The sequence below is a fragment of the Halichoerus grypus genome, chromosome 10, assembly GCF_964656455.1.
Source record: "Halichoerus grypus chromosome 10, mHalGry1.hap1.1, whole genome shotgun sequence".
In the NCBI taxonomy this organism is placed as follows: Eukaryota; Metazoa; Chordata; class Mammalia; order Carnivora; family Phocidae; genus Halichoerus; species Halichoerus grypus.
In genome coordinates this window covers 47513664-48006972 of record NC_135721.1, presented here as the reverse complement: position 1 = coordinate 48006972, position 493309 = coordinate 47513664, and the positions used below count along the sequence as shown (strand labels likewise).

Below are 493309 nucleotides of genomic sequence, written 5' to 3'. Positions count from 1 at the left end.
CTCTCACTGTGTCTCTCTCTGTCAAATAAATAATTAAAATCTTCAAAAAAAAAAAAAAGAAAGAAAGAAAGAAAGAAAGAAAGCACATATCTAGTTCACAGGAAAGCCTTAGTAAATTTCAAAGATTCTGTATCATACTTCTATAGCAAGAATGTATATATAATATATATATATATACATATATATGTATGTGTGTGTAAGATGTAAGATAGTCTTACACACACACACATATAACTTTAGACTAAAAGTAATTTCTACTCATAGGTTTAATAAGAAACCACAATGGAAATTATTAAATATTTAGGACTCAACAATTACAACTACTAAATATTGAAACTTATGGGATGCAACATATTTAGAGGAAACAGGGAAAGAAGGAGAGTAGGGAGGGAGGAAAGAAGGAAAATAAATGTGATAAGCATTCAACTAAAGAACATAGGAATAAAAACAAGAGAAAACCCAAAGTAGAAAAATGTAAATATAAAATATAAAACCAAAAAATAATGAAATAGAAATAAGAATAGATGGTAAATAAATCCAAAGGCAATTATTTGAAAGATTATTAAAATAGGCAAACTATGCAAAACTAATCAAGAAGAAAAAAGAATATTCACAAGTAAACAATATTGGGAATGAAAAAGAGACATAACTAAAAATATAGTGGAGAATTGAAAAATTAAAAGTGAATGCCATGAAAAACTTCATGCCAATACATTTTAGCTTTGATAATAATAATAATAATTACCATTTCTATGTACCAGGAACTATTTTAAATGCTCTGCATTGTATGACTTAATTGAGTCTTCTCAACAACCTTATGAGATAAGTAACATTATTATTCCCATTTTACAGATGAGGAAACTGAGGCACAAGAGCTTAACTGACTGCCCAAATGGAAGAACAGAGATTCAAACCCAGACAATCTGTTTCTGGAATTAAAGTTCTTAGCTATGAGGCTGATAAATGGATATTTTATTAGAAAAATAATAGAAGTGATCAAAATTGACTTTAAAAGAAATTAGAAAACCTTGACTAACTAATAACCATTAACTGAAATGTTTATGGGGAAGTCATTACAAACAGCCTTTCCCATGCGCCATGGATAATTACTGAAGCTGGATTATAGGTACAAAAGGATTATCATTTTTTCTTATTTTTGTTATGTCTGAATTTTTTTCTATAGTGAAAAAAAATAAACACCAGAAGAAGATAGTTTTTAAAAAATGTTTTATCCGGGGCGCCTGGGTGGCTCAGTCGTTAAGCGTCTGCCTTTGGCTCAGGTCATGATCCCAGGGTCCTGGGATCGAGCCCCACATCGAGCTCCCTGCTCAGCGGGAAGCCTGCTTCTCCCTCTCCCACTCCCCCTGCTGTGTTCCCTCTCTTGCTATGTCTCTCTCTGTCAAATAAATAAAATCTTTGAAAAAAAATGTTTTATCTGAACCTTCAAGGATTAGATAGTCTCTAACTGATACAAAATGGTTTTCAAAAGTAGGAAAAAGGAAATTGGAAGCAGTAGATACATCTAAAGACAAGGAATACAGGGTTGGACTAAAAGCAGAAGAGTTGGTTGAAAATCTTCATAAGGAGTCAGTTAAACCCTCAGATCTCTCTCCTAGGCTCCAGTCTCCTAGAATGCGCCCCCTTCTAGAATATGGAGGGGTTAAACCAGAAGACCTCTGGATAACTAAGGACAAGAAGGAGTCATTTCATTGAGGGGTGGGGAGAGGATTTAAGCAAAGGCAGTTAGCCATTCAGGCCTCTGCTTACTTGACCCCTACAACACTAATGAAGTTTACACACTCCAGGTGGGAGATTGGAGGACTTACAGATCCTGATATTTTGGGGAGCTCTAACAAATGGTTAGAGCTCCACCCTATTGCCCACCATGAGTCTATCATTCAATAAGTCCAGCCTGTCAAACAGTTGTTTGGCAGCTCAGTCCAAAATCATGGCCAGCCAAGAATCACCAGAATGACAGAGACCAAAACAAGCAGGAAAAGAGGAAGTCCAAGGAAACAGGAGCAATCTAGGCAGCCAAAAAACCATTTAAAAAGCATATAATTCACATCTTCAAGTAGACTAGATAAGACCTTGTATCTATGACAAAAAGAAAAGTAAAATGCTATAACCTGGAACTTTTAAAGAATAAGAAATAACTCTTGAAAATTAAAGACATGTTAGAAGAAAAATTTCAGTGAAAGAGTTGGAACATAAAGTTGAAAAAAATAGGTGAGTTAATAGAGCACAAATACAAATAATTTTTTAAATAGTAGGAAAAAGGCAGGGAAATCAGAGGACCAATCCAGGGGGTCTAACATCAAAGCAACAGAAGCTCTCAAAGAGAGATCAGAAAAAATAATGGAGGAGAAATTATCAAGGACAGGAGAGTATTTCCCAAAACTGATGGATTTGAATTTCCTGGTGGAAAGAACTTGCTGAGACCCAGGAAAATGAATTTAAAACAAAATCCACTCCAAGTGACATCATTATGATGTGTTAGAATATTACATATAAAAAAGACCTTAAAAACCTTCCAGAAGAAGAAAATAAGTCACCTACAAAGTATCAGATGTGAGAACTGGCATCAGACACAATGGAAGCTGTAAGACAATGGAGTTATGCCTCCAAAAGTGACAAAAAATTATTTCCAACCTAGATTTCCAGTCCTAACCAAAATATCAAATGTGAGGGTAGAAAAAGGGGCATTTTTTGGACAAGAAATGTCTTAAGATTTTACTGCTCATGCACTTTTTTTCAGGAAGTGGTTGAAGGAAGAACCCCAGCAAGATGGAAGAGCATCTAAGGAAGGAATAGAACATCTAGAAAATGGGATTCACCACAAAAGACTGACACAGGAGTCCCTGGGAAGAAGCTGTGTAGCGGTCCAGAGAACAGTGCGTGCATCTTAGATCAGGCTCTGCATGGGTTCCCAAAGAAAAACCTGAAACTGATCAATTATCTGGATGTGTTTCACTGTTTTGAGAGGATCCCAAGATTCTTTCAAGAATAAAGAGTCCATGGAAAGGAAAAGTGATCATTGAACACTGTGTAACTCAAATGTGAGCAGTATTTATATAGTCATAATAAATAAAAATGAATATTAATTTAACCAAAAACTGTGATATATGCAGGGTTGGTATTCCACCAGTGTGCAGTATTATGCGTACATTGCTGTTTGTGGCTGGTGTTCAGGTATCCATTCCAACTGGTCAGTGTCAATGCCATATGGGTTATTAAATATTTTTAATTTCTACATTGGGTGTAACTATTTGGAGAGATGAGGATTTGTCACTGCTAACTACCTGCCTGATGTCCATCCCCCTTTCTGCTCTGATTTTATTCAGGGCAGCAATGTGGCTGACTAAAAATAACCACTTCCCCCAAATGCCCTTCAGCAATCGCTGAAGAGATATGGGAGAAGGAACCTAGGAAAAGATACCCTTCCTGGATGAAGCCTCTGCAGAAGAAAGCTCCTCCATTTTTCCTTCTTCTTCCTCCCTGGATAAGGTTGCCAGATTTAGCAAATAAAAATAGAGTTTTCCCAGTTAAATCTGAGTTCTATAGACACAATTAATACTTCCCAGTGTAAGTACGTCCCATGTAATATTTGGGACATACTTATACCAAAAAGATTACTCATTGTTTATACGAAATTCAAATTTAACTGGGCAAACTGTATTTTATCTGGCAAACTATTTCACCTCTGCATCTGGAGCACAGACATGGTGCCTGGAAGTGCAGCGGCCATCCTGTCATCATGGAAATGGAGGCCACATGCTAACTGTAGATACAAGGGGAGGAAGGATCCTGGATCTTTAATGTCTTCACTGAGTCATTCTATAGCACTGGACAGCCCACACTTGGGTTTCTTGTTATGAAGAACAGTTAATCCACTTACTTGTTTAAATATTATAGTTAACTTTTCTGTTACTCAAAACCACACCTGGGTCATAGGACAAAAGACTCTGGGACTGTATTTACTGGGCAAATAAGACTGGGTTCTGGGGGCGCCTGGGAGGCTCAGTCAGTTAAGTGTCTGCCTTCAGCTCAGGTCATGATCCCAGGGTCCTGGGATTGAGCCCCGCATCAAGCTCTCTGCTCAGCAGGGAGTCTGCTTCTCCCCCTCCCTCTGCCCTCGCCCCTGCTTATGCTCTCTCTATCTTGCATGCACACGTGCACGCAAATAAATAAAATTTTAACCCCCCCCAAAAAAGAAAACCACATTAAAAAAAAAAGATTGGGTTCTGTTAGTAAGGAAAACAGGGGGAATGGGCACTGAGTTGTCATGTAACAGTGTCTGCTACACTTTTCAACACCCATTCCCTTCTTGTCTAGGCTGTTCTGTTCAGGTAGAGACACAGGGCCCTTCATTGCTATAGACACCTTCCCCAACTCCAGGCATGAATTGGATGTGTCTAAATTATTCATGGTAATCGTATGGCCTTTGACCAGTAACCGATCTTAGGAGTAGTCATGTACCCCTATCAAGCCAGTGAGATTTAAATGGAAGTCCATTAGGTAGACTTCCAGGAAAGCTTTTATTTCCCTAACAAAAAGTGACAGACCCCTCTGGAATGCACATTTGGCCAATCACTCTCTATTTGCCTGCACAGACCTTGGACATGAGACTCCTAGATGAAGCAGTCCCCTTGCAACAATAATGTGACAGGTATGAAGAGCAAAGGCTCAGGCTGAGGACAAAGCAAAAGGCTAGAACAAATCTTGGTTCCTGATAATGTCACTGAGCTCCAGACTGCTTATCTCTGGGCTTCCTGTTACACGAAAAGAAATCACTTTGTATATTTAAATTGCTAGCCAAGTTTTATGTTACTTTTAGCTAAAGACCTTCCCAGGGGTGCCTGGGTGGCTCAGTCAGTTAAGCATCCAACTCTTGATCTCAGCTCAGGTCTTGATCTTGGGGTTGTGAATTCAAGCCCTGTGTTAGGCTCCACACTGGGCATGGAGCCTACTTAAAGAATAATAATAATAAAAATTAAAAAATAAAGACCTTCCTAACTGATACATAATGGAATACTATGGGGAATTCAAATGAATGAACTAGATTTCTGTGCATTAACATGTATAAATCTCAAAAACATAGGAAGTAAAAAAAGCAAGTTATAAAGATATATAAACAAAATGACATTATTTATATAAAACTTTAAAAAACATTGTTTTAAATTTTATTGTTTATAGCTACATTTATAAGCAATAGCAGAAAATCACCCAGAGGAATGAGACACACTAACTTCAGGTTACTTCTAGGGAAAGGTAAGGTATAATGCTGATGTTTTAACTTTATCTTTGATGTTTTGGATAGATATAGATGGAAATGAAGCAAATATGATAAAATGTTAACATCTGTTAATTCTGGACAGTGATATACATTTACAAGTTTGAAATATTTAATATTAAAATTTTTTAAATGAGTTTTTTTAAAGAAATAAGAGAACTCCCCACCACTATGACGTAACAGTCTCAAATAAAATTGGCCAAGTGAGTATCCTGCACAAAGAATGACTGGTGGGGAAAATCCTCACACTTTGCTATGTCATTGTGAAACTTTCGAACACTAAATAAATGTGAAGAAAAAAAGAAATCCTAAAAATGTCTAGAGTGAAAGAAACAGGTACAGGTCACCTACAAATGAATAAAAATCAGACTATCTGATTTCTCATCAGCAACTTGAACAGAAGATGATGGAGCAATGCATCCAAAATTCTGAGGGAGAATGATTTCCAGCCTAGCATTCTCTACTCAGCCAAACCACCAGGCAAGAGAGAGGGTAGAAGACATCTTCAGACATGCAAGAAATCATTTTACTTCTCTCTTACAACTTCCTACAAAGTTATTTAAGTATGTTACCACAATGAACCAAGAAGGGGAAGACAATGGGATCCAGGAGAGGGCTGCAAGCTGAAGAATAATGAAGGGAGGTCCCTAGACAGGAGCTGCACCACAGCCCTGGTCCCTCCTCAGAAGAGCTAAAAATGAGGTTTCAGAAGGAGCCATCCAAGGAAAAGATGAAATGCCAGAGATCTGATACACTTCTTGAGAGTCTGGAACAATTTAAGACAGTGACAAAGACAGAAAATGCAAAGAAAGGCAATTAGAAATACCAGGAAAAAAATAAAATTGCAAGAAATAAAATGTGATTATGGTACACAGTTGTAAGAGTATAAACATTGATTTTTGAATTAACTAAAAACGATGATGTATCTACATTGGGAGAATGAAGAAGAGATGGGTGTGGTATAAGATAATTATTTGCCTGTAGGTGGCTAATATCCAACTCTGATAAATAGCAGGAGATACATATATATAAATAATATGTATATATTATTAGAGGGGTGTAGGTAGCCAACAGAAAAAGCTAAACAAATTCCAGGTGATCGTCTTTGGGAGATGCAACAGTGGAGTGTTTAGAAAGCTGGAATGGAGTTTTCTTGTTTTTTATTACAAGCTCTTACATGTGTTACTTGATTTTTAATTATGGTTATATAGTATTTTTACTTTACACATTTTAAGGCAAATAATTTAACATGACATGTATACTCCCACTTCATGCAGTAATTGTATCCCCTGAAAATTTATGGTTAAACCCGTTTGTTCAAAGTGAATCATTTTTACATATTCAGGAGAACTACAAAACTAAGAACCTTTAAGAAAGTGGTTCACAGGAGTTCTCAAACGTAAGCATGTGTCAGAGTCATCTGGAGGGCTGGCTAAAACCTAGATTTCTGGGCTCCACTCCAGAGTTACCGATTCTATGGATCTGGGACTGAAAGTTTGCATTTCCAACAAGTTTCCACTTGATGCTGAAGCTGCTGATCCAGGGACCACACATTGAGAACCGCTGTCTTAAGGAAATAACTCCTATTTATATTTTCTACTAAACTGAACTACCATACATGGAGTTTACTTCACATGAGCTTCACATACACAACAATATCACATCTTTGCTTGAATTTCAAACAGGGCAGTGTGAACCAGTAAGCTTAGTGAGGATGCACTGGTAGCCCCAATTGGTTGGTGATTTTTTTGAGAGCTGGTATCTTCCTCGACCCTCATAGCATGAGCAAAGAGAAGCTGAGGAACAGATCCTCTTTTCCCATATAGAACCACCCCCAAATCTTTCAGGTGGAGCTCAAGCCATCTCTCCCCAACCACAACCAGGAAAGGCCATGTGACTCAGCCTGGCCAACCAAACACTCCCATTCCCCCATCACAGAGACTGGTTCCGCCCTGACTCCATGCCCAAAGCTGGGCCAATCAGAATTCTTCCTAGGACATCTCTGATTGATCCATCCAAAAATTGCCTGCTCTGGCTCTGGCTCTGGCATTGTGAAGCGGATACGGGTGGGTGCTACTATGTTGCTTGCCATAGGGAGGGAAGCATCCAAGAAAAGTAGAGAAACAGAGTACTGGTAACACTGTAACTCCCTGAGTCAGTTAATTCTGAACTGACCTGACTACTACAAATGAAACAGAATTTTCCAGCATGTTTTAAAAACGTATTCTTTCATATTTGAAGTACTATGGATTTTCAGATTGGAAACCAAACACAAGTGAATGCAAAATGACAAAGAGATGTAAACAGATGAAAACATTATGGAACTATAGAAGCACGGAGATGTAATGTAGTTCCTATTCAGGTAGATGCATACCTCCCAGTTCTGCACTAGTTCAGACCATCCTTTCCCCACCTCCTCTGTCCTGGGTCCTACCTCCTCACAACTTAAGAGAAGCTCCCTTCCAGGAGGCTGCAGAAGTAGGAGAAGAACCCAGGCTGCCCCAGATCATCTTCAACGGAAACCATTCATTTGAAACAACTCAAGCAGAGTGCTGACCATATGCACAGTGTTTAGATCAACTATTCTAATCAGCAGCTGCATGGCTCATCACAAAAATTTGCAAAAGTGACCTACCTCTTGAAACAGAATTTCTATCTCCACCATTTTGTATAATGTGTATTAATTGAATGTCAGATATCTTGCCTTCATAATCTCATTTAATCCTGATTAAAATTCAGTGAGATGCATAATTTTCACCCCCATTTTACAGATAAGAAAATGAAGTTTCACAGAATTAAGAAATTTTTCCTGTGTCACAGGCAGAGCTAAGATTGAAATTGGATTCTCTCTGATTCTCCAACCCAAGGAAGGAAGGCAGGGAAAGTGAAAGGGCAGGGGAAAATGAAGGGAGGAGGGGGGTAGAAGACGAAAGAAAGAAGTGAAGACATAAGAGAAAGAGAGGTCTGGAAGAAGCCATCGACTTCTGAGTTCTAGGCCCTTCCTGAGGTCTAGCTGAATTCCCATCTCCAAGACCTTCCAATGGCCTTACAATAAACTCTTTTCTCTTCAGCTAGCTTCAGTTGGTTGGAGTTATTTGCATCCCCAGAATATTAACCGGTACCACCATCCACTACAATATGTTGCCAGAGGAATTTGTTAGCAACACAGCAGCCCCTGGCATGTAGCAAATGAAAGAACCGGTACAGCAGTTTTTCCTACACCAGCCCTTCCACTGCTCCACTCCCTCATCATTATTCTCCCATCCATCTTTAGACCCTGGGTAAGTATGGCTTTACAGTGAGGGGTCAGACCAAATGCTCTTCTGTCCTGAGTCACCAGGGACCCATTCCACTTTACTACCCCTGCCACCAGCCTGGAATCCCATTGTGGATCCCTGAGAGTGTGCAAACCCTACTGACAAAATCAGTGCCCTAAGCCTGTAAGACTAAGCACCAGAGTGCCACACCAGGGAACAGACACACAGGGTCCCTGCCCAAGCAGCCTTCATGTCCACTACAGCAAGGTGGTGGTGATACAGCCAACCTGATGGGCATACAGCGCATTTTGACTATCAAAACCCTCGTCATTGAATCATGGGCCATTTAACACTGCCCCCTCCCCGAGCCCCCTGGCCACAGAGGCACATCAGTTCAGTCCAACAAATCCACTTTGTTCCAGATATTTGCTCTAGACACTGGAAACAAACAGAACAAAATAGTTTATAAGGGAAGAAGGGCAAAATATGGTTAATAAATCCTTAAGATTAGACACCCATATGTCTGGGGGAAAAAAAACGAGAAAAAAGGTTATGCCACATGCATTGGTCAGTCTTTTAGGAGCTTTTCCTCCCATCCCATCTTTTAAGCCATTTGACATTATATCTAAGAACAGGGACCAGCCCAATATAGTATCCAGTGAACTCCTCTGACAGCTCAAAGTATTTCAAAAAAGGACCTCCTGGAGAGCTCATCTGGGATGATTTTGTGAGCTGAATTGACAAAAATGACATGGGGTCATGCTGGGCTTTAAAGACTAAGCTTAAAAACTAGAGAAAGGCCACCCTCCCAACCGAGAGCTTGTTCATTGCCTCTGGGCCCTGCGCACCTCACCCATGCATGCTCCAGAAGAGAAAGAGAAAACAAGCAAACAAAATATCCCCTAGCAAACCACCAGTAACAAAACCAGGTGCAGTATCCAAACCTAACAACAGAAATGTGTAATGAAAGGAGGCTAGCTATTACTTAGTTTCTATCCTGAGATGTTGTATCAACAGATGGAATCTATTTTCCCATAGTTTTCTGGGGAAGAAGCAAGTCTCAGGGTTCTTGCTTACTTCCCATAAAAATTTCAGCCAGTCTTGTAAATTTGGCAAAGGCAACAGAAATTTCCATTGCCTAGGAGAAAAAGATTCTCGGTTCGATCAGATGAGAACAAAAATGAACTAACTTGCCAGGGTGTCAGAGAGAGTGCATTTCATGTCATCTCGGTTAATCTGGCATGAGGTTTTATGCCCCAAACCAGTGAACTCAAGACACCAGGGTGACTAATAGCGTATAATTTTTTTAAAGAAAAGGCACATGCTCATTTGGAGGATTTATTCAGCTTTCATGGTATTCTCCTTCTCAGTGTGCGTGAAGCTCACTCTCAAATATTCTGTGTTCACACTGTCAAGTACATTTTTCCTTATCTGTATAGTTTTATCTACTACCTCTGAAACTCCAAGTCGCAAACTTACCTTCACGCTCTTAGCACTGGAAACCAGGATCCAAATCTCAGGAAGGCCAGAATCACTTGCTCTGGTGCTGTTAGGTGGCAAGAAGGACGCTCTGTGATTTCCAGGCTGAACAGTATTTGGGGCATTGGAGATTGACTTGTGGGGCTCAGTGGCGGCCAGCCATGTGACCAGGGTGGGGGAAGGGACACTCCTGCGGGGCAAGGGACTGACGCCTGCTCTGCTGACAGACCAGGGTAGAGCAGGGTCTGAGCAGAGCTGGCCATAATTACAGGCGGACAACTTTGCTCTAAATTTCTTCTTGGATTTTAACTTAGTGATCTTCTTATTGCAGTGTTGCATTTCAGCCTTGGTTTTTAAATGCTTATTTATCTCCCTACACGATTTCTATCTTAAGTCCTTTTTGGATTCTGTCTTGGAGGGATGTTAGAGCTGGAAGAGACCTTACGGATGATCCAGCACCATCCCCTACCCCAGGGTCACCCATTTTACAGATGGGTGGCAGCATTTCCAGGAGCCTGCAGAGGCCTGGGTTTGGTATTGTGTACTGGGGGACCCCAGCTGGCTGGCACCCCAAAGTACAGCTCACTTGAATATCTTCAACCCTTAGGTGGTTAGAGTTTTGAGGACTGCTGAGATGCCAGTAATGAATCTTATCACTTCTCAGGTGCCTAAATCTGCAGCTGTAAGATTAGGCCATGGCTTAGAAATTGTGGCAGTTTGTACTTGTGGTCACAGAGTTTATATGGGGGCTCCTGGGTGGCTCAGTCAGTTGAGTGTCTGACTCTTGATTTCAGCTCAGGGCGTGATCTCAGGGTCCTGGGACTGAGCCCCACGTGGGGCTCTGCATTTAGCGTGGAGTCTGCTCGTCCCTCTCCCTCCCCTGCCCTCCCCCACCTCGCTCATGCACACTCTCTCTAGAAAGTAAATAAATGAATCTTTTAAAAAAAGGAGTTTATATAAACATGTGTACCTATGTTTATGTATCTCTATCACAGTCTTCTTAAAACCCTCCAAGATGATCTTTTTGGAGGGATTAGAGGACATCAGGAGCTGGAGAGATATATGATCTCAAAGACCCTGAAGACTTCTCAAGACCAGAGCCATGTGAGTAGCCTTCTAGTTCACAGCCCCTTCTTCACCCAAATGGTCTGTGCCAGCTGCCTGCTAACCAAAAAGGGAGATAGTAGTAATGACGGTGGAAATGGTAGAGGGAGAAGTGGTAGGGGGAATGGTAGCGGTGGCAATATGGTAGCTGGGCACACATGGACGTCGGAGAGGCACCAGTGGAGGTGCTGGAGGTAAGGATGGAGGCGATGAGGGGCAGATGGGGCAGATGGAGGTGGTGGAGGCAGTCGTGGTGATGGGGGAAGGGACAAGAAGATCCCCTGAATGACAGAGTAGGAGATTCTTGTTACTGACTCAAGCTGATGTCCCTTGATGAAGCTGACCTGCTGGGATTACAGCATGAAATGGTAAAGCCATGGCGTTAGAAGTCTGAAGAACCTCATTCTGTCCCCAGAGCTGTGCAGTCTTAAGATAATCACTTCACCTCTCTGGACTCCAGTTTTCTTGAAGTAGAGTTTGCACTTAAATGGTATCTTGTTAGGGGAAACTCTTCCCTCTCCCTCTAAGCCCTTTACCCTTCCCTGTAAAGTGGTAGCTTCTGGGGCGCCTGGGTGGCTCAGTCGTTAAGCGTCTGCCTTCAGCTCAGGTCATGATCCCAGGGTCCTGGGATCGAGCCCCGCATCGGGCTCCTTTCTCAGCGGGAAGCCCACTTCTCCCTCTCCCATTCCTGCTTGTGTTCCCTCTCTCGCTGTGTCTCTCTCTGTCAAATAAATAAATAAAATCTTTAAAAAAAAAAAAAAGTGGTAGCTTCTGTCCTTTCTAAAGTCTCAAAAAGAGTACTTTTCACTTACCTTTCTACCTCCTCACTCACTTTCACCTAGAAGAGGATGAGTGACTCAAGCGATTGGCACATTTGGGAAAATAAAATGGGCATGTGCCATATCTCAGATCCGTCTGAGAACTGCCTGCTTCAGAGAAAGTCCCAGCTGGGCTCCTCTCTTCTTCTCTTCACATCAAACTTCCAGGGTAGGTTCTCACCCTGCAGGTAGGGAGTCCTCCAGTGTTGGGTAGACAAGCCTAGTTCTGGCAGAAAAAATTAGGAAGCCTGATTGTGGTTGTATATTCTAAGCCAAATTCTCCAATCAGCTTTACCTGTTACAAAGTTATTTTGACTTCTACCTATGGGATTTCTGTATCTTACTATTTCTCATTTGATTCCAAGCATAGAGGGAAAGATTGTAAACAAGTATCCTCCTCAATACCAATGCTGATGAATTAATGAAAGAGCCTGCACTGAGTTGATTGGACGAAACGGTCTCTAAATTTCCTTCAAGGTTTAACATCCTGTGATTCTATGAGTCTATGTCTCTGGAGTAGAACAAATATTTGTGAAGCTGGGAGGGAGGTTGAGACTCTTAGTGGACAACTTCCTAATCTCTGCCTCTCTTCTTTCCTGCTTTTCAACCCGATGAAGACCTCTAGTCTCCAGACATCTTCCTCTTCTCCCCCTCCACCAGCCCTGCATGGCTTCTTTACCCCCATTGTGGTCTGGACCCCATGATGAATTACTTCACTCTTCCTTCATTGATACCCACAACCTCTTGTTCCTGCCCTGCCAATCTTTTGGTCTAAATCAGCCCCACTGCTACCCGTCTCCTCCTGTACTGAGCTCTCTTTTGTCTCTGGAGAAAGCCTGTATTCAGGGGAAGAGAAAAGAACCAAGACAGAGAGTGGTAGAAGTGTGTGTGTGTGTGTGTGTGTGTGACTAAGAGACAGAATGGAGAGAGACAGACCTCATCCAATGGTACCTATGGCCAGCTCTACCCCTGTCCTTTCCCGTGGTTTAGTTTTGTGACTGAAAAATGTTGAAGGGAGAGCTGGCCATCCCATTTCTCTCCTCTCCCTCACCTCTGGCCCCGTTCACATTACTGCTAAGGAGACTGGTTTGTCCAGCGGGCATTAAGCACTGGGACAAATGCTTGACGGTTTTCAGTCCTTCCTCACCACCAGAGCAGTAATGGCTGAGACCCATGCATTGGCTTGGGAGCAAGGGAAGAGACTGGACCCAGTGGGTTCTTAGTCAGAAGTGTTCCCTCCCCCCCCCCCCAGGGCACATTTGGCAATGACTAGACACATTTCTGGTTGTTAACACTGGGATGAGAGTCCTACTGGCCTCTAGTGGGTAGAGGCCAGAGATGCTGCTAACATCCTACAATGCACAAGACGCCCCCACAACAAAGAATCAGCTGGCCCAGACTGTCAATAGTGCCAAGGTCGAGAATCCTGGATTAGACTGCTCAGACCCCTCTGGTTCTAGAAACCAAAATGCCTCTAACCTAGGCCAAAAGAGTACTCCACATGGGCCCACGTCAGTCACCAGGATGCTACAAGGAGGGAGGAAGGGCAAAGATTCTTAGTAATTTGCAGCTTTTGACCTCTGGGCCTCCATTTCCTTTGGAGACCTGGCACACAGGGGTGGTTACCAACAGGGACAGATACCTTTCCATCTTCAGTTCAATGCCACCTGAACCCCACCTGGGTTTAACAGATGGCAGGGCTTAGGCAGGTTTGACATTGGGTCCTGGCATAGGGGGTGAAGTCTCATAAAGGAAAAATGAGCTTCCTACCCCTGTGTTGGTGGGAATAAGGATTCATTTGGGGCCCCATCAGGCTTACATAGAACTTTTGCCCACAAGAGGTCTTCCACAAGCTGGGCAAGCCTCATGCCAATATATGCGATTTTTGGCTCTCAGATTGTTTGTGCCAAGCTTTGGCAGGTGGTACAAGACTGGCTGCCCCAGATTCTTGTCCACTTTAGCTGCTTTTGAACTGTATCCAGGGTTGAGGAGGGAACATATGTGGCATGTCAAGACTGTACGGGAAGGCAAGAAAAGCTGAGAGGGATATCTTAAAGGGAAGCTGAGAAGCCTGAGGAGGCCAGGCTCAGGTTATGCAGTAGATGGGTTCTCTCCCTCCTCCAACTCCATCTACCCCCAGTCACTGCTGTGGCCTGTGGCCAGCAAACAGCACAGGCCTTGGCTCACTCTGCACCAACCACACTGCACGTCCTGCTGTTCCTCCAACATCCCAAGCTCATTCCCACCTCAGGACCTTTGCACTTACTGCCTCCCCAACCTTCAGCTCTCTCATGTACTCTCATGTACTCAGCTTTCTGGTCAAATGCCATCTACCCAAGAAGGTCCTCCCTGACCAGCCTATCTAAAATGCCCCTCTCTAGTCTTTAACTCTGCCTTATTGGTCTATATGGCATTTCTATCCAAAACCACATTTTGCGTTTGTTTGTTCATTCATTACTTTCTCTTCCTCTGATATGGCAGGGACTTTGTCTTGTTCACTGAGGTATTCCTGACACCTATAATAGAGGCTTATAAATGGTTGGTTCGAATCCTGGCTCCACAAACTATGGGATGTTGAGCAAGTCACCTATCTATTTTTTTCTTCAATTTCCTCAACTGAAAAATGGATCAGCTAGTAATATTATAATTATTCTACACCCGGAAAGTTCACGCCCTGCCTATTCTGAGGAGGTGGTGAGTGGTATTCCTGGCAGTCTGCAGGAATGGAGCAGTTATTGTTACTTCTCTGGGAACCAAAAATCCCTCTGCAGGCCCGGAACTGGGACCTTTTTTCTCCTCTGCCTCTGCTCTCTGCTGCCCTCTGAAGGCCCTGGGTGGAGGCTGGCAAAAGAGAATGTTAAGGACTCCATGGATGACATATTTCCCAAAGAAAAATGAGCCATCCCTTTCTTTAAGCAAGCCACACTCCCAAGGTGGCAAGCTTGGCCCTTGCCAAAGCTGCCACTGGGGCCATCATTTGACAAACTCAATTAGGAATCACTGAGGCCACAGAGGAACTGCAGGTGCTTGGGAATCCATCCCTTAGACGGGCTCCAGGAGGGACCCAGAGCAAACCCACTTCTCCCTTCCCCCAGGCTGTACTTCCTGAGCCTGGTGACAGTGATCTGTCAGCCAACCTGAGCCACCCTGGAAAGCCATTCCTCACCCTGTGCCTCATTCCCTATTGGACTCTGTGTCACCATGTGGGTCAAGGGATCTTCATGGTGTCAGCCTAAAATGAGAGAGAAAGCCACTCGTCTGGGGGCTTCTGGATGGTGATTCATTAACAAGAATCTGGAAACACACACACACTGTCTGATGAAAAGATATAATGGGGGGAAATTTTCATTTTCAATAGTGACAAAAGTCCTAAAACATCTAGAAATAAACTTGCCTAGAAATGCATATTTTATATGAGAATGTATGAGAAAATTTTGCTACAGCAACCCTATGTGATCATTATCATTTATGAAGGAAAGGGCTGGGTAGTGGTTAAGAGCAGGAGGTCACATGACTTTGGGCAGGATACTTATAACCCTGAGACTTGGTTTCCTCATCTGTAAAATGGGAATAATAGTATGTATCTCATGAGTTTCTGCTCAGGATTAAACGAGATAATTTGGAATAGTGCCTGGTAAGTGCCAAGCACTTAATTAATATGAACTACTGCTATCCGCATTTATAGATAAGGAAATTAAAGCTCTGAGAGGATAAAATAACTTGCCTGAGTTCACACAGCTGGCAAATGGCTGAACTAGCCTGGATGATGGGGTTAGGGAGGCTTTCCTAAAAGATACAGAAAATTATAATATCATAATAGTTAAAACAGGAAGCACACCTCAAAGGCATTTATATATGCCTTGCAAAGTAATGTTCTGAATGATTAGCCAGTGCCTGCTATTGATGAATGAATGAATGAATGAATGAATGAATAGCCAGCCTATTTTCTTTACTTCGTTTCCTTCCCCCCATTAAACAGACCATTCCATGCTTTGCCTCAGGGAGGGCATGTGAAAGCAGAAAAAAGAGACAAAAGGAGCCTCTTCCCTCAGGACAATAGAAAAGACTCCTGACCAAACCTAGACTGAAGTATGGGAAAGATGGTTACGATGATCAAGGCTGTCCCATCCCCCTCACCCAAGGTGGCACAAAGACTTGGGGAGAGACTCGGTGCTCCACAGGGACCTCTAGGTGCCAACAAACAAGAACCGATGGACAGGACAGATGATGTCAAGGGTAGGAGCCTTTGTAGGTCCCTAAGAGTCCAGCACCCCACCCCACTCCGACCCCGGATTGGAAACTGGAATGGACAGGGCTTTAAAAAGACAGCATCGTTTTTAAATGGGGGCTCAAAATACAGATGGAGAGTGTTAGAAAATAAACTAATGCTTCTTATACACTTCAGGTTAGAGGCTGAAACTGAGATTCCAAAGGATAGATTTTTAAAGAAAATAGTGTTGGAGAAATGTGCTATTAAAAAATTTTCCATTTAGAGGAGAAGCTTGGGCAGTGGACAAAGGCAGCAATGTATTTATTTACTGGACTCAGCACATTCATCTCTACCCTGAAATTAAATGTGATTGTCCTTAAGACTGGGGTTGAACTTGCATCCCAGTTTGCCTTGGACAGTCACCATCTGCCCACTTGTCTTGGCTTCATTGTTAGTAGTGCCCCCATTCATTCTCAAAAGCCTTCCAGTTTGGGCAATAAGTTACGTTGTTACTCTGTTAAAATTTTAAAATTCAGCAATCCTGTGGGTGAGCAACTCTTAGCTAGACTCTATGAAACAGAAAGTAAGAATTTCCAGGCAGGGGCGGCTGGAGGCCAGCAGAGCAATGAAGTGAAGCCTCGGGAGGGCCTGAGAATCTCACTTGGATGGGAAAGGAAGGGGCAGGTGGTGTCTCATGAGAGGAGCCTTGGTTAAGGTTGAAGGTCAGGTGCTGTGTGAAGTTAAGAGGACACTGGTGGGGTTAGAATGGGATGTTTGAACTTAATCTTTCACGCATGAAACAGCTCAGGGTGTTTCAACAACAGCATGGCCAAGGTTATGCCCATGGAGCAGGCAAGAAATGGAACCCAGATTGCGTTTGGGGTTAGGGTCTGGGAAGCTAAAGAGAGACTTGGAAAGGGGGGATGTCTACTCTATACCCTTTTACTCCTACTAAATTTTGAATCTTGTGACTGTATTACCTATTCAGAAAAATACAGAAGCAATATGGAAATTTTAAGGAACCAGGCTACCTTGTCCATATTCTCTAGATAAACTGTGGAATCATTTTGTCAAGTTTTTAAGAATGCCATCAGTAAAACAAGTGGCCTTTAAACATTTGAAAAGATGTTCGACCTCATTAAAAAAAATGGGGCGGGGGGGGGCTGGCTGGCTCAGTCGGTTAAGCAGTTAAGCATCTGCCTTTGGCTCATGTCCTGATCTCAGGATCCTGGAATCTGAGAGTCATGCTCCCTGCTCAGTGGGAGTCTACTTGTCCCTCTGCCCCTCCCCCAACTCATGCTCTCTCTCTTTCTCTCTCTCTCTCTCAAATAAATAAATGAAATCTTAAAAAAAAAGAAGCAGCAGCAAATTAGAGCCACAGTGAAAATCAGCAAATATCAAAAGGCTTCACAACACCAACAGTGGAAGGAAATGGGTCCTCTTCCACACAATGGCCAGTGACCCTACAGTTGGGCACAGACTCTACAGGGCCACTCTGGCAATATTTATAAAACTTTAAAATGCACATACCTGGGCGCCTGGGTGGCTCAGTTGGTTAAGCGACTGCCTTCGGCTCAGGTCATGATCCTGGAGTCCTGGGATCGAGTCCCGCATCGGGCTCCCTGCTCGGCGGGGAGTCTGCTTCTCCCTCTGACCCTCCTCCCTCTCATGCTCTCTGTCTCTCATTCTCTCTCTCGCAAATAAATAAAAATCTTAAAAAAAAATAAAATAAAATGCACATACCTTTGGGTAGCAGCAACTCTTTGTCTAGAAATTTATCTTACGGATATACTCCCACCTATGTGTGGTTTGGGGCAGTTACCCAACCTCCCTGCATTTTTATGCCAGAAGATTATCATGGGAATTAAATGATATAATATATGGAAAGAATTTTATTTTATTTATTTTTTAAGATTTTATTTATTTATTTGACAGAGAGACATAGCGAGAGAGGGAACACAGCAGGGGGAGTGGGAGAGGAAGAAGCAGGCTTCCCGCGGAGCAGGGAGCCCAATGCAGGGCTCGATCCCAGGACCCCGGGATCATGACCTGAGCCAAAGGCAGATGCTCAACAACTGAGCCACCCAGGCGCCCCTACATGGAAGGAATTTTAAAGATGACACACAGTAAATGCTCAGTAAATTCTGGCTGTTATTATTACAGCACTGTTTGTGGCAGCAAAGCACTGGAAACAACCTGAATGTCCATCTATTGGGGACTGATAAAAAAAGTTTTGTCTGTACACCGGAAAACCATGAAGCTTTTAAATAGAGTGAATACTCTTTAAACAGTGCTGTGAAATGATCCTTAGAAATATTAAGTGGAGGGACAAAAGCAAAGTGTAGAAGAGTGTTTATGGTTTGCCACCATCGGGGCGGGGGGCAGGCGCGTCTATAGGAGCATAGTCTCTCCATGGAAGGAGCCACAAGAACCTGGTTTCACTGAAGGTTCCTGGGAGCGGAACTGGGAGGCAGGTGCTCAGGGGCCACTGGTCCCTTTTATATTGTCCACATAGGGATGTATTTGCTATTCAAAACAAATAAATTCTACTTTTGGATATATACCCCAAAGGGTTAAAAAGCAGGGGCTCAAACAGGTACTCATATTGTACACCAATGTGCGTTACTTACAAAAGTTGGAAACAACCCAAATATTCATCTATAGATGAATGGATAAACAAAATGTGGCATATCCATGCAATTCAATATTACTCAGACTTTAAAAGGGAGGAGGGGTGCCTGGCTGGCTCAGCTGGTAGAGTATGTGACTCTGGAGCTTGGGGTTGTAAGTTCAAGCCCCACATTGGGTGTAGAGATTACGTAAAAATAAAATCTTAAAAAAAATTTTTTTAATGAAAGGAAGGAAATTCTAACACATGCTACAACATGGCTGAAACGTGAGGACATTATGCTAAGTGAGATAAGCCAGACCCAAAAAAGACAAATACTGTATGATTCCACTTATATGAAGTACCTAGACTAGCCAAATTCATAGAGACAGAAGACAAAATAGTGGATCTGGGGCTGGGGGAAGGGGCAATGGGGAGTCACTGTTTAATGGATACAGAGTTTCAGTTGGGGAAGATGAAAAAGTTCTGGATACTAATGGTGGTGATGGTTGTACAGTAGTGTGAATGTATTTAATGCTATTAAATTTGTACTCTCAAAAATAGTTAAAATGGTAAATTTTGTTATATTTATTTTACCACAAAAAAGTAAATAATTTAAATTTAATTTTAAATAAGATAGTATATCATTGTAAACACTTTTTTTAAATAGTCATTTTTTTTACTTTGATTGGAGTTATGTTAGATGTAGAGATTGATTACAAGGAGCTATAATGTATGAGACACAACAAAGAATAAGCCCTAAAAAAGGACCCTTGGTCTCCAAACCCTGGCATTCTCCATGCCAGGTGAACCTACTGTGCTGACTGGCTTCTGGGGGATTCCTGATACAGAGCAGAGGTGAAACGCTGAAGCAGGACCAAGGAAGGAGGACAAGCAACTTCATCCAAGACAGGGAAGAAAAAGGAAGGAAAGAGATGATGGGCAGGGGCAGAAGCAGAGAAAATTCCCACCTGACCACACAGACTTTCTCCATGAGGAAAGAGGTGAGGGGTGGGAGTGTGTGCCTTTGGGGTGGATTTTGAGGGTAGTGGAAAGGTTGACCTTCAAGGGGTCAGCCCAGGGATGTGTAAAAGAATTGCCATGTCCCCACTGAGGACCCTGGTGAGGCTGGAGATCAGACGTGTAGAGAGAATTTTTCTACTCCTCCCACCTCTTCTCCCTCCCCAGGCAACAACCCTGAAGCGTTCACAGACCCCTGGGAGCTAAATAAGTAAAGAAGAGTAGAAAGCAGGACTTTCCATCCAGACTGCCAACCACCATAGGCCTCTCTTCTTCAGCAACACCAGGTTGGGATGGGAAGAGGCCCCAATTTTAAATTGAGATTGAGGTCTGGATTATCATTGGGATCAACATTATCATTTCTGAGATGAGCCTGAGACCAACGGTGACCAGAACAATCGTGTGACTTGTCTAAATTTCATCCAGAGGCAGAGCAAGATTCAGCCACACAGAATAAATTTAAAAGAGCAATCACAGGTAAAAAAATCAGGCTGCTTTCTGATTTTACCCCATGATTCACGCTTATTTAATGGAACACTTACACAATACTATCTTCAACCGTTACTTAACATGCATATATCTTGCACCTCCCACTAGATTGTAAGCTCTCTGAGGGCAGGGCCCATGTGCCATTTATCCCCATACTGCCACCAAAGCCCAGCAAAGTACCTTGCACGTACACAGTAAGCTATAGGGTTATATGATTCAGTGCATGGGGACAGTGTCGCTGATGACATTACTAGTGTACATGTGTACCATGGTAAAAACTGGCTAGGTAGCTAGAAGCAGCCAGGCAGTGCGCTGGAAACTCATCCCAGAAAATTCCTTAGCTAGATCACTGAGTTCATGAAATACACTTTAAAAGGTGGGGGGCCGGGGGGGCACCTGGGTGGCTCAGTTGGTTAAGCATCTGACTCTTGGTTTTGGCTCAGGTCATGATCTCAGGGGCCTGGGATCAAGCCCTGCGCTGGGCTCCCCGCTCAGCGGGGAGTCTGCTTCCCGTTTCCCTCTGCGCCTCCCCCTGCTCATGAACTCTCTCTCTCAAATAAATAAATAAATAAATAAATCTTTAAAAAAAGAAAAAAGAGCCTGTGTTCAAGGAATTCTGATATAAAATGATATTGCAGTTTGCCCAGGTTTAGGGTAAAAGGCATAGAAATGAAGTAGGTGTGGATGATCATGTTCTGTTTCTCTGTTAGAGCCGCTCTTGTTCTGAATTAAGGGGAAGCAGGCTAAGACGCAAGAAGAGGGTGCAATCAGACCCAGCTCATGCCCTAAGATAGCAGGAATGAACGCTGCAGTGCCCCATTAGGCTTCAAACCAAGCTGAATCCATTTTTGAGTGAGGAATCTTAAAGGGCTCCTGTCTTCAAGATTATATAAAATGATCCAAATTATGTACTTCTGAGAGAATAAATTAGCTGAAGCAGCACAGAGCCCAGCTCTTTAGATAGGGAAGTAGATCTCAAGTAGCTCAAGAAGCAAAATTTTCTACAGATGAAGGTTATGAAAAGGAAACCAAGGCCAGCTGGTTCTGCTTTGTGGACGGTAACGTCGGAGAACACACTCTGCTATCTATTTCATGTGACCGCATCACTTGTGCTAAAGTATCTCCTTTGTTGGCCTGGCCTCCGTCGATGGTCACAGAGCAGGGGGGTAAAAGAGAAGCTATTTGAGCATCTCCATCAGTAAGTCTAAGTGCTTGATTACTGCCTCTCTGAGAAGATGAACTGAACCGAAGGGAGAGTGGGCAGGCATTCAGTTGAGCAACAAGCCAGTTACTGAGCACCTTCAATGGATGGGGAAAGATGGCTCTCCTCAGACTGGGCAACCGAAAATAAGCTAGGGAGGGGAGGGGGAGAAACAGCATAGTTGGTGGGTTTTTAGGGTACTCCTGAGAACATTCCTCAGCTCATGAGCTCACAGCTTAGTCCCAAATTGCAGGAAAGTAAAAAAACCCTTTCTTGGGGACAGAAGTCCACAGAGCTAAGGGCTCCGGATTTCTAAGTTAGAATTTCATTATGGGCTGGGTGACCCTTTCTTGGATAGCCAACTGATCCCCAGAAGTCCTGATTTGCAAGAACTATGGTCTGTTACATCTAGGAAGAGAGATGAGGACTATTTCCCTGGCTTCTCATGCATCACCTCCCTCCCATTCCCTAGAGCCCATAAAGCTGGTCCTTGGTAAAGGTCACCTCCTTCAGGTGGGAAAGCTTAATTGAAGTGGGGATTTTTATATAAGTCTCATGTTTCCTGGACTCATAGGAGCCTCCAAGAAGATGCTGGAAATAACCCTTATCGAACTGAAAGAAGCTTGAAGTAAGCACAGGACCAACCCCCGTGACTTCCATGGCTGAAGAACCTGGATTTAAGAAGTTAGAACTCCATGCAGAGAATACAACTAGATCTAGATCTCAGCCCCTCAGTGCATGTCTGACATTGCACAGATGCACGTATGCATAGATACTCCCCTCTCCAAAGGTGGGGGCAGGGGAACGCAGAATAGCAACACCACCAACAGGACAACCTGATCATTATCTTACTTGTCCTTCACTATGTTGAAATAGTTAAAAATTAATTTAGACAACAGATTGTCCCTTACCTTTGCTCTCTAAATCTTGCACAGGCCTTTAGCAAAAAGCAACACAATTCTCACCTGACCCTCTGTGGGCTGGAGATTCCTGCCTACACTATTGGGTTCATTCATTCACATCCCCAAACCTGAACCTACAACCAAGCTGTTAACTCCATATATTTAAAATCTACTCTACTCACCCCGTGCAGTAGCCTGTCGCTCCAGCGCCCTTGAATCCAATCCTTTAGGGTGGGCCTTGCAGTTGGAACCCACCCACCTCTCCTTTTTTTCTACCTCTGCTATTAACATAGCCCCTCCTCTATTATCTCACCAACCAACTATTTTAGAACCAAAAAGTCTTTGTCTAGTCACAGACACTGTAAAAGTAACATTTGTTTTAAGTTTTTAAATCTAATGTCTGTGTTGTCCGCAATTCTTACTGGTTTATCTAATCAGCATGTCCTAGGGAGGTTTATTACTTGTGGGTTTAGCTTGCAGGAGCCAGCTGAGGCATTCCCCTGCCCCAGAGAATCAGCTCCTTTAAGAGACAATCCCTGGGAAAGATGTCTTCTTTGCTTTGCCTCTTCTCTTCAGAGGCCTGAAATTAAGGAGCACGTTCCACATCCCACAGCCCCTCCAGCTCTGCAAGCCCCAATTCCTGACTCTTCGGAGAAGGATATGGACAAGATAAATGAAGAAGGCATTTGAACAAATCAACCCCTACAAGAAAAACGTTGTGTACTTTGTGATTTTTTTTAAGTTTTGTGCTGATTTTTGCCCTCATTTTAACTGCTTTGTAAGTAGGAAAGATAACTATCAGTGGGAAGAGGGCAGGGGGAAGGCAGAGACAGTGAGTGGGAAGTGAGGGGAAAAGAAGTGCTAGTGGGGAAGGGACACACAGTGTTGGGTGTGGGCACACAGTGTAGAGGGTGCAGCCACACAATGTTGGGGGGCAGACACAGTGTTGGGTGTGGGCACACACAGTTGGGGTGTGGGCACACAGGGTTGGGGTATGAGCACACAGTGTTGGGTGTGAACACACAGGGTTGGGATGTGAGCACACAGTGTTGGGTGTGGGCACACAGTGTAGAGGGTGCAGCCACACAATGTTGGGGGGCAGACACAGTGTTGGGTGTGGGCAGACACAGTTGGGGTGTGGGCACACAGGGTTGGGGTATGAGCACACAGTGTTGGGTGTGAACACACAGGGTTGGGATGTGAGCACACAGTGTTGGGTGTGGGCACACAGTGTAGAGGGTGCAGCCACAAAATGTTGGGGGGCAGACACAGTGTTGGGTGTGGGCACACACAGTTGGGGTGTGGGCACACAGGGTTGGGGTATGAGCACACAGTGTTGGGTGTGAACACACAGGGTTGGGATGTGAGCACACAGTGTTGGGTGTGGGCACACAGTGTAGGGGATGCAGGCACACAATGTTGGGTGTGGGCACACAGGGTTGGGGCATCAGCACACAGGGTTGGGGTGTGAGCACACAGTGTTGGGTGTGAACACACAGGGTTGGGATGTGAGCACACAGGGTTGGGTATGGGCACACAGTGTAGAGGGTGCAGCCACACAATGTTGGGGGGCAGACACACAGTGTTGGGTGTGGGCACACAGGGTCGGGGTGTGGGCACACAGGGTTGGGACGTCAGCACACAGGGTTGGGGTGTGAGCACACAGTGTTGGGTGTGAACACACAGGGTTGGGATGTGAGCACACAGTGTTGGGTGTGGGCACACAGTGTAGGGGGTGCAGGCACACAATGTTGGGGGCAGACACACAGTGTTGGGCGTGGGCACACAGGGTTGGGATGTGAGCACACAGAATTGGGGTGTGAACACACAGGGTTCTGGTGTGAGCACACAGTGTTGGGTGTGGGCTCACAGGGTTGGGGTGTGGGTATACAAGGTTGGGGTGTGAGCACAGTCTTGGGGTGGGCACACGGTGTTGGTATGTGTGAGCACACAGTGTTGGGTGCGAGCACACAGAGTTGGGGTGTGGGTATACAAGGTTGGGGTGTGAGCACAGTGTTGGGTGTGGGCACAAATTGCTGGGGGATGGGCACACGGTTTGGGTTGTGGGTACACAGAGTAGGAGGGATGCTGAAATCTCTGCTAGTCTAGGCATCTCTGGACACCAAGCATTGGGCTCAGTGACACACACAGCTTCTCTTATTTAACTCTCAACAGTCCTGCCAGGCAAGGATTTTCATCCCCAGATGAAACCTTGCAGATATGGAAACTGAGACTCAGAGAGTGTAGTACTGGCCCATGGACTCATAGATGTAGGAGGAAGAACAGGGGTTGGGAGCTCCATTAAAAAATGAACTCCACCCCTTTTCTCACACAGGTCCTGTTGTAGATTTACTGAGTGTTTTCAGGCCCATATTTCAGGGTTTACCTTTTCTTTCAGATAGGAAACTTATCTTCTGTATAAAGTCCTGACTCTGTTCCTAGCTCACTGGGGTTTCCCCCAGTGGAAAAGCCACACATGCAGCAGACATGTGGAAAAGTGTGTTTTGGAGGCCATGGCTGAGCCATAACTTTAACCCTACATCCTACTTTCTTTCCATAACCCATGGAATCAAAGACTAGCAAGACTAGGATGACCGACTCACCTTGGTTTGCCTGACACTTCCCCAGTTTTAGCTCTGAAAGAACTGCAACCTAGGAAACCCCTTGTCTGGGGCAGATGGGGATAGCCTGGCCCAGAAGACACAGTCTCCAGCCTCAGGGAGTTTCCAGCAAATCGGGAATTAGATAAATACACAAGCAGAAGAGTGCAAGGCCCCATAAAACAGCACAAAGGGAGGGAGGGGTTCAGTAAAAGAGAAACCATATGTGTTTAGAGGACTTACTCATTTCACAAATGGTCATTGCTTACCTTCAAAGTCTTGGGCCATAGCTTAGGCCCTATGTGTTAAAGAAATACTTCATGGAGGGGCAGCTGGGTGTGGAATCAGTTGAGCGTCCAACTCTTGATTTCTGCTCCGGTCATGACTCAGTCTGCGGAAGCCCTGCACCCGCCGCTCACGGAGCTCCACATCAGGCTCTGCACTGCGCATGGAGCCTGCTTAAGATTCTCTCTCCCTCTCCCGCTGCACTGCCCCCTTGTGTTCGTACATGCGCACAAACGTGCGCATGCGCACTCTCTCAGAAAGAGAGAAATAGGGAGGGAGGGGAAGGAAGGAAGAAAAAGAAAGAAAGAAAGAAAAAGAAAGAAAGAGAGAGGGCGCCTGGGTGGCTCAGTTGGTTGAGCGACTGCCTTCGGCTCGGGTCATGGTCCCGGGGTACTGGGATCGAGTCCCGCATCGGGCTCCCGGCTCAGCGGGGAGCCTGCTTCTCCCTCTGATCCTCTCCTCTCTCATGCTGTTTCTCTCTCGCTCGCTCTCTAATAAATAAATAAATAAAATCTTTAAAAAAAAAAGAGAGAGAGAAAGAAAGAAAGAAGGAAGGAAGGAAGGAAGAAAGAAAGAAAAGAAATAGACTTCATGGAGAAAATGACCTTCAGTAGGACGTGAAGGGAAAGGGTATAGGGGTGGGATTTGGAACAGCAGGCAGGATGGAAGGAGTCATAAAAACAAAGACCTAAGTGGTGGAAGAATTCAGTGTACCCCAGAAACTGGGGGGCAGTTTCCCTGGTACAGGGCGGTTTTGGGGAGGAAAAGGACTGGGCCATTCTAGGGAGAGACATAATTATCAGCAAATGGGTCTGAGCTCCAAGGAATGTGGAATGGGACTTGGTACAAGAATGGAAAGATTGGCTTCAGAGTGGATCGCAGCACAGGTGGGAAGACCCGTTGGGCGGTCACTGCCAAGCATTCCAGGGAGACCCTTTGGTTTCAACCCACCCAGATTTTGTTTTAATCATTTGGATATTTAGTTCAGATATTTTAGCTTTTGGTTTTTGTTTTTGTTTTTCACTTCATGCGGGAATTAGAGGGTGAGGTTCACCCTGGGTTGATGAGGGGACAGGCTGCCCAAAGGGAACAGGTCTGCAGGCTGAGGATCCTTCCTGATAAAGGAAATAGGGAGGGGACTGCTCTGGCAGCAAAGTGCTTTCCTGCTTGTGTCCTGTGTCCACTGGGGGTTCACTGGAGTGCTTGCCTGTTCTCTGTCCAGCTCTAATAACACCTTTGCTGTCAACCAATGCACATTCTTATTTACTTTTTTTTTTTGGCTTAAAACAAAAAACATAATTCCAAGCATTCTTATTTACTTTGAGAGCCTTTCTGCCTTGCTGTAGAAGAACAGTCGCTGATTTGTTGTGTGTGAGCAAAGCAGGGTGGAGGCTGGGGCACACGGCCTGACGTGCCCCCACTGCCACCGACCGCCACAATGCCTGGTGTCTCGGGGCCTCAGGGCTTTCCCACTCTACCTAATTCTCAGGTGATCCCTCTTCTCTCCATGTGAGGAGGCAGGTTCCTCTGCAAGTGTGATGCAAGTTCAGTTTACGTCCAGAACTCTAGCAGCAAGGGACACTGAGAAATAAGATTTGGGGCTTTCCAATCTCTCCCATTAGGAGGGTGCAACGGAGCTTAAGAGAGCCTATCCAAGAATGTACCACAAGGTTTCTAAGTCTTGACCAATGGTAAAGCTACATTTGGTCTTCCAATCGATGATGATGTGTCTGTTCCATAAAATAGAACCCAAGCTGAGGGCGGGTGGTGGGGTGAGAGGCATCCCTTCCCCTCACTGTGCCCCAGCCTGAGCCATTCAGCCTCAGCTAGGAAGCTGGCTCTGCAGGAACGTGGCCGTCCCACCTGAACCACATGAGTGGAGTGAGGCTGGAGGACTTTCCTGCCAAAGGGACAAGAGCTCGATGTCAGATCCCAAAGAATCTACCATACAGCAGTCCCCCCTTCCCCACAGGTTCACCTTCTATGGTTTCAGTTACCTGCAGTCAACTATGGTCCAGAAGCAGGTGCTCCTCCTTCATTAGCAGGTCAGCAGGAGCCTAAGGCTACGTACGTCTCAGCACCTACATCATTCTCCTCACTTCGTCTCATCATGTGGGCATTTTCTCATCTCACAGCGTTACCAGAACAGTGAGTACCATACAATAAGCTATTTTGAGAGAGAGAGAGAGCACATTCACATAACTTTTATTACAGTATATCATTATAATTGTTCTATTTTATTATTACTTGTTGTTAATCTCTTATTGTGCCTAATTTATAAATTAACATATGTATGCATGTATAGGAAAAAACATAGTCTATATGGAGTTCGGTACATCTGTGGTTTCAGGCATCCATGGCGGTCTAGGAATGTATCTAGGTAAGGGGGAACTACCATACTTGTTTTCCAACGTTGCTTTGGAATTTTCCCCTTTTCTTTCCTTTCTTTCATTAAAAAATGTAGTTTCAGTTGAACTTAGGGAGGAAAGAGAAGTAAATGTAAGAGTTCAGTTCCTCTTGAAACTAGAGTTTTTGATTCTTATTAAGATTGAATTTTTTCAGCTGGTATTGAACCACTGGATTATTTGTGAATTGCTATTCGTATTTATGTTTATATTGGTGTGTTTCTCTTTTCTTATTTATGTGTAAGAATTTTCATATATTGTAAATATTTTTCTATGTTTGTCATTTGTTATTCAATTTTAATGGACTTTTTTTCCTTCCCAAAGGGCTTAGTGCATGTGTGTGTGTTTTAATGAAGTCAAATTTATCCATATTTTTCCGTTAAGGTTTCTAGTTTTGTTGCCAATCTCAGAAGCACTTTAACCATCCCCAAGTTTATGTACACCTATATTTTCATCTAGTTCTAGAAGTCATCTGACTTGAATTTAGTTTATGGTGTAAGATAAAGATTTAACTTTATTACCCCTCCCCACCCCGTGCTACATCACCATTTGTCAAATTATGTATCCTTTATCCAATAGTTTGAAATGCTACTTTTATCACATCCTAAATGTTTCTGTGTGCTGAGTCTGTGCTCAGCCAACCATCCTGACAGCATGTTACACACACGGTTACCTTTTGCTACCACTCGCTCTCCCCTCAAACCACTGTGCTTGGATTTTTTTTTTTTAAAGATTTTATTTATTTATTTGACAGAGAGAGACACAGCGAGAAAGGGAACACAAGCAGGGGGAGTGGGAGAGGGAAAAGCAGGCTTCCAGCAGAGCGGGGAGCCCGATGTGGGGCTCGATGTGGGGCTCGATCCCAGGACCCTGGGATCATGACCTGAGCCGAAGGCAGACGCTTAACGACTGAGCCACCCAGACGCCCCTGTGCTTGGATTTTTGCTCCCACTGTGTTACAAACATTTCTCTGGCAAAGCTCATCATCAGACGCCTAATAGCCAAAGTCTGTGCATGCTTTTTAGGGCTTTTCTTGATAGACCTCTCTGGTATATTTGACATTGTTGACAGTTCTTTCCTTCTTGAAGTCCCTTCTTTTGGGGGTGGTTTTGTTTGCCTGTTTGTTTTGTTTTGGTATATTTGGGGACATTTGGATCTTTAGGCACGTGCATCTTCATCTTTGCTGAATCCCACCACAGGGTTCTCCAGAAGGACTATAGTACTTCACACGCCCACAAGCAGTGTGCGATAGACTAACAGGATTATTTAAGGACTAGCGTTGGTAGAGCTGAGCACTCCGGGTCTCTGCCCCACACCATTTGCTCAGCATCCCCCTGTGCACCTTCTCCCCACAAATCTCTCGTGAACTTGAATCCTGCTGCTGGCCTAAGCCAAACCCATGATCATCCCCATTCTCCCCACAACACAAACCAATTGAGAGCGTTAAAGGCTCACTCTCCTAAACCTCGTTTTTGCATTTTGTTCCCTGCCCCCAAATCACCAGAGGCTTTCCAGGGCAGTCAAATAAAGTCTGAGCTCCTTGGATTGGCACCCAAGGCCTTCCCCTGCCCAGCTTCCTCATTCTTTCCAAGACTTATTTCCCCCCATTCTCTATGGGAGAACACTTGAATCCAGGCAAGGGGACCCATTCTGGTGCTGGGGGGTAAGCCAGTACGGCCACTCTGCAAAAACATGTGGCAATATTTAATAAGGATGAAAATACACATACCAAATGACCAAGCAATTCCACTTTTGCACATATGTACCAGGGCACGTGAACAAGGATATTTATACAGCCTGGTTTATAGGTCCTCAAACTTGGAAGCAACCTAAATGTCCATCAAGAGCAGAATGGATAAGTTCCAGTCTCTGTACCCTTCCTCACTCTGACCCCCACTAACCTAGCATCAATGGGGAGATTTCTTTTTCAGACAACATATTTTCATTTAAAACAGGAGCCCAACTACCTACTGTACAAAACAGGATTCTTTTCCCCCACTGAAAAATCAATTTCCTATATCATTGTGTAAATATGTAGGAAAACTCTAAGAAGTTGAGGTCAACTACTTGTTTTATCATTGTGTTCATCTAAGTACTCTTTTTTAATCCCCTTTTAAAAGTTTATATACAGTAAAATCCATTCTCTTTTAGTGTTCATTTTTTTTAACATTTTTTTTTAAGATTTTATTTATTTATTTGACAGAGAGAGAGATAGCAAGAGCAGGAACACATGCAGGGGGAGTGAGAGAAGGAGAAGCAGGCCTCCCGCTGAGCAGGGAGCCCTATGTGGGGCTCGATCCCAGGACCCTGGGATCATGATCCGAGCCGAAGGCAGACGCTTAATGACTGAGCTACCCAGGCGCCCCAGTGTTCATTTCTAAGAGTGTTAACAAATGCATACAGCCTATCCTTTGCTTTTTTTTTTTCTTTTCACAAAGGAGTATCAACATGGTCTCACGTAATTTATCTTACATTTTGTCCACGGAGATCTGAGACTTTGGAAAACAAAGTTTGATTTCACAATTTGGTAAGCAAGTTGTGTTTACTCCATGAGTTCACAAAAGTTCAGTTTCACCTATTGGTCCTTGCTCAATTGTTTGCATAGGTTCTGATTGTCTTCTAGAATGGCCAGTCATGGGCTGACGCTTTCCACCAAGATCAGAAGGGAAAACAGGCCTGGCTTTCAACTCTCTATGGACATTTGACAAGCCATTGCTGCAGGTGAAAGGTCCAGCCAAGGATCATTTAAACCAGGTGCCCTCGGCTGCCAAGTATATACGCGACCTAAAACTCCAGGAGAGGGTCAGCCATTTCTAAGCTACCTTGTCATCTAGAAAGTGCCAAGATTTGATAGCCTAAGCATTGAGGGAGAGAGAACACTTGTCCCCACACTTCTCCAAGAAAGGCAGGGAAACTTGGACCCTTAGTAGGCATATAGTTTTCAAAGTACATTAAATCAACTAAGTTAACTTTTTAACCATAAATCCAGCATTCCATTTGTTCTGACATGATGCAAAAATTTTTTAATTTTTCATTGATTAAAACCTAGAAATACTTTCATACCAAGAGGCCAACCACTACCTTACCCAATATTTTATCCCTCCCTACCCCAGTTGTTTTGATCTTTATTCTTCAGTGGATGACTTCAAAAATGGGATGCTAAGCTTCACCAAGATGGTGACCTTGATGGCCTGCCCCTCTGAGGTGGCCAGCCCCTCTCATGAGGTAGGAATTAACATATCTTACAAATCCAGGTGGTGCTGATGCTGGTGGTCAGGGGACCACACTTTGAGAATCACAGCTATAAATCTAAAAATGTATAGGAAATGTGGAAGGCAGAGGAACCTATTAACACCATGAGGATATATTTTAAATCCAGACTCTGAGAAATAGTTCCTTCAACAAATAAATTATAAGGAAAAAGAAAGCAAGAAAGAACCTAGAGATTACAAGAGACTTAGTAGGCATGGAGAGTAGGGCCAAGATAGCACAGTCAAAATACAAGCCTTGAACTCTGTATGAAGCTGGATGTCAACATCTACCAGATTCTGCCCAGTGCTTCCAACAGCAGCTACAGGCTGGACTTCAGGACAGCCTACTTAGACTGGTCACCTCCAAATAATTTCAAAAGGGAAGTTTGCCTATCAACTCGAGTATAAAATATCACGGGAGCTCTCTGTATGAGCACCAGTAGAAACAATATCCTATCATTGTTGAGGAGATAGTGACAGATTCCAGCTTCTACTGTGTAATCTGGTTCCAGGATGACACTGGGCATAGTGCTTTCACTGACATTTACTTCACAGATCAGGTGATGCCTTTGACTTTATATCCTTCTGCAAAATTACTTCAAGTGGGTAAAGCAAGTATCTAAGATGTCCAATGAATCTCAAGAACTGGACACTCATCCCAAGTTGGATCTGGGCTTCAAGGAAGGACAGATCATCAAGTTGAGTAATAGGAACCTTGCAACCAAGAGATGATGGGTTTCTTAGCCCAGGACTACAGGGGACTGGGGGTCTAAGTTTACTCCCAGACCCACTTGGAGGCAAAGTCACTATTCCCCCTCCATCCTCAGAGGATGCCATGAGCAATCACGTTGCCCCCACCATCCATTCCAAATCTAACCATGGAGGTAGTGACACAGGTAACATTTTAGGATGGGCTTCTCCTACTCCTCTCATGACACAAGCTCCAGTGTCTGAGCAATGACTTGGGGAGACTTTGGCCCTGCATCCAGCTCTGTTCCAAACCTGGCACCACAGCCATCCAACTAAGTCCAGGACTGAACAGCCTTGGCAGAACATCAAGAACAGACTTGAAGAATAAAAATGACCTTGAGAAGATGGGGAAGAAACTCCATCTTTGATGAGGAAAATGGACAAGGTGCAGAAAAGACTTTTTCTAAACAATTGCAATATATAATATATTTGTTCGGGGGATGATCAGAATACTTACACAGAGCCAGCGGATATTCTTGAAGACCTTGTCATAGAGTTCATCACTGAAATGATGCACAAGGCAATGTCAATTGAAAGACAAGATCAATTACAAGTTGAAGATTTCATCTACTTGATTTGAAAGGATCCAGGGAAGTTTGCTAAGGTTACTCGTGATTACTGTGAATGAAGAATTGAAACAGGCTGGAAAAGAATTTGATGAAGCCTACTATGGATCTTGACACTTTTTCTAATTTCTGAAGCTTCATTATCTTGTGGGGCAGCCATAGATAGTAACTGAATATTTTCTACAGTAAGGTCCATGTAACTGAAAGATGGAGAAACACAAAATTCTCATGTCTTCAATTTTAGAGTGATATTTGAGATTTTAATTGCCTTTGATATTATCATATTTGAATTACACTGGGTTTCAATGACCACACAAAAGTTAAATTATCTTGCAAACCACACAGCTCCTTCTGACTTTTGACTCCAAATGATGAAGTAGTACTTGTATTAGGTGTCTTTGTGCCATTGTAAGCTATACTATAGCTGTTTAATATGTGAAATCTAAATGTCACTTTGACCCTGTGATACCTGAAATATGTTTCATTATTTTCAAGTTTCTGGACAACAGTAATCTAACAGATTAAAGATAATGAACTGTTGAGTCACTATATTGTACACCTGAAACTAATATCACACTGTATGTTAACTGGAATTTAAATAAAAACTGAAAAATAAGGATAGTGAACTGGTCTGTGTTTCTTTTAAGTAGAAGATGGTATTGGAATATAGTCTTGTAAGAATGTTTATGTCTTAAAAGATAATTTGCTTTATTCTTTTCTTTAGATAGCGAGTGATATTTTGGAGAAACTAAATTTCACATGAATGCTTGTGTTGGAAAGCTTTTTTGACTTAAAACCTTTGGGGCTGATACATACTATGTGTCAAGTTGTAGAACTCATTCTCCTGGATCAGATTAAAGCTTCTAAAATACATGCTTTTAGTAGTAGTTGGAATGGAATTGCTTAAAGAGCTGATGGCAGAATAAGCATTTGGGGTAGTGTTTTATTAACATATTTGTTAGTTCTTGTTCATTATGGAAATATGTACTTGATTAAAATCAAATATGGCTATGGAAACCACTTCCTCACCTTCCTGTAGTTCAGGATATACATATTTTGTGTGTAATTAGCTATACTTTATTAAATTATTATTGCACTTAGTTTAAAATAAGATTTAAATTGCATTTAAAGAGATCAGTGAATGTTAACTGTTTGTGAAACGGAGCATTTTGTGTGCTGTTTATAAACATTATAAATCAGTAATTGGGAAAACTCTACTTTCTTAAGCTATTAATACCAGGAATAAAATATGAAAAATTAAAAAGAAATGACCCATGACCCTAGGGACACAAATCTTTAAGTTGGAAACCTCTTCTCTGTCCCAGAACTAAAACTACTGGACAGTCTTTTTCTTAACTTTCCCATGGCGTGCAAGCTGGTTTATGTCATTTCCTTTGATGTTACTTGCTGTGTATCTGCCATCTCCTACTCATTAACAAGGCGGGAATAGTGGAGCTTACCATACCTGTGGCTTACTGTGAAGGGCACAGCAGGCCAGGGAGAAATGACCTCTAACGTCTGTAAAATTCTTCTCCACCTTTTACATTTATTTCAGTCATCTTATGATCCTTGTGCACCTCTTTGTGAAGTCTTATTTAGCAATTTCAGGGGACAAGAAATCCTTGCACTTCCTTCTCCCCTGAGCTAATTCTCTGAAAATGGATAGACTAACCTGAGTGTCTATAAATCCAGAATTTGGGTAGGGATAGGGATGGAGAAAGTTGTCTTCCCTGGGTGCTGTTCTATACCCTTCTTCACCGCATCCAGTGCTGACTGCAGCTCCATCACCCTCTCATGCGTTCACACATCCCTTCCTATGGGAAAAGGTTGTGTCGATGGCATCTCTGCTATTCTTTTCTGTTGGTTGAGAAGCACATCTTTGGCCTGTAGGTATGGCTTGGATGAAGGAAGTTCAAGGGGCTGCTCTCAGTTATATTCTAGGGAAGTGTTTGTTTTCTTGTAGCTCTGTCCTGTTGCTGCATGTGAAGCAAAGCTTTCCTTGGTATTCGCCCCATTGTTTAATCATTGACAGGTTTAGAATTTCTAACCTGACCTGTGGAGCAGAGAGGTTGAAACCACTTAGCTCATGATGAATACCCATGTTGCTATCTGGCCCCTTTCTGTGAACATTTGTCAGTCTTAAAGTTCTTCAGTAGAAATGTGTTACATCATCATTTATAAAGTTGAAGGGTCATAGTTCCAGCTAACTGATGGCTTCCCAAAGTGAAGGCTCTAGTACCCAACACCTAGAGACCCTCAAAAGCAGGTTGCTCTCCCACCACTTTCCCTTCCCTCTAGCCCCCCTTTCCATGTACAATGCTGTGAGGAGAATGTTTCTTCACAGGTGAAGGGGCCCTATCAATTTGTTGAATTAATGGGCAAGTTGAGGCAGAAATAAGAGGATAGAATTTCTTAGCACTTATTTGGATGCCGTTATGGACTGAATGTATGTGTACCTCAAAATTCATGTTGAAATTTAATCCTTAATGTGATGGTATTTGGAGGTAGGGCCTGTGGGAGGTGATTAGGTCATGAGTGTGGAGCCTCATAAATGGGACTAGTCCACTCCTGAGAGGCCAGAGAGCTCGCTTACTCTTTCTGCCATGTGAGGATCCAAGATGTCAGCTGCCTGCAACTGGAAGAGCACCCTCTCCTGAACACAACCATGTTGGCACCCTGATCTCAGACTTCCAGCTTCCAGAACTGTGAGAAATAACTTTGTTGTTGATTAAGCCACTCGGTTTATGGTATTTTGCTATCACAGCCCAAGCAAAGACTGATGCTTGCAATCTGAATGAAGGAAATCCTTAAATTTAGTTTCAAAATATATTCTCTCTCTTGATTTCCCTCCTTTATCTCTTCCTAACTTTGGGTCCATTTTTTTTTTTTTTTTCATTGTACTCCCCCTCCATTGTACTCCCCCTCCAGCAGCTCTATGCTTGCAGAACCACGGCAGGGCATCTTTAAAGTTTTAAATAGAGAACACCAAAAGGAAAATCTCTACAACCATTTGTGACTAAGTACTGGGGACCTATGTTCTCAATCTTCCTCCTGTTGTGTTTTTTTGTACTCTCAAGATGATTTTATATATATGTGTGTGTGTATATACATATATGTAATATATATGTATATATTGCTGACACATTAAAAATAAAGTTTAAGGCATATGCATATAAAGCATATGTTGTATTGGTGCAATAATGGTAAATTAGAAAAAGGGACTCAAGAGACAACTATTTGTAGTGTATTGTCTTTCCCTTGAACCTTACCCAAATACACATGCTGTAAAACGAAACATTTATGAGACAATCAGGGAAATTTGAACACTGGATATTTGATGAATTAAATTTTTCAGGTGTGATAATGATATTACAGTTTTAAGAGCACTATCTTTTAGGGATACTAAAATACTTTGAAATGAAATGATAAGATGATGCCTGGGATCTGCTTCAAAATAATCTGGAGGGACAGGAGAGCGAAGGGGTATAGAGGAAACACGATCCGTCATGAAATGGTAAATATAGGCAAATGGAGATTCATTACACCCTACTCTCCTCATTTGAATGTTGAAATTTCCCATGATAAAAAGTAACAAAACAAAACACAGGGTGACAGACATATATTTACTCTGGCACCAGTTAATTGAGCAAGATGAGTCCAGGTCTCACTCCCAAACTCCCTAGGCTTCCGGAGAAGAACGGAGGTCAAACATGCCAGGCCGGCCCTTTGCGCGCCTCAGCAGTAGCGGCCATGTGTCCCTGGGAGCAGCAGTGCCCGTTTCAGCTGGCACATGTGGTAGAGATGAAAGCAGCCTGGGTGAATGACAGGTTTCTCAGTATACCTAGAGGAGAGGGCTACATGGAGCGTAACACCCATAGGGAGGCAGGAGGAGCCCTCACCCTCAGAGCCCATGTTCTCCAGGTGCCCCTGGGCCTCCTTGACAGGGGTCAAGGTATTCCATCCTACGAAGCTTTGTTCGCTTTCAGCCGCAAGGCTGGGTAGGGCACAATCGGCTCTGGGGCCTCATAAGTTTCCTAGGATGAGCCTGTAGAGGCTCAAGTCTCTGTATGGCCTCCACTTCTGCTCCCCACTGTGGGATAGCATAGAAAACAGGCACTAAGCAAGCAAATTCAAATTGGGGTGAGGGAGGGAGAATGCCACAAACCTTTGACTCTCCCTCAGGCTTGGCCTGCTAAGAGGAGGAGGAAATAGTGCCTGGATGGTAGAAAAGTAAGATGCTAACTGCCCACAAAAACAAGCCGAAAGCTGGGGCACCAAGGACTGCGTCTCCTTTGGGACCCAAAATATGATTATTTGTGTCATAAATGTATGTCTTGGGAACTGGCTGCTTGTATGTCATTTCATTTGTTTAATATCAGCCTCTCCCAAGTATCCTTTTTTGAGTACCTGCGTCAAGCATGCTATCTCACTTAATCTTCCCCTGAAGATTACCCGTGGAAGGAATACCATCTGAGGAAGGTGCAATTAGCCTCAGTACAGATACAGAAACTGAAGACGAGAGATTAAGCAACTTGCCCAAGTTCACATGGCTTATAAGTGGAAGAGCTGGGATATGAGCCTTATTCTTACTTCACAAAGCTGCTGCCATGTTGGGGAAAGTGCTGTTGACCCTGGGAATCTGTCCAAGAACCCCCAAAAGAGAGGGGTTCCTAGTTGACAAGATTGAGACTGCTCATACCCTGCCCCTGCCAATTGCCAGCCAGTCTGCTTGGTTCTCACGTCACAACTGGCAGTTGCGTGGATGGACTAAAGGAGGCCGTTCCCATGCTATGCCCCATCCATCGTACAGAGTGCCTCACTAGGCCTCTCTCCCCCCATCATCACACCCCAGTTTCCAGAAACCTCTTGGGCCCCATGAGCAGCTCCCATTGCCATCCACAGGCAATGATGCTTGCATCAGCTGTCTGCCATCCACTGGCCACCCAGCTTCCACGATTGAACATTGGCACAGTGCACACATGCTGCTCTCTCCCACTTCTTGCCACCATGACCCAGTTTCTGCTCCCTCTATCACACTGAGACTGCTCTGGTCAGCTCACCAGGCATCTGAGAATCAGGTGCTACTTTCTAGAACGCAGCCATATTACCTCTGAGCTGTATCAGAGGCTGTTGACTACCTCTCCTGAATCTCTCCTCCTTGGCCCTGACATTTCCTCTGGGGGCCTCTGCTCCAATCGATGTTCCCTTGGGCTCCACGGCAGGCTCTTTAACACTCAGGACTGCCCAGGGCTCTGCCCTCTCCCAACCTGGACACCCTCCTCAGGTGACTTGTGGCCTCACCTGATTTCCAAGCCTTCAGTTGCTTGCTCTGCCTTGACCAAGTCCTGTATGCCAATGCCCTTCTGTTCACCGTGCTACTTCAGGACTTGGGGGGACTGCAGGCATGGGATCTGGCTTTCCTGGTGGCCAAGTAATACAATCCCAGCAAGTGAGGGAGAGCAAACACCTCACAAGGCAAACTTGGAGCAACGAAAGACAGAAGACAGGAGGGAGAGCAGGCGAATCTGCTCTCCATTCCTCCATCAACCCCAATGTAATGCTGCGGCCAGGCATGGTGTTTGTGAAGTCTATCCAGAGACAGCACACATGGGCAGGTGACTAGCTGTGTCTTGGTGAAGCAGTGGGCAACTCATTAAAACAAACCTTGTTTCTTCTTTCCTGCCTAGTTTCCCTCCCTTTCCCTCACTCGCAGTGCTTTGGGACTGCAATTACTATGAAACACTAGCACTTCAGCTTTGCCTCTGGTTCGGTTTTCTAAGTAACCTGAACTAAGACCCTACACCTCATCCAAACCAACCACCACTGACACAACTCATCCCCCAAACTGTATCTCCAATCCAGACTTCTCTGCTGAGCTCCAGACCCAGCTAGCTCCAACTGCCAATGGCCATCTGCACTCAGATATTCTTCTAATCACCTCATATCCATTCCAAAATGAAACTCACAGTTCTTCCCAAACATGTGTTTCGGGGGATGCCGAGATAAAAGACATCCTCTAGAAACTCTCAGTCTGTCTACAGTGGGTGATCGAAGAAGGGTTAACTGATGACTATAATGACAAGAGATGCTTCCCGCTAAGAAGCAGTACTGCAGATGCGTGCACTGGGAAGAGAAGCAAGGCTGCCGTGCACCAGGCATGGTGCTGGAAGCTGGCACGTGTTATCTCTTTTAGCCTTCATGGCAACCCTGGGAGGAGGCATTCTTCCCATTCTGCCGCTGAGAAAGCAAACCAAAGGTTAAAAACCTTTTGTCAAGAAACAAAGCAACTAAATCCAAGCACCTCTGGAAAAAATGTTCATATTCTCTGCTCCCTCCAGTACGGGAGCACCCAACAGGCCACAGGAATTGGAGATTTCCTAAGGTGGCAATGTCAGAGCTGTCTTAATAAACGAACAGGATGTCAGCTGAGGTGGGGTGGGGCAGGCAGGTGGAGTGGACAGGTGGCTGGCATTCTGGGCAGCGGAAAGGAGCCTGAGAGAGCACAGGGTGGCAAAGCAACAGCAGGGATTCACTAAGGGAAGGCCACAAGGCACACGTGGACAAGTATCCCCACGAGAGGCTGGAGAGATGGGCAGGACCCAAAACACAGATAGCCTTGCGTGCAATTCTAGTGAATTTAAATTTTAAGTTCTAGATACTTAGAGAAACTACTTCAGGATTTTATTTAAATTATAAATTTTAGTTGGAAGAACCATTTCAGGATTTAAAGCAGGGAATAACGTGGCCCAGTTTGCATTCTGGAAAGGTCCCTCTGCTGTGAGTGGGAACTGGTTGACAGATGCATGGAGTTAGGGTGGCTGAACCTAAGTCCTGGCCCTAACTCCATAAAGAACTTAGGTGCCAAGCCCCTGGTCTAGCCCCTTTCCCCTTGTTCACAGTAACTTACCACACGTGAATGTGAGGGGCACACTGTTCCACTGGTCTCTACAGAGAGGGGCCCTCAAATCAGGCACAGCCAAAGCCTCCTCAGCATCCCTTCTCCTCCACTCCTGCTCTGAACCAAAAGGCCCAAGTCCCACTCCCAAGACCACACAGAAAGCACTGAAGCAGAGTTGCTTTAATCAAGGGGTGAAGTCCTCTATCAGGGGGACCTCACTGAACCTTTGGTGGTGGGGTCTCAGCCTACCCCCCACATGCCCTGAGGCCCCTCAGGAAGGAGGGAGCAGCTGAACAGCAAATCCTGGCAGAGGCCAAGGAATGGAAATAGGGGAACCCAAGTCAAGAGGCAGGGGCAGGGCACTGACAGGTGGAAGTGAAGCTGAACAGGGCAGGAACAGCTGTGCACACACAGTTCTACAATGGGGACTAGCTGAGGTGGCTGTGCATCAGGCAGAGTGACACCCGGACGGTGGAGGGTGGAGGTGGATGGGGCGGAAGGAGCACTTAGGAGATGAGGCGACCATGAAGCTGGTGCAGCTGCTCCTGGGTCAGCACCAGCCGGTGTCGTTGTCCAAGGCCAGCTGCACACGAGAAGGTCACTTTGCCCATGTAGACAGTGTCGTCTTGCTGCTCCTCCTTGGCCTGGGAGTTGGCAAGGGGAAGAGGTCCCCAGGTCAGAGGCTCATCTGAGCTATGTACCACTGATAGGGACCCTGAACACTGAGACAAAGGCAGCCCCCGCGAGACGGACTTTGGGGCTCCTAGACTATGGTGACCACATATTCCAAATCAGTCTGAAAAGGGAGTTTTGAGCCTCTCCTGGCGTCAAAAGTCATAAAAGATGTTTAACTGCTAAAATACTGGAATTTCAGGGCGCCTAGGTGGCTCAGTCTTTAAGCGTCTGCCTTCGGCTCAGGTCATGATCCCAGAGTCCTGGGATCAAGCCCCGCATCAGGCTCCCTGCTCGGCGGGAAGTCTGCTTCTCCTTCTCCCACTCCCCCTGCTTGTGTTCCCTCTCTGGCTGTCTTTCTCTCTGTCAAATAAATAAAACCTTTAAAAAAAAAAAAAATACTGGAATTTCTGGAAGCACTGCAAGCATTCCTGAGTTGCTTACAAGTAAGACTTGGCCAGTTAACTCAGGATGTGCAGTTGTTGAACCTGAGACCCCAAAGGCCTCTTCATATTCTGGGGGAGAGGGGAAGGACCCACCTGAGGCCTTGATACTGCCCATCCTCCTCCCCATGCTCCCTCTTACCCGAAGGAAGGCTGACGAAGGGAAGGTGGCAAAGTCAGTGGGGACTGTGGCTCCAGGGCGCTGAGATACGGTCTCCTTAAGGACCTCATCCTGGCAAGGAGTAGAACAAGGATTCATTTAGGGGACCCCCTCAGGCTAGCCCAGAATCTTCCTGGTTTCACAGGGACACTAATATCAGGAGGAGCAGGGACCTGGTCCTCTCTGTCACCATACTTTTGCTCTCACCTCCAACCCCATCCCCACCCAACATCCTTACTTTACAGATACTTATCCTTTAAAGCCCAACTCAAACTCTACAGCCTCTGGGAAGCCATCCCCAACCATTCTACCCCACAGTGATCTCAGCACTAAAGAAGCTGCACCCAAACCCCACACTCTAAAGATGATCCTAACTCAACCCATTTTGTTGATGAGAATCTGTCTTCTGTTTGCACCAAGACAGTGAGCTTCTGAGGCAGGAACCCTGCCTTGCCCTCCACTTCCTCCCCAGTGGGCTGTCTAGCACAGGGCTGGGCCCAGAGGAACTCTGGGACTGCCTATGGAAATGAATGTGCTAAGAGCTCCAGCAGGGAACGTTATGAAGCAAACTCTGTAGACTGAGGAAGAGCAGGGTCTGAGCTAACCTTGAGCTTCTCGATGGTGTCGCTTAAGGACTTGAGCTGAGCCACCTGCTCCAGGAGTTGGGCCGACGGGCTCTTGGCAGCTGTGGGGAAGGAAGGCTAGTGAGGCCCACTAAGTCCCAGGCAGGCAGCTGTACTGGATTAAGGGTCAGGAGTGCAGATACTAGACCCTCTCGTGGAGCAGGTCCATAAGAGAACGGGTGAATCAAGCAAACTGAACACCAAGGCCAGAAAGCAATGCAAGGAAGAGCCTCTACAATATGGCAGCTGCCTGGGTAGGGGTTATAGCCCTGGGGCAAAGGGAGGGGGGTACATTATTCATCTCACGGGTTGGTGGGTCCATACCAGGGCTGGAACGAGTGATATCTATTACGTGGGTATGTGTGCTCAGTTGATTCAACGTCTCCAACAGCTGGCTGGTCTTACGATACAGTGCACCAGCTGCTAGCTCACTGTCAGGGCCCTCGTGAGGTGAGGGGGAGAGCTTTGCCACATGCAGAGGGGGCAGGGCTGCTAAAGATGCCTTCATCTGGGCTCCCTGTTGGGGGAAGAAGAGGAATGGTGGTAAGAGGTGACAGAAGGCTCTGCCATCTATCATCAATGGGGCAGGTGGACTCCACCTGCACCCCAGTCCTTCCTGTGACCCCCCTCACCTTGAGGATGCTATTCTCATGCTGGAGCTGGGAGATGTGCAGCCTCATGGCAGAGATCTGCTGAAGCAGCAGTGGTGAGTCCTTCACCAGCCCGGGGCCTGGCACAGACCCTGGAGCCTGCCCAGGGGCACCTCCTGTATGTACCAAGACAAGTGTCATCAGCCCCAAGTGGAGAGAATGGAAGATGGGCCCCATCCCTGCTCATCCCCTTTCGTTATCCACTCCCACCTCCAGTCCTGGTTGCTCCCAAGGGGGGAGTCTTACCCTGCTCCCCCAGACCCACTTCCCACAGCCCTGGTAACCCCTCGCCAGGGCAGCTCTCTACCTCGCTGCTGTTCTTCTGTGCTCGGGATAGCCCATGGGGGAGCAGGAAGAGAGGAAAGAGGAGTTAGACAACTTGGGGGTTAAGGGGCCACACCAGAGGAATCCTGGACATGACCTATAGGAAAACCCTTTCCTAACCATCACTCCCCCTCCAACAAGACCCTGCCCCTGCCCTCTGCGTGAAAGAGGGGCAAAGTGTGAGGAAGAGCGGCAGCAGGAGTGTGCGCTGCAGGAAGCACTTGGGGCAGGAGGCGTTCCTGCTCTCTGCCTCACACTCCATCTCCAAGAAGGGCAGAGGGAATGTACTCGAGACCCCGAGACCCCAAGGTGTCTGCACCCTTAGTGTTCTGCAGCAGCAAAGCTGAAGTTGAAGGTGCAGCCGCATTCCCTGTTCCTCGGGTTCCCCATTGTTCTGGGGCAAAAGATGCGCTTTTTTGGTAGGAAGTTTTGTGAATCAGAACCAGTATCTGTTTAGAAAGCCTGTGCTACAACAACACAATGTGGTAACTCTGGAGACCCCTTGCCTAAGGAACAGGAGCCAACTGTACCACAGGAGTCCAAAGCCAACAAGTACTCAGTCACCTCCCAAGAACAAGAGGCACCAGTGAGGGGGGCTTTGATGGGAACAAGACCCTAGGTAAGGCCAACTGACAAGACAGGCATAGCTCTGGAGCTCTGGAGGGAGCTCTGGAGATCCTGAGGGCTTCAGGGCAAGGAGTCTATCTTCTGGAGGTAAGAAAGAAACTAAAAAACTACAGAGCAGACAAGAACTAACATGGCCAGGAAAACTGGGAAGACTGGGCCTCAGAACCAGAAAAACTCCAGGTAAGGAGCCCTGACCACACTAGAGACCAGGCAGAGGTCAGAACACAAGCCCCAAGTGGAAATGGGAGAACTCAGCAATGGAAGAGACAAGCACACCACAGGGTAAAGCCACGTAAACGCAGTAGGGAGAAATAAAAAGTGCAAGCAGAGGAGCAATCAAGAGCAGGCATGGCTGGATACAGCAACAGAGTTAGCCTAATCTGCTGTAGGCTGATCACCCTCTGGGATATAGGGCTGGCACAGAAAGGCCAGACCCAGAAGGGACATCTGCTAGAGTCTAACTGTCGTCGTAATTCTGAGCTCCACAGACAAGCTGGTAATGCCCCACCTTGATCAGGGGGTCTCTGCACATATCTTCAGGGGAAGTAAAAAGCCTGGTAAAAAGCTGTCATAGAGCAAAACTGGGTGAACACATTCCTGGCTGAACATCCAGTAAGAGGGGGGCAGAAGTCAAACTGAGGCCAAGGACAGGAGGGAAGCTATTCAATCTCCTCTGGGCCGACGTTGCCTGTCCCACTACACTCACCACCAGCAATGCCAGAGACCAGGGTAGCAATACCCGAGGGAGGGGGCCCCCGGAGCCCCTCGATCGTGCGCTTCGACTGGCTGTTCAGCCGCTGCTTTAGCTCTGCCTTCTCTGCCTCTAGCTGGTCAATGTCAGCTTGGAGTGCATCCATCGTTTCCTCAAACTCTCTGTGAAAGAGAATCTGGGCTTAGGCAGTGTCCCTTCCCCGGAGCCCCACCCCCACTTCTCAGTCCTGACAGGTCCTCGGAGTAGCCCTGCTAGTGAGGAGCCAGGAGCAGCACGTGCTCTGACTGGGGTGACACAATGGGGTTGGCAGTGGGGAAGGAAAATGGTACCTGCTCCCCTGGGGAGAGTCTCACTCTGAGAGGGCCCGGGTAGGGGGATGGGTTAGGAGGGAGAACGGCCGGCCGGAAGGAGGAGTGGAATAAGCAGGGACCCAGGGAAGGTGCCTGACTTCTCCTTCTTCCGCAGCAGTGCCTGAGTCTCCTCCAGCCGAGTCTGGACTTTCTCGATGCGCTCGTCTGCATCCTTGGCAGCACTGTCCAGCTTCTTCTCCAGCAGACTTAGCCGCACATTGGCCTCACTCAGCTCCTCCCCCTGGGCAAGGGCAGAGAGTGTCTAGTTCCCTTAATCCTCTCATGGGCCCGAGGGACCTGGGATAAACCACAAGCTAGAAAGCTGCGAAGGGCCCACAGGTGCTCCCCCCACTGATCACAGGTGCCACTTCTCCCCTCAACTCCCAACCAGTCCCAGTCCCAGGAGATCCCCAACACTCAGTGCTGTCCTGTATCTCAGCAACATTTCCTGGCCCCCCAGATCCTGAGCCTACCCTACACCCTCACCTTGATTTTCAGTGACTTCTTCAACTCCTTGATAACTGTCTCTCGATCTTCAAGCTTCAAGCCCAGGCCTTCAGCATCGGTGATCTCCGCACGGAGGGCTGCAGCCCTCAGCTCAACTGGGGGAGGCTAGGGGTCAGGTGGGAGCAGAAGGCAGGGATGGGTAGAGGAGGTCACCAACATGGTCCTTCCAGAGAGAGCTGGGTATAGGGAAAGCCTTGCCTTCCAAGCAGGGTGGTGCTCTCCAGATTCCCTTCTCCCGCCTCCCAGCCCTCCCATAACTAGCAGCAGCTCTGGCAGTCTGGCTCCTCTGGAATCCTCCAAAGAGCTCCCTACCCACCTTGCTGGGGGGCCGCTCTGCATCATACTCGCCCTCCTGCATGGCTGTGGCCAATTTGTTCATGGTACTGATGAGGATGTTGCTCGACTGGCGCAGACACTCATAGGGGCTGCTGGAGGGGGTCCCATAGATCTACAGGGTCAAGGGCAGCAGTGAAAATCCCATACTGGCCACAAGACTCCACCACCACCTCTGCCCAGCCGTCCAGGCCCACCTGCTCGCTTGCTTTGAAAGCCAGCTCCTCCAGGGCGGCCACGGGCAGCCCCTCATTCTCTGCCAGTGGGGCAATGAGCTGGGCTGCAGCAGCTGCCACCTCCTGCAGCACGGCCACCACCCACGTCAAGTGTTTCCTGCAGTCTAGGAGTGTGTCCGATACCTGTGCGACAGCCCAGAGTCAGGAGCCCACCCTGGGTCCCGCGCCACAGCTCCCAGCTACCTCAAGACCGTTCTTGTTCCCTGACCAGATGCAGATCTCAATGCTCTAGGCCCCTCCTGCTTCTCCTCAGCTTCCTTTCCTTCCCCACTTCGCTGCCCTAAACCTGTGGTCCAAATGCCAGTGCGGCTGGGATCCCAGGAGCATCTGTCCCTGGCATTCGCCTCCGGATCTTCTTGCAGAACTGGCGGATGTCACTGCACGATGTTTCCAGGTCCCGGAGCAGGAGGGCAATATCTGAAGCCTCCTGGCCACCCTATTCAGGGAACAGGAAATAGATGGGGAACCAAGAGAGCATTAGGGCTGGAGGTGAGGAGGTGGGGACTAATGAGGAAGAGGAGGTCAAAGAGATCTGGCTGTGCTCTCACCTGCAAGAAAGCACGCAGCCGTCCCACCTCCACGCTCATGCAGTCCAGCGCACTCTGGGTGAACTGTAAGGACAGACACGTGTGGTTGTCAGCCCCCAACAGGAGCCCTTCTGCCCCATCGCCATTTCTAAATAGTCCCCACCCTCCGCCAACAGAGATTTCGGTTCTCTGACTTCCCTGATCTATTCCAGTCTTATGGGACGGCCCTTGAGGGCCAGATCTCTTGACCTGATGTCCTCCACTGCTGATCTCTACAGGGGGCTCAAACACTGGCCCAGACGCCTCACCTTAATGTGGTCAGCCAGCTGCATGGTACTGTCCTCGGGCTGTTCGGCAAGATGAATACTATACAGATGCTGAGGAGAAATGACAGAGGGACAACCTTTAGATCTTGGAAGGATGGAGAATTCTCTCCAAACTACAATTTGAGCCCCGGTCATCATAGGACTCCAGAGGTGCAAGAGAATCTGAGTCCCCAAGGAGCTGCATCCTCAGGCAAGTTCCTTTAGGAGCAAGCCAAGCCTTAAGCAGCCAGCCTAGGACACACAACCTCGGCCACACTGGCAACAGCCCCAGCAAGAGAAACCTTCCCCCCCTGCTGTGCCAAGCTTGAGTTCTTGCCCCAGACCTGGTAATACTTGATGGCCTTGGTGAGAGGCTCTACGTTGACAGTCTCATCCAGCTGATCCTTGTGTAATAGCTCAATGAGGAAATCCAAGGAGCGCTCGTGGGCACTCATCTCAGGGTAGAGGCTGCCGACCTTCTTATACACGTCCACATTGCATTGAGAGAGGGCGCTAGAGACCAGAGAAGGGTCTTCTGAGGCCAAGGCCAGCCAGGCAACCTCAGTTCCATCCAATCTTGGCCCTGTGGTCCCAGAGCAGGGGCCAGCGGGTCACTTACTGCTCATAGCGGTGGAGTGTGGCCTGCAACAGACTCAGCGAGTACACCAGCCCAGCAGCAAAGCTGAGCTGCTCCCCTGAAGCTCCTCGGAGCCCAGGCCGCTCTGAACAGTTTTCGCTTAGTTCAAACTTCTCCTGGGCCTGCTTCCGGATCAGCTCTGCCTATGGGAAGAAGCACCAGGAACCTGGGGCTCAGAGTAGAGGATGGAGAACACAGACTCGGGAACACAGGACACAAAACTGAGCAACTAGGTTGGGGGGGGGGCACACATGGATCCATGTGGAGGAGGAAAGCAGAAACAGCTCTTAGATGGGTAGGAAGTCTCACCTAGGGAAAGGATAATGATGTGATTACTGGCGGTTGTGAAGACTTGGGATGTGAAGATGAAAGGGTAGTGAACCAGTGGGACCAAGCTCTTTCCTGCCTTAAAGCTACTGCTTCTGCTACCCTTTTACCTGAATTCTATCCTGATGGTTATCCCCCCACTAACTCATAGTCACCTTCTGGGTCTCAGTTCAAATGTTCTTCCTTCGGTGCCACCCTGCCATCTAAATCAGAGCCCCAATAGTGCTGTCTCAGAGAAGCCACCCGCCCTTCACAACCCAGCGCCTGTAATACACATCCATCTGCGACTTAGCTGACTGCATTCCTCCACTACAAGATCAACTCTGTGAGCAGGGACGCTGACTGCTCTCTTCACTCGGCATCCTCCAGACCTGCTACACAGCAAGTTCAACAGAGTCCTGCTGAACACGTGATTAGACTGACTGGCCATACCTTGCAAATGAGACGAGGCATGAGCAGCAGCACGAGGACGCAGTCATGGTCCCCACCCGGCCGAAGGAAGCTGTCGGGCATGAAGGCTGTCAGCAGGGACATGTGCCGGTTGGCCTGGGCCACCTCCATCTGCCTCAATTCCATCTCAATTGCCTGTGAAGTGGACAGGTAGATGGCCTCTCAGCCAGGCTGGAGAGAACCTCGGAACTATCATGCCTTGTTCCACCAGGTCCCCTGCTTCTGGGACAAGTTTCCGCCAGGAGTCTTCCAGACCACCACGCAAAGCATCCCCTCCTCCAGCCACGTGGAGTCCAGACACCACATCAGAGCAGCCCACAGCCACAGCCAGGGCGGATGCCCCAACACTCCCCAGTCCTGACCTTCGCATGAGCCTTAGTCTCAGCAAACTTGATTTTGAAGTCAAAGGTCTCCGGGGGTGGCTGCTGCTGTCTCTCCGCAGATGCTTCTTGCTGGTTTGTCAGTTCCCGGTTCACATCCTGGGAGAAGAGACAGCGATGAAGCATGGCTGGGTCACGAGGGAGCCCAGGGTGACTGTGGGTGGACAGCAGGGGGTACACAGGCACCTGCAGGTGAGCGGTCAGCTGGCGGTACTTCTTTATGGTTTGCTGGTAGTCTGCAACCGTCTCCTGGGCCGCCTCCACACGCTTCTGGGCCTCCCGGACCCGTGCGCCCGCCATGTCCAGCTGCTCCCGCAGCTCCAATTCTGTCTCGCGTGCATTCTCCTGCAGCTCATCGTTCATCTCATTCATCGCTTCCTGGGAGGCCACAAGGCAGTCGGGGCAAAGGAAAGGCAGAGTCAGGGTAGCAGGTCAGGGAGGGGCCGCTCACCACATAGCCTGCTCAAAGGTCAGGGGTCACATCAATCCCTCTTTTTTTTTTTTTTTTTTTAAAGATTTTATTTATTTATTTGAAAGAGAGAGAGAGAGCACATGAGAGGGGGGAGGGTCAGAGGGAGAAGCAGACTCCCTGCTGAGCAGGGAGCCCGATGCGGGACTCGATCCCGGGACTCCAGGATCATGACCTGAGCCGAAGGCAGTCGCTTAACCAACTGAGCCACCCAGGCGCCCTCACATCAATCCCTCTTTCAGCAAGTGCCTTCCAAATGCCCTCCATCAGGGTGGGAAGTCAGGGGTCTATTCTCTTACCAAGTCCCCCACGGTCTCTCTCAACTCTCGCACTTTCTCTTCTAGATTCAGGTTCCGGTCTGTTAGCATCTCCACCATCTCCTCAGCACCCAGAGCAGCATCCACCTGTGTTACGGGGAGGGAACAGGGAGAAGGGCTGCTGAAAGGTACCTAGAAAGAGGAGGCACAAGCCTCAGAGGAGAGGGGTCCCCTGGGCCAGGGCCTGCGCTCCCCAGACCTGCTCCTTGAGCTCATCTATGGTGCTCTCTGCCTGGCTCAGCTCCTCCTGCAGACGCTCCCGCTGCTGCCTCACAATCTCCAGCTCTTGGTTCTTCTTCTCCATGAGCTTCTGGAGTTTCACATGCTCCTGCTTCTCTGAGGAAGAAAGATCCCGCATCCTGTGGGGAAGAAGGGAGGGAGAAGGGAGAAAGTGTTGTGTCTGAGTCACTGGCGATGGGCACTCTAATACATCTAGAGACAGGAGAGTGAGCCTCGGAGCCAAGCAGGGAGGGGACCCTACCTCACCAGGGCGTCCTTCAGGCGGGCGTTCTGCTCCTCGAGCTGCTTGAGCTGATAACTGGACGCTGCCCCGTCTGAGCCTGGGGAAGACCATTAACACTTTCAGACACAGCTCCAAGCCCACCATCTGGCCCCCAGCAGCTCCTGGCCCCTTACCCTTCTCTTCAATCTCAGCTTTGAGGATCTCTAAGTCAGTGGTGAGCTCATCCACACGTTCCTTCAATGCCTCCACCTCCTGCTGCAGGGACTCGGCCCGCTCTTCAGCCATCTCCTTGTCCAGAGTGGCCATCTCAATGGCATCGGCAGTATCAGCCATCTCCTCCATGTAGCGTTCCTTCGCCTCCAGGGCCTCCTTGGCTTCCTGAGGAGGGGGGGATGTTGGTGGGAGTGCAAGCAGAGAGACGCCTCATGCCCGCTTTCTCACAGGGTATTCCAGGCTCCTCCGGCCTAGTGTCCAGTGCACTGGCTTGGGTCCCAAGCTCCCCAGCCACCTCCTTCCCCCCAAGTCCCACCTTCCGCGCCTCCTTGAGGCGTCGCTGCAGGTCTGCCTGCTGTTCCTGCATCTTGCTCTTCCATTCTTGCACCTGCTCCAGCTGGATCTTATGTTTCTCCAGCTCTTTTAGCTTTGCCTTGTCTTCTGCCCGTTTCAACCGCAGGGTCTCCAGTTTCTCCTCCAGGTCCCGCACCTGGGCCCTCAGCCCCTCCTCCTCCTACAAAGGAGAGACGCCTCGGTAGGTGCATAGCCTCCTCCTCCACCCCACCAAAGCTGAGCTGGAGCGAAAGGACAGGAATGTAAGCAAACATCATTCCAGCCCCAGGGTCAAAAGCAAAAGTGGCCTACAAACATCTGAGAAAGGATGGGTGCATAAGGGGAAAGTGTGGAAGGAGGGCAGAAAAGAAAGGGTAGCTGAGTCAATGGCAGAGTCAATGGACATATGCTATGTCCCCACCCTTCGGATCCAAATTCTGGGTCTCCCCCAGCCCTGGAAAATTTCTAAGATCCTGCCTGGGGTCACAAGCCCCCCAATGTCTTGGTTCTTCTTCACTCCAACCCAGTCCTTACCTTAGAGGGGGAAGGTAGTGGAGGTGCTGCTCCAGGAGAGGTGAGAGCCGGTGTGGGGATGATGGGTGCTGCCAGTGGAGTCTGAGCCGGGGTGCTGGGTTCACTGCTGCTCAGCTCACCTGCTGATGCTGAGCCAGAGGGGCCCAGGGAGCTACTGGCCCCAGCCACCCCCGTACTAGCTGGGCGGGTGGGCTATTCAGAGAGGACAGGGGCAAGCCAGAAAAAGAACAGGGGTGGTGAGAAAGACAGAATATGAGAATCCGCCAAGGGAAGGAGACAGAGAAGGAAAAGGGCAGTGAGAGAGTATCAAAGCACAGTGAGAACAGAGAAGCAGAGTGAAGGGGAGAGGAAAAATGACAGAGTCAGAGACAGTGACAAAGGACGGGGGAGGCAGGAGGCGGGCAGAGGAGAAAGGGAGGAAGTGATAGAAGACATGAGATTATAATGCTTCTCCCTTGGCACTGACCCCACATTCCTCCCAGCTCTGGCACTACCCCCTTAGAACAGAATCCCTTACTCCCCAGACCTCCCCTCTGTGACCCAGTTGTGATCATTCTAGCAATTTCTTAATACTCCCAGTCCTATCATTGTTCTGGGCCTGTACCCTCCTCCCCCAGGAAGAAAAAGTGCCTCAATATCATTCCCAAAGCAAAAGAACAAATTGGAGTTTGTTCTCTAACTTTCATGTTCCCAGAGAAGCCTGGGCTAAAAGTGGGGGTACCAAGCTCTGTATCCCACTCTTTGGGAGTTGAGCTGATTCTCCCTCCCTTGGTCTACCTTAGGGGACCCTGCAGGCAAAAGGGCCAAAGTGAAAGTTGTACTCCTAGGCTCCCCCTTGAAACATGGTCAGTACAGCCAACCTTCTGTCATCTCCCTCCCCCCAAGACAAAGGGGCTCTAACCAGGCAACATTTACCCCGCCCCGGTGGGACTGGGGCAGAGCTCCCTGAAGCCCCAGGCCCTGGAGCAGACAGGCCTGCCCAGTGCTCTCCCTTGCAGTACTGAGCCCTGAAGCTCTCCTGATGTGCTGACACTCAGAGATCACATGCTACCCACAGATAACCCCAGGTCCTTATCCCCTGACGCTGACAGTGCCAAGTTCTTCCTCACCTTTCTTCCAACCTCCACCCCCATTCATGCATCAAAAAACTAGTCAAAATGCCCTTCTTCAAGAAAGCCAGCCCTAACTGACCACAATCACTCTCGTTTCTCTTCTGCACTCAGGCTACTGGCTCAGACAACCTCCTAAGAGCCAGAGTCATTTTCCCAAGAGAGGCCTGTCACCACCCTCAGTCCCCTCACTCCTCCGAAAAAGAGGACCCAGGATGCACTGCGACCACCTTTAACTTGCTCAAACACAGGCCCACACACATGCACATGCCTGAAATGTGAGTCTACACTCAGCAGTGGTTTGTACAGAGGCCTTTTTTTTCTCACCTTGGGCCGCCGAGTTGTGGTCTGGACAGGCAACAGGAGCCAGAGGAGGAGGAGGAGTCAGGAAAGAAAGGATAATGGCAGAAAGACAGACAGCAGAAGGGACAGCAATGAGAGCAGAAGAAGTACCAGGAATGGCGTTACAGTTAGCTGCCTCCCCACTCCCATTCCCACCCCATCCCCTTTTCCCTCCAGTGAATCACCTTGTTTCTACTCCGGGACCTCAGAATCCTATTCCCCATTGGTCCTTTGCCCCACTTATGCCCAACCCTTGCAGACCTCACCCCTTCAAACACCCTGAAAATCCCAGAAATCCCCATCTCCTAGGCTGAGCCACAGGGGACCAAAGGCAGCAGCTGGTGGAGGTCCCTAGAGACAGTCCTTCTGGCACTCCAGCCCAGAGCCAGAGGCCCCGCCCACCCACCACTCCCAAGGACTTTCCCAGGTCAGCCCCTTCCTTCAAGTGCCAGACTCCACAGAAGACCCCCTAGAAATACCACGTGACCAGAGTGATGCTAGAAGCCCAGAAGTGAGTGATATGACCCCAGCAGGGGGGCTCAGGCCCCCTAGGCAAAACAGTGCTGCCCTCCTCCCTACCCCACCCCCTCCCCCAGGACCAGATCCTGCAGCAGTCCCCATCCCTAGGGCAGAGGGCTCAGGTGTCAGGACCATGAATACTGCATTAACCAGAAGCCTAGAGCTCAGCAAAGTAACCCCACCCAGCTGCAAGAAAGGACATGGGGGTGGGCAGCAGCATAGAGAAACTAGTGACCTAAACCAAAATAGATGATTAATCCCAAGTTCCAAATTGTGTTCCTGCTACCCAGTATCTTACAGCAAAACAGCAAAAACAGATTTGGCTTGGACCCTACCTCTAGGAGACACTCAGTCCAAGGAGACCAAACCCCACCCCTCCTACCCTGAGCTGAGCCTCCATAGCTGTGGGTCAAAAACTATTCTAGGGTCCCCATGCCACCCTGGAAAAGCCTTTTAATACAAACCCTGGTGGAGAAGGGATGCTGGGAGTACAACCAAGAGGGTTCCTAGCAAAGCCTAAGGGTGAGGCAGGCCTGCTAGAGGCATGAAGACACCGGGATCTGCTTCCCCACATCCTCTCACAGGAAACTCCCAAAGCCAGTTTGCAGCAAAAGCTGCCTGAAGCCCAAGGCTGTGAGGCCACTGGGTACAAGGCCCAGAACACACAATCAGAGCCCAAAGCAGGGAGCAAATGCCCAGGGTGTGGGGCATGGCAGTGACACACACCTCTCCCTGCCCCCCCACTTCATCCCCACCCTCCTCCCCCAACCAGGTAGACAGAGGAAGTCAATCAGCCCCCACCCCCACCCCAGCAGCCTGCTGCCACCATCGCCCTGGCAACCCAGCAGCAGGACCAGAGCAAGCAAGAGTACCTTTCGGGCTGTCGGTGCCTGTCTCATCATTGCAGAAAACCAAAGAAAGCCAGGAGAGGAAAGAAAAGGAGGGACAGAGGAGGATGGACAAACACACAGAGGAAGGACAGACGAAGGGAGGGAGGGAAAGAGACCGAACAGAGGGAAAGGCGGCGGAGACAGGAGATTAGTGCATCAAATCCCAACAATGCAGCCTCAGCTTCCCGGCAGGCCGGCCTCCCAGCCCGCAAACGGCTGTGGCTCAGACGCAGAAGCCGCCCGCAGGTGCGCAGTGGGACGGCCAGGCTCCGGCAGGCACCGGAGAGGCGCCCGGCCCAGTTCACCAGCTAAGGCTGATGGCAGCCTCAGTGGCCGCAGCACCAGCTCCACCTGACGTCATGCACCCACCCTCCTCTGATCCGTGGGGGTGGAGCCACGGCTCCTCGGTCTCCTAGCAACGGCCGGGCTCTGCTGGCTCCTCCTCCTCCACATGACTGGACAAAGTCCTGCGCAGAACCCGCCCTGCTTCTTCCTCCATAGAACAGGTTCTGACTCCTCCCTCCCCTTCCCTGCCCAACCCCCCCCCCCCCCCCAATCCCCAAGAGTCTGCTCCAAGAAACTGGGCTAGGGGCCATCCCAGAAATGGTACTCTCTGGGGCCGGGGCATGACTGGGCAGGGCCAGGAGCCTCACTGCTCCACCAGCCTCTCATACACTCCCCTCTGCCCACAGCCCCATCAACTCCACTGTCTGTTACACACACAGACAACGCCCTTAAGGTTGGTCTCTCATGAGGCACACGCACCCAGAATACCCCTCCTGTGACAGCACCCGCTCTGAGGGGCACAAAATGACACTAAGAAACCCCAGGGAACATTCAGCAGCAGCTCTAGTGACAGTATTTGGCTCTTCCCCCAAACCTCCCCTGGTTGCAGGCAGGTTAAAGCCTGTCTCTAAAGACCTTCCAGAAGGGACTGGGCACCTTGCAGAGACATCTGGGTTCCCTTCTGCCCTCCCCTTCAAAGTTCTTTTTTTTTTTTTTTTTTTTGGTTCTGGTGCTGGCTCCCTGTTTCCCCCGGGGGTGAGAGCAGGGCCCTGGGCTAAGTGGTCTGCTGTGAGAGAGCCACTGGAAAGGAAGACCTGGCTGTGGACGGGACTATTTGGCGCTCTGCACAGGAGCAAAGAAGGCCCTGTAACCCAGCACAGGCAGCTTAGGCTGGGCTTTGCCACATCTCCCCAGGTAGCGGCCCAAACCCCCGCTTTCGGACATAGCTCAGGCCCTGCCCAGGGTCAGGTCCCCCTGTGGCGAGAACTCCTCCATGGGTATCGAACTGCAGGTCCATGCTCTTCTCTACTCAGGGGCCTGAGGCAAGATTGGGAACCCCAACGAGAAGACAATAATCCAGGGAAGAAGCCAAGTTTCTATAACCTTGTAATGGGTTCAGCATCCTTTAGGCATTATTTTCCTTCTTACATCCCCACTCCCACCGGAGCCAGGACCTCAAAGCAAGTACCAGAATGCGGTCTCTTCCATGGCAAGAGTGGGGACCTTGGACAACCAGGAGTCGAAAAGATGTTTTCCTCTCCCCACCCACTGCCCCAATCCAGTAGCTCTCCATGCAGGTCCGAAGGGCCTGAGACAGCTGGCCACAAGGAAATCACAGAACCATACATACGGCACAGGACATACAGGTCAGACGGGCACATGCAGGTCAGAGATGGCTTGGGTACAAGCCCAAGGCAGGGGCTGGTGTGAGGAAGTGGTCACGGCTGTGACTTAAGAGTTTAAAAAGTGTCTGGGGGTGGCACAGTTGAGCCCCACACAATGATGGCTGATGGAAGGCTACAAGGGGTGGGAGGTGGGCCTCAGCACAGCACCAGAGGCAGGAAGAGGCAGGGAAAGACCGATGGAGCAGAGCAAGGGTGGGCATCCATGGCTAGCGCCCGCCCAGAAACACACACACAGACTCTCCAGCTTTCCAACTCAGGACTGTTTTTCCTGTGCTCTGCTCCCTGGCCTCCTGCCTCCTTGCCCAATCATCTCATCTGGTACTTTCTCCCCTCCCAACCTCCCAGGGTTTCCTCCCACTGCCCCCAAACTCAGACTGAAAACCCAGTGTAACCCAGTAAATGCCCTACTCCATGCTGCTGCTTTACATTTACAGTCGAATGTTTGGAGTCTCTGACTAGAAGTCCTAAGGCAGTGGGGAGGGGGGACAAGTAGGTGCAGGAGTCATCTCTAATGAGTGCCACCTGAGCCTGGACACTGAGCCTGACATCCTTGCATCCCTCAAAGGAACCCTGAAAGCCAAGGCCGCCATTTCCTCTGGCCATCCCAGTCCCAAGGTCACACAAACATGCATGCAGCAGCCCAAGGACATGCAGGACAGCTGGGGAGGAGGCTCATGGCCCTCCCCCACCCAGGTATAAATAGTAAACACACCACCTTCTTAGGCTTCAGTCCCCGCTGCATGAGGAGTAGGAAAGGGCAGAGTTAGAGAACAGACATCACAGTGCGCTAGCTGACCAGACATCCTGGGTAGAGGTGTTAAGACCAACTCAGGTACACACAGGTAAAGGGGAGAGTCAGGTCACTGCCAACTCCTGGGTAAGTGAGAAGAGGGGTCCCTCAAGGATCAGCTTCCAGGATGTCCACACCCTGACACAGAGAAGCTGGGGGGGGGGGGGTCTGAATCCCCACCTCACACACCCTGCGCAGCACAGTGGAGGAGAATTAGAACGACGGGCCCTCTGCATACAGCCTAAAACAGGCAGCAGTAGGCCTGGCTCCTTACCATTCACTTGTGAACAGGAGAGCTCCTTCTTCTTCTAGCTCTCACCTTACCCCTAACCTCTGATCTTTAAGATCCTGGCAGCCTTGGGTACCAAAAGGTAGGAAGCTGGCAACAACACTACTAGGGTCAGACCTGTCTTTCCTATCACCCCTAGCCTTGGCTCCATTTGACCCTAAACTTCTGGGCCCTAACAGTTCTTCCCGGCTACCACCTTTACTCTACCCATAAAGCAGCAACTCATACCCAGAAAGCTTCCTTCTCAGGGAGGTTGGAGACTGGAAGGCTTAACTCCGTTTACTCACCTACTATTTCTACCTGCCTAGGAATGGTCTCCCTCCTCTGTCTCCTTCCCCTCTTTCTCTCTCTTATTCTCCACTCCCACCCCCAACCACTCACCAGTTTGCTGGTCTTTGCAGTTGAGTCCGTTCCCTCTGTAGAAAGCAAGCAGAAACAAAGTGTGTGTTTGTATAGAAGGGTGGGGGCAGAGACCATCGTGGTGGGGTAGAAGAGATGTAACAAGGGAATATGGCGGTGATGGAAAAATCTCATGTACCACTGTGGCCCTGTATTCTGGGGAGAAGTCCTGGGGACTTTTGGATGTGGGAAGGCAACTTAACTGGGTGGCTGTTACCTCTTTTGAGGACCTTTGAGGCAGAAGAATCAGGTGTCTCTGGGGAAGTAGTATCTGCTCCATCTTCAAATACCTGGATCTGAGGCCAGAGAACAGACTCAATATAGCCAGATCAAGGATGGCTGTGATCTGGGCCCCTCCCTAGGCCCCAAGCAAGCCCAGGGTATAGGGCAGCTTCCATAAGGATGGACATAAGGATGGATCACCAATCTTCCCTCCCCCGCTACCTCCCACTCTCTCAACCAGAGACGTACACTCATGCCCAGGAAAAGGGAGCCCCACACAAAAGCTGCACAAGCAACAGAGCATGTGCACATGCATACACTCAGAAAAGGGTAGAGGTACCTGGGACTGACGCACAAAGATGCCATGCCCTTCATCACAAGTGAAGTACTTCCTGCCTTGGACAGTTCCATCATTCTTGCCCTTTGCTTCATCCAGGATCACGCCGACCCATTTGCCAGTGGCAAAGAGTGTGGCTCCAACATAGGCCACAGTGCCTCGGTGGCCTTTTCCAATCACCTCCACACGGGAGCCCACTCGCAGAGGCCGGGCGCTTGCCTCTGCGCTCATTCTGCTGCTGCTGGGTGTCTGAAAGAAAGACACGGGCAAACATACGCAGGTAAGGGCCTCAGGTCAACGGGGTCATCCTAATGCACCAGAAAGGCCCCAGTCAGGATCCTAGTCTAAAGAAGGACAAGCAGTCACTTCCCTGAACCCCATTTTCAGGGTGAAATGGACCCCAAATTCCCTTTTGAAAAATACCAGTGATGTTCTAAGACTTCTCCGAACTCCTCTGGAATCTGCCACAATTTTTAAGAGTTTACATTTAAATTTCATAACAAATCAGAATTCACTGACAGACCTGTGAATGTCACTACATGGCTTTTTTCTCAGGAGCCGAGGAGGGGAATGAAGCTCAAGCGAGTAACTCAATTGAGACCGGGCTCTCCGAAACCCAATGCCCTGACTCAGGTGCCCAAGCTGAGAAGACAGGTGACTCGTGGGTGACCCCACAGAATCCTATTCCACTCCCCAGTGCTGTCTGTCTTCCCTGTGGTCAAACAGCTCTCTTAGGCCTCTCCCTTTCAAAGGTACACAATTGTGCGTCCTTCCAGCCCTCAAGTCACCATCACTCCTTCTGGACCCGACTCGGCCCACCCCATCCACACACCCACCATGACATTTCTAGATGCCTCACCGCAGCCCATTCAACCATTTAGTTCCCTTCCTCCTGGCCTGAGCCCTGTCCTATTAACTCTACCCCAAGCTCTGGAGATCCTTCCCCCACACTATGTTGCTATAAAAAGAAAAACAAAGGCCAGGTAAATCAGGTGCCCTCAGATCTGACCTATACTGTCCCCTAGACTCTGCCCAGTGGTCCAAATGAATGGCTTATCACCCCATGGATGGACACGGCAAAGGAATAGACTAAACATTGTCCTTCGGAAGTTCTCAGCTTCTGACACACCCGTGATGACAGGACACAACATGAAATTAGGTTTCCAAAGAGGGCCATGGTTTAGAAGAAAATCACACCTAAGCCATTTTTAGCAATAGCAGCTCCATGAACTAAGGGCCTTGCAGCAAACAGATGAATGAGGCATGAGAAAGTGACTCCCTGGTTCTAAAGATTCCACAGGGCTCCCTCTGATGCTCCCACTTGGCTTCAGAAGGGAGCCCTGCCAGAGCCTGTCACTCCCCGAATCCCTTCCCTAAAGAGCTCATCGGGGAAGATAAGGATATAGCTCCCAGGGGCTTCAGGACCCCAAATCGCACCTGGGACAGCATGGTTGTTCTCATGGATCTGACAATAAAAAGAACTGACAGTGACATCAGGGCTATCCCCAAACTCAAGAGACTCCCTCAACCTCCCAACCCTAATAAGCCTCTCAGAACCAGGTGGACACAATAGTGGGTACAGATTCAGTCTCAACCAGAAGAGAAAGAAAGCAAGTGACAAACAACAGAGCAGCTCTAAAGAAAGGCGTCACTGTAAGGCCATTCCAACCCACCAACCCCATTAAGAGTCCCCAATATAGTCCAATCCCCTCAGGAACCTCTAGTCAGAGGTCCAATTAGAGTCAAAGGTCAGGCCTTGCCAGTCCCCACCGAGGGTTCAACTCTGGGAGGGGAGGCCTGTCCAGCCTAACACCATCAGTCCCTGCTGTGAGTGGCCCCAGCCTAGCTCCAGCCTGTCTCCCCAGCCCCCACAGCAGTGTCCACGGGCACCCAGGCCTTCTCCAGCAGCCCTCCCAGGGCCATCCCAGATAAGGACCACTTACCCGGCTGTACATATGCCTCTTGCTCTGGGCCATGTTGCTCACCCGGCCTCTACCCCCTCCCCCAGCGGGCCAAAGACAGAGAGAAAAGGCAGAAACCTAGGCAGGAGGGTCAGGGCTCCAGGCCCTCATGGACAGACACAGAAGCCGTCAGGCGCGGCCCTCCCCAGTCCATGGACCTCACTCGGTGGCCTACCGGGGTAGGGATGGGGGCAGAGATGGGGGCTGAGGAGCAAGTCCTCTCTGCTGCCTGATGATTGCTGAACCCAGAGACACCGAATCCTGCTTGCCAGCTGATGAGTCTCACTCTGCGCTAGTGCTGCTCTAGACTTGTCAGGAACCGTGTTAGCCTCTGGGTCCTAGTGCCCCCCTGCTTCACCTGGGCCAGACAAGCAAGGCAGGGACTCAGGGCCTCTGCCCACACCACAGACCCTCAGTAGTCACCTCTAGAGTAAAATGTTACTGTTTAGGGCTGGGAGCATGGCCCTGACTGGTCCTCATAGTCTGCACCCCTCAGCATCACTGCTGCCGACCCCAACACTCCCCCCTCCCACAATGTGCCTCAGCAGGACCACAAGCATCAAGTGACACTTCAAAAAAGATCAGCTACCTACGGGCCTCCACGCAGCCAAAATAAGGGTCTCTTACCCCCCTTTTTGGGGCTCTTCTTTCTCCCTCCTTTTTCTAAGCTCTAGACTCTGGACCCAAACCCATAGAATTAGTCTGGATTTCAATTTCACACCGGGCCAAAGCAGCCAGACCCGGCGCACTACACAGCAAAGGAAGGGCAGTAATGGAGATAACTTCATAGAGCAAAGCAACTCAAGTACCTACGTTCCCCCCACACTGGCAAAGGTTGTCAGACCCTTTCTCCCTTCCGGCTGTTATAAAGGGCCAGGCTCAAACCCCAAGACTATCAGGTTCAACTGGATGAATAAGAGCAGAGAGCTCCACATGCCCCTTGTAGCGCAGAGCCCAGTCCACCTCAACCACCTGCCCCTTACACGCTTGGCCTTGCTTCCTAGCCATCTCCTTAATAGAAAAAAATGAGATGGTTTCTTTTCTATATTTCACCAAATTTCTTTAATAACCACCTATTACTGGGGTGCCTGGGTGGCTCAGTCGTTAAGCGTCTGCCTTCGGCTCAGGTCATGATCCCGGGGTCCTGGGATCGAGTCCCACATCAGGCTCCCTGCTCGGCGGGAGGCCTGCTTCTCCCTCTCCCACTCCCCCTGCTTGCCTGCTTGTGTTCCCTCTCTCGCTGGGTCTCTCTCTCTCTGTCAAATAAATAAATAAAATCTTAAAAAAAAAAAAAAAAACCCTATTACTTTTATAATTACAAATATTTAATTTAATAAGATTAAGCATTCTAGTGAGAGGTCTCCAGAGGGCTATGTCATGATGCCACTGCATTCATTTAACCATCTAATGTGGGCTAGGAGCCAACACATCAGGCTCCCTGCCCCTGAGCACTCAACAAGGTTGGCCTGGGGTCTGACCCATATAGCTCCACTACGTGCGGGGGGATCTAGTGATACCTGTCTTGTCTGTGCTGCACTTCACTAGCCAAACAGAATCTTCCTCCACTCCACCCTCTAAGGCAGGCCAGATAGCCCAACAGGAGAATGACAGCCAACAGCCAGATATATGGCCCCAAAACACCTCTCCACATCTTCAATCCTGGCCAGACCCCCTAGGGAACCATTTCTCTCGTCCCCTGCAAAAATCTTCATGTTTGCCCCCTCCCTTCCCTATTTACATTTACCCAGGTAGGCAGGACCATGCAGCTCCTTGCAGCCTGGACTTCGCATGTTCAGAGCACTTTACAGTCTACAGAGCACCTTGAAAAACACAATTTTATAGTACCACGGTTAAGAGTACTGTTTCTAGACTCGGACTGCTTATGTTCAATTCCTGGCCTCACTGGTGAACTACATAAACTTTGTCCAGTTACTTAACATCTCTGTGCTTCGATTTCCTTATCTGTCATTTGGGAACAAAGGACATATCTCAGAGAGCTGTTGTGAGGATTAGCCAAGATAATCCATGTACAACATTGAGGACATTGCCTGGTATTTAGTAAGTACTCAACAAAAGTCAGCTAGTATCGATGCTGTTATCCTCATATTTGGACATCACAATAACCCCAGAGAGAAGCAGGCCGGGGACAGTGCTGACAAGGAAACTGAGGCTTAGAGAGCTGAGTAACTTCCCAGAAGTTACACAGAAGGTGAGGAGTGGAGCCAAAACTGGAACCAGAGCCTGACCCGGGACCCTCTGCATTTTCCACTAGCCTCAGTGTTGACCACACACCTCTCTAGGCTTCTTCCTAGGTCATGCTCCTCCCCTAGACCACACTGCCTCGAGATTCAGGAGAACTCGTATCTAAGAACAACCTCACAACTCACCAGCCACACAGGTTTATATGGTCACCTAAATTCCTGGAGGCTGTTTCTTCTCCTATAAAATGGGAATATCATCTGCCATCTCTATGTTAATGTTACTAGGCCCGAATAAGGTAATGCATTTGAAAGTGCTTTGCAAAAAATACAGAAGCTACAGAAGTGCAAAAAATTAGCTGACATGATAACAGATGATATATAAGTCTAAAAATAAAGTATCTAGACAACAAATGTTATAAGGAATTACAGACAAAAGAAAGGTGAACTAAAAAGGGGTTGAAAAAAGAAAAAGAAAAGGGGTACCTATATCTTGAATTATGGGCTGTTTTCTGGATATGTAAAAAGGCCAACAAATACTGTAAGTTATGAACACACTGAGTAGAGACAGTATAATTTTGCTTGACTAGGGAATATTAAAGACGACTAGGTTGGCTTTAGTAAAGAATTCTAGACAAGTTCTTCTATCGAACTATAAGCCTCTTAAAGCACAGCCCACAACTTCCCTCTTTGTGATCCCATCACCCTTAGTTCATGGAGTCAAATATTTATTGAGAAAATAAACACATCAGTATTGAGATGTACTAGAAGGTGGGTATGGATAGTCAGGGAGTTTAACATTCAGGTAGAGATAGATAAGTCCATCTACATGATTGCAACAACCAGGTCTCTTCCTGAGCAAGAGACTGGCATAACGAAAACTATTTTGGGAGGATCAAATGGGTGGCAGAGCAGGCTGGAGTGGAGGCAGGGGCAACTCAGTAAAGACAGGAAAACAGCAGGGAGACTGCTGCACACTGAGCAAGGGGTGAGGAGGGTCTGAACCAGGGAAGGGAGGGAAGGAGAGAGGGAAGGAGAGGGGAAGAAGGAGGGGAGGATAGGAGCTAATTCAGAGAATGTACAAAAATGCCCTGAGAAGGCCCTAGGACAGATCACACGTGGGAAAAGAGGCAGAGTGCCTGCACGGGCTCCAGAGACAGACAGACCTAGATACAGCTTTGGTTCTCCTTATTTCCTCACCTGTATGATTCTGGTCAAGATATTTAACCTTCTGAGCCCAGCTACCTCATCTGAAAAAAGGGGGAGATAATACCTACCTCACAGGGATGTTGTGAGGATTAAATAAGATTGAAGAAAGCATTTAACACAGTGCCTGGCACAGAATATATGCTCAACAAAATGTAGATACCATCTTCATCATTATTGAGAAGATACATCAATGATGATTTACACACAGTAGGAACTTAAATGTTGCATAAATAAGTGGATGGATGAAGGAATGCATGAACAAAAAAATGAATGAATGAACTCAGGAGCTTTCAAGCATGAGTAATGGAAGAATGATGATCAAAAACATTAAAAGAATTGGGAGGAAATGGGAAGGCAAACTGAACATGTTAGGAGAGAGAAGATAAGTCTGTTCTTAGGGCCTTCTCTGGAGCAAATTTGACTGTGTACACTAACACACATATGTCACTATCTCCTTCCAAAATGCACCTGTGATGCAGACAAAACAGACTGCATTATCTCTATCCTATAGGTGATGGAAGTGAGTCTCAGAAGTCAAATAACTCTCCTAAGTCTCATGGCCAGAAATGGCAGGGGGGCACATTTGACTAGCTGTACAAACACGTGATCCTTCCATAGCACCATTGGGCCCCATCCCATGTCACATGGGACAATTCTGTGTTACATGTTCCCTCAGCCAGAGATGAGACCAATACGCTGTGGATTTAATTCATTTTCCTCCCCACGTATATTAAATACTGTTGAAATATCTAGGAAAACGGGAAGAGAGGAGGGAAAAAATCTCAATCTCTGTCTGATAAATAGGTAACCAATGGTCTTGGAGATTATTTCAGAAAATGACAGGAAAGCGAGTAGATTGTTAAGAATTAAGGAACAAGTAAGAAGAAGAAGTCTCTTTGGCACTGAGCCTGCACTATTCCTACCTTGTTTTACTAGCACCCCAGCATCCTTTGAGCCCTTGACCTCCTCTTGTCTCATCTCACCTAAACTTGATCCTGAGCTAACCCAACTGTCTGATTTCACTCATCCCTCTCATAGAGGAGCTGGTTTGAGTCCCAGGCAGTCTCATAGCAGAGTCCACACACTTGAACTGAACTGTATCAGGTAGTGGGTATAGAGTAGTCTGGTTACAAAGATAAAAGAAACACAATAGTAACTAGCAAGATTCAGATTTTCTTCAGACTAGGACAAAATTGTACATCTCTGAAAGCACTGGTAAGGAAGGGATAAGTGTGGATGTAAGTCCCTCAGGAATCAGGAAAAAAAGAGCTATTTGCTCACTGAGTGGGGAACAGAGGCTGTGGGACTAGAAGCATGGAAGGCTGGATTTCAGATACACAGGAACCCAGAAAGAAGACACGTACACACCCCATTGCTCCAATGTCCTACTCCAGTATCTGCCTTATAAATCTCATACGGACAGGGCCTAAATCCTAAACGGACTTTCTTTACCTTTCCAGCTCCTTGCTATCCCCAAAAATGTCTGCAGCCCACTCTCAATCTGAATGCAACTCCACCTCCTCCCAAACTATCCCCTTGCCCCAAGAATACCCAGTGACTGCCAGGCCCACCTCCAAAGGCCCAGACCTCCAAGAGCCAGGAAGGAAGTCTACATAATATGACTCACTTATCCTCAATAAAGGAACTTTTGCAGGAAGGCAGCGGGTACGTGAGTAGCCCCCAGCCCCATACTCAAGAACTGCAACCTTCCCCATGCTAGCAGAAGTCCTACTTGACAGCCTGTTTGAAGTTCCTGCTGGTTCCTCCCCGTGAATCAACCAGCAATTCTCTGGCACTAGGACCCTGCAGACAGGGAACCCGGAGCCTGCGCTCTAAAGAGAGAGATGCACCATTTCACAACTTCAGCAAAAGCCAAGGCAGCCAACAAAGCCACAGCCACCTTGGCTGTGCTTGGGCTCTGCCTTTTGGGCAGCTCACCGGCCACTCCCCAAAAGCAGAGCATTCTGTCCTTTCTCTTTTTAAATCCACGTCATCGTTTGATCATAATGGAAATCAATCTCCTCAGGTCACCACGCAAAGGCGTATCCATAGCAACCACAAGAGGAAGGACACGGATATGATGCTCCAGTAGCTGCAGCAGCAAAAGGTAAGCCTGTTTCTCTTCCATCCATGCTATCCCACCATTCTCCCCCTTCATTCAATCACATTAAAGGGAAAAACATAAAAGGTGAGTGTTAATGATCTATGCTATTATGTAAGGTTATAAGTCTGCCTACTCCCATATCTGGCAGAAAAAAAATTCTCTTTTTCTGGTTGGATGGGGACAATTCCCTTTTAAGTATTCACTGTCTCAGGTGACACAGTCTCAGCCTGCAATACCGACAAAGCACTATCAGTCACTTGTCTTTCTCGTCAGGATGCTAGTCTCATTCAAGGACTTCAGAGTTCCCTACGTAGTTGTAAAAGGCCAGCAGCCACATTGACCCCACCACCCTGCCCACCCGTGCCACTAGCATGCCCACACTGGCCAGATAAGACCTGCTCCTTAGCAGCCCTAGACTCCAGCCCCTCAAGGTCCAGAAACTGGGAACTGGGATTCAATTTCTGCCTCCTCTGATGCCTCAGGGGGAGGAGTGCCATTTCTGCAGAGGTAAGAGACTCATCAAACACAAGCACTACTAAGCCTAAGTAATCCTCCATGCCTCCATTTCCTCTTGTGTAAAATAGAGACCGTAACAATACCTTTCTAACAGAGTTGTTGTGAGAAGGCCTGAAAAGCACTCAGAAGAGTCCTGGTATGAAGCACTCAATAAACATCAGCCATTATTATTATGAGAAAGAGGAAGGAGGGGCCTACAGTGTGAGGTTTAAGTTCCGAGGGTACTCAACACTGGTGGAGAGAATCTCAGGTCTGATCTCCGTCGCTTTTCTCTGGACAGTTATTTCAGGCTTCCCTTACTACTTTAAGTCCCTGTTCCTGTCTGAGCCCACACCACACCTCCCCCAGCAGATAAAGTTGCTAAGAAAGAGAACTGAACCTACTAGAGAAAAATTCCTTTGCAAATCTAGCCAGATCTGCCACCATCGCTGCCCCTTTCTTCCCACATGCTCTCCTTTCTTCTGTCATTCCTCTTTCAAAGAAAATGATGTCCCTTTCTTTTCAGGGCCAACCCCTCCACCCTCCTCTGAGGACCTGATTTAGCAATCATCTTTTCTCTTGTGCCTTCAACTGCACCCTCTCTACTCGTTCTTACACATTATTAGGTAAACCTATGCTCAAGACTTCTAGGAAAAACCGTCTCTAGTCTCTAGTCTCTGCTCAGCAAGATGCCACCATCTCCCTTCTTTCCCTGCTGGGCTACTCAAAGTGAGTACACCCTCCCTCTCCTCCTTTCCCATCCACTCCTCAATCTGGCTCAACCTTGCTCCTGTCCCTACCACTTCTCAGAAGCTGCTCACACTAAAAAAGTGAAAGAGCCCCAGTGACCACAATCTCCTAACTGTGCAGTCTCAAGGTGCATTTTCCAAGCTCATCCTACTTGACTTCCCTGCAGCAACTGAAGCTGCGGATCCTCTTCCTGGAACTTCTTCCTCTCCTAGCTCCCTGGGCAACATTCTCTCCTACCTTGCACACCAACCCTTCTTGCCTCCTCTGTCATCTTCAGCCTCCTATAAGCATAGCTGGGCTCATCCATTCCCACGGCATCAACCCCCACTCACACCTATGCCCCAGGCATAGACTCTCCTCTGAACCTTAGACCCACGCTTCCACCTGTCTGCTAAGTGCCACAGACGCCCCCCAAGTTCAACATAACTCAAAACACACTTGGTATCTTCCCCCTCAAAAAATGTTCCTCTTCTATATTTCCTCTTTACTACTGGCACCACCACCCACCCAAAACAGAAAACGGAGTCATCCTTAACAATTCCCTCTCTCGTTCTTAACAACCAGTTAATCATTGTATCAGGTTGACTGTCTCTACGATCTCACTCAGATTCATCTCCTTTCCACCCCCACTAACCTAATCCTTAGTTCAGTGTTATACATGCTTATGTTATATTACAAGAGTCTCCTGATGTCCCCGATCTAAATTCTCCCTTTAGTCTACTTCCACAGTTAGCTTCCCAAAATACAATCACATCACCTCTGCCCGCAAAACTGAATCTTCTTAGCACAGCACTTCAGGTCGAAACCTGGCCTCATTATGAATATCTAGTCTCATCAATCACCTCTCCTCTGATCCCAAAGTTCTTATATTCCAGCTACATGGACCTACTTACCTTCGCCCTTCTGCCTCTATAAATGTTGCAAAAATCGCAACGCCATTCTCTTTCCTCATCATCAAGGCTCAGCTCAATTATCACCTCTTTCCTGAAGATTCCCAATGTCTCCATGCAGAGCTAGTCATTCCCTCCTGTGCCCTCACACAGCACTTTGGACATATATTACAACATCACATTTTTATTAAAATATTGTCTCCCTTATCCCATCATGAACTCCTCCAGGGAAGAGAGCTTTTATTCATTTCAGTATCCTAAGCACGGAACACAGAAGACATTCAATGTTAAACACAAGCCTGTAGCAACACCAGCCCCTTGGGATGTAAGCCGGCTCTGACAAGTTTCCCAGAGTCGCTCCACCCTTAAAGACCCTGCCCGGTAGAGGAAATTAACAGTCCTGTACCCACGAACCCCAGCAGATGTAGCTCTTTCCTCTCCAGACAGGAGCCTAAGAAACTAAAAATGGAGGGACAGCCCCACGTCCTACAGAATTTGGTAATGACACGAGTTCTCAATCTCATATGTTTCCATGGTGAGAGGACCACAGAGAGATCTCTAGGCTCTAGGGCAAATGCAGATCTGGGAAAACAGCTTGAGTGAGGCTTTGGGGTGACAAAGGTCCAGTCTTTGCTTAAGTGAAGCCCTCAGGGGATATGTAGGAGTGTGGGGACACTCAATTTGTCCATCAGCCAAGAGCTACTGGTACTAGCCTGAACTTGAAAAGGAAATGAAGGGCGCCTGGGTGGCACGTCATTAAGTGTCTGCCTTCGGCTCAGGTCATGATCCCAGGGTCCTGGGATCGAGCCCCACATCGGGCTCCCTGCTCCCTGGAAAGCCTGCTTCTCCCTCTCCCTCTGCCTGCCGCTCCACCTACTTGTGCTCTCTCTCTCTGTTAAATCAATCAATCAATCATCTTAAAAAAGAAAGAAAGAAAATTGATAGAAAGCCAATTCCAGAGTCTCCAGGATGGCAAGGGCCCTAAGACAGATTTGAATCAGTCAATTGCTCAACACTTACCTCCTCAGGGGACACTGAGGATTCAGTTCTCATTTTGCTTGGTATGGGGCGGACCATCCAAGTCCCCACAGTACCACCAGTAGCTATACACAGTCCAAGCACCCTGGGAATCCTCTACTACAATCCCTCCCAACCCATAACTCCAGGCAGCCACTAGCAATGACAGAGATGGTAGAGAAAAACCTAGAGTGGAAATTGTCAACGGTATCACGATTCCCTCGCGTCTTCTGAATCCTCCCTAACAAGTTCTTCTCCTTTGTATCCTCACGTCAGTCAGGCCCAACTCACCAATTCTTAGTATTGCCTCCCGCATCCCTCTTTTCTCCTCCATTACCACTGTCATCTCTTTGGTTGGCCATTTAAAGCTTTGAGAATTGAGGCAAACTATTTTCCCTCTTTGGTGCCTCATCTACGAAACAGGGTAACAGCTGCTCTGCCTACCTCACAGAATTATTAAATGAGATCATACCTGTGGAAGGTTCTGTAATCTGTAAAATCTTATACATAAATATAAGGCATTCTTATTATCATCAACCTAAGTCCTCTATTACTGATACGTGAAGCGTATCTGGCTCCTTGCCTCTCTCTCCATTTCCAACCACATTATATCCCACAGTAAGACAATGACACTCTCTTAAATACTATTTCGCTCATATGCCCACCCGCCTCAAATCTTTCACTGACATACCATTTCTTACTTTAATCAAACAGTCCTGGCTCTCACATATGCACTGTCATCTCTGCACCACTGAGTCAGCTGCTTAGGATGCTTTCCCTAGTCTTGCAAGCCCCAACCATCCTTCAAAGGCCAGCCAAAGCCCCACTACACTCCACGCAGAAAGACTAAATTTAAGAGAGGCATTTGAAACAATGTCATGGAAGAATTAAGGATAACTCAGCGGAGGAAACTTGGCGGGAACAGTTATCCTCTAATACTTTAAGTCACCTTTTTGAAGGGGGACTGTACTTTTTTTTCTGTTCAACTGTAAAAGAGAACCTAGGACCGACAGGATGGAAGTTGCAGAGACGTATTTCAGCAAACTGAAAAACTTCCTTACTAAGCTATCTCAAGATGAAATGTAGTAAATTCCTCATTATTAGAAATGTTCAAGCCCAAACTGGCTATTTGGGAAGGATATTTTAGATGGACTTCAACTCTCACAAGGGTAACTGAACTTGAATCACAGCAGTTTAGATCTGAAAGGAACCTCAGTGCTCTTCTAGTCCAGCCTCCTATTTTACAGGTCTGGACAGGTGAAGTGGCTCACTCAAGGCAGCAAAGTTTGTATCCGAGAGCAGGAAGAATATGGCCTCTGAATCTCAACCCAGTGATTTACACCCTTGCTCTTCAAAGTGTGATCTGAAGAGCAGCAGCACGTGGAAACTTGTAAGAAATGTCGACCCAAGAGCGATCTGTTTTTTAACAAGACCGGCAGGTGTATGCGCCATTAAAGTCTGAAAAGCATTGACCTGCACTGTCCCTTCCAAACCTTGATTTTCTCATTCTGGAATTGCATTTCCCAAACTATCTCAGATGTTAAACAGAGTCAGCACTCAAGAAAAACAGCATTTCCCATTCAAATCTGGGAAAGTCTCCATACAATACTTGCCGTGTGAGATTCATGGTAACTATCTTTAGCATAGTGAAGGCTCTGAAATATTCTGTAGAAAAGTTTAACCATGAAGTTTCTAAACGTATTTGAGCACGAAATGCCTTAAGGAAAAAAAGAAAAAGTTATGGCACTCTCCTTTAACATCCCCGTAGCTCAGGCTCTGGCTGTACACCAGGTAAAGCGTCAGTCTCGACCTCATAGCTCTTGGACTCTCGGTACCTTAAGCGTACTGGATTAGCAAGTGGTCAGCATGGGCTTGCTGTTCTCATCACTGCAATACATGAGGGGCAGCTTCTAAATCACTGCCTCTTTAAAAACAGTGGGGTTCCTTATCTGTGTGATTTACCTGTGGTTCTGCCTTAAAGACAAGCGCAATGTGCAAGATGACTACTCAAGGGTCATCCTGCCAGTAAAAGCGGACCCCAGGAGTGGGAGACACAGACACAACAGACCCATATCCAAGCCCCCACGCTTGAGTCCTCTATGGGTTTTGGGTTTTTTGTTTTTCGTTTGACACAAACTTCTCAACCATGTGCCCATAGAAACCTGTGGCTCGCAATGGGTTCAGACGCTCCCAGGAAAGGAGGGAGACCCTCGCCGCTGTGGAGGAATTCGGAGGCGCAACCACTCCGACCCCGGGAGAACACGGCCAGGCTGAAGAGCGCAGGTGGGTCGGACAGGCCCCGACGCAGGCAGGCGCCCACCCCGCCGCGGCCCACCCTTACCGTCCCCGCTCCGCACACCGGGCTCCACGCCGCGCCCCAGCCCAGCACCGGCCCCCCCACCCCCCGGTCCACCGCCGGGAACCTAGCGAACACGCGGGGGGCGGCGGAGGAGACGGTTGGCAGGGTGGCCGCCTCCGTACCTGTCCTGTCAGGGGCTCCGCGCCCGGATCCGGCCCCACCACAGGCGACCGACGCCCCACTCCTTGCCGGTCGCGCCCCGCCCGCCCCGCCCGCGTGGGCTGCCCGACGCGCCGCCCGACCCCTTGAGGTCCGCCCCACACCCTCTCATCCCAGAGGCCCAGCGGCGCTCCGGCTCCAGGGAACACGCTACTCTTCCCAAAGACCAGCTCTGGTTAAAAACTGCGCGCTGAGCGCAGCCGAGGAGACCGCGGTCAGGCACAAAACTGGACACCTGGAGCGAAATGTGCGCGTGCGCAATGTGTCTGGGCAGCCAATTAGGACCACAGGAGAGAGGCGCCTCTAGGCCTGCGCCCTCTGCCGGCCGAGGGGAGACAGCGCTCAGGAACTGGAGGACTCCTTGCTCTGGGCAAATGTATCTCCAGGGGTCTCTAAGCATTTGAGCGCTAAACTGCTAATTAAAACATTAGTGATAACCATATCTCGTCAGGAAGCTTGAGGAAAAAATTAAATTTTGCGGCTACTCGGCGTTATCTGTATGGGGATACAGGCATTCTCATGCCCTTACGATGGGAATGCAAATAACGCAAATGCATGTAATGGCATTTTGGTCTTTTTAATTTAAAAAGAAAAAAAAAAGAAACATTAAAAGGACAAACTCCTTGACCCAATGTACCTACTTCTAATAGTGTAATCAAAGAAATGAAATAATAGGACAAGTGTTCAAAGATACTTGTACAAGGATGTTGGGAGAGCCAGGATTTGACAGATGAGGGGTTTGAATTCTAACTGCAATTTACAGGCTGTGTGAGATTTTGGGTGGGTTCCTTAATCCTTCCATGTCCCTGTCTCCTCATTTGTAAGATGGGAATGTTAATGATATTATCTATATTACTAGGTTGTTAGGAAAATTAAATGAATCCATTTAAAGAGCCTGAATAATAACCATTGTAATGTTATGTTTATCTCAGTTAATCTAAGATTGAAAACAACCTGAAAAGTCCATAAAATTGATGGTGAGGTGGAGGTGGGGGTGGAGGTATAAATGGTAGAAAGGATGAATTGGACAACGTCTCCACCATGGCCCCGTTTTTTCCCCCCATTTCATATTCTAAATATTTCTGGTATATTGAATGGATAATGCATTTGCATAAGTCAAAAATCAAAACAATATAAAAAGTATACACTGAAAAACCTCCCTTCAAACTTTGTTTCCATCTACTCCTTCCTTCTGCCCATTACAAGTAACCTTTGTTTTTAGTTTCTTGTTTATCCTCTCAGTGTTCTACGCAAATGCAAGCAAATATGAATATATAGCCTTACTCCTCCCATTTCTTATGCAAAAGGTAGCATGCTATATACACTTGCATCTTGGTTTCTTTACTTAATATATTTTGGATATCTTTCTAAATCAGTAAATAGACAGCTTCTTTATTAGGGTTTTTTGTTTGTTTGTTTGTTTTTAGAGAGAGAAAGCAAGCACAGGATGAGGGAGTGGGGCAGGTGGAGGAGGCAGAGGGAGAGAGAGAATCTCAAGCAGGCCCCATGCCCAGTGTGAATCCTGAAGTGGGGCTCAATCCCATGACCCTGAGATCATGACCTGAGCCGAAATCAGGAGTTGGATGCTTAACCAACTGAGTCATCCAGGTGCCCCTCTTATTTTTTTCACTGCATGGTACTCTATTGCCTGGATATACATAATTTATGAACCAGCCTCTTCTAGTGGGATACTTTGTTTCCAATCTTTTGCTGCTGCAAGCAAAGCTACAACGAATCACCTTGTACATATGGCACTTCATATGTGAGCAGGTATATACAGGTAGGACACATCTGGGTCAAATAATAAATGCATCTGTAATTTTAGTAGAAATGGCCTCCATCCCCTTCAATCGAAGAGAAACAGCATATAAAAATAAATGTGAAAAGTACTACATGCACATCTTATTGTGGTAACACATACATAAAACGTCCCATTTTAACTATTTTTAAGCATATAGTTCAGTGGAACTGAGTACACTTACATTATCCTGCAACTGTAGGGACCAAGGGCAGTCTGCCCCAAAATGTGCCATTTTGACATGCAGATTATTTCAAGCTAAAAACAACCAAGGACTGTGCTCGCCTCGGCAGCACATATACTAAAAACAACCAAGGACTAAGAGAGGAAGACATTTTGACCTCCCATCTAACTGCCTAAATTAACTTAGCTGGAGGACATGCTTCAGGAAGAGTTCTCACCATAAATAACTACATTATAATATGAACTAGGGGTGGTAGAAAGGGAGGAACCTAGCAAGGCCTGTTTGATAAAAATTCCTTCTATGTCCCTTGTTTCTGGATGGCCCAGCAACTATTTGTTCACCAAACATTTACTCTTTTCATCTGCTTCTGACTTGCTTTCCTTCCCTTTCTAGTCCCAGACTTCTACTGCCCTCTCCTTAGTTCAAGATGACATACATACTTCAGTTTGCCTGACTGCTTTGGAATCTCATGTCTGTGTGGACTTCCTGTTTGTATGTAATTAAATTTGATTTTCTCTTGTTAATCTGTCTCATGTCAATTCAATTCTTAGACCAGCTAGAAGAATTTTGAAGGGTACAGGAAAAGTTTTCCTCCCCAGCACAACCATCACCACTACCATCTTCCCTTTCTGAAATTCTGTACCCATTAAACATGAATTCCCTTTTCTCCCCTCCCCCAGGCCCTGGTAACAAGCATTCTACTATCTGTCTCTATGAATTTGACTACTCTAAGTATATAATGGAATCATACAGAATTTATATAAATGGAATCATACAAAATTTGTGCCTGGCTTACATTTTCAAGGTTCATTCATGTTGTAGCATGTGTCAGCATTTCTTTCCTTTTTAAGGCTGAATAATGTTCCCTTCTGTGTATATACCACATTCTGTTCATCCATTCTCCCATCAGTGGCCATTTGGGTTGTTTCTACCTTTTGGCTATTGTGAGTATGCACATATTTTAAAAACATATATATCCCACTCATCGCATCCCCCAAGATGCCTACCCAAAGCAGCTCATTGCCAGTGTTTTGTTTGTTTGTTTTGTTATTCAAGAGTCAGGCTCTGAAAACTTAAGCATTTTAGATGCAAATAGCAGCTTCCTATATACACTGTTCCAAACCTTGTTTTTATCTCCACTGGACACTAAATCTTGGAGGCTGTCTATATTAGTACATATTGATCTCTTGAAATTTTTTTTTAAGTGAACATTTTTGAGCTGGAGTCATCCCTCTGAGTGACTTAAACAATCTTTAACAGATGCGCTGAGTTTTCATGTGAAGTAGCCAGACCTCAGGGTGGAATGGGAGTAGGGATACAGGAAAGACCCAAATGCTTCTCAGCACCGTGAAAGGGGGTCCCCCTGAGTCTTAAGGATAGGATGTGATAATAGGAGAAATATTGTTTCTTTTACATTGGATTAGGCTGCATAGTCTTCAAGGAAGATTAATATTGTCTTTGTTCTATGTCTTTTTTTCATAGGTGCCAGCCTGAGGGTCCCTCTGATGGGGAATTCCAATTTGCATGACTGGAGTCTATCCTCCCAAACTGTGATGCTGAACAGAGAATATCTGTGCTCATCGGGTGGAATCCTGTGCATTCCAGAACATGGGAGGGCAGGCACCAAGAGGGGAAAACCTCCCCTTGAGGAAAAGAATACTGTTTCCTAGAAGGAGGAGGTGGTTTTCAGGCTGAGAGACTTGAAGAGGCGATTGGATAAAGGCACAGAGCAAGCCACATGCAGAAGAATGAAAGTGGACCATTTTCTTACACCATACACAAAAATAGACTCAAAATGGATTAAAGACCTAAATGTGAGACAGGAATCCATCAAAATCCTAGAGGAGAACACAGGCAGCAACCTCTTTGACCTTGGCTGCAGCAACTTCTTCCTAGACACATCGCCAAAGGCAAAGGAAACAAAGGCAAAAATGAACTATTGGGACTTCATCAAGATAAAAAGCTTTTGCACAGCAAAGGAAACAGTTGACAAAACCAAAAGACAACCGACAGAATGGGAGAAGATATTTATAAATGTCTTATCAGATAAAGGGCTAGCATCCAAAATCTATAAAGAACTTATCAAACTCAACACCCAAAGAACAAATAATCCAGTCAAGAAATGGGCAGAAGACATGAACAGACATTTCTGCAAAGAAGACATACAAATGGCCAACAGACACATGAAAAAATGCTCAACATCACTCTGCATCAGGGAAATACAAATCAAAACCACAGTGAGATACCACCTCACACCCATCAAAATGGCTAAAATTAACAAGTCGGGAAATGGCAGATGTTTACGAGAATGCACAGAAAGGGGAACCCTCCTACACTGTTGCTGGGAATGCAAACTGGTGCAGCCACTCTGGAAGACAGTATGGAGGTTCCTCAAAAAGTTGAAAATAGAGCTACCCTATGACCCAGTAATTGCACTACTAGGTATTTACCGCAAAGGTACAAACAGTGATTTGAAGGGGCGTCTGCACCCCAATGTTTATAGCAGCAATGTCCACAATAGCCAAAATATGGATAGAGCCCAGATATCCATTGACAGATGAATGGATAAAGAAGATGTGGTGTGTATATATACATATATATATATGTATGTATGTATATATACACACATACACACACACACACACATGCATATACACAATGGAATACTACTCAGCCATCAAAAAATGAAATCTTGTCCCTTACAACAATGTGGATGGAACTCGAGGGTATTATGCTAAGCGAAATAAGTCAGTCAGAGAAAGACAAATATATGATTTCATTCATATGTGAAATTTAAGAAACAAAATAGAGGATCATAGGGGAAGGGAGGGAAAAATAAGATGAAAACAGAGGGAGACAAACCATAAGAGACTGTTAACGATAGGAAACAAACTGAGGGTTGCTGGAGGGGAGGGGGGTGGGGGATGGGGAACCTGGATGATGGACATTAAGGAGGGCACTTGATGGAATGAGCACTAGGTGTTATATGCAATTGATAAATCACTAAATTCTACCCCTGAAACTAATAATACACTATATGTTAATTAAATTAATTTAAATAAATAAATAATTTATAGTTGAAGAAGTATATTCATATATGCAACTTTTTTCAAAAATATTTAGAAGTGTTTGAATACCGGATTGAATATATATTTTTAAACTTAAATTGAATTAAAATTTAAATTTAAAATTCAGTTCCTCAGCCACATTTCACATACTCAATAGCTACATGTGGGAAGTGCTTTCATAATGGACAGTCTAGAGATTGAACTTCAACCCTTCTTCCCCCTGCTTTTTTATACTTTTACAAGAGCTCTAGCCTTTCAAAAAAGAACCTAATGTTCAATTCATCATTGCTTGGCTTTGTTACCACACACTGGTAGAGTGTGAGGAGCCAAGGTGGCCCAGGGAGAGCCAGGCCTGCTGTTCCCCACTTCTTTCTGGGGTAGGGGTGGGGACAGCATGAGGATGGCCCCTCAGGGGACCTTGAGGACTATGTAATAAGAACCCACTATGTGGGATAAGCCAGAACAATCATAAAAAGTTTCTCTTTTTTAAATTTTTTTAAAGATTTTATTTATTTTTTGACAGAGAGAGAGACAGCGAGAGAGGGAACACAAACAGGGGGAGTGGGAGAGGGAGAAGCAGTCTTCCCGCGGAGCAGGGAGCCCTATGTGAGACTTGATGTGGGGCTCGATCCCAGGACCCCGAGATCATGACCTGAGCAAAAGGCAGACGCTTGATGACTGAGCCACATAGGTGCCCCATAAAAAGTTTCTCTTACAATGAGAACTTAAGACCACACAAGTTCTATTGTAGAAATCATGGGAAAAAATGTATCTACAAATACAGATGTTTTCTTAAATCAGAGTACCAAAGTCCACAAGATCTCATTAGATTCTCTAAAATCAGGAATGCAGAGCTGTCCAATATGTCTGGTTCTAATCAACATTGTATTTTAGGACATAACTAATAAAATAATAAAAAGATACAAAAAACATAAAGATTAGAAGGAGGAAATTAAACTGTAATTTCTCACAGACGATATGATGACCTACATAGAGAATGTCAAAAGAATCTGAAAATTATTGGGGTACCTGGCTGGCTCAGTCAATGGACCATGAGACTCTTGATCTCTGGGTTGTGAGTTCAAGCCCCATGTTGGGTGTGGAGATTACTTAGAAATAGTCTTCAAGGGGTGCCTGCCTGGCTCAGTCAGTAGAGCACGCAACTCTTAATCTCAGGGTTATGAGTTGAGCCCCACATTGGGTGGAGATTACTTAAAAATAAAATATTTTTTAAAATTAAAAATATTTTTTTAAAGACTTTATTTATTTGACAGAGACACAGCGAGAGAGGGAACACAAGCAGGGAGAGTGGGAGAGGGAGAAGCAGGCTTCCTGTGGGAGGGAGCAGGGAGCCTGATGTGGAGCTTGATCCCAGGACTCTGGGATCATGACCTGAGCTGAAGGCAAACGCTTAACAACTGAGCTGCCCAGGCGCCCCAAAATAAAGTCTTTTAAAAAATAATCTGGAAATTATTAGAACTGATTTAAAAATAGCAAAGTGGCTAGATAGAAAATCCACAGAAAAAATCAATTACATTTCCATAACCAACAATGAAAAATTAAATAATATAATTTTATTTATTTATTTATTTATTTTTTAAAGATTTTATTTATTTATTTGACAGAGAGAGACAGCGAGAGAGGGAACACAAGCAGGGGGAGTGGGAGAGGGAGAAGCAGGCTTCCTGCTGAGCAGGGAGCCCGATGTGGGGCTCGATCCCAGGACCCTGGGATCATGACCTGAGCCGAAGGCAGACGCCTAACGACTGAGCCACCCAGGTGCCCCTAATTAATATAATTTTTAAATGAAATTTGATGCAAATTGAATAAACTTAACAAAATATGTGCACAACCAAATTATAAAATCCTATTGAAGAATTTAAGTTAGCCTAAATAAATGAGAGATATAGCATATTCATGAACAGGAAAATTTAATGTCGTAAAGAAGTTTTTATCCCATATTTATGTATTTGAAATAATCCCAGTCAATAACCTACCAGGATATTCCAGGAGCTTATGCTAACAAATTAGTAAATCTGTAGAGAAGAGCCCAGGGCCAAAAATAGCCAAGAAATTCCTGAAGTAAAAGAACACAGTTCCGGGGGTGGAAGTGCTTATTTTAAAGTTATTGTAATTAAGGCAATATGGTACTGATGTAGGTATAGAAAAAAAATAGACCATTAGAACAGAAAAGAGTCTGGACCTAAAACAAACATAGATGCATATGAACATTTGATATTTGACATAATTTATATTATTGGTCAGTGGGAGAGAGACACACTATTCAACAAACGGTGCTGGAATAATTGGCTATACAAACTCGAAAGAAGGGAGGGAAGGAGAAAGGAAGGAATAAATGGGTGCTTTCATTTCTGGCAATAGAGGACTAAATATCATGGAAATTCTACCTGATACAGTGCAACTAAAAATGCTGGAATGCAACATTCACACACACACACACGCACACACGCACGCGCACACCTGCCAGTATTGCCTAAATGAATTGGTGGGAAAGTAAGGGAATTCCTCAGAAGCTAGAGATGATGCGAAATTATAAATCCCAAGGCACAGATGATCACTGGAGTCAGTGTTTGCTAAAACAATCCTTAGTGGCCTGGAACTGGGGTTTAAAGGGCCTTAAGTAGGGACAGAAGACTAAATCTGGGGTTGAGCAGAGAAGATTGGAATAAAAAACTACCACCCCCTACACACACACATAAAGCCAGGAGAGTCAAAGAGTAACACCCCAGACAGTGAACTTCAAAAAAAAAAGTGTCCCACAGAGGGAAACAGTAAGGATAAAAGCTTCTCATCCTTAGTTGTGGGTGTAATGGGAAAATCCTCTCTGGTAATTCAAAACAATAAGCTTGTACTCACATAAGTTTGGGACCAGGATGTATATCACATGAGTGGCCAAAAGAATTCCAAGATGATATAGAGAGAGCATATATATGTATGTATGTATATATATATATATGTATGAAATATTATGCAGCCATGAGAAAAAAGGATCTCTTGCTATTTGTGACAACATGACAAAGGACCTTGAGCATATTATGCTTAGGGAGATAAGTCAGACAGAGAAAGACAAATACTGCATGATATCATTTATATGTGCAACCTAAAAAAAGTCAAACCTATGAAAAAAACAGTAAAATGGTGGTTACTGGGACAGGAGGGATGGGAAGGATAAGATTAATGGTGTTTAAGGGTATAAACTTGTAAAGAGTAGCAAATAGGCCATAGAGGTCTGATGCACAGTATGATGTATATAGATAACAACATTGTACTGTAATGATGTGATGTGATAAATATTGCTTCCATAGCAGTCATATTACAATATATAAATGTATCAAAGTAACACGCTGTATGCCTTAAATTTACAAAATGTAACGTGTCAAATCTATCAAACAAATAAATAGAAATACAGAGACATATATATCCTCAGATTCAGGAAACCCAAAAGATTCCCACCAGAATAAACAAAAAGAAATACACATCTGGATTAACAGTAGTGAAGCTGCAGGAAAGTGATGACAAGGATAACATCATAAAAGGAGCAAGAGAGAAAAAAAGCACTGTTAGATTAACATCTGATTTCTCATAGCAACAATGAAAGCCAGAAGATGAAGGAATATTATCTTCAATGGGATAAAAGACAATACCTGCCCGCCTATAATTCCTTAGCCAGCAAGATGATCCCTCAAAAATGGTGAAATAAAGACATTTTCAAGCCAATAAAACTGAGAAGGTTTATTATCATTAGATCCTGTATAAGTTTTCTGTTGCTGCATAACCAATCACTACACTCAGTGGCTTGAAAGAACCCAGGTATTGTCTCACGGTTTCTATGTATCAGGAGTCTGGGTACAGATTAGCTGTGTCCTTTGCTCAGGGTGTCACCAGGCTGAAATCATGGTGTCACCCAGGGCTGCAGTCTCATCTGGGCTCTAGGTCCTCTCCCAGACTCACTGGGTATTGGCAGAATCCAGTTCCTTATGGCTGGAGAACTGAAGCCTGGACTCCTAGAGGCCAGGTGGTCCTCTCCACAATGTGGCAGTTTATTTCTTCATGGTAAACAGGAGGATCTTTCTGAATTCTGGGAGGACCTGAACACATTTAAAGGGCTCACCTGATTAGGTCAGGTCCACCCAAAATAATCTCCCCTTTGATGAATTCAAAGTCAGCTGATGACAGTTCAATTACATCAGCAAACCCCTTTTGTCAGTATATAAGGTAATCACAGGAGTGAAACTCCATCACATTCATGAGTTCTGCTCACACTCGAGGGGAGGAGATTGTACAGAATGTGCACACAGAGAGTAGGAATCTTGGGGACTGTCTTAGTAAAATTCTGTGTGCCTTGAATCCTCATGACAGGAACTCGAAAGGATGTACTTCAGGTAAAAGGAAAATAATCCCAGGTGGAAGATCTGAGACACAAGAAAGAAGAGCAGGCAAAGAAAATATTAAACATATGGTAAATCTACAGAAATATGAACTATTTAAAATAATAACAATGTATTTGATTTGTGCAATTAACAAAATAACAATATCACCAAAATATCAGGTTACAAAAGCATATAAATTCAAAGGGAATAATTAATGTTAAAGAATTCTAACATCTGGGGCACCTGGGTGGCTCAGTCAGCTGAGCGTCTGCCTTTGGCTCAGGTCCTGAGATCGAGCCCCGCATCGGCTCCCCACGGGAAGCCTGCTTCTCCCTCTCCCACTCCCCCTGCTTGTGTTCCCTCTCTCGCTATGTCTCTCTCTCTGTCGAATAAATAAATAAAATCTTAAAAAAAAAAGAATTCTAACGTCTATGTATTGTTCGAAAGAAGTAGAAAAATACTGACTAAAGAGACAACGTGTTAAGTCTGGAGCACCTGGGTGGCTCAGTCAGTTAAGCGGATGGACTCTTGGTTTCAGCTCAGGTCACGGTCTCAGGGTTGTGAGATGGAGCCTTGAGCCTCAAGCCTCTCCTGGGCTCTGCACTCAGCGAGGAGTTGAGGAGTCGGCTCGAGATTCTGCCTCTGCCCCTTCCTCCCTTGCTGCAAGCTCTCTAAAATAAATAAAATCTTTTAAAAAAAGACTGTTAAGTCAAATATGCAGGTTGAAATTTTTTGATTAACCACTAAAGAACAGAAATAGATTATATACTTTCAAAACAAGAGAGGGAGTTTAAAAATGGAAAAATTCTTCCAGTACTCTCTGAGGCTCCCAACCAGCCTTCTTTCCCTCCCTCTCTCTGACCTCAGGGTCAGACTCGGATCCCAGTCTGGTGGTCCTCTCAGCTTCTCCCAGCTTCCTTCCCACTTTCTCTCACAGCCATTTCCCCTAACGAGTTTCTTGTACATTCAATCCCAACTTGGCATCTGCTTCTCAGATGATGCTCCTGGACTCACACAAATCCCCAATTCATTTTATGAAATGAATAGATCCATGACAGTGAAACAAGTCAATGGCAATACGTGTAAAGAAAAGTACAGGCCAAGGGCGCCTGGCTGGTTCAGTCAGAAAAGCGTGTGACTCTTCATCTTGGGGTCATGAGTTAGAGCCCTGCATGGGGTATAGAGATGGCTTAAATAAAAACAAAACTTAAAAAAAAGTACAGGCCAGGGGCGCCTCGGTGGCTCAGCCGGTTAAGCAGCTGCCTTTGGCTCAGGTCATGATCCCAGGGTCCTGGGATCGAGCCCCGCATCGGGCTCCCTGCTCTGCTGGAAGCCTGCTTCTCCCTCTCCCACCCCCCCTGCTTGTGTTCCCTCTCTCACTGTGTCTCTCTCTGTCAAATGAATAAATAAAATCTTAAAAAAAAAAAAGTACAGGCCAGTCTCATTTATGAACATGGTACTAAGTGCTAAACAAAAACCTGAGTATGCTCAATTTAGCAATGTCTACACAACACAGTGACCGGAAATGCGGGGTTGTTTATTGGGTTTACTTCAGAAATGCAAGCTCGGTTTAATACTAGAAAATCTATAAATGTCTTCTAGAAAAAGAAATAAAAGAATAGTGGAAAGGGAAGAAGTAAAACTGTTATTTTTCTTAGTGTGATTTTCTATGTAGAAAAACCAAAGCACCTACAGATAATTCATTAAAATTAGACAATTTATTATAGTTGTTCAATAGACAATCAGCACACAAAGGTTAAGGCACCATTTACAATAGCATCAAAATGAAGTTACCTGAATTAAATATAATAAATCCGGTGTAAGATCTTTACAGATAAAATTATTTAAAATTTTGTAAAGATATTAAAAAGAGTTAAGTAGATAGGAGTATACCTTGTTCAAGGTTAGGAAAATTCAATATCATAAAAATGTCAATCCTCCCAAGTAGATGTAATGGAATCACAGAAGGGTTCATGTGTGTGTGTGTGTGTGTGTGTGTGTGTGTGTGTGTGTGTATGTGAAATTTGAAGAGCTGATCCCAAAATGTATACAAATGAACAAAGACCCCGGAGAAAAGCAATGGGCTCCCAGCACCAGAATTCACTGATCTTGTTGCTTGGCTTGTTGCTTGTGATCTTGGTTTGGTTTGATGGAAAGGTGGAATGATCATCTGCAAGCTCACGTACAGTACCAGTTGGGAGACAACACTCTGTAAAGTACGTGTGGTATATGCTTTAATCAAGAGGGCAGTGTGGTGCTGTCTCCCCCCAAACCAGGAAGCATACGTGTAGAAACCAAGAGGTACAGGTGGAAGTTTCCCTTCTTACCAGTACCCCTAATTCCCACTGGAAGGAGTTTTACTCCCTGTCACCACAGAGCGGGACTCTGTAGGTTTGGAGATCCTAGTTGCCAGGGGATGAATACTTCCATCAGAGAACTGGCAGGAAAGTAGAAGGTGAAACTATCCTCTGGCTAATCTGAGCTTTCATGCCCCTGAGCCAACAGGAAGAGGAAGTGATCGTTATACCAGACAAGATGATTGATGCTTGGAACCAATAAACAAAAAGCATGATCAGAGTAAGGGCTGGGAGTCAGTGAGGATGGCAAGTTAGGGCAGGGGTCACAGAGGATCAGTCCATCTTATCTAGGTTTGTTATCTGGACAGAGGCATTCCAGAGCCTTTGCGCCACTTGAGGATCCTGAGCAACTTTAGTAGGAAGAATTATCATACAAGAACTGCTAAAATATTTTCCAGAAACACCATCCAGCTCCTTTGCCAAGCTCAGGTAGAGGACTGGGATCGCACCTTGTTTGGCATCCTGTAGAGGGGAGGAGAGGGAGTCATGCCAAGCTGACTTTGCTTTGCTGGGGACACACAGAAGCACAGCCCTGCCCCACCCTGTTCAGGCTGAGCCAGCCCCCCCTACCCACCTTACAGAAGAAGCTGAAGAGCCAGAAGAAGAGGCGGTAGGGCCAAGAGAAATGCTTCATGATCCCCGTGTATACTACACCTGGGTCCACAGAGTTCACAGTCACACCTGAGAGGGTGGGACACGGGTAAAGTGCAAAGTGGAATGAGAGGGGGATATTGGGAAGAAAGGGGTAAGTGTGGTTCTCCAACGATGGGAGGATCCTACGAGGTCTGTTGGGCAGAAGGAACCAGAGACTTGGGGGTGGTGCCAGGCAAGTCAGTCGTCTGAAACTCAGACAAATGGTGGTATTTAAGCCAGTGAGGAGACGGAAGTATTTTAAAGTGCTGGGTGAACTTTAGGAGGAATGCAGTGGATGGTGCCGGTTTTGGAGAATCCTGAGAGGAGAGGGGTGTTGTGAGTGATAGGAGAGTTGGAAAGACTGAAAAGGAGATGTGAAGACAGGGTTGAGGGAACCACAGCTGCACAGATGATACATGGAGGAGATTAACAGCTGCCTTGGGGGACACAGGGAGCAGTTTATGGCCAGGACATGTTGGGATGAGATGTGAAGTATTGGGAGGGGGTGCTGGGGATGGAGGAGTAGGGGATGTCAGAGACAATTACCTGTCCTTTGAAGTCTCCGGGCAAGCTCCCCAGTGAAGGAGGTCAAGAGCAGTTTGCTGCAGTCGTAGTTCTGGTTAAAGGTCAAAGGCTTACCAGCCCCTGTCAGATGTTTCTCATCAACACACCCGTGTGCATGCCGAAAGGAAGACACATTCACTACCCGGGCTGACCCTGCCCGTTGTAGGGCCCCTGGGTGGAAAGAGGACCACGCTCCTTCAATCCAAGTTCTGGAGTGAATTCCCATGGCCACTCCCCAACCTGCCTCTCCAGGAAACTCCAAAAGAGCAGAGACCATCCAGGGCTTTCAGGATAGGGTCAGTGGGCCCCCCCAGCTTAATGTGAATGGAGACTTCATCTTCATTAGCTACTTTCCTAACATTTTTCCTCCTCTCTTATTGTAGTGTTTGGATTTTTGTCTTGCTTTTCTCCCACTTGTCAGCTGGAGCTACTTTAATTGATCCCTGTTTGTGTTTTACCTCACTGGTAGCTAAGAGAGAAAAGCAGAAGTTGCAGACACTGTGAAAGCTGTCTTTTGTGTATTCATCACACAGATGTTCATTAGGTGTCTGGATTATGGCATACCAAGACAGATGCTAAGGACATAAGGGTGCTAGGTTGAGGGGGGAAAGAAACGTATGTAGAGATGCTTGGGAAAGTGTTTTTTTTTTTTTTTTTTTTTTTTTAGACCCCAGCTATCGGGATGCCTGGGTGGCTCAGTCGGTTAAGCGTCTGCCTTCAGCTCAGGTCATGATCCCAGGGTCCTGGTGGGGAGCTTGCTTCTCCCTCTGCCTGCAGCTCCCCCTGCTTGTGCGCTCTCTCTCTTTCTCTCTCTGACAAATAAATAAAATCTTTTAAAACCCAACTATCTTCCAAAGTAACAAAAATGAAATTACAATCAATAGTACAAGTTAAATCTTTTTTAAAAAAATATGCTACTATCTATCTGAAGTCTGGATTATATAAAATATGAAAAATAGTAGTTGTCACATATGAGCTTACAGTGTTCAAAATGCCAAAAGTATTTTGAACCATACATTTAAATTACGAATCACAAATGAAAAATTGAGCAGGTGGTATTTAGCCAAAATTTGCTGGAGAGAAAATTATTCTTAAAGAGAACAGACCCCAGACTTGCAGGCATAGTGATATAAAGGCCATAGGGGCTCACAGCCTAGTTGGAGACTGATGCTCATGGAACAGTGTCGATGTGGGAACAGGGATGTGTACAAGGGCTGAGGGAGCCCTGTAAATGGGGGACTGCTGGGGGAGGCAAAGGGCAGGATCCACAGCACAGGCAATATCTGTGCTGAGTCTTGGCGAAGGAACTAAAGTTGGTCAGCTAAAAGAGTGGAAAAGGATATTCCACATAGAGGCGAGCACGTGTGCAAAAAGCAGAGCCAGAGGGGGAAAAAAGCAAGGTCCAAGAGCTACAGAGCATAGCTACAGACTGTCTGCTGGAGAGGAGAGTATGGATTCAGGAAGGGCAGAAGGTGAGGCTCTCAGTCTGCAGGGGATCTGGGCATGGAAAGAAGGGGCTTAGAGTTTCTCCGCTAAAGGATAGAGTACCTTCCAAGGATTTTAAGCAAGTGATATGGTGAAAAGTGATTTCTACAAGTGGCAGGAAGAATAGATTAGAGAAGGGGAGGAGATGGGGCGCCTGGGTGGCTCAGTTGGTTAAGCGTCTGCCTTCAGCTCAGGTCATGATCCCAGGGTCCTGGGATGGAGCCCCGCATGGGGCTCCCTGCTCAGGGGGGAACCTGCCTCTCCCTCTGTTTGCCACTCCCCCTGCTCCTGCTCTCTCTCTGATAATTAAATAAAATCTTTTTTAAAAGGAGAGAGAGAGAAGGGGAAGAGAGAAGACAGTTTAAGAAAATACAACTAGGCAAGGTGCAGACAGGGTGTGACAATTTGTCGAAAGGGGGAAAAAAGTTACTTCTTGCGAACTCATACATAGAGTTTTGCCTTGCTCTTTGTTCCTTTTCCAGTTGGGGCTAATTTAATCAGCCACTAAAGAGCCCATGAGATCCTGGCAACATGAATTGCCTCCCAAGAAAGGCATGGGTAGCTGATTTTCAAGGAGAGGAGGAGATTTTTTAAATGTAATCCCTTTTGTACACTTTCAATTTTGTGTTTTGGACACATATTACCTAACCCAAACAATTGGTTTTATTTTAAAGAGGCTATTACACAGTCCAGGAGAAAATGTTAGGAAGAAGGCACCTGCCCCTCACTCTGCCCCAGCCTCCCCAGGAAGAACCCAAACTTCCTTAATCAGAAAGTATTAAAAAATCAGAAAGCCAAAGGACTTGGGCCCAGGACAGAGATGAGTTCTGTCTAGATTCCTGGTGGATCTTGAGTTATTTGAGAGCAGGAAGTAGGTCTTCTTGGTGTCTATGTTCCTAGTGGTCTAGTGCTCCCCTAAGAAGCTTTTGTTGAGAGGACTGACTCAACTGGCCTAGCTAAAACTCAGAGCTGGGGGAAGGAGAGGTGGGATCTTAAATCCCCTTGCTGGTTATATTTGGGGCTGACTGATTTCATTACCAGCCTCTGACTCCTGACTTGTGTCAGGTGGGTTCCCTTGCTGTGTGTGGAGAAAAGGCATACTGGCTCATCACTCAGGGAAAGGAAGTGGCCATGGAGACAGTAAGCCATGAAAATGCCAGGGGAATGGAGAAGCAAGGGTGGCACAGAAGGGAGGCACCCATTCTTCCTTACCTTGGAGTAGATTTGTAAGCAAGAAGGGCCCAACATAGTTGGTGGCAAAGGTGAGATCAAGGCCCTCTGGGGTAAGTGTCTTGGGGAATCCTGGGAGGAGATGAGAACACAGGTAGTGGGTAATGGAAGGAGACAAGATTTGGGAGATAGATTGGCGTTCAATAGATACGGCACAGGAATATGTATGTGCAAGGATGGGGCCAAAAACTTAAGGGAGGCTTTTTAGGGTCATGTATGAATTCAAGTTTTTCAGCAGGATGCACAGATTAGGTTTGGTGGATGCCTGTTTTAGGGTCCCTGAACTGGAAAGGAGGCTCCTGAGATGTGTCCGGGGGAAACATACCGCAGATTCCAGCATTGTTGACCAGCAGATGTATCTCAGGAGCCTCCTGCAGAAGCCACTGGGCAAATCTCCGGGTGGAGGCCATAGAGCTCAAGTCCACCTGGCCAAGCAGGAGGCAGTTGCTCTTTGAGGCTACTTGGATCTCAGCCAGGGCTTGCTGTCCACGCTCCTGGTTACGGCAGGCAAGGATCACACGGGCCCCACGGCGGGCCAGCTCCTGGGATACAACCTTCCCGATGCCTATAGGAGGGCAGCTTCAAAGTAGGCTAGCCTGGGGAGTGATGAGAGGTGCTGGTCCACACCCCCACCCTCCCCAGTGGGGCTGCGGGGCACTGAGGCACCTAGTGAGGTAGCAGGATAAGAGAACTCACCACTGTTGGCACCAGTCACCACTGCTGTCTTCCCAGTTAGGTCTGTGGAGCACTGCTGGAGGTCCCAAAGATGAGACTCATGCCAGAGTCGCACACTTAGTCTAAGCAGAAGGACCAGCATGAGCAAGACAGAGCCAGGGCTCCAGACCAGGGTGCTGAGTAGAGACCACTGTGACATAGCAAAGACTTGCTGGTTGGCCACCGGAAGAGCTGGCTGCAGTACAGGTAAACTGGGGAGGAGCTAGTCAAAGCTGAGCGGGGGATTAGCAATCAAGCAGGTTTGGTGCCTAGGACACAAAATTTAAAGAGGCTACTCACTCTCAGATTTGGTCAAGCACCCTGCTTGGACTTGGGAGTGCATTCCACCTTAAATTGCAAGCCTTGGACACCTGATTGCCTCACTGCTATCTTTGGCCCAGAGTCAGTGCTTCTCTGAGCCAGTATAGGCTGATGGTTGTCTCCAAGTGAAACTAAGCTGAATTGATGAATTCCAGGGATTGGAAAAGCAAAATATCAAATTCCTCCTGTCTTTAATCAATGTGTACTTAAGCAGAGCCGTCAGCTTACTCCCCTACTGCAAGGAGGCTCTGAGTGATTCCAACTGAGGCAGACCCCTCTTGCAGCCCTTATGTCTACTCCTCTGTGGAGAGGGGGATGGTTCTCCAGAATGCCTCTGCTGGGGAGCAACAGTGACCCTAGTGCAAGGTCTCCCAAGGGTGGACATGGGGTTATTCCCTGGAACCAGTGTTCTATATTCTTCTAGGACTGTAGGGGACAACTGCTCCTGAGTGAGTACCCTTGGAAGAAACTGACAGAGACATCAGGTCAACCCTTAAGGCAACTCAGGTGTTTATTCTGGCAAGCAGAAAGAAGGAACCGACTGCCTGAGCTTCAGGGCCCAAAATAGGGCAGGTGCTTGGGGAGCAGTGATCACACTTTGGGGGTTGGGTTCTTCATTAGTTGTCTCACAGACACCTGAGGCTTTGGGGCACCTGTCTGGATGGGATGCTGCTCAATGGGAAGAGAGGTGCCACTTTCTTTGTCCTCCTGCTGGGATACTGCAGCCCTGAGCAGCACCTGGGTGGTTGGGTTCCACATGCTCACACCAGGAGCCAGCTTCATTGTGTCAGGCAGCAACACGGGCTTCCACATCACCTGGGATGTGGCCTCAAGGACTCGGGGTGCTGTATGTGGCCACCTGTGAGGATCCTGACGCTCCCAGGAGCTGGGATCCAGGCCCTGTGGATTTATGCGGCTGCGGCCAGCCCACATCTCGCCCAGCAACTCAGCCTCGCCCTCCCAGCCACTGGGCCACTTGGCACCAGGCCACATTTTGGGGCTGGGGCTCCGGGCCAGATCAGGGAAGGCCAGATGCGGGGTGGCAAGAAAGCCAAGCCCAGGTTTGGGAAAGGGCAACTTTGACCCAAAGCCTGGCGATGGCAGGCCTAAGCTTAAAGTGGGGGATTGGAGGCCAGGGCCCCGGCCCAAGGTAGGGAAAGGAGCGCTAGGCGGGAGAGAGAAGAAAACTGTCGGGGAGACGCGGACACTGGGTCCAGGCGCTAGCGGTCTGGCGGGAGCCTCGGGAGCCTCGGGAGCCTCGGTCTTCGGAACCCTCCGGCGCCCGCGGTAGGCTTCCAGGGGGCGTGCCTCTGAGTCCGGAACCAGAACCTCGGCCAGCGGGCGCACCCAGTGGCGTGGCAGGCGCGTGGGGTCCAGACGCACCCCGGCCTTGCGGCCCACCCTGTAGGGAAGCCGGGTCCGCAGCGCGTCCGCGAACCTGGGCTGCTGTGGCTCTGATGAGGCGGAGGGGCCGAGCGCCGTGGGGACGCCAGCGGAGAGGCCCGCCCCCGACACGCCCGAGTCCATGAGGGGCACGTCCTCCTTCTTGAGCTTCAGCCAGCCCCCAGCTATGTGCGGCTGGGACGTGCAATAATAGAGGGCCTCCAGCAAGAACTGGGAGCCGGGGGGCTGTGCCCTCTGGGTCAAGGCCTGGGTGCTGGCTACCTCCAGAGAAGGTTGGGGACTGCCATCGGGAGCCATCTCCACCGACGGTTGGCGGCTCGCGTTCAAGGACCCCACCGTGGCCTGGTGGTCTCTGGCCTGGACGTCCAAGTCCTCTAAAGGACCCCCGGACCCTGTCTCCTGAAACAGCTCTGGGGTAGGTGGGGGGCCCGGAGTGACTTGCAGCTCTGGAGAATGCTCCCAAGATTCCATCTGCTCCTGAGAGTGTCTCACCATCCACCGTCTTCCTAAGGAGATCTGGTCCACGCTCCCCTGGTCCTAGGAAATGCATTGGGGGTAGGGGTAGAGGGTGGGTAGTGAGACGCGGGAAAGAGGAGAGAGGAACTAAGGGTAGAGGAGTCCAGGGAGGCCCTGAGGAGAAGGAAGACTCGGTGGGGCTCAGGGTAGGGGGGTGGGGGTCGAAGGGAGTTTGGGGCTGGGCTTACCTCGCCTTGGAAGGTCTCCTCCGGCCCCATCGAGGCAGGCGCATGCAGCACGGGCACTGATCCCTGAGCCCAGGCATCCGTCGTGCATGCCAAGGGTTCCTCGTCCTCGCCCCACGTGGGGTCCTCGGCCACTGCAGATTCTCCCTCGTCCCTGGCCAGGAAGCGCCACTCGGTGATCTGCAGCATGGCCTCCCGGGCCTGGCTAATGGTGAACGGAATGCACTATGGAGGTGAGAAAGGGTCTCAGCCCAGGGGGTGCCGGAGGGACGGGTGGGTGGGTGGAGATGAGTCTGGAGAACGGGGATCCAGGCCCACCTGCTGAGTCAAGTAGACTTTGAAGGCAGAGTCCATGACTTGAGCCAGCAGATCAGCCAAGATGTCCCCCACAACATCCTCTCCCTCCTCTAGAGCCATGAGCGCCATCCAGTCAGCCTCCGTGAGCCGCCCAGGCACGATGTCCACCTGTGGCACCTGCACCGTAGGAGGCCGCGCCTTTTCTGCCTTGGATCGGGTCACCCCGCGGTCCCGGATCTGTCTCTCCTGCCTCTGGGAGGAAAAAACAGGGCAATCAGGCCAGGAAACAGAGAAGTGGAATGGAGAAGCAGCTACAGACTAGGAAGAAGCTTTCTCAAGCTGTCCAGTAGGAAGGAAAAGCCTTCTGAAAGGAACAATTACTAAGAGCCTACTACATGTCAAATTTATTTTAGATGTTTGACCTAGCTAATTTATTTTTTTAAGATTTATTTATCTGAGGGGGGAGGGGCAGAGGGAGAGAATCTTTCAAGCAGACTCCCTGCTGAGTGGGGAGCTGGACATGGGGCTCGATCTCTGGACCCTGAGATTATGACCTGAGCTCAAACCAAGAGTAGGAGGCCTAACTGACTGAGCCACCCAGGTGCCCCTGACCTAGCTAATTTAATTTTCATTAAAAAAAATTTTTTTTAAAGATTTTATTTATTTATTTGATAGAGAGAGCAAGAGAGCACAAGCAGGGGGAGCGGTAGAGGGAGAGGGAGAAGCAGGCTCTCTGCCAAGCAGGGAGCTCAATGCGGGGCTCATGACCTGAGCCAAAGGCGGACGCTTAACCATCTGAGCCACCCAGGTGCCCCGTTAATTTAATTTTCAAAACATCTCACTAAGCCCATTTTACAAAGAAACTGAAAGGACACAAGTTAACCATCGCTTGCTTGAGATTACAGAGTACACCCTGGCTATGTATAGCTCTACTCCACAGTCCCTGCTATTGGCACTAGTTCAAAAGGTTCAAAGTTCTTAAGAGTTCAGAAAAATTAAAGACGAGTCAATAAATGGCTAGTGCTCTTTAGAGTCTCCTCCTCTCCCCCAAATCAACTTAGGTCATTTTACACCTAAATAAATTCCAGATGGATTAAAGGATATACACACACAAATGAAACAAAAACATAAACAAAAAATAAAATGTAGGAAAAAAATAAGTTAAATTGTCATATCATCTCTGGGTGAGAAAAAACTGCCTCAGCATAAAAATTATGTAAGAAATAGCTAGAGAGGTGTATACATATAGGCAAAATTTTCCTATACTTATTTTTAAGACATTCCCAGTTACAAGCTGACAGTAGTTACCATTTACTGGCATTTAAGTGTATCAGTTACAAACGTTCACTCAAGTCCTACATTTTTAGACTACATACTATTTTTATCTTCATTTTACAGAATTTGTCCAGATCACACAGCAAGGAAGTAGTGAAGTCATAATTCATATGTAGGTATGCCTGACTCTAAAGCCTGACTTTATCCTGCTTTCCAAAATAAAAAAAATTGCAACAAATATAAAAAAGGATAAATATCCCCAAGTATATTAAAAACTCACATAAAAAATAAAATCATAAGACCCCCAAGGATAATAAGCAAAGGACATTAACATTTCACAAAAATGGAACCATAAATGACTAATAAACATTTGAAAAGACGTCCAACCTTCAAAAATATCAATTCCAGTTTTATGAACACATCCAAAGGCGTATCCTGAAATGAAAATAAAAATATATCCTCCAACATATTCCCCATTTATAATAGCAGAATATTAAAAACCTATGTCTAACAAAAAGAATATATGGCTAATTGTGTGCCCTCTATACTAACGAATATTATGCAATGATTAAAGATAATTTTAAGAAGAATTTGCAATAGGATAGGTAATGATAAATGAAAGAAACAGAATACAAAATTACATACCAAGTATCATCTCAGATGTATAAATCTGTATATGTTAAAGAAAAGGGAAACACTAAAATTGTAACAGTGGATATGTTTCTTTCTTGTGCTCTTCTCTATTTTATAAGTTCTCTACAGTGAGTCTGTGTCCTTTTATTTTATTTTATTTTATTTTAAAGATTTTATTTATTTGACAGAGAGAGTCACAGTGAGAGAGGGAACACAAGCAGGGGGAGTGGGAGAGGGAGAAGCAGGCTTCCAGCAGAGCAGGGAGCCCAATGCAAGGCTCGATCCCAGGACCCTGGGATCATGACCTGAGCCGAAGGCAGACGCTTAACGACTGAGCCACCCAGGCGCCCCAGTCTGTGTCCTTTTATAATCAAGAAAAATCCGCATAAAAAGAAAAAGGCTAGTTCCATAAATTCATTTTAGCATAGGAAACTTACAGGGAGATTCTTGGGAGCCTCCTCACTTTCCTACAAGTCTCCCTGAACTTGGTTCCTTCCAAAATTTACCTCTAAAGGTAATCTTCTCAAATCTTTACCTCCTCACCCCCACCCAACCTTATTGCCTCCTACCAGATGTCCCCTCAAATTCATTCTCCCCCATATCTGGTGTTTCCTAAACTTTACACTGAACTCAAAATCCCTTAAGCCTCATTTCCTTTCTCTGCTAATGAAAACAGCCCTGGTGGCAAGCCCAGGGAGCAGCCCACAGCCCAGTCCAGGCTTGGCCAGAGCAGGGCAGATAGGGCTGGGAGAGGAGAGCCAGTTCCTTAGACTTACCCTCCCAGCCTCTCCTGTGCCACCCCTGATAGTGACTGTATCTAGACGTGGCCTGGCCAGAGAGGCCAGAGATATTATTGCACGAAGTCTCCTCAAATCTGTTTTATTTAAAAATTTCTTGGCTTTTGGGGCACCTGGTGGCTCAGTAGGTTAAGCCTCCGCACTTGATTTCAGCTCAGGCCCCGGTATGGAGCTCCCAGTCAGCGGGGAGTCCGCTTGAGATTTTCTCCTTTCCTCTCTCTCTGCCCCTCCCCAACTACCCCTCTCGCGCGGGCTCTCTCTAAAATAAAAAGAAATCTTAAAAAAAAAATTCTTGGCTTTTAAACAATTTGACTTTCAAGTGCAGCCTCAAAGTTGTTTAATCCATTCCTTCCTCCCAAAATCCTTGAAAGGGAGTTTATTTAGCAACGCCTCTCCCCAGTGCCTGACCAATTCTGGTTTATCCATTTGAATGGGTGCCTCAGCGTAAGAGACTACATGCATAGCTGCTTCCAAAGTCAGTTCCTGTTCTTGCGCTCTGCACCATACATTTGACTTTTTCCCTCAGGTTCCGAGTGTGACAAAGCGTGTTAGTGTGCGTGGTGCAGGTGTAGATTTTCTGCCCAAGACCGACGTGGCTTCCTTGGTCACCATGAACGCCCGCATGGTGGGCGGGCGGCGGGCGGCAGGCGGCGTGGGGCCGACCCACGGTTCCCCACACCGACCTTAAAGGCCGGTCCCGGCTCTGGCCCACCCCTAGCGGAGCTGAAGCTCACCGAGCCTTCGTGAGCCATCGCCGCAGCTGTCGCTCCAACCCCGGGGCTTCGGCAGCTTCCCTGCCTTGCTGCAGCCTCCTCCGCCTAACCGTCGCCCTAGCAACGGCGCCTTGCACCCAGCGGCTGACCTAGCGTAGAGTGGCTCGCCCCGCCCACGGTTGCCCTGGCAACCGCGCCGCGCTCTGCGTGTCTGGGTTGCTCGGCCCCGCCCAATGGCCGTGCGTACGTGCGTCGTCTCTATGGTGGCGGCGGATTCGCAGGGACCGAAGGATTCCCGGAGTCAGGCAAGCGACCCTGGGGCTGCGGGTGTGACCTCTGGCCGGGGGCTTCGGGGAGCCAGCTGAGAGAAGAAGTGTCTGGGGGCGGGGCGCCTGGGTGGCTCAGTTGGTTGGGCGACTGCCTTCGGCTCAGGTCATGATCCTGGAGTCCCTGGATCGAGTCCCACATCGGCCTCCCTGCTCCGCAGGGAGTCTGCTTCTCCCTCTGACCCTCCCCCCTCTCATGTGCTGTCTCTCTCATTCTCTCTCTCTCAAATAAATAAATAAAATCTTAAAAAAAAAAAAAAAAGAAGTGTCTGGGGGCTACCCTGCTTCATCTGCCTTCGCTCGGGCGCTTGGGGCCATCGGGTCCTGTGCCATCACCGTTCCTCCTCTGGGATTCCCCCATCGCCCCTTTGACTCAGCCCTGGGGCTCCCCTTTCCCGTTCCCCAAGACGTCCCCACGCCAGACTCCCCTATTGCCGTCCTCGGGTTCCCCATCACATCCTGACCTACTCCAATGGTCTCCTTCAGTGCCTCATGACAGCATCCCCCATTCCTCCCGCAGGAATCACCACTGTCGTCTGTTTCCGGGGCGCCTGTGATTCGGGCCTTTCTCCGCTAGTATGTTCCGCCGGGAGCGCTCTATTCCCCTTCGATGTTCGGCTGCAGCCCTGTGCAACAACCTCAGTGTGCTGCAGGTACCCTCCCGCAACCTCACACATTTTGGGGTAGTCCATGGACCCAGCGCCCAGCTTCTCAGCGCTGCTCCTGAGGGTGTGCCCTTGGCCCAGCGCCAGCTCCACGCTAAGGAGGGAGCTGGAGTGAGCCCTCCACTTATCACCCAGGTGAGGCATAGACTTGAGAGTGGTGTTGCTGAACCCAGTCCTCATCCCAGTCCTTCCTCTCCAAGCCTCAAGGAATAGGCCTTCCCTAACCCTCTGATTTTTCACTTTTGAGTCCTCCTATCCTCCACTCTGACCACTTCTTCCTACTCTGGGCCACTTCCCTTTAGGTCCATTGGTGTGTCCTCCCCTTCCGAGTGTTGCTGGTACTCACCTCACATCGAGGAATACAGGTAAGGAGAGCTTCCTACCCTCCCCCACTATAATCTTCTCAACTCTTCCCCCAGGCCCCTAAACACTTCCCCACTTGCCTCTAAACACTTACAAACTTGTCACATGTTTAGCCCATTCTTCCTTATTTCTCATCTTCATTCCTTCCATCTTTTCTGATTCCCAAGTGCCATCTCCAATACCTGCCCTTTTACTAGCTGTATGACCTCAGGCAATTTAGTTAACTTCTCAGAGCCTCAGTGTCCTGAGATGGGAATAAAAGTAGTGCCTGCCTCCCAGAGTTGTTTTTGAGGATTAAATGGGCTAAGGCTAACATGAGTATGTGAAATACTCAGCATAGCTCAGCAAAGGTCAGCTGGATTGTGCCCCCATCCTTGCTCTTGTCTTCCAGATGTATGAGTCAGATGGCTCTGTCATGGTCTATTGGCACGCACTGGACTCTGGAGATGTGTCTCCAGGTACCTGCAGGACTGAGTGGGATGGGGGTAGGCAGTGTTTGGTGGGGCCGGAGAAGGTGCTATTTCTAATAGTTTTCCCTTTGCATACTCAGTACAGGCTGTGTTTGCCCGAGGAATTGCTTCCAGTGGCCACTTCATCTGTGTGGGTGAGGGGGCCAAAGGCAGGGCATTGGGGGGTGCTGGGGTATAGGGGTGTGGGCCTTGGCCAGGAGGATGCTGAAGGTTTGAGGGAATTTTTGAGGGTTAGAGGGAAGGGTGGGAGTGAAGGGGGCTCTTATAGAGACTCCAAAAAGCCACGGAGGGCTTCAGAAGGGCAGGATAAGACAGAATAACGGTAGTCAGTGGAGGAGTAGAGCTGTTGGAGCAGTGACTGGTGGTTTTGTTACAAAGGTTTCTGGGTTGGAGGGAGTGCTATGTGTGGTGGTTGGAGACTCGGGAGGATCAGGAAACCATCAGTGGGGCACTGGTTCCGCAGGAACGTGGTCGGGCCGGGTACTGGTGTTTGACATCCCAGCCAAGGGTCCCAACATTGTTCTGAGTGAAGAGCTGGCTGGGCACCAGACATCAGTCACAGACATTGCGACCGAGCCTGCCCAGGGACAGGTGAGTGGATTCCCCCTACCAATTCCAGTGAGCCTGGGAGCCTTCCCACTTTGGTAGGCAGCAGACCTGGGTTTAAGTCTTGACTCCACCGCTAAGCAGTTGGATCACTTTGGGGACATTGCTGCCCTTTCCCAGGTTTCAGCAATCTCAAGTCCAGTGATGAAGACTGATTTTCCATTTACATGGCATTTAATAGTTCACGAACACTTTTCAATACTGGTGTGAATTGAAGAGTTGGGACAGATGGTGTCTAAGATGCTTTCCAACTCTAACATGTGCAGCCTCCTTTTCTGGACTTGGGCAAGTCCTACCTATTCAGGCCCACCTCCAGTGCTACTCTCTTCGGGAAGCCATCCCCCTATTCCTGCTCCCACTGATCTCCCTTGGCTGAGCCCTGAATTGGTACTATCCTCAAAGACAACTCTTGTCTCCCTAATTGGATTACAAACCTCTTGAGAATGGGGTATGTATATTCTAATTCATATCCTCCACTGCACCTGACCCAGGGCTGGGCCCAGAGGCTATGTTGGTTGCCTGGGGTTGGAGGTTTCAAGAGGCCTGGACTCTAGTCATTACTGTGACTGGCTCATTGCAAGACCTCCAGATCATAACACTGTGGTCTCAGCTTCATCATCCATCCAGTAAGGACAATTATATACCCTGCCCCTCACACATGGTTTGTCAGGTCAGGGGGAGTGAGACTCTAAGGAATGCAAGGGAGGCACTTTATGCATCCTGAGGGAACCCCCGCATTCAGCTGGTGAGGGCTCCACATTTTGCCCTTTCCCTGGAGAGGCAAAGATGCAAATGCTGCCTCCCTTCCCACCTGCCCTGTATACAGGACCCAGCAGTGGAGGAAGGGAAGGACTGATCCCGCTTTTCTCCTCAGGACTGCATGGCTGACATGGTGACGGCAGATGACTCAGGCTTGCTGTGTGTCTGGCGGTCAGGGCCTGAATTCAAATTAATGACCCAAATTCCAGGATTTGGGTAGGTGAGGCAGAAGGGGGCTGATGCCTTCCTGAGGGGTCAGAGGAAAATAAAGTGGGTTATCACCCTTCCAGGGTCCCGTGCCCTTCCGTGCAGCTGTGGCATGGGACAGTAGCCGCAGGCTACGGGGATGGGCAAGTGCGTCTCTATGAGGCCAGTACGGGAACTCTGCACGTCCAGATCAGCGCCCACGCCCGGGCCATCTGTGCCCTGGACCTGGCTCCCGAGGTGGGCAAGGTCAGTCTCCTCCTCCATCCCTATATACCTGTGTTCCTGGTACTGGGGTGTGGAGAGGAACTCCACAGGCTTGTCTGCTACTCAGTGGAGCCCTCTCCCTGGGCACCTGGGTCAGGCACTCCAGCCTATACACGTCCCCTGTCAGCACGTGCCAATGCCCCCATCCTACCACCCTTTTTTTTTGTTTTTATAGCTTCTCTCTGCAGCCGAGGACACCTTTGTACACATCTGGAAGCTGAGCAGAAGCCCAAAGAGTGGCCACACTGAGGTGTGTGTTGTGGGAGGAGTGGAAAGGGGGGGCCCAAGCCTGAGGCGGCAGGCCCTGAGCAGCCCTCCTCTCCCCCAGGTGGAGCACTGTCATGCTGAGTGTGTACCTGACACCCAGGTGTGTGGTGCCCGATTCTGTGACCCCGCTGGCAGCTCCTTTGCTGTGACTGGCTATGACCTTGCTGAGATCCTGAGATTCAGCAGCGTGTGAGAGAAGAGCAGCCCGCCTTTCTCCCTGTGGGATTTATAAAGTACCCCTGCACCCAGCCCTTGTCTGATTACTCAGTATCACAGTCATACTTCACGACTACCGGTCAACTAAACTCCAGAGATGAAGGGATGAGGCAGGCCCAGACCAAGCAGAGAGGCAACCTGTCCTCAAGAACCAGGTGAGGGCTGCCGTTAAATAACTTTAATGGTTGATGTGAGAGTCACAAGGGAGGTGCACTCCCTCCCAAGGCTCTTCAGTGCCATCCTCAAAGCTGGTTAGTGCAGGGAGGTAGGGCAGGATTGGTTCCAGTTTTCTCCCAGGAAGGGTTTAGGGGGTCCCAGCCAGTCCCAGGAATGAGCCCCCCAGCACCTTGGCAACCACAACCGAAGAGGGGCTTCTGCTCCCCCCTCCCCCGCCTACCCCGGCCCAGCAGAGGAAGGGGAGGCCACACTGGCCAACCTGCTGCTGACAGCGCCGCATCCTGAGCCCAGCTGCACACAGGTCGTCTCTTCCTCTGGCCAGATCCTGTTGCCAGCACCTTTCTCTCTCATACTGGCGACTGGAGCCAAGTGCGGGGTGGGCCTTTGCTGAAGAGGCCTCTGGACCTTGGGGATCGCTGCTGCGGGAGAGGGGCAACCGAGCGGGAAGCCCCAGGGGAGTGGTCTGGGGGGACAGCGTCCAGGGAGAATGTTCGGGGTCGCCCCCAGGGCATGGGGTGGGTCCGAGCTGGGGCTGGGGCCACTGAGGCAGGTGAGCAGGGGTTAGGCAGGGCAGGCTGTTCTGTAAACATTGCTAGCCAGGGTGGGGGTGTCTCCAGCCTTGCGCCCTCCCGCTGGGCCAGGATGTCTGTCACTGCTGCGATGTCATCCAGCGGCTCAATAGCTGTGACACCAGGAAGGGGTTGAGGGGAGGGGGCCAGTCAGAGCTTAGGCCTCAGGCCTGCCCAGCCCTGATCATCACCTGTCACTGTAATAGGAGGAAAGCAAAGCCCGGATCTCAGCCGAGATTGTGTTATCCTGCAGGAGAAGCCCCTCACCTGGGCCCCCTGGAGCCACGGGCTCTGATAAAACTATGGGATACGGTGTGCAGGGGGGACGGAGATGAGGGGGTGGGCAGAAGTGGGTGAAAAAAATCAAGAAAGAGGAGGAAAATGAAAGCAGTGCCAGGCAAGTGAAGGGTCAGAGGAAGAGACAGGAATCCACATGCAGAGAGGGAAACAAGAGAAGAAGAAATTAGGAAAGAAATCCATGAAATGAATCTGGCTCTTTGGGGGTTTGTTTGGAACTTTGGTGGAGATGGCTATAAGGGCTGGAGAAGAGAAACAAGGACAAAAGGACCGAGAGGACCTTGGGTTCCCAGAACTCTGCCTCAGCCTATTGCTTTCTCTGTTTCCATTATCTGAGCTCCCTTGAAGCCCCCAACCCCACTTCCCATCAGGTTCCCATAGTGTACTTTCACTCACCCATCTCATGGTACAAGGACCCCTGCTTGGCCAGTACTTGGGGTGGTTTCCGGGGAGCAGGGGTTTCAATCTTCATGATTTCATCACAGCATTGCTTCCACTGGCCTGAAGGGAGAGCAAGGACTGGGGTGGGAGGAGGAACACCGAAGGGCCAGGCCATCCTCTCCCCTGCTACGTTCCCTTCCACACTTTCTGGAAATAGAGGCCTTTGATAAAAATAAACCCCATCCCTCCCAAAGGTTCAAACCAGCTCCCTCCTCTTACTCATGTCAAAGAAAAGCTGCCACAGAGCCTCCATCCAGCTGTGCAGGGCTCCTCGACTCTCTGTTTGAAGGGTGTGTGTCACCTCATCCTCCCCATAGCGGTTACTGATGCTCAGGGTGAAGGGCCGGCCTGCAGCCTGGTCCAGCTCCCCTGCCCGCACTCGAGTCTCCTGAAGGAGAAAAAAGGGGCCTGCTTCCACCTTCACCTTGGTCACAGAAGTCAGCAGTGATATCAGGCAGGCTTGCTCATCCCTGCCTTAGAAGGAGGAGCTGGTTAGGTCTCTCATTTGCCTCCTATCGAGCAAAGCCGGAAGGAATGGCAGGAAAGGACTGGGGATGAGATATAGCGTCCTCAGGAAAGAAGAACAGACAGAGACAGGGAAAGAGGGATTGAGTGAGGCACGGAAGGCACGGAGGGAGGCGAGCAGGAATGCTGAGGCCTAATGTCCCTCAGTACTTTCATAAAAGTCGGCAGGAAAGCCAGCAAAAGGGCTCAGAAATCAAGAGGGGTCATTGGACTTGGGTTGGGAGAGAAAGCCGGGAAAGGGTGAAGAAGATGCAGACTGGAATCTGAGGGAAAAGGCGGAAAGAGGATGAAAATCCTAAACTGACCGTGGGACCCTCTTTGTGGGACTTGGCAGAGGCTGAAGCTGGTGAGAAGAGCCTTTCCCAGTGATGCCAGTGAGAACATTCCCGGCCCTGAAGCTGGGTGTAGTGCTGTTAGGAGCAGCTGGCTAGACTTCCATCTCTCTGCACCCACCCTCCTGGGACCCGAAGGAGACGCTCCTGGGCCCTGGCACCTGGTAGCTTCACCGCCAAGGGACCCATCACCTTGTTGATGGCAATAGTAAACAACGGCTCTTCCCCAGTGTCTGCGTCTTCGGGTTGCCGGTAACAGAAGAGGCTTGTGCCTTTCAGGACTCCATGCACTCGCGCCCAGTCCTGCAGCTCCCCAGCTTGCTGCGTAAATGACTCAAGGTTTCCTGGGGGAATCACACCCCCAACACCCTTCTTCCCATTCCCCCAATGACAGTCTGCTCCTTTCTGCCCACCCTTGTGTCTGATCCTCCTGTCTTCTTGCCATAACCCTCCTTCCTCCACCCAGATCTTGATTTTTCAATAGTCCTTCGGTGCCTAGATGATCCAACTCTCCTTTGCCTTCTCCATGTTCCCTTCTACACCTCAGGGCCCCTCACCTGCACCCTGAGGGTACCATTTGCGGTAGGCTGAGTCATGCAGAGAGGCTGAGCCACCAGGCGGCAACACACGCTACCATAAAGGGGAAGCCAGGCAGGGTTCTCCTCTGGGGGACAGGAAGCGCAGGGTAAGGGTGGGGAATGAGAAGGGACCATCCAACAGCCCCTCTTACTGTCCAGCGTCTCTGCCCCTCCACAACACATACTCACCATGGCTGGCGAGGGTGAGGTCGTGTGTGCGGAACCCATCTTGCACTGCCACCAGGGTGAGCGTCGTGTGAGCCAAGAGGTGGTAACGAGGACCACTGCAGGACAGACAGACAAGTGGGCCTCAGCCCAGCGATGGGCGTCCTCGACGGCAGGAGCTCTGAGGGTGGAGCAGACCTGCCCCATTGTTCAGGTTGTCCCACAGAAAACTAGCTTGCCTCCCCCACAGGGGTGGGAACATTGACCGAGCTTCTGCTAAGTGCCCCGTCCTGTGCTTTATATGTTATCCCACTGTATTCCCACGACAGCCTTGGGAGATTGGTGGCATTGTTTCGTCAATAGATGAGACAGCTTGAGGCTTAGAGAAGTTAAGAAATTTGCCCATAATTTATAGTTGGTAGGTGGTGGAGCCGGAATTTGACCTCCTGTCTGTCCCCAAAGGTAGCAAAGTCACTGCCCTAGAGCGTCTTAAACTGCTTCTCAGAGACCCAGTGTTTCCACTCGGTGCTTCCAGGCGCCATTAGGCAACCCTGCAGGACCCAGGCTACTTTGCTCCAACCAGGGCACTTGTTCTGTCAACATAAGATGCATTTGCTGCTGCAAAAAACTGAAGACCCCTGAACTTAGCTCTCCCTGCATTCCTCCTGGTCCTCTTGGTCGACTTGGGCCCAGCTCCAGGGCACAGGCCAGGGTGCCCCCCAGCTGTGTGGCCCCTGCTCATTCATGTAGGTCTGCACGCTGTGGCAGCAGTGCAAAGGAGGTCTGCGTTCTCAACACAGCTCAGAGGCCACCCGTAGCCAGGACATACGCAGCTGAGGGCAGTGGGGGGGATATAGGGCCTTACCCCACAGCCGGGGTGGGGAGCAAAATGGGACTGCTCCCCGAACCCCCAGCACTCTCCAGCGATGCCCGGACACGCCTCCCTGAGGAGCGGCCTAGGGAGCTGCTGAGTTTGGTGGCAAGCCTCTTGGGGGCTCCAGCCAGGGCCCCCTCCTCTTCCATGCAGGCCCCATACAGCTCCAGTCGCAGTTCAAAGTCTGGCCCTGCCTCGGTGCTATAGGAGTGTGGGAGGAAGAGAGGAGGCTGGCCCTGGGGAAGTCCCGGGAGGCATGAGGGGATGGGTGGGGGTGGAAGATGGAGGTGGTGCAAGTATAGGACAGCTCCCCAGGTGAGGCCCATCTTCCTTCCTCCCCTGCAGCTCCATCCAAGGACTGGAGCAGAGTGGAGAAAGGAGGGAGCCACAGGGACGAGGCACTCACAAGAGCACGTTGTTCTGAAAGGAGATGTCTGTGAGGGTCCTGTCCACCAGGATCATCTCTGTGTCCTGAATGTGTTCCCCTAGCTGCAGCAGCAGGAACACAGCCCAGCGGTGCAGGTCTGGGGACAGAGGCCCAAACTGGTAAAGACGGTGCCCACAGGAGCCTTCAACCTCAGGTCACTCCCCTCAATTTGTCCCAGCATGTGTGGAACTCACCGCCTTTGTTCTTGAAATATTCTGTGTCCTTCCACATGAGTGGAATCCGGAGGTCTGAGGGGCAGAGGGGCAGGAAGAGATGTTGAGACAGGGCATGAGATCTTGTGGTTGGGCAAGGAATGCCAGCGGCTGGGGGGAAGGGGGGGGAGGGGGGGTCCTGTGCTTCTTACCAGAGATGCAGACGCGGCCTCGGCAAGGGGAGCGCTCAGCAGGCGGCCCACTGTCAGAAGGCCTGTGGGCAAATCACAGTATCCTGGCCTGGCCTCTAGACATTACTCCCCTCCCCCCGCCGCCCCATCCCGGTTCCCAAGGGCTCTAGGATGCCTGCAGCCCAGGGCCTAGCCCCCAGGTCCCCAGCCAGGATGAGAGGGCAGGGCTGAGGGACTGTTAGAACTGTCGCTTGAACCCAGGGCTTTGCTGGGCTTGGGGACACTAGAGGCACATTAGCTCACAGGCAGTACAAGCTCCAGGCTCCTCGGCCTCCAAGCACCCTCTCTGCCCATATCCCCCAGACCCCTGCCAGGCACAAGTGAGGCTTGAGGGAACAGGTGCCTGCAGAGAGACTCCTCAAGGGCTCTTCTCCACTAGACCCCAGACTTGGAGTTTGCAGACTTTCTTTTTAACAATAGGGGAGGCTGTTCTTCAACCTCTTATCACTTCTTTGATATAGGAGGGTACTGGGTCAGTCGGAAAATCAAGAACCCAAGTAAAGAACATCTGTGTTCCATTTGCCACAAACCTCTCTCTTCCCTCCTCCTCAGCTTTGATTTCTCCTCTACTGTCCCTGGGTAGGCTGAGCCTTCCCAGTACCCCAAATTCCTCAGCCCCCACTGCAGGGCCTCAGACACCTGGCCTTTCTCCCCTCCCCTCTCTTCAACAGGACTCATCAAGCATGTGTCTCTGCTAAGGTGACAGCCAGCTTAGCCATACAAATTCATAATGCCACTAATGTAATTAGCAACTTAGTAGGACCTTAAGCTAGATGTGGCACTGAGAGCAATGCATTTAGTTGTCAGTGATTTGGGGTGTACTTCACCCCACACTGTGTAGGCTATGTGGGGACTTGGGCAGGGCAGAGCCTGTTGATGGCTGCCTCTCAGGAGACAGCAAATTCACATTAGGAACTGCCCCCCTCTGCTTGCCCGTTAGCTTTGTGGGGAAGCCACAAAGGTTATCTGCCTTCCCCTGGGGGCTTCATGGGTGAGCTCTGGAGGGCTCCCGGCAACCTCTCCTTGTGGCAGCCTTCATGGCAGAACTGGGATGGGCATCATGCCAGTGAGTGGCTGCGACTTTGTCCCCACTCAGCCTTGTGGGGTCAAACAGGCTTACTTTGCCAGAAGCCAGTTTTCCAAATGATCAGTTTACCAAAAGTGGCCAATTCTCAGGATGATAAACTTGCCAGGTATTGTCTCCAACATTTTAGTTTTACCAGAGCATCACCTCAACCATTTCACTGCAACTTTGTCAGATCAGCAGCGTCTAATGTCAGTGTAGCTGGTGTTTCACATCCAAAGCTGACCTCTTTTAAAATACATGATCTAATTTATGTGAATGGGTAGGCGTTCCTTTAAACATTTTTTTATTATTTCCTTTCTTAAGCACTGCTCGTGATGGTGAACCTCAGGTACACTATTGTCAGTTTGTGGTAAATTGGCCATCTGGTGAATTGACTTCGAGAAAATCAGCTTTCTAGAAGCCAGCCAGCCCGCCTCATCAGACCACAGGCAGGGCTTAGCAAATTAGCACTTTCACGTTATAACCCCTCAGCCTGCCAGCCTTGCACCAGATACATTGGCTTTCCTGAATCCAGCCCTAGTTACTCACTAGTGCACCTTTGGGCAGCACACTGTGGTGATAAAACACCAAGGGGTCTCCCAGGCTTCTGACGGGGCTTCATGGGGAAGTCCTCTTCAGGGTGATCCACACGCCGAACATACACACCCTGCACCACTACCCGCCGTAAGGCCTGCCTCCCCCGTGCTCACCGCCGGCCTGTCTTCCCCAGCACCTGCGCCTCCTTACGCCGCTGCAGCTCGCCCATGTAGCTGAGGATGCGGCTGTTGCACACCAGCAGGCTCTTGGTGGCCTCCAGAGCTTGTTCTCTCTGCGAGCAGGCCGCCAGTAGCTTGCAGGCCCCCTCCCTCATGCGGATCTCATGGTCTAGCTTTCTCTGCAACTCTGTGTCCTAGACAGAGTGGGGAGAAGGATGAGAAGGAAATGTCAGCTGGGGACAGGCTGAAGCACCCTCCGGTCCCCAAGCGGGCTGTGGCCCAGGAGAAACTAAGAAACTTATGTTTCAGGCACCTCAACCCCAGCTGCCCAATAATAACCAGAGAAGCTTTATAAAAATACAGATGTCCTCATGCATTTGATGGTAGGAGTATAAATTCCTTCAGCGTCTTTTGAGCATAATTTGGAAAAATCTATTAAACTAGAAATTCACATATCCTCTAATCCAGCTATTCAATATCTAGGAGTTTATCCTACAAATTTGGTTACACATGTGAGCAAAGCCATATTCATTGCAACATTGTTTTAAAACACCAAGATTAAAAGTCCTTCATTCAGGCATTGGTTAAATAAGTTACAGCATTTCTCTGGAATATGGAATATTGCAGACATTAAAGACTGAGATAGACATATATATGCAGACATGAAATAATCTTCAAAACGTATGAAGTGAGGGGGTGCCTGGGGGCTCAGTCGTTTAAGCATCTGACTCTTGATTCTGGCTCAGGTCATGATCTCAGGGTTCTGAGACTGAGCCCTATGTCAGGCTCTGTGCTCAGCGAGGAGTCTACTTGGGATTCTCCCTCTGTCCTTCCCCCTGCTTGTGCTTGCACAGGCTCGCTCGCTCTCTCTCTCCCTCCCTCTCTCCAAAAAAAAATAAAAAATAAAAAGTAAAAATAATGGTATGCATGCTGTAATACTGTTTTACTCTCTTTTCTCACTTCATATATATATGAATAAAATAGAGGTTGTAGGACTGGGTGCCAAGGAATGGAAAACAGATCTATACTATTTTGTTTTTTAACATATACCTTTCTTTACTACTGTACTATTGGAAATTGTGCTACCTTTTTTTTTTTTTAGAGAGGGAGAGAGAGTGGGCGGAGAGGGAGAGAGAGAATCTCAAGCAGGCTCACACCCAGTGGGGAGCCCCATTTGGGGCTGGCTCTCATAACCCTGAGATCATGACCTGAGCCAGAATCAAGAGTTGGACACTTAAACGACTGAGCCACTCAGGCACCCCTTGTGTTACCTTTTTAAAAAATTAAATCTTCTCAGTTAAATGCATGTGCATACACACACACACACACACACACACACACACACACACACACATATTACCAGGCTCTACTTCAGACTTGCATAAGAATCTCTAAGAATTAAGTGGGTGCATTTTTTTGAAAATTCCCCAAGTGATTCTGAGGTGTAGCCAGGGCCAAGAACCACCAACTAAAGAAAATGGACCATCCTCGTTTACCCAAAGACTCAAGTGATGGGTGGGGGGGCATCTAGTTGGCAAGGGATCTGTGAAGAAGGAGCATACCCCCTATAGAGTTCACCCATACTTCACAGAACCCTGTACACACTCCAAATTAGGGGCTCTGCCACCTGCTGGCCCTCTCAGCTTGGGAAGTTGAGGACAGAGGCAAAGATTAGGGATGGGAAGGCAGGTGGGGCAGGAGATCAGGAGTGAGGGGCTAAATAGGCTGTGCATACGGGTGGGGGGGGGGTTGGTTTAGGTACTGAGAGAGGCACCAGGATTCTTGGGAACATTCACTCAGAAAGAGCTCTGGAGGTCTTGGCAGAGAGTGGAGGGCGAGAGTTCTGGTTTGACATAAAACAAACCTGGGTCTGAGTCAGTCCTGCCAGTCTTGAGAAGCTGGGAAGAGACTTATTTAAAATTTACTCAACCTCCCTAAGACTTGGTTTCTCCATCTATAAAATGAGATTGGAAATAGTCCGCACACACTAGGGTTGTGAGGATTCAGTAAGCCAGGAATGTAAAGCACTTAGCACAGCGCCCAGCACACGGTACACATGACTGGTGAGGATGCTTTTTCAAAATGACGCTACTTTGGCAGAAGTAGCATTCACCCCACAAATCCTGGAGCGTTCCGGTGCTGTCTGAGGGCCCACATTTAAAACCCAGCCGGGCAGTGAGGGATGCAGACGCTAATGGCTGCACCAGAAGCGCCGTACCATGGCATAAACACGCTCACAGGAGACAGACCCTGTCTGCTTCTGGCTGAGGCGATGGGGAAGGCTTCAGAAAGGAGGGGGAAGACTAACTGCATTACAGTGTGAGATTAGTTTGAGAGGAAGCCCAGGTGGAGGCACCAGGCTGGAAGAGGGGGGTGAATGTGATCACCCAAAACCTGTCTTCTCCCTCACACCAGCTCTCACACTGTGCACTTGCTTCTGTCCCTGGTGGCTCCAGCCTTCAAGTCTCCAAGACCTGAACACCCTAAATTCCTGCTTTCAAAAGCCTTGTGCAGCCTCCCTGCACACTCTTCCTTCACAATTTATTTCCTGGGCCACCACCAGGCTAGGCCTGACCTTCATCACCCCTCTCCCAGTTTCTCTTCCTGGCCCTTCAGAAGTAGGCCAACCAGGTCCCTATGCCCCCTCCACCAGGAAGCCCTCCCGGACTACACAGCTCCCGCCACCCCTCCCCCCCCCAAGCCCCTCTATGTCTGTGTGCAGCAGGGTGCCACCTCAGCTAAGCTTTCCTGCTTGCCAACCCCCATCCCATTCTGCATCCAGCTTCAGCCACAAACACCAGGGTCGGATGAGAGAAGCGGGGAGGGTGGGGACAGAGAAGCGTGCTCAAGCCCTCTCCTGGCTAGTCTCTTTGTCCGGGCCCCAGCACTCACGGATCCTTCCCTAGCCCTGTCCATTGCGCTTGAGGCACCAACGCTGGCGGCGCGCTGGGTCCTGGGAGTCGCAAGTGCCCCCGCCCGCCCTGCCCCTGGCGCTCAGGGCGCCGGTGACATCAGCTCCCAACTGCCGCGAGAGCAGTCTAGGGGCTCCAGGGCGCAGGCAGTCCCTCCCTGCGCCTGGCGGGGCTAGGCTCCGGGCTCGGGGCAGCAGAACCACGAGATCCAGTCGTGTGCAACATTGCCTCGCGGAGCTCCCACGGCGCCCTGGAAAGGGCTTTGGCCTTGGTGCCGCTAGAGCTGCAGGAGGCCGGAGGCCCCTCCTGCATTGCGGTTGCCCTCCAAGGTGACCCCTTGCCCAGGAGCGTGGGGGAGGGAGGAGAGTGTGTAAATTGGAAAAACTGGGGCCGTGGAAAAAGTCTCCTGGCTCAGCCTGGATGAGTCGAACACCCCTGCTACCACCCCCCCCACCCCACTCTGGCCCCCAATCCACTCTCCCACAGCTCCAGGGAGGAGAGGGCCCTAGAAATCCTGGCTCCCACCCTTTGGGCAGAGCATTTCAGGAATCCTGGCACTGCTTCTAGATCCCTGTGTTTTGTCCTCCTCTCGCCACCCCAGGGATAGCTTCTTGTCCCCCCTCCCCACCCACACACCCCTTTCTCCTGAAGTAGGCAGTGTTTTCACCAGACTCTCCTGGGAAAGAGCCCAGAGTTGGATGTCAGCAGGACTTGGGTCAAGGCCCAAGGGGCTGAAGGAGGATGAGTCATGGGCAGAAGCCCAGCACACATTAGGCCCTCCGTGGATGTCTTTTCCTGTCCCTCCCTCCCATTCTTTTCTGTCCCTGACTTACTGCTCTGCTTCTCATCATCTCTGTTCCCTTAAGAATCTCCACTGGGGCTAAATCCAAATCCTGGCTTGGGAATTTGACTAGCTGTGAGAACGTAGCCTCTGGAGACTGTTTGTAAACTGGGGAGTCTCCCACCTCTTCATAGTATTGTTTGAGAATTAAGTGAGAAAGTCTAATCGCTACCCTGGCCCAGCACATATTTAAAAACAACCTTTCTCTCACTCCCACCTTCCCTTTACTTGCAGTTTAAGTTGCTTCCTCCAGAAGGTCTTGGATTTACTCTGCCATGACTCCCTCTCTTGCCAATCTCTGAAGCATCAGTGGATCTCTCTCGAGTGGGGAGTGGGGGGAGGGGACTGCTGAGTGTGGTGGAGAGAGCACACAGCACCCTCAGCCTGTACCCTAGCTGAAGGAGAGGTGACCGAAGTGAAATCTAAGCCCCTCCTCTGTTCCAGAGCTTGGATAGACCTCCGATGAAGAAAAATTACATGGGGGGGGGGCACAGGAGAGCAGAGAGGATGCTGAATTTAAACATTTAAATACCTAGACCAGCTCTGTTCAATACTCTCTCCTGCAATGATGGAAACATTCCACAGCCATCTTGAAATGTGGCTAGAGCAACCAAGGAATTGTTTATTTCATTTTAATTAACTAAATTATACATTTAAGTAGCCACATGTAACTAGTAACCTGGACAGTGCAGAGGAATAGGTTTTATCCCATGTGCTAATACAGGACAACAGATAGTATCAGAGTCCCAACGGGTTCATCAAGCACCTTTCTGCATATTAGAAAAAGGTAACCCTCTCTAGAAAAACAAGTTAGATAAAGGTGTCCCCTCCCGATAGAGCCCAAAACCAGGCTGGGACTCCTGCCTCTGGCTGGCGCCCTTGTGAAGGAAACAACCTGCACAATTTGTGCCAAGGAAGTGCTGAGAAAGATTTCGAGTCCACGTCTGGGCTTGCTGGTCAAGAGCGCCGGGGTTGACTAGCAGTGTCTACTATGGTCCAGGGAGTGGGGGCCGGGGCTGAGAGGGGCAACACTTGCAATAAATTGCCATTCCTGATCTGGACTCTTTACAGTCCGCCTCTGACCTTCCTCAGCAGCCTTGCCTTGTCCAGGCGGTCACTTCCATAGCTTCCTTCACCTGCCCCCTCTCAGTAAATGGCCACATCACCCAGCTTGGCCATACCTGGGAATCATCCCAGAGCTCTCTCTTTGCCATGAGGCCAATCCATCCGTGTCCAGTACTCACGGCCAACCCATCAACAAGCCCCGTCAGATCTACCACCACCATTTGAAATCCATGCCCTTCTCTGTCTCCACCATGAGCACTTCCATCCACACCACCAGGTTCACTCCCCTAAGGCCATAACAACTTCCTATCTGGTGGTCTTCTGCGATCTCTCTTGTCAACTCTCCTCTCTCCCACCCGCCACACCTACCTAGCCTATTCACCACAGAAGCCATTATTTTAAAACATTAGGTGAGTTGTTCCCCTGCTTAAAACCTTTGGGTGGGCCAACATCGCACCTAGAGTAAAAGGCCTTGTGTAAGGCCTTAATCTGGGCTCTGCCCATGATCTCAGCCCCAACTCCTATGTTCCAGCCACACTGGAACTGGAACACAGCCTCGTTTAAGAGCCTCTGCCCTTGCTATGCCCTCTAGTTGGAAATCCCTTCCTCCAGTCTTCACATATCTTCATATCTTTCTGGTCTCAGCTCATGATCTCATCAGAGAGGCCTTCTCTGACCTCCACACTGAATGCTGCCTTCCCTACCTGATGTGTGTTACATCCCCGTTTTTATCATCATTTCACTACGGGAGATAATTTCTATGTTTGCGTGTTTATTGTGTTCCCCCAATTGAATGGGCCTTTCCTGTCTGGTTCACTGAGGTATCATCCCATGGTCTAGGAAGGAGCTCGACATAGGGGAGCTGTTCAATAAAAGTGTTTAAGAATAAATAAATGAATAAACAGCTCCCTGCCACCTCCAGGGCCATCAGATCCTTACATTCCGTCACAGAGTCCCCTTCCCCTTCTCTAGCAAGGCCATATCCTTCCTGCAAACCTCTCTTACACTGAAGTCCTCTCTTCTTCCCACACCTAAAAGGACCCCTCAGGCCCAAAACACATATCCACACCCACCCACAGAGCTTTCAGAAATAGGTGTAAAGACCCTTTTGCCAACATAATGCTCTGGTTGGCAGAATTGAGCATAGGTCCACACACAGCACTTAACGCAAGATACACGGGACCACCTGTCCCCTCTCCCCACTTGGAGCAGGCCCCCCTTCCCTCCTCAGCCCCGGCAGGGATGGGCAGGGCACAAACTGAGGCTGGGTTGCATGCAGAGGAGGTGTACTCTGGGGGTGGGGGCGTTACCTCCAGGCTGAGCGCCATCTGCCGAATGTAGAGCATATTCAGGTCCTCCAGGATGTGCAATCTGTCCTGCATCTCTGTGCCCCCAGTGCCCCTTCCCTTGTGGACCCCTCCAGAGGGGGGGTGCTGGGCAGGCACCGCGCTGCTCCACAATTCCTCCTCCCGCTGCTCCCCTGGTCTTGAAAGAGGTGGGCAGAGGGCAGAGGCTGCCCCCGTCCCTCTGCACTCCTGTTACACCCCTCTGGCTGCGGTGACAAACCTTCCTTGCCTACCACTCACTGTTCCCGGGCCCTGGTGGGAGCCAGGCATGGGAGGAAAGGAAAGCGAGGTGAGAAAGAGCAGGGTCCCAGGAAGGGAGGCCAGCTGCAGAGGGGGCTCTGAGCACAGAGTGTCCAGTCTTGCTTTGGTGGCAGCTGTTCTCCCAGCTGTGGAAGAAAAAGGCCCTTTCATTCCGACTCTGGCCCCTCCCCAGCCCCCGCCCACATCCTGGGCCCGGCGGACAGAGAAACTGTGTGAGGGTAGGGCCTGAGGGGCAGGCACAGCTGGAAGGGGGCAGGGCGGGGACGCCTCAGGCTGTTTTACAGAGTTGTGGGGTTTGGCAGGAGGTCGGAGCTTTCGGAGAGGGGTTCTCACTCGCAGAAGGATGGAGCTGAGGACCTGCGGGGAGAGTGAGCCCAGGGAGCGGGACAAAGGGGTAAATTCGGCCCAACCCCCAGGGCCACCTCTTCCAACTTGGGGCCCTTCTCCAGGCCGCCCCACCCTGGGCTCACAATTACCTCGCTTTTCCAGCAGAAGGGAGGTGTGGGAGGGAGAAAGGCAGGGGTGTGCCTGTCTGCTGCTGCCCCCGCTCCCCTCTGCGGGCCCCTTCCCTTCCAGACAGGAAACCAGCCCCGATTCCCAGCCAGCTGCAGCTTTGCAACCTCCCCCCCCCCCCAACCTCCAACCCGGGCCCACGGAGTCACACTCCTCTCCGCGGCCGGCGGGCCCTGCGACTCCGCCCCGGCTCCTCTGCTCCGGCCCCTCAGGCCCGACTTATCCCGGGGGCGGCCCCAGCCCACAGGCCCCTCCTCCTGGTCCCCGGGCTTCGCCTCTACCTCCCCCACGCTGGCCCCGCACGGGGTTGCTGGTAAGGGACCCGACTAAGCCCCTGTCCCCCAGGTCCTCTAGCTTCTGAGTCAGAAAAGGCCCGGGACACCAGGACGTGGCTGTGAAAAGGCCTTTGTTCTGGGCAGGCTGGGGGGAAAGGGCAGAAGCCAGGCCTGGAATCCCGGCCCGGAGGGAGAGGGGGGCGGGAGGAAGGCCCCCTCACTTAACCCTTTCCAGGCCCAGCAGGGTAAGAGAGCTGACCTCGGGACAGCCTCTTTGCTGTCGCTACTCGCCTTCTCAGTCCTAGCTCAGGCCCACACCTTTCAGCAACTCCCAGGTCTCCACCGGGAGTAACAGGTAGGGCTCGGACCGGGCAAGGGGTAGAGCGGTGGGCCGGAGGAGGAAACTGTCAGACTAGAGGCTGGACTTCAAGTTCTGGTGTGGTAAATAACCCAAATCGTTAAAAGGGACCCCCCCCCACACACACACACACTCAGCCCTTCAGGGGCACACAGGAGCAGTTGGGGAGGGCTTCCGCGAAGTGGTCAGACGGGGCCTAGAAGTCCAGTTGATGATGAAGGCTGTCCCAGACGGCTGAGACAGGTTGTGGCATGGGGCCGGCGGCCGGGGAAGAAGCGGGCGCCCCGGCCGAGTCCGAGCGGACTGGGGCCCGCCTACCTGCCCACCGCCCTGAGGGGGATGCCCGGGAGGGGTCGGGTCCAGGCATATTTTGGGAATCGAGCCTGCGGACCCTTACAGTGAAGCCAACCCGGAGTTTTTCCAGGCAGAGGCAAGTCATCCCAACTGGTCAGGGAGTGTCTGAGCTTTCTGAGAGGGGTCCGATGAACTTTCAGACGGTCCGCGCCTCACTTCTGAAGTCAACAACAACCGGTTTGTACCCGAACCGCGGCGTCTCCGCCCCCCGGCGTGCGCGCGGGCGGGGACGGGGGGCCGAGGCAGCCTGGGCTGCGGGAGCCAGGGAAGGGGAAGGAAGGCAGGGACGTGGGGCTCACCTCGGGCGGGTCGCTGAAGAGGCTGAGTCGGAAGCGGCCGCGTTTGAACTCCATCTCCAGGGCGGAGCCCCTGGCCACGGTGACCCGGCTCCGGTGGTTTCGCGAGAACATGCTGACGGCCCCGCGCCTTTACCTGCTCGGTGTGTTCCCTGAGCCGCCTGGCTGTGTCTGGTCTCGTCCGCTTCTGTCCCTCGACGCCCGCCCGCCAGTCAGGCCGGGAATCTCCCGCAGCCCAGTTCCCAAACTCCGCCCCCGGAGACGACACCTGGGCCGGGCAGGGCGCGGCACCCTCCTTCTCCACCCCCGCCAAAGGCTCGGCCGGCCCGGCCAGTCCCGGGGCGCCAAGCAGGCCTGGCCCGACAACCCGACAGCCAGGCACCCTACACTTCTCGAGCACTGCGGGGGAGCATCATCCGGTCGCGCCCCAGTCTCAGGCGCCTCACCTGGGCAAGGGGCGGGTCCAGGGAAGCCCCGCCCCACCAGCCGCCCCCACCTGGCAAGCTGCACTCCCTCCGCGCGGAAAATCCCTTGGCCACAGGGATAGCCGCGTGGCACACTGCGGTTCTGGCTGGGCCCTGGGACCGCGCCCAGTTGCGCCCCAAAGCAGCTTCCGAAGTGCTCATTTCAACTTCCTGCAGTCCCAAATGTCCCTTCTTCGTCCCCCTCCCGCTTTAAGTTCCCCACTCACGGCCACCTGCCCATCCACCCACTTCGTGGGGCAGTGCTTAAGCACGTCTTGGAATCCCGTTCTGTCACTAAGCGTGGAGCCTTGACCCAGTCATTGAACTTTCTGAGCTTCGGTTTTTCTCTTCGGTTCAATGGGGCATATAGTGATTATCTCCATCCCTCAGGTTGCTATGAGGATTACATACGAGAATGGGTGTAAAATGCCCAGCATAGTGCTGACATAAAACAAGTGCCCCATAAGTGGAGCTATGAAGATAAAGAAGCAGGTGCAGCACCTTGTGCCCTTGGATGGGGCACAGGTGATCTCAGCTCCCTGGACCCAGACCTTAAGTGTCTTAAGAGGGTGCGTTGATCATTGACCTCAATATTGACTATTTTTCAGCTGCTGCTGGATGGCCAAGACAAGATTACCACTCAGTTTGTGCAGAAAAGGGCGCTCTCCTCGCCCCCACAGAGCCTAGTGAAAGAGAAGGAAATGGCAGAATATTAGCTTGCTGACCACACTGGGGAGTCTTCTGGGGACTCCAGAACTTACTGGAGAGAACTTGAGAGACAGTGAAGCTCCTTCATAGCAGATGGGCTGGAGCCAGAGAAATACTTGCCTTTAGCTTTAGAGACATTAGAATTGTTCTGCTATGGCAAATTACTCAGTGTTCTAAGGAACCTGACTTAAAATTACTTTAGCAAAAGGAGAAATTTATTGTCTTAAGGAACTAAAATGTCCCGAGGTCAGGCTTTAGAGGTGGCTTGACCCAGGCATTCCAGGTCACAATGATCCTGTCTCTTCCCTTCATCTAGCTCTACGTGGTTCCATGTTGGCTTTACCCTCCACAGCACAGCATTGCCAAAAATTCTGGGTCTGTATCTTTTCAGGGGAAAAGACAGCACCTGTTTCCTGAACTTCCTACACATGTCTTGGAGTCACTATGAGCCATCTGGGATCTTTTATCCAACCTTTGTAGCCAGAGGGGTCGCCTATGGCTAGGGGGGGATTCTGTGTGCCAGTTAACCAGGCCTGGGTCACCTGCCCAGTCCTGAAGACCAGTTGGAACCTACTGAGCTGGGAGAGGAGAGAAGGGAGAGGTAGTTTCCCAAAAACTGTTCCAGTACTACCACCAGAAGGTGAGGGAATGGAGGCTGCACAGGAAGAACAGCAAACAGCCTTGACATACAAAATCACATGGAGAAGGGAGTTCTTCTGGTCCGTAGGAATGGTAGATCAAAAAATTTTATAAAATCTGTGGCCTCTGAGATAAACTTCAAAGGATGGGTGAGGAGGAGGAGGAAGGGGAAAGGCTTTGTTTCTTTTCTTTTCCTCCCTCCCTCCCTTCCTTCCTTCCTTCCTAGTAAACTCTACCCCCAAAATGGGGCTCAAACTCATGACCCCAAGATGAAGAGTCACATGCTCTAGTGACTGAGCCAGCCAGGCCCCTTGGAATTGTTAATTCTTCAAATATCTCTTGTCACTTCTCCTAACTGTAAGCTCCCCAGGGAGGAACAGTCTGTCTTGTCCACTGCTTCATGCCCAGTGTCTGGCACATAGGAAGTACTCAGTCAACCATCAGTGAAGTAAATGAACACAGGAAATGTCTCAAGGAAACATGCAGATTTCAGAGCACCTGACTGGGATGAGCCCTGCTGTTGGACTAAAAGGGTTCATTTCAAACACTTTTTTTTTTTTTAGCAACAGAATGTGTTTTTTTGTTTTTTGTTTTTTTCCAAATGAAATCTTACCTGGAATATGTGAAATAGAATCAGCTGCTGTGATGGAAGCAGGGCTGGAGCTTCAAGCATTGTCCTCTCCACAGGCCCTCAGCTGTGGCCCACAGGCTCTCGGGAAGGGTTTGGAAGCCCCTGACAAGAAGTGGAAGAATGGAAGGTGTTTGGAAAGGAAATAGAGCTCAAATCCTGCCTGAGAATTTGGACTCCACGTGACTGAAGATTTTGCAAAAGAAGCGGCACAGCTAGAGTTGTATTTTAGAGATTACAATCTGGCAGCCTTTTGCATAAATCAGTTGGAGGAGGTTGCGACTGGGGTCAGGGAAGCCAATGGACACTGTTGTTCATGACTGAGAGTGGAGAAACAAGGGTCAACAGTTCTGTGGATTTATTTATTTTTAAAATTAAATTCCTTTTTGAAGATACACATACAGTTAAAAAAAAAACACTCCTAATTGTACCATTCAAATATAATATAAAGTAAAAAAATAAGAATAAAGGCATGCCTTCCCCACCATCAAAGGAAAGCCCTGAGACATTTGGTGCCATGGTGTACTGAAGCCCCACACAGGCTCATAAGAGACAACTGCTGAATTTTCCAGAACTATGCATTCCAGGTGTTAAACACAGCTTTAATTAAAAATTGAATCTAAAAACTCACAATTAAATAAATTATACGTAAGCAAAGGTGATAAATACTCAAAACTCATCACTTCCTAATTATTTCACTGTGTTTTCCTATTATCTCTTGAGGTGATTTCCATCGATAGTATCTGTATAGTGGAAATGCTAGGTAACCGTGAGCTATTGCATCTCGTGCTACGTTCCTGGGTTCCATCATGTCACGTTTGAAATTGGGCGTGGTGGGAGCAGTTACACAACAGAAACAGGTGAACACTAAAAATCAGGGCTGTTTTTTTTTCTTTTCCCCTGGGGAGCTTTTGTTAAAAATTTACCAGCATACCACTGGTTTGCTACATGATCTTTCCCACTTTTTCCTTTGCTTATGTATGTATCTCTGTCGCTCCAGCTATGAAGTAGATATTTGGAAAAGGAGCTGTTGGTCACCCAGTGCTCAAATCATCTTCCTGTTTCTGCATGGTCCCCTACTGTGGACAATATTGGTAGGCTGAGGTTCTATCCTCTTTATGGCAACTGGAGGTCATTCCTCCTCTCTCCCACTTCTTCACAGCCCAGGGGTAAGCACTTGGCCTCAGCCAACCAATTGGAATGCTCCCAACTGGACTTTGAATCTTGAGCAAGTGACAAGACCCAGGGAGAGTTCATGATATAATTATCGCACCTGCAGTCCATGAAGGGCGGGTGGTTGTGCCAGCAGCGAAATCCTCATCCGCAGGTTACTGTGGTGTGACTGGTGTAGCCTCCGTGTAACCTCAGCCACGTGTTCCTACTTCCTGGCCTCTCTTGGTTCCCACCCCTTATCAAAGGAAAGTACAAGATGAGCCCAAAACATTTTGTAGTGCTAGGAAGTAAAAAAGTCCTCAAAGCATGATGGAGATATGTCAAAAGGACACAGAAATCATCTTAAAGAAATGCCCACATTTCTTTAAGCATCAAGATAAATAATGATAGTAATGGACTACAACCCATCGACTGAAATAGGAAACCATAATGATACAAAAAAATACATATGTAAAGGAATGTAAGAGGAGAAAGCTCCTCTTCACAGTAGCATGCCCACTAATATATGTAGATGGAATAATGGAAGTGATCCCCAGGGGAAAAGAAAAAAAAACAGCCCTGATTTTTAGTGTTCACCTGTTTCTGTTGTGTAACTGCTCCCACCACGCCCAATTTCAAACGTGACATGATGGAACCCAGGAACGTAGCACGAGATGCAATAGCTCACGGTTTCCTAGTATTTCCACTATACAGATACTATTGATGCAAATCACTAACAATTGCAGAAGTAGAAAGATTCCATTGTCAATTATTACAGTACTGTCGATTCGTACAGTGTTCATCAATGGATACTAAGCCCGGTGGGTGGAGGTTTGATGGGGAACAGGATATCAGAGTAGTTTCAGAGTATTTCCCCAGAAAATAGCTCATTAATTACAAAAGTGAAAATGGTGACTTTACAGTGGGGAAAACCGGCAGACACAACCTTGACCAGGTGATCAAGGTTAGCTTCATCAGCGGTGCCCCCTGATGTAGATACACTGAGAAGAACACAGCAGAGTCATTTTTGTGTAGTACTCCTGCCAACAATTATGAGTCAAGACATGAGCAAACACCAGATGGATCCAGGCTGGGGGACATCCGAAGGAATCAAAGGCCTGTACTTTTTTTTTTTTAAGATTTTTTTTTTAAGTAATCTCTACACCCAATGTGGGGCTCGAACTTCCAACCCCGAGATCGGGAGCTGCACGCTGTACAGATTGAGCCAGCCAGGTGTCCCCAAAGGCCTGTACTTCTTACAACTGTCAAGGTCATGAAAGATAGGGAAAGGGTAAGTAACTGTTCCACATTAAAGCAGATCAAAGAGACATGACAAGGGAATGTACTGCATGATTCTGGATTCGGATCCTGGGCTAGAAAGGAAAGGGAGACACTGGGCAGCTGGTGAAACCTGAATGGGGGTCTGTGGGTTGGATGGTCATGCTCTATCAATGTTAATTTCCTGACTGGGACTGTTGCACAAAGGTTATAGAACAGAGTACTTGTTTTGAGGAAATACACAGTGATATATTTAGGGGTGAAATGGCATCATGTCTGCAACTTTGTCTCAGATTGATCAGAAAAGGAATAATGATAATGAGGGGAAGGGGTAATAGTAAATGTTAACAATTGCAGAATCTGATTTTAGGAAGCAAAAGAGTTCTTTGTATTCTTCCTGCAACTTTTCTATATGTTCGCAATTATTTCTAAATAAATTATATTTTAAAAATAAGGCTAAGAACCCTTTCAGGAGAATAAAGTTCTTCCTTTTAGCCTACAAACATGCTCAAACCTCTTCCACTCTAAACAAAGCAAAAACAAAACAAAACAAAATAATGAAGCCAGAGGCTACTTGCTGTCGCCACTTCCTCCCTGCTGGGCATCAGGATGTTGTGGAAACACCACTGGGCCTGGTGTCAGGAAGCCTCTGTTGGAGGCTGGCTCTGCCACTCCCTAACTATGTGACTTTGGCCAAATCATTTAACCTCTCTGAGCCTCAGTTTCTTCATGAGGGAACAACAGTATCTCTCTTACGGAGCTGCCGTGGGGCTCAAGGGAGAGAAGGGATATGAAAGCAGGTTATAAGCTATAATGTGTTTGACAAACACTAGCTGCAGGTGATCCCTCACTTTAACTCCTGATGACGCAGCACTGTTGCCTGCTAGACGGCATCCTCCTCTCGGAGCTCAGCCTGCCCTCTGCAGGACAGTACACAAGTGATCATTAGCCTTTGTCTACCGATACTCTCCGCCCTTCGTGCTTTTCTTGCCTCTCTCTTGACTTCCTCTTCTCAACCCTGCTTGGCCGCTCTGCCTCCCTGTCCAGGACAGGTGCTCACTCACGTCTGTTCCTGGTCCTTTCCTCTTCATCTTTTTGTTCATTCTGGAATGTCTCATCTATTCCCATACCTTTGGGGGCACCTCTGTTATTATGCTGATGACGCCCCCACTCACACCTTTTGCACTCACTGGCTTCTGCGGTCAGTATTCCATTTCTGTCTGGGCATCCCCGCAGGCACTTCAAATTCACCCAGGGCAACACTAACTGACTTGCTTCTCCTCCTGTGTTCTCTTTCTTATTTAACAAACCACGCTCCCTCTAAATACTTGGGCTAGAAATGCACAAGTCATTTATTAGGGGTGCCTGGGTGGCTCAGTCTGTTAAGCGGCTGCCTTTGGCTCAGGTCATGATCCCAGGGTCCTGGGATCTAGCCCCGCATCAGGCTCCCTGAGAGCCTGCTTCTCCCTCTCCCTCTGCCTGCCACTCCCCCTGCTTGCCACTCCCCCTGCTTGTACTCTGTCAAATAAATTAAAATCTTTTTTAAAAAAAGTCATTTATTATTTTTGTTGTTGTCATTTGCTTATTGAACATCTACTATTTTCCAGATACTAGGTGCTTTGCATTCTTTTTTTTTTTTTTTAAGATTTTATTTATTTACTTGACAGAGAGAGACACAGAGAGAGAGGGAACACAAGCAGGGGGAGAGGGAGAAGAAGGCTTCCCGTGGAGCAGGGAGCCTAATGCGGGGCTCGATCCCAGGACCCAGGGATCATGACCTGAGCTGAAGGCAGACGCTTAACGACTGAGCCACCCAGGCACCCCTGTGCTTTGCATTCTTGATTTGCTTTCTCCCCTGAAAGAGCCCTCTAAAGTAGATCCTATTTCCTTCCATCCTACAAGGCTGAAATCTAGGGTTCAGAGAGCTTAAATAACTTTTGAGTTCAAGGTTATACAGCTAATAAATATGGGAAATGGGTTTTTACAATAGGCTTGTCTGACTCCAAAGTTCATTCTGTTAATCTTAATCATTATATAACATTGACTTCTTCCTGAATTCCCATATATAATTTCATTGATTCCTTTTAATTTTGTCACTGAAATGTCTCTTGAATCAGTTCTTTCTTTGTTCATTAATGCTACCTTTTTCAGACATTGATCTTGTACATATTTAAATGTATGTATATAGGTGGTACATTTTTCTAATTATAAATGTGATATATACTGGCTGTTAAGAAAATTCATTACAGATCTAGGTAGTGGAAGTTCCCCAACCCCAACAACTTTTTTTTAAGTAGGCTCCACGCCCATCGTGCGGTTTGAACTCAGGACCCCAAGATCAAGAGTCACAAGCTCCACTGACTGAGCCAGCCAGGGGCCCCTCTCCAACCCCAGCTTCTAAAGATAACCACATTAAGGTGTAGTATATATTCCTCAATTTTTTCGGTGTATATAGAAGCATATTACACATTTTAAATGGCATCACATCATATTGAAACTCACCTTTCTTATTTCATATATCAGCACATACAGATCTACCTCATTGTTGTTCTTTTTTTTTTCCCCAGAGAGAAAGAGCCCGCATTCACGAGAGCAGGGGGGCTGGACAGAGGGAGAGAGAGAATCCCAAGCAGGCTCCACTCCCAGCGCAGAGCCTAGGAGGAGCTTGATCACATGACTCAGAGATCATGACCTGAGCCGATATCAAGAGACAGACAGACCCTTAACCAACTGAGCCACCCAGGAGCAAGCCCCCCCCCCCCCCGCGCTTTTTAAATTTATTTATTTGAGAGAGAGAGAGAGAGCACGAGTGCAAGGGGCAGAGGGGGAGGGAGAGAGACTCTCCAGCAGACTCTGCCCTGAGCACTGGGGGGGGGGGGGGGTGAGGGGTCGGGGGGGGCGGGGGGGGGTGGTGGCGAACGCACACCAGGATCCAAGAGCACAACCTGAGCCAAAGCAAAAGGCCCACGCTTAACTGACTGTGCCACCCAGGCACCCCACCCCTTCTTTTTTAAATTAGGTAAAATCGACACATGCTTTATACAAAGTTCAAAAGGCACAAAGGTGTATATTATGAAAAGTCTCCCTTCACCCTTGTTCCCCAGTCACCCATCAGAAATGATGCCACTAGTTTCTTGGGTAGCATTCAGAGGCCTCATTCCTTTGACGAGCAGCATAGCTGCCCATTGTATGGATGTACCAAATCCATGCACCAAATTATTTTGGTGTTTCATTAGAGGGACACTTAGATTGTTTCCACCGCTATTACCCACAGGATCTAAATTCCATGTCAGTCTTATCAATTACTTATCACTCTTAACTTCTGTTAGCAGTATAGTGTTCCAGATTGTATAGATGCACCATATTCATTTATCCATTTCTCTACTGAAGAGGTTAGGCTTAAATACCGTTGCTCTGCTCCTAGGGCACTTACACTATTAAGCACTTCTACCATTTTGCCCCCAAGTGGGGTAGTTTCCTCCGTACTCCTCCACTGCACTGTGAGCTCCTCAAAAGCAGGGGAAAGTGTTCCTATTCCTCTTTGTACCCTCATAGCCTAAAACCCCGAATTTGGTCCAGAGTATACACTCACCACGTTTGAGTGCAATAATAATTGAATCGCCCGCGCTGAGTTCTGGAATCGAGTGCCGGGAGGTGGAGCGAGGGGAAAGCCGAGCCCCGTTTGAGCTGTCCCGGCCTCAGAGGGCCCGGAACCTTTGTTAGAAGCCTCATTGTTTCTCAGGGAGCGTTTTAGCCTCAGCGCGAGCCCCGCAGAAGCATGGTTGTTACGCGCCGGAAGTAGCCTGTTACTTTGCAGGAGTCGGTTTTTCCGCGGGGCGGAAAAGGCCCGTCAGCATGTGTCCCTACCATTTCCAGCCCCCTTTCCTTGCAGGACCCCATGAGTAAGCTGTGGCGGCGCGGGAGCACCTCTGGGGCTATGGAAGCCCCTGAACCCGGTAAGCGCGGGTCGATAAAGCAAGTTAGGCGTTCGCAGAAAAGGAGTCCCCTTTTTGCTCTTCCGAGCCTCCAGGGTACTTCGCTACAGGTGGGAAGGAGAAAGGCGGGGCTGTTGTTATGGTAACAGCGTGTACCGCGGGAAGAGTGGGGCCCCTCGGGGGTATTGGGTTCTTCCAGGCTCTCCCTGCCCCTCTCTTATCGTACACCGTTGACAGGCTCTCCTCACGCAGGGGAAGCGCTGGAATTGAGTCTGGCGGGTGCCCACGGCCATGGAGTGCACAAGAAAAAGCACAAGAAGCACAAGAAAAAACACAAGAAGAAACATCATCAGGAAGAGGAGGCTGGGCCAACGCAGCCGTCACCTGCTAAGCCCCAACTTAAACTCAAAATCAAACTGGGTGGGCAGGTCCTGGGCACCAAGAGGTGAGGCCAAGAAAGCCAAGGTTTTACTTAGGGGACTTTAGGAGCAGGCAGAGATAGTAGAAGCTGGCTGGGCTTTCCAGCAGACAGAGAATGGACACTGACTTCAGGGCCCAGGTGAAGGCAGAACCCAGGAGGGTGTAGGGGAGTGCTGGTTTTGCTACCAAGCAGGAGGAAAGAACTGCTCAGCTTACACAATGGTTGCTTCTCTGCAGTGTTCCTACTTTCACTGTGATCCCTGAGGGTCCTCGCTCACCCTCTCCCCTTATGGTTGTGGACAATGAAGAGGAACCTATGGAAGGAGTACCCCTTGAGCAGTACCGTGCCTGGCTGGGTGAGAAGAATCTGGAGGTGGGGACACTGGGTTTCTCATTATACCTGGTTAAAGGAAGAGGGTTGGTTCTGAGGAGGGTGAGAATTTTGAGTGTCTCAGTATTAACTTGGCCAAATTAGGGTTCCGCATCTGAACAATTCTACTTTTAGCTCCCCAACTTTGCTTTCCAGATGAAGACAGTAATCTGTCCCCCTCCCCACTTCGGGACCTGTCAGGGGGCTTAGGAGGTCAAGAAGAAGAGGAGGAACAGAGGTGGCTGGATGCCCTGGAGAAGGGGGAGCTTGATGACAATGGAGATCTCAAGAAGGAGATCAACGAGCGGCTGCTCACTGCTCGACAGGTAAGTTGGTTCATTCTTTGTTCACTGGCTAAATATATATTGAGAACTTCCTGTGTCCCAAGAATGTTGCTAGGCAGTGGGGATATCAGTGGCGAAAAAAGGGAGAAGGTTTCTGTTTTCATGGAGCTGGTATTTGTGTGTGTGTGTGTGTGTTGGGGGGAGAGGGATAAGTAAATAAATAATTTTGAAAAGTACAGTTTATAACAAAAATAGGATGATGAAGTAGAAAGTGGTGGAAAGAGACAACACTAGATAGGGAAGGCAGGGAAGACCTCTCTGATGAGATTACATTTCCAATACCAGAGGAGCCTTTCAGGCAGAGACCAGCAGGTGCAAAGACCCTGAGAGTGCAACATGCCTAGTAATGGCCAAGGAGAAAAATAAATGTGACTAAAGCATGAAAAGGTTGTATGCAGGAAAGTGATATATTTGATTTATATTTCAGTAGATTACTTTGGCTTCTTAGTGGAGGTAAGGAGTAGAAGCAAGACCTGCCAGGAAGCTATTGAAGTAGTCAGGTGAGAGATGGTGGTGGCTTGAACCAAGGTGGAATTTGTGGATATGGAGGAAATCGGATGAATTCTGGATATGTTTTGGAAATAGATACTTGTTGGGAGTCAGGGAGCGGCCAGAAAAGAGGAATTAAGGGTAACCCTGAGTTTTGGGCTTGAGCAGTTATCCAGTTGATGCTATACCCCTGAGATGAAAAGATTTTTTTTTCAGGAGAAACTTTATTCAGATCTTGTGTCATGTTAGAATACTTCCAAAATCAAACAGAATTATCAGTCAAATGTTTAACTAGACAGACAAGGCAAAGCTTCAGAAACAAAAAATCTGAAGCAGTTACTTCTAAAAAGCCATCCCCTTAAGTAGCATCACATACTTGTCATAAACCTGTCATTTTCTATTTTAATTTAAAAGAAACAAAAATAGGTTGTGGTTGTTTTTTTTTTTAATTTGTGTAATGTTTTAGCAAATTGTTTAGCAAAATAAATCCTTCTGTTCAGGAACCTAACACATTTAAAGGGAGAAGAAAGATCTCAGATCCATATATACAGCAACACCACTATAAATACACTGCATAGTCACCCTGAGATCTATTTTGTTTTCAATGCATATCAAAGTTTTCAAAAATGACAGCTTCTTGTGACTACATGCTCTCAATTTGCTCAAATGCTCTGTCTGGGTGAGATGCCACTTGTTTAAGAGCAGCTTCTGACTGGCCACATCTATGGATCCACTGTTAAATCTATATCACCTCCAGACCCCCTTTCTTCAATCGTAGTACCATCCGATGACATGAAGTAAAGATCCTTTCCCACTGTTTGGAATGAGATGAAAAGATTTAAAACAGAAAACAAAACAAAACAAACCTCTGGAGAGGTGGTAAACAGAGTTTTGGTACTCAGGGCAGGCAGGAAACATGAATGCTTTTCTTCTTTAGAGTCAAGGTTCTAAAGATGAAAGTCTGGAGATCTGGGAGGAGGCTGTACAAAGGCACCTGGAGAGGGTGCTCATTCCACCCCTTCTCTCAAGGCCAGTGCTCCTCAAGACCCTGCTTTCCAGACCCCCACATGCCCTTGCCCCCGTTTGGGCAGACCTCGCTCTCTGACACCACTCGGTCTGTCTCTCCCCAGCGAGCTCTGCTGCAGAAGGCGCGGAGTCAGCCTTCCCCGATGCTGCCGCTACCTGTGGCTGCGGGCTGCCCGGCCCCGGCCCTCACCGAGGAGATGCTGCTGAAGCGCGAGGAGAGGGCGCGAAAGAGACGGCTGCAGGCGGCCCGGCGGGCGGAGGAGCACAAGAACCAGACTATCGAGCGTCTCACCAAGACTGCGGCGCCCAGCGGGCGGGGAGGCCGAGGGGCGGCGCGGGGCGAGCGACGGGGAGGGCGGGCCGTGGCCCCGGCCCCCATGGTGCGCTACAGCAGCGGGGCACAGGGTTCCACCCTTTCCTTCCCACCTGGCGTCCCCGCCCCCGCGCCAGTGTCCCAGCGGCCATGCCCATCTGGCCCTCCTCCTCGATGCTCCGTCCCCGGCTGCCCACACCCGCGCCGCTACGCCTGCTCCCGCACGGGCCAGGCGCTCTGCAGCCTTCAGTGCTACCGCATCAACCTGCAGATGCGGCTTGGGGGGCCCGAGGGCCCCGGATCCCCCCTTTTGGCTACTTAAGGCTCTGACCTAACCTGGACTCTGCGCCCTCTCCCCTGCCCCGTTTTCATTATTTTCCCCACCTTATTAAATTTCATCCGGTGCCTCGACTTGTACAGAGTTGGGGAAATGGGATATGGGCAGGCCAATGCCCCGTACACACATTTTGCCCTCACGGGAGATTGCGTCGACACCTGGGAAACGGCCATTAGGCCGCAAGAAGACTTGGGCGGACTTTTGGGGACACCACCCCCCCGCCGCCGCCCCGCCTCTCCGCCTCTTCGCCTCTTCCGGTGGGATTACCTGGCTTGGCCGGGCCTTCGGCGTCATCCCTGAAAGTAGTGCTCAGGCCAATCAGCGGAGACTTTGCTTGTCTGGACGGCCGTTTATTGGCTGATAATGCAGAGCCCGTTCTGTTGTCCATATTGGCTATTGTCGCTGTCAGTCAGGGCCATGGGTCGAACCTTGCCCCACTCTTTGTCTGTGTGAGCTCTTGTTGTCTGGGAGAGTGGCGGAGGCGCTGCTGTAGATTGGTCCCTGGGAGAAACCTCTGGTCCGTTCCTATTGGCCCGTCCGCCGGTGGGCATCGCTGATTGGCAGGGCCGAGCAATCTGGGTCCTAGTTGGCAGAGCTCTCCCCGGATGGAAGCTCCGGCCGCGGAGTGATGGAGGCGGCAGCGAAGATGGGCCGGGCAGGGACCATGGCGGTGGCGGCAGAAGTGGCAGGGGCGGGGCGCCTGGCGATAGAGGAGGCTGTGGTCTACAGGGGGCTGTAGGTGGAGGCATGGCTCAGGCCAGCAGCGGGAACGGCAGCGAGGAGGCCTGGGGGGCACTTCGCGTGCCGCAACAGCAGGTATCCCAACTGCTCCAAAAGCCTATCACGACAGCCATTTATTTCTCTTTCCCCTCTCCTTGTCCCTTCCTTTTGGGGGGTTGGGGAGGAACTCACGTAGCCAAAGATACTGTGAAGTTCCTAAATATGTCCCTTCTACTCTTTGTCTAAACTTTGTAACGTAGATGCAGTTGACTTTGCCTGCAGCTTCTTAGACCCCCATCCCGTGGTTGCAGTGGAAGCTTGCAGTGGCTCTCCAGTGACCAAAGGCATAATGAGGCCCAGGGAAGCTCCCTCTGTCTTGCAACAGTTATTTGTGATGTTTTTCTGTGTGCCTATTGTCACAACAGAGTCCGGCAGCGTCTTCTCTTGAGGGAGCAATTTGGAGAAGAGCTGGAACCCAGACTCGCGCCCTGGATGCCATCCTTTATCATCCACAACAGTCCCATCTGGTTGGGAGCACTGCTCTGGGTCTCATATGGCCCTTCCTGAGACCCAGGGGTGGAAAGATCCAGCGTGGGGGTGGAGAGGCAGACCGTGCGGGGGATAATGAAAGCATCCTAGCATTGGAAATTACCTTAAACCCCTTACCCATTGTTTGAGACTTTGAGATAGCTCAGACTGCCCCCTGGCTTCTGCCCAAACACTCCCTTAACAGAAAACACCCTGGGGAGCCAGCCTGAGTGTGAGAGAAGTCTCTGTATGCAGAACTGAAATCCGCCTCTTTGTATGTCCACACCTTGCATCTTGTTCTCTAGACAGATTCTTGTTATTCCAAATCCTCTTCCGTGTCAACAGCCCTTCAGATATTTGATCACTCCTCTCACCGTCACTCTTCCCCTCCCCACAGATCTCTCTGAGCTCAACTCGGCTCACAGGGTGGGACTGTGTCCCTGCATGCAGGGGGGTGGGGGTGGACAGTGCCTGGGGCTGGGATCTCCTTTGGTTCTAAGTGCCTCCTTGCTCCCAGCTTCGAGAGCTCTGCCCAGGAGTGAACAACCAGCCCTACCTCTGTGAGAGTGGCCACTGCTGCGGGGAGACGGGCTGCTGCACCTACTACTATGAGCTCTGGTGTGAGTCTCCAAGGGGGCTGTTCTTGGGTCCTTCTGCCCACCCTCCCTTGGGCCTCCAAATTCCAACCTTCATGGACCTTTCTCTGCCTGGGAGGTATCTAAGATCCTCCCTCCTCACCCCTTGCAGGGTTCTGGCTGCTCTGGACTGTCCTCATCCTCTTTAGCTGCTGTTGCGCCTTCCGTCACCGGCGAGCTAAACTCCGGCTGCAGCAACAGCAGCGCCAGCGGGAGATCAACCTGTTGGCCTACCACGGGGCATGCCATGGGGCTGGCCCTGGCCCTACCGGTTCACTCCTTGACCTTCGTGAGTGGCTTGAGGCTCTGGGCCCACTGGCAGTGGCCCCTCCCAACCCAGAACCCTGAATCATCCCCACATTCCCTTTTCGGACATTTCAGAGCACCCTTTCCCTAATAGGAAAGGTACCACTGCCCCACCGCTGGTTGCCCCACCAACCATGCCATCTCTCCTGCAGGCCTCCTCAGCGCCTTCAAACCCCCAGCCTATGAGGATGTGGTTCACCGGCCCGGCACACCGCCGCCTCCTTACACCGCAGCCTCAGGCTGCCCCTTGACTGCTTCCAGTGACCGCACCGGCCGCTCCTCTGCTTCTAGCTGCCCTGCCCACTGCGAGGGAACAAATGTGGAAGGTGTTGCCTCCCACGGGAGTGCGCCCCCTCATCAGGAGGGTGAGCCTGGGGCAGGGCTCAGCCCTGCCCCCACACCCCCTTCTTGCCGCTATCGCCGCCTGACTGGTGATTCAGGTATTGAGCTCTGCCCTTGTCCTGACTCCAGCGAGGGCGAGCCAGTCAAGGAGGCTAGGGCTAGTGCCACCCCACCAGATCTGGAGGGCCCTTATGTGCTGCCCCTCGATCCTGTACCCCAGGTCTCTCCTGTGGGGCTAGCTTCCACTGAAGGGGACATCCCATAAACAGTTTTGGGAGGGTGGCTGGATTCCTTGCCCACCAGAAACAGTCCGGGGCCCATATCCTCGAGTTCTCCTTGGCCTCTCCCTGCCGCCTCGAATCTGCCTGAAAGGGGTGGAGTCCTGAGGAGAGCGGCAGTGTCTGGGGGACTGTGCTAGCTGTACCCCCAAAAAACATACACAGGAGCCTTTGATCTCATTAAAGAGATGTGAACCAGCTGCTTGTGAATTTGGGTGGACCAGTGCTCAACTTGCTGCATTGCATTTGACCTAACTGGATTTGGAGGGGATATGTAATGGCCACTTTTCCCACCCTCCTCTGAAGAATAGTAGGCAGCCCTCAGGTCTGGACTGAGCTAAGACCTCTTGGTGAGGCAGAGCTGGCAAAAGCAATAGAGCTTGGCATGGTTTTCCAATTTATTTAGAAAAATAGACTCTGAATTCACATTCACCCCAGGGCTATGTGGGATGACAGTAAGGAGACACCTGAGATGAGCTGAAGAGGGTTTGAAGCACTAGTATCTGAGGGCTGGGGGCAGAAGCTAGAGACCTTGTCCTTCTATTCCAGAGTGGGGGCCTGGCACCCCTCTCAGCCTCCCTCTTCAGTAGTCTTCAGCCATGGCCAGTAGGACAAGGCTGGTCCAGCCTTGGAAAGGGCGGCAGCCCATGCCCCGCCCATCCCGGTCACTATACTGCTCCCAAAGGAAACCCGTGGCCTGATACTGCCGCCACACATTGCCCACCACATTGGCACGGAGCTCACTGTGGAGCTTGGCAGCCCGGGCCTGGTGGGGACCCTCCAGATGACCATAGTGGTAGAGAGCCCCTAAGGCTAGGTAGTTGACATTGAGCCACACGGCACCCCGCCAGTAGGGAGGATCATGCTCTGAATTGCGCTGACCATAAAAGGGGCTGGAGGCTGCAAGGGAGCGCAAACCAAAGGGGCTCCAGAGATGGCGGCTGTCAGCTAGGACGTCCAGCAGGGGCCCAAGGCGGGAGGAGTTGGGGTCCAGCAGCCGCAGCAGCATGGGAAAAAGACTGACATAGCCCAAGGCATCCACATACTGTAAACGAGGGTGGGGCCGGCCCACCACCCGCACCAGCCCCTGAGGGGGCCGAGGCTTCAGCTGCACTGCTCTTGTGTGGTTTCCAAAGTCTGCAAAGACTCCTAGCTCTGGGGCCCAGTGCAGCTCATCCAGGCTCTCTTCTGCCTCCAGTGATGCAGCCAGTGGGCCCAGCTCCGCAGCTGCCTCCGCCTCTCCCAGCTGCTCTGCCAACCGTACCAGCACACGGGCACCCAGTGCCACCCAGCACCGCAGGTCCAGGTGCCGCTCGCTGGCTGAAGGATGCGAAGCCCGGGGATAGTCATCCAGCCCCGAAGGCAGTGTCTTAGGGTTCAGTAGGGTTGGCAAGGCAGGGTCCCGGCCCCGCCAGCGATAAGATAGTGGCACTGGCCCTGCCTGACTCTTATAGAGCCAGGAGAACCAGGCACGCAGGCGGGGGAAGGCCCTGCGGAGGAAGGCAAAGTCAGCAGGGTCACCACTCTCTAGCATGCGGGCTATAGGCAAAAGCAGGGTTGGGGGATTGGCATGCGCTGCCCTTTGCACCAGGAATTCTGGGGGCACCCGGGCTCGGGCCTCATCCCCCAGCACCTGCTCCCGTCCAATCCAGCCATCAGCATTGAGCAGCCCCAGCCAGTGACCTAGGACCTCCCGCGTAATGCGGGGATCCCACCGCTGGACCACCAGCTGGTGAAAGCCTTCATCCCAAAGGAAGCCTCGTGGGAAGAATGACCGGGAGGGCACTGCCGTGAAAAGAGGGACAGGTGGAAAGAGGGCTGGGTCCACCTTCTGCTCAGACCCCTCAACCCCCATGTCTGCCAACACCAGACCCTGTCCATAGAAGTAGCCAATCCCACCAAGGAGGCCACTGAGGGCAGCCTGACCCAAAGCCTGCTCCTCGGGGCTCAGGCCCTTCCCCTTCAGTTGAAAAGTCTTCTCAAAGTGCTCTCTAAAGGTGTCAGCATGGCTCTCCAGGGCTCGGGTCAGCAGGCTGCCGGCCAGCTGCTCCCAGGGTTGGCTTCCTCCTGCCCGGGCACTGCCCGATTCAAACACCAACTCCACGGAAAAGGGGACTTTCAGTGTCACCTGTTGTATCAAGAATTGCCCTTGTCCCTGTCCTTGCCCACTTGGGCCTTTGTCCTCCCACTTCAGAGATCCTGGCAAGCCGAGGTAGCGTTCAGGGGAAGCCCCTGGTGGCCGGTGCTGAAACCAGCTATTTAGGCGACTCTTCACCATCTCTGTCAGCAAGGGAAGTCCTGGGTTGGAGGACCAGAAGACATTGTAGCTTGAAGAGAAGAAGATATGGAGAAAATTACTCAGGAGAATATGGTAAGGATTATAAAGAGAAATAAGATGAGATCAGCAGTCAGAATGGAAGGGTCTTGGCAATGCAGGGGACATGGAGCCTGGTGAGAAGGGAAAAAAATGGTGGAAAGGGTAGAGTGGGGGAGATTGAAATCAGGCTAAGTCCGCATCCATACCACCCCTACCAGCACCCCCACCTTCTCTCTTCCCCTAGTTACCTGCTATACTTAGGGGCAGTGTCCCCTGGATTGGTTGGTGCCATAAGTGTAAAACGGAAGTCACCAAGTTCACTGGAGTGCCCACTGATGAATTTCAATTGCCCCTTGGCCCCAACCTCTGGCACTAGGACTTCCTTGCCATCTGTCACCACATAGAAGAACAGGGACACCAAAGGGAGGGTAGAGGTACCTGAAGTCTGGATGACCAAGGAGGACAGAAAAACAGCATTAGATTAGCAGTATCTCCTGAAAATTAAGCTTTCCTGAAAGGGGCACCATGCAGGAGCAACATGGTAAACATACATCTACAGTGTTGAGGGTCAGTGAGGATAAGCACCCAGTGAGATGAGGTATAAAGCTTTGCACAGGGTTCTCTGGGAAATAAGAGAATGCTTTTGTGTCATGTACTATACTAAGAACGCTACACATCATTTTCTTTCATTCGTACAATTCTATGAGTTAAGTGCTATTTGTATCTCCATTTTGCAAAAAGGAAACCATGGCTTATGGATAGTAAATAGAGATGGTCATACAGACAAATGTTTAAGGCAGGCAGCCAGACTCAGAGCCCCTGCTGTTAACTGCCACATCATACTGCATTTGCTGGCAGCAAAGAAAGGGTGAAGGGAGTCTGGGCTGGGGGAAGGGTGTCCTGAGGCCCTGACCTGAGGTTCTACAGTCACTCTCCAGCTCCAGTCCCCTCCGTGCTGACCCCCAGGCCTCTTGACGAACTCAGTGGTGAGCCTTAAGGCCCCATCCTGGATGTGTTGCCGCCCGAAGGAGAGACCGTCGTGGAACTCCCAGCCATAGGGACCCACGCCGTCCCCCTGCTCACACGTGTGCCTGAGCTTAGGGGTCCCTGGGGTGGCGCCTTGCTGCACCCACATCAGTCCTGGGGGTAGAATGGCCACGTAAGTCAAAGAGAGAGCAGGGGACCTGTCCCTCTGGGTCTCCGAGAATTTCAGGGTCATCCCTCCTCATAACTCTCCTGAACCACACCCCTCCCCACTCTTGATCTGGCGTGAAGCTGGGGCTCCCAGATTAAGAGTCCGCCTGCCTACCCGCCCGTCCCGAGGCCCAGTTACCGGTGAGGAGGGGCTTCGGGCTGCGGGTCTTCATGCCGAAGTAGACGTGAGGGCGGTAGGTGCCCCAGAAGAGGTCCGGGGCCACGGCGGGGCTGGAAGAGTCGGGAGGCAGTGCCGGGGGCGCGGAGTGCAGTGTGACCGCCCGCCGCGCACGGTGCCACGCCAGCAGCCAGCAACCTGACAGGCCCAGGGCCAGAGACAGGACCACGACGCCCAGAGCCGCTCTCCAGGCAGAACCACGGGCCTCGCCGCCCCGTCGTGCGGGGCCACCCCGAACCGCCCTTTCAGTTGTCCGCGGTCCGTCTGCCTGCGCTCCGCGGCGCCGCCGCTCGCCCCGAGCCATCCTAGAAGGGAGGTCGGCGTTGCGGGAGCTCGGAGAGGCGGCAATGGAGCCCGGGTCCTGCTTTGTCTCCCCGGCTTGCGCGCGGCGCACGGGCAGCCACAGACCTGTCAGCCGAACCTGCCGGCCCGCGCCTCCCGCTCCGCTTCCGCCTCCTGCCGGAAGCCCCGCCCCGCCACGTCCGACTGAGTCTCCGAGTCCCGAACCGCCGCCACCGGCGTGGCAAAGGGCTGGTTGTCTCCAGGGTTAACGTTTCTTTGGCATCTCACGGATTTCACAAGCTAGTAGAGAAAAGTAATCTCACATTGGCTTTTTTGTTTTTCAAATGACTATATAAAGAACCTGAAACGCCATTCCGAGTGTTTTACATGTAACCGCCCCAATCAGGTGGCTGAAAACTGGCCTAGAAAGTTAAAGTAACTTGGCCCTGGCCACAGAGCCAGGAAGTGGCTAGCTTGGAGCCCAAGTGTATCTGAAACAGACTGGATCACTTTGCCCACGCCCATGCCTTCTTTCCTAGTTAAGTGGAGTGTGCCGGAGTGGACCCAAGAGGAAGCCTGAGATCTGTTCCAACAGTGTCTTTAAGCGACCCTCTGAGTTTAGGATTCCTTATCTAGATGAACCCTAAAAGGACCGTAACGGTGGTGCATGCACTTTAAAGAATGCATTTTACCCCCTCTTTTCTACAACCCAGGAAGCACAGAAGCTTAGGGGAAGGATCAATTATATCCAGGTCAGAGAAGGCTATAGGAAGTGGCAGCTGCACCTCAAGTGGACCTAGGAGAGTTGACATTACAATTAATGGTGGTTCAGAAAAGCAACTTGGATTCAGTTACTTGTTTCTCACAAACAGCTTGGCATAAAAGGTATTTTCATAAAGTACAAGTCCCTATCACCCTTTAAAAAACCCTACTCAACACCATGATGCTACTCTAGCTATTATCACACCTCCCATCCAAACTCATTATATAAAGTTAATACTGTGGGCGCCTGGGTGGCTCAGATGGTTAAGCATCTGCCTTCGGCTCAGGTCATGATCCCAGAGTCCTGGGATCGAGTCCCGCATCGGGCTCCCTGCTCTGTGGGAAGTCTGCTTCAACCTCTGCCTCTCTCTCTCTCTCTCTCTCTCTCTCTGTCTCTCGTGAATAAATAAATAAAATCTTTAAAAAAAAAAAAAGTTAATACTGTATGTTGCATGTTCACTTTCTATTTTGCTATAACCTGATATCTGACCACCCCTCCCCCCCGACTAGATTTTCGCTTTTTCAACAATCACCTTCTGACAATCCCAATGGTCACTCCTGTCTTTATCTTTCTTGCTACCATTGCATCTAGTTCATATCTCTATTGTAGCACTCATTACATACCTGGGTTTCATTATTCATCTTTGTATGCCAGTACTAATCAAAGTTACAGGCACAAGGTAGATAGTAAATATTTGTAAATTCAACACGTTTATTGCACACCATGTATCAGGCACTATGTAAAGTGCAGGGGACACAGAGAAAACAGCCCCAACCTCAAGTTCACAGTGCCAGCATTCAATCTATGTTTACAGCAATGTCTGAACCATCCCCATATTTACAGATGAGGAGAGTGGTAAAATCTGGCCAGAGATAACAGCCAGTTAACCATCAAGCTGAGGAACTACAATCTAGGCGGGCAGTATCCTTTCGGCTATAGCATAAGGCCTTAGACAACATTTATGCTCACGGTAATGTTCTAGGCGCTTTACAGATACCAACTCATTTAATCCTCTCAACAGTCCTAGGAGATAGGTCCTATTATCCCCATTTTACTAGTGAGGAAACAGGCACTGAGACTAAGTAATTTTTCCACAGTCACAGAGCTACTTAGGGACCATGTTAGGATTTCAACCCCAGGAATTCCGGCTCTTTACTACACCATACTCCCTCCTGGTAGGTTGTTTTTTGGTAGTTTCTTTTTTAAAGGGGGAGGGGGGAAAAACCAGCTCTTGAAGATCGCACCCTTTTAAGCAGAGCAGCAGTGTACTAACGCTGTAGCAAAGTCATGGAAAATGTATTTGGCAAAGGACACAAGCAGCCAGTGTCCAGAGATCCTTGATTGCCTAGCTAAGCATTCTGAAGTTCTCTAAACCCGTAGCCATCAACCATTTTTCCTACAATCCGAGGTAAGAATAATTCTACACTGCAACCAAGTACATGCAGATACACACATATATACATACTTTCTATTTTATATATGTATATTTATGATTATGGCTGAAAAATTTCTTAAAAGAATACTTCCCATTCCTGTGCCATGCACTCTGATACTTTTTGTTCTATTTTACTTTGTTTTTTAAAGGTTGATTTATCCCCCTAAATTGATTTCATGATCCACAACCAGTATGAAAAACATGTTAGGCACAGTGTGAAACAAGTAGTAGCAAGACAAAAACAGTGATGTGCTTTGAAAAATAAAGTTAAGCAGCAGCAAAAATGATCAGAAAAAAAGGAGACTGGGTGGAGAATACAATGATACAGTTAAATGAATGGGAATGGAGAAAACATTTCAGAAGCTTTTAAGACAGCATATTCTGAACTTACTGACTGGATATGCAGGGAAAGGGAGAGGGCAGAACCAGAGATAATGCTATGGTTTCCAGCCCCAGTGGCTGAGCAGATGAGTGCCCTTAAAAGGAATGGGGAAGTCAGGGGAAGAGGCAAGTATATGTGTATGTAAGATTATAAATTCTATTTTGGACAAAGAGTGTTGTGGAATTTGGAGGAAATCAGTAGTATGTAACCTGACTTTAGCAGAGTAGTTGAGATTAGAGCCAAAGAGAAATGCAGGATTTAACCCTCTGCTATGACAGAGGATGAAATGCCCCAGAAATAGAGAAAAAAGTGAAGGATGAGAGCAGTACACTTTTATGATTAAAAGGAAAAAGACCCAAGAGGAAGAGAAGTTCCACAAGGTAGTGAATTAAAAGTGGCAGATGCTACTGAGATGGAAAGATGAGGACTGAGAAAAACAGCACTGGATTTGGCTGATGACTAAGAGGTACCTTGAGTGAGTGATGGGAGAAGCCAAATTCAAAAGGGTTAAGCACGGGCCGATGGTAAGAAAGTGAAATAAATTCAAGTTTGTCCAGACCCCTATCTGATCGTGTCTCGTTCCAGAAACGTTGGTTTATCAGTAATCACGGGACTCTCTCTCTCTTTTTTTTGGCGCTCCGTGTCCCTTCAGACGGTGATTCGAGTGATGAAGTCTCTCAAGCTCTTCTTAGGTAGGTATCCTAGCAATCCCAAGCTAAAATCTGATTGTTGGGCTTTTCTGCGCTGTCAGCGCCCGGTACCAGCGCCGGGCTTGTCCCCGCTTCCCGCTGTAGCCCTGGCCTGGATGTGGGAGGCAAAGGCTGTGAACATTTCTTGAGCAGTGAGGTGAGCGCCGCGCATAACCAGGCGATGCCCGTCTCCTGGGGAAGAAACAAACGAGTAAGGCACCGGGAGGGCGGCGGGGCCGGCACTGAGGGCGCGCGTGGGCTGCCTGACACCCTTCCCGCCCGCCTCCCCACCGGAGCCCACCGAACAGCACGTCCACGCAGGGCTCGGAGCCGTCGTGCCTCACGTCCGCAATCACCAAGCAGTTGAGGTTAGTGGAACGGACCTTCTCGCTGCTCACCGCCTGGAGGAAGGTCCTGCCGAGGGAAAACTGCTTGAGCGCCCGGCCGAGGGGGGTAGACCCCCGGCGGGAGGTAGACGCGGCCCCTTCCCGTCCCCACTCCTTCCGCCTCGTACCTCGTTGACTCCACATTCTTCTCGAAGGGGCAGAATTGAACCCGAACCTGCTTCACAGATCGGAGGCCGAGCCGAGCTAAGGACGCCGCCATGGTGACCTCCGCCCCGGAAGGCCTAGTGCGGCCGGAAGTGTCCTCTACCGCAATGCTCCCCTTCCTGCCCTCGGCTGCTGCGCGTGCAGCTCTCCGACCCTCCGACTCTGGCGCCAGCGTTCCGTGGTGCTTGCCCCCGACCCCGACCGCCGCCCCGGGCTCCCCAGCCCGAGAGGGGGAGGAAGGCCAGCAGGGAGGGAGGTAGTTTCCACACAGGGTATGGAGGGCCCCAAAGTAAGCAGTCAGTAAACACCTATCATTAATAGTCCTTTTGTACCACGGTGAAGCCGATAAATATTGCAAAAGCCGTTGCGCCTCCCTCCGATAACACGTCCGTCTTCTGCAGCCTTTACGCCTTCCGTACGCTGTACGCGGCTGTGCCAGATCTAGGTTAACACCATCTTAAGCGCTGGTCCCTTCGGTGAGGACACGACCATGGCAGGGATTATACAGCTACCAGGGGGTAAACCCTACTCTGGTAACTGAAGATTAAACATGTTGAACTCTGAGTAACCACAGTTTAAACGTGAAGGTCCTTTAGCCCAGTATTCTTAAGTGACTGAAGATAGTTACGAGACAGCGAGTATAGGGTAATACAACCCTCGGGACTGATCCAAGTGTAGAAATGCCTATTCCACCTCTGTGGTTCTTGAGGAACTAACTTAGTGTTTAGCCTGGCTCCTGGGACTTAAAAGTGGCATCCTAGTCTCTCTGCTTTCTATTGGTTTTTCTCTTTCCCTTTCCTCTGGGATCCAACCCTATGGCCCTTCTCGCAGCGCCTAGCCCTGAGAGGTCTTCACTGTTGGGGAACTAGGCCTGAGCCTCCCTTGGATGCTGACCTCCAGGTTCCAGGCTGTGGTTTGGCTCTTTACTCTGGATTGCAGGCACTGGATTGATCTTGGATTCCTCGCTTATAAGTCCAGGCTCTATGTCGCTTGTGGTTCTCAGATCACCTTTCTTCTAAGTTCCCAAATGTAGGCTTCTTTAATATGCAGTTCTAAATGTCTGGGCTTTTCCAGCCACAGATGGGGAGCTCTGACTTTCTGGCTCCTGGTCCCAGGCTCCTCAGGATTCAGGACTGATCCCCAGGCAGGAAAGAAAAGGCAAGTGCCAACGGGGGCGCTGGTGCTGCCTCAGGGCAAGCCAGGCCTGCTGATTTCCCACCAGGTAAGCCTCTGGGCTAGGTCCCCCTCCCCACAGTGTGCTTAGCAGCTGAGCTGTCTGGGCTGGGGGTGCTCCAGGCCGAAGAGGGGGCTCCAAGCTTTCCAGGCTGTTGAGGCTGCTGCTGGGTAGTTCCATGGACTGGACCTCATTGCAGGTACCTGGGAAGGCAGGAGGGGAAGACAGGCAGTGGGCAGGAGGAGGGGGTTTGACCACTATTGACAACCACACGAGGTCACTGATGAGGATGGGAGGTAGGGCACATAAAGTAGCAAGGGGCAGGGCAAAGAGAGCCTAGAGTTGGGGAAGAGTGACTCACAGCAACAGGGAGCCCTCCTCTGGACCTCAGGCTTGGGCAGGGGCTGCTGGAATAGACACAGCAGGGCCCCATCCAGCCTCTGGAAGATGTTGAGGGTGAGCAGAGTCTGGCGAAGTTCAGGGGACAGGCCCCACTGCTCCTCCTCCAGCAACTGCCGGACCACTCCAAAGTCTTGTCTGAGCTGCAGCGCCCCCTGCAGGCTGAATGAAGGCCAAGGTACAATGTGGCCACCGGCCTCTACTGCCTCTCGAACTGCTCTGCCCCACCTATCCCCTCCCCGTTTCCAGTTCCATTCAGCCCTCTGCCATTGCCTCCTTTTCTCCCCACCTGAACCGGATCCCATGCGCGAGGATGTGGTCAAGCCAGGCACCCAGGATGGCTGTCAGTGCCTGGCCAAGGGCAGGGGCCTGGGCTTGGGGTGGCAATCCCTGCAATCCTTGCAACACAGGCTCCAGTACAGTGCGAACCACCAACCCAGCATACTCACTAGGAATGCTGGGCAGTTCTAGAGTGAGAGAAGAGAAAGGACAGGATATGAGGCTATGGAGATCCACTGAGCCCCTAACAGTGTTTGGGGGAAGATGATAGGATTTGCAGAGGCATAGAAGGCGAGGACAAGGATGGAGACAGAGGAGTGGAGCTAGGATTTGGAAGGGTCAGGAGGCTGTTATCCCCTGGGAACTGTGGGAGGGGACGCTGGGAACAGGAGTTACCAGGAGAGAGACGATGCCGCCAGTACCGACCCCGTGGCATGTAGAGTTTGAAGCCCTGTGTGGCTTGTTTATGACATTCTTGAAAAAAGAGACTTAGTGACTCTTCAGGCAGGAGCTGTGGACATATGGAGAAAGTAAAAGGGGCTTATCTGTTAGGGACTTGCCAAGTTATGATGCTCTTCTAAATCTGAGGTGTTTAACCTGGCTTCCATAAAGCCCTAGAACAGAATTGTGTGCATAATTCTATGGGCTTGGGCGGTTTTGAGGAGAGATGCCCTAGCTTTTATTGGGTTTTCCTAAAGGCCTGGACCCCAAAAAGATTACAGACAATTGCCATAGGATTACCCTGCTCTCCTCAGCTTGGTTCAGCGTCCAGAAATCCTTCAGGGTAATTTTACTCTCTAGGAATATCAACAGGAAAAAAAGAGGGAGACACCCTCACCACTACGAATGTTCCAAAGCAAATGCTAGAGAGAGGGGTCTGCATGATCTACAGACAGGCAGAGGCTGAAGAAAGGGGGAATTGTATGATCTACATCCGTGAAAGGAAGGCAGGAACTATATGCAGACCAGGAGCAACAACTAACTTTCTGAGATTCAGGAACTTTGGAATGTCCTTACACTGAATATTTTTTACACCCTACCTCCATTTCCCCAGAGTAAACTATAAAGCAAGAAAAGGCCCATGTGCTGGTTTGGTTTCTGTGCTTTGACAGGTTATCTTTTTGGAATGGGAGAGCAAAAAAGAGGAGGGTTCTCTACAGCCCATCTTGGAGAGGAACCCCAAGAAATGGGTAATGTGGTGGCAGTTCTGTAAAGAGAAGGTGACTGAATGCCTGTTAGCCTGAGGAGAGGAAGGGGTCTGGGGGCTGGATGGGGGGAAGTGGAGCCCAAGCGGCTCCTGGTACATATCTATCCTGAAAACAGCCTATCCTAAATCCAAATTCTTCCTCTCTTCTCCTGAAAACCAAAACTCCCTCTTATTTATGCCAAGGAAATGACCCTTTTGTCAACTGACATTTGTTAGGAATCTCCCTGCACTCAATACTCTGAGGACACACAAGGTCACACTATGAAATAGTCTTTCTGTCTGGGATGTCACAGTCCAGCTGGGGAGAGAACTTACAACGTCTGATTCTTCTTTCCCATCCCAGGGCCATATGCAGTGGATGCCCAGAGCAGATACCCAACAGTGCAATCACCAGGCAGAGGAACAAGGCATGCAGAGTCCTTCCCACAATGGTTAGTTCACATGGTAAGCACACTGTCCCTATCCCTGTTCTCACAACTACCAAGAGCCAGACCCTTCTCTTATATCTCCTCACCTCCCAACCTGACCACTATAGCTGGATCAGACTCTATCACGGTCTCCCTTCCCCTCCTGCTCTTCCCATGGCTTTCCATCATTCATGAGACAAAGCCCAAATTCTGTGGGCTGGTGTTCAATGCCCTCCACAATTTTATGCCAACCTGCTTTCTCCTCCACAACCCCCCACCCAACCTTGGACAAAAGTGTGTGTGTGCATGCGTGTGTATGTGTGTGCGTGCGTGCGTGTGTGTGCATGCGTATGTGTGTGTGCATGCATGCGTGTGTGTGCATGTGTGCATGTGTGTGTGTGTGCGTGTGTGTGCGCGTGTGTGTGCATGCACACACACGGAGTTTCTGCTTTGGTCAGGTCATCTCCCCACTACTCCCTCAAGGAACTATGAACTTCCCACCTCCAGTAACCCCTGCCACTCATCTGAGGCTGCCTAGCCACCAGCTCAAGCCACAGACCCTGTATGGAGCCTCTCTAATGACATGCCTGCCGTGGCCTTCCTTCCTCAGAGTTTCCATGGCCATCACTGTCCAACATCCTCATGAGGAGCCTACTCTGGGGTATGTTGAGTTGAAGGAGGCAGTAATAAATTGAGGTGGAACAGGCAGATGCAGATGGTAGATTAGGGCTAAACTGTGTGTGTTGCCGGGTGGGGGGGGGAGGCGCAGCGCATAGCACCAAAGCACTGTGGGTAAGCAGGAGTGCAGAGAGCAAAGGAGCAGTGGGACAAAGCCCGAACTCTATAGCCTTGCCCCTGTTCAGGGCAGAGGAGAAACTTGGGCAGGAAGAGAAAACAAAAAAACAGAAACATCTTCCATAGTAGGAACAGATACTGTGCAAAATGGGGAAAAATTAAAATAGAAGTATAATAATTTTATTCATAAGTTTAGAATAAAATAAAATATTAGAAGACAGACAAGAGTGGATGAAGGTTATCACTGTGGAACAGGAAGCAGAGGTGGGGTGGGGGCAATTAAAGTGCTATGTTTTTCATTAGAAGCCTTCTAATATAATATCCTATTTCACATTTAAACTATGGACATGTATTACTTTAATGAAAATGTAAATGATATATGTAGAAAAGAGGACAAACATCGTCTCAAAGCTAGTAAGTAAAAGGAGGGGCCCCTGGGTGGTTCAGTGGTTAAGTGGCTGACTTTTGCTCAGGTCATGATCTTGGGTCCTTGGATCCAGGCCCCCCACCCCCACCTCTGTGCGCTCAGCAAGGAGTCTGCCTGTCCCTCTCCCTCTGCCCCTCCTTCTGCTCGTGCTCTCTCTCTCTCTAATAAATAAATAAAAGCTTTTTTTTAAAAAAAGCTAGTAGGTAAAAGGAAAGAGTCAATCATTTATCTTGCTTTTTCTCTATAAAATATACTTCAAAGTAACCAAGTAATTAATGAGGGCAAATTTTACTTTATAGGAGTGAGTCAACTAATAAATGAAGAAGATATGATAGAATTGGAATATCACCACTTTGCACCCCCTAATGAAATAATGGACCTAGGCAGTGATCATCAGTGGCTATTAACATCACAAAATGAGAGCCTGACATATAGGTGAAACAAAATTGACCATGAGTTGATAATTGTTAAAGCCTCAGTGGTAGGAATATGGGGGTCCATTATACTCTTCTCTCTAATTGTGTATATGTTTGAAGTTTTCCGTAACAAGCTAAGGAAAGAGAGAACAAAAAATGAACAGAGCAAGAAAAAATAAATTCAGCAGAGACTCCAAGGAGATTCCAAGTCACTGGAATGTTCCACAACTACCACCACCACCACCACCACCACCACCACCACCACCACCCCAACCCCCAAACTGGGCACAGAACTGACTCTTAAAGTGCCACTGTCAGGGCCCCTGCTCTTCTCACCTGGATCTGTGCAGTTAGCTTCTGGATCTCCAGGCCCAGCTGCTGCTCCACTTCCAGGGCCAAACTTTCCTCTGAGGCCAGTCTAGACAGAGCTGCTGCCTCGTGCAATAGAGGCTTTGGCAGAAACAGGAAGTGAGATTTGAGCCCAGCCCAGACTGCTCCCCTTCCCACTCGCTAGCTACTCACAGGTAAGTTCTTCTGGATCAGGACCAGGAAGGAACCTGGGGCCCACGCTGCCAGATGCTGCTGAGTTTTGCCCAAAAACCAGACCAAGGTGGTCTGCAGGGTACAGAGCCCCAGAGCAAGTGGTGCAGGACCTGGGGAGAGGAGGATGGAGTATCTGAGGGGTCACAAAACCCCTCTGGGAGGGGGCAGGCTTCAGAAGAGAGTAAAAGAATAAAGGGGACATATTCAATTGTTCTGTTCCTCCATCCCCAGCACCTTGTCTCACCTGGAGGCTGACAGAGGAGTAGCCCTGACCTGGGTTCTCGAAGGGCATCCAAGAGAGGAGGGAAGAGCTGTTGCAAAAGTTCAGTGGTATGAGAGGATGAGGGAAGGCTGCTCTGATCTTCACCAGCAGATCCCAAGGCCTGGCAGAAACCTGAGGATGAGGGATAGGGTTTGATGAGGAAGGGGCAATCTGGGGCTGTTTCACTCCCAATGCCCCTTCCTTCTCACCTTGGTCCCAGCTCCAGATAAGAGACTGATGAAATAGGTTGCGACACAAAGAAGCCAACTCCTTCTCACACTCCTGAGGCAGGGATGCTAGTGGGAGAAATGGCTCTGGAGCCTGAAAAGAAGGCCTCTCTTTTCCAGAACCACTGCCCACTCAATGATGGGGGAAGAGGGGAGGCTTCCACCAAGACTCAAGACTTGAGTGGAAAACAAGACTGGCCTTGAAAGCCCAGATGCTATAGCCTGTCGGGTGGGGAGGGGGGTTAGAGGGGTGGGAGTAAGCCGTGGGGGTGGTAGTGTTCATTCTAAAGGGCCTGCTTTTGCAGTCTGGCTGGCAGGGGAGTGACGTGGCTAGGGAGGAGAAAGAGATCCCAGTCTTCCCAAATGCCCACCCAGGCCCATCACTCACCCTGACCCAGTGCCTGACTCAGCTGTTGTGCCGCTGCCCTGCGGTCCCTCCAGGGTCCTAGACTTAGGTCCAGACTCTGAGCACAAGCTGCCCACAGCAGGGTCCAGTACCGGCTCCACAGGGCTCCAGCCCCTTCAAGCCCCAGTCCACTGCTAGCTGAATCCGCCACGCCCCCCAGCAGCCCCAGCAGCCCGGGCAGCAGCTCCCGCTCCTCTTGGCACCGACTGCAGAGCTGATCCCGCAAGCCCGATCCCTTGAGCGCCTCATCTAGCTGACCAGCCACCTGGCAACCCCGCTCCCTTGTCAGGAGGCGGAGCACACGGGCCGGCGGGAAAGGACGCGCTGCCCCGGGGACATGGCTCAAGGCTTTTCCCTGCAGCTGGTGGTAGGCGGGAAGCGCCAGCAGCACGTCGGCAAGTTGGGAGGACAAGCCGGGGCTGGCCGGCTCGCGACCCAGAGCCCGAAGCTGCATCTCGATGGCAGCATCCAGGCGCTGGGCGGCCAGTCCGACGGGGCGCGCCAGGAGGAGCCGTACGGGGGTCTCCCGTAGGCCGATTCGCAGGACAGCCCCTCGGGAAGGGTGCGGTAGCAGGTCGCGGCAGAGCGGAGGCAAGGGGCCGGGGCCGGGGACCTGCGCACTGGGACTCAGCACCCTCAGGAGGCGCACGGCCGCCTGTAGGTGGCGGGCGCAGTCCCGGGCATGGAGGAGCTGCTGTCGCTCGCGATGCAGCCGCAGCAACACCGCCCGGAGACGCTGCAGCGCGGGAGGGATCGGGCGGCCGGCTGCCGGCTCCCGCCACGAGTCCGCGGCGCCTTCCTCTTGGTGCTCTCCTGCGTCCGCCGGCGCCGCCCACCACGGCCGCCCTCCCCGAGTTCCGCGGGGCCGCGGGTCCAGGCGGGGGATGCTCCCGGCAACCGGCAGCCACGGCCAGCCACGAAAGTCCCCGCGAGGAGTCCCCGCCTGCCTTCTCTCCCACTGCTCCTCCACAGCGCCTCCGGGTTGCGCCGTCAACGGCGGCACGGCAGCGAGCGGAGGCAGAAGGCCACCGGAGCGAGACGCCTGGGCCATGGGCCGCCGTGTCCGGAACGAACCTAACGATTCCCACCTCCCCGCACTGCCCAACGCCCGCTGCCGCCGGGACTCCGCCCAGTCCCAAGAGCCGTCATCTCTAGCCCGGGAGCCGCTGGGACCGCCGTGGACTCTCTTGCGCTCCGTAATCGGAGGCTTCTGCCCCTAACAAAGATGGCGGCCTAGTCTGTCCTACTCCACCCCCCGGCGGCATCGAATGCCAGACCATCTTTCACTTTCGGGTCACTCTCGATGGGAGATGGAGCCGATTCCGAAGACAGTGGGGCGGATAAAGCTAGGTAAGGTGTGACAAGACGGGAAGGGGGTCCAGGAGGGGAGGGACAGCCCCACTTGGGTCTACCTGTTTTCAGTAGGGTCTTGTGCTTCACGCAGTGGGCGGAAGGCTCCGGCCCATCCATCCCGCGCCCCTTCACGCGCCACCGCCTTCCTTTACTATAGACTGTCCTCTGCGACCTGGCTGCCCGCTGGGGGTCGCTGCTGTCCCCAAACTCTGCCAGGAATTCGGTCCTGAGGACTACGGCACCGAGGTAAAAGGACTCCGAGCTCCCCCTTGCCCTGTTTATCTCGGTCACGCCTCTTTCCAGCCAGCTGTGCTGAGCCCCGCCGCAGCCGGGCGCCCACTGGGCTCCGAGCGCTCGGTGAAGGCGTGGCCTCGGGCTCGGGCTTGGAGGAGCGCTTGGCAGATGGAGGGTGGTGGAAGTGGGCAGGATTGGGCGGACGAAGGTCTCTGAGTTGAGAATTAGGGAGTGGGTGGGAGTTCCTTAGGGTAAGATCTTACGGACAGAGGGAAGAGTGCGAGCAAAGACACCAAGGCAAGGAAGAGTTTAGAGAACCTCACTGAAGTGAGACCTGAGTGGTGTAAGAAATGAAGTGGGGAAAAGGCAGCAAGTAGCATGAAATGCTTTGTCTGGCACAAGGGCTTGGATGTCCTCAAGTAGGTGATAGGGTTATTGAGGGAGGGACAGCATCAGATTTGGGAGCACTTGAGAAGCAGTGTTTCCAGCTGCTTCCTGGGTATCTCTAAAACCTCAAACTCAGCAAGTCCATCAGTTAATTCATCTACTTTGCAAGTTGGCTGCTTTTCCTCTAACAGTTTTGGCTGATAATGCAAACTGACATCTCGTTACTTAATGCAGAAATCTGAGAATCATTGTATATAATCCTCCCTTTCCTTTACCTCACACATTTAGTCAGTCACTAAAATCCACTTTGGAAATGTCTCTTGACTCAAGCCCATCATTTCCATTCCTGCTCCTGCTGCCACTGCCTTAGTTTAAGAATTCATTCTTTCTGTCATAGGGGCCTCCTAACTAAACATTCCACCCCTAGAATCATCTCCTTCCCCAGTGCTGTTTCCCTTGAGTGCTTCACTCCCCAGATCAGGCCCACTCACATCACTGACAAGACGAAGTCCAAACTCACTGGGTCACACAGGGTTCTTCAGACCCAGCTCCTGGCTGCATCTCTAATAGAATAGTCTCCTCACCAATCTCTGTGCCTTTGCTCATTCAACACACTGAGCACCACCAATGTACCAGGCACTGTGTTAGGTACTGGGAAGACAGCAGTAAACCAAACACAAAAACCTTTTAGTCAATGAATTAGAAGCATCTAGTGGAGGCGGCCAGTCAACAAATAAACAATATAGTATGCCAAATATGAAAAATGCAAGGAAAAGTAAAACAAGAAGGATGGGAAGTGCTGAATGAAGTTGAGTTTCTCTTTTTAAAGGGAGTAGTCAGGGCCTCCTGGGAAAGGTTTAAGCAGGGATCTGAAGGGGTGAGCCATTCACTGGGGAAAGAGCATTCCAGGGAGAGGAAGTAACAAGGACAAAAGCCCTGAGATAGGAGCACACTTGGTGTGTTGTAGGAACTTTAGAGGAGACCACTGATCACTGTAGCTAGAGGTGGGGCCAGAGGGTAGGAGATGATTCATGGAGGACTGGGGAGCAGATCGTGTTCGGCCATGTGGTGAATTAAGAGAGTAGCATAGACTGTGCTTTGGGGAGAAGTAGAAGGTCAAAGTAATGCCTTTTTTGTTTGTTTTTAGAAATGGCTAGACTGGGGGACGCCTGGGTGGCTCAGTCAGTTAAGTGTCTGCCTTTGGCTCAGATCATGATCCCAGGGTCCTGGGATTGAGCCCTGTATCGGGCTCCCTGCTGAGGCAGCCTGCTTCTCTCTCTCCCTCTGCCTTTCCCCCAGCTTGTGCTCTCTCTCTCTCTCCCTCAAATAAATAAAGTAAAATCTTAAAAAAAAAAAAAAAAAAGAAGAAGAAAGAAAGAAATGGCTAGACTGGGCCAGTTAGGAAGCTGAATTAAACCCACGAGGAAATTGAATTTGAGTGTAAGACTTGATGACTGCACACAGCAGTGTCCATGAAGATGCTGTTGAGTCAGGACTATCTCCTGAAGGATACCCTGCCTCTAAAACTGTTTAGAAAGTTGACTATACTTCCGTGATCTGAAGTCCTTCCTATGTGTCAGTTTAGCCCTCTGGAGTTTCATGTGGCTTCTAAGTTTCTCAGTCCTGGGCCACCAGCTAGTCAGGTGTGTGCTCTGTTTAGGCCTGAATAGGCCACACAGGGACAAGATGACTCCTGTCCTCCTCCAAAGCTGACACTAACTGAGGAAATGATTCTCCTAAGAACCACAGAATGTAACAGGCGAAGCCTTGAAGAGTCTTGTCTCATTTTGTGAATGATGAAGCCAAGGTTCAGGGAGGTTAAATGACTTGTCCAAAATCAAACAGCCAGGCAGTGGCAAAGCCAGAACTAAGGTGCAAGCAGCAAAGTGTTCTTTCCAGTTCCATGCTTCTCACCAATTGAGAGAGCAGTACAAAGCAGTGGATAATAAGGTTCTAAACTGTACAACACAGACTATGTGAGTACAGCTTGGTTGAATGAGGGCAGAGATCATTGGAGATGAAGAGGTTTGAGGGAAGATGGAATTTGAACTGGACCTTGAAGATGAGACAAGGTGTGGTGAGAAGCTCTGAGCCAGGAGGGCTTTGGGGGCAGCTGGAGGGAAGATCCCAACACCAGAAGGAACCTGATAGCTGAGGGACAGCAGCAGCCAAGCAGGAGCAAATTACAGGGGAAGATTAGGAGGGTCAGCCAGGGAGCTTTTTGGAAGGCTCCAAATCCTAGGCTGAGGAGCTAAACTCATTCCTGCCTATGGGCCTGGCAGTGGGGGATTACTGGAAGTTTCTGAGTAGGGAAGTAACTGCTGAGAGCTTGGTTTTGGGGAAAACAGATGACATGCAGGGGAGAGGCCAGCCAGGAACTACTGCGCTCATTTAGGCATGAGGTAGCTCCAGAGTAGGTTCTATAGGGTTGCCCATATTCAAGGATATGACAGGGGGCATAGCTGGAAGAGCAGGTAAGAAGTCTCTTTCTGAGCCTCAGTGTAGCCAACCTAGTGGCAGGTCAAGGGGAGATCTTATATGAGGAAGAAGGCTGGGCTGAGGGCCACACAGAACCCTTGGGAGCAAGAGAGTAGTGAAGGAGGTGATATACCAGGAAAACCAGAGAAGCGTGTCTTCAGGCGCTGAGTGGGGAGAGGTCAGCCAGTAAGGTTCTCCAGGCTGGGGGGCTGGTTTGCGGTCGCCACGGTGGAGGGGTCAACCCAGCCAGGCCCCTCGTTCTCTCCTAGAGCTGCCCCCAACACCAGCCTCCCCTCCCCTCCCCCTCCCAGGACATAGTGGATTTTCTCCGACGGCTTGTGGAGAGTGATCCCCGGGGCCTGCACCGGATCCACATGGACGGGAGCAGCGGGCGGCTACAGCTGTGGCACCATGGTGGGGCGTGCAGGGGCCGGGCCCAGGGATCGAGGCTGGTGCCCTGGGGGGGCTGGCCCTCAGATGCTCCTCTCTCTCATGTACCTTTTTCTTTCCCTTCTCCCTATCCCTCCTGACAGATTACCTCCTGGAACATTTCTGTGATGAGGGGAAAACGCCTGGACAGAGTGACATGGCCAAGGGGGTCGAGGGACTGGGTACCTACTGTGGTCTCCGGAAGTCCTTCCTATATCCTCCCCAAGGGTCAGAGCCCTGCCCTCCTAGGCCCCCCGCCTCTGCCTCTCCCTCTGCCTCTGCCCCTGGTGGTTCAGACAGCCTACTTCAGGTGGCCATGCCCCAGAAGCTCCTGTTGACCGAAGAGGTGAGACTGTCAGCAAGGGGCTTCACCTCTCCCAGTGCTCTTCCGGCTGCCAGATTCCCTCATCTGTCCCCTAATTAGGACCTTTCAGGGTCCTTCCATCCTGCTGGCCTCCCTTTGGCTTTCTTGGTCGCTCTCTCTCTTTTCCTGTCACCTGCCTTTCCTTCTCCAGGAAGCCAACCAGCTGGCTGAGGAGCTGGTGGCTGAAGAGGAGCGCATGAAACAGAAAGCAGAGAAGAAACGACTCAAGAAGAAGGTAGCTAGAGGGCAGGAGGAGTGGGAACCCAGAGGGATTTGGGAGAGGGAAAGAGGGACACGTTGTGAGGACAGGAAAGAACTCAAGGTGGCCCATAGTGGATCCTCTTGCGAGAGGGCCCAGGGGCTCAGAAGCCTGGAGGTGAGGGTCTCGTGGAAGCCATACGGCGTGGTGGTTCTGGAGTCACACTATACCGCCTGGGTTGGAGTCTGCCTCTTTCTTACTGGGAGACCTCTGCCTGGTGACTCTCCTGTCTGCTTTTTCAGCTGTAACACAAGGATAACAACAAAACCTACCTCATGGACCTGCAGAGATTAAATGAGATAGTGTATGCAAAGCTCTTAACCCAGTACACAACCTATAGTCTCTACTGTTCACATAAAGAATTGGCTTCAAGATACAAGTTGTGTGTGTGTGTGTGTCTGCGTGTTTACATATAGTGTTCAAAACACATCATCAGCATCATCGTCTCTATCATTTGCAGCGTCAAAAGGATCGCAAGCGACAGGAGCGCTTGGAGCAGGAGGGTGGGGAGCCCAAGGTGAGTGTCTGCAGGCAGGTCTGAAGAACACTAGGTGCCAGGAGGGTGGGAGCTGAGAAGGCAGGCAGCTCAAGGTGATCCCCATCTGCCTTCCCTCCAGGTCAAGGCCACCCCAAATGGGGATGGGAGCCCCCCATCCAGCCCCGGGAACTCTCCTCAGGGACAGTGTGGTGAGGAAGAGGTGACAGTCCCCTTCCTTCTCTTCTTGGTCTCGGCCCAGCCCCCCCACCCCCGCCTTCCCTTCCCCCTACTCCAGGACATACTTCATCCCCACCCTCTCCTAACTTTCCTCTCTGCTCACAGGACTCACTGGATCTATCTAGCACTTTCGTGTCTCTGGCTTTGCGCAAGGTTGGGGATTGGCCTCCCAGTGCCCGCAGAGAGAAGGGACTGAGCCAGGAGCCTCAAGGCAAAAGCCAGAGCCCCCAAGAGAAGATGGGCCAGGAGGAAGCGAGCTCTCCAATAGAAGAGAGCCCCAGGCAGAATCCTAAGGCAGAGGTGAGGTGACCAGTAGAAGGAGTTCTCTGGCTCTAGGATTAAGAGACCTGGGGTCCGGCTCCATCACTGACACCCTGACCCTGGGTAGTTCCTTCTGCAGGAAGGTAGGGCTGATACCCTCTTGCAGAACTGTCATAAGAATTACATAAGTTGGGTGATGCTGACTGCAATATTCATTGTTTGAATAAAGGAGAAGGATTTGGGGAAGCTGAGGCCTGAGTCCTGCTTGACTTTGCTCCCTATCCCTAGGCATCTCCGGGACTGCTGGAAGCTGCCTTACACCAGAGCCAGGAGCTGGCAAGTGAGATTCTCTCTCTCTCTCTCCTTCCTCACCCTACCCTCCCTGGGACAGCCCCATCTGAACCCTCCCACCTTCTTTCCTCCTCAGCGTTGGGTACCAGCTTTGCCCAAAATGGCTTCTACCACAAGGCTGTGGTTCTCTTCACCCAGGCCTTGAAGCTCAACCCCCGGGATCATCGGTGAGTGGGGGCTTGGCCACTGTGCTGGGAGGTCAGGGCAAGGCAAAGCATTGAGGATCCAGACTTTTGGCCACTTTGTCTTTATCAGGTTATTTGGAAACCGCTCTTTCTGCCATGAGCGGCTGGGTCAGCCCATGTGGGCCCTGGCCGATGCCCAGGTGGCCCTTACCCTGCGACCTGGCTGGCCCCGGGGCCTTTTCCGCCTGGGCAAGGCCCTGATGGGACTGCAGGTAAGGGGTCCGAGATTGGAAGCGTAGGTGGAATTTGAGTTGCATGAGGCAGGGATTGGGTCTATACTGGCATTTTCTGGTAAAGCTCCTAGTACCACAGTGTCACGGTGTCAGTGGTACTAGGAGCTGAGGCCAGTTTGAGGAAGGGGGCAGCTTTAATTTCCTTCACCCCTTTGATACCTAAACTTTCCTCTTTCTAATCCCTCTGGGACTAAAGCGTTTTGAGGAGGCAGCTGCTGTGTTCCAGGAGACTCTGAGAGGCGGCTCCCAGCCTGATGCAGCCCGGGAGCTCCACTCTTGCCTTCTGCACCTCGCTCTGGTAAGGGAACCAGGCCCACTGGCATGCTGGGAGGGGCCCGCAGGAGAACTGGCTGGGATTTCCACAGCGAGCGCTGCTCCCTTCTGCCTCGGGTGGGCAGTGGGAGCAGGAATGGGTGGGATGGGGGCTTGGGCTGTGCTGCTAAAAAGGAGTAACAGGTGCCCCTCTCTCTCCCTTCTCAGCAAGATCAGAGAGGAGGAATCAGGGAGCCACACCTGTCAACTGGGTTCCCGCAGCCATTTTCCCAATCTGGGCCGGGCCCCTCAAGCCTCCTGTCTGTCAGGCGCCCTCCAAGCACTGCTCCAAGAGCCGCTGGCCTTCTGTCTCCACCCCTGCATCATCCCCCTTGTCACCTGAGCCACTCCAACTCACCCCTCCCCCAGACACGGAGCAGAAGACCCCACCCTCTCCATCTCCTGGGCGCCTCAAATGGCCCTGGTATCCTGGGACCTCGGCCCCAGCATCTACCTCAGGCCAGATGATGGAGGACCTTTCCCTCACAGGACAAGGCCATGTGTGCATCCCCCATTTCCTTGCATATCTTGAGACCTTGTAGTCTAAAGCCATAATTAAAGAAACCCCTGGTGGCCATTCCTCTTGCCCCAGAGACCTGATGACAGAAAGGAGCCCCATGTCCACTTTGATTCTGAAGCAGATGGCTTCCTCTGGGGGCAGTAAAGAAAAATAAAATCCACCAAGGCTACGGAGGGAACTGTACAGAAGTTCAGGTTTTCAGACTAAAACAGACCCAGAAGGGAGCATATAGGGCTTGCTCTCTTTTTTGGCTCTGGGGGACTCATTCACCAGCAGAACTCTATGCTCAGGAACGGGTTCAGGTGATGAATGAGGCCTGAGTCCCACCCTTCATCTTGATAGATGCTCACATCTTCCTGAGCCCAGCTCTCACCTTGTTTCTTCTAGCCCCAGCCCCTCCTGCCTTGTTTCCTGTCATTTGGTGCACATTCTGACTTCTCCTTTGCCCAGTGGTCTCACCTCCTCCAACTGCTAGAAGAGTCACGGGGGTTGACATTTGGGAAGTCCCTTACCAGCATCTGCCTGGAGGTGGCAGGGTTCACGCATCTCCACATTCCCCCCCTGCTGGCTCTCCTGCTGATGGGACCTCAGCAGGCGCCTAGGGTGCTGCTCCCATGTCCGTGCTCCTTCCCCGCTCCAGCACTGGGTGTTGTAATGAGCATTTCCCCATGTCAGTTTACTCAGTATTTCCACCAAGGGTCACTGCCCCCAAAGAAGGCTGTCATTCCCTACTTGCCACGCAAGAATCATGATCTTGTGGTTTCTCCTCTAAGATCCTGGCAGCTGCGCCTGGCTGCTTCCTCCCTAGCCCTGCCTGGGACTCTCAGCTCACTGAAATGTGGATCTGCAGGGGACTCTTGGTCTCTCAGAATGCCTTGCCCATTCGTCAGGACAAATGATTCTTGCCGCCCTATGGTCTTGCTCAACACCATTCACACCTGTATAGCAGAGGTTGAAAAACCTCCTTTATATAGGGTTTTCCCAAATTCTTTTTGTTTACTGAGTAGGCTCCTTAAATACCGTATAGCAGAATGAAGTCTGCCATCATGAGTTGGGTCACCTTGGGCAGGTCTCTCAACATCTGTGCCTCAGGTCCCTCATCTGTAAAATGGGAGCAATCCCTACCTCACAGGGCTGTTGTGAGGACTGAAAGTCAGAGTGTGAGGAAATACCAAGTGCCTGGTACATAAAGTGTGCTAAATAAACTGGTTTTTATCTGCAACGGTCCTACATATTCATGATTCCCCCACAGTGGAAAGAAGTGACTATGAGTGAATTGTTGCTTATGTCACAAAATACAGAGCTCTGGGGCTGTGGTTCTCCAAGTGTAGTCCCTAGACCAACAGCAACCTAGGAATTTCCTGCAAATGCACATTCTCAGGCCCCACCCTAGACCTTCTAAATCAGAAAGTACAACAGTGGGGCCCTGCAATTTGCGTTTCATTTAAGCCCTCCGGGTGATCCTAATGCCCACCCACTTGTTCTAGGACCTGGCAGAGGATACACTATCTAGAGGCCATTTTGGTGGGAGAGGCTTGAGTTTTGTTCATCCAAGGTTTGATTATGGGAGGTAGAAGCACCGGACAGGAATTTGGGAGGCCTCAAGTGGAGGGAGATTATGGCTCAGAGCCAATTAACTTGACTAAATCGTACCTTCTTAACAAGAATTATTTGCTCTGGAAGTTCTTTGCTCATGCCTGGTTGGGGAGAGGTGGTTGTGTTTGTTTGAGGGGTGATTATATTATGATGATTCCATAAGAGTCCTGTTCATGTGGTCTTCTTGTTCTAGGCAGCAGGGAGGTACTTCTCTAGGGTTCCTCAAAGAATGGGCACCCGCCACCACTGTGGTATCTTTGCTTTGAAGCTGAGCCAGCTCCTTGCTTTTCAAGCCTCTCAAAGAAATGTCCCCTCCCCAGTATCCCTTGACTTATCCTGGACTTCTCTGAGTCCTGGACTATCTCTGAGAGCCACAGGACTCCTGACACCTTGTCCCCATTTTGCCCCACACTCACACTGCTAACTGGTTGGGTTCCAACCCAGCAGCCAGAGTTCTGAGTCCCTAGGGTTGGAAAGCACGGTGACCAACCTGGGACTGGGATTTCCTGGAGTGTGGGACTTTTCGTGCTGAAGGTGGGAAGGTGGGAAAGTCCTAGAATGAGTCAGTCACTCTAAAGGTCCCAGAGAGGCAGCCTTAGGAAGGGGATGAAAGGAATAAGGAGGGGCTCTGAGCCAGAATCAGGGTGTGTGTGTGTGTTGTCTATGTGTACTGAAAGGGCAACACAGGTACAAAGAATACTTTTTGTACACAATGGCTGACAAATTCTTAGCTCTACACCAGTAGTCATTATTTCTTCCCATGATGCCATTTTTCTTCCAGTTGCCCAGGTTTGTGAGGTTGTCACTGATGGAAGCAATCTTTGGTCACTGGGATAATCACACAGATTCCTCTTTCGTTACAGCCTCCCCCACCCCCCAAGTCTGGCCCTGAATTCCCTCGGCTCTTACCTTCTGCAGTGACCAGAGATAACACTCCTACCTCAGGCCCCCGCCAGTTCCCAGTCTACCCTACACTTGCAGCCAGATGAGCCTGCTCGAACACTGCTGTCATGCCTCTCCTCTCTAAAACCTCCATGGACCATGCTCTATCTACAGTACAATGCCTAAATTCCTACCTTTGGCCCTTTCTCCTCTGCTTTCTTCGTAAACCGTTTTCTTCTTTCAGTTAGGCCCAGTCACAGTTACAGGGACAGAACCTGTAGTGGCCGAAAGCATGAGCCCCTGAGTCAGACAAGAAGCAGGTTAGTGCCAGCCCCACCACTTACAAGCTTCAGGACATGACCAACACTTCTTGGGCTGTGATTCAGTCTCTTTACACTTAAAATGAAATTAAAATCTCATTATCTCCTGGGATTACTGTGAAGATTAATCCATGCAAATCACTTGAATTGTGCTCAATAAGGGGTAGCTATTGTCTAAGAGCACAAGGTTCCCTTCTGCCTTCCAGCCTTGTTCACTCTCCCTGGAAGAGCCTCTCCTGGGACCTCCACCTGCAACTGAGGCCCTAGCTGACTCCCCTTGAATCCTGGAAGGGTCACTCTCAAAGCATTCTTGAGAATGAGACTGTGGCATCTGGGCAGAAGCATGGAAAGGTCTGACGGGGGGAGGAAGTACTGACACGGAGAGAGGGCAACCAGGAAAGAGCCTAAGCATGGTCTTCTGAAGATCAGCAGGGATGGCCCTGCATAGTGGTAGGCCTCTTCCCTCCCCATCACACTGCCAGAGGGTGATTAATTACCCGCAGAATAAATTAGTCTCAGAAATGTCCACTGGTGGGGGTAGGCTGTTGACTCTACCCGCAAGGCCCCAAGCTGCTACTACAAGCTCTGCCTCAGCCGGCCTCCCCATCCTCCTGCCAAGGCCACCATCCTGGTGGGGACATTTCCTGCCCAAGTGCGGGGCAGAGGTCCCGGAAGTAGGGCTGTGCCGCTTCTCCCTTGGGGCTTCACTTAGCCGTCTCAGTATAGGGTTCTTTCAGGGGAGGTAGGAGAAGGGTCAGGACCCCATTGACAAGTAACCTCAGGGTGGGGAAAGGGTAGAATCAGGCAGGTCACTGTCACTCTGGGGCCACCTAGAGGTTAGGAGCAAGGTCTGGGGGTGGGGTGGGGTGGGGATCAAAGGCCTGGTGGAGTCCTGCAACCAAAGGCAGGGGTGGGTGGCCCACAGCTACCAGAGTCCCATCTCCTACCCCTCAGCTCGAAGTTTCCAGAGCACTGTCCGGGCTGACAAGCACTGGCTTTGAAGTCTGGCAGGATGCATAGGTCCAAATCCTGACCTAGTGGTTCTGCCTTTGTGAAATGGGCATAATTATATCACCTACCTTATGGAGTTGCTTTGAGGGTTAAAGGAGACACCGCGTTTAAAGCGCTCAGCCAAACGCAATCTGCACCATAATCAGATTTTGCTCTTACCGCTCCGGGATGGAGGCCTCATGCGACTCATGCGACTGAGTCTCAATTTTATTCTCAACAATTGGGAAAAGCGAGCGTCTGGACCGTGAGCCAGAGGAGGCCGGATCCACACCCTCCCTCCACCCCGGAACCCGGACAGGGCGCGGCGCACGGAGGTGAGGAGTCCGGGGCCCCAGAGCCCGGGGCTGGCGGCGGCTTTGCCTTCAGTCGTCCACCTGAATCTCCTCTTCTGACAGGTGGGGCCCGGCGTCAGGCGGGCCGGGGCCTGGGGCGCCATGCGGCAGCTCGAGGCGGCACTGGACTTCGGGGGCCAGCGCGCTCAGCGAGGCCACGTCGGCGCGCATCTCCTCCACGTCGCGCTTGAGCTTGGCGCGCCGGTTCTGGAACCACGTGACAACCTGTGCGTTGGCCAAACCGAGCCTCGCCGCCAGCCCGTCGCGCTCCGAAGGCGCCAGGTACTTCTGGAAGACGAAGCGTCGCTCCAGCTCCAGCACCTGCTGCGCCGTGAACGCCGTGCGGGACTTTCGGCGTCTGCGGCCGGCGGGGCCAGGGCCCAGCGCACCCGGGGCGGCGCGGCCTGCGGAGATAGGGCGGGGGTCAGTCTCTAGCCTGAGGGAAGGAGACACTGAGGCGGGGCGCGGGGCGGGGGTGGGGTGGGTGGGGGGGGGGTGGTGGAGCTCAAGCCGGGGTCGGGGAGGCGGAGGTGGGAGAAGGCAGACGGGAGCCAGAACCGTGGTCGCTTACCCAACCGGGGTTCAGGCCGAGATGGGAGTGGGGGGCATAAAGTGGAACGGGCCACTTGGGTATGGGAGGCAGCAGGCTTGAGGGCATCCTGCGGAGGTGAGGGAGTGGGAGGAGGGCGGGACGGGCCAGAGAAGACCTGGCGCAGAGGCAGGCCATCTGGGGCGGGACCTTTGAGGCCTTTCGGGAGCCCCAGGATAATCGGGCTTGTAGGTTGGGGCCGGCACCCGAGGTGGGGCCCGACCATGGTCAAAATAGGGGCAGCTAGCCCGGCATGATGAGTGTTACTAGGACCCGGATCATGCCCTTCTGAAGACTCACGGGTCATGATGGGCACTCTCGGTTTACATATGACACGGCGCCTCCTCCTCGAGCCCAAAAGGGAGGTATGGGGGATCAAAGCGTAAGGAGAGGCGAAGTCCGTAGTCCCCCGACCCTTGCCGCCCCGAGGACCTTCTGCTCCTGTGCCCTCCCCAGAAGAGAACGGCGTGGAGCGGAGCGAGGTCACCCGGAGAGGCCCGAGCCTCGCTTCCCAGCACTTTCTGCACCGCCCTTGCCCTAGCTCACTCGTTTACAGCCTCCGGCTCAGGCCTTTTGTCTCCTTCTCACCGGTCTCTCTTTGTCGCGATTGCCCCGCCTACAGCGCACCGACCCGCGGGTCACTCAGTTCTCGACAGACCGGCCCTTCCCCTCGGCGCTGGCGGCCTCCAGGAGCGGCCGCGGAGCCTGGGAACTAACGGAGGGGAGGTGAGGAGCGGGAGATGCAAGTCCCAGCACGTGGGCTGAGGGCAGGGGGCAGATTAGGGTGGGGGCCAGGGTGAACGAAGGTTCGAGACCCGGACCTGGAGGAGAGAAACGGGGAGAAGGCCGAGTCAAAGTGCGCGACCTCGCGGGCGCTATACCTTCAGAGGACTCCGGAGCGTGCCCGTCAAGTCCGCGGAAAGTTTTACTAGTCAGCTCCTCCAGCGCGCACAGAGGCGACGTGGGACCAGGGCTCGACTCTGGAAGCGGAGACGTAGAAGGTCCTCGGGGAACCATGCGCGGGCCTAGGATGTCTGCGATGCTGAAGAGTGTCCGGGGTGTCCGGGGCTCGGGTCCCGAGTTCATGGCCGGTCGGGCTGTGGTGGTCCCGCAGCCGGCTGCGATCCGCTCCGCAGTTGGCTGGGCCCCGGCGCACGGCTCCCGATCTGGGCCCCCCGCCTCGGACCCGCCCTCCGCGCTGGGCCCGAGCCCCGTGTGCCCCTCCTCCTGCGCCCCCAGCCCCCAACTCGGGGCCGCAGTGGGTCTGGAGCTGGTAGATGTCCCGGCAGCGGTATTTCTACAAGGTGGGGAGGCTCGGAGAGAAGCCCCGGAACAACCTGCCGTACCGTGCCGCCGAGCTGCTCCGCGCTGCGGGGCGCGGCCCGGTGCACATTCAGGCTGGACCCTTCCTGGACGGCCCCCAGATTCTGTGTGCCACTGACTCCCCGCCAAGCCGTGGCTCTGGCTCATAAACTAGTCGGCAATAAGATTGCTTCCCCGACCCCCGGCGGATGGGGATTTGCAAAATTCCGAGGAGGGAGATCAGAGCTGACTGTTCTAGGATCTCCAATCTCTCCTAGAAGAACCTCAGTCTCCTGACCTAGCCCCCTCGTCCCCGCCCCACCCCTACCGAACGCTCTTAAAGAGGTCCTGGCGGCTGGAAGTTATTAGTGCGGCGCGAGGGGGCTGGGGGAACTCGAGACTCGGCAGGACCTGGCCTGGCAGAGCGTCTGCAACCAAGATGCGACGTGGAAGCGAAGGCAGGTGAGTGGACTCCTCCGGCTCGCTGGACCCAAGCCGTTCCACCACGGCTCAGAGGCCCTGCGAAAGTCAAAACGCATGGAGAAGCGGAGGAGACCTGGGCCTCGGGAGAGAGGACACAGCAAATGCGGAGCGAGCGCTACTGCCTGGGCTGGGTCTTTGCCAGGGAAGACTGGCCTCCACAAGACCCAGCAGTCCATCTGTCTTCGCCTCCTTACTAAGCTCCTATAGTTCAGATAGGGATTCCCCAGCCTGGAGAGCCAGAAACCACCGTGTAGGAGCAGCAATGGTAAGGGCTACTGGTCACTCTCCATAGAGAAGTGACTTTAAGGCCAGACTTCATGGATCCAACCAGATCCTGGGACAAAAACCCCTGCCAACTCAGGGACAAACTCTGAGGTCTGGGATATTCATTCCTTTTTTTTAAAGATATTATTTGAGAGAGAGCGCGCGCACACAAGGAAAAAGCAGACTCCCTGCTGAGCAGGGAGCCGGACCTGGAGCTCAATCCCAGGACTCCGGGATCATGACCTGAGCCGAAGGCAGACGCTTAACCGCTTAACCAACTAGCCACCCAGCCGCCCCAGGGATATTCATTCTTATTTGTGTCTTTGTTTTCTCCCACACCTATTCTAGTCCTGAGCTCATACGTGGGTGAGCACTCTACAGCTCTCCTTTGTAGGAAGCAGGCAGCTCTGGGAGAACGCTGCTTCACCAGTGGAGGCCCAACAAGGCAAGGGTTTTGTTCACATAAACACCCCAAATAGCTAGGGGATTCACAGCCCAGAGGCAGAGAAGCCCCACCACTCCTGAGGAGCTCACCATTCCTAAGGAACTTACCTCCACAGGATTCTTCTAGTTTTTTCCAACAGTGCCAAGAAGAAGTCCCTCCTGGACCGTCCATTATGTCACCTCTGTAGACCTCTGCACCTCCCATCACTTGTGCAGTGATCCTCTGTGCCTATTCCCTGGGGCAAGTGGAGCCTGCAGTTGAGGTGCCCTAAACAGAGCCTGGGAGATCTAAGGCACCTGGGCCAAAGACTCTTTAACAAGGACAAGAAGGCACTTTGATAGTGGGGGTAAGGAAACCTCACATAGCCTGACGCGCTGGCCTGGCCCACCAAACAAAGATGGAGAAACACAGGGTCTTCTTGGTAAGACCCCTCCCCTCCCCCAGACACACCCAGACGCTTGCACAGTACCCTCATGGTAGCCTGAGGAATACACTCAGTCCAATGGGCCACTGCTGGGGCAGAGAGCAGAGCCAGGCCACAGCAGAAAGCTGAGATGCCTCAGGACCTTGCTAGTTGGTTATTAATGGTGGGAGGTGGAGGGGGGACAAGAGAGACCCTCCTGGCTGGAGGCCTCAGCCCTCTGAACCATCCCGCCGTTTCACTTAATCTGCATTTAAAGAGGGTTCCAGGAGGCTGCTGCAACAGCCTAGCTCTTGTCCCGGCCCTGTCACCAAACAGACACTCAGGCTTCCTCTACGTAGCTTTTAGGTCATCCCTTCCTCTGCTCTCAATTACTAGTGTTTGTGGGGAGCACCCTCTCTCCTGAAGGGCCTTTGCCTTCCTCCCCATCCATCTCTCCTGCCTATCTTCCCCCAGCAACCAGTCTCAAGTAATGGGGTTGCACAAAAGAGTTGGCGATCCCCATTTGGGGGACGAAAGGCAAGGAGAGCCTAGGAAAGGTAGGAGGCCACTGACACCAGAGCCCGTTAAAGTCAGCCCCGCGGCCAGGGACGGTCCAGACGATGGTGGGGCCACAGTAGGGGACTTCTCCCAGCAAAACCTCTGGAACCTGAGCTGGGAAGAAACCAGATCCGCTGATGGGGGTAGGAGGAAGGTGAATGATTAATGAGGGAGATTAAGAGATGAAACCTGGGTTCTGGGCTGGGGGTGGGGAGGGGGTTGTGGCGCTCAGCTGTCTTGTAGGCTTCCCCCACCCATACCTCCCACCCCAAGGTCCAACCCTTCCTGTCCTGGGCCTCTTTCACAGAGTGATTCATAGTTACGCACCTTCCCCCGCCCTCCGCCCCCCCTCCCCCCCCGGCAGTGGTGGACGGTTTTCCTCTCTCAGCATTCTCAAGCAACCCCTCATGGTCTCCCACCTCCTCGGATTCCCATCATTGTCCCTTCAGACATTTGGGGGTCCTCTGCTCCTCCCCACATTCCAACTTTCATTCCCTCAGGAAGGTGCCTCTATTCCTATTTAAGGATGCTTTCTCACACCTCTGTTCATCACCCACTTTCAGATTTCCCTTTCCTTGTGGCCCCCACCTTCTCCCTCATTCCCTGACACTGCACCTCTCAACCACCTTGCCCACCTCAGCTTCCCATCTGGCGGGCTCCCTGACCCAGGCCCCCCCCCCCCAGATTGATGCCCCTCTTCTAGGCACTGAGATCTGCTCAATAAACAACCTTTAGCCTCCAAATTTCCCTCCCCACGCATTCCTTTGAATTCTGTGAATGTAAAGGGGCAACTGGGGATCCTCTGAATAACCCCCTCAGGGAGGCGGATGGATATGGCTAGTCACAGAGAGGTGCTTGGCCGCCCCTCCCGACCCTTAGGGAAGTCCGTTAGCCAGGGAGAGGGAAGTAGGAGTTAAGGGAGGAAACTCCAGGCAGCGGGGCGTGGGGCGGGGCGGCCGTCCATCTCGCACACTTCCGAGGTTGTTTTCTCTTTCAGAAAACGTTGCTGCGGAATGAATAGACTCAGACACTTAACATTTTAGTTTCGTTTCTTCTAGGGCCTCGCTCAGTCCGTGATCCCGTGGCAGCCCTTTACGCAGGCTCACAAAAAGCTCGGTGGTTGTGTGCACCGGGGGAGCAGTGGGATACTCAGACCCCCATCCTTCTCACACACACACACACACACACACACACCCCTCCCCCCATCCTTCACACACACACACACACACACACACACCCCTCCCACCCCCCCACCCCCCGAGACCCACTGCTCCAGTACCAGTGAAGTCCCTTTTCCCTCCTTTTCTGCCCACCCCTGGCGCTGAGAGACTGGCCAGGCTGAGAGGAACCGGTTCTCCCCTGTGCCAAAGGCGGGGGCAAATCTCGGTGCCCCCTCCCCCCAGGTGAGTGTGGCCCACTGAAACGGCTAGATGAGAAAGGGCGACAGGGGCAAGGGCCAGCTTGACCCTGCGGGCGAGGACTGACGCCTCCACCCAGAAGCGCCGAGAGGTCAAGGGCTCCGCCCGGAGAGGCCCCGCTATGCGCCCAGACGGCTCCGCGGCCACCTCTTTGAACGCGACCAGCGCATTCTGGGTCACACAGCTCAAGAGAACCCTGGGCTTGATTCTCCCCATGGCGCAGATCGTAACCAGAGGGACCCTGGGGGACTGGGTCTTCCCGGCACAAGCCAGGCAGGGGGGCAACGGACCCATCGACAGAGGAAGAGCAGAGCTCAGCCCTCAGCCCGCAGCTGGCCTGCATCAGCCACCTTGGGAGACGCACCGCAGCTGCCTCTGCCAGGGCCGCTGACGGACAAAAAGAAGGTTCTGCAGAGCTGGGGGCGAGCGGAGGTGGCCCGCTGCACCCCAGGTCCCCGCCTGAGCTCCTTCCAATGCTCATTGGCCTCAAGCCATGTGCCATTAAAAGTCTCATCCCTGAGGCCTGGTCCCCAGTCAGCCTTATCTTCTGACTGGGCCTTCTTGATGCCAAGCTGCTGCCAAGCCCCAGACTGCTCCCCAATTTCTGCAGCTGCTTGGGGACCCAAAAAATCCTCAGGAGCATTTCTACTCTCTTTCCCCCTCAGCCCACACCTCTCCCTGGGTCATTCCTTAAAAATGCCCTTTCACCCGCAAACCCCTTGAGAACAGCCTCAGTGTGGCATGCTTGAGTGGGCCGTGGAGTCCCAGAAGACCTGGGGGGAGCCCAGTTAAGAGAGATATAATTCATCCCAAACCTCAAGATATATGCTGGTGTACAGGCAGGCACAAAGGGGTGGAAAAAGCCTGGGTTCCGGCAGAGAGAGGGTTTCCTGGAGGAAGTGATACTTGGGCCTTGAAAGAACAGCTGAGTATGGGGTGAGGGAGAGGCATTCCAGGCATGAGGCCTGAAACATGGGACGCTTTGGGAATCATGGAGATTCTGTCAGGCTGATTGTTCTGCCATGTCCCCACCCTGGTCCTCATTGTCCGCCCATCACACCTGACGGCTCTTCCTTGCTTTCTGCAGTCTCTCCACCCGTGCTTTTCTCATGGCCTACAAGCTTCATCTGTGTGGAGGGAAGGCCAGGTCTACTGTGCACTGGCCACTATGCTCAGGCCCCTCACACTGCACCCACCTCCACCCCCGGCCGCCCCAGTCTCAGGCTCTCTTAGCCAGTTCACACCATCTTCACTGTACTCCTCCCTAGGTCTTCTGCCACCCCGTCTCTATCCCTGGAAGCTTCAGGCCTTCAGCCCACCAGCGATGCACAATGACCCCTTTGAATTCACTGGAGTCAGACTTAGGCCCGTTGAAGACTTGGGCTTTAAGCATGAGTTCTGGCAACATTTCTGCTGCCTGCTCCGTCCCACTCGTCCCAGGTTCAGCCACAGCCCATTAGCTCCCTTCAGGACCTCGCTGCTTCCTCCTCCATCTGTCATTATCCCAGTCAGGCAAGTTTCTGACTATCCTACTGAGAGGCCACAGAACAGGGAGCCTGGCTGAGTGTACTTCTAGAGCCCAAGGCTCATGGCTGGGCTCATACAGAAAAGGAACGTTCACTGAATTAATCAAGGGAATTAATAGCCTTGCTGCTTCCCTCTTGTTACCTGAAGCTGCCTTTGCTCTCCTGGACACCAGTTCCCTCTCCTCACCCTGGCTTCACCTAATCCAGGGACCTGAAGGCCTACCGACCTGACCTATATGGACAACCATGTCTCCAACTCAACACCCTTGTGTTCCCTGTGTCCTAGCCCCCCATTTTTTTTTTTTTTTTTAAGATTCCTCCTATAAAGCAATTCTTTGGAACTCTCTTTAACATATCACTTTTCTTCAGTCCTGCAGTGGCCACTGTCTAACCCTAGCCCTACCCTCACCACTCCTGAATTAGGACACCTCCACTCAAGCCTGCAGCATATGCTACAACATTCAAGTACAGTGAGAACTCCCCTCCAGAAAGCCTTCCCTTCACCAAAAAAAAAAGAAAGAAAAAAGAAAAAGCTGGTATGGGTAACCTGGTTCCACTTAGCTCACCTTCTGAGTTTTATATGTGTAGGGTCCTCTACCCCTCTCCTTTGGCAATTCACTGAGGGACCACGGACATAGAGAGGCCCTCCTTCATGATGAAACTCAGAGGATTTCTGAGGGAAGCAGAACACAGAACAAAGCATGAGTATGTGGAAGGAAGAAAGAAAGAAAATAGATGCTTTTTTAAAGTTTTTATTTCAAAAAATAAAGCCGCAGTTAATTTCACATAAATATCTGGGGAGGGAAGGGGACAGGGATGTGGTGGGGGCTTGGCCCCTACCTCCTCTTCTCTTTCACACTGTATTGTAAAAGCAAAGGGGATGGCTAAGGAGAGAACAAGGAGAAGAAGCAGTCAGTGGGCGCGTTCTTACCCAAAATGCCCCCTCAGCCCATTGCTGCCCTGGGGACTGCCTTGGCTCTGGCTTACCTTGCCGAACCAGCGGGAGAGCCATATCTGCTTCATAGTCATGTGATCTGGGAGAACTTCATTGTCAAAAAGGAGCTGTACCTAGGAGGGAGATGGGGGCACAGCTTTAGGAACTGCTCTCTCATGTAGATCAAGAACTACCTTGGTCTACTACAGACTCTGTCCCTCCCTTTCAACCTCTCCCTTCCCCAAAAACCTACTGTGGGAATACTCACATGCTGGGGATTTAGCATTAAGCGGTGACACAGGACCCTCCGGAGGTGACGAACTTCAGCTCTAACAGAACATCGGACATATTTGTTCTGGGGATAGGGATGGAAAGCAAAAGGACAAGGTGTGTGAGGGAAGGGCCACAGGGAGGTGAGTCTCCTTAGAGAGGCCCTCCCCTCAGCCCCTCTCACCTGCAGGATGCTTTTATTCTTGTCTTTGCCAGAACTGGGGGAAACAGACACAAGTTAGGGAGTCTGATCTTTTCCTGTCCCCCACCCAGAGCTATGGCATACTCTCTTCAAGGGAACACACTCCCTCACTGCTTGCCCTCTCACCAAGCCCCTCCCTGGTTCTGAGTCACTCACACTGTTACTTCAGACAGTTCATGACCTGTTCCTTACCTCAGCCGTTCCAGGCATAGGCTCAGCTGCTCATCATAGCGATAGTAGTGGGCTTTCGAGTGGTCGAAGCTGCTGAAAGGGAGGCCGAGGTTGCTCAGGGCTGGCTCTAAGAAAGAGTAGTGAGGAGAGTGGCACAGATTCCATAGTCCTTTTCCCCCAGAGAGCAAAACTGGGCAAGAGTGATGTTCTGGGGGCTTTATCTTACCCTCCTGCTGCCAAGGGACATACCTTCCCCACTGGGTTGGGTGACCCGGTCCAAGCCTCGGGACTGGTAGAATTCTCGAATCCGTTTCTCTTCACCTAGAAGGGAGGGGAGTGTGGGAAATAAAGAATTACCCCTCCCTCATACTTTGTCCCCGTGACTGTCAACTTCTTTACCTATGTGATTCCCACGAAAGCCCTTGTCATCTCAAGTCACCACCCAGCATCAGCCCTCTAGAGGCCCCTCAAAATTGGGTTGGTCACTCACTGTCTTGTAAGCCAGGCACTAGCTTGTACACGATGTCCTGCATGACCCGGTCCAGTTTGAGGTTGAGCAGTGGCTGTGTCTCGTGGATCTTGATGTTGCACATGGGGCAGTACTTACTGGTTTGGAGGTACTTCACAATACAACTCTTGCAGACTGCAGGAAGAAAAAAGTAGACTCTCAGGCCCTCTGGGAATCGGGTTCATGGGCTGGGTGGGGTGCCTGGGTGGTTGGGGCAGGCAGCCAGCAGTCTGGCAACCAGCTTGGTGGGGACTAGGGCCTGGAAGAACCAGCCAGGGTCCAGGGCACTCACAAGTATGAAGACACTCTGTGATGGTGGTAGCATCCACGAAGTAGCCAGCGCACAGGCAGCAGACGATGTGCTCATTCAGGTCTTTGATCTTTACTCGGACCTCCTCCTGCGGACCCACTCTCCGTCACCGATCACCCCCTCCAACCCCAAATCATACGCCTTCCCAGCTGGGGTGATACCTTTCAACACATCCCACGGCCAAGTCTCGCACCTTGCGCGGTCCTCAGGGGATTAGCTCGCGGGAGCTGACACTCCCCCTCCGCCCAGCAGGGGGCTCCGCGCACAGCGGGGGCTCCCTTCACGTGGACTCGCCCGACCTTCCTTTCCCAGGGGAGACTACACGACGTGGGCGGCACAATGCGCAAGCGTCCTAGCTCGGAGTTTGGCAACCCGACCGCAATCGCGCAGGCGCATTGGGCACCCTGTCTCTGCGCAGGCGCACTGGGCGCCGGGCCAGCCACCGCCCGTCCTCTAGCCGGCCCCAGTTCGCACCGCTAGCCGACCACAGCAGTAACCCTGCCGCCCCTGCACCTCGTTCCGTAGTGGGTCCATCTTGTACACTGACTGGAGCTGGTTCCGAAGCCTCATCGCGATCGCAATCTGGCCCCCCTGAGGAGACGCCATCTTAAAGGCTGATCCCGGCCGGCCACTTCCGGTGCCGCCTGCGGGGCGGGACTTGTCGCCCAGCAACGAGGGCTTAGGTCTTTTCGGATTCGCTGACCCTCTGTAAGGCCCCGCCCATGTCCCTTTCTCCCCGTGTGCTCACCTGAGCCCCACTGGCCCCTCCCCCTCCTCAATCCGTAATTAGGGAGGGGGGGTGGTGAGGAGGGGGTCCTATCTCATTGACCTCTTGTAGTAATCATCACAATAGACCCTACCCTACCGCGGGACTAACTTTTGGAGCCTGCAAGACTGCCCCCTTCTACCCCTAAGGGCCCAGAGGTCTCCGCCCGCCGCTGCTCAGGGTCGTCGATCTCCTGTGACCACGACCCCGCTAAAGAAGCCCCTCCCGGGTCCTTTCCTCGTAATGTCGCTCTCGTCAGCTGACGCGTCCGCGTTACGGAGCTTCATCCGGATGGCAGGCCTTCTCCCGGCTCCACGGCGGGAGTTTCTCGGGGCTTTGCGGAGTCTCGGAGAGGGTGGCGGGGAGGGAGGGACCCCCAGGGACTTGGTGTAGTGATCTTATTCGCCCCCCCCTCCCATCCTCCCCTGCCGCCGGGGCTTGTGGAGGGCGGGGGGCAGACCCTGGTTAATGATGATGATTCAATCATCGGCGCCTGCGGAGGCCTGGGACAGACTAATGCAGAGCAGATGCCGAAGGAGGAGGGGAGGAGGATTGGGACACTACCGCACATAGACGCGCGGAAGCAGCCAGCGCCCGCAGTAGCATAGGCCCAGCCCCGTACTTGGGAAGGTCGCAGGAGCTCTAGACCTTGTACACCGCCATCCCTAGGTACTTCCAGGGGGATTAAAAACCAAGGATAAGTTTACTGTGAAGTATTAACATCAAGTGTAGTTGGAGACTCAAGGGAGAGATCCCAGTGGAGGCCACCAAAGGCTTTCTGGAAGAAGTGGGACTTTGTGTGGGCACAATTTAGAGAATGGGGATGGGGTGCGTGGACAAGAAGTGTGGTGGAAATAGAAAAGAAAGGCAGAGTGGAGGCGAATGACCAGAGAGATGGACAGGAAGAAGGCCAAGGTGTGGATTTGAGAGTAGTGATAGAAGCAGGGCCTCGGGGAGCTGGGACTTTAGCCTGAGGGCAGTAGGGAGCTAGCAGACTTTTTTTTTTTTAAGGGAGGGAGTTACCCTATGAAAGAAACATTTTTGCTCATTTATCTTTGAATAATTGGGGTGGATACGCAGCAAGAAGTTATGAGATTAGTGATTTTTAAATCAACCCCTTCTCACTACAGCCACTGCTTACCTCCCTGGTCCAAGATACCATCATCGGTTCTCTGGATGATTGATCGCAGTGGCTTCTGGCCTGTTTTCCTTGTTTCCACGTTTCCATATGAATAAAAAAGGATATAAGGAAAGTTTTTTGAGTTGATGGACGTGTTTATTATCTTGTGATGGCTTTGCGTGTGCACATACACTTTTATACACTTTAAATATGTACAGTTTATTGTGTGTTAGTTTTATCCTAAGAAACCTGTTAAAAACAAAATTTTTTAATCAGGCTTCTTTTCCTTCCAATAGCTTCCCTTTTCAGAATAAAAGCCTAAGCCCTTCTAATGCTTCAAGGCCTTGCATGGTCTCTCCAGCCATACTGGACCCCTTACTGTTTGTTCCACAGATAACACCAAGATGTACTTGCATTATCAAATGCTCAGATATCCAAATGACTCCTTTCTTCCTCCAGGTCTTTACTCTGTGAGGGCTTCTGTGATCACGTTAGATAAATCACAACCCCATCCTTTCACTTCTCCCCTTCCCTTTTTTTTTTCCTTCTTAGCATTTCTTATTATTTAATATATATTGTCTTGTGTTTTACCTGCCTCCCCCACTAGAATATAAACTTTGTATGGCAGGGATTTTTTTTCCCCTTCTGTTGTGTCTGCAGCTCTATCTCCAGTGCCTGGTGCATGGTAGGTATTCAATCAAAATTTTCTGGATGAACAAATGAATAAATGTAGGTGGTGGTGATGATGGCCTAGATTAGATTTTATCAGTGGGAATGGAAAGAAAGGGCTGTATCTGAGACATTTCAAAGGGAAGCATAGGAGGGAGTGAATGAGGAGCTTGGGAGGGGAGCACATTCTCCAGCCTGCTGGACTTCAAGGTGGCTGCAGCAAAGGCGGGTGGAGCTGGCCAGAAGTTTAGGACAGAGGGGCTGGAACACAGCAAGTGTCAGAGCCAAGGATAGAGATCCAGAATTTCCTGAGTGGATATAATAGATGGGACTATTAGAATGGGTGAAACCTTGAGTAGATATAGAAAGAGGGAAAGCTGAAGTCCGAGCTCTGAGAATGCTCAGTCTTCAGTGGAAAAAGCAAAGTTGGTGGCGAAAAAACATAAGTATTGACTATGAAAGCCTAAGATATAGAATAAGACAATATTACAGAAACCAAACGGGATATTTCAAGAAATAGTTGGTAATCGACAGAGCAAAATATGTCAGAGAAATCCTCAATAATAGACCCTGGAGCTCTTTGAAAAAGAGTGTGGTGAAGCCAAGTTGTAGTGGGTTAAAAGAATAAATGATGAGGGGCGCCTGGCTGGCTCAGTCGGTAGAGCCTGCTACTCTTAATCTCGGGGTTGTGAGTTTGAGCCCCGTGTTGGGTGTAGATACTACTTTAAAATTAAAATTAAAAGAATAAATGATGAGAAAGTGGAGGCAGTGGTTGTGCAGAGTACACGGGAAAGGAAAAATACAATCTCTCTTGAAGAGCCAGGCAAAGATTTTTGTCCAGGTAAAAGAGACCTAAGACAATTGGGGGTAGGAAGGACTAAGCTAATGAGAGAAATGATGATACAGGAGTGGGGACCATCTCGTGGGAAAGACACTGCACATAAAGCAGGAAGGAAGGGACGGCACCAGAGCACAGGCTGGGAACATGCTTCTTCCTGTGAAGCTGCCAGCTTGAAGGCCTGAAAACTTGAAGGGTTGGGGACCACATGCACATAGGCTATGGTGAGACAGATGCAAAGGAGTGTGTATAGGAGGTTGGGGTTCTGACCCCAGGGCCTCCATCTTAGATATAAACTAGCAGGAACCAGCTTTTCCAGGGAATCAGGGGATCAGAGAGGTGGAGACAAGCAGAAGAATCCCTAGGACTGTGGCTGACAGAATTGGATACCCGTTGTTCTTGAAGTAGGGCACTCATTTCTTTTTTGGTAACTCCCCAGAAGATGTGTGTACATTACTGGGTTTGTGACCATTCTCCTCCAAGGGTCAGTTGGGCAATCTCTGAGTGGCAGTGCCAACTGTGCTGACCTCAAAAGGCCGGATGAACAGTCAGCAGGTATACAGGTCTTCCTCCCTCACTGATTCATTCAAGAAGGATTTATTCAGCTTGATTGGAGACACACTAGTGCCCACCCTTTCGTCAGAGGCCCACCCACTAGAGTGGGAAAAAGGACCGACAGATTCCTAACCTGTAGGCCAGTCCCCTTCAGGGTCTTTATTTACTTTGCTGTCTCCCTAGGCTCTCTGTTCTCATTCAGGGGATCCAGCCCAAGTGGTCTCTGGAGGTTTTCCCTGAACAGCAGAAGTTTCATGCCCCCTAGTAGCCCCACCTCTCTACTGCTGAGAAAGGGTGCTTGGGCTTCTGTGAGGGGCTAGGGGAGGTGATAATGTCTGTCTGTCCCACCAACCCAAGATAACAACACAGCTGCCAAACTGGCAGAAGCCCCCGTGCTCCCCTTTCAGAAGGGGCTATTGGCAGGGTCAGAAAGGGCTGGAGAAATTGGATAGTGGAAGTGGACAAGAATTTGGGGGAGGATGTCACATATTATTGATGCCAACTGCCTCCCTCCTCCATGGTTCACCCCCTTCAGACTGAGGCTTCTGGGAACGCTGAGGGAGGAGGGCCTGGTGGCTTTAGTCGGGAGAGTCCATTCCCTCCGTTCTTTATCTTCCTGCCCAGATGCCCAAATATCGTTCCCAGTTCCCTGGAGAGAAAAGACCCCTCACCCTGCCTCTGGCGCAGGGCTGCAGCCCATCTGCTGGGGAGAAAGGAGGGGCAGTCTTTCCCAGGAGATCCTGGAGAACCAAGTGGAAGATCCGTGCTCCCAGGGAGACCCATCTAGGAGACTTGGAAGGCATTTCGGCTTACGCGGGTAACAGGCAGACTGTAGCTGAGCACCAGAGTGGGCTGGGGTCTAGGGGCTAGGGCTGACACAGCAGGGTGGGGTCCTTTGGCCACCACGTGTCCAAGGCAGAAGGAGCGGCTCATCCGTGCCCACCCGCCTCGGAATGGTAGCAACACCCCCCTCCCTGCGCCCAGTCTCACCGGCTCGGAGGCGCCAGGGCCCCCCCGGGGCCGGGGCGGGCCGGGGAAGGTAATGTAATTCCGACCCAGCTAACCCGATTATGGCGGCCTGCACCGGGCCGGGCGGCGGCGGGGGCGGGTCTAAGGCGCAGGGGCCCGCTGGGCCCGGGTCCCATCCCGGGAAGGACGCAGAGTTCACACACTCCCAGCTCCTGGGTCCCCGGCCAGAGGTCACAAGGTCACCGAGCCCTTCAGTCTTTCCCCACCTCCCATCCGTGACACACTCCAGGCACAGTTTCTGGGGTTGGGTGGGGTGAAGCGTCTGTGGGAAATGAGGCGGCTGACACCGCCGAAGGCTTCAGTGAAGACCCACGTGTCGCCTGTGGCGATTTTGTCCTCTCGCCCTTGAGGGGGAAGTGTGTGAGAATTGACTTCCTAGGCGCAGAGTGGAGGGGCAGAGTCCCGCGTTGGTGGTCCCCTGTGGGGGGCGGAACGCCAGCCCCAAGCTCTCATCCGCCTGACTTACCCCGGGTTGAGCCCGGGTTGAGCTTTACACCGACTTCAGAAAATCGAAATGCTAAGAAACACAGGGCATCAATTACTGGCGTTCCGGGAAGGAGGTAGGGGCCCTACGGCAGAAGCCGGGAAGTGCACCAGGATCGCTGGCCCAGGGTGGTTGGTTGCTCCCCGCCCTAGCCCACCAGACGCGCCCAGCCACCCCCTTCCCACACCTGTCCTCTTCCCGGGCCTCCAACTCGCCGGCGCGGTTCCCAACCGCTTCCCATCGCAGCCAGGAAGCCACAACGAGATTTGGTCTTCGAGGGCACTTAGGCGGGGGCCACAACGAATCTGGCAGTCGGCAGGCAGGACCCATCGCGAGGCGAAAAGTGGGGGCTGTGGGAGGAGGCACCTGCGAGGAAGCCGGTGAGGCCGAGGAAGCCCAAAGGCGGAGGCCGGCGAGGATGGAGTTGCTGTGCGCATCTCGCCTGACTCAGCGCGCAGCGGCCCATGCTCTGGCCCCTCCCGTGCTGAGCCTGGTTCCTAACACCCTTGCCACCCCCCCCCCCCATCCCCACCATCCCCGCCCGCCAGTCGTCCAGGCGTTTGGCGCAAACAGGCGTCTCTTTCCCTTTAACGGGTACGGCCCCGCCCCTGCCCTACCCCCAGCCCCCACTACCCACCCAATGCTGATCTGTCAGTCACTGCCCCATCCCCAGCCGGCCAACCCTCTCCACCCCGGACTCGGGCAGAGGCCCCGGCAGCCCAGCGTCCATCTGCGCCTCAGGGACAGCAAGGGCGCTCCTGGGGCCCCCGCCGGTCGCGCTCCCCCGGGATGCGAGTCCCTGCGCCGACGCCCGGCAGAGGCCGGCACGGGCGCGGCTACTCCCCGTGCACAGGGATGAAGCTGTCCCGGGGACCCCGGCGACCCGCAGCGGCCAGCCCCGCGGGCCCCTGAGGCCGCCGCCCCGAACGCTCCGCTACTGGGCTCCCAGAGTTGCCTGGGGCGCCCTCCCCAACCGCCAAACCTCCTGTGGTCCTCCTTGACCCGGACCCATGGAGCCGGCGGTCCTGGCCTCGCACAACCTCCCGCACCACGAGCCAATCAGCTTTGGCATCGATCAGATCCTGAGCTGCCCGGAACCCCCCGGGAGCGGCCTAGGCCCCGGTCGCTCAGGCCAGGGCCATGGGGAGAGTGCGGCGTTCTCGGGTGGATTTCACGGAACCTCAAGCTACGGTCCCGCGGGTTCGCTGGCCCCGCTACCTGGCAGCTCCGGCATGGGCCCAGGCGGCGTGATCCGCGTCCCCGCGCATCGTCCAATGCCAGTGCCGCCGCCCGCGGGAGGCGCGCCGGCAGTGCCTGGACCCTCTGGCTTGGGCGGAGCCGGGGGCCTAGCCGGACTCACCTTCCCTTGGATGGACAGCGGCCGCCGCTTTGCCAAGGACCGGCTCACGGGTGAGATTGTCCGACCCTCCAGCGTCCAGCCCCACATTGACCCCTTTTCCTCATCTTTGATCCTTCTGCTCCAACTCAAGTTCCCCGTACGCTCCCCGCCCGGATCATCCCAGGGGATCCTCCCCCAACATGTATCTCTTGGTCCTGATGCTGAGAGAGGCAATGGGGAGGGAGCTGCCGTCGATGTCCGCGCCCTCCTTTGCAGTCTACTGTCCACACTGCGGGTAGGGCAGGGTGAAGTTCCGGGGGCCTTCTCTTTCTCATCCCAGGGGGAGGGCCATTTCTTCCGAGGCCCTTTCTTGTCTGGAGGCCTTTGCTGGTGTGGGGCCGAGCTTGGGGCACCTGGAAGGGCCGCCCTGAAAACCCTGCCCTGTTCCTTCTTCCTGCCCGTAGCTGCACTCTCGCCCTTCTCCGGGACGCGCCGCATAGGCCACCCGTACCAAAACCGGACCCCCCCGAAGCGGAAGAAGCCGCGCACGTCCTTCTCCCGCTCGCAGGTGCTGGAGCTGGAGCGGCGCTTCCTGCGCCAGAAGTACTTGGCCTCGGCCGAGAGGGCAGCGCTGGCCAAGGCCCTGCGCATGACCGACGCCCAGGTCAAGACTTGGTTCCAGAACCGGCGCACCAAGTGGCGGTGAGGCTTGGGGCGAGCGAGGGCTCGCGGGAGGCGTCAAGTGGCGGTGCGGCGCGGGGCGGGTGAGGAACCGCGCGGGCCCGGCGGGTGACGACGAGGCGCGGGGTGGGCGAGGGCCGGCCTCGCTGACCCCGCGTCTCCGCTCGCCTAGGCGCCAGACGGCGGAGGAGCGCGAGGCGGAGCGGCACCGCGCGGGCCGGCTGCTCCTGCACCTGCAGCAGGATGCCCTACCACGGCCTCTGCGGCCGCCGCTGCCCCCGGACCCGCTCTGCCTGCACAACTCGTCGCTCTTCGCGCTGCAGAATCTGCAGCCTTGGGCCGAGGACAACAAGGTGGCTTCCGTGTCCGGGCTCGCCTCGGTGGTGTGAGCGACGCCTGCCTGACCGGCCGAGTGCTCTTTAACGGACTGAGGCGCCGTGCGGAGCGCCGGACTCAGGGCCACGGAGCGCGCGGCTGACCACCCCGTGGTGCCGTGGTGCCGTGGTAGCGGAGTTTGTGAGGAGGAGCTGGCTTTGAGGCTGTCGTCGAGGGCTCCTCGGCCACCGCGGCTCCTAGGCTAGCGTTTCGAGGTTGCGCCGCGCGTTTAGACTTGGCCTTTCCCGCCATTTCCCACTTAACTGCGGTCGCACGGCAGCTGGAACCTGAGGAGCCAAGAAGGCGGGACTTGCAGTATGGTAGCCAATGAGGTGAGGGGAGGGGGCGGGCTGGCCAATGGGAGCTGCTCTCCTGAGGACTTTGGATTCTTCGGAGGGTGGGTTGAAGCTGGGGTTCTGGACCCACAGAACAGGCTAAAGGTGGGACTGGGATGGGGCGGCGGCAGCTCGCACTACTTGGGTCTGTATCAAAGGTGCAAAGGAAGGAAGACACCAATGACAGCAGAATAATGGAAGAGGTGCTGCAGGGCAAGGGTCTGTGACAGGAACCAGAGGGTTATCCACACTAGGCATCTCATTCTTCAACCGTAAAATTAATCGCTAAGGATACTTTTCTGACTCTGAACCTCATGTTGTCAGGTGTGTTCAACCTGCTGACTCCGTCCTCCTCCTTGAGTGTCACAACGCACATGGGCGGCAGGGAAGACGGATACTTACACACCCAACGAAACAGAAAATCCAGGAACACTAATCTGGCTCTGGTCTCCCGTGGGACAGAGAGAGGAAAGGGGGAAGCAGTGGATAAAATTAATGGGCCCCGTGGAGTTAGGGTGAGCAGATTTTGGCAAATAACTAGGAATATCCAAGAAGAATCAAAGATAATTCCAGGGTTGCAGATATAGAGGATTGGGAGATCAATGGTGTTGTGGATAATGAAGGGGAAATTGAAAGATTAGAGCAAGATAACTACAGGCAAAACTGAATGCTAGACCTAAAGAGAATACATTCTGGAAAAGTGCTTTTGGGGGGGGGGTTGGGTGACATCCACATAGAGGTGGAGATAGATGGAATGATGAGAACAGATAGACTCTCCAAGGGAAGACACTCTGAGGAGACAAACAGAGTTCTAAGGATTAAATCTTTCTTTCCACCAATTTCTACAAACATATTTACAATGTGAAAGATGATGGAAGATATCAAAATTAATAATTTAAAGGAAGAAAAGGGAAAGGAGTACCCAGCTGGGAAAAAAGGAAAGTGTGATGTCCCTGAATTTTTTAGAAAAGCTTTAGCATGCTGGTAGGCCAGGGGCTGCTGGGAAGCTTGTTGGTGGAAAGTTGAGAATTTGGGGATGGTTTCAATAGCCTTGAGGGTTAAGAAGGAGCTGGATCTAAGTTGTATGTGGAAACAAGGGAAGATTTTGTCTGATTTCTTATAGCACTCTCATTCTTCTTCCCCTGTAGGTGAGAGCAAGATAAAGGGAAGTGAGCTTCAGGCAGGGTCAGAGACCAATTGTAGTCAAACTACACATTTTCTGGGTTAGTGACAGCTAGGTCATTCATACCGCAAAGCTTGACCACAGGTGGGAACCAGGCAAGAGGATATTGCTGGAGGAGTTGGATGATATTGTGTCATCTCTAATTCATGGATGTTGTATATGCTGCTGCAGAATCAAACTCAAATTTGGCACCATAGAGAAAGAACTTTTATAGATCAAAGTGAAGCACACAAAGACGGGTTTGACATAAATTGGGGGTTTGGGGGGCATCAGTCGTTCTCCAATAAATAGAAGAAGGCTAAAGAAAGGGTCCAACCTTATGTATACTGTGGCTTACCCAATTTCCTCTATTCTCAGTCTACCATTTCTTGAGACTCAGGTTCCAGGATTTACATTTGATCCTAAGCTTTGGCTGGCTACCTTGGTGCTAGCCTGAGAGAGGACCTAATGCCTTCAGATGAGCTCAGTTCCATTCCTTAGGCATGTCACTGCAGGACACAGGCATCTCCAAACTCTTGGGTAGAGGGAGATTCACTCTCTATTGAAGAATCTGCCATTTCCTCTCTCAGCTGATTCAAGAGGTCTCTGCTCTCACTGGGAGGCAAGTTACTCAAGAAGTATGGAGGGGCCAACTCTACCAGCCTGAAAGAGAGAGTCACAGTTAGATGATTTCTGTATCCTCCCTTATAATGCAGATTCTTAAACTTCTTCCCATTCCTTCCACAAGCCCTGTCCCCTCAAATCACATGTCACTACAGACCACTAAGATATCCTCTTCTCCTTAAGAAGATATCCTCTAACTCCCCAGCCATAATTTTGGCCCCAAGAAGAGGAATGGGCAGTGTAAGAGGGGTGTCAGGGAACTCACATCTGTGGCTGAATCTCAGAAACAATGGAAAGGCAGTTGTCTTTGGAAATGGAGAAATTGTGGTAAAGCACCCACGGCGGGGGTCTGGCTGGAGACCTGCGGCTTCGGTAGCAGCAGTATGGGGAAAGCTGGGCCACATGCTTATGTGTCAGGAGCAGGTAATTTCCAGTCCCGTCTGTGTCTCGGGCCACCTCATTTAAAAGCAAAGATAGTGAAGGAGTAAGTGAGGGAGAAAAGGAAGGCAGTAGGAAAAAGAAAAGGGGGGGGGGCTGAGAAAGAATTAGGAAGGGTGGTGAGAGTATTAAAAGTAGAGCATCATCTCTAGATGTTAGAGTCCCTACCATATGGCATTTCCCATAGCCCCCTGCACCCCAATACCTCAAAGGAAAAGTTTCTCCTGCTTCTAAAAAATCCTTTGAATGGTCACCTGGACTCCAGTTTCAGAGATGGCCTATCAATTTTTGGTCCCTCTGCTTTCTACTCCTTTTATGACCTTCACCCCAAATCTTTCCCCTAACCTTAAGGAAGTATCCTGACACCAGCGCTTTCTGAAGGTCTCTGCGATTCTGCTCAGAGCCAAAGGCTGGCTGGGACAAGGGAAGTTCAATTCGTTGCATGAGTTCTAGGAGTTCACCTCGAAGTTTCTGGGCTTGGCACAATGCTGCCCAGTTGAGCCCCCGAGCCTGGCACCAAGCCTTGTCTGCTCCACCTACAAGAAGAAAGGGCACAGCTATAGCTGCAGAGAGACCCCGAAGAGAACCCAGCCCTTGGCCAAAGGGCCTCCTCCTCCTGGGCACAAAGATCTACCAGCTGGTTGCACACCACTTCCCCTCTTTGGAAAATACAAGATGCAGAGTGGGCTACTCACTCTGTATAAAGGCTTCATACACCTGGATCAGAGAACTGTGATCACCATCCATATGTTCCAGGGCCCGACGCAAGGCAGATTCTTCTGCAGAGAGTGGAGGATGGGTGAACCCAGGAGCAGCTGGAGGAGAAGAGAGGAAGGTCATTCTGGGGAATGAGAAAGGATAGCAGTACAGAAGGAAGGGTGAAAAGGTAGGAAGTGTCACTTTGGGAAATTTATTCAAAAGACGTTGATAACTTTCTAGGTGCTTTGCACTTTATTAGACGTTGAAGATAAACGAAAGACAGTCTCTGCCCTCAAGTAGCTTAGAGTCTGGTGAGACAGATAAGCAAACTTGATCAGCACAACAGGTGTGTGGACCAATATTTGAAGCTTTTTTTTTTAAGATTTTATTTATTTATTTGTCAGAGAGAGAGAGAGAGAACACAGGGGGAGTGGCAGGCAGAGGGAGAAGCAGGCTCCCCACTGAGCAGGGAGCCCGATGCGGGGCTTGATCCCAGGACACTGGGATCATGACCTGAGTCGAAGGCAGACACTTAACTGACTGAGCCACCCAGGCATCCCAATATTTGAAGTTTTGTTAGGAATTAGCTCAGTAGAGAGGGGGCAGAGAGAATCTGAACTGTGGGCATGGCAAGGCACAGAAATTAGTAGCATGGCCTGTTTGGAGACCTGCATGCACCTAGAAAGGGTCAGGGGAGTGGCATGTGTGGCAGAGTGGCAGGAGACAAAGCTGGAGAGGTAGGTGTGGGCCAGGTCATGAGAGGCTGGATGTGCTGCGGCCAATGAGTTTACGTTCTGTCCAGAAGATAGAGAATAGCTGTTGAAGAAGAGTTTTGAGGGAAGAGAGTCCAAGTGTTTAAAGAAGTTTACTTGATAAGTTAGGAGGCTAAAGGAATCTACGCTGAGTGGTGGTGAGGATCTAACATTGGCACTGATAGTGAGTATGGAGACAAATAGATGAATTAAAAAAACAACAACAACAACATTTAGGAGATAAAACTGAAAGAACCTGGACAAAGATTAGTCTAGAATGATGGTAGTGGAGCTGCAGAGATGATGGCATGGTTTTGTGGTGGTGGTGAGGGAAGAGTTTAAGCAAGTGCTTGAGTTCGGATCTGGGCTGGGTACTGTGGCCAATTCTGATAGAAATGTCCGTCAGGCATCGGATATATAAATCTAAGATTCAGAAGAATGGTATTGTCAGGAGATAGAAGGTTTGGAAATTTTAAGTGTAAAGATGGCACTTCAGACTATGGGTGTGCGTGAACTTGCTCAGAGAGTTCAAGGAATGAGAAGGCAGAAGGGGCAAGGATGGAACTCTGAGGTCCAATTTACAGTGGATGAGCAGAGGACAAAGAGCCAGGGAAGAGATGAAGGGAAGGGCCGAACAGCCAGAGAAGTAGGATGAAAACCTGGAGGAGCAAGTCACAGAGGCTTAGGGAGGGGGCAGTTTCAAGGCAGGAGAGGTTGCATTTTCAAGTGTCAGAAGGTCGTAAGGAATAAGGACTCAGAAGTATTCAGTGGGTTCAGCCTTGGCGGAAGGGGAGGGGTGGTGGGGGGTGAGGTGGTGGTCACCGCGGAGCTGAGAGATTTGTCAGTATTATTGTGGGCCTGAGCCTGGGATGCAGTGGGCGGGAACACGCCAGGCTGACTGGGGCAGAGGTGATTCTGCATAGCTGCAGGGGAGTAGAGGGTGGATGGAGAGGGGTATGGAGCTTTAGTAATAACAGGAGAGATTTACACATGCTGGGGGCAAGGACCAGCACTGGGAAAAGGCTAAAAAGACAGGAGAGGGCTAAGTGGTTAGGGCTGGTTTTTGGGGCACTGTAAAGGGAGCAGAGGGGAAAGAGCTGGTCTTGGGAGCATCAGAACACCAGAAAGGGCTGGGAAGGACTGAAGTGGCTGCAAGAGCCAGAGCGAGAAGTGATTTATACCAGTGAGCATGGCGGCGAGGGTGAGCATCTCATCCACACAGTCAAACTCGCAGGAGGCCAGCAGGGCTTTGGCCAGCTCAGGGGGCAGGGGGAACTCTGATAGGATGACTCCCAGGTCTGACAGGTTCCCATCATCATCCAGGGCTGCCAGGTAGTCCAAGTCTTCCAGGGCCTGCATCAGTGCTTCTGGAGCTGGTGAGGAAAGAAGGCTGATAGGGCCGGGAGTCTCAGAGCCTGGAGGTCAGACAGCAGGACTTGGGCAGGGGGTTGCTCACCAGGCCGGTCCAGGAAATGACACTCCCCGGGCTCTGCAATCTGTCTCCTCTTTAGAAGTAACACAAGGGGGCTCAGATTCTCCTCACATATCCTGGGTGCAGGCAGCGGGGGCGCCTCTAGTTCTAGGAAGGACTTAGGATACAGGCAGAGGCAGGACCCTGAGGGGAGAAAGACCTGGGAAAGAAGGCCTCTGTAGATTTCTCAGGGTTTGCGTGTGGGGACTCTTTTCATGTTTGATCTCAGGAAGGGCAAAGGCTCTTACCTGGTGGGACCCCTCTTGCCCGCAGTCTTCTTGCTTCTGCCTGACACTTGCTGATTGGTCTCAACACTTGGGATTCTGCTCGGATCTGAGGATTGTACACCTGTCGCCGCCCCACCCCCCAACCAAGGCCAAGACAGTTCAGAGTGGGCCACTTCTATCTTTAGCCCCCACATCCCCTCATCTCTCTCACTCACACTTCGAAGCTCCAGTCCTGAATCAATGACATGTCGGATGGAAGGGAGGGAGAAGGAGAAGTCAGCCAGCCAGTGAGTGACCACGATCCTTCGGGCACCCAAGTCCATGTCCTCGTATGCAGCCTGAACAGCTGGGCCATGTCCTGGGTGAAGGGGCAGCACCCGTGGTGGAGGACCTCTGAGAGCCAAGGGCTCCACCTCCCTGGACAAGGATTCACAGCACAGCAAAATTTCCTGAAGAGAGGGGTGGGGCATTAAGGCAGTTCTCACTTTTTTGGTGACAAACCCCTTTGAAAAACTGATGAAAGCTATGGTTTTTCACTCTGAAAAAATGCACATACTCATAAAGTTGTTATAATTTCAGGAACTCACTGAGCCACAGTCTCTGTGTTAGATGGAGTCAAAAAAGGGGCGGTAGACCTCTTTACCCCGAAATCCTTGAGTTTGTCCTAAGGACTCCAACATAGTAAATGTTACAACTTCACTGTCCCTAACAAGCATTGCTCCAACTCCCCCAGGGAAGGAAGGCAGCGTACACAAGAACCTTCTGCAGCCAATTTTTACCTCCTCACTGGGCAGGTACACTAGCACATCTCCTGGAGCCTCCTTCGTACACAATTCAAGCACAGCTTGGCAGGCAGCTTCCACTCGATCGGTAGGGACAGTGTCCCTGTGTACAGGTGTGGGACACGCGCCAGGCCCTCTGGGTACATGCACAGTAGGAGGATGGCCCCAGAAGGCTTGGAGCTTAGGTTCAAGGGCAGGGTCAGTAACCACAACCACTCTCGAGTCCCCTGGACGGTTTCCCAGCCTGGCACTTCGCAGTAGCCCCTGGAGCAAATCCGAGGCCACTGACCGCTCCTGAGCCTCATCCAGCACCAGCACGCCCCAGGCTCCCGTGCCCCGGGTTGAGGCCACCTCCTGTAGAAGCAGCCTGTCCCAGCAAAACCTGTTGACATTGGCAGTGGGCAGAGGAGTCAGTGTGGACACTGAACAACTCCAGAAGTCCAGGGGAACGTCTTCCTGGGAGGCCTAGATTTTGATAGTAAGGTCAGAAAAAGACGCCGTGAACCTGTATTGAGACCCACAACCTCACTGATGACGCTTTTTTCACAAGCTGTACTCCAGCTGGGCAAATGAGGCTCGTGATGAGGATGAGATTGAATATCCAAGGTCCCTGCCTGGGGTTAAGGGCTTAATTCAGCATTGTGTCGGGCATGATCTAAAGGGTGACATGGACTGAGGGAGGGTTGGTGAGATGTCAGAGGACTGGGGTTGTTTCTACTGGGGGACGGAAATCAGATTTGGGTCAGGCCTGCAAGAGGCCTCACCTGAGCAGGGTGTCTGGCCCAGTGCAGTCCTCCTGGGGAATGCTGTATCCAACCTCATGACCCAGGGTTATGTCCATCTCATCGGCAACCCGCATGGCCAGGCTCAGAGCTGCCAGAGGGTGGGGCTGAGTGACAGTTACTTGGCCTTCCTGGAACCCCCTGGCCAGTGCAAACTCTGCACACCACTGAGGGATCTGGGGTAGGAATAGAAAAGGACAACCAGTCAGTGAGATGTAGGATTCAGTCAGAAGTGCAGGGGGGCTGTGGCCATTCTAATTTGGGGAGTCCCCTGGTCCTTCACCAGCCCCCCAGGGGCCAGTCTAACCCAGTCTCCCTTTGACCACTCCCCTCAAACCCCATGGAACCCAATCCCCACCTTGCCAGTGGAAGGACCAGTTCTCTACTCCCTCCCTTTGTCTACTCCCAGAATCTCCCCCCACCTGGGTGCTCTTGCCAGAGCCAGGCTCTCCAGACACCAGCACCACTCCACTGGGGCTACTCTCCAACTGCTCCAAGAAGATAAAGCGAGCAGCCCAGATGGGTAAGGCTCGGCGCTGCTCAAGCAGCTCGTAGTAGCGGGAAGAGAAGGGAAGCCCGTCAAAGGGGTTCACAGCCAACTCAGACTCCCCGGGGTTTGGGCCAGACTCTTCTGCCAGCCCAAGACGCTGAGAGGCCATGGGAGCTGACTGGCAGTACCTACAGAAGGCAGGGCAGTGATTAAGGCCTCATATTAAAATGACTTACACCAACTTCCCACCCTTGATCCCTAACTTGTACCCTCAGGCAGTAATGCGCTGGGGTCCATCCTTCCCAGCATTTCTTGCCTGCCAGGAAACAGTGGAGACTTGAGTCTGAAAGTGTGGGACTATCAAAGTGGACTATTAACCTGTTAGTCAGGTAGTAAAATTCCTGTGACTAACACAGGGGGCCTCCAGGGCAGCAGGAATTATGGTAACCTGTGGGAAGGTTCCGAGGCGAAAAGGATAAAGAGATAAAGAACAGGAGGAAGAAAGGGGTAGGAACCAGGGAGCAGGGCCACAAGGATCCTGGATTCAAACCTGCTTGCAGCTCTGAGACGTGTCACGATGGCAGCCAGTTCCAGACCCACCCAGCCAGTCACCACCAACCCGGACCCGAGTGAAGTACAAAGGTAAATTCCGGCTCCACCCTGGGGCTTGGCTTAAACAGGAATCCTTAAGCCTGGTTTTGGGGTGGGGCCATTTGCTCCACCTTATTTAATTAGTCAGAAGCCTATGGAAAACAGGTTCCAGACACCACACTGAGCATGTGTACTCTACAGACAGTGTACATTGTGCTTGTTAGTGAAAGGCATCTTGGGACTTGTAGTTTTGCAGCTGTCTCTTCACAAAGTGGGGCCAACACCCAAGCTAGGGTCCAGTTGCTGCTGGTCTTCAATTCAGTTACACTTCCATAGTATCACTCATTTCTTGACACGAAGGGGTGATTTCAACCACTTCTCACAAACCCACAAGGAGGCTCTCACCCCTGTTCCCCCCAACCAAGGGAAAAAGAACCTGCTCAGTGGGCTTTTGAGCCCCAGAGAGGCAACAGAGACCTTGAGTGAAAACCCTGAATTTAATATGATTTTGGGGGGAGCCCCATCCCTCCCTTTTTACCACCCACCCTTCCAGCCAGTTGTAAGTTGGGTGAGGGCTGCCCCCAGTCTCCGTCCTGCGGCTCTGGGTGCCATCCTGTGCTCAGTCAGCCTCCTGGGCCTGTCTCTCTGTGAATCTCCTGCGAGACATAGGAAGAAGACATTGTGTGGGCTTTGCCACATTAGCCCTATAATTAGCTCTCTTCTCCAACCTGCCCCTTCCTACCCACTGTCCTCTAAGCCCCTCACCTTCTCGCATATTCATAGAGTGCCTGCTTGCGTTCCTGTAGGCTCTCCTGCCGGGCCCAGGAGGACTTGGCAAATGTGAGGGCTGTGGGCTGAGGGGTCACCGGGCCAGAGCTGGGGAACTGAGGTGATCACAATGTCAGAGGGCTTGCGAAGTCATCATCATTAAACACGCATCGAATGCCTACTTTGCAAGAGAGGCACCGTGCTAGGGTCTCAGGATCAAAAAAGAGACATCAAGGATAGGGAGTATGTAGACTGCCCATCCCAGCCCTAGTCCTGGACCTAACCATTTCCTGGGTCTCACCTTGGGGGCGGAGGCTGTGGGAAGGGACTGGGTCCCTTCAGTGATATCTTCAGGCATGAACGCTACAGCTCCCTCAAGCAGATTAGTGATGGTCAAGTCTACACAGCCAGTTCTGGCTGGGGAGAAGGGAAGAGAGAAGAAGGGAGTCTGTTTCCTTGCTCGCTTTCTCCCCTCACCACCCACTTTTCCTCTCTGCGCCTGTCTCCTGTGCGAGGCTACCCTTTCCCATACCCAGGTCTCTCTGGATGACGCCCAGTGGCACATGGGGTAAAACCTCCTTGACTCTCTGAGCCAGAGCTGCCAGCCGCACACCAGGAGAAGGGCCAGGGGAGGGAGGGAAAGAAGACTGGGCTGCAAAAAAGAAATCCGAAACATGGTGAGTGGAGAACTGGGAGGAAGGAGAGGCTGACTAGCACAGGAATAGGAAGGGAATCACAAGAGGCCGAGAAAACCCAAACAACTTTGTGTACAGAGACCACATACCTGACTGAGGGCGCAACCTGGGGTGTCTCTGTCGTTTCATGTGCTCTGCTTTGTCTGCTGGAGTGAGTCGTGTCCCTGTCTGGCCCAATTCTTTGGCCACCAGCTAGGGAGAATTGGAAGGTTGAAACTGTCAAGGTCTCAAGACTTCCTCCTTCTACCCTTAAGGAAAAACCCCACCTCCACCCTGTCTGTGTACCCTACCACCTGTTGTACACGGATGGCAAACTCTTCATTCCCCTCCCCCAGCTGGCGATGAACAGGAGGGAGCCACCTGCAAAAAAAAAAAATCCAGGACCATGTTGTGTGCATCTAGGTAGAGGCTATCACCCTCTCCCCCTTTGATACTTCTTTTCATGTAACAGTTGTGATCAGGGTGGGGAGAACGCTTTGTATTGCCTCTGTGATAGAACCTTGTTACTAAACAATCTGCAAATGGACAGGGAAGAGGCAACCTCCCTGACCTTGAGGTGAGCTTCTCCCAGCCACCAAAAAGTGAAGACAGTTAATACCTTACTTGATACACTGTGAAAGGGACGAAAAGTGACCACAGCAGTTCTGAGACCCAGGAGGCATCGGACACCGTCTGGAGGGAGGGCATGAAGTGAGTTCTAAGCCTGGGCCAGGAGTGGGAAACTTACCCTCCAAGCCCCAGAGATTCCCTGTCCAACACACACTCACCACAGAGACTAGGGGTCTCTGGACTCGCAGGGTAAGAGGTTGTACCACGTCCTGAATAGAAAATGGCCAGGAACTGGAAGATGGAAGAGAAAGTAGGATGGGATTCTAGCCAGCCGGTCAGCACCTGACTCAGAACAGAAAACTGTCAAACTGTACAAGTAGATAAATGAGGAATAGAGATACAAGGGAAAAGAACTAAAAGCGAACAGAAAAGAAATCAACTAGGGCGTAAGAGGTAGGGCTGAAAACTGAAAACTCAAGGGCCCCCAAGCCTGACCACCTACCCAGCTGGAGACCGATACCTGTGCTCACCCACCTGAAGCGCAGGAGCCCCTCCCGGCCATTGGTGGCCTCTTCCTCAGGGAATAGCAGCAGAGGGGTGGGAGGAAGCCTCGTGGAAGCACAGAATCTCTTGAGTGACTCCACCAACTCCCCCCGCCCATCCATCTCCATGAAGCCCCGAGACCAGCACACAAAACTTGGGGGACTATTGAGTAGAGGCTGGGAATCGAGAAAAGAGAAAGCAAGAAAAGAACATTGGGAAGTGAGAAAAACTGACATATGGGATAAAGAAGCGGGATTAGGGGTGAGGCTCAGTATTTCGTGGTCCCCAAGGGAAACGCGGGCGGGCAAAGGGGAGCCGAGCTGGGCCCCAGGGAACCGCCCCGTGGAGCTCTCGGCTTCGCCCCCACTCACGGTGCTACAGCTGGTGAGCAAGTTGACTATGTTATGGTCGAAAGGTGTCACGTGGTTGGAAATGAGGACCCTGACGCGGTGATCCCGGAGTCCGGAGTCCTCCTGCCGGGCTACGAGCCCCAGCACCGCACACATGGTCCGCACCACGAACCTGGGGGCGCAGGCAATGGTGACTTCACGGCCTCGGGCCGGGCCCAGCCCAGACCCTCCCGGAACCCCCAGGTCGTTACCTGCGAAGGACACTGTCTGGTAGGGCGCAGCTGACCAGGAAGACGTGGATCCCAAGAAAGAGGCGCAAGACGAGGAGACAGAACCCGACTGGAGCGTAGAGCAGCAGCGCGAGGAGCAGGAAGCCGTCACCCGGGAGCCTGGGGGCGAAAGGCGGGGTGATCGGGCGCCGAAGCCCGCGTGGACGCGGGAGCCGGCCTCTTTACGCCAGGGCTCTTACCGGTGCGAGTCAAAGAGCCGCTCCGGCCCTAGCGCCGGGGAAGGATCCATTGCTGCTCCTTTAGGGCTGTCCGGCCGCCGCCGCCATCTTCGCGCCCCGCCGCAGGGGCTCCTGGGAAGGCGGAGTCTTCGGGCATCCGCCCAGGGTGCCGGCACCCGAGGTCTTGAGGCGCCCCGGAAGGGCTAGTGTCCCAGCATGCCTCGCGGGCCCTTGGGCCACCTCATAACTCGCGTCCCGCGGGGACCACAACTCCCGGCATTCGCGGGGCGGGGGCGGAGTCGGCCTCCTGGAATCCTGGGTCCCGGCGTGCACTTCTGGAGGACTTCAGGTACCGACGTGCCCCGCGTCCCTCGGTCCGCTAGCTCGCAGCCAGGGCGCCGCCTCTGTGTAGGGCGGGCGAGGAGGCAGCCGAGGCGGAGCTGATGGCTGCACTGAGGGCGGGGCGGGGTGCAGGCTGGAACCTCCGGGGATGGCGGGCTTTGGGGGGGGTTCGCTGGGGGAAGGGACCCCTGTTGACCCCTGACCTCCGGGCCTTGCTGACGTCAGGAACTCCTGACCCTCGGGCCCGAGTGACTTATGGGACCCCCAGTCTCCTGGCCCGGTTGTCTGTGGGGGTCCCTGAACCACGGACGTGTCTGACGTCGGGGACTTGGGATTCCCGAGCACGGCTGACTGCAGGGACCCCAGATCCCAGGACCCGGGAGGTCTCAGGGACCCCTGGAACCCGTCTGCGCGTATGGCTGGCGGTGGCGCTGGGCGCTGGGGGGGCAGTGCTGTTGTTATTGTGGGGCGGGGGTCGGGGTCCCCCAGCGGTCCTCGCCTCGGTCCTTGGCTCGCCGCCCACCTCTCCCCGGAGCCAGTACAACTTCATCGCAGACGTGGTGGAGAAGACAGCACCTGCTGTGGTTTATATCGAGATCTTGGGCCGGTAACGGTGGGGAAGAGCAGAAGGCACCCAAACCGCGGGCTAGAGGGCGGGCGAGCAGGGGTCTGAGCCTCCTTACATCCTTGCTTTCCCCCCATCCCAGGCACCCTTTCTCGGGCCGCGAAGTCCCTATCTCGAATGGCTCAGGATTCGTGGTGGCTGCCGACGGGCTCATCGTAACCAACGCTCATGTGGTGGCTGATCGGCGCCGGGTCCGTGTGAGGCTGCTTAGCGGTGACACGTATGAGGCCATGGTCACAGCTGTGGATCCCGTGGCAGACATTGCCACGCTGAGGATTCAGACCAAGGTGGGGGTCTGGGCAGGCTGGGTCTGGTTGGGGCTGTGAATTTGGTCACATCTCCAGGTGACAGGTCTCTTGTACCCATTCTCCCCTCAGGAACCTCTCCCCACACTACCCCTGGGACGCTCAGCCGATGTCCGGCAAGGGGAGTTTGTTGTTGCCATGGGAAGTCCCTTTGCACTGCAGAATACGATCACTTCTGGCATTGTCAGCTCTGCTCAGCGTCCAGCCAGAGACCTGGGCCTCCCCCAAACAAATGTGGAATACATCCAGACTGATGCAGCTATTGATGTGCGTTCTGACATAAGAGAAATGACAAACTAGGTTGGGGGTTGGGGGAGAGGCTGTGGGGTGCAGGCACCAACTGTGATAGATGGTGGATGAGCCTACATACAGAGGTTGGGCTGGGAAAGGAGAAAATTTGGAGAAAGTGCCTACATCCTGGTCATGCCCCCAGACATAGAGTCCCTGGATCTCTTCCATATTTTCTCCTTGTCCTGCAGTTTGGAAACTCTGGAGGTCCTCTGGTTAACCTGGTGAGTGGGACATCCTTCTTTCCAAGAATCCCTGCCCCAGGTCAGTGTGAGAAGGGGTGTGCTTCCCCTAATTCAATGATGTTTGGTTAAGTTTCTGAGCATTCTCCTGTTGGCTATCTCCCAGAATCCAGCAAGGTCTCCCCAACTCCCCAATACTCCCAGCTACTCTTGTTCAGGTAGTCCCATCTCCTACTATGTGTCTGGGCTAGGGAATAGTGGGCTCTATCCCTGCAGGATGGGGAGGTGATTGGAGTGAATACCATGAAGGTCACAGCTGGAATCTCTTTTGCCATCCCTTCTGATCGCCTTCGAGAGTTTCTGCATCGTGGGGAAAAGAAGAGTGAGCCTGGCTTGGCGGGGGGGTGGGGGGGATTCCTTTAAGTGGTGGGAGGGGCATTCACTGGGCTTTGCTGGGGGGCTGTCTATTGGGAGGAAAGGGTTGGGGAAGGAAGGAGGTAACTGGGTGAGGCTCATTTGTCCCTCTATCACAGATTCCTGGTTTGGAATCAGTGGGTCCCAGCGCCGCTACATTGGGGTGATGATGCTGACCCTGACTCCCAGGTATGAGCTTTGGGGGTAGTGACCTGTAGGACCACCAGTGTGTTCAGTTGTGGGCAACTGGCACTTCTGTTGAGCTTTGTTCTCAATTTTATCTTTATCTAAGATAAGTTGCCTCACACTTGGAGCTATCAGAAGAGCTGTTCTCTCTCATGATCTTGACTTTCTCACTCCAATCCATCTTGTACGCCTGCTACCAGATTGATTGCATCCTGTTACTGCTTTGATTTAAAAACTTAATTAACCTGGTATTTAGGGGCCATTTTCCATTTGTCTCCAATTTAACCTTCCAGATCTGGCTTCTTACATGAATATATTCTGTTCCAGCCAACCTGATTTCCTACTCCCATGGTTTTATTTATGTTGTTCTTGCTTTATATAGTTAAATGCCAGAACCATTCTTCTAGGCTCAGCTTTTAAGTTCTACTCTCTCCTTAAAGTTTCTCTTAGAATTCTAGAATGACATTAGTGTTATTGTCTTAACACTATGTATCACTTGGAATTAGTTACCTTTTATATACATGTCCCACTTCCTAACTTCCAGAAGGCAGAAAGCCAGTTGCCTTTGTATCCGGAGTATCTAGTGCATGCCCTTGTCCATGCAGTTGTCAGTGTGCTGATGCAAGATTTGAGGTGAACGTAAGATGGGGAGAGTGCCTTGGTGTGGTTAACAGAGTGATCTCTGTCCTTTCAGCATCCTTGCTGAACTACAGCTTCGAGAACCAAGCTTTCCTGATGTTCAGCATGGTGTGCTCATCCATAAAGTCATCCTGGACTCCCCTGCACACCGGTGAGGGAGAGACTGCTTTGTGAGGTGGGGATGGGTGAGGTGTGCATGTGCCCTTGAACTGGGCTGTCTATTCCCTCCTTTCTCTCTCTGTCTGTCTTTCACCATAGGGCTGGTCTACGGCCGGGTGATGTGATCTTGGCCATTGGGGAGCAGCTGGTACAAAACGCTGAAGATATTTATGAAGCTGTTCGAACCCAATCCCAGCTGGCAGTGCGCATCCGGCGGGGACCGGAAACATTGACCTTATATGTGACCCCTGAAGTCACAGAATGAGTGGGTCAGCAGAAGTATGAGGCTCCTGCTCTGATTTCCACCTTGCTTTCCTGGCCTAGGCTCTGAGGGTACCTGGACAGAGGATTAAATGAACCAGTGGGGGGCAGGTCCCTCCAACCACCAGCACCAATCCCTGGGCTCTGAGGAATCATAAAAATGCTTTTTATATAAAATAAAATTATACCTAGCATCATGTTATAGTCAAAAATAAGGGGGGGGGTACTGATTTTTTCCCCCACAAAAAGGCTAGAGGTAAAGCTGTATCCCCCCCTCAACTGAGGGGAGATACTGGAGCTGACCATTCTGACCTCCCTATTCAAGAAAACCAGCTGCTGCTGTCTGTTGTTCTGGGCAGTTAATCAGGTGCTGCTCTTTGTCGTGTGCTTGGCTCAGTGCTGGGCCTGGGAGCAAAAATTCCCCACGCTTGGCCACAGATCCGGCAGCTGGCCTAGGAAGGAGGGCGATAACCTCGGCTTGACAGTCCACCTCCATAGCGCACACTGGATGAGTGCGGCTGGCCTGCTGATATCTGGGGTTCCTTGGTAAGCTCCTGAGGTAATGGCAGCCTCAGACCCCCGCCCTTAGGGGCCAGTGGTGGTTTGCGGAGGAGGGTGGCAGCACCTTAGACGATCTGGTTGCTGGTCTGGCCTGGGTAGCGCTCAAACCTCCGGTTGGCCTCTTCACTGAAGGCATCGCCTACAAGGTGAATGGGCAGTTTAGGTGGGGAAACAGACCCATTGTGGGGAAGGGTGGGTAGAAGTGGAGAGGCTGGGAGATCCAGAGGTGGGTGGGAAGACACAGAACCAACTTAGGCAGACGAGAATGAAGGTCTTTCCCTCCCATCCCCCAGTCTCTCTGGGCTCCTCTTCCCACCAAATACCAATGTGGCAGTTGTGCACCCAGATGCGGTGCCCGTCGTATTTGCAGTTACATTTCATTGCATTGTTGGTGAAGTCGCTTTCTGCTACTTCAAAATTGGGGTTGATGACCACCTGTGAGTGGGAGAAAGGCAGCATAACCAGTTGCAGTCCTCAAATCCAAGGGTGTCTTTAACAAACATTCCTCCCACTTGCCAGCTGGATCTCAGGCCCCCGGCACCTGCAGAATGTAGTTTCCTGGCTTCACATCTGTGATGTCAATCCACTGGCAGTCGATGTCATGCCGGTAGAGATCCCAGCAACCCACAGTAATGCCCTGCTCTCCAAAGTTGGCACACTCATACCTCTTGGAGACATCTGAGAGGGATTGGCATATGTCAGTGTGAGGCAAGGCTGTGGGATGGAGGTACCGGCGTCTGTTCGAGGCCCAACTCACCTTCCTGACATTCAGTGTCTTCTAGACAGAAACTAGCTTTGTGGCCCTCAGCCACCTTGGTGCCATTGGGGGTCAGGATATCATAGTGGGTGAAGATGTCCATGCTGTGGTAGTGCCTGTGGGGACAAGGGGACCCCTGTTGCCTTCCCTGCCCCCAGCGGGTTTGCCCCATCTCCAGTGACCTTGCCCTTCGGCTCGCCCCCTCACCCGTGACACTCGTGCCACACCCAGGAATGGCGCCCAGCCTTGGGCCTGAAGTCCGCTCGTCCCAGGTTGTGGATCTGGGAGGAGAACCGGAGGAGACGCCTGTGGCCGTAGGGCCAGTTGGCCGAGCGGGCCGAGCGAGCCAGGCAGTTCTCTTCGGCGGCGCAGTAGAGCATGTGCAGGGGCCGGTCCTCGATGTAGGCCGTCTCCTGCACCAGGGCCGAGTGCAGCAGCAGATCTGATGCAGCTGCCCCCAGGAAGGAAACAGAGTGTGGGAGGTCAGTGCTGGGGGCGGGGGGCAGACGGGGGTGCCTCTCCTCCCCCTGTGGCGGGGAGAGGCTGGTTCTTCACAGGCAAGGAGTACCCCTCCAGCTTACAGCTCTCTTTTTCTCTCCAAGGGGGTGGCCCAGAGCCTCCCTTCCCTGGGTTCACTCACTCTCAGAACAGATGACTCCAGCAGTGAAGCGGGTTCCTGTTCTCTTGCAGGCAATGTGGGTGCTGTGATGAGCACATTGGTCCAGGGACAGCTCAGACCCTGTGCAGCGCACTCCACTCATCACCACCTCTGTGGTATTCCCTGAGTCCCAGTACCAGGTCTCCTGGGAACATATGTTGGTGTTTCTGTGAGCCCCACCATCCAGCCTCTTGGGCCAAGGGACTCATTTCCACAGTCCTCTACCCCAAACACAGGCTTTGGAGGCAAAGGCCTTGGTTTCCCTTCCCCCACTCACCTGCAGGCCATGGTTGGCATAGCCCAGTCCAAGTTGCCTACAGGCCACCATGGCCTCCAGTGTCCCCCAGTCATCCCCACAGATGAGGCCCCAGCGAAGGGACCCAGGTCCCCCTATTTGCACCTCCACTCGCCCCTCATGTCGGCTGCGGCCCCCACTGAGTCGGATCTGTAGTGACACAGAATGGAAGTTCTGGGTAAGCTTTTGCAGCAGGCGTGTGGCTGATGGGTGATTCAGAGGCACATAAGGGCTGGCAAGTGGGGGCACTGGGTGGGAGCTGCCGGATGGTGGGGGCCTGGGACAGTGGGCTGGGAAGCTGTCAGGCTGCACATCATGACCAGGGCTGGAGAGGATGCAAGATCCCTGAACTGAACTGGAAAGAAAACTGACCTTGGTCTCTACCCCAGTGTAGGGCAGGTTGCATCGGACTCCAGCATCCTGGCTATGGGAACAGTCCTCGGCTGTGATATTCTTGTGGGGGCACTTCCAGAGGGAGGGTTCCTGTCCAGAGCATCGAACTTCACTTAAGTGGATGGCACCCATGCCTAGGGTGAGAGGCCAAAGACCAGGAGGTTATAACTGGACCTTCACTGTCTGCCTCGGGGTCTCCTTCCCAAGGAATGTACCCCCCAGGAGAGTGTGTACCTTCTCCTTCCCTCTTCCTCCCATCTTCATCCCCCTCACCCTGCCCCATGCGGGCACCACTCAGAGCCTCTCGAGCACTCCCGAAGCCCAGCTCCCGACACACCACGCTGGCTGCCTGCAGGTCCCACTTGCGGTCACAGACTGTGCCCCACGTGCTGGCCTTCAGGACTTCCACCCGGCCCTCTCCAGGGTGGGCCCCACCCTTTAGACGCACTCGGGTCTATAGAGGAGAGAGATGTGCCCAAAAGCAGTGAATGGAAACATCAGCACAGAGGGCTAAGTAGACCTGGGAGATGAATGAGATTCTGGTGGGAGGGAGGGGGTGGTCTCAGGTCTGTGGCCCACCCCCTGGAGAGAGGTTCCTCTCTATCCTCAAAGGTCAGGGCTGTGCTTAGTCAGGGGGTGGCTAGGCTATGGGGTTCTCCACCTGGGGTGGGGAAGGTTATAGTCACTGTCTCACACACCTCCCCCTGAGGCTTTGACTGTTGTTGCTTCTTCTGGCCACTGGACGCTGCGTAGAGAGGGCCTGGCACACAGCTCACCACCGCAGGGGCCCCCCCAGGGCACCTGGTGGTGTCATTGGCACGATAGAACTCCAAGGAGCAGAGGGAGAGGTGGGCCTCGGTGCCCACGCACGCCACCCCATGCAGACCAAAGGAGTGTTGCTGCCGCTGGGCCAGCAGCCTGGGGGGACAGGAGTGGGGTGCAGTAGGGTAAAACAATGCTCCTACCTCTTTGCCCACAACCCTCCTCCCCTCCATGCCTCCACCATCCCCCAACCTTTCGGGACCATTTTATCCCTTCTTCTTCCCCTCTTCTCTGCTGCATTTCCCTCCATAGAGACAAAGGGAACGGGCAAGTTTCCAGGCTGAAAAAGCCCAGATTACCCAGACAGGAGGATTTGGGGGGGACCTGCAGCCGAGACCTCTCTGGGCAGGACAGCTAGTCTTGACTTGCCTGACAGAAACCTTGCTCCAAATGGTTTCAGGCTGCTGGCCCTAACGGAGGCTGGGGTTGAGACTGCTGTGCAGAGAGAGGGGGGCAAGCCAGGACTGCCCGGCTGAAAGAGATGGGCAGGAAGGAGTGGCTGACACAAACAGGAAGCCTGAAGAGCCAGCGGGGGGTGCACAGCCTGCTATTACGCGGAGGCTGAGATCTGAATCGGGGTCAGGATGTAAAGGAGTGAGTCAGTCTTGGGTCTACATGGCTTCTCTGAGGCCAGAGAGTCTTCCAGGCCAGAATGTGATGGGTAGTTATGAGAAGAATATACCAGAATGTGGACACAGGGAAGGACTGGGCTGGCATATGTGGGAATGAAGATGTAGAAATGTAAGACAGACACAAGTTAGAGACCACATGGCCAGAGGGGAGTGAATACGCACAACAGAATGGAATGGTAGAGATCTCTCCAGACCTGAGCTGAGCTTTAATAAGGTAGTCCATGTTTCTGCGATTTAAATGTAACAGAATGTTCCGTAGCCACCCAAGCACGAAAATGAGACTAAACTAGAGACGTTAAAACTTGGAAGCACTTAGGAGAGATGACTTGTGAGATCGAGGGGGCTTGTTTACTGACACTAACAGAGTGAGAGATGGCAGTGGGGCACGCGATGAGAGCAGTGTCCCGGGAGAAGGGCTCGTATTGGTGAAGTGAGCCTGCGAGGCTGGATTGGCAATGAGTTATTGTAGTAACGTGCCCATCGCTTGATGTCAGAGGAAGGAAGAGTTCTGACGACTTGAAGTCACTGGCTAGAGGACACAGAGAAGAGGAGAAGTTTATAAATACAACAGACAAAGGAAGCCTGGAGACTCTACAGAATACCTTTGGAGGCTCAGGATCAGTGGATTCTGAAGCTCAGACAGATCAGGTACTCTCCCAAAGTCCTGTGTGGCTGAAAATAAAAGTCAAAGAGGCCATCACAGGAAAAAGAGATTGCTCTTTTAAACTTTCTCCTCCCCTTTCTCCACAAGGAACACAGTAAAAACAGCAGTGTGCAGTTGAGTTTGGGGTTCAGGGAAGACCAGAGCATGGCCATGTTGGGCACAGATGACCCTTAGCTAGAAGGCACTACAAGAACACCCCCAAATTCCGAGCTCCTTTGAAGCCACCAGAAGGAGGAGCTGGGGAAGGAGGGCCACCAGGGGACCACTGGGTGATCCTAGAATGTGCAGAACAGAGGAGGGGACGGAAGAAAGGGATGGATTTTCTTCGTCTTCAGCCACTGCTGAAGAAGCTATTGGGGAGACTTCTCACATGCAAATGGCCTTTGGAAGCCTAGTGAGAGGTAATCGCTGGGGTGGAAGCTTTCCACTCCCTTGAATTCTGAGGGAACCCATGAGAAAATTGGGGAATGGGGAGCCTCATTGTGTCAACTGGGCCAGAGACACACGGACTATAATCTGAACCCATCCCTGGCAAAGGTTTCAGAGGGGACCCTGAGTCTCACCTCCAAGCTGGTAGCACGTATTATTTTTAAAAAATTGATCAAATAAAGGTAAGTGGGGAACATGGATCCCTTAGGCAAACTGAACTTCTTGAGGGAGAGGCAAGTGTGGCTTCTGAAGGACAAAAGTGCCAGAGGATCTGCTAGAATTCACTGGGGGAAGATAAATAAGCATGTGGAAGAAGGGACTTGCAAAAATCCTGTGACAAGCATAGTTCCCCAGAAACCAACATAAGGGCCAGCATCACTTTATGTTTCAGTGACTCATCTGGAAGGTGGTTTGTAACAGTTACTGCTGCTCTGCCATGTCTTGGTGGGGGCGTCCTGGACCCCTTCCTGGCCACAGCCCCATTGCCCTGACTCATCATCACTGCGCTCTCCCTCTCCTCACACCCAGCCTGAACTTCATTTACCTCTTGATTGATCCCCTGCCCACTCGGGGTTTGGGTTTGACTTTAAACTTGGTGATTGGTCTGAAAAAAGGAGAAAGAAGTTAGTGGAGGTAGTGGTTAGGTACGTGGCCCAGGAAGGACACTTTATGCAGAGTGTGGGAAGGAGTAAAGTGAAGGGGGCCAGATTTTCCACCCCTACTGACTGCTGCACACCACTGAACTCCATTTTAGGAACTCAGGTTGCTCTCTGGATTCCACAACAGTGATGAGAAATCTAGTCAGTCCAGGGGGTGAGGGGAGAGGGGACAAGAGGGAAAGGGAGCAGAGAGAAGGGGAATGTGGGTGAACTGGGGGGCAGGTGAAGAGTAGGGGGTAGGAAGCATGCAGGCGGCTGAGGCTGGAGTCTAAGCTATTTGGGGGAAGTATAAGGAGGAGGAGGCTTCTCCTCAGCCGTGCCTACATTATTTCCTCCCTGGGCACCCTAAGATCAAAGCTTGCCCATCCCCATGCCTGCCTCCCCATCCCCAGGAATGGCCATTTGCAGTTACATCCCTAATTCGTTAGCTTGGGTTCTGGGATGGACATGGATAGGCTGCCTTCCATCCATCCACCTCCTCGGGCCACAGGGGCGAGCAGGAGGTCCCGGGGCTCTTGCCCCATTACCTTCCAAGGGGCTTGGGGTGTCGGGCCGAGGCTTTGGCCGCTCGCTTCCTCAACTTTCTGTGAGGATAAGACAATAGAAGAGTCAAGATCAGTCTAGAACCAAGTGGGAAAGGCTGGTGCAGCTGGGGCCAAGGGCAAATTTCTTTTCCAACAGGGAAGTTGGAAAGTCAGCAGGATGTTATAACATGAGATACTCCCAAGACTCAACCCTTCACAGCTGTTTGGCTTCACATGCCCATGACCAGGGTGATGAGCAGCAGTGAGGCACCTGGACTCAGGCTGATAGCGCCCCTATACCAGCATCCACAGAAATTAGGCTGGGGCAGAGGGGTAATGGGACTAGGGTCAATATCAGGGTTGATCTAAACCCGAGGGGAGGGCTATGAGGAAGGGTATAAGTAGGAAGGTGTTAGGACTGTTAAGATTGTCAGAATGACCAGGCAAGGAGAGAGAACTGGCCTGGTTATAGGGAGGCTGACTGTCTTTTATTCTTGGATTCTCTCTGACTTCTGGCATTTCCAGGTTTGAGGCCTGTGGACCAGGACCAAGGCTGGATGTCCAAGGATGTTAACTTGGTTTGACTGGGGAACATGAGGCCAGGTGGGTTAGGATGCCACCATCCTTCCTGCCTAAATTAAATCCCATATGCTTTAGTCATTCACAAACCAAGTTCAGCTCCCAGACTTACTTCCAGAGAAATAAGTTCTAAAACTTTATTTCTTTTTAATTGGCCTAAATATTTGACCTATTTTCTTCTTCAAGAGGTTGCCTTAAGTCTAATGTCTGGAAACTGGGTCTGTTTCTCCTCTCCTTCTCCCTTTGATTTCAAAGACTTTAATTTTGCTCCCTCTCTGTCCTGTCCAACTACGTACAGATGAATGCAGGTTTTGCCTGTCTGTTCTTATAAATTTATGGGACTCCCTGTTATCATTGTACTTATCCCTTCTTTAAACATGTTCTTACTCTGCTGTTTTCTCTTGAGGAGTCCTATCTGGACATAATATACTGTGTGCAGATGTACTAGGATGTTAATATGTAGATTTGAAAGAGCACTGCAGTTGCTTGGTATTTCCTGCCCTGGCTTCTTCCTGAGGATGTATTTAGTTGGTCTTTTTATCAAAATATCCAATATGTCCAACATTCCTAGAAAAGAGTGTACAATAACTCTCAGGTCCCTTTCCTGAGACATTACTAAGAGTTAGAACCTCTCATCATACAAGTATAGTGTGAAACTTTTTCTCCAAATGTCTTTTTCTCAGATCTGTCTAAAATGAAATATATTTTGTGTTTTCTTTCAAGATTATCTTGATCCTCCAACAAGTACTCAGAAAATATCATATGGCATACCTAGTTATATATAAGGTACAATATAGATTATATTAAGAACCTGGTGCTTGTTTAGGACCAGTACTGATATCTGTCTTTATTTACACTCGTTCATTCACAAATGTGCTCGTTTCCTCCTATCATTTGTTTCTTCAACCATCAAAATGTACCTACATCTGTGCACCCTCTTCTCATTCTATCTCTCGTCTCTAAGGCCACTCCCCCCAATGTTTCTGAATTCCATCCCTTAGGATCTTTTCTTCTCCTCAGTTGAGAAGTCACATACAATCTCTCCTCAACTGAATCATTTTAAACATGTTCAGATCTCCCCTACACCTCCCCCACACAGCCTCCACCCCATATCTCCCCGCTTCTTCATAGAAAACACTGTCAAGAGTTGTCAACGCTCCACTTCTATATTCTCTCTCTTACCACTCATTCCTTAACCTGCTCTTTTCTGGTTTTCCCCATCACTCTGCGATAATAAATCTAGTAGACAGTTTCAATCTTCATCTTATTTACCTCTCAGTAGCATCTGACACTGCTGTTCTCATCTTCTCTCCTTCCTTGGCTGTCCCAACACTACTAGTCTGGTTTGATTCCTAATTCTGGTTGCTCTCTCTTGGCCTTCTTCACAGGCTCCTCCTCTAGATAGTCACTTAAATTTTTGGAGTCCTGTCTGAGGCATTCTATCATTCCATATCCTCTCTTTATACGTTCTCATTTACACCTAACCTTGTATATTCCATTGCCTTCTTGATGTTTCTACTTAGATGTCTCAGAGTTTTCTAAAATGTAATGTAGGTCCAAAAAATAAACCCACAATTCTTTCAGTAAAATCCACTCCAGAAACCTAAGAGTTAACCTTCTCTTCTTGACTCCCAAAGTCAGTCCATAACCAAGTCCTGTCAGTGTTACTTCCTAAACACGTCTCCAGTCCATCCACTCTTGTTCTTCTCCAAACCATTCTCAGAAATGCTGTCAGAGTGATTTTTTGGAGCCCCAAACCTCATCATGGCCTCTTACAGCCCTCCTTATGAAAACACTTCACTTGTTTCCCAGGGCTTTTATTATAAAGACCCAAATCCTTAACGTAGTAGCCTGTCAGGTCTTCCGTGATCTCTCATCACCTCTGTGTTCTCAGCACCTTGCACAGTGCTTTTCAAATAGCAGGAGTTCAATAAATAGCTTTCAGCCCCTGAGCTCTTAGAACCTCAATTTCTTTGCCTGCAAAAGGACAGTAAATGATTCAATTATCTTTACATTCTTTTCCTCTTCTAAAATTCTACAACTTTCACGTGTTCTAGGGCAGACTATAAAACCAAGTGGAAAAATGATAAATGCATCATGTTCTGATTTTATCATTCCCAAAATCTTACTGGTTTCCTCTAAAAGCTAGCCGATGTATCTTCTTTCTCTAAGGAAGGTGGAGTTCTTCGTAATGACCTTGCCTATCCTTTATGATGGTATTACCTGTGAGAATGCTCCCTTTGTCTGATGTGACCTGTGAAAGGAAATCTAGATCATATCCCCATCACAGAATCTCCCAGGACTACTGTAACCCCTTTCCTCACTACAGATGATCTCTCTTCTTAGTATGTGTCCTTCTCCAGCCTTCATATCCCAGATTCAGTAATGGATTGCAATATCTACACAGATACTCCTGATCTCTGCAAGTTACTTCAGACCATGCATACCTAGGGATAACTGCTGGGTTTCAAACTTGCCGAGGATGGCTCACTTGGAAAGCTAGTGCATATTACCTTGAAGCCCAGAGGTGCCTGATGGCACACACCATCCTTCTTTCCAGCAGCTTCAGGGTCATTTCCTGTATGTCTTCTCTTATTTTCTTTTACCAGTCATCCTACAGCTGTTCATCCCCCTCCCTCTTGGTTGTCACCCTCCGAATCAGCTTCAACTTTATGACAAACTCCTAACTAGCCTTACTGCATCTAGAACCTCCTCTCTCCAATTCACTACTATTGGGTACACTTTAACAACACTGGTCTTAATTTATCAGTGTCCCATACAAATACTTTTATTTTTAATTTTGTCATAAGATAAAGATGAAACTGTCTAATCTGGCATGAAAAGCGTTCCATTTTCTGGCTCTTAAGTAATTCAGATCTTCCTTCCATTATTTTTCAGCACAACCTTCTACTCTAGTCAACCATCTTTTGAAAAATATCCTAGTCACTGTCATCTCTGTCTGGGTCAGCAATGACTCCATTTTGCTAAATCCAGCTTTTGTTTCTCAGTCCTTGTTCTTTTAGACCCACCAGCAGCACTGAGTCAGGTGATCACTCTCTCCCTCTCCTCCTTGAAGCCCGTTACTTGGCTTACAGGCCACCACAGTCCCTTGGTTTTCTTTCTACCTCACTTCACTGTTTGCGTGTTCACTTTATCTTCCTGACCTCATAACATTTAAGCTCTCAGTTCAGTCCTTGGACCCCTCTTTTCCTGTTTACACTCACTCCCTTGGTGACATTGTCCAGTTTCAGGGCTTGTAATACTTTTATTCAACTGAACTCTAGAGTCATATACCCAATTGCCTACTCAGCCTCACCATTTCAATGTCTTAGAGAACCTCAAATTTAACAGGTCCAAAACCAAGTTTTAATATTCAGTGTCCCCCATCCCCTCCTCACACAGAATGTGCTCCACCCACTGTCTTCCTTATCAGAAAAGGCCAACTCCATACTTAGCTCAGGCTCAAAACCTTGAAATGAACCTTAATTCCTCTCCTTCTCTCATACCACATTAAATCCATCTGCAAATCCTGTTGGCTCTACCTTCAGCCATACACAGAATGTGATTTTTCACCACTCTCACTGGTCACCATCACCTCTCACTTTCTTTACTTGGCTTTCAGGAGACAATAACCTCCTAACTAATTTCTCTGCCTCCTTGACTCTACTGCATCCCTTACAGTCTATTTTTAAAACAGCCAAAATAATACTTTAAAAATGGAAGTCAGATGTCACACCTCTGTTCAAAACCTTATCTCACACAGAGAACAAACCAGTCTCTCAAATGTCCCTACGTGATCAGGCTCCCCATTCTTTCCCGATCTCCTCCTATATCACCTTTCTGTCATTTTCTCTCTTGTTGCCTCAGCTGCAGCCCCAGTGGCCTCCAGGAGCGTGACAAGAGTGCCTTCTCCCTCCCTCTACCCCTCCCCTGCCCCCTAGGATCTTTTATGATCCCTCTTCCTGTAAATGCTTGGCTAGATTTCTACACAGTTTGTGCCCTCACCTCCCTTAAATCTTTTCTCAAATGATGCCTTTTCAAAGAGGCCTTCTCTGACCGCTTTATCTAAAACTGCAATCCTACTTCGACTTCCTAACTCTTTCCCTGCCTTATTTTTATTGATTACACGCTTTGCCATCCTTGCATTTTAAAATTTTACTATTTTCCAGTTCTTCCCTAGTCCATGAGATCAGGGGTTTTTGTCTCTTTTGCCTACTGTTGAATCCCCAGTGTCTTCAACAGTCCCTGGCACACCGTAGACACTAATAAATAAATACTGGACGAATGGGTCTCTTCCCCTTTGTTCACGCTAGCCTCGTCACTGAAATCTCTGCTTTTTAAATTGTACGAATCTTTCAGAACCTGATGTTTGGGTTAGGGAAGGTAAAGAACAGCACAGAGAAAGAAATATAACCGAAGACAGATAGCAGTAAAGGAGCACAGCACACAGCTGTTTTAAAACAGTTTGAGTCTCTAGACCAGATAAAGTATATTCCTTGGGGCTGAAAGAACTTTCAGATGTGCCGAGAGCCAAGGCAAGGAAAATCAGAGCAAGTGTGGAGAAGACTAGAGGTTGGATAATGTATTGACTTTCAAAAAGAAGAAAAATGATTCCTTAATCTAAAGAATAATATTCTAGAATACATTATTAAATGGAAAGTTTGTGAACAGTGAGGAAAATATATGGAGATCCTTAGAGACCTAGAAGGATTTCAGTAAAAATTAGCTCAAACCACCATGATTTCATTTTTTGATAAGATTACTAAATTGGAAGACTGGAGAATGGCCATGAACATAATATATCTGGATTTTAAGGGAGATTAACAAAATCTCCCATGATTTCATTATAGATAAAATGGTGAAATGTTGGCTACGTCATCGTAGTGTTCAGTCTGTTTCCAATTAATGGAAAAAACATTTCACAACTAATGAGTAAAGACTTGATGAGTAAGGAAGAGTTAGACTTTGGTTTTGAACATTTCACTGTGATGAAGGCAGAAGGCATAGCTATCATGTATATCCTCCAGAGGAAGCTGGGAGGGATGACAAATGGAAAATAATGTCAAGATTCAGGATAATCTCATGGGTTCATGGTGGCTTTTTAATGGTTTTTAAATGATGTATCCAACTAATTTAATAGGGTAAACTCAACATAGATTTAGGTTCAAATAGGCTTTTCTATTAGTATCAAGGATAAGGGAAGATCTGAATTGGTCTTAGATGATTACCAGTTCAATATGAACAGTGGGGTGTTTCCTCAACAGAAAGTCAATACCAAGTCTGGGCATGCTCTACCCAAAGTTGAGCATTTCTACTGCACCCTGCCCTGATCGGACCATATCTGCCCAATGGAAGCTCACCTGGATGTCAAGAGGTCTTTCTGCAAAACTCAACTAAGGAAGAGCTGAAAACAAATTAGCACTTTATCCTGCGTAGTAGATTACAGAGAGACTGTAAAGATTTCTAAACTCCTCAAAAGGACTGCATAAGATTCTCCAGAGTAGCGAGGCGCCGTAAGGACAGAGCCGTTCACCGGTGTGATCCGTCACTCTGGAAGCCAGCGCGTACACCAGGGCTCCAGGGCAGGTGGAGAGGGCCGGGAGTCTCGGCCGAAGGATATTCTGGAAAACTTGCTAGGAGTCCCGGGGGCTCCCGAGGGCAGGGCCCGACCTCTCCCCGCACCCTCCGACCCTCGGGGATTGGCTCTCTGGCGGGGACACGCGCGCCCAGGCCCGCGCTGGACACACCCAGGCGCCGCCTCCGCAGGGCGCGGCCGCGCGCTCCCTGAGCTCGGACGGCGGGGGCCGCGCCGGCGCCGTAACCGTAACAGCCCCCGGGACTGCCGGCCGCTGGGCGTGGCCTCGCGAGGCTCGGCGCGCGCCCCGAGGCGCGGAGAGTCTGCCTGCCAACCGATGGCGTCATGGGCACCGACCCGCGACCGGCGCCACTCGCCCCGCCCCGGCTGCGGACCCGAGAGAGCAGGAGCTTTGCTTGCCCCAGTTCACACCCGCCCCAGAAGATGTCTCAACTCTCCAGTTTCGAAAGGGCCTCCATATTTCTCCACTGTTGCAGAGCCCCGGACCCTCCCGGGGGTCGAGACACCACCCCTTAGTGAGCACCCCTCAATCCCAGTCCGCTCCACTCAGCGCCCACATCCCTTCACCTGTAGAAGGCCGTGTTGACCCTCTTTTCGCTAGGGAAGCCCAGCATCCCGCAGACCACGTGGCTGTTCTGGGCGCTCCAGCCTTTGTCACACACTTGCGACCAGCCCTCGGGAAGCCTGACTTCGACCAGTCCCTCGGTCACTGGCAGGGGCCGCCTGCCCCGCCCCACGGCCGGTCGAAGTCGCACCTCCTCCACTTGCAGGTGCTGTTCTACCTGGGATGGGACCACAAGCAGAGGAAAGAGAATCAGTGGCGCCTTTTACATGTCCTCCCACCCTCACGGACCCCTGATCATGTGCTTGCTGTAAAGCCCGTGGCGAGTAGGGGCTGCCACAGGGCTGGGAGGCATGCCTGCTGTCTGTGATGAACTGACTCTCCTGGACCACGAGAGTGGAAGGAAGGGCATGTGCTCTGAGAGGCGATTGAGGGTGCTGAGGAAGCTGGGGAAGGAGCGCCCAAGGCGGCCCCAGCATGAGGGAGCAGTTCACAGAGGAAGTGGTATGGAAGCAGTAGGAGAGATTAGGAAGGGAGATGTTCCAGGAGAGCAGGAACACCTGAAAGGAGGGAGAGCAAGGGATGCCCTGGGGACCAGGGATGAAGCTGGAGAGGCTCATGCCAGGCTTCGTAACTTGAATGCCAATGCTAAAACAAACCTGGGCTTTAATATGTCTAGCTCTATCCTTTGTCCCCACCCCCTAAGCCTCCCATCAACCCAAATTAGCCTGTGGGGCATATGGGATCCCCTACCTTCTAGTATCCCCTCTAACCACATATAACCACCCTGGTCATCCTGGGTGGGGTGTGTGTGTGTGTGTGTGTGTGTGTGTGTGTGTATGAATGGCAGACCTCAATGACATTAGAATCTGAGAAGCCGGGGAGGCGCTGGTCCTTGCAGATGACTCCAGCATCCTCATCGTGGGTACAGTCACTGTTCCCCCAGCCCCGGGAGGCACATTCAGTCACACTCTGCTCAGTCCCACTGCAGCTCAGGTTGTCCAGCCAGATGCGGCCTGTGGAGAGAGAGATGGGGGGTAGAGAGGCTTGTGGAGGCAGGATGGAGGAGGGAGGGAGGTGATGGGGATTTTGGGGAGAGTGAGCATACAGGCCTTGCATCTGGCCATGATGATCCCGTTTTTCCGGTAAGATAATGGGTGTGCAAGAGACAGGACACCCTGGGAGTTAAAGGGAGCACAGGATTGATGGAGGGTCAGTGGTGATCTGGGGGAAACTCAAGAAGTTGGTATGGTGAATAAACAATCAAGAGTCAACACTGAATTTCTGATCAGTCCTGACCTATTCAGTGATAGCTACAATTTATCGAGTACCTGTTGTGTGTTAGGCACTCTGCTATGTATACATATACATGATTACTCTTAGATCTGCCACCATTTTACATAAAGAAATTGGGGTTCAGAGAAGTTAAGTAACTTGCCTAAGACTACACAGCCAACACACGGGGACTTAGGGGTTTAAGCCATTTGTGAGACTTGGAAATCTAAGATCTTTTCACCTCAGCCTCGCTTTCTCCCATGGGCCTGCCCTTTCTGTGCTGCTACATTGCTCCCTGGACCACACTGAAATGAATATCTGACTTCTCAAAGTTGGATGGACGCAATCCACATGGGATTCCACCCAATGTGACTCGTCTGTCCCAGCCAGTGGCAGGGACCCATCATGCACCTCCTGACAGGACTTACCCAGCTTCTGCTGGGATGCCTACTTCCTGCCCCACCAGGCCACTGGAACCATCACAGAAGTCCTCGTGACTCTTTATGACTTTGCCCCACCAGGTCTGATTCAGTCCTTTGCTGCCATCCAGAAAACTCCCTCAGCCAAATGACTGTCCTCATATTTGAAGACAACCTTCAGGTAAATGCTATCCAAAGCTTTTTCTTTTCATACCAAACACCCCTGGTTTCTTCAGCTATTCCCTCTTGAAACTTGGCTTCCAATCTTTCACATCTGGGCAGCTCTCCTCTGAAAGCATTTCCATTTTCTACTGTCTCTCTTAAATGTGGCACCTACAAGGGACACTTTATTCCAGAAGTGGTCCAGCCAGTGGGGAGTGGGGGATGCGCTGCAGACTGCACTGGCTTCTGTCCGGCAATCCTTCTGTGGGCTCATACAATGTAAGCACTTTCAGGTCTCAGAATTCCTCCTAAGCCCCTACTACCCACATTCATTCTTGTCCTAAGAGTTTATACTTGTGAGTTCCAAGAAAGCTTAGTCAGAAAGCTTAGTTCTAAGAAAACTTAGTTCCAGCTTGTTGGTTTCCGCTCTTGCCTATAATCCGATTTTGTCAGCTGCGGTATCTGTGATCCCTTCTGGTTGGGGACATCCAGACATCATTTATCTGCTCTCAGCTTTCCATCAAACCAGCTGTGCTTCACTCGGACAGGGCTCAGCTGTATCAGGGCTGTCCTTGCATGTGTCTTTGTGGAATCATGCGTTTGCCGAAGAAAGGCACTTAGAGATCGCCTAGTCATTTTGCACATAGGGCATCTGAAGTTCAGAGAAGGCGCTGACCAGCCTAAGGTCATGCAGGCCTGAGAACTGACTGTCAACCACGGCTCTACTTGACACTGGCTGTTTCTGGTGTCCTGGCTGCCTGCGCCTGGCCTGGTGTTCCCTCTCCCTGCCTTAAGGCAATACCTAGGCCACGCATGGAGCACTGCTCACCTGTTCCAGGGCCGTATTTGGCACTGTGGGTCCAGCCCGTGGCCTCTGTGAAGCCCAGCTCCCGGCAGAGGACGTGGGCAGCCTGAAGGGTGAAGTCGTCATCGCAGACGGTGCCCCACTCGCCAGCTCGCTGGATCTCCACGCGGCCCTCGAAGGGCTTCCTGGGGAAGCCGGCCAGCCGGAACCGCAGCCCCTGGCTGCCAGCCCTGTCCTCGGGGGCCGTGGCCGGGGATGGAGACCCCAGGCAGGAGCTGCACAGCAGGGACAGCAGCAGCCCCCATGGGCTCCATGGGCAGGTTCTGACATGTCGCATGGCAGGGAAGGCCTGGGGGCCCCAGAGAGAGAGTGTGTGAGAGAAAGCGAGACCAAGCCGGGCCTGGGTCGCAGAGAGAGGTCAGGAGAGGAACAGAACCCTGAAAAGGACAGAGACAAGAGACCGTGTGAGAGAAAGCCAGAGACCCAGGGACTAAGTGAGAAAGAAACACAAACTCAATAAGACCAGAAACAGAGCCCGAGAGGTGCAGACTAGGGAGGGGGGAGAGAGAGGGAGAGAGAGACAGAGACACAGAGATAGAGAGGCTCTTCCTCACCATCAGCTGTTCTGCCTCACAAGGACCTTTCCTAGCTCTGTCATCATCACCTCCATTATCCCCACCCACTGCTCTGAGACCCAAAGATCAAAAGACCATGATTAGAGACCAAGAGGCAGAGAATGGTTGAGAGAAAGAGATAGAGACTGAGCCAGAGGGAGACCCAGACAGGATGTGAGAGGAAGGGAAACTGTGGGAACGAAAGGGGAGCAAACAAAGAGACAGCAGAGAGAGACAATGTGGAAGACGGATAGAAGGGGACCGTGAGAGAGCCAGCGCACAGAGCAATGGAGAGACGCAGGCAACAGGTGGGGAGAGGGCCTGGCAGGAGCCAAGGAGGGGTGGCAGCAGGAGCCTAGATGATTCCATTCAGCCAGTCAGACAGAGGACAGACAGCTACTGATTGTGGAGAGAAGCAGGCCAGGGGGCTTAGGAGCCCCTCAGATCTTAGGTTCTCTGATTGGGAGCCAAGCCCAGAATCCTGTCTGGGCAGATTCCACAGCGGAGCCGGCAGAGACCAGGATGCACCGAGAACCCCCTGCACACCCTACCCAGCACACAGGCTCTCACATGCCCTGCAGGGTCAAGGGGCCCAGGAGGGCCAGGCCTCAAGCTGGGAGGGGGAATGGGGTGGGGTTGTCCAAACCTCCTGCCAACACTGCCATCGCTGTCACTGGGCAACCGGAGGCCAGGGCGCCAATCAGCTCCTCAGCCAAGGCCTTCCCTCTGTCTGGGACTGAGAACAGCCCCTCTCCAGCAACGGGCCCCCCAAACATGCTTTCCCCAACTCAGACAAACAACACAACAGGACAGCTTTGTTCTGGGGACATTTTGGCTTGGGGGCCCAGGGGTAGGGCCTCACAGAGGAGCCTCCAGGCTTAGGGCCCTGGCCGCTGCCCTATTTGGAACACCCTGCAGACCCCCCACCCGCCAAATATGTGCCTCCTCACTCCACTCTTCTTGTGTCTCTCTCTCTTTTTTTTAAACAATGATAAAACCCTCTGTTGGTTGGTTCCCCTCGACCCCATCCTGCATCACCCCTTTTCCGTGGTCCCACCACCATCCTCTCCATCCGAAACTCTCCTTCCTCCCGCGGCAGCGTGACTCCCCTACCTTTGGCTGAGCGGGGCTCTAGGGGCTGGGAGAAGAATCCAGGTCCTGGAGATCAGTCCTAGGACTTCCCAAAAAAAGTGCTCGGCCAGGGGAGACTGGACCCCCCCTCTCTCCCCCCCTCTCCGTTCGTCCCTCCCACGTCCCCTTGCGCCCTCCCACATTCCGCCTTCTCCTTCCATTCCTCCCTGGCCAGTTCCCTCCTCTTCTCCTTTTGGTCCTCCCCTCCCCCGTGGAGCTGGCCGCGGCCGCTCCACCTCCCCCCACCCCCCACCGCCGACCCTCCCCCGGCCTGCTCAATGAAGCTTTCTTTTCCCGCGGGTTGGAGGCCGGGCAGCTGCGGTCAGGGAGCTGGACACGCAAGAGGCCACGGGGCCGCGGACCAGCCCGGGCGGCGGCCCCTGAGGCGGCGAGAGGCCGCGGCTCAGCTCCCGGCTCCGGGAAGCCTTCCAGTCCCCAGCCCCCAGCCCCCAACCCTTCCCCCATGTCGCGGGCTCCGCGGAGTGTAAACAGCCAGACCCCTGCCGGGCTAGGGGCGGGTCCGGTCAGGGGAACTGAGGCGATGAAGGCCCGCAGAGCCCCTCCGGTGCCCCACGGTGCCCACTGGCATTTTTCGGGGTGACGTCACGGCCTTCACTCTGATGTCACGTTGAGCATATGACGTCCTACACAGCCCGTAAGCCCAGGCGCCAGACCCCTCTGGCCGAAACCTCGAGGTTTCTCCTGGTGGAGCCATTTGTGCGCGTCCCAGGGCTGTGGCAGGGGTCTGAAGGTGGTGAACCGTCCAACTATCTGGGGACCCCCTCCCTTTTTCTTTTGCGGCTCTCCTTGCTCCTCCTTCGCCGTCCGCGGAGGCCGGAGGAGGGGCGGGAACGCCTCCGGTGGCGCGGTCCCGCCCCTAGCCCGCAGGGCCAGGAAGCGCGGAAGGAAGCGCCGGGGGCCATGGACGGAGCTGTGATGGAAGGGCCGCTCTTTTTGCAAAGTCAGCGTTTCGGTACCAAGGTAGTCGGGGGCAGGGGTTGCGGAACCCCATCAGACTTAGGAGTGGGCTGTAGAGCCCAGAGGGAGGGAGGGGGCGGCAGCGGGTTGGAGCGCGGGCCGGGAGCTGAAGAACCCTATGACGTTCCCGCGAAGTTGATTGCACACTCCGAAGGTCCGCTGGCCTCGGGTACGCCCTCTCTGGTCCTGGGGAGACGGAGCTGCATTCTTCTCGGGGAACTTCGCCCCCGGCCGGGAAGCTGCAGACCCGAAATCGGCCTGCGCCGGCGCTCGCCCGCTCCCTCCCCAGCGTCTCGCTCTCTCTTCCTAGAGGTGGAGGAAGACCTGGGCGGTACTCTATCCTGCCAGTCCCCACGGCGTAGCGCGGCTCGAGTTCTTTGACCACAAGGGGTCGAGCTCCGGAGGGGGCCGAGGGGGCTCGCGCCGCTTGGACTGCAAGGTGATCCGTCTGGCGGAGTGTGTGAGCGTGGTCCCCGTGGCTGTGGAGAGCCCCCCAGAGCCTGGCGCCGCAGCTTTCCGCCTGGACACCGCGCAGCGCTCCCACCTGTTGGCGGCGGACGCGCCGTCCAGCGCCGCCTGGGTGCAAACACTGTGCCGAAATGCCTTTCCGGTGAGCCGTCCGGGGCTGCCCGCGAGGGGCTGGGGCGAAACGCACTGGGCCCAAGAGGCGACGCGAGGTGGGGGCGGTTACAGCAGCAGAGGGCCTGGGCCGGCTCAGACCCTGGCAACAGCGGTGAGGGAATTGCAGGGTCCTCGATACTCTCTCTCCTTACCCCAGAAAGGAAGCTGGGCTCTGGCGCCTGCGGAGAACCCACCCAAGCTTTCTGCCCTGGAGATGCTGGAGAACTCGCTGTATAGCCCCACCTGGGAAGGTAGACGCCTGAGCCTGGGCAGGGATGGGGTGGAAAGGAAGGGTGTCCTTAGGAAGGGAGTGATTAAAGGGTCAGGGACTCATGGGGAAGTAGGAAGCTCCTGAAGTTTCCAAGTGAGTGCTTGGACAACCTGTCCCCACCTCCCCAGCGCCCTCACCTAGCAGTCTGGGCGGTTGCCAATCTAATTGTGTATTCCTTCCAGGATCCCAGTTCTGGGTAACAGTGCAGAGGACCGAAGCCGCTGAGCGCTGTGGCCTGCATGGCTCCTATGTGCTGAGGGTGGAGGCTGAGAGGCTGACTCTCCTGACCGTAGGGGCCCAGAGTCAGATACTGGAGCCACTCCTTTTCTGGCCTTACACTCTGTTGCGCCGCTATGGCCGGGACAAGGTGCGGGGGGGCGGGGGGGGGCTGTCAGGGAGCCCCGACTTCCTGGGTCGGGGTAGCTGTGGGGTGGGTGGGGTGGGGCAGGACAGAAAGAGGGGAAGCTCTGTCCTCTGGATAACCCTTCCTTGCTCAGCCCGTGGCCGCACCTCCCTCCCCAGGTAGTCTTTTCTTTGTAGATCCTCTATACTAGGCCAGGCCCTGGGACTCATCTCCTTTCATGGCTCCTGGTAATGTGTTTTCCTCCACACCTTCTTTAGGTCATGTTCTCTTTTGAGGCTGGTCGCCGCTGCCCTTCAGGCCCTGGAACCTTCACCTTCCAGACGGCACAGGGGAATGACATCTTTCAGGCGGTTGAGACTGCTATTCACCGGCAGAAGGTCCAGGGAAAGGATGGTCAAGGGCAGGATAGTCTCAAAGCCGATTCCCAGGAAGGAGAAGTGGCAGAGGGGAAGTTGGCATCCCTGCCTGGCCCTCAGGAGCTCCTGGGCAGCCCTCCCACCCTGTATGCTGAACCCTTAGACTCCTTGCGCATTCCTCCAGGCCCTTCCCAGGATTCCCTATATTCAGACCCCCAGGACAGCACCCCTGCTCGGGCAGGGGAGGGAGTACAGTTCAAGAAACCTCTTTATTGCGGCTTGTACGAGCATGTGCAGCAGCAGTTGCTGAAGGCCAAGCTGACGGACCCCAAAGAGGACCCCATCTATGATGAACCTGAGGGCCTGGCCCCAGCTGCTCTCCGGGGCCTTTACGACCTGCCTCAGGAGCCCAAGGATGCCTGGTGGTGCCAGGCTCGGGTGAAGGAGGAGGGCTATGAGCTCCCCTACAACCCTGCCACTGATGATTATGCTGTGCCACCTCCTCGGAGCACAAAGCCCCTTCCAGCTCCCAAGCCCCGGGGCTTGGCCTTCCCTGAACCCAGAGCTGCAACTGGTGGTGGCAGCAAAGGCCACAGCTCAGACACTGCCCTGTACAGCCAGGTCCAGAAGAGCAGTGCCTCAGGGAGCTGGGACTGTGAGCTGTCTAGAGCAGGGGCTGACAGGACCGGGGTCAAGTCCGAGGGCTCCACATGAGAGGTAGGGCAAGGCTGGGGTTGCTGATAGGGCCACCACGGGGAGGTGGTACCGGGATCAAAGAAATCTATTAGAACCTGCAGGAACCAGAGGGCTGGAGAGTCCTGTGTAAGCCAGCCCAGGGGACCTGGGAGGGATCAGGGGAGTCAAGGGAAGGGTGATCAATCTCAAGAAGTCCTGGAAGTGGGACAGATGGCAGGGGTGAGGGATGGGACCTGGGAGAGACCAGCACCCCCAAGTCATCCTCCCCAAAGGAATGGACAGCTGTCAGACCAGGTCTATGAAAAGGGGTGCTTGGTTTGAGTTGGTGCAGTTTGAGGGGCCTGCATGGAGGCTCTAGGGTGATGCCGGACTGTGCCTGGATCCTCACCCCTGCATTGTTCTTTGCCAGAGACCTAGATTTTAAGAAAAGTTTATTCTCATTAAAGTCAGCTTGGGTTTAAGAGGTCTATGTGTGTGAATAGTCACAGAGGGGACACGGTGTGCTGGGTGGGTGTGGAGGGGGTCAGGAGAATGTATGGGGGGCCACAGAAGGAGGAAGGGGTCCCAGGGAGGTGAGTTGAGCATTGTGGTGGATGAGAGCCTAGGTGGTCCACTCAGGCCCACTTGGGCTTGAGCCTGTCTCTGGGACGCTGGGTGAGTTGTGTAACATCTGTAACCCTCAGTTTCCCTCAATGCCCCTTTGTAAAATGGGAAAACTCAACAACAGATTCTACTTCACAGGGTTGTTTGTGTGAAAGGAGTTAAGTTTCTCAAGTTCTTAGTGCAGTCTGAAGCACAGATTAAGCATTTTATAAATGGTAGTTATTCCATGGACGGAGAGGGCCAACAGAAAGGTGGACAGGCACGGGGAGAGGAGAATAGGAAGGCAATAGGTCTTTTTCACACCATCTTTTCCTCCTGTTCTCAGCTATATGACACCACCTGCCCCAACACACACAAATCCACACACGTGCATATGCGCGCACACACACTTTACCTATAGGTACTGAAGCACCAACCATTTTTCTGTTTGAAGGTCGAAGGGAACTGCCGTGTGGTGGGTGTAGTGGGAAGAGCATAGGCTTCGGAATGAGGCTTAAATTTCAATGTACTTATTTTTCATGAGCTCTGAAAACCTTGTCCTTGTCTCCTGAGGTCCAGTTTCCCAAAGGTGACCTGACCTCATCTACCTGCTTACAGGGAACTACAAGGAGAAATTCAGGGTTGGGAATGCTCTTAACAATAGTGGAGACTTACTGGGTATTTAATCTTCATCTGTGTTAATGGTATCAAATGATCCAAAAGAAAATGAACTCCTGCTTGGAGAAGGAAAAAGTTCAGGTGTGTCTCTTCTGGGCCTGAGTGGCAGGGGCCGGGGCGGTAGCAACACAGAAGACAGAGGAGGGGAAGGCTCTGTTTCCCAGTCACCTGGAGCTCACAGAGGCTCAAGTGGACAGAAAGCAAGTCTCACCACGGAAAGCCATTCATTGCATGAGCCTTAGTATGGATGTGGTTGAGCAGGGCAGCTGGGCTCTGGCGCTGGGGACTCAGGGTCCCCAGGGATACTCCTCCTCTTTCTCCTCCCCCACTTCCTCCTTGGAAGGCCAGAAGAAGGCTTCTGAGGAAGACTTGCTGGCTGCTGGCATCTGGGGGGCTCTGCCAGGGGTTGGAGTCATAGGCAGGGGGGCCACTGTGGCTCGAACTCGGTTTGTCTGTAACTGCCCAGCCTGCAAAGAAAGCAAGCTGACTTCTCTGAAGCCCAGACCACAGTTCCTGATCTCCTGTCCTGTTCCCTGTTTTCTCCTATCCTAACTCCTTCATGTGTTCCATCCCTTGAGTGACAGCCTCAAGGCCCAGGGCAGTGGAGTCCCCTGGGCTCGTCTCCACAGTGCCCATCTCCTGGCTGAGTGTCCCTCCTCTGTTAGCTTGCGTACCAGCTAACTAACTTGTGGAGGGCTCTTCTCCCATCTCTAGATTGACTGTAGTTTGGAAAGATCTTTCTTTTATAACTTCAGCTAAGGCAAAGCAGGAGTTTCTAAAGTTTTGTTACTGAGAAACTAGGAAAAGATTAATAGGGACAAAGGGAAATATTATAGAATATGAATTTCATAAAAATAACTCCACCCTCAATTCCTTTTCTCTCTTTAACTCTTATTGCTAAAGCCCTGACTCCAGTTGACTAACCTTGGTCAGCCTCCTTTTCCTCATCTGTACAATGAGCATTAACACTTACCTTGCAGGGACGCTGTGAGGATTAAATGAGAAAGACACATGTGAAAGCACTTGTCACAAAACCTGGCAAATGGCTGGTGTTCAGTAAATGCTAATTTCCTTCCCTTTGGACATTTATTTTTCCACCTTCCATTTAGCCTCTTCTTTAAACAGAAGTTGTGGTCTTGGTGCTGTCAGTTTGCTTAGTGGGACAATGGTCTGTTAAATGACTAATGAGTTATCATAAGTGCTACAGTTAAGATACCTAAACATTATCATATGTAAATGCCCAGTGCCCAGGCAGAAAAGCGTCCCTACCAGGCAGGGGTTGTAATTTCCTTTGTCTAGGGCAAAACGCTGGTCTTTTTCTTCTTCCGCTGTTGGCTTGGTTCTCTCCTCCACGGTGGGGGGGGGGGGGGATCCCAGGGCAGTGGGCTACTCCCTTGATTTCGGGGAGAGGGGAGTTGAGGATAGGGTAGGAGGGCTCTCTCTGGGTGCAATGGGGAGGAAGGGGAGCAGGGAGGGAGCTGTACCTTTCTCAGGGCCCGGCTCTCCCAGCTTGGGTGGAGCCGGTCCTGAGGCTTGATAAAGGTGCTGCTCAGGTGTGAGTACAGGTGGCTCCAAGCCTGCAAGGGGTTGTAGGTGGGCTCTAGTTCCAGGCTGTCCAGCACGCTCTGATGAAGAGACAAGAGGAGGCTTACCCAGGGAACTTGAGGTCACAGAACACAAGATGTCAGGCAGAGAACTTGGAGTGTGAGAGGCTGGAGGATGTGTGAAGATCCAGCGCTTCACTGAAGACTGAAATAGATGTGGGTCCCACTGGGTGTCCTGGCCCCCAGATCTGAGTGCTTGTGATGATGTACAGTTCTGGCAAGAGTATAACAAGTAGATGGCAACCTTGAGTGGTTAGGGACGCGGAATAGTCTGACCCCAAGAAGTGTGTCATGGAATTCTGAGAGGGGCTGGAGTGCTGTGAGGGTTACAAGGGATCCGGCGGGAGGGGGTGTCCGAGGCCTGGGGGTGCTCACAGTCTGCCGGTCGAGTACACTGAGTTCTCTGCCTGGCCTGTGAGGTGAGCATAGCCTGAGGACACACAAGCACAGCATTCCTGAGCAGTCAGGTTTTCCGGCCACAATATCCTGTGCCAGGAACCACTGGCCCCGAAGTGAGACATTGAGTGAGCCATGACCACTCGTGCCCACCTCTCTCTGCATGCCCATGGCCGCCAAGGCAAGAACACAATCCCAGGCTCTGTCCTCTCTACACATAAGCCAGTGATCCAGCAGTGATGTGGTTCCAGTTCTCCTTGCCCAGAGCCCCTGCTCCTGCCCTCAGCCAGGGGAGGCTGGCAGAGGAAATCCAGAATCCAGATCCAAGGAAGAGAGGAGGAGGAGGGGGAGGAGCGGGAGAAGGGGGAGAAAACGGCCAGCAGCGCAGTTCCCTCTGTTGTCTGGGAGTCTCATTTTGAAGCCCTTCCTATCCTGGATGCCTACACTGGCTACCTTTTCCTCAACAAACAAAAACAGATGCACACAAGCAGGTACCCACATCTGCACACACACAATGCAGAGAACGACCTGTGGGAACACACCATCACACAGACACACATCACATTACTGACCCTCCACCACCTTTTTGGCACAACCACTTCTCCCTCTGCTCCCCAGTCCTTTCCCCCACAGGCTCACTCCTCTCCCTCATCCCTTTCTCCAACTCCCAACTCTTCTCTCCCTCTGTCTGTCCCATGAGATCTGAGCTCCACGTGCCTCCATAATCTTAAGGCTGTCATCAGGTGGGTCCTCAGGCAGCAGGGGGAAGGGGCTGGGCAGCATCAGTTCCCGAGTGGCCACTGCCTTCACCAGCAGAGTGGGGGAGCGTGATGGCACAATCACATAGAAGGTGTTGGCAGGCTGTCTCAGGCTGTGTCCTCCGCTCAGGGGCTCCCCTTTGGCCAACAGCAGCCATTCTCTTTTCTGAAACAAGAACATATATAAATGCTGGTTCACCTTCAGTCTTTGGCATGTTTTAAAGATCAATCCCCATCAAGACTTCCCCAAGTTTCTCTGGAGGTGTCAGGGAGGCCCAAACCATTTTACTCTGGCCTGGGAGAGAGGGATTTCTGCTTAAGTTGCTAGTGCCCCAAGGTACTGCTCTTCCTCTCAGCTTGGAGTTGTACACAAAAGGGTTAACAATGCAGCGACAAGAGATGCCCTTTAACCTGAAGTAGGTGTTCACCCCGGAGATGGCTAACATATTCCTCAATGGTAAATGTAGAATTTTGAGAATTATAATTCTTAAAAAACAGAGTCTTGAAACAGAGACTTGTGAAAATTCAAGTCTTATTTTGAGGGTGAAAAAAATCTGGTTGTATTGCACAACTCAGATCAGAGTGGGCTGGCTAGGGGATATCCCTGGAATACCCAGAAAGGGTTTAAGAAGGTGGTCAAAGTCACCTGCCAAGAGAGAGGAGGAGGAGAGAGCAGGGAGAAAAAAGCTTAGGTATGAGTAGGTACGTGGGGGACAGGGCCCTTGAGATCAACTCAGCCCATCACAGGACAAAAAGAAGGGTCAGAATTCTGGGGGCAATGACACCGAGTGAAAGCTACTTCAGAACAGAGGGGTGACTCTGTCATGTGCCATGGCTAAGGAGAAGAGAGATGTGGACATATCCGGATTTTGTAGGTGTGCCCTTTTATTTTTTTAAAGATTTTATTTATTTATTTGACAGAGAGAGACAGCGAGAGAGGGAACACAAGCAGGGGGAGTGGGAAAGAGAGAAGCAGGCTTCCCGCCGAGCAGGGAGCCTGATGCGGGGCTCGATCCCAGGACCCTGGGACCATGACCTGAGCTGAAGGCAGTCGCTTAACCAACTGAGCCACCCAGGCGCCCCAGGTGTGCCCTTTTAAATCAGGCATGGGAATAAGGCAATTTGCTGTGGTAGTGTTTCAAGGAAAACCACTAAACTCCAAGAAATGTGGAGTCAGAACTGTTAAAATCATCTGTAAATTGTGCCCTCTTGCTGGAGGTGATCATCACTTACACCTGGCACAAACGTAACAGCCTCCCTGTTACAGAAGATGAAAGAAAGCATACTAGTTCTACCCCACTCTTAACTTATACAAAAAGTTGGAAGAAATAATATGAGAGGAAAGGCAGACAGAGGAAAAAAGATCTTAGGGGATAAAGGAACATCAGTGTCTTGTGGAAGACAAGTGGAAAGTGACACAGTGAAGCACACGAAAAGCCTTGCTGAAACATTATTGTTATACCTCAGGGGGAATGTGCTGGGGTGGAGGTGGTGTGGAAGGTTCTGGACACTTAAAAGCAGTGTCGTCACGTTGTGCAGCACAGAACTCTGAGGAGGTCTGGTAGGCTGGGCGGGTGGTAGCTACCTTCAGAAGTTTATGCTTTCTTAACATTTTGCTTATATTTGGTAATGTGCTGTCTTCTTGAAAAACAGACCCAAAATGCGATGGAAAGTCTACCTGATCCTTCTCAAATTCATTAAATTGTAAATAGATGATGTAGAAATCATGGTGTGTTTTTGTGTGTGGGGAGATTTGCCCCTGCTCTGAGGACATGGCCTCTTTAAGCCTGGAAGGGATGTTCTCTGGAAGGGGTAAGTAGCAAGTGGTGGGGCATTCCATTTTAACTGGCTCAAATAACTTCTGATGTAGATCAGGCTTGGATTATTACAATTATTTAATCTTCTATTTTTATGCTCGTTTATGCATTGTTTGTGAATTAGTTTATTTATTAAGAATGTATTGAGTGCCTGTTATGTCCCAAGCACTAGGCATGGGTATACAGAAATTCATTAGACATGTTCCTTGCCCCTTCAGAGCTTATAATATAGTAAAGGGAAGGTTTGTAAATTAATGTTAGTCCAGTATTTAGGATGACCAATTCTTCTGGTTTGCCCATTTTTAGTAATGAAAGTCTTACATCCCAGGAAACCCCTCAGTCATGGGCAAATGGGGGTGGTTGGTCACCCTTCTAATTAGGGTGAGAAAGAGAATAGAAAATCTTGTCACTGTGGCAAGTCCCTGGGGGGCTAAACTATGGCAATAGACATTTTCTGGACTTTTTTTTTAAAGCAATGTGACATTTCTTACACCTCGGTGTTAATGGAATAAGTTCATGACTGCTATGTTGTGGCATTACTAAGAAACTTTGAATGTTGCACACAGAAAAAGTATGATCCCTAGAATTTGTGCCTATGGATTTTGAGACAATAGCTAAGTTCCTATTAGAGAAATAGTATGCAGGATTGAATGAAGCCTCTCAAAAGTAACTCCTGATGTGTGGAATATCAGAGGACTGGCAAGAGATCGAGTTGAAAGGATTTTACAGAATGCTTTAGAACCTCTGGGCCGGTTTACAGAGAGGTTAGCAGAAGGCTCTGGAAGGAAGAGAGGCAAATGCACTTGTTAGAGTTTGATAAATATATTAACTTAATCTGTAATTCCCAGGAACATTTGGGGAAAGTGAGAGATAGGGAAGTTGAATTTTAAGGTCCTTATTTTGGACTCTGAATTTCTAACCCTTTCCTATCCGGATAGTGGTTAATGGCACTAGAGATCTGAAGTCCAGGATCCAAGCTTGATCCAGGTCATGGGTTGACTTGTAGGTACAGGCAGTTGTACCTGTGATGGAAATGTTTAGCTGCCAGGGCAGGTATGTGAGGCTGAGAAAAGACATGGGATGTCCCAGAAGATTAGCTTTTGGGGTCTTCAAATTGAACAATGCTTAATGATGGCAGATGACAAAATCTGTTTTTGCTAATTCTATTTTTTAAGATTTTATTTTTAAGAGGCACCTGGGTGGCTCAGTCGTTAAGTGTCTGCCTTCGGCTCGGGTCATGATCCCAGGGTCCTGGGATCGAGCCCCGCATCAGGCTCTCTGCTCAGCGGGAAGCCTGCTTCTCCCTCTGCCACTCCCCCTGCTTGTGCTCCCTCTCATGTGTCTCTCTATCAACTAAATAAAAAGAAATAAAATCTTTAAAAAAAAAGATTTTATTTTTAAGTAATCTCTACACCCAACACGGGGCTTGAACTCACAACCCCAAGATCAAGAGTCACATGCCAGGTGCCCCTTTGCTAATTCTAAAATAAGGAGAATGAGTTAGATGCTGAATTTACCAGAAAGCAGGTAAAAAATGTATCTGTATTTGTTGTGTTTGCTACAGAAGGTGCTAGGGAGCTTAGATTTTAGAAGGTGGGCACTGATTCTGTTTAGAACAGGTATGGACAGCGGCAGAGTTGAAGGGCATGCCATACTCCAAGCTCATTCTCCCCCACCTCTGCCCTAACTTCTAATTTCTAAGGCTGGGAAAGAAGGCGTGGTAACCACTGTTGGTTGACTGGCCACTACCCTCCCTGCCCCTCTCCTTTCTCTCTACACATTTTTCAGTTTTTCAGTGATTGGTCTGGGGTGACATGTGACCTAGATTTAAATAATGAGACATAAGCAGAAGTTGCTGTGTGAGATTTCTGGAAAAGCTTTATAATATGCTGGCAGGCTTTTTGCCTCTTGACCATACTCCTTTTCCTTAGGATAGGGCTTGGTCTTAAGGCACAATAGCCACATGAGGAACAGGCATAAGGATGAAGTACGTTTGCTATGGAGGCTGCAGTGGAAAAATGCAAAGATCCTGGGTCTTTGATGGTATCAGTCTCAGAATTGCCTGTCCCCACATTTCTTGTTATATCAGAAAAATAAACTCTTACTTACTTAAGTTAGAGTTGGATTGGTCTGTTAGTTGCAGCCAAAGGGGTCCTTTACAGATAGCAAAGGAAAGGAAGAGGATATAGCTAATGGGGAGACAGAAGTAGAAAGGACAAGTTTAATGATACCAGTATAGGCCTTGCCAGGATGGATGGGAATTTATTATAACGGGTAAGATCTTTAATCTCACCAAACTGGCACTTCCTTGGTCTGCCATCAATATGATGTCCTGGGACCAAATTCAGCAATTAGTTTTTGGGAAGTCAAAAGTTATACTTGGATTTGACTGCATGGGAGGTTGGTACCCCTAGCCCCCTACGTTGTTCAAGGATCAACTATATATATCACAACCACGTGGGATTTATCCCAGGAATGCAAGGTTGGTTTAATACCCCAAAATCAAACAATGTAATACACCATGTTTCTAGAATAAAGGACAAAAACTACATAATCATCTCAATGCATGCAGAAAAAGCATTTGATAAAATCCAAAACCCTTTCATGAACAAATGAGAAACAGAGTGGAACTTAACCTGACAAAGAGTTCTATAAAAATCCCACAGCTAACATCATAAGTAGTGATGAAAGACCAGATGCTTTGCCCCTGAAGTCAGGAACAAGACAAAGATGTCTGCTCTTGCCAATTCTATTCAACATTGTACTGGAGGTGTATTGAAGACCAGAGGGCCATTTTCCACATTTTCTGGACTATTAGGGCTCTAGGATTTTTTTTTTTTTTTTTTAAGATTTTATTTATCTATTTGACAGAGAGAGAGACAGCGAGAGCAGGAACACAAGCAAGGGGAGTGGGAGAGGGAGAAGCAGGCTTCCCGCCAAGCAGGGAGCCCGATGTGGGACTCGATCCCAGGACCCTGGGATCATGACCTGAGCCGAAGGCAGACGCTTAACGACTGAGCCACCCAGGCGCCCTAAGGGCTCTAGGATTTTGAGTATGAGTCAGGGAGAGGCACTCATAAAGATATTGGGTGTGTCAACATCCTAGTTCTTGGGGATTAATATTTTCTAAACTTGGGTTAGAAAAAAATACAATATGACATTTCTCACATCAGAATGCTAAGGTACACCCTCATACCCTTTACCACTGCTGTGAAGGTCAAGATAGATGTGAGCACCAGGTATATGGGTGGGTAAAGGGCAAAAAAATGAGTGGGGGCAGGCTGTGGTGGGGGCAGGAATAGCTTCCTAGTGAAGGTATTTAAGCAGAATCTGGAAAAAATGGGTAGATATTTGTCAGGGAGAGGCAAAAGAAAAGAAGCAGCATGAAAAAAAAGGTACGGAGGTGTGGAACAGTTTGGCATATTTGGGGTACATTTAGCAATTTATTAGTGTGACTGGAATAAAGGATGGAAGGGGCATGGTAAAAGAAGCAAGAGAAACAGACAAGGCTGGGTCACAAGAAGCCCATGGATCCCAAGTTAGCCTGCTGTCTGTTCTAGCATCTGTCTGTTTCCCCTGCAGCCCAACACACTAACTTCATTCTGATTTTTTTTTTAATGGCTCCTGACCTGCTATCACCCCACTCTCAGCTTGGATTCTTGTTCTTGACTCTTTGCCTAATGTAACCAAGGACTTTCCATTTCCCCACCCATTTACAGCCCAACCAGGTCATTGCCTATGTAGTTACTCTCCTGCTGGACACATCCTGGCTTGAATTCTGTCACTGCTGTGGCCAATTAGGGCAGACATGGCCTGTAAAGCTCTGGAATGTGTCTCAAGAGACTCTGACATTTTAAGTAGGAAATTGAAAGACCTAGGTGGTATTTTCATTTCTTTTTCTAGTTCATACAGACATGACTTTGTAAGAGAAATGAGGATGTGGAAAGTGAGTCATTAGCTACATAACTGAGACTACACAGTAGGATTTGGTAATTGAAATTATGTTTTCCTGGTGATGGATAAATTCATCTCATAAATACTTAGAAAAATTAATTTTATTTATTTATTTATATATTAATTCTCTACCACATTCCACAAAGCAGTTATGCCAGTTTAGAAAAATGCAACAATACAAAAAAGATAAAATACACAAGGGATTGGACAAAGGAAAAATAAGGGTAGGGCAATAAAAGAGCCAAGATTAGGTAAGCTCAGAGAAATGCAAACCACCCACTTTTGCTAAAAGGGAGCTCCACAGCTTTTCCTGATAAAAGTGTTTGAGAAGTTATCTTATGGATCCTTACTGAGGAGTGGATGTATTTCAGAGAACTCCTGCAATCAATATGATAATGAACTTCATATGGTTATAGAGTGGTTAAGAGTTTGGGTCCTGGAGTCAACCTTTCTGGATTCCATCCTGGCTCTACCATTTACTAGCTGTGTAATCTTGGAAAACTATTTAACCTCTCTAGGCCTCAATTTCTCCATTTGTAAAAAAAAAAAAGATAATTATTCCTACTTCAACAGATGGTTTATAAATATATAAATTAATATTTGTGAAGTCTTTAGAACTGCTTCAGGCAAACAACTGGCACCATGAAGTGTTAACTTTTTTAACAAAAATATATTGAATAATTATTAGATAATATTTACTAAATTTTGTGAAATTAAAAGCAATGTATAATTCTTAGATATAGATCTATAAAAGTTCCAGAGAATGAAGTAAAAACACATTGTTCTCTTGTGGTCTGGATTGATCTAAGAGTGAAATTTATGGGAATGGATGGATGGCACACATCTTTCAGGAAGGGCCAGGGAATGGGTTTATCAAGAGCCTTGCTTATCTGATGAAGTGATATTCTTCTGAGGAAAAGGAAGTAAAATACTCAAATAAAACAAAATAATCTATGAGGAGGATGGAAAGATATAACAGTCAATTCTCACCTAAGAAAATCAGGGGATGGAACAACATTTAAGGCTGTAGTCAACTAAGATTTAGAGCATGTGTAAAGTGTAATTAGAAAAGTTACATGACGTTTATAGTTGATGAGGACTGGTGGGCTGGTACTAAGGATTAGAATTTAATTATGGCAGTGTGGACTTTGTTCAGAAGAACTACTCTAAAAGAAGGGGGCAGAGAAAGAGACAGCATTGAATGAACTGAGCTATGCTTATAGTTGTAAGGAAACCCAGGAACCTGAAAATGAGAACTTGGTGGAGCCAGCCAACTGGCTGAGAGTAAACCAGAAAATGTATTACAGGCTGTCTAGCTGAATAAGGGATGTGAAGTGGGGGATGAATGAACATTTAATAAGCATCTCCTTCTACATCTGAGTGGGATGGAATGGCCAGAGGCACACTGGTTCTCTTGCCTAGAACAGCTAGAAAAGCTGGAATATACAGAAACCATTTGTCTGAAGGCAGTGAGGAGATGCTGAGACAATGAAAATGAGAGGTAGCTAAGTTTCTGGAGAGGGAAGAATCCAGAGAGATGAGGAAATTACTGCAACTGCTTTTACCCTGAGGGTGCATGTTGATTCTGAGTTGGAGGGAGAGCAGGTGGGAGCTGAGAATCTAAGATTTGCATATGCTGAGGCACTTGCAAGGGAACAGAGAAACCAGCAGATCTTTTGAAGGAGACCAGCCAGGGGTGGGGTGGGTACTCAAACCAATTTTTCACTCAGCACATTTACCAAATATGGGGGCTACATGGAGCAGGAGGCAAAAACGCCCAAGAGAAAGCCTTTAGAAACGGTGTATTTTAACAGACTTGGGATAGAGTGATTAGAGTTGGGGTTGTCCAAGGGAAGGGGATGCACATAATATACTAGGTTTCAGGGGAAAATCCTGGAAGGCCAAGAGCAAACCAGGGGTAGATGGAGCCTTAGTAGGACTGCAGTCCAGCCTGGACTCAATACAGCTTCTGAGTAGAATAGGATGATGTGTCATCACTCTATCTGCATAGTGCAGGGTCAGGATGGACCCTCTCTAGAGGAATACCAACTGGAGCCTCTGCGATTTATTTAGACACACTGAGCATCTTTCATTAGAATATTACCAGGTACACCAAAAGACAGGACCACATGTCTGAAAATCAGAAGAAAAAAAGAGAGCTAAAACAAAGCCACAGGTGATCCAGGTATTGGGATTGGCATACAAGAACTTTAAAATAGCTATGATTAGTATGTTCAAGAAAATAGGTGAAAAAGGAACATATGAGTGGCTCAGTCAGTTAAGTGTCTGCCTTGGACTCAGGTCATGATCCCAGGATCCTGGGATTGAGTCCCACATTGGGCTCCTTGCTCAGCAGGGAGCCTGCTTCTCCCTCTGCCTGCCGCTTCCCCTGCTTATACTCTCTCTCTCTGACAAATAAATAAATAAAATCTTTAAAAAAAAATAGGTGAAAGAATGGAGAATATCTCCAGAGAATTAGAATCTATTAAAAAAAAAGAAACAAATGTAAATCATAGAACAGCTAACCAACCACCACATGCAAATCATATGCCAGACATAAGCTAGGTGCTTTAAACATGCAATATTATTTAATCATCTTAAAAACTATATGAGATATATCCTGTTGTCTCTATTTAACATGTGACAGGGACAAGAGTTACTAATGTGTGTCTGTCATGCACCTTTTTTTTTTCTCCCCCACTCTACTTTTTTCATTCTCCCCCACTCTACTTTTTTCATTCTCCCCCACTCTACTTCTACTCACAAAAGGAGAAGCCTTGTGAATTCTATTCCTGGATGTTTTAAATAGGAAGAGAGAGACAGGACCTGAGGGGGAGGCAGACTATGTCAGAGGGGCTAAGCCAATCTATAGAATATGTATATAGCTGAGAGAGGGAAGAAGGTAGAGGAACAGGGACTGGTGATGTAGATAGAGTTTTATTTTTTTTAAAGTGTGTGTGTGTGTGTGTGTGTGTGTGTGTGTGTGTGTGTGTGAAAGGCTCTTGGAATAGCTCCTGGTTAGATATAATTGAGGAGTGAAGGAAGAATATTTGAGAAATGTCATTGTGGGTTATGAACTATTTCCTCTTTGGTGTTCTTTGAAAGTACAAATAAATTTTAAAATTACTTTTTGGCCTCTGGATAGTGCTTCTTTGTGTACCATTTATGCAGAGATTAGCCAAATGGGGCCACTAGGTTTGTTAAGGTTTCAAATAAATGAATATACTGTTGCATAGAGAGGTTAAATATGTTACCTGAATTCACACAGTTGGGAAATAATGAAGCTGTCAGGAACCTAGGGCCATCTGATTTCGAAGCCCATGCTTTTCATGGACAATACAAACTACATTTTACCACAATAGATTAGGAAGCTTCCTTGCCTTGACTCCCCAAAAAGAGAGGTAACAAAGGGAGAATTTCTACTCTGAACTTAACTTTGACTAAGGCTGAGAAATTAGTTGGTAAAATGGGAAAATGGTAGAAATGCCAGGAAGAGGCAATCCTATTATCTTGGAGTCTGGGTAGTCAGACTTATATCACAGACTTTAACCCAAATCATAAGATCATATATTTGAAAAGCTAATAGAAACATTCTTTTCCCTAAAAAGAAAATAGACCACACAAATGTCTAATGATAAATAAAGGAATCCAGAAAGACCTCATTGCAGAAGTACCATTTGAGCTGAGTTTTTCAGGATGGGGTAGGGTTTGAACATATGGTGAGAGAGGAGAAGGGACAATATGAACAAAGGTTCAAAGGTGTGGCAATTTAAAGTTTGTATATTAATTTGGCTGGACTCTATGGTGCATGAAAGGGGATGATGGGAGATGGACTAGAGTCTGAATACTGGCTAAGGAATATGAACTTTAAAGTATAATCAATAATAAGCCACAAAATATCTTTAAGCTGAAGAGTGGCAGGATCAGTGCTGTGTCTCAAGAAGATTAAACTGTGGCAGTATATAAAATGGACTGGGAAGGGAAACACTAAAGGCACTGAGACAAGAGATTATTGCAACATTACAGGGAAGAGGTAAACAGACTCTGAACTAGGATGGTGATGATAAGAATGGAGAGGAGAAAAACATGCAGCAGATGCCATGGGGAGAGAACAGGCAAGGCTTACGTCGCTGGGTATTGGCACCTCTGAAAAACATGTGGCAGTCAGGGGAGTGCTTCAGGAAGATTAACGGGGTCTAACAAACAGGGCAAATTAGAAGAGGGAGAAATTGGAGGTAGGGAAACTAGTTAGGAGTTTACTGAAGAAGCCTTGGTGAGAATAAACAGCGGGGACAGGAAGGAAGGGACAGTTACAACTCATGAGAAGAAAACTGATATGACTTAGTGATGAAGTGGGTGTAAAGGACAAGAAGGCTGGAGGTCACTGAGGTTTCAAGCCTGGGTGAGCAGACAATGGTGGTGCCGCTATTAACAGAAAGACAGAAGTTAGAATGAGAAGTTAGCTGGAGGGGAAACATCACAGTAAGAAACAGAAGACTAGAGTTACACAGAGAGCTGAGGACATCAGATTTTAAAAGAACATATGAAAAAGGTGTAAGAAAGACTAGAAAATCAAGGAGTTAGAGAAGTGCTGAAAACTTGTAAATATAGCATCAGAGAGGTTCAAACTCTAAATAAGGTCTTGTCACATAGTAGGTACTGGAGAAAGATTTGTTGTTGAATGCAACAGAAGAGGCTTGTGGGGAATTCTCCCCTGTATAACACACTGCCTTTTAGGATTTTTGCTACTCGGATATGTCATGTGAAAAGCAAAGAAGGAAGAGCCATTCAAACACTGTTTTGCTTCTGTCTTTTCCAGAAAAGGAGCGTGTTCCTTAATCTGCTGATGTGGAACAAACACAGAGTAGAGACAACAGTAACACAAGATGGGTGAGGAGCTATTACAAGTACCCCATCACCTTAAGTGAATTCAAGTCCAGCGAAGTACAGAAGCCTGGGGTGTTAAGTGAGGGGAGAATCAGCATCAGGGTTGTAGGTTATGTTTATCTGGCTACATCCCGGGTAGGGAATTTAGCAAGAAAGTTAAAAGCATGGGGCTTTGTAGTCAATGAACTAGGTTCAAATTCTGACTTGGCCACTTTGGTAGCTATGTGACTTTTGGTAAGTCACTTGATCTCTATAGACTTCAGTCTTCTACACGTGTAAAAATGGGGACAACAATCCCTATCTCACAGAATTATTGTGAGGATTAAGTGAGATAAAGCATGCAAAGCACTTGGTTAAGTGACTAGCCCCTAGTAAGTGCTCCAAATCATGGGTAATCTACTAGTGATGGGTCAGCCACATAATTGTGAATTTCCACGATAGAGAAGTGATAAATAAGAGTCTCTTTGGCCTTTATAATGGTACCTGGCATATAGTGCTCAATAAATATTTGTTAATGAATGAATGAGTGAGTGAATGAATGAATAAATAAATAAATAAATATTAGATGCTCAAATGTCAAATTCAGAGGCAGGAAGAGTCTGATTTATATATGTAAGCCAGGAGGGAATAGAATACTCTTTCCCATCCTTATTTTTAATGGCTACATAATATTTATTTATTTATTTATTTATTTATTTAAAGATTTTATTTATTTATTTGACAGAGAGAGAGACACAGCGAGAGAGGGAACACAAGCAGGGGGAGTGGGAGAGGGAGAAGCAGGCCTCCCGCGGAGCAGAAAGCCCGAGGTGGGGCTCGATCCCAGGACCTGGAATCATGACCTGAGCTGAAGGCAGACGCTTAATGACTGAGCTACCCAGGCGCCCCGGCTACATAATATTTAATTGTTTGGCTGAACTGTTGTTCCCATAACCTTTCCCTTATTTTGATTTAACCATTTCTCTATTTAGGACATTTAGGTGGTTTGAATTTTTTACCACTGTAAATAACACTGAGATAAGCATGTTGGTATATACATCTGTGCTCCCTTTGCTGATTGTTTTCCTGTCCTACATACACTCCCAGCAATCAAATTAAAGTTTTGAAGTAGTTACCACTTTCCAGAAAATTTACACTCCTTCTAGCAGTGTATTAAAATGCAAATGTCTGTTTAAAATATCATGTACTATAAGAATGTAGGGAAGCCACTTGAGGGAAATTCTTCCTGAGTGATGTAGCATCTCTCAGATCCTGAGGAATAGGGTGGAGTAAATAGTCAACTGAGCTCTTGGGCTCTGACGGTCAGGATGTATCTGTTGTCTCGGCTCTGCAAAGACAGGGGATGGGTGTTCTTCAGATAGGAAACAGGAACTCTGTGGGTGGGCCTAAAAGGGAGTGTGGGCTTTGAAACAGGAAAAAAGAAGCCTGCTTCTGATAGTGAAAGAGACACATTGCTGTGCTGGTCTGATCACCCATATGCTACTAGGTCAAACTGTTCCTCTATTTCCACTTGCAGTTAGACCTGTCCTCGATTATATTTGCAGTTTTATTTTGCTTTTCAAGTGTTTCATGCTCTTTTCTAAGTGTTCCTAAGCTCTTTTATTTTTTTCCATTTCAGGAAATGGGCACCCACTTAGATATTTGAATCAGAAACCAAGCAGTTATTTGATACCTTCCTCTTCCTCACTCCCTACATCCAATCCTTCACCAAGTTCTGACTCTCTCTCTAAAATATGTCTTTTTTAAAAAAATTAAAGATTTTATTCATTCATTTGAGAGATAGAGAGAGTGAGAGAGCATAGGAGCAGGGGAAGGAGCAGAGGGGGAGGAAAAGAGGGGGCGGAACAGAGGGGGCGGGAGAAGAAGGCAGAAAGAAACTCAAGCAGACTGCCCACTGAGCAGGGAGCCCGATGCCAGGCTCATCTCATGACCCTGAGATCACAACCTGAGCTGAAACCAAGAGTCTGATGCTTAACCAACTGAGCCACCCAAGTGCCCCTAAAATATTTCTTTAATTGGTTTACTTTTCTTGACTTCAACATTCCAGTCCAAGCCACCATCATCTCTTGCCCAGACTACAACAATCCTCTCCCACCTCATTTTCTTGTTCCCATTCTTGCTTCTGCCAGTTCATTTCCAATGTTTGGTGTAAGTAATCTTTTAAAAACTCAAATCATCTCTCATGATTTCTTTTTGTACTTCAAGTCCAAGGTCCTTAACTTGACCTACAAAGCTTTGCATGATTTAACCCCTGCTCACTTCTCCAGCCCACCTTTTGGCTCTCTGTTTCAGTCACAACGGCCTTTCCATTCTTGATTCTTCTCTCAGCTCTTTCCAGGCTTGGGGTCTTCGCACATGCCTTTCCCAGGCATTCTCTTCCCGCCACCCTTCACCTGGCTAATTCTCATTCCCATAAACTGGCAGGTCTCAATTTAAATGTCATTTCACAGAGAGGCTTTCTGGCACCAGGCTCTTCTTTTCCTTCATAAACTTCTCACAATTAAATATTTATATACATAATTACATTTTATAATTATGTAATTTATATATAATTCTAAATATATATAATATACATATTATATATACGTATATATATACATATATATAAAATTCTGTCTCTTTTATTACAGAGTAAGTTTCTTGAGGCCATGGATAATGTCTCTCATGTTACCATTGAATATCTACAGTTTAGCAAGATGTCTGGCACAGTCTAGGTGTTCTTCATTTAAATAAACCATAATGTCCAGCCCAGTGTTAGAGAAGTGTTAAAATATAGTTACTTACGGAAAATACCCTGTTTCCATTTAAATGTACAAAATTAGGGATTTTCAAGTTTACTGTCATATAACTGAGTTCAGGAAGTATTCTCTAAGCATGAAACCAACAAAGACAAGTCATATTTAATCCACATTTCAGAGTAGTTCCAGTTTTTTCCTGTCCTCTTGAGAACTGGGACAGGTTTGGGATCAAGGTAGGATTAAGCTAGCTACTCTTCTGTGGTTGGTGCCTTAACACTCTTCCACCTCCTCACCTGGGAACATGGACACCTACCAGCAGGCTGTGACACAAGGCATGGAAGTGCTGCTGATTTGTCTCCAGCTCATCCCAGTCCAGCTGCCAACAGCTTGTGGGTCTGAGAATGAAGGGCAGTCCATATGTCAATGACTCGCAGATCCCATTGGAATTTAGAGCCCTGGCAAGAGACAATGGCAGTGAAAGTCTCCTCGGTGATATGCAGAACCTTGACATCAGATCAGCTTAAATTCAGCTTATGTCTAAGACTCTATTGTGAAATCCTTTGGGTTAGGGCCTGTGAATTATTTACCCTAGCATGGCCAGCACCTAGCAAGGTATCTGGCACATAGCAGATGCTCAAAGCCTGTTAATCAATGAATGAAGCATCATCATGAAAAGCCATCTAGACTCTGATGGATGTTTCTTCTCCTGAGCTTATTCCATTCCAAGTGACTTTTCTGGGGATACTTCCAGAACACCCCTGCTATAGTAACCATGTAACATGATAGTATGCTAACCATCTGCATCCCAGTCCTGGCTCTCTTGTGGCAAGTGCTGAGAGAGGATGCATTTAAGAAGAGGATGAATTGGGGTACCTGGGTGGCTCAGTCAGTTAAGTGTCCAACTCTTGATTTTGGCTCAGGTCATGAGCTCAGGGTGGTGAGATTAAGCCCTGTGTTGGGCTCTGTACTGGGCATGGAGCCTGCTTAAGATTCATTCTCTCCCTCTGTCTCTCTCACCCCCCCGCCCACCCCGACTCACTCTTGATCTCTTAAAAAAAAAAAAAAAGAAAAAGAGAATAAATTTAAGAAAGTTCCCCAGCAGCATCTGCAGTCACAAACTCATGGACGAGCTTACTCAGATACTTGTGCACAGGCACTGTGATAGGACCTAGGAAGCAGTAAAAGTGGTCTTTGCCATCATTGCTAATTTTACCCAAGAACTGGTTCCCCTGGAAGCAGGAATTCTAGTACTTAGAGAAATGGCAAGGCAGGAGTAGATCCTATCTACCCCCTTGTTCCTTGAAGGTCAGACCTCTGTCCTGATGCCTAAACACAGCAGGGTATTCAATACACAGTTGCTGAATAGATAAACACTGCTGATCTTGTTTTTCTTTGTGTTCAGAGACTTTCTGGATTTCCAAACCTCATCCAGGTTTCAGAATGTCCTACTGAGGCATATCATCCACCATCTGCCCATTTGTCTCCACATGCTGAGCAGCCTGAGCTTGCTCTTTCACTCCCATAACTAGTTTCTGCTTTGGAACTGACTCCCACCTGCCTGACACTTGGAGATGCCCTCTACCTCAGGACTTCCTAGTTGGAACCAGGAAGAATAAGCATTTGCATGGATTGGGGAAGTTCCCTTATCCCATACTTGATCACCCGGAGCTTGTAACGAGAGGCTGACGACTGGGAGGCCATCTGGTAGAGTGTGCTGAAGTCTCCTTTGGGGTCATCCATTCTCAAGGAGCCATCAGCTGTGCCAGGGAGAAGGGACGGGCTGAGGAGTCGCTCTTGGAGATCACATTTCAGGCACACTACAATAAAAATGGCATTGGGGGAGGGATAGTCTGTCACAAGTTACCTCAGGCTATGTGATTAAGAGACAACATCTGCTACCCATTCCACATCCACCAGGCAAGTAAGGCTTGGGAGGAGGCAGGGGAGTGGAAAGGGGAAAGTATGATTGGTTTGGAAAGGCAGAGCAGGTCTGGACCTACAGTGTTGCTCAATACAATAGTTAACTTATTCTCTGCATCTGATATGGTTTTTACTTGTTTTACTTCTGGGCTGGCTGAGCAGTTGCCTCATAGTGAGAGATCTAGCTTGTGATCCAGTCCGAGAGGAACATGGGCCCTCTGTGGAGGAGGCAGCCAACACTATGATATGCAGAGGCCCTTTGCAATCACAGATGGGATCTCTGCTGCTTCCCTCTGGCTAAGCTTTGGCAAGACTATAGGTCAGATGAAGGAAGAGCAGGAAAGCAGAAGTCAGGGAGTCAGCTGACAGCTACTGTTTCTCTGTGGGCTCTTCTAGGGACATTCAGGGGAGGGGGAGGAATAAGTTCCTGAAATGGTTTATTTTTTAATTCCCCAAAGAAACCTGAAGGTAGAACCTTCTGGAGCATCACTGTGGCAACAGACAACCATTCTGAGGGGGCTTCACCTAGGTATGAATTATTCATCAAGGTATTATGCCCTTCTATATTAAGGTTTTGCTCTGGCAGGTACATTCACATGCCACAGTGTACAATATACTGTTGCACTAGGCTTGCAGTCTTGATAATACAAAGTTTTTCAATAAAATGTATACCAGGTTTGAATACTGTTAACAAACATGATATAAAAACGAAAGCAGAAATAATGTAGAAAAAGAGATAGGATGGCAGAATTAAAGGTCAGATCCATCTGGCCCTCCTGGGCCCAGCAGTCAGATGCAGACATTAATTCTGGGTAAGACAGTCTTGGCCTGCTGTGTCTCAGAGCCCAGGAAGTCAGTAGGAGGGCTTGGCCTAGGACTCCCCTCATTTCCTCTGTGCCTGACTTCTCCATTGTTAGATATCTGGGCTTTAGGACTGGAGAGCTGTGTTCATCTGGCTGAGATTCTCAACTCTGGTTGCAATAAGAATCACCTTTTTATTAAGGAACTTTTAAAAGACACTGATGTCTGGACCCTACCTCACACTAGGAAAGTGGGATCTCTGGAGATGGAATCTAGATACTGGTATTTTTAAAAAGTCCCTCATGTGATTCTTACTGCAGCCAGGGCTGAGAACTACTGGCACCATAATCTCGACAGTATTCCAAAGCTGAGAAAACTGTCTTACCAGGACTAGAGTCTAGAATCAGGTGTGCTTCTCACCACCCTGAACCCAGATGCAGAGGTGGCTGACTCCAAACCCACGAAACGAGAAAAGACACTCATCTGAAGCTGACTGTGCACTCTGTCAGAAGGAGGCCCCTGAGGGAAGCACCTAGAGAAGGGGTGGGGGGGAAGGGCCCTGGGCAGCTACAGAAGAAGGTGGAGTGGGTGGAGAACCTTGTAAGGAGTCAGAGTGAACATCTGAGGAGCAGTCCTCAAAAGATTCTAGAGTAGAAGAGCTCACCGTTCTGTATTGTTTTGTTTTATTTTTTATAGTGAGCCACATTTCCAGAAATCCAGTGTGGTAATGCAGCAGTTTTTTTTTTTTAAACAATGGATAACTATAGTATGGTCTTTATTGTAGTTGTATAAACTCTCAGGTTGGTCATACCCACCATGGAGGAGGGCTACTTTCCCCAGATCTCACTCCAATTGTGCCTGAACATCTGGATTCCAGTGTAGGCCTCCCTAGTAGAAGAGCTGACGAATCTGGGTCTAAGTTCCACCATGCACCCAGAAGACCTGCAAATTTCTGAAAAATGATTGCAGATGGAGATAAACATTCTGGCTCTGACCCTGGTACTGAAAGCCATGGAAAGAGGGAGGTGAAAGGTAGAGAAATTCTCAACTATACCATGGGAAAGTGCTGTACAACAGTAGAAAGTCTGGTTGCTGGAGTTCCTGGCCTTGGAGGGCCCCAGCCCTCCTTATGAGAGAAGTGCCCAGCACGAGGCAGCATCTTTGTTCACAACTGCCCAGCATGAAGCAGGCTGTGTAGTAGGTAAGGGTCCAGGTTCTGGAGGCAGACAGACCTGGGTTTGATGAATGTTTTCTGGGCTGAGTGTGGTCAAATGTACAAAATATAGATTTCTAATCTTAAAAGTTAAGAGTGGGCTCTGGAGTTGCAAAACTTCAAATTCTGCTATTAATTTTTCTGTGCTGTCCTGGGAAAATGTCTAATTTCTCTAAGTCTCAGTTTTCTCATCTGTAAAACAGGGAGATAATATCGGTATTTAATTGATTCTAAGACACATTTCCCCCCCCCCACATACTAACATCTCTATATGTGTCTTACAATTGCCATTGGCCAGACACACACTCCAAACACTTATTTACTACTTTAACTTCTCAGTAAGGATAAAATAATATTTCTAAGTGATAGAAAGCACTGTGTCATGTTTAATTGGCAGTGTTTTTCTTTCTTCGTGGTACATAAAGTAATGGTGTATCTCATAACTGATAGCATCTTAGATTCAATGACATATGGTAACAGTACCTGCTTCATGGTGGTGGGTGAAGATGAAATGAGATAATGCAGAAAAGGAGGTAGCATAGTGCTTGGGAAAAACAGATATGAAGTGGATTCCAGAAGAGGGGACAGGGAGGAATTGGCACCATCAGCCTTGGACAAAAGGAGTGGAAAGGAGGTCCAGGGAAGATTTACACACCAAGGAAAGACAGATTGAAATCAAGGTAAGTCATCAAAGGCATCCCAGGCCCTAGGTTGAAATGGGGGTGTGGGGAGGGGTGGCGGGTAAAGATCTGATGGCTATCCCCAGAAAGAAAGGACCACCATGTGTCTTCCCCTTTTGGAGTGGGAGTCTATACCCATATTTCTCATTGAACTCCCGCCTCTACTAGTTGGGCTACTAGTTGTCCTCTGTGGGACCTGCTTCTGTAGTTGTTTTAGTTTACCTCAGTTTGATGTCTTCCTATCCGGAAGACCTCTATTTAATCTTGGTTTAATCTTTGTTCTTTACCTTCTCACAGGCCCTGTTGATAATTGTTGAGGTACCAGCATGCCTCAAGTTATTATGTCAATAATATCTATTACAATTCAAAATGAAAAACTTGAGAAAAATATATGATTCATTGTGCTCTTGTTTAGTTTAGGTGCTGCCCTATTATTGAGGTATCTAAGTCTTTGCTCTTAAACTAACTGGCCCTTGCTGTCTAGGCTTAATTAGGTTCAGTTTTTCTAACTGTGGTTACTTTTTAGAAATTCTTTTCTTACTCCTTGTGCTTACACTGCACAGCCTCCTTCAGTCTCTAAACCTCAACTAATGTGTATTCTGACGACTCACAAATCTAGAATCTTAATCCAAGACTAGGATAATCATAGCCTATATAATAGGTCTTTTGGGGCTGTGTACTTGAATCATCTCTGGCTCTGGAAATGTTGCTGAAACATCGTGAAGGAAGAAGAAGATGGATATGCTCTTGGTCTGTTCCATTGTTATGTAGCCAGGCTTTGAAGAAAATCTCCATGCTGACAACATCATTGTCTATAGTCTGAAGGTCAATGTCAGTTCCCAGGATAGAACTCTCTGCAGAAGAAAGGGAATTAGTGGGTAAAGTGTTTAATTCTTTAATTGTAAACTTTGAAAAATGTAAAACTTTAAATGTGCCCATCTTTTGACCCACCAATTCTATCCCCTGGATATCTAACTTAGAGACATTCTTAGATAGTACACATGGACACATATGCAAAGATATTCAGTACAGCATTGTTGTAATAACAAATAATCAAAACCTCAAACAGGAAGCAATTCAAATACCCATCAATAGGGGAATGTTTAAATAAATTATGGCACACTCAACCTTTGGAGAATTACGCAGCTGTTAACAAAGTAAAGTTAAATGCACTGGCAAGGAAAGCTAAGAGATAGTGAGTAAATAAAGTTTTAGAACAGATGTATAGTATGAACCATTTATATAAAAATAAAATAAAAAAAATAAAAATGAAACCCTTGGCCTAAGTACATACATATGTATGTAAATGCATTTTACAAAGGTCTGGAAGGCTACCGTCAAACTGTTAATGGTGGGCAGGAGTGGAAACAGGGCAGAGTTCTAAAATATGTTTCCTTTTTATTATTCATACTTCTGCTTAAATTTTGTTGTATTTAAAAAACACTCTGGAATACAAAAACAGCCAAAAAATAATACAGCAATGCAAGTTAAATACTTAGTTAACAAGGGGGAGCTTCAGCTTCTTCAGCTATTTATTTATTTTAAAAGATTTTATTTATTTATTTATTTGAGAGAGATCAAGAGAGCACAAGCAGGGGGACTGGCAAAGGGAGAGGGAGAAGCAGGCTCCCCGCTAAGCAGGGAGTCCAACGACGACATGGGACTTGATCCCAGGACCCTGGGATCATGACCTGAGCCGAAGGCAGATGCTTAACCAACTGAGCCACCCAGGCACTGCTTCTTCAGCTCTTATTTCACAGTAAAAATGTATTTAATTATTACTTTTGCTATAAAAAGCGTGAAAGAAAAAAATGGTGCACTTCCAGGCTTCACCTCAGACATAGATTATACAAATTTGTCATTGGCATGCTGTAACTCACAAGGGTAATTAGCAGCCAGGAAGACAGAAATGGTCTAGTGGAGTGTGATTTGATTCCACATCTGAGTGAATGGAACTGGGTATGTGGGGCGATGAGGCTTTGCTGGTCTACTTCCTGTTTTAGGCAACACTCGCTCAGGCACTGGGGTCTGGGTCTGCAGGTAAAGGTTATCAGTAAAAGCCAAATGTAAGGTAGTAGAGGAAGCACAGAAAGAGGAAATGAGGCAAGAGCTGGAAAGAAACAGAAGAGGAACCTGATTTTTTTTTGCCTTACCATGAAGGACTCTCTGAAATACTTTTACAAAGAGCCTAAGAAAATTGATGAATTAACTTCTGTGTATGACTCATAGACCCCAGGGAGAAGGCTGGTTTATTTCTAGAACGACATTCCTGAGGACAACGCGGCAGAGGTACCAGACTTTCCAAACAGAACAAAGGGCTTCAGTCCAGCGTGTTGGTACCCACACAGGGAGGTGTGGTGAGACTCAGATGACTTCATGTCATACTTAATGACTTATTCTGTGCCTGAAAAGGGGCTCCAAATGCATTTCTCTTTGACCAGTATGATTAAAACTCTGCCATCTTCCATGAACAGTTCTGAGGATTCATTAACCAAGTATTTCATTCATTCTATCAAGCAGTAATTTTTTACTGTGTACTATACAGAATATGAAATATTGTACAGGGTACAAAGATTATATGATGCTCTTTTCTCTTACGGAGTTTGTAAAGCTACATTATTCTTGACCATTCCTCTTCAAACTGTCATCTGCCACATTATATTTTAGGTACTACAGTGATAAGTATGAAGTCACTGCCCAAGAAATGTTCCTCGTGAGTAAAGAGAAAGTATCTTTTTAATAACATGAATTTTATTTTGTCACAGGCAAAACGAGAAGTAAGTTAATTTTACTGAGCCTGAGGCCTGGACTTCAATTTGAGTAACAAGTACGGAAAGAACTGAACCCAAAACTTCAGTGAGGCAAAATCAGTATTAAAGCATGAGAAGGCAGATACAAAATGAAAGAAATGGAATTGAGCAAAGGATCTCCAAAAGTGGAGAAGATAATATGGTTTAGATTTCAAACAACAGATTTTGCAGAAGAGAAATGTTTCTTTTCTTTTCCCCGGGGAAAGGGTGGAAGATTAGAAACTCCTACCATGGCAGTATAAGGAGACCACAGCAAGTTCTCTTCCAATAGAAAAATAGGACTTTCCTTAGTTAAGCTACAGTATCAACAGAGTACTACAGAGTAGTGAGGCCAATGAAAAACAGTTACCTTAAGAAAAGAGAATGGCTTACAGACCAGAGCAAGATTTGGCTATAGCCTATGGATGAGACTGGCTTATCCAAAGAATGAATGTGTCCATTAGAAGGGGAGAGGGTTGGCCAGAAATGGAACACAGAGAAGGGGAGCAACAGAAGAATGCGCAGGCAGTGCCCATCCAAGTGTGGCTCAGAGGAGAGGGCATGCTGGCTCAATGACATGTCCTGATGGCAGGATGTGTTTGTCGAGTCTCTGCTATTCTTGATGTTATGGTGGTTATGGTTCTCTAAGATATTCTGACTTATACTTTGGTCTTGAGCTTGGTAAGGTGAGTCTACCTCTGAGACTACTGACAAAATCAACTTTCTGATCCTGCAAAGTTGAAGAACCAAGCCTAAAACATGGTGCCTTTATGAAGGAAAATACCAGCCTTCCCTGCAGATACCCCATCAATGTTCCTGAAATTTTTTCCAACTTCTTAACCTACAGGTTCTTGGGAGAGCCACAGAGCTTCTTCCTTTGCAAAAGTTCTCATGTAATCTCCATAGAGGCTCCGTGCTTCAGATTTGAGTCCACAGTTTTGCAGGCTCAGAAGGGAGTCAGCAGCTTCTGAGGGACAGTCACATTGGCCAAGCTAAAGACTAATGTGGAAACCAGAACAGACTAGAGGGAGAACTTTTTTTTTATCCATTTCTCTGTCACTGGTTCAGGCATTCTTTTCCTTAGGCCTGGATCGCAGTAAGCGTCTTAATTGTCCTATCAATTCCATTCCTTCCCCTCCAGTATTTCTTACGTACTACTACCAGTTAATTTTTCTAAAACATGGTTTCATCAGTTCCCTCCTTTGCTAAAGAGCACATACTGCCTTCCTTGGTCATTTTCTTTATTCCCCTCACTCACCCTGTACCACTTGGTTCTACTCATTATTCCTCAAATATCCCACTCTTCCCTTCTGTGATGGCTCATAAGATTCCTCCCCACCCCCTGCTGTCGAGATCCTATATGCGCATTCATTCCCCATTCCCTAGCTCAGTAGCTAGCTTAGAGCTGAAGCTTAGCAAATGCCTGTTGAGTTCAACATTTGCTCCCCCTCCTCAGCTCTCATTACTTTTTCCTGTAACTCTTCTGCTTCAACTAAATTAGTCTCCTTGCCACATGACTTCCTTCCTTCCTTAGCGCTTTTATTACTCTGTCAATCCATGGCTCGCTCCTCCCCCAAAACTCAACTCCAAACTGACTCTGTCCCGGAAGTTATGCTTAATTATATCCTCCCTTATTTGGGTTTAATCATCAACTCCTGGGTATCTGTGGGCTTCATCTGGGCGATACTAATTACTCTTGCTAATCTGTTTCTTCAGAAGGGTTTTCTTCTCTTTCTGTGAGTTTATGAAAAGTGGTGGGATGTGATGGGAAGAGCAGGGTTATATTACTTTGGACAAAGTGGATATAATACAACCTATTTCATAGTTATATGAGGCATAAGAAGTGAGATGATTATCTATGAATGGCATGCCTAGGTCCAACAAATGGCATTTTTTCCCTTTTCTCTCATCAACAAAATGATTTGCTCTTACAGGATAAGAATGTGCTTTCCTTTTTTTTAAACTTGCCTCCCCATCACTTCCCTTGGTGACTGTTTTCTCCCCACCACTGACATATGTAAGAACACCAAAGGCAGAGAATTGTGATCCTCACAAATACAATGAAATGTGCTAAACCGGGCACCTGGGTGGCTCAGTTGGTTAAGCGTCTGCCCTCTGCTCAGGTCATGATCCCAGGGTCCTGGGATCCAGTTCTGCATCGGGCTCCCTGCTCTGCAGGGAGTCTGCTTTGCCCTCTGCCCCTCCCCCCTTGTGCTCTCTCTCCCTCCCTCTCTCTCAAAAATAAATAAATAAAATCTTAAAAAAAAAAAAAAAAAGCAATGTGCTAAATCTGGGGAATGGGGAAGAGACTTGTCACTTCTCAGATGTTGAAGAGCAGCTCCCACTTTGACTGGCGAGCAGGGCACTGGGCACTGAATGAGCCGGTCCCCCTGACAGTATGAAACAGGAAGGTTACGGGAGTGAGTGGGGCTCTTAAGTGTTTGGGTGGTGAGGACAAGGAAGGACTGGTTCACTGCAGCCAGGCTGCAGTCAGCATTCACATTCAGTGTTTGGACTTGCCCTGCCCTCCTGTGGCCACAAGTAGTGACACCTTTTACTGAACTCTTGCGGAAGGGCCACAATAATAGGAAAAACTAACAGAGCCAAATGATTGAAAATAAGGTAATGCCTAAAGCAGTCCTTCTCAGAATTCAACCCTAAAACAAGGTTGCAAAATGGAAATGTATTTAAGATAGAATGTAACACTTTAATACACAGACATAGAATATCTAAAGTAAAGACCTAGGAAAATGGTGCTCCAGCTCAGTCCTGTAGATCCTCCCTTGTCCTACAAAGGCCCTGACCTATAGGCCAGACCTGTTCCTTTCCAAATGGCCCTCATATGGCCTGTCCTTGAGCAGGATGGGCTTTAGGGGTTCTGGGAACCTCCTGAAATTATATATAATTCCATCTGTACGTGTAGAGGTGTATTCTAATAGGGTGGAGGAAGGGGACAGGTCCTGTGCTTTTATCAGATTCTTGAGAGTGCTGTGACTCCAAAAAAAGGTCAAGAGCCACTGCAAAAACTATGGAATTGTGATATCTTAGCCTCCCTGGGCCAGTTTGCAATCAGTGCTGTCTAGTTTCTGAATATAGGAGTAGTACAGAATGTTAATAACTGGGATAAGTAATCAGAGTGGACAAAGTTTGCTCAGGAACAACTGTGCAGAGTCATTTAACCACTGTCTTTAAATCAACAATGGCATCAGGATAATCTCCAATAGCTCACAATGTTGGGCGCAGCCTGGCTTATCTTTCTGAGCTCATGTCCCTCATTTATGGAGATGATGCCTGGACCCTGGAAAAAAGGGGAAGCTCCTTGAAAGGAGGTAGTAGGGTAGTGATGATTATAGTGGTGTAGACTCTCTAGAGAGGTGAGTGCAGGACTGAGCAAGTGGTGATCATCTTCCTAGGGTTCCAATCTATAAGAGAGCAAAACATCACTAGAACTGTAATGAGACTAGAGAGACTTTATTTCCCAGAACTCTTCTCAGGGAGAGTAGAGATGTCATTCATTCATTCATCCTTTCATTCAATTCATTTGTCATTCAAATAATTATTTATTTAGTGCTTTCTATGATCCAGGCACTGATTGTGTCAACAATGAAAGAGATAAATTCTCTGCTTTTGTGGCTTACATTCTATTGGGAGAACAAACAATAAACAAACAATGGGAACAAAAAACAATTACAGATAATGATAGGTACTATGAAGAAAAATAAAGCAAGATAAGGGTATGGCGTGTGTGTGTGTGTGTGTGTGTGTGTGTGTGTGTGTGTGTGACATTTTTCTCTTCAGGAAAGTTTATGATCCAAGTTGTAAGAAAATACATTTTATTTATGGGCCTTAAGAGCTCTATTTTCATTTTACAAAAAAAAAAAAAAAAATGCAACCCACGTGCAAAAGAGGTTGGTCCCTACTGACTGAGACATACCAAAGTCTAAACATAGTTTAACTTGGAAAACACTAGACTTAGAAGGTATTTAAAGAGTCTTCTTTTTCTGCACAAACGTGTTTACATATTCTATAAACAAAGAAGCATTTATTGTAAATTGCAATGCAAATCTGAAAAGTTGACTGGGAGAAAGTGTTTTCATAGGCAGTACGGTGAGGGAGAACAGGGAAATGGGTTATTTAGGAGGTTTGAATGAAGAGGAAGTGGGGCTAGGAAGGCATTACATCTATTGGTATGGCCCCAAGAACTAGCCCAAGGAGCTTTGTTTGCCTCTATAATGTCCAAGGGAGCCAAGGTCAAGATTTACTCTGAGGTGAAAACAAAAGTAGGAGGAACCAAGAAAGAACAGAATACTTACTGGGGAGCTAGGAGGAAGAAGGAATAGTTTTAAAAAGACATGGAAACCCAAGAAAGTCCTAACATATGTCTAGACAGACTATGTGACAGCTTTGTGATTCTGCATATGTGTATGCATTTTTGTATTGTTGGAGGTGTATCTTCAAGGTATTGGATTTCTAGAAGTGGGAGTGGTAAGTAAATGGACATGTCCCCAAACCAAATAATCTAATTAAAAAGTGGGCAGAAGACATGAATAGACAGTTTTCCAAAGAAGACATATAGATGGTCAACAGACACATGGAAAATGTTCAACATCACTGATCATCAGGGAAATGCAAATCAAAACTACAATGAGAGATCACCTCACACCTATCAGAATGGCTAAAATCAACAATACAGGAAATAGCAGGTGTTGGTGAGGATGTGGGGAAAGGGGAGCCCTCTTGCACTGTTGGTGGGAATGTAAACTAGTGCGGCCACTCTGGAAAACAGTATGGAGGTTCCTCAAAAAGTTAAAAATAGAACTACTCTATGACCCAGCAATTGCACTACTAAGTATTCACCCAAGGAATACAAAAATACTAATTCAAAGGGATACATGCACTCCAATGTTTATAGCAGCATCATCTACAATTGCTAAACTGTGGAAACTGCCCAAGTGTCCACAGACTGATGAATGGATTAAGAAGATGTGATATATATATAATTGAATATTACTCAACCATAAAAAAGAAATCTTGCCTTTGCAATGAAATCTTGCCATTTACCATTGGATGGACCTAGACAGTAAGATTAAATAAAAAAATAAATGTTCAATAAATGAATCAACAACAAAAAAACAAAACAAAAAGTAAACACACATGTCATTTTGTTAGGTATTGCCAAATATCCCTCCAAAAGTGTTGTGCCACTGTGCATTCTATCAGCAAGGCAAATGTGTTCTCATACTTTTTAACTTTTGCAAACCTGATAGGTGGTAAGTAGTATGTTGGTGCAGTCTTAATTTTCATTTCTCTAATTATGAGTGAGGTTAAGCATATTTTCATATGTTTAAGGGCCATTTAAAAATATCTTTTGAATTATCTACTCATGTCTTTTATCCATTTTTTGTAGGGTTTTTGGTCTTTTTCCCCTAAGTTTTTAAGTGTTCTTTTTATATTAGAGATATTAGCCCTTCCTCTCTATGTCCCCACCCCCCACCCAAGATATAACTTGTAAATAATTTCTCCAATTTTTTCAGTTGTCTTTTGACTTTATTTAGGGTACCTTTTGCCATGCCATATTTTTGTTTTGCTATATTTTTATTTTTATGCAGTTAAATAAATTACTGCACATGGATTTTGAGTCATAGGTAGAGAAACTTTCCCTATTCTAAGATTATAAAGGTATTCACCAATGTTTTCTTTTACTACTCTTTAAATATTATTCTTTACAGTTAGGTCCCTGGTACACTTGGAATGCTTTCTAGATGGTAACCAGTTGCCTGGCACCACTTTTGGAACAAGTCCATCTTTGCCCTTGTAATTGGAGAGGCCACCTTTATCTTGTACTAAATTTATACCTGTACTCATGTCTATTTCTGTCCCCAGTTAGTCCTTGTGTTGTGCTAACCAGGGCTCCAGTGCTAGGGATACGATGGGGCCAATCTCAGATGGGCAAGTGGCCAGACTGTCCAAGGTTGGGTGGAAATAACACAGGGCATCTGCCAAGTGAAGCAGGGGTATGTGCATCTGTAATTGTTAGGGGATGAGAAGGAGAAAGGAGGAGGAGAGTAGAGTTGGGATTTAGTCAGAAGAACTTTTAAGTCATAGTCTTGTAAAGACAGAGAGAAATGATGGAGCACTTACTAAAGTGAATATAGAAAAGGAAGTAAAAAGAAAGAACCAAACTGATCAACAATGAAGAGGGCCTTCCAGTCTGGTTGAGTTCTAATTTCCTTATAAATAATAGCTATAAACTCTAGATAATATAGTTAAAAAAATAAACCAACTATCTGAGGACAACTGTCTGAGGACTGTGGAGACTGAACAAAGGTAGATTTCAGAGAGGAACTGAAACTTGGGAACAAGTGACCAGCAAAGAATGAGTTCCCCGAGGGTGGCCTCAGTTGTAACAGTGTGAACTTAGCATAGCAGCTTAAACTTCAATAGAAAGGCCTCCCTCTTTCACTGGCCTTACCAGGGGAAGGAGCCAGAGGCAAAGAGAACCTCCAGAAAGTGGGGAAGAAATCCAAGAAAGGAGGGAGCCTGAGAACCCTAAATTATGTGTTTAAAACTCAGTCCATGCACCTTGCTGACCCTTGCACCACACATGTATGGGACAAACTGAAAGCAGCTCATAGTTGAGGCTTAACGAATGCAACTGAGATCTGAGTCCCTGACTACTGCAGGCCATGACAGGTTGCAGTTTGCGTCTAACAAAGTTAGCTGTCTACCAAAACAAACACTTTTCAGGGTAATATACTAGGATCTGGAGTCCCTATAACAACATTCACAAAATACAACCCAAATGTTTTGGCATACAGAGTCAGAAAATGTGACCCAGTCTCAAAGGAAAATACAATCAACAAATGCAAACACCAAGATGATAAAGGTATCAGACTTATCAAAGATTTTAAAGCAGCATAATTATATAACTATACATATAAATTATAATTATGCTCAATGAGGAGTAGAAAATATGTTCATAATGAATGACCATATAGGAAATAACAGGGAAATAAAAAATATAAAAAAGAATAACATGGAAATTTTAGAACTGAAAAATACAGTATCTGAACAAGAAAATTCACTGCATGGGCTTGGGAATGAGAGCTGAGAGGCAGTAAACTTAAAGATAGGTCAATGAAGATAATTTAATCTAAAAAAGAGAAAGAAAAAATTCTGAACAAATAAAACCAACCACAGAGGCTTGGAAAACTGTAAAAACAATTTTAAAGGTTTAACATGTGGGTAATTGGATTCCCAGAAAAAGAGACAAAGGGGAATGAGATGGAAAAAATATTTGAGGAGACGATGGCAGGAAATTTCCCAAATTGAATCAAGGATATAAATTTATAGGTTGTGATATTGTGGCTTATAATAAGAAATATACATTTGGTCTTTGTCCTGTTTCTGGCAGAGCTCCTAAAACCTTTGGGATTTCCGAAGTGAGAGAGCAATAAAGATATCTTTAGTCATGTTAATGAGGCAACTTTTGGAAAGCACCTAAGGATGGGGTCAGTTGCCAGAGGAGATAGTCCTGTGATTAGAGGGTTGGAACTTTCAGTTCCACACTGTGACCTCTGGGGAGGAGAAAGGGACCCTGAGGTTGAATCACTTGTCAATGGCCAATGATTTTATCAACTGTGCCTATGTAATGAATTCCCCATGAAAACCCCTAAAAGGACGTGGTTCAAAGAGCTTGTGGGTTGATGACATGTAGAGATTTGGGGAGAGTGGTGTTCTGGGAGAGGGCCTGAAGGCTCTGATCCTCTGTCCTCACACTTTGCCCTATGCATTTCTTTTACTGGGCTGTTCCAGAATTATCTCCTCCTATAATAAAATGGTAAGCTAGTAAGTAGAATGTTTCTCTAAGTTCTGTGAGCTGCTCTGACAAATTAAATAAATCCAAGGAGGGGGTCATTGGAATTTCTGACCTATACCTGATCAGTCAGAAGCATAGGTGACAACCTGGACTTGTGATTGGTATCTGGTATGTGTGTGTGTGTGCATGTGTGCGTGTGTGAGATTTTTTTTTGTGGGACTGAGCCCTTAGTTTGTGGATCTGATGCTATCTCCGGATAGTGCCGGAATTGAGTTAAGTTGTAGGACACCCAGCTGGTGTAGAATTGCTTGTGGGAAAATGCCCCTACACATCGAAATTGGGTACAGTATGGTTATAGATTCAAGAAGCTCAGTGAACCCTAAATAAGAAATCTGTGCCTAGTCACATCATCATAAAGCTGCTGAAGAACAAACATAAAGAGAAAATTCTTGAAAGCTGCCAGATAAATAAATGATCCTTTACATACAGGGGAAAGTGATTCAAGGACTGTGATATTTAATTAGAAACCATTGAAGACCAGAAGATAGTGGAACAACATATTTAACATGCTGAAAGAAAAAAAATATTCTTTCAACACATAGTTCTATATATAAGAAAAATATTCTTCAAGAATGAAGGTGAAATATGCATTTTCAGATAAATAACAACTAAGAAAATTTGTCACCATCAGAACTAGCTGTAAGAAATACAAAAATTCAGGTGCCTGGGTGGCTCAGTCGGTTAAGCATCTGCCTTTGGCTCAGGTCATGATCCCAGGGTCCTGGGATCGAGTACCGCATAGGGCTTCCTGCTCGGCGAGGAGTCTGCTTTCCCCCCTCCTTCCCGCTTGTGCTCTCTCTCACTATCTCTGTCTTTCTCAAATTAAAAAAAAAAAAAAAAAAAATTAAAAAAATTAAAAAAAAAAAAGAAATACAAAAATTCTTTGAGCTGAAGGACATAATATCCAAAGGAAACTTGGATCTTCAGGAATGAATGAAGAGCATTGGAAAAGAAAAGAATATTTTTCTCTTAGTTTCTTTAAAATACATATTATTGTTTAAAGCAAAATTTATAATAATGTCTTGTGTAATTTATAATGTAGATGTAATCCACATGGCAACTACAAAATAAAAGACAGTGTGTGTCTGTTTGTGTGTGAAGGGGATAACTGGGCCTACATGGTTGCAAAGTTTCTATATTTCACATGATATGATACTATATTAATTCTAAGTAGGCTGCATAAAAGTTAAAAAATATCTTTTAATGCCTGTAAGGTTTCTACATTTTATGTAAAATATTATAATCTTATTTTATTTATTTATTTGGGAGAGAGAGAGAGAGCATGGGTGGGGGGGTAGTAGCAGAGGGAGGAGAAGCAGGCTCCCCACTCTGCAGGGAGCCAGACGTGGGGCTCCCTGGGATCATGACCTGAGCTGAAGGCAAACAACTGACTGAGCCACCCAGGTGCCCCTCTTATTTTATTTTTTTAAGTGACCTTTATACCCAATGTGGGGCTCAAACTCACAATCCCGGGATCAAGAGTCTCATGCTCCACCGACTGAGCCAGCTAGGCACCCTAAAGTATTGTAATCTTGCGGCTTCTACGTTTTATATGAAGTGGTACTATACTGACTCTGAGTAGACTGTGAAAAATTAAGGATCTATAACATAATCCCTAGAGAAGCCACTAAAAAGTAATGCAAGGAAATATAGCTAAATGACAAAATATAAATTAAAACAGAATTCTAAAAATATTCAATAATCTAAAAAAAGTGGGAAAGCAGGGAAAGGGTGAACAAACACCAGAGAAGACAAAAAATAAAATGGTATACCTAAATCCAACCATAACAATACTTATGGTAAATGTTAAGGGATTATATACTCCAAATAAAAGGCAGAGATTAGTAGAATGGGTAAAAAGCAAGACCCAATTACAGGCTGTCTATAAGAGATACACTTTAGTATAAAGACACAAATGGGTTGAAACAAATGGATGAAAAAAGGTGAACCATAAACACAGTAAGACCCAAGAAAAATAAAAACATATCATACAAAGATTTGTTTATGGATATTTGTAGCAGCTTTAGTCACAACAGACAAAAATTGGAAACAAGTGAAACACCCATTAACAGGTGAATGGTTAAACAAAATGTGGCATATTCATACAATATACTACTAGTCAGCAATAACAAGAAACTATGGTATAAACAATGACATGGATTAATCTCAAAGTCTAAAAGAAACAAGTCAGACATAAAAGAATATTGTATGATTGCATTTATACAAAATGCAAACTCATCTACAGACAAAAGGCACATCAGTGGCATACACTAGGGAATGAGGGAGGGAAGGAGTGTAAAGGGGCAAAAGGAATCTTAGGGATGATAGAAATGTTCTGTATTTTGATTGTGGTGATGACTTGTGGGCATATACAACTTTCAAAACTCATTGAATTTATACTTTGAATGGGTGCAATGTATAGTATGTAAATTATTCCTTCATAATCTTGGAGAGGAAATGTTTATTAAACCTCTATTTTCAAATAACTTTAGATTTTTTGTTGAGCTCTAAAAAAATTCTTTAATTCAATTTAAAAAAAGGGAAGAACTAACATTTTCTGAGACCATGGCTTCTGTTAATGAAATAAGCAGATGTCTCTCTGTGTTGAAAATCTTTAGGTAATAAATACAATGGTGGTTCTAATTTAGTCTTAACACCACAGGGAAATGACTTTACTGTGGTTATCAAAGACAAACTCAATGAACAGCTGCGTTTTCTGGTCTATTTTCCAAGACACTGGAAGGGGGAAACAATCAATATATGGAGTCTGACAATTGCACTGAAGCATGAAGCATAAGATAGGGTTTTTTTGTTTTTGTTTTTACTTTTTTTTTCTGGACTCCTTTAGGAAGCAATGAATCTTTACCTTCTATGTTTGGGTTGTTAACATTTGGTGTTTCCTGAGAACACATATGGATACAATAGCTTTCCAAAAGAGCTGACACTGATCCTTAGCAAAGTTTGGAGGAAATACTAAACAGATGGTTTGTGAGCACTTAGAAAGGGAACCTGATACCCTTGTGTACAAGGCTGAGAAGTGCAGGCTGGCTGACAGCATCGTTAGGTTGATATGTAACTGGCTGAAAGACTTACATACTCAACCAGTACGCTGCTGTCAATCTGGACAGATGCCCTCTGGATGCCAAAGTGCATTGATCATACCAGCCATTTTAATTTTGGCATATTTATTAGTTAGTCATTCTTTAGAAAGCTATTATAAAATTTTTATTATATACAAACGAACACATGCAACATATATGTAAGCTACAAGCATAATAGCAAAAGGAACATTCATGGATCCTTTATTCAACTTAAGATGTAGAATATCAACAATACTACTAAGATATCTGTATGCTTTGTCCTGATCTTCTCCAAGGGAAACCTTGCCACATTGAATTTTGTTTTTTTATCATTCCTTTCCTTTTAAAAGTAGTTAAACAAATGTTTTTAACGAACAAATGTTCATTATTTTAAACAAATGTTTTATTATTTTAATTTTGATTGAACTTTATAAAGAGGTATCATATTTTATATCTTTGGTTATCTGCTTTTTTCTCCATATTGAGAAGATTCATCCACGTTGTATGTAGCTGTGGTTCATTGATTTTCATAACTATATGATATTCCACTTTGTGAATATACCTTATAATATTTATTCATTCCTCATTCAATGGACATTTGAGTGATTTCTAATTTTTTGGCTTTTTGAATAATATCAATATTCACATTCCTGTATGTGTTTCTAGGTACACATTTGTAGAAGTTTTTCTGGAGATATTCTCCTAGGAATGGAATTGCTGGATTATAGGATATTGTGAATGTTACTTTACAACAAAATGACAAGTTGTGTACCAAATTTACACTCTTTCAGTGTATAAGAGTTTACACTGCTCTGCTGTCAATACTACAGTGAGACTTCTTAATTTTTTGCAAACTAGCGGGCATAAAATCGTATATCATTATTTCAATTTGTATTTCCCTGCTTACTAATGAGGGTGACAAATTTTCTTATATTAATTTGCCACTAACACTTCCTCTTCTGTGAAATGTCCATTCAGATCTTTTGCTCATTTCAAAATTGGATTTTTTTAAGAAGTTGTTTATTCTGGATACCAGGTCTTTATTGGTCATTTGAATTAGATACAGAGTTATGATTTGTCTTATCACTTTCTTATGGTGTCTTTTGAGACTGGGGGGTTGTTTCCTCCTTCCTTCCTTCCTTCCTTCCTTCCTTCCTTCCTTCCTTCCTTCCTTCCTTCCTTCTTCCTTCCTTCCTTCCTTCCTTCCTTCCTTCCTTCCTTCCTTCCCCTCCCTTCCCTCCCTTCCTTCCTCTCTTCCCTCCCTTCCTCCTTTCCTTCCTCTCTTCCCTCCCTTCCTCCCTCTCTTCCCTCCCTTCCTCCCTCTCTTCCCTCCCTTCCTCCCTTCCTTCCCCTCTTCCCTCCCTTCCTCCCTCTCTTCCCTCCCTTCCTCCCTTCCTCCTTCTCTTCCCTCCCTCTCTTCCTCTCTTCCCTCCCTTCCTCCCTTTCTGCCCCTCTTCCCTCCCTCCCTTCCTTCCTTCCTCTCTTCCCTCCCTTCCTTCCTCTCTTCCTCCCTCTCTTCCCTCCCTTCCTTCCTCTCTTCCCTCCCTTCCTCCCTCTCTTCCCTCCCTCCCTTCCTTCCTCTCTTCCCTCCCTTCCTTCCTCTTCCCTCCCTTCCTTCCTCTCTTCCCTCCCTTCCTTCCTCATCCCTCCCTTCCTTCCTCTCTTCCTCCCTCTCTTCCCTCCCTTCCTCTCTCTCTTCCCTCCCTTCCTCCCTCTCTTCCCTCCTTTCCTCCCTTCCTCCCTCTCTTCCCTCCCTTCCTCCCTCTCTTCCCTCCCTTCCTTCCTCTCTTCCCTCCCTTCCTCCCTTCCTTCCTCTCTTCCCTCCCTTCCTTCCTCTCTTCCCTCCCTTCCTTCCTCTCTTTCCTCCCTTCCTCCCTTCCTTCCTCTCTTCCCTCCCTCCCTTCCTTCCTCCCTCCCTCCCTTCCTTCCTTCCTTCCTCTTCCCTCCCTTCCTTCCTTCCTCTCTTCCCTCCTCCCTTCCTTCCTTCCTTCCTTCCTCTCTTCCCTCCCTTCCTTCCTTCCTCTCTTCCCTCCCTCCCTTCCTTCCTTCCTCTCTTCCCTCCCTCCCTCCCTTCCTTCCTTCCTTCCTTCCTCTCTTCCCTCCCTCCCTCCCTCCCCCCCTCCCTCCCTCCCTTCCTTCCTTCCTTCCTTCCTCCCTCCCTCCCTCCCTCCCTTCCTTCCTTCCTTCCTTCCTTCCTTCCTTCCTCTCTTCCCTCCCTCCCTCCCTTCCTTTTACTTCTGGAAGAGTTTGTATAAGATTGGACTGATCTGTTCCTTGAAAGCTTGATAGAACTCAACTGTAAAGCCATCTAAGATTGGTACATTATGGGAACCATTCAGATCTTTTATTTGTGAGTCAAATTTGGTGTCTTTTTAGGAATGTGTCCATTTTTGTCTAAATGTTTGAATTCATAGTTCAATCTGCAATTATGTTCCCTTTTCCCAACCCTAACATAGTTTCTTGTGTTTTTTCCCTTCTCTTTTTCCTTCATTAGTTTCCCAGAGGATTCTCTGCTTATCAGTTTTTTCAAAGAACGAGCATTTGAATTGTTGATTATTTTTATTGCCCCTTTCAACAAAGGCAGTAAAGAGAATGGTTAAGTATGGGAGATTTGGAGTCAGACTGCTTAGACTTGAACCCTTGTTCTATCTCTTAACTGAGAAACCTTGGGAAAGTTAATGTGGACAAGGAACTATGCCTTAGTTTCTTCACTTAGATACATGAGGATTAATAAGATAATATGTAGAAATTATTTATTTATTTATCTATCGCTATATATCTATTTATTTTAGAGAAGGAGGAGGGGCAGAGGGAGAGAGAGAGAGAGAGAGAGAGAGATTCTCAAGTAGGCTCCATGCCCAGCACATGAGCCCAATGTGGGGCTCGATCTCATAACTCTGAGATCATGACCTGAGCTGAAATCAAGAGTCAGATGCTTAACAGACTGAGCCACCCAGGCACCCCTGTGGAAACTATTTAGAACAGAAAATATTTGGACAGTAAGTGTTTAATAAATGTTGCTATTATTATGATCCATAAACAAAAGTTAGAGTAGGTTAAGAGACTGTGGCTTTTATTTCGTGTATCTTTTCCTTGAGGCTCAGAACTTACTTAAAAATGAGTAAAGCTAGCAGCATTATTCCATCAATGGCTCTTTTATGGGGTTAACTTTGGCTGCTGGAATTGGCAGGCTCTCTCCTAGACCCTAAATTTGATCAAAATCCAGCATTAAGGATCTGCTCTAATGACCAGGGTTGGCATATATGTAAAGAGGGCATATAAAGATAAGGAAGGCCACCAGCTTCCCCTCATAACTCTATTTCATAGACCAACACTTCTAGTCCTCTTTTAAGAGCAAAAGAGGAATAAAATGGATCAATAATGGAAAAGAAAGGCTATAAAAACGGTGGGAGAAGTTTTATAATATTATGTTACATGAAAACAAAATACCATATATGTGAATTATAACTATGTAACATAAACATGATTGTGAAAACCAAGAAACAGCGTGCAAAAATAAAATCAGTATATTGCGATAGTGGAATTATGAATGGTTTTAAATTTAAACATTTTTTATGGTCATATCTTCTTTTTCAGTAAAAAAGTTATTAGAGCTTGAAATTTTCTCAGTAAAAAGGCATATATAAAAAGGTTCTACTATTACTACTATTTTTAAAAAGATTTTATTTATTTGCCAGAAAGAGAAAGAGAGCACACAAGAAGGGGGAGCAGCAGGCAGAAGCAAGTTCCCCACTGAGTAAGGAGCCTGATGCAGGGCTCAATCTCAGGACCCTGGGATTATGACCTGAGCAGAAGGCAGATGCTTAACCAACTGAGCCACCCCAGCGTCCCATACTGTTACTACTATAAATATCACAGATAATGTTTATTTACTGCTCACATGTGCCAGACACTGTTCTAAGTGCTTTACATGCAAGATGTATTTAATCCTCATAAAAACCCTATGAGGCAGCTACTCTTATTAGCCCTATTTTGTAAACGAAAAAATTGTGGAATAAAAAGTTTAGGTAACTGTTCAAGGTCACGCAGTTCTTCAGTGAAATGTAAAAATCCAACTGGATGGTTGAATAAATAGTGATGAATTTATACAGTAAAATGCCTCACAGATGTTAAAAGGAATATATTAGTTCTGTGTGTGTCAATGTGAAAAAAAATATTGGATAATTAGCCAAATGGAAAAAATAAAAATGCAGACAGAACAGTGAGTACTGTAATAATGTTACATGTGTGTCCATATCCATGTACATGTAAGAAAAATTATTCAGCAGAATGTGCCCTATGCTACTAATGGTGGTTATCTCTGGAGAGCAGAATTTTGGGTCATTTGAACGGTCTGTATTATACTTATGCAATGTTTAAGTTTGTACAACTTGTAATAAAAAATGGTAAAATGACCAGACAAAAGCTACTACAAAGAGAGCTAGATTGGATCTTTCAGCTAAATTTTATTTTATTTATTTTATTTTTATTTTTTTTTAAAGATTTTATTTATTTATTTGACAGAGAGAGACAGCGAGAGAGGGAACACAAGCAGGGGGAGTGGGAGAGAGAGAAGCAGGCTTCCCGCGGAGCAGGGAGCCTGATGCGGGGCTCGATCCCAGGACCCTGGGATCATGACCTGAGCCGAAGGCAGACACTTAACGACTGAACCACCCAGGCGCCCCCAGCTAAATTTTAAAATAAAGAAAAAACGCACCAGTTAGACCAAGCAGGAACAGATGAAAAGAAGCACCATTTATGGGGTACCTGGGTGGCTCAGTCAGTTAAGTGTCTGCCTTCAGCTCAGGTCATGATCCCAGGATCATGGGATTGAGTCCCACATTGGGCTCCCTGCTCAGCACGGAGTCTGCTTCTCCCTCTGTCCCTCTCTGTCCCTCTCTCCGCTCCTGCTCTCTCTCTTGCTCTCTCTCTCAAATAAATAAATAAAATCTTTAAAAAAAAGAAGCACCTTTTATGTGGTTAGAGGGAAATATAGAATAGGCTATATGGTCTGAATATTTATAGAAAAATTTAACTGATATGAAAATGATTTAAAGTTAATCTTTTTGGGATGCCTGGGTGGCTCACTCGTTAAGCGTCTACCTTTGGCTCAGGTCATGATCCCAGGGTCCTGGGATCTAGTCCTACATCAGGCTCCCTGCTCAGTGCAGAGCCTGCTTCTCCCTCTCCCTCTGCCATTCCCTCTGCTTGTGCACTCATTCTCTCTCTCTGTCAAATTTTCTGAAAGAGCTCATCTTTGTCCCTGGCTGCCTGAAGAGCTGTTCCTCCACTGAACAGATCGCAAACAAGTGCCTTGGGGGCGCCTGGGTGGCTCAGTCGTTTAAGCGGCTGCCTTCAGCTCAGGTCATGATCCCAGGGTCCTGGGATTGAGCCCCACATCGGCTCCCTGCTCCGCGGGAAGCCAGCTTCTCCCTCTCCCACTCCCCCTGCTTGTGTTCCCTCTCTCGCTGTGTCTCTCTCTGTCAAATAAATAAATAAGATCTTTAAAAAATAAATAAATAAGTTAATGTTTTCATTTTAGATTTTGTTTAAAAACCTTCTAAAATGCACATGAAAAAGTGCTCAACATCACTCGGCATCAGGGAAATCCAAATCAAAACCTCAATGAGATACCACCTCACACCAGTCAGAATGGCTAAAATTAACAAGTCAGGAAACGACAGATGTTGGCGGGGATGCAGAGAAAGGGGACCCCTCCTACACTGTTGGTGGGAATGCAAGCTGGTGCAGCCACTCTGGAAAACAGTATGGAGGTTCCTCAAAAAGTTGAAAATAGAGCTACCATACGATCCAGCAATTGCACTACTGGGTATTTACCCCAAAGATACAAATGTAGGGATCCGAAGGGGTATGTGTACCCCGATGTTTATAGCAGCAATGTCCACAATAGCCAAACTGTGGGGAGAGCCAAGATGTCCATCGACAGATGAATGGATAAAGAAGTGGTGGTATATATATATATATATATATATATATATATATACAATGGAATATTATGCAGCCATCAAAAGGAATGAGATCTTGCCATTTGCAATGACGTGGATGGAACTGGAGGGTGTTATGCTGAGCGAAATAAGTCAATCAGAGAAAGACATGTATCATATGACCTCACTGATGTGAGGAATCCTTTTTTTTTTTTTAAAGATTTTATTTATTTATTTGAGAGAGAGAATGAGATAGAGAGAGAGAGCATGAGAGGGGAGAGGGTCAGAGAGAGAAGCAGACTCCCTGCTGAGCAGGGAGCCCGACGTGGGACTCGATCCCAGGACTCCAGGATCATGACCTGAGCTGAAGGCAGTCGCTTAACCAACTGAGCCACCCAGGCGCCCTGATGTGAGGAATTCTTAATATCAGGAAACAAACTGAGGGTTGCTGGAATGGGGGGTGGGGTGGGAGGGATGGGGTGGCTGGGTGATAGACATTGGGGAGGGTATGTGCTATGGTGAGCGCTGTGAATTGTGCAAGACTGTTGAATCACAGATTTGTACCTCTGAAACAATGCAATATATGTTAAGAAAAAAAAAAAAGAAGAAGATAGCAGGAGGGGAAGAATGAAGGCTGGGAAATCGGAAGGGGAGACGAACCACGAGAGACGATGGACTCTGAAAAACAAACTGAGGGTTCTAGAGGGGAAGGGGGTGGGAGGATGGGTTAGCCTGGTGATGGGTATTAAAGAGGGCACGTTCTGCATGGAGCACTGGGTGTTATGCACAAACAGCGAATCATGGAACACTACATCAAAAACTAATGATGTAATGTATGGTGATTAACATAACAATAAAAATAAAAAAAAATAATACCCCCCCCAAAAAACCTTCTAAAATGTGAGTCTACTTTTTTCATTTCTAAGTTCATTTTTATTTTGATGATTGTGGATCTTGCAGTCTCCAAGTCATCTTTATAATTAGTTCTCACTGTGCAGGACTGCACTAAAGGGGATAGAATTTTGACTGATTGAAGGACATACTCTCATAGTTACTTTTTAAACGAATCTGCATCAACATTTCCCTGTAACCAGTCTCTATAAAAGTGGAGTAGAGATACTTTTCCTTTAATCGATGATCATGGTTACCAGAGTTAAAAAAAAAATTATAAATAGACTCAAGAAGTGCTTGAATTAATTCATGATATTCATGGGTTACAAAGGGAAGCTATGAGTGTTTGACATATGAACCTAACCATTTGAATTGATGTCAGAGAAGGTGACCATCACCTCTCCCAAATCATTTGGTTTTCTCCAATCATTCACTTATTTTTCAAGAAACATTTATCGAGGGGCGCCTGGGTGACTCAGTTGTTAAGCGTCTGCCTTCGGCTCAGGTTATGATCCCAGAGTCCTGGGATCGAGCCCTGCATTGGGCTCCCTGCTTGGTGAGCCTGCTTCTCCCTCTCCCTCTGCCTGCTGCTTCCCCTGCTTGTGCTCTCTCTCTGTTAAGTAAATAAATAAAATCTTAAAAAAAAAGAAGCATTTATTGAGAATCTACTATGTGCCAGGCTGAACGATATATATGCTGGTGATACAAAGATGCATTAGACACAGTCTTATCCTTAGGTAACTTACAGTCCACTTGGGATCTGGCCATAAAAACAAATCTCAGAAATATTAAACCACCCATATGCAAAAATTTTCAGAAATATTAACAAGATTAGCTGATTTTACTGAACATTTATTATGTACTAATTAACACACATCATTTCATTTAATACACACAATTACTGCATAGGGCAGGAATTAGCAACTAAGGCTTAGACTAAGTACCTTGCTCAAAGTTGCACAGCTAGTAAGTGATAGAACTGGGGTTTAGACTCAGACAACCTGATTCTGGAGCACTCATCTTTTTGAGAATGAGAGAAGTTGCTTTTGCTAATCTCTTCCTAAGGTCACCAAGATGAGGCAAACATCAGTGGAATAAAATAATTATGAAGAAAGTATAGGCAAACTGGGAAGATTCAAGCTATGAACCATACATATACTTAACCCACAAAGAGGAATTACAAGCAATTTATGGGATGATGTATTATTTATAAGCAAATAGGAGGTTACTGGAAGATCATCAGCACTGACACAAGGTAGAAAGCTGTCTTCCTGAATGTAAAAGCTCTTCTATCCAAATATTCTAAATAAAGGCATCAGGTGGTCTCCAAGTACTCTGAGCTCTGTGCCACTAGAGATACAGAAAATTCTTACTGGATACAGTCACTGAAGGGAGAAAAGGACATAGTCCATGCCTGATATATCCATGGCCAAAGAGAAAGAAAAAGAGCTTCTCTCTCACAGATTCAGTTTGAGAACCTACTAGGGAGGACTCTGGTGGCCTGAGGAATTATGATGGCCTCATCTGGGTCATGGCCCACTCTGTGACCAGGAAGGTAAGGTGTTACTAGAGAATGGGGATTCAGGGGATGCTGGGCAGACCAAGAACTGTCTCCACAGGTATCACTTTCATCAATTCATTCAACAAATATCTCCTGTAATCTAGGATAGTCTACACACTGGAACACAGAAATAATAAAGACAAATTCCTAATCCCAAGGCACTTAGAATTTAATTCAGAAAGAAAAGATATCAAGTAGTTTACAGATTAGATGAGAAGACAAAATTATCACACAATCAAACAATGGTGAACAATTTTCCATGGCATATAATCAAGTGCTAAATTGTTTGGTACAGACCACAAGTAATATTGTTGTTCTAAGGAGAGGAAAATCAACATAGTAATCAGGAACATGAATTAGGCCTTAAGGGATGGGGAGTATTTGGCTGGAAGGGGATAAGGGAAGGAACTCAGAGGAAAGAAGAGGGAATTCAAAGGAAAAGACAGCTTTAAGTGAAGAGATGGAGAGAGAAAGAAAGACATTCAGTGAGGAGACTGGTTGAGAAAAGCAGAGTGTGCCAAGTGGGTGAGAGCTCATAAACGATACAGCTAAGGCTGGTTATCCTCCCTCCTGGACCAGAACAATGTCAGTGGCCTCATGATGCTGGAAGGATCCACGTCTCAGGATTTGAGGAGAAACACACCCTTAGTTTCTTTCTTTTTTTTAAAGATTTTATTTATTTATTTGACAGAGAGATAAGAGAGAGCACAAGTAGGCAGAGAGGCAGGCAGAGGGAGAGGGAGAAGCAGACTCTCCACTGAGCAGGGAGCCCGACGCGGAGCTCGATCCCAGGACCCCGGGATCATGACCTGAGCCGAAGGCAGCCGCTTAACCAACTGAGACACCCAGGCGCCCCCCACACCCTTAGTTTCTAACTCTCTCACCTAATTAGTGGGTTATTCAAGTGTGACCAGGAAGAGATCAATGGTATCAGAACAGGGGCTCCTCCCATGTGCACAGCCTTGGAGAGGGCCAATACATCCAGAAAGGACCGCTGAAGGGTGAACAATAACTTGAGTGTTGGATAAATTAAAACTGGTTAAAAATATCTTAAACTCCATAATTTGGGAATCTCTCCTTAACTTTGACCAAAATCTTTTCATAAATTTCCACTGCCTTAGAATGAAATCTAAATGTTTTAGAATGGCATATATGGCCTTTCTTGATCAAATCCTTGCCTACCTTTATAGACTTACTCCTGCTTCTGCCTGACCTGCTCTAGTCATAGGGAACCATGGGCACTTCCCTGAAAGTTGATTAATCTTGCTTTCTCATGCTCCCACGTCTCCTTTTTGAGTGTTCTTTTCTTCTTCCTCTACATGACTAATTCCTATATGTTCTTTAAGACTCAGTTCGAATATTTTCTGTTCTAGGAAATTTAGAATTATTCGTGATTTATGTAGGATTTATTGGCAGGGACCTGGGCACGAGTGGTTGCCGGGTTGGGGTAGGCGGGTTGGGGTAGGCAGGTTGGGGACACCAGAGCTGGGAAGCTAACAACTGAGAACCCCATTATGGGGAGGTGGGAAGGACACAGGAGACAGGGCGTGTGTGAGCTGAGACTCTAATCCCCTGGTACACGCTCCATTGTTCCATAAAACTTCACTTATGAAATATAAATTCAAAGTTAAAATTATTAAGAATTTCAAGAGAGCAACCAAAGAGCATTAAATCCCAAGCATAGGGTGTTTCTGAATGCCAGGCCCTGTGTGACTATACTGGTCATAAGTCCATGAAACCAGCCCTGTATATAAGTCTGTTTATTCAGCATTGGTTATAATAGCAAAGGGTAATAAACCAAATTGTTCATTAGTAAGTGATTAAACAAACTATGGTCCAACCACACAGTAAGAAAATCATGTAGCCTCCGTAAAAAATAAGACAGATCTATAGATACTAACACAGACAGCTGTCCAATGCACAAAGACGGTTATAGAATATTATGTATGTCATGATCCCATTAAAATAGTAAATATATATTTAATATATGTTAGGCCTATATATACACTTAGAAACACCTGTCTGAACTGTAGTAAAATCTGTTGGTTTCATTTCATTGAAGAACAAAAAGACCATTGAAAATAATCTTCTTGACTACTCATTAAAATTCTTTTTACCTTTTCCTTTAATTCTTACCATCACTGCTAGGCTCTTCAGCCGGGGACACTGAGTCCATATACTCTAGGACTCCCTTTGTGATCTCAACCACCTGAAGTCTCCTGACCCTGACTAGGTCTGTATCTTTCAATCCTTCCTCCAATTGTTTGACCACCTCTTTTCCAGGCTGGGAAGTCAGAACGGTAATCTGGAAATAAATCCAAGAATCAATGTGTCTACTTTCTCTAATGTACAGAGTGAAGAACATAGCAGGTTAGATCTGGAGGATAGACACAGCAGAAGTCTGTGGCAGTGGCTATTGTCTTTGAAGCAAAGAAGAAGATTTCATGGTAACTTACAAATCAAATTTCATTTGACAGATTCTGGTGGGAGAGATCTGGTGGGATAAATCATCACAGGACCCTTCCAAACAGGTGAGGCCTACCCCAGAAAGTGATCAGTGAGAAAACATCCCTGTGTTTTAGTTTTTTAAGACTGCTTGAAGCACTGATAGCATCTCTCATGCTCAAAATGCTTTGATTTTACAAGGCAACAAAGGAAATAGAATCCTTACATTCCACTAAGTGTGTACTAAATATCAGAGGGCCTCTGTGCTTTTTTCTCATGGTGGTACTTCCACATAGATTTTTCTCCTTGTTCAACCTGGATACAGGTGAGCTGTTTCTTTTGCTTTCTTAACTCTAAAATGTACTCACTCTTGATCAATATATCTAACCTGGAAGAATATTGAGGTGTTTGTGTATAATCTGAATATTTTATTTCAACTGAATGAATATGCTGTATGTTTTCATTAGTAGTTTTGTCTTGAATTTGAAAATCTGGAAGGCAAATATTAAATATATGCAATTCTTTTTTGCACTTGGACATTTTTTTGGTGCTTGAAAAATTTTTTTTTTTTAGAGAGAAAGAGTGAGGGAGCATGTGTGTGCACATGAAGGGGAGGTGCAAAGGGAGACAGAGAGAGAATCTTAAACAGGCTCCACCACCAGCATGGAGCCCGACACAGGGTTTGATCTCACAATCCTGAGATCATGACCTGAGCTGAAGTCAAGAGTCAGACACTTAACTGACTGAGCCACCCAAGTGCCCCAATGCTTGGATATTTTTGATTAATGAAGAAGGATGCAGATAAAAGCACAGTTATTTTTAAAAATGCACCTGTTTGATGCATGCAGTTGAATGTGTTTTAACTCAGTCACTCATGCACCCAGTGGAGTACCCAGACATGACTTACTTATATTTTTTAAGATTGTCTTGGTCTGCACTAGAATTTTAGCAATCTTTAAATCTGCACATTTGCTGAGTCCAAGAAAATTTACTCAATTTGATGCCAAGATTTGATTAAGAACAAATGTAAATTCCTGCCCAGGAAATATAAATACAGCACTAATCTAGGCAGTTTAACAATTACTTTACAAGTTCCAAAAATCCAGAGGCAGATGGCATATTCAGATTTTATTTTGATTTCAGTTTTTTATTATAATTCACTTCAGCCCATATTTTTAGCATTTCTCTCTATGCCAGATCTGTATTAAGAACTGCACAGGCTATAGGAAAAAGGGAACATATCTCTTGCCTGCAGGGAGATGAAAATCTAGCCTTGAAAATTACCATCAAAGTGTATGAAACAAAGAACAATATAAGGATGATAAATAATGAAGCATCTAGATGGCCTGAAATGGGCTTAGAGTCCTAAGACCAGTATCTCTTACCTCCAGGGAAGTGTAGCTCAGAGATGCACCTGTGGTCACGTGTCTGCTATACTGTTTGAACTGCTGGAGCCCATCCTGTACTGCCAGGTGCAGACAAGGGCCGGGTGGTCTGAAACAGCCTTCTCTCTGGAACATGCGGAGTTCTGAGATGCAGGCCTGCAGCCTAGCAAAGTTGCCTTTCACTTGCTGCAGAGAAAAATGAACCAAAGATCTTTAGTGACTTGGGTTCCAGATTAATGGACAGTCTAACTTCATTATCAATTACTCCCCGGGGATCCCTTCCCTTCCTGAAGATTTGTTTATTTGACCAACATCTACTCGATGCCTACTATGCTCTAGGTACTGCACTAAAATCTTCCCTATACCAGAAGAAAGAAAATTTGCAGCCAAAGGGCTTTGATTATGTGGAGTTACCAGAAACAGGAAAGGAAGTGTTTGAACTCATTCACTCACCCAAAGGGAAGTCCAGTTGTGACTGCTGAGTTTTACTTTGGGGTGGTCTGCAAACTGGAGGCCTAGTTCTTAAATATTATCTTCATTTCTTAGTCAGTCTAGGTACTGGGAGCCTCTCTACTTCCCAGAAATGAGGATTTTGATGTGGTTGATCATTTCAGAACTGATAAGGTCCTACCCACTCTGCTCCTCAGGATCACTTCAGTAAAGAAGAGATGCTTGGCTTAGTCTGCAGTCAGCTCAAGGATCCAACATGTAAACCTCTTGGTTCTATCTCACCTCCCTTTTTAATTATAAAGTTGCTATCAGGAAGTAATTAATCTAATCTGATTCTATATCAATGTTACCTCTCCTAAGGATGTATATATATTTTGAATAAATGTGGAATGAAAATATGTGACACTTTGAATTCTAAGCATCAATAGCAGATGGGGGTTGGGTGGGGAAGAATTATATTTGGGATGAGGAAACCACCCTGACAAAGAGCAGAACTGAGCAATATATGCAAAATACACATAAAATTCATGAGCATGAGCTGCAATACTGCCAGGGTACTTAAGTCAACACCTGCCCCACTCAATTCCACAGCTCCTTACTTTGCTAACATGCTCCTCTCCCTGAATTTCTGGGAAAAACACAAAAAATAGGATGTAATTCTTACACGAAGATAATTTGTAATTTAGATGGGAAGATAAGAAACCTACTAAAAAAAGAAATGAGAACAAATGAGACCATACATATAGGCTAGTGGCCTTCAAAAATTTCTTTTCATATATCCCCTAAAAGAATCTGAAGACTGACACACTTATTTATTTATTTATTTATTTATTTATTTATTTATTTATTTAAAGTTTTTATTCAAATTCCAGTTAGTTAATATACAGTGTAATACTAATTTCAGGAGTAGAATTTAGTGATTCATCATTTACATACAACACCAGGTGCTCATCACAAGTGCCCTCCTTAATCCCCATCACCCATTTAACCCTCCCCCCCATCTCCTCTCCAGCAATCCTCAGTTTGTTCTTTATAGTCAAGAGTCTGTTTTATGGTTTGCACCTCCCCCCCATTGCTCATCTGTTTTGTTTCTTAAATTCCACATATGAGTGAAATCATATGGTATTCCTCTTTCTCTGACTGACTTACTTTGCTTAGCATAATACTCTCTAACTCCATCCACATCCTTGCAAATGGCAAGATTTCATTCTTTTTTATGGGTAATATTCCATTGGGTATATATATATATATATATATATATATATATTTATTTATTACTGTATATCCATATATATATCTATCACATCTTCTTTATCCATTCATCAGTTGATGGACCTTTGGGCTCTTTCCATAATTTGGCTATTGTTGATAATGCTGCTATAAACACCAGGGTGCATGCATCCCTTTGAATCTGTATTTTTGTATCCTTTGGGTAAATACTTAGTAGTGCAATTGCTGGATCATAGGGTATTTCTATTTTTAACTTTTTGAGGAACCTCCATACTGTTCTCTAGAGTGGCTACACCAGTTTGCATTCCCACCAACAATGCAAGAGGGTTCATCTTCCTCCACATCTTCACCAAAACCTGTTGTTTCCTGTGTTAATTTTACCCATTCTGACTGCTGTGAGGAGATATCTCATTGTAGTTTTAATTTGTATTTATCTGATGATGAGTGATGTTCATGTGTCTGTTAGCTATCTGGTTGTCTTTGGAAAAATGTCTGTTCATGTCTTCAGCCTATTTCTTAACAGGATTCTTTGTTTTTTTGGGTGTTCAGTTATGAGTTCTTTATATATTTTGGATACTAATCCTTTCTCAGATATGTCATTTGCAAATATCTTCTCCCATTCCGAAGGTTGCCTTTTAGTTTTGTTGATTGTTTCCTTCACTGTGCAGAGGGTTTTTTTTTTTTTTTTTTTTTTTATCTTGATGAAGTCCCAATAGTTCATTTTTGCTTTTGTTTCCATTGCCTCAGGAAACATATCTAGTAAGAAGCTGCTATGGCCAATGTCAAAGAGGTTACTCCCTGTGTTCTCCTCCAGGATTTTGATGGTTTCTTGTCTCACATTTAGGTCTTTAATCCATTTTTTTTTTTTTAAAGTAGGCTCCATGCCCAGCTTGGGGCCCCACTCAGGGCCCAAACTCACAACCTCGAGAGCAAGACCCGAGCTGAGATCAAGAGTCGGATGCCCAATCCGGGCACCCCAGTCTTTAATCCATTTTGAATTTATTTTTGTGTATGGTATAAGAAAGTGGTCCAGTCCATTCTTTTGCATGTTGCTGTCCAGTTTCCCCAACACCATTTATTGAAGAGACTGTCTTTTTCCATTGAATATTCTTTCCTGATTTGTCGAGGATTAATTGCCCATATATTTGTGGGTTCATTTCTGGGTTTTCTATGCTGTTCCATTGATCTATGCAAGTACCATACTGTCTTAATCACTACAGCTTTGTAATATAACTTGAAGTTCAGAAAGGTGATGCCTCTGAGAAAGGACAGGTGGGGCTAGGTAGGGAGAAATAGGTAAGGGGGCTATGCGGTCAGGCTCACAGAAATTCCAAAAATGTGGAGGTATAAGGAAACCAGAGATAAGGGAACACTCCAGGCCACCCTGCCCTAGGTGTTCAAAGGGGAAGTCTTATTTATGACAGTCTCCTGTGGTCAACAGAAAATAACCAGACCCTAAAAAGAAGTAAGCCATTAAAGATGTTATCACTAGTCCTTAATCAATGGTGCCACCAGTAGAGAAGTCAAAAAGATTTAAGTTCCCTGGTTAGCTTTCTATAAAAGGCCAACCCTAAAAGCCCGCAGTGGCAACCCTGTCGGGATCCCTCTCACTCCTGAGAGCTTTTTCTGTATCCTTAATGAAATTCTATTGCTTTACTCACTTCTTTTGTCTGTGAGATTCATTCTTCGATTCTGTGAGACAAGAACCTAGCTCTCCCACTTTACCTCCAACTTTGTTTTTCTTTTTCAAGATTGCTTTGGCTATTCGGGGTTCTATACAAATTTTAAGATGGTTTATTCTAGCTCTGTGAAAAATGCTGGTGGTATTTTGATAAGGATTGCATTCAATGTGTAGATTGCTTTGGGTAATACAGACATTTTGACAATATTTGTTCTTCCAGGGTGCCTGGGTGGCTCAGTTGGTTAAGCATCTGCCTTCACCTCAGGTCATGATCCTGGAGTCCCAGGATTGAGCCCTGCATCAGGCTCCCTGCTCAGTGGGGAATCTGCTTCTGCCTCTGCCCCTCACCCCACTTGTGCTCTCTCTCAAATAAATAAATAAAACCTTTTAAAAAAGTATTTGTTCTTACAGTCCATGAGCATGGAATGTCTTTCCATTTCTTTGTGTCATTCTCAATTTCTTTCTTCAGTGTTTTAAAGTTTTCAGAGTACATACATTTTACCTCTTTGGTTAGGTTTATTCTTAGGTATCTTATGGGTTTGGTGCAACTGTAAATGGGATTGATTCCTTGACTTCTCTTTCTGCTGTTTCATTATTGGTATACAGAAATGCAACAGATTTCTGTATATTGATTTTGTATCCTGAGACTTTACTGAATTCGTGTTTATCAGTTCTAGCAGTTTTTTGGTGGGGTCTTTTGGATTTTCTGTATAGAGTATCATGTCATCTGCAAATAGTGAAAGCTTGACTTCTTCCTTGCCAATTGGGATGCCTTTTATTTCTTTTGTTGTCTGATTGCTGAGGCTAGGGCTTCCAGTACTACGTTAAATAACAGGGGTGAGAGTGGACATCCCTGTCTTGTTCTGACCATAAAGGAAAATATCTCAGTTTTTCCCCACTGAGGATATTAGCTGTAGGTTTTTCGTATATGGCCTTTATAATGTTGAGGTTTGTTCCCTCTAACCCTACTTTGTTGATTTTTTTTTTTAAATCATGAATGGATGTTGTATTTTGTCAAATGCTTTTTCTGCATCTATTGAAAGGATCATATGGTTCTTATCCTTTCTTTTATTAATATGGTGTATCACACTGGTTGATTTGCAAATGCTGAACCACCCCTGCAGTCCAAGAATAAATTCCACTTGATTGTGGTGAATGATTCTTTCAGTGTACGGGTGGATTCTATTTGCTAGTATTTTATTGAGAATTTCTGCATCCATGTTCATCAGGTATATTGACCTATAGTTCTCTTTCTTAGTGGAGTCTTTGTCTGGTCTTGGTATCAGGGTAACGCTGGCCTCAAAAAATGATTTTGGAAGTTTTCTTTCCATTTCTATTTTTTGGAATAGTTTGGAAAGAATAGGTATTAACTTTCCTTTAAATGTTTGGTAGAATTCCCCTGGGAAGCCATCTGGTCCTGGACTTTTGTTTGTTGGGAGATTTTTGATTACTGTTTCAATTTCTTTGCCGGTTATAGGTCTGTTCAAGTTTTCTATTTCTTCCTGTTTCAGTTTTGATAGTTTATATGTTTCTAGGAATTTGTCCATTTCTTCCAAGTTGTCCAATTTGTTGGAAAACAATTTTTCATAATATTCTCTTATAATTGTTTGTATTTCTGTGGTGTTGGTTATTTCTCATCTCTCATTTGTGATTTTATTTGGGTCCTTTCTCTTTTCTTTTTGGTAAGTCTGGCTAAGGGTTTCTCAATTTTATTAATTTTTGCAAAGAACTAGCTCCTGGATTCATTGATCTGTCCTATTGTTTTCCTAGCTTCTATATCATTTATTTCTGCTCTAATCTTTATTATTCTCCTTCTCTTTGCTCTCCTTTTCCTCTTTCCTGCTTGCTGAAACACAAGCATAAGAATAGCCAACTTGGCCTACAAAATAGTAGCTGTGTTGCAGATGGTAGTAAGATGGTGGAGCAATGAGCCAGGAGGAGCATGGTTCCTTATTGATTATGGAGTTGCCACACTAGCCCTAGATTGCCTACAATTATTTGAGAGAGAAATAAACTTATATCTTATTTAAGCCACTTTTATTTTGGGGTTTCTATGACTCACAGCTGAACCTAATCTTAACTGATTTGATGCTATTAAAAAAATTCCTCAACTTTCTTTTTGGTAGTGTTTTAGGAGGAACCAACAGTAAGAGTGTGTTTCCAACAGTCAACTTTGCAATAATCAAAAGACTATACTTTTCTGCATTTAAGTTTTCTAAAATGAAAACATATTTTTTAAAATCAGAAAACGCATTTCTATTTTGAAAACTGAAACAAAAAGCTTAACTTATCTCCTGTAATTAAAATAAAAAAAATAGGATGACCTCCTGATGTCTCTGCCAGGAGGTTACAATAACCTTTAGGAAAAGGAAGTGATCTTCTAACAAGGTTTGAAAATATTGCCTATTTGAGTATTGGAAAATTCTGCCAAATGCAATGTTTTGGAAATACTGGAAATTAAGCTGTTCTTTCTTACATTAATCAAATAATAGGGCCACTTACTGCTCGAGAACACTCCTGGTTGATAACCTCCTGTAGCAAGAGGCCATGCGCTCAATTCATCTAAAAAATTACATCATTCAGAAACAAGCTAAACAGAAAGTAGGCTAAAACATAACTATGTATTATATCCCTTGAAAATGGTATCTGATCTCTCAGGTACTCACTTTGATTCTGGAAGTGATTTTAAAATGCAGGCTTTGCAGAAACATTAATTGCCTAGAATGTGAAGAGCTCATATATCTTGGCCGGGAAACAATTTCTGTATATCAAAGGTTGATGACTGAGGAATGCTACAGAAAGTCTTATATTCTTAGCTTTTTTTCTAATGAATTGCCGAGGCAACATTCCATACAGCAACAGTGTAAATAGTTCAGACTTGAGTTCCAAATCTAAAAGGTGGGGTCAGGGACCTATAGGGAGCTGTTAGATAAAGAGGGAGAAAATGGGTGGTAGGAAGACGAGGCCTGGTGTCTCTCAGCTGGAGTTGTACCATTACCGGCAATCTGCAATCTGAGCAGTCAAATGTCCTAACTTCTCCTCCCTCTCCCCTGGATGGAAAGTTTGGGATTTCCGTTGTGGAAGATTCAAATGTGCTTTAGGAAGTTGCTGAGTTGAAATGTAGCCCAGTGAATCAGGTACTGAAGTTGCCTACAACATTGTTTGGAGTTATTATTCTATCACAAACTCAAGTTCTTTGTCTTAGATATCTGGGTGGGTTTCAAGGTGCAGAGTGGAGACCCTGATTCAGTTATATGGGCTTTGCACAGAGAGGTGGAAGTTGGGATGGGTGGGTAAGGACTGATGAACCCTCACTGCATTTCTTTCAGCTTTTTTTGTAGACTAGTGGTACAAATATGCCTAGAGGATGCTCTCTCCCTAGATCTAGTACCAGTGTGTTCTTCCTTACGGCAGTTTAGGATAACTCAGATTGATGTCTCACTGGGAATCAAATGAAAAAATTAGAACATAGTTTAGGTCATTGATTTTCAAAAATCTTTTTATCGGTAGAAACTTTTATAAAAAATTAAAAATTTATGTAGAATCTCCATATGTAAACTGCATTTTATTAGCACAAATGTATTTTCAATATTTTGTTTTTATTTATTTTCAATATATAATACATGCACATGATTCAAAATTTAAAGGCTGTAAAATTATATGCAGAAAAAAAAATCACCTTTCCACTCATTCTTCAGCTAACCAGTGGTTTCCTGGAGGCAATCTATATTGGTAGCTTGTTGGATATCTTCCCAGAGATTTTTTCTTTACATGAAAGAAAATATAAAAGATAAATTTGTTCTTCTTGCCAAAATAAGAGAGACTATGATAGTCTTTTATATCTTGATTTTATTGCATAGTGTACTTGGGCAATCATTTCATTCAATAGATAAAAAGTGTCTTAATTTTTTAAAAAGATTTTTTATTTATTTGAGAGAGAGAGAGAGAGCACACAAGCTGGGGGGAGGGGCAGAGGGAGAGAGAGAAGCAGGCTCCCCATTGAGCAGGAAGCCTGATGTGGGGCTCCATCCTATGACCCTGGGATCATGATCTGAGCCGAAGGCAGATGCTTAACTGATTGAGCCACCTAGGTGCCCCAAAAGTGTCTTAATTTTTACAGCTACAGAGTATTCCATTAATGGATGGGACATAATTTTATTTAACCAATTCCCTATTGATTGACATTAGATTGCTTTCAATCTTTTGATACTGGAAAGAGTGCTGAAATGATAATACGTAAGTCATTTTTCCACATATGAAAATACATCTGTAGGATAAGTTCCTAAAAGCAGACTTGCTAGGTCAAAGGGTATGTAAATTGTGATACTGTCACCAAATTGCCCACCATAGAAATTGTGTTAATTTATACACCCATAAATGGCATGTAAGTGTGCCGATTTCTTTAAAACCTCATGAACAGTATGTTATTTAAAAAAAAAAAAACTTTGGTAATCCTACAGGTGAAAAATAATAGCATCTCAATGTACTTTAAATTTTCTTCTTCATTACTTTTATAAGTGAGATTGAACATATTTTGATACATTGAAGGGTCATTTATATTTCTTTTTCTGAAAACTATGTATGTAATTTCTCATTTCCTATTGGAGTATTGGTCTTTACCTTCTTGATTATGTAACTTTTTTTTTTTTTTTTGCCAAGCACAGATTTTCTATTTTTATACAGTTGAATTTATTAATCTTTTACTTTTGGAATTTTGGGTTTTGTGTTATAGTTAGAAAAGCCTTTCTTACTCTGATATTTTCCCCCATGCTCTGTGAGCTAATTATCAACTTATTGCCTCTAGGATCCAATTCACCTTTCAATATATGTCTGCAATAATGGACAGAATCCCTTTCAACCTTTCTCCTTTACATGGACCACAATGTTAAGGATTTGAGTAGAGAGCACTGGAGGAACACTGCAGGAGGAAGATGCTTTCTTGCTGAAAGTAATGGGGTATGAGAACATCTGATAGTGCTCCACACTAGCAGACAGTGCCCCAAACTAGCAGGCCCTTGATTTTACAGACTGAATGTTTATGTTCCCTTAAAATTCACATAGTTAAGCCCTAACTCCTAATGTGGTAGCATTTAAGTGAGGCCATTGAGAGGTAATTAGGTTTAGATGAGGTCATGAGGATGCAGTCTATGGTGACCTTCTAAGAAGAGGAAGGACACCAGAGCTCTCTCTCTCTCTTCACATACATGCACTGAGGAAAGGCCATCTGAGCACACAGCAAGAAATCTACTGTCTGCAAGCCAGAAGAGGGCTCTCACAGGACCTGGCCAATGCTTGCACCCTGGTTTCGAACTTCTAGTCTCCCAAACTTTGAGAAAATAAATGTGTGTTGTTTAAGCCATCTAGTTTATAGAATTTTGTTGTTATGAGAGCCTGAGCTGACTAAGACACTGCAACCTCTTAGCCTTGGCTTGGTGATCACCTTTCAGCAGGCCTCTTACACAGACACCGCCTGCCTCAGGTCTCCTGCCTGCAGTAATGCCTCACTCCCTCTGTTCACCTCAGAGGTTTATCTCCCGTGGCCCTCCCAGTGATGCTGCAATTTCCACCTGGGCGCTGTCTGCTCCAGGCATCCTGTCCACATTGGTATCTCCACTCTACACACTTATGCCCCAGTCACTGATTAGAGCTCACCTACACCTGGAAGATTGCATCCTGCTTTCCCAGTAACCATGGACCAGCTCTGGCTTGGGATAACCAGTGAACTTCTTTGCATCCAGTCAGCTGCAACTATACTTTCTCCAACTGGTCCTGAACTCCAGCCTTGGGAAAGGAGTCCACTTTTCAAGTTTGTCCTTCCTGGAGATCACTACCTCAGCCCCTAAGGTACCATAAAAAGTTCTCGTATCTTACAGTTGCTTTATTATCATAGTTGAATATGTTAAACGATGTTAAAATTTTCCATATAAACTTCCCTTGTTTAAATCACTGTGTGGTTTCTCTTCTTCTGATTGAACTCAGACTGATACAGTCTCTTCTCCTACATAGTTTCAATTTTTACATTTAAAACTTTGATTGATCTGGACTTTATACTGATGTAATCAGTGAGTATGGATCTAACTTACTTTTTTCCTACATGGCTATCCAGTTGACCCAAGCATTTACTGGATAAATTTTTTCCAATAAATTTTATTATATTTTTAATTTTTAATTTTTTCTACATTTACTTATTTTTAGTAATCTCTACACCCAACATGGGGCTCAAACTCACAACCCTGACATCCAGAGTCCCATGGTCTTCTGACTGAGCCAGCCAGATGCCCCTTCAATTAACTTTAATTAATTAATTAAAATTATATATATTATAAATTAATTTATTAATTTATTTAAGAGAGGGAGAGAGAGGTGGGGAGGGGCAGCAGGAGAGCAGAGAAAGAATCTTAAGCAGGTTCCATCCCCAGCACAGAGCCTGATAGGGGGCTCAATCTCACAACTCTGAGATTATGACCTGAGCTGAAATCAAGAGTCAGATGCTTAACTGACTGAGAAACCCAGGCGCCCCCGCCACTCCAATTAATGTTAAATACCATCTTTATTATATACTAAATTTTCCCATATGTTTGGGTCTATTTCTGGACCTTAAATTATATTCCATTGCCCTATCTTTTCAATCTCCAGTATCACACTTGAATATGTTTAATATTTAATAGTTCCTAGCTATATTTTGGGGTTTTTTTTTGCTTCTAACTTGAACTTTGTCATTAGGATGTCCAGTTTTCCTGTTGGAAATTTTATCAGGAATTCCATTATATTTACAGATTAATTTAGAGATAATGGACATCTTTCTGGTCTGAATCTTCCCCAAAACTAATGACTTTTAATTTGTGCAAGTCTTCTTTTGTGTTTCTCAATAGTATTTTAATTCATATAAGTCTTGCACATATATTATTAATTTCAATCCTAAGTATCTGATAATTTTGGTTATTGTATGAGATCTTTTCTGCCACTTTAACTTCAAACTTGTTGTTTGGGATATATGAAGGGTATTAATATCTGTATTAGTCCTTGTACCAGACTATTGTCATGAGTTCTTTCATTGTTTGAAATAATTTTCTAGTTTATTCTTTTGGACATCATTAATTTGCAGATAACAATCATTTTATCTCCTTTTTTCCTATTTTTATATTCTAATTTATTTCCCTTGTGCAACTGCATCAGTGAAAACCTCCAGAATACTTGTAAATAATAGTGATGACAACACAGGAATATATTTAGTGTCTTTTCATTAAGTATGATTTGATTCTTAAGCTGTCATAAACATATATTGTGCTCAGGGATAGTTACCTATACCTATTTTATTAAAGTTTTTTAAAAACAAGACTGGATGTTGCATTTTATTAAATGCTTTTTTTCAGTATTTACAGAAATGAACATGATCATATTTTTTTCTTAGATATATTAATACAGTAAACTGTACTAATGGGTTCCCTAATATTGTACCATTTTTTTTTTATTCCTGGTATACGATCTTTTTAAATATAAGCTGGGGGTGTCTAGGTGGCTCAGTCAGTTAAACCTCCAACTCTTGATTTCGGCTCAGGTCATGATCTCAGGGTCGTGGGATGGATCCCTCTGTCAGGCTCTGTGCTCAGCCGGGAGTCTGTTTGAGATTCTCTCTCTCCCTTTAGATCTACCTGCCCGCCCCTGCTCTCTCTCTCTCTCTCAAATAAATAAATAAACCTTTAAAAAAAATATATATATATATAAGCTGGATTCTATTGCCTGTACATTATTTGGGATTTTGAATAGAAATTCGTGAGACTTGCTGTAGTTTTTCTTTTTGTGCAATATTTGTTGGATTTTAGTATCAATATTATGTCATCTTCATAAAAAGGATTTGGAAGGTTTTTTTTTCTTTCTGTGGTATGAAACAGTTAAAAAACATAGTAATGATCTGTTCTTCGAAAGTTTAGTATTATTCCCCTGTAAAATCATTTGGTTTCAGTACTTTATTTTGGGGGAAGGTAGCTCTTTGGCAACTTTATTTGTTTTATGGAAAATGGTGAGTTTAGATTTTTCTATCTCTTCTGAATTTAATTTTGGTAATTATATTTGCATGGAGAATTCTGTGGTTATTTCCCCCTTATCTTATTTTGTGTATAGGCATCTTCTCCTTCTGCCCTTCTCCTCAAACTAAGTTTACTAATGGTTTTATCTATCTCCCCCCCCCAAAAAAAACAAACTTGGTTTATTAATTTGTTCCACAATTTTCTATTTTCATATTCATTATTTTTTGTTTTTAATCTTTATTATTTCCTTCCTTCAGCTCTCCTTAGGTTTGTTTTGTTTGTCTTTTGTTCTTAAGTTGCATACTTCATTTATTTTCAGTTTTTCTTGTTTATTAATACAATTTAAAATAAATTAATATAGTTTAAAGATATTAATTTTCCTTTTAACACTGTATTTTTTATAGCCCATAGGTTCTGATATGTAGTATTTTATTATTATTATTTCCTACACATATTGCAATTTTAGTTTGGATTTCCTCTTCACTCCAAATTTATTTAACAGTTAAAAATTTCCATTAGGTAGATACTTTTTTTCCTCTGGTTTTGTCATTTATTTCTAGTTTTATTGCAGGGTGTTCAGAAAATGTTGACTGAACTATTTGTACTTTCGGAATTCACTAAAGTTTTAAGTTTGTGGCTTAATATATGACTGACTTTTGTGAATATTCCATGAGCACTTAAGGAGGGCGGATATTTCATACATACATATGATCATATTTCTCTTAAAAATGTTGATGCTATGTTATTTGGTACATAAGTACTCAAAACTGATATATTTTCTATAGCTTCCGCCCTCCAACAAACTTCTGTACTGAATATTGTCCATATGTATCCATATTCTCTACTCTTTTCTGCTTTGTGTCTAGCATTAAAGTGACATTCTAGTGTCATTTAGTGCTTTTTGCTCCAAATTCAACCTTGTCTGATATTAAGATCATGTTTTTTTGGGGGGGGAGCGGGGGGAGGTTCATTTGCCTATTCCTTTGTCTTTTCTTTTATTGTCAACCTTTCTGAATAACTTTGTTGCAGCTGTATCTTTTTAACACAGCAGAGTTTTTAATAGGTGAGTTTAGCACACTTATATTTATTGATATGACAGATATATTTGTTTTTATAGTAACATATACTCTATTTTCATAGCCTTTTTTTTTTAGATTTTATTTATTTACTTGACAGAGAGAGAGAGAGCTCACAAACAGGGGGAATGGCAGGCAGAGGGAGAGGGAGAAGCCGACTCCCCGACAAGCAGGGAGCCTGATACAGGGCTCAATCCCAGGGTCCCGCTATCATGACCTGAGCCAAAGGCAGAGGCTTAACTGACTGAGCCATCCAGGCGCCCCTCATAGCTTTTTTTTTTTTTTTTTTTTAAGATTTTATTTCTTTACTTGAGAGAGAGAGAGGAAGAGAGAGAGAGAGAGCATGCGCGCAGGCAGGAGCTGGGTGGGGGGGCAGAAAGAGAGAGGGAGAAGCAGACTCCCCACTAAGCAGGCAGCCCGACACCCCAGGTCCTCCATCCCAGGACTGTAGGATCATATCATGACCTGAGCTGAAGGTAGATCTATTTTCATAGCTTTTGAAAAATCACTATACTGTATAACTTCTTGTTCTATATAAGCTTTTACTGTCATAATTAGAAAGGTTTGTATTTGTTTTAGTTTTTATAACTACATGTTTATATAATTCCCTTAAGTTATTTCCTTAGTACCATCCATTAATGAACAATAACAAAAACCTTCACTATAAACAATGACAGAATTTGTATTTTTCCTTTCTTACTCTTCCCCTCCTTCTCCTGTAGTACTCAATTATAGTTTATTATATTATCTTTATTGGAGTTTGCTTTTATACTTTTTAATGTAATATATCCCTATTATTTGTCACTTTCAAATAATTTCATTTGAATGTCAGCTATTAAGGATGAGGAAGTAAATGTTATAGCCAAATCAGATCACTATTAGTCCTAAAATTCCACTGTATATCATATATGATTTAAATAATACCTTTGTTCTCATGAAAAGGTAAAAGAATTGGTAAGATATTCACTGTAAGGGAATTCTTCCGAAATTCTGCTTTGAGAAGAGATTAATCATTTTGGTCAGATTTATTTATATTAAGGGCACAATGGATATAAAAGGAATTCTAATATTTTAATTATGATTCCTCTGTCATTATTCCTTATGAAAAGCTCAAGGTTATACTCAGAAATTAAATATGAAGAGATATATTGAGGTATTCATCTTGGGCAAGATTTCCTACCCGCTATCATTCACCATTATATTGAGCTAACTTTGCAGACAGAAAATGTTACATACTTATACAGGTTAGAGACAGTGATTTAAGATAACATTTTTCCTTAAACAAAGATTGGGTTGTTCTATACATAAGGTAATGGCATTGTTCCAGCAATTTTCTTGAGCTTTTAAATAGGATGAACTTACTGTTCTTTTGGAAGGATTTTTGGCTTGCAATTTTTCCTGAGTTACAAGTCAGTGGTTTTTAGTCTAGAAATGTCTGCCTTTCCCAATAGAATGATTAAGGGATCAAGGGATTTATCTAGGGCTAAATGTACTGAGGAGTGCCTGAGGCATTTAACATAGCCACTTGAGAAAGGGAAAAAAAAAATCCTTTAACTTTTGGTACATGAGCTCATCTCAAAAAGCCTCCTATGCTGGATATCTTCCATTTGCCTTTCTAGATCACTCTCTACTTTTCTCTATCCTTATTGCCTGACAGAAGATAGAAAAAGCCAAATGTGATCATGGGACAGACATGCACAAGGAAAATGGCACAACAGAGGAATATACCTGCCACATGGCTGCAAACATCACTATCATTTTCATTGTGTCCTCAGTGTACTAGTAGGGTATATATAATCACAGATTATATACAGTGAGAACGATACATTTTGTTTACCCATTCACCAGTTAATAGACATTTTAACTATTTCCAGTTTGTGGCTATTATGAATAATGCTGCTGTGAACATTCATGTAAATATATTGGTGTGGACATGTTTTCATTTCATTTTTTTTTTTTTAAAGATTTTATTTATTTATGTATTAGAGAGTGAGAGAGAGAGAAACAGAATGAGAGGGGAGAAGGTCAGAGGGAGAAGCAGGCTCGCCGCTGAGCTGGGAGCCCGATGTGGGACTCAATCCCGGGACCCCAGGATCATGACCTGAGCCGAAGGCAGTCGCTTAACCAACTGAGCCACAGGCGCCCGACATGTTTTCATTTCTGTTGGTTAGATTTCTGGGGATGGAATTGTTGGGTTACATGGAAGGTGTATATTTAACTTTTTAAGAATTTGACAAACTATTTTCCAAAGCGGTTGTATCATTTTACCTTCCTGTTAGCAATGAATGAGTGTTACAGTTTCTTCCCATTGTCACCAACACTTGGTATTGCCTGTCAATATTGCCTGTCTTTTTCACTGTAGCCATTCTAGTGAGTGTGTAAAATCACCTTTGTTTTTCTTTAGATTTTATTTTGAAATAATTATAGATCCACAGAAAGTTGCAAAATTGTAGAGAGGTCCTGTGTACCCTTCACTCAGTGAAGGGTGGTTTCTTCCAGTGGTTACATCTTATATAACTATAGCTCAATTTTAAAACCAAGAAAATGACCTTGCTACAATGTTTGCATTGAGTTCTATACCATATTACCACACCTGTAGATTCACATCTTGCTAGAGGTTTGTCACTATTATTGATCATTTTGAAGAATCAGCTTTTTGTTCACCAAACTTCCTTTTATCTGTTTTTAATTTTATTCATTTATACTTTTTATTATTTCCTACCTTGAGCTTGCTCTGGGTTTATTTTGTTCCTCCTTTTCTAGTTTCCTGAGGTGGGAGCTTATATTACTGATTTTGAATTATATATTTCCATTTCTAATGTAAGCATTTAGTGCTATAAATGTCCCTCTCAGCACTCCTTTAGCTGGATTCCACAAATTTTGACATGAAGTATTTAAATGTTCATGCAATTCAATATATTTTAAAAAATTCCCTTGCCATTTCTTCTTTGATCCATGAGTTATCTAGAAATTTATTGTTTAGTTTCCAAGTGTTTGGAGATTTTACAGTTATGTTTCTGTTATTGATTTCTAGTTTGACTCTATTGTGGTCAGAGAGCAAATTGTGTATAACTTCAATTCTTTCAAATTTTTTGAAGTTTCTTTTATGGCCCAGGATATGGTCTATTTTGATAAGCGTTCCGTGGGTGCTTGAAAAGATTGTGTATTCTGTTCTTGTTGAGTGGAATATACTATAAATGTTATTAGATCCTATTGGCTAATATTTTTCCACATACTTGTAGATTTTCTTTCTAGTTTTTCTATCAATTGTCAAGAGGACATCTGAAGTCTCCAGCTATAATTGTGGATTTGTCTATTTCTTCTTCCAGTTCTATCAGTTTTTGCTTCACAAATTTTGCAGCTCTTTTGTTCAGTGTGTACACATGTAAGACTATGTCTTCTTCTTGGTTTGACTCTTTTATCATCTTTTAATATTCCTTTTTGTACCTGATATTCTTTGCTCTGAAGTCTACTTTATTTGATATATTAATATAGCCACTTCTGCTTTGTTTTGGTTAATGTATCAGGGTATATCTTTTTCCATCCTTATACTTTCCAACCTACTTCTGTTGTGTTTGAAGTTAGTTTCTTATAGATAGTATATATAGCTGGGTAATTTTTCCCCACTCTACCAACCTATTTCTTTTAATTGATAAACTTAGACCATTTTCATTTAATGTAATTATTGGTATGTCAGCCTGCCAGTTTATTTATTGTTTTCTGTTGTTCCCTCAGTTTTTTTGTTTCTCTGTTTTCTTTTACCTATCTGACTGTGGGTAACTTAAAATTTTTAAAGATTTTTTTTAGAATTCTGTTTTGATTTATCTATAGTGTTTGAGTGTCTTTGTATTGATCTTTAAGTGGTTGCTCTGTTATATTATATACATAATTTATGTAGAAGATCTCTTTTCTTTTCCCTGTTTATAATGCAATTATTTTTAATATTTCCCCTATATACATTAACAGCCACATCAGACAATGTTACAAGTTTTGCTTTAACTGTCAAATATATAATTTAGGAAACTCAACAGAAAGTCTATTATATTTATCTATATTTTACTCTTTCCATTGTTCTTTCTTCCTTCTGGATATTACAAGATTCTTTCTTTTATAATTTCCTTTCTGTTTCAAGAACTTCCTTTACCATTCTTTTAAGGTAGGTCTGCTGATGACAAATTCTCTTAGTTTTCTTTTATCTAAGAATATCTTTATTTCTGATTCATTCCTTAAGGATATTTTCACTGGATACAGAGTTCTGTGTTACGGGTTCTTTTCTTTTAGCATTTGAAAAATGTGAATATGTGACACTACCTCTGGCTTCCATGGTTTCTGATGAAAAAAGCTATTGTTACTTGATTGTTTTTCCTTTCTAGGTAAGATGGCAGTGCTCTGCTTTCAAGAGTTTGCCTTTAATTTTTAGAAGTTTGATTATGATGTGTCTTAGAACAGATTTATTTGCATTTATCCTGTTTGGGGCTCACCAGCCTCTTGAATCTTTAAGTTTATAACTTTTTACAAATTTGGGAAATTTTCAGTGATTATTTCTTTGTATATTTTTTTCAGCCCCGTCCTTCTTCCCCTTTCCTCTTGAACTCTGATGACACGAAGGTTAGATCTTCTGTTATAGTCTTACAAGTCCCTGTGGGTTTGTTCATTTTTCAAAGTCTATTTTCTCTCTGTTACTCAGATCAGGGAATTTCTATTTTATCTTCATGTTCACTGATTCCTTTCTCTGTTCTCTCCATTCTGCTGTTGAGGCCATCCATTGAAGATTTTTGTTTTTAAAATTTTGGTTACTGTATTTTTCAGTTCTAAAATATCTATTTGGGGGCACCTGGGTGGCTCAGTCAATTAAGCATCTGCCTTCGGTTCAGGTCATGATCCTGGAGACCTGGGATGGAGCCCCTTGTTGGGCTCCCTGCTCCTCTGCCCCTCCCCTTCCTCCTTCTTCTCTCTCTCTCTCTCTCCCTCGATCACTCTCTCTCTAATAAATAAATAAAATCTTAAATAAATAAAAATAAAATGTCTATTTGGCTCTTCTTTACACTTCTTTTTCTTTGGTGGGACTTTCTATTTTTCCATCTTCCAAGTATGTTCATAACTGCTTGTTGAAGGATTTTTACAGTGGTTGCTTCAAAGTCTTTTTCAGATAATTCCAATATCTGTGTCATCTCAGTGTTGGTGTCTGTTGTCTTCTCATTCAAGTTGAGATTTTCCTGGTTCTTTTCTTTTCTTTTTTTTTTTAAGATTTTATTTATTTATTTGACAGAGAGAGAGATTGAGAGAGTACAAGGAGGGGGAGGGACAGGCAGAGGGAGAGGGAGAAGCAGATGCCCCTCTGGTTCTTGATATAACAAGTGACTTTTTATTGTATTCTGGACATTTTGGGTATCATAGGACTCTGGATCTTATTTAAATCTTCTGCTTTAGCAGGCCTCCCCTGATATTGTGCTAATGGGGGAAGTGAGCCAGGCTGGGTGTGAATCTGGCTTCTGATTCTGAGCCCAGAAGAGAGGGTGCCTTGTTACTTCTGGGTGGGAGTGGAAGTTCAGGCTTTCTACATGGTTCCCACTCACACCCTGGGATGGGGAAACTTCATTACTGTCAGATGGGCATAGAAGTCCTGGCTTTCCACTAGGCCTTCACTGACATCACCCTGCCTTGGAGGTAAAAAGCTACCTCATGTAGGCTGCTTTTGGGCAACAGACTTGAGCAATGGAATGTAGAGCAAGGCAAAAAGGCCCACAGTGACCCCAATCCCTGGCTGAATACAGGCAGGTCTATCAGGAGACCCACCTCAAAATATCCATAGGCCCTAACTGACCAATGGGCTACTTACAACTAGGCACAGTTACCAAAAAAGGGAAAATTTCATATGTCCCCATACCTCCTCACCTTCCTGCTTTAAGTATAGTCCTAGCCACTGCCTCCTTGTAGACAGTCTCTCCTTTGCTGTCCTGCTCCCTGCTCCCTTGTGGATATATTCAATAAACTTCTATCTCTTTTTCTCTGCCTTGGGTGAATCCTTTCACTGCCCCATGCCCACTTCCACCCCATCAGTTTGCTCCATATTTGGGGGCCCCCATCTGATTGAGAGAGACACCACACCTTACTGCAGTTCCCACAGGGCCTCCACTCTGTCTCCTCAGACACCATCTCCATAGGGAGGGGCAGAGATACCCTGTTAATGTTGGGTAGTGGGTGGGAGTTCAGGCTCTGTTGTTGTTCCCATAGACCCTAGGGGGAGGAGGTCTTATTCCCACCAGGTAGGGATAAAAGTTGTGATTTTCCACTAGGCCTTCTCTGACTATCCCAGCAGCAAGGCTACCTCAGGAAAGGCATGCACTAGAACTTCTGAAGTCTTTCCCATCCCTGTGATTCTGAACTTTATATAAGTGAAGATTTGCATTTCTTTGAGGAGGAGGAGAGACAGTTGTCTATGTGTGAAAAGCTTCATAAAAGCACTGCCCCGGCCCAGCATTTGCTTTCTGAAATCCTAGGGGGTTTTTCACCTGAGTCCTATGGGGAACTGTAGAGAAAATATTTTCATGTGTCTTCACAGTTAGGCTTTCTGATCAAAAAAAGCTAGAACCCTGGTTAAAGGACAAGTGTTGGAAATTAAAGGGTGATTTACTTACTAGCCAGAGACCTCTGAAGACACTTAGACTTGTTTCCCTGTATTTGCATTTCGGAGAGGGATGAAAGGGGTCAGTTGCTTACATTCCAAAGGACTGTAAATGCCAAGGTTTCTCTCCATCTCAGGAATGGAGCGGGGCAAGATGTGACCTATTTAAACTCTCAGATTAATAATTTTGGAGTTCCTCTTCTGCAGTATAAGCTGTGGTGTCTCTCTCGATCAGATGGGGACTCCAAATGTGGGGCGATGATCAGGTGGAAGCCAATGTGAGGCAGCACAAAGGAGAGAGAAGTTTATTGAATACACCTGAAAGAAGCAGTGGGCAGGACAGCAAAGAAGAGACTGCCTGCAAGAAGGCAGTGAGTGGGGCTGTACTTAAAGCAGGAAGGTGAGCATGTATGGGGATGAATGGAATTTTCCCTTTTTTGGTAGCTGTGCCTGGTTATAAGTAGCCCATTGGTCAGTTAGGGTTTATGGATATTTTGAGGTGGGTTGTCTGATGGGCTGGTCTGTTTTCAGTCAGGTGGTGGATGTGTGCCCTTCTGCCTTCATCAACTTTCCATTGCTCAAGCCTGTTGCCTAAAAGCGGCCTCTACATAAACCCCTCATGTGCAGGGTCACATCTGGCTCTCCTTGTGTTGCCTGTGGGGTACTGAGTGTGAGAAATGGGCACAGTTATTGCTGTAAGTAATACTAACTGTGATCTCTGCTCCAGAACCCTCATATTTGTTTTCAGGGTAAAATGATCAAATATAGATATACTCACCACAAAGGGAAGGATGCACTCGTGCTGATTTTGTACCACATATAAGCTGAAGAGGGACATGCGGCTGGGGCCCATCAAGCTGCAGGCTAGAGAGAAAAAGTTCTGCAGAGCCTCACAGAGGTTGGAGCAGATGTCAGCCCACAATGGTAGAGCAGTTTGCACAATGAGAAGCCTTGGAGGTTGCTGGTAAATCTGCGTGGGAGTGGAGGGTCCTTTACCAGTGCTTCGCCCGTGATACATGGTAACCAGACCAGAGGTGGAACTGCAGACACTACCTGGATATTCTCTATACCTACAGGGAAGGAAAGAGAAATCACTGGCTTTCATAAAACTGAATTATGCTTGGTTGAAATGATGAACACAGGCCTAGAGGACTAAGTCCAGAAAGGAGTCAGACTGGGTACTAACTCAAGTTTCTCTAGGCTATCCCATCTTAACAGCTCCCAAGGGACCTAGATGTTTACCTGTAGTGCAAGGCTGAGAGTGCTTACAGATGCTGAGTGGAACTAAACAAAAAGACACAAAGACCAAATTTCAGTCTTCAAGTAAGCTATCTGCTCTCATGAACTTTATTTCTTTATCAGCATTTATTATATTGTATTTTATAATTTGTTTCTATGACTGCCTCCCCAATACACTGTGAGCTTCCCAAGGCTGGAGAACTTGTCTTGCCAACTTTATCTGTCAGTGTTTAACACAGTGTTTATTTGCTACATAGTAATTCTTAAAAATAAAAATATGACCAAGTTTTCTCCCACAAGACCCATTCAAGACCCTTTATGACTTGACCTTCAGCCTTATTGAAGGCTATTCTTCACCTCAAGCTTCTCACTGAAATAAAACCAAACATACCATTCACTTCAGTGTGTTTGTTCATACTGTTTTCTCTGTCTCCAACACCCTTGTTTTCTTTCTTTTGGGATACTTACACCTATCCCCAGGGCTCAGATTCAGAAAGGAGAACAAATGAGAACATAGACCCAATATTAGGAATGAGAAGGGGACATCTAAACATCCTTATAAATACTCAAACATGGAAAGGATTATGGAAAGATATAACCAACAACTTTATGCCAATAAATCTGATAAAGTAGAAAAGTCACTATAAGAATATATCTAACCAATACTAGATCAAAAAGAAATTAAAAAACCTAAATAGCCTATAACTACTGAAGCAATTTAATTGGTAGTCAAATATCTTCCCACAAAGTAAACTATAGGGCTGGATGATTCCACTGATGAGTTCCATCAAATTCTCAAAGACCAAGAATTTCAATGTTAAACAAAGTCTTTCCTAGAATAAGAGGGGAATTACTGCTCTATTAGTTTTACTAGGTTAACATAACCTTTGATACCAAAATCAGATAAGAATATTATAAGAGAAAATTATGGGGCAATCTCATCCGCAAACCTAGATGTAAAAATCCTGAACAAGATACAAACAAATTGGAAAACAGCAATATATATAAAACAAGTAACACATCATGACCAAGCTGGGTTTACTGCAAGAATAAAACGTTGATATAAAGTTAGACAGTCACTGTAACTCATCACATTTAAAGATTAAATGAGAAAAATATGATCATCTCATTAGATGCAGAAGCAGCTTTTGTTAAAACTTAACATTCATGCATGAGAAAGACCCTTAAACTAGGAATAGATGATAGAAATAACCTCATAAATATGTTTACAAAAATCTAGAGCAAATATCTTTTTTTTGGGGGGGAGGGACAGAGGAAGAGAGAGAATCTTAAGCAGGCTCCACACCTAGTACAGAGCCTGACACAGGGCTTGATCTCACAACCCTGAGCCTGCTGTGGGGGCTTGATCCCCGGACCCTGGGATCATGACCTGAGCTGAAGGCAGATGCTTAACTGACTAAGCCACCCAGGTGCCCCAAGGAAAGTATTTTTTAGATTAAAAAATTATCTCTGAGAACTGAAATAATTCTATATAATTGCCTGCTAGCTAAAGAATGCAGGGAAAATAAAAACTTATTTGATTTCCCCAGGTCCAGAGAAATATATTATTTATGATAATTTTCAGAAACACTTTGGAATTTAGGATCTTGAAAAGTGATCTATCGAGTGCATAGATAAATGTGTTCCTCAAAATCAATCTGTGAAGTTATTCCCCTTCAAACTTTCCTTTTTGGTCAGTGGAACTTAGCATTTGTTCATTCAGCAATTTTTTATTGAGCTCCAATTATGTGTTGGGTACAGCTGAACAAATAAGTGAATAAATATGCTAACCTATTAAAAGTAATCTTGAACTAGAAATCCAAAGCAATGACTAATGTATTCAGCAAGGAAGCACATATCATAATATCTTTTAACTGTACTTTTAAATTAAGTGCATGGGATCAATGTAATGCTGAATTTGAGACTAACACACAGATTCACATAGACAGGTACCCAGACAGAGGTCTTATTTAATGTAGAATGAGCTTCTACTCCCCCTCTCCATCTTCCCTCACATCGGAAACTCTTGTTATTTTAGCTCATGGGCAGTTCTAAGTTTGCATGGTTCCAATATTTACAAATCTCTTGCTACAGTTTAGTTAATTGACACCAGTCCCCATCAACATAGTTCAAATTTCAGTTACCATGGAATATTAACTGTAATTACATAAAATATAAATCACAGCTAGCTCTTCAGTCCACAAATCACTACAGAAGGAACAGATGCTCATCATGATTAGTGATCAGTTATGTCACTTTTTTCAAAGTTTGTCAGTGACTGGTTCCTTCAGATGCTTATTCAGTTTAAGCACAGGCAATAAACTGTGTAGTTGTTTTACCTCCTTGCCTGCTAGTGATAAACCCATGTGACATTTTACAAAAAAAAGAGGGAATCTGACAAAATTGGCCATTTCAAGATGAAAGTGTAGCAAAGAAATGACACGTGGTGAAAGTTGAACTGAACATAAATGGAGTTACAGAAGAAAAAGCTAACTGTAAGAATGCTGACAATGCCAGCATTTGATAGACTCTAGATAAGCAGCCAGAGGACTTTGTGAAGGTGAACTTAACATAAATGGGGAAAGTGGTTGTGACAAAAAGTATGAAGATGGCCCAGAGAAAGTGCCACCAGCAAAACAACTTCATATTAAAGGAACCCTTGGAGCTGTTTTACAAAATTGAAAGTACAAAGGATATAATGTTGGAAGCTGATCCAAACTTAGAAAGGAGTATGACAATTAGCTAAGGCACAGAAAAGATGCCTGCTTGATCATAAGTTATACCATGAGAAGAAGACAAGCACAAGTGCTGTTCAAACTATTCTTGGTAAGTTTTTTTTACAAAGAAATAGAACATTCTGATATCCAATGTTTTCAATTACAGTTTGCTGAATAGATACTAGTTTTACTATTTTTTATTTCCCACTTATAGCTGATAGTAAGACAGATTTTAATATTTTGACAATTTTGAAAGGTCCTGGAACAAATATAACTTTTCCCCATTGAGTAAGATCACTTTCAACGGTTTTAGCTTGCACAAGTCATTTTTAGATCCCATACTTGTATGCAATTCCAAGACTGTACTTCAAATGAGGTAAGAGGCAGCTCTCTTCCCTCTACTCTCTAACATGATCAATGCATGCATCTGATGCATCTGGGCATAGGACTAAGCAGGATCTGACTATTTTTGATCCTGTACTCTCCATTTTTGCCCAAACACTCACTGGTGTCTCTCTGCAAACTGGTCAAACCTGGAACTGGACCTTGAACCACCAAAAGCCATCAAGTTATTCCTTTACTACAAACCCTTCAGTGGCTTCCAATTACATTTGGAACAAAATCCTTATCCTGGCTCCGAAGTTCTGCACGTATCCTTCCCAAGTCTCCATCCTCATGCCATACCATCCCCTGCCCAGCCCCCTCCCACCCTACCCCACCCCTAAGGCACCTTTCAGGTCCACAAACTCGTGGGCCTCTCATTGTGGCTCCTGAAGCTGCTGGAAGTTCTTCTCTATCATTACCCTCCTTAACCCCTACTCATCCTTTAGGTCTCTGACTTTAGGTCTTTATAGGTTAGGGCCCCTTTACGTGCCCTCACAAAAGTGCCTATACTATGCCTTTATAGCCCTTATGACACTGTGTCTGATAAATGATTCAATGGTTCTCCCTCCCGCAGGGCCGCATTAAAAATTTCTTGGATCTTAAGCACTTTTCCCTTCGTGAGGCACTTCCTCATTAAAAAAAATAAATAAAAATTAACTAATAGATTTTCGTGGGCCCTAAAACTTTTTCTCTGATAAAAAAAATCAAAACATGTTCTTTGACCCTAAAGGGTCACTGTTTTCTTGACTTTACAAGAGGTTCAAACATTGTCGTGGCCCCCACAAAGCGTCGAGGGGTCTAGGCACGGCATCTACCGTGCCTGGCGGATTGGCAGGCCAGCCCTCAGGCCTGGGAGCGCCGCCCAGTTGAGGTGGCGTCGCGGTCCTCAGACACGTGCGCGGAGGGGCGGCTCGGGACCGCGGGGGGTTAGAACCAGTGGGCGTACTGCCCCGGCCTGGACCACCAAAACCTGCCTGAAGGCGGCCGGAGCTCGGCCCAAGCCCACCTGCGAGGCGCTCTCCGCCGCGCTCTCGGGGCGGTCCTCCCGCTGAGGCCCTCAGCCCTCCTTCTGCCCAGAGGCAGGGAAAAGTAAGGGTGTTCCCTCTTCCTTGGGAAGGCAAATCCCCCATTACCTGGCCCTCCGGGATATCGGAGTGTGCGCGCGCCGCGGAAGGCGCCCCCGTCAGGCGGACGGCGGCTGCGCGGCGCTGCTCACTGCGCGCGCAGCCTCAGGGGCCGCCTCAGGCTCTAGCTCAGCACCGCGGTCTCCAAGTCCTTGGGCGCCAGGGAAATGGCCCTACTTTAGCCCTGAGATAGAGTTTTGGATCTCTGTTGAGGATGTTATGCTAAACTTGACACTTCCTCGTTAGCTAACTCCCAACCCCAATTAAATATTCCAGTAACGCCCCCCCCCGACATTCCAGTGCCACCCCCATTGTGTCCTTAGCTTTAACCTTTCTCTTCCACATCGTTGATTCACTTATTCAGTCGGTCACTCTTTTATTCAATAAATACTTGTTGAGGGCACACTATGTGCCAGGCACTGTGCTAAGATTGGGGTTCGGTGGACACACACTGGTCCCTGCCCTCATGGAGTTTAGTCTACTTTCAAGAAGCTCTTTCAAGTCTTCAAACCTCTACATTCCAAGAGGGTCTGCCCCTCTCTACTCATGCTCATTTTCATTTGCTTGCTGTTGATTCCTACAGTCCCTTTGACAAAATCCAGTGGAGATAGGAGTGTCCTGGTGGCTTGCTGTATCAATCTCAAATGTCTATTTTCCCTTCTAGACTAAGCAATTTGAATTCAGGAGCCGTGTTTTGTGTGTCTTTGTGCAGGGACCGTACTAATTTTCTCTGTATCGTTACTATTTTAGTATATGTGCTGCCCAAGGGAGTACTAGAAACCGTATTTTAATCATCTTCTTATGTCTGGTACTTTAAAAATGCCTAGCATATAATAGGTCCTCAATAATATTGAATGAATAAACCAGAATGTGCACTTTAGAGAGATTACCCTGATGGCAATATGAAAAGGGAGAGCTTGGAGGCAGGTTTTGTTGCTGTCGTTTTAAATGAAACTATTGTATCGTCTAGGTGAGCAATAATAAAGTCCTGAACTATGACGATAATGGAAAGAAAAGGACAAGTTTAAGTTATTTATGAGGCAGTATTAACAGGACATGATGACTGCTTACATGTGGATGTGGTAGCCAGCCTCCAGGATGGACTCCTGCAATCCTTGTATTCCACTCTTGTGTAGTCCCTACCCACAGTGCATGAGGGTTGGCCTGTGGGACCGAAAGAATATGGCAGAAGTTACTATATTTTACTTCTGAGGCTAGATTATAAAAGACATTGTGACTTTCACCTTGCTTTTTTGGATCATTCGCTCTGAAGAAGTAACACTATATTCTGAGGACATTCCAACAACCCCATGGAGAGGTCCATATGGAAAGGAATTGACACTTACTGCCAACAGCCACTATCAACTTGCCAGGCATGGAACTAAGCCACCCTGGAAGTGGATCCTCCAGCCCTAGTCAAACATTCAGATGACTGCAGCCCCATCCAGTATCAGGACTATAAGCTCGCTTTTTTTTTTTTTTAAGATTTTATTTATTTGTCAGCGAGAGAGAGAGAGTGAGAGAGCACTCAGGCAGGGAGAGTGGCAGGCAGAGGGAGAAGCAGGCTCCCTGCTGAGCAAGGAGCCTGATGCGGGACTGGATCCCAGGACCCTGGGATCATGACCTGAGCTGAAGGCAGGTGCTTAACCAACTGAGCCACCCAGGCGTCCCAGGACTATAAGCTCTTGAGAGACTGGGAGCTCGACAACACAGCTAAGCTATTGCTGAATTCCTGACACAGGGAAACTGTGAGAGATAATAAATGTTTATTGTTTTAAACCACTAAATTTTGATGTTAATTTGTTACATTTGTTATGTAGCCTAGATAACCAAAGAGTGGGGGATGAAAGAGGAGAAAGCAAAGACTACCTGCAAGGTTATAAATTGGAGTACTAAGTGCTTGAAAGAGGAGCCTGGAGGGGTTGGGATGGGGGAGATAGCGCATTATTTTCAGGCTCTGTGTTTGTTATGTCTGTAGGATTTCCAAGTGGATATATCCATAGGTAGTCTTTGCCCCTCGCCCTCAAAGGCCTACTCATCCTTGAACACTCAGTTCAGATGTCACTTCTGTGAAACCTTCCTGATTTGCTCAAGCAAAACCTAAATCTTCTGAGCATTTATTTCACATTATTATATAGCAAACATAAATCATTTTGCATTGCAATTATCTGTTTGCAGTTATTTGTTAAATGCTTGCTAAAATAATACTTTTGAGAAATTTGGTGTGTGTACCCATTATACACATATTTTTCCTATTATTTCAGATAACGGGCATTTGAGCTTTTGGAGCCGACTGAGCAAACCCGACACGGGAAGACCTGGAGCCACACCTCCAGCCTGATTCCGAAGTAGAACTCCCACCTTTACCTAGGTCTAACTCCTCCTGTACCTGGGTTGGGCATCTCCGCTCCTTAGCTCCGCCCCCACCCAACTTCGATTGGCTGGAAGAGGAAATCGGCTCGACCATTAGTCCTTTCTTGAAGGGGCGGAGCCAGGTTGCGTTCTCGTCTGGCCGACGCAGGCCGAACCGGACCGAGGAGACCCGAGTGGGGCCGAGGCCCGCGGTCCCGCGGCTCTGAGCGCAGGTGGCAGGGCGCGCCCCACCCAGCGGCCAGGCGGAGCTAAAGATGCTGACTTCTGCCACGCTGCCCCTCCTGGGCTTCCAGCCGCCTCCGGCCTTGCCCTTCCCGCTGCTGCTGCTGGCGGTGCTGAGCGGCCCGGTATCCGGCCGCGTCCCCCGCTCGGTGCCCAGGACCTCGCTTCCTATCTCCGGTAAGGCGTGGGCGCCCTCGCCTTCAGCCCTTCGCACGGCGCCCAGGCCCCTCCTGCAGGTGCCCGCACCCACCTACCCTCCCTAGGGACCCGGGCAGGCGCTCTGGGGCCCCTCGGCGCAGCGCATCGCGTCCCGCGCCGCCCACGCCCCGTCAGGACCAGGGCGGGACCCCCACGCGGTGCTGCTCCACCGCATCGTTCTCCCGCCTCGCGCTTCGGCTCCCAAGACACGGCCAGGCGGCCCCCGCGGCCCCTTACTCGCACAACCGCGGGAGGGTTAAGCCCCTCACCGTGCAGACGCGGACACTGAGGCCCAGGGAGGGGATGGGGGTTTCCTGAGGTCGTCCATTTCGGAGTTCTCTCTCCCTTATTGTCTTCCCAAACATACACCTGTGTCCCTCACGCCAGCTTGACACCCGTTCTTCTTCCAAACTCATTGGCCTTTCATTCTCCTCCAGCCACCCATCCTTCTCCAGCTCAGCATTTCCATCTGCCCACTTCTCAAATTCATTCCCTTATCATCATTTATATCTCCCTGCAAGCTTTTTGCCCTTCTGGTAGCCCTCCTCTCCCTAACTCACTTCCCAGGCCTCTCCCAGCTCAGATACAACTCCCATTCTCTGATCCCTCTTAACTCCTCAGCATTGCCTGTTCTCTCTACACGTTCCCTACATTGAGTGTTGAGAAACCGTTGACTGAGTTGATTTAAAATTCTGTTTAAATGATTTCTAAAATCTTCAGAAGGAAAAAAAAAAAAAAAAGGGAGGAAGGAGATTTGGTCCTTTCAAAAGATGTGGAAGAAGCCAGGAGATGCCACAAGGTTAAAAATGGTCATTGGAGTGATTCACACTTCAGTGCTGTCTCCTGAGGTGGGCATGAGCATGGCCACTGACCTTGTTTTCTTCTCAGTGTACAATGAGTGTTAGCACCTTGTACAGAGAGAACCAGTGAAGCTGAGAGGACAACCTGTTGGCAAAACCTCACAAGTGGGTAATAGTAATATAGAGTCTAAATTTCAGACTAGTGACATATAGGGTTGCTACGAATCCAGAAGACAAAGTTGTGGTCAGAGACTGGGGTTTGTTTGTGTTGGGGCAATAGCCACAAAATAGAATTGAGGTTGCCTGCCTGGGTTGATAACCAGAAATTCAGAGAAGTCTAGATAGCAAGGTGAAACAGAGCGGGGGATGAAGGGAGGTTGGGTATTCCAGGGCTTATAATGAACATGAGAGAATAGGCAGGTACAGCATAGACATGAGTTTGTGGGAGGATGGGGTGGGTGGGGCCCCATACATCAGCACAACTGGGAATGAATGGCTTGGAGCCATTCTGCCTGTCTTGAGGGTGGCTGAGCAGATGAAGCAGGTAGACCAGAGCTGTGTTGGTGCAGGGATAGGGGCCCCAGAGTGAGCTAAGAACGTAAATTCATGCTAACTTATTTGTCATAATATTTATTTTTTTTAAAGATTTTATTTATTAGAGAGAGAGAGAGAAACAGCATGAAAGGGGAGAGGGTCAGAGGGAGAAGCAGGCTCCCCGATGAGCTGAGAGCCCGATGTGGGACTCGATCCCAGGACTCTGGGATCATGAACTGAGCCAAAGGCAGTCGCTTAACCAACTGAGCCACCCAGGCGCCCTGTCATAATCTTTAAATAGAGTTTTGAATGATGGTATGAAGTTTAGGTTTGGCCCATATGGAGCACATGCCTAAGAAAGAAAGAAAGGAGCCATTTTGAAACATGTAGTACATGTCAGTTGCTTCCACATATGTTATCTCATTTAATTCTGTCAACAAGCCTGGTTGTTGGTGTTTACAGATGAGGAAAGTGATGCTCAGGGCAAGTAACTTACTCAAGATCATAGAGCTGGTAAGTGAAAGAGCCACATTTTAACTCGGGCTGATCCGTTTCCAAAGCACATACTCTTGCCAACTCTTTGGGTGGAAATGGGGTGGGGTTGGGGAGGACAAGAGCGGTGGGAGAGACAGGGGATAGTCTCCTAAAGTGTTGGTGAAGAGAGTGAATTGTTCCCCTTCTAAGTAAGAAGTTACTAATAAGTAGTGATTAAAAAAAAAGAAATTTAGAGAGGAAACTACTTGTACCTTCTATACATAATTTTCAAATTATGTATCACATTGCTATGAATAAAAATTACAGACTTAATATTTATGCTGTTATTTTAATAAAATGTTCTATTTTTATAGAAGAAGCATACTTGACTGCATTGTGTGCTAAATATTCTGGCCTCATCAGTTCTCTCTCTTTGGCGAGGTTAGATGGTTGGCCTGTCAAAGCTCTGTTTTTCACCCTCATGGCTGCTAAATAAATAGTAGTTGGAAGAAAACAGAAATTGAGCCCTTGGGCTTTGCCCTTGTGGACCCAACCCTTATGAAGCAATGGCTGATATCACTCTCTCCTCTCACCCTCTCTTCCTGCCAGAGGCTGACTCCTATCTCACGCGGTTCACTGCCCTGCAGACATACAATTACTCTGTCCTCCTTGTGGATCCTGCTTCCCATACACTTTATGTTGGCGCCCGGGACACCATCTTCGCTTTATCCCTGCCCTTCTCAGGGGAGAGACCCCGCAGGGTGAGAGATGGAAGTGGGGAGGACTCCAGAGCATGTGATTAGATACATAGTTTTATGGGATTGGTGGTGGGGGGGGTGTTCATAATAACCAAATATGTAACAGGGTGGGGGTGGGAGGGGGAGTGTTGGTGAAAACAAACATAGAAAAAATATTCATTATCTTTGCTAAGGGTGATGGGGTGGTGGTCATGGTGACTGGGGAGGCTATGAGGGATGTTCATGATAGGGAGGAGGCCACAGTGACCAGGTTTCAGGTCACAGTGGGCAGAGGAATCATTAGAATAACATTTCTTTAGGGCAGTAGCTTTTAAACTTTTTTGACCACCCCTTAGTAAGAAATATTTGATACATTTTGACCTAGGACAGGAAGTGTGTATTGGAAGAACCCTTTCTTGAAACAGTATCTACTCTCCTATGTGTGATACATTCTGATATATCCTATTTCATTAAAAATAAAAGCAATTGATTTCATTACTCATTAATGGGTGGAGACATCCAGTTTGAAAAAGAATGCTCTGATTGGTGGTGGTGGTGGTTGGGGTGGGGGTGGGGGGCTCTGCAGCTCTCAAATTAATGAAGGTCGTGGAACTGTTTTAACTACCCTGACTTGGGAGGAATTTGGGGACGATCTGGGAGAAACAATTATTCCTCCTTTCTCAGATTGACTGGATGGTACCTGAGGCCCACAGACAGAACTGTAGGAAGAAAGGCAAGAAGGAGGTAGGTGTGAATCTTGTCCCTATCCTGAGTGTCAGTTGAGACTTAGTTCCAGCCCTGACTCTGTGTCTGTCCCCTGCAGTCTCCCATCCTAGTGGGCCCAGGCAGGGACTCTAACACCATGTCATTACCTATCATCTCTGATCCCAGAGCTGCGTCTAACTGTCCTGACACTACCCTACCTTTCCTTGTACCTGCTGCTTCTGATTCTCTCTAACCATCTCTGACCCCCAGGACGAATGTCACAATTTTGTCCAGATTCTCGCCATTGCCAATGCCTCTCACCTCCTCACTTGTGGCACCTTCGCTTTTGATCCGAAGTGCGGGGTTATTGTGAGTGATGGGTGGGAGGATGGGAAGGGTCTTCTGTGAGTGACCATGATGGGGGGCATGCTTAAGGCCACACTTGTGCATGATACACATTGGGGATGAGGGATGTCCTCACAGGGTGGAGCCTTTGTCTGCCACAGAAGGGGGGGTAGGAAAGGGAGGGGGAGGGAGGTTGTGTGTAGAAGGTGAGGTACACAGAGTGTAAAGAGAGAAGAGGGACGGTGAAGGGAGTTAGAGACGCTAGCTAGACCTGGGAGAGGATAAATCCAGGAAAGACTTTAGAGGCCAGTAATTCCTGTTTCCTTTGCTCTGTGTATGCTTTGTCTAGGCAGCCTAGGTCCATTTCTTAATCAGCACAATCCATGCCTGCTTCTTCCCACAGCATGTGACTGTCTCTCACCCCCTTCTCCCACCTCCACCGCCAACTTCATTCTGTGTGAGCTGTGACCCTCTGCTCTCACGGCTTCTGAGGTCACTGCCCACTAATATAGTACTTGGATCTTGCCTTCAAAGTGGGCACTCTGTCAGTCACCTTTTCTTCCAGGTCTTGTTCATTGCTGCTGGAGCCCTGGGCATCTCCACCCTCACACTCAGGCAGGCTTGGGACATGTATACTCCTGATCATCTCTAGGCCAGTCATGGCTTCTGGAGTTAATGGGACTGGTGGCATCTCAGGAAGGTCTTAATGTTTTTGAACTCTCAGCTTTTCCCATCAGTTATCCAATAGTCAGTCACTGGTCCTCTGCCAGCACACACTTGTGACAAGAATCTAGGATGAGTCAGAAGCCTCCCATGTTCTTTGTATTCAGTGGCTTCCTTTTCTGCTCCAAGGAGCAATAGGAGGAGTGCAATGACTCCCTTTCCTGGCCCTGATTCTTAACCACAGATTTTGACTTGACCCTTCTGCAAACTGGAGTACTGCTTGCCACCCGGATCTCATCAGTGTGTATGTCCAAAGCCCTCCTTGTTGAAGATGATGCTCATATCTCTGGCTTTGAATGCTATAATTGTATATGCTTTGTTGTCCTAGTCAGTCCCTCTGGGCTGTCCCTGAGATTAGTTGGTTTTTTGTTGAGTCTTTTTCATAATGTGGATGAAAGACTTTCCATCAGGGTGTGGATAGCTTCCTTTTCTTGGGAAGGTTTCAGGGTGGTATTGAAAATCTCTATAACCCATCAGGTGATGTTGAAGGTTTGGTTTCCTTACAGTTCTCACAAAGCTCGGAAAGTAGTGGTAGAACTACCATTGCCATATAGGTCTTTTTCCAGTCTGCACACACTTGGGGAACCCATGGGTATGAATACCGGTGCCATGGCTTATAGACAACATGATCACTTCAAGTTAGTCTCCTAGACCCTTCTATTCTTCCTTGGCTCTGTGAGGGGACCCTAATGGTTGTTATATTCTACAGACACAAAATGTTCTGTGCATCCTGTCAGGATTGGACTCCTATCAATTCCTGAGAAAAATCAGCAACCAGAGTGAAGCGAGGGGTCTGCCTTTTTACTCCCGTGACTTTTAGCTCCTTCTCTGAACTCTCCTATCTAGCAGGTGTACGAAATGAAGAACCATCCTTTGGTCAAGGCTTGTTTGTAGGAGAATATAGGGCACACCCCCCTGCCCCCAAAATCAGCTGTGTTAACTCTTCAGGCCATATACTAAGATTGCCCTCTAGACTTCTTCAGTGCTCTCAAGCCTTTGCTGTTTGATCCTGCTACCTAGCAACTCCTGTCTGTTTAAGCAAATTCTTGCCTTATCCTTAGTGCTGAACCTCTCATGTCCCAGACTGATGACTTGGAGACCATGTATAACTATTACGTGAGAGCTTTGACTAGCTGATGCAGACACAGCAACTCACTCAGAGTTGATTGCTCAGAGAAACAAAGGTTCCTACAAAAGGCAGTTCAAGCACTGGACCCACCAGCTCTGACAATGTGCAGTGCTGCCATTCAGTGATAGCTCATTGGACGTTGGAGGAAAATATTTTAGTTTGCTTTGTTGAGGGAGTCTTAGCAGTTAACAGAGAAAAATGCTAGACTTAACAATAACAATGACAAGACTTCCCATTCAGTTGAAGATGTACTCTGTCCCAGGTGTGGGTACTAGGGACTTTACATTCGAGATTGAGTTTAGTTCTTAGCTCCCCACTGTGATATTTAGGTATTATTTATATCCATTTTACAAGCAAGGGAATGGAAGTTCCAGAAAGTTAGGTACCATGTCCAATATTATGTAGTTGGCAGAGGCAGAGCAAAGATTTAAATCCAGCTGTGTCTGGTTCTGCCCCACAACCCTGATCTTCTAGTCCAGCCTGCAGCCCAGAAGACCTTATCTGGTTTCAGTGTCTTGTGAGATTTGTCCTGTTTCATGTGACAGGGACCATCTTTCTTTTTTTCCCCCCTAACCACCTGGGGAAGGTCCTTTGTCTATCTTGTACTCTTCTTGGCCAAAGCCAAAGGATGGATTCCAACCCTACAGCTCAGTGAGAGCCTTCCTGCCTAGCTCTCTGTCTTTCAGCTGGAGGGACTTGCCTTCACCACAACTGATGATACAATGAGGAATCTCAACGTTCAGACAGAGACTGTAGTGGAGTAGTCTTACCCCCTTCAGACCCTAATTAAATGTCATTTCGACAAAACAGTAATCATAACCTATCTAGTTAATAGGAGCCTCACTTGCTCAAAAATTATAAACCTACATAATACAGTGATGCCATTTGGGGAAACTGGATGAAGACTCGTTTTGCATACTGAGTTTTAAGGGGTTGATAGGCCATCTCTGTGAGGAAGTCCAGCAGCCAAGTCCAAACACAGACCAGAGATTGGAAGGCATCAGACTTTCAGAGAATTTGGGGAATAATTTGCATAGGAAGTCTAACTGGAAATGTAAGAATGAGTGTGGTCATTGAAGTATATATGACAAGGACTAAGGATAGATCCTTACACAGTTAGGGGCTAGAAAGGAAAATAGAAGCAACCAAAGGAGATAGAGAAGCAATAATTAGGTAGGGGGAGGATGGTAGACTTTCAAGAGAATCAAGACAGAATATTTGAAGGAGGGAGTGAATAAAAAATATCAGATGCCCCATAAAGATTAGGAGGTTGAACACTGAGAAAAGGAGTCCTTGATGAAACGTTGAGGGAGTAGTCTTAGGCACAGGGATGGGAAAGCATGATTTGTTTTCTGGGAATAACAAGCATCCAGGTCTGGTTGGAAGAAAGTGTTCATTTTGAGCAGTATTAGAAAGGAAATAATTTGGGCTAACAGGTTTGTATTCTAGGCAATAGTGAGCCATTTTGTCACTCCCTTGCTCAAAAATTTATCAAGGCAGTGACTGATATTGTAGGAATATTAATCTGCAGAGCAAATTGGGGGCGAGGTTAGGCAGTGTGGAGAGGAGGAGGTTACTGCTGTAGTTCAGGTGAGAGGTAGGAAGAGCCACCACAACATGTATTAACCTTTGTTCAAAGTTTCCAGACATCTTGGTCATCTCTCACTGAACTGTCATCCATCTCTTTTTTCAGGCTAGGCTGCTCCCACTTCCACATAGGTGAGATGCTTGTGCCCCTGTAGGGTCCCTCATTCCAGAAGACTCTCTTAACCCAGTGTTCCCTTTTTGGGGACCTCAGATCACATCTTAACAGGCCTTGTTCAAGGCTCTCTTGGTGAAACAAAACCTTATTTCCTGACTATAGTTAATAGATGAGTGGTCAGAATGGACCCATAGTATACTTATACTCAGGGGATATATATCTATGTGGCTACTGCAACCACCATCAGTGTAATTAGGCTCCAGCAACACCATATGCCCCCCCTAGGGAACTAGAGGTATTGTGTCTGGCTCTTCATACCATAACTTTGATTCCTAACCAGCCACAGTTAATTTCCCTGCCAGTCTCCGGTTGAAGTCATCCCCGGTTTCCATTTTTAGATGTTATTTTGACGGCTGTCTTAGTGCTGGATGCTCAGGTAAGGTAACTTCTGGCTGGCCCTGGTGGACTCCTACATCTCTCGCCTCCTGTCCAGGTCAGTCCTGCTGTGGTCCCTGAATGAAGAAGGCAGTTACTTGCCAAATCCTCAAATTCTGACCTGAGTTTCAGATCTTTGCTAACTTTGCAGATTCTCTACCCCCTTTCTATGTATCCTTGACTCTGGTCCTGTCCTTCGTCCTTGGAGTAAGAGTAGGGGGAGGACGGCCCCTCTTTCTAAGCCCGTGAGCTTCAGATGATCTTATATCAGCCTGCACTCTTTTTTACCCTTCCTCAGGACGCCTCCTCTCTTCCCTTCGTCCTCCTTGTCCTGTCATATAGTCCCCAGCCAGTTGCAAACCCTAGCATTTCAGAGGAAAGATCTGCCTCTCGGCCTCTTAGTGTCTTCTAGGGCCATCCGCAGGTTTCCTTCAGCAGGGCATGTGGGTGTTGATACTAGGGGAATGGAGGAAAGAGGAATAAACTGATGAAAAGGGGGATGGCAGAGATGGGAAATGCCGGAATAGGTGGGGGAATCAGGAACAGCAGACTGGGAGTTATGGGGATGGTAGCGGATGAATGGGAGATGAATGGAAATTGGGCGTTTCCTTCATCTGACCATCTTTGTAATTCTCACCAGGAGCCTCTTCATGACCCTAAACCAATTGCCCCCTTCTGGTCTGTAGGATGTGTCCAGTTTCCAGCAGGTTGAAAGACTTGAGAATGGCCGGGGGAAATGTCCTTTTGAGCCAGCTCAGCGGTCAGCAGCTGTAATGGCTGGTGAGTGGGGAGAGCCCAGAACCTGTGGCTCCTTGCTGTAATTGCCTCCTTCCCCACCCCTGCTGTTGGAATTTTTGTGTCCTTTCTTTCCTTTCCTTGCAATGCCTATTATTCCCATGTCTCTTTCTAGCCCTTCCTGTTCTTCCCACAGTGCCTGTGTCCTCCTGCTTTTCCCCAGATTCTTCCCCGGGGTTTTCTCTAGAGTATGCGTCCTCTGCACCTCTAGCGTGAGTGTTTACTCTGTTAACCTCATTTTCTTTTCTCATGATGTTCCCTCCCACCCCGCCCCCGTTTATAGGAGGAATCTACTACAGAGCATATTGTAACACATTTGGAAAAAGTATGGAGAAGAACATAAGAAATCTTGTAGAATAGTGCTGTCCAAAGGCACTTTGTGGGACAATAGAAATGTTCTATGTCTCTGCTGTCTAAAATGATAGCCACTACTTACACGTGGCTCTTGAGCCCTTGGACCACATGACTAGTTTGACTGGCGGAAGGAGTTTGAGTGTCTAGTGTCTACCATCTTTGCACAGTTCTAGAATATCAGAAAACCACTGCCAATATTGTGGGATATTTCTTTCTAGCTTTTTAAGTAAATGTGTTGTGGGCACTTGCATCTGCACTCATACATATAAATTTTGCTGGCCGGTCCTTTGTTGCTCAGAGGAATCAGTAATCAGTAATGACTGTTAAATAAATTCCTGCTCTTACTTCCTTTGACCAAGCTGTATATAGTTCAAGTATGCAATGGTTCAATCACAGTTGATGCCCAAATCTTTTTTGGAGAATGACTGCATAATCCTTCAGCAGCCACAAAGTGAATTATTTGTGTGGCACGGAGCCTGTCTTTTAGGTCCACCCTTCAAATTCAGAGAGTCCAGCCATTTTCTCACAATAGTATAAAACGAGCAGGTTAATAGAAATTTTATGAGGGTGTGTATATTGTAAAACTTTTAAATGTCATGCCACATGGATTTAATTTTGAATTTTGTCATGTAACTTTTTATCATAGGCATTTCTATACAATTTAAAAATTTTAAAAAAGATTGTATTAGAGAGAGAGAGCAGGAGCAGAGGGAGGGGTAGAGGGAGAGAGAGAGAGAGAAGCACACTCCCCTTGCTGAACAGGGAGCCCGATACGGGGCTCGATCCCAGGACCGCGGGATCATGACCTGAGCCGAAGGCAGATGCTTAACTGACTGAGCCACCCAGGCACCCCCAATTTAGAATTTTTTTGTGAAGAAAATTTTTAATAATATGATGCTACCCATCCTGTGAGCATACCATAATTTAATTAAGCAGTCTCAAGTTATTTATATAAGTTTATTTGATTTCCAGGTTTATTTAATTTACCTCAAAGTTTTTGCTAGTACCCGTAACACTGTAATGAACACTTTTGTGTGTACGTTTTTATCCTCGTTTTAGATTGTCTCAAGATTCCTGGAAATGGATTACTATATCAAAGGGTGTGAACATTTTATGGCTCATTATTTGTTGCTAATTGAGTTTTTAGAAAGAGTGGTACCAGTTTACACCCTAAATCAGCAGGAATGAAAGTGTTTTCCTTTTTTCTCACATAAATTTCACTAGAATAGTATTGTTATCATTTTGAAAAATCTTTGCTAGTTTGAGGCTAAAAAATAGCACCTTGTTTTAATTTGTATTTCTTTGAATATTAGGTAGTTAAACATTTTTCGTATTTTCGTACTTATTTTTGTTTCTTCTTCGGTAAATCCTCTGCTCATATTCTTGGGCCAGTTACCAGGTGGGATATGTGTTCCAATCTATATCTTTTCCTTTGTGGTTATGTATGTCTTTAAGCTAAATCCTTCTTCAGTTAGAGAGCAGATAAAAATTTTTCTTCTTATAAGTTTTTCCCCCAAACGTTTAACTCTTTGATCTGTTTGGAACTTACTTTGAATGAATGGCATGAGATGGAGATGTAAATTTGTTTTTCCCAATTAGCTAATCAGTAGACTCAGCAGCATTCATCGTACTGCTTTTTCTTTCTTTACTGACTTTTGCTGTTCATTGTTGTAAAATTAATTTTTACCCATTCTTTTGGACTACATTTTATGAAAAACAAAAATTGGGACACAAGATCTAACAGTGAAATTTTTTTTCTTACTCACGGCTTTATAGGAAAAGTCTTAAAAGCTAGCTATACAAATTAAATCACTCTTAGTCATACAGTTAATGACTTCCCTTTTCTGAAAAGTAATAAAATAACAGAGTTTTTGAAAATGAACATGGGCGCCTGGGTGGCTCAGTCGTTGAGTGTCTGCCTTCGGCTCAGATTATGATCCCAGGGTCCTGGGATCGAGCCCCACATCGGGCTCCCTGCTCAGCCGGGAGCCTGCGTCTCCCTCTCCCACTCCCCTTGCTTGTGTTCCCTCTCTCGCTGTCTCTCTCTCTGTCAAATAAGTAAATAAAATCTTAAAAAAAAAAAAAAATGAACATAAACTAGAAATCTAGTAAATACAAGATTTGTCATTTTTATCATTCATCTGCAATTGAAATTGATGAAACCTTGTTTATAGTCATACATGTTTGCATAAAACAGTTTAGTCTATAGTTTTCTTGGCTTTTTATCAAACATCTTTGGCAAAACTCTGAACCAGTCATTGGATCATTAAGAAAGATTTATCAGTTTTAGCAGCTGTTTCTTGATTCTACATAATTTTTTATCAACAAAATGACTTCTTGGGCGCCTGGGTGGCTCAGTTGGTTAAGCGACTGCCTTCGGCTCAGGTCATGATCCTGGAGTCCCGGGATCGAGTCCCACATCGGGCTCCCTGCTGAGCAGGGAGTCTGCTTCTCCCTCTGACCCTCCTCCCTCTCATGCTCTCCCTATCTCATTCTCTCTCTCGCAAATAAATAAAATCTTAAAAACAAAAAACAAAAAACGAAATGACTTCTTAATTACAGCAATCTAAGGTTAATTGATTACTTTGACTTTCTTTGTTTCAAGTAATAATATTTATACTCAACCTTCTGCATGTAATCTCTCTGTGTTCCAGTCAGCAAGTGAATTCACTTGCTGTGAATTCGTGTGGTTTAAGAACACAAATTTCATAAATAAGATCATTGTATGACAAAGAACATTTTCAAAAAGGAAAGACATTTTTCAAAAGGATTTCAAGTTTCTTTTTTTTCCAGATAATGAAATTCAAGTTGCATTTCATCTGATAATTGATGGAAATGATCAGAAGTCACTTTCTAACTATTTAGAATGGCTGGCTTCTCCATGTCTCTTTCTGTCTTCGATCCAAATCACAGTCAATACCAATATTATACATTTTCCTCTGAAGTTCGTACTTTATAGGGCTATAATTTAAATTTCTTTAAACTTGACGTATGTGCCAGTATTCAGTTGGAGCTTTCAATGTTGATCTATTATGCCCTGCTGCCCCTTTGTTTTGAAATAGCAGCATAGAAAATTGGGGCACCTGGGTGGCTCAGTAGTTAAGCGTCTGCCTTCGGCTTAGGTCATGATCCCAGGGTCCTGGGATTGAGCCCCACATCAGGCTTCCTGCTCCACGGGAAGCCTGCCTCTCCCTCTCCCACTCCCCCTGCTTGTGTTCCCTCCCTCTCTCGCTGTCTCTCTCTCTGTCAAATAAATAAATAAAATATTTAAAAAAAAAAAAAAGAAAGAAAATAGCAGTATAGAAAATAGTGACAACATTATGTAAGAACTAGAACTTAAATTCCCAGTTAGGATCTGTAAAAATGTCCTTGAGAATTATAGAGCTATTTTGAAATAAAAAGAAGAGCTTTTAGTAATGAAAATATTATTAGAATGTAATAGCAGGAGCATTTCTTATTTTAAATTATAAAAATTACAGTGTGCATTGTGGGTAATTGAGAAAATATAGAAACATATAATGAAGGAAGTGAAAAGCTAATTGTAATTCAGTCATCACCAGGTAGCCACTATTACTATTTTCGACTATTTTCGTCTACTGTGTTTGTGTGCATATTTGTAATACATTGGAATTATCGTACATATTTCACTTAATATTGTATGCTGAACATTTTCTCATAGAATTAATTATTCAAAACATGATTTTTAGTGATTGCATACTCTTCCATCACTTGAATTAGCACAGTCTATTCCCATATAATTATACATTCAAAATGTAAAATAAATTATTGCTTTTATAAATAATGCAGAAGAAATCCTTTCGCATAAATGTTTATGTAAATCCCTTACATGAATCTAATTAATCGCATATGAGTCAATCCAGAGAGTAGAATTGCTGGGCCAAAGGGTGTAAAGGTTTTTTTTTTTTTTTTTAAGATTTTGTTTATTTACTTGACAGAGACACAGCGAGAGAGGGAACACAAGCAGGGGGAATGGGAGAGGGAGAAACAGGCTTCCTGTGGAGCAAGGAGCCCGATGCAGGGCTCGATCCCAGGACCCTGGAATCATGACCTGAGCCGAAGGCAGACGCCTAATGACTGAGCCACCCAGGCGCCACCAGTGTAAAGGTTTTTATGGTACTTAGTGGATTTGGCCAAATTGCCCTCCAGTTAGTCCCGCCAGCATTGACAAAAGGACCTCTCTCATTGCACCCTTGTCAGTCCCAAGTAATATAGTTAATAAACATACAGTGATTCCTCCAGAGCCCAATTTTATATATTTTTGCTTGCATCTCCATTAGTGAGGTTGAAAAACTTTCCATGTGTTTATTGGTACTTGCATTTATTTAGGAAAAAGCCTCAGAAATCTTGTCTTCAAATATGACATTTATTTTTACTGCACTTAGATAAAATTAACAGAATTTTCTCAGTGTCTCTTTTTGCACTGTTCCAATTTGGAAAAATGCAGATATTTTGACATATTTATGTTCACATTAGCCTAAGAACACTGGCAATTCCTTCTGTCTCCTTTGGAGGGTCTTTGTCTCCCACTCATCCTTTCAAGGTTGGGGTTCCTTGGACCCCCTCTCAAGGTCCTGTTCTCTTCTCATTCTATGTGGTTGTGGTCTCAACCAGCCTCACAGATTTGTTTCTACTGCATTCTGATGCCTCCCAGACATTATCTGGGGCTACAGACCACATATCCAGCTGCCTTCCAGACATCTCCACATAGATATCCCACAGAAATCTCAATATCAGCATGTCGCAAACCAAGCTCATCATCCTCACTCACCTCCCCCAACCCTGCTCCACCACCAGTGTCCCCTCCTCTGGGTGCACAGTGCTGTTACTCTCCCAAGTAACCCAGTTGGAGACAGCAGTCAGTCATCTTTGGTTCTCCCTACCAACATCCTATAACAAATAGGGCTTTTATCGAGAAGAGCAGAAGGAGGGAGTATTTGTTCTTTCTCTTAGGGAATCTATCCTGTGTTTTATCTTCTCTGTTTGATCTCATTGCATCTTGCGATTACTGCATCTGACAAGAGGCACTGCAAATGTCCCAGATGTACTGGGTGCTGCTGGCATTTTGGGGTCAAACCTACCTCTTAAATTCAGGAATGTTTGCCCCAAGACTAGCATTCACACACTGAAACAAGACAGTTGGAAATCCTAAGTGATCAACAGAGGAAATGGTAGAATAAACACTGCATCTCCCGCTATCTAATTATGTCCTCATCATAGGCTGTTATATATAAAAAAAAAGTATCTAGCTGGCCTAATCTTTAAATAAGGAAATGGAGAATATTAGGCTAGGAGCTATCTATCCTGCAAAGCTCTGACTGTGTGAAGAAAAGGGAATGGAGGAAGGAAGGCCAGGGCATGTTTAAAATCCTTTTTTTTTTTTAAAGCTAATGAATGATTATTCCTATTGTAAATCTTCTTTAGAAGTGACCGTTTTGATACCAGAGTGAAAAATTGGAACCCCAGGGTAGAGTGAAATACTACCGTGGAGTATGCAAGGCTGTCAGCGTTGGGTTGCTGACACGTCTGGGAAGACTACATCACAAGCTTTACACTTGGGCGACGAGAGATCTATTGCCACACAGAATTGTGATTTTTCTTTGGTTGTGATTCTTCATCTTTTGTGGCTTTCAGTCTTTTTTTTTTTCCTCGATATTTCCAAAATGAAAAATACCTTAATTTGGGGGGGGTTATTAAAGCTTTTAAAAGATGGTAACTACAACAAACATTCAGTGAGTACAAAAAAGTAGAAAGGAGAAAATGAAAATCATTGTAATTCCATTAATCAGAAATGTGTCATTAACACTGTAGAGTTGTAGCTCCTTCCAATCTTTCCTATGTCTGCAGACATATACGTGTTTTTTTTTAAATAGGGTTATATTATACCTGGTGTGTTTTTTCTAACCAGTTTGCTCACTGAATTCAGCACTGTGGGCATCATTCTCTTTTGCACATCATCTTTTGCCAATAGCAAATGTGTGTTTTAATGTTTACTGAATTGATTCATTCAGTACTGACTTGCTGACGATTGCACACACAGGGGTATTTCATTATGTGAGCAATGCAACATAATATTTGAAATTGATGCTGTCCTGGAGAATCTAGGACATGTGGTGAACCTGTGTCCTCCTGTCCTCGTGACTGTGATGCTGCTGTTCCTTCTTGGGGTGCGTGCGTGTGTGTGCACGCGCGTGTGTGTATTGCAAGCCCCTTGGTACTCCTGGAATACCTGGAACCCTGCTACTTCCCCCCAAAGTGTCTGACCCCTCCTGCTGTCCCTTAGTGTCAGTGACCTTCTGCTCTTTCACTCCGAGTGAGTGTACTTTTCAGCAATTCTAGGCTCCGGAGTTGCTGTCTGCCCCCATTGATCCCTTAGAAACTTTTGGGACCTTTTACCTCCATCCACTGCTGGGTCCTTACAAAATATTTATTTGTTGCTCCCCCCTCCCGCCACCAAGTCATGCTCCCAAATATTCGTAACTGTCTCCTCCACAGATCTCTCTCCATTCTCAGGGTGTCCATTGACACAGCTTCTGCCGAGTTTTGGTTTTAGAGTGTTTTGTGTACAATACTCGTAGGGAGATTTTTCATTGTAACTCTGGCTTCTGTATCAACTTTTCCCCCTGCCTTGGAAGTACAGAGGGTTGGCTCATTTGCTGCTCCATGTGCTATCAGACCATGCCCTGCCCTTAACCTGGTTTTCTCCTTCCTGAAGTACTCTGGGAGGGAATGGGGTGACATTTTATAGCCCACCCTCCCCCTACCTTCTGGCAACAACTCAAGCCTGTGGTCCCTGAGGTTTCATAAGGAGCCTCAACTCACATGCATTGAATGGCAGCCATATGCCAGGCCCTACGTGGGTTCTGTGTTTGTATCGCATTTAACCCTCAGCACTGCTCCGAGTGGAGGGTGGTATTATCTCCATTCTATGTTTGAGGTACCTGAAGCTAATTTGCCCAGATCATACTACTTATAAGTATTTAGGGTCCAAAGCCAGGCCTTCCGAGCTCCAGAACACTTGGATTCTTTTCACAGTCTCCAGGGGTAGAATAGTCTCCCCTCCCCACCCCACAAGAGCATTTCTAACCCTCTGCTGCTGCCCTCAGAGGCTTTCTGACCCTTTTTTGCTTTGTATGAAGTATTTTTTAAAATAGTGGTTATTTTTCCAGTACCTGAGACAGGCAACTTTGCTCAAGCATCTGTGACCCCAGGATGATCGTGCTTCCCCCGAAGTGGCTCTACTCTACTGCTTCCTTCAAGGTGCCTGAGTCCCCGTGGCTCCTGCTGGGCCCCCCTGCACCGCCTCCCAGCACACCAGTCTCTCTTGCTTCTCTAGCCTCTCTGACTTGATTTTTCTAGTTGTCTTCAGTAGCCTCTTCCCTTAAATGGTGGTATTCCCAGGGACCTTTTTCTCACTTCCTCTTTCTCCCTGGCTATCACATTCATGGCGTGGCTTAAGCCTGACTCCCAAGTTGCCTGACTGGCCCTGTTGCCTGGGCCCTTCTGTCTGATTGCCTTCCATTGTCTCCAACCAGATGTCCTGAAGGGACTTCAACCTTAGCACATTCCACATCTGACGTCCCAGCTACCTCCTTTATGGGCCTTCTCCTATCATTTCCTGGCTTTGCTCACAGTATCACCCTCTGTTGTCACCCATCTTACAAGCTAGAGACCTTAAAGACATTATTTTATTCCATTCTTTCACATCTCATATTCAGTTAATTTTCAAATCTTGTTTTTGTTTCTGCCTCAGAAATATCCCCCAATCCAGTCCTTTTATTTTTCCTCCCTCCCTCCCTTCCTTTTCTTTTCTTTTCTTTTTCCCCCAGCCCTTTTATTCCCTCTGCTGCTACCTAAGTTCCGACCTCCACTCTTGCCTGGATTGTGTGAATGGCCTTATAACTAGCATTATCTTCTTAAAACCCCAAACTGATCATGTCACTGTCTTCCTCAAGAAGATCTGCAGATCTTACCTGTAGGATAAAGTCCACACTCCGTGGCACGGCAGAGCAGACTCTTCACAGTTGGGTGCCCACCTTTTCACCTCCAGCTCCGTCTCTGCTCACTAGCCCAGCAGTCCCCTGTGCCAGAGCTGCGGCCACAGGGAGTGCCCCATGTCCCCGAACATGGCTCCTCTCTTCCCCACCTGCTCGTCTTCCTCTCTGAAGCCCGCCCCCTGGCAAATTGCTCCTTCCTCTGACCTGGCTCAGCTGTCACCTCTTGGATGCTGTTCCCCCTGGTTGTATGTGGGTGGGTTCTCCTCTGTGCTCCCCCACACATCTGCTAGTCCATGTCTCCTGGTATCTGAGCACACGTTTGTCTTCCAGACTCGAATGGGGGCTCTTGGAGGCAGTGATGTGCTTAGCACGTGGCACAGTAGCTTGGACGTAGTAGGTGTGAAGGAATGCCACTCTGTTCTCTCCAGAGTTCCTGGGATACTCAGAATTCCTCCGGGGGGCTCATGACCTTCTACTACCCCTGAGTAATTTTCTCCGAGGCGTGTCTGAGCCCTTGTCTGTGTTACGGGGTGGCTGTGGTTGTCAGATTCCTCCCACAGAGCCGTACCTCCCCTTCCTGCTGGGTGTCTGGGACTTCTCTCTTCTCCAGTCCCCACCATCCCTAGAGCACCTCTGCCCCCGTGCTGTACCAGGAGGGAGTCTCTGCCTCCTCATTGCTTCCTCAAGCTGCCTATGCAGCATTCATTAATCCCCCAGGCTGGTGTTCCTCCAAGTGAGGTCCTGAATCACCCACATGAGGGTCACTCTGACTGCTTGTTTGAGACTTAGTTCTTGGGCCATCCCCTAACTCTACTGGGTGAGAGTTGCTGGGCCGTGGGCCCGGGAATCTGTGTTTTGATAAATTCCCCAATTGATGATGGTATACCCTAAAGCTGTGACTTGTTCCGGAGCAGTGTCCACCCCCCAGTCAGAAAGAGCACCAGTTCCCTCAGACATGGACCGGAGTGGGAGAGCAGAAGTAAGACCGGGGTATGCTGAGAAGTGAACCCCCTTCCTGGAGAGTCACAGTGTAATCAGAACAGTAGGGGATAGAGGTGGCCCTAAAACAACAATGACAAGAAACAAGCCAACAGACAAAAAAAGCCTAATTTTCACAAGGGCAGCCCTTACTCTTCCTTCCTGCACGTTAGCATGCCGGCAGTTCCCCCTGAACGTGGGTGGCCTGTTCTACCCTGGAGCCCTTTGTGTCTACGTGGATTGTAAGTGAGATGCTCCCTGTCAGGTGCTTGGCCGTGCCTGCCATGCAGTGGGCACTCAGCTCCTGTGGGTTCCTGCCCCCGCGTCATCCCCTGCTCTGCCTGCAACCCCCTTTGCTCCCCTCAGTCGTCTCTGACAGCCCGTCTCCTCCCTGTCGCCCTGCAGGGGGGGTCCTCTATGTCGCCACTGTGAGAAACTACTTGGGGACGGAGCCGATAATCTCCCGGGCTGTGGGTCGCGCCGAGGACTGGATTCGGACAGAGACCTTGCCGTCCTGGCTTAACGGTGGGGAGAGGGGGAAGGGTGCTCTGGGGGACAGAGCTGGCTGAGGCCGGGTGGCCCCAGGCTGCGTCTGTGGTATCTGAGGCCACTGGTCTCCCCAGCCCCAGCGTTTGCTGCAGCCGTGGCCTTGAGCCCAGCCGAGTGGGGGGATGAAGACGGAGATGATGAGATCTACTTCTTCTTTACGGAGACTTCCCGAGCATTTGACTCATATGAGCGCATTAAGGTCCCACGGGTGGCCCGTGTGTGTGCGGTGAGACCACTGTCCCTTCTGTCTGCCTGTCCTCTTCTGCTCTGCCTGTTCTGTCTTTGCCTCTCTGGGCCTCTGTCTTTGCATCTCTCCTCTGTCTCCTTTTTCCCTCTGCCTTGACTTCTTTTCTGGGAGCTTGGGGAGTGTGGGGAAAGGGCTCTGGCCTTTCACCCCCATAATTACCCTTATGACACATTGTCCCCAGGAGGTGGACTAGTGGAGAGGTCAAAGGCGGGAACTGTTGAGAGCTAGTCCTAGGTTCAAGTCCTGGCTCCACCAGTTCCTGCCTCTGTGACTCTGGGCAGGTTCTTTAGCATCTTTTAACCTCCTCTGTGAGATGAGGATATTAATGATCTCTAGCTGTAAGGGTTGTTTTGAGGACTTAATGAGGTGACTTATGGAAAGCATGTAGGGCGGTATTTCATAAGTGCGCAATGAACTCAGTCACCGTCATTATTACTGTGACCCCATCCAGCCCCAGATCTCCTTATCCCCTGCAGTATTCTGTATCTCCATCCTTGCATTTCTGTGCATCTGTCTTCCCGTCTGTCTGTGTCTGCCCTGAAGACAGGAGGAAACCTATATTGGTGTCCTCATGCCTCCCACAATGTTGTTGTTCTAAAGAGAACTTCCATTGTGCTTGTCACCCCAGGGGGACCTTGGGGGCCGGAAGACCCTCCAGCACAGATGGACGACATTTCTGAAGGCTGACCTGCTATGTCCAGGGCCTGAGCATGGCCGGGCCTCCAGTGTCCTGCAGGACGTGGCTATTCTCCGACCTGAGCATGGATCGGAGACCCCCATCTTTTACGGCATCTTTTCCTCCCAGTGGTGAGGGGGGTCTGGTGTGGGGGAGAGTTACAGGGTGGGAGATACATGGGGGACGGGTGCAGCATCAGGGCTGTCTGCTCCAGAGGGGGTGGGCTCTCCCTGGAGCAGGCTGCATGGCTCCCTTTGCATTTCTCATGGGTCCTCTCATTTGACGGGGATGAGTTGCTGTTCCCTAGTTCCCTCCAAATATCTGGCTCCAACCTGTGACTCTTACAGGGAGGGGGCGGCCATCTCTGCTGTCTGTGCCTTCCGACCACAGGACATTCGGACAGTGCTGAGTGGTCCCTTCAGAGAGCTGAAACATGACTGCAACAGGGGACTGCCTGTCATGGACAACGATGTACCCCAGCCCAGGCCTGGAGAGGTGAGGGGGGTGAATTTCCTCACTTCACGCCTGCATGGCCGCAGGAGAGAAAGGGCCCAACTAAGCATCACGGACACTTCCTGGCCCCTGGGAAACTGTCACCCATCCTGTGTTTCCTCTAGTGCATCACCAACAACATGAAGCTCCAGCAGTTTGGCTCATCACTCTCCCTGCCTGATCGTGTGCTCACCTTCATCCGGGACCACCCCCTTATGGACAGGCCAGTGTTTCCAACCGATGACCATCCCCTGCTCGTCACTACAGACACAGCCTATCTCAGAGTTGTGGCCCACAGGGTGACCAGCCTTTCAGGGAAAGAGTATGATGTGCTCTACCTGGGGACAGGTATGTTCAGTAGTCCAGCGAGTTGCCCATCCAGTGCACACATGCTCCTGTCACAGAGCGGGTCCCCTACGTACAGGTGTCAGAGTCCCCAGGCACAGGTACAGTTCTGTCATATGTCTTACCACTTGTCTGCTTCCTAGAGGATGGACACCTCCACCGAGCAGTGCGGCTTGGAGCCCAGCTCAGCGTCCTGGAGGATCTGGCCTTGTTCCCGGGGCCACAGCCAGTTGAGAGTATGAAATTGTATCAAGTGAGTTATAGATTTGGGGGAATCTGGTGGGGATACATCTGAGTCCAGAGCTAGTTTGTTACCCTGAGGCCTGGGAGATCCAGCGTATTCTTCTTCCCTCACTCTCTTTCTGTAGAGCTGGCTCCTGGTGGGCTCCCGTACCGAGGTGACACAAGTGAGCACAACCAACTGTGGCCGTCTCCAGAGCTGCTCAGAGTGCATTCTGGCCCAAGACCCTGTCTGTGCCTGGAGCTTCCGGCTGGATGCATGTGTGGCCCATGCTGGGGAGCATGGCGGGTGAGTGTCGCTGCGCCGGTCGGTCTCTTGCCTGCTGTCTCAGGGCACCGGCCCATCCACATGTTTGTGTCCGTTTCTCATCTGTTGGGGTACCTGGCTCCTCAGTCGGTAGAACGTGTGACTCTTGATCTCAGGGTCATGAGTTCAGGCCCCATGTTGGGTGTGGAGCCTACTTTATTTTATTTTATTTTATTTTATTTATTTTACTTTAATTTTATTTTAGAGAGCGTGAGTGGGGGGCGAGGGGTGGGGGAGGGGCAGAGGGAGGGGGAGAGAGAGAATCCCAAGCAGGCTCCACACTCAGTGCAGGGCTGATACGGGGGTGGATCTCACAGCCCTGAGACGATGACCTGAGCCGAAATCAAGTTGGACACTTAACCGATTGAGCCACCCAGGCGCCCCCATGTGGAGCTACTTTAAAAAAAAAATGTCTCTCATCTGTTAATGCTGCCCTACCTGTGTGTGTGTGTGTTCTGTCTGTGTCACTGTGTGTCCGTCTGTCAGTGCATACTGACTCGTGTGTCTGTCCATCTGGTGCTGCCTCATCAATGTCCTTGCCTCTCTGCTGGACCTGCTCTGACCGTGTGACTGACCTCCAGGTTGCCCACACTTCTCAGTTTTCATTTTACAAGAGCTCTCAGAAGTGTTTGCAGCGTTGACTGCTCCCTGCTAACTTGAGATACTGGAGCCTCTTGCCTTCTCTGACTCTGCATTCTCCTGGATTTCCTCCTTCCCCCACCAGTCTGTCTCCCTTACTGACTCCTTTTCCATCCCACTTCTGAATGTTGGTATTCCTCAGGGTTCGTTCAGTCCTTCTCTTTACACTTCCACACACTCTCCAAGTGATCTCACTCCCATTATCTTCAACACCAGCTGAGTGCCGCTGACCACCACTGATGTGTCTTTAGTTGAACTGTGGGATTCCCTATCTCACCGCCTACCTGATATTCCCTTCACAAGCAACTCAAGCTGAGCAAGTCTTAGCGTGCACCATTGTTTCCTCTTTCCTTCACATGCTCTTCCTGTGGTTTTCATCATTGCAAAAAAGGGACCTCCATCCAAGCCAGAATTGCCTGTGCTGTCTTGCAGTTAGTACTGACTCTAGCTCCATCTGTCCACAGCCACTTCCCCCCTTCTCTGCTGCTCTCACCCTAGTCCAAGCCATCATCGCTTCTTGACCAGATTACTCTGGCAACCTCTTAATTGGTTTCCTTTTGACCACTGGGGGATCCGACCATCTCTTTTCCCCTCAGCGGCTAGCTTAAAATTATATATCACATTGAAGCAAATCCCTGACATCATATTCATCTGAAATATTTCAGTATGTATCTCTACCAGGTAAGGACTCTCCCTCTCTCTTTTTTCTTTTTAAATTTTTAAAAAGATTTTATTTATTATTTGAGAGAGAGAACACGAGAGGAGGGAAGGACAGAAGGACAATCAGACTCCCCACTGAGTGTAGAGCCCTCCACGGGGCTCAATCCCAGGGCCCTGGGATCATGACCTGAGCTGAAGTCAGATGCTTAACCGACTGAGCCACCCAGGTGCCCCCCCCATAAGGACTTGGTTAAAAAACATTTTATTATAAGGAATTTCAAACATTCAAAAGTAGAATAATACAATGAATTCCTATCATCTCTTGCTCAGCTTCACAACTATCAACTCCTGACCAATCTTGCTTCACCAACATCCTCACTCACTCCCAGTTATTTTATAGCAGATCTCAAACATCTTATCACTTTATCCATAAATCTTGCAGTATATACCTTTAACACAGATGGAATTAAAAATAAGACAAAACCATATTATCATTATTATACCATAAACTTAATATCATGAGACATCCAATCAGTGTTCCAGTTATCTCAATTGGGTATACTTCAAGATAGTTGCTTAAGTTAGGATCCAAATAATGTCCATCGATTGAAATTGATTGGTGTTTCTTAAGTCTTTTAAGTTTTAGGTGAGATTCCCTTTAATGAAACATTTTTTTTTTTTTTTTTTTAAAGATTTTATTTATTTATTTGACAGAGAGAGAGACAGCGAGAGAGGGAACACAAGCAGGGGGAGTGGGAGAGGGAGAAGCAGGCTTCCCGCCAAGCAGGGAGCCCGATGCGGGGCTCGATCCCAGCACCCTGGGATCATGACCTGAGCTGAAGGCAGACGCTTAACGACTGAGCCACCCAGGCGCCCCTAATGAAACATTTTTAATCGATTGCTTGGAAAATATTTTTTTCAAACTGACTTTGAGATTTCCTATTTTGAAGCCCAGTTAATTTATAATATATTTGTACATATTACTGAACCATAAGGTTACCAATATTTTAGAAGTAAAAGTATTTGTTTTGGGAATCAGTTTTTCATTAAGAATGTTGATCTGGTAGTTTCTCTTGGGAGAACTTTTAAATGTCTAAGACAAGGCAAGTGCTTTATTGTTTTAATACCCATTAAAATAAGAATATCATTGTTTTTGGGTATCTTGTGTACTTGAGCCTTTTAAGATATATGTATGTGTGGGGTGTGGGGTATGTGTATATGCTAGTATATTTCTTGGTAATACAAGAAATTACCAAGTTGGTACTTCTTTTTTTTTTTAAAGATTTATTTATTTGAGAGTGAGAGTGAGAGAGCATGCGCACATGAGTGGGGTGAGGGGCAAAGGGAGAGGAAGAAGGAGAGAAGCAGACTCCCTGCTAAGTGCAGAGCCTGAGGCGAGGTGGGTGGGGCTCCATCCCAGGAGTCTGAGATCATGACCTGAGCCAATATCAAGAGTCAGATGCACAACCGACTGAGCCACCCAGGTGCCCCACCATGTTGGTACTTCTATGCACTCTATCCTCCACACCTCAATTCATATGAGCGAGAAAAACAGACTCTGGAGTTCCTGTGGCTATAGCTGCTCAAATGGCCTTCGCATGTTCCCCACTCTCAGCCAGACTAAGTGACCTTGGTTTTACCCAGGAGACTGTAATGTATTCATACCGGTCTTGGAGCTCATTTCAGGGGCCTTAATTCATGTGCAAGGAATTCACACTCTATAAATAGAGTCTATCTTTGGTTGAGACTTTTGTGTGTTCAGATCAGTGGAGATAGCTTGGGGGAGGTCTCCCTCTGGGGAGTGGTGACAGGGACTTTAGGGTGAACAGCCTGTCCTGCTGTCCCTGTGTCAGGCACAGTCCATGCATATCCTGGAAGAAGCAGGATTGTGTTGTTTGAAACCGATCCATTTGAGGCTAATAGACATCAATAGGTGTTGGAGAGAGAAAGTTCCTACATAGAGGTGAGCCGCTTTTATGAAACAAAAAGTCATCTCCCTCACAGAATTTTGATTCACTTTTATAGAAAAGAAGTTTTCTCTCTTAATAGAAAACAAGTTAACTGTAGTTTTTATGTCCCCCCCCCCCCCCGAGAAATCTTGTGGTTGTGGATACCCAGATACATTTCGTGGAACATTCATATGCGTTTTTTTTAAAGCATCCTCCAAACACCTTTCCAACAGACTTACTGCTAATTTAATTCTCTGTGGTCTGCTGGAAATATGTGTAGAATTTGACATGGCAAGTGTCATGAGGAGCAAAAGGGGTATTGGGGGAAATTTTATTGATGAAGAGAATGTTGACTGATAGTTTCAGGAGTATTTATGAAATGGGAGCTGTGATCCCATTACATTACTAAATGTTCTTTGGTGCCGAGCAAAGTAGAAGGGGATGTTGACACTGGATTTACCAAGTATTCTCTTCTCTACAGGCTGGTCCAAGACATAGAGTCAGCAGATGTCTCTTCTTTGTGTCCCAAAGAGCCTGGAGGTCTGTATGGTTTAGGGGAATGTGGGTGGAGTGGGTGAAAGGGGCTAGAACGCTGTCTGTTTGGGACCCACTTTAAAGATTGGAAGGTATGGCAGCCAGTGACCCGTGGTCTTACTGTCTTTGGGAATCTCCATTTTATCTCTGTCCCCATGGCTCCTTCTTGTGTCTGATATCATGCTACATGCATTACATCCCAGCTGGTAGCATTACCACCTTTCATGTCTTTGCTCTCTCTCTGCAGAACGCCCAGTAGTGTTTGAAGTTCCCGTGGCTACAGCGGCACATGTGGTCTTGCCGTGTTCCCCAAGTTCAGCATGGGCGTCCTGTGTGTGGCACCAGCCCAGTGGAGTGACTGCACTTACCCCTCGGCGGGATGGGCTAGAGGTGGTGGTAACCCCAGGCGCCATGGGTGCTTATGCCTGCGAATGTCAGGAGGGGGGGGCGGCCCGTGTGGTGGCTGCTTACAGCTTGGTGTGGGGCAGCCAGCGGGCCCCCCCAAGTCAGGCCCACACAGTGGGGGCTGGACTGGCCGGCTTTCTCCTGGGGGTTCTTGCAGCATCCCTGACTCTCCTTCTGATCGGTCGGCGTCAGCAGCAACGGCGACAGAGGGAACTTCTGGCTAGAGACAAGGTGGGCTTGGACCTAGGGGCCCCACCATCTGGGACCACGAGCTACAGCCAGGACCCTCCCTCACCTTCTCCTGAAGATGAACGGCTGCCCCTGGCCCTGGCCAAGAGGGGCAGTGGCTTTGGTGGCTTCCCTCCACCCTTCCTGCTTGATCCTTGCCCGAGCCCAGCCCACATTCGGCTTACTGGGGCTCCTCTAGCCACATGTGATGAAACGTCCATCTAGGGCAAGTGACCACTAGTGCACGGGTGACCGTTGGAGGGGGATGACCATCGAGATGCTGGGGGTACTGGGCCTGGAAGACGGTCATGGGCTCTGAGTTCTCTTTGGTCTTTGCGTCTGCCCTCTTGGGGCCTGGCTGGGCTCAGGGCCAAGTCTGTGCTTGATTTCCTGATTCCCACGAGAGACCAGAGCTGCTGTCTCCAGTGAATCAGGACTTTTCCCACCTCTGCCCTCTGAACCGCTGTGACCCCTTCAGCCTTGGCCTCCTCTCTCCGGGGATGGGGTACAGGACATAGCTCTGACTTTGCCTTCTGGTGGGCCCTGGCTGGAAGGAAGAGCACTAGAGGTGGTGGGGGCTAGTGTGCATTAAGTCCTTCTGTTCATTCTCTGAGTTTATCGGACTCTCTGTGGGGAGTGCATGATCCCCGTGTTGCAACATGAAATCTCTGCCCTGAGATGTCCCCCAACCCAGTTAGTTGCCCTTCTTCCATGAAAGAGTGTGTGTCAATATGCAGGTGTTTGTGGGAGGCCTGGCCACACGTGCATGCATGACTGGGCCAGTGCTCTGGTGTACCCCTGGGGGGTCAGACCTGGTGCTCGGGTGTACCCCTGGGGGGTCAGACGGGGGAAGATGGGAATGAGGCATTGCCTGCAGAACTTCAGACCCTGTAGCCAGTGAAGGAATGGTTTTCCTTTCTAAAAGGAAACAAACCACCACCCCGTCCCCATCACCTCCCACAACCCTTCTCTTGAGTAGAGGAAAAACCCCCAAAGTGACCTTTTGGGTGGGAGGGACAGCGGGACACATGACCCCATCATTTTCTTTGTTTTTGCCTCCCGGCTGCCACCACTGCCACACACAGCTGTTCTTTCTCTGGCTGGAGTATAGGCTGGACCCCCCTTCTTCGGCTCCCGTTAAAAAAACTTCACAACATTCTAAGTATTAAGGGACAACAAAAGGGGAACAGTCATAGGAAATACAAGCTGCATAAAAATAGGTTTGTATCAGTGACTTTACTCAGGTTGACACCCTTGCCCTAAGTCAGAAGTTCTCCACCTGGGGTCCGTGGACTCCCTGAAATCGTATGCAAAATGTTGTCTGTACATGTGTGTCTGTATTTTTATGGGGGGTGGGATGGGTGGGTATGGCTTTCATCAGCTTCTCAAGGCCTTAACAAAGCTAAAGGACCATGCCTCGAGGTCGCCACCCAGTGGTCAAGCTGAGGGAGTGCCACTCACGGCAGTTCTTCCTGCCCCACCATCCGTTCCCTGTGGTCAGCCCCTGGACTCACAGCCGCTGGATGCCCTCTTGTTTCTCCGGTTTCTGGAAGCTGGGCTCTGCGTGTATTTGAAGATACTATCAATTCCTACCAAACATAAAGACCTCTTCCTGCTTCACAGCTCCCAGATACTCTAGGCGTCTCCTGCTCAGTTCTGGTCTTGGCCTGTGTATGTGCCTCGTTCATCCCTGGTAAGGGACCCCCTTGAGCTCCAGTGAATGATCCACCCCTTCCCAGTTGAAGTTTTCAGCTCTACTTTCCTTGGCAGCAGCCTGTGAACTATTCAAAAGAGTCCCCTTGGGCTTGGAATTACCAGTGGCTTTGCCACTAATAGGTGTATGATTTTCAGCAAGTAATCTAATGTAGGAACACTGGTTTACTCATCTGTAAAGTGGGGATAGTAATACCTACCTCAGGGTTGCTGCAAGGATTGAATGGGAAAACATGTAAACAATAAAGCACTATCTATACCAGTAGATGTTGTTACTGTAAAAATTGACCTATGATGCCATAATCCTATAGCTGAACCATATGATAACCGTGACACATGCAATCACTGTAAGCCCCATTCTGTGGGAGGAGGATCATTGGCTCACACAGACATCCTGTTCTGGGTCCTCTCTGGCCAGATCTTAGCTGCTGGTGTCCAGGTTTTGGGAGGCTGGGCCTGTGATTTTTGTGATCCTCAGATGTGCCTAAGCTTAGTGACCTTCTTAGTCCTATATGAGAATGGAGGAAGTCTTGTGTTTATCCTCACTTTGTTCTCTTGAGGTTATGGGTTTATTCCATTTTGGGGGAGGAAGAGAGGTGAGGAGATGTCAGAGGGGCCTGGGGTTTGTGAGGAGGAAAGGGACCAGATCACAGTGGATTTGGGGCATTTGGTCCTTGGACAGTGGCTCTGGTTGGAGGAAAATGAGAAATGTAGGAAAAAATGAGGAAGAGGGAGATAGGCATGAAGGAAAAAGAGCCACCTCTTGGTTGGTGTGAAGTTCAAGCCCCCAAAGTGAGTGGGTAGCACAGGAATATAAAGCCAACTCCCTAAGAAATAGTGTGAATAACTGATTGCATGATCTTTTACCTGTGAAGGTGTGTGAGAATGGAGAAGATCTGTCTGTGGATAAGGGAGCTAAAGAAGGGTGCAGGGTTCCTGCAGGGAGAATTGTAAGGATTCTGGCAGCCAGAGACCTGCCTGGCTTCACACGTTAAAGCAGCCACGGGGAGGGGGAGGGTTGGGCCTTGTGTTTTTATTTATCCCCTGACTCCAAAGATGGCACACTTTCTGGCCCTCACTCTTCAATTCTCCTCTGTTTTTGGCTCTGGACCCTGGCCCATACAATGTGACTCTTGGCTTGCCCCTAACCGGTGGTCTGCTGCTACCCACATGGCCTTACTGAAAGAGCCAGAGAGGGATGCTGGCTGTTGACTCTTACAAGCCAAGTGAGCTCCAGCACTCCACTGGCCCTAACCCAGCAGGAGGCTGACTCACTTCCTTTCTCAGGCACCCTCCCTTTTCCCCCGGCAGTCCTGCAAGTTCACTGGTGGCTCAGTGATGGCAGGAAGGGGATCTTTCCATATCTGCTGGGTCCTGACCTTCCTGGCTACTATGTCCCTGTCGGGGTGGGGGGGGGCAGTCATGGCTACCACTGACCGTTCTTGGTCATCTGCACACAGGTTGTGTCTCAAGGGTCGGGATAAGACTGGCCTTGTTCGTTGTAGCAGAGGCAAGCCTGGCATTTTTAAAAAATCTTCACCAACCGGAGGAGAAACTAGCAATAAAAACAACAAGACCTAGTTCTGCAGTTGTTTTTATTTTATTTTATTTTTTAAGGTTTTATTTATTTATTTGACAGAGAGAGAAGAGCACAAGCAGAGGGAATGGCAGAGGGAGAGGGAGAAGCAGACTGCACTGAGCAGGGAGCCTGATGCGGGACTCGATCCCAGGACCCTGGGATCATGACCTGAGCCGAAGGCAGACGCTTAACCATCTGAGCCAGGCACGTGCCCTGCAGTTGTTTTTTAAATGCAGACCCTTGGTGGGGTCTAGGGACAGGCCTCTCTGTGACATGACAATTTGTGTGGCCGGTAGATAGCAGGTGTGGTTCCAGAGTGGCCCATCTGGATTGATGCAAACCACCAGGTCCTGGTTGAGGTAGGGAAAGGCAAGCCACAGAATGATCTAGCTCCCCGAGGAGGTTAGATGAGGCCAGGTATGTTTGGAAGGGCGCAGACAAGAGATCAGTTTCAGGGGGCTGCTCCAGGCTCTGTGGAGAAATTAGTGCAAGTCACGAACTCTCTGCCTCTTTCAAGGACTCCCAGCCATGGGACTAAGGTTTTCCCCAGACAGACGGGGCCTGGGGCTTGGGGCTCCAGGTGAATCCCGGACCTGCCCACTGGTGGGTGTGGTAATCCTCATTTATGTCAGGGTTGGCGCTCCTCTGGTGGACTCTTGGGCTTGGCCGGCTTAAGCTAAGGGTTTTCATTCCCTGCAGCTGGAGCCACGGTTGGAGCAGGAGAAATCAGCAACTGGTACTGGCCCCAAAGACCCACGTCCCACCCTCAAGTTCAAGCAAGGACTTTGAGTTGAGGAGGCTGGGAATAAAGTCCTCCTGGGACTGGGTTCACTCCAGGGACTCTCTGACAGTTGAGAATTGGGGAGGCTGATAGACCTCTCTGGTAGAGGCTTTGGCAGAGCACTCATGGGGAAAGTCCAGGCCTGGGGCCTTGGGAGGCATACTTCCTATCTGTCAGCTAAGGGGTTCTAATCAGCCTCAGGTGGATTCACTGGAACTCTCCCCTGCAAGCCCGAGAATGCCAAGACTTGGCACCCATTGCCAGCGCTCTCCTTTTAAGACACGTCATTGTGTATGATAAGTAGGCTCCCGTTCCTTCCCCTAGAAGAAGCCAGGAGTCAGGAATGGCCCTTCCCTGAGGTGAGGATGGGGATGGCTGTTTTATTCTTTTAGTGACATAGACCTGCCCCCTGCTTCCATGCAGCTTCTCCATAGCTCTGGGGGGATCGAATGCATGGAGGTTGGAGACAGTCATGACCTTGAGGTTATGGAGAAGTGTCCCCATGGTTAGTGTAGAAGGATGGAGCTGCCTACCTTTTGTCTCTGTCAGCTCAGACGATGAACTTCCCATCACGATCATAGGAACCAGGGACTCTTCTGCTCTTCACCGGGAGCCGCACTAAGTTCCCTGAATTCACGTTCAATTCTAGAGAAAAGGATGGCTACCCCCACGATGGCTGAAATAGAATATTTTCCCCCAGAAGTGACTGGGAGCTGAGAACCAGTTAATTTGATTTATAGAAATAAGTAATCTTTTTTGTACCTGTGGGTTTGTGGAGAAAAATTCATGCCTACTGTAACTAATAGAGTTTCTAAAATTGGCTGAGTGCAGAGTGCAGGCATTATGAACTGGCCTATAGAGTGAGAGAGCAGAAGGGACTGTGGGAGGGGTGGAGCTAAGTGAGCACTAGGGGCCTGAAGTGAAGAAGGAGGACCTTCCTCCAACCCTTTGCAGGAGCCATTCGCCCTAATGTAGCTTCTCCTCAAAGATATCCACCAAACCAATCTTTTATCAGACTCAAAACCCATCACATCTCAGATGTACTGGATTTAGGTAACTTTGGTTTTGTCATAATACTATAGCTCATCATAAGTTGTGATCACCTTGTACTTCCCAGGTAAACATCCTCGAAAAAAGGGCACACGAACCTATGGGGTCCTAGTTGAGAAACCAAGATGTCCACATGCTACTTCTACAAAGGTTTATGAAAAACTGCCATTAGACACTGTGCTAGAGAAGTTCGTATTCTTTCGGGCATTTACTGCTGTACTAGTCAGGACAGGCTTTGTTATGGTGCAGTAACAAACAACCGGATACTCTTGGTGGCTTCAAGCAGCATGTTTCTTTCTTACAGTACTTTAAGGAAGTTCTGATACCTGCTACAACATGGATAGACCTTGAGGACGTGATGAGAAGTGAAGGAAGCTAGTCACAGACAGACAAATTCTGTATGACTCCACTTCTAAAATGAGGTACTCAGAGTAGTTACAGTTATAGTGACAGAAACTAGAATGGTGGTAACCAGGCGCTGGGGGTGAGGAGGATGGGGGGGATTGTTTAACAGGGACAGAGTTTCACTTTTACAAGATGAAAAGAGTTCTGGAGATGGATGGTGCTCATGGTTGCACGATATGAATGTCCTTAATACACACTTAAAGGTGGTGAAGGTGATAAGTTGTATGTGTATTTTACCACAATAAAACAAATTGGAAAAAAAGTGAGGAAGACACAGTCCCTGCCCCCTTGAAGCTCCTAATTCAGTGGGGAGGCAGACAAGTGAGCAGATAACACACTTTGAAAAATACTGTTGTCAAAGTGTGTCCCAAATCTGGAGGAACCCAAAGACACCCCTTCTGTATACATCTCTTCTTAACTGGCTTGAGAAACAGACTTGAGACGTCAACAGAAGACTCTGTGCCCCTAACTGGACCCCAAAGCTATGGACACAGTCCAATGTAGCAGAGTCTAGTGAGATCCATATGCCTCATCTGGTCCTTGTGTGTCCAACCGTACACCGCAGAACTTTTAGAAACAAGATGTGTCTTGGTCTACAGAACTGGCCAAGATTAAAAAAAAAAAAAAAAAGATTGATGAAACTTCGTGACTTTGTGCTGACGAGGGTTTGGGGGCGGGGAATTGAGTAGTCTATCCTATCCTATTGTTGAAAGTGAAATTAGTTTATGCTCTGTGGAAGGCATTCTGGTGATGTCTTATTAAAAACTTTAAAATGTATACATCGTTTGACCCAGTAATTACACGTCTAGAAATTTATTTTAAGGAAATAACAGTATACGTGTGCAAAGATGTATTTCTAAAGGATTTCATTTTAGTATTATATGCCTAAACTATTAGAAAAAAATCTATTTAACAAGAGAAATTTGGTTACATAAGACTCAATATTGACTTGGAAGAAATGTTCACAACGTTGTTAGGTGAAGAAAAGAGACAACCCTGAGAGAGAGAAGAGCAGCCCCAACAGCTGGGAGCTGGCCTGGCATTACCGTGAGGCTAGAGAGTTCCGTGTCACAGCGCAGCGACAGCGGATAAGGCCACTCTGTGATGTGATGGAGCAGATAAAAACAAGACCACTCCATAATCGTGTCTGCACACAGATGAAACAGGAACCTTGTCCAAACCACAAAAATGACCAAGCATCCGCCTGTCCTGGTTCACAGTAGGGTCTGCTGCTCCTTTACCAATTCTTTGCCAGCTTCAGCCTCCTGGTGGTCATCCCTCCTGGGTGACATTTATTAAGGTAGCCAATCATAGAATTACCCTGCTTCCTGGCAACATCCAATCCAGAGCAGAGCCCAGCTTCCTTAAACCCTCCTGCAAATCACCTGGCTCAAACCCCAGTCCTATAAATTCTTTCTAACAGCCTCTTACTGAAACGCCCACAGTTCCCGTGGTTGTGTGTTCTCCCTTACCGCAGACTGAGAAGCTCAAGTGCAGGCGTGTTCCTGGTGGTCTTTGGTTTGAAGGACAACCAGCATAGCCCATTTGGTTTGTACTAGATGTGCATTTCCATTGTCATAAAAATGTGTGGAATAATACACACCAAGCTGTTAGCTATGGTTATCCCTGATGAGGGATGATTTTTTGTTTGTTTTTGTTTTTACAATATGCATGGATGGAGAGAAAGAGAGAGAGAGAACGGGAAGAACAAAAAGGGAGGGAAGACTGAAGAGAGGACAATGTTGACAATAGCAGTGGTTCTGAACTAAGTGTTGAATAAGGGTTGAGAATGGTGCTATTGGATGATCTTCATTTTCTTTCACTTTTCTACAGTGAATATGCATTACATTCGACTATGAAAGATAGCAGAAGTTACTTTTAAATGAAGGAAAATTGGGATTTTTTTCCAAGGGGCAATACTGTATGACCGTTCTTAATTTTTATTTTTGCGGTGGTATCTCGCGCCTGGTTTGTACACATAAGTTTGAAGCCTCCCGGTTTTCCAGGTCAGCTGCAGTACAGTTAGGATACAGTAGGTGTCGCTCTTTCCCAGAGAATGGCACATTGCTAATGTTGGCGGGAAGTCCTCCTACCGGTGCCCAATTCTAAATCAATTATCTGTCTGTGAGATACACCTAATCTCTAACCTTTGAATACTATGTACTTGTAATTTTCCTTCCTCTTGTAATTTTGATCCATGACTCAATCTAGATAAGAGGAATTACTAAAGTAAAACACACTCCTTGTTCCTTCCATGTAGCCAGCGTGTCTCCACAGTAATTTGAAATACGCAGGCAGCTGTTATATACTGCATTTTACAGATGAGGAAAGTGAAGTTAATCAGGAAATTAAGTCATTAACAGTTCATTGGTCCAGCCTTCTTTCCCCTCCATTGGCTAGTTCTAGAAATTAGCACATATGCAGCAGGACAACAGTATTTGTGCTTTAAATATATCAGTATATAAATGCATCAACAGTAAAAATACATTTGGATTCACTTTCTGAGAACTACCGTTCAAATGATGAGAATCAACCCATGCTGCTTGTGCAGTGTGGTTGTGCAAAGGGGAGCCCTCTCACCTTTGGGCAAAGTGGGCAGCCTTCAGCAGTCTGGGAGCTCTTTGCACACACTGAGGCAGCCTGGGGGAGCACGCTGAATGTGAGTCAGGCTTGCGCATGACTTGGGGTTAGCAAAACAAACATCCGCATTGTGCTGTGTGGTAGTGTCAGGGGTCTAGGGCTGTGTGCCGCTGCTTCTGAGGTCTCTCGCTTTCCCGACCCTAGCATGGGATCCTTCTCAGGTGGTCACTTCCTGATTCCTGCTGCGTCCCCCCTTTCTCATTTGCTTTTCTCAAATGTTATGGAGTTAGAAATCAGATAACAAAGCCAGGCAGAAATGAGTATAAAGTAAAGTTTATCAGGTTCAAAGCCAGTCTATATGAAAGCATTTGTATTTGTGCGTTTACTTCCTGGTTTGTACCTGAATTATGGAAAGGTGATACTGCCAGGGAGCTGGTTCTGGAGAGATGAGGAATGACTATACCAGTCTCTTTTCAAGTCCCAATATAATCAAGGCCAGCCTTGATCTCAGTCTACTGAGTCACCTTGGGACTTGGTCACTCACTCCAATACAGTGCCAATTGGAAGAGAATGCTCCAGGCTAGGGCAAGGATGTCCAGCCTTATGGAGCTGGCCTGACTGTCCTCTGATGGTGTGGTGGGTTCTGGGCCAGGAGGGAAGTTGGTGGGGTGTGAGATGAGTATGAGGCAGAAGAGGCTCCAGGGAGGGCCTGCTGGATTATGACTTAAGTTGAAACAGGGAGGTGGCAAATTTCGTTCTTTTCCCAGCAGGTATTGAGAATCAGTCAGGGCCTTCTAGAGCCTCCAGGGTACAGAGTGGAGAATCAGCATGAGAACTGGATGCACCACATATAACAGCAACCTACGCCAGGCAATTGTCCTCTATGAGGTGGGTGATGGCAGGTGCAGGGTACAGACACAAAATTGTGGCCAGTAGGAATGAGGTAGCAGAATGGACTCAACCAAGCTGTCTGAAGTGCAGGGCCAGGGCCCCTGGGAACGGGAACAGGTGAGAGACATTTAAGGTCTTCAAGAGACCTGGGATGAGGTTACTGGAACTGGCATACTCTGTGCATGACTTTCAGCCCAGTAGTGGGACAGAGAAGCCTGGCATATGGAGGCTTGAGGCTGCCAGAATGATTTCTAAATCACCCACAGGGGAGGCAAAAGCTTCTGCTGGATGACTATAAGGAAGAGCCCTCTTTGGGCAAGATGGACAGCCAGCAGAGGGCTGGGAGTCTTTGCAAACAGCTAGGATGGGGATAGAACTGGCTGTAGGTGTTAATGTCAGGGGCCATGGTCACCTGGGGAATCAGGCCATACTAGGCTTTTCTGGAACCTGCAGACCTGGGGCTCCCTTTCAGAGAGGAAGGGACCAGGCAGAGCAGATCAATCTGGGTTTTCTGGGAGATGAGGGTGAGTTGGGAATTGCCCGAAGTCACAAACACTAACTACTTTAGGAGAAACACAGCTTGTCCCAGTGACCTTGAAAGGAGTTTGCATGTACTCCCATGTACATGTGTTTGTGGGCAAAAAGATTTATTGGCTTTTTTTGGGTCATATAAAAATGCTTATTATAAAGCATTCAGAAAATACTGAAAAGTGTTTTATGTAAGAAATATAAGAATCACCTGGAACCCCGTAAGCCAGAGATATAATCTCTAAATATATTTTGGTGAATTTCCTTTCAGACTTTTCTCTATGTATATATTCAACATAGGCTTATGCATATTTATTTTTTAAATTAAATTATTGTCTAATTCTGTTTTGTAACCTGCTTCGTCTATTTGGTACTCTATCTTGGAACTTCCATAATAATAGATGTGGTTCTGTCATCTTTGGTAGCTACATAGGATTCTTTTGACTGATTTTCTTATTTTAACTAGTCTTCTGTTGCTGAACATCATATCAGCTGAAAATAGTGATAAATTTGTTTCTTCCTTCTTTTTCTTCTTTCAGCACGTTGGCTAGAACTTCCAGAACAAGCCCAGATCGAGTTCATCCTTGACTTGAACCTAATTTTAGTAGCAGGGCCTTTAGGATTTCACCGTTGTTTTTCATGCTTCCTGTTGGTTTCTAATATGTTTGTAGTATTAATGGAGTCTCCTTCTCTATCTTAAACACTAACAGGGTTTTATGTTTTTCTTTTAAGAGAATCAGGATGGTTGTTGAATTTGGCCAAACACCTCTCTAGCATCCATCCAGGTGATGGTATAGTTTTTCTCCTTCAGCCTGTTAATGTTCTGATGCTGAGTCTGCCCGTGTCTCTGATTTTGCAACGTAGGAAGGGGACGTTGATGCTTTTGGAAATCTGTGGAAGAGGTGGCATGCTTCATGACCTGTGCTCAACCTGCTCTTTTTACTGAACAATGCGTCCTAGAAATTGTTACCTCTAGTTCACGGGGCATTTCCTAGTTGTTTTTCATAGGTACAAGTGTTCTGTGGTGTGCTTGTGCCACAGTTTATTCAACCCGCTGCCTAGTCATCGCCACGTGGGGTATTTCCAGTCTTTTGTAGCAGCATGGAACCTCACAAATACGCAATTTCATAGATGTTTGGGTATACTTTAGAAGAGTTCTCAGAGGGCACCTGGGTGGCTCAGTTGGTTAAGCGACTGCCTTCGGCTCAGGTCATGATCCTGGAGTCCCGGGATCAAGTCCCACGTCGGGCTCCCTGCTCAGCTGGGGGTCTGCTTCTCCCTCTGACCCTCTTCCCTCTTGTGCTCTCTGTCTCTCATTCTCTCTCTCAAATAAATAAGTAAAATCTTTAAAAAAAAAAATAAAAGAGTTCTCAGAAATAGGACTGCTGTGTGTGTAAGAATGAATTGGGAAGGGTTCAGCATTTTCGAGATAGATAAGTAGGCAGATAAACTCTGACTCAGATAACCGGAGATTAGATAACTTGGCAATGATCTATTCCTGCTTTTGATAAAGCATCCGTAGCAAAACCAGTTGGGCCTTGGGCTCTTGCACGAACGTGTATGTCCATGGCGGGGCAAGTGGTGGTTGGATCATTTCACACTTCCTTCTTGATACTCACCCTTTCTCGTCACCATGCACATCCTTCAGCCTCAAGGGTTATGCACTTAGATTTTCCAGGACATAAAGGAAGCAGGGAAGATGATAATCGTGGCCACACACTGAGCCCCTTCCCAGGGCCAGGCACCAGGCTGAGTGCTGTGTCTTTTTTTTTTTTTTTTAAGATTTTATTTATTTATTTATTTGACAGAGAGAGAGACAGCGAGAGAGGGGACACAAGCAGGGGGAGTGGGAGAGGGAGAAGCAGGCTTCCTGCGGAGCAGGGAGCCCGATGCGGGGCTCGATCCCAGGACCCTGGGATCATGACCTGAGCCGAAGGCAGACGCTTAACGACTGAGCCACCCAGGCGCCCCTGAGTGCTGTGTCTTATTGCTGACCCTTATTTTGGCCATACCAGGAACTCTTTGTATTCTTTTTACAGATGAGGAACCCAGACCTCAGTTTGCTCGAGAACCCAGACCTCAGTTTGCTCGAGAACCCCTCGAGAACACAGAGAAATGAAAAGATTCATGTTTGGATGAAAATAGATACAGTAGATACAGAATTCGAAGTCAAGGTTGTCTGCTCCACAGCCCTGCCCTACTAGCCATGCCCCTGCCCCTCTTTGTTGGCATTCCCATCCTACCCCTAACAAGAACCTGGGAAAGACTGACTGGTCGGGATAGGTCCTGATGGTTAAAAACAGTACCCTTCAGCTTCTGGATGATTCTTTTAGACAACAGATCTGTGCTGCTCTTTTCATTCTGATATCAAATCAGGTTGGATTAACATCTGCCACATGGAAGGCATGAGGCTAGTTGCTGTAAGGAATACAGAAGGGTAAATCAGGACTCAAACCTGGACAAATTGAGGCCTGGTCTTGTAAAGCAATGTGTAAGCTGACTGGTTGACCTAAAAATAACTACTCCTGCCAGATAATTTGCCGGACTGACTTCCCAGAAGTAGGACTGTGTACATTAGAAAATAGTTATAAGATAAATACAGTCCATCAAGACTGGGTTCTGCTCCTTCCCAGGGCCCTCACACCACATGCTAAAGTAAACTCCAGGCCTAACAGCTTATTAAACATCTAAATCAAATCATGGAAAACCTAACAAAGAGTAGAGTCCTTGTTTCTATTATGGAGAATAACTTTATAAGAATTGAAGCTACAGAAAAAAATAATAAAGAAAAGGATTGATAGATAATAATGGAAAGTTTTAAAAAGAATTTAGATAAATGAGAAAACAATAAGATTATGTGTCAATGTGATAGATTATACAAAAATTTATAAAAGATGTTCTGGGTTTTATAATGAATAAGCATAACTTCTTAAATAAAAACTGCAGTCATGGTAACTTAAACTCAAGTTTAAAAAAGCTTATTCAAATAGGTAAGAAAACAATGCCTCCACCCCAAATACTGACCAAGAGACATGGACAGACACAACGAGGTAACCTGCCTGATTGTATTAGTAAACTCCATGACAGGAGACAGGATAAAGTCGGGAGAGGAAAAAAAGTAAGAAAGTAATGAAGATGTCCAATGTGTTCATATCCTTTAACCTAGTTATCCCCCTGCTCAGAATATAATGTAAGGACAAATTTTAAGGATAGGGAAGCTAAATGTACAAGGAGCTCCATGATAATAGGGAAATGGTAAACTAAACCATAGTGTGTTTTTGCAATGGAATATTATTCAATCATTAATATAACCATTATGAAGACTTTGAGACCACGGGCTCATAAGGAAATGTCAAATGAAAACTGTAGAAGTTTGCCTACACAACTGTTCCACTTCTGGAAAAGTAAGTTCTTACGATTAGGGCCTGGAAGTAAACACAGAGAAATGAAAAGATTCATGTTTGGATGAAAAAATGGATTTTTTTAATTCAGAAATTTTAAGTTTTTGGACAAAAATTTTTTTTCTAAAGATTTTATTTATTTGAGAGAGAGAGAGAGAAAGGAGAGCACATGGGGGTGGGTGGGAGGGAAGGGCAGAGGGGGAGGGGGAGGGGGAGAGAATCTTGAGCTGACTCTACGCTGAGTATGGAGCCCCACATGGGTCTCCATCTCAAGACCCTGAGATCATGACCCTGATATGACTGGAGCTGAAAACAAGAGTCGGCACTTAACTGACTGAGCCATCCAGGTACCCCTGGACAAAAGTGATGTTTAAAGAAAAAAAGAAGAAAACAGAGGTGCTGGATTCTCTGGGTGTCTTGGTGGGTTATACCAACACTGTCTACACCGGCATCAGGCACTAGGCCAGATATGATGGTTGAGCCCCTGTCTCTGTAGCTGTGCCCAGACCCAACCTTGATTGGTGCCTTACACTCAGAGAGCTCCTCTAGTCCCCTTTAGCCTTCTGCCCACCCCTCTCTGCCTCCTCTCATGCAGCGCATCTGCTTGGACAACCCTCAGTGCTCAGCAGGGCTTCAGTCCTGCATAGCATGGAAAAGCCCCAGGCACGGCCACTGCCTTCTCAGGCCCCTCTTGCCCTCTGTCTTGTGATGCAACAGAGCAACCCAGCTCATCTCAGCTTCCATATCCCATGCCCACGGGCTTCCATTACCCCTGTACCCACATTCCCACAACCCTTAACTGAAGTAACTCCAAATGAATGAACAAGAACTGGACTTTGTTACATCGAAGGTAATTACCCAAGAAACAGGAAGCTGTATTAAACTTTTATGATTTACCTTTTATATGACCAAATTGCTTTGTAAAAGGATGCATCCAGGTTAAAGTGTAAATTTAAAAGCCTTTGAATAAAGCCTAAGATAGAGGTAAAGGGGCATGGACGATTGACAGATATAATGCAAGAATGAGAAGTAACTGAATATGGATTGTAAGAGTCTGGGCGTTCTCTGGAAAGTGGTGCTGAACACGCTCAGTCAACTTGCAGTTGTCTGTATGAGCGAAAGGGCACAGAAGGTAGCTGTGATGTAAACCAGGGCATGATCCGGGAAAGGCTCTTATTTATAGAAGAGTGGGGCTGGGAGGCCTGACTGCAGACAGGGCCACCCCCTCTTGGCTTTCAGCTCAGGAAATTCAGGGCCACCAGAGGCCCAGCCAGGATCAAATATGATCTTCTGCTGCCCAGTCCGGTCCTCTTTCCCCTTCTGGAATGCATTCTAGAGGGTTTCTTTCTTCCTTTATTAATTTCTTTTTTGCAAAGTTAAAATAGTCACATGATTTAAAAATAAAAACAATACAAAAAGTTGTACATTGAAAAGCCTCCCTCCCACTTCTCTTATTAATTTCTTACATAATCCTTCTAGGGTCTCTTTGCGAAAATACAAGCAAATCTAAAAATATTAAAATGCATTCTTATTTCCTGCTCTTTCTAACACAATCTATAGAAGAAATCTTTCCACAGCAATGCATAGAAACTTTCCATGTTCTGTTCTAAGATATTGCATGTAAGGATGTACCCTGGTATATTTAACTAGTTCCTATTTATGGACCCCTGGATGATTTCTAGTCTTCTGCTTTTACAACCTGTACCTGCCATAACTAACCTTGAACTGACGTCATTTGTAGGAATGTAGGTGTATCTGTGGGATAAATTCCCGGCAGTGCATTTATGAGGTCAAAGGATAACTGCACGTGGAGTTTTGATAGATGTTGGCAAATTGCCTTTCATCAGGCTGTGTCATTTTTCAGTTCTAGCAGTAGAAGTATGCTGATTTCCCCATAGTTAGAATTACTCCTTGCTGGAAATCTGTCTTTGCAGATTATATTCTGTGTGGAATAATATTAAATTATGTTTCTTCTTTTGAGTAAATACCAGTTGGCATCAATCGAGGGGCATTAGTTCTGAGGTGTGCTGGGTAACCTGGGGAACCAGCCTCAACTTAAAAACTTGGCATACCCAGTGTGTGATACATATTCCAGTGTATCAGTGTCTCTCACCCCAAATTGGCTCTTCCCTGAACTTCTCGTTGAGAAGCTATTGCTCAGAATAACCTTGGATGTTGAGCAATCAGGTGGTCAATTCTAATTTTATCCTCAAAGGGATTCTGTGGGACATGAAAGGTAGTTATTATGATTTCCACTTGACAGACATAGAAACTGAGGCAGAGAGCAGTGAGATAGCACTCTTTTACTGCCCCTTCCTCTCCTGGGGTGGGACTCAGATGGAAGATTGAGGTCTTGCTGAGCTGGAGAGCATTTTGAGGGGGCAGAGCTTCGTTGCCTTCTGCTGAGGAGATGTAGGTCATGCAGAGGGAATGGAGAGGAGTATACTGAAGGTTGGCTCTAGAATCCAGGCTTAAAAGAGAAAAAAGAAAAAAGTTATCTTAGTTCAAGTCCTACTCTAAAACCTGGTCTTCTATGTCCTCAATGTTCTTTGGGGCCAGGGACTGAACCTCCTTCTCCTTCATATCTATCCAAACCTTGGATTTACAGCATCCAGAGCAAGAGTACAAATGCAAGATGCCAGCTTCCAGCCACCCCCTTCTCTTCCTTGGCCTCACTCTAACCTACATCTCTAGAGAGACAGAGGTTGTGGGAAGCCAGTAAGCAAGAAAGCACAAGTACAATCTATGTCATGGGATGGGATGGCCCAAGGATGGGCAGGGAGGGAGGTGTCCTAGAGCTGGGGTCTTGTCTTGTCATGGGAAGATACATGGAGTTGGCTGTAAGTGGGAACCATTCTTTTTCCTACAGTAATTCAAGTCTTCTGTCTTTTATGCTGAAGGCAGAGAGATCTGTAGACTCAGGCACAAAAGTGCTTCCCAGACTGCTGTTCAGGTCATTATGTTCCACCCAGATTCAGGGCTCAAAGATCCCTATGCAGTATGGTAATGCAAAATACACATCAACTGAGCAGTTGCATAAAAATAGAACTAAGTGCAAATACTTCCAAGAGAGTCAGGTTGCAGTGAGTCTCTTTGACTATCAGTCCTTCCCCACCTGAGAGTTTATTCAATTTCTTCTGTCCCTTCAGCTCTCCTAAATTGTCTCTGCTGTTATTTCCATTTCACGTGATTAGGGACTCCAGCCAGTAAACCAACCCCCAGTTGGCACCAGAACCAGTATTACCAGGTTTTACTGCATTTGGTCAAATCTTCATAAGCTCCATTTTGCTTTCTCACAGAATTCTGCAGTCAGAAGGAATTTAAAGCCTGGTGCTTGAATGCTCTAAGTAATCAAGGTCTCACAACCTTCTAAGGCAGCTGAGTCCACCTTTGAGCCACTCCGACTTCCAAAGGGTCTTTTTTAGGTTCAGCTGAGATCTTTCTTCTCCAATTTTCTAGTCATTGGTCTGCATTTGACCCCTTGGGGTCCATACAGAATATCTCCAGTTCCTTTCCCAGTTGACCACCGTGGCCCAGTTTACCACCACAATCCATCTGAGTTGTCCCTGTGGATCAGACGTCTCTAGTGTCTTCAGCTGCTCTCCATTATTCTCCTTAAGTGCTGTCTCCTAAACCCACATGCTGAGTTGTTAGTGTTTCAAGGGGCTCCAGCTGCATGGGCTGTTGGTGGATGGATAACCTGACATTCAGAAGAGAGGACTAAGCTGATAGATATAGATTTGAGAATCATTAGCTTGTGTAGGGGGTGAGCAAAACCTTAACAGTAGATAAGGTTGCCCAGGGAGGCTTCAAGGTGAAGAGAGGATGGAACCTGGGGGGAGATGAATTGTTCAAGGGTGGGTGGACGAAGAGGAAGGAACATTGAAAGGACATGGAGAAGGAGTTGTTGGAGAGGCTGGGGAATTACTGGGGAGAGTGTTATTATGGAAACCCAGGGAGGAGAGAGTTTAAAGTGGGGGTAGCAGTGATGTCTAAGGCAGCAGAGCCCCAGGCATTTGGCAGGTGGAGAGAAGTGAGAGTGGGAACTAGAGAACAGAGGGTTGAAAATGGGAGGGGGGAAATAGAGTCAGTGAGCTGGGAAGGGAAGTGGGGACCTAAGAAAGGGGGGAGTCTAGGAAGATATATTTGTCTCTAGATTAGGAGAGACCTGAGCTTGTTCCAGTGCTAATGGGAAGGGACCAGGAGAGAAAGAGTGGGGTAAAGAGCAGAGGGCAGGATGCCCAGTTTTCCCTTAACATAGTAGGTGTGGTCACTTACTGATGACCAATTGGAGCAACGGTAGAGTCTGAGAGTAAATACCAAGGTTTGGAATAGATTCCCCTGCTCCTAACAAAATGACATGTCTCCTGCTTGACTCTGAGTAGGGCCACAGCTCCTGCTGCCTCTCCACCCTGTCGATGAGGGTCATCCCTGTGGATCCCACTAGTGGCCTAAATGCGACCCCAGTTTATTACCTTTAACCTTGAGGGCAAATTGCTGATTAACATCTTAGTGTCCAAACTCTTCTATGGATGAGTCAGAACCTGAGGGACCAGGGACTCTTCCAGGTGCTATAAAAGTATAAAAGTATTTACTACTGTAGCAACTGCATGAGGTAGGTACTATCATTATTTCCACAAGGAGACTGAGGCACAGAGAGGATAAATAACTTGCTCCAGGTCATTCAGCTGGTAAGTGGGAGAGCAGAGCTAGGATTAGAATGCCAGGTATCTGGTTCCAGAGTCTAAGCTCTTACGTTTCTTCATTAAGAGAGGAAAAAAAGTAATATACAGAGCAAAAGAGAGAAGGAAGCTAAAGAGAGGGTGAGGGTCCTGATGGTGTCTGAGTCCTGGTTCTAGTCCTCAAGGTCCAAGCTTTCCTGGTTCCTGCTTTCTCTTGAGACTTACTTCTTCAGCTATGTCTTTGATGCTCTGAGGTACCCCAGTGTCATTTTAATAAAAGGTGAAACTGGAGAGATTCTCCTGGAGAGGCTGAGTTGTTTCTGGGAAACTGAAGTTTCATGTAGCCCTGATATCTGGGGATCTCTGAGGGGCAGGGTATGGTCTTGACGCCAAGGAGGATTGTGTAGGATTCCGACTGTCTTGCTTGAGGAAGGCGATGTGGCAGTTGAGGTTACTGAGCCAGACCCGGCATGGGATTGTCTAGCCGCATTAGTCTCCCTTGTCCTAGACTTGTCGTTCCTAGGTTTCCCCCATGCTCTGTCCCCTGGAGATCCTCAAGGGTTCACCCACAGCCTGTCTGAGCTGGGACACTCTGGGTGTCAGTTTTTCTGTTGCCTTCCTCCCTCCCTTCTCCAGCCTGGGACCCACTAGCTACAGTCTCATCAGTGACCCACCACTTGCTCTCCCTATGCACCTGTCAGGCCATTTCCCAACCCTGAAGTAGCCCTACTATTTGTCTTCTCTGTGGGAATTCAGCTAGAGAACATTCCACAGCCAGGCTGACTGGTTCTAGAACAAATTTATGATTTCCAACCTCAGCTGGGTTCTCAATGTTGCTACAAAATCTTTTTATGCCTCTATCAGTCAGTACTTTTCAGATACCCCATGCTGACAGCTCTGAGCTCCAGCTGTGCTTCCTGAGCCCCCTCCCCCTCACTCTCTGTAATTTCTGTCTGCACGGCTGGGGCAGGGATGGGAGGCATACTGACTGAGTAGTTAATGAAGGTGACATGTGCTGTGCCCAGAATATTGAAAGAAAGGAAATCAGAGGGCCCTCAAACCACAGTATGAAATTGGTGTCTGTGCTTCATATCAGAAATATACAAAATCAATGAAAAGAGAAAGTTGGATCCCAGGCCTGGATTATGGTTTTAACGTATCCAAAAAGAATGTGTCCATTTATAAGTGCCTTGGTCAGCCACGAAAGTCCAAGGAAAAGGGAGTCCCAGAGGCAATCTCTAGGATGAACCATTTCAGTCACTGAGCAGTTGCAACTGATCACACACACACACACTCACACACACACTTACACACTCATTGAATCCCACTGGGACCGCAGTGAAAAGGAAAATATGGCACATTTGAGCTTCATAATGCAGCCACTGTGGCAACACAGGGAACAATGAAACCTCTACACGGCTCTCATCAACCTTTCTAAAACATTTGACACAATCTTTAGGACTGGGGCTCTGCTGGCTAAGAAGCACATTTGGTCCTCCTGTGGCATTTGCTTTAGACAAGGTTCCATGATGTTGTTGACTCACAGATTTATATCTCTAGCCTTCTTGCTTGAACTTCAGACTTGTGTATCCTACTGTGTATACAACATCTACCCTTGAGTATTGAACAGCTATCTCAAATTCAAGAGGACCAAAACTTAATTCCTCCCTCTGCCTGAAACCTACTTTATCTGTAGTCATTTCCATCTTGGTTGATGTTCATGGTGCAGCTAAAATTGTCCATCAGCATCTAATGAAGAAACCTCGGTGATCAGGAACTGTTATTGTTGTTGTTGTTTTTTGGTTGCTTTTCCCACCATAGACTTACCCTATGTTAGCTCTCTGGGTAGTAGCTATGTCTTTCAACCCTTCCTGGGCAGCCCCAAGACCTGGTGTCTCATCCTGGGGAGGGCCAGGCTGGGCTGGCCAGGACCTGAAGATCTTAGGGGAGGAAGCTCAAGGATCATCCCAGAAGCCTGGATTCTGTTAAGGCAGAAAAGCAGAGCGATCATCAACCAGAATGGCCTGGGTTCAAGTCCTGGTTTCACGACTTACTAGCTATGAGAACCAAGCAAGTTATTTACCTTCTAGAAGATTCAGATCCTCATCAGTAAAATGATGGTTTTAACAGTGTCAATGAGAGAGAGGAGTGTTAATTAAATGAGAATATAAATAGATACTGGTGCATAGTGAAAGCTCAGTTAAGTCCTGGTAGTTATTCTCTATCTTAGGATTTCCTGAGCTAGGAGTAAAGAAATGAAATAGGTTTGAGAGCCTAAAGAAATTCTTCTGAAATTCATAAAGTGCAATACATAAAGTACTCATTGAAGAGTTGAGATGGAAAAAGATCATCTTCCCATAAATATTGGTGTATCATTTCATAGTTTTTCACATTATTCATCCCTTAATCAACACCCATTTATTGAATACTCACTATATGCCAGGCACTGTTCTAAATGCTGGGGGAAAAAAATCAGTGAACAAAGCAGGCAAAATCCCTGTTTTCTTGACTAAGCTTTGATGGGGGTCAGATATTAAACAAAATAAATAAGTTATATTTCAGGTTGGAAGGGTAAGGGTGATTCATTTGGAGTTTTAAATAGGGTGATCAGGGAAGGCACATAACCCTATGTTCTGACTTGGAGGAAGATATAAAAATATCTTAAAATACAGTCTCAGCCCTCTAGAAATGCACAATCTGGTCAAGGAGACAAGGCAGCATTCACATGTCAATCAGTGATGAAACAAACAAGGCATTATGTGAATGGCTGGTGGAGACAAGTAATGTTCTAGAAGGTCAGAGAAGCTGGAAAGCAGGGGAGGGATGCAGCCCAAGGACCCCTTGGCAGGACTAGTCTAAAAAAGTTTCATGAAGGGAGTGGAATTTAGCTGGAAAACAGTGACACAAGTTTTCTTCCTGCCCTTGTTCCTCTCCCGTTTGTTGCTGGGAAGCATCTTGTGTTGCAATGGGTAGAAAAGAAACACGAAACTTGGCATTTTCCAGGAAGATGCTGTAATGAGAAGACATTATAACAGGAACAGAAAACTGTCACAGTGGCTTCAGTGGAAGCCCACGTGGCCAGTCAGAAAGGGCTGGAGGGAGAACACAGCTTTCAGGGCAAGGCCAGGCTTTGAACTCAGTAGGAACCAAACTCCTGGACACTCAGTAACAACCTCCACATCGAGGTGATTCCAACTCTTTGTAGCATGAAAATGTGAGCAGGCCACAGGTGGCCCTTACTTACCTACCAGGAGCCGTCAGCAGGAGGGTCCTTCTGTGTCCTTCCTAAGTCTTTGAGCTTGTACCTGTTCCCGGTGGCTGTGGCCAAGTCCCACTATGGGTCTGTGTTAGAAAAGCCCCAAGGAGTATAGACACAAGCCTGGGGGTGGTAGCCAAGTGTAAAACGGGGCTTGAGAAGTGTGAGTTCTGGTACCCACAGAAGGAGAGAGGATGGGAAGAGACAAACCCAGGGACCATTCTGGAGGCAATCAAGGCCTGCTAATTGGGAGCATTGTTGGAGATGTCTGGTTACATTTCAAGGCAGGACAGTCTTTACTCTTCTGTCAGCTTGTGGTACATTTGTCCCTTAATAATCATTCTTCCTCATTCCCAGTTGGCTAAATACTAGTAATAACTAACACTTTTTAAGCACTTTCCACATGCCAGGTGCTGTGCTCTATTAGCATTTTCTCATTTGACCCCTATAATGACCTTATGAAGTTTGCACTATCATTATACCCATTTTTCAGATGAGGACACAGGCTCAGAGAGATGTAGTGACTTGTTCAAGGCCACAGAGCTAGTAATGGAGGGAGCCAGGAAGAGAACCCAAGCCCATGTTTCTTCAAAGCCTAAGTTTGTTTGCTTATTTGTTTTTTTTTTTTTTTAAGAAAAAGAAGAAGGTGGCTCCTTCTCCAAACCCAGCCCCACAATCCTGAGCTTCATTCCTGTCTTCCTTGAAATCCAACATGGAGATCTTGCTCCCTGATTACGGTGGCCAGAGGCGGTGTCTTGGCCTCTCCACAGCCGTCTCTATCTGTTTCAACCCACTCCTCTTCAGTTCCTTGTAACATTGCAGATGTCCTTGTTCCCTACCCTCTTTGTCCTTCAATGAGCTTCATCCAAATTATGATCATTTTCTCTTTGGGGCCACTCATTCTAGATGAGCAACGCTTGCAAATGTGTACATGGATGTGATTTTTTAATTGCATTTTTATTTTTTTAAGATTATTTATTTATTTATTTGACAGAGAGAGAGAGAATGAGTGTACAAGCAGGGGGATGAGTAGAGGAAGAGGGAGAAGCAGGCTCTCCACTGAGCAGGGAGCCCAATGTGGGATTCGATCCCAGGACCCTGGGATCATGACCTGAGCCAAAGGCAGACTTAACTGACTGAGCCACCCAGGCGCCCCCATGGATGTGATTTGTGGGTCAGGATGAAAGAAGTGCATTCATTCAGTTCAACAGTTACAAAACACAAGTGGTATTTTTGCAGAGGAAATTAAAATAACAATTAGATACCATCTTCTCTATGGCAAAAACGAGAAAAGAATGACTATATACCTTGAGTAGATGAGGAACATAAATTTATATAGTCTTTGTGGAGAGCAGTTCAACAATGTGTATCAAAAGTGTTCATACCCTAACATTTTCACATACTCTTCAATTTAGCAATTCTACTCATAGGAATTTAATTAAGAGTGACAGTGAAGATTTACAACTTGTATATCACAGCAATTGCTTAGAATCAGTGAAAAAATTGCAAATGACCTACATGCTCAAGAGTAGGGGATTGGCTGAGTAAGTGAAGACACATCCCTCTACAAGATCACTCTGTAACCATTATGCTAATGTTATGTAAATCTCTTTATGGACAGTGAAGAATGTTTGTCGTACTGGGTGGCTTGGTCATTTGAGCGTCTGGCTCTTGGTTTGGGTTTGGGTCATGATCTCAGGGTTGGGAGATGGAGCCCTAAGTCTGGCTCCACGCTCAGCGCAGAGTCTACGTGCGATTCTTTCCTAAATGGTCCCCCTTTCTAAAAAAGTTATTAGTCATTTTAAAATGAAATAATGAGTCAAAAAATTATCTTTACTGGCAGCTAAATAATTATCACTGAACATGTTATTGTTGTGTAGACGATGAAGGGTATAAGAATGACCCCTCCCTCTCCCTTCCCCTCTGCTCCCCCCCGCCTTGCATGCACGCATGCTCTCTCTCTCGAAATAAATAAATAAAATCTTTTAAAAATTAAAGCACTGTATACAGTGTGTTATAATGAATATTTATGTATTTTTAAAGCTTTGAAAGATGCATATCAATTTATACACTAGTATCTTTGGATTTGAAATTTACATAAGATTTTCTATCTTCTTTTTACTTCTCCATATTTTCTGATTGTCCTATGATGACTGTGAATTAGTCGTGTAATTATAAGCCATTACAATTTGCATAAAATTGCCAGCAACATATTTTAGGCTTTGGGGATTCAAAAATGAATAAGGGGAAGAGAACAAACATTTGTTGAAAGTTTCTAATGTGCCAGACACTGGACTGAGGTCTTTGCATAACTTAATTCACTTAACTTTCACCATAATTGCATGAGATATTATGGTGAATGGTCCCAGTTTGCAGATAAGGACACTGAGACTCACAGAAGATTAGAAATGGGCTCAAGGTTATACATCTATTGGGATTTCAAACCAGGTGTGACTCCAAAGCATTTATCATTATTCAAATAGATTTAAAGTTTTTCCATGACAGCACAGGAGCTTTCAGTCTGAGAGGAACTTAGCACCGACATACCCAAAGACTCCTGGCCCAGGCCATCCCCGACCAGTGGCATCGGAACTGCACGACAGAGGGGCCGTGGAGACACAGAGATGTGGCCTCTGGCCACTGTAGCCAGGGAGTGAAATCTGACATGGACTCGAGGTCAGATTTCAGGAATCAGCAAATGGGGCTCGGGCTTTTCCAGAAGGCCAAAGCACGTGCTGTGATGGCAAGGAGGGACAGGTGGGCACAGAGGAGGAGTCCTAGAGTCGCCGTGGAGAGGCTCCTGGCACCAGCAGTACTGGACTAGGGTTGTCTGGATGCGGGTTGCTGACTGATGTTTCCTGGTTGATCCCTTTGTACCTCATTTATTTTCTGGCAGGAGAGCTTTTGTCTCATTGATTTTTACTCCTGGGTTTGTCTATTTGTTTGAAATCTCCTCATTTCTTTTTGATAAGTCTTTGTGCCCCATTGAGCACTGCTGAGTGTTTCTGCTTCACGCTCATCGAAGAGCCACTTGAGGAGGAGGGTACCCTGTCTGTGGGACCAGGGAGAGGCTCCCAGAGGCAGGGTCCAGGCAGGGTCCCTGGTGTGCCACTCCATCTTCTCTGCTACCTGGAGGCCTCCAGGACACTGGAAGCATAGAGAGGAAGAAAAGGAGAGAAGCAGAGGGCAGAGGGAGAGGCTGGGGGAAAACCTGCACAACTGGGGATGGGGCTGGACGGTGGGGGCAGAGCCCCAGGCCAGGCCTAGCAGGGCAAGCCTGGCATCTCCCTCTCTCTCTCCTCTGGCATTTCACCAACTAGGGATTCACTCGGGTTATATTTAAAAATATGCCTGAAAAATAGATGCAGTTCATGATCCTGGATTGGATTTGGGATTGGAAAATAAAGTTTAAAAAAAAAATCTCTAGGAAGATTAAGGGATATAAGTCATTTATACATTAATTAGTTTTCTAAGCTTTCTTATTCTGTGGGGATAAGAGAAAAATAAAGGGAGATAGATTGTGAGTTAAGAGAATAAAAATAATTCTAAGAAGAAGAATTAAAAGGGGGACGAACTGCTTTTGCATTTCCCATACCGTTCACGTTTAAGAGATGTTGCCTGACTGGTCTCTGGAAATGTGAGATTTATGAGTTGCATAAAGAGCCTAACTTTTAGGTCCCTCCAGGATGTGGGATTCTGGGGGTCTCTGAACCTCTTTCTCATCTGTAGCACATTCCATCCCTCCCCTCCTTCCTGTTTGTCCTCCCTTCTGAACCCTGCCTCAGGAAACCCTCCTCTCTCTCTACCTTGCGCTCGCTCCTCCCTGGTGGGCTCTGCCTCCCCCTCCGAGGTGTTCCGTCAAGTGCTTTCTTCTGAGTGACATCCACAGTCCTCCTGCATTGGAAGAGATTCTGCGGGCCTTGAAAGTTCTGGGCTTCACTTCAGACCTGAGGAATCAGCACCCGGAATCTGCATTTTAACAAACTTCCTCGGTGCTTCCTCTGCATCTGGGAGATGAGAAGCTCTTCTTCAGTGACCTCGGAGGTTACTCAGAACCTCTTTCCTGAATCTCCACCTCCTCTCCCTCCTTCTCTAATTGTAGTTGCCTTCCTCAAGGGTCTCATTGGCATGGAGATATGGTCTCGCATATAAATGGTCCATGTGTGATGGGTGGTTTCTAGGGTCCGCCACAATACCTACTGATTATTTAGAACCAGACATGACAGGAAATGAGTTTGGAATTCTATATCACCTTTGAAACTTAAAAAAAAAAAATCTTGGGAACAAAAGCCATGAATGGTCTGGGATCGTCTGTACAGTTATTGCTGAAATTGCTGGAGTGTTTAGTATTTGGAAATCCGATTCCAGAAACAAATTGGCTGTGCCATCAGTCATAAAATGATGCAGTCCTGAAAGGCTTGATGGGTCAGGACAAACAGGGACAAGGGAAGAGAATGGGGAGGCTTCGGGACTGCATGAACCGAGTGGAAATGTTTGGCCTTTGGGGCCAGGAGCATGCAAGGAGCAGCTGCTCCTCGTGAAGTGGGCACCTGGGACTTGTTGAGGGAGAGACAAGGTCTCAGCCTGGCTGGCCGACATTGAAACCACTTGTTGGAGGCATGGGTGCAGAGCTGGGAAGACAAGTGCCCGTCTGTCACATGGAGGGCTTTGCTGATCTCTGACACTGGATATTCCCCCTTGCCCTGGTGCCAGGAATTAGGGGAGAGAGCACTCTGGGCCTGAGTCAGGGCCAGGGATGCCAGGCACAGGCGGGGAAGGAGCCAAAGAAGATGACTCTGATACAAAGTCCCGCTGCTTGAGGTGGAAAATAAATCAAAGAGAAGGAATCAAGGTGGTTAGGATAGAAAGCATGCACATGCTTACCCCATCCATCTCTCCCATCAGACATCTTTCTGAGCAAGGCCCGCAGTAGCTGCCCTGCCAGTCCTGGGAGGCAGGCTGGGCAGACGTTAGAGCCTTCTCAGTGTTCGACAGACCTGGGTTCAAGTCCCAGTTCTGCTACTTTGCTTACTAGTTGTATTACACTGGGAAGCCCAAGCTCTCTTTCAGCCTGCTTCTTTATCGGTAAAATGAGGATAACGAGAGTACCTAGCACACAGGGTTACTTGAATGAACTCACATGCGTAAGGTCTGCTCATGGTTGTCATTTGATAAATATTAGTTATTGTTGATGTTGTTATTATTGCGACTAGTCAGGAGAGGAAGATCATCAGATATTTGGCCCAAAATGATCAAACCTATCCCTAATCTCTTTCTCTATAGATTGGGATGAGTCTGTTATCAAGTATCTAAAGAGATGTCATCATTTCCTGACTCCTTTCAGTAAAAAGTGTTTCTTCTCTGCATTTTTCTTTTTTTTTTTTTAAGATTTTTATTTATTTATTTGACAGAGAGAGACACAGCGAGAGAGGGAACACAAGCAGGGGGAGTGGGAGAGGGAGAAGCAGGCCTCCCACGGAGCAGGGAGCCGATGCGGGGCTTGATCCCAGACCCCGGGATCATCACCCGAGCCGAAGGCAGATGCTCAATGACTGAGCCACCCAGGCGCTCTCTGCATTTCTTTTCTACAGATAGAGAACTGACAGGTGAGCACCATCTTAAACTTCACAGAGCTCACAGTCTGTCAGGGAAGAAAGAGGAGGTAATAAGTAATTTCATGACTGCCCAGGAGGAGTTCAAAAGGGGGAGGGCTTAACACATTGCGGTGAAGATGATGCTCCCCCAATGGCCCAAGCTGCTGCCCCCTTGACCCTCCCTTCCCAAAGCAACACCTAACAGACCAGTCCACTGATAAGTCACGGAGAAAAGGTTTATTACCAAGAAAAGGCTTTAAATGTATTTCTTTTAGTTTCCCTCAAATTTGAGGCTTGGTTTTAGGAAGTTGCTGTAACTTGAAAAATTTCACGCATAGCATAGATATCTGGCAAAGAGTTGTAAAATGTGTACTCATCCCATGTGTACTCGAATTATAAAGACACCTGTGATATACTAAAAAGAGCCCTGGTCTTGGGGAGAGGAAAGCTGGGTATATCCTGGTTCCATGTGCTGTATGACACTGGGCATACATAAACTACCCTGAGCCTTAGTTTCTTCATCTGCAAAATGGGATGAGGACCTCTAACTCCCAGGGCGATGGAATGATTACATACGATTGTACTCAAGACAACTGCAAAATGATGAACAAACAGATGGCATTGTTTATCTGTGAATCTAAGAACCAGAATTTTCCAGACAACAGAATGCTGAAACTAACAAAAACTAGTTCAAGTGTAAAAAACTAACATTTGAGTACTTACTGTGTCTAAGTGTAGTACACATATTTCATTTAATTCTCATAAATAACCAGTGCAATAGATCCTCTTAACTATCATTTCATGGATGAGAAACCCAAGGCACAGAGAAGTGAAGTAACTCAACCCATATCCCCTGAACTGGCAAGTGGCAAAACCTGAACACACCCCTGGGTCCTCTTTCTTAGCGTACTATACTGCGGGTGCGCACGTGCGTGATCTCCTTTAAAGCGCACAGCAGTCCTATGAGGGCTGTTTTATCATTTCTACTGAGCAGGTAAGGAAGCTAAGGCATTGAGAGAATAATGACTTTCTTAAGGTCACAAAGTTAAAAAAAGTTGGAGTCAGGATTCAAACCCAGCAGCCTGACCTCAGGGGCTGTAATCCTAGCCATCACGCTAATGGAATTGTTCTAAAATTATTATTTGCGTAATCAATCACTTTCAAAAATCATGGTATTGGGATGCTAGAAGGAAGAGTCACTATGGTGCAGAGCATAGGGCGATGGGGTAACCCACTGGGCTGTGAGTGACCCAGACGATGACCTCTGGGGATGTCACAGGGGTCACTCTGAGCAATAGAGGCAGAATGGAGCCAGCTGTGATGGAAATCACAGTGACGTTGCCGGGGGTGGGGGTGGGGGGGTGGCGCTGACCCATGTGGATCCAGTACATGCTTTGGTGGTGAATGAACATCTACGCTGAATTACCTTTGTGTAAATATGTATCATCAGTCCCCTCCCAAATCTGCAAAATGGAAAAAACAAGCCAAAGGGAAAACTCCGGAGGATATGTGGAGGCTGGATCAAGTCTCTGCTCTGTCCTGGACTCCTTCAGGCTCCGGCCACCCAATTACAGTTCGCTCAATTTCCCCTTTCACCTGCAGGTGGCAGCACGAGTGGAGTCCAAGAGAGAGTAACTTAGAGACAGAAGAAAACGGGCTTAGGTACAGAAACAAGATCCCATGAACTCCGACTTTGGATAAAACACATCATTCATTTCAACCCCTGCAGTCTGGCTGAACTTGAAACTCCCCATGCTCAGGCCTCGTGGGCTCAGGGGAGCTGCTGTGCAGGGTAGGCGGGGAGGGCAGGTGCAGCATCCTCTGCCCCACTGCGCCAGAGGCTTTTCGAGGTCCAGTGGGGCAGGGGCTCGAGCAATATCCTGCGAGGTTATCAATCCGTTGGCGGCCATACTGCAGCACTGGGCTGGTCCTTTGCCCTTCACAAGACCTTATATCACTGCATCCACTGCCACAGAGGATCCGCGCATGGTCAGCGGCCCTCCCACTTGCTGTCTCTCCGGGGGACTGCGCATGGCCGAGGGGTGGGCTGCTGTGGGCTCCACCGGTCTAGCTTCCCGCTTTGTGCAGGCCCCGGCCAGAGCAGAGGAATTGGTCCTGGCTCTGCTGGAGCCAGGGGACAGGAGGCTTTTCCCTTTAGACCAGACAGGGTGGTGGTGATTTTGTCCCACTTTCGTTGTGCAAGGACCTGTTCACCATCTCTTTCTATACCTTTTCTCCTCCACTCAAATAAATACTCATCACAGGCAAACCAAAGGATTAAACACTGACTGTGGCCTTCCACAGGAGTACTTACATTTGTAAGGAGAGAACTGGATACAACTATGTCACAAATCATGGTTTCCTTTCAGGTATGTGGACAGGCTGTTGGGGGAGGTCTTTGGGGGCAGTAGGTTCTTTCTACGATTCCTTAAATTACATCTCATAACTTACCCAAGGCCAAACATATGTGGCTGAAAGGGAAGTCTGACTTTTTGGCAAACCTCCTTCTCTTGGGTGAAGCATGGAGATGTGACCTTATTCATCTGAACAGCAATTTAGAATCTCAAGATAGAAAAAGCATAAAACTCAGAAACTTCTTTAATCAAAGCTGATTCTCTAGGAATTGCAATTGCTTTTATTCAGCTACAGGTTTGGGAGATACCCATTCCTCCCATGGACTTCTGATAGGTAAGTGTTAATCCCTGGTGTTTGTAATTATGATAATTACTACATGTGAACATCGTAGCTGGCATCCATTGTTGTCTCCTGGTACTCTAGCACAAAGAATCATTAACTTAGTAGGTGGCACACTCCTATTAGTTTATCGGTGCCCCCCCAAATGACAGCGGGTATAATTATTCTCCTGTAAAATTACTCCTCCCTCTACTTTCCCTACCTAAATTCGCCTACCTTTCAGTGAGCTCAACCTTCCAGTGAAGATTTCTGCCTCTTCCCCTCCCCTCCTCACCTAAATTCTCCAGACTCCGCTCAAGCTTGACCACCCAGGAAACTGTCTAGATTATACATTATGAAATTTGATTATAGTTGATTAAACACATTGTTAAATATTGCCCTGACTTGTTCTCAGTTTTCTTTCTGAAAGTATAATCTTCTGAACTAGGCTGTGAGTATCAAGAGGGCAAGGACCATATTCATTAATCCTAGCTTTAATAAGGTGTATTAATAAGATTAATAGGATGCTTAATAAATATTCATTTAATAGACAGGTATCAAGATGAAAGTTTATTGTTGAGAAACAGGAAAGTTCTTCCACTTCATCGCTTGATGAACGTTTCCTGAGTTTCAGCTCTGTGCTAAGACGCTGTGCTGGGCTGTGTTGAGGATATTAAATATGAGGAAGACAAAGTCCCACTCTAATTTGTAGGGAGATAATGCATTCACACAGCTCACCAGAAGACAGTGTAAATGCCTCAGAGTGTTGGAAGCAAAGAGCCCTAAAGTTCAGAGGGGCAACAAGAGAGCTTGTGTGGCTGGCGGTCGAGGAAACTTCAGAGAAATAGCATCTGAGTGGGGCCTTTGAGTATAGGGAAGATTTCAGAAGGTGAAGATGCAGGCATAGAGAATGGTATAAGCAAAAGTATGGGGATGGGAAATAAGTACTAAAACTTGAGAAACCAAGCAACTCAGTTTGATTGCAGTAATATAATAAAAGTAACAATATCTGACATCTATTAAGAGCCTACTGTATGCATGGTATTATGCTTTATGTACTTTATCTCATCCCATCCTTCGAATAACACATGAGGTATGTGCTGCTGATACTCCCATTTTTATGGATGGGGAAATAGAGGCTCAGGTAATTTACCCAAGGCCTTATTAGCACTACTAGGTTGGGATCTGACTCTGAAGTCATGCTATTCCACCTGATATGTGTGGAAGGAAGTGAGAAACAAGATTGAGAGGGTTGTTGGCAGATGATTTTAAATTGTGCCTTGAATGTTAGAACTCAATTTGGTAAGTAATGGAGGGCTGCTGATGATCATTGAACAGGTAAGCCACCCAATGAAAGTCAGCCTTTAGGAAGATTAGTATGGGGGTTGGAGGTAAGATGGATTGGAGGGAACAGAAACAGAGAAGGAAAGACCAAAGAAGGGGTAAAAGCAAGCAGAGGATAAAAACTCAAAGTCTGAGTGGAGCAGTGAGAATGGAACATTTGTTGTTGTGGAGACATCTTAGAAGTAGATTCTGTAGGGCTTGGTGACTTGGTGAAGTCGAGGGCAAAGGAAAGAGTGGACAGTGACTCCAAGGCATCAAGCTGAGCCCCGAGGAAGTGGCAGCAACATGGGCGGGCGCCAGGAGGCAGGCAGAGCCAGTTCAGCATGGCTCCCTTTGCTTGGTCAGTAGTGTTGGCGGAACTACAGTGGGCTATATTTTGGTGGTCACCTGTAACAGATGGGGGAGATGCTGGTCTGGAACACTGGAATGAGGTTAGGGCCGAGGGTATAGATTTGGGGATCCTTCACAGTGAAGCCAGGAGAGAGAGAGCCCACCCAGGCAGAGAGAAGAAAGAGAAGAGAGAGAGCCAAGGGAGGGGCCTAGACGGAAACCTGGGGAGGAACCAGAGAAAGACAAGTCACAGAGGGCAAAAGAGGGACTGGTCAGTGAGGAGGGAGACTGAGAGGACATCACAAAGGCCAATGCAGGGACTTTTCAAGGCAGAAGGATGGTCAGCAGCATCAAGTACTGTGGAAAGTCACAGAGGAAGAGAACTGAATTGCTTTGGCAATTAGGGGATCACTAGATCTAACGCTAGAGGATGACATACACATATTATGGCATGTGTATATGGTGGAATATTCTGCAGGCATTAAAAGCCAGGCTTTCTAAGAATAAGGATTTGGCAATGAACAGAATGTTAAAATATACTGGGGTGTTTTCCTGTGTTTTCTGCCAGGCACTCCTGCTTTTGTTGAGCTGAACAGAGTTACAGGCGTCACTGAGGACTGGAATGGGATTTGAAAGGCTCGGTTGCTCGATATTGGAAAGGGCTTGGAGCGATGTGCATGAAGGATCAGGGAAGATGAGGAAGAGGGCAAGAAGGGGTGAGAGGGACAGGTGGTGAAGAAGGCAGAAGAGCCCAGATAAGGCAGAGAGCTTATGACTGGGAGGGAGGACATGGCTTGAGTTGGTGAGATCTGGAGAAGACATAGAGGTCTGCTGATGTTTGCACTGATGTTTGCCATGTTTCAAAGAATGTGATTCCTTACGTGGTTTATTGGAAAAATTGAGGCAAAAATATAAATTTATTTTTAATGACTTCTTGGATATTGTGTTCCTCTTTTTTTTTTTTAAAGGCATTTTGGGGCACCTGTTTGACTCAGTTGGTTAAATGTCTGACTCTTGGTTTTGGCTCAGGTCGTGATCTCAGGGTTGTGGGATCGAGCCCTGTGTTGGGCTCTGTGCCCAGTGGGGAGTCTGCTGGAGATTCTCTCTCCTTTTCTGTCTCCCTCTACCCCTCCCCCTGCTTGAATTCTCTCTCTCTCTAAAATAAATAAATACATCTTAAAAAAAAAAGTTAAAAAAAGCATTTCATGGTGGAAAGTTTCCAAACATCCATACAAATAGAGAAAATAGTCTGATGCACCTAATTTACCCATCATTCAGCTTCTCCAATTACTGGTACATGGCCAGTCTGTTTCACACGTATCCCACATGCTCCTCCCTCTCCATATCATCTATAAATATTCCAGTAGCTAAGTCTAAAATAAATGTTCTTTGAACATAAACATAGTACCAATTTCACACTTAGAAACTACCAATAATTTCTTAGGTTAACAAATATAGAGTTCACAGTTTCTCAATTGTCTTATAATATTTTTAAAGTTTATTTAAATTGGGATCCAAAGCCCACACATTGTAATTATTTACTCTAGCTCATGAATCTTGTTTAAACTGCAGGTTCTCCCTTCATCTCTTCTAATATTCCTTGAAAAAAAAATTTTTTTTTTCTGATGAAATCCACTGTGTGGATTTTGCTGATGGTGTCCCATGGTGGTGTCCTTTAACATGTTCTTCTGTCCCTTTATGTCCTGTAGATGAATAGTTTTGTGGTTTTTATTTTCTTCTTTACATCTTTCCACATTTTACAAGTTTTCTACCCATCACTCCTTACTTTTGTATTCAGAACTTAAGAAGTTAAAAAAATGTTAAGATGGCTTTAGTAGAAATCTTTCTTAAAAGAATGGATTCAGAAATGAGGCATTGATGGGGCTCAGTTGCTTAAGCATCTGACTCTTGGTTTTGGCTTAGGTCGTGGCATCGAGCCCCAAGTCAGGCTCCGTGCTCAGTGTGGAGTCTTCTTGTCCCTCTCCCTCTGCTTCTCCCTCTGCTCATGCTCTCTCTCTCAAACACGTAAATAAAATCTTAAAAAAAAAAAAGGAAATTAGGCATTGATGAAACAATGGTGAAATTCTAATAAAGTCTGTAGAAACATTAATTTCTTGGTTTTGATAATTGTACTATGGTTCTATAGGATGTTAATATTTGGGGTGGCTGGGTAAAGGGCATATCAGACTCTTTTCACAATATTTGCAACTTTTTTATAAGTCTGAATTTACTTCAAAATAACAGGGTTAAAAATTTGAAAGAGGAATTTCAGTAGAGTGACAGAGATTGAAGCTAGTTTGTAGTGAATTAAGAAATAAAGGGAGACAGGAAAGAACATGTTGCAACATCTGGCTATTAAAAAATGTGAAGTTAGGAAGTAGCTCAAGGGAATAGCAAGATTACAATAGTTTTTAAATTTTTTTTTTTTTAAAGATTTTATTTATTTATTTGAGAGAGAGAGAATGAGAGAGAGCACATGGGGGGGGAGGGTCAGAGGGAGAAGCAGACTCCCTGCCGAGCAGGGAGCCTGATGCGGGACTCGATCCAGGGACTCCAGGATCATGACCTGAGCCGAAGGCAGTTGCTTAACCAACTGAGCCACCCAGGCACCCTAAATATTTTGTTTTTAAGACCAGAGGAGAGCGGTGCCTGGGTGGCTCAGTCAGTTGAGTGTCCAACTCTTGATTTCAGCTCAGCTCTTGACCTTGGGGTTGTGAGTTCAAGCCCTGAATTGGGCTCCACACTGGGCATGGAGCCTACTTAAAGAAAAAAAGAAAAGACTGGAGGAGACCTGAGATTTGGGGCAGGAAAGCCAGAGGAGTTTGAAGATAAAAAAGTAAAATCTTTGGTATGTATTTAAAATTTTCTGTAATGAGTTTTTTTTTTTAAGATTTTATTTATTTGACAGAGAGAGTGAGAGAGCACAAGCAGGGGGAACAGTAGAGGGAGAGGGAGAAGCAGGCTCCCTGCCAAGCAGGGAGCCCGATGCGGGGCTCGATCGCAGGACCCTGGGACCATGACTCGAGCAAAAGGCAGACGCTTAACCATCTAAGCCACCCAGGAGTCCCTGTAATAAGTTTTTTTTTAATAAATAAATTAATTGGTGTTATAATGAAGGATAGGAGCCAGAGCAGAAATGGGTTTGCATGGACAAGGAAATAAAAACCTCACCTCTTTCTCTGAAATAGGAGGAATCCAGGAGAGGATGGATGTAGCCAGAGAGAAATTCTCAGGTGGAGAGAAACAGTTGAGGCAGACTTTTTACTTAACAGGAAAATGAAAATGACATTCTCAGATGAAAGCGAGAGACACGGGGATGGAACTGAAGACTTGTTGATCCTAGAAAATATTTGCAAGGGCTGGAAAGAAACAACATTAAGCCAATTCCAGATGGATAACCATGGGAGCAAGGAGGGCCCAGATGAAGTTGGGGAGCGGAAATACTTAGCAGGCCCTGTGGTACAGTTGTGATACTTTCTCTAGTAAAACTTGGCAGCCCCGGAGTGAGCAGATGGCAGGTGACCTAGACTGAGGGTTGGTGTTGGGAGCATTGGCAGGTAAAAGGGCCAAGGGGGCCAAGCATGTTAGCAAAGGCAGCACTGAATGGCTGGAGGCCAAGAGCTCTGTGGTAGACTTGCTTGTCCCTGGTCCCACGGGGTTACATCAATCATCATGCCTTCGACCTTGATATGTAGAGTTCTTGGATATTCTTTGTTTAGCCAGGGGGGATAGTTGTTTTGGCAAAAGCCAAGTCATAAAATGACAGAGCCAGGGTTTACCTTGTTTGTAGGCTGCTCCACCTCTCGCAGCTCTGTTCTCTCTGGATGAGCCACTAGTGGGATGTTCATGGTTCCACAGAGATGAGTCTCCCTTCTTCTCTGTGGTTTCACTCACAGTCTGAGATTCTTGGCATTGATTACTTCCTCAAGTGAGGAGAATGGGCATTTCTGTCCAGCAATTTCCAGTTAATAGATTTGGTTCTTTGATTTCTCAGGTGGGTTCTGGGAACAAACTGAGCAATGACCCAGAAAAGCCACCCTCATTCCCTCCTCAGGTCGATGAGCAACCTATGGTGTTAGATGCACATGCTTTACCCTGCACCCACTGCTGCCGGCCCTCTCAGGAGGATGGCTTTGGCGAATCATTGCTCATGAGAAAGTGAAGAAATGGTAACTCAACACCAGGAATGCTTTTCTAAAAAGATGGTGTATTAATTTGTTAGGACTGCCATAATAAAGTACCACAAACTGGGTGGCTTTAATAACAGAAATTTATTGTCTCACAGTTCTGGATGCTAGAAGTCCAAGATTAAGGTGTCAGTAGGGTTGGTTTGTTTTGAGCACTGTGAGGGAAGGGTCTGTTCCAGGCCTCTCTCCTTGGATTGTAGGCGGCTGTCATTTTCTTTCTTACGTGTGTCCATGCCAGAGCCCAAATTTCCTCTTTTTATAAGGACACTAGTCATATTAGATTAGGACCTACCTTAACAATCTCATCCTAACTTAATTATATCTGCAATGACCCTATTTCCAGATAAGGTCGCATTTTGAGGCACTAGGGGTTAGGATTTCAACATATGAATTTGGGGGCGGGCCCAATTCAAACCATATTGGGTTGGCACAGTGGCCTGCTGGTCCCTTCTTTGTCTCTTCTTTGCCACTTCTGTCCTGTAGGCCCTCATGACCCTCTGCCTGGGGTAGTGAAATTGCTTCACATGCATCCTCGTCTCCTGTCCCTCAACCCTGGTCCTCCTTGCATGTTGCTGTCAAATTCATCTTTCTAAAATTTCCACTTTTATCATGATTCCTGATTATAAACCATCCATGGTTCATTACCTAAGGAAGTGGTCCCAAAGCTTTGCAGTTTGTTGGAATCATATGGCAAGTTTAAAGAAATACAGGTTCCTGGGCTCTAGTCTCTGACATTCTGATTTATAAGGTCTGACTTTTTTTTTAAGCTCCCCAGATGATTTTCATCATGAGATGCACCGACGTAGAGAACAGACTCAAACTCCCCACAATCTGACCCAATGTCATCATCCTCTAGGACCCTCTGTTCTACTTATTGGACCCCAATATATATCTTAAAGTTGGACCACTTGAGGAGGCCCTGCCTGCCCCTCCTTCTCCAGCCTGCTCTAGGTCTCAAGTTCCACCTTTTCTTTGGAGTCTCCCTACCACTCTGTTCCTCTGTTACCTCCCTGTTTTTGACCTCTGGTATCTTCCTGTCTGTCTTAGTCACTAGGCAGAGAGCTCCACCTTGTAAAGGTTCATAGATTACAGAACGCCAAGGCTGGGAGCACCCTAGAGACCAGATGTGTCTCAAAGGCCCTCAGGGTTCAGAGGAGGAAACTGAGGCCTCTACATGATTTGCTCAGGGTCACACAGTTCAGGGTGTGACTCCAAACAGAAGGACTGAATAAAACCCTTAGACTTCTTATCACTTCTCCTACCCCACACAGCCAGTCAATTGTCCTCTGGCAGGGGGAAAGCAAATGTGTTCTTGCAGAGGCTGAGCTGAAGAGGCTTTGGAGTTGAGGACTCAGAGCAGGGCACCTACTGAAAAGAGTGGAGATAGGTGAGAGACCACATACCGAGCGGACTTCCCTCCCCTAGTACACTGTCATCAGAAATACCTGAAACAAAAAACTGGGTCACTTCTATCTGGAGAAACCGACCAGTCTAGAAGAAAATACTGACAGAGAGGATTGATCAACAAAGTGGCTGGTTTCCAACAAGCCCCACCCATGCACACTGAGCTGTCTGTCAGCCTTTGGTCCTTCACTTTCACATGTGAATAAACAGTCACGATCACCAGAGACCCAAACAAACAAATGAAAAGCACAGGAAATAAGGAAGGTCCTATAGTCCAGAGAGGAGTACAAAAAAGGAAAACGGGTTTTATGTAAGGGACTGGGAGACGCAATAGCATAAGAGTTTTCAATAGCAAGTTGGAAATTAGAAGACAATGGAAGAATACCTTCAATATTCTATGGAAAGTAGTTTTTGACTTAGATTTCCTTCCCCAGACAAACCATCCCTCGAGTCTGAGAGTGGGCCAATTCAGACAGGCAAAATGCTTATATCTCCCGTGTATACTTTCTCAGGAAGATGGTGCAGGATATGAGCCCCTAAAACAATTAAACCAAGAAAGAGGAAGCCTGGGATTGAGGACATAAGGGATTTACACAAGAGACAAGACACCCAGGGTGATGGGGAACAACTAGGCAGCAGACTTCAAGAAGAAACAACCAGACAGAAGCATAGGGCTTCAGGAGGAGAGAAAATAAAAGAATTGATGGATCATCGCATACATTTGACTATGTGAAAATTGTGTTGAAAGGCTGTGACAGAATATGGAAGACTTAACCACAGGAAGGAAGAGACTGATGATGAAAACACAGGTAGGAGGACAGAGGGCAGCAAGGAAGGATGTAGCCAAGAAAAGAACTGAGCTGATAAGACTCTCAATGTACTTAGCTGTGTTGAGAGAAGGTTTATAGCTCTATGTGAGAATTTGGGGGATGAAATTGGGACATAGAAAGATAAGGCAATTATCTAATCCAGGAAAAACAGAAAGCTGTACCAGAAAGGAAGTGTTATCGTGGCACATTATATGACTCAGCTGTGAACAATATTATAGATCAGTGATAACATAAATAATATAGATTTAAACAAAAATTGAACTATAACTATATTGTAAAGATTAGGGCATGATAAATATATGTGTGTGGGTGTATGTGAGCCAGTTATTACACTGTTGTGTCTCAGCTTCAAACCCACCCTTCTGCACTCTGCTCTGCAAACTGCTTTTCTCCTTTGCTGGCTCTATCAGCAGGGAACTACAGTGGTAGTGCAGAGTTGGAGGAGGAAAGGCTTTACACCTTCCGGTCTACTTCCTTCTCTCTCAGTGTTCATTCATTCATTCAATTATTCAACAAAGGTTTGAGTGACTACTGTGTGCCAAGCACTGTTCTAGGTGTTTAGGACTTGTCTGACAATGTTGCTGCCTCCATAGAGCTTACCTTCTAGTGCAGAGAGATAATAAACAATGTATATAATAAATAAATTGCATAGTGTTGCAGGGAATAAAAAAAGAACAAAGCAGAGTTAAGAGTGGTTGGGAGTGCATGGGTGAGGATTACAATTTTATTTATCTATTTAAAACAAATTTTTAAAAAAGATTTTATTTATTTATATGAGAGACAGCTCGAGAAAGAGAAAGAGCACAAGCAGGGGGAGGGGCAGAGGGAGAGGGAGAAGCAGACTCCCCGCTGAGCAGGGAGCCCGATGTGGGGCTCGACCCCAGGACCCCAGGATCATGACCTGAGCTGAAGGCAGACCCTTAACTGACTGAGCCACCCAGGCGCCCTGAGTATTACAATTTTAAATAGGGTGGTCAGGGTAGACTTCTTTGGGAAGAAGACATTTGAGTAAAGACTTGGCCTTACAATGAGAGCAGGTCTGTCACGTTCAAGGAATGGTGCAGAGGCCATGTGGTGGGCTGCAGCAAGAGGGAGAAAGCAATGGGAAAGCTGAAATTATTTGTCCTTGGAAGAAGGGAATGGAGATGAGGTGGGTTTGGGCAGAAGACTGCTTTTCTTTGTTAGGAGTCGTATATGATCATTTCACATCTTAAACCATGAACATGTATAATCTTGATAAAAATAAAAATTAAATTTTAAAACGATGAATCACAAAATGTGTTATCCTGAATTGGATCCTGGAATAGAAAAAGGACATTCATGGAAAAGCTGGTGAAATCTGAATAAAGTTAATCATAATGTACTAATATGGTTTTCTTAGTTTGGACAAATGTACTATGTAAGGTAAGATGCTAACATTAGAAGAAACTGGGTGAGAGGTAATCTCTGGATTATCTTTGTAACTTTTCTGTAAATCTAAAATTATTCCAAAATAAAACGTTTGTTTTAAAAAAAAACCTTTAAACAAAAAACTGAGTCAGGTGGCAAGATGCTGCCGTTTTCCTCCCCCCAACTCCCAGCCCTGTTCTCTTTCTTGAGTTTGAACAGTTGGTTATTTACCTAGTAGTAGGAAGTGATTTACCTGTGGTCCTGGGCTGATCCCCAGATGGAAGGAAAAAAGCCAGCAGGGAAGATTTTGTGGACCACACCTATGGAGCATCCCGTTCATGGATCCTTAGTGGATGACATTCAGAAGCTGAGAAGCACAAACCAAGACAGAGGTGTTTACGCAGAAAAAACATGAATGTACAATTCCCCTAAGTTTTTAAGAAAGCAGAGTACCAAAAATGTCTTCACAGGACTTTACGTCTTGCTTAATCTCTGGCTCTAGTGAGCTGTAAAGTTAAAGGAATGGCTTCAAAGTAGAAATAATTCCAGACCTTTGATTCAATGGCTTTTTTCTTGCTTCAAAACTCCCTAAAATTTTTTGGTGAGAGTGACTACTTAGGTGTTAATGAGAAGACATTGCCTTATGTCTGTGCTTTCCATGTACACTTTTATGTTCTTCAGTGTATGGTTATTAGAAAGTTGTTTTAAAAATTTTCTAGACAATTATTTAATGTTAGCAAAAAAAAAAAAAAAAAGCTTAATTTTTGGTGCCAATGCTCAGAGACTATCAGCCTCCTCCTCAGCTCCCTGGGGAGTCTTTTTCTAGTATTGAGGAAATCCTTTTCTGTTCATGCTTATTCCACATAATCTGCTTTCATCCACAAGCCCTCTCCTCTCTCTGGTGCTTATGCTTTGGGAACTAAAGTGTGGAAAGTGTGGAGGAAGGAAAGTGTGTTGTATCCTATTTTTGTTTTCTGTCCTGCTGCATACCTCCCCTGAGATGGAGCAGGGCAATCCTTAAATTGGGATGAAAAGAAAAGGGAAAGAGAAAATGAGAGGGAGAAAAAAAGATGGACATTTCAACATATTCTCCAGCCACATTTAGTCCATCCTTCTGGCACTTGGGAATCTGCCTGCTATATTTTCTGGAATCGTGAGCAGCTAAGTGATGGTGAGCAATTAGCACTCAGAAGTTTGTTTTGATTTTATTTGTTTTCTTCACACCTCTTAAAAATTACTTAAGAAATAAGTATTCATTGCAGAAAAACTTTTTTAAAAAGACAAAATATTGAAATAAATTAAAAAAATCACTTGTAATCACAGGAGTCATCACCCTGTGCAGCATAACTACCAATCACTCAATGCAAGAAATCAATACACGTAGAGAAACAGAAACAAGAGATAAAGCACTGGAAACGTGTGAACCTCCAGCTCCAGAAGCTTCTGAGACTCAGTGCTTGTGGCTTGGTGGTTTCATGTTTTGCCCATGGATGCTCATCACCATCACACTGATCTTCTCTATTGTACAACAACCTTTTGGTTGTAAGCAACAGACCCCCAACTGGCATTTATTTATACAAAAATGAATAGAAACAGAATGTTGGGGCACCTGGGTGGCTCAATCAATTAAGTGTCTGCCTTTGGCTCAGGTCATGATCTCAGGGTCCTGGGATAGAGATCTGAGTTGGGCTCCCTGCTCAGCGGGGAGTCTGCTTCTCTCTCTCTTTCATAAATAAATAAAATCTCAAAAAAAAAGAAAGAAAGAAAGAAAGAAACAATGTCTGTTCAGGTAGCGTAAGTTTGAATACTGGCTCTCTCATGGTCTTTAGCATATTACCTAACCTTTTAAAGCCCGTGTTTCCTCTTCTGGAAAATGGTACCCATCTTCTCAAGAAGTTGTTACAGAGTTTGAATGACATAAGGCGTGTGCCTGATGCATGGTACCCACTCCATAAATGGCATCTGGTATCATCGGTAATTGAGTAGTATCTGGTGTCAGGAAGTTGTGTTGCTAGCATGTTGTTACTAACGGAAGTTGGAAGGCAGAAAACAAGGAGTGAGGCAGGAGCTTCCCTTCCCACATGTCCACTCCCTCTCGAATTCCACCGTGCCCCGCTACACGCATTGCTGGTGTGGACAGCCTTGCGGCTGACATCCTCCTCCACCGCGAGCTCTCCAGGGAACATCCATAGCGCCCTGAGTGCAAGTGACTATTTCTTGACTACTGGGCAACACCCTGTAGCCGGAGTCCAGGAGAACTCCAGACTTTCTCAGTCACGGAGGGAGGTTTTGCCGCAGATGGTCTGGGGAGCCGAGAGCTCTATGGTTTGGGACAGTGGATGCGGGGATGCGGAGAATCCTGTAAGACACCAGTGAGTTTAGGGCTGCTCTTTCTACGGAGGGTAAACTTACACATTGTGTTTGTGTCCTACGTCCATCTTTTTGTCCTTTTTAGTCAAATCAAGTTCATTGAGGGGGTGGTATTTAGGGTCTAGTTAATAAAATGTGTCATGAAAAACCAACCAGTCTGGTAAAAACCTCTTCAGAAATAATTATCTTAATCTCTACTTTACAGATCTTCCACTGTTCTTCCTAAATAGCCGAAGTTTCTAAATGGGACACACAGCCTGGGACTAGTACACTCTGGTCTGCAGGGCCAAGTCATGTCCGTGTCTCAACCAAAATTTGTGATGAACTAACATACAAATAATCCTATCTGGCTTGTGAGGGCCTCGGTTGAAAATATAGCTTCAGAAAGGGACGTGCTGTTTCTCATCACATCCTGGGTTCAGGTTGAGGAGGCCGTAAGGTGATTTCTCTTCCTAGGCTCTGTAGCCTGGGTAAAGCTGACACCTGTGTGAATCGTGGGCTTGCGATCCAAGCAGACAGGTTTTTCCTAAGTATGGCTAACTGAGTCACAAACGATAGCACCCCACCCAACCCATTTGTGTTTTTTTTCCTACCAAAATAAAAATCTCCATTAAAACCAAACAGCAATTAAACAATTTCTAATCTTCACCATACATACAAGGCAACCTGCAATTTAGAGCAAGATTTAAAGAGACAGGCACATCTCTTAGTTCTTTTCCCACCAATCTGCTTCACTAGCTGGGAATCTTTGTTTCATCTGACTCCAGGTCTTTCTTTGCATCTGAGAAAAACACCCTGCATCTTCTACGGCCTCTCCATGTCCCAGCTGCAACTTCAGGAACCCTGATCAGTGCCGTTAAAGTTGTAATTTAAAGCTTTTGGGAGGCCCAGGCTCTCTCTGTGAGAGACAGTTATCAGTTCTCATCATCAAAACCACTCATTCCCCTTTTGTTGCTCTGTGTAATAGAGAAAGCAGCTTCCTGCTCCTGGTGACTTGACAAAACTGAACACACACACACACACACACACACACACACACACACACACAGATTATGGCAGGTGCGCACAGCAGGGTCCTTCCCAGACCTCCTGCTCTGCAGTCCTTTTACAATTGGGAGTCATTGGTTTCCCTGTTCAGAGGGGCTGGTCTGCTCTGCCTCATCACAGGGCAGAGAGGAGCTCGATGATTACATTAGTCGGAATGCAGTGGATCTTCCTGCCCTCGGAAGTTTCCAGACCACTTCCACCAGAGCCATATTAATTTCCAGAAATCACTTTTCACTTTTCTCTGAGAAGCACACATACACACAGCCTCAAATGTTAAGCAATGCCAAAAGGCTCCTGAGGAAAAACAGCTGTCTCCTGACCCATTTACTCCAACTATTTTTTAGTTCTGTTCTTTTCTTTACTATTTATCTGTTTTTTTTCTATGTGATATGCATATATTGTGGGTTTGAGGCGTGAGTTTTCGACTTACCTGTTGACTTTCTCATAGTTTAAATGAGCTTTCTTGCTGTCTTTCAACCTCCAGTCTCCACTCCTCTCTGCCAATATTGTAATTTTTGGTTAAATCTGTTTTCAGTATTTAGGTTATCATGACTATGTGAATACTGTTTATTGCAAAGCCAAGGACTATATTGTAATTAGGCTTCCTTTCTTGTAAACGTTTTGATAATATTAGGGTTAATAATGGCCCCTCCACCCCCTTGCTTAAATGTCTTGGTTCCAAATGGATGGCTTCTTAACATGATTGTTCACATAACTGAATGTATCAGATAACTTCCCAGGTAGCTTCAGATAACTTCCCTGCCTCCCTCATCCTGCTCCAAGCTGACTTGTGGCTCTCTGGTCCAGCAGCATAGCTGTGGCTCCGGAACTTTCCATCCTGGAAATCCCATTTGACTCTCACCTGTGCTTGATCCCATTTCCTAAATCCCATGTCCTTCTCTTTTTTGTGTGTATTAACCCCCTCATTTTCATGGATCACATTCTCAGATAGCTTCCTGAGAAAAAAAGGCGTGGGAAAAAAGTCTTTTGAGACTTATCAAGCCTGAATTTGTCTTTATCCTCACCCTTGGTAGTTAATTCATCTGGGTATAGAATTGTAGACTCAAAATGATTTTTTTCCTTAGAATTTTGAAAGCATTGCTCCATGTTTTCTAGCTTCCTGTATTACAGGTGAGAAGTGACCATTCTTTAAAACACTTTTTTTTTTAAGATTTTATTTATTCATGGGGCACCTGGATGGCTTAGTTGGTTAAGTGACTGCCTTCGGCTCAGGTCGTGATCCCGGGGTCCTGGGATCGAGCCCCGCATCAGGCTCCCTGCTCGGCCGGAAGCCTGCTTCTCCCTCTCCCACTCTCCCTGCTTGTGTTCTCCCTCACGCTGTCTCTCTCTCTCTCTCTGTCAATTAAATAAATAAATAAAATCTTAAAAAAAAAAAAGAAAGATTTTATTTATTCATTTGAGAGAGAGACACGGAGAGAGAGAACATGAGCAGGGGGAGCGGCAGGCAGAGGGAGAAGCAGGCTCCCTGCCGAGCCAAGAGCCCGATGCGGGGCCTGATCCCAGGACCTCGGGATCCTGACCTGAGCCGAAAGCAGACGCTCAACCATCTGAGCCACCCAGGTGCCCCGAGAAGTGACCATTCTTATTGCTGGTTATTTTGATGTAACCTTTTTTTTTTTTCCTCCTTAGTAACCTCTATTTTTTCCCTGGTGTTTTGAAATGTTATCATGATATGGATTGTATTTTTTGTGCTGGCATTTCAGAGGCCCTTTTAATCTAGAAACTGAAGTCTTTTTGTACTAATATTTTTCCTTGAATTATTTGATAAATTTGTTCTTTTCTCATTTTTATGTTTTCTCTTTCTAGAATTCTTTTTTTTCTTTCTAGAATTCTTATTAATTCTTATTGGACTCCTTGAATTAATCCTCTAATTGTCAAGCATTCCTGCTCATTTTGTCCTAGTTTCTAGCTCATTCTCTCTCTGTTATTTTGTTCTGTTTTCTGGGAGACTCCCTTGAATTTATCTTCCACCCTCCTATTGATTTTTCCCCACAACTTCATCTATTGCATATTTAATTTTCAAGTGCTCTTATAGGTTTCCTACTTCCTCTGTCCATTCTATAATCATCCTCTTCTTGTTATTATCTCTCCAAAGACTGAATACAATTTTTGTCCTTGGAGTTCTTTTCTTCTTGATCTTTTCTCTAAGTCTCTATTTCCTGTGTATTTGTTCTGTTCTTTGTTTTTTACTTTTGGGGTCTTTTTCAATGTCTATGGATTCTTCGCTGCTCGTTAACGTTTGAGTCAATTACTAAAATGCTGATGGGGGTCTCTGAGTGCATTGGTAGGGTTTTCTACTGGTGATCTTCACTGTAGAACAGTGGTTCTCAACAGGGATAACTCCTAGGGACATTTTGAAAAGTTGTGAGGATTTTTAGTTGTCACAGTTATTGGGGGACTGTGGCATAATAAGAAATATATGTATTTTGTCTTTACCCTCCAGAGTTCCAAGAGCCCTTGTAATTTCCTGAGTAATAGGAGTGCTAGGAGTGTCTTACACAGAGTTCCTAAGTCCCTTGATCTATTTCCTGGTGATAGGAGCATCTTTTGTTCTAATGAGGTACCTCTTATTGGGTTCCTGGACAGAATGGGAGTTGGTCATCAGAAAGGACAAATCATGATTAGAAGCTTGGAACTTTCAGCCCTACTTCTTATCCTCTGGGAAGGGATGAGGGGCTAGAGATTGAGTTAATAATCCGTCATGCCTACTTAATGAAGCCTCCATGAAAATCCCTAACCTATAGTGTGTTGAATGTTTCTGGGTTGGTGTACATATTGAAGTGTTGGGAGGGTCATGCACCCCAAACTCCACTGGGACAGAAGCTCCTGTGCTCAGGACCTTCTCGACCTCACCTTAGGTACCTCTTCATCTTGTTGTTCATCTGTATTCTTCATCATATCTTTTATAATACACTGGTAAATGTAAGCAAATGTTTCTTTGAGTTCTGTGAGCTATTATAGCAAATTGTCAAACCTGAAGAGGGGGTTGTGGGAAGCCCAATTTATAGCTGATTGGTCAGAAGTAGAGGTGACAACCTGGGACTTGTGATTGGTGTCTGAAGTGGGGGCAGTCTTGTGGGATAGAACCCTTAACCTGTGGGGTCTGTGTTAACTCTGGGTAGTTAGTATCAAAATTGAATTGTAGGATATCCAGTTGATATATATCTGGAAAGTTAGAGAATTTGACACATTTGGTATCAGGAGTATTGCAAGTGTAGAGGAATCAAGTTTTCTTTTAAAGGTCTACCAGTGTGTAGGATGTGGGTGCCAGGCATGCTTGTTGGCTTGCAGGACAGTCCCATACTATAAAGATTGCCATGTGTGAAGGGTTGACAGATAAATTATAGGACACCCAGTTAAAATGAAATTTCAGGTAAACAAAAATGTATTTTTTTTGTATCAGTATGTCTCAAATATTGCTTTTTTTTATCTGGCAACCCTATCTGTGTTCTGCTTTACTTTCGATTTTCTCCTGGACAGTTATGTATGTAAAAAACTGTTTTTAATGATTTGATCTAGGATATATAAACACAAATAAATTTTTTTTGCATGGATTTAACATACCTTGAGATTTCTATAAATTTGCATTTCTAAGAATGCAATGACCATCTAAATTAAGGGGACACTGGACTTTGTTTTGTTTAAAACTTAACCAAGGGCTGTTCGCCATTTAGAAGGACATATCATTGACAACAGCCCTGCTTGTGATCAAATATACTGACATTAGTCTGCAAGTAGTTGTCTCACTCATGGGGATTCAAATATACTAATTTAGACCTTATTTTAAGATGGCAAATATAAAAAACATAACAAAATATAATGAAAGAAATGTCAGCAAAATTCAGCTGAATATTGTGTAACTTATCTTAAATCCAAGCTTATTCATTGTAAAAAGATGAAAACACCCGCAATTATGTTGCCCATGTGCTTTCACAGTGAAACACAGTTAATTGTATCATAAATTACTTTCCTTCTATTTCTCCTTTGTAAGGGCACTATAATGTTTTTTTTTTTTTTAATTATGTGTAGGTTGATTATTTTAACTGTGAATTTCATTTCTGATTGTGAAGGGGATATTTCAAAATACTTATTTTATTTTATTTATTTTTAAAGATTTTATTTATTTATTTGACAGAGAGAGAGATAGCGAGAGAGGGAATACAAGCAGGGGGAGTGGGAGAGGGAGAAGCAGGCTTCCCGCAGGGCAGGGAGCCCGATGCGGGGCTTGATCCCAGGACCCTGGGATCATGACCTGAGCTGAAGGCAGATGCTTAACGACTGAGCCACCCAGGCACCCCTCAAAATACTTATTTTAAAAAGAAGGTGTTGGCACCCACAGCATGGTCAAATCTCAAAATAATTATGCTCCATGAAAGAAGCTGGGCAAAAAGAGTATATACATATGATTCCAGTCTAAGAAAATTCTCAAAAATGCAAACTAACTGTAGCAACAGAAAGATCAATGACTGCCTGGGGATGGGGGGGCGGGTGAAAAAGGGAGTGGCAGGAGGGGGGATTACCAAAGGGCATGAGGAAACTTTTGTGGGGATGGATATATTCATTATCTTGATTATGGTGATGGTTTCATGAGTGGATGCCTATGTCAAAACTCTCTAAATGTACACCTTAAATGTGAGCAGTTTATTGTATGTCAATTATACCTTAATAAAGCTACTTTGTAAAAAAGGTGTTGAGTCTGATAGAATTGAGGCCAACTGCCATAGGGCAAATGGGCAAAGATACCACTTCTGCAATGAGGCACTTCCAAATGTCATTATCTGGAGGACCTGCAGGTCTTTCACCATGTATGATTCAATTCTCCTGTTCAGGTGCTTTATTCTCCTTCCTGGGGGATATGAATCAGGCTGCCAGCATTCTTGGAACCAAACAGGGGAAGGAGCAAGGAGGCCTCCCCATTCAGCATGCAAACTCTTATTTCATCCCTGTCTTCAAGCCACCTCATCATCTCACCTTCCACTCTGCCTGCTGTCCCTAGTCAGACGCCTCTCTCACTTCTGTTAATATTCCTCTAGAATACATACTTTACACTTGATCTTAGCCCAAAAGCTGAGAAGTGACGGAAGAATACATACTTTAAATATAAATAAAACAATTATAAAAAAGAAGAGATTTTCTGGCAATCGCTTGTTAGATAACTCTTGGTTGACAGAATTGGTTTCTTATTGAGACCAGGACAGATGTTTGGGGCAGGGGGATGGCATTTTAACCTTTTGTGGAGAAAGCCAGTAAGATAGCCAGCTCTCCTTCAGGCAATCCCTTGCTGCCACTGCCAGAGACAATACCAGGTGGGATGTGGCAATTCAGGTGTTCTCATACCTGGACACCAGCAACTACAGGGCCAGGACCTAGAAAGGATTGAGGTCACACAGTGCCTACATTACTGGTGGAGCTTTGAGGTGTTCCCAGAAAGGCTCTGGACAGAGATTATCATGAGGGTTGCGAGTATCTGAGGGTCAACCTGCAGGCAGCATTCCCTGGGTGCTCCCAGCAGGAACTCCCCATTCTTTGTGGAGGCAGGGGAGCTTCTGCCATTTAAACAGTGGCTTCCTTTTGGTGAGCGCTTACTCTGTGCCAGGCACTATGTGAAGCACTTTTCATAGATTGTTTCAGTGATTTCACAATAATCCTTTTGTTTTTATCCCATTTCACAGATGAGGCAACTGAGATTTGAATAAGTTAGATAACATGCCTAAAGTCACTGAGCTGGGAAGTGTCTGAGATAGAACCACATCCAGACAGACAGGCTCCAGACCTGGAGATTCCACCAGCATCCAGATACTATTTCCTCAAGAACTCCAGCTATGAGAATTTTAAGTAGAACTTGGAAACTTAAGGGAAAACTCTTTGGGATCATTCTTGCTAGGACTGTGTAAGGAGAGCAGGTGGATGCAGGCCACAGTGAAGTGGGGAACCACTTGGTCCCCTGCTGAAATATAGGGGGGCAATAGTCTTCTTTTTAATTAAAAACTGTTTAAATTCCAGTGTAGTTAACAGACAGAGTTATACTTGTTTTAGGTGTACAACAGAGTGATTCAGCAATTCTATACATTACTCAGTGCTGGTCAAGATAAGTATACTCTTAATGCCCTTCACCTATGTCATCCATCCCCCCACCCACTTCCCTTCTGGTAACCATCTTTTTATTCTCTCTAGTAAACAGTCTATTTTGGGGTTTGTCTCTTTCTTCCCCTCTTTGTTCATTTTGTTTCTTAAATTCCATATATGAGTGAAATCATACGGTATTTATCTTTCTCTGACTGGCTTATTTTGCTTAGCATTATACTCTTTAGATCCATTGACTGTTGCAAATGTCAAGATTTCATTTTTTGGTGGCTGAATAAATATTCCGTTGTATATATATATACCACATCTTCTTTACCCACTCATCTATCAATGGACATAGGGAGACAATATTCTTTTTTAAAAAATAAAGATTTATTTATTTATTTGGGGAGAGAGAAAGAGAGAGCACAAGCGTGAGTGGGGAGAGGGGCAGAGGGAGAGGAAGAGAGAGAATCCCAAGCAGACTCCACACCGAGCAGGGAGCCCAATTCGGAGGTCGATCCCATGATCCTGAGATCATGACCTGAGCTGAAACCAAGAGCCAGACACCTAGCCAACTGAGCCACCCAGGTACCCCAACTGGTATAATATTCTTTTTTTTTTTTTAAGATTTAATTTATTTATTTGACAGAGAGAACAAGAGAGCACAAGCAGGGGGAACAGTAGAGGGAAAGGGAGAGGCAGGCTCCCTGCTGAGCAGGGAGCTTGATGCGGGGCTCGATCCCGGGACCCTAGGATCATGACCTGAGCTGAAGGCAGATGCTTAACCATCTGAGCCACCCAGGTGCCCCTGGGACAATATTCTTAATAGATCATCATGTCTACCACATCGTGGGCTTGCTGTCAGGAAACCCAAGTTCAAGTCCCCACTCTGCTACTAGCTCATGGTGTGACCTTGAGTAGTTGCTAATTCCTCACTGGACACTGGACACTGGGCCTCCATGTTCTCATCTGTGAAGGCAGAAGATTTGACTGGACAAGTCCAAAGTTCCTCTCAGCTTTAAAATGCTGGGATTCCATGTGCTATCTCTCCCAGAGGTGTTTATGTGGTGGAACAAAAGGACTTTGCTGTTGTCTCAGAGAGGAGTTTTGCAAATCAGAGGATCTCTCCCAGTGCCCTGACCTCAACTTGAGTTGCTGCCTACCCAGGGGCAGCCCTCTCCCAGGCCGGGCTGTGGCAGCAGATGGGTTAAGTAGCACGCCTTGCCTTGCTCCAGGCAGAAGGGTTAAGGACTTAATCATGTTTCAGCTCTGCTGGCCCTGTGACTCACTGTGGATTATGTAAGCACCCAGGAACAGGCGGCATTACATACATGCTGGCAGCCAGAGACCTCTCCCATCCGATTCACTATTTTGTCTTTTAATCCTTCTTTCAGATACAAGCTTCTTTGAGTTCATCTTTGGAATGGAAACGGAAGAACTACTGGAGAACGGGCAGAACGGGAATTGCCCATCAATTGGGGAGAACCCAGCCCTTGAAGGGAAGCTGGGCTTTGAATGTGGAATCCCTGAGCCTTGATCTTGCATGGCCAAGCCCTGAGTTACCGCCCTCTGTGCCTCCCCACTCCCTGCCATCTGCGTGGTCCACCTCCCCTCCCCCGCCGTCCCCCAAGGTAGCCCCACGGCTGTCAGGAGCCTCAGGCAGGAAAATGAGGCCCAGAGAAGGGCCTGTCCCTGGGGACATGGAGCGAGTAAATGTGTATGTGCTTGCGTGTGTGTGTGGGGGGGGACGGGGGAGTGGGTGGACAGGAATACACGTCAGGATTCTGCAGCCACACTGCTTCCTTGGGGAAATGACGGAAACCCACATAGATTTTTTCAAGCAGATGGCACACCTCCACCTCAGCTGTCGCTCCAAGGGAAAGCTGTAGCTTAGGTCTAAGCTGCCTCCCCATCTCCATTACCTGACCATCTCCACTGTCAGACATTCCTTCTACTGGCCAGGCTGAGTTCCTCCTGTGTCCCTCCACCTGCCTGAAGCTCACCTCCCTCGCTGTACTCCTCATCACTCCCTACAAACTACAAAATGCACCGGACCCATCACTCTTTCTGCCTTTCCTTTTGCAAATTTCCTGAATGCACAAATCTGTCCCTACTGCCCCCACCCCTTCCTCTCCCATCTGTGTTCCAGTCTACAGAGCAATCAACTGTCCTCGCCATCCCTCATGACCTTCTCACTGCTCAATCCCAGGGCCTTTTTTTAGTCCTCATCCAACTTAACCTCTTGGCAATGTGTGACCGGCCGACCACCTGCTCCCTCTTGTCTCTCCCCTTGGCTTCTGTGACCCATCTCTTTTACTACTCTGGCTACCTCTTAGGAAGAATCACCTCTTTCCCGGTTTCTTTCTCATGGTTTTCTCTTCCTGGGCCTGGGCGCCTCCTGTGTGTCCGCACACATGCATTTGTAGGTGGGTGGTATTGATTCCCTGCTCGATACAGCACCTGGCATATTGAAAACATTTATTAGCTGTTGACTCCCAGATAGCTTACCCCTTTATTTTATTTTTTTTTAAGATTATTTACTTATTTATTTGAGAGAGAGAGAGAAACAGCATGAGACGGGAGAGGGTCAGAGGGAGAAGCAGGCTCCCCAATGAGCTGGGAGCCTGACGTGGAACTCGATCCCAGGACTCCGGGATCATGACCTGAGGCGAAGGCAGTCGCTTAACCAACTGAGCCACCCAGGCGCCCAGCTTACCCCTTTATACGTGGAGAGGACAATAGCCAAGAAACCTGGGTGATTTTCTTAAGTTAATTAGGATCCAAATGATGGAGTTTATAGTAAGTCCCTGATTTCTTTTGCCTGTTCTATCACTGCCTGTATAGACTCTCAAATGTTGCTCTTCTTCAGTCCCTGTCGTTCCTCTCTGGAAAATCCTTGCTGCCCCGAATGTAGATCCTCTGTTTATTGACACACGTATGAGTACAGGTGCTGTTCAGCCCTAATCCTATTGCCTCAATCTTGCTGAGATCATTGTCTCTGTAATTCGCTGCTAAAACAGTCTTGTCTCAATGTGCACCGGGATTGCCAAATGGACTCAGCAGTCAGGGAGAAGGTGTCTCAGTGCCAGTGACCAGATGAGGACAGGGGCCACCAGCCTCAGCCAAGGCATTTGCCGGTCCCTGGTTCAGGAGGAACTGGGTGACCTGAAGTCTGGCTTTGTAGCTGCCACGGGTGGGTTCCCGAGGGCCACCTCCTCAGCAGCCCTCTGCCCACAGCCATTCAGCAGTGTATGTGTGTGTGTGTGTGCCCATGTGTGTCTCTGTGTGTGTGTGCTCTCCCTTTGGTGGGTTCAAGGACCTTGCGTCATTTCTCAAGATGTTACTTATTAGCCAAAAAGCATTCCTGGACCAGAATCAGGCACTCAGTGTTGCAGTCATTCAGCAACACGTCTTCAGCTGGGGGATGGAGAAATCTCCTAACGATTATACCCATACCAAGTGGTAGTGAGTCCCGATGCATCCCCAGAGAGAGGAAATATGCCAAATGCCCCACACGAAGTCACCTGGCTCGTATGTGGTGTTTGTATGAGGTCTGCCTGACCCTGGGCTGAGTCCTTTCTTCCATGCCTTGTGCCTCTTTCAGAGAAAGGGACACACTGAGGTCCCTGGATAACGTATAAGGCACGCAACGAATGTGAGTCATGTGTCATAACCTTCCCGAGGCTCCAGGGCAGAAGTGCTCCTAATGAGCGTGCTTGGGGGGCTTGTATGAGGATGCACCCCAGGTAGGGAAATCACAGGCCCTGGAAAGCAAGGACTGTGAATCACAGTTGGGAGAGTGGGTTCAGTGAGCACGTGGGGAGTGCCGTGTTGGTGCTGGGAGGCTGGGTGCCAGCTCTGGAATCCTAAGCACGTTTCCCTCAGTTTCCTCATCTTCATATGCGAGGTTGGGGGAGATGGTCTTGAGGTTCCTTCCTTTCGGAAGGGGTTTGCTTGCGGTGTCAAACTCTCCTGAGTCGATATTACTAAAAAATGACAGCGAGCACATAGTATCTTATATGTGTGCGGCGCTTCCCTAACACCTTCCGCTGCACCTTCCCATTCAGAAGTGTGTCTCGGTTTATCTTGTTTACATAGCAGTCTTTTTCATGCTGCGTGGTCATTGAGTAATTAATTACTCACGGCACCTTCCCTCTGCTGCGCTCCAGGCAGAATGCCCCCTGCTTCCATGGCCAGCATTTCACCCCCTCCAGACTCAAGGAGAGCAACAAGCAGGGTGCTGTCCATCCGGGGCACGGACAAGAACTGGCCTGGGGAGAGGTGAGTGGTCAGCGGGGGCTGAAGGCTCCAGAGCGTGGCAGTCAGAGAGGGCAGCCTGGAGAAGTAGCACAAGCTGGTGGTCTGCAGCTGGCTCTGGTCTGGCCTACACCGAGTTTTAAGGAAATTCAAAAGAGTTGCTAAAATTGAAAACCAAGATATCACACATTAGAAGTCAGTATTTGGGGCTTCTGTGGAAAACTGGGAAGATGCTGCTGAAAAGCGGGAAGGGGCTGCACTGAGCCAGTATTCCCCCTTGAGCCCCTTTGGCCAGAGGGTCCTTCCTGGGGGACACATTGCCCCAGCCCAGCCTAGACCCGCTCTACCTACTTCACTCATCCTCTCTCCGGCACTGTGGCCACCTTCCCTGAGTGCTCAGCCCACTGTGTCCGGCTACATGGGGGCTAAGTCGTGCTCCACAAACTTACAGGTGGTTAAATTTCCCCCATGTGACACGGCGATCGGACCCAATCTTAATTGTGCCTCAAATGGGCTGCGGAAAGATGGGAGATTTTGGACATCATTGTGGATCTTACTTTCCAGAGTTGGCTAGGAAAGCAGACCCTCTCTGCTGGGATCATTTGTCCCATGTCAGGCACTGTTCTAAGCATTTTAATTGCCACAACCCCCTGGTACATGAAGCAGCTACTAACATCCCCATCTCATGCATGGAGAAACAGAGGCACAGAAAGGTGGAGCAAGTTGCTCTGTGTCATACAGCCAGGAAATGGCAGGGCTGGGATGGGAACCCAGGCAGTCAGACTCCAGAGGGGCCTACTCCCAACGACCCTGCTACCCCCCCTGGCCAGGTCAGACTTTTGGAGTCTGTCTTTTCCTCTGTGAGAGGCCTGCCAGTCATCCTCGCTCATAGGGAGCAAATGAGATGCTGTGTGTGAAAGCGCTTGGTAAATTGCAATGTGCTCTATAACTGTTAGTTGTTACTGGTAATTACTATAACCTGCAGGTCAGATTCAAGCCAGAAGCTTGTGGCTGAGGCTAGCCAGCTTGTCCGTCCCTCTCCAGCTGTGGCTCGATGGCTGCTAGATGGGGACAGGGTGTCACTAGGCTAGATTCTTGAAGTTCTGACATGTGTGAACAAGACATCGATTAAAGGCTACACAATGGGGTGGTAGCTGAGGCGTGAGGCTGGTTTTCAAAGGCAGAAAGTCTTGTTTATTTCAACATCCCTTCCTCCCACTGCGGAGTTAAGGCCACCTGCAGTCGCTGTCTCTTGTTGGGAGGTCCAGGCTTGTCCACGGCCACGGAGAACGGGAGGGTTCACACGCCCCCTCCCTGAGCAGTTCCCAGAGCATTGCGCTGCAGACGTGCAGTTTGTGGACTGCATACGGATGCTGACCAAGGGAAGAAGCGGGCACTGCAATTCAGCTCATGCTCTGTTCGCAAGCCGTGTGTCTTGGTGTGGGCTACTCCTGCAGAAGGATGCAGTCTTTCTCTTTGTACAAAGGTGCCGTCTGAGAGTCTCTGGTGTATCTACTCAATTGGTCTGCCTGGCGGGGGTGCCATTTTCCGTTCATTCAAGGGCCCCATGTGGGCTGGTGGGGGCCCTGGCTGTGCGTTCTAACGAGACAGAGGACAGACTCCTTCGCTGCTCAGGGACTTAACCCTTACTTCCAGCTCCCAATTCTCCTCAGCCGAGCCCGTGGATCCCCTCTGCGGCAGGCTCACAGTGCTCCATCTGATCTGTATTCTCCCATGCCATTCGTTCCTTCCCCTTCCCTCCCTCCATCTGATCCAAGGCAAGGTGATCCAGAGCCCACACCCAAGGTCCAAGGCCAAACCCCATTTGTTTTCCCTTTGGCCTCTGTTCCTGGGTTCCTTTCCGGGTCACCTCCTAAGACCCCTGCCTCTCTGCCTATGCCTTCTTGCTGCCCAGCCCCCAGCCAGGAGAATTCTCCTAAATCCCAGAGCTCAGTTGCAGATTCCTGGCGGTGGAAACCTGCTTGGCCAGACTTCCAAGCGCTGTGCTGTTGAGACTGCCTGCACTCTGTCCACCCGTGGGGCTAACCCCTGCTTTGTTCACCACCTGTCTCCACCAGAGCTGGAGACTGCCCATGACCGTGAGACCCTGCCTCACTTGCCTGGCTGAGCATCTGGGATCAGGCTGGGCTAGAGGGTTACTTCCTCAGTAGCATCCCACCATAAGGGTGAAGTGAAGCTGGTTCAGACGCTCCCTGAAGGACTGTCTCGTGAGTAAATAAATCGTCATGCTCAGACAAGTCCAGAGTGATGACCCACTGGGGAGCAAAGGTTCTTTAACTGTGTGTGTGTGTCCCAGCACCTTGAGGAATTTATACATGGCGCCAGAACACAGGAGGTGCTTAGTAAGTAGTTACTGAATCTTTTTGGTTGTCAAAACTGCAGCCATTCTTACCTGGAAGATGATTCAGAATTTCTGCAGGTGGGTGTGGTGGTAGTTGGGGGGAATTAAAAAATCTGCCCTCCTTCTTCTGCCCCCTGCCCCCATTAGAGGCATATACTTTTGGGATCGCTGCACTGAAGTTTCTTTGTTGCCTTTAGCTCAGGTGTGACAAGCTCTAGATATGAGGAGAAGGGATAGGTTTCTCTGTTTCTAACTTGGTGCTTTCTGTACCATCTCCAGTGTTATATGCCTTCATTCCTATCAGCTTGGCTTCCTGCCTCAGCAGATGGTTTTGGAGGGCTGAGGTGGATGGATCCGATACTTGGCACAAGTTCGGGCTGGCTCTGAAGTCTCCAAGATTGAGCTGACCTGGCTTGGAGACTTGGCATCCTTTGTCCGCCTCCTATCAGACTCAAACTGGCCAGGAATCCCCAGGCCAGTTGTCCTGGGAAAGGTGCAGCATTCCACCCTGCTGGAGGTTCTGGAAGCCCCCCTGGGATGCCACGATCCCACTTGACAACCCAGGAATGCCCAGTGCCTCACTGGAACAGAAAGTCAAGCTTGAGGATGTCAGAGGTGTTGGCTCTAATATTTCCTAGGCCCTCCCCTTATCCACAGAGGCAGACAGGAAGGGACTCATTATCCCCGCTAATACTCTGGTCCGGGAAGTGACAGAGCACATCGGAGGGCCAAGCCAGATTGGAAGCCAGAAATCTTACTGCCCGGCACCTCTCCTCTTGAAGTCTTTGGAGGGGCCCCTCTGTGGTTTCTTGAGGCAGCTGGTCTCCCTCCGGTGACCTCAGCGGTCTAGGGTTGTGCAAGTCTCGCTGGCTCCCGCCTACACCCATGCCCTACCCAGCCTGGCAGGGCCCTGACTCATTCCCATGTGATTGGACAACCAGTTTTTGGAGACTGACCTTGGCAAGAGGAGCAGTGAGGCGGGGCTCGGGGCTGACTGGGAAAGCATCCACCACGTGTCCGTGCTAGTCTCACCGAGGAGGGTGATTGTGTGAAGTGGGAGACAATGGACTAGGCTGTCTTCTTCCTCTTCTTCCCTCATTCAGCCCCCTCTCCCACCCTCTGGAACCCAGGGCCCACATGCTGTTGCCCCTCACTCCTAGATCAGATCTACCAGGTGTCCCCACCAGGGGCAGTGTTGGGTGCTGAAGACTCTATGTCCAGTTGTCCTCTCTGAGGCTCCCTCACTAGACCCCTCTGCTCTGTGCCCTACCTCTCCGTGAGCCCCCACCCCTCCGAGGATCTTACCTCTCCTGGTGCCCCTCCTCCGCTGCCCCTAAGCTTCTGCGCTCCCCCACCGCTCAGCGTGTCTCTTGGCGCCCCTCATGCCCTCACTCCCCAGGCCCCCCGCCCCCCCAACCACACTCCTTTTTCGGTGTCCTGATTTATTTACTCTCTGGTAGCTGTTAGGGACCGATAAACTGGGTCATTCTACCTAGTGAAGAAAATCCTTGTATGTTGCTGTCTTTCCCAGTAGCATCTGCATCCCCTAAGTGTAAGAACTGAAAAAACTCTATGGTAGGATTTCAGACATTAGCGATAGGTCAGTGGGGGTGGGGGCACAGGGGGATTTGCTGTTAGAGGAGTCTTCCTATTCACGATCAAATCATGCTTTGCAGGGAGGGAATTGCCCAGATTGCCTTAGGAAGGCTAAGGCTTCTCAATCTCAGAGCTTCTCAAACTCAGGCTTCTCAAACTCAGAGCCCAGCAATGCATGCATTCAAATGGGGTCCTAGTGCAATATTGGCTCACTGTGTTTGAGGTCTGGTAAAATTTTCAGTGTTTTTTTCCCATTTGTTGAAATCGGTGTATCACTGACTCTACCTTTTCAGTCAGATGCTCTCAGTCTGAACAGATTTTGGGTGAGAAAGAGAAAAGAAGGGGGAAAGCACCTTTCTGTAAGCATAATAGTAACATTTTAACTTGAAGTTGAGTGAGAACTTTAGAGGAATCTTCAACATAGGCAAAGGTTTGAAGTTGAGTGAGAAGGGACTAGAAAACACCTTATATGAATGCATACATAAAGGTCCCAGAGAATCGGGACAAATTCTTAGAAATGAATTTGATTCTTACTCTGGGGTGACTTGTGAATGCTAACACAGCTGCAAAACAGAAAAACCGGGACGGTTGATACCTACGTTAATGCGCCTAACCACATAGTGATAGAAACGCTGAGGGATCGCTAATCAGTAATTTTGACAACCGCTCTGCTTCTGTTTTACTCAGGAGAAAACTGGGATTTTGCCCAAAGATGACTTACAGGGCGAGATTCCCGAGTGGTATGTGAATGTGGAGCTCCACGGGGCAGGACCTGCGGCCGTGGGAGGCCTAGCACCTGGATGCGACAGGAACTGGCCAATCCCCACCCAGGACTGCAGCTTGGCCTGTGCAGCAGACTGTCAGTTTGGGGTTTGGGTGACATTTATGATCTGAGGCTTAGAAAAGTCAGAGAATGCCGTGAAAGACGCCCAGGAGCCTGGAGACTACCCAGCTTACGCTGCTGGGACTGCCGTTGCCCAATCGCTGTGCCCCGTGTATTTTCTGGGGCCATTTTTGATGTTTGGGCTGGGATGTTAGACGCAGTTAGCATGTGGCTAAGAGTGCATATTTGGAGCCTTGCTTGGAACCGGATTCTAGATCTGCTGCTTGCTACTTGGGCAAGTTGTTCAAGTGTTCTTATGGAGATTTCCTTACCCATATGGTGAGGTAATAATGATGCTGTGAGACTTCCAGACATTCACATCACTTAAAATCACATAAAATATCACTCATCAGTCAGCACATAGTAGGCACTTAACAAGCATTCACTTTTTATTAATTTTATTATTTAGAGAAAAATCTCAGCTAGAAATTGCACTGGACTGCCAGCAAAAGACTGTAAGTAACTGTGGTTTAAACAAAATATGAGTTTTATTATATTATTATTTTTCTGTTCTGTAAGAGAAGTCCAGAAGTATGAAGCCCAAAAACTGGCATGAGGGACCCGTACTGGTTACTCTGTCCATCTGCTCTGCATCGGCATGGCTTCCATCTCTAGGTGGCTCATGGTCTAACACAGCTGCTGAAGATCCAGACATCATGTATGTGTTCAGGCAGGGAGCAGGAGGAAATGGGGAGACACAAGAAGAGAGGAGCAACAATCCCCAGCTGCCTGTCCCCCTAGAAAGAGTTTTTCTGTGCACTGTCCCCACCCCCAACAACTTCTATTCACATTTCCTTAGCTAAAATAATGTCACGTGGCCATATGGTTTTAAAGAATGCTGAAAAATGTAGTTACTCCAAATAAAATTAGAGTTGTCTTACTCAGGAAGAAGAGGAGAGTGGTACTGGCTGGGCAGGAAAACAGTGGTTGCTTCCTAATTATATCCAAGAAAGGAGGTTGTGCTTATAGACAGGCTTGATTTGTTACTTTTATGTGATGAGCATTTGGAAGATGGCAAGTGAGGTGAAAGGTATCTGTAGATACATGAAGGCCACTGATGAAGCTGTAATCAGGTTTAGAATTTAATATGGCGCTTTATGAATATGAATTACCTTTATGGATTTCTTTGATCACTGATCTGATCTAATGTGTTTGGTAAGCTTTAAAAATAATAGCTGAGGAGAATTCTTGATTAATAGCCATTAGTACAGCATCTCTCACTTTTTCAATAAAGTATCTATGAAGTCAGAGAGGGAGTGGTGTGGAAACTTAAAACCACCCCAAAAAACTAAGTCTAATGGGCAGTATAAACCCAGAATTTTAGAGGAATCTTCAACATAGGCAAATGAAGGTTAAGACATACCTTTCCCTTATTCAGATCATGAAAGAGAACATACATGTAAAACATAAGACTCTTCAGACCTCCCCACTATTTACCTCTTGACTCAAAGACCCAACTGCTGTTCTACTGTGGGGTCCTGTAAGATAATCAAGGTTGATTCTCCTTCTCTTTCCTTGTTATCTCTGTGCATCTACTTAAAGACCACAAGTCGCCAGGAGTTAATTAGGCAGTAAGTAGTGGGATGGTGTGTGTGTGTGTGTGCGTGTGCATGTGCACACACATGCACATGCGTGTGCATATATGTTGGGAAACCCTGGGGTGGGAGCTGGCAGTAGTACCTACATCCTGGGAGATATAATCCCTAGAAGTAAAGAGCTATTTAAGTTGGCACTGAGAGAAAGAGCTCTGTCGGAACTAGTGAGAACTGTAGCTTTTCAAGAATCACATTGGTTCAGGGAGCCTGGGTGGCTCAGTCGTTAAGCGTCTGCCTTCGGCTCAGGTCATGATCTCAGGGTCCTGGGATCGAGTCCTGCATCGGGCTCCCTGCTCAGCGGGGAGCCTTCTTCTCCCTCTCCCACCACCTCTGCTTGTGTTCCCTCTCTCGCTGTGTCTCTGTCAAATAAATAAAATCTTAAAAAAAAAAAAAAAAGAATTACATTGGTTCAGAGTATCAGGTGCAGGGTTTAAATGGATGAACACCCACTGGAATCAGAACTGGGTTGACTGTTATGTACTCCAACCTGCCCTTCAACTGTGGAACTGAGAATGGAGTTTGACCTTCACACAAATAGAAATGGAGCCAGAGGAAATCTACACACATTATCTGTTGTCAAAATACTGAGTTTAAGTAGCTTTTACCTTTTAAAAATGACTTAAATATGACTGAGAGACAGCATAGCATCAATACTACGGAGCCCGACTGTCTGGGTTCAAATCCTGGCTCCACCGTTTATAGCTCCATGACCTTGGGCAAGTTACCTGACTTCGGTGTCTCAGCATTCACATCTATAAAATGAAGTTAATAATTCTTTCTTCATTGTTGTTGTGAGGGTTACATGAGTCAATACATGAGAAATGCTTTAAGACAGTACACAGTAAGCACTCCATAAATGTGAGATATATTATGGTGATGAGAATTATGATTAAAGAGAAAAATAATTTAAAATAGAAACTGTAAATAAATTACAGAAACGAGGGAAAGGAAATAGGCTGAAGAGTCAGAGACCAAATACATCTTCAGAAATAATGTACTACAGGCTCCAAAAGAAAACTTCAGGAAGCCCCTTGGTATCTTCAGTAGAGTAGAAGAGATGGTCTTTATGAAACAGGACAGAAATCCACAAAGAGATAAATGAAGGAGATAACAAAATTTAAAAATGCACAGTGAGCCAATGAAGAACAGAACTGATAATATAGGAACAAAACAAGAGAGAAGCTTGATGAACCCTCCTCCCTTTAGACTGAGACCTCAAGGGATGCTTGCACCCTAGGAGTCAGTTGAACCAGAAGTAAATAGGCCTTTAGAGGGATAGCAACTCAGCTTTAATGATTCAGCCTCCAAAATTGGATTGACATGATCCCAGGTTACTAGTGCTTCCAGGCACATGGCAGAAATAACATAAATTCACTCTGGAAAAAGATAAAATTAAAGATTTAGTTCACTAGGAAGATATAACAATACTAAATATCTATGAACCTAATAGTATTATAAAATATCTTGAGCTGAGCATTAATAAAAATACTATATATTCACAGTTGTGGGATGTAGATAAAGCTGTGCCTAGAGGGAAACGTATATATAAATACATAAAAATAACAGATACTAAATAATATAATATATAAATATATTTCCATAAATATATTATCTGTTAAATAATATATACATATTAATAGGAAATTAATTAACTTAATATATAAAATAATACGTTAACATATATGTCTATATAAATAAGAATAATATGGAAGAAATAAGCTAGCAGTATCAAGATTTGTTACAAAACTATAGCAATTAAGACTTTGTGGTGTTGAAACTAGGATGGACAAATTTATCAATGGATTAGAATGGTAAAACAGATATATGGACTCTTGATTATGTCAAAGGTGACACAATAGAGCAGTGGAGAAAAGGATTCTTTTTAATGAATGTGCTGGGATATTTGAATACTCACTTGGAAAAAGATAAATATTAAATTCTGCCTCACACATAAACAAAAATAAAATTCAGGTAAACTATTCTTTTAAAAGAAAAGCAAAATAATAAAGTTCCTAGAAAATAGTATAAAAGGATATCTTCATGACCTTAGGATAAGGAAAGACATCTTAAACAGAACATAAAAAAGCACTAACTATAAGGAATTTATCTATCTATCATCTATCTATCTACTAAAACATTAAAATAAAAAGTTCTGGTTAATCAAAAATAACATTAAGAAAATAAAAAAGAAAGCCAAAGAAGGGGAATATATACAATACATATGACTAACAAAGGGCTTTTATATATGAACCCTGGATCTTTATATATGAATCTTTATAGATGATCTTTATATATATATATATATGTGTATATGTACACATATATATAGATGTATCTATATACATATATTATAGATGATCTTTGTATATATAAAGATCATTATAGATATGTATATCTCTATATATAGATATGTATATCTTTATATATATGTGTGTATATATATATATATATATATATATGTATAAAGATCATCTATAAAAATCCAGGGTTCGCAGGATCTTAGGGCATGTATATCTTCAGTTTAGTAGATAAACATTTCCAAATGGATTTTCCAAAATGAGTACCAAATGGAACCCTAAAGGGCAATAGCTGGAGCAAAAGTTGCTATTAACCGAAATACATTGCAAGGCCGAGCTTAGTTAGAAATTCTGAGATCAGAGGAGAGCAACTAGAGAAGACCCGGAAAACACCAGAAAGATGAGCGTGGCAGAGCGTAAGATAGGAAGGAGGAAATTAATGCAGTGAAATGGAAATAAAAGTTAAAAAGGATTAAAGAGAAAATAGTATATGTAAGAAACAGTCAAAACAGATCCAGCAGAGGCATAATTGATTTCCCTGAAAAAGGAAATCAAAACAGTGTGAAAGAAAAAAAAACTTTAAATATAATAGAAGAAAAATAGGTGGTTTCTTATAAAGTTAAATGTACACTTACTATATGACCCAGCAATCCCATCCACTCTTAGATAATAATCAAGATAAATAAAAACACCTGCACCCCAATGTTTATAGCAGCAATGTCCACAACAGCTAAACTATGGAAAGAGCCCAGATGTCCATGGACAGATGAATGGATAAAGAAGGTGTGTATATATATATATGAATATTACTCAGCCATCAAAAAATGAAATCTTGCCATTTGCAATGACGTGGATGGAACTAGAGGGTATTATGCTAAGCGAAATAAGTCAATTAGAGAAAGACAATTATCATATGATTTCACTGACATGAGGAATTTAAGAAACAAAAAGGAGGATCATAGGGGAAGAGAAGAAAAAATAAAACAAAATGAAACCAGAGAGGGAGACAAACCATAAGAGACTCTTAATCTCAGGAAACAAACTGAGGGTTGCTGGAGGGGAGGGGGGGTGGGGGGATGGGGTAACTGGGTGATGGATATTAAGGAGAGCACGTGATGTAATGAGCACTGGGTATTACATAAGACTGATGAATCACTGACCTCTACCTCTGAAACCAATGATACATTATATGTTAATTAATTGAATTTAAATTAAAAAAGATAAATAAAAACATATGTCCACATAAGGACTTGTATATGAATGCTCATATAGGATATGAATGCAGATATAGGAATTTTACAAAATGATTCTATACTTAATTCAAAAGAATAGATTTAAGATGGTCAATAACCTTTTTCCCTGCGGCCTCTGCTCCGGCAGGAGTGCCCTGGCGGAGCTCCAGACACGTGCAGAGGGAACAGCTGTGGGCTTTGGACAGAGGCAGCCCCAGGATGACTTGAAAGTGGGGCATCCTGGGTCCTCCTAAAGAGAGAAAATTAGTGGCTGGTGAACAGTCTGTATGGCATTCTCAGATGCCTTTACCCGAGTGGGAAATCCGCCTCCATCAGGGCCTCAGATGTCTGACAGCCCTATGTGACATCAGGATAGGAGTGTGGCACTCTACAACACTGACAGCATTTACTGCATGTTGATGTGCCAGAATTGAGAAAGAGAATGCAGGGTGGAGAGGGAGAGAATCTTAAGCAGGCTCTAGGCCCCTACAGAGCCTGATGCTGGGTCCCATCTCACGACTCTGAGATCATGACTTCAGTGAAAATCAAGAGTCGGACGCTCAACCGACTGATCCAACCAGGTGCCCCAAAGATTTACTTTATTATTATTATTTTTTAAAGATTTTATTTATTTATTTGACAGAGAGAGACAGCGAGAGAGGGAACACAAGCAGGGGGAGTGGGAGAGGGAGAAGCAGGCTTCCCGCTGAGCAGAGAGCCCGATGTGGGGCTCGATCCCAGGACCCTGGGACCATGACCTGAGCTGAAGGCAGACGCTTAACGACTGAGCCACCCAGGCACCCCAAAGATTTACTTTATTAAAGGATGGAGTAGAGTAGCATTCCCATTTTAGTTTTACATATATAGTAGTACAACTGCTAAATTAGGGACATAAAAATGTTATAGATACATATAATAAACAGTTACATAATAATACAACACAGAAAAGTCATTCTGAGATTATTTCAATATATCAAGAATAATCTCCCTAGGGGCGCCTGGGTGGCTCAGTTATTAAGCCTCTGCCTTCAGCTCAGGTCATGACCCCAGGGTCTTGGAATCTAGCCCTGCATTGGGCTCCCTGCTTGGCGGGAGGCCAGCTTCTCCCTCTCCCACTCCCCCTGCTTGTGTTCCCTCTCTCGCTGTCTCTCTCCCTGTCAAATAAATAAATAAAATCTTAAAAAAAAAAAAAAGATGGTCAATAAGATTTTCACAGTGAAACTGGAAGAACTTTCACTCTCAGCACTTTAAACATATTTAAAATGTATGACACCATTGTAGAAACAGGTAGCAGATTAATAGAACAAAGTAGACAGCCTTTATATGGTGTGTGTATGTTTTGTATCTAGTAAGTGTGACAAATCAGTGGGAAAAAGCACTGGCTATTTAATATATAGACTAGAATAAGTATTAATGCCATATACCCGAAGCTGACAAAACTTTCCCTGTAAAGGGCCAGATAATAAATATTTTAGCCTTTGTGAGCTATATCATCTCTGTCATAACTATTTAACTGCCACTGTAGTGTGAAAGCAGGCAAAAGGACAATACATAAACAAATGAGTGTGCCTGTGTCTTGATAAAACTTTATTTACAAAAATAGGGGCGCCTGGGTGGCTCAGTAGGTTGGGCGACTGCCTTCGGCTCAGGTCATGATCCTGGAGTCCTGGGATCGAGCCCTGCATCGGGCTCCCTGCTCGGTGGGGAGTCTGCTTCTCCCTCTGACCCTCCCCACTCTCATGCTCTCTCTATCTCATTCTCTCTCTCAAATAAATAAATAAAATCTTTAAAAAAAAAAAACAAACTTTATTTACAAAAATAGGCGGCAGGCTGGATTTAGCCTGAGGGCTGTAATTTGTTGACCTATGTCATATACAAATGTAAATAAAACCACAAACACACTAGGAGAAAATTAAATGGATAACTTCATTATCTTGGGATGAAGAAGACTATCATAAGGCAAAAAAACCCCCCAAAAACAAAGAAAAATATTGATAATCTAATCATTTAAGAAAAACAAACTTTCCCACATTAAAAGATCGTTAACAAACATAAATAGCAAATGAAAAACTGGAGAAACATTTGTATATAGAAAGAGCTTTTATAAATCAATAAGAAAAAGGTCCACTAATTGAGTAGAAAACTGAACATAAGCATTTTATAAAAGAAAAAATATAATTGACTTCAAATTCATTCTAACACCTTGGAAACAATAGAACACAGAGAATTGTATGAAATTTGAAATTAATACACTAACAAATATGGCCGCTTGCTTTTATTCAACTGACACCTGATAGTAGAATTAAATTGACCAAGAGAGATCACCAAAAACAGATTTTACCCGATTATTTAACATGGGTTAGGGTTGGGGTCAGGGTTAAGATGTGAAGCAAAGAAACAGAAATTGTGCTTTGGGCTGAGAATTTAAAAACTGTATAAAGAGACATTTTCTTTTTTTTCTTTATTTTTTTTTAAAGATTATTTATTTGACAGAGAGATAGAGAGAGAGCACAAGTAGGCAGGGCGGCAGGCAGAGGGAGAGGGAGAAGCAGGCTTCCCGCTGAGCAGGGAGCCCGATGCGGGGCTTGATCCCAGGACTCTGGGATCATGACCTGAGCTGAAGGCAGATGCTTAACCGACTGAGCCACCCAGGCGCCCTAAAGAGACATTTTCAATTAGGATTCTAACCCATAGCAAATGGAAATTTTCTGAAAGAGCTCATTCTTGTCTCTGGCTGCCTGAAGAGCTGTTCCCCCACTGAATGATCGCAAACAACTGCCTTGGGGGCGCCTGGGTGGCTCAGTCGTTAAGCGTCTGCCTTCAGCTCAGGTCATGACCCCAGGGTCCTGGGATCGAGCCCCACATCGGGCTCCCTGCTCCGCGGGAAGCCTGCTTCTCCCTCTCCCACTCCCCCTGCTTGTGTTCCCTCTCTCGCTGTGTCTCTCTCTGTCAAATAAATAAATAAAATCTTAAACAAACAAACAAACAAAGAAAAAACAAACAAGTGCCTTGTGGTGAGGTGCAGGTCTCAGGGATCCAGGTCACAATCTCTGATCTAGAATGTAAGAGTAAGAATATATGAAAATTGCTTTTGAGAGGAGCTGCTGAAGAAGTAACAGTTGGAAATCTGATTGTCCTTAATTACAATCTGTCAGCTTTATGTTAATAGCGTGCTCTAATCTCTAGGAAGAGCCAGTGAACCTTTCTGCCAAACCTTTTCACATACATACTGGAGGAGGAAAAGGAAGACCAGGAGGAGGAGAAAGAAGAAGAAGAAAAGAGAAACTTTGATATGGGTCAAAGCCAAGGAAACATTTGGGCCACAGTGGTAAAATCAATAAGGGATTAAAAGCTTTTCCGCATTAGTTCCTTTTTCCTGTTGATATTTCTTTAGGTTCTTTCTTTTGAGACCTCCTAGCTCTTGGCCCTTTTCCTCTATAGTAGCTGGATTAATGAAAAACTCTCTGCCTTGGGGTGAGCCCTGGTTGGCTCTGCTCTAGAATTTTAGAGAAAAACACTCTTACTTGGGTCAAGATTAAGTTTAGGCCAGGAATTAAGTTTGGGTCTGGAGTTTGTCCGAGCTTTGGGGTAAGGTGTCTAAAGATTCATGTATGGCCTGGCTGAGCTCACAAAATTTAGGAAATTCAAGTGGGGATTTAGGGCCAAAGTTCTCTTGTGAACTATATGTTTGCTTATTTTGTCAGGAATTTATGGAAGAGAAATGAGCAGCTGACCATAAATTTGGAGATTTGGTATTATAGGAATCTCTCTCTCACTTTCTGCTGGGGAAGAATTACACTATATGACCATAATAGTTTGCTGACTGTTGTCTTTGTTGTTGCCAAAAACAGATGGAGAGAATTATTTGAGAGAAAGGATCAAGAAAATGGATCCTCTTGAAGAAATATAAGAGAAGGAAGTCAATCCTTATTGACAACACACTTGACAGTTAAATTGACTTTGAGAACACACAAGTGAGTCTAGATAGTAGAAAAATACCAAAACCTATATGAAAATAATTGATACATGGGCAAATAATGCTCTCATGCATAACTTTCTTTGGGAAGCTGGTGGACATAGTGTATATGATGGAAAACAGCCCTGAAAGCAGAGAGAAGCTGATGACCACAGACTACAAAGGGATCAATTGGAGAGAGAAAAACTAATCTGCTCTGGTGAATGAAGGTTGTGTAGAAAAGAAAGGGACATCCAAGGAGTTCCTATAATTATTCCTTCTCTCTCCTGAATAATCAGTTTCTCTTTCCATGCAGCAATTCTCCCAATGTCATATGAGCATGCCATAGTGTATCTCTCATCTTAAAAACAAACAATAGCAAAATCCTCTTCCAGTCACTCTTTATGACATTGGTATATTCCATTTCTCCAAGCACTTGTTACTTGAAATGTTCTTATGTATGTAATTGTTTATATATTATTTGCTTCCCTGTTTTAGGAAATAATGTCTATGAGGACAGGGATCTTGTCTTTCTTGTTCACTGCTACATTGTCAGGGTCCTAGAATAGTATTTGGCACATAGCTGGGGCTCAATAAATATCTCTTGACTGAATATAAGAAGTTGAGTGGCATGAAGATATGGGATATAATTACCAGCTAAAAACAGATTTCTTTCAAAGGTAATTATTAGGTTCCAGGAAGAGAAACAATGGACTGAACTGTGACCCTAAAAATAATAAGAAAAGCAATTCCATAATATAGTTGGTTACAGACCAAGGATGACGAACACAGGGCATACCTGTTGCTACTTCTCATTCTGCTTTTAAGACAGACATTACTAATCTGTCACAACTCTTTTACTATAGAGTGTTTACTGCCTCTTGGATGATTGAATTCATAGTACAAATGGAAGGTGAGATTTTGCATAGAAAGATAGGTTTGGGGCAAGACCTCATCAATATGAAAGGCCAAGGTCCTTCTATAAGTAATGTTGCCTCACCATCAACTCTAGAGTGTGAATAAAGAAAAAAAAGAATAGTTGCACGTCTTAACTTTTTTCCTTCCTAAACAAACCAAACAGCACCACAATCTAATTACCCCACATACCCTGATCAAGGGGACCAATTGGAGAGCTCAGGATTTGGCTAAGGACAGATGCCAAAACCAAACCAGGAAAATCTGCCTGGTGACATCCAAAAGCACAAGACAGAGGTATTCCTCACTGGTCATGACTGGCAGCTGTAACTCATCTTCTTGGCGAGAAGCTGGCTCCAGAAAAATACCTGGATAGAGTAGAGAGAATGAAAGGAAAGCATGGGGGAGACTAAGAATGGGACAACTCTTACCCAGTTTCTGAATATTTTTATTTAGGGAAGGAGACAAAGTGGGGAGGGGACAGCAGCTGGGATGTTTCCTTTTATTAAAGTATCCATGAAACCAACCCTTGAACTGTAGAACTAGGACTTCCTACAACAAGCAAGAAGAGCCAACAAGTATTTATGAAGTCTACAGTGCCTACTGGGGATAAATGCCAAGAAGCAGAGAGTCTTTCCCATGGTTCTACGTCCTCTCTCTACCATACACCTAAAGCACTACTCTATATTTTGCAACTGTCACACGAGTTACCTCCAGAACATGAGAACAGTGTTCATGGTCATTGGGGGAAATATTTGGCTAAGAGACAGACTTCTGCCCAATAGAAGTGCCAAAAGGAACTTTGCAGAAATCTTGTCAAGATAGTTAACATGTCAAGCAAACAAATGAATAAGCAAAACCATAGAGAGTAGAAGCAAACTCCTTCTATTCTTTGCTTAGACTTCCTGCTGTTGTCCCTACTCCTGACCTCACAAAACACTGATGGGGTCCTGAGATGACTTGCCAAGAGAGGCTAGGCCAAAGGGCTTAGTTAGATCTTGTTTAGACACTGCCTTATCCGCCAGTGGGCCGTTCTGTGGGTGAATCATCTGAGGCAGGACCACATGAGACCAAGAGAATGGTTTGTATGTCTCCTCTGGGAGTGGCACTGGATACACAAAGGAGATGAAGGGTAGAAGTAGAGTGAGTATCAGGAGGGACCTATTTGCTCAGGAGATTCTGTGTGGGAGATGAATCACTCCTTGGATGTGCAAGGGACTGGGGAGAACATCTTCCAGGTGTGTCTTCTGGCCTGGATCATTTCCCCCCTTTGTCCTCCAGCCTCACCTGCTGGGTCTTCCTCTCCCCTTCTCATTCCTTTGTGCCCTTTCATACTTCAGGTGTCCTTATTCTTCAAGGAGCCATCCACTGTCCCCAATTCTTTCTCCATACATCACATCATCCTTTTCCACACCCAAACTGCTTCGGCTACATTGTCTATACTGGCCACCTCTTTTTAACATCTAGATTTCCAGGCAATTTATAGACATCACTGCCTTTCATCCTCTCAAAAACCCAACAATACCTCAATGAGTTAGCTATTATTTACTTCATGTTAGGAAGCTCAGAGACATTAAGTAGCTTTATCATAGTCTAAACTAGTAACTGGTTAGAGTTGGGATTCAAACCTAGTAGTGCTTTCCAAAGTGTGTCACTTAGAAGACAAGCATTCAGTGAGATTTAAATAGGAACACTGTGAAGGAATTTGAAAAATGTATACTTTGAAAATAAACATTATGTTCTTGCTCTTGTTATTTTGAAAAAAATCTGCCTCTAAAAATGATGTGTCATCTCTTGTACAACCAGTATTTCCCGATGGGGGTGCTGTTGGCCTTCAGTCGGAGTACGCACAGTGTAGCAGGTTAGCATCTCTGGTCCCCTCCAGGTAAATGCCAGTGAGGTCCTTGGTCAATGTGCAACCAAGAGTGTCCCCCTATGTCCACATGTCCCTTGAGGATATAGTTGTTACTGCCTCCAGCTGAAGATAACTAATCCTAAAGCATAATTATCATGAAGTCAGGGACCGTGTCTTTCTTGCTCATCCCTGCATCCCCAGCATCTGGCTCATAGCAGGCCCTTAGTAGGTGTCAGGGTCATCTAATGCACAGATGTATGACAATAGATGGGCAGCATTTAACCATCATGTAGGATGTTATCTAATCTGATCTCACTGGGCATATTGTCTATATAATCTCAATCATGCCTGTGATAGTATTCAATGTTTATTATGTATTAGACACATGAGTAAACTCTTTGTCATTTTTTGCAGCATTTAAGTTATCTATTTTATTTTATTTTAAAGATTTTATTTATTTATTTGAGAGAGAGAGGGAGAGAGCATGAGCGGGGGCGGGGGCAGAGAGAGAGGGAGAGGCAGATTCCCTGGTGAGCAGGGAGCCCGATGTGGGACTCGATCCCAGGACCCCGGGATCGTGACCTGAGCTGAAGCCAGACGCCCAACCTAGTGAGCCACCCAGGTGCACCTATCTGACTATTTCACTCCAAGCATGAAGTTTTCTATTGCGTGAGCTCTGGTTGCTGCCCATCCTACACTCTAAATTACAATAGTGTCTGACTTTTAAATGTTTGGGTCTGGCTATTTTATTCAGTCCTGCCTATTGACAGTTGCTAATCAGCAAAAAGCATCCAGTCTCTCTCACCCTCATGACCCCCTTTCATGAACAGTTCTGAGAACCCCATTGTCCTCTTGCTCTTCTCTTTATTCCTAATAGTGGTGTTTCCCCTACTTGCTTCCTCAGATAGTCCCCCTTCTCACGTTGAACTCTTCCTTCAGGAAAGCTCTTCTTCTCAAATCTAAGGACACAGCCTGAACAGAAGCACAGGTATGGATTAATAGTGGCCACTCATGTGCCCATGTGTTGCCAGTGGTTCATTTTTAATTTTGAATGATGACATCAACCAGCCTGTGGCTGGAGTTTCTTCTGGCCATTTCTTTGTCTCCCAAGATTCTGTTCTCCTGGTCTTTTCATTTTCTCACCCTCTCACTGGTTTTGATGTCTCTGGAAGACACAGGAATAGGCATTTCTGGAGGAACAGGTGGGAAAAGTGTGCAGTGCTAGCTCTAGAACTAGCCTGTGGGGAGGAACAGGCTTCAGGAGGATGGATTCAGCCAGAGAAGCTAGAGCAGAGCAGCAGGCTGCCAGACAAACTAAACTTGCAGGCTAGGTGATCCAGGCAGGCTCGATGCCAAAAGGGAGTCTGATTGAAGGTGAGACATTGTGATGGCGGGGCTGAGATGAAGGAACTTGGAAACACAGACACAAAGCCAGCCACAGAGGCTATCCCAACAAGAGTAATCTGGGAAGGCTTTCAGAAGGAGTTGGGACTGGATTTGGGGCTTGAGGAAAGGGTAGGATTTCTAGAGTGGAGAAGGAGTATGACGAGCCACTTCCTGTGATGTGTGAGGTGAGGTCACACATCACTGGGTGATTTACACCTAAGCAGGGCATTTCCATGCTCTGATTGGCTGTACTCATCAATGGGCTAATGGGCCCGCCACCAGGCCAAGATGCTGACTCACCAGGGCAGCTGAGGCAACTTCTCCTGCAGGAATGTCACCTTGTACCTGATTTACACTTTGTGGGGGCTGTAATGGTTCCTATTTGTTCTAAACAAATCGACCAAATCCAATTCAGCAAGGGAGATGATCCCAAGCACAAAGTTTCTCTTTAAAAATGGTTGAAGGCACATGGGTACATATAGTGTTTACAAAGTCTAAGTACATTATACTTTAAATGAAGAGGGATTATGTCTGCATTCCATGGCCAAGTGTTAAATAAGAGGGGGATTTATTAGTCTGGAGCCATAAAAGCTATTGCCTATGGGAAACCTGAAATCAGAGGTCACAGCCTCAAGGAAGATAACATAAGGAATGAAACAAGACAAGTGTGATGCAATCGGAAATGGGGGCAGCATGGCTAACGGGGAGCACACACCCCATTTGGAGGACAGATGCTATTTTCTTTCCTGCTCTTTGGCTGTGTACGGAGAGCCCACTGCGGTTAGATTTTCTAATTCCTCAAGAGAAGCTGGAAATGCTGACTTTTTGTAAGAAATATCCCGATCTAAGGAATATTGCATGGGGTGTCTTCTGCCGTGGACTGCCAGTTTTCAATCTCTGCTCTAGAGGCCACCTACTTACAAAAGTCATTCATACCTGTCCTCGTTCGTCCTGCAAGGAAGGGTAGACACCTGTAGGAAAAAGTCCAGTCCCTAGTCTGACATGAAAGACCCTTGCCTGTTTCTCCAGACTTACCCTTCCCTGGGCTCCCCTCATACTTTATGCTTCAGCCCTGCTCAGCTAACTGTAACTGTCTAATGTGCAAGGAACAGAGAGCCAATGTTAACCTTAACCTGAATCCCTGAGGAAAATGGAGTTTCAGGGCGCCTGGGTGGCTCAGTCGGTTAAGTGACTGCCTTCAGCTCAGGTCATAATCCCAGAGTCCTGGGATCGAGCCCCGCACCAGGCTCCCTGCTCAGCGGAAAGCCTGCTTCTCCCTCTCCCTCTGCCTGCCTCTCTGCCTACTTGTGCTCTCTCTCTCTCGGTCAAATAAATAAACAAAATCTTGAAAAAAAAAAAAATGGAGTTTCACTGTAAGGCTGAGCTGAGCCTGTGTGGAAATTCCAACATATGTTGACAACCTTTTTCTATATTCCTTCCATTAGGTAGGGGGCTTGAAAATGGGTTGGGCTTTTGTGACACGTTCAATCAAGAGAGAATGTGACAGTAACACTAGGGGACTTCTGAGGCTAGGTCATAAAAGGTGATTCAGCTTCCGGAAATCTCCCTCTTGACTCCTTCAGTGGCCGTGTAAACAGCTGACTGCCCTGGAGCTGCCATGATGTGGGGAAGCCCAAACTAGCTCATGCGGAGAGACACCATAGAGATATTCTGAGGTGATATAAAGAGAGCCAGGTGCCCAGCCAGTCCCTGGGTCATCCAGCTCCTTGCTGTTCTACCTCTTCTTGACCTGACTACAACTGCTGGAGACACTTTGAGCCAGAACCACTCAGTTGAGCCCTTCCCAGATTCCTGCCTCATGAAAATTGTGAGATAAAATGATGATGGTTACAATAAGCCACTAGGTTGGGGGGGATGATTTATTATGCAGAACAGACTTGAAATGGAACTCAAAGTTTGGGCAGGAGCAGGGGCAGCGCTAGCTTGCCATGCCTAATCTGGTGTGGTGTCTTGCTTTTCTGAACTCGACTCTGTTCGCTTACTGGCCAAATACTTGCTATTCTTCTTTTTGAAATTGCAGAGGGAGCCAGGGCGACTGGCTGATTTAATTAATGTCACCTATAGTGAATACCTCACAGGACACTCCGGCCAGCCTGAGCCTTTGGGTCAGGTGCATACCTATCTGATCTTGTTGAAGACCAGCTATCACAGTTGGCCAGTTGAGGGGCTTGTGGGCATGGCACTTTCAGTCTGGAGAGGAAGTTAGAGTGGCAGGTGTCCGTGGACCTGTGTGGCATCTGGGCCTTCCTATCTTGCTATACTGTGCTCCATGCTTTAGAATCACCCCACTCCCAGGACCTTCTACTCATCTTTTGAGTCTCAGCCCAGCGTTCCTTTCCCCACAAAGTTTGGCCATTCTCCTTGGAGGCCCCGTCTGTGTCTTTGAGTTCCTGCCCCATTTGAGAGAACTCCTAGCTTCCCTATCCATTTCTCTCATGTGGCTAATTGCTCCTGGAAGGCTGGGCCCAGGGCTTGTTTATCTCAGCATCCCCAGCACTGACCTCTGCTGCCGGCTCGTAGCAGGGGCTGGTTGAATCCTTGTCCAATGAATAGATGCATTTAGTTAAGAGAGGGGGAAAGAAGCCATAATATTAGCTACTCTTGAACTTGGAATGCTTTTGATGTCTGGATTGAGAGGCCAGGTCCTGTGTCAATGCCCCTTGCAGCATTTGGACCCTGGCTCATTGATTATGGTATTGTTACTTGCGGAAGGAACAGGTTGTGTCCTAAGTGTGTGGTCTGGAACTTAAAGCACATTCTCTTTCACAGAAATGATGTTGCAAGTCAGTGGTTTTCAAGTTAAAAATAAAACAAGCAAAAAGTCATGAAGCTCTCTTCAAAAGAAATTGTTCCTCATTGCCACCCTTGCTCACCACACCCATTTCCCCTACCCTGCCCCCAGCAGATCCCCAGGGGACTCCTAGAAGCTCAGATTTGAAGCATGGATGAGTGTTGGGCCCTAGTCCACCCTAGGAAGCGCAGTGAGCACCCAAAATAAAGGGCTGCAGCCACTGTAAACTGCCCCAAGCTTGCTGGAGGGAGAAGTGCCTCTGAAGTCCTACCCTGCCTGGGGGGTGGGAACATGGCCAGAGGTGGCAAAAGGGGTCGGTGGGAGTGGGGGCAATGAAATGGATTTCCCATTTCTTCAGTGCTCACTTCAGGTGCATTCCTTTGTTTAGTTCTCACAACAGCTCTAGAAATTAGTGCTACTTCTAATCCCCATTCTAGAGATGAGGAAACTGACCTCAGAGAGGTTAAGGGACGTACCAGGGTCCTGCAGCCTGCAAATCGCAAAACCAGGACTCAAACCTCAGAAACACTCATTTGCACCACACTGTGAGGCTGAGGTAATTCGGTGTGGCTGGGCGGAAGTGGATGCTCCTTTAGAGCCGTCCCATCACCCCGTGGGACAAATGCGGGAGGGGGAGAGGCTCCCCTCCCCCGAGGGCCAGCGTGGCGCGTGGCGCGTGGCTCCCTGGGTGGCAGGTGGTGCTAAATGCCTAGGAGGGGGACACCCAAGGCATGATAATGCTTTCCATGCACTTAACACTTTCTGAGCGATACTCTCTTCATCTATAAAGTAAGGGAAATGATAAAAATCTACCTCGCAGGATGTTGGGGATTAGAGATAACGCATGTAAAATGCTTGTGGGGTTGATTGTGTGGCTTTGTTCCCAGTCTGCCAAGACAGCGCACTCAGCCTGGGAGGGTTTTTCCTCTGGATTCCCGCGTGCTCATGGGGTTGGGGTCTCTAGCCGCAGGGCAGGCGGTGGGTGCCAGAGGGGTCCCGTTGATCAGTGGTCCAGTGTGAATGACTGTCCAGAAGGCATTTCTGAGCGGTTGTGGGGGAAAGATGACCGAACATCTGCTCTAGTGAGGGATGGCCAACTGAGGTCTGTAGTGTGGGGTGAAGCATGCCAACGGAGGAGCCAAAACTCTTGGGTCCAAATCTTGGCTTTTTCAATGACTATCTGTGCGCATCAGTGTCCTCGTCTGCTAGCAGATGATGCTGATGGTGGTGGAGCTGTTGTTTACGGTGACGACTGTGCTGACACCCACCTCCTCGGCTTCATGGAAGACTAAATGAAGCGATGCGCATAAAAAGAGAGCACAGTGGAACCATCCACAAATGTTAGATGGTGTTGTTACGCTTTTCCCTTTTGCTTTTTCTGCAGTGAGTGATGGAAGCATCAGGCCCTCCCACAAGAGTGCCTCTCACCCTTTCCTTTCCGTTTCTTAGCCGTCAGATGTTTTGCACCCCAGACCTAGTGAAGCAGAGAGCCTGGGAAGGGGGCTGGCAATGAGACACCACATTAAAGATAGCATTATTTAAAATGTCTCTGGACCGCTTGTAAAAAGAACTTTGGGTCATATTACCTACTTCCCTTCTAAATTCTAAAACAGAAAGTACTTTCCTATAGTTGCCACTTACCATATCCAGTTTGTGCAGCCTGCTGCTCACCATTCAGCTCTCTTAAGTATTGATTTGTCATCTGTCAGCTTATAGCGGTCCTTTGTGCATTAGGAAAGAATGGATCTGATTTTGTTTTCAGATTTTAAAAGAAGATTTATTTATTTGAGAGAGAGAGTGAGCGCACAGAGGGAGAAGGAGAAGCAGACTCCCCGCTGAACAGAGAGCCCGATGAGGGGGTTCCATCCCAGGACCCTGGGATCATGACCTGAACTGAAGGCAGACGCTTAACCGACTGAGCCACCCAGGCACCCCCAGATTTTTTTTTTTAAAGATTTTATTTATTTATTTGACAGAGAGAGACACAGTGAGAGAGGGAACACAAGCAGGGGGAGTGGGAGAGGGAGAAGCAGGCTTCCCATGGAGCAGGGATCCTGATGTGGGGCTTGATCCCAGGACCCTGGGATCATGACCTGAGCCGAAGGCATACGCTTAATGACTGAGCCATCCAGGCGCCCCCCCAGATTTTTTTTTTTTAAGGGTAAGTATTTTTGATGACATTCGGAAGTTGATACTTGTAAAGAATTTGAGTGAGGTGGGAGAAATTTTCTCTAGCACTTTAAAAGTGTCGGGAGTCCCCTTGACCCTTTCTTCCATACTAGTGCCAAAGACAAGGGACAAGTTTCTAGGATTTTCCTGCTCTTTTTGTGTCTTAGACTCTGGGTGCAAAGGCATTATACCCCAGTTTCTGGGAGGTTTGCAGGATAGAGGGATGGCCCCAGTGATGCTCTTTGAGTTATTTTAGGGCAATGAGAGAAGTCGTGGAGGAAGAGGGTTAAATAAGTCATTTGGATGTTCAAGGGGGAAGAATGCTGCTTGCTCAAATACTGCTGGCCGAATTTGGCTTCAGTCCTACACAGGGTTCTAGACTAGATTATTTAAAATAAGTAGTAGTAGTAGTAAAGTTTAGAGGACTTTGGAAAAGCAACAATCACTGGCATACAGCCTGAGATTTTTAAAAACAAAATATGTCAGCTTGACCTTTTTTGTTCCTTAATATTATATCTATAATAAGATATCTATTAAGGAAATAGACACAGTCCTAATCATAATAGGGACTTAATCCATATCTGTTGACTGAACAAATGCAGGCTTTTGCAAGGCTTTTGATAAGGTCTTTCTGACCTGGTTGATAAAGTGCTAGCACAATGCAGACTGGAGGCAAGGGCTGAATTAGAATAACCCAGAAAATGCTCTTCATACCAGCCTGGAGGCAGAGTTCTAATCTGGGCCATCACCCCCTAGAAAGCTCTCCATGACATGGATGCAACATAGAGAACAGGCTCTTTGACCCACGCTGGGCAGGGCAACATATGTGCTGGGGGATGGAATCCGGAGCAGCCAACCATACTTAGCAATTTTTTAAAACCTCCTTTGCCACCGCCCCATCCCTGAGTATAAGCAATACCTGCTCACTGTAGGCGATTTGAAAAATATAAGAAAGGCTAAGGAAGAATGAAAAAGGATTCGTGATCTCCCGAGGTCCCTAAATATAACCACTGCTAACACGTTAGTGCATTTCTTTGCAGTGCTTGTTCAATGCATACAGAGATTTAATCTAGATGAGTTAATTTTTATATCCTCTTTTTATTTAGCCTAAACATATATATACATATATATATATATATGTATATATATATATATATTTTCCATCATCTCTCTTGGCTCTGCATGTGTTTATTTGTTGAATGGAAACAAATAATAGCAGCAAATATTAATACACTATTTTACTAAGGTCCAGGTAACTGTTCTAAGGACTTTATAAGCCTTTTTAATCCTCAAAACAATTCTATGAGGTGTTATTATTACTCCTATTGTACAGATGAAGAAACTGAGGTATAGAGAGTTTGAATAATTGCCTGAAATCACCCAAATACTAAGTGGTAGGGGCAGGAATTTTTCTTCTGAAGTATGTTTTGGTAGATTACATTCACTAAATGGTATTGGAATAATTAAATAGCCAATCTAGAAAAAAAAATGAGGTTGGCTTTCACTTCACACTTTACCTTAGTATAAATTCCAGATGAGTCAAAGACTTAAATATTTTTATATTTTATCTTATATAAAATATTTTATAATTTATCTTTTGATAAAATTGTAAATATGCAAAAGCAATGGTTCTCCATGCCCCTTGAGCTTTAGAATCACTGGGGGTATTTATTTAGAATTACCAATGTTTGGGCTTCACTCCAAATTTAAATCAGAATCTCTGCAGGTAAGACCTGGACACCTGTATTTTTTTAAATTTATTTTATTTTTATTTATTTTTTTAAGAGATTTTATTTATTTGACAGAGAGAGAGAGAGAGAGAGAACACAAGCAGGGGAGTGGCAGAGGGAGAGGGAGAAGCAGACTCCCTGCTGAGCAGGGAGCCTGTGGCGGGGCTGGATCCCAGGACCCCCAGGATCATGACCTGAGCTGAAGGCAGACCCTTAACTGACTGAGCCACCCAGGCGCCCCTAGACCTGTATTTTTAAAAGCTCCCCTGGTGGTTAGAATGTAGCCATGGCTGAGAAGCACTGACCAAGATAAAAATGTAGAGATTTAAAAAAAAAAAGAATCTGGAAAAGAGAAACTCCAAAGTTCTAAAACAAAATGATGATAATTCAATAGAGGGAAGTTAGTTATTGTTTAATGGGTATGGCATTTCAGTTTGGGAAGATGCAAAGTTCTGGAGATAGATGGTTGCGCAACAGTGTGAATGAGTTTAATGCCATTGAGCTGTATACTTGGATTAAAATAATAAATGTTATGATATATATATTTTACCACAATAAAAAAATTGCATTACAAAAAACATAGCACAATCAAAATATAAACCATAGGTTGAAAAAAATAAGGTAACCTACCATAAAAAGGGATTTATATATAAAGAGCTTCTGCAAATCAATAACAAAAAGAGAAGCCCACTGTAAAAATGGGTAAAAGATATGAACAGTTTACAAGAAAGAAAATATAAATGGTTCTTAAACACATGAAAAAAGACTATTCTCACTAATTGTAAGAGAAAATAAAATTAAAGCTACAATAAAATATAATTATCACTTAGACTGTGAAAAAAAAAAAAAGATTGGATAACTCATTTGTCGGTCAGGACCATAGGAAAAAGTCATCCTTGCTGGTGGGAATAAGATAAAATATAAAGTGGTATTTTACTGTGGTGGGCCTGTTTTTTGCATGATCAGTTGAAATTCCCGATGTTCACGCAATTTGATCCAGTAATTCCACACCTAGGAATTTATTCTATAGAAATATTGATATGTAGGGCATCTGGATGGCTCAGTCGGTTAAGCGTCTGCCTTTGGCTCAGGTCATGATCCCAGGATCCTGGTATCAGACTCCACTCCCTGCTCAGTGGGGAGTCTGCTTCTCCCTCTCCCTCTGCCTCTTCACCTTGCTCATGCTCTGTCTCTCTCAAATAAATAAAATTAAATTAAATCTTAAAAAAAAGAAATATTCATACGCAAAATGATGTATGTACAAGATTATTAACTGTAATATTATTTGAAATAGCAAAAGATAGATCCAAACATCTGTCAATAGAAAACTTGTCACATTTTGACATGTCCATTATGTGTACTTTGGAGTACTCTGTGGCGTGTTCAAAAAAAATAAGGCCAATCCATATATGCTAATATGGAATGACTGTCCCCATGTGGAAACAGCAAGTGTAAAACAAGAGAAGGGGTATAAAACAGACCTCGTTCTGGGCAGGGAAGAGGCTGGTAGGAAAGGTGGCCCCTGGGAAGAGGACGGGCATAGAAAGAAGACATTTTTCACCATGTGCTTTTTAAATATTGATTTAGAAAAAAAAAACCCTGTGAATATTTAACCTCTCCAGAAGAATTCCTTCTTCTTTTAAAGTTTCTTTTTCGTGGGGAGGGAAAGAACGATGTAAAATGGCATCAGGAAGGGTCAGAGGGTCAAGGATTTGTTGTTGTCTGCCCTGTGTTTTCACATAGCTGAGCAAGGGCTTGGCGAGTCCCTGTGACCAGGATAAGTGGCAGAAAGGAAAGGCTGCTGGGGCCACTTATCAAAGGAGTGAACTCGGGATCAAGAGGGAGACCCCAGTTTTGGGCAGGAGCAAACACACCTCCTTGCTCGGACGGACACGATAAGGGGAGGATTGGTCCCTGGAGAGAAGAAACCAGGAGCATGGGGTTGGGTGAGAGAGCTCCAGCCTCAGGGCCTCTATATTCTCTGGAAAATAGGAGATAAGTTATCTGCTGCTCCTAAGGGAGCAGATGGTGGCCCAGGGGCAGGAGGACGGTGCTTAAAACTTAAAGTAGCTCTTGTGGGAAAGCAGGCGAACATCGGGGAGGCCCTGAGGGTAGCGGGGTGGGCTGCTCTGAGGGTCCCATAGGCCCTCGGCGATGGCGGTCTGCAGGGCTGAGTCTTCAGCAGTTTTCAGCAACCCGGGCCCCTGAGCACAGGGCCTGCAGCAAGTGAAGGAGGATGAGGCCTGAGGCCACATGGGGAGAGGGTGAGCAGTTGTAGCCCCAGGCTGCCTTGCGTCTCCGCTGTCACTGGGACCCCCTTGCGCCCACGGGCAGGAGTCCCAGCCCAGCTCAGGCCTGCGGCTCCTGGGCCTGAGAGAAGGGGTTGGGGGGGTGCTAATCAGGGGACACACCCCGGAATATTTCCTCAATTATTCATTGACTCTGCAGAAACCAAAACAAACAAACCCAAGTCTTTATCACTTTCTTACGGCCGAAAGGCGTCTTTTATCCCAAAAAGGTCTTAACCAGCTTATTTACCTACCTGGTTTACCAGACTTGTTTGCTGTTGTCAAATACGAAAACTACTCTCAAAGGAAGATATTTAAGATATGTGTTTTTAAATACACTCCAGGCTGTGATTATGATGGCAAATCACTTATTTGCATGACTTCAAGTCTTTCCTCCCCTTTCCTAAAAACATTTTCGTCACTAGTGCTCGAAACTCCACTCTCCGTGATCCACTGCCAGACACCTCTCTCCCAAAGTGCGTGTGTGTGTTTTGGGGGGTGGGGGAGGTGGTATGGGAATAAGGTTCTACAGAAGGAGGGGGGCCACAGGCCCCTGGGAGGGGTAACACTTGGTTACTATCTCCTTAGAACTGGTGGCTGGCAGCTCGGGGTGTAGGGCACAGCTGACGCTCAGTGTGTGGAGACTCTTAGAAGCCATTTGGAGACCAGCGTGTGCCCTCCATACCTGGGAAGGGCCGACCCTTCCTCCCCTCTGTGCTCTGCTGCATGCCCTGCTCTGGTTTTTTCTTTCTTTCTTTCTTTTTTTTTTTTTTTTAACGATTTTATTTATTTATTCATGAAAGACAGAGAGAGAGGCAGAGGGAGAAGCAGGCTCCCTGCAGAACAGGGAGCCCGATGCAGGACTTGATCCCAGCATCCTGGGATCATGACCTGAGCCGAAGGCAGACGCTTAACCGACTGAGCCACCCAGGCGCCCTGCTCTGGTTTTTTCTAATCACAATGAGCAGAAGAGCTTCCCGAAGCCTCGAAGAAACTCACTGGTTCGGCCATTTAGCCAACAGTGTTTAAGCACCTGCTGCGTGCCAAGACCTGTAGCCAGAGGAGGAATGTAAAGGTGTCCACGTTCTGGACCTCTCCCTGGATGGTCTGCAGACAAGTGCCTTCAGCTCCCGCTGGTTCCAGGTCCCATAAATGCCTTGTATATTATTATCTGAATACCAGAATTAAAAACTCACTTTTGAACCCTGAGCGAGCAAGGGACAGCCGTGCCCTCCAGGGACCCGGCAGAGTGCACATGCCAGACAGCACGTAGCTGTCAGGGCAGGGATGGAGGCGTTGCTATGGAAACTGCCCAGGCAGCCTTTCCACTCAAAACCTCTAGGTTCCCTTTTTAGTGCCATTCCTTCCAAGGGACACACGCAGAGCTGTCTCTCCTCTTTTTTCTTATCTCTAGGAAGCTACAGAGTTGAGGGGGGGTTGTTGGCAAGCAGGGTGGGGAGAGGTTGAGCAGAGCCTGGTAGGAAAAGAGCTGCTGGGTGATGGGGCTCCCAGCAGACCTGTGGGGCAGGGCATGTTCGCAGCTCTACGCCGAGACTGGTGGCTGGTGAAGCCCCCTTACCTCTGAAGGCATTACACCACACCCACCGCCGCCCCTCTCCCTGCCCCCACAGGCTGCAAGACGTTTCAGGACAGGGCCAGGGATAGCCGGATTGCTGTAATTCAGCCTTGCTCGGTTTCCCTGAAGTCAGGAGCAATGGTGTGGGTCTCTGAGACCGTGCACTACAGCGGAGAGAGCGCTGGGATTGGAGTCAGCCGGCCTGGATTCTGGCCCTAATTCTGGCATGGTATGACTGTAGGCAAGTCATGTTTACCCTTCGGCCTCATGTTTGCTCATCTGGAAAACGAGAGGACTGGAATAGAGCAATGATTCCCAAGGGCTGCATCAGAATTATCTGAGATCTTTATTTAAAAATGCAGATTTTGGGGCGGCTGGGTGGTTCAGTCGGTTAAGCGTCTGCCTTCGGCTCAGGTCATGACCCCAGGGTCCTGGGATTGGGCCCTGAGTCAGGCCCCCTGCTCAGCAGGGGAGTCTGTTTCTCCCTCTCCCTTCCCTCGCTCGTGCTTTCTCTCTTGCTCGCTCGCTCTCTCAAATAAATGGGTAAAATCTTTAAAAAAAATAATAAAAGTGCAGATTTCCAAGCCCAATCCATAGATCCCTGTTCAATATGTCTGGGGTGGGCCCCGGGAATCTGTATTAAGGTGAATGTAAATTCATTTCATTTAGAGAGTCTGTTGATGTACTTGGGGTAGTTACAGGCACCTTGAGGGCAGTCACACCAGACGGTGCATCACTGAATTAGATGTAGGATGTCAAGTACACTCAGATATTGCAGAGAATATCCTAAGAGTATGTTATTTGATTAGCCCCAGGCCTTTATGGCGATGATGCCACTTACCTCATATGTAGTGCCTTTTAGTACAAAAAAGAAAGTGACCTTTACTGAAACCCTCTTACGTAAGCATAACTTGAAGGTGTACTTTAGAATCAGGAATGGACAGACATTCATACAGCCTCTCTTGGGTGACTGTCACCTACCAATTGCCACACCAATGCTGCAAGAGGTGTGGGGGGAAGCAAAAAATAGGATTCCTCATGCTTTCCTGAAACTTTCCTTCCTTCACTTTAGTAAATCCATTCCCTTGGTCTTTTCTGACTCTTTGATTTTTCATTTATTTATTCAACAAATACCGATCGAATGCATATATGCAGCCAGACTCTGTTCCGCATCGGGGCTACAAGAGAGGACAGGGTTATAGGTCAGTTACAGTATGGAGTCATGAGTCCTCATAGCAGGTGCTATAGGAGGACCTGGGGGGTACTCAACCAAGGCTGGCTCCATATATCTTCTTGCCCTTCTCCTGCTTCTACATATGGGCATTTCCAAATCTCACTTATACACAGACAGAATGGCATTTATTGGCAAAAGACTGGAGCAAAACAAGGTTGGCCATGACCAGCAGACCGGATGGATTGAGGAAAAGAAGGTTTCCTTGGCAGGAATAATCTCACAGTTAGTGATGAGATGTTTAGACTAGCAATCAATCAGCATCAAGAAGATGTGAATAGCTCAGACAAGATGAATATCCTGGTAGGTAGGTGAAAATTAAACACGTAGGTATGTATTCCATGAATTTGGCAATGGTTGTGTGGACTCACCCTTAGGATTCTGTGGCATAACTAGGGAGGTGCCTTGTCCTGAGGAAGTGGGAGACTGGGCAGGGCACCCAGGCATGGACAAAGACATGGGGCATGATGGCAGGTGGGAGGAGAAGGGGGAACAGCAATGAGAAATTGTCCGAAGAAATTATATTTGTATTGAGATCTGAAGAATGAGTAAGAATTAAGCACACAAAGAGGGCGCCTGGGTGGCTCAGTTGGTTAAGCAACTGCCTTCGGCTCAGGTCATGATCCTGGAGTCCCGGGATCGAGTCCCGCATCGGGCTCCTTGCTCTGTGAGGAGTCTGCTTCTCCCTCTGACCCTCCCCCCCTCATGCTCTCTCTCTCTCTCTCAAATAAATAAATAAAATCTTTAAAAAAAAAAAAAAGAATTAAGCACACAAAGAGAGGAGGAAATTATTTTAAGAAGAGGAAGCAGAATGCAAGGGCCCTGCAGAAAAGAGGCTGTCAATGCCTGCTACCTGAATAGAATCAACAGCTTCCCCTTCTGTGGAGAATGAACGAGAGCTCAAGAACCTTACATACCTGCAGAGATTGACCAGGCCCTGGAAGACTGGAGGATGCCTGCAAAGGGGACAGAATCTGAGAAGGAAGCTCCTTCCTAACTACAGAGAATATTAATGATGACCGTGTAGTTGATCTGAGGGTCTTGAGGTGGCCAGTTTGAAGGGAAGTTCTTCACCCCTTACGGACTGCTAGCTGGTGAGAAAGGAGACAGGAGGTGCTTGGATGTAATTAGATATTTTACTTCCACAAAGGTACACATCTAATAACGGATTATTATTTTTGCTTTGAACAATCAATTGTCTTTTAAAAGTTTAAGGGATGATAGAAAAAGTAGATTAAAAATATTTCCCCACTTATTTACCATTTTTTATGTTCTTTATAACTTTCTGTAGATTTGAATTTTCATATGGTATCATATCCCTTCAGCCTGAAGGGCTTCCTTGAATATTCCTCATATGTGGATTTACTGATGATAAATGCAGTTTTCGTTTACCTGAAATATCCTTATTTCGCTTTCAATTTTAAAGAATATTTTCACTGGGTACAGATTTCCAGTTTAACGGGGTTATTCTTTTTTTTTTTAAGATTTTATTTATTTATTTGACAGAGAGCTGAAGGCAGATGCCTAACAACTGAGCCACCCAGGAACCCCTAATGGGGTTATTCTTTCAACACTTTATAGATATCACCCTATTGTCTTCTGGTTTCTATTGTCTCTGGTGAGAAATTAGTTGTCATTCTTAACACTGGTCATCTATATGTAATGATTCTCCCCGTCTTGTGGCTTTTAAGATTTTCTCTTTCTTTGATTTTCCAAATTTAAATGATAATGTGGTTTTCTTTTATTTGTCCTACTCAAGTATTGCTGAACTTCTTAGGTCTATAATGTGATATTTTCAATAATATTTGGAAACAATTTTGGTCCATATTTCTTTAAAGTACATTCTTTCTGCTCAATTCTCTCTCTTGTCTCTTTCTGGGATTCCAGCCTGTGTGTTAGACTTCTTACTATTTCACAAATCATTAGGTTATTTTCATTTCTTTTAATCTTTTTTCTCTTTGTGATTCAGTTTGGATAATTGTTATTGATCTATTATTAGATTCACCAATTTTTTCTTCTACATTGTCTAATCCACTGTTAATCTTATTCAATACATTTTTAAAAGATTGTAAATATTAGAATTTTTAGTTTTATAATCCCCACTTGGTTATTTTTTAGGATTTTTATACCTCTCCTGAAACTTCCTATCCTTTCATCCATTGTATCCATCCAGAGATGCTTTAACATATTTATCATAGTGATTTAAAAGTCTTGTCTGCTAATTACAACATATGGATTGCTAATATGACTCTTTCTACTGACTGTTTTCTCATTTTCTCTTGATTATGGGCTATAATTTCCTGCTTTTTCATAAGTCTAATAATTTTTTTATTGTACATTCAGTATTGTGGATGTTACATTGTGGAGACTTTGAGTTTGGTTATTTTACTCCAAAGAGGGTTGAGTTTTGTTCTAGATGGCAGTTAAATTGCTGGTGGATGACTTTGTTCCCATGGAGACTTCATTCAGTCTCTGTTATAGCAAGGCTATTTTTCTCTTAATCCTAGGATTTAGCTTTAAGTCTTGGACAGAGGATATAGAGATATTAAACTGATAAGAACAGATACTACACTTGATCTTAGCCAGAAGGCTGAGAAGTGATGGCTCTTAGTCTCAGGATAGAATTCTTACTACTAAGATATGGCCCTTCAGGGGTTTTATTGGAAAACTAGCGTTCTCTAAATTGGTGGTATTAAACTTCAGACTCTGTTTCCTCAGTATCAGACAGCTGTTGAAAACTCTGCATGGACTTTCAGTCTTTAAGTTGTTGCTTTCAGCTGGATTTCTTGGATTCTTTCCCTGAACATGTCCAGTTCAGAGTTGTCCAAGGGTTTGAAGGGAATTTTTACACAGATTTTGGGATTCCTCCTCTGTGACTCCCTCCTTTCCAAGATTTCCCCTCTTAAATGTCCAGCTGCTTTGGTAGCCCCAAACTCTGACCTCTGACTTAGCTAAGTAGGACTGATGCTTTCTGTTTGAGCTCTATTTCCATTCACCACACCACACCATCCTTAAGGAGAAGATTGGGTAAATACCAATCTAATCCAGTGTGTTTTCCTTCTTTTAAAAGTCAAATCCACTCCAGTTTCTGCCTGTCCAAAACTGATCTCCAGTGCCTTCAAACAGTTTTTTTTTTTTTTTTTTAAAGATTTTATTTATTTATTTGAGAGAGAGAGAATGAGAGAGAGCACATGAGAGGGGGGAGGGTCAGAGGGAGAAGCAGACTCCCTGCCGAGCAGGGAGCCTGATGTGGGACTCGATCCAGGGACTCCAGGATCATGACCTGAGCCGAAGGCAGTCGCTTAACCAACTGAGCCACCCAGGCGCCCCCAGTTGTTTTTTTTTTTTTTTAATTTTTTTCTAGGATCTTTAATTATCAACAGGAGGATTAATCCAATATCCCAACATATCACTGGGATAGGGATTGGTGGAAAGTGAGTTCATTCTCTGCATCTGACTTAAAAAGTTGTGAATCCAAAGGAGAAATGATAAGAATGACTCAGATGACTTATTTGGATCTAAGGGGAGTTTAAGAACCAAATATGAACTTTTCATAGAACCTAGAGTCAGCACTCAGAATTATGCTGATGGAGACCAGTTAGGAGGCTGAGATTTTTATGTAGACATGCATTGAAGGCTCATTATACAGGGGTGGCAATGGAAACAAGAGTGGAGTTGGAAGACTTAGCTGGGCAAGTGGGAAGGAGGCAGAGGCAAAGGAGAGGGAGAAGGCAGAGACAACCCCTCAGTGTTGAACTTGGAAGATAAAAGAATGGCACTGCTCTTAAGAAAGGCAAGGAAATTGGGATGGGTTGTTATAGATGACAATACCTGTGAATAGTTCACTGGCAAGAGACATTGTTGGGGTTAGTTAGGGTAGAGTGGTGGTTCTTTGAGGGAGAAGTTGTAGAGAGAGACAAATGGAGATCCAGGGACTGGTCCTTGGCAAACACTGGCATTTAAAGGATGGGAAGAAAGAGTGGAGCCTTCAACAGATCCAGGGGAGGGATCAGAGAAGTGGAAAGGGATCTCCAAGAGAACCTGTTAAGGAGGGAAGTTTAAGAATAAGGGGGCTTAAAAAAAAGAATAAGGGGGCTTAGAAAGTGGTAAAAGCTCAGGAGGTGAGGCAAGGAAAGAGCATCATAAACGAGCTGGTGGTCAATGGTGACTTGGTAAGGATAGTTTCTGGAGAGTAGTGAGAACAGAAGACATCATGGGAGGTTAAAGAGAAGTGAACTTAACTACTTAACAATGAAAAAGTTCTCTACCTTTAATACAGTCTTATTCCTCATCTTCCACTCTTCCAATCCCAGGTCAGGCCCTTAGTTGCCTCTGGTCTTCCCAGAGGTGGTTGCTGCTCTTCCCAAGTGGCTTTTAGTGGGTAGTTTCAGCCCTCTGGGGATTGACCATCCAGAAGGGGACTTGACTCTGAGGAGAGAGGGATGAGCACACTAGGTGAGCAGCCTAGCTTTCTCCTGTTTGGTAGATAAATGTATCCCATCCCAGAATTTTAATTTGGGCTTTCCAAACATTTAGCTAAGATGTTGGATAACACCTAATTGTACACCTGTCTTCCTCAAAGCGTTTGAACAAGGTTCTCCTGGGATCCAGATTGGCTGGAGATAAGACAGAAGGGAGCCTTTGTTCCTTAAGCACCATTTTGCCTTTTACAATCTTGGCACCAGCTTTTGGACCTGGTCTCAGGTGGAGTTAGCCTAGAGCTAGATGTGGACACAGCAGACTCTGGGCACTGATTAGTGTACCCCTCTCAAATGGATAGGCTAAAACATGGGTTAACTGTGGAAAGAAGATGGGTAGACAAGGGTGAGGAGGAGTTGAGGATGCTCCTTGGGGTCTGGTTTGATGAATGGAGAGTCCATTAAGCAAGATGCAGAATATAGGAGAAATAACGTGTTTGGGGAAGAAGATTTTGACCTCAGTTCTGAACTGTTTGTTTCGAGAGTCCTGTGAGATATCAGGTGCTGTCCAATAGTCATCGAGCTCTATAAGTCTAGGGTTCAGAAGAGAGTTCAAGGGTAGGAGTAAAGAGTGAAGAGCAACCGGGGTATAGGCCTTTGGGCACGGCACCCCTGGATGCTTGGTGGATTTGCTCTAGTTTTTTCAAAGTTCTTCCCACAGATTAAGGTATGCCCTAAAGAGACCTAGGTGGAGAACTACTCAGAGCAAAACTTTCCAGCATAGTATCACGATACCTCGCTTCCAATTCCAGTTCCACAGTAATTCTCTGGACAACCTGAGGCAAAGAGCTTGCTGTTTCTGGGACTCAGTTTTCTCAGTGTGAACTGAAGGGATTAGCTCTTGCTGTCTTCCTCCACTGGCACCTATGTTTCCATAGCAGTATCTTAAGTGGTCCTCCAGATGAGGTAGATTAGGAGGAATGGGGACACCTTGACAAGATACAGTCAGGCCTCAGAGTTCTAGAAAGAAACTTGGATGGCCTCCTTGACAGCCATGGAAGGGAATAATCATTTTTACCAATTCACCAGGCACAGAGGAAAGCACTCTGCTTCACTCAGGTTGCTTGATCCTCACAGCACTCCCATTCCCATTTTCAGATGAGAAGCTGAAGCCTTGAGAGGTGAGACACTTCCCTGAGCTCTTATGCCTTACAGAGTGAAGGAATCAGAACTCAAATCCAGGGCTCCCTAATTCTGTACTGATGCCTGCTAACAACAGGTGTGAGTGAGTGCAAGGCTAAGAGGGGTAGTGGGGCAAAGGGGGAATTTGAGATAAAAACTTCTCTTTTACTCTGAGTTTTGTAAGCATGTTTTGATGTTGTGCAGGTAACTAGTGATAACAGAAACAAGATTTTTAAAAGTCTTCTCAAAGATGTGCTCAGTAAATATTTAAAAATCCTTCTTGGGGCACCTGGGTGGCTCAGTCGTTAAGCGTCTGCCTTCGGCTCAGGTCATGATCCCAGGGTCCTGGGATCGAGCCCCGCATCGGACTCCCTGCTCCGTGGGAAGCCTGCTTCTCCCTCTCCCACTCCCCTTGCTTGTGTTCCCTCTCTCACTGTGTCTCTCTCTGTCAAGTAAATAAAATCTTAAAAAAAAAATCCTTCTTAAAAAAATTCCAGCTTTTTTCAGTTAAAGGAAAGGATCACTCGACTTAATTCCAGTATAATGACAGCTTCCAACTTCTAGGACCAATAGGGGTCCTGCCCTAATCCCTCTCCTCCCTCCTAGCCAAGCATAAGACAGCACAGAAATTAGGGTGGGTCTGAGCTGGTCCTGGGCAGGAAGGTGGTTAAATGCCCCAGTGGTGGACTGTGGAGGGCTGACTCAAGCATGACAGGGTGGGGTAGTTGGTGTTCCTGCGTGGGGAACTAGGCAGGTCCTTGCAGAAACAAATGCAAGATCCAGCACATAGTATGCACTTAATAAATGGTAGTTATTATTACTATTTGTACATTATTATTTTCAAAGTATTCTGCAGGCTAGAAATCCCAGACAATGCAAATGCTAATGAATATGAGAATGCAAATGGGTCTAGGATAGTAGGGACCACATCCATGGTGTCAAGGTGGGGAAGGGGAGGGGAGGGTACTTTTACCACCATATCCACAGGCCTGGCAAACTACCTAGCACATAGTAAGTGCTCAATAAATATTTATTGGCTAAATCAATGAATAAATAAAATCAAGCCAAATCCACTTCTCAAATATAAAATCAACATGCTGGTTAAATACACAGACTTCAGAGCCAGACTGCTGGGGTTCCTGTCCTGGTCCTGACTGGCTGGGAGAGGTTGGGCAAGCTACTTAACTATTCCATGCCTCGGTTTCCTTACCTGAAAAAAAGAGGATGATTATAAAACTAACTCCTTCAGATAGTTGTGGTGAGGCTTAGATGAGCTAGTCTCTGGAAAGTGTCCAGAACATCCTCTGGCACATAGGGAGAACTAGATGGTGGTTTGCTATTATCTCTTGGAGAAGCATTTGTATTTTATTTTTAAGATTGTATTTATTTACTTGAGAGAGAGAGAGAGCGTACCAGCAGGGGTGCGACAGAGGGAGAGGGAGATATAGGCTCCCCGCTGAGCAGGGAACCCAAAACGGTGCTTGATCCCAGGACCCTGAAATCACGACCTGAGCTGAAGGCAGATGCTTAACCGACTGAGCCACCCAGGTGCTTGAGAAGCATTTGTATTTTTAACGGACTCTAAAAGCAGATGTATTAATGATTGCCTATAGCCCCAAAGAATGAATCATTAATGACTGAATTCCAACATCTCTCAAAATACACAAGAAAGGCAATGTTATCCAAGACCCTATTCAGGTTCTATTTTGCTGGGACAGAGAGGAGATTTAGGAATATTGCATCAGCAGGGTGGTTTTTGGTCCCAAGCAGCAATTGGAATCACTAACTTCTGTCTCCTGAGAGGAGAACCTCGGGGGCTGGCCACACCACCTCTCTGGGGAGGAAGGAAGGAGGTGGCTCAAAGGGGCTCAGAGCCCACCCACCCTTAACACAGCCTGCATCTTCCTGTTGGTCCAAGGCTTGAGAACTTTTCACAGCCCCAGAAACTTGCATAATTAGAGATGTTTCTTCCGCAGGTCAGAATCTAGAAATGAGGACAATTTTACTTAATAAAAATATTGCAGGCAGCCAATATCAGAAGTTAGGAGGTCCGGTTGAGAAGTGTTCTTTACTACTAACCCTACTTGCAGTGAAACGTGTTCCATCATTTGTACTGGTCTGAGCTCAATCAGGGAAGTTGAACGCAAGGAAGATTGTGGAGCAAGGAGCTTGGAGGAAGTAGATGGGTTCACAATTGCGGGAGAGACTGGGAGAGCACCAGCCTGAAAAGGAGATTTGAAAGCTCACAGAACAGTCACTAACCAGCCCTAGTGCTGGTAGATGAGTTGAAACTTGCAGGGAAACCTCAAAGTCTCAGTGGCTTACCATAAGGGTATTTCTGCTACTAGCAGTCCAAGCAGGTGATCTTAATGAGTGGGTGGCTCTCCTCCACAGGGTGACTCAGGGACCTGAGCTCTATTCCACCTGGTGGCTCCACTCCCAGTCAGCAGATGGGGGAAGACGAGGTGATGATGTGCTTGCTTCTCAACCACATCAGCCCAGAAGTGGTGCACACAGCTGGACCACATTTAGACATCAAGGGGTGTGTGGCTCTGTTGTGGAAGAGAGTGCCAGTCTGTGTTGGGTTCTCAACAACCCCTGCCACTTACATGTTCTTGGGCAAGAACTTGGGTGTGAATAGGGATGCTGATTAAGGGTGACTCTGTGAACCAAGTTGAGAACAGAGAGGACATTCTTCTATGAAAATTAAAGCTACTAATCAGGCCATATGCTGGGCATATGGGGAGGGCCAAGATTTCCCTCTGGAAAGTATGCTGTGGATGTCAAATAGAAGCTCCACATGTAGATGGTGAAGGCCTCAAGGTTCTTCACACAAATGCATGACTGTAACATAGTTTATCTGGAAAAGCTTCAAAGAATTTCGACCAATAGCATTAAAAAACCATTAACGAAGAACTCAGGGAACTTATAATATTAAGTAATGTAATCTCCTGTTGAACCTTCCAAAATACAATCATCTTAAAATGTATTTCCAGGTAACTCAAGGATTTTCACCTTTGTCACTCTTTCCATTTGGGGCCAAATAATTCTCTGTTGTGGGGGCTATCCTGGGCATTGTACATGTTAGTAGCTTTCCTGGTCTCTCCATACTAGATGCCAGTAGCATCCTCTGCCCCTCTCCCCACCTGTGACAATGAAAAATGTCTCCGGACATTGCCAAGAGTCTCCCGGGGCCAAACTGCCCTGGGATGAGAATCACTGAGGAACTGAATGAAAGAACTTACTGAATATGACTACTGAAAATGAGCCAACTAAATGTTGTAGGAGCAAACATAAATGACAATGTTGATCCTAGAAGGGTAGGTCTTGGGTCATGCTTTCTGACAACAATTAGGAACGGGGCTGATCTGTGAAGACCTCTTGGTAAAAGATGACACTTGATCAGCAGCATAGATTAGCATAGAATAGCTGCCTCCAATATGTTCCCTTCAATTCCCAGTAGGAGGAGGGCACTCAGCTACACATTCCAAAGTGGTTTCAGGTCAATAATTTAAAGTAAATAAAATATAGGGTAAGGGATTGAGGCTAAAATATGCCATAATTAACTTGCTTGAAACTATGTTCCAATCTGTCAATTTTTTCCTACCAACTCTGACCCTGGAAGGTGGTCACAGGTTCCAAATATACAAATACTGCCCAGAGCCCCCACCTTTACTGTTTTCTGGCTGCCATCTCAAAGGCCAAGATATGATTACTAAAGGCTGAAAGCTGAATCCATTTCTGAGTGCATGCTCTACAGAAGGATGGAGAATGCACTTAGCCTCACAGCTGAAACAAACAAATAAAAATGGTTAGTTATCTTTGTTGTTATTATTACTATCATTATTATGATAACAATGGGCAATGGCAGAGTAGCTTTGCCGAAAGCTATGCAAGCTGAACGTGTAGAATATCTCCCGCATCTTGTCCCGCTCTTCCCCTGGCTCACAGAACTCCACCCCCTGGGCTTTTTAAAGTTCTCCCATCTCTGCTGATCTGGCTTCAGGAGGTCTGAGGTGGGTCCAGGAACAGGTACTTTTTTAGGTCTCCCCTCCCTGCCCAGCCTTGGTTCTGATGGGGCCAACAGATTTGCAAGTTGGTACCATGAGTCGCACTTGGCTCACACCTCACCTGGCTCCAAAGCCCAGCAGTTGCCAGAAGAGGTAAAAAGAAGGTGCTCTTTGAGGCCAGGATGGGGAGGCTGGCATTTAGTAGCAACCTGGGCTAAGACTGGACTTGCTGAGTGAGGGGCAGAGGGGAAAAGCCCCGGAAAGGCAGAGCCTAGTGGGCAAAGTGAAAAATGCAGTTTCCGCTCAGGTCATCCTTCTCCTAATTGTGAGCTCCAGGCACCAGCTCAGAACCAGACACTCCAAGGGAGGAGTGGAGTCTCATGGCAGGGAGTGGTGCTGTCAGCACTTAAGGTAAAACCTTCCTGTTGTCAAAACACCCCGATAAGGTTGTTGCAGGGATTAAAGAGAGAGTTAATAAATGCCAGGCTCTTAGAACTCTGCCTGACACATAGTCACCTCTTTATGTGTGTCTTTTGGATTAAAATCCTTTACCCCGTTTGACCCCCTCGTTCCTTCTATAACCTCCTGGTGTCACTGGTCCCCATCACAAACTCTCTTCCAGTTCTCTTTGTGGGTTGCTTCCATCCCTCCCCTGCTTCTCCTACCCCAGAACCTTGAGCCTTCGCTGGCACTGGGCGCTGGGAAGGTGCTGTCCCATCGGCCTCCCTCCAGCCTCCCGCTGCTTTAGTGGAGCTGACATGGAACCCACTGCTGAGATCAGGGAATCTTGCACTAGCTTCTGGACTTGAGCTAGCCATGCACCTGGAGAGCGATGGGCAAACCCATGGTAGTGATGAAAGCACAACTGAGTGACTGAAAAGCCATGGGGAGGGGAGGAAAGGGAAGGAAGGAAAGCAGGAGGAAGGAAGGGATGAATTAGGAGTGTCGCTGAGGCTGTGGAAGAGGCTGGTGACAGTGGCAGAGGGTCTGAGAGCCAGCTCGGCCAGAGCTAAAGCAGGTCGTTGCCACCCCAAGGCCTCTGGGGCCTTCTTGGGCATGTCAAGGAAAGCTCAAGTGGGAGTCTAAGGTGGGGTGGGGGGGAAACCCGTTCTGCAGCGAGAATGATGAAAGGTGCCCTGAGCTGTAAATAGACCAGACCACTAGTCACTGCTGCCCAGTGGGACTTGAGCCTGGCTTGCTCCTGATCTAGACCCTTGTACCACAGTGTGGTCTTGGGATTGGCACCTGGGAGGCTCAGCAGAGCCGAAGCTCAGGCCCTGCTCAGACCTGTGGAATCAGAAACTCTGGGGTGGGGCTCAGGAACCTGTTCTAACACACCCTCCAGTGATTCTGATGCTGCCCATGTCTGAGTGTTTCTTTTTTTTTTTTTAAGATTTTATTTATTTATTTGACAGAGAGAGACACAGGGAGAGAGGGAACACAAGCAGGGGGAGTGGGAGAGGGAGAAGCAGGCTTCCCACTGAGCAGGGAGCCTGATGTGGGGCTCGATCCCAGGACCCTGAGATCATGACCTGAGCCGAAGGCAGACGCTTAACGACTGAGCCATCCAGGCGCCCCACATTTACCGTTTTAGACAAAGTGGTCAGAGAAGACCGAAGCCCAAGGGAGCAGTGGAATCAAGTCCTGCAGGAAGTGAGCGAGGAGCCCTGTGCACACCTGGGGGAAGATCATTTCGGGCAAACGGCAGGTACTTTGGGCGCACGCAGGAGCTGCTAGGTGGTGACTGTGTGCGGGGAGGAGGCTGTGGGAAGGGGGCAAAGACATCAGATAAGTAGAACAGGGAGAAGAACCTATGAGATTGTGACACCCTCAGGTCACCTGGGCCCAAACGGCCTTGGGAGCGCCCAGGGCTTGTTGATAATCAGTTATCTTTGGCTCTGACTACCTTCGCCACCATTTTTTCCCCTGTGACTCCAAAGCCTCTCCCCCGTCACAAGCTCATTCCTTCTCCTTGGGCTGTTAAAGTATTAATGAGAGTTGCTTAAATCTATTGCACACTTCCTCAATGCCACACCCTTACTATCATCCACATTTGACAGATAAAGAAACAGGTTTCTTGTCCCAGATCACCCAGTGAGTGGGGGGACGGCTTCCGGGCCTCTAGCTCCAGGGTCCCCCGGGGCCGGATGGCGCCCATATTTGCCCACTACCCCTCGCCATCTGGTCGTCTAATTGTGACCACCTTTCAGGGTGAGGAGGAAAATGGTGGGAAGGAGAGGGGGACTGGCAACAGGGCACAGAGGTGACAAGGAGAGAATGTCTTGAAGGTGAGGATTTTGAGCTCCCTGCAGTTTCTGTCCCAGGGTATTTGGCAGGGGACAGTGGAGACAGAGTGGGGCAGGGTACACCTCTACTAGAGAAAAAGCTGCTAGAAATGGCAGACAGTGTGACTGTTATTGACAAATGACCACCACCTCAGGAAATGGCCAACCATGCTGTGGTCACAACTGTGAGGCCATGTCACCATGTGGGAAAAGTAGGTGCTGGAGTCAGAAGATCAGAATTTCAGTCTTAACTTCTGTTTATTAAACCTTAACCATCTGAGCCACCCAGGCGCCCCTGTTTATTAAACCTTGAGCAAGGGGTGCCTGGTTGGCTCGGTCAATTAAGCGTCTGCCTTTGGCTCAGGTCATGATCCCAGGGTCTTGGGATCGAGCCCCGCATCGGGCTCCTTGCTTAGTGGGGAGTTTACTTCTCCTGCCTGCCGCTCTCCCTACTTGTGCTCTCTCTCTCTGACAAAAAATAAATAGTAAAATAAAATGTCACTCGAGAACAAGATATTATTGCAAAAATTGGCGAACCTTCATTAGAAGGTCAATCCTGACATGAGAGAATGTCGTGTGCCACTTTTCCTGAGGCAATGGTGCTACTGCTTTATCCTTGAGCACTTACAAGCAGGCACTCGAGAGATTTATTTGCAAAGTTTGCTCCAAAGTAACTTGATGGCAACTCAATTTTTTCTTACCAGGCATACCCAAACATCCGTGGCAGTTACCTCTGGATAGCAGATTTAGAGTTGATTCTTACTTTATTTTTATATGGTTCTGCATTTAAAAAAAAACAAAGGCATGGACATTTGAAAGAGTGAGGAGTGTTTGGGTAACCACAAGAGGCCAGGTGTGGCTGGAAGGTGGGGTATGTGGGGAGGTCGCGGGTGGCGCGGGAGAGATTGTGTTCGTGGAGTCATTTTTTCAAAGGCCCTATACTGCTCTGCTCCCAGCTTAAAGCTGTCAGTCTCAAAGTGGGCTCCCAGACCAGCAGCATTGGCCTCGCTTGGGAACTTGTTAGAAATGCGAATTCTGGGATGCCTGGGTGGCTCAGTCAGTTAAGCGTCTGCCTTCGGCTCAGGTCATAATCCCATGATCCCATGATCCCCTGGGATCGAGCCCCGCATCAGGTTCCTTACTCAGCGTGGAGTCTGCTTGTCCCTCTACCTGCCGCTCCCTCTACTTGTGCTCTCTCTCTCTGACAATTAAATAAAATCTTAAAAAAAAAGAAATGCAAATTCTCAGGCCCCATCCCAGACATATTGCATCAAACTCTGGGGATAAAGCCCAACTCTGTTTTAATAAGGCACCAGGTGATTTTGGTACATGTCGAAGCCTGAAAACCACAGGTGTAAAGTATTCCCAAGTTGGGACAAGTTTCTCTGCCCCCAGTGAGCTAGCAAAAAAGAGCCAGTTGCCTCGATTATCTATTAGCCTCTTGTGCGGGTCCCCTGGGTTGGTTCTCCAAGCTGCAGAGAAGTCCTTTTCCTTGCCATAACAGCAGTGAGGTGAGGACTTACCTCTGAATGATTAGTTGGGATTTTATTTATTGGCAGAGAAGCAGCTGGGATGGACAGACTTCACAGTGCTTTCTCAAATGAGTTGCTTCTCTCTTTGAGGTATAAAGATCTAGAAGTAACCCAAAAGAGGTCCTCAGAAGGCATTGGGTCATCTAGTTCTGAGGTGTTACAATGTGTTCCCTGACGGTTCTCCAGACCCTGTGGCTGTTCCTTGCTTGTTCCCATTATCCGAGGACGGAGTCTCCCACCTGGCCTCCCATAGAACAAGGGGGTCAGGGGTACACTGAATTGCCATGAATCCCTCAGAGACAGTCCCAAACTTCGGACTCTCAGTTGCCTCACCTGGAAGCCATCTCTGCTTCATCTCTACCTACTCTACTCCCAAACTACCTGGTATTAGAACCATCTCTGTATGTCTTGTCTTCCTCATAGTCTGAAGTGCTTAGCAAATAGCAAAGAACTCAGTAAATAATGGTAACTTTTATTATTATTATTATTATTATTATTTTGTATTAAACAGGAGAAGAGGGGAAGGGCACCCCAGGTAGAGAGAATGGTGGGGTCTGCAACATAATTTTCGGGTCCTGGAGCAAAGTGAGAATGTGAGGTCTGGCGAGGGAGCTGGGAAATCAGTCTCCCCTTCCCGTCGGCCCACTGCCCCAACCCATGTGTGATGATGACCCCCAAGAGATTGCAATCTCTACACAGGGACACGTTCAGATCCTGGATCAAGGTTGGGGGAGAGGTCCCCACTGAGTTACCTGCCAAAACCCACCACCAGAGCACTGCCAGCCCAGGGCAGGGATGGCTGCGACCATGTCCTGCCGAGATTATGCCCAAACCTGACCCTCCCCACTCATGCACCTGGGCCCTGGCTGGCGCTGGAGGGCAATGGAGGACTGACTCAGTCATCATCCAGGCAGAGCAGCAGCTCTCACGGAGTGGGAAGGGGGATATCGGACTCCAGGGGCAGGGAGCAGGGGGCCAAGAGGTGGGACCACATATAAGCAGAGGCTCTAAGTGCCTGGCATACCTTTCACTGCCCCATTGGACTTCACCTAGAAATTCAAAGGAGGGCACGTATTGCATGGAGCACTGGGTGTTACACGAAAACAGTGAATCGTGGATCACCACATCAAAAACTAATGATGTGTTGTATGGTGACTAACATAACATAATAAAATAAAATTAAAAAAAAATTCAGAGAGACAATTAAGAATTTCCAGACAGCCCTTACAGAGCATTATACTCCAAGCACAGAGCCCTCTGAGTGTGGAGACTTGGGTGACTGCACCGGCCATGTGCTCGTGAAGACAGTCCTGTGGGCCAGAATATGTGAAGACATGGCATGTTAGGGGAACTGCAAAGTGACACATTGTAAGAAAAAAGTTTTTTTCTCTTTCCAAAATTTTATTTAAATTCTAGTTAGTTAAATAGAGTGTAATGTTGGTTTCAGGAATAGAATTTAGTGATTCATCACTTACATACAACACCCAGTGCTTATCACGACCAGTGTCCTCCTTAAGGCCCAGCACCCATTTAGCCCACCCCCCCAACCTCCCTCCATCAACCCTCAGTTTGTTCTCTGTTGTTAAGAGTCTCTTATGGTTTGCTTCCCTCTCTCTAAGAAAAGAGTAAGAGTTAATTCTGAGGTAAGAAGGGGTAGGAGGTGAGGCTAGAAAGGCAGATTAGAACATAATATTTAATAGGTAGACAAAGGGAGAGCCATAAAACTTATATTTTCTGATGAAAAGATATAGTAATAGAGAATCGATACAAAAACATTTGAAAGGTAGGCCTATATTAGTTTCCCAGGACTGCTGTTACAAATTACCACAAACTGGGTCGCCTAAAGCAATAGAAATTTATTCTCATAGTTCAGGAAGCCAGAAATGCAAAATCAAGGTGTTGGCAGGTTTGGCTTTTTCTGGAGTCTCTGAGGAAGAAATTGACTGATGTCTCTCTCCTAGCTTCTCCCAGCCTCCTAGTTGCCCACAAGCCTTGGCGTTCCTTGGCTTGTAGACCCATCACTCCACAATCTCTGCTTCCATCTTAACACGACCTTTGAGTTTGTCTCTGTCTCCACCTCTTCTTGTAAGAATACCAGTCACTGGATTTCGGACCTACGCTAAATCCAGGGTGATTTAATCTCAAGATCCTTAACTATACACCTGCAAAGACTCTTTTTCCAAATAAGGGCACATTCTGAGGTTCTAGATGGACATGAATGAGGAGGGGCGGAGCATTATTCAAATCAAAAAGGAATAAAATCACCAGTGCTTCTGCTACCTAGAGCTGCCAATGGTGAATACTTTAGGGTATATCCTTCCAGGGCATTCTATGTATAGATTTAGCTTGTATAATATTTTACTTAATGCTGATCCAGTATGTAGAGTTTGCTGAAAGGAATTTTTAAGCAAGGAAGGTGATCTGCTCAGGGACAGTGGTGTGTTGGAGCGGTTCATCCTGGCTCCCAAGAAAAGACTATGCCCATCTCATCTCAATTTCCTGTTCAGTAACCTCAAGTCAGTAGCTTGCACTCAGCCATGGTGGGAGTACTTATACCACAGTAAATCAGCGAAGGCTACAAATCTGGGCTTATTTTTAGGAGATCCTATTTACTAGCACATCAGTGGATTCTTACCTGGCAGAGGAGAGAGAAGAACATTCTAGGCAGGAATTATAAGAGACAAGGCAGGCAGGTATGGAAGCACTGGCGTGTTTGGGAACGCCAACCAGAAGGGGGTGACTGTCCCAGAAGGGGCTGACTGGGCAGTGGTAGGCAGAGGCTGGATAGAGGATGGGCGGCTGCATTGGGATGGGCCTTGGGAACCATGCAAAGTACTAGGGACTGTATTTTAGGAAGACAATAATTGGTAGCAAAGTAGTTGGTGGATGAGTGTGCAGTGGGACTGGTGGTTAGGAGGCACCTATAAGAGGAGAAGGGACAGCCATGAGAGTCAACAGAGTATCACCTAGTCTCTGCTTGCACTGGTCAAGGCAAGTCCAACAGCAAGATTTCCTTCTGGACTCGAGCCCAGCTAGTCCAACCAAACCTCAAATGTCTCTTACACTCAGAATTCAAGTCCCATTCCAACATGTCTCTGGAACCCTTGGTTATGGTAAACAAACCTCCTTATAGCTTGAATCTCTTTAAAAACAAACAAACAAACAAACAAAACCTTCCCTTGCTTCCCTGATATTTGATTCTTTCTGGAGAGCCTTGGGCTCTTCATTGACTAACTCCCATTTAGGGGGTGGAGGCAGGTTATCAGAATTCTTCTAGCATTTTGTTGCTCCTCCCCAAACATTTTCCTCCACCTTTCTAAAACTCTCTGCCCTTGGAAGCAGTACCAGCCTACTTTGTTAGTGTGCTTTGTAGATGTTCCTAGTCCTTGAGGTCCTAGGGACCCAGGTCACAGTGTTTTTACCCAGCTCAAGTTCTGTGTCATCCTGGAAAACTTAAACCATGCGGTTGATCCCCCTGTAGCTGGACTCTAAGTTCCCTGATCTTATGATTTATTTAACTGATCTATGTTAAATTTTCTATCTTACAGAGAATATACTGTATTTTCTGGCATTCCTGGGATATTTACCAGGAAGCAGAAGTTGTCACTGTTCTCCACACTCTCCTAACATATCACTCCTCCACTGTCTCCTTTGTTTTTCAGAAACCAACTACTTACCTATTTATTTATTTATTTTTATTTAAAAGAATGTTTTTAATGAATCTCTGCACCTAATGTGGGGCTCGAACTCATGACCCCAAGATCAAGAGTCACATGCTCTACTGACTGAGCCAGCCGGGTGCTCCAGAAACCAACTCTTTTGAGGACCATGCCATCTGACTCTGCCACTTCATCTCATCATGGACAGGGTGGTCCCAGGGTTCCACACTCAGAAGGGTCCCACACTTGGTTTAATGCTCCCCTGTTGCCATCTGGAAGGGTTTCTTTTGTTGTTGTTGTTTTAAGTAGGCTCTACACCCAATGTGGGGCTTGAATTCACTGACTGATCTAGCAAGGTGCCCCATCTTGAAGTTCTTAATAATTTTGTCTTTGAACTTGTGTTTTGCAAGTGAAATCCAATAGGACAATGGAGCAGGCTTGTGAACAGAGGAGATATGTGCAACATGTGGGTCTGCCATTCCTTGCTGCCCCTGTGTATTGTATTCATGATGCCCCACAAGAAAGTAATCCTGGTGGACACATGATGTGTGGGAGTTCAGTGAGACATAAAATGAATACTAGGTAAGTGTGTTATTTCTATGACTGAATAAGTGGGATTTTTATAGCCCTAGAGGCCACACTTCCTGTTTCAACTAGAACTTGCTTCAAATGTAGGAAGAAGGCACTTCAAGAAACAAAAACAATCAAGGAACCCTATCATATCCTTTCTTATTGTATCATAAGCAGCCACTTACTCTGTAAATGATGACGCAGAAGGAAAGGGAAAGACTGGGGGACCCACAGTTCCTTCCTTACTCATCGGTAAGCCTATGGTAGAGAGTGTTGGTAGATTGGTATGTACATCACGAAGTAAAATAAAAACAGGTGAGTTAATTTAACTCTGGTAAGAATGAAACACACGTGCACGTACCAGCTATAAAATACAAATTCTGACATTGCAGTGATTCTGCATATGAGTCAAGTGTTCTTACGTTTGCATTTAAAACTGGCATTGCACAATGTAAAGATGAACAGTAAAATTCAGGCTAATAATTTAAAATTTTAATTTTTCTCTACTGAGAAAAACATTAAACAGCAAGTGAAAAACACGACAACAAGAGAAAGAATGTGGAAGAAAGAAAAAAATGTTTTACCGACTCATGTTCATGGCCACAGGTTTCCTCTCCACCCTAAAACCTGGCATCATGCTGTGCAATTTCCACATTCACTTGGTTGATCTGCAGTCCAGAAATACATGTTTTAGAAAAAGCGGTGTACTGGGTACCTGGGTGGCTCAGTTGGTTGAGCGACTGCTTTCAGCTCAGGTCATGATCCTGGAGTTCCAGGATCGAGTCCTGCATCGGGCTCCCTGCTCAGCGGGGAGTCTGCTTCTCCCTTGGACCCTCCCCGCCCCTCGTGTTCTCTCTCTCGCTCTCTCTCTCTCTCAAATAAATAAATTAAATTAAAAAAAAAAGAAAAGCGGTGTACTGTCTTAAGATACAAAGTTGTATACACATGAAATGCTTAGAAAAATTGATGCTACTTTAGACAAGGATGTTTATTCCAATACTTCTTACAACAGTAAAATTTGAAACAATAAATGTGGAATATAATGGAATGCAATTATCAACTCTTCCCCGGGCCTCCAGCCTGCTGGCTCCCCCTGCAGATTGTGGACTTGCCAGCCCCCACAATTGTGTGAGCCAATTTCTTCAAATAAATCCCCCTCTATATACATACATGTCCTATTGGTTCTCCTTCTCTGGAGTTTAACACAAGGTCCTTCCTATATTTTTCTTCCCTTGTCCATTTCTATAACCATATCTGGACTGTGTCATGATCAGAACCTGCACCACCTCTGAAGTCTTACCCCGACTCGGAACCTCAGATGCTACTGACTGTTACCCCTGTGTGTAGATCTGTTTCTGCTGTCTCATTTGGTCCTGTCATCCTTCTATTTCCTCACCATCCACCAGCCCTCTTCTGGATGACTCCTCTGTCCTTACTCAGCTTAAGCTTCCCCATCCCATTAGCTCAGTCACTCTCCTGCCCAAACTTTCTACTCCCTTCTCTGTCCTTCTGCTCCAGCTGGCCTGCCAGTTTCCAACTCGGGATCAGCCTCACCAGCTGCTGCCTTCACTTCTGGACCCACATGACTGACATATTAGTCAGGGTTCTTCAGGGAGGCAGGATTCCTTCTTCCTCTGCGGGATGGCACTATTTTTCTCTTAAGGACTTCAATTAATTGGATGATTATGGAACATAATCTGCTTTACTCGAAGTTTACTCTGCATTATGGAGAGTAATTTGCTTTACTAAAAATCTACTGATTTCCCTGTAATTATATCTAAAAAAGAATCGGACCAAACATCTGGAGATCAGAACCTAATCAAGTTGACACATAAAATTAACTATCACAGCTGAGTCACTGGAAAAACTCACGTTTTCATTTAGTGTATATTTATTGAGCACAAAGAATGTGCTATGTGTTGAGAACATAAAGATGGATAAGACCCAATCTTTTTCCCCTCAAGGAGCTCATCATCTCTTGGAGTGAGGTGGACACAGAAGCAGATATTTATAATACAAGGTGATGTGGTACGCAGTGTGTTATCTGCTTGTGGGATAGAAAATTTGACCTGGTTCTATTAAATAAATCATAAGATCAAGGAACTTTGAATCCATAGAATAAATCAACCTCCTGGTTGAAGTTGTACAAGTTGACACAGGACTTGGGTTGGACAAAGAGGTGACAACGGAACTGTATCATAAAGAGTAAGTAGGAATTGAGTAGGTGAGGAAGGAAGAAAAGAACAGGGCATTTCAGATTGGATTGTGGGGTGATAGCAGGACATATAGCACAAGTTAGGAATCAGAGGTAATGTTGTGCAACAGGAATTTGTGTTACTCGAGTGGAAAGATGGGGAAAGCAGAAGGAAAGATTCTTGAGTTCAGTGAAGCAACATGTATTTACTGGGAGTCTGCTTTTGCCAGGTACTAAGCATGTATATGAGTGTCAGGGGAGAGAGGATACTGGGGTGGAGTGAGGTGTTCCTGATGTCAGAGTTAATAGGTCGGGGACACACATATATACTCACTCACACACACACTGGGGTTTTCCATGGAGTGATCAGAGATGGCTTTGTCCATTGTAGTTACATGTGTCTTGTGTTTGCAGTGCTGGAGGATGGGGAGCCCAGAGTGGAGGGGAAGGACAGCAGAAAGAAAGGTGCAGTCATAATGTAAACAGACAGACGTTCAAGGAAGGCTCATAGGAACCCGGTTTCCACTGTACTAGGAAGAGACCAAATTTGCTGGTGGGGAGATTTTGTGTCAGGAAGGACACATGGCAGAACAGGGAGATCGATGAATACAAACTTAAGTAGTTTGGGCCTGATCTTGTGGACAGGGAGGCTTGATCAAAACAGTGGTATGGTGAAAACAAAACAAAACACAAAACTATAGGTGATATGGGTATGGGAACAGTGGCTCAAGTGAGGTCTTCTGAGGGTGGGGGGAGGATTGGGCTGGGGCACTATCATGAAGGGCTTTGAGTGATAAGCTAAAGGTGTGAAGTGTTATCTTTCAGGCTAGCATTTTTTTTTTTTCAAAAAGTTGTAAAGCAGTGGAAACCTTTTTTCAAAATAATCTTAGCAGAAGTCCAATGTATGAAGCAGACACAAGCAGCCACCAGGTTTGGCTGGCTTGGAAGCCCCTGTCTGAAGGTGATGGGGATCTAAGGAAGTTGAAACTCTGATGGCAGTGTGGGACCCAGCCTGGAGTGGAAGAAGGTGGAAGCTGGGGTCAGGGTTAGAAAGAGATGATGAGAGTGTAGCTTATGGAGGAAGCAGCAGAGATGAAAGGAATAAGGTGACCTTGAAGAACTTAGAGGGGAGAAGCAACAGGCAAGAGAGGGAAGAATGTCAGGCAGGGGGGAGGAAGGAGAGCTTTAGGTGTGGTTGTGGGTGAGGCTCTTGGCTGTCACCACCACCGGGGAGGAAAACTTAGAAAACATCTGGTCCAGCTGTGTGGCCACTGACACAGATGGTCATTCCTGCCTGCCCCACTTTGTTCAGTGCTGGGACTTTTTGGAAGAACTTCTGGAATAAGCTTTCGAATGTAGAGTCTTATGGAAATTGCAATAGTATGCACTTGTTCATGCAGTCTGACAATCTGCAGGAGTAAGGGAATCCCTCCACCTGGGCTGTCAAGGGAGTTTTGTTTGGAAGATCCAACACTGGCCTTGAGTCCTGGGCCAAGATTACACAGACAGTTGCTTGACTGTCAAGAATTATGAAGCGTTTGAGAATTTACCTTACCTGAAAGCGAATAAGCCTACTTCATGGATGCTGGCAGAAGATATAAGACTCCTGGGTCAGAGATAAAGCACAGCTTATTACTTACAGCAATAGCAGTAACTGAAGTAACATCATGTTGGCGTTTCTTCCTCAAACCTCAATTTCCACAGGATAATACATGAAAGGGCCAGGTAATGCTTGCACAAGGAGGGGGCTACATTAGAAGAGAGGAACCCCAAGTTTGGGGAACTTGAATCTTTTATAATGGGCAGTAAGCCTACCTGAAATTTGCCCTGGAGGGAGACACTATCTTTGTTATTACACCAAACAGTAAACTTGCCAGTGCTCTGGAGGGAGATGTTATCTGTCTTCCAAGGCTGTTTGCCAACATCCTTGAGAAGATAGTCTCAAAATCAAGTAGTCTTGTGATCCCCAAGATATTCAGAAATGCCAGGAAACTGTGGAGAGCTGTCTCCTAAAATGACAAGGCTCTGATATTGATGCCCTGGAGGGTTGACAAAAACCCTTCACTCCCTATCTCTTTCCTCCATTGGGCCCACAAAACATAGGTGACTTTTCTGGTTGACCTCAAAGGTGGAACCTTCTATTACACTGGCATTCTTTAAAATGTCTCAAAGATCTGAGTTTTGTATCTGAAGTTCAACCCTAAAGGGAAGTTCCGCTTGTCTGTATGTGGTTAGTCTAATGATCCTTCACCGATCAGGTCTTCAAGCTACTTTGTTTTAACCTCAAAGCTCTCTGGTTCCTGACTAGCTTGAAATTTTGTGAAACTGGATCAGTCTTATTTACTTGGACCCAGAGGCTGAGCCCATAATTAAGAGGTGTATGAGGAATGTTCAGAAACTTTCCTAAAGAGTTTTCTCAAATTTGAGAGAAACAAAATGCATATAGAACTTGGCAGATAGGAAGTTGTAAAATAGAGCAACTACATACCCCAGGGAAAGATTTTATGAGGCCGTTGAAGGTCCTTCTAAACCACCAGTCTTGTTGTTGCAGGATTTTTTTCTCTGTCAGTTGCCATGGTTCTTGGTCATGCCACTTCGAAGAATGTACAGGCAGACTGGACTGAGTGGTGGGCAGCAACGCAAGGTTTATTGAGCGATAGCAAAGTGATAGTACAAAGCTCCCAAGGAAGGAGGGGACCCGAAGGGGTTGCCACTGGAGTGTCTATGGCTAGGGGTTTTTATGGGCTTATAAGGATGAACCCTCCCTGCGCCCATCATCCAGTCAGATTTTTGCCACCTATCTATCAAATGGGAAAGGGTGGAGGGCTCCTTCCAAGGCGGTGTAAAATCCTTTTAAGGGCAGTTTTCCTCTTGGGGGCAGGGGGCTTGTCCCTGTCTGCCTGCCTTCCAGTGACCCTTCATCATTGTCACTTGACAGACTGAAGATTCACACTTCGGCACGTTCAGATGAGGATGAATTGTAGCAACAGCCATGAAGATGGGACCAGGAACTGTAGTTACTTTAAGCCAATGCTCGAAAAGGGTCTGAATCCTCAGCCCCTTCAGAGACCAGAGGGCTCAGATGGAGGCTGCATTTGTTGTAGTGGTCCAGGCCTGTACCGTGAGGGAAACGAACCTCATTTCCATCACAGTGACTGACTGAAATGGGGATCATCATCCATACTAAAGGCAACCAGGTATAGATTGGATATCATGGAGCTCAACCCATGGGAGGTGGCCCGGTGAAAAACTTAACTCAGTACAGGGACCCATGTTGGTTGGGACAAACAAGCCCAAACAAATCCTCTCTATTGAAGAGTATGAACATCAGATCCACAGAGAGATGCTGGCATACGCTTAGTAAGCAAAGCTAGGGGTGTTTCAGTTCTCCCTGAGGCCTGCTGGTCATCCCAGTCCAGGATACATTGGAACCTGGGAAAAATAAAGAGTTAAGGATGAACAGATCCTGCATGCCCTCACATTCCCTTGTACCCTCATCACTGTTTCTGATCCACCCTTGAAACTTTGCACTGTAACATGATTGTGTCCTAAGAAAGACAATTAAGAGATCTTTTAATCAGTGTGTGACTAGACTGAGAATCCAAGGTAGAGAATAAATGAAGGATTCCCACTTGTGAGTGAGCAGAGATGCTGGGAAGTGAGGCATTATGCTCGAGCTGTCTGCACTTTTAAAGGCAAAGGTAAAGATTTGTTCCCAGCTGCTCCCGAAAAACTTTACGGGGCGTGGTCCGTAATGTACGAGAGACCCTGAAAAACCTTCCAGCACATTAGAAAATAAAGCTTCTTTGTGCACACTCCCTCACTAAAGGATTCACTCTTTCACAAGGCTTTCAGTACAACCTTATGCTGCCCATATTGTATCTCCAACCAGATCTCTGATACGAACACAAACTCATAAAACCAGCTGTCTCCTTGCCATCTCTACTTAATTATCGTAAGCATTTCAGCTTATGGAACTCTGGATCTACCCACTAATCCATTCTTCCCCAGGTTCCCCTGTCTCAATAAATGGGACTACCCATTTACTTAAGCCAGAAACCTGGAGTCATTCAACCTACCAGCAAGTGTTCTGACTTCTAGCTCCAAAACTTGTCTCGACTCCATCTACTGGTCTCTCTTTCTGCAGCTGTCATCTTTTGCTGAGCCACCTTCATTTCTGGCCTGGTTGACTCAATGGCCTCCAAACTGGTTACCCACTTCTGCTCTTTTCCAACCCATGCGTCAAATGGGAGCCAGAGTGGCTTATAAATATTTATACATTGAACCATGTCACTCATCTTAGATGATTTAGAGTCTTCCCACTCAATTTAGAATAAAAATCCCACTTTCCTCTCATGGTCTCCCATATTCTCCATGAATTGGAGCCTCATCTCATGCCTCCCTTCCTCTACGCTGCCCTTCCTTTGTACTTCTTGCAGTGGCTTGTCCTTCCCACAATGTTTGCTATTCTGGTGCCTGTGAGCATGCCTTTCCCTCTCCTGGAAGGCTTGTTGGCCCCACTCTGCCAGGCTGACATCTGGGCATGCCATGCACACTGTGTTTTCTGTGGGCAATGTCCCCTAGGGCTGTACGTTGAGGCAGCCCTCTTTCCTGACCACACAATCTAAACTGGGCTGCCAGCTTCCCACTCTCAGAGCACATTTTTTTTTCCCTCATAGCATGTGTCATAATTTATATTACATGCTGATTTGGGTTTTGCTTTTCAACTGTTTCCTCCCTAAACTGTAAGCTCCATGAAGGTAGGGATCATGTTTGTCATGTTAACCACTGTGTTTCTGGGCTTGACACAATGCTTGGTGTAGTAGGTCCTGTTGAATGAATGAATGAATGAATGAATGCAAGCCTATAGGGCAAGGGAAGCAGGGTGATAGAGGGCTGGGTAAAGATGACCCAGGCAGCAACATGGTACCAGTACTGAGAGAAGCTTGAAGCTTGAGGGTATGGTACGCTGGGTGCTGCTCTTAGAGTCCCATCTGTGAAAGCTCTTAGAACTGTGTGCTGATCAGGTTCGAAGTGGGGCTAAATATTAACCCACGATCATTACCCTGAGTGTGAGCTCAAGCCATGCAGTGCTAGGGGAAGGCCTCATCTCCCGACATGATCACCAGACACAGAAAATGAAGAGAGATCGGGAGTTCCTGCCTCAGCCACATTGAGCCCCTGCCTCTCCCCCAGTCTTTATGTCCCTACTTCAAACCCTGATATTCTTTGCCCTTTCAAGCCCCTGGGTTCTGCCTCTGCTATTTATCTATCTCTTTATTTCTTCTGTGCTCCCTTCTCCATGCCCAGAAGGCTGCACTTTCTTTTCGGTCAACTGCGTTCCAAAGGGGACCCAGGCATTCTGGCCCTTGACGTGTTGCTGAATCAACAGCCTGTAGGCTCCCGTCTTTCCCTTTGGTCCAGAGAGCCCCTAGTGCCTGCCTCCCCCACTGATCAGCCCCGGCTCTCGCTGATCAGTCCGTCATGTTTGCAACCGGGCGCCCACTCCCTGGGGCTGCACACAGCCACCTCTCGGGAGAGAGGGAGAACCACGTCTCATGCTCCCGTGGTTTGAGAAAGCAGGCATTACTCCATCACCAAATACCTAGAAAAACCAAACTTCAGAGTAAAAACAGACCCTCTCTCTACCATGTCTTTCTACTTCTTTTTTAAGCTTCCTTTTTTATTTGTTTGTGTATATAGTCAACAGAACTGAGAACCAAAACTCAGTGGGCACCAAGGTTTCTGCTGGAAAAACCGGTAGCATTTGATATATTTATTATTCTTTAAATTTTTATTACATTTCATAATGATGCCTGGGCTATAAAGTTCAGTTCGTATGAAAGGTAAACATGAAACGTGAAGTTTCGCTCCCATGCTGGCTGCTCCAATTTCCCCTCAAAGTTGCTTTCATAACCTTCTGAAGATTTCCTATGCACTTACAAGCAGGGATGTGTTCTCACTCTCCTCCTCCCCCTACTCGACATTGTTCTGCATCTTGCTCTTTTCTCTATATGACATGTTCTGCGTCAGTAATCCAAAAGCTTTGCAACTTTTTATAGCTGTATGGTATTCCATTACTTGGACAAATCATAATTTACAGTAATAAAATGACACATGTAGTTTCACACATATTCAAGTATGTTTGTGAATGCATTCCTAAAAGTCAAAGGCTATGTTCATTTTTAATTTTTTAAAAAGATTTATTTATTTATTTGGCAGAGAGAGAGAGAGAGCACGCACCCATGGTAGGGGGGCGGGGAAGGGCGGGGCAGAGGGAGGGGGAGAAGGAGAGAATCCCAAGCAGATTCCCTGCTGAGCGTGTGACCTCGATGTCACAACCCTGAGATCACAACCTGAGCTGAAACCAAGAGTGGGGAACTTAACAGACACAGCCACCCAGGCGCCCCTCATTTTTACTTTGATAGAGATTGTCAAATTATCCTCTGGAGAAATTTATGAGAGTGGCTATTTTCATACATCTTTGTCAGCTTGGTTTCTAAATCTTTCAATGTTGTCAATCTGTGAGCTGAAAAATGCATTTTCATTGTAATTTTAATTAGCTTTTTTCATTTTATAAGTGATCTCAGGTATTTTTTTCATATATTTAGAGCATTAAATTTTTTTTCTATGAACTCTTTATATTCTTGCCCGTTTTTTTTTTTTTTTTCCAAATGGGACAATGGTCTTTTTCTTATTGATTTGAATAGGTTACTTATGTTTTAAGGAAGTTTGTTTATGGTGGATTTGTCTTGAGGAATTAAAATTTTTTTTAATGTACCTAAATTCATCTTTCTTTTGAGGTATCTGGGTTTTTGTGTGATGCTTAGAAAAGCTTTAATTGGAGATTATTTCAAAAACTCTCCTAAAGATTTTTTTCTAATAATTTAATTTTTTAACATCTAAATTTCTGCTTCATCTGGAATTTATTTTGCTATAAGCAGTACAATAAGAATCCAAGTTAATTTGTCTTCCCAGATGGCCGCCCTGATGTTCCAACATTTACTAGTTAATCCATCTTTTCCTTGCTAATTTGAAAAACCACTTTTAGCGTATACTAAATCCTTATATGTCTCTGGGTCTGTTTCTGGACTTTTTACTTTGCCCACTAGTCTGTCTGTCTAATCAAGTCTGGCTGCATGTTTTAAACCTTTTTACTTCTATCTTTATGTCAAAGGGGCTGCAACAACATTTTAGGCTAGTGTTAGGGGTGCTCTTGGTAGCTGGCAAAGCTAACTGGGCCATATGGAGACTGAATCCTTAATCCAGGCCTAAATCACTCTTCATTCAGCCTGTTGCCAACTACAAGAAAAGAGGTTCTGACATTAAGGAGCAATGGGCCATGGGAAGTCCAGACACCACATCCTGCTCTCAGTTAAGCCTCACAACCACCCCTATGAAGTAGGGTGTTCCTTAGGTTATTTTGGTTGCAAGAAACAGAGACTCACCAGGGCTGGTTCAAATAATAAGGGGTGCATTGTTTTCCTCTATAAGTAAGGGGGACATAAATGTCAGCCACCTCGTCGGGAGGAGCCATACAACAAGACGGCATAGGAAGGTCTCTTATGTTTTTTTTTCTTTTTAAATTGCTCATCATTTATGTAATTTAAAAACGGAAACATACAAAACCCATTTTACAAGGTTGAAGGCAGGCATATTTAAGGACCTATATCCAACATACTAGAGTGCTGACGTATGACAAGGGCTGGGGAGGAAAGAGGTACAGGTGTCAGGGTTGAAGGGTTGCAAAAAATGAAAATGCAAAGAAACCACGAGTAGAGGGGCATTTCATGGGCTGATGAAAGTGTGCTATGCAGTGAAGATCAGTGAACCATTTGCATCTGAGATCCTTTAAAAAAGTAAAAGTCAAAATATAAGACCGCGGGCAAGAACTCACCGTCCCATGGACTCCTTGAGACAGGTCTCCGGGTGTTGGGTGGGTTCCATGGCAACTGATGACAGCTCAAAGAGGCAGTGGCGGGCTCTTCTCAAGGAAGACTTGGAAGCATTGGGCAGGCCCATCTCATGGATACTTGACTCCCTGTGACTCTAAGTGAGGTCCGGAGGCATGGCCGTGACCTGGAAGCTGGTTAGAAATGCAGACACTCAGGGCTCACACCAGATCTGCTTCATCAGAGTCTGACTTTTAACAAGATTCCCAGGTGGTTAGAGTAAACCATTAAAATTTGAGAACCACTGCTCTAGAACACGGTTTGGAAAGTGGAAGTTTGCTTAGGATCCAGTGCAGCTTAACCTACTGAGCCATCTCATTGTCCCTGCATGGTGGGTCATCATAGCTTCCACTGCAGAAGGGAAGCCATTCTGAGTGGTGACAGGGTTTAGGGTGTAACCTCAGAGAGTGTGGCCAGAGCACAAAGAGGGTGGAGACTATTGCACTTGGAAAAGTCAGGAAGCTATGAGGCTAGGGTGTTTGGTAGTTGTCCATAGGGTCACCGAAGCCTCCCAGGATTCTGCAGGACTTGGAGAAGAGAGGACAACTATGATCCAGGTGCCCAAGAGGGCAGTGGAAGAGGAGGAGTGACCAGGATGTCTATCAAATGTGAAAAGGCCGGGGGTGACCCAGCTGGAGACCATGAGTCCAAAAGAAGTGGAACTTTTACTCCAGGAGAAAAGCAGCATTGGCATCGGAACTGCCAATGTCACCTCCCAACCCTTGGGTCTGAGATGCGTGAGAAGAGAAGCCTCTAGAGGAGAGCCAGGGTTCGGGGAAAGGCCCAGAGGTGAAGGACACATTCTATGGAGAAGCCAAGAATGCAAGGGAACTTGTTTGGTGCAAAATTGGGGCTCCAGAAGACACACTGTGTTGGGACGTGAAAAGAGAAGTAGAAAATGAGACTGGAGAAATACAGGGAGGGGACGGAGGGCACGAATGACTGGAGGGGAGTCAGCATTTTGGGAACTGTATCTGTCAGGAGACAACGGGCTCTACTACTGCAACAGGTGACCCCAAATCTAAGTGGCTTAAAAGGGGGGTTTCTTGCTTATGCTACTTGTCCATTACAGGTTGTTGGGGACCCTGCTCCATGTCATCCTCACTTAGGAATGTAGGATGATGGAGACTGTGTCTCTATGCTTCCATGACCCAAAGCTCAAAAATTTTTTAAAGATTTTATTTATTTATTTGAGAGAAAGAGAGCAAGCGAGCACAAGCTGGGGGAAGGGCAGAGGCAGAGGGAGAAGCAGACTCTCTGCTGAGCAGGGAGCCCCATGCGGGACTCCATCCCAGGACCCTGGGATCATGACCTGAGCTGAAGGCAGACACTTAACCGACTGAGCCACCCAGGCGCCCCTAAAGCTCAATTTTTTTGTGTGCACTTGCTGGAGTTTTCATTAACCAAAGCCATTCACATGACCACATCTAAATTTAAAGTGACAGGATGTGCAATCCTACCATGAACTTGAGGAAGAACTAGAAATATTTGGTGACTAGATCTAATGATTACCACAGGTAGTGACGAACTTATAGGGGTGTAAGTGAATGAACCTGACTTTAAGTTTCAGAAGAGAACTTTGGGACAGTTCTGTTGGCATGCAAGCCTCCTGCCATCCACTGGAGGGTGGCTGAGTCCCGATACACCAGAAATCCGTGCCTATTCTTTTTTGTTTATTATTATGTTAATCACCGTACATTACATCATTAGTTTTTGATGTAGTGTTCCATGATTCATTGTTTTCGTATAACACCCAGTGCTCCATGCAGAACGTGCCCTCTTTAATACCCATCCCCAAGGCTAACCCATCCCCCCACCCCCTTCCCTCTAGAACCCTCAGTTGTTTCTCAGAGTCCATGGTCTCTCATGGTTCGTCTCCCCCCCCCTTCATTTTTCCCTTCCTACTATCTTCTCTCTCTCTCTTTTTTAAACATATAATATATTATTTGTTTCAGAGGTACAGGTCTGTGGTTCATCAATCTTGCACAATTCACAGCGCTCACCATAGCACGTACCCTCCCCAATGTCTATCACCCAGCCACCCCATCCCTCCCACCCCCACCACTCCAGCAACCCTCAGTTTGTTTCCTGAGATTAAGAATTCCTCATATCAGTGAGGTCATATGATACCATGGGCATGAGTTAGTTCTCAAGATATTTCCAGAGGCATAGGAATCAGAAATCTACACAGACATACACAGTTGTTGGGATGGCATGTTAACCCTGCTCTTTGCTCTAAAAAGTTAGTCTTTGTAATTAATGGTTTTGTTTTTAGGCCAAAGAGATATTGGATAAATAACTGTCTCAGCAAAAACTAAGAACAGGGATATATTGTTCTTCTGGGTATTTTAGCTGATACTTTAATCTTGACTCCCTGAACTCCCATGTCTCCTTGAGATACCAAACAATGTTGCAAGCGGGAGCAGCCAACCTCACATTTTCCTCACTGCTAAAATTCTACCAATAGTAAAGTCATACCTCCCTCTCTGAAAAGATTTAGAGAAGCACATTTGTAATGTTCTTCGGTTGACCAATGAGCAAATGTCCTGTGGTCATCTTGAGTGTCTAGCCTTCTAGTTCTGCAGAAATATGCATATTAAATCAAGAATGTGAGGGAGTGTGGAGGTGGATGAAATGGGTGAAGGAATTCAAAAGGTACAAACTTCCAGTAATAAAATAAATATCATGGGATGTAATATATAGCATGGTAAGTATAGTTAATAATATTGGATATTTGAAGGTTGCTAAGAGAATAGATACTAAAAGTTCTCATCACAAGGGAAAAAGTTGTATATGGTGATGGATGTTAACTAGACTTATTGGGGTGATTTTTTTTTTTTTTGCAATGTACACAAGTATTGAATCATTATGTTGTATACCTGAAGCTAATATAATGTTTTATGTCAATTATATCTCAATAAAAAAAATTAAAAAAAAGAATATTAGCCTCATTGGTTTCTAGAACTGTAGATCCATATAATCCATTGTGATTAGAACACTGATTTCTAAGTTCTCCATTTGGATTACTCTGCAGGAAATTTTTTTTTTTTTAAGATTTTATTTATTTATTTGACAGAGACACAGCGAGAGAGGAAACACAAGCAGGGGGAGTGGGACAGGGAGAAGCAGGCCTCCCACGGAGCAGGGAGCCCGATGTGGGGCTCAATCCCAGGACCCTGGGACCATGACCTGAGCCAAAGGCAGACGCCCAACGACCGAGCCACCGAGGCGTCCCCAACTCTGCAGGAAATTGATATAGGAGCCCAACACCTATGAAGCAGTGATGTAGGGAAGATTGGTGGCTGCCTACCACATCATTTCTTCCCCGTGTAAAAACCCTGATATTGTTTGTGAGCCGTCACATGACTAAGGGAAGGTGATCCTGTCCTCAGCTCTAGGGTGGGCGCTGATTAGTCTCAGCCAGGGTGTCTCAGTCCTGACACTATTGATGTGGAGCCTGGATAATTCTTTGCTGTCAGTGCTATTGTGTGTCTGATAGGATATCGAGCAGCATTTCTGCCAGTAGCACCCCAACTACAGTTGAAACAAAAGTGTCTCCAGATATTGTCAAATGTCTCCTGGGAGGAAAAACCACCCCCAGCTGAGAACCGCTGGTGTGAGCCAACCATGATAATCCTATTCTTCTTTCTAGATAGCTAGCATAAGAATGGGTAAGTGACAATTTGGCTAATGAGATTAGGGGGGAGGAAAGCTGCTGAGGGGGTTGAGGAAATGTTTTCTTCCTTATAAAAAAGAGACCCAGGGAGAGCCTGGGTGGCTCAGTCAGTTAAGCATCTGCCTTCTGCTTGGGTCATGATCCCAGGGTCCTGGGATAGAGCCCTAACCCCCCTTTCGGGCTCCCCGCTCAGCGGAAAACCTGCTTCTCCCTCTCCCTCTGCCCTTCCCCCTACTAGTACTCTCTCAAGTAAATAAAATCTTTAAAAAAAAAAGAGAGAGACCCAGGAGGAGGCAGTTCCTTTCCCTTTCTCTGGATCTTGTAGTTTGTGGCTGAAACCTGGACATGTTGCATCCATCTCACTACCAGCATGAAGATGAAGCCAACTCAGGAAGCGCCGCAGAGCCAAGAGATCCTCAGAGAAGGAAGGCCAGAGCCCTGACACACCCAGCCAGAAGCTCAGCCCACCATCGGGTGGCTTTTTATTTGAAACAACAAATATCTTTTTGTTGGAGCCAGAGTGTTCCGTTCCTTGCACCTGAAACCATTAAACTGGCAGACAGAGGCAGTGCCCTCCCCCATTCTAACCAGGACAAGGACCCTCTTAATTAAAGGTAATACATTTCCCATCACCGAAGTGACAGGAGGTTAGGAATTTACTTGGGTTTTTGGCAAGTTGATCAGAAGAAAACTGAGCACCTACTGTCTAGAGGGGAAGAATGAGGCAGCTACAAAGATAAGGACTAGATAGCCCTGGCCAGGAATGGATACAAAGATCAGAAAAGTAAGTGCAAACAGATAGGGCTTAGTGGGTGGAGGAGTCACATTTAGATGCAAAACTGACACGGGTTCAGGAGCTATCCCACGCACGGAGACTAAAGTACCCAGAGTCATTCTACAACCATGTTTTTTTTTTTTTTTACCATTGGCTGCACGTTGGAATCACCTGCGGAGCTTTAAAAGTACGGGTGCTTGGGTCCCACCCCCGCACATCCTGCTGTAATTGGACTGGGGTGTGGCCTGGGCATCCTTTTTTTTTTTCTTGTAACTTAAAATTTTAAATTTTTTGGTGGATTCAGGTGTCTCACCCCATGTCCTTTTTACTCTATTGTGTTTCCTCTGATGCAGGCCGGCTGGGTCCGAGGACCCAGATCGGCGCCCCCCCCCCCCCCCCCACCGCCCGCCGCAGCACCAGCCAAGAGGATTGGTCCTTGGCTTCATGCAGGATAAAAATCAAACTGAGCCAAGAGGAAGTGAGAGCGGAGTTTACTGAACACAGAGCAGATACGGACAGAGCATCTGGGACACTCAGAAAGGGAAGAAGAGTGTGTCTAGTCTTTGCTTGGGCTCTGGGCTTTTTATTGAGGATTGTAGTCTGGTGCACGTGCCTTCTCAGGCATCCAGGAACACAGACGAGTGTTGAGGTATACTCCATAAGTCACTTATGCCCCGGAACCAGGGGTCTCGGTGAATCAGTGGTCTTGGAAAATGTTCCTGACGACCCTGCCTGGTCACCGCTTAGATGTTATGGCTTGTGCTGGAAGACTCCAAAGAGACCATTAACTCCTTAACCTTTACAAGGAGGACCTACATTACCTGTTTCATAAGGCGTGTGTAAAGCTGGGAGTGGGGGGGTGTAGGTCCTAGCAAGAACAGAATCAGGAAAAGGAGCAGAAAAGCAGTTTTTCACGAGGTCCCTTTAGTTTCCCTGCCTCCCCTACCTTTACACCAGTAGATTCTTTTAATTTCATCCCGTTTTTTTGTGAATAGATAATACTCATACCTGGTACAGAAGACACACAATAAAGCCTTCTCTCATGTCTGTCTTCCAGTCGCTCAGTTCCTCTACCTAGAGGATAGTTTATAACTCTACGTGGGTATATGTTTATTTTATTTTCAGTTCCTTTTTATTTGACAAGACTTTGTATGTATACTTTTCTGCATCTTACATTTTTGACTTAACTGTACCTTACAGATTATTCCATGTTAATACTTTGAGAGCTTCTTCTTCTTCTTTTTTTTTATATGCAGCCAAGTTATTCCATTGTATGGATATGCTTTACTCTGCCTAACCTGTCCCCAAATGATAGGATTTAAATTGGTCCCAGCCTTGCTTTGACAAACGATGCCCCAGTGAATAATCTCACACAGCATGTGTAGGTATACCTGTAAGAAAAATGGGCTCTCAGGGCCAATGGGCAGGTGTACTTGTAATTGATGGACAGTGTCATGCAGACCTTATGGAGGCTGTGTTTTCCCATCAATAACACACTAGGAGGGGCACCTGGGTGGCTCAGCTGGTTAAGCGTCTGCCTTCGGCTCAGGTCATGATCCTGGGGTCCTGGGATCGAGGTTCGCGTTGGGGCTCCCTGCTCAGCGGGGAGTCTGCTTCTCCCTCTCCCTCTGTGCTTGCTCTCTCGCTCTCTCTCAAGTAAATAAATAAAATGTTTTAAAAAAACAATGTCCTGGGAGAAAGAGCACCTCCTTCGTCATGGTAAGGTGTATTATCACTATTTGATTTGTGCCAACCTGATGTATGAGAAATGGTCTATTAGTGTATTTTAAAGGTGCATTTTCACCATTCTGAGTGACATTAATAATTGTTTTCATATATCAGATAGCCATTTGTTCCCTTCCTGTGAACTCTGTGTTCTTTACCCAAGGGTTTTTTATTTCCTTTTCTTATTAATTTGAAGAAGCTCTTTATATAGTAGAAAAATGAGCCTTTTGTATCTGATCTGTATTTTTGTCTAGGTTGTCTTTTGATTTTACATAATAGATACTGTTTTAAGGGTCTTTCTCTCTCTCTCTCTCTTTTTTAAAGATTTTATTTATTAGAGAGAGAGAGAGAGCACTCGAGAGAGCACGCATGTGCGCATGAGGGGAGGAGGGGCAGAAGGAGAAGCAGACTCCCCGCTGAGCAGGGATGTATGGGTCTTTTATGACATTTAGATTTTTAGTCTCTCTCAGAAAAGACTTCACCACTCTGACATTAAAAAAAGCAAATGAACAAGCTTCTTCCTGTGGTTTCCAGAATTTGGGAGGAAAGTCTTGTTTACGTTTCCATATGAATGTTACAATCAGCCTGTTTATTTTTTTAAAAAATCCCTTATTTTCAGTTGGATCACATTTAAAGTTAACAAGTTTAAATAAGAGGAAATGAAGTTCAGTGAAGCAATGGTAAGGCTCCCTACTTGTTCTAGTTGGCATCCTGAGTTCCTTGTACGTTTATTTAAATTCCTAGACATTTTGTCTTTTTGTTCACTATTACAATGGAAGAAAAGATACCGTTAACATCTGTTGATTGTTTATATGGCATCAGGATTTGTAAAAGCTCTCCAGATGATTTTTTTTTAAGATTTTATTTATTTATTTGACACAGAGAGAGAGCACAAGCAGGGGGAACAGCAGAGGGGAAGGGAGAGGCAGACTCCCTGCGGAGCAGGGAGCCTGATTGTGGGACTCAATCCCAGGACCCTGGGGTCATGACCTGAGCCAATCCCAGGACCCTGGGGTCATGACCTGAGCCGAAGGCAGATGCTTAACCAGCTGAGCCACCGAGGCACCTTCTCCAGATGATTCGAATGGGGTGGCTATAGCAGGGCAGGAAGTGGGGATGCAGGGAGGGCCCATAGCTGTAATCCAGGAAAGCATACTTTGTCACCAACGTTATTTAGAATTGCCAGCCCATGATGATAATAAAAACCCAGACTGACTAAAGGTTTTACTATTATTTATACATTCTCTATGGCAAGGTACCCCTTGTTGTCTGTACCCAGGGCCAATAGCCTCCACGCCTCAGCACACCACTCTTCCAAAGAGCTGCCAAGGGTGAGAATCATTGTCTTAGAGTCTTTCCTGTCCCCACCCCTCACATTTAATCATCTTTTTTTTTTTTAAGATTTTATTTATTTATTTGTCAGAGAAAGAGAGAGAGTGAGCACGAACAAGCAGGGGGAGTGGCAAAGGCAGAGGGAGAAGCAGACTCCCCACTGAGCAGGGAGCCCGATGCGAGACTCGATCCAGGGCCCTGAGATCATGACCTGAGCCGAAGGGAGCTGCTTAACCAACTGAGCCACCCCGGCGTCCCCATATTTAATCATCTATCATGTTCTGTTTGAGCTACCTCTTACTTTTCTCACTTCTTTCACTTCTCTGACCTTTTGCCTCGTAGAATCTTTCCCCAGGACTCTGGTCTCAACCTCCCCTCCCCCCCCCCCCAATCTGTCCTCCACACTGCTTCTTCTAGCCCAGGTGCTGATGGGATGCTAATACTTCCCTTTTTGTTGAACCCTCTTGCCTACCTGTCCAACCTTCCTCCTGCCATTCCCCACTGACATTGGCTCTCTAGACCAGAGAACTGCATGTCATGTGGAACAAACTAATCCCTCCCACGTCCCTGAGACTCTGCATTCACTATTCCTGACATCTGGAATTTTTAAAAATCACTGAGTTCCTATTGCATAGAAGACTTGATATTATGAGTGATGTGTTTAGGAAACTGGTATTCGGGATCTACTATGTACCAGGTTCTGAACTAGAGTCTTTGAATATTCCATCTCATGATTTCCACTTTGCAGATGAGGAAACTGGAGCTCACGGAGGCCCAAACCACATGGTGTTCTCATGTGAGCCTCAGCGTGCCACCATGCTCTTTTTAATGCTTTTGATATATTTTGGATTTTTAGGAAGCCAATTTGTCTAAGGGCCCTTTAAACTTTACAAGGTAGCATATTCAGTGACTGCTGGGTGTGGGGGGTGTTTATCAAGCTTTGGGCTCATCTAGCCCCTTTCTCCAAGTTACAACTCCTGACTCCTGGGGTTGCTTTCCCAGCTTCCCTTGCAGCTAGGGCATGGGCATGTGGCTTAAGCTCCGGCAACCAGGTGCAAGATGTCAGTTTGGATGCAAGCACCATAAAGGAGGTGCTGTGCAGAATTCCTTCTAGGAAGGATCCTGAGAGACAGATATCCAGTTGTCAAATGTGGCTGTGGCCTGTCCTGGCTACTCTTGTGTCCAGCATCAGGAGTGTGGGCAGAGATACCTGAGCCCAGTGGCCAGAGCAATAGCATCTCCACTGGCGGAGTCTGATAGGATAACTTGGGCATCACACAGGGCAAGCCTGTCAGCCTGATTCTCTGGCTCTCCTGAAGATCTTGAAAGAGACTAAATATTCCTCCATTAACTCTTTTTCTGCTTAAACTAGCTTGAATAGGTTCTTTTTGCAAATCTGACAGGTAAAATGAGGTTGTTGTGTGTCTTGTGGCTTCCATTTTTCTATTTTAACTACTTTCAATACCTCCCCCTCCCAATTTCCCAAATTCATACATTATAATTGAACTGTGAAACACAAGAGATCACGGAGATCATTAGGGCCCAGTGTTAAAGATAACACAGTGCAAGGAGTCTTAAGTATTTACATTCAGGGAAGGCCCACCCTCCGTCTTAAAATCTACATAATCCCATCACTTATAACTCGCTTCAAACTTGATAAATCTTATTTAGAAAAAGGAATGTGTCTTTTGGTCAAGTGGTCTCTTCCCAGGACAACTCCCTAAAAGCTGATGGCCAGGTTCAGGTCAGTCCTATGTAAGGCCAGAGCCAGCCTGGTGCAAAGCTGACATTTGTATTCATCAGACCACCCTTGGCTGACTCTGGCCTGCGGCTCTGTCTCTTCCTCCTCTGAAACTCCATCACATAGAAACACACACACTTCGGCTCTCAGTGATAGACTTTTCCATTCTGCCATAATTGTTTTATGTGTTGGCTTTGTAGCTCTGATTAAACAATTAATCCCTCAGGGGGCAAGAACCACATCTTGTTTCTTTTATAATTTTTACAGCACTGAACAGACTGTCATGAACATTGTAAGGGTCTGTTTAATAAATATTTGCTGATTAATTTCTCTCTTGGGGCTGTTAAGTATAAATTACACGGGTGTCTCATTATTCTTCAACGTGTGTGTGTGTGTGTGTGAGAGAGATCTGAGAGTCAATAAATCATATACTCCAGGCATGGACTTTAGAGCTAGAAAAGTCAAAGACACAAGACACAAGTCTCAGCCTTGTGAGCTACCCTTAGTTTTTTATGTATAAATTGGGGCTTATAACAATACCTACTCTAACTACTTCCTGGGACTGGGGCCTTCAGAAGAGATTATGTGTACTTAAGGTGCCTTGTGATTATTATCCAGTCCATATGAAATGGGACCAGAGAGGGGAGTGGAGAAGAGGCTCTAAAGTCAGTGTATAGAGAAGGGATCATAGCCGACAGGACCTATGGGGTTTGGTCCCACCTGCCTGGGGCCAACAGGTTTTTGGTTTGTTTTTTTTTTTAAAGATTTCATTTATTTATTTGTCGGGGGCGGGGGGAGAGAGAGAGAGCAAGCACACAAGCAGGGGGAGTGGCAGGCAGAGGGAGAAGCAGGCTCCCCGCTGAGCAAGGAGCCCGATGTGGGACTCGATCCCAGGACCCCGGGATCGTGACCTGAGCCGACCGGCAGATGCTTAACCGACTGAGCTGTGGGGCCAACAGGTTTTATAGCGCTGGACTTCCAAGTATTTCCAGGTAGCAGGCATCCTCCTCTTTATCCCCCACTCCTAGCCCAAGGCGTCAATTCTACCTCAGACTTTAAAAACCTCTAAACCTGTAGCCTGACACCTTGTCTCTCCCCAACCTTGGTTCAGGCTTTGGTCCTACCTTAGAGCTTAGGCCTCTTTCTGCCTCTGGTCTCTAATCCCCCTCCCCCCACTCCCCAACCCCAGGGCAGCTATTGACCTAAAAAAACAAATCTGATCACATCCCTTCTCTAAGAAGCTCTGTTGGATATCTAAACCTATATATCTTATCTAAAGAGGGAAGCCCAGTTATGAGGCTGTTTCAGTCATGTGAGAGATGTTGGGTGTGTGAACTAGGGAAGATCTAGAGGTGGAAAAGATTAGAGAAATAATATATAAAACTATAAACTGTGTGTGTGTGTGTATTGTTATACAAAAACATGAACAATAGTTATTTCTTCTTTTTTTTTTTTAGATTTTATGTATTTATTTGTCAGAGAGAGAGAGCACAAGCAGGGGGGAGCGGCAGGTAGAGGGAGAAGCAGACTCCCCGCGAGCAGGGAGCCTGATGTGGGGCTCGATCCCAGGACCCTGGGATCATGACCTGAGCCAAAGGCAGACACTTAACCAACTGAGTCACCCAGGCATCCCGAACAATAGTTATTTCTAAAATTTCTTCTACTCATTTAGATATTCAACAGATATTTATTGTGTGCCTACCGTGTGCTGGGCACCATTCTAAGCACCGCAGATATGAGGAAACAAAACAGATGCAGATCCTGCCTTCTTAGAGCTCACAGTCTAGCAAGGAGAGAAAGAACAATAGGAAAATCAGTAGGGAATCAATCAGGGCCACATGAGAGTGACTGGGGGAACCACTTGAGATAAACTGATAAGAAGAAAGTCCTCTGAAGAAGAGTTGATATTTAAGCTGAGCCTCAATGAGGAACAAGAGTCAGCTGGACACAGAGCTGGAGAAGGATATTCCAGACAGAAGGATTTTGAATTTTATTCTAGGATTAGAAATCATTAGACAGATGGCTTGGAATGAGGGAGGGAGAGACATAGAATGGTTTATCTTTTCAACAGGTCACTGTGGTCCCTGAGGGAGAAGACTGTGCAGGGGTCAGGAGGGAGGCAAGCATGAATGGAAGCAGGGACAGGGTAGGCTGAGGTGGTATTGGCTCTGGCCGAGTTGTTGGCGGCTTGTGTCCAAGGTGTCCAAGGACATGAAGAGAAGTGGTCAGTTACAGGATTTATTTTATGGGTCAAATAGACTGCTTGCTGATGGACTGACTGGATATGAGGGTGAGTGGCAGGAAGGAATTATGGATGACTTAGGGTGGATGGTGATGTCATTTGCTGAGACAACGGGGAAAGGAATAGATTAGGGAAGAAAAGTTACGTTTGGCTTTGGACATGTTGAGTGTGAGATGCTAGTCATTCACTGGAGATGACAAATGGTTGCTGGAGAAGTAAGTCCGGAGCTCCTAGAGAGGTCCTTGGTATAGATTTACATCTGCGAGTTACCAGCACGTAGATGATACAACAGTCATGAGGCTGGAGGGATCACCCAGGGAGAGAGCATAACCAGATCAGAGGGTGAAGGACAGCCTCTGGAATACTCCAGCATTCACTGGTAGAGAAAACAGGGTCTGAGGAGCCTGAGGGACATCAGAAGGGTGGAGCTTCCCCAGCTCCCACAGAGGAAGGTGTGTCAAGATGCAGGATGTGGTCAACTGTGTGCGGGTATCACAAGAAGTGGAGTAAGACAAGGGTGGAAAAGGGATAAGAACACAGGATTTGGCAACAGGTTAGTCATTATGGTGTCTGTGACAAAAGCAGTTTGGGACCCGGGCCTGACTGGAGTATGGGGAAGGAGAGGTGTGAATGTATAATTGGCAAGAAGTTTTGCGGAGAGGATGGATCATGGATGTTTTTATTTCTGTCTGTATATTGCAACCATGAACATTTGTTACTTACATAATGCTATAATAATGTATACATTGCAGATAGCACCCAACTGTTTATGAGAGGAGAAACTCCTCAGTAGAACACAGCAGCCCTTCAGCGACCTCTCCAACCCCAGGCTCGCTCTTCTCCACAAGCATCCGTCCCCTGTCTGCATCAGTCTGCATTTCATTCTTGCCGGCTGCCACCGCATATGTAAACTCAGAGTCTGGCGCTAGGCATTAGCTGTGGCTGGGCCTCCCACTCCTCTCAGCATCCCTCAGCCACCCCACCCCACACACGTCCAGGATCATTCGGGTACACACTAAGCACCCACCAGTTTCACCCACGCGTGCGTCCGTTCCGCAGCTGCAGATATAGCTCCTTTCCTGCCCTTTACTCCCCTGGGCTCTTAGACCAATAGGATAGGAAAATAGGGAAAAGAATTGGGCCTCCAAGTCAGACGGGCGTGGGTTCTTTCCTCCATCTGCCACATAGCTGTGTGATTCTGGACAAGTCTCTTAACGGCCCGTGCCTCAGGTTCCTCATCTGTAAAACGAGGTTAGCAAAACCCACACCCTATCCGTTTTGTGATGCCTGGCATGAAGTAAGCAGCAGCTAAGGCGGCGCCTCAGTTTTGCTTCAGCGTAGCGCCCTGTTGAGCCACAACAGGTGAGGACTAAGATGTTTCAGAAATGTGACCCAGCAGTGGGGGCCCCTCACATGACCCCGAGATACCAGACGGTGTCCCTCTCCCCGCACAAGGCACATGCTGGTCGGGTGACCCGTCTTTCCAGTCGTCCCACACGCTGGGTCTGTGATCACGCGCCCCCCACCCATAGCTGAGCCTGACGCGGCGGTGGCTCATGCGCCTTTCCGCCCCAGCCTCTAGCCACGGACCACACGTCCCATCCCTGCCGCCCGGCCCCGCCCCCTGCCCCGGGCGCGCCCCTCCAGTTTCCCGGCTCGGGTGTCGGAGGGGCCGCGCCCGCGGGCCGTGCGCACGGATTGGCTGCGCCGCGGCGGCGGGCGGCCCGTGGGCGCACACACCCTCCCCGTGCAGCCAATGGGCGTGCGCGCGTCACTGACCGGGAGGCCCGCGAGCCGGCAGCCCCTCAATAAGCCACATTGTTGCACGAAACTCCAGAGCAGGAGTCCCGAGCCGCCGCTAGGGCCGCCGTGTCATCAAGCGGAGGAGATCCGTGGGCAAGGCAGCGCGCGTGTGAGCCGTAGAGGTCCGCTCGCCCAAGTGAGACCGGACCGAGATTCTTCCCAAGTTGAGCCTTTAGTGATCCTGTGGTGAAGTTAGCACCTTGGCGGTGGGGCAACCCGACACGTCGCCAGCAGTGATTTTTGGGCGCCTTCTAGCAATCGGGACTCCCAAAACCTGTTTCCAGAGACCCTACGCTCTCAAGCTGAGCGTGCCATCACCTTCTTTTTGTGCCGTCCGGATTCACTGCTCCCGGCCGGGCCGCCAAGCCCCGATACAAAGCGGTCGGACCGCGCTGTCCTCCTCCCCCGCACGCGCTCCAACCTCGGTTTCCCAACTCGGCGCCGTCGGGCCGCGGCAGGATGATCGCCTCGCATCTGCTCGCCTATTTCTTCACGGAGCTCAACCATGACCAAGTGCAGAAGGTAAGTAAGCGCGTGCAGGGGCGGCTGGCTCGCCTTTGACAAAGTTGTGTGGTCCCCGGCCCTCACTTTGGAGTCCCGGCCGGCCGGGACTCTCCTCCTTGACCCTGCGGGGAACCACTTCCTCCTCATTCGGGGTCGAGGACACGGAAAAAGTCAGGGCTGCCGGGAAACTCCTGGGCGCGAGGAGCCACGTCCGCTAGGCACGGGCAGGCGTGTGCGCGCGTGCGAGGCGCCTGGGCTCGCGCACCGCGCGGCTCTCTGCCTTCCTGCCACCCTGCGCGCGCTCGCGCTTTTTTTTTTTTTCCTTCCCGCTGGAGGGGCGGGTCACCCGGCACGTAGTCTGAGACTGTGGGGCCCACGTGGGAGGAGCCCCCCTCTCGCAGCCGGAGTTCCGGCGAGAGCACGTGGGGGGAGAATCGTGGCTGGTGGGGGGAGGCTCCGCTGCCACGTGGGACTGCCGGGGGACTCCGGTGCCAAAGGATCGCGTTCTGGGGACATGCGGTTCCCCTCGGCGTTCCTCAGGGCCTCGCGGAGGTGCGCTTGGGGAGAGGCCGATCCGGGAAGGAGCCGAGAAACTCCGCCCGCCGCGCCCCCTCCCCGGAACTGAGGCGCCCGGAACTGAGGCCCCGCGAGGGGCGTACATTCCCCCACAGATGTGCCTCGGGACGGCCGGGCCTTGAGTCCGCGGCCCCCGCCTCCAAGTAGGGGAAGAACTTTGGTTGATATTTCTAGTGCTACTAAAAGTTACACGAACTGTTCCCCCCCCGCCCCCCAGCTTTCTTGTCTTCTTTGAAAAGTTTTCGTTAGGTAGACGAGCTTTTTCCTGCCCGAGACTCCGACAGGTCTGCCCACTTCGGGGTCGGCAGCCCTCCGAGCTCTCGGGCTAGGTCATTTACATAAGAAAGAGCTTCTGGCCCCGCCGGGAGCCAAGCTCTAGGTGCCTCCGGGTATGGGGTTGGGGGTGGGGCTGGGCCCGAGGCGCTCTCACTCTCGGTAGCATTGAGTTTCTGAAATACTGGGGATTTCAGGATTGGCACCTGACCCTGGACCTCACTAGGACTTGAGAAGAAGGGATGGGTGGTGGGGTTGTCCAGAGCTGTGAGGCGGTGACAGCGTTGCTTAATTACATACTTGAAATTTCTGTGTCTTAGAGGGAACACATTTGGGATAGTGTCTTGACATAATTGTTCGGTGCCGCGACCTGCTCGTATTGTACTCCCATTCTGGGGATTCTGAGAGCAAAGGAGAGGATGGTGGGTTACCCTCATGGTGTTCTCAGAGCCGGGGAAGATGAACCCCCAAATAAAACATGGCAATACTTAGCCTCAGACTGGAGTAGGGAGGAGAGGGCGGCTGGCTGAGTGGACGACTGCTGCCCTCTCCTTCCTGGGATGTGGCTCTGCTCTGCACTGAATTCAGTTTAAGAATGTGTCTGTGAGCCGGCAGGATCTTGGCAACTTCTATGGGCTTCTCTGCCCAAGAAGTGAGTTAACCCTTGGGGAAGACTCATCCCTTGACAAATCCTAAAGTAGGAAACTGGAGGATCCTTAATCCAGGGGAGGTCTCAGTTGTGTGAATGTCACTCCAGGGCATTGTAATTCCTTTACCAGTTTACTCTCCCTTAATCCAGAGGAAGGAGGCTAAGACTCAAACTGTCTTGGTATGGATTCCGAGTCCTCTCTTTGGTCCCAGAGCGGAGAGAGACTAAGCCAGTTCTAATCTTTGTTTTGTGATTTATTAACCACAGGACCCTGAGCAAGTCACTTTGCCTCTTTGGACTGTTGGTTTCTTCTTGTAAAACAGGAGTCACAGCAGCAGCCTTGCCCACTTTAGGGAGTTGTGATGATTCAACACAGTAATGTAGACATGTCTTTTTTGTAGGTGACTCTTACCTACACTCGCAGCTTCCTTTTAGCCTGTGAAGTGTCTGGGTGGACACTGGGTGTATTTCCTCTAAATTACCAATGGGGGCAGAATAGAGTCAGGCCTTTAATTTACCAGGTGTCGGAACCTGGGACTTGGCCTCCAGGCTTAGGTGAGCAAAGCTGTTTGATTCCAGCTGCCATTCGATAGGAAGTAGGAGGAGACTCAGAATTTTTGGAAGCAGCTTTTCTTTTTAAGTAGACTCCACTGCACACCCAGTGTGGAGCCAATGTGGGGCTTGAACTCATGACCCTGAGATGAAGACACTTAACCGAGTGAGCCACCCAGGTGTCCCTAGAAGCCTGTTTTCCAGTTGCTGCTACAAGGATGAATTCGGGGAGAAGGATGAAGTTTGAGTTTAATTTTAGAGTCTTTTGAAAAGGTCTTGATTTGGACTCTTCTGAAATCCCCATTATCTTATATATTCTGGATTGTAGTCTGAGGCATGGAAAACTTGTATTCACCTACCCAGAACTAGCCCCCCACCCCCCGCCATCTCCTGATGGACAAGTCCAGTGTTTTGTACCATTAGGAGGAGACTGACACTTTGAAACTCGAGAGCAAACAAATGTGGCATTTACTGTGAACCAGGAACTGGTTTAAGCTCTTTACATATGTTAGCTCATTAACGTTCGCAACAGTCTCACAAAGCAGATGCAGTTATTATCAGCATCCCCCTTTTACTGGCAAGGAACAAAGGCACAGTAACTTGTCCAAGGTCACTAGCATTTTTGTAAGAGCTGGGAATTAAAGCCATGCAGTTGGGCTCCAGAGCTGCATGCTCTTGACCACACTCACCTGATTCTGGGAACAATAGTGGACTCCATCCTGGCCCCTGTCTGCATCCACTCGGGGATGCTGGCAGCACCATCACCCAGCATGCCCAGAAATGCAACTAGCTCTTCTCTTGGTTACATTAATGGCACCAGTACCCTCTGGCTATTCTGGCTGGGAGCTCTGGACTCCTTTCATTGACTTTCCTTTCCGATCGCTACGCATTTGTCAACCTGTCTCTGGCTTATTTCAGAGGGCTCCTAGGGTTTCTCTGTTTCCAGTCTGTTTCTGGAGTGAGACTGGAACATTTCAGAAGCCTCTTAACACTGCATTCTGAATGCCCCTTGGCCCCTCCATGTTCTCTACCTTCACTCCCCGAGGACTTGCATCACCATTCCTTTGAATGCCATGCTCTTCACACTAGGCACCTTTGCCCTATCATGGCACTTTTTTCTGTTTCCTGTCTTCCAGCAATCAAGGCTCTATGTCCTCTGGGTGGAGAGATAGTAGAGTCTTTTTATTGATTGAGGTATAATTAACGTTCAAGATAGAGGATTTTTGCTGCTTAAGGAGAATCAGTTTTAACCATAGAAGTGAAATGAGGTATGCATGCCTTCCTTTAGCCACTGGCCGAATTTTTTTTAACATGCATTGACTGGTGACATATTTTCACTCCTATTATGGAATATAGATAGCTCGCTTGGGCTCTTTTCTGTGTGAGTGAGGAGTGGCTTTCAACTCTGGACTTACGAGAGGAAGGGAGTATCTTGGAAGCAGAAAATTCAGCAGAGCCCCCAAGAGTCAAGAAAGACAAGAGTTTTAATGTTTTTTGAGAACTTATTGTGGGTACCAGTTCCTCTGGCTATGATGTGGGAAACTGAAACTAAGATACCTTTCAGTCCTCTGGTGAGATAAGGCAGCAGTCAAGAGAGGGTGCCTTACCACGGGGTGAGGAGTTGGAGACCTCAAGGGAGCCTTGACTAGTATGCCTTGTGTACCTACTCTGTGCCCTTATATCTTCTGACAAGGGGTTAAAGTACCAGGAGTCAACTACTGATCACAACCTTACTAAGATTATTTTTGATTGACTTAACTGACATTGGCAGGTACAGTTTCTCATTTGTTCAATGTGTACATGATACTTAGCATCCTAATACTGTCCCTTCCCTGCTCGGAAGGAGTTGATGGTAGTAGCTTTTGCTAATCATCCATTTTTTGTATCACCAAATTTCTATTTCAGAGCGTGCTAGGAAGCACTTTTCTTTACCACTGAATTAATTAAAATTCCCTCTGAGGCTCCTCAGACAAAGCCAACTTTTTTTTTTTTAAACATCACTTTTCAAAGATGAGTGTTTCCAGCACCCTGAGGAATTTGAGGGCAGTTAGGGGCCCTTTTCCAGGGGAAATCAAAACAACGCAAACCACAACAGTTTTCTCAAAGCCTGGCAGCCAGAGTAAGGAGATCTGATGTACTGAAAGACCTCAGGAACCCCAGAAAACTGACTTCCTTTGTTCAGATATTTCTTTAAAAGACACCTCTTGATAATGGGTTTCTCATTATCATTGTTGAATTTTGAAGTCAGCAAGTTTGGTTTGTTTTCCAACACTGTGTTGTCTGTCTTTCCCTTTCCAAAGCAGTGGGGGGCTGGGGGTGAGTGGGGAGGGGTTGAGCAGATCAGATCCCAGAGTTCATTGCCTGAGTCTTAATACTGCACGCCATGGATCACAGGCCATGCTTCCTTGCGCTGGAGGGGCTGTTTCTGCTTACTCCTAAAGCAGGTCTTTCGACCTCAGCGCCGTTGGCATTTTGGGCCACGCAATCTTTTGTGAGGGGCTATCTGTATCCCAACCTATAATAAAGAGCAGGAATTCCCACCCTACCCGAAGTTTGTAGGGGCAAAGCCTGTATTCTGTTTGTTTTGTTTTGTTTTTGTTACCACTTCTTTTGAGCCGTAGTTTTCAGCTGCTAGCAATTTTGCCCTCCAGTAGGCTTCGATCATGTCTGGAGACATTTTTGTCTGTCGCCAGTTAGTGGGTGAGGATGTGCTGCTGCATCTAGTAGGTGGAGGCTAAGGAGATACGCAATCTTACAGTGCCCAGGACAGCCCCCTTGCAACAAAGACCTTTGTTGAGAAACCGTGTTGGAAGGAAGAACATAATTCGTCCCCTCCTTCAGTTTTATAGCGCGTTGTTCACGATCACACAGCTTGTTAATAGTAGCTGTAACTAGGACCTTGGCTCCCACCTCGCAGTGTGCCAGGTCCTGGGACGGTCATGGTGGCAAGTGGTCTTTTACAAAAGATGAATTTGAGGTGAAGTCTGCAGACCACAGCAGTCAGCAGATGTCCGTGCCTCCCTGGCTGAAGGGTGGGTTACCTGGGTTACTGTTCTTCTGTCTCGGTCAGAAAAATGCCTGCAGTGTCAGCACGGTGGGAAGCAAGTGGGACAGAAGTCTGCTCAGTTGTCCGCAGGAGAATCTTCCCCTGGTTGTTGCTGGGATTTCCAGGGAGGCCAGGCATCCCGTCAGACTTCTGAACAAAGCAGGTGGGTGAGCTGGCAGATCATGAGCCCAGGAGCTTCTGTAGCTGGGACCAGAGGAGAGGGGCTAGTGATAACCCACTGAGGGCCAGTCCCACAGTCCTACTGGGAGAGGCTGTACGGTGAGTGATAGAGCCGGTCTCCCAGGATTGAATCCTGGTTTACGTAACCAGCTCTGTGAACGTGGGTCAGTTCATTTAACCTTTCTAGCCCTTGGAGAGTTTTTGGATAACACCTTAATAGGGTTACTGTAGGGATTAAAGAGAGTTAATATACGTGAAGCTCTTAGAGCTGTGCCTGACACATAGTCAACTCTTTGTGTTAAATATAGTACATACAGAACTACATATGTATAGTACTACGCCCTTAGATACCTACTGTGCTATCCATCTGGGCAGGAGCAAAAGAGGCCCTGCTTCTCTTTTCCCAAGGGCTTGTGGGACATATGGGTTCTGGAACATTGTTGCTGTCTGCCTGATGTCGGATTAGAGTAGAAGACAGGGAGGGCAGAAGGATGGAAAGTTCCTGAAGCTGAGGAATAAGGAAGCATCCTCACTGCCCTCTCCGCCTTCTAAAACACTCTCTTTCCTAGGCATAGGAGAACCATCCTTGAGTTCTTTCTCTAACTTGCTTTCCTTTGGGTCCCCTGGGAAGTAGCCTCCCCACTGGGGGTGGTGGGAGGGGGGTTGGTGTCTCTGGGACGCCGTGATCATTGTACCGCAGGTTGAAGCATCCTCAGTGGAAGGCATGACTGATCACAGCGTTCATTCCACCCTTGTGACTGTAGAAACCTAGTCCCCCCGCCCTCGGTCCCTCCCCCAAAGGGCAGAGGCTCCCAGGGCAGTTGCTGAGCCCGCTTATGCTGCAGCTGGCCAGTGACATGCTTTCTTAGCCTTCCTCACATCTGCCCCAGATTCTGGCTTTCCATTTGGGAAGCTGCTTGGGGCAGGGGGCGCCCTGGGCTGTTGAGTCATAGGACCAGGTGTAGGTTTTGGTCCCACTGACCCCTGGAGTTTCACTGAAGGGAACCATCATTCCCACAGTCTTTTGGCAGATCAGGAGGAGGATCCCTGGCTGTCTTGGGTGTCAGCAGAGAGCTCTTTGCCCCTCATACAGACTCTGGGCTGTCCAGTGTGGCCCCTCTGACGCTCAGGTGCCCAGGGCTCTTGACAAAGCCCAAGGCAACCCTCTGTGTGGAACACACATTCTCCTCCCCCCATCCCTGTGCAGGCTATGTCTTGTCCAAACCCAGTTGGGAGGCCTTGTTTCCCTGAAATGCTGCCCTCTTTTAGGGGTGGCCATGCTTTTTGCACTTTTGTCTGTGGGTCTCTGAGCATTTCCCTGATGTTCCTCACTTGGAGGGACCTTGGTTAAAACTTATCTTGGAGTTAACTAAGAGAGTGAGTCAGGGCTGAGAACCTGGCCCTTGGTGCTCACCCAGCCAGCCTTCCCGACTCTCCTCACCCTTAGCTCAGTGGTTCTACCCTGGAGGTGTGGTCCATGTTCTTGAAAGGCCTTATTCCTACCCTCTTCCTTCTGGCATCTCCATATTGTCTGATAAAGGAATGAAGCCAGATAAGCCATCAGGGTTAAATGAGGGCATACGAAGCTGCCACTTCTTTTTCCCATTTGAGAGACTTCCTTCTCCTGCTTCCTGCTTCCTTCCACATTTTTCTGTCTCAACCCCTTGCAATGAAGCCTTCTAGCCATGTCTCATCAGTTCCCTCCCCCCGTACCCCCAATTTCTAAAGCTTTTAAAATAACAAATACTACTGTAAGTGCTAGGCTCTGTCTAGGCACTCTAACTTAGGTCATCCTTAAGCAGCCCTCCCTGGTAGACATTATTAGTTATTATTCAGATGAAGACACCAAGGCACAGAAAGGGACAGTACCTTGCTCAAGGGAAAGCCTGAATTCAGTCTGACCCCAGAACCTAGGCCCCTAACCCCGGCATGGGGCTGCCTGGGACAACTGGAGGTAGGCCACTTGTGTTTCATTTTCATGGGGCTATGAGTCAGGTGTCAGTTGGGAAGGGACCTTTGGATCATCTAGTTCCGGTCCTTCATTTTATCGATGAGGAAACCAGGTGCGGTGTACTAAGTGACCAGCCCAAGTTTATATAGGACAAGCCCCAGAGCAGGAACCCAGTTTCTCGGTCCCTATTTCCTTTTTGGCACCAATGTGCAGCATGAGCTCTTCTCATCAGTCAGGTGTGGGCTCCCCAAGAACAAAGGCAGGATTTGCTTTGTGGCCTGTACCTAGAGTAACCGGGCCACTTTTGAGAATAAAAGGGGACACTGTTAATACTTAGGCTGCTACCTCAGCGTAAACTGAGATTGTCCTGGGCAAACTGGGATGTATGGGTTGCCCCGCCTTTGGTGGGGGTGATTGTGGGGGGGGGGCCGACTGGGAAGGTCTCGGGCTGGATGTGGTACAGAGGGCCAGATCCACAGGCGTTTGGGCCAGCGGCTGAACGCTTGGAGTGGGGAGTTCAGATGTCCCTGTGAGGCAAGAGGCTCAGGGCTAGACTCCGGTCCCCTGGTATGGGGCTGTCCAGGGGAGGCAGAGTCTGACCCTTAGGGGACCTGGGCGACTGAACAGGGCAGCCAGGTAGCTGGAGAAAGAACCATGCTGCTGCCAGGCTCACGTGCAGTGAGGGCTCAGGCCTGAAGAACAGGGTCAGGCTCTGAGCTCCTGGGCATTCTGGAATGACCAGCTCTCCCCTTCACCCAGGTTACTCTCCCACCCACCCCTTCGGCACCCCCATAGCCCCTTGTGCGTGACCATGGCCTATGACGTGAGTACCTGCTCTGTCTCAGGACTGAGGTGGCTGCTGACATCACAGATGTGAAGTTGGGAGCATGTAGTTGGTGCCTTTAGTCCTCTGGGACCAGCGAGGGCAGGAGACACAAGGTGTCAAAAGTGTGTTGGCGGCTGGGAATTTGGAGAGAGGCCATTTGTGCTGGGCCCTGAAAGGCAAAGTGGGAGTTTTTTGTTAGGCCAGAGGAGGAGAACATTCTGGGTGTGGGGTCAACATATACACATTTCTCACCTTCCTGAGACACTCCTTAGAATTGTATTGATGCGTGCATGATTTCAGGGATTCTAAATCTGTATTTTATTACAGGGAGAGAAACTGCCTACTCTCTGCCCTTCCCCTCAGTTTGTAATTACTTTTGACATATTTGCCTCCCACCAATAGACTGAGCCCCTTGCAGGTGGAGACTGGGCTCTCCTTTCCCCTGGTGCCCTCAGCCCCTGGCCCAGGCCCACTCCATTTAGGACTCAGTCAGTTTTGTGTAAATGGACTGTGCCGGGGTCATGTATATCTGGGACATATTATTGCACAGCTGCCCCGCAGCTGGCCCAGAATGTCTGAGGACAGGAGGCTCCCAACACCCGTGTCCCAAGTGCCCATCTCCTGGACCCCAGACGGCTGCCACTGCCTGAGGTCAGTCTGGCTATAACTCCAGGCAGCTGAGGCAAGAACTGGAAGAACTGGAAAGCCTGTGACTCACCAAGGTGCAACAGGATCCTGGGGGAGTGGCCTATAAGCCTCCTAGGTCAGCTCCACACTTACTCAGGTGCCCCAGGCTTGTGAGTGCGTGGCACGTCAGCCGGAATCTCCCTGAGGTCCCCTGGTGGCCCCAGCGAGGTTCTGCCTGGTCCCATCTGAAGAAAGTGTTGTGGCAGATCTGTTACTTTTGGGTAGCTGCCTTTCAGAGGAAGGAGCCTTAAAGCATCGAGGATCTGCTGCGTCTTTCCCTCCTCAGTTTATCCTTTTCTTTTTCTTTCTTTCTTTCTTTCTTTCTTTCTTTTTCTTTCTTTCTTTCTTTCTTTCTTTCTTTCTTTCTTTCTTTCTTTCTTTCTTTCTTTCTTTCTTTCTTTCTTCTTTCTTTTTCTTTCTTTCTTTCTATCAGAAACATCTGGCCTTGGCTTGGCACCATTACAGGATAAACTTGCTGCTCTTTGCACAGCCGTGGTCCTCCCAGGAGAAGTCTGTGAAGGCATTATTATTAATGAGGTCACTGATGGTAGTTACCTGGCTTTCCCAGGACGGGCACACCTGTGCCCCAGGTTAGGGCACTCAGCTGACCACCATATGTAGTGGGTCCTGCCAGGGACTCAGCCCGTGGTTTGGGGAAGCTTCTCCAAGGCTTAATTTCCTCATTGAAGACTTGAGGTGACACTGGCAAAGGAATAATGCAAAAATAAGAAATTCTTTTGAAACGAAGTTGTAAGCCCGTGTCAGCACATAGGGCCACTGGGAGGCTGTGTGTGTGGCTACGTTTAGATGATGGCTCTTCCCTCTGGTTTGACCTGTTACAGACTTCTTTGAGCTTCTTGGGCCCTCTGACCATGTGTAGTGGGTAGACCAGGGCCTAGTTAGGGCCTTGCCCTTTTTTCTTCCTATGTTTTAAAATGGAAGTATAATATACACAGGAAACTGAAAACACCCGGTAACCAGCACCCAGATCCAGTAACAGATCATTAGCAACACAAAGTGTAATCCCTATGCCACCTTCTGTCAGTAGAAATCTGTTTCTGTGCTTCATATGAATGGACTCATGAGGTATGTCCCCTTTTGTGTCTGGCTTCTTTTGCCCAACTTTATATTGTGAGATTCATCTATGTATGAATGGCTGTATGTGGTGGTAGGTGGTGCCTTCCTCCTTCCTTCTTTTTTTTTTTAAAGATTTTATTTATTTGTGAGAGAGAGAGAGAGCACAAGCAGGGGGAGCAGCAGGGGGAGTGGTAGAGGGAGAAGCAGTCTCCCCGCTGAGCAAGGAGACCGATGTGGGGCTCCATCCCAGGACCCTGGGATCATGACCTGAGTGGAAAGCAGACACTTCACCGACTGAGCCACCCAGGCATCCCTAGGTGGTGCCTTCTTAATTGCTGTAGAGAGTATCCCCGCCCCTGTACCCCAACCCTGTTTTGACTGGTCGGATTAAAGCACACGAGACCAGTCAAAGCCCTTCAAGAGGGTATGGTCTTTCCTAAAATTTCTTTTGAGGAAGTTAGGTTGGAGCCCTGGAGCCTTTGCCTAATGTCTGTATACATGACCTGATTATATCTTTGGGACAAGGACCCAAGCTCTAGGAAACCTGAAATTCAGTCAACTGGTCTGCTCGGGGTCAGGAAGAAGCTAAAAGGTAGGAATTAGCTACTGTGCATCCAGCACCTTCTGGAGAGAAGGTTCTGGGTCTTTGATAAGAAATACACAAAGCCTGGGGAAAGAGTCCAGCAGCGCTTCAGGGTGTCCCTGTGTCCTTGGCCCTGACGCTTCCATGCTTGTGGAGTTGCTTTCTTACCTGATTTGTTCGCTTGAATTCCATCTTCTGTTCAGGATGATGTGTCCTGTAGGGATGACTGATGAGCATTTGCTTGATCCTGTATTAGTTCTTTTGTCACCTTACTAAAAGGATTAGGTGATAGAGCTCCCCTTTCAGTGAAAGGGACAGGCACGAACACACTTAGACTAGGGATAGTTCACTGGAGCTGAGAGCCAAGCTCTGAGCTCCCTGACAGTCCAGGCAAAAAGGACAGCTGTCCTAGAGTCAGGGGTTTGACTTTCATTGGCCCGTGGCAGGAAACAGTGACTCTGGGCAGCCAGACTCTCTCCTGGCGCCAAACCCTACAGGGAATTAACGGGTCAGTAAACAACACAGCAACTTTACATAGTGAGGTGATCTTGATGATCCTTCCTTCCCATGATCCCGTGATGATAAGTGGTCAGTTGAAATCAGACGAATCTGAAGACATTGCAGTCTTCTGAATTCTGGTCCTGGAATTCATAATGTCCTTCCAAGATCTCGGCCCACATCTTCTGAGCCCTTTCACACAATACCCCTACTCTTTAGGTCACCGTGTATCCACTGACATGTATGTTGGATGTATATGTTCTTAGCCCAGAACACAGTCTCCCCTGCCTGCCAGTCTCATGGGCCATGTACCCCTGTAACTCTTCCATGGACCACCTCGCATTGTGTTTGCCTTTGTTATCTACTGAGATCCATCCCTCCATTCAATTTAGAGACATTCATTGGGTCTATAGTATGAGTTGAGTTCTGTGCTATCTTGTAAAGTCCTAGAGAACAAGAATCTTGAGTTCTTAAAAAAATTATTTCTGTGTGTGTGTGTGTGTATAATGTACAATTCAGTGGTGTTAAGTACATTTACATTGTTGTACAGCCATCATTACTATCCATTTCTAGAAGTGATTTATTTATTATTTATATGAGAGCAAGAGAGCAAGAGCAAACGCAAAGCACGAACGGTGAGTGGAGGAGGAGCAGAGAGAGAGAGAGACTCTTAAGCAGGCTCCGTGCACAGTGCGGAGCCTGACAAGGGGCTCAGTCTCACGACCCTGAGACCATGACCTGAACTGAAATGAAGAGTCAGGTGCTTAACTGACTGAGCCACCCAGGAGCCCCCAGAATTGATTTCTTTTAAAATCATGTTCCTGTTCACTGTAGTGCTTTGCATATAATTGGTTTTCGATGAAGGCTCTACAATGGGAGAAGCTGGGGTTGCAGCAATGGCAGAGATTCTGGGGTTGAATGCTACAAATCTTACAGGTGTTGAAATTTGAAGTTTCCTCCACACTTTTCTTTGAAACCCCTTAAAGTATTCAAGGTAGGATTTGTAGTACTTTATATAACCAACTGTCAAAATTGGAACATTGTTCTCTTCTGGATCTGAATAGTTTGATCAGGACCATTTTCCCTCTCGGACCGGACAGGGTGGCCTTAGGATCTAGGCAGTGGCCACCAGCCATTCAGTTGGGATTGGCCTGTAAGATGACATGGGTCCTTGTGGACCAGCAGGAGGACTGTCCTTTCTTGTTTTTGACAGTATGGGAAGGTGTCTGGGGGATCCAGATTGTAGCCTCAACTGTGTGACCTTGGTTTAGGCTGCACCCTGGCCTCGGTTTTTCTGAGGTCCCTTTCTGGTTACTTCCAGGCCTTTGTTTTCAGGGCTTCCCCATCCATGCCTGGCTGGGGCTGTGTCTGCCCCACCCCAGGCCGCTGCACACTTAGCCTAATGTCCCAGGATCCTCAAAATCCCACTTTGAGGTGGATCCTCTGTGAGGGTGACCTGCTGTCTCCATTCTTTGCATAACTTCCCTCCTTCTAATGCTAGTCTGGGGGAAAATGTGGACACTTATATGTGGGCATGGACTTCTCATTTTATTCCATAAAGAGGATGGGGTTGATTTCTCTTTCAAACTTCTCCTGCCTGTACTCACAGTTCTGTAGAGGAAACAGGCTTGTTGGGCTGGTGTGTTATGGGAAGAAAGAAACTGACCAAAATTGCCCAATGAGGAAGTTCTAATCTCGAGATTGCTAAAGAGATGTCATTTAAAACTGCTATCTCTTTCTCTTTCATACACATGCTTGCCTCCAGGCAGGCAAGTGGACTTCTAATACCTCAGCCCGGCTTTGCTTCCAGCCTGCCTGTTTCCCAGCTTGGAAAGTGCCCCCCCCCCTTTCTCCCTGATGGGGTTTTAAAGAGAAACATCCCAGTATGATAGGCCACACACCCACCACAGAAAGAGAAGGAGCAATTTGGGGAAACAGGCTCCGTTTTGTTAACCCTGGGTGTGACTAGAATAGGATTAAGAAATGTCCTTGACCCTCTGAGGGTGCCGCTAGGAGACAAAGAGAAGGGGTCGAGAGAGCTTTATGTTCCCCAGTCATGCCGGTGACTGCTGTGTGGGGCTATTTATCCCGTTTTGCAGCGAGGAGACTGGATCTCAGTCAGTCACTCAATGCGGTGCCACACACCTGTGCAGGTGTTAGAGCCAGGATTCCGACACCGATCTCCTGATGCCACCGTCCGCATCGGACTGTCACTAGCTGTAAAACGAGGGTTGGCCTGAACCTGCTTTGGTAGTTTCCGATGACCTAAATGTTTCCAACAAGGACAGGGTTTAATCTTTTTAATTCCCAGCCCCCCCGGATCAACACAGGATTATTTCACACTTAGCCTAATGTCTTAACTGCTGACTTTCAGAGACTCCAGGTAGAAAAGTGGTAAAAGTGACCTTAGGCAATGTTGACCAGAGCCTAGCCCACCATGATCCCATTTACTGGCATGGGGGAGACCAGGTCCAGGAGAGGGGAATATGTTTGAGCACCCAGGGCTAAAGGTATCAAGTTGGTCAGTCTGGAATGGCTCTTTGGGATTCTTCGTGTTTTTTTAAAAAGCTCCTCATGTCAGTCATGGTGATGTGCAGCCAAGTTCGGGAACTCTTATCCCACATGGCAGAATGGAGACTAGACGGAAGTTACCAGAAAGTAGATTTATCTCAGATTGAGGACAAATTTTCTAACAACTAGAGCTGACCAATGGTAATAGTTAACCAACTTCAGAGTACTGAGCATGGGCGCCTGGGTGGCTCAGTAGGTTAAGCGACTGCCTTCAGCTCAGGTCATGATCCTGGAGTCCCAGGATCGAGTCCTACATCGGACTCCCTGCTCAGTGGGGAGTCTGCTTCTCCCTCCGACCCTCTCCCCTCTCATGCTCTCTCTCTCTCTCAAATAAATAAATAAAATCTTTAAAAAAAGAAAAAAGAGTACTGAGTGTGTCATGGTTAGAAGCATTCAGACCTAGGGCTGATGGACCGTTGGGGTGAGAGAGGCAAACTGGACATACTCGAATGCTATCTGTAGTGGGATTTTGAACGTGATATTCCAAGGGCATTTTTAAGGGTATTTATTAGTTGCAGTCGTACTCCCTTGCCTACATTTGATATCTCTTAAATGACTTTGTCCCATGACTTTGGGTCTGGCGCTCCCTCCCTCTGGCTGCACCATGGGTGAAAGTTGGCAAGATTCTGCGAAGTGCATTCACTTCCTTCCCAGTCTAGGAAAATCGTCTTTGCACAGAGGCTGCTTCTTGTTTCTGGCTTCTGCTTCCCTTGGCCACCCTTCACCCAACACAGCAGTGCCAGCCAAGGCTGGGTGGGCCCTGCGGTGTGTTTAGGAAGCCGTGACATTAGGTGATTAAACAGTCCTTCCCTAATAAACTCAGGGTGGCCACATCATACTGTGAAAGAAGGGAAGTTTGGGCCAAGGTGCTCTGGTTGCATTTTTCAAAGCTGTCCCATATCCTTTCTCTTAGTCTCATGTGTTAGAGAGGAAATCAAGGCGCTGAGTATTCATCCAAGAAACTATAGGGCAGAGAGTGCCCACCCACACCAGGAGGGCCCACGGGACAGGTGAAGGGAAGGTTGTGGTCCCAAGCGCCCAGTTTGAATCCCAGCTCTGCCCCTCCCCATCAAGTGGCTTGTAAAGTAGGGATCTAGAAGTTTTACAAAAGGACAATGGAGATGAAGTCAATAAAGTCATAGGATGGCGTCTGGCAGGTAAGAAATATTTAGCTACTGTAACAATCACCATGATTGTTTTCATCTGTCACTGAACACTAAAAGATGATTGTCCTCTATTGGGGAAAAGGCGACATGACTTGAAATAAGGCTGTGTACTTGTTAGAGTCTCTGCGGGTTAAGGATGAGAAGTATCGACTGGAATTCTAACCAGCCTGTTGAAGCTTAAGCATCAGAGTTGAACTAGGAATGGCCGCCGTGGAATTGTGGCCAGTGCACCTTTGCTCCTTGGTGTACATGACCTCACAGTCCAAGAAGTGGCCAGGCGTCCTGTTAATAACGCAGTACAGGTGCTGTTCTCCTGGCCTCCTTTGTAACAACACCCAGAGCCATCCGTGGTGATGGTGGTGGTGGTGGTGGTGGTGGTGGGGGTGGTGGTGGGGCCGGGAGTGGGTGGCCAGGAGGCTTCTGGCACTCGACTTCTCTCTCTGGGAAAGTAGTAATACGGGAGCTCCAACTTGCTCATGTGTCGAACTCATGACAACGTTCAGAGACGTGTCTGCTGCCCCTGCCGCCCTCTGATCTGCCAGACAAGCCCCAAGGGCCACACACTCTGCTCTTGGCCCTTCGTGTCGACATCGGGGGATGACTGGAATAGAAGATGGCTTTTTAGTGGGCATAGCCAGCCTGAATGCACTGCGGTGCCATTTGGCCTGTTGTCGAGCCGAAGAGGGGCATTCATCTAGCAGAGTGGATGAGCCGGGACTGCTGCCCAATCCAGTCCAGTCCCAGCTTGGCCCTTTACATCTCTGGGCATGTCGCCTTCCCCCTCTCAGTAGAAAGGAGATAACACTACCTGCCTCATAGGATTGTTGTGAGGATTCAACGAATTAATGGATGTAAGACCTTGAGAACAGTGTCCGTGCCACGTAAGGGCTTACTGTTATTACTGTTGCCCACCAGGGCATCTCAGGCTGTTCTCGGACATGGCCTGGCCTTGGTCTCTGTTCTGGGGGCCCTGGATTTTGTACATTAGCATCATAAGCCATGAGGCAGTGTTCCTGGGCCAACCCAGGTGTCAGTGGATCGGGAGCCAAGAGGCTTCTGGGGTGATTAAAGTTGCCCTGGGCTCAGGGTCGCCAGAGATTGGCCTCCCACCAATAGGGAGGGGCCTTGTCTGGTGTTGGGCTGAAGCTGTACCCTTTTACCCCCTGGGGAGCCTCAAACCTCATTGTGAGGGAGGCCAGGCCTCCTCAGGAGCACTCTAGCTCTCCAGTGTTCTAGGAGACCCAACTCGTGGTGGCGGCTGGTGTCCACACAGCCCTGAGAGGCTGGGGCAGATGATGCGCTCAAGGCAGGTGAGCTGCCTGCGGCCCGAGGTCAGGAAACAGAATGGATTGGGTTCTTCCTGATTTGTTTTTAGTAAACACTGGCCACAGACGAGTTCTGGGAAATCGACACTTATGCAAATTTGAAACCCCGCATGACAAACCACAAACCGGGTCCCTCTGTTGGCTGGGTCCAGACAGGAGAAGTGGCCAAAGGCCTTTACCATTCTCCACGCCCACCCTGTTCTTTCCCACGCTGTGCGTGCGAGGGTCGCGTCTCAGTGTTGTGTTTGAACCACATGGCAGTTGTGGAGTCGGTGGGGGGTGGGGGGGCTGACTCACCAGGGACTCTCCTTTGCCTCCTTTGCAGCTGTTTTCAGCATTTTACTCCAGACTCCGATCTTTGACCTTTGGGGAATCTAGAAGAATGATCAAAGATGAGTCCTGAGCAGGATATTTGAAATGACCCAAGGAAGGCCAATCTCCTTATTCTACAGGGGCAGAAAGAGGCCCAAAGAGGAGGATGTGCCCTAGATCCCAAAGGGAGTTAGGCTACAGCCTGGAATAGAGGAAAACGTGAGTGAGGGGACCGTCTCTGTTGACCAAATTGGGTTTGTTCTTTTCTTAAAGAATTAAGCACCTTGTGCCCTTCCTCTGGTTAAAAAAAAAAAAAAAAATTCAAGAAGCCCTGTCAAAAAAGGCCGGAAAATATAACAGGCTATACTACTAACGAGCACATTTGTCTGGGAACTCTAATTATTAAAAAACGTGTGCTTCTTTGTCAAAGTTGAGCAAGGGTAGGGGGCAGGCAGGAACTTCCTTGTTTCCCACAGGAATAGGAGGGGCGGTGGTCATCAGCCAGGCTTTGGCCCTGGGGACCCGGCCGTTGCAGCGCTGGGAAGAGCAGGGCTGCTTGAAGTCCCACAGCTGCGAGGACCGTGACCCTCACCCCTTGAGGGGATAGCTGGGGCCTGGCCCGACGTTCCTGATTCTGTCTCCACCCCTACCCTTCCGTGGCCAGCAGTGTCACCTGTCCTGGACAGCGCTGCCGAGAACGGGGATGTTGTGGAAACTCGTGTGCCTCCTGGGAGGCATTTCTGTCAGGCCTCCTCCTGAGAGGAGAAAACTGGGAATATCCACAGCCACGGCAGACGGGGGCTTCCAAGAAGGAAACTGTGTGAGAGGGACTCCTGGTGCTTCTTTGGTGGTGAATCTGGGGAAAGTTCGTGTAAATTTATGTTGGAAACAAGGTCAGTGAACTAACTAGGGAGAGCTGGCTCTGCCTCTGAGGAGAGGCGAGCTTGCATGTGGTTTACGTGGAGGCCCTCTTCTGTGGCGGCACATGCCAGGGATGCAGGGGTGAACAGATACACACGGTTCTTCTTGCCCTCGGTGCTTATTATAATTTGGACACTAAGAGATACATATTGTGGGTGGTGTTGGGAAGGGAAAAGTCTGAGTTCTTGGAATAATGGGAGGCCTGACTGTTTTAACCAACTGAGCCACCCAGGCGCCCGAGGCCTGACTGTTTTAATAGAAGGCTGAGAGGTCTGGAGAGGGCTGAAGAGATGGGCAGATGGGATAAAGGCTGTAGGACCCATGTATGGGTTCCAGGGCAGGGAAGGACTGAACCAAGGGTAGGGTTTGCGCGAGGGAGTCCAGAGGCGTCCAGTGAGCTTAGGAGGTGGGGAGAGGCCAGATTTTGTGGGGCCTTGGAAGTATTTTAGGTTTGGTTCTAATGGGAAGCCGCTGAAAGGTTTCTTTAAGCAGGGGAATGGTTAGAGTCTGGCTGGGGGAAGAAAATGGATGGAACAGGTAAAGGCAGAATTGGGGATTGTGTAAGTGAGGCAAGAGGTGCTGGCTGCTTGGCCCAGGGTGGGGGATAATAGGATTGCCATGACTGGCCTCAAGGTGTGTGGGGAACAAGGAGGGTCGGTAATGAATGCCAGTTCCCAGAATGTTGTCAGAGACCCTTAAACTCAACCTTTCTGGAAAGAACTCTTCCTCTTCCCTAATGTGCCTTTCCCCTCATCTTTACCACTCTTCAGAAATAAAGTTAAACCTATTTTTCTCATTTTATCTTGCAGTTTAGTTTTTTTTTTTTTAATATCTTGTCAAATAGATTCCAGTTACATGGTCCTTAATAATAACCTTCTGTACATAACAGGTTTTATTCTTTTGAAGGGCTGAGGGATGTTCCATGACATAGATGCGTACCACACTGATTTACTGCCGGTCTCTAACTCTTGTTTTCCCCCCACCCTTTTGCAGGTTGACCAGTATCTCTACCACATGCGTCTTTCTGATGAGAACCTTCTGGAGATCTCTAAGCGGTTCCGCAAGGAGATGGAGAAAGGGCTTGGAGCCACCACCCACCCCACTGCTTCAGTGAAAATGCTGCCCACCTTTGTGAGGTCTACTCCGGATGGGACAGGTGCTGCCCCTGGGCGGGGGGGTGCGGCTCAGGGTGCCCCATTGCCTGGGGGAGATTTGGGTGGCTTTTTGTTCAGGGACTGTAAGAACAATGTATCAGCAAAGGTTCTTTGGTTTCACGCCTCAGAAACCAGCCCTGGCTAGGTGAAGCATACAGGAAATTTAACAAAGTCGACAGGGAGGGGTAGACAGGAAAACTGGGAGGCAGGCAGCCATGGCAATCAAGGTTGAAGCAAGTGTTTGTGAGCCCTACCAAGGCATTGCTGCCGGCCATTTGTTATCCGTCCCTGTGCTGAGGCAGGCTGATCGGCTGAGTTTGGGAGCTCACAGTCCCACCGAGATTGCACACAGTCATGGTGATGAAGAACAACTGTGTTTGAGATGGTCACAGCCAGAGGCCGGGCAGTCACTCTACGTGGCACATTCCACAGCCTTGCTGGAGAAACAGCATGGTACAGATTGTCCTGTGTGTTTCTGGAACTCCGTGAAAAAAAAGAGTACTTGAAGTCCACATACGCTTGGGAGAACGTGAAGAGCCACAGTGCATGTCTAGGGATTAAAGGCTCTGAGGGTGCACAAGAACCTGTCACGCTTTGTTTCATCCCCTTATTTGGATACAGACCCTGTATTTCACGATGCACCATCCAGCAGGTGATTTAATCAAACCAGAGTAAAGGGTGGTGGTGGAGATGGAAGTGGGAAGGTAGGTTGGGCTAGAGGGCCTTGCACGCACACCTAAAACAGTGGGTCTGTCTTCAGTAAGCGCAGGGGAGTAACAGAGTTTTCAAGGAGTGTGGGCAGAACTGTCTGGGTAACGCACATGAGCAGCAGCATCTGCCCTGTGGGACGGAGTGATGGGGCGGCTGGTAGAGACAGGGCGAGGCCCAGTGGGATGTGCTGGGCAGCGACAGGAGTCAGAGGGGATGCTAGGATGTTGAGCCCTGCTGCCGAGGGGTGGCGGCATCCTCCGAGAAGGGACGGAACGCAGTTGTGTCAGCACATTCACATCCTTGTGTCATTTAACCCTCGGAGTAACTGTTCACTGGTAGACGTGAGGTACCTGTGGGGGCCGGGAGGGGCGAGCAGTGTGGGACAGCCACCCGCATGTGGATGGTGGGGCAAGAGCCCCAGGGGCAGCCGCCCAGGCAGGGGAGGAGCCAGCAAGCACAGACTCCCCGACCCGAGGGAGGAGAGAGCACCAAGATACCGCTGGGGAGGGCACAGGGTGAGGGCTTGTTCATGCGCCCTGTGCCTTCAGAGGTCCCATCACATCTGGCTCCTTGAGGCTAACCCGCCTGAGAGCCTCCGGGGACCTGCTTTGTCTAAGGAGACTTTGGACCTTCCTACAATTTGGAAAATAAGTATGTTTGCCTTGGGACTCAGCCTGGACCCAGCACCGAGCGTGTGGCCTGGTTCAGGATTGCTCTGTGTGTGTGTCTCAGCCCTGCAGTGAGTTCCCTGAGGCGAGCGGCCGCCTCCGATCGCTGGGTATCCCTCATATGCCCTCCACATTGGCACTGTTTACTGTACCCACCACTCCCTCTGACTGGCGGCCACACCCGCTTCTATTGTTTTTATTTGACATTCTCATAAATTTACTAGCTCCTTAAGGCCAGGGACATTGTTTTATTTCAGGCATCAGCACCAGGCAAGTACCCCAAGTGTCTACTACATTTTTATGGTCTAAGAGCTTTTCTGAGCACCTATGTGCAGTAACTCATTTACTTTTCATAAAACCCTATAAGGGAAGTACCAATTTTATCCACATTTTAAAAAAAAAATTTTTTTTTAAGAGGAGGAATTTGAAGCTTGGATGGTCAAATTCTTGCCTAAGGTCACACAGCTAATGAGAGGCTGAGTCAGGATTCAAACTCATATATGCCAAAGGTCAGGCGTCAAGGCCGCACCCGACCCATTATGTGTGTGCGTGCACGCGTGAGCCTGTGCACTCAGCACCAGGGCACATGGTCTGAGCGCAGCTGCAAGCGTTTGAAATGTGGGGCTGGCTGTCTGGCTTCAGTAGGTGAATAAATTTGTTGAGAACTAGGTATGGGGCCAGCTTTTAACATTCTCACTGCTTTCCTGAGATTGGAGCCCTGGACGCCCCCCTTTGCCTCTTAGAGTTTGCACTGATTACTGTGCTATGTGGTCATTGAATTTTCTTCTGTGACCTCAGGCTGGGGTCCTGGGATCCTGTCTGCGTCCCAGGGTGGAGCCACAAGGAGCATTTAGCCTCTGTGAATGTGAGTTGCTTGGACTGAGGTGGAAGCCGGGGGCTGACTCCTGCAGCCTTCTGGGGCAGAAGGGTCTGGGGCAAGACTTTTTGCTTGATCTCCTTTGCACACAGACACAGGGAGATTTTACATGACTTTGGTGATACACAGAGTACCTCTTTATAATGTCAAATCCTAGAGGGTAACTGGGGATGGTATGTGAAAGGAATAATGTGTACTGGAATGTTTTATTCCCTTAAGCAGAGCAAGTGCCCCAAGTGTAGGAACCCCAGCCCTCAGCCCCTTCATTTCTCCCTTGCTGGGGTCCTTGGGCCAGCAACTCACCCTAGCTCTCTGGGACGCAGTGTGTTCTCCTTTGTACAATGAAGAGGTGGGTCTGGGAGTCCCAATCTGTTCTGCATGTGTACTAGAACCAGTGTGCTGCTTATTTATGCACAAAAAAAATTCTTTGAAATACTGTGATGGGGGCATAGTCCTTAATGTCCATCAGTTGTGCACCGGTCAATTCATGCAGAAAACGGTCCTCTGCAACCCATTATAAAGCACGAGATAGATTTACCTATATTTACTCTGTAAACTCATGTATATATATGTAGCTCAAGGTATATAAAGTCTCAAGGACACACACTGAACTATTAGTAGTAGTTTTCCTGGTACATGAGGTTGGCAATGACTAGTAAAGTGGAAGGTGTACGTATATGGCAACTCGGTAATACTACCTCGGGCTATATTGTAACTAGAGCAGATTCCCTTATGAACCAAGGAGGCCTGTTCAAGAATGTTCATAACATTGTTGCTTATAATGACAGAATATTGGAAACTGTTTATGGACTATCCCTGTGGAGGGATACTATGCTATGAATGTGTGTATATTAATATGGATACATCTAAAAAACAGTGTGTGTAACATTGGGGAGGGACTGGTACCTCCTAGTAGCTGGATGTAACTTAAAATCACTCAAACAATGCTGTGTATTGCTTATGGGCATACACACATCGTAAAATTTATTAGGATCTAAACTGGAATATATATCCAAGATGAATGATAGGAATTGCTCTTGGAAAATTAAGAAAGGAAACTGAACTTGGGGAGGGGAGTATGAGGGGATGTAATTTAAAATGGTCAATGTCAAGGCTTTCAATTTTATATTTTGTTAGTTGTTAGCCTGGGTTCTTTGCTGCTACTGGGGGTTATGTGTCTCTCCCACAGAAGGCTAGGGGTCTTTGCTCAAGTGATGCCTTTTCCACGAGTACCTTCCTCAGCCCATTCCTTTCCAGCATTTCTTCTTGAATCTGGGAAATTAAATCTCGGATCTAAATCTCTGATATAGAGGGACTTAATCTTTAAATCAGTGGCTTTCTGACTTTTCTGGACTGCATGCTTACACCAAGAAACACCCATGTATAAATATTTATATACAGCTGAAACAAGTTTCAGGGACCAGTGTCTATTCTGGCATGCGGTGCAGTCAGATATATTGCTGTCTGTTCATTTTCAGAAGCTGCTGGTCAAGAGCCACTGAGTTTTTTTCCAGCTTGCCCTGTGAACGCTGCTGCCTTAAAAGCTCCTCACCCAGTTTTGTCCTAGATGGGCGTTTGTAAAATCGGCTTCTTCTTGGTGGGGATGGGAGGTGGTTTCAGGGCAGTGTCGGGAGGGGTGAGGATCAGAATGCTAGGTTAAATGGGGTTGAATTCAAACTGTGTGCTTAGGAGCAGTTCATGTATGCCCTGATCCTCAGTTTCCCCATTTGTAGAAAGAGGAACCATTAAGTGGCTGGAGGCCCAAGAATTAAGGGAAAAGCAAATATGTGCCCTTCTCATGTGTTCTGTAAACACAGTCCTGTGATAACCACAAGTCACCTCTGCAAGAGCCACGGCCAGCACCAAGCTCACTGAGAGAGGGCGAGTAAGCCTTCCAGGTCCTTCCTTTTGGAGGGAGTGGCTGTGAGGGTTCATCCCCATCCCCAGAGGCCCTGCGTTTTGGAGCGAGGACCAGGTTCCAACTCTTGTTTCGATGGGTTCCAGCTGTCTAATGGTAATGAAAATCCTGGTAGAAAGTGTGGGAGGGACTTCAGGAAGCTTCAGGCCGTCCATTTATGATGGAGGCCTCCATTACACTGAAGGAAAAATGAACCTTCAAATCTTGGTTTGCGATCTATGAGCAGGAAGGGAATGTCAGTGGACACAGAGCCCATGGCCGCTGATTCTAAAATAGCCACACTTCATAGATTGTGTGGACCATCTGTGCACAGAAATGTAGTCGGCACAGATAAAAATGAAATATATGTAGATGGGCCAAGAATATCAGACGGCTGGGGCACCTGCCTGGCTCCGTCGGTTGAGCGTCTGCCTTTGGCTCGGGTGGTGATCTCAGGGTCCTGGGATCGAGCCCTGCGTCGGGCTCCTTGCTCGGTGGGGAGTCTGCTTCTCCCTCTCCCCCACCTGCTGGTGCTCTGTCACTCTTCCCCCCTCAAATAAATAAATAACATCTTAAAAAATATACCATTAAGAATATCAGATGGCTGTCATTCGGAGTATATAAAAAAAAATCTTCCCCCTTTCTCTGCCTCCCCCACCCCCTCAGTTTCAAAAAGTTGAAAGAATTGTATAACGGACGTCCACGTACAGACTATCCAGATTCTTCTACATTGATATGTTACTAAATTTGCTTTACCACACTCCTCCATCCTTCTACCCATCAGTGCATCTTGTTTTATTTGATGCATTTGCAAAGTAAATTACAGAAATCAGTTTATTTCAACCCCAAAATTTCAGTATGCACATTACTAACTAGATTTTAATATTTGTTTTCTTTTTAATATAAAATTGACATACAGTGAGATGACAAATTATAAGTATCATCCGATGAGTTGACAAATAACGTACAGTTTTAATACAGTGTATATATTTAATACAACCCCCATCAAGAGAGAACACATTACCACCAGCCCAGAAAGTTCCCTTGTGCCCCTTCCCAGGCAATCCCTGACCGCCAGAAGCAATCACTTTTAAATTTTCCATGTGTATGAGTTTTGCCTGTTGAACAACGTTCCACAAATCTAGTCATAGGGTATTTACTCTTTATGCAAGCCTTCATCTATCCATTATACGGTGAGCTTTATCCAGGTTGTGTATATCGGTAGTTCGTTCCTTTTGGTTGCTGATTTCATGGTATGTTTGGAAGCCTATATGAGGTGCATATTGATGGACACCTGGGCTGTTTCCAGTTTTCACCCATTAGGACTAAAGCTGCTTTAGACATTTTTGCACAAGCCTCTTCATGGACTCATGCATTCATTTTCTTGGGTAAACAACTAGGAGTGGAATTTCTAGGTCATAAAGTTTGGTGTGTATTTTATTATAAGAAACTGCCAGACTTTTTTCCAAAGTGATTGAACCATTCTGTTTTATATTTTACACTCCCACCAACAGTGTGAGAGTGCCGCTTGCCCCTTATCCTCACCGATATTTTTGTCTGTACCCTTCCCCTACCTTCTTCTGGGTTTTTGTGGTGCAGAGTTGAATAAAGAAAGCATTTGTTTCTATCTGCCAGGAACCCCTCCTTCTCTGACCTCTCCGTAGGCAGCCCTGCCCTAAGGCATGGCTGTGTGTCTGATCGTGGTGCCCGCTCCAGCCACAGTCCCATCAGCGGGCCTACCACATATGTCACAGGGACCCATCCGGCTCTCAGAGGACAGAACAGTTCTATCCGAAGAGTAAACGCAGGAATAATTGGCGCTATTTAATGAGCACCCACGATGTCTATGCTAGGCGATTTACATAAATAATCTGTTTTTTTCCCCACGCAAACTTTTTTTTTTTTAAGATTTTATTTATTTATTTGACACAGAGAGAGAGATAGTGAGAGCAGGAACACAAGCAGGGGGAGTGGGAGAAGGAGAAGCAGGCTTCCTGCCGAGCAGGGAGCCCGATACAGGGCTCGATCCCAGGACCCTGGGGTTATGACCTGAGCCGAAGGCAGACGCTTAATGACTGAGCCACCTAGGCGCCCCCCCCCCCCCCCGGCCCCCACGCAAACTCTTTAAGAGAGACATTCCAGTGTAAAAGTAAGGCAGCTGAAGCCAAAGGAAGTGGGTGATTGCCAAGGTCACACAAGGCCAGTGAATGGCAGAGGTGAAGAGTTGAAGAGTTTAAGGATTTAAGCAGAGGGAGTCCTAACTCCATGGCTATAACATTCGTAATTTACATCCACTTGTGTTGCTGAATGAAAGTTTCTAGAGCAAATTGGATTATCACCTTTTAAATACATCACAGATAGGGGTTTGCCTGGTACCATTAAAATAAGAAGCTCAAGTACAACCCAACTGAGAATCTACTAATATTCCAGTTGCAATTTCCACTTTACAAATAAAGTATCTTTGTGGTGTCTTTATCTCAACAAGATTGTTTAGATATAAAGATGCCTATTGTAAGGCCCAGTGAGTTGAAGGCTTTGCTGTATTGATCATTTGATACTTCCCCACTTCTCTTGAATTGTGGATTATTTTCACAGGTGAGTATATCTCTACCATCTAGGCAGGCTGAACTCCTGAGAGAGCAGGGGATGATGATGATGATGATGATGATGATGATGATGATGGTGATAATGACAAACTGTAGGTTTATTAAATGCCAACCGCCGTGCTGAGCACTGTCTTTGAGCAATGTCATTAATTCTGACAGTGACCCAGTGGTAGGCACTATGAACCCCATTTTACAGAAAAACTAGATTTGTTTGATTAGGCATCTTGCTGGAAGTCACATGGTGAGCCAATGGACGTGCTTGATTTTAAGCCCACCTGCTGGGTGTCTGCCTGGGTGCTTAGCCATACCACGAAAGGTGCATTTTGGGTTTCTCTGCCACCCGCTCAGCCCCTCTGCCCCCTGTTAGCACAGTGCATTCATTCTTCGGCTAGTAACTCAGGCCTGTCTCTTCAGTTTGGTTCCACAGAGTCCCCACCAAGGCTGGTCCTCTGTGGGGAAGCAGTATGCTTAAAAATGCCTTGTGCCCCACCTTGGAAGAATGAAAATTGTCCTGGGGGAGATAAGGCTTTACACAGATCAGATGATTACAGAATGGTACCCAATCATATCATGTAAGCACACAATGTAAAGAGAGACTAGGCTGCTAGGGTTGCACAGAGGCTAGTAAAACCCGAAAGGAGCCCTTATTTTGGTTGCTCAGCATTATATCTGTTAACAGGCACGCAGTGGAGACAGATCAATAACCAGCACACAAGCAAGTTAGTGGATTTATATGACACCGACAGTATAAACCAAAGATTGTATTGATAAGTGGCTTCCTTATAGTAGTAGCTAGAGTTTATTAAACATTTACATGTACCCGGCATTGTGCCAAACACCTTACACATTCATTGCATTGAATTTTGGCCGGACACTGTGTGTGTGTGTGTGTGTGTGCATGTGTGTGTGCACACTCGTGTTTGTGTCCCCGAGCCGTGGGGAGTGGAGGGGAGGTGCTGGCTAGAGAGGTCATTACTATCCCCTTTTAACAGATGATGAAACTGGACATTTCTAGTAACTTACCTGAAATGGTACGGCTGATTCATACTGAAACAGGATTTGAACTCCTGGTAGGCCTGCCTGAAAATCTGAACACACCCAACAGATTGAAACACGTTTTAATCCTTTGAAGAGTGGTTTCACATCTGTGGAGCGAATGTAAACACTTCTGTGATTGGCACATATTTTGAGCTTAAACACTTCTTGAGTATCAAAACACCGGGATGGTGCTTTCCGATGGTGTTCTGGGAGCTTTGGGGGCACTTAACAATGTGTTAATTGTGCTCCAGCCCCCTTCTTTCAGTGGGAGCAGCTCTGTTTTTCTCTAGTTTTATATTTTGGCATTTGGCATCCTATTGCTTAAAATGATTAGAAGGCCAACGTCGTAGAAGATCCAATTACCCCGTTCCTTGACTGTACTAGACACTAGCATTAACTGTGATTTGATACCTTTAATGACATGGAGTTACTTTATTTCTGAGCTACTGAGTGGAGACCAGCATTGTATTCTAATGGAGTAGCTGGGATCTTGGAGCTTAAAAAGAGGCCCCCAGACGTGGCGGTGGCAAGCGATTCCAAGTACACGGGAAATACGTGCCTCAAAGCCTGTGTCTGCCAAAGGTGGTTTTGCTGGATTACCTATCCAGGACCTGCAGATTTCTCTTTTGAGTCCTCTTAATTGGAGTCCATGCCATACAATCTTAGAGCAGTCTCTTGCAGTGTGCTAGCTAGCACGCATTGGAAAACTAAAGGATAAACAAGGTCTCCAACCCAGAGCTACTCTGGGGAGGAAGATTGGAATGTTCGGTGCAGTCATCTGGGGCCCCTGGAAATGTTCCTGCTGTGGCAGGGCAGGCAGGAGCTAGTCCCTTTGGGGGCATTGAATTATTAAAGGGCCACTTAGGAACTGGATGTGATAGTACGGGTGTGTGTCTTTGACCTACCTCAAAGTTCAAGGCTCCATGCCTCTGGCATTAGGTGATGAGCGGTGATGTCCTTATGGTTGGATCTAACATGGCCCTGGGGTGACCAGCCATCCTGGTGTGCCTGGGACTCTCTAACTTTAAAGCACTGAAAGTCCCATGTTGGTCTTGGGCAAACTGGGGTGGCTGACCACCATACATGGCCCTAGAACCCAGGGCTTCATCACTGCTTGGCCCGACTATCTCACAGCGTCCTCCTCACCAGCGTCCCTGGCACTAGACTCATCATCCACATTGCTACTAAAGCCCTCTTGAAAACAAAGCTGACCCTGTGCTTAAAATCCAGAGTCCTTGGCATTGACATTTGCTACATGCAGGTAGCCGTGTTGTAGGAGCCCTACGTTACAGCCACTCCTGAACACGCCATGAACTTCCATACCCGTGTATATGTCCCCTTTTCCCTGTCTGGCAACTTCATACCAGCATTCAGACCTGGCTAGAACTCTACCTTGTCCGAGCAAAACCAGTCATTCCTTCTATCATGGGCTCGCCACTGTGCATCTAAGTGCTCCCTTTCTCACCGTCTGGTCAGGGACTGGGTTTGCATACAGCACCAGTTAGCCGAGAAGCTCTTAGTACTATGTTCGGTGCTCAGTGTTGAAATAGCTGATTGCAGAATGTGAAATATTTTGTTGGCAGGTCCTAGAATAGATTCTGTGTTTGACTCTTTAAAATAGTGATTTTTGGGCGCCTGGGTGGCTCAGTTGGTTAAGCGACTGCCTTCGGCTCAGGTCATGATCCTGTAGTCCCAGGATCGAGTCCCGCATCGGGCTCCCTGCTCAGCAGGGAGTCTGCTTCTCCCTCTGACCCTCCCCCCTCTCATGCGCTCTCTCTCATTCTCTCTCTCAAATAAATAAATAAAATCTTTAAAAAAAAAAAAAAAGTGATTTTTTAAAAAAACATTTTCTTTAGTAGTGGACCCCATTCCCAACTTTAAACAGAAGGAAATCTTATGTAGAACCCCATTATCTAAGACAGTAACAGTAAGGGAAAGATATAAAATTGGAAGTTAGGAGGTGGGAGGTGAGGTTGTGCCTTAACTGGCCTTCCTTAACTCGAGAAAAGCAGACCTTGCCACCTGCAAGGATCCCCAGAACTCCGGGAACACTGAGTAAAAGCCTCTTGTTCAAAAAGAGGCTCCTAGAGCCTGTTCTGAAAAAGTTCTGGGGCGGGGGGGCCGGGCCCTGGCTCCAACCTTGAACAGGCAGGGCGCTGCCCCTTTTGAAAGTAGTTGCCTTTGACGAAGGGCGCTGCTGCTTCAAAACACAAAACCAGACCCAACCTGTTTGTAAGTCACTCTTTGAGCTCCAAGTACCGGATGGAAGGAACAGGTGGTGAGCTATTTTAATTAGTGGCAAGTACCTAATGATTGAAAATAGATCCTGCTAGAAAATCCAACTGGCCCTTGCCTCTCCTTCCTCAAAAATTGCGTGGACCTTGCCAGGTGCAGGCCACTTACTTCTGCGTTATTAACAATGCTGAAGTTACGGCCTGCTCAGCCCCATTACTGATGTCTCATCGACGAACCTTATGGTGACTGTCATGTTCAGGCGGCCAGTCTAATGCCATTCTAGTCCTCCTCAGCCTTTCCCCGAGACAGGTGAATTCCCAGAAGAAATTGAAACCCTTTTATCTTGCTGACCTTAGTATTTGATAAGAGCCTCACCAAAAGTGGGCAGAATGGTAGTCCAGGATGGGAAATGAGTCAGCAAACACACTCCGCCAGACAGAACAACTTGGATCTTAACTGTTGGGCAATTTGATGGAGGGTAGCATGACCTAATGCTCCTCTTGCCTGTTCCTCTTTACTGTGGGCCAGCAGTGCTGGGTTGAGTCATTGCTTTCTTGTAGAAGAGGGTTGGTACCCCTTCTCTTGTCTGGTTTTGGGGGGGATGCTTTTAATGAGGAGGACCTTTGGCAGAGAGGGCTTGGTGGGAACAGAGGTTCCATGTGATTGTGGGAGATGGCAGCGATTTGTGGCTACCAAAAAAGACTATCAACAAGCTTTAAAGGTCCTGGGCTCCTGGGGGAGAAGGGCATGTCACCTCCATCCAGTGGATGTGTGTCTGCCACCACCCACTCATGTCTCAGAGCGCTTGGCCATCCAGTAGGCCTGGGGGAGGGAGGGACGGACTGCAGTTACTGATAAAGATTAGGGCGTCTTTGCTTTCTTTTTCAGCACTTCATGCCTTATTTGCCTCATTCTAGATTCTGTGCCAGGCCCTCCTTAGCTTCCAGGAACAAGAGACATGGGTGTGGTGCTGTGGGATAAGCATGGGCTTTGGGGTCAGATGTACTTGGTTCAAACCCAGCAGTCATTTACCCCTGTGTGACCTTAAACCAGATGACTGAACTTCTAAACCTCAGTGTCACTTCCTCTGCCACCCAGGCCAGCTTGGATCCTGCTGGTGACCTCTGCGCTTTATGCTCTTGGCATTGTTAATGAAGAATTCCTTATTTGAGGATTTACAACTTTCCCATGAGGAGCCTCCTTGCTCATCACAGTAGAAAACTTTGCTGGAGAACCAGACCTGAATTTGAATCTTGGTTTCAATTACTTGACCTGAGTCTTGGATTTTTTCATCTGGAAAATTGGTATTATGATGCCCCATATGGTTGCTAAAGATTGATGAGATAATGCTTATGAACAAAGTGACCATCACTTAACAAATGCTTTTCTTCCAATAAAAACACCTACGTGTTGGGCCCTCAAAAACTAAACCTCCCCACACCTGCCTCTTTCCATTGTTTTATTACCACAGTAATCCAGATGCCAGTGATGAAGTCGGAACTCTGTCCCAGGGACGAGAGAGATGAAGACAGGGTTTTGGGCTTCGTTTTCCAAAAAAAGTCCCATTAAAAAATCTAGAAAATGGGAGCTGGGGAATTAGCTCAAATGGTAGAGCGCTTGCTTAGCATGTGAGAGCTAGTGGGATCGATGCCTGCATTCTCCACAGCTGAATTTTATGCAGGGAGGGGCCCGCCCATCTGGGCCAATTTACCGCAAAATGGCGGCCGTGCAGTGAGTAGCTGGGTGCCCTTAGTGGGGTGCCTTCCCCAAGGGAGAGGCGGGGTGGGGGTGGGGCCTTAAACAACAACAACAAAAAAGAAAATAGATGGAATTTGGTCTTTTCATTACACTTTGAAACTTTGCTTCCTTCATTTTAGTAGTGGTGGTGGCCACATTCAGGAGGAATTGGGGAGAGTTAGGAAAGGTGGCAAACTCATGTAATCTTTAGAATTTGTATAGATACAACCTAAAATCCAGAAACCATAAATATTTTGACAACATAAAAATTAAATGTTTCTGCATGGCAAAAATACCACAAAGTAAAAAGACAGACATTCAACTGGAAAAAATGATAGTAAATATATAACCAATAAGACTATTTTCTTTAATATGCAAAGAGCTCTTTTAGGTAATTAAAGTAATGAATGTGTGTTTTTTTAAAAAAGATTTTATTTATCTGTCAGAGAGAGCACAAGCAGGGGGAGCGGCAGAGGCAGAGGGAGAAGCAGGCTCCCTGCTGAGCTGAAGGCAGACGCTTAACCGACTGAGCCACCCAGGTGTCCCTGAATGTATTATTTAAAAAGGCAAAAGATGTGAATAGGAAGTTCACAGAACAAGGAATTCAAAAGGCCAGTCAACAATTCAAAATGTGTAACCTTACACAATAGAAGGAAATCCAGTGTAAAAAATGAGATACCACTTTGAGCAAGCGGGTTGGCAAAGATTAATTGCCACATAACATGAGACCTCGGTGAGAACAAAACTCAGCTGTTGGTTTGTGGGGAAATCGTTGAGAACTTTCAGGCATGAACTTTTAGGCAACGTCTTCCAAATTAAAAGCATACATCCTAGGAACCAGCAATTCCAACTCCTTTCTCTGGATGTGTCTGTTAAGAGCCTCTGCTGTCTTTATAAAATAAATGTGCCTAAGGACACCCAAGAAACATTAATAATGATTACTTTTGGTGTGTGGAGAAGAAAAGAGAGATTTGCTTTTAATTTTTCCCACTTTTGTATTGTTTGAGCTTTTTAAGGAATCCGATGTTTATATTTTACTACTTTTAGAAAGTTAAATTGTGTTCCAGACATAACAGCATACTCAACAATGAAAGAGACCTTACCTCTGATCTGATGGTCTCATATTATAAATTGGTTGGTACTCAAACATTGTAACAAATGAACCATCAATGAGCAAATGCAATAAGAGGTGTTTTCTTAAAATGTTGCCTCAGATAGCAGCCATAATTCAGCAGAATGATCTCTCTGGACCTTACTGGGTCCTCTGTCACATGGCTGCGCACTTTCTTAAGAAACCTACCGTAAGCACGTTTTCCTGCCCCAGAGCCTTTCTCCCACCAGTCCAGTTTGATAGTCCCAGGCCCAGAGATGTGATGCTCCTTCACGCCCCATCACACACTCCCACGCTGTCTGCCCTGGGCTTCTGGAATGTCCTGGAAGGTTCACAGTAGAGGTGGGACTTGCACAACGAGTAGGTGTAGGTGGGGATTGGAGGGTCTGAGAAGAACTACCAAAGGGGAAAGAGTGACAGTAGCCGTTTATTGACGGCTTACTATGAGCCTACATATTCACACATAATATGTTCTGTATTTCGTGTCAGCCTCATGACCCCTGGGAGAAGTCAGTATTATGGGCCTTATTCTACAGGGGAGGTGACATGCTCAGAGGCCACATAGGTAGTGAAGCAGCTGAGCTGGAATTCAAATCAAAGCCTGTGTGCCCATCACTGAAGGCCCAGCTCTTCACCCCTGCTCTACAGGGGCCTCTCATGCACGATGTGGAGCTGGGCACCAGGAGAAGGGTCTGTCCACTGTCCCAAAGAGGGTCACCTTAGGATTTAGCTCTAGGAGTCATGGTGCTGGGCCTGCCCCAGAGATACTAGACCCTGGAAAGCATCCAGTCCTAGGCTGTGGTAATTGTGATCTTGTGTGTTTGCAGATGGGGGTGCCGGGGAGGAGGGATGCCGAGAGAAATGTCTGTTCCGGTGGAGTCTGAAAAGAAAGCAAGGGATGATATTCCTTCCTGGGAACGGAGACCGGGCTGGCCTTGAATCATGACCCCTGTGGTCGCCGATTCAGCGCATTGCGTGTGTCCTAGGCTGCAGAGTGCTGAGGCAGGCAGTTCGTCTTTGATTTTCCTTTTCATCCCCCATGACAACCACCACATAGCTTTTCCTGCAGCCTGGCTGGGTTCCCACTACCAGGAGAGGCTCAGAACTGGAGTGCCTGGAAAAGTTGCCCATGGCCACGAGAAGGGCCGAGTCACCCCCTGTGGGGTTGAGGTTACTCCAACTATCGAGCACCTGTAGCTAGTGGGGTTGGGAGGCTCTCCAGATGTCAGGGAGGGGACAGGGAATTAGCGCCCCTGAGGAGGAACGCTGAAGTCACTGGGGCAGATGCCAATGACTTTTCTTGGACAGGTTCCTTCAGTCCCCGCTGGTGAGGGTGATTTTGCTTTTCAGTCTGAGAGGCGGCCCTGACTGTGAGCCCAGAGGACTCCAGTGTGGGGACTGGGCCGTGAGTGGATGCCTGGATGGATCGTTTCTAGTACTTACGGAGTGTGTCCTAAGTTCTTGGCACTGTGTTGGGTAGTTGAGGCACATTATCTAGTTTTTTGCCTCACAACAACCACCTGAGTTAATGATGTTCCCATTTCAGAGGTGAGGCGGCCGAGCCTCAGGAACTTGCCACGGCCAAAATGTGGCCAGATATCTGACAAAGGTAATGTGGGCTCCAGAGCCAGGCTGTGCATGTCGCCACTACCAGACCACGGTGTGTGGAGGCAAGTCCCACAGAATCTTGGCTGGATGACACCCCTCTCCCCCAAGTTGCCCCTTCGGACTGTAGAGGCTGTGGGTAGTGCCCTCAGGGAGCTGGGCGGAAGTGGCTTTTCTCAGGGCCAAACAGTTACTGCTGCTCAGAGGGCCTGGGCGCAGAATGGACCCTTGTTGGCTCATTCGGTCAGAGCGTTTCCCTGCCCCGCTGGTCCATGCTGTCTTAGCTTCAGTGGCCGGTTACCCAGTGGGAAACGGGCTGAGTGCTGACAAACGTGCCAATAAGTGAATTCCCCAGGAAATAACACTGTATCCTTCTGAGACATTGTGTGGCAGGGCTGTGGAAAACTGGTGGAGCTTTGCTGGTAGGGGAAGACTGCTGAGAGGGTGAGTCCACCTCCCCGAGCCCTTGCCAGCCCCGCCAGCCCCCAGCCCTGGCCTGGCCTCTGTGCCTCTTCAGCACTTCTATTCCGTGCCATACAATGGAGCATGTCCCTGCAGCCAGCTGTATTATTGTCTAGAAGCTGGATGTTTCTTGTCTACACTGCTTGTTTCCTGGGGAGAAGGGACAGTGCCTTCCTGGTGACACCTGAAGATCTTCACCCACTTGTGTTTGTGGACTCTCCCTGTCCCCCCTCTACCCCAGCTCTGGGGCCTGTCTGAGTGGAACAGCTGAGTGGATACCTTTGGGTCAGCATTCTCTCACATTCTAATAAGCCTGGGATCTTTTTGGGGGGCACCTGATTGGCTGGTTTGCTAGGCCTCTTAATTTATAGCTATTTGGACCTCGTTCACTTCATCACATGACCCTCTTATCCTGCCACAAGACATTGCCATCATTGTATGCAGACATTATTAAAAAGTAAATTCTGTATGGGGACCACTATTTGGCTGAAAGCCCAGGGGCCCACAGCCTATAGCCGTGCGCTGGGTGTCCCTGGGGGCATGAAGAACAAAATTGAGGTGTGGACTCCTGGGATAGGGCCTGAAGGGCCCCTTGAGCTTGATGGGGACTTGGCTGAAAGCCCTGAAATACTTAGCTCTTGTGAGGGGGCGGGCACCTCATAATTGGGTGTAGGACTGTGTCATTGTTTGTGTGAATTCTAAAAGTAATATAAAAGTGCTCAGCATGAAGAAATAGAATCAGACCATACATAAATATCTGTGGTAAAAAGTAAGAACCACTGGCCACCCCATCACTGGGAGGTGACTGGTGTTTATGGAGGGACTCATGGGTTTTAAGTCTTGGCCTCTGGGAGGATCTTCTCTTTCCTGAACTCATAGCAGTCCCTTGTCTCTGCAGAACACGGAGAGTTCCTGGCTCTGGACCTCGGAGGGACAAACTTCCGTGTGCTTCGGGTAAGAGTAACAGACAATGGGCTCCAGAAGGTCGAGATGGAGAACCAGATCTATGCCATCCCCGAGGACCTCATGAGAGGCAGCGGCACTCAGGTAGGACCCTCCTCAGAGTGGCCACTGGGGCTCTGGGCCCCACAGGCACAGATGCGGCCCTTTCTCTGGTCTGGAGGGGGGAGACCCTGACTGAGGCTCAGATTTTCTGTCCTCTCCCTGCCTGGTGATCCCTTTCTATGCCTGGAGGTTGAGTGAGGCACCTCCATCAGGAGAGGTGCACACGGACCAGAGAGCGGGGAGCATGTGTGTGAGACCCCAGGGTCTGGATGGGCCGCAGCGGGTGGTGTTTTGGTTTGCCGTGTCTTTGGAGGTCTGCTTGCACGGGCTGATTAGTGACGAAAGCCTGCTGTCGGGAGGTCGGACCCACCCTGCTGGACACCTGTGGTGGTTAGTGGTGCCCTCAAACGGCAGGTCAGAACACATGGTTGTGGTCTGATATTTCCGCCTGCTGCTGTGGTCGTTCTGCAGCCCTCTGTCTCACACTTGTTACCACAGCATCGTAGGAAGATGGAACTTGGTCCTTTAGCTTTGTGGTTATTTGCTCTTTCTCTTCTTGCCTATCTAAAACAGAAGAGGCATTGCGCACAGGGGTGGAAGCTTATTGAGAAAACATCAAAATCCAGCTTTGGGGATCTGGCACTGTGTGCTTCCACATTGCCCCGAATCCTGCTTAGTCGTCCCCATATGTCTGTGGCCTCTAGAGCATCTAGACAATAAAAGGAGTGGATAGAGAAGAAATATGAAATCCAAGTAAGAATCCTGTCTGTAATAGCCAGGAAAAAAGGAGAAAGGAGGGAATTGCACTGTGGTAATCTCCAAACATGTATTGAGCTTCTCCTGTGCGTGGGGCAGTGACTCTTGCTGGGAATCAAAGATTCCCGGCCTGTCCCCTCCCGGGCTTACCGCACAGCTGGACCACCAGGACACGCAGAAAATAATAACGTGTTGAAGTGGATGAGTGACCCTCAGGAGGAGCTGACACACGATGACCTGTTGTGTGACAGGCTGAGCAAAGGCTTTTTGCCTGCATTTCTTCTTTTTATCGTCACACTGGCCCTATGAGGCTGAGTGCCTCTGTTATCTCACTTTATAGATGTTGAATTGGGTTTTCAAAGACTGAGTGACTTGGCCTTAGATCATAGGGGTGGGAAGGGCCAGAGTCACAACACGAAGCCAGATTGATGTGTTTGCACAATTCCCTGGGTCTCCGTCCACTAGGTAGGCTGTGTGATGTGGTCCATGTGAGTGGTACGTCCTGGAATTAGGCAACATGGTGGTCCTGGATCCCAACTCCCTGCCCCTGCTTCCAGAGTAGTAGGCCCTCCCCGAAGGCACTGGTGCCCCTGCACACATGAAGTCCTGTGGCGCAGGCCCTTCGGGGGCTCTCGCTCTCTCAAGAGTTCCCCCAGGAGAGCCCCCCTACAGAGGGGACTCTTCCTGCCACTGCTCCAGAAGTATCCGGCCAGTTGGTGGGTGACAGCCACTGGTCTGGCATGATTCTCTGCTCTTGGGTGTCCAGGGAGACTGGTCTCCCCTTTCAGCTGCTCTGCAAAAACCTTCCTTGGGATGTTCTTCCGGTTCCTTCTTCAGCTGCTTATCCGTCCATGGGTTGGAATCACTGAAGACATTCCTGGATGATGGCACTTCTGTAGGGATGACTCCCAGCTTGTGTGCTGGGCTAGCCTTGCTGATTTTCTCTCCAGCATGTACTCAATAAAAGAGCGAATAGAGGACATGAAATCCAATAAGATGCCGTGCCAAAGTGGTCACCTTTTAGGCCTTAGGGTTTAGAAGGGTGGAACCTTCTTACTCCTGGTGTACTATTCTTCTCACCATACTGGGCCCCCTCTTCAAAAGGGAATTTCAGACCAAGAGGAGAACATGTGGGGGAGAGACTGCCGTTAGAGTCTTTATTTGTCCTGGGGACAGCTCTGAGGGTAAGCCTGCTTTCCTTGTTTTCATGCTGCGGTTGAACAAGGGAGGTGAAGTCCCTGAGACTGTGGGATTTTAGCTCTATGGGGGTGGTCACATAGCTCCAGTATACATAAACAATGTGTTCGTCCAAATTAAAAAAAAAAAAGTGAGACCCACCTGGAAGAAACTATAAAGCTATTGTGATATTTTACAAGTTTTGAATAAATGGAAAATTGCTATATAAAAATGAAACATAAAGAAAACTAGAAGAAAGTGTAGGTGTTTATTTCACCCTAAGGAAGGGCAAGAATACTGTGCTTAAAAGCAGAAAGCAATTGGTCAAAAGACTGGAAGGAAATTCACAGTGGCCCTTTTAAAGATTTTTTTTTTTTTTAAGATTTTATTTACTTATTGAGAGAGAGAGCGAGCATGAGTGGGATGGAGGGGCAGAGGCAGAGGGAGAGGGAGAAGTAGACTCTGTGCTGAGCAGGGAGCCTGACATGGGGCTTGATCCCAGGACCCGGAGATCCTGACCTGAGCTGAAGGCAGATGCCAACCGACTGAGCCACCCAGGCGCCCCTATAGTGGCTATTTTAGTGGTGGAATTACTTTTTCCCTATATTTTCCTTTTCTTTTGGATCATAGGTGTCAATCTTTTAATTGGAGGAAAACAAATGGATTTTAAACATAAAATTTAGTTCAGACCAAGACCAAATCACCAAGCCCTAAGCTTGCAAAGATTTCTGAAGATCTGTGAACTTGGGCAGTATGGATCCCTGGATAAAATCTGTCTTCTAGCACACGAACTTCCACTTGAGCAATGAATTACGGATTGTAATAGCAGCCACTTTAGATGTTTAAAGTGTATCTTGTGGGAAGGGGAGTGAGCAGTCTCAGACCAATAAGGAAAAGGAATCCTTTTCTAACCTCATGAAATGGTGCCCTTTGAGCCTTTTTATGGCAGGAAGGTGTTAGCTCTTTCTCCCAGTATCTTATCCTTGGATCATCAGCTAATAGAAGAGGACATAGTCTTCCAATTAAGGGAGCAGATGGTCACCTCTTCCCTGCTTTTAAAGAGGCGTAGGTTCTCCTAACTGAGCACTGTCCAGTAGAACTTTTCCCAATGTATCTGCCCCTTCCAAATATGTTAGCTACTAGCTACTGGTGGCATTGAACACTTGAGATACGGCTAGTGTGATTGAGGGAGTGACTATTACATTTTTTAAGATTCCAAGTGATTAAGATAACCACAGATGGCCAGTGGCTACTGTATAAGTGAGTACCCCTTCACTGCCTCTTCTTGTTGGCAGCACAATTGGAAAGGGAGCAGTGGATCGGGGCTGGATGAGGGAAACCGTTTTGCTTTTCCCCCTTCCTAAGCTCCCCCTCCCTTCATCCCTGATGATTGGCCTTCTCTCTTTACACAGCTTCTGCAACTTCCTTTTTTTGGATAAAGACTATTTTTACTGAACATCATTTTGACTAGACTACCAGGAAGAAGGTGCTGGGAATTTGGTCATACTGTAAATTTTGTCTCTGGTCAGCTTCCCAACCGAAGAACAGAACTTGTTGAGTATCTATCTAGAAACCTTATATACATATTAAAATACTTGGCGTCTTCTCATGGTAGTTGGCACTTATGTATTGGTGATCCTCTTTGCAACAGAGCCTTGTCGTTGCCTAGTCTTTGCTCTTGAGAATGTTTTGTTTTGGAGATTGAGGGTTTCAGCATCAGCTGAGGTTAATTTTGCATGTGACCAGACTGGGACAGGATCAATGCAGGAAGTTGTTAGAGCTGGCCCCCTTCTAGATGGGGGTGGCCTTGTCTTCCTGGATTGCTCCCAGGAAGCATACCGCAGACATCTGGGGAGCCAGTGGGCCTGTCAGCCTACTCTGCCACCCCCAACCTTTCAGTTCCTTTGTAAATGCAAATACTTTTTGTTAGTGCAGTGGTTCTCAAAGCACTGCTTCAGGATCACTGGAGGGCCCCACCCCTACAGTTTCTGATTCAGCAGGTTTGGGTTTGGACCCTAGAATTTACATTTATAACATGATGGTGGTGATGTTGCTGGTCCAGGACCAGCAACCCCTGGGAACCCCTGGTTTAGTGGAATCTTCCTTGCTTCTGTCCAGAGAGGAAAACGTATATTCTCATCTACCCCCCTTGGCTTTTAGATTTTGCCATCTGGTCAACCTGGCTCTTGGCATCTACTTGGTCTCTTTGGCCTCTGCTTACTTTTTGTACCAGAATGCCCCTGGCCTCAGCCTGTAAGCATCTGGAGGGGGTCACTGCCTCTCTTTGGGAATGCTGAGTGGGAAAGAAGGAAGCCATGGGCCTGTGGGCCTTGGGACTGACTGAAAGCCTGGATAATTGTAAATACAGCTTTTTCTTAGGAGCTGTGGGTCCTGCTTGGCATGGTCATAGTTGTAAGGCTGCCCATCCACAAAACCCTATTTATTCTTCAGTGCTCTTCATGGATTCACTTGGTGTTTCATTTTGAAGTTAGAAAACAAAGATAACTTCTTTGAAATGTTCCTGGGAAATGACTTTTCCAGAATGGAAGAAAAATATAAGAGTTACTTATTTTTGTTAAGTTCATTCATAGAATGCTAACAGAGAATGTCCCATTCCCTCCCTAATCACAAGAGACAGGGATGCTAGAATACTTCTTGGCAGTGAGATGGGCTGCCCCCCCGGCAAGACAGTCAGCTGTGCACCCATGTCAAGGGGGGTTCTGACAGAGCCACCAAGGGATGTTCTGTTCCCAGGATATGTGATGACTTTCTGATCAGCTTTACCTATGATTTCCCCTGCCTCTCACAGGGTTTTGACAGTGGTTTGGATAAGTGGTTTGAGTGGAAGACAGTATTTAATAAGCACTAACTAGTTAGTGTTAAGCCCTTCTATGTATTCACTCATTTAATCCTTTTGGTAACTCTGAGGGCAGGTATAGTTTTCACCCCCATTTTATAGATGAGCAAATTAAGACTTCAGAGGGGATACACATCTTGTACACGTTCAGCTAGTTCCTTTCTGAGCTTAAAGTCTAGGTATGTTCTTAATTTCCATGCTCTTCTCCCTCCTCACTCATCTTCTTGTGTTGTGTGCTCTTAGCTGTTTGACCACATTGCAGAATGCCTGGCTAACTTCATGGATAAGCTACAAATCAAAGACAAGAAGCTCCCATTGGGTTTTACTTTCTCATTCCCCTGCGTCCAAACAAAACTAGATGAGGTAAGATGAGGTCTTTAGACACTTTTGTTGTTCATTCTTAGGGCTGGGAGGTCCGGGATGAACTTTGAGCCAGCTGCTTCTGTGGTTTTAGAGGCAGCTCTGATGGTTATATGAATGAGGCTGGAGTATTGAGAGTTCTGTCCTTGTGGGTGGGTGGGTGTGCGTAGGTGTGGGGGGATGGTGAAGAAGTATCAGAAGTGGGGGGAGGGTCTTTATCACTCATCCCTCAAAGGACAATATGCAACCCCCCATATGTTGTACATTATCCTCATCCCTTGTAGGGAACCAGGAATGGGAAATTAGGAACTCCTTTGATGTAGCGTTATCATGATAAAGCTCCTTGGAAGAAAGATGTCTGGGGAGTTAATGATGAGAGTCTCTTATTTTGGCATTTCTAAAGCCTGTTCTTTCCACTTTTGGGGGCAGTAGATCATGAAGGAATCATTCATTTAATCTTCTTTCTGGGGCTTCGAATGGGTCCCAATTTCTCTTTCCTAGGCTAATAAGGAAGCAGAATGAATATTTAAGCACGGTTGGAGTTTAGCTTAGCTCCGTGGCAGAGGTCTCCATTTACTAATGGTTGTTTGAGTAGTGTGGTCTGGGTTTTGTGAGGAATCAGTGTTCATTCCTTGGTCATTTTTTCAGAGTTTCCTGGTCTCCTGGACCAAGGGGTTCAAGTCCAGTGGTGTGGAAGGGAAAGACGTGGTTACTCTGATCCGGAAGGCCATCCAGAGGAGAGGGGTGAGTAGGGGAGGCAGGGATGGGGAGAAGGGAGGTGGAGTCTGGAGGCTCTTTACATTCTTTAGGGTCTACTCTGAAATCTTTCCCAGTCTGTCTTCAAATCAGCATGAGAACCTTTTTGTAGTTCTTAAGGGGAGATTTTCTTTTCCTTCCCTGCTAGGTGTACCCAATAATATTAAATTTTTTTCTAGTTTTATTGAGATATAGTTGACATACAGCTAAGTTTAAGGCATGCTTCATATTGACTTGGCATCCATTTACTGTGAAATGTTTGCCACACTGATAATCTTACATAATAAGCAGGTGCCTCTTGGGTCTTCAGATTAGCATGATGGATAATAACCAGATGCCTTTGGGGTCTTCAGATTAGCGTGATGGATAAATAATCTTAGCCTTGGTACAAGAAAAACCCTTCAGTCTCTAACCTGAAGAAGACTTGATTATCATTTTCAAGTAAGAAGGTTGGGATGATGTTGGCATCAGGATGGAATAGGGTAGAGAGAGTACAAGATAAAGGTCTGGTCATAGGAGTTACAGGGAAAGAGGGAGAGAAAAAGAAAAGAAGAAAGAGAAGCAGAAGGGGACAGTGATGACAAGATGGGCTCTTGTGAATGCAGTGATGTCTATAAACTAGATCGCAGGGCTGGTGGCCTCCATGGAGAGGACAGGCAGGGTGGGGAGTGAGTCACTGCTGTCAGACTGGATCTGGACCCAATTCCTAGCTCTAACCTTCTTTGGCTCCAAGTAGGGTTAGTAAGCGGGCAGCCCTAATGTACCTGAGCTGGGGGTCTTGCTGCTCTTTCTCTCCACCTTCACAATCATAACCTTTGTGTGATGGTGAAGATCAGAGCCCCACTTTTATCCCTGCAGGACTTTGATATTGATATCGTGGCTGTGGTGAACGACACAGTTGGGACCATGATGACCTGTGGTTATGATGACCAGAATTGCGAGATTGGTCTCATTGTAGGTGAGTGAACACTGGGTGTGGGGGGCTGGTGCTGGCTAATGGATGGGGGATGTGGGCTGGAAAGGGAGGAGGGCTCCATGGCCTGGATAATTCTTTGTACTTCATATTAGAAGATGATGGTACAGTCACTTTGGAGGGCTGAGCCAGAACTTACAGGTTGGGGGTTGTGGATTGGATCATGTTGGGGTACTCCAGGAGCCTGCACTGAGCAATCCCAGCCTCTCTAGCTGGTCTCAGGATGCTGGAGTAAGAGGGAGATGGGGGCTGGGGAGAGGCCGGTTGGTGCAGGTGGGTGTTGAGCAGTCCCTTGTTTTGGCCAGGCACGGGCAGCAATGCCTGCTACATGGAAGAGATGCGCCACATTGACATGGTGGAGGGCGACGAGGGGCGGATGTGTATCAACATGGAGTGGGGGGCCTTCGGGGACGATGGCATACTCGATGACTTCCGCACTGAGTTTGATCAGGAGATCGACATGGGCTCCCTGAACCCCGGGAAACAACTGTGAGCAGCAAGCCTTTGTGCGGTGGGCTCGTGGGGGTGGACTCAGGAGCTGAGCTGGGGGTTGACCAGAGCTGGGGGGTGGTTCTCACTTTTGCGTTATAGTGTTATATCCCCGAAAGGTTGGTTACGGGAGTGGTGTGCTCATCATGACTAAATTGCTGAGAGGGCTCTGAAAACGAATAAACAAGCGGACAAACCAGATTATAGATAATTTGGCTTTGTCCTTCAGAGCCATCATTTTAGAATGTCATTTCCTGAGTGTTGGCCCTGCTCTTTCTTCCACCTTCAATGTGTAAGCTGTCCATAGAAACAGTTTGTGAGACACGGAAGAGTCATCTTGACATGGCCAAGCTTAGGGTCCCTGAAAGCTGTCTTCGTAGGTCCCACCCCTGCCACTGCTCAGGGGATGAGGCTTATGACACTTGCCTCCTGCACACTGGCTGAGGCCCCGACTCTGACCTCTGGTAGAGCTGCCTGCGAGCTGAGCTGGAGCCGGCTGTAGGCAGACCCGGGGCCTCTGGAAAAGCTGGTTTAGGAGCCTCCTTGGCCACTTCCCTGAATGTGTGGCCCAGGACCACGAGGGTCTCCAATGTTTTGCACCCTGAATGTTATATTCTCCAGCCTGGCTAAACTTGGTTTTTAGGTACTTTTGACGGTTACAAAACATTATTTCGCTGTCGTTATTACACCAACATTGACCCAATGTCCCTATTAAAGATATTGAAACAGGGATTGCTCTAAGCTCTGAAGGCAATTACAAAATGTTTTGAGCAATTCAGGCCCCCTCTGGTCTTCTTGTTGCTATGACTGTTGCAGGAAAGCTTCTGGCATAGATCTCTGCTCAGAGAGGAAAACCCGACTCTATAAGCCAGCTTAGCAATGGGCTGTCTTTTTCTGTACAGGGAGAGTCCTTGCTTTCTCAAGGCATGGTTATTTAAGTCACAGGCTTCTCCCACATATTGAAGCATGAGTCCACTTGTAACTTTCATAGGAACGCACTGGCTGTGTCTGCCATGGCTGATGAGAATTTATGAACTGAAAAGTCACTCAATCAATGTCTGCCTCCAAGAATGAGGCACACCCAAGCCATTCAGAGGAGCTGTATGCCCTTCAAAGTGTCCGATGACAGAATTGCCAGCCCGGCCTTGGCAACACACCACTGGCTCAGCCTGAGACAAATCAAAGGCTGGGAGGATATCGACTACAAAGTGTCAGCCATGGTAGCCCAGAAGTCATTATTGGGCCCCAGGAGGAACTTTTTCCCACTCTTGATGTATTTCTAAATATTTTCCTAAATGTTGACTGAAACAAAGTTTGAATTAAAAAAAAACTGGAATAAAAGCTTTTATAAGTCACCCACACTTCAGAGCCCCACTGGACCTGTCCGCTGTCTGCCGTCGAACTAGCTATTTTGGAGAAGGTGGAGAGGCCGACATGAGTTGCTTACAGATAAAGCCAGGCAGCCTCCCACACAGTGTACCTGTGCTGGTGCTTGAACAATTTACATGCACCCTCTGTTCAGGCAATTTTGCAAGCTCTGCACTGAGCTCCAGTTCCGCCATACCTGGCCCTGGGTCTCGGGTGAGTCACTTCCTGAGGGCCTGGTTTTCCTGTCTTGTAGATTGTACCAGCTGACGTCATAATCCCGTAAACACCCCCTGCTCTGGGTTTCTTCGCTGAAGCCCAGCCTAGGTAGTGTCCGCTGGCCCTGGGGGGCCTCCTCTCTAGACCCCAGATGCTTAGATACCCAGAAAGGGCCTTCTTGCTGCAAATAACTGCAAACAATGGTGAAGGTTCGGTTTCTCCTATCACACCATTTGAGCCAGAAAGACTGGCTTCCAAAGAAAACAGCATCACCTAGTGTTGAAAAAATAAATCAGCTGATTGCTCTCAGCTTGGGGGCAGCCCTCTGCCTTTCTAGAACATGCCTTTATCTCGTCACCTGCCTGCTCAGAAACTTCCAACGTGTCGCACTCCCAGATTCCCACGGCAATCTGACGTTTAGAGCTTCTTCGCATCTGTCCCAACCTGCTCTTCTAATCCTGCCCATTACCCCACCCCCAACCCCGGGGTTCTTTTCACCCTGTTTCCTAGAAATCCACAAATGACCTTCCAAGGGGAGGGCAGTGTGAGATGTTGCTGGGCCCATGCCACTAATTGGATCAGATTGGCCTTCTTCTCTTGTATATAAATATTGAGGCTCCTCAAAAGGTTTCATTTTAAAAAAGTATTTCCTTGCTAGAGAAAAAAAATTTAAAAGTCACTACCCTACATGTAACTTACTTTCCCTAAAATCCAGGCTGTTCCACTATGTTCCATATGCCCTTTCCCTCCATAGTTGAAGGCCCAGCCTGCCTGCAGAGATGGAGCAGACGCCCCAGACCCTGCAGCCTCCCCTGCGCTGTCACCTCTCTGCACATCTTATTCCCAGCAATGCCACACAAGTTAGCACTCTGTTGTGCACCAGCTTGCGTGGCGCGCATGTTGCCTCCACGTCCGCGGGGAAGTTGTGAGTTCACTGACAGCCAGGACTGTTCTTTATTGTCTGGTCTGTATCCCTGCAGATTCGAGAAGATGATCAGTGGGATGTACATGGGAGAACTGGTGAGGCTTATCCTGGTGAAGATGGCCAAGGAAGAGCTGCTTTTCGGGGGGAAGCTCAGCCCAGGGCTCCTTGCCACTGGCCAGTTTGAGACCAAAGATGTTTCAGATATCGAAGGGTAAGCTTCCGGGTCCCTCTCTGTTCACTGGGTCTCCGGAAGGGTGGACAGGCCATTGGGGAATGAGGAACGGGAACCAGCCCTTGACCCTTCAGATTTGGACAGCAAGATGGTCTTGCGCAACGTGGGCCATGGCAGGCCTCTGTCTTGACTTGAACTTTTCAGATAGTCTCCACCCTTGTCCCAAGTGGCTCCTGGTGCTGCATGGGTGGGGGTGGGGCTTGGCTTAATGCCCGAGGCTCCAGTGGGCCCCTTGGGGACTCATGCATCTACTTTCTTTCCCATTTCCTGAAGCTCTGACATTTCTTTCTCAGTTGATGATTCTCCAAAAGGGCTCTGTCCTGACCCCTGCTTCCCTAACAGAAGAATAGGTCTTCGGATGGCCCTAAGATTTACCCATTTAGTTCCAGTACGTATGGCTGAGGCCTGCATTTCACAGAGCGGCATGGATGGGAGTGAGGATGACCTGAATCTTGTTTTTCAGTTAACAGTATCCAAAGAGTTGGGCCCAGTTTCCCGTTCTTGAGAGTTCCACTTGTCGCTTGAGGAGGCCCTGTTGTTTCAGGGACCAGATGGTGGAGAGGAGGGGAATTCGGTGCTAAAGGAGCAGTGAAACTGTTCCAGTGACCTCAAGTGGAAACTCTTGAGGGAATTGTGCCTGCTTGTTAAACCCCAAGGGGATGGAAGAGTGCGTACTTGTGAGGTGCTTAGCTCTGCTGAGAAGACTGTGAAGTTCACGGCAGCATACACTAGCACAGCTTCTAGCATAGGTTAAAGCAGTGCCCGCACCGTCGTGAAAGGCAGTGAGCTGGCTGCTTCCCAGAGAGGGAATGGGGTGGGCTCTGCCGCTGGGTGGTTGGTGGCAGGGACACTGTTCCCTCTACCCCCAGATAAGCAAGCATAGCTCATTCTCTCTCTCTCTCTCTCTCTCACACACACACACACACTGACACACACAACTTGGTGTGTAAAGCCTTAAGAACAGTGTCTTGTCCTTACTTAGTATGTGCATAAAAAATACTGCTTTTCCCATTGGAAAAAGAAGCACCTGAACCCTGTGTGTGTGTGTCTGGGCGAGGAGCCTCCTGTTGGCTCTGTTGTGTTTTCCCCTTGTTCTACCTTCCCATCAATGGGCAGAGCCGTGGAGAGGGTGTCTGTCCTCAATGGGAGATGGCGTTGGCCCCACTGGGTTGGACACGTGCCCACATGCTGTCCTTTTCTTTCCCAGGGAGAAGGACGGCACCCGGAAGGCCCGTGAGGTGCTGGTGCGGCTGGGCATAGACCCGACACAGGAGGACTGCGTGGCCACTCACCGGATCTGCCAGATTGTGTCTACGCGCTCAGCCAGCCTGTGTGCGGCCACCCTGGCGGCCGTGCTGCGGCGCATCAAGGAGAACAAGGGCGAGGAGCGGCTGCGCTCCACCATTGGGGTGGACGGCTCTGTCTACAAGAAGCACCCACAGTGAGTCAGTGCGCCCAGACCCCCCAGTGCCGTGGCCCCCAGAGCACTCGAGGACCCCTGACAGGCCTGCGAGAGACCCTAGTGACTCCACGGCCAGCTCTGTTTTGCCTTCTGGGGCGGTGGAGGTGGACCGTAGCTTGAGGGACTTTGTAGGATAAGCTCCCAGCTGGGCGTGTGGGGGTCGGGAGGGTGGCATCCTTGGCAGGGGTGGAGGCGATTTCTGAGGGCTCCTGATGACTGGAGCTCTAGCCAGGGCTCTGCTGGCCACGGGGCTCTGTCTGCCACCCTCTTGTTGAGGAGTTCGGGTTTCTCTGTACTTGTTTCCTTGACTCTCATGTTTGTGGATGGTCCGTTCAGGTGGTGTGTCCTCTGACAGAGGACACCCTGGCACAGCCTCTCTGGCTGACCTGGGCATTGAACTGATCCTGCACTTCCCTCCATGGTTGGTCCCTTGGGTCCTAAGTGCCAAAATATTCAAATTTCAGTTGGCATCTGGCCGATCTCTCTCTTGTGCCCACTTACTATTTCATTTTTGCTGGATTCGAGCGCCAGTTCCGTGTGCCTTCATTAACTGAATCAAGGTCTCCGCCCTGGTCTTCTAGTCCAGGGCTTCAGAAACACGAAAGTGCATGTGAATCACCGGGGGATCTTGTTAAGAGGCAGAGTCTGATTTGGGGGGTCCAGGCCGAGACCCTGCCTCTGGGCCCCCAGGGGTGCTGTTGCCCACAGACCGCACCGGGGACGGTGAGGCCCCGGAGACCGTGGCTCAGCACAGCCACCACCCGAGGAGTTCTTGTTGAACACACCTGTGGTCTTGAGCTGTTCAGACGGCCTTGGGATTTTGGGCAGAAATTGGCCAAAGAGACCAAAGTCCAGAAGAGCGTTTCTCCTTTTTCTGTTCTGGGTTTTTCACAGGCAGCGTCTAATGAAAGGGGCACTGCTGGTGTCCGAATCCCCCGATTCCGAGGCTGATGTATTGGGAGGAGCCTCGGCTGTGGGATGGGGAGGTCTTAATGTGACTGTGTGTGAGGGTAGGGGCCTCCTACAGCGGCCCTTTTCCCTTCCCTCTGCTGGGGTGGTCACAGATGACTCTCCGAGCTTGAACAGTGTTGACCGAGAACCTGGGGGTGCCTCCCGGCCTTGCGGCTGAGGCAGCGAGCCCTTTGCACCCTTGACCCTCACCGTGGACCCCCGTCTCTTCCCCTCTCATGGCGACTGCAGCTTTGCCAAGCGTCTTCACAAGACGGTGCGGCGCCTGGTGCCCGACTGCGACGTCCGCTTCCTGCGTTCCGAGGATGGCAGCGGCAAGGGGGCCGCCATGGTGACGGCAGTGGCCTACCGGCTGGCTGACCAACACCGAGCCCGCCAGAATACCCTGGAGTCTCTGAAGCTGAGCCGCGAGCAGCTGCTGGAGGTCAAGAGGAGGATGAACGTAGAGATGGAGCGAGGTCTGAGCAAGGAGACTCACGCCATTGCCCCCGTCAAGATGCTGCCCACCTACGTGTGTGCCACACCTGATGGCACAGGTAGGCGACAGGGCTGCCACTCAGCTCACCGCGGTGGGCCTTTGTCCTGGTGTCGATGTCCCGGCAGGACTCCCTCCGCCTTAGCATTGGGTACTGGGACCAGTACTAGAAAATGCTAGCATTCAAGAAGTTCAACCCAGCCATTCCTCTGCTATAATTTTTTTTTTTAAGATTTTATTTATTTATTTGAGAGAGAGAATGAGAGACAGACAGCACGAGAGGGAGGAGGGCCAGAGGGAGAAGCAGACCCCCGCTGAGCAGGGAGCCCGATGTGGGACTCTATCCCAGGACTCCAGGATCATGACCGGAGCCGAAGGCAGTCGCCTAACCAACTGAGCCACCCAGGCGCCCCCTTCTGCTGTAAACTGAGTGATAATAATGATAAACACTTACTGAATGCCTACAATGGGTCAAACGCTTCTGTAAGCATTTTACACAAAATTTAATTCATTTAATCTTGAACTATTAACAGAGGTTAGTACTTAATTTTGTTAACAAACTAATATGTTTGTCATAAAATTGAGGCACAAAGAAATGAAGAAACCTGCCCAAGTTCCCACGGCTGGAAAACAGCAGAGCTGGGATTCGAACCCAGGAATTTTGGTTCCAGGGCCAGTTCTTATAAGCCCTGGGTCAGGGAGTTGGCACACGAAGGCCCACGAGCTCGACCTGGCCTGCTGCCTATTTTTTTTAAATAAAGTTTGACCAATACGCAGCCATGCCCCTTTGTCTACGCGTTGTTTGTGGCCACTTGGCGCTACCATGACAGAGTGGTGTGGTTATAGCAGGGACTGGCTCACAAGACCTCAAAAGTTTCCTGCCCGACCCTTCACGGGGGAAGATTGCTGACCATGGTCTGGGTCTTGCACATTAAGAAATGGTGGTCTTTCCCCAATGCAGAGAGAACTAACATGGAGCAGGCCGGCGCTGTTCGGTTGGCACAGGACCTGGGCCGTGATGCCTGCTCCACCCGCCCCTGACCTGTGGGCCCGAGGGAGAGACTCCGCCTGGCTCAGCCAGGTCCCCTTCCTCATCAGAGGGAAAGGCAGTGCCTCCTCCTCATGGCTGCGTGAGCAGTGTGTTTGAGGCACGTAGCACAGTATTACGATCACCCAACAGAGGAGGCTTTTCTCACGTAAAAAGGTTTCCCTTCGATTTCCTTTAAAGAGTTGAACTCTGCTGTTTCTTCTCTATTCTAGAAGCTAAGATAAGGTGGCCTTTGATTTAGCACGAACGACACGTTTAGATTTTTTTTTTTAAGATTTTATTTATTTGACACAGAGAGAGAGAGAGAGAGCACGCGCACGTGTGAGAGAGCACAAGCAGGGAGGAGGGGCAGAGGGAGAGGGAGAAGCAGACTCCCTGCTGAGCAGGGAGCCGATCCCAGGACCCTGGGATCATGACCTGAGCCGAAGGCAGACACTTAACTGACTGAGCCCCCCGCCAGCGCCCCTAGATATTTGAGTGTACTGTATCATGTATCACAGTTTCTGGTGTCACGCAGAGCTCATTGTGACTTCTGGCCCACCTGAACTCATCTGAGGACCACTAGGGAGGCAGCAAGGCTCTGGTCCCAGGGATCTTATTTTCTTTCCTATTCGGTGGAGCACACAGTCCATCTCCCCTGAGGGTGCTGAGGGCTGCCAGAAGAGGTCTCCCTCAGGAGAAGGACTTTATAGACCATCACTCTCTGCGGTGCTGATGTGGTGACGCTCCAGTCCATCACCTTCCCGGGTTTATTTTTCAGAGAAAGGTGACTTCCTGGCCTTGGACCTTGGGGGTACCAATTTCCGGGTCCTGCTGGTGCGAGTGAGGAATGGAAAGCGGCGTGGAGTAGAGATGCACAACAAGATCTACTCTATCCCGCAGGAGGTCATGCACGGCACAGGGGACGAGGTAAGGCAGGGTGGCGCCTCTGGGAGGGGACCCCAGTAGATACCCGAGTCTCGCCCGGGAGGACAGTGCTTTCTCTGCTCAGCCACGGTCCCAGGGAAGGCCAGGTGGGCTGGGGCCCTGGCCTGGTCTTCCCCCAGGTTTGTGCCTGAGCGTGCATTTCTCCTGAGTGCAGCCCCCGAGCTCGTGGCCAGATCCTGGTGGGGGGGCACCCTGCCCTGGGCCGGGGCCCCTTCCTCAGAGCCTAACTTCTCCCCGCAGCTCTTTGACCACATCGTCCAGTGCATCGCCGACTTCCTTGAGTACATGGGCATGAAGGGTGTGTCCCTGCCTCTGGGTTTCACCTTCTCCTTCCCCTGCCAGCAGAACAGCCTGGATGAGGTAACAGACTCCCTGGGGGGCCTTGCCTCTGGGCTTTATTGACCCTACCCCAGCCAGGGTTTGGAGCAAGGGAGAAAGTTGAGTTGAGAGAAGGAAAAGGGCATGAGTAAGCAGTCGTGACAAGGGGCCTGTTGATGGGCGTGATTCAGTTAGAGCTGGTGGAGGTTAAGAAGGTCACAATCTTTGGGAAGACGATGATGACGCTTATCAAAATACTAACAGTGAACATTTTTATAGTACTTTATGCCAGGCACAGTGCTAGGCTTCCTATGTGTGTTAGCTCATTTAACCCTCACAGTGACCATAGAAGGTAGGTAGGTGTTTGTATGCCCATTTTGCAGAAAGGAAAACAAAGTCTGTAGAGATGCCAAGTATCTTGTGCCAGATCAGAAGGCTTGGGAGTGGCAAGCCAAGAACTGAATTCTGGTTTCCTGAGACCTGAGCCCATGTTCTCAGGGATGCTCACCAGCTCCTGCAGGACATTTTCATTCACCTCCTGTTGTTTAGGTGCCCCAGTGCTTCTCTAGTCTTAGCTTCGCTTTTCATTCCTTTTCAACGTGCCTTGCGTGAGTGAATCAGGTGTGCTGAGAGCTGGTGTGCTCAGATATTCCGGCCATGGTGTGTTGAGAACGGAGGAGAGCGGAGTACCATGCTTGGGCTTGTTCTGGGTTGACAGTCGGCATACCAGATATTAGGATACTGTTGTCCAGGCAGTTGTTCTCTGTCTCCATCGGTCCTCTAGAAGCGTACATGCACGTTTACAAATGGACAGTGTGCGGTGGACAGAGTGGCCAGGGTACACAAGTCGTGGCTCCTGCTTTGGGGTCTCACACACGAACTGTGCTGATGGCAAGTAAGCAAGCGCAGGAAGGCATGAGTTGCTGGTGGGAACGGGGCACCAGTGGGGTACCAGAGTGATGTTAACCTGAGCACACGCCCAGAGAGCATGAACGAGACTTGGATCGGCTTCCAAGTCCAAAGAAGGAGTGGACGGGGAAGAAGGGCAGGCAGGCAGGCCTGGCTGTGTATGGGGGAGCACGGAGGCGGGAAACGTCCCAGGTACAGGGAGCCCGGTCCAGCGGGGAGGAAAGGCCAGCATTTGCCACAGGGTCCCGGAACAGCAGCCTGCATGTTGCTCAGCTGAGTTTTGTAGATGTTTCCTCCTCTTCCCCTCGGAGCTGAATTCATCATGCGCACCAGTTCAGCGGAGGTTTTGGGGTGTCCTGCAATGAAAACCCTTGCCTAATGCAGTATTTCCCAACACCTGTCACCGTGTGTCCGCTATTACTAGGGCAGTGTTGCATCTCGCTTTTCTGTTCTTTTCCAATTTTATTGAGATGGTAACATGCACGCCGTAGAAGCTGAAGGAGCCCAGCACCATGATTTGACTTACATATATTGTGAACTGATCGCCATAAGTTTAGTTAACATTTGTCATCTCCTATAGAGACAAAACAAGAAAAAGAATGAAAAAGTGTGTTTTTTTCCTTGTAATGAGAACTCTTAGGATTTACTCTTTCATGATTTTCAAATATACTGTACAGTAGTGTTTGCTGTGTTCATCCCGTCCTGAGCACTTAACTTACCTTATCACTGGAAGCTTGTACGTTTGACCACCTTCCTCTGATTCCCTCTCCCCAGCCTTTCTCATTCCTTTGTCTCGACACATGTTTTTTCTCATGATTTTCAATGCACTGGGTTTTCAAAGCCTTCTCCATTTGCATCAGTTTACCAAAGGGAACATGAAGATCCATATTTATGTGATACTTAATGAAACATTGCTTATTATAATGAAAACATCAGGGACAAACCCATTGTTCAACACTTGGGAAATAGTTAATAAATTCTGAGCAACCTGCTGCCTCGTGAAATATGGATAAAATTCTGAGCAACCTGAGCAACCTGGAAGAAATTTCAATGATAGGGGAAAAAACCGATGGTAAGACTCAAACATTTTTTAAGAAAAAGATAGTCTCTGCAGTACAGAAACCCGAAAAAAACACAATTCATAAGAAGATGGAACATAGCACTCCAGTACACATGCTTCCAGGCTTTTCCTACTGAAATATTTTTCAATAGACACACCTCATTTTCATGCCAACACGTATATATCGTGAATTATTTATCCGGTGGCCCAAGAACACCTTCACTATTTCTACCTGAATGATGAGATTCCAGGTTCATTGTATTAGATTTCATTCTGTATGTTCTAAGTTTCTGCAGGGAGCACACATATAGTCTAGCATTGTAAAAATTAAGAGCAGATGCGGGGCGCCTGGGTGGCTCAGTCATTAAGCTTCTGCCTTCGGCTCAGGTCATGATCCCAGTGTCCTGGGATCGAGCCCCGCATCGGACTCCCTGCACAGCAGAAAGCCTGCTTCTCCCTCTCCCACTCTCCCTGCTTGTGTTCCCTCTCTCGCTGTGTCTCTCTCTGTCAAATAAATAAATAAAATCTTTGAAAAAAAAATTAAGAGCAGATGAAGCAGAAGCTGGGTTCTGTCATTCCATCTGTCTGTAAGCTGGATTCTGCTTTGCTAAGATCATCCTGTTGTGTGGAAAATCAGCAGGTGCCAAGGCCCAGAGACCCCGAGCTGCCTCGACCACCTGGCGGCCTGGGGCACGTCTCCCCAGCAGCAGGGGCCTCTGCATGTGTCATTATTAAGGACCACCTGAAATAATGTCATTTGATCATTCTGTAAACTTGAAAGTGCCAAATACAAAATTTCATTAGAGGTGTGAAGCTAATCTGTAGGCAAGACAGTTAGGTGGAGATGAGCATGCCGTTGTTAGGATGTAGGTATGTAAAGCTGGATGCGGCTGGGATTGTATCTTGTTTTTCCAAATCTCCTGGGATCTGAGCACAGTGTGACACATCCAGGTTGACTTGTGGTTCCAAACTCACCTGGGCCATAAAATGCCAAGCTCGTGGCGAGGCCAGGCAAGGCCTGGAGAGACCATGGATATGGGTGGATAGTGAGCATACAGCCCATTTATGGATTCTGGCCTTGCAGGAAGGGGCCCATGAGCCCTTGGTGCTGGTTTCCTGCTGGGCTGCAGCAGCAGAGAGGGACCAGGGGACAGTACATGAATCAGTTCTCCCACATGTAAAACCACCACATATCTTTCTGTTCCCCAGAGGGCCCCGTGACACGGCAGCTGGCCACATTAAAGATGAGTGGCTTAGGGCGGTCTGTGAGGAGACGAGAACGCTTCCCTCACTGGGGTGGTGTGAAGCCTAGTGTCACCCACCTATGGTCAGCGCACTTGTTCATGCCCGACTGGAGTTTGACAATTAAGAGACACACTCTGACTTCTGATGTAAATAGAGGATAGGACAGAGCAAACTGCTTTTCCCAGTGAATGAAACACTTCGCTCCATGGCAGGGGCACTGGTGTGGTGCTTAGGGGCCCATGGAGTCGGCGGGCCTGGGGGGTGGGGGGGGGGCGGGGAAGTCCTGCTCCTCTCCTCCAAGCTTCAGGCCTTGAGCAGATTATCCCAGAGCTGCAGTTAGTGAAAAGGGGCATTATAACGACATTTCACCAGTTTGCTGTGAGGATTAAATGATGGAACGGACACCTAACGAACTTGGGGGTCTCAAGGTCTCAAATGATGCTCCCCATCACGTGTGGGAGAGACGGTTGGTTATTGAAGGGGGCTGTACGACTTGGTGGTGAGGTTGGGGACTGGAGGCACAGCAGGGCCACGGGGATGACACAGGAGCCCTCCTCTGATATCCTCCTCTGATTTTTTTTTAGAGCATCCTCCTCAAGTGGACTAAAGGCTTCAAGGCATCGGGCTGTGAGGGAGAGGACGTGGTTACGCTGCTGAAGGAGGCCATCCACCGGCGAGAGGTGGGACAGGCGTGCCACGAGGCCTGGGATGACCTGTGGTCACAAAGTGGGGAAATGCTGGGTGCAGGTGCATGGGTCAGGGAGAGAATTAATGTGATCCTTCGGCGATGATTGAGTGTCCCCTGTGTGTCAAGCTCTGCTCTTGGCACTGTGGATTCAGGAATGACCACAACAAACTCTGGTGCTATAAACAAACCCATGAGCTAGTGTCAGGTGCTGTCGCACTGGGAAGAAAAAGGAAGTCGGGTGAGGACAGGGTGAGTGGGCTAGAGAAGGGCACTTTTAAATAGCCCAACCAGGGAACCTCCCTGAGGAGGTGACATTTGAACAGGGACCTGAATGAAAAGAGAGAATGAGCCATGCTGTATAAAAAACACTTATATAAATTATATACATACAAATCTCCCTTGTAAGTGTCTGAAAGAAAAATGTTGGGGTTCATTGGTGGACTGGGGATCTGCTTTTGCCCTCTCAGGAGTTTGACCTGGACGTGGTCGCTGTGGTGAACGACACCGTCGGGACTATGATGACCTGTGGCTATGAAGACCCTCACTGCGAAGTCGGCCTCATCGTTGGTAAGGCCCCGGCTGCCAGTCCTGCGTCGTGCCCCAGAGGCTCGGGTGGAGGGAGGACGGTCCCCGGCAAGGCGCTGACGTGTTTGTGATTGGCAGGCACGGGCAGCAACGCCTGCTACATGGAGGAGATGCGGAACGTGGAGCTGGTGGAGGGGGAGGAGGGCCGGATGTGTGTCAACATGGAGTGGGGGGCCTTCGGGGACAACGGATGCCTCGACGACTTCCGCACGGAATTTGATGTGGCTGTAGATGAGCTTTCCCTCAACCCTGGCAGACAGAGGTAGGTACCCCATTGCGGGTGGGTCCTGGTACGGGTACCCCAAAACTGCATGGTGACGAGTGGTCAGATCCTCTACGACAACAGATCCCAGGACCCTCATTTTTGAGATGTGAAGAGAGGAAATGTCCTTGGAAAGGGTTTCTTGTCAAATACATCTGGAAAGTTCTCCCTGCTGGACTGTGATGCCTTCAAAGTTCATTTGGGAAAACAGGTCACAATATTTGTTTTGAGGAGAATTTCCTATAGGGAATCGGTCACATAGGTTTTAGACGAACAGGGGACACTGAGGAGCACAGAGCTAGAAAATCAAGAAGCAGCCTGCCCACCCCTGCCTGTGAGAACGGGAGAGAGGGTGTTCAAACCTAGGTCTGGGACGGTGAGGAAAAGCAGACATCTGTTGATCGTACGGTAAAGAAGCTGGTGTGGCAGAGAGAGGAACAGGAAGCAGACAGGAATGCATCTCTTCCTCCATCCATCCAGTATGTAGCATCCTCTGTTGTCTGGCCTGGACAAGGGCCAGCCCCAGCCTCACAAAGCCCCCAGGATGGTGGGGAGGGGCTCTGAGCTGCAGGACGATAGTGTAAGATCCAGCACACTTGCCACTGGGAAGATGTGTGTAGTGTTTCCTAACTGGATATGGTCAGGGACCATAGTTCTGCAGAATAATACACTTTTGTCAAGAGTAGAGGTCACAGACTAAAATGCTTCTAGGGGCCGGACAGGTGTCATTAATGAAACAAAGGGTGAGACAAGATGGAGTGGTGCTGGGGGGTCTTGGTTGAAACTTGGGGGTCTCAACTTCTTTAAAGGCACTATGCAGGGCCACAAGACCCTCAAGCCACTGAGTAATCACATTCAATCCTAGTGGACAAGATGGGTTCTCCAGTTGCACTAGTTACTTGTGTGATAACGATGTCGTGGTTTAGAGAGAAAGCCTGCTGAATGCCTGGTGAAGTTCACGGTTAAGACTCAGCATTCTGCCCTCTTCTTAGAAGTGGGCTTTGGGTGTGTTTTCCTCCTTGAGGAGTTGGGAGTAAGCATTGGAAGGTAATGAGCCCGGAAGATGGGGATGACCCCAGGAACCCCGTGGTCCTCAGGCGGGCGCTGTGGTCAGTTTCACTGAAGGCCGTGGGTCTGTGTGTGCAGATACCAGGCATCCTGCCCAAGTGAATCAAGTAGCACTTCCTTTCCCACCCAGGGGAATCTGCATGCCCTCTCCTTGCTAATGCTCTGGGCATCACCCCTTCCTACATGCGTCCTCCATGAACGTCATCTGCATTGCAGGTTCGAGAAAATGATCAGCGGCATGTACTTGGGGGAGATTGTCCGTAACATCCTCATCGATTTCACCAAGCGTGGGCTGCTCTTCCGTGGCCGCATCTCAGAGCGGCTCAAGACAAGGGGAATCTTTGAAACCAAGTTCCTGTCTCAGATTGAGAGGTGAGAATTTGGGTCTGGGGTCGGGTGGGACCGCGTCCTCCCTCTCACGGACAGACAAGCTGAAGGATTTCCAGAGCTCAAGTAAGATCGGGGTATGGCTTATATACAGGTCAGTCTGGTCGCAGAGACACAGCTCTACTGTTTGTTTATTTATTTATTTATTTATTTTTAAATTTTTTTTTTAAGATTATATTTATTTATTTGACAGAGAGAGAGCAAGAGAGGGAACACAAGCAGGGGGAGTGGGAGAGGGAGAAGCAGGCTTCCCGCCGAGCAGGGAGCCCGATGTGGGGCTCGATCCCAGGACCCCGGGATCATGACCTGAGCCGAAGGCAGACGCTTAACGACTGAGCCACCCAGGCGCCCCTCTACTGTTTATTTAAAGTAACTCATGGATAGTTGGCATTTTAAGCATGAAAAGTCCTGCTGAGCTGCCAGGAGCCCATGCAAAGTAATATTGTTGGGTTTTAGGCCAGTTATCAAAGGTGGGAAGGTAACCTGTTCACAGGATGTAAATTGGAACGCACGGAGGGTGTAGCCTATTAAAGCCCTTGCGCCGGGCAGGAGGGCGCTTCGAACTGCGGCCGCGGTGAGAGGAGAAGCAGGATCGAGTGCAGGCGGGCATGCCAGGCAGTCAGAAATCCATTAAAGCAAAACCTCCCTCCTCCCATCTAAGAATGGCAGCGAAGCCGGCTCCAGATTAGAACAGGGACTTCCAGAGCCCTTGACAAGTGGCTTCTGTGCGTCACTGTCAGGTGTGTGGGAGAAGAGGAGGCGGCTGAGCGCCAGAGCGGGGGCACTAGGGCATCTGCACCAGCAAGAAAGAGGATGTTCGAGTTTGCGTGTCCGTTTGCGTGCAGGAAGCCGATTCCGGAGTCCTAAGACAGTTCCCTTGATATGATAAGATTTATATTCTTCTTACAATTTGATTCACATTTGTTTCATAAAGACTGCACGAGCCGCCATCAGACCACCCTGGGAGGGGGTAGAAATAGAGCAGGGGTCTATGCTGGGAGGTAGCGGAAGCCTGTCCCATTGACCTGGGAACAACACGGAGGAAACGGGTAGCAAAGAGCTTTGCAGCCGAAAATGCCAAGTACAGGCATCCTCACTGCCTTTGTTCTTTCCAAATGAGTGGAAAGCTAGACAGTGGCTGTCTTGTTCTCTTGAGTACCGGTTGTGGGGTAGCAGTGGCCCCCTCACCCGGCCAGGTGGAAACAGGAGCTGTTTCTTTGCCCGTCACACTCAGGAGGGCGCTGCGGGGTCCAGTGGGATGAGCATTGCTTCCTGGGCTGAGTTCAAGAACAGGAGCCACCTGGCGGGGGCTGCTGCCAGCGCCTCGTGTATGTGACTGACCTCTCGCTCTTGTGTGTCCCCCCTGCAGTGACTGCCTGGCCCTGCTGCAGGTCCGCGCCATCCTGCACCACCTGGGGCTCGAGAGCACCTGTGACGATAGCATCATTGTCAAAGAGGTGTGCACCGTGGTGGCGCGGCGGGCAGCCCAGCTCTGTGGCGCGGGCATGGCCGCCGTGGTGGACAAGATCCGAGAGAACCGGGGGCTGGACACCCTCAAAGTGACTGTGGGCGTGGATGGGACCCTCTACAAGCTACACCCTCAGTGAGTGCCTGACCTCCACTCTCCCTGCCCATCTTTCTCTCTCCATCTGTTCTTTCCTTGCCTTCTCTTTCTCTCTTTTTATTTTATAGCAAACCACCCGGCATTCCAAATGAGTGTATATAACATAGACGCTTTAGTTTAGAGGTTAAAAACCAGAAGTAGGGCTGTGTTTACCACCCAGCTTGGAGGACTCAGGGTTGCACCCCTGCCCCCTGCCAGGGACAGGTACTCTGGTGACTCGGTCCCTAGCTGCCTCTCCCTGTGTATCTGTGTTTGTATCGCTACTCTTTGGTTTTCCTTAGATTTGAAACTGCCGTCAGGGGAATCCTCTGGCATCTCTCCTTTGGGGACTGGCTTTTCCCACACAGCATGTACAGTTTTGAGATGCATCCACACTGGAGTATAGGATTGTAGTTTGTGAATTTTCAGGGCTGTGGAGCATACCTCTGAATGAGTATACTATAGTTCATTGTACTGCTAATGGATATTAGCTTATTTCTAGATTTTGTCTGTTACAAACAGTGCTCCTGTGAACATTCTCGGAATGTATGCTGAACTCCGGAGTGGGGTATTTTCTGCAGTCCGGTGCGGGGGCTGGTGGACTTAGAGCCACGACTGTTTTTGTAAATAAAGTTTTATTGGAATGCGGCCATGCCCACTGATGTATGTGTTGTCTCTGGCTGCTTTCACTCTACAATGGCAGTGTAGTTGCCCACAGAGCTGAAAGCCTATCTACTGTCTGGCTCTTTATAGAAAGTGTGTCTCTCGAACCCACCCCCCCCCCCCCAGTGTGGAAGCACTGAATTCCCTATTCTTTCTACACTTTTCCCTGTCTCTCCATCTCTCTTCTCTCATCAACCGTTGTTCCTCTCCCTTCGTCACTCATTTGCATATGTTTTGAGTAAATCATTTTGAATTCAGGAAGTGCCCCAATCCCTTTCCCCTGGAAGCTTCTCAGCTCAAAGTTAAAAGAATAGAGCTATTACCCTGGTCTGGGCAATAGGTGGGACAGTGAGGATAGAGAGACTCCTCAGTTGAACTGTTGCTGCTCTCACCATGACCGTCTCGAGGAGTTGAGAGACTTGCCCAAAGTTTATACAGTTACTGGAAAGAGAGAAACTTGCAGTTCCTTCTCTTGATGATCAGTGCCTCATAAGTGGGAATCTTGGTCCCAGATGAGAGTGGGGAGGGGGACAGAAGTCAAGCCCCTGGCACTGCGGCTCGTTTCATAGATGAGGAGGGCATCCTGACCCTGTTATGTTGGGGGACATGGTGCCTATCTCTTTCTCTGATCCCATACTGAAAGGCTCTACAATCACCATAATGTGCCAACAGTAACCCCCCGAGCCTGCTCCTTGTATCTTTCATGACATTTTGGATTAGATGTGGGTCTACATGAGTCCACACCCCTGGAAAATAAAGTGTCACGTGCATGGGGCTTGGTCTTCCTTCCAGAGTTCGTGGACAGGCTGTGCACTTCCGCAGGGCACACCTGTGGTGCCCGTGACCCTTGACCCTCTCTTCCACTGATGAGTTTTAGGAACACAACCTTCAGAATCTCAGACAGTTGACTCCCAGTGGCTCTCAGCTCCCCACTTGCCTGCCATGACATAGACTTTGGGCATGTTGCTAGCCTCTCGAAGCCTTGATACATAGTACATAGTGAGTGTTTAATACACAATAGCTGTCATCCTTTTGCTCATCTTAATAATTCCTGGGCTTCCAGCATCACTTCCTAGGATCTCACCTCAGGGGACACAAATCAATCATGACTAAGGTGTTTTCTCCCCGTGTCTTCCTCCCAACGCTTGCAGCTTTGCCAAAGTCATGCATGAGACGGTGAAGGACCTGGCTCCGAAATGTGACGTGTCCTTCCTGGAGTCAGAGGACGGCAGCGGGAAGGGGGCGGCTCTCATCACTGCTGTGGCCTGCCGCATCCGCGAGGCTGGCCAGCGATAGAGTCCCTGAAATCCGGAAGGGACTTCCTCTCATTCCCCTTCTTCCCTGCTTTAAATTATAAGATGTCATCCTCTGTGTCAGAGACAGGCCCCTGGGCTTTTCCCTGGCAGAGAGGAGCCTGTGGGACTGGGTGTGGTCTCTGGATGCTCACTGTTGAGTTCAGTGCCCAAGCCTTGGCCCTCCCGAGATACATATGTTTTGAAGTAAGGACTTGTTCATACTTGTCCAACTATTCCTACTGGTTCTTTTAAAACTCAAGACAAATTTTAACCTTTAGTCACCCCTCTGGCCAAATTCCATGTCCCTGCATAATCCTACAGGATGGGGACACTAATGAAAAGATACAGTGGCTTCCCCATGGACCCTGAGCATGGTATTTCTAAGGTGAAGAGCATTCCCCAGCACGGAGGCCGATACTGTGTCTCCTCTGAATCTGGAGGGATCTCCACTAACTTGAGCCTGATTCTCCCACAGGCAGAGGGGCAGGGGCGGGAGGAGAGGCAGCATTGCGGGGGGGAGGAGTCTTTAACCTCCTTTACAAGCCTGGTGGGTTCCAGCGGAGGCTCGTCCTGGAATTAAAGCATCCTGAATCCGAGAAAGCAAAACCAAGGCAATGAGTGGGTTCCTGAGTCATCCATGAGCAATGGACCTCTGGGGCAGGGGAGACTTCCTGGTCTGTTTTTAAGATTTTTCCTGCAGAAGTGGAAACAACTCTATTTTCATTTTAATTTATGTTTGAAATTTATTTAGTTCATGAAGTACATCCGCTCCTTTACCTTGATACTGTATGTAATGATTGGTTGTATGTAATGTATTTATATGTCAATGTGTTATGTACATAAATACACAGGGTCTTTTCAGACTTGGCCTCTGTAGTAGATTTGTGTAGTTACAGGATGGAAGGTGAAGATACTGACAGGTTACTAGAAATACCTCATTCGCCTGTGGGAAGAGAAGGGAAGCCTCTTCAGGGTGAGTGAATGGCTAAGTAGCTCCTTCCTGGCTCCTTTTTAACCTGCAGACTGGGAAACATGGAAAGCAGGGCACAGTGAGGGAAGCTGGGTCTGTGGATCGAAGAAACCACAGAAACAGGCTGCTCTGTCTAGACCTTCCTGGGGCAACAGTACACGGGCTCTTAACCAAAGCAAACAGGAATCCTTCCAGACAGATTCATTGCTTAAGAATGATCATTCTTAGGGTAGTCCGTAGTATTTTTAAGCTAAGAAGATAAAGGAAGCCACCAAGAGCACTTCTTTAAAAATTCTGTCTCACTGTTAACAGCAAACCAAAACCAAACAATGAAACAATCAAAATGAAGAAAACCTCAGGGACAACACTTTTAAAGGCGGATTTGTGCCCTCCTAGCCAAATTGGTCTGTTTTGTAAATGTTTTTCCAAGAAGCGTTGTCCGAGGGCTTCTTGAGGCTGAGCTGTTTTTATACACAGTATTTATTTCAAACTGTTGGTGGGGGTGGGGGGAGTAGGGTGGCATAAAATCTTCCACGCTCTACCTTTCAGGAGTGCAGTTAATTCTGAATCTGAACGCCACTTCCTCCCTAAAATATGCACACCCACACCCTGCAACTAATGACCCTAGAACACTATTGTGTGGGAAATCGAGGCTCACAAGGAAGCAAAGACAGGACTCGATAGCACCCAACTTGGCACACTGATCACACTTGTACTGAGAACAACGTCTAAATCTACAGATCACTAAAGAATGCCCAAGAAGTAGAGATGAATTTTCACTTTTAAACTTGAAAATTAGGCACTGTCTGTGAAATTGCACCTTTTTTTTTTTTTTTTTAAAGGTAGAGCTGTGTGTGCGGCTATTCAAGATATGTTGTTGGTTTCCAAAAAGGAAAATGCATTTTGAATGTCTGTGTTCCCACAGTTAGGTGACAGTTCCTTGCTGATGCTGCTTTGCCTGATGTAAATACAGTGAATCTCAATCTTTGACTGGGATGTGTTGATTCTCAAATCTTTGAGCACTCAGTCTAGTAAAGATGTTGTCATGTATAATAAAGAGCTAGTTGAATTAACTATGTGATGTTAACTATTAATAAATTTTAACATTTTTCAAAATATCCAACGTGTGCTTCATGAGGATTTTTTTTTTAAGAGTGCAGTCTTTGGGGCATATTAGTACTTCCTGGCTGGGCTGAATAATTAATGAGTATCTCGATTTTGACTGTATGTACTTACTTGCCTGGCAGGAATGTGGCCAAGACTTGGTCTTGACCCCAGATATTATTTCTCTTCCCAGAAACTCAGTTCCAATGGAACTGGAGGATAGATGACCTTTCCTAGGCCATTTTTGAGCCCGTAGCTTTCAAGCATCAGTGAAGAAGCCTGGCTGGCTAAGGAGTTTAAGGAGTTTGCTGAGCTGTTAGCAGAGGCCTCAGGGGCTCTGGCTGGTCTCCGTAGGCATGTGATTCACATTCAGGATGGAAAGCCCCTACTTATGTGAACATCTAAAAAGCATGTACCTCTGTCTTCTCCTTACCTTTCCCCTCTCTCCAATAAACAAAATACAAACCTGGGCAATCCTTTCCTCACTAGACCCTACTGACCCCCCACGGACAGAGCCCTGTTTGACAATGAAATTATAGAAGCATCTCCTACACTATTGGGAGTGCAAGCTGGTACAACCATTTGGGGGGTGGGGAACAGGCAATATGCATCAAAAGCATGTTTTGTGTAATTTTCTAGAAATCTGTGCAGAGCAAACACAGATGGTTGGAGACCAAGATTCAGCTTTGAGGGTATTGACTATTACATGATTTATAATAACAAAAAAGGAGCACCCCATCCAATGAGTCTGCCGGTCCTGTACCAGAGTCCGGTCAGGAAGACAATCCATGCCAGTTATTTCAGATTTTAGGACAGGGGCTTGGTTATTACAGGTGATAAAAGAGCTGAGAAGCCAGTGTGTGGAGATGCAATCCAGAGATTAGCAATGCCAAAAAACAGCCTTTCTATCCCACTGGCTGGACCAGAGTCCAAAAGCTGGGGAGGGGGTGCAGGAGCCGGAACCACATATGCAGGGAGGAAGGGTGGTTAGAAGTAACCCATCTAGTTTTCTGCAGTGTCTCCGTTGGTGGAACCTGGCAGGGAACCAGCTGGAGAGGGAGACTGAACAGAGCAGAGGAGGGTGGGGCCCGGACCTGAGCAATAAGTAACTTGCACGGACCCCATAAAACCATGAGAGTGTTCTAGAAGAACATTTAATATCATTGGAAGTGTTGACAGCCTGCTGCTTCATGCTGAAAGTATGTTACACAACATTATATCTACCATCTGGTTTTGGTTAAGAAATTATATACGACATACGAGGATTACCGTGTTTCCCTGAATGTCCCCTCCGCCTTGCTGGACCGTGAGCACGAATGAGGCCTCCACCTGTGGTAACAGCCTCAGCACCCCCTCAGCTGACCCCCCCCCCCCGGGATTCGGGCACCGCCACTGGGAGACTCTCAGCAGCCCCCCACCCCCGCGCTCACCGGTTCCCCTCCCAGGGCCTCAGCCCAGCTCCTGACGCCTCCTCCGGAGTTGGGGGGGTGGGAGGGACCCCTGACCACTAGGAAAACCACTTCCTTCAAACAATTGGACAGTCTGCACCCAAGTTACCTGCAGCTGGAAATAGCTTTTCCAGCTTCTGTCAAGCCCATTGCGCCTTTACCCCCCCCTGTTAACTTTTCTTTAGGCCTCGGGTGCAAGAGGCTAAATTACTCATACTCCTCAGTTCAGCGCATTTATTTTCTATCTTTGCATGGATCTTTCTTGCTCTTTTATCTTCTTATTCCCCTTTGTCTTCATTTCTCTTTCCCATTCTCCACTCACGATCAGCAATCATGTTATTGTGTTGTGACATGCAACTTATTTGTGTGTCTGAAGCATATATTGCTTAGTGGTCATGGTTTTTAATTTAAAGGTTTTTTCTATTAAGTATCACGCTTTTAAAGACCCATTGATGCCGCTGTGCATCCCTCTAATCCATTCCTTCCCGGTACTGCACAACCTCCCGTGTGCGCATGCGCCGTGGTCCCACCCGCGCCCCAGTGATGCGCAGGCGTTGCGGCTCGGCCCGCTCTGGCTGCGCAAACGTGGCTGGGGGAGCGTCTTTGCACATGTGCCC

General features: G+C 47.3%; 22 protein-coding genes, 2 long non-coding RNA genes, 1 other non-coding gene and 2 pseudogenes across 65 annotated transcripts; 12 read left to right on the top strand and 15 right to left on the bottom strand.

The window, feature by feature from the left end:
• The first annotated feature begins 30891 nt into the window (after positions 1-30891).
• Positions 30892-31960, top strand: LOC118532829 (adaptin ear-binding coat-associated protein 1 pseudogene; annotated as a pseudogene).
• Positions 31961-39298: 7338 nt separating this feature from the next.
• Positions 39299-69498, bottom strand: DCTN1 (dynactin subunit 1). Of its 8 annotated transcripts, none has more exons than XM_036087611.2 (32): positions 69422-69498; positions 56320-56565; positions 55975-56053; positions 55740-55774; positions 54995-55015; positions 52571-52588; positions 51165-51185; positions 49729-49920; positions 49178-49375; positions 48822-49026; positions 48667-48745; positions 48385-48544; positions 48168-48272; positions 47586-47777; positions 47382-47498; positions 47002-47154; positions 46225-46385; positions 45950-46118; positions 45609-45677; positions 45322-45384; positions 45060-45209; positions 44735-44896; positions 44521-44652; positions 44184-44309; positions 43796-43938; positions 43342-43508; positions 41992-42006; positions 41667-41800; positions 41359-41551; positions 41017-41096; positions 40394-40483; positions 39299-39780 (listed from the first exon to the last, which is right to left on the bottom strand). In XM_036087611.2, the coding sequence occupies exons 2-32, from the start codon at positions 56545-56547 to the stop codon at positions 39643-39645; spliced, it is 3795 nt and encodes a 1264-aa protein (XP_035943504.1). In that variant the 5' UTR covers positions 56548-56565; positions 69422-69498; the 3' UTR covers positions 39299-39642. The 8 variants fall into 8 exon arrangements, with proteins under 8 accessions (XP_035943504.1, XP_035943499.1, XP_035943501.1 ...); XM_036087606.2 differs by lacking the exon at positions 69422-69498 and adding an exon at positions 58260-58577; XM_036087608.2 differs by lacking the exons at positions 41992-42006; positions 69422-69498 and adding an exon at positions 58260-58577.
• On the top strand, positions 63587-74256 carry LOC118532821 (uncharacterized). Its single transcript, XR_004915905.2, has 3 exons — positions 63587-63791; positions 69099-69223; positions 72923-74256. It is a non-coding gene; the product is annotated as an uncharacterized LOC118532821 (long non-coding RNA).
• A 6342-nt stretch (positions 74257-80598) lies between these two features.
• C10H2orf81 (chromosome 10 C2orf81 homolog) lies at positions 80599-92253 on the bottom strand. The gene is made up of 9 exons (XM_036087619.2): positions 92045-92253; positions 88627-88857; positions 88312-88533; positions 85865-88144; positions 85494-85733; positions 85151-85240; positions 82436-82624; positions 81831-81937; positions 80599-81718 (listed from the first exon to the last, which is right to left on the bottom strand). The coding sequence occupies exons 1-4, from the start codon at positions 92060-92062 to the stop codon at positions 86795-86797; spliced, it is 1821 nt and encodes a 606-aa protein (XP_035943512.1). The 5' UTR covers positions 92063-92253; the 3' UTR covers positions 80599-81718; positions 81831-81937; positions 82436-82624; positions 85151-85240; positions 85494-85733; positions 85865-86794.
• LOC144378785 (retinol dehydrogenase 11-like) lies at positions 81530-85985 on the bottom strand. The gene is made up of 5 exons (XM_078057429.1): positions 85865-85985; positions 85494-85733; positions 85151-85240; positions 81831-81937; positions 81530-81718 (listed from the first exon to the last, which is right to left on the bottom strand). Exons 1-5 carry the CDS (start codon positions 85983-85985, stop codon positions 81530-81532), a joined length of 747 nt encoding a protein of 248 aa, XP_077913555.1.
• On the top strand, positions 92210-96198 carry WDR54 (WD repeat domain 54). 3 transcript variants are annotated; one of them, XM_036087643.2, is made up of 10 exons: positions 92210-92328; positions 92870-93002; positions 93317-93379; positions 93769-93835; positions 93928-93981; positions 94311-94438; positions 95328-95428; positions 95503-95665; positions 95859-95933; positions 96012-96198. In XM_036087643.2, exons 2-10 carry the CDS (start codon positions 92928-92930, stop codon positions 96141-96143), a joined length of 858 nt encoding a protein of 285 aa, XP_035943536.1. In that variant the 5' UTR covers positions 92210-92328; positions 92870-92927; the 3' UTR covers positions 96144-96198. The 3 variants fall into 3 exon arrangements, with proteins under 3 accessions (XP_035943536.1, XP_035943534.1, XP_035943535.1); XM_036087641.2 differs by having other exon boundaries at positions 92870-93149; XM_036087642.2 differs by lacking the exon at positions 93928-93981 and having other exon boundaries at positions 92870-93149.
• Positions 96199-96329: 131 nt separating this feature from the next.
• Positions 96330-119541, bottom strand: RTKN (rhotekin). Of its 6 annotated transcripts, XM_036087622.2 has the most exons (16): positions 119419-119541; positions 113382-113501; positions 111973-112104; positions 110961-111815; positions 102731-102930; positions 100916-100977; positions 100746-100799; positions 100531-100648; positions 100116-100325; positions 99275-99369; positions 99065-99171; positions 98700-98828; positions 97870-98038; positions 97606-97710; positions 97180-97212; positions 96330-97025 (listed from the first exon to the last, which is right to left on the bottom strand). In XM_036087622.2, the coding sequence occupies exons 4-16, from the start codon at positions 111069-111071 to the stop codon at positions 96691-96693; spliced, it is 1728 nt and encodes a 575-aa protein (XP_035943515.1). In that variant the 5' UTR covers positions 111072-111815; positions 111973-112104; positions 113382-113501; positions 119419-119541; the 3' UTR covers positions 96330-96690. The 6 variants fall into 6 exon arrangements, with proteins under 6 accessions (XP_035943515.1, XP_035943516.1, XP_035943519.1 ...); XM_036087623.2 differs by lacking the exon at positions 97180-97212 and having other exon boundaries at positions 110961-112104; XM_078056391.1 differs by lacking the exon at positions 96330-97025 and having other exon boundaries at positions 97038-97212; positions 110961-112104.
• A 48-nt stretch (positions 119542-119589) lies between these two features.
• INO80B (INO80 complex subunit B) lies at positions 119590-123134 on the top strand. Of its 2 annotated transcripts, none has more exons than XM_036087639.2 (5): positions 119590-119782; positions 119999-120206; positions 120419-120537; positions 120708-120877; positions 122515-123134. In XM_036087639.2, the coding sequence occupies exons 1-5, from the start codon at positions 119725-119727 to the stop codon at positions 123043-123045; spliced, it is 1086 nt and encodes a 361-aa protein (XP_035943532.1). In that variant the 5' UTR covers positions 119590-119724; the 3' UTR covers positions 123046-123134. The 2 variants fall into 2 exon arrangements, with proteins under 2 accessions (XP_035943532.1, XP_035943533.1); XM_036087640.2 differs by having other exon boundaries at positions 119592-119782; positions 120014-120206.
• A 422-nt stretch (positions 123135-123556) lies between these two features.
• Positions 123557-126067, top strand: WBP1 (WW domain binding protein 1). Of its 3 annotated transcripts, XM_036087644.2 has the most exons (5): positions 123666-123876; positions 124206-124307; positions 124826-124928; positions 125056-125232; positions 125402-126067. In XM_036087644.2, exons 1-5 carry the CDS (start codon positions 123808-123810, stop codon positions 125854-125856), a joined length of 906 nt encoding a protein of 301 aa, XP_035943537.1. In that variant the 5' UTR covers positions 123666-123807; the 3' UTR covers positions 125857-126067. The 3 variants fall into 3 exon arrangements, with proteins under 3 accessions (XP_035943539.1, XP_035943537.1, XP_035943538.1); XM_036087646.2 differs by lacking the exon at positions 124206-124307 and having other exon boundaries at positions 123557-123876; XM_036087645.2 differs by lacking the exon at positions 125056-125232.
• A 182-nt stretch (positions 126068-126249) lies between these two features.
• Positions 126250-133030, bottom strand: MOGS (mannosyl-oligosaccharide glucosidase). The gene is made up of 5 exons (XM_036087616.2): positions 132891-133030; positions 129520-130140; positions 129100-129326; positions 128435-128631; positions 126250-128196 (listed from the first exon to the last, which is right to left on the bottom strand). Exons 2-5 carry the CDS (start codon positions 129860-129862, stop codon positions 126453-126455), a joined length of 2511 nt encoding a protein of 836 aa, XP_035943509.1. The 5' UTR covers positions 129863-130140; positions 132891-133030; the 3' UTR covers positions 126250-126452.
• On the bottom strand, positions 131295-133754 carry MRPL53 (mitochondrial ribosomal protein L53). 2 transcript variants are annotated; one of them, XM_036087647.2, is made up of 3 exons: positions 133624-133754; positions 133411-133523; positions 131295-133301 (listed from the first exon to the last, which is right to left on the bottom strand). In XM_036087647.2, exons 1-3 carry the CDS (start codon positions 133713-133715, stop codon positions 133168-133170), a joined length of 339 nt encoding a protein of 112 aa, XP_035943540.1. In that variant the 5' UTR covers positions 133716-133754; the 3' UTR covers positions 131295-133167. The 2 variants fall into 2 exon arrangements, with proteins under 2 accessions (XP_035943540.1, XP_077912520.1); XM_078056394.1 differs by having other exon boundaries at positions 133493-133523.
• A 1015-nt stretch (positions 133755-134769) lies between these two features.
• Positions 134770-141253, bottom strand: CCDC142 (coiled-coil domain containing 142). Of its 3 annotated transcripts, none has more exons than XM_036087617.2 (9): positions 140185-141253; positions 139779-139865; positions 139552-139701; positions 139287-139417; positions 139101-139214; positions 135909-136023; positions 135523-135700; positions 135196-135395; positions 134770-135037 (listed from the first exon to the last, which is right to left on the bottom strand). In XM_036087617.2, the coding sequence occupies exons 1-9, from the start codon at positions 141251-141253 to the stop codon at positions 134781-134783; spliced, it is 2301 nt and encodes a 766-aa protein (XP_035943510.2). In that variant the 3' UTR covers positions 134770-134780. The 3 variants fall into 3 exon arrangements, with proteins under 3 accessions (XP_035943510.2, XP_035943511.2, XP_077912515.1); XM_078056389.1 differs by having other exon boundaries at positions 134772-135037; positions 135196-135388; XM_036087618.2 differs by lacking the exon at positions 139779-139865.
• Positions 141254-141414: 161 nt separating this feature from the next.
• On the top strand, positions 141415-149505 carry TTC31 (tetratricopeptide repeat domain 31). Of its 5 annotated transcripts, none has more exons than XM_036087633.2 (13): positions 141429-141552; positions 141713-141801; positions 144966-145068; positions 145188-145429; positions 145599-145682; positions 146167-146223; positions 146324-146404; positions 146527-146721; positions 146971-147022; positions 147110-147200; positions 147289-147430; positions 147648-147749; positions 147932-149505. In XM_036087633.2, exons 1-13 carry the CDS (start codon positions 141471-141473, stop codon positions 148229-148231), a joined length of 1620 nt encoding a protein of 539 aa, XP_035943526.1. In that variant the 5' UTR covers positions 141429-141470; the 3' UTR covers positions 148232-149505. The 5 variants fall into 5 exon arrangements, with proteins under 5 accessions (XP_035943528.1, XP_035943530.1, XP_035943526.1 ...); XM_078056392.1 differs by having other exon boundaries at positions 141471-141552; positions 141647-141801; XM_036087637.2 differs by lacking the exon at positions 144966-145068 and having other exon boundaries at positions 141423-141552.
• A 2776-nt stretch (positions 149506-152281) lies between these two features.
• On the bottom strand, positions 152282-156802 carry LBX2 (ladybird homeobox 2). Its single transcript, XM_036087653.2, has 2 exons — positions 153895-156802; positions 152282-152828 (listed from the first exon to the last, which is right to left on the bottom strand). The coding sequence occupies exons 1-2, from the start codon at positions 154481-154483 to the stop codon at positions 152455-152457; spliced, it is 963 nt and encodes a 320-aa protein (XP_035943546.1). The 5' UTR covers positions 154484-156802; the 3' UTR covers positions 152282-152454.
• On the bottom strand, positions 153819-162453 carry PCGF1 (polycomb group ring finger 1). Of its 4 annotated transcripts, XM_078056388.1 has the most exons (11): positions 162321-162453; positions 161790-161895; positions 161480-161632; positions 161239-161310; positions 161011-161116; positions 160801-160834; positions 160615-160701; positions 160400-160480; positions 160253-160296; positions 159979-160085; positions 153819-153834 (listed from the first exon to the last, which is right to left on the bottom strand). In XM_078056388.1, the coding sequence occupies exons 1-10, from the start codon at positions 162411-162413 to the stop codon at positions 160028-160030; spliced, it is 834 nt and encodes a 277-aa protein (XP_077912514.1). In that variant the 5' UTR covers positions 162414-162453; the 3' UTR covers positions 153819-153834; positions 159979-160027. The 4 variants fall into 4 exon arrangements, with proteins under 4 accessions (XP_077912514.1, XP_035943543.1, XP_077912513.1 ...); XM_036087650.2 differs by lacking the exon at positions 153819-153834 and having other exon boundaries at positions 157744-160085; XM_078056387.1 differs by lacking the exons at positions 153819-153834; positions 160253-160296 and having other exon boundaries at positions 157744-160085.
• LOC118532825 (uncharacterized) lies at positions 162388-163826 on the top strand. The gene is made up of 2 exons (XR_004915908.2): positions 162388-162515; positions 162723-163826. It is a non-coding gene; the product is annotated as an uncharacterized LOC118532825 (long non-coding RNA).
• Positions 163827-168278: 4452 nt separating this feature from the next.
• Positions 168279-169677, top strand: TLX2 (T cell leukemia homeobox 2). The gene is made up of 3 exons (XM_036087654.1): positions 168279-168678; positions 169072-169309; positions 169461-169677. Exons 1-3 carry the CDS (start codon positions 168279-168281, stop codon positions 169675-169677), a joined length of 855 nt encoding a protein of 284 aa, XP_035943547.1.
• A 1688-nt stretch (positions 169678-171365) lies between these two features.
• DQX1 (DEAQ-box RNA dependent ATPase 1) lies at positions 171366-178353 on the bottom strand. 4 transcript variants are annotated; one of them, XM_036087581.2, is made up of 12 exons: positions 177976-178353; positions 177358-177613; positions 176918-177111; positions 176151-176535; positions 175587-175820; positions 175393-175492; positions 175130-175288; positions 174855-175046; positions 172918-173037; positions 172568-172758; positions 172050-172240; positions 171366-171823 (listed from the first exon to the last, which is right to left on the bottom strand). In XM_036087581.2, the coding sequence occupies exons 2-12, from the start codon at positions 177592-177594 to the stop codon at positions 171667-171669; spliced, it is 2160 nt and encodes a 719-aa protein (XP_035943474.2). In that variant the 5' UTR covers positions 177595-177613; positions 177976-178353; the 3' UTR covers positions 171366-171666. The 4 variants fall into 4 exon arrangements, with proteins under 4 accessions (XP_035943474.2, XP_035943475.2, XP_077912511.1 ...); XM_036087582.2 differs by lacking the exon at positions 177358-177613; XM_078056385.1 differs by lacking the exon at positions 172050-172240 and having other exon boundaries at positions 177358-178353.
• Positions 178354-178494: 141 nt separating this feature from the next.
• Positions 178495-181556, bottom strand: AUP1 (AUP1 lipid droplet regulating VLDL assembly factor). Its single transcript, XM_036087589.2, is given in 13 exon segments — positions 178495-178672; positions 178782-178900; positions 179086-179201; positions 179317-179436; positions 179569-179671; positions 179773-179839; positions 180078-180151; positions 180247-180319; positions 180563-180747; positions 180943-181093; positions 181173-181310; positions 181391-181485; positions 181488-181556. Coding segments are annotated over 13 exon segments (1317 nt in total). The 5' UTR covers positions 181527-181556; the 3' UTR covers positions 178495-178635.
• A 232-nt stretch (positions 181557-181788) lies between these two features.
• HTRA2 (HtrA serine peptidase 2) lies at positions 181789-184967 on the top strand. 2 transcript variants are annotated; one of them, XM_036087587.2, is made up of 8 exons: positions 181798-182318; positions 182419-182623; positions 182714-182908; positions 183121-183153; positions 183388-183493; positions 183645-183714; positions 184406-184501; positions 184609-184967. In XM_036087587.2, the coding sequence occupies exons 1-8, from the start codon at positions 181813-181815 to the stop codon at positions 184772-184774; spliced, it is 1377 nt and encodes a 458-aa protein (XP_035943480.1). In that variant the 5' UTR covers positions 181798-181812; the 3' UTR covers positions 184775-184967. The 2 variants fall into 2 exon arrangements, with proteins under 2 accessions (XP_035943481.1, XP_035943480.1); XM_036087588.2 differs by lacking the exon at positions 183121-183153 and having other exon boundaries at positions 181789-182318.
• On the bottom strand, positions 184914-202405 carry LOXL3 (lysyl oxidase like 3). 5 transcript variants are annotated; one of them, XM_036087576.2, is made up of 16 exons: positions 202290-202405; positions 200587-200999; positions 198754-198917; positions 197907-198121; positions 191168-191224; positions 190526-190585; positions 188133-188352; positions 187708-187888; positions 187414-187568; positions 187024-187191; positions 186729-186891; positions 186296-186539; positions 186089-186204; positions 185873-186009; positions 185655-185766; positions 184914-185470 (listed from the first exon to the last, which is right to left on the bottom strand). In XM_036087576.2, exons 2-16 carry the CDS (start codon positions 200897-200899, stop codon positions 185397-185399), a joined length of 2379 nt encoding a protein of 792 aa, XP_035943469.2. In that variant the 5' UTR covers positions 200900-200999; positions 202290-202405; the 3' UTR covers positions 184914-185396. The 5 variants fall into 5 exon arrangements, with proteins under 5 accessions (XP_035943469.2, XP_077912509.1, XP_077912510.1 ...); XM_078056383.1 differs by lacking the exon at positions 191168-191224 and having other exon boundaries at positions 200587-202398; XM_078056384.1 differs by lacking the exons at positions 190526-190585; positions 191168-191224 and having other exon boundaries at positions 200587-202398.
• A 747-nt stretch (positions 202406-203152) lies between these two features.
• Positions 203153-206054, top strand: DOK1 (docking protein 1). Of its 3 annotated transcripts, XM_036087583.2 has the most exons (5): positions 203153-203288; positions 203596-203895; positions 204064-204157; positions 204360-204544; positions 204799-206054. In XM_036087583.2, the coding sequence occupies exons 1-5, from the start codon at positions 203229-203231 to the stop codon at positions 205609-205611; spliced, it is 1452 nt and encodes a 483-aa protein (XP_035943476.2). In that variant the 5' UTR covers positions 203153-203228; the 3' UTR covers positions 205612-206054. The 3 variants fall into 3 exon arrangements, with proteins under 3 accessions (XP_035943476.2, XP_035943477.2, XP_035943479.2); XM_036087584.2 differs by lacking the exon at positions 204360-204544 and having other exon boundaries at positions 204799-205012; XM_036087586.2 differs by lacking the exons at positions 203153-203288; positions 204360-204544 and having other exon boundaries at positions 203762-203895.
• M1AP (meiosis 1 associated protein) lies at positions 206010-278221 on the bottom strand. Its single transcript, XM_078056382.1, has 11 exons — positions 278159-278221; positions 273464-273755; positions 253597-253782; positions 251903-252071; positions 228302-228475; positions 224662-224824; positions 223321-223462; positions 209571-209777; positions 208338-208478; positions 207827-207838; positions 206010-207320 (listed from the first exon to the last, which is right to left on the bottom strand). Exons 2-11 carry the CDS (start codon positions 273701-273703, stop codon positions 207141-207143), a joined length of 1614 nt encoding a protein of 537 aa, XP_077912508.1. The 5' UTR covers positions 273704-273755; positions 278159-278221; the 3' UTR covers positions 206010-207140.
• A 595-nt stretch (positions 278222-278816) lies between these two features.
• Positions 278817-278923, bottom strand: LOC118540315 (U6 spliceosomal RNA). Its single transcript, XR_004919572.1, has one exon. It is a non-coding gene; the product is annotated as a U6 spliceosomal RNA (small nuclear RNA).
• Positions 278924-280648: 1725 nt separating this feature from the next.
• SEMA4F (ssemaphorin 4F) lies at positions 280649-312047 on the top strand. Of its 3 annotated transcripts, XM_036099417.2 has the most exons (14): positions 280649-280921; positions 283360-283511; positions 284172-284231; positions 284463-284561; positions 289213-289306; positions 299074-299193; positions 299292-299443; positions 300093-300271; positions 300488-300635; positions 300758-300980; positions 301121-301230; positions 301346-301506; positions 305254-305312; positions 305554-312047. In XM_036099417.2, the coding sequence occupies exons 1-14, from the start codon at positions 280777-280779 to the stop codon at positions 306162-306164; spliced, it is 2313 nt and encodes a 770-aa protein (XP_035955310.1). In that variant the 5' UTR covers positions 280649-280776; the 3' UTR covers positions 306165-312047. The 3 variants fall into 3 exon arrangements, with proteins under 3 accessions (XP_035955310.1, XP_035955311.1, XP_035955317.1); XM_036099418.2 differs by lacking the exon at positions 284463-284561; XM_036099424.2 differs by lacking the exons at positions 284463-284561; positions 289213-289306; positions 299074-299193; positions 299292-299443.
• A 78656-nt stretch (positions 312048-390703) lies between these two features.
• Positions 390704-390801, bottom strand: LOC118540313 (U2 spliceosomal RNA; annotated as a pseudogene).
• A 38507-nt stretch (positions 390802-429308) lies between these two features.
• On the top strand, positions 429309-491258 carry HK2 (hexokinase 2). 2 transcript variants are annotated; one of them, XM_036099426.2, is made up of 19 exons: positions 429763-429817; positions 446085-446290; positions 447986-448148; positions 463992-464140; positions 469131-469250; positions 469896-469991; positions 470862-470961; positions 471282-471465; positions 474030-474185; positions 475414-475647; positions 476869-477173; positions 478921-479069; positions 479328-479447; positions 483204-483299; positions 483775-483874; positions 483971-484154; positions 485439-485594; positions 486979-487212; positions 489027-491258. In XM_036099426.2, exons 3-19 carry the CDS (start codon positions 448007-448009, stop codon positions 489169-489171), a joined length of 2670 nt encoding a protein of 889 aa, XP_035955319.2. In that variant the 5' UTR covers positions 429763-429817; positions 446085-446290; positions 447986-448006; the 3' UTR covers positions 489172-491258. The 2 variants fall into 2 exon arrangements, with proteins under 2 accessions (XP_035955318.2, XP_035955319.2); XM_036099425.2 differs by lacking the exon at positions 446085-446290 and having other exon boundaries at positions 429309-429817.
• Positions 491259-493309: the final 2051 nt, after the last annotated feature.

Bases quoted from the DNA above. Each gene is read 5' to 3' on its own strand.
- DCTN1 (XM_036087606.2), bottom strand. From the start codon at position 58,292: ATGGCCCAGAGCAAGAGGCATATGTACAGCCGG. The intron at 56,054-56,319 runs GTACCTCTACCC...CTCTGGCCTCAG, and splicing joins TCTTTGTGCGTCAGTCCCAG to ATCCAGGTATTTGAAGATGG. The intron at 44,897-45,059 runs GTTTAGGGCAGC...GCTGTCGCACAG, and splicing joins CACTGGCATTTGGACCACAG to GTATCGGACACACTCCTAGA.
- LOC144378785 (XM_078057429.1), bottom strand. From the start codon at position 85,985: ATGCTGGTCCTTCTGCTTAGACTAAGTGTGCGACTCTGGCATGAGTCT. The intron at 85,734-85,864 runs GTGAGTTCTCTT...GCCCTCCTATAG, and splicing joins GGTGACTGGTGCCAACAGTG to GCATCGGGAAGGTTGTATCC. The intron at 85,241-85,493 runs GTATGTTTCCCC...ATCTCCTCCCAG, and splicing joins CAACAATGCTGGAATCTGCG to GATTCCCCAAGACACTTACC.
- C10H2orf81 (XM_036087619.2), bottom strand. The intron at 88,534-88,626 runs GTGGGCCTGGAT...TCACCTCCATAG, and splicing joins AAGTCTACTTGACTCAGCAG to TGCATTCCGTTCACCATTAG. The intron at 88,145-88,311 runs GTAAGCCCAGCC...TGCATTTCCTAG, and splicing joins AGGAGACCTTCCAAGGCGAG to GACCAGGGGAGCGTGGACCA.
- WDR54 (XM_036087641.2), top strand. From the start codon at position 92,928: ATGTTCCGCCGGGAGCGCTCTATTCCCCTTCGATGTTCGGCTGCAGCC. The intron at 93,380-93,768 runs GTAAGGAGAGCT...CTTGTCTTCCAG, and splicing joins CCTCACATCGAGGAATACAG to ATGTATGAGTCAGATGGCTC. The intron at 94,439-95,327 runs GTGAGTGGATTC...TTTTCTCCTCAG, and splicing joins CCGAGCCTGCCCAGGGACAG to GACTGCATGGCTGACATGGT.
- RTKN (XM_036087622.2), bottom strand. From the start codon at position 111,071: ATGTTCTCGCGAAACCACCGGAGCCGGGTCACCGTGGCCAGGGGCTCC. The intron at 99,172-99,274 runs GTGAGTATGTGT...CCTGTCCCCCAG, and splicing joins CCTCACCCTCGCCAGCCATG to AGGAGAACCCTGCCTGGCTT. The intron at 97,213-97,605 runs GTGAGTGAAAGT...CGTATCCCATAG, and splicing joins GTCCTTGTACCATGAGATGG to TTTTATCAGAGCCCGTGGCT.
- INO80B (XM_036087639.2), top strand. From the start codon at position 119,725: ATGAGTAAGCTGTGGCGGCGCGGGAGCACCTCTGGGGCTATGGAAGCC. The intron at 120,207-120,418 runs GTGAGGCCAAGA...GCTTCTCTGCAG, and splicing joins CAGGTCCTGGGCACCAAGAG to TGTTCCTACTTTCACTGTGA. The intron at 120,878-122,514 runs GTAAGTTGGTTC...GTCTCTCCCCAG, and splicing joins GGCTGCTCACTGCTCGACAG to CGAGCTCTGCTGCAGAAGGC.
- WBP1 (XM_036087644.2), top strand. From the start codon at position 123,808: ATGGCTCAGGCCAGCAGCGGGAACGGCAGCGAGGAGGCCTGGGGGGCA. The intron at 124,308-124,825 runs GTTGGGAGCACT...CCTTGCTCCCAG, and splicing joins ATCCACAACAGTCCCATCTG to CTTCGAGAGCTCTGCCCAGG. The intron at 125,233-125,401 runs GTGAGTGGCTTG...TCTCTCCTGCAG, and splicing joins CGGTTCACTCCTTGACCTTC to GCCTCCTCAGCGCCTTCAAA.
- MOGS (XM_036087616.2), bottom strand. From the start codon at position 129,862: ATGGCTCGGGGCGAGCGGCGGCGCCGCGGAGCGCAGGCAGACGGACCG. The intron at 129,327-129,519 runs GTAACTGGGCCT...TTCTACCCCCAG, and splicing joins CCCGAAGCCCCTCCTCACCG to GACTGATGTGGGTGCAGCAA. The intron at 128,197-128,434 runs GTAACTAGGGGA...CTTCTCTTCAAG, and splicing joins ACTGCCCCTAAGTATAGCAG to CTACAATGTCTTCTGGTCCT.
- MRPL53 (XM_036087647.2), bottom strand. From the start codon at position 133,715: ATGGCGGCGTCCTTAGCTCGGCTCGGCCTCCGATCTGTGAAGCAGGTT. The intron at 133,524-133,623 runs GTACGAGGCGGA...TTCCCTCGGCAG, and splicing joins AAGAATGTGGAGTCAACGAG to GACCTTCCTCCAGGCGGTGA. The intron at 133,302-133,410 runs GTGGGCTCCGGT...TTTCTTCCCCAG, and splicing joins CTGCGTGGACGTGCTGTTCG to GAGACGGGCATCGCCTGGTT.
- CCDC142 (XM_036087617.2), bottom strand. From the start codon at position 141,253: ATGGCCCAGGCGTCTCGCTCCGGTGGCCTTCTGCCTCCGCTCGCTGCC. The intron at 139,215-139,286 runs GTGAGTAGCTAG...TTTCTGCCAAAG, and splicing joins TGATCCAGAAGAACTTACCT to CCTCTATTGCACGAGGCAGC. The intron at 135,396-135,522 runs GTGGGGAGAAAA...GCCTTCATTCAG, and splicing joins GCGCATGGGATCCGGTTCAG to CCTGCAGGGGGCGCTGCAGC.
- TTC31 (XM_078056392.1), top strand. From the start codon at position 141,471: ATGCCAGACCATCTTTCACTTTCGGGTCACTCTCGATGGGAGATGGAG. The intron at 145,683-146,166 runs GTAGCTAGAGGG...TATCATTTGCAG, and splicing joins AGAAACGACTCAAGAAGAAG to CGTCAAAAGGATCGCAAGCG. The intron at 147,201-147,288 runs GTGAGTGGGGGC...TGTCTTTATCAG, and splicing joins CTCAACCCCCGGGATCATCG to GTTATTTGGAAACCGCTCTT.
- LBX2 (XM_036087653.2), bottom strand. From the start codon at position 154,483: ATGAGCCAGAGCCACGGCTTGGCGGGGAGTCAGTGGCACACAGAATCT. The intron at 152,829-153,894 runs GTATAGCGCCCG...CTATCTCCGCAG, and splicing joins CGCTCCGGAGTCCTCTGAAG to GCCGCGCCGCCCCGGGTGCG.
- PCGF1 (XM_078056387.1), bottom strand. From the start codon at position 162,413: ATGGCGTCTCCTCAGGGGGGCCAGATTGCGATCGCGATGAGGCTTCGG. The intron at 161,311-161,479 runs GTGAGTGACCAA...CCTCCCTTCTAG, and splicing joins AGTGCCTGGCTTACAAGACA to GTGAAGAGAAACGGATTCGA. The intron at 161,117-161,238 runs GTATGTCCCTTG...ACTCTTTCTTAG, and splicing joins CACCCAACCCAGTGGGGAAG to AGCCAGCCCTGAGCAACCTC.
- TLX2 (XM_036087654.1), top strand. From the start codon at position 168,279: ATGGAGCCGGCGGTCCTGGCCTCGCACAACCTCCCGCACCACGAGCCA. The intron at 168,679-169,071 runs GTGAGATTGTCC...TCCTGCCCGTAG, and splicing joins TGCCAAGGACCGGCTCACGG to CTGCACTCTCGCCCTTCTCC. The intron at 169,310-169,460 runs GTGAGGCTTGGG...CCGCTCGCCTAG, and splicing joins AACCGGCGCACCAAGTGGCG to GCGCCAGACGGCGGAGGAGC.
- DQX1 (XM_036087581.2), bottom strand. From the start codon at position 177,594: ATGGCCTCTCAGCGTCTTGGGCTGGCAGAAGAGTCTGGCCCAAACCCC. The intron at 175,821-176,150 runs GTAAAAATTGGC...CCCTCTCTTCAG, and splicing joins TGTACCTGCCCAGTGAGGAG to GAAATTTTGCTGTGCTGTGA. The intron at 173,038-174,854 runs GTATAAATCACT...CTTCTCCTCCAG, and splicing joins CCTCGCCGCCATGCTCACTG to CTGCTCCTGGGTTCACCCAT.
- HTRA2 (XM_036087587.2), top strand. From the start codon at position 181,813: ATGGCTGCACTGAGGGCGGGGCGGGGTGCAGGCTGGAACCTCCGGGGA. The intron at 182,319-182,418 runs GTAACGGTGGGG...CCCCCATCCCAG, and splicing joins TATATCGAGATCTTGGGCCG to GCACCCTTTCTCGGGCCGCG. The intron at 182,909-183,120 runs GTGCGTTCTGAC...CTTGTCCTGCAG, and splicing joins AGACTGATGCAGCTATTGAT to TTTGGAAACTCTGGAGGTCC.
- LOXL3 (XM_036087576.2), bottom strand. From the start codon at position 200,899: ATGCGACATGTCAGAACCTGCCCATGGAGCCCATGGGGGCTGCTGCTG. The intron at 188,353-190,525 runs GTAAATGAAGTT...CTGTCCCCCCAG, and splicing joins GGCAGGGGATCAATCAAGAG to GCTGCTGGCCCAGCGGCAGC. The intron at 187,889-188,132 runs GTGTGTGAGACA...TCTCCTCTATAG, and splicing joins AGTCAAAGCCTCAGGGGGAG to ACCCGAGTGCGTCTAAAGGG.
- DOK1 (XM_036087583.2), top strand. From the start codon at position 203,229: ATGGACGGAGCTGTGATGGAAGGGCCGCTCTTTTTGCAAAGTCAGCGT. The intron at 204,158-204,359 runs GTAGACGCCTGA...TATTCCTTCCAG, and splicing joins GTATAGCCCCACCTGGGAAG to GATCCCAGTTCTGGGTAACA. The intron at 204,545-204,798 runs GTGCGGGGGGGC...CACCTTCTTTAG, and splicing joins GCCGCTATGGCCGGGACAAG to GTCATGTTCTCTTTTGAGGC.
- M1AP (XM_078056382.1), bottom strand. From the start codon at position 273,703: ATGTATCACGGGCGAAGCACTGGTAAAGGACCCTCCACTCCCACGCAG. The intron at 253,783-273,463 runs GTGAGTATATCT...TTTTCTCTGCAG, and splicing joins AGTGCATCCTTCCCTTTGTG to CAAGTGAAAGGCAACTTTGC. The intron at 223,463-224,661 runs GTATGGGATAAG...GTCTCTTGCCAG, and splicing joins TACAAGCTCCGGGTGATCAA to GGCTCTAAATTCCAATGGGA.
- SEMA4F (XM_036099417.2), top strand. From the start codon at position 280,777: ATGCTGACTTCTGCCACGCTGCCCCTCCTGGGCTTCCAGCCGCCTCCG. The intron at 284,232-284,462 runs GTAGGTGTGAAT...TCTGACCCCCAG, and splicing joins GGAAGAAAGGCAAGAAGGAG to GACGAATGTCACAATTTTGT. The intron at 299,194-299,291 runs GTGGGGAGAGGG...TGGTCTCCCCAG, and splicing joins CTTGCCGTCCTGGCTTAACG to CCCCAGCGTTTGCTGCAGCC.
- HK2 (XM_036099425.2), top strand. From the start codon at position 429,755: ATGATCGCCTCGCATCTGCTCGCCTATTTCTTCACGGAGCTCAACCAT. The intron at 469,992-470,861 runs GTGAGTAGGGGA...TTATCCCTGCAG, and splicing joins AGGCCATCCAGAGGAGAGGG to GACTTTGATATTGATATCGT. The intron at 479,070-479,327 runs GTAAGGCAGGGT...TTCTCCCCGCAG, and splicing joins TGCACGGCACAGGGGACGAG to CTCTTTGACCACATCGTCCA.